The sequence below is a fragment of the Camelus ferus genome, chromosome 28 (genome assembly GCF_009834535.1).
Source record: "Camelus ferus isolate YT-003-E chromosome 28, BCGSAC_Cfer_1.0, whole genome shotgun sequence".
Taxonomy (NCBI): Eukaryota; Metazoa; Chordata; class Mammalia; order Artiodactyla; family Camelidae; genus Camelus; species Camelus ferus.
The window spans coordinates 2,791,225-3,357,581 of NC_045723.1; the positions used below are offsets into that span (position 1 = coordinate 2,791,225).

The 566,357-nt window shown below is 46.9% G+C and overlaps 14 protein-coding genes, 3 long non-coding RNA genes and 1 other non-coding gene across 64 annotated transcripts; 11 read left to right on the forward strand and 7 right to left on the reverse strand.

The window, feature by feature from the left end:
- Positions 1 to 37,124: 37,124 nt before the first annotated feature.
- Positions 37,125 to 176,290, forward strand: TMEM131 (transmembrane protein 131). 2 transcript variants are annotated; one of them, XM_032469726.1, is made up of 41 exons: positions 37,125 to 37,845; positions 75,311 to 75,372; positions 88,582 to 88,622; positions 91,811 to 91,879; positions 104,489 to 104,612; positions 110,888 to 111,004; positions 113,286 to 113,408; positions 118,538 to 118,618; positions 121,024 to 121,174; positions 121,273 to 121,329; positions 122,250 to 122,311; positions 129,747 to 129,855; positions 132,747 to 132,855; positions 133,710 to 133,863; positions 133,955 to 134,125; positions 135,174 to 135,284; positions 135,374 to 135,508; positions 137,979 to 138,083; positions 139,379 to 139,465; positions 142,793 to 142,945; positions 143,046 to 143,121; positions 143,322 to 143,439; positions 145,316 to 145,454; positions 145,568 to 145,677; positions 146,123 to 146,189; positions 150,869 to 151,020; positions 151,419 to 151,561; positions 152,000 to 152,186; positions 153,307 to 153,492; positions 154,284 to 154,442; positions 154,830 to 155,410; positions 164,284 to 164,459; positions 167,274 to 167,401; positions 169,915 to 170,039; positions 170,262 to 170,411; positions 170,929 to 171,094; positions 172,171 to 172,292; positions 172,394 to 172,490; positions 173,261 to 173,358; positions 174,088 to 174,245; positions 175,232 to 176,290. In XM_032469726.1, the coding sequence occupies exons 1-41, from the start codon at positions 37,665 to 37,667 to the stop codon at positions 175,514 to 175,516; spliced, it is 5,625 nt and encodes a 1,874-aa protein (XP_032325617.1). In that variant the 5' UTR covers positions 37,125 to 37,664; the 3' UTR covers positions 175,517 to 176,290. The 2 variants fall into 2 exon arrangements, with proteins under 2 accessions (XP_032325617.1, XP_032325616.1); XM_032469725.1 differs by having other exon boundaries at positions 37,127 to 37,845; positions 174,085 to 174,245.
- A 9,704-nt stretch (positions 176,291 to 185,994) lies between these two features.
- On the reverse strand, positions 185,995 to 206,293 carry LOC102509559 (tyrosine-protein kinase ZAP-70). Of its 3 annotated transcripts, none has more exons than XM_032469627.1 (13): positions 206,166 to 206,293; positions 197,094 to 197,543; positions 196,194 to 196,354; positions 192,014 to 192,152; positions 191,833 to 191,914; positions 191,703 to 191,749; positions 191,425 to 191,476; positions 190,591 to 190,783; positions 189,911 to 190,117; positions 188,085 to 188,277; positions 187,852 to 187,992; positions 187,643 to 187,755; positions 185,995 to 186,417 (listed from the first exon to the last, which is right to left on the reverse strand). In XM_032469627.1, the coding sequence occupies exons 2-13, from the start codon at positions 197,493 to 197,495 to the stop codon at positions 186,294 to 186,296; spliced, it is 1,854 nt and encodes a 617-aa protein (XP_032325518.1). In that variant the 5' UTR covers positions 197,496 to 197,543; positions 206,166 to 206,293; the 3' UTR covers positions 185,995 to 186,293. The 3 variants fall into 3 exon arrangements, with proteins under 3 accessions (XP_032325518.1, XP_032325517.1, XP_032325519.1); XM_032469626.1 differs by lacking the exon at positions 206,166 to 206,293 and adding an exon at positions 205,835 to 205,979; XM_032469628.1 differs by lacking the exons at positions 197,094 to 197,543; positions 206,166 to 206,293 and adding an exon at positions 196,470 to 196,922.
- A 7,428-nt stretch (positions 206,294 to 213,721) lies between these two features.
- Positions 213,722 to 236,593, reverse strand: C28H2orf92 (chromosome 28 C2orf92 homolog). Of its 7 annotated transcripts, none has more exons than XM_032469660.1 (9): positions 236,411 to 236,593; positions 235,206 to 235,268; positions 227,742 to 227,831; positions 225,059 to 225,142; positions 219,311 to 219,412; positions 218,357 to 218,428; positions 217,167 to 217,280; positions 215,623 to 215,723; positions 213,722 to 214,154 (listed from the first exon to the last, which is right to left on the reverse strand). In XM_032469660.1, exons 1-9 carry the CDS (start codon positions 236,502 to 236,504, stop codon positions 214,128 to 214,130), a joined length of 747 nt encoding a protein of 248 aa, XP_032325551.1. In that variant the 5' UTR covers positions 236,505 to 236,593; the 3' UTR covers positions 213,722 to 214,127. The 7 variants fall into 7 exon arrangements, with proteins under 7 accessions (XP_032325551.1, XP_032325548.1, XP_032325549.1 ...); XM_032469657.1 differs by having other exon boundaries at positions 215,623 to 215,773; XM_032469663.1 differs by having other exon boundaries at positions 214,017 to 214,154; positions 215,623 to 215,760.
- A 7,208-nt stretch (positions 236,594 to 243,801) lies between these two features.
- Positions 243,802 to 252,604, forward strand: ACTR1B (actin related protein 1B). Of its 2 annotated transcripts, none has more exons than XM_032469807.1 (11): positions 243,802 to 244,043; positions 245,992 to 246,056; positions 247,285 to 247,360; positions 248,358 to 248,483; positions 248,804 to 248,928; positions 249,166 to 249,361; positions 249,502 to 249,594; positions 249,679 to 249,853; positions 250,929 to 250,990; positions 251,286 to 251,326; positions 251,520 to 252,604. In XM_032469807.1, the coding sequence occupies exons 1-11, from the start codon at positions 243,996 to 243,998 to the stop codon at positions 251,620 to 251,622; spliced, it is 1,110 nt and encodes a 369-aa protein (XP_032325698.1). In that variant the 5' UTR covers positions 243,802 to 243,995; the 3' UTR covers positions 251,623 to 252,604. The 2 variants fall into 2 exon arrangements, with proteins under 2 accessions (XP_032325698.1, XP_032325697.1); XM_032469806.1 differs by having other exon boundaries at positions 243,804 to 244,043; positions 249,166 to 249,382.
- Positions 252,605 to 254,655: 2,051 nt separating this feature from the next.
- LOC102524231 (cytochrome c oxidase subunit 5B, mitochondrial) lies at positions 254,656 to 256,486 on the reverse strand. Its single transcript, XM_006177611.3, has 4 exons — positions 256,312 to 256,486; positions 255,672 to 255,745; positions 255,420 to 255,519; positions 254,656 to 254,857 (listed from the first exon to the last, which is right to left on the reverse strand). Exons 1-4 carry the CDS (start codon positions 256,412 to 256,414, stop codon positions 254,745 to 254,747), a joined length of 390 nt encoding a protein of 129 aa, XP_006177673.1. The 5' UTR covers positions 256,415 to 256,486; the 3' UTR covers positions 254,656 to 254,744.
- Positions 256,487 to 256,554: 68 nt separating this feature from the next.
- LOC106728775 lies at positions 256,555 to 258,685 on the forward strand. 2 transcript variants are annotated; one of them, XR_004315902.1, is made up of 3 exons: positions 256,555 to 256,639; positions 257,571 to 257,696; positions 258,380 to 258,685. It is a non-coding gene; the product is annotated as an uncharacterized LOC106728775 (long non-coding RNA). The 2 variants fall into 2 exon arrangements; XR_004315903.1 differs by having other exon boundaries at positions 256,577 to 256,993.
- A 5,040-nt stretch (positions 258,686 to 263,725) lies between these two features.
- On the forward strand, positions 263,726 to 348,841 carry FAM178B (family with sequence similarity 178 member B). 7 transcript variants are annotated; one of them, XM_032469608.1, is made up of 17 exons: positions 263,726 to 263,776; positions 275,374 to 275,464; positions 275,567 to 275,976; positions 276,969 to 277,030; positions 277,587 to 277,694; positions 282,378 to 282,530; positions 288,543 to 288,648; positions 292,223 to 292,307; positions 308,548 to 308,662; positions 314,361 to 314,454; positions 314,727 to 314,903; positions 315,127 to 315,224; positions 324,687 to 324,774; positions 332,119 to 332,244; positions 345,560 to 345,788; positions 346,105 to 346,257; positions 347,563 to 348,841. In XM_032469608.1, the coding sequence occupies exons 1-17, from the start codon at positions 263,750 to 263,752 to the stop codon at positions 347,643 to 347,645; spliced, it is 2,205 nt and encodes a 734-aa protein (XP_032325499.1). In that variant the 5' UTR covers positions 263,726 to 263,749; the 3' UTR covers positions 347,646 to 348,841. The 7 variants fall into 7 exon arrangements, with proteins under 7 accessions (XP_032325499.1, XP_032325497.1, XP_014408660.2 ...); XM_032469606.1 differs by lacking the exon at positions 263,726 to 263,776 and adding an exon at positions 264,127 to 264,203; XM_014553174.2 differs by lacking the exon at positions 263,726 to 263,776 and adding an exon at positions 264,127 to 264,203 and having other exon boundaries at positions 345,711 to 345,788.
- Positions 332,258 to 334,765, reverse strand: LOC116660358. Its single transcript, XR_004315797.1, has 4 exons — positions 334,559 to 334,765; positions 334,057 to 334,208; positions 333,175 to 333,881; positions 332,258 to 333,064 (listed from the first exon to the last, which is right to left on the reverse strand). It is a non-coding gene; the product is annotated as an uncharacterized LOC116660358 (long non-coding RNA).
- A 3,850-nt stretch (positions 348,842 to 352,691) lies between the features above and the next one.
- Positions 352,692 to 362,001, forward strand: SEMA4C (semaphorin 4C). The gene is given in 16 exon segments (XM_032469602.1): positions 352,692 to 353,346; positions 354,670 to 354,815; positions 356,267 to 356,415; positions 356,740 to 356,802; positions 356,954 to 357,052; positions 357,149 to 357,245; positions 357,340 to 357,456; positions 357,555 to 357,706; positions 357,787 to 357,962; positions 358,267 to 358,411; positions 358,499 to 358,721; positions 358,832 to 358,944; positions 359,850 to 360,007; positions 360,097 to 360,167; positions 360,299 to 360,681; positions 360,683 to 362,001. Coding segments are annotated over 16 exon segments (2,544 nt in total). The 5' UTR covers positions 352,692 to 353,341; the 3' UTR covers positions 361,130 to 362,001.
- Positions 362,002 to 363,452: 1,451 nt separating this feature from the next.
- On the forward strand, positions 363,453 to 372,792 carry ANKRD39 (ankyrin repeat domain 39). Of its 2 annotated transcripts, XM_032469616.1 has the most exons (6): positions 363,453 to 363,642; positions 366,897 to 367,000; positions 367,377 to 367,580; positions 370,234 to 370,314; positions 371,607 to 371,610; positions 372,281 to 372,792. In XM_032469616.1, exons 1-6 carry the CDS (start codon positions 363,543 to 363,545, stop codon positions 372,388 to 372,390), a joined length of 603 nt encoding a protein of 200 aa, XP_032325507.1. In that variant the 5' UTR covers positions 363,453 to 363,542; the 3' UTR covers positions 372,391 to 372,792. The 2 variants fall into 2 exon arrangements, with proteins under 2 accessions (XP_032325507.1, XP_032325508.1); XM_032469617.1 differs by lacking the exons at positions 371,607 to 371,610; positions 372,281 to 372,792 and having other exon boundaries at positions 363,458 to 363,642; positions 370,234 to 371,160.
- Positions 372,793 to 372,943: 151 nt separating this feature from the next.
- Positions 372,944 to 378,555, forward strand: ANKRD23 (ankyrin repeat domain 23). 4 transcript variants are annotated; one of them, XM_006177613.3, is made up of 9 exons: positions 372,944 to 373,064; positions 374,438 to 374,581; positions 374,784 to 374,912; positions 375,672 to 375,797; positions 376,042 to 376,140; positions 376,230 to 376,328; positions 376,479 to 376,577; positions 376,712 to 376,810; positions 376,894 to 378,555. In XM_006177613.3, exons 1-9 carry the CDS (start codon positions 373,038 to 373,040, stop codon positions 376,987 to 376,989), a joined length of 918 nt encoding a protein of 305 aa, XP_006177675.1. In that variant the 5' UTR covers positions 372,944 to 373,037; the 3' UTR covers positions 376,990 to 378,555. The 4 variants fall into 4 exon arrangements, with proteins under 4 accessions (XP_006177675.1, XP_032325504.1, XP_014408682.1 ...); XM_032469613.1 differs by having other exon boundaries at positions 375,690 to 375,797; XM_014553196.2 differs by lacking the exon at positions 376,042 to 376,140.
- A 603-nt stretch (positions 378,556 to 379,158) lies between these two features.
- CNNM3 (cyclin and CBS domain divalent metal cation transport mediator 3) lies at positions 379,159 to 390,949 on the reverse strand. 3 transcript variants are annotated; one of them, XM_014553195.2, is made up of 9 exons: positions 389,584 to 390,949; positions 388,337 to 388,480; positions 387,207 to 387,356; positions 386,679 to 386,848; positions 386,400 to 386,496; positions 385,948 to 386,081; positions 385,391 to 385,529; positions 383,099 to 383,197; positions 379,159 to 382,576 (listed from the first exon to the last, which is right to left on the reverse strand). In XM_014553195.2, the coding sequence occupies exons 1-8, from the start codon at positions 390,935 to 390,937 to the stop codon at positions 383,148 to 383,150; spliced, it is 2,238 nt and encodes a 745-aa protein (XP_014408681.2). In that variant the 5' UTR covers positions 390,938 to 390,949; the 3' UTR covers positions 379,159 to 382,576; positions 383,099 to 383,147. The 3 variants fall into 3 exon arrangements, with proteins under 3 accessions (XP_014408681.2, XP_006177676.2, XP_032325496.1); XM_006177614.3 differs by lacking the exon at positions 383,099 to 383,197; XM_032469605.1 differs by lacking the exons at positions 379,159 to 382,576; positions 383,099 to 383,197 and having other exon boundaries at positions 385,422 to 385,563.
- Positions 390,950 to 394,174: 3,225 nt separating this feature from the next.
- Positions 394,175 to 428,841, reverse strand: CNNM4 (cyclin and CBS domain divalent metal cation transport mediator 4). 4 transcript variants are annotated; one of them, XR_004315796.1, is made up of 9 exons: positions 427,041 to 428,841; positions 403,827 to 403,970; positions 403,433 to 403,567; positions 402,376 to 402,545; positions 402,064 to 402,160; positions 400,488 to 400,550; positions 397,002 to 397,183; positions 395,815 to 396,697; positions 395,180 to 395,331 (listed from the first exon to the last, which is right to left on the reverse strand). XR_004315796.1 is itself a non-coding variant. In XM_014553175.2 (8 exons), the coding sequence occupies exons 1-8, from the start codon at positions 428,437 to 428,439 to the stop codon at positions 396,500 to 396,502; spliced, it is 2,388 nt and encodes a 795-aa protein (XP_014408661.2). In that variant the 5' UTR covers positions 428,440 to 428,841; the 3' UTR covers positions 395,180 to 396,499. The 4 variants fall into 4 exon arrangements, 3 of the variants coding, with proteins under 3 accessions (XP_032325494.1, XP_014408661.2, XP_032325495.1); XM_014553175.2 differs by having other exon boundaries at positions 395,180 to 396,697; XM_032469603.1 differs by lacking the exon at positions 400,488 to 400,550 and having other exon boundaries at positions 394,175 to 396,697; positions 427,041 to 428,781.
- Positions 408,532 to 408,603, forward strand: TRNAD-AUC. The gene has a single exon. It is a non-coding gene; the product is annotated as a tRNA-Asp (tRNA).
- Positions 428,842 to 442,717: 13,876 nt separating the features above from the next.
- Positions 442,718 to 465,072, forward strand: LMAN2L (lectin, mannose binding 2 like). 5 transcript variants are annotated; one of them, XM_032469818.1, is made up of 10 exons: positions 442,904 to 442,926; positions 444,148 to 444,266; positions 444,733 to 444,813; positions 447,093 to 447,210; positions 448,011 to 448,093; positions 458,949 to 458,981; positions 460,049 to 460,210; positions 460,303 to 460,417; positions 463,117 to 463,236; positions 463,589 to 465,072. In XM_032469818.1, exons 4-10 carry the CDS (start codon positions 447,201 to 447,203, stop codon positions 463,729 to 463,731), a joined length of 666 nt encoding a protein of 221 aa, XP_032325709.1. In that variant the 5' UTR covers positions 442,904 to 442,926; positions 444,148 to 444,266; positions 444,733 to 444,813; positions 447,093 to 447,200; the 3' UTR covers positions 463,732 to 465,072. The 5 variants fall into 5 exon arrangements, with proteins under 5 accessions (XP_006177677.1, XP_006177678.1, XP_032325709.1 ...); XM_006177615.3 differs by lacking the exon at positions 444,733 to 444,813 and having other exon boundaries at positions 442,718 to 442,926; XM_006177616.3 differs by lacking the exons at positions 444,733 to 444,813; positions 458,949 to 458,981 and having other exon boundaries at positions 442,718 to 442,926.
- A 606-nt stretch (positions 465,073 to 465,678) lies between these two features.
- Positions 465,679 to 494,144, reverse strand: FER1L5 (fer-1 like family member 5). Of its 8 annotated transcripts, none has more exons than XM_032469811.1 (37): positions 494,017 to 494,144; positions 492,980 to 493,108; positions 491,729 to 491,906; positions 484,152 to 484,276; positions 483,189 to 483,289; positions 482,280 to 482,457; positions 482,049 to 482,204; positions 480,968 to 481,099; positions 479,654 to 479,817; positions 479,217 to 479,331; positions 478,405 to 478,507; positions 477,762 to 477,925; positions 477,494 to 477,667; positions 477,106 to 477,250; positions 476,911 to 476,988; positions 475,845 to 476,026; positions 475,495 to 475,656; positions 475,096 to 475,197; positions 473,911 to 474,057; positions 473,665 to 473,827; positions 473,489 to 473,514; positions 472,800 to 472,850; positions 472,573 to 472,677; positions 472,152 to 472,271; positions 471,444 to 471,605; positions 471,099 to 471,190; positions 470,408 to 470,578; positions 470,047 to 470,195; positions 469,680 to 469,819; positions 468,425 to 468,513; positions 468,113 to 468,208; positions 467,785 to 467,926; positions 467,481 to 467,580; positions 467,212 to 467,405; positions 466,914 to 467,023; positions 466,487 to 466,634; positions 465,679 to 466,376 (listed from the first exon to the last, which is right to left on the reverse strand). In XM_032469811.1, the coding sequence occupies exons 2-37, from the start codon at positions 493,013 to 493,015 to the stop codon at positions 466,149 to 466,151; spliced, it is 4,728 nt and encodes a 1,575-aa protein (XP_032325702.1). In that variant the 5' UTR covers positions 493,016 to 493,108; positions 494,017 to 494,144; the 3' UTR covers positions 465,679 to 466,148. The 8 variants fall into 8 exon arrangements, with proteins under 8 accessions (XP_032325702.1, XP_032325706.1, XP_032325704.1 ...); XM_032469813.1 differs by having other exon boundaries at positions 466,149 to 466,376; positions 482,136 to 482,204; XM_032469812.1 differs by having other exon boundaries at positions 466,149 to 466,376; positions 477,536 to 477,667.
- On the forward strand, positions 480,997 to 482,875 carry LOC116660398. The gene is made up of 3 exons (XR_004315905.1): positions 480,997 to 481,114; positions 482,260 to 482,414; positions 482,822 to 482,875. It is a non-coding gene; the product is annotated as an uncharacterized LOC116660398 (long non-coding RNA).
- A 19,176-nt stretch (positions 494,145 to 513,320) lies between the features above and the next one.
- On the forward strand, positions 513,321 to 554,108 carry KANSL3 (KAT8 regulatory NSL complex subunit 3). Of its 10 annotated transcripts, XR_004315860.1 has the most exons (24): positions 513,323 to 513,418; positions 514,411 to 514,675; positions 517,410 to 517,580; positions 526,174 to 526,264; positions 526,411 to 526,596; positions 532,726 to 532,857; positions 533,098 to 533,214; positions 533,450 to 533,551; positions 533,657 to 533,728; positions 534,855 to 534,929; positions 535,102 to 535,259; positions 537,342 to 537,405; positions 537,860 to 538,060; positions 538,248 to 538,404; positions 539,904 to 539,981; positions 541,425 to 541,616; positions 542,066 to 542,150; positions 542,555 to 542,685; positions 543,554 to 543,663; positions 544,071 to 544,293; positions 544,622 to 544,752; positions 549,735 to 549,786; positions 550,520 to 551,017; positions 552,432 to 554,108. XR_004315860.1 is itself a non-coding variant. In XM_032469715.1 (23 exons), the coding sequence occupies exons 2-22, from the start codon at positions 514,461 to 514,463 to the stop codon at positions 549,753 to 549,755; spliced, it is 2,712 nt and encodes a 903-aa protein (XP_032325606.1). In that variant the 5' UTR covers positions 513,323 to 513,418; positions 514,411 to 514,460; the 3' UTR covers positions 549,756 to 549,786; positions 552,432 to 554,108. The 10 variants fall into 10 exon arrangements, 7 of the variants coding, with proteins under 7 accessions (XP_032325610.1, XP_032325606.1, XP_032325604.1 ...); XM_032469715.1 differs by lacking the exon at positions 550,520 to 551,017; XM_032469713.1 differs by having other exon boundaries at positions 550,520 to 554,107.
- Positions 554,109 to 566,357: the final 12,249 nt, after the last annotated feature.

Sequence of the window (566,357 nt, forward strand, 5' to 3'; positions counted from 1 at the left end):
GAGACACTCCACGATCCTCCTGCCTGGTCGCATCCCCCAATGCCTGTCCTGAGCACTCACCCTGCACCCCCTGATGGCACTGGGGCTCTGCCCTCAGGCATCCCCTCATGTCCTTGTGGTTATGGGGAGCGAGGCTCTGCAGGCGGCATGTGGACCTGGGGCAGAAGTGGCCGGGATGGAAGGCCTGTGAAGTCCCCATGCTGACCACCCCCTGGCCTCACCCATCTAGAGATAGCTTTGCAGATGGTGTGGAGCACGATCCAACAGCTGTTTATTAAAGGTGCACGTGAAAAAAAAAAAAAGAGAGAGAGAACTGGCATTCTATTCAACGTCACATAAAAGAAATGCCACATACTCTAGAACTCTGTTTTCCTTCCCGCTTGGACTATTTACTATTTGATTCCTGAACACAAGCTAAAATTTCAGCCTTTGTGAAAGTTGATGCTTCTCCATGGAGGAAACTCACCTTTCTTACCAGCCAGTTGGATTCTAACCATTCTTCAGGCCCAGCTTAAATGTCATATACCATTTTTCTAGATTTTTTTAAAATGAGCTTACAGACAGAGGAGTATACTGTGATGAGGTTGTCACTGCCTGCACGTATGCCAGTTTAGCCATGTAGGACAGTTTCCGATGATTTGATTGTCTCTTCAGTTGAGTTATTTGCATTGGTAGCACTAGGCAAGATTGAATTTAAACTTGAACTCAGTTCCCTAAGCACCACTTAATATGACTCTTGAAAGATTATATGCGATGCAGAACTGAAACTAAAAATAGTGTCACATGCAAAAGACTCCCTGAGGGTGAGACTTCTGGTTTTAAAATGTGGCCTAAAGAGGGCAATTTCCCTCTTCTCTGAGAAATCACCCAAAAGCAAGAAGGAGTATAAGAAACAGGAACAAAAGTCTATCTTGAAAGAAATGAAGAGACATCTGTAACCCTGAACCAAAATAGATGCAGTGCAGTAAAGGTCAAGTAGGTATGTGGGAAGATAATAAGAGAGGATGTCCAAACTTGGAAACATCAATCAGATCCAGGAAAGCCTAGTTCCTCAAAGTAAATGACACACCCTAAGGACAAAACCAACAACCTCTTTTTGGAACAATGGAACCAGTGTACAGGTTGTGGCTGGAGATTCTGTAAAGTGGGTAAATCCAAAGTCTTGACAAATAAGAAAGGTGGAACTGAACAAGGAAGGACACAGACAGGCCACGTTTAGCATTCTGATAGCGAAGCAGGATGGTGTGAGCAGTGGGGAGGAAGAAAAAAAGGATAAAACAACACACACACCGACCATCTTTAGCCTGGGAAATGGCATGAGCCCTTCTGCAATCTAAACCTCCAGGCAGAATCCATCTCTTTATTAAAAAGTATTAATTTTCTTTTACAAAGTCACCGAGTCGCCACAAAGATAGCACAATGAAGGAAAAGATGAAAGGAACAGTGGGGATGTGGCTGGTAAAGAACAATTACCAAAAAGGCTGTTGCCAGAGAACAGATGAAAAGTTGATGAAACGTAGTTCCAGGAATTTTAGAAAGAAATGAGCGAAGTATTTGCTCATGAAAAAGAAGAGCACAAAACACAGATTGAAGAGCCCAGGAAAGATAAGGAAGACAGAATATGAGTTAGCAGAGCATAGGCAAGCAGTGAAATAAAAAGCAAAACAACTGCAGAGACAAAGACTAAAACACATGCAGCACACAGAGAGGAGACTTAGCTGGAAAACACAGTAAGGGAAAAGGAAGAGAGAACTGAGAAAAGTGAGCAAGTGAAATAAAAATAACCAAAGAATTTTAAATGATTTGGAGATATCACCAGCCATGAGGGAGTAGTTTATATCAGATAAACCTTTCCCCCAGGAGAACAGCAGTTTACACGCGGAAGGGGGAATTAGGAAATTGTAAAATAGGTCAGTTGGAAATACTCAAATTGAAATTCTGAAAGGAAAAATAAAAGAATAGGAGAAATGAGCATAAGAGACATATGGGACATGGAAAAAAAAAATTCTGACATACATGGAATTCAAGTCCCAGAAAGAGAAGAGATGGAATGTGGTTGCAGAATTCTGGTTATTAAATTTTCCAAAAGTGATAAAAGGTATCAAGTCATAAATTCAAGACTCCTAGTAGAATAAGTACAAAGAAAACCACACCTGGGCTCATCATTAAAAGGCTGAAGGCCAAAGTTAAGGGCAAATGTTAAAAGCATTTTTAAATAGAAAAAGATAATACAAGCACCTTACATTCAAAGCCTCTAGCTGACTTTCCACAAAAATTATGAAAACCCAAAGAAATGCACTGCCATCGTTCAAGTACCGAAAGATTATAATTGCCAACCTGGAATTCTCTACCCAGGGAAAATAGCATTCAAGAATGAAAGAGAAATACGTAGTCATTTTCAAAACAAAAACAAAAATATCCAACAAGACCTGAAAGACTATATTACCAGCAGACTACCTGAGAACTAAAAGGAGGGTTTTTGTTTTTTGTTTTTTGTTTTTTAAGTTAGATGGATATTGATCTCAGTTGGAGACGCAGGAAGGCATGCAGAAAACTGGAAAATAAAAGTGAGGGTAAACTTGAATAAATATTGAATTGAAAATAGTATTTTTTCTTGATGAGTTTTAAATATATGTTCAATTAAAATATATGACAACAATAGTACAAAGTCAGGAAGAAAGTAATGGAATTAAAGTATTCTCAGGTCCTAGCACTGTCTGAGAAATGGTGAAAATTTAAAGGTGACTCAAAAATGTCAAAGAAGCATGTTGCAATTCCTAATATGAATGAATAATAAAGGAATGTTTAGCCAACAATAAAGGAAGCAGCGTGGAATAAAATAACAAAACACAACCAAGAAATTTTTATTAATCTAAAGGAAGTTAAGAAAGGAGAAATATAAAGAAACAAAGAAAATATAAGACAGAAAAAGGAATAGTAAATTAGTTGATTTAAACCCAAATACACCAGTAATTACTCTAAATGTAAAGAAATTAAGTAATTAAAAAACAAAAATACTGTCAGGCATGGTTAAAACAAATCGAGTTCTATACTGCTTAAATGAGACATTTTAAGTATAGAGAATCAGAAAGGTTGAAAATAAAGGCATAGGAAAATATATGGTATCAAAAATAACCAAAAGTAAGCTGTAGTAGCTACACCAGTATCAGACAAAGTAGATTTTAAGACAAGAACTATTGTTAAGGATAAAGAAGAACATTACACAGTAATAAAAAGATCAGTTTACAGGAAAATGAAATTGTTCTAAATAACTCAGATATCAAAGCAGAAATCACAGTGGAAAATATGAAATACTTAAAAGTAAATGACAATGAAAATAAAGAATGTGACGTTCAACTAAAGCTACGCTTGGGGGACATTTATAGCTTTAAATGCATAGATGAGAGAAAAAAAACACTTGAAAGTTAATTATGTAAGCATTCATTTTGTTATGTTAATCAAACAAGGAGGCCATTAGACTGTGGTTCTAATACCTTATCAGCCTAATACCTTACCTATGATGTAAGCAACCAAACCTAAGCGTGAAATACTTACGAAATCAAAACCTAAGGACAGTGAATCACAAACAGCCAACTAGGCAAATGCTCAGGCACCGCCAATCAAAAAAATGTCCTGGCTTTACTTCTGCGTCTCTTCTGTAAGCCTTTCTCCTAGCTCCTGTTGTGGAATGCTCCTAACCCCCTCAGGTTTGGTGGGGCCCTCCTCGAATCAGTTTTTACTCAGATAAATGCTTAAAATTTTTAAATCATCTCAGTTTATCTATTAACAAATTCAAGAAAACTAGAAAAAGATCATAAATATAAAACCAGAAGGAACAGAATGAAGAACCTAATAAAGAGCAAAATCAATGTCATAATAAAAATGCAAGAAAAAAATTTAAAGCCTAAAATTAGTGCAAAGGGAAAGAAAAAGAAAGCAGGATCACAATCTTTTTTTTTTTTTTTATTGGGGGGGGTGGTGGTAATTTTAGGTTTATTTATTTGTTTACTTTTTTTAAACATAGGTACTGGGAATTGAACCCAGGACCTTGCGCATGCTAGACATGCACTCTACCACTGAGCTATACCCTCCCCCCAGGATCACGATCTTTATCATAGATATAATGAAAATTTAGGTCAGAAAGCATTTATAAGCTAAAGAAAAGCGCTTCATGATAGCAAAATTGTGCAATTAATGAAGTGTTGTGAATATCTGTGCCTCCAATAATAAAATGCAATCAATGCTTCATATTGACTCAGCACAACCTTGGTCAACTTCTAGTACAGAACAGCTAGAACGCATGGGACTAAAGTTCCTTTCATCAGACATCAATAGAAGAACTGGAACACGAGTCAGCAGCAGGGGATGATCAGCCAGGCACAGGGATTGGCATCAACTGGAAAGCAGCAGTAGAGGCATCTAGGTCCTCTGGGACAGCTGGTGGAGGCGTTCCTGTCTGGTCCTTGTCACCTTACACAGCGAGTGTCAGATGGCAGCAGCTGTGGCGTTTGGGCCAGTGCTCTAGTGGGCATGCTCCTTACCTTTCCTGTGCTGGTTCCATCAGTGTATTTAGGAAGAAGATAAGATAACTTGTTTTCTAGCTTTCACAGGTCTACAGATAGAGGAGTTTTGCCCCAGGCTGGACCGTACCCAGAGTCTTAACTCATATTTGATTTTGATGTTTTAGAAGATGAGATTTGGAACTTTTTGATGATATTTGAGACTTAAAAGTTGATACTGGAACAGGTCAAGACTTTGGGGATGTTAGGATGGGGTGAATGTATTTTGCATGTGGAACAGATTTGAACCTTTCAGATGCCAGGCGGCAGGCTGTACGAGGCGGAATAGTGTCTCTCCGAAATTCATATTCATCTGGAACTTCAGAATGTGACCTTATTCGGAAGTAGTCTTTGCAGATGTAATTACTTAAATTCAGATGAAGTCATACTGGATCAGAGTGGGCCCTAAGCCAATGACTTGTGTCCTTATAAGAGGAGAAGACTTAGACACAGAGACATACACACAGGGGAGAAGACAGCGTGAAGACAGAGACTGGTCTGATGCATCTACGAGCCAAGGAACACCAAGGATGGCTAGCAACCAACAGAAGCCAGGAGGGACAAGGAAGGAGCCTCCCTTAGAGCCTTCAGACGTGGCCCTGATGTCACCTTGATTTCAGACTTCTGGCCTCCAGAACTGTCAAAGAATAGGCTTCCAATGTTATAAACCATCAAGTTTGAGGTAATTTGTTCTAGCAAATCTAGGAAACTATTATAGTGACCCTCTGGTCTTTTTTCTATACATACACACTTTTCTTTAATACATGCATGTATGTGTATACACTGTTTTTAGATAAAGCATCTTCCTATGTGATCAAGTAAACCCCATAGCAGCACCCTTAATGGCCACGTAGTATGTCATTTTCTGAATCCCGCAGAGTTTACTTAAACTTCTCCCCATGACCGGACATTAGTATGCTCCTTATTGTCCATTGAACATCTCTTTAAAGTTCACCTGACCCTGTCTTTATGAGAGGTAGCAGAGACTGGTGTTTAGAGTCCAGAATCTGGAGCCAGACTGGGTTCAAATAGCGACTCTACCTCAAACCAGCTGATAACCAAGCCCAAGCTCTAGAACCTTCCCCTGTGCTTCCATTTCTTCCTGCGTGAGGTGGGAATGATATCTGTGCCCTGCTGATGGTTGTGAGGGCTGCTGGGTACATGGAAAGCCCTTGGAGCAAAGAGTGCTGGCAACAGTCAGCACTCCTGCCCCTCTTGCCGGCAGTAATGACCTCATCTTCCTCACACAGAGCCTTCCGTGGCGAGGATGAGTGGGAAAGCCTTGGAATGTGTGGTACAGCCAAAATGCCCTTCAATTCTGAGAAGACTTTAAAACCTAATTCTTTCCCCTCATTCCTCTGAGATGAGACTGATGTCCAAAGAGGCAGGCACGACACTGTTCACTGGAAACACCACCCGGGAAAGACACAGGCAGGCGGCCAAGCTCTCTTCCAGCTCCTGAGAGGGTTCTGGTCCAAGAGTGCAACGGTCAGAGTGTGCAGATTACAGTCCAGCACAAATGTGTTGAGGGCCCACTACGTGCCAGGTCCTGACTTGGCTGCTTTCACAGTTATTGTCTTGTTTCATCCTCACACAGCAAACCCATTCGCAGATCTGTAGTATATAAGCTACAGAAGGAGTAAACCAGTGGTTCTCAAATTAAACACACAACAGAGTCATGTGGGGAGTTTGTTAGAACTTGGATTGTCCTCAGAGTTTCCGATTACACTGGTCTGGGGTGGGGCCTGAGAATTTGCATTTCTAACAAGTTCCCAGGTGATGCTGATCCTGATCCTGCTGGCCCCAGGGAGCATCCTTTGAGAACCACTGGAGAAAATGCTGCCGGCCATCAGGGTCCATCTTGAATGCCCCTTCCCTGCCCGGGGTTTTGAGCTTGTCTCTACGGGCAGCTGCTTTAGATGCCTCCATATCTGCTCCTGGGCCTTCTTTCCACTTCTTACTTCTTAGTCTAACTCAGTAGTACTTACACTTCGGTGTCCCTGAAGATTTCTGTGTAGGGTTATGTAAACGAAACCCAGTATTTGTGCTGTACGGCAGATTTCAGAGAATTTTGTGGGCGGTTTTGGTTCTACTTGATTTTGCCTTCTGTACTAACTGCAGAACATAATCTGCTCATAGATTCTGATGCCACTGCATAATAATACATAGAATATAGTGTGAGAAGAAAGATTTTATACACGCATGCACGCACGCACGCACGCACGCACAACTGAGGGGGAGGGGTGGGAGAGAGGATTGATGTATGTGAAGGCACGTGCACTTACACCTGAAGAATGCACACGACGTCAGGAGTTCTTGTTACGGTGGACATCCCAGGCAGAGGAGCAGCAAGCGCAGAAGCACAGAGGCAGAAAGGTCCCGGCTTGTGTAGGAATTGACGAGGGCTGTGTCATGCCATGTGTTCCTCTCTTTATTGAAAGGGCATTAGCTCATGATCCTAACAAAGATATGCTGCTTACATTTTCTCCTTTGTTCCCAGGGCTCAGACTAGTTGGCATGGCTGTGCTGGGCGAGGAGTGCAGGGGACAAACACCAAAAGTACCCCCGGGGGCACTGGTTACAGGACCTTCTTAAGCCAGCCCTGTCCAGTAGAGCTTTCTGTGATGATGGATGGAAATGTTCTCAGGTCTCCTGTCCAGCTTAGTCATATGTGGCCCATTAAACACTTGAAATGTGGCTAGTGGGACTGAGGAACTGAATTTTTAATTTAAATTAAATTTTAAATTTAAATTTAAATAGGTACATCTGGTGACATATGATGGCAGCTCCAGAGACAGGCCGTCAGGGGTCTTCCAGCCACTGCTATGGCAAATGCCTGAAGGCAAGGGTCCGAATTAGACGCTGCTGGGAATAAATGATGAAGGGGGCATGATCCCTGTCCTCAAGAGAGAGAGAAACAGAACTGAACAGGCACCCGGAATGCCACGAGGTGAGTGCAGCAAGAGAAGGAACCCAGGATTCTGTGAGAGCACGTGGAGAGTCCTGTGGTCCTGTCTGTTGCTCAGAGATGGCTTCTCGGAAGGGTGGGGGCTGGGCTGAGGCGTGAGGATGAGCTGGAGTTAGTAAGGGAGGCTGGGGAAGGGCCAAGTGGAGGAGGCTACACCCCGTGGTTGCCATGGAGACACTGAGGCCCTGGAAATCACAGCCTACCCTTTGTGCTACTGTTTAATTAAGCCACCAAACCATGGTAGGGAATTGCTATTCATTTAATTTATTTTTATACTTTATTTCATCCCCAAAAGAGTTAAGGAGGATTGTAAGAACAAATATAGAGCACAATAGAATAAAAATAGAAAGCCCTCAGAGTGAAGGGAAATTAAGGACAACTAGTAAGATGAACCCAGAGGGCTTCTGGGTTGTCTCCATCCTTGGTGAGCTGTCAGCTGCGTTACTCACATGGAGGAATCCCTGCCCGTGCTGACGTCTGGGGTCCAAGGCACACGATGTCACAGCAGCAGGGTCCTGGGCAGGCTTCCCCAGGAAGCGCCTGACCAAGCAGTTGCCCAAAGATGGAGGTGATTCTGAGGAAGGCAGTACCACGGAGCCTTCCCCGTTCCATAAGTGCCGGAAGCGAGAATATATAACTGAAATCTGTGTCCTAGCACCCTGTCATGGATTGAACTGTGTCCCCTAAAAACTCAATTCAAGTCCTAACCCCCAGCCCCTTATTGGAAAATGGGATATTTGCAGATGCAATCAAGTTAAAAGGAGATCAGAAGGGTTCCAATATCACTGGTGTCCTTATGAAAAAGGGAAATTTGGACACAGAGACAAACACAGAGAGGAAAGAGGGTCATGTGAAGATGGGGGATTGGAGTGATGCACCTGCGAGTCCAGGAACGCCAAAGATCGCCAGCAGGCCACCAGAAGCTAGCAAGAGTTTAGGGAGGATCCTTCCCCTCGAGGTTACAGAGGGAGCACAGCCCTGCCAACACCTTGATTTTGGACTTCCAGTCTCAAGAACTATGAGAAAATACATTTTTGTTGTTCTAAGCCACCCAGTTTGTGATGCATTGTGATGGCAGCCCTGAGAAACTAATACAGACCCCAACTCAAAACATGCTGCGGGGAAGACTCTGAGTCCTAATTAGCTTGGGAATGTGTGCGATGCTGGGCCTACAAAGTGGGGCTAAGGTCCCAGGGAGACTGTATATCAGAGAGTGCCTGAGTGAGAGATGCGTGCTTTGGCAACAGTGACTAACTCTAGAAACGTTCACCGTTAAATTTTACTTCTGTCTGAAGGACTTCCTTTGGTATTTCCTGTAGACAGATTTGCTAGTGATGAATTGTCTCAGTTTTTGTGTATCTAGGAATGTTTTGATTTCACCTTCATTTTTCAAAACTATCTTTAGAAGGACAGTTTGCTGGATACAGAATTTCTGGTCGACAGTCTTTTTCTTTCAGGACTTTGAATATTTCATCCTGCTGCCTTCTGGCTCTGTGGATTCTGATGAGAAATCAACAGATCTTACTGACAATCTCATGATCGTGATGTGTTGCTTCTTGCTTGTGGCTTCCCAGATTCACTTATTGTCTAGCTGACAAGTTTGATTGCGATGTTTCTAGGTTTATCCTACTTGAAGTACGTTGAGTTTCTTGGATGTGTAGATTATTTTTGATCACCTTTGAGAAGGTTTGAGCCATGACTTCTTAACATATTATTTCTGCCCCTTTCTCTTTCTCCTATTCTCCTGGAACTCCAAAAGATTCTAGGAGTCTCTGTTCATTTTTCCTCATTCTTTTTTCCTTCTCCTCTTCAGAATAGATCATTTCATTTGACCCATTTTCAAGTTCACTGATTCTTTCTTCTACCTACTTAGATGTGTTGAGCCCTTCTGGTGAATTTTCATTTCCATTATTGCACTTTTCTATTTTTTTCCAATAATTTTTCTCTCTATCGATAGCCTTTATTTGGGGAGACCTGATTGTCATACTTTCCTTTTGTTCTTTAACGTGGTTTCCTTCAGTTCTTTGAACATACTTAAAATAGCTGATTTAAAATCATTATCACCATGATTCTGGGCACTTGGTTTTCAAGGCTGCCACAGAGCTGGGAGGTAGTGGGGGGAGGTGGATGAATGGAAATAGGGCAAGTTAAAATGCCAGAAAAATCATTGTTCTTACGCTAATTCAGCCTCTTAAAAAAAAAGAAATCAACACTTCAAGATTGCTAAAAGCCTTTGGTTAATTTCCAAAGTTCTGAAAAACATTGATTCTGAAAAGTCTGACATTTTTCTCTTTGCTTTTATGGAGTTTTTCCTATCCTTACTCTGCCATTTTTGCAGACATTTCTTAATTTCATTGATTTCTGGCTTATTTGTATTACTTTTTTTCTCAGCACTGCTTTAGATGCATCCTGCAAATATCGATATGTTATATTTTATTTTCATTCAGTTACATGGACTTTTTTCCTTTGAGACTTCCTCTTTAACCCATGGATAATTTAGAATTCTGTTGTTTTACATCTAAGTGTTTGGAGATTTTCCTGTTGACTTTCTGTTATCGATTCCTACCTTGTTTCCATTATCTTCAAAGAAATTACTTTGTATAATTTCAAATCTTTTAAATGTGCTGAGGTTTGTTTTATGGCCCAGGGTATGTATGGTCTGTCTTTCTTTGTGAATATTTCATGGGCACTTAAAAAAGAATGTATATTTTGCTATTGTTGGGTAAAGCGTCCTATAAATGTTAATTAGATCTTGTTGGTGGGTGGTGTTCAGATCATCTGTATCTTTGCTGATTTTCTAGTAGCTCTATCGTTTGCTGAGAGTGAAGTGTTGGCAGCCCAGGTATATTCGTGGATTTGTTTGTAATATTTGTCTACTATAGATATACATAACTTATCACAGTCTATTGTTAGTGATGTTTAATTGCTTTTTTGTTTTTATTTTTAATTAATTAACTTTTTGTTATAGTAAGAACACTTAACATGACAACTACTTTCTTAACAGATTTTTAAATGTGCAGAACTGTATTGCTATCTACAAGCATGTTGTAGAGCAGCTCTCTAGGACTTACCTTGCATGATGGAAATTTTATACCCATTGATTAGCAACTCAACATCCAACCCCCAAGTCTGTTCTTTGCCCCAAGCGTTAGACTATTTTAGATGCCCCACAGAAGTGGAATCATGCAGGATTTGTCCTTCTGTAACTGGCTTGTTTCACTTATCATAAAGTCCTCAAAGTCCATTCATGTTGTCACGTGTTGCAAGATTTCCCTTTGTGTGGTCAGGCCATTCAAGATGGCTGTTCTCTTGCTCTCTGTATGTCCCCTGCTTGACCAGTCCCTGCATCACTCACATGATTATCTGGTTCTCTTAATTATAGGGCTTAGTCAGTAACTGCCTACATACTTGCCCCCTGCCCCAGCCATTGGTTTCCCTGGTAACTGAGGAGCCACTCTGACATCAGTTCCTCCTATGAATGGTAGCCTCCTTCTCTCCTGAGTAGTGGGGACAGCTGCCGCGTCCTGCCTGCCATCTGTCATACTTGGTGGGGTGTCGGTCCAGGACTTCTTGCTTCAGACTGGTATGATTCCCTACTCAATAAACCGTTGATGTCTCTGTCCCCATATCCAGGCTTTTTCTTCCTTCTCAGGGCTGGGCAACGACAAGGCTTGCAGGCCTGCAGGGTGCAGCCCAACACCTTCTTTTTAAAAGCTGAATAATATTCCAGTGTATGTATATACCACATTTTCTTTTTCCATTCATACATTAATGAACATTTAGGCTGTTTCCACATCCTGATTATTTTGAATAGTGCTGCAGTGAACATGAGGGTGCTAATATCTCTTCAAGATCTTGATTTCAATTTTTTTGAATAAATACCTAGAAATGGAGTTTCTGCATCATATAATAGTTCTATTTTGAATTTTTTGAGGAATCTCCATACTATTTTCTATAGTGGCTGCATCGTTTTATGTTCCCACCAGCAGTATCCTGGGGTTCCAATTTCTTCACATCTTTGTCAGTACCTTTTTTTAATAGTGAAAACACTATTTTTGTTTTTTACCATGTTGTGTCAATTTCTGGTGTACAGCATAATGCTTCAGTCACACATGAACATACATATATTCATTTTCATATTGTTTTTCACCATAAGTTACTACAAGATATTGAATATAGTTCCCTGTGCTATACAGTATGAGCATGTTGTTTATCTATTTTATATATATTAGTCAGTATCTGCAAATCTGGAACTCCTAATTTAACCCTTCCCAACCCCTTCCCCTCGGTAAGCACAAGTGTGTTTTCTACGTCTGTGAGTCTGTTTCTGTTTTGTAAATAAGTTCAGAAACCAGTATTATTTTTTGATAATTGTCATCCTGACAGGTGTGAGGGGACATCTTATTGTGATTTTGATTTCCATTTCCGTAATGATTAGTGATGTTGGTCATCACTTTGTATACCTTTGGGACAATTTGCCTGTCTTCTTTGTTTTTTCACTTTAAGTGAAATATAGAAAACTTTCTCCTATTTGTCCACTTAAAAAATATAATTATTTGGTATTTCCTTTAAATGCATGGAGGGCCACATCGGATATGTTATGATTTTTGCTTCAACCATTAAATATTATTTTAAAAACTCATGAGGAGTAAGATAATCTATTTATCACCCTCTCACCTTTATCGGTTTTTTAAAAAAATCCATTTTGTCATTGTTGTTTCCTTTCTATAGTTCCAAGCCTTCTTCTGTTACCTATTCCTTGAAAAATTTCCTTTGATAGATCTGCTAACAAAAAGTTCTTACAGTTTTTTTGTCTGAGAATGTCTTGATTTCCTCTTCAACCTAGAAGTTTTGCCCTGTGTAGAATTCATGATTGACAGTTCTTTTTTTAGCTTAAAAAATGTTATGCCATTTCCTTCTGGCCTTCTTTGTTCCTCATGAGAAATCTGCTGTCATTCAAATTGTTTTTCCCATATAGATGAAGTGCCATTTCTTTCTGGATACTTCAAGATTTTTAAATTTGTCCTTTGGTTCAACTATGATGTGTCTGGGTGTGGATTTCTTTGGGTTTATCCTGTTTGGGGTTCACTCAGATTTTTGAATGTGTTATTTTAAGTTCTTTGCTTAAACTGGGAAATTTTCAGTCATTATTGCTTCAAATATTTTTTCATCTCCATTTTCTTTCTCTGCTCCTTCAAGGACTCTAATAATATGAATGTTGGTATTTTTCATTTTAGTCCCTTAGGTCCCTGAGACTCTTTTTCTTTGCAGTGTATTTTCTCCGTGCTGTTCAGATTGAGTAATTTCTGTTGTCCTATCCTCAATCTCATTGATTCATTCCTCTCTCATATATTTTTTTTCTGGCACTGAGTCCATTCAGTCAGGGTTTTTTTTAATTGGGCTATTGTATTTTTAGTTCTATAATTTGATTTCCCTTTGGTTCCTTTTTTAATAGCTTCTATTTCTTTACTGAGATTTTCAATTTTTTCATGTGTTTCAAACATGTTTGTAATTGCTTGTTGAAGCATTTTTTTTTTAGTGATGGCTGCTTTGAAGTCCTTGTCAGATAATTTCAACATCTGAGTCATCTCAGTGTTAGCATCTGTTGATGGTCTCTCTCAAAATTTGATTTTCTTGGTTGTTGGTATGATGAGAAATTTTCAGTTGTATTCTGGACATTCTGACTACTGTGAGACACTGAATCTCATTTAATCTTTTTAAGCAGACAGTCACCCATTTTAGCATATAGGTATAGCCCACAGGTCTAGGTGTGGGTGGGTTTTCAGCTCCCTGCTGGGCTCTGCTGACAGCATTCTGACAAAGGATGAGCAGTGACTCGTACTGCCTATGACTGCAAATGAGTGGGGTGAAAGTTCAGTAACCCTATTAACACTGACTCACTCTACCTCATTGTCTCCAAGCCGGGTACTAGCTCAGCTACCTGCTATGCCTAGCCGACACAGGGTGAGGGGCTGTGAAGGGCTGACTGGCTCCACCACAAACTGCCTCCTTCAGTTTCATTGATGCCAAGTGGAAGTAGATGTTCAATTACCCCTTGGGCCCCACTGACAGTTCCAGCGCAGGAAAATCACAGCTCTACCTGCTTCTGCTGGGTGCAGATGGAATATTAGCTTCCTGCCAACACCACCAGGTGGATAAATCAGAACTTCACTCCCATTTTCTTAAGGCTGTCATGGGGAAATGGAAGACTTGCTCCCTATTGGACCTGGCAGAAAGCTTGGGTGGAGATACTTGTCCACTAATGTTTGGCTGAAGTATGGGAGTTATCAGAAAGGTTTTCTGTTGTCTTATGCATCTCTTTTCTTGGTCCTTTGTTCAGGGGGAATAGGCTTTTCTTGGAGCTTTTTGGTTTTTTTCTTCAGTGTGCTTGTTGGTGGTTCCATATTGCAGGCTTCTCCAGCACTCTGTTCAGAACATGTGGGAGAAAGAAGAAAACCTGGAGAACTCACTTCCATATTGTTCCTCAAGTCCTGTCATCCTTAGGAAGTCTGCCTTCTTCCTTCCTTTCAGAGTCTTCTATGCTTGTTTGTTGTATTATATGCAGGGACTTTTTTAGTTGTAAGAGGGAAATCCTGGGAGGAATGCAACTGTTCCATCTTGGCTGGAACCAGAGCTCTGAAAATACTTTCTGTGAAGATCTGTAATGTTGTGGGAAATACTTGATGTCAAGTAAAAAAGAAAAATATAATTTGCTTATATTACATAATCTTGACCATGTAATGCATCTCAAAACAGGATGGAAAAAAAACCATACTGTCAACAATGCTTATGACTAAATTGTGAGATTAGGCTTAATTTTAGTTATCTTTATGTTAATACTTTACTTATGTACTCCAATTTTTCTACAAGATATATACATAATTTCTACAACACAAAGGCATGTTTACCTAAAGGCCCTTTTATATACTGAGCTATAGTCTCCATTCCTCTTACTTTTTCCTATTGGTCCTAGTTTTGCCCCCTGGAAATACACAGAATAAATACAACATCTTTCCCCCAAGACTCCATAAACCATTCAAAGAAATCTAAATTTGTTTAGTGTAGGTAAATATGAGCCTCTCCTTCATTTCCTCTTAAATCTTAGCCTTCAGTTTCTTCTTACCAATATTCTGTTGAAGAAGAATTCCAAGAACGTTCTTCTTGAAAGGCAAAAATGGAAGCAAAGCAGGAATTGAGTTATAGCTCTTGTTCATTCCCCAGGCTAAGCTAGCTGTCTGTCCCCTGTGCACCAGAGCAGCCTACTCACATGGGATAGGGCATTCACAACCTGGGCTGCCACTGTGGCTTGTGTTTCTACTTTCAACCTGACTAAGTTCTTTGAGCTCCTGTCCCCTTCTTCTCTGTATTCTCGACACTTAGCATAGTGCCTTGCACAGAACAGGCACCCTGTAAATAAATATTGAAGTGGATGAGTGATGAATGGAATTAACATTTGTTAGACAGATGGATGAACTAATTATTTAACCTCCTCAGTCAGTGCTGCACCACCTGATTCCCCCCCCTCCCTTATTTGATCACTCTCTTACTCCAAGCCTTAACATTTTCCACAAGCCTCTGTGTGTACACAGCTATGGTCTCACTGAGGTTTACCTTACACATCCTAAACACCCTGGGAAATATTATTTTTATAAGTCCTGCTTTTAATCTTTTGTCCACTTTTATGATATATATAGTAGGTAGTGAAATTTTAGGAATAGATTTGTTAATAAATCAGTTGGTCGTTTTCCTGAGACTGACTAATTTGGTTAAATAATTAATGTTTCTGGATAAGAAAAAAGGCAGTCCTCATTACATTGAGGCATCTATTTATCCATCAAGCGGATATGAAGTGAGTGAGAATTAAAGAGACAGCTTCTAAAACTCAGAACTATTAGCTGACCAGTGAAAGACCTTAGCAACACCCAGGAGGTGGTCAGGATCCATCACAGGAGAGTTAGACTGGATTTACATTCCTGAAGGAACTCAAGCTTAGATCTTTGATATTATCTCCAGTTAAGGTTCTCTATACAGTCACAGATATAACCCAAATGGCATAATAAACCACATTCTATGTTCTTATTTTAGAAGTATTACTTTGTTAAGTGGAAGCATTTAAACTATATCATAGCTTTTGTAACCCTGTTTTGGAACTTCATCCTTTTTTAATGTATCAGGAAACTCAAAAAATGGAAGTACCTAAGGGCCTTTCTTGATCTTTAAGAAGCTATGGGAATTGAAACCAATATTCTTGGAACTGTGGATCACATGTCCACCATTATGTGGAATAATATGTTCACCATTACCACAGTATGTCCTCCTGGAATACTGAGCAAATGGAACAGCCCTAAGTGAGAATCCACATCAAAGAAGGCAGTGATTAAAATGCATTTGCTTCTTTGGCCCTATCTCTGCCTCAAGAGATGCCTTTAGCCTTACAAGAGCTCCAGTACGTAGGAGGATTGAAATACCTTGGCGGATTTCCATCAGATAATCTCTTCCTGTAAGGATCCTATAGTTGTTTGGTTGTTTTATGTGGACACAAACACAAGAGGCTTTCCTCTCCAGACACATTTTTTCGTACTCCAGATCAAACCTGTGCATAACAAATTTTTCATGCAATAGATGCTATTTTTGGCTCTGAATGCCATTGTTTCTGTTTAAGGAGGAAAGATAGATTCTTCTGGAAGATATGGATGGTGTGATAGCATTGTCCCAAGGTGCTACATTTAAAAAAAATTTTTATATATTCCTCTGTTTGGACTTTTATTGAAATTGACCTGTTGGGAGAAGATGACTGAGCCTAGGAAACTTCACCTAGATAAAGATAAACAGGATAATTTCCCCACCGTGATGTACAACAGCCTACAAGTACTTTTGCATTGATGGCCTTTGTTCACAAGAATCAATAAAATATGCAGATTTTTCCAATATATTTGCAATTTGGGATACCTTTTTTCAGTTTTTCCTTATCACTCTGAACTGCCTCACAAAAATTAAACTTAAATACATTTATTATCATTCATATTATTATTTGACTTGGTTTATTGAGAGCTTACTAAATGCCAGGCACTGTAGGGGAAAATAAATAAATGAAGATATATGTCAGGCAGTGATAAATGCTATGAAGAAAATGAAGCAGAATGAGGCAGTAGAGAATGACAAGGGATAGGATCTTACAAAGGGTGGTCTCAGAAGGCTTCTCTGAAGATGTAAATGAGGAGTGAGGGAGTGAGCCATGTGGATATTAGGAGGAAGAGCATACCAGAAAGAGGAGCCAGCAGATACAACGGCCCTTTAATGGGAGTGTGCCTGGATATTCAGTAGACATCATCAAGAAGGCTAGTAAGGCCAAAGGACCATGACAGAGGGAGAGAGAAGGAGGAGGGGAAGTAGAGATATCCAGGGCTCAAAACAATTAAAGCTCTTTAGGCCATGAGAAGGACTTTGAATTTTATTCATAATGTGATGAGAAGCCTGTAGAGGAATTTGAGCAAGGTCATGACATGAGTGACTTACATTTTAAGAGGGTCATGGACTAAAGAGACCAAGAAAGAAATAAAGACCAGTTTGTGAGCTATTGCAATAGTGCGGGAGACATGATAGTCATTTGATCTCAGGTGGTATGTGGAGGTGGTGAGAAGTGGTCAGATTCTGCATGTATTCTGAAGATAGAGCAATAGGGTTTGCTAATGTATTGAATGTGGAGTATGAGAGAAAGACAGTCAAGGGAAACAAGCATTTGGGGCTGAGAAACTAAACAAGTGAAGTTGCCATTTGCTGAAGTGGGGAGAATATTAGGGAAAGAGCAGCTTTGGAAAAAAAGTCTTTGGAAACGAAGACTTGTTTTGGTTGTGGTAAGTTTAAGAGGTCTATTGGAGATCCAAATGCAGTTTAAAGGAAGCTGCTGGAATATAGAAGTCCTTATTACTAAGAATGGAGCTAAAATTAAACATAAACTTATCTCAGTATTTCTCAAAGTATATTTCACATACTGCTAGTTTCATGTGCTATTTAATATTATATTGGATTTGCATTTCTGACCGTGATAGGGTAAATGATACCAGGATAACCCTCCCTCCAGCAACAACTATAAAACTGGACAAACTAGATAGGCAACTGTTTGTAGGCAATGGACAACAAATAGCACAAGACTGTGATCCCAGAGAAAAAGGAAGCTTACAAAGTGAGCCTCTTGATTGCCCAAATCTGCCTTGAGAAAGTTTTCCAACTGACAGCAGAGAGCTGGAGTCTAAGCAGAACACTGTGGACTATCTGAACTGCGAAGGTAGAGATAATGGTCAGGGGAAGCTGAAGCAGGCTGAATCTGTGGGGTGGGACATAGCAAAGGAGGGACCTATGAAAGGAGGGGACCCTAGAAGTCCATATGGGGAGCCCTCATGCATCCATTGATGAGGGCTGGGCCGTCCATGTGCAGGGAAAGACTTCTGGAAACTTACCAGACAGTAACTGCTATGATTTTGAGAGTGCAACAGAGAGAGTGGCAACTGAACAGTACTTGAGGACACTGGAGTTCAGCCCTGATGAAGTGAAGAGATCTTGTTTACACCTCAGTAACATCCTTGGCAACCAGCTGAAACACTGGAAAGCCTGCACTTCAGGAGTAAGGACCAAGCTGTAGAGTAACATCTGCTTGAAATTCACCCCCAACAAAATATAAAGCCAAGTCCCAACAAAGTTCACATGGAATAAAGAGAGTTTAGAGGCTGAGTCCTGCCAAGTTAGAATGGCTTGGGAAACATCTTGCACGTTCCATCAGTGCTAACCAAATGTAAAACTAAACCCATATAAGTTCACAGTGATCATTCATTAATTAATGAACCTGTTAAAACAGGAATCAACAAACACTCTTCAGAAAAAAATAATAAAAGTAGAGTCTCTAAAATGTACTATCACAATGGCTAATAAACAATCAAAAATTGTTAGGCATATAAACAGGATGCTATGATCCATAGCAACATTTTTAGGAAAGCACTTAATTTAAACAAAATCTAAGATGTGCAAGAATTATCAAAAAATACTTTAAAGTAGCTGTTAAACTTCTGTTCAAAGAATTAGAGGAAATATGATCTTGGTGAGTGAACAGATAGGGAATCTCAACAGAAAAATGCAAACTATGAAAAATGGAAAATCTTGAAGTGAAAAGTAAAATTAACATTTTGAGGTTTTAAAAAAAAGATTATGTAAACAATTAAATTAGGAATCTTATTTTAGAAGAATTTAATAGATTGGCTTACTGCAATACTTCTTAAAGTCTTTAATATGCTTATACACATATGAATAAACAAAATATAATGGTTTCCATACATACTTGACTGTAGAACTCGCATCACCCAGGAATTGTGGTCTGCAGAACGTATTTCAAGATTACCCTTGGACTTTATACACCCATCTTTCCTACCTGTCCTCATTCCATGACTTCCATGCACTCTTATAGCTTTGTGCCCTGGAACACTATTCCTCTACTTTGAAACTTTTCACACATCCACATCCTTCTAATTATTTGCCCCTTAAAACTTAATTTAAATATCCTCTTCCTTCTGAAGCCTTCCCAAACTCCCTCTAATAGAATTAGCTACTCCATCTTCTGACATTCCTTAGAACTCAGCAGAAACATCCACTGAATCATCAGTTGCCATATTGCATTATAATTATGTGTTTGCATGACTCTCTTTCTTGTGACCTCCTTATGGCGACTGTCACCTCCTTGAAGTAAGTGATCAATCTGACTCATCTTCATGTCCTCAGCCTACAATGCAAGGCGAGGGAGTGGCAGCATTGTAAGTATTTGTTGGGTGAGCAATATCTTACTACAGAAGATGACAACCAATGGAAAGCAATGACCAAGATGATACATACTCCAGTTTTTAGTAGCATTCAGGGAAGTCACTCCAGTCCTCTGAGACATAGTATTTCCTGGTGATTTGGACCACAAACTCTGGAGCCAGACTGCCAGGGTTTAAATCTATAACACTTGCTACCTGTGTAACCTTGGGCAACTTAATTAAGTTCCTTAGCCTGAGACTTCTCATCTGGAAAATGGGAATACTAGCACACTCTACCTCACTGGCTGTGTAAGGATTAAATGAGAGGTTCATGTAACATAGGTAGCACAAAGCCCCACACATAGAGAGGACCCAGTGAGCAGTGGCTGTTTATATTATTGCCTTTTCTTGCTTGTCACCTTCTTGCCACCGCCTCCCCTCCTAAGCATCAGTCCATTATCAGCATTCTCTCCTCCAGCTTCTTTACCCACCCAACCCTCTACCTGTTACTACCACCCCTTGCCAAAGCCTGTGTGCCAGCTCATACCTAAAGGGCAGCATGAGCAGTCGTCATCTGCTGGCATGCATTTACCTAGGATGCTTTATGCATAGCCCAGTCCATCCCTCAAGGCCAGATTAGATCTGAGTCTGCCCATAGAGCTTTACCACCTCTTAATTTTTCTCTTCTCTTCTTGAATGGTTCACATGATTTGACACTTGACTGTGTACTTCCATTATTTCATATATGTAAGTACCCTTTCCTCAAGAAAGAGTACAGTCCTTCTGGGAAGGGGCCTAAGCTCATTCTGTTTCCTTCTGTGATGGCCTCCTAGACTCAAGACCCAGGGAAGGGCTGTTGCAGGTTATCTGGAGTACAGTAGGGCAACAGACCACCTCTGTAGATGCCTTTTGGGGTCACAGTGGTTGTACAGCAGAGGTTACATACTCTCAGCTGCCTAAAGAACAGAGACAGTAGGTTTGTGTGTGAGATACTCAAGGTTTTAGATAACTGAACATTGTAAGTCAGTGGTGTAATGTGTTATCTAAAAAGGTTTGATGGTCTTGAGTTACATGAACAGAGGACAGGGTCTAGGACAAGGGCAAGATTTCTGTGCCCTCCCAGCTAGTGTGACGGGTTGTATTTTATCCTTGCACACTGATGGATCGTGGCATTCCCAAACACATGCAAAGGAGGGAAGTGAGGGCACCAGAAGATGAACAGCTGGAAAAGTTGAAGATATTCAATTGAGAAAACATTTGACATTTGACTATGATGTCCTTTACTAGAGATGGTTAGAGTTTTTCCTGACCTTTAAAACCTAGCCTTGATGGTGACATAGCTACAACAGCTTAGTAAGAGGCTCTTTATCAAATTACCTTTTGTCAAATCACTGTTAACCAAGTGATTTGGAAAGGTTCTTTTGCCTCCTTTTCTCCATTCCAGGCTTCATTATAAACAAAGCAGCCCACAGTGCTCTCCTCAGATCAGAGCTTTCAAACAACATGAGCTATCACATACAAAATGGAGATCTAGACACCAGTGGGAACAATACTCTCAACTGAGTGTAGGAAGTGTAGTGAATGGTAAGTGTAGGAAGACAGGGAATATTATGCTGCAACATTGGGATGACATCACTGCAGGCGTGTTAGGTTACTACACACGTCTACATGAGATCGTAAGGAAGAGACTCAACACTCCAAGAACAAGTGATGATCAAATAGTCTGAGAGATTTTAAATGTTCGAAAGGCAGAACAGAACCCCAAGGCAGGAAGAGACCATTAGGGAGAATAAGGAAGCAAGTAGAAATTTTGGAAATGGAATATATAGTCATAAATTTTGCAAACTGAATAGATGAATTAACCAGTCTAGACTCTAGAGAGAACTAGTGGTTTGGAAGATGGGTCTGAGAAAATCACACTGAAGGACAGAGAAAGAGAACAGAAACTGTGAAAGTTAAATCAGTGTAATGTGAAGAATAGAAGGATGAACTCCAGTATGAATCTAGCAGTTCCAAAGGAGAGAAGAGAGAGAAGGAGAGTCAACACGTTGAAGAGATAATGGCAGAGAATTTCTCAGAATTGGAGAAGGATGAAGGCTCAGACTGAAAAAAGCACACTGGATTATGGGCAGGATAAGTGAAGACAAATCTACCTGTAGTCACGTCAGAGAAACCAAGGAGCATCATTAAGACATTAAGATTTTCTTAAGAAAGGGAACTAAAGTAGCTTACTGAGAAGCCACATCCTGTCTTGTCTGGTGATCTTCAGCTTCTAGCCAGAGAAAGGAGCAAGACCTGAGAAATAGACAGTTATTCTCCAAGTGAATGGGGGAGAGATTTGAGAGAAAGATCGGGTCCAAAAGAAGGTGTTAGTTTAATTAAAACCACTTTGCAAGGCTTCTTTGTTGAGATCTGATGATAATACAGGCGTGGACTTTCACGGCAGGGGCAAGGGTGGCGGTGGGGAGACGTCAGGAATCTTAAATCATCTGCAGTCCATCTCCTCCTTTTTAGTTCATGTGTATAAACCCTAGAGCAGGGTTTTGCAGCCCTGGCTGCACACAATAATCACCTGGGGAGAATATTAAATATACTAATGCCCAGCTGGGCCCAACATGTGCATGCTTGAAAAGCTTCCCAGCTGATTCTAATGTACCGTAGTTGAACTCCATGATCTTAGAACAGGGTTTCTCAGCTTCTGCACTATGGACATTTTGGGTCAGATAATTCTTTGCTGTGGGGGTTGTTCTTTGTATTTCAGGGTGTTTAGCAGCATCTGTGGCCTCTACCTAATAGACGTCAGAAGGAACCCCACCCACAGTTGTGACAATGAAAACTGTCTCCAAATCAATCTCCCATTGTTTCTCAGGTTCTTTGATCATGATCCACAGCGGGACAGTCTCACATCCTGGAAACAGAAGTTTCAGAAAACATTTCTCATGCTTAACATAAGGGATGTAGTCTGATTTTCTGATCTTTTTCATCCTTCTTTATTTCTCTTTTTTCTTAAATGCTCATTATGATTGACCAAACCTCCCATCACTCTTCAGGTCACTCCAGTCTGACTTCTGTTTTATGACTTCATCAAAACTGTTCTTGGTGAAGGTCACCAGCGACCTCCTCGTCCAGTAGTCCCTCTGCAGTCCTCAGCGTAGCTGAGCCCTCAGTGGTACTACACAGAGTTGACCATGGCCTCCTTCTGAAGTTGTCTCTTTCTTTAGCTACCATGACATCATACCCCCTTATTTTCCTCTACCTCCTCTAGTCTGTTTGTTTTCATTTCTGGATCTTCCTTCTTTGTCTGAGATCTATATTGTGAAGTTTCTTCGAGGTCTGTCTTGTCACTTTCTCTCTTGCTCCAGACGATCTTCCACATTCCTGAGGCTTTCAATACCAACCATACACCAAAGACTGCCGCATTTACGTTCAGCCCAGACCTCGCTTCTGAGCTTGACACCCACAGATCAAACTGCCTTCCTAACCTCTCCCCTTTGATGTTTCACAGACACCTTAAACGAGGAACTCTTGTCCTTTCTCCAAACCTTTTACTCTTCCAATTTTTTAAACCTCAGTAAATGGCACCACTAAACCATGCAATTGCAAGAGCCGGAAATCTACAGGTCATACTTCCCAGACATCCAGTGCATCAGCGTCTGTCAACCTGTAAAATACATCCTGAGTCTTTCTACTTCCCTCCATCCCCGAGTCCACCACCTACTCGAAGTCACCATCGTCTCTCACCTAGAGCACTGCAGTGGACTTCTAATGATCTTCCTGTTTCATTCTAATCCAGTCTCCAGCCAACAGACAGCAATACTCTTAAAATATAATTTGAGCATATCTCTTCCCTGCTCAAATCCTTTCAATGACTTTCCTGTGCATTTGGATCAAAGAGCTCAGCTGGCCCTTGAGGGTCTCCGTGACTTCACCCCGCCCTGTCTCCCTAGGCCCACTTGGCACCACTTATGCATTACCCAGCTCTGGCTACACTGGCCCACCTTCCTTCAGTTTTATGAATTGCCTGCCCATGCTCTTTCCTGGCTTGGGCCCTTGACTCTTGTTCCTCTACCTTGAACACCTTTTCCTCCCTTTTTGCAAGCCGGTTGCTACTACTTGTGAGGTGTTAGCTTACCATCCACTTGCTTAAAGAGACCTTCCTTTAGGTCCCCATGGTACTGTCTCCTGATGCTCTGTACTTTTCCATGATGGCACCATCAGAGAAGGTAGCTATGTGATGATCTGTGCTCCCCACCAGAAAGGAAGGTCTATGAGATAAGGACTGTCTTTTATACTCACTTGGAGCCTAGGTCAGTGCCAGGCACAAATTCAGCACTTTATAAATATTAATTTGATGAATGAAGGAACAATGTTATTTTGCAGAAGAGATAGTGGGGTGAGGCCCAACTAGATGACTTGTAGGGGTTGAGGAGATTAAGATGGCAAATTTGCACTATTCTTGTGATAAAATTGATAGTAAAAGGGATATAAGAAGTTAACTGCCTGGAAAGAGGCAGCAGGGTCAAAGTTTCTTGTTTTAAACTCTCAGGAGAGTAACATCAATGATGCAGATGAGTCCTGTGTTGGCAGATCTCCTGTCCTGAAGGAACTCAGCCATTGTGCCATTAGGATATGACAAGTGTCTTTCTGAGTTGAGTCCCTTTAGGTTCAACCGTCTGTGATAGTTGCTGGTTCCCTTCTCTCTCCATCCTCTTGGAACCATGATAGTGTCCACTGCCCGTCCTGCATCCCTGTTGTAAACTCAGCCTCTTCTCTGATGGGGCTGCCAGTCATTTTCTTTTCAGACAACTTACTCTTACATACACAAGTATGACCTTTGAGAACCACTAACTTGAATATTTGAGGGTTGACTCCAATAGGAACTAAGAATTTCTTCATTTTTACTTACAGAATTACAAGGTGATGACGAAAGTGGAGTTTTGTAATGAGTTTTCAATATCATTACCCGGGAAAGCTTTACCCCTGGTCATGGAGTCACGGCCTTGAAACCACTTCTTTCACACGTGTGAGGTTGGACAAATCACTTCGTTTTTCTGAGCTTCAATTCTTTTTCATCAGTAAAATAAATAAAGGGGCTGGATTCAACCCTTAGCTTGCAGTAAAGGATACTCACATGTTCAAGCCACATGGTCAACCCATCAAATCAGGGTGTTTGAGGGTAGGACCCAGGCCTACATACTTTAGGAAGGCTTTACATGATGATTCCAATGTGTGCTGCTGATTGTTGCCTTGCATTCTTTTAATTCCTAACATTTTTATATTAACATCCCCAGTGTGCTTAAAGTAAAACCTGTCTAATAAGTGTGCTAAAATTTCTCTCATGAAATTTTGGCTATGATTGCATTTAAACTGGGATCCTTTATTTTTCTCCAGGAGACATTTTATTCAGATGAGTAATTCGTTTATGATAAAAGAAACCCAAGTAGTAATGCCTTATTAATCTATGTGGCTCTAATACATACCCGTCATTTAAATGAACTAAGTGCTTGATTTGGGAAGAATCTACTGCAATAAATGAGATATCTTAATTAGGAGATGCTCTATAACGTTCATGATGAAAAAGGGCAGTGTAAGCGTCTCCAAGCAAAACTACCTCATTTTATTACCAAACCTTTAAGGCTGAGAATCAGAGGAAAGTTCTTATATTGGGGATGAGAATAAAGAACTGAAACTTACTGTGGAATTGAGAACAGAAATTACAGGCATGGTTAAAAAGCAGAACATAACTGTAGGGAAATCACCCTGTAGCAGAACCCAGTGGGTGAGTCAGAAAGAGCTGATGAATGAGAAATCCTGGTGGGACAGACTGAGAACACTGAAGGGCCCCTGTCTCTCCAGTCCTAGCAGAGAGGCAGCAGCACTCTCTCGGGCATCTGTGAGTGAAGTCAACCCTCCACATCACCGCAGGGAAGATACACAGGACCCCCAGCTCTCACCTCTGCGCAAGGCTGGACAGGACAGTACATCTACTGCTGCTAAGTGCCCCATCCTGCCAAAATTAAGTCTCGAAATGGGAATTGGGCTGATCATAGAAAATAAAGCTGTTTTGCTCGCACACTGGAGTTTGTGGCCTGCGGTCCATCCCTGCTGCAGAGCAGCTGCTGTCAATACCTGTGTTACTGCCATCCCTGCTGTCATTCCTGCTCACGTTACCATCCCTCCTTCCATTTCTCCAGGTATAAACTGCCCCCACATCCCTCCCTCCATTAACAGCAGGAGAATTCATTCATTCTCTCCATTTCATTCATTCAGTCTAAAGATACTGTGTGTTAGAGACCACTTGAGGCAACAGAAATATAGCAGGGAAGAGACAAGTTCCTTCTCGCCTGAAGACTGTATTCTGAAGGTAAGGACAGACAGTAAACAAATAAATATATACTGTGTCAGGTGGCGACAAGTGCTCCAAAGATAAATATAGCAGGGTAGAGGAATGAGAGGGACAGATGCTGTTTTAGAGGTGGTCAGGGAGGCCTGTCTGTTGAGCTGACATTTGAGCAGAGAGCTATGTGAACTTATAAAGATGCTTTATACACATGATAACCACAGATAATCAGCCAACTGGCACAGCAGGGGGACTGTTCCCTTGGCAGTGCACCCAGGGCCCTGCCACAATCTAAGGCTAAATCAAATGACTTCTAAAAGACAGGTAAACGCCACCTGGATGCATATCTTCACTGAAAAACAGAGAAACTGACCGAAAAATAAAAACTGCCACAGCAGACATGGGCTTCCATTCAAAACAATGTTCCTTAAAACATGTGTAAAATTACTCAACCAAAGAATAAGATTATGACAAAATCTAACTACCTAAAACTATCCAGCTGGCCTTTCCGAATAGTATTTTCCCAAATCAACGTATTGATTTGGAAATGTTAAGAGAAGGTTTAGAAGTTCATGGTCCCACCATTTCCCAGGCTTCCATAGGGAAACAGACAGTACAGCCGATGGAAAGTGGGATTCCTCTCAGCTGCAAACGAGGGAGGTGACTGTAGCATGAGGGATCCTTGTAGTGATGGAATGACCAGTTTTCATTGTCCTTCAGTTAGAAATATATTCTAATTTCTCTTGTGATGTAATGACAAGGAATGTGGAGATAGTCATCCAAGAGAATATACTCAGGGGGGAAGCCGTATATGTGGGCAGTTGGGAGTCCATCCAAAATCCTCTAAACATCCTCTCTGTATTTTGATGATTTCCCAGACTGTGAACTTACCTTCAACTGTAGAAGCCAGATCCTAACTTTCTCAGCCTCCATTTCCACTGGGGCATAGATATTTGACTTGGGTTCCACAATCATACAAAATCAGTCTGAGACACCATTTGGAAGCCAACTCCCAGAGGAAACGGGCAGGACCCAGAGCAATGGCCTTGCCTGTGTGCTAGGGGAGAGGCAGTGTGGTTCTGGGGAGGATCTCCCTTCCAGCTTGGTTCTGTGAACAGGTTGTGGACAATGTCCCTAAAAGCTCAGCCCAGTATGGCCCTTTAGTTCTTCTAAGGACACTGTGATTTTTCTAATACCTGTAGCTAGAGCGGATACAGGATATAGAGGCTGAAGTCTTAGTCACGTGGACAGAGCTGAATATCACGTCTTATAGTCAAGATGAGATCCAAGGTGAAAGCGAGTAATGCAGGAAGCCAGGAGAATGATCTTTCCAAACAACCGATTTTGAGATTAACTGATTTTTCTATGTCATTTGCCTGTTTTCTTTTTCATTAATTTCATAAATTATTTCGTTCTATTTTTATGAGTTTAATTTTCTGCTTTTATAGCTGCTTAAGGCAGAAGCTTACATCATTGATTTGAAAATTTCCTTCTTTTCCAGCGTAAGCATTTAAAGTTATCCTTCTCCCTATAAGCAATACTGAAATGTCATCCTACAGATTTTGATATGCCAGGTTTTCACTGTCCTTCGGTTAGAAATATACTCTAATTTCTCTTGTGATTTCTTCTTTGACACATGCATTAAAGGGTTTAATTTCCAAACATGTTAAGGTTTTCATTTTCCTGATATCTTTCTGTTGTTGATTTTTATTTTAATTCTTTTGTGGTCAAAGAACATACACTGTATGATTTCAGTCCTGATAGACGTAAAAAGGATTGTTTTATGGCCCAGCAGATGGTGTCTCTTGAACTCATAAGCACTTGAAAAGACTCTGTGTTCTGCTCTTCTTAGTTGGAATGTCCCATTAACATCAGTTAGGGCAAGTTCTTCTGTGTGTAAATCTCTGTTCTTATGATTTCTGTCTACTTTTTCTATTAAATACTGATAGCAGAGTACTAAAATTAGCATCATAACTTTGGGTTAGTCTAGTTCTCCCTTCATTTTCATCAGTTTTTAAGATTTCCTTTTTATTTTGAATATTCACAACCCCTTGTATGAGGTACCTATTGCTGTGTAACAAATTACCCCCAAACTTACCAGCTCAAAACAACACACAGTTATCAGGAATCTGGACATGGCTTAGATGGGTGCTTCTGGCTCAGGGTTTCTCACAAATCTGTAATCGAAACCTGGCCTGTAGTCAAGGTCATCTCAAGGCTCCTAGTTAGCTTCCCAGCTCACTCATGTGGCTACTGGCAGCCTCAGGTCTTTGCTAGCTATGGGCTAGAGCCCTGACCAGGGGGCCTATCTACAGGGGTACTTACAACATGGCAGCTTTCTTCCAACTGTGGGGACAGAGATTTTTGTAACCTAGTCTTGAAATAAAGTCATATCACTTTTGCCATATTCTATTCACTGTTTTGTTTTTTGTTTTTAATGGAGGTACTGGGGAATTGAACCCAGGACCTCATACACGCTAAGCATGTGCTCTACCACTGAGCTATACCCACCCCACCCCCATGTTCTATTCATTAGAAGTGTTATTAGAGTCAGCGCATACTCAAGGTCAGGGTGGGGAAGATACAGAAAGATGTGAATAAAAGACGTGGAGATAATTGGAGGTCATCTTAGAGGCATCCTACATACCCTTCAAGGCACTCAACTCAGAAAGAAGGCTCAATATCTATACATGTATGCAAATATATATTTGGTGATACAGGATTGTTTCATGGCATCCTTGGAAATGCTGAGCAACCAGTCTTCAGGAGAGTGGGGCTCAAGGCAGCTCTGGAGACTCTGCAGCAGAAGTTTGTAGATGGTCATGTGTAAGCTCTGCCATTTACATCACTCAGAAGTCATCCTCGATGTCCATATTTCTTAGTAAAAAATTTCGAGAGAATCTGATTGGACCAGCCTGGGATAGGAGTTCATAGCCAGTCAGCTATGGCAGGGAAAGCAAGGTCATGGAGAATAAGCCCATGACCAGAGGGCCACCCCTGTGGGCAAGGGAGCAGTGCTCACAGAGAGAGGACAGGTAATATGCCAGATGTCACCCTGGCGACGCTCACAACGAGCACTTCTGTCAGAATGGGTTGGCACTGGCTAAAGCTAAGAGTGGCCTGGCTCTGGGGAGAAGATCTGGGATGAAGACCAGGGGCCTCAGGGGGCAGGGAGGAGCGTTCACTGTAGCCTTTGTGTCTTCCTGGGGTCTGTTTGTGGCCCAGGCTCATGCCCCACACATTTCTGCATGCCTCAAAGAGATCGAAAGTCTCTGTGCACTGTGTTAATGACCAAAGGAACTTTCGTGTCCTGCCAGGGTCACAGAGTAACCTGAGAAGAGGAGTTTAGCTCAGAATTGGACTCAAGTCTGACGTGTTAGGCTGTACCAGCAACCGTGGTGCCAGAAGGCTCTGAGCATGCGGCCTCCTTAAAGGGCAAGAGTAGATGGCTCTGAGGTCCCACGAGACGCTGCAAAGCATGGGCATTATCTGCTCCCACCCTGGGCTAAGTTTGGTTGTTTCAAATGTTTGGCACATCCAAAAACTCTTTGGATGAAGTATTTCCCAGGGATGGATGGCTTGATCTCCCTGGCCAGGCCCTACTGGCACCAGCGATGGTCTAGGACCCCCTCTTAGCCATACCTAGAGAAGCTAGACCTGGGGCTGAAGCAGCTGAAAACCTATTATTGCTTTTTTTAATATGGAAAATTTCAAACATAACTAAAAGTAGAGAGACTGGCATAATGAAACCTATGCATCAATTTCCCAGCCTCAACTGATCAATTCACAACTAATCTTTTTTCTCTATAACCCTACCCACTGTCCCCACTTACCCTGTAGATTATTGTGAAGGAAATTCCACCATATAATTTCATTCATAAGTATTTCAGGATGTTTTTCTAAAAAATAAAGTCTCTTTCTAAAAAAATCAATAACCATTGTTACACCTAAGATAACTAAAAATTCCTCATCAAAAAATTCAGGCAGCATTCAAATAGTCCCTGTTCTTGCCTTTTTAATGTACAAACTCTAACAATTAGAATTAAAATTCCCCTAACTGCTTTTAAAAGCATTCATATTTCACTGGCAGCAATATTGACAATAAAAATATATTAGACCACCAAACCAAAAAAAGTATAAATGATAAAAAGTTGAAGTTGTTCTTTACAGCTGGATAATTCATGAGAAGCTGAAATCAGTTTCCATCATCTTTTCTCAGGTTGCTGTTTCTTATTTTCCAAGAAATAAAGAAAAAAGGTCAAAGCCTGAGGTAGTCATTAGGGCTATTAAATCACCCTGCCCACTCCCCTCTCAGTTGCAGGAAAGGTTACATTTCCTCAGTCCCTTGAAGTGAGATGTGGCCACGTGACTTGTTCTTAACCAATGAGTTGTGAGCAGAAGTGATGAAACGTCACTTCTCATCAGATAATTTAATGTCATTATGAGCCCCTCTGGAGCATGCTCTTCACTCTGCTATAGTGACCCAGGTTATTCCATCAGCCAGGGGCCTGGATAAATAGGTAGTGGAAAAGAGACATCTGTCGTGTGGAGGCATTAAGATTTTGAGGTTGTATGTTATCACAGCATAACCTGGCCCACCCTGACTTATGTAAAGTGCTTAGGCTGGAGCAGGTGATTTCAGGGTAGGTCAAGCTATGCCTCGTAACGTGATAGCCCCCTCCTTTTTTTTTTTCATTTTATTGCACTTTACTTTTTTTTTTTTAAGTTTTTAAACAACTTTATTGTGGTATAATTTCTGTACAGTAAACTACACATAATTCAGATGTACAATTTGATGAATTTTGATAGATAAATACACCTATGAAACCACCACCACAACCAAGATACCTAACATTTCCATCACTCCCCAACAGGTGCAAATTTCAACTCCCAATGTATCCCTTCCCATCCCCTCTACCTTCTGGTAACTGTAAGTTTGAACTCTATGTCTCCGAGTCTGTTTCTGCTTTGTAAAAAAGTTCATTTGTGCCTTTTTTTTTTTTAATTCCTCATATAGTGATTTCATATGGCATTTTTCTTTCTCTTTCTGGCTTAGTGAGAGCCCTCTTGAGGAATCATTGGACACACCTCTTATGATGTTACTGAATTGATCTGTGCCATGGTTTAGACAGAGCAGGGGAATTTTAATTCTTCAGACTTTGACATTATTATAAGGTGAATGCCATAATTCAAAGAGCACTCTTCCAGTTAAAACACTGGAGATACATAAAATATTAAATGGACCTGAAGATGAAACAAAAGATGAAATCCTGGCCTGAAATGGAGTCATGTCTCTGCCCGGCCATCACTTTGGACAGCTCCCTTCATTTCTGGGCCTCAGTTTCCTTTTCTGTAATGATAATCATTATTACAACAGTGCCACTATTGAGCATCTCCCGTGTGCCAGATAGTTCCATGGAGCTTAGTTTATTCAGTCCTTACAACTGGCTTTTGGTAGTTATTTTTACCATTAACATGAAATGAAACAGGAAACAGAGAGGCTGCGTAATTGTCAAACTATAGCTGGAAGAGGAGGGGATACTTCCAAAGCCAGCTTCAACTAAATGTTTAAGGTCCACTTCTTGTTCTAAAATCCTGTGGATTTTTTGGTGTGAGGTTATTCACAAAGAGTAAAACCATATTGTCCAAAGGAAAATATTTTCCCCAACAAAAAGAATTGTTTTTATTTGCAATCACATTTTCCATTGTGTGACAGAACACATATTTTATGAAGACCAAGGACTTTGCTATTAATATTCCCTGGCCTGTGTACTATCAAAGAGATTCAAAGCATCAGACCTTTATGATAGAAAACAGATGCCAACCATTCTGCATTCTAACTCTGAAACATAAATATTCCCCTTGAGAACTTGCACAGATGATTTCTTTGCTGACATTTTTAAGTATAATTCAAAGACTTGTTAACTCACGGTCATAGAGACATTTTGCCAGCCACGTTGTGTGGCTTTAAAATACCAGACTTAAAATACCAAATTTAACTTGCGTTTAAAATATCGAAAATTAGAGTAATGACGTTTAGAGAAGGTAGAATTCACCTTACGGAAACACTGCTTAGGCGCATGCATGGGTGTGCGTGCGTGCGTGCGTGTGTGTATGTGTCATAGCTGTGATACCTGCTCTCCAACCACCATTACTGGCTACACACACACACACACACACAATGGCAATTCCTCATTTAGGGAACTCACGCTAGACTCAGCACAGAGACTTCTGTCTCTCCTGCTGCATCTTCAGCTCAGCAAATGTCATTATTTTACTGTCGTACGTTAATCTTTTAATTTTAATCTTTTAATCATTTCTTGTCTTCATCTGAGCATCTTAAATATATTGGTCCTCACCTTTCCTGAGTATTTCCAAAATTTTGACAGTTACAGTTAAATAATAGGGAGAGGTAGGAACACCGAAGTCTGTCGATACTTCGTTCAATGTTATTTTCCCCCCAAGTGGCTTTCCAGGGCTGCTAATTCACACCCAACTATGACATCTGAAATACTGGTGAAGGATGGTTGAAGTAGGCTTCTTTAATAATGGTATTTAGGAAAGTTCAGAAACTCAGGGCAGCCTAAAATTCAGTATCAAAGTTCTCGTTGAGTACGAGGGAGGACAATGATAGAGGAGGTGGGAGGAACAGGGAAAATACTGGTGGTATCCTCTCCCCTCAAGAACATTATTTCCCTCCTTTTAATGAAAAGACCACCAAACCACACGAAACATCTCAAAAAGTCATAAGATTAATAATAAGTCTTCTGGGAGAGAAAAAGTTTGACAGGTACTGGAGTCTGTCCTGGAGAATTTGAAATGGCAGGCTGAAATTTTTATTTCATACCAGGATGTTTGCCATGGAACTATTTCTTAAGAAGGCTAGAAAGATACATAGCAGTACAAAATATGTCAGTCAGCTTAGAAGGAAAATATTGAAGAAAACCACAGTTCATTCTAGCATCCAAATGCAATATACTTACTAGTAGAGGTGTGAATGTGGTAGCAATTATATTCTTTAATGAGGACTTAGTTCAAACGAATTCGGAAAGTGCAAAGGCAGCTACTTTTCTTGAGGAACATCTGAGTAAAGAGCTTCAGATAGAATGAAATCCACATAAACAGTGGACTCAGCCCATCATCTCACAAGCTGCTATCCTCTGCCTGCAGCACGAACCTGTCTGAGGTTTTTTTGCCCTACCCTAGGCTACAGCAGTTTACCTAGTAATTGAACAGACTTAAACCTGGGGCTTTGTGAGTTGATTTTTTTCTCTTTTTAAGAATAACGCCAAGGGAACCCTATCAAGGAATGAGGCACACAGCCGACAAAACGAGCAGATTACTCTGTATGTTGAAGGAGATTGTTAGCATGCTACACTTCTTCTAGTTCACTTACTGCTGTGGGCTTTACTCGTACTCCGAACTAGGTAAGGGAAAAATGAAAATACAGAAGCATCAGTGAGACAGGTTGAAAAGGCTGGATAAACAGACACTGGGAGAACCTAGAGTTGCCTTCATTTAATACCCCTTCTCTTCTCTCCTCTGGTTCACTCCTTCCTGTTACATCTTGTACATGTCTGTCTGACCCACTAGACTTTAAGTTCCCTTGAGGGAAAGAATTATATCTTACTTATCTCTGTCTTTTGGTATCATTTATCCATCCATCCATCTATTCATCCATCCATTCATTAATTCCACAAGTGTTACTGAGAGCCTCATATATTCTAGAAGCTTGGGATATATCAGTGAACAAAAAAGATGGGGGTGAGAGACAGATAAAAACAATACATAATGAATAAGTAAATTATATAATGTTATAGAAAGTGATACATTTTATGGAGAAAAAAGACCAATAAGCACAGGGTAAGGAGGATTGGAACTTGAGGGTGGGTATGTTAAACTGCAGTGTTAACAATGGTGACCTGAGTATGCGTCACTGAGAAGGCGACAACTGCATGAAGACTGAAAGGAGGTGAGAAAGTGAGGCAAGCAGGGTACTGGGGTGGAGAAAGCACTTCAGACAGCGGGAAGGGCTGGGGCACAGGCCCTGGAGCAGGAGCATCCCTGATGTATTTGAGGAACAAAGTGGTGTTGAGTTCAGCTGAAATTAACTGAGCCCCGAGGAGTGCAGCAGAAATGGAAGTTAAAGATCGTGGAGCGCCAGACTGTGTAGAACCGTGTGGACCATCAGAAGAGCTTTGGCTTTCTCCCTGAGATGGGAGCCACTGCACGCGGGACACAAGACGTTTTATGTTTCAAATGGTCATTCTGCTGCTGTATTGACAATAGACTATAAACATGCAAATTTATGTCAAAAAAGAAAGCAAACACTACCAGAAATTAAAAAAAAAAAAAAGCTAAGCTGAGTTTATATACTTGTCAGGCAAGGAAACACACCAGTGAAAAAGTTTACTGAGGAATTCATGAATTGGGAAAAGTAAGGGTTTTTTAAGTGACAGAAAGAGGAAAGGGGGTTCATAGTTGTTATGCTAATTAAGGACTGAAAACCAGCACCCTGGACAGGAAAGAACAGTGCTGGATAAAACAAGGCACCTCATTCACTGGACAGGAACAAGTCTTTGGTTAGGTCTAATAAGGGTCTGGCCTAGGGGTCCTTCAAAGTCCTTTGTCAACTTAGGTGGGTTTGAACCAGTTGAGGTATAACATAGCATTCCATTTTGATATCTCCTAGGCAAGGGCTGTAAGTGGAATTTTTTCCTTTTACAGCTGGGATCGGGGGAACCTGTTAGAAAGTTCTTGCAGAAATCCAGGCAGAAGATAATGGGGCTCATCCCAGAGTGTACCATATAGGTGGTGAGAAATAGCAAGTGGATGGTTGGAGTTCCCTGAGAGACAGGAGAAGCTGTGGGTGGAGGTTTGGGGAGAAGATTAGGGGTTCATGGGAGTTGAAGACATCTTATAGATGCCTGAATGGGAGCAGCAATAGAGACAGTGAAGTCTAGCTGGTGACATAAAGTTGGGGCTTAAAAAAAGAGTATAGACAGTGTCAAATACCAGGGAGCCAGTGAGACGGAGCCCCGCGAACTCCAAAAGTATTTTCCCCTCCTGGTCCCAAATTTTAATTCATACATATTTTTATTACAATGAAAGTATTCTTGTAAGCCTCCTCATATATTTCATGGAATGAAGTGGCAATGAATGATCTTTGAAAATTCCACTGTGCCTAATATGTATTTTAATTTCCCCAAGTTTACTAGATATCATTTTAAGGATGAGGAAACTAAGGCCCAAATAGTTGAGTAATTAGTCTAGCATCATACAGCTAATAAAGACAGGGCTGGGATTTAAGCCCAGATTCATCTGAGTCCCTTTTAATTCTGCTTCCAATAGTAGTTTACTAATCTGGGTAGAGAACAAAGTAGAAGCAGGTGAGAGGTCCCAACAGTTTGTAGTTCCTGGCGTGTATCGACTCAGTGCAAGTCTTTAAACTTCAGCGCATATCAGAATCACCCAATGGTTTGTTAAAACATAGACTGCAGGACCTCAACCCAGAGTTCCTGATTCCACAGGTGTGGACCATGGCGTGCCAATTTACATGTCTAACAAGTTCCCAGGTGATGCTGATGCTGCTGGTCTGGGGATGACACTTTGAGTACCACTGGTTTAGCTGGTTTTCCCTGATTCTGCCAGCTAAATAGCCCGCCTCCACCTGCTAAATGCCCGGGTCTCTCCAATTCCCAGAAAGGGGATTAGGGAGGGCTGACGCTAATCGAGTTTCACAAGGGTCCTTGGTGATAGCCCCTCTTCTTCCCAAGGCACATGGCTGTCAGGGCAGAGGAGATGATGGAGTGATGGTGGTTCAACTCTAGCTGCTCTCCCCCAGTTTACCAAGCTGTCCAGTAAGTTCTTCATTTATTATTAGTCTCCAGCAGTCTCACTGTCCTTTCCAGGGGACAGACATCCATCTCCACCTCTCTGGCCCTCAGTGTCCATCAGGCACAGGGGAGGTTCAGGTATGCTAGGCCCTAAAACTTACACAGCTGTTGGGAGCGAGGGGACTTAAAGAACAAGAATACAAGCTTATAAATACACAATCAGACCCAAGGCCTTGGAAGAAACTTGTGCAAGAGAGGTGCCCTACATCTTCGTTGGCTTCATGGGAAATCAGCCTCTGATCAAACGTGTCTGTATGTGTCTGCACTCCAATCGTAGACATATGTTTAGTTCCCAGAGGGCTCTTGGGCCTCAGGCTAATCATAGGGCTGGGTTGATTCCTGCGTAAGAGAACTTGAGCCTCTCATGGTTGAAGTTAATTTGACCCAGCTAAGGCACTCAGTTACTTATCCTTGGGCTTGATTGCTTCAGTGAGTTAAAAGCCTTCCAGAAATCTCTTACCTTAGGCGTATACAAACATGGAAAAGAGGACTTAGCGATAACACTAACTATCCCTGTTTGATTACATCAAGAACAAAATTTGATTACTCAATTTTGACACTCATATACAGAAAAATAAAATTGCTTTTCGAACTCAGGGTAAGGCGATTAAACTCTATTAATTCATTAATAAAGTAAATTTAACTGCTTCCTTGACAAAGACTACTGCATACAGTAGCACTTTGAGTTCCTTTTGTAAGTCTTCTTAGATTTTATTTTCCCATGTAGTTTGTTCCGAGACGTATTAGAGGTAGACGTGGCCTTTAAAATACGATTCAGTCAACAAATCCTACTAAGCCTAAGTAAATGGCTCTGAAGTTAAGGTAAGTTACTAAATTAGGAGTTAGGAGAAGTTACTGATTGATTTAAGAGGGAGTTTGTGCATCAAAACGTCGACTTAAGATGGAAAAGGCATCCAAGAGACATGAGGTGGCTTCCTGAAGGAGACTAAATAAAAGAGGCGGCGTTTGAACTGGGCCTTGAAGGAATTATGTGAATAAAACGTCTTAAGAATCATTCCAAGACCGAGGAAGCCGGCATAGACACTGGACACTTTTCTGGAGCACAATCTGCCCTCCCACTCCAGAGTCACTGCTGCTTTACATATACACACATGCACACACACACGCACACAGCAAAGGGTCTTCCCGCAGCAAAGTGGGCACAGTCCAAGGGCAGGAGGATTCCATGACGCGTTCTTGGGTTCTGTGTCTTGAAGGATACAAGCATGAATAGAGCAGGTCCCCGTCCTCAAGGCAGCGCCACCAGGAACTGAATCAAGCCCGGGGTATTCCCGGACCTGCTGAGAGGCCGGGAGGAGTCACTAGAATGGATTTTCCGCGCTGGGCCTCAAGGTCCGGATGCGCACTCAGTCCCTCTGGAAGGCTCTCGCATTGCAGTACCGGAGATACGGTGGTTTGTCCTGACTCGGAGCGGCTGCCGAGCCTCCCCCAGCGCCCTGCAGCCCCGCCCCGGCCCCGCCCCGGCCCCGCCCCCGCACCAGGGCGGCTGCGCGGCCTAGCCTCCAGACCTCCACGTGATTGCCGTCACTGCCTCCGCGAAGCGTGAGCCGCCATCACAAGTCCTGGCGGCTGGGCCCCGGCCTTCCTCCCACCTCTTCCTCCCCGACAGGGTAGCAGTGACGGGTTGCGGTTGTGCTGCCCCCGTCCTGCCTGGCCCCTGAAGCCGTGGGCCTCCGAGAGCGGGACGAGGCGTTCGGACCCACGGACTCCGGGACGGACAGGCTGAGCGGCGGGCCGCCCAGGTGACTGCACGGCGGGGGCGGTGCCCAGGGCCGCGCCCCGCCCCTCGCAGACCAGCGCCCAGAAACCGCGGCCCCTGCCCGTTTCCAGTATGGCCGTCCGCCGTGCTTGACCCGCGGCCTCTCCGCTTCGACTCCTCGTAGGCGATGCCGAGGCCGAGGCCGTGACTGACACTCTCGCTCACACGCACGCACGGACCCAGACCCTCGCCCGGAGCCCGAGCCCGAGCCCTGGGCCCGGAACCCCTCTCGCCCCCGGCGCCGCGGCCAGAGCCCGAGCCACGGCTCCCGCGCCGCCGCCGCCTCGCCGAGAAGGACCGCGCCGGACCTCGAGCGCGGCGGCCCGCGGCCGGCAGGGATGGGGAAGCGGGCGGGAGGAGGAGCAGCAGGAGCCGCCGCCGCCTCCACGTCCGCCGGCGCCGGTCTGGAGCCCGCGGCCGGCCGCGGTGGGGGCCCGCGGAGCGCGGCCGCCGGCCTCCTGGGAGCGCTGCACCTGGTGATGACCCTCGTCGTGGCCGCGGCGCGGGCCGAGAAGGAAGGTGGGTGTCAGCCGGCCGGCATCTCCCAGGCCCGGCCCCGCGACTGTCACCGCGCCATAGCGGAGGCCGCTGCCGGGCTGCGACCGGGGAGGAAGGGCTGCGGCTCGGGACTGGGAGGGCGGCCGAGCGCGGGCCTCCGTCCGGCGTGAAGTTGCTCGGTCGAGTCCCGTCCCGAGCCGGGAACTTGCAGTTCGGATGCCAACTCGCGGCGTTGGCCGCACTGAGTTGCTCTTGTTCTCCGTGATTCCTTCCCCTTGTCTTCCCTCTCGTCTCCTGTCACTGCCATTTCAAAACTTCCTGAGTTCTCGTATATTCTTGCTACTTGGCCCACGCTGTAGGAGGGGCGTATTTTTAGACCTGATTGCTGCTAATAAGCAAATTTAGTACACTTTTTTTCTTGGTTGCGGTTTTAATAACGGCGTGCGAACAGAGCTCACTGTAAAATGTAGTAAAAATAGCCAGACTGATGGAAAGTCTTCAAAACAACTTACAAAATTTTACTTTGAATTTGTTCAAGCATTTCTTGGGGAAGGAATCTTATTTCTTCGGTTTCCCTCTCCGGTATCGCTTTGCAGTGTTGATTGTTTAGCTAACATCTCTCTCTCTCGTACAATTCTATTTAGCTCTATAAAGCTATGGAAAGCCTGTTTATATTTTTTACATATTTCAAAATACGTAGTTGGGAGTCATTGTCTTTCCTGTGAAAGACTTTAAAAACAAATGTCAAGTTTTTAGTTTCCAAACCTTTATCTATAATTTACAATTAAGGGCTGACCCCTATTTTTAAAACGCTTATTAGTGTTGTATGATTGTAAAACCGGGGCTTCTACAGGGTTAAAAACTATTTTGTAACCTAGAAGACCAGGTCTGTAATTTTGTTGGCACTACCTGTTTTTTGAGCCTAGGGAACTGAGTGGCCTCAGAGCCTTCATGGAGAAATCACTAAAAGTGAATGGTTTTTAAAAAGCTAAGCAAAACTTGTTAGTTTAGCTTCCGTTTCACACTAAACTGCCACTGCAAAGAAAGTAATTTCTTGCCACAGTAACTTTAGGGTTGTTGTTCTATTTTAAAGTCACTTGCTTTTTATTGTTACTGAAGGCAACAGCAAATGCAAACCAAATTAATGTTAAAGCGTAAATGTGCTTGTTTATTGGGATTTTTTTGGTGGTGGTTCAAAACGTTACATTCTCTCATTTAACTCATTTAAGTCTCTAATCATCCTTAGTCTGGGTTAACACAGGTGGAAGCTTTTCAGAGAATTGCCGTCCATAGACAGGGTTAATTGACAGAGGCAGGATTATTTCCTGAATGAAATATTGCTGCGTTAGGAGTGGTCAGGCTTGGGGTTGTCATACTTCATCGTTGATTACAGATCTGCAGTTAGATGATTGTTCTTATGTGTGTCCATGGTGCTCAGTACAGCCTGGCGGGTAGTTGGTGTCCAATAAATCTGAACTAGTACAGTACGTTAATGGGCATGTCTCCTCGAGTTTAAAGTAGTCCTTGGCAGGTATTGCATCCTTGTTTTCCTCTTCCTTTGCTTACCTTGAACCACGCCAGGCACATGGTAGGCATTTAACGTTTGTTTGAGTGAGTGATTATCTTCATGGGCCATTAGCACAGGGAAATAAAATAATGATTGAGTCTAGTAAAACATTAAGTTTGAATTATCATTCTGCTGCTTATTTTTCCAACAGCCATTTTATACGCTAATTCTCTGTATATAGTTAAGCAAACAAATCCTTTGAGAAATGTCAGCCTAAGTTATATTTACTAATTTCCTGTTTGGATAGTTTCTAAGTTTTAGTACACCTCTGTAATACCCATAAATATACGGGTCAGGGGAGAAGAATGCCTTCCAGGGTGTACAAGGATGAAAAGTGTGGTTGAATCAGCCCGTGGTCCTGGCAGAATCAGACATGTCTTGTGGCCCATGTGGTGTCTGTATGAACAATTTGAATGGAGAAATTAGCGATTCAAAATATTGATGGTAATTATACTAAGATAGGACATAGGACTCTGTCCATCGTGAATGGATCTGGCTCTAATCAAATATTCCGTGAGGGTAGCTCCAAAAATGGCCTATGCTTTCAACCTCCTTGCTGATCAAATTCTAGTAGTGTTTGTCTGAGTAAGTAGGAGAAATGAGATTGATTTTCTTACATGAATGTGATTCCACAAGTTTGGCACCATTTGCCCCGAAAGGATGATGTTGATAATACCCCCCGCCCCTCCCCTCAACAAAATCTGGTCAGATTTCTGAAGGTAGCTGAGTTCACTTTGTCCATTTACATCCTCAGGATTTTTTGTGTTTATTTTGGTAGTATGAACCAGCCTGATTTTTCAAAGTTAAGACTTTACCTGCAATTTAAATGATGGTTCTCTGGGTATTTTGTATGTTTGTACATTTCTGTTGCTGTAGAATTTCACTAGAAAAATCTTCAAAACAAAATAAAATTCATTGTCTTCTGAAGAAAAATAGCAGAAATAGCTAGATTACCTAATGCCGTTTTTCATGTTTGGACTAGATGTTAATTTTCTTATGTCAGAAGCATGAGCTGTTCTTTGTCTTAACTTCCTGTATGTGTTAACATTCCTAGATCTTAACATATATCTTCACTGATCTACGGGGATATATTTCACTAGTACAGAGAAAAGGGACCTTTGAGGATGTTTTTGACTGTACGCTTCAGTTTGTAAGGACTTTGAAAGAGTTGCCAGAGGTAGAAGTTACCGTAATTACTACGGATAACTTGCTTATTCTGGATTGGTGTCAAGCTTTTTCTTGAAGCTAAGATCTAGATATTGAGAAGAGTGAAAATGGGGGCGGGGGTGCGTAGTGAAAATATATTAAAAATAGTGAAAATTTATGTATGTATGTAAACATATAGCTTTCAGTACTATTTTTATTTATTAATCAGCCCATTTTTAACAATAAATAAGAGCTTTTTAAGAAGGCGTCATGTATCATACACAATATAGTTGCACTGTAAATGTGTTTTTGGAGGTCATGATTGTCTTTTAGTTTATTATTAAAAAAAAGCTGGTAAATATAAACTGGGTGAAATTTTCAAAAATGTGGTTGTTTTAGTTGTTGACAGTTTATAGTTCAGTGTCACATGTATAATCACTAATTGGTGATTTTTGGCAAGGCAGAGTTTGACACTTTCTTAGGATGTTTGAATTTGTTTGCCAGTGCAGAAGGCAGGTACAAAAGTGTCCTGTCTCCAGAGTGCTTAGGAATAAAGGTCAGAAGAAAAGAGATAAAAACCTAATTTGATTAGGTTATTTGTCTTAGGATGGTAGAATTGATCAGGAGTGGTATTTACATTTTTCTAGTCCAATTTTACTTTATAATGGAAAAATGATTTTAAAAGTGGTTTTCTTAAAACTGAAATGTTCTAACCCTTTGCATGGGGGTAGAGTGACTCCTTTTTTAATTCAGGGCCTAGTGAGTGGGATATTACTTCATTCATATTGCTTCACTAATGAACTTTAGTTGCTTGCTTTTACTAAAAGCCATCAGTTACTGCCAGGAGCATTGGAATCCTGCAGTTGGAAAAAGCATGTCTTCTCTTTCTCTTGCTAATGACTGTTTTCCTCGTCTTTATAATCCTTGCAGCCATCCTCATAGACACTTGCCAAAAAAATCAGCTTTGGGGAGGAGATGTAAAATCATCTAATTTGTTATCATCCAGAGTAGTAATGAGCCAAACCACTCTTGGGGAAAGGTTAAGTCATTGCTGGGTGCTTGATATTTTAGAAATTCTCCTTCGTCTACGTGTGGCTTGAGCTTTGTGATTGGCCGCCTTAGTCCAGGAAGCCTTTTTCCTCTGGCTGAATTTTTCCCTGTCTGTTCTATGCCGCATCAGGTGCTGTTGATAGCTGCTTCTTGAAACTTTTCTCCTTTCATTTCTATGACTTTGTTCTTCTTGGTTATCATCCTGCCCCAGGGTCAGTCACTGCTCTCCAGCTGCCCATTGGATGTCTTCCGCCACACGCGTGTCTGGCCATCGGCACATGCTGCACGTGCCCAGAGCAGAATTATCTTGTGCCACCTCCGGTTTCCAGTTTCTGTTAATGCCATGATTATTCTCTCTGCTACATGGGTGTCGTTTTTGACCGTTTACCAAGTGGCATCACTGTCTGCTAACTTTCTTGGGCAGCTGTCCCATGGCCTCCAGCCTGGGGCGCTGCCGTAGGCTCTCACTTCCCAATTTTCTCCACTTCTGTTCAGTCCTGCAATCCCCTCTCTGAATTTGTGTTGTTTTTGTTACTCATCCGTCATTCATTTTGACATTTAACCATGTACTCTCTCGTTTAGCTACTTAAATTATTTTATGGGTGTCATTCTTCACCCAGACTGGAATTTCTGTGGGACAGAAGCTCTGTCAATGTCTGCATATGCGCATAACAGACATTTCAGTTTTCAGTGAAGATTTACCTAAAATGACTGCATCCTCCCCTTCTCATATGCGGGACCTGGTTTGAGAGTCCAGAGTGCAGGTAAAACTCTGAACTTGGACTCGTATCATTAGCAAGTCTGCTCCAGTAGGACATGGGGTGACACCACATTTTTCTTCCCCACATGTTGCTTTCCCTTGTAACTAAAATGAGTAGTATACATTTATCTAAACCATCACTTTTGTAACTTTTGGGTTTTAAGATTTCAAATCCTTATAAAAACCCAATTTATAGATTATGAAACAGGCACAGAGAAATGAAGTAATATTCCCAGAGTAACAGAGCTGGTAGGTAGTTGAGCCAAGATTCCCTCACAAGCCATCTGTCCCTAGAGCTGAGCTGTGTAATCCTGAATGAGGATTTAAGGTAGTAGATTTTGTTGTATACCAAGTGGAGAAAGAACACACCTGCCAGTTGATGCAAAACCGATGTATTAAGTATTCAGGTGAAGTGCACTTTTTTTTTTCTAATAGCCATGAACATCCAAACCACTTTTTGTCAACTTTTTAATATTAAAATGATCAGAGGCTGTTCTAAATCATCCATGCTCTTAAAAGGAAATCAAGGAGACTCATGGGTGGATAATCAATGGAACAGGTATTTGGTATTAGAAGCCACTGATATGACTCTTTGCTCTCGATGTTTCAGGTACCTGATACACTGCTTAGGTTAAAATTAAGCTATATTGCCTTCTGTGAATACTCCTTAGTTCTGGTGTGACAAGGTAGTCTAGACATGTGGAACAGTCTCAGAAACTGGCCTTGGATTCAGAGGAAATGGAGATAATCCAAAGGCTTGTAGTGACATCCGCTTTTGACAGTGGTGAAATCTCTTTCAGACTTCCCTTAGAAGTCCTGGAGCTCCAGAAGAAATTCATTTCTGCTGCTTTGTTCATCCTTATGAAGGTGTTTTTGGGTTAGGCGGTCATTAGTTTCATCTGTAGTATATCCAGTTTTTCCTTCATGTGTCATTTGCTTTAGAAGGATTTTTAGATAACCATGAACACTTGGCTTGATTCCTTTTGTTGAATGTAGCGCTTAGGACAAAGGTCTGAAAATGCCAGAGGTCTAAGCAATCCTTGACATGGTCTGTTTTGATAGAGCATCAAACCCACTGTATTTATTTCTATATAATTGTGTTTTTAAAAAGCATGTAAAATTTACCATCTTAACCATTTTTAAGGGTTCAGTTCAGTAGTGTTAAGTACATTCACATTGTTGGGCAGTGGGTCGCCAAAACTTTTTCATCTTGCAGAATTGAAACTCTCCCATTAAAGCAGCAACTTCTCATTTCTCTCTCTCCCCCAGCCCCTGGAAGCCACCATTCTACTTTGGTTTTTTTTTTATGAATTTTACTGCTTTAGATGTCTCATATAAGTGGAATCATATGGTGTTTGTCTTTTTGTGACTGGCTTAGGTCACTTAACATAATGTCCTCAAGGTTCATCATGTTGTAGCATGTGACAGGATTTCTTTCCTTTTTAAGGCTGAATAATCTATTGTACATATATACCATTTTTTCATTTTGTTTATCCATTTATCCATCAAAAGACATTTGAGTTACTTCCACTTCTTGGCTATTATGAATCATACTGCTGTGAACATGGATGGGCAAATGTCTCTTTGAGATCCTGCTTTTGATTCTTTTGGGTATATGCCCCAAAGTGGGATTGCTGGATCATATGGTATTTCTGTTTTTAATTATTTGAACAACTGCCATACTGCTTTCCATAGCAGCTGCACCATTTTACAGTTCCACCAACAGTGCACAAAGATTTAGTTTCTTCACATCCTTGCCAACACTTGTTGTTATTTCCTTTTTTAAAAATCCTAATGTATTTGAGATGATACCTGATTATGGTTTTGATTCACATTTCTGTAATAATTAGTGATATTGAGCATTTCTTCATATGCTTGTTGGCCGTTTGTATATCTTTTTTATTGGAGAAATATTTATTCAAGTCCTTTGCCCATTTTTTAGTTGGATTATTTTTGTTGTTGTTAGAGTTCTTTATATATTCTGAATATTAACCCCTAATCAGAGAGATGATTTGCAAATATTTTCTCCCATTTTGTAGGCTGCCTTTTTAGGATTGTATCCTTTGATGCACAAAAGTTTTTAGGTCTGATGTAATCTCATTTGTCTATTTTTGCTTTTGTTGCCTGTGCTTTTAATGTCATATCCAAGAAAACATTGCCAAATCCAAAGTCATGAAGCTTTTCCCTGAAGTGTTTTCTTCTAGGAGTTTTATAGTTTGGGGTCTTACATTTTGTTCTTTAATTCATTATGAGTTAATTTTTGTATATGATTTAAGGTAAGGGTCCCAGTTCATTCTTTTGCATGTAGAGATCCAGTTTTCCCAACAGCATATGTTGAAGAGACTGTCCTATCCCTGTTGTATGAAGATTATGTGACATACACGTGAGAGTTTATTTCTGGGCTCTCTCTTCTATTCCATTGGTCTATTTGTGTCTCTTTATGCCAGTACCATGCTGTCTTGATTATTGTAGCTTTGTTATGTGTTTTGAAATTAGGACATTTGAGACCTCAATCTTTGTTCTTTTCTTTCTAGATTATTTTGGTTATTTGGAGTCTCTTGAGATTCCATATGGGTTTTAGGATGGATTTTTCTGTTTATGCAAGAAATACTGTTGTGACTTTGATAGGGATTGGGTTGAACCCATAGATTGCTTTGGGTAATATTGACATCTCAACAATATTACATCTTCCTTCCATGAACACAGGATGTCTTTCCTCTTATTTGTGTCCTATTCAGTTTCTTTCAGTGGTTTGTGGTTTTCAATGTACAAGTCTTTTGCCTCCTTGGTTATTAGATTTATTCTGAGATATTTTATTCTTTTTGATGCTGTTTTAAATCAAACCTGCATTTTTGAACGAATGATTTCAGTCATTGTATGACTAAGAGTTGTGAACACATAGTTTTTGATAAAAGAAACTTACTCTGCTTTTGAAACAAAAAATTTCTACATGCTTAAAGTATTTCCTTAGATTACTTGCCTAATGAAGTGAAATATATTTTAAGACCTCTTAAATTCTAACAATTTGTGACTATTTTCTACATCAGGTATGATTATAAAATGATATGACTGTCTAACTTTGGTTCTTAAGAACAAAGCTTTTCCTGTAGATTACAGTATACACTTGAATCAAAGCACGCACTAGTAAAAAGCCATCTCAGCAGTAAATTTAAGAAATAGTCTAAGCCAGCTCTACTAATACTAATTAATTAACAGTTTGCATTCATGGTATGTCGAGGGCCCCGCTTAGATTTTCTTTGAGGGGAGTGATTAAATTGGAAGCAGAGGATTTTCTAGGAAATTGTTTCTGGTACAAAGGTGCTTTCTAAAACTTTCTAAGACTGTAAAGAGCTTTGCAAATGGTTCAAGTTTGACATTCTAAAGTTTCCTTGGTATTTAAGCAGTGTCTAAGAGGGCATTGTGCTTTTCTAACTGGATAACTTTAAAAAAAATGCTTCTGTGAATTGGCGACATGGGCTCATGTGAAGTGTTGCTTCATGATTTGCAAACGGAAAGAATGAAGTGGTGGTTAGCACTGTGAAAGGTAATTTCTCTTTTTGGAGCTAGTGCAGCGTTAGTTATGTTTCACAGGTAAGGGAGTTATTTCATATTTAGACATTTGCCTCATTGTACTGGGGGCTTCTCTTGGGTTATGGCTGGACTTGAAAATAGGTTACTGAGAACAGCGCTGACAAGAGAAAGAAGTTAGAAGGGAACAGGCTGGACACTAGATCTAATTGTATTGGAATCCTGGAGATTCTTGTAAACAGAAAGCAATTTCTGAATATTGTCAGCTTCTTCCCGACTGTATCTGGGTGTGTGTATACTTGTGTAGGACCGTGAGGTTCTCGAGGTTAAGGACTAGGTCATGTTCTTCCTGGTCCTAGCATTTTAAGGAGTTCAACACATTGAGTGCTGTCTTGGTAGGAGAAGCAGTAAACCATAACCAATTACAGATGAACCAGAAGGAAGAAAAAGTATTTCTGAAATGATAATATTTACACGAGTTTGGTTTTTCACCATTTCAGGAACATATTATGGAAGCAGTCATTGCCTATAATTGGTTATGCCTATAATTACTTGATGATGATTGCTACTGTTTATCAAGCACTTTCTTTGTATCCAGGGCTGTGTTCCTGGGCTTGACTTCATTTAATACTCATGTTAACCCTGTGTGGGGCCACAGCCTTCCTCTTTCATCCCACAAGTCTCTTTGTTGTTGGCAAGAGTTCCTGTGTGGCTGGCAGAGCTGCTGGGGGGTGCTTGTTTGTGATAGTATAATACACGGTTTTAATCTCAGTAAAATGAGACAGTGTAATATATAATAATTCCTCTTGTGTGTACAACTTAGAGGTCAGTTTGGGAAAACTTTTTAATTTCACGAAAGATTCAGGTCGATTGTAAAGTGGAATATTATAAAATATGGATGAATAAATGGAGAAAAATGTAATCTGTTCACATTGGAGCCCTTGTTATCTTCCTGTTCCCTCCTTGTCTCTCTTCCTTCTCCCACCTTTTTCCTCCCCTGCTCTCCATTTAAAAAATTGATATTACCGAGCTGCCTTTGACTAAAACTATCAATTCATATTTCAACAATACTGTGTGAGGGTGCCCGCTTTCCCACATTGGCTTTTACCCTTCTTTTAAGTCCTTGCCCATCTGGCAAGAAAAGATTTCCCATTGTTCAGTTGATTTTTAAAAATAGCTAGTGTTTCTTAACCATGGCTTTATACCACGTTGAGTGGAGCAGTTGGGTGGTGACGTGTATCTCAAGTCCAGAGAGAGGGGAGGAATAGAGAGAGCTCGCGCCAGTGCTGAGCTCACATAATCTCGAGAGGATCCTCCTGACCCTCAGCAACCTTCTACCCACGGATCTAAGAAGTCAAAATATGCATCAGCGAGGAGAGAATTCTGGGCACCATCATTCCTCTGTGTCTGGCAAGGCGATGGGGTGGGAAGAACATACCAAACTCACTATATGATATCTCAGTTAACGAGAGAAGTCCATAAGAGGTGGTAAGGTGAGAGGTGGCAGTGGTGATTCAGGCTGTGGCTCTGGGCTCTGCTTTCCAGCTATTTGACTGTAGGTTAGTAGGGTTAACCACTGTCTGTCTCGGGTTCCCTATCCATACATAGAGTAGGGATGGTAATAGCACCTCTCTCGTGGAGTGTTTGCATAGATTTACCAAGGTAGTGGGTGTCCAGCCCTTAGCACAGTGCACAGCACATTAAAAAAAAATTACTGGTAAGATTGGACACTTTTACACATTTGTGGGCCATTTGTATTTCTTTTGTACTGTTTGATCATGTCTTTGTCAATATTTCCATTGGTGTTTGAATTTTTCTTTTTGACTTAAATGGACACATAATTAAGGATTTCATATTTTTCCAAGTTTTCGTTTGCATTTGAGTTTTTGTGTTTTAATCTTCTATTTATTATTATTATTTTAAAATTTATTGGCCAAATCTGTCACTCTTACCCTTTTTGATTTCTGCCTTTATTGTTATGCCTAAAAAAGCCCTGTGCATAAAGTTTATATATTCACCAATACTTTATGTTCATGCTTCTACTTTTAAATGCAAATCTAGTTCTTCAGAGTCTATTGATATCAGTTAGGGAATCTATTTTTCTCAAATGGTTAGTTGCCTTAACACCACCTCTTGAATTAACACGCATTATTTCCTTTTCATGCAAATTCTATTACATACTTGAATCTGTTTAATTTTCTGGGGGTTTTTTCCCCTCACAGATGAATTTGTGTATTTCTGTTTCAAATTTATTTCAAGTACTACGTATTTATTTGTCCATTTTATTAACTGGTTTGGTAAGTCATTCCCCTCCCCCTAAATTATTCTTCCAAAAATATTTTCTTGTCTATCTTGTTTTTATTCCTTATGGATCCTAAAATCATTTTTGAAAAAAATTCCCATTTGGCTTTTGATTAATATCAAAGTGTTAGGCAAATGTGGAACTTGTTGACGCCTTTATAATGTTTTCGGCTTATTTTCCTTTCGTGTATATACACATACAAACACACGCGTGAAGTTACACTATATGAAATTGCCATTTTGTAGATCCAAAATGACTGAATAACAATCTAATAATAAATATGTATGTTTGTATATATTATTGCATTGGCTAAAGCTGTAGAGTAACATTAAATAAGAGTGGTAAAAAAGCAGGCATCCTTATCTTTTCTCCATTGTGAAGTATGATTGGGGTATAGTTGGTTGAAATTAGATGTTCTTCATAATAATTAGGAAATTTCTTGTATTTTTTAAGAGTTTCAGTTTTAAGAGTTACCAGGCATAGATGTTATGCTTTATCGGATGAAATTATCTTCTGCGTTTTTGCTTTAAGCTGTTGATTTTTGGCTGTTTGAATCACAGCAACGGTCTTAACTCAGCTCCACTGAACTCTTGGTGAACTAACCCTTGTCTCTAGTCCCCCTGGAAGACCTTTCCATCGATGCCCCCTGGAAGTGGGCTGCTGGCAGCCCACAGCCTGCACTCTCACACTTCGCTCATTCGCTCCCTCTAGTTGATGTATTTTTATATATTGTGCATGTTTTGTTTTGTTTTCACCAAAACTTTTTTTAAAGTTTTTTGAAATATTTCAGACATTGCAAAAAGCTATCAAAAGTAATAACAACAACAAACAAATAGTTTTAAGAATAAACTTAACAAGAAATATGCAAAATCTGAGGAAAGCTTTAGAACATTCTTAAAAACAGAAAAGTAGATATGAATAGTAGAAAGACATTCCTTGTGCTTGGACAGGAGACTTCAACATCATAAAGATGTCAGTTCTCCCTAAGTTAACGTTAATTTAACACAAATGTGATTTAAAAAATACCAACAGAACTTTTTACAGTTAGAAAAGTTGTAAAACCTGTAGGAATGCTGGGAAAATGCTGAAAAAGAGATGTTATGAGGTGTCACTGGTACAAGCAGTTATTAAAACACACTCTTAAGCCGTTATATAATTGGAAGAAGTAAGCCATTGCTATATAGACACACAAGTGAAATAGAACAGAAATCCCATAAATAGACCTGAGGACATGTGATTTATGCTTAACACTTGCTTTCCTTCTGGGAGTCTGGAATGTGCTAGGCAGAGGGTATGTGACTAGCCCCCAGTTAAAACCTTGGACCCTGTGTTAGTTACCTGTTGCTACTGTAGCATATGACCACAACTCCAGTGGCTTAAAACAATGCAGACTTATTCTCTTAGAGTTCTTAAGGGTGGAATTCTACAATCAAGGTGTTATTCCTTCTCGATGCTTTGGGGAGAATCTGTTTCACGGCCTTCTAGAGGCCTCCTGTGTTCTGTGGCTTGGGACCCCCTTCCTCCCATCACTCTGCTGTCTTGAGTCTCCTGCATCCCTCTTACAAAGGCCACTGTGATTACACTGGACCCATCCAGATAGTCTAGGATAATCCCCACCCCCAGTCTCAGAATACTTAATTTAATCACATCTGTAAAATCCTTTTGACCATGTAAGGTCACATTCACAGATTCCAGGGATTGGGGTGTGGACATCCTGGGGAGCCATTATTTCAGCCTGCCTGCTGCTGACATTGAGTCTGCCTGAGCGTCCCTGGTAGACAAGACATCGAAAGCACAAACAACAAAAGAAAACATAGATAAATTGGACATTGTCAAAATGAAGAAGTTTAGTGCTTCAAAGGGCCCTATCAGAAAATTGAAAAGACCACCCACAGAATGGGAGAAAATTTTTGCAAATCAAGTATCTGGTAAGGGATATGTATCTAGAATATATAAAGAACTCAGTATAAAAAGACAATCCAATAAAAAAAATGGACGGGGGATCTGAATAAGCATTTCTCCAAAGATAAACAGTAAGGACATGAAAAGGTGCTCAGTATCATTAGCCATCAGAGGAGTACAAATTAAAACCAAAATGAGATTCCACTTCACACTCACTAGTATATTCATAATAAGAAAGACATAATAAGTGTTGGTGAGGATGTGGGGAAATTGAAATGTCATGTGTTGCTATTGGGAATATAAGATGGTACAACTGCTTCGGAAAACAGTCTGGCATTTCCTCAGAATGCTAACTGTAGGCTTAACCATGTGATCCAGCCGTTCTGCTGGGTATACACCAGAAAGAAATGAAAACATATGTGCACACAGAAATTTGCACAGGAATGTTCATAGAAGTATTTTCCTTACTAGCCAAAAAGTGGAAACAACTGTAATGTCCCATCAACTAATGAATGGATAAGTAAAATGGAATGTTATTCAGCCAGAAGAGGGGGTAAAGCACTGATGCATGCTACAGACAGATAAATCTTGAAAACATTATGCTAAGTGAACAAAGCCAATCCCTGCAGGCCATGTATGACTACAGAAAACATTTAAGTGCAATGTCCAGAGTAGGCAGATCCGCAGAGACAGAAAGTAGATCAGTGATTGCCTAGGGCCCAGAGATGGAGGAATGGGGAGTGACTGCTAATAGGTACGGTGTTTCTTTTGGGGGGTGATGAAAATGACCTGGAAGCAGATAGTGGTGGTGAGTGCACAGCTCTTTGAATATACTATACGCTCTGCATTGTGTATTTTAAATGGGCAAATTGTATGATATGTGAATTATATCAGTAAAGCTGTGTTTTTAAAGTTTACTTAAAAATTGAAAAACATCCTTCTTGTTTAAGAAAGAAAATAACTAAGGTACCATTTCTCATTTATCTGATTAGCAGAAGTTTAAAAGCTTGGTAGCATCTCTGGTGAGGCTGGGGGAAAGCACGCATTTTCACACCTTGCTGCTGGGAATGCAAAGAAGGTACTTCCTTTAATGGAAAGAAATTTGGCACAATATCTGAAACAACTCTGTACATGTTTATAATTTTGCCCTAGGAGTCCCAGTCCTAGGAATTGACCCTTAAGACACCTTTCTGACATACAAATATACATGCACAAGGTTACTCATAGGATGATTATTTGTGATCAAAAAAATACTGGAAACTGCCTAAATATCCATATGTAGTTGAATAAATCAGATTACATCCACGTAAAGGATTATTATTATGCATTTGTTAAAAAAAAGAATGAGGGAGATCTCTAGAATCTGATATTCAGTGATTACCTGAATGCACTGCAAAATGAAAGCAGCAAGTACAAAAGAGACAGGGAGGGAGTGTGTGTGTGTATGTGTAGAGCATGCTGTCTTAAAATTTTTAACTGACTTTTTTTTTTTTGAGGGGTATAGTTCTGTGAATTTTAATCCATGTACAGATTTGTGTAATCTGTTTTCCAAAGTGGTTGTACCTTTTTATATCTCCACCAGCAGTGTATGAGAGTTCCAGTCCCTCCACTTCCTTGTCAACACTCTGGTGTGGTCAGCCTTTTAAATTTCAACTATTTTTAACAAGTGTACTTATAATTTTAATTCATATTAAAACTTACAATTTTAATTCATATTCCCCCAGTGAATAATGATGTTGAACATCTTTTCATGTGCTTATTGACCATCCATATATCTTTGATGAAGAGGCTTTTCAAATCTTTTGCCCATGTTTTATTGCATTATTCACTTTCTTATTGAGATTTGAGAGTTCTTTATATATTCTGGCTTTAAGTCCTCTGGAGATAATATGTTTGCAAAGATTTCCTCCAAGTCTGTGGCTTGTATTTTTATTCTCTTAACAATGTCTTTTGAAGGGCAGAAGTTTTTAAATGAGTCCAATTTATCAAGTTGTTCTTTTATAGATCATGTTTTTGGTATTGTATCTAAATCTTTGCCTGACTCAAGGTATCAAAGATTTTCTATGTTCTCTTCTAGAAATTTTATAATTTTAGGTCTCCCATTTAGATCTATGGTCCATTTTGAGTTAATTTTTACATGTGGCACACAGTGTGGATCCAAGTTTAATTCTTTTGCATGTGAATATCCAGTTGTTCCAGTGCCATTTGTTGAAAAGCCTACTCTCTTCCTCCTGCATTGTCATTGCACTTGTTGAAAGTCAATTGCCTGTGCATGTGTGGGCTTATATTTGGTATCTCCTGTTCCATTGATCCATTGTCTTATCTGGATGCCATTACCACACTGTCTTGACTACTGTGGCTTTATAATACAGATACAACTGAAACAGTGTTAGTCCTCCAACTTTGTTCTTTTTCAGAGTTGTTTTGCCTATTCTAGGTCCTTCACATTCAGTTATGAATTTTAGAGTCAGATTATCAATTTCTTCCATACAGACTGCTGAAATACTGATTGGGGTTGTGTTAAATGTGTAGGTCAATTGGGAGAGAATTGACATCTCAGTATTTAGTCCTGTGAACATGGGGTATTTTCTCCTTTTTTTTTTTTTTTTTTTTTTTTTAGATCTTCTTTAAATTCTCTTAGCAAAAATTTATAGTTTGCAGTGTAAAAAGTCTTATCTTTTGTCAGATTTATCTCTAAGCATTTCATATTTTTTAATACCACTGTAAATGGTATTCTTTTTTAAAAATTTCAGTTTCTGGTTGTTCATTGCTAGCATATGAATAGATTTTCCTATATTGATCTTGTATTCTCTGATCTTCCCAAACTGACTTCCTAGTTCTAATAAGTTTTCTGTAGATTCTGTTGTACTTTGTACATAGATGATTATGTCTGCAAATATAGTATTACTTCCTCTTTTCCAATCTGGATACCTGTGATCTTTCTTGCCTGATTGTACAATGAGAACCTCCAGTACAGTGTTGAATAGAAGTAGTAAGAGTAGACATTTCTTATATCTGGTTTGATGAGGATTTTTTTAACAGGAATAGATCTTGAATTTGTCAATTGCTTTTTATGTGGCTATTGAGATGCTTTTTTTTTTTTTTTTAGGTTAATATGGTGAATCACCAACCTTGAGTCTCTTATTTGATCATGATGTATTATCTTTGTCATGTATTTCTGGAAGTTTTTGGCTGAAGTTTTGTTTAGAATTTTTATGTCTGTAGTCATGAGGGATGGTATTCTGTTTTCTTGTAATGTCTTTGCTTTTGGTGTTAGGGTAGTACTGGATTCATGGAAATAGTTGAGAGGTATTTTTTCCTTTTTAGTGTTTTGAGAGAGTCAGCATGGAATTGGTGTTATTTCCCCCATAATGTGTGGTAAAATTGACCATTGAAGCCGTCTGGGCCTGGAATTTCTGTGTAGTTTTTTGGGTTTTTTTTCAAACTATAATCTCAATTTTTAAGATACAGGGCTGTTCAGATTATCCATCTTTTTCTAAGTGAAGCTGTGTAATTAAAATTTTTCAAAAAATTAGCCCACTTCATTTAAGTCATCAGATTTATTGAAAAAGTTGTACATAGTGTTCTCCTATTAGCTCTTGAATATTTATAGAATCTGTAGTGGTGACATCTCTCTCATCTCTGCTCTTTATAATTTGTGTCTTTTCTGATTTTTCTTGCTCAGTCTGGCTGAAGGTTTATCAATTTTAATATTCTTCTCAAAAATAGCTTTCAGTTCTTTTTCCTCCCTATTAATCTCTCTCTGTCTCAGTCTCTCTATTGATTTCTACTAAGATTTTTATTATCTCCTTTCTTCTACTTACTTTGGGCTTAATTTGCTCTTCATTTTTCAGTTTTTTTAAGGTGGAAACTGAGATCTTTGATTTTGAGACGTTTGGGGATTTACCAGGGATCTTTTTGTTACTGAGTTATAACAGTACTTTGTTATGATTTTTCTTTAAATCGTCAGTGATTTAAAAAAAAGATTTCCAAGAGAGTTACATATTTGTGTGTATACATAATTTTACATTTATTTCTTTATAATGTATATAATTAACATGCAGTTACCATTTCCAGTAATTTTCATTCTTTTGTATATTTCCACCTATATCATTTCCTTCTGCTTGAAATATTTCCTCTATCATTTCTTGCAGTGTGTATCTGCCAATAATGAATTCTTCCATCTTTTATATATCTGAAAATGTCTTTGTTTTGCCTTTGTTTTCAAAAGATATTTTTACTGTGTATAGAATTACAGATTGACATGTTTATTTTTCAGTACTTCAGAGTTATCTTCACTTTACCCTTTCATTGTTTCACATGAGGAATTTGATGTCATTTTTATTTTTGTTTCTCTGTATATAATTTATCTCTTTTCTTTTGACGACTTTAAGATTTTCTTTTTGTCACTTGTTTTGAGCAGTTTGATGTCTCCTGGTACAGCTTTTTTCATGTCTTGTGTTTGTTGAATTTCTTGATCTATGGATTTGTGATTTTTCTTAAGTTTGGGAAATTTTCTGCTATTATTTCTTTAAATATTTTCCCTTTTCTCTCCTCAAACCCAATTTGTGGATTCCAGGTATTCATGTAATAGACAACTTGAAGTTGTTCCCACAGTTCTTTGTACTACTTAGTTTTTGCATTTTTTTCTGTTTCATCTTGGATAGGTCCTTTTACTGTGCCTTCAAGTTCTTCAGTCTTGTCTTTTGCAATGTCTAATCTGCTATTAATCCCATCCAGTATATTCTTCATCTCATACATTGTAATTTTCATCTCTAAAAGTATGATTTCAGTTTTTTTATGTCTTTGATTTCTCTACTAACTTTCTGAACTTATGGAACACATTTGTGGTACTGTTTTTATTGTCTTGTTAGCTGATTCTGACATCTGTGCCAGTTCTAGGTTGATTTCAGTTGGTTATTCTCATTTGGTTCATGTTTTCTTGCATCTTTGTGCGCTTCATAATCTTTAATTGGATGTCAGACATTTCAAGTTTTGCTTTGTTGGGTGCTGTTTTTTTGTATTCCTAGAAATACTCTTGAACTTTGTTCTCACAGGCAGTTAATTGGAAACCGTTTGATCGTTTTTGTGTCTTGATTTGTTGGGTGGGCCTGGAGCAGTGCTCAGTCTAGGACTGGTTGTCTTCCACAGCTGAGGCAAGCCCTTCCTGAGTACTCTATTCAAAACCCTGTGATTGATTGTTTTTTCCAGTTTGGTGGGACTGGGCACTGTAACGGGCTCTGTGTGAGTGCCGGGCACTGTTGCCTCTAAACCTTTTTTTGATCAGTACTTTGCTAAGTACTCGTTGGAGACCCTCTCTGTTTCTCTAGAGTTCTTTGTTCAGCTCTCTCCTTTCTGGTATTCTGTCCTTTGAACTCTCACTGCCTTGGTTTCCTTGGACTCTCAGCTCTGTCTCATCAGCTCAGAGAGTCCACCAGGCTCCATCAGTTTCCACTCCCTGTGTTCTAGTAACTCTCTCAAGGCAGTCGTAGGGCTCACTTGTTTATTTCCCATCTCTTAGAGATTGTTGTTCTTCCTTGACTGATATTTAGGGTCTGAAAACTATCATTTTTCATGTATTTTGTCTTAAGTGTTTGATTGTTTCAGGTGGGAAGTTATGTATGTTTCCTGTTACTCCTTCATGCCCAGAAGTAGAAGTCTAGACATCTGTGTCAGTTACATTTCTCCTGTGTAGCCAGCATTGTTATTTTCAGGTGCTGTTCCCAAACCTCTTGCTACAGAAGAAGTGGTAGTTAATGTCAGATCAGATGGTATATTAGTTTCCTATTGCTATTTCCTATTTCCTGTAACAGATAAGCGCAAGCTTAGTGACTTAAATAACAATAATTTATTATCTTACAGTTTTGAAGATCAGAAGTCTGAAATGGATCCCATGGGCTAAATCAGGGTGTTGGTACGGCTATGTCTTTTCTAGAGGCTCTAGGGAAGAATCTGTCTGCTTGACTTTTCAAGCTTTTTGAGGCCACCACATGCCTTGGCTTCAGCCAAGTCCTTCTTATGCTGCCATTGCTCTGGTTCTCTTTTCTGCTTCCCTCTTAGATTTGTAAGGATGTTAGGCCTACCCAGTTAATCCATAGTAACTTTATTATCTCAAAGTTAGCTGATTACAACCTGAATTGCATCTGCGGTCTTAATTCCCTTTTGCATTGTGACCTAACATATTCACAGATTCCTGAGGTTAGGAGATGGACATCTAGGGGAAACCTTATTATTCTGCCTGTCACAGATGCATGGCTTTCAGCATCCTACTCCTCTGCCTCAGACATTTTTCACAGTGAAGAACAATGGTCTGTTAAGGATTTTCTTCCTAACCTACACATGTTAAAAAATATTATTAGGAACAGTGAAACTCTGTAAACTTAGACTTTTTAAATTGTGTTTATGTGTTTGTCTACCGTGCATACAATTTAGAGGTAGTTTATTTTAATTTCAGATGCAATTCATATATTAATTTTTATGGATTACTTCTCAGGTTTGTGAAGCGAATTTATTGTCACAAATGTAATTTTAGGCAGGTGTCAACCTACCTTATATTTCAATATTTTTTGATCTTAAAATCGAATACTAGTACCTGCCCCCTCCCCCCTCCACACACACACACTTATCATAGTTAACTTCCTGTGTTGTCACTTTTTATCATGCAGACCAGCTGGTCACTCCTTGTGTGTGTTTTTTCCCCTAGTGCCTTTAGCAGTGTCATCTCCCACGTGTCAACAGTTTCAGTGCTTTTTGACAAATGTCAGTGTTGTAGACCCATGATTTTCTCCCTGACCTTTACCTGGGATTCTTTGGGAAGGGTTATATGTACTTAATCTTGACAGAGTAATTTATACACAGCAGCTCTGAGTGATTGTTTCATTTTTCCTTCCACAGCTCTCTCTCTGTTGTATTTGACTTTGATCTTCCTCATATGTCTAAATAATTATTCATGCAGTTCTAAAATAGTTGTTTAATACAGTATCTGTTCATACTATTTAAGCCAGAAATCTGTGTGCAAAATGAATAATAGTGCAGAATGGTATTGTAGATTTTAATGATTCTTTATTACACCCCCTGCCCACTCCCCCCACACCAGCATTAGAAACTGAACAAACCAGGCCCAGTTGAAGGTCAGCAGGGTTGGGTGGTAGACCGCACAGTCAAGCCAGCGACATCTGTTTCAGATGTTTGCTACTGCTGCTTTCTTCTGCTTTGTGCCCCTGACGCACCCTTGGGTGAAAGTGAGTTGGATGCACCCAGCGCTGCAGACCCGCGAGGAGTTGGCCGAAGCCCTCAGCACTTTGTCCTTACTGCAGGAAAAGGACCAGAGTTGTCTTCCTCTTCCGGCCACAGTTTTGGGGTCTGGACCTCAACTGCCCAAGCATTGTTCCTCCCCTTGGCTAGTGTCTGCCTGGGGTCTGGTGCCTGGGAAATAGACAAGATGAAGGCTTTGCAGATGGATCTGATCTTCCTTCACAGATCAGTTTATCATTTCCCAGCTGTGTGTGTCTTTGGGACAAATTAATTCATTTAATTGTGGATAATCTTCACCAGATGGGTATATAGATATGTTTCTGAATCATTGCACAATGAGTGCTCCAAGACTTTGGAATATCTACACAGAAGGTCACATTTAAAATATCAGAGAAGGCCGGAAAGTGTCATTGATTAGATTCTGGAAAGGAAGTGTTTTCAAAAATGTGAGATGGGCATTTGGGTGTCAGCAGACAGAGTTAGGGGATGAAAGAAGTAACAGGCTAGCAGAGGGAGGGCCTGGGAAGGAGTTGGGTGGGTGGCAGAAAGACCTAAACAAGGTGAGCTTGGCTTGGGATCTGGAAGAAACCCGAGATAAAGTAACAGTTGTCTGTCTAACCCCCTCCCCTTCCCCCCACCCACGCCCAGGGGCTGGTGGTAAGATAGGAAGTGTGTGCAGGGTGACTTAGCTCTTCAGAGCCTTTGTACCATTGAAAATAAAAGGCTTTACTTAGGCATACTCGGTAGTTGTAACACATCAACAAATCACACTTTATCAAGTTAAGGCATCTATTTCACCAATATAAGTGTTGTCATCTCCTTCTTGTTTGGTGGGAAGAAAAGACCGGCTGGAGTGATGAGTTGGTGAAGAGGCGCCGATGACGGAGAGTCATTGTGGTCAGTTCTCTGTCTTCACCGCACAAAGGCCAGTGCCGACTGTCAGAGTCGCTCTTGCTTTGAGCAGGCTTCCCTGTGAGCACACGCCAGCGCTGCTTGGCCAACTTTGTGAAGCTTTATGTTTTGGTCTGAACATCTCCCTTCTGGGGTAGCCCTCGTTACAGGGAGATAGGAGTTATCTGCGTTGTGCACGCACACAGCACGTGCATGGTACATCTTGACTCAGTTGGAGATTGAATCTCACACCCACAGGCTGGCTCGTGACCATTCAGAACTTAATGTTGATTTCTTAAAATGTTAATACCTAAAACATTAAAACACCACATGAAGTTTTGTTTTAAACACCACCCTTGACACAACATTGTAAACTGGCTAATTTAAAACAAACAGACAGACAAACACCGCCTTATCTGGTAGCAACATCTCAGTTCCTGTTTGGTCACCAAACTGAGCTGAACACTCACAAACTAATTCATTAATTTTTATGTGGGGGTGTCACATCCCAGGCTAGGTCTATAAGATAAAGATGCAGCTCTGGGCCTGCAGGAGCCAGCAGTGTGGTGAGCAGGCCTGTGATGGGCCCTGTTGTTACAGGTTACAAGTGCTTGCTGGGCCAGGCCCATTGCCTTGGGCGGGGCTCTCGGAGTGTCCTGGCCGAGGTGGGGGGCCGAAGATCTCTGCTGTGAACCGCAAGAAAAATATTCAGTGTGATCCAGTTGGCACATCTCTTACCAGGACCATTTCTTCCTTATAAGCAAAATGTTTGGCTTTGAACAAAGCTTTTGGGGTCCATAAATCAACCCATTTTGAACTGACCTTGCTTAGAATAAGTAACCCATTATGGAGTCTTAGACTTGACCCTGTAGCTCTTTAATGATGTGTCTCTGAGAGGGAGTTTTAGATTTCTTTTTCCTCCTCCCTTCCTTCCAACATTAAACCCACACACACACCCTAAAGAATGGTGTAAGACATCCCAACAGGCTGTTTTGTGTGGGAAGACAGCATGGTTTGATAAAAAAGAATAACAGTGAGGCTCTAGTACTTACTTACTGGCCATGTGACTTTGGTCAGATTATGTACCCTGTTTCCTCTTGGGTTTAATGAGAATAAAAGCACTTTATGGAATGGTTGAGGAATTTAAACTTTAGGTTTGAGGGTGCTTAATAAATCTATCTACCATCACCTTCCATCCTCCAGTATCAACCCTCTTGAAAAATTCCCCATTGTAAGCTTTGGATTATCAAGGATACAGTTTTTAATTATAGGTCATTTGTTAATTACCTATTAAGTTCCTATTTCCCGGTGATCTTTACACTTTGATTTTTTTTTCCCCTTTTCCTTCCTGCCAGTTGGTCCATACCCAGGAAATTTAAATACATGGAACCCTTTCAAGCCTTCCATTTTGTAGTCACACGTGCGAATTCGTTACACACCATCCTGTTTTCAGGTCCACTCCCCGTTCCCGGCCAGCGTGCCTCTTTCACACCGCCAGCACTTACGGAGCACGCTGCAGGGCTCCAGGAATATGCGCAGGAGTAAGACACAGTCATTAGCTTCCAAGAATTTCTTGTTAGAGAGACAGGTATAAAAAAATAATTACAGAGCAAGGTTAAAGATGTGTCTCAAGGTTGTGTGTGCCCCAGGAGGGACTTAGGTGGACTGTATAAAGAAGCCTGTGTTGTTCAGCTTATGTGATGGAGTGAACAGTACCAGTGAGGCTGTTAGGTCTGGTTGGACGTAACCCAGGTTTGCAGTGAGTGAGAACACAGCTCCATAGTTCCATTCAGCTCATCTCTGCCACCCATCTAACACACATGCCCCTTTCTTGTTGTTTCAAGTGGTGGGCAGGTGTAGCTGAATTCAGACCTGTGAACCCTCCTGCAGAAAGTGGTCCCAGCAAGCTCCTGTCTTCCTGATAAGTGATGGGTCTTGTCATCTTGCACAAGGAGCCTGGCCTCCTGTCTCGTGTGGAGACTAGACATACAGCTGACTTGGGAATGCTGCCTTGACTGTGACCTTGAGAGGGTTTTCTAGCCCTCATGCCTCAGCTTCCTGACGTTTTAATGGGGACAGTAGGAGGACCCACCTTCTCAGGTTGGTGTAAGGACTGATTAGATCACCGGGAGGGCTTGGCCATGGCTGGTGGCTCTTATTGATGTTACATATTCATATCACGGGTCAGTCTGGATGACTGGTCTAATACCAGGAGATCCAGGAGAGCCAGAGTGCAGTTATGTTCAGCTGAATCAGAATGACTCCTTGGTCTGAAGGTACTCCATGTATTCAGCTCAGCAGACATTTCTTGAGGGCCAAGCAGCATGTCAGACACAGGGTTGGTCATTGAGGCCTCTGAGATGAATACGAGGTGATTCCTGTCCTCACGGAATTTAGGCTTTTCACATGTGGTTGCTCTCTTCTTTACCAGGTCTTGAAGATCAGGACACTCAAAGAATTGTATTTGAAGAGTGGAAGAAATAAGAAAATCAGAAAAGTGTTCTCTCTCTTAAAGTATTTTAGGTAAAACTGTCCCTTCCGTAGCTTATTAACCACTCCAGAAGAACTTCATCTGAGTTGGATACCAGACACTGCGCAGGTTTAACATCTGCTGAATTATTGTTGCGCTGAGCAGAGAACCAGTCAGCTTCCTCCGAGGTATCATGTTCAGCGTATGCATTCTGTCAGCTCTAGTAATCAGACAGTTTGACATTAGATACCTGTGATAGAATTTTCTTTTATGACAAGAGAAGAAAAATATACCCCTGTCAATGATGACAGTTTAAGAATTAAATTTGATCATCTTGCTTGTAAAGTTTTTCTTTAGTTTCTAATTTTACTTTTGATTAAGTTTTTCTTTAGGGTCTGCTCACTCTCCCTTTACAGCATTATCCTTACTTACTGTTCTTTTTCTGCCCATTTAGATTTTTAAATCTAGTTGCAAGAGCCACACCAGGAAACTTGTCTAATACCATCTGTTTCTAACTTATGTGAATTTCAGAATTATATTTAGATCATTTCCCCATGGGCAGACTAGAGAAGGGTAGAGGCTAGCTTTCGAAGGTTGTCAGCTTACAATCTAAATTCATTGGACAGTTTCTTCAGACTTCCAGAAACAGTAATTTTCATTACACTAGGGGATTTTTAAACAGTATGTGCTGTTGGTGAGATCAGATGAATTGGTGCCCCAGTCATAGGGCTTGTCACACCATCCAGATTCATTATTCCTGGTTTCCACTAGGTGCTTAGCTGAGTGGCCCTATAAATGGCCCTGATAGTAGGTGCTTAGTAGGTGGTGGCTATTATGAGCCACGTACTATACCCAGTAGTGCCTATTTAACCAAGAAATGTAAATGCATATTTTATAGATGAGGAAACTGGAGTTTAAAGACCATGAGTCATTGTTTCCCCAAACTTTCCTAATGGTAGTTAATATATTTAATTTTACCATTTCATAATGTCTTCCTATTTTTAGAGATTAATATCTTCCTTCCCAGGATTTGTTGGGATTAAGTAAGAATAGTGCATGCAGATTGTCTAATTCGGTACTCAGTAAGTACAAGGCATTCAGTAGATGGTAGACATTTTACTCTGGTTATTTTTATCTTGTGATGTTTCTCTGTCTGGAAGTGAAAGTATATAAGTATAAAGAAAACAATCTGATGGCAAAAGGATTGACTTAGTCAAGGACACTGTATCTTAAGTATGTATTTAACAAGCTCCATTCTTAGTTATATGTGATTTTTGCTTTCCTCGCCAACATTTATTTGACTATTTTAAGGAAATTCTGGAAAATACGGACTTTTCCCTTAACTGTATTCTCCTGTGGTTTATTTGCAGTGGGACTGAATTTACCCTAAGGGGGAAAGGTAGGTGACTTGCATACCGATTTCAGTAACTGGAAGTGACATGAGCCAAATTGCAAGGAAATGGAGGTCAAAGATCAGCCTTGAATGAACCCAGCATGAAAGCAGAGTGCCCTAACAATTCTCTCAATTTCCTAAATGTAACAGCAGTATTTTTGAACTTGTAGATGGCGATCTCCTTTATTTTCTTTTGTCTGGGGACATAGGAGTTTTGATTGAGAAAGAAAAGGAGACCTTTGACTGCAGCTGTGCGGGGTAATGGGCATCTCAGGGTTGCGGCCATCCCGCTGGCAGAACAGTCAGGAACGTGAGCGCTCGCTTGCCCGCTGTCTTGGAGGTCGGATGGACTGTTGCAGAGCATACTACACGGATGTCACTTTTATGTAAGCCTGTGGGTCAGAAAACTGGATTGAGGGAAATATTTATATTTGAAAAGACAACAGCATTCTTTCAAATATCAATTCTGTATCCAAATATTTTGAACTTCTAATAGAAATTTACCACAATACACTTGCATAGAAGAAAAACTTTTTCACACATAATGTAGCACAGACATTTAGTTTTCAGAGTGAAAACCAAATTGTTGCAGCAGTCTCAGAACTTCTTCAAGCCGACTACTTCCTGGGATCATAAAATGGAAAGTCATTGAGAAGCAATACAATTCCTTTTCCTATTAAAAAAGACCAAGTCTTGGTGAAGCTGTGTGCCCCGGGGGCATCTACTTAGAGCATATATGGCTGTAGTCATATGTACCTAAAACAGCCCTGTGAGGTGAGTGCATTTTATTGAACTTGTGCCGGCTTTCCTTTTTTTTTAATGTTTTAACCAGCTTTATTGAAGTGTAATTTGCACACAGTAAAATTCACCAGTTTTAAGTGTACACTTGAATAGTTTCACAAACATACACAGTTATGAAACCACCACAGTCATAATATAGGACATTTTCATCACCTCAGAAAGTTCTCTTTTGGCTCTTTGCATTCAGTGCCCTCCCCTGGTGCTGCCTCCAGGCAACCACTGATCTGCTTTCTGTCATTATAGTCTTGCGTTTTCTAGAATTTAAAATCAATGGAATCATCCTGTGTGCAGTCTTTTGTGCATGACTTGTTTTCACTTTGCGTAACGATTTGAGATTCATTCATGTTGCATCTGTAGCAGTTTGTTTGTTGTGATTGCTGAGTGGTGATCCATGAGATGGATATACTACCATTTATTCACCTGTTTCAGGTTTTGGTGTATTATAATTTAAAGCTTTGGTAAACATTCAAGTAAAAGTATTTTTACAAATAAAATATTTTCATTTCTGGTAAGTAAATACCAAGGACTGGGATTGCTGAGTGTATGGTAAGATTACATGTGTAAGAAACTGCCAGACCATCACCAGCCAAAGGTGAGAGTTCCAGCTGTTCCTGTCTGCTTGGTGCTGTCAGTCATTTTAGTGGATGTGTGGTAGCATTTCATTCTGGGTTGAGTTTCGTTTTGCCTAATGGCTAATGACATGGGGCATCTTTTCGTGTGGTTCTAGGCTATGTATTGATCTCCTTTTGGAATGTTTCTAGTCAGACCTGTTGCCTCATTTTCAGTGCATTGTCTCACTCTGGCAAGTTCTGAGAATTGGTCTTAATTCTTTTAAGTTGTTTCAGGAAACCGTCCAGAATTCAGTCAGAAAAACTACAAGATGATCCTGCTAGAACGTTTTACTGTGACAGAAAGCAAAGAAGTGCTCAAGGACTAATAGGAACATGTCCAAAGGACACAAGAGCTGACTTGAAGGGACTCTAATTGGCCAAATTTGGGACATTTTGATCATCAAAAAAGAGTAATAACAGCATTCAATTATATTGGGAGAAAAATCCATGAACCCTTAGTGATAATCAAAAATGAAAAGGGTGGAAGGAATTGAAAATGGTGTTACCAAAGGATGTAGTAAATGAATGTGCAAGGAATGATTGGATTAGCATATCAGCATTTTACGGCCACCAGTGTAATAATTGATTCAAGCCAGAATCATCAGTGGATGCTGGAATCATGGGTGAAAGGTTATTGGGCAGACACACACTGTCTCAGTGTCTTCCCTGTGGATTACTTATGAATTACCAACGGGGAAAGACATCTTTATGATGGAAAGATCTGATGGATCCTACATTAACCAAGTGATCCAATTATGTCGGACAAACTGGCATACGTGCCTGATGATGGGATATATAGTGTCACCTCTGCATTATTCTTGCCAAAAGTGTTTTATATGAATCTGATTACAAGGAATCAGCAAAGCAAGATTGTGGGATGTTTCATAAAACACTAGGTCTTTATTCTTCAGAAATATGTCATGAAAGATAGAACAATTTGAGGAGACTATTCTGATTTAAAGGAGTCTAAAGAAACATTACAGCCAATTATAATGCATAATCCTTGATTGGATTCTGGACCGAAAAAATTCTGGACATTTTTGCATGGACAATTGAGGAAACAGATACAGAATACATATTTTTAATATTATTGTATCAATATGAAACTGCTTGTACATGATGATAAAATTGTAATTATGTTGAAGAATGTCCTTATTCTTAGAGGATACATGCTGAAGTATTTACCAAGAAATGTTGTGATATCTATAGCCTATTTTTAAATGGTTTGGGAAAAAAAAGTGAATATACACAGAGATAGAAGGAGAAAAGGAGAATGTGTTTAAACAAATCTGACAAAATATTGTTCTTTTAATTTTTCTGTAGTTAAGGTTATCTACAGTAAAAGATTTTTGGCAAAACATGTGTTTTCCTGTTTGAGAATCAAGACCTGAGCCTTTACTATGTGCCCAGAGCAGTTGATTCTGTAGACTTGCCCTTCCTTCCCCCCAGACAAGATGACCTTGACTCTTCAGTTTGTTGAAGACAGACCCTCCAGCATCAGCTCCTCCTGTGACCTCTCCCTTCTCTTAACCTCCGTATGCATCTCTTCACCGTCACGTTTCTCCAGTGTTAAGAGAGAGCATTTCCAAGGCTAACCCTTCCCCTCTCTTCTTGACCCTCTGAGGCAACCACTTTATGGCTTGTCTTCCACTCTGCCCCAGAGAAACCTGTCTCAAGGCTTAGCAGTGGCTTCCAGTTGGCCAAATCTGGTGGCTTATTTTAAAGTCTTTGTCTCTTCTTTCCCCATGCTTTCTGCGTGATAGCCTTTGACAGAGTTGAACCTTCCTCTCTCTGGGCTTCCATGACACACGCTCTGCTTTTCTGTTCCTCTTACTTGGACACCTCTACCGTCAGAAGCTCCTCTGCCGCCCAAGGGACGTTCTGCCCTGTATTAAACTAGACTTCAGCGCTACCAGTTCTTCCTTGGTGGCTTTTTACATCTTACAGTTTCACTTTTCATCTCACTGTGGGTGTTTCTGGTGGTGACCTCTTTGCCCCGGTTCAAATACTATTTTAGGACTGTGCATCAGCATTTTCACATGCATGCTCCACTGTTATCTCAAGTCCTGTGTGTCTGAAGTTGAACTAAGCCTTTTCCTTTCTTCATACTCCCGTCCAGACTGGTCATCCACCTGGCTTCAGTTGAACAGACATTTCAGTCACCATCCTCCAAAGCTTCTGTGTATTACTGTTAATTGCAGAACCCCAGGCTTAATCCCAGAGGATATGATTCTTTGGAGTTAGGCCCAGAATCTCGATTTTACTGAGTATTGAGATGATTTGACACAGTGATCCAAGGACACCACTTTGAGACTTGGTGTTTTAATAATTGGTTTAAGTGTTAGTTACAGCACTAGCTCACCATGGGAGTCCTCTACCTTTCAGGAAGGCAGTCTTACTGAGAAATCCCCTCTGAATATGGAAGACTGTTGCGAGGCAGCCTGAGCTTGAACTTTGCGGAGAGGAAGACCCAAGCTCTCATCTTGACCCTGTCTTTTACCTGCTGTGTGACCTTAGGCAGTTACTAAAAAAATGGAGAAAATCGCACATAACTTCTGGGACTTAGCATGGGGGTGTGACTCAGCCTCTGCTTCCCTTTCCAGCCTCTTCTCTGATTCCTCCCAATGCTCCCTAATTCCAGACCCATGAAAATGACTTATTTTCCAAGAGCACCGTAATTTCTTTGACCTCATTAGACCTTTGCCCTGTGCTGCTCTCTAGTAGGAATGCCCAACCTTGACCTCCTTGTTCACCTGCCTGACTCTCCCTTGTCCTTCACACGTAACCACTGTTCAGAGACATCTGCAGATATGCAAACCCTGGTGGCTGAATTTGGTGCCCCCACGTCTCAGTTTCCTGTGTCTCCTCTTAGTCTGTGAGCTCCTTGAGGACAGGCAGCGTCTAGCCCTGCCCCTGGTACAGTCCCTGTGTGCGGTAGTTTCCTGCTAAAGGTATTCTTGTTTGTTTTTTTTAAAAATAAATTGCCAGAGTACCTAATGTGGCATTAGCTAATTGTATTTGGGGGACCTCGTTCTGAAATTTTCTTCCTCATCTGTTTGTCAACATACTTGGCAGCCATGCCAACAGGCAGGAAACTTTCCAGCACATTTTCAAAACAGGAAATTTATGTCCTTTTGGAATAGAAGTCTTAGCAACTTCAACACATTTTCCCCTAATTTTGAAGAGTTATCTTGTTTCTTTATAAAGTTTAGGTCTATAATTGACTCACCCCACTATGCAAGCGTAAAGTAACCTTGCCCTTCCCTATCCTATGAGTTAGTTGTATCTTCTGTTTACAGCTAGCAGTTAAGGCCGAAAATGGTATCCCTAGAGCTTTGAAGCAAACCAGGGCAGAGTAGAGGTAAATTAAGATTTGTGCTTGTTATTAGAGAGGAAAAAAATGTGTAATGACATTTTTATATTCATGTAATCAAAAGTAAAAACATACATGAATAAATACAAAAAAAGTAATCAAAATACAAAAATTAGTAATCAAAATCCATAGTAATGCTAAAATTTATTTTTAAGTTAAATAATGCTTCAGTACAATAGGATTTTGGGGGGGAGGAACCTGCCAAATTTGGTGTCTTTTAATTTTACTTTTTGAAAAGGTCTTATATTTATTCAAACATTCAATGTCATTTTAAAATTAATGCTTTTGGATAGCTTTTTAAACTTAAAATTTAAATCAGAGGTGAGAAATAAGCTATTCAATAAACTATTACAGACTCATAATTGAATAATTGAACGATGCGTTACAGAAGTCATGTTTTAATAGTAAAAAAAAAAAAATTGAACCATGCATTTACAAGTCATGTTTAATAGTAAAAAAAAATCTAGTTTACACTACTGACTGAAGAAAGATTAATATTCTTTAACTCTTTACTTCTAACTGTAATTCTTAATTTGACATCATTTATCTGTTTTCACCCCAGTTACTTCTCTACTCAAGAAATGTTTCCAAATTGTGTCTTTTTTCCTTTTACCACTTACTGAGTACAAGTTAACTGTTACATGTAAGAGTCCCTTGCAAGAAACTTGCAATTTTAAATTGTACCCGTAAATTGGGTGATCAGGGTATAGGAGATCTGTGCCACATGAGTTAAAAGAAAGTGGAATAAAAAAAAGTGTCATCTATATACTCAACAAATTATCTGGTGGGACAGCGTAACTGTCTCACGTTCCTGCTTAGCACAAGCAAGAGTAAAGTGGTTCTAAGATACTAAAATTTTTGGCATTTTTTTGCTTATGGGTCTCCAGTTGCTCTTTGTTGACAAGGCTCTTCTTCCCTGTGAATTGCTTTCTGCAGCTTTGTCAGAATTAGTTATGTGTACTTGTGTGGCTGTTTCCTGGGTTCTTTCCCTCTGAGCTGTGTGTTGCACGTATCCCTCCGCCAGTAACGCGTTGTGTGGAGTGCTCTAGCTGGGTAAGATGTAGGAAGCCTTAATGTTGGATAATTTCTTCCACTTTATTCTTATTTCTCAAGATTCTTTAAATTATTTTAGGGAGTGTGTGTTCTATGTAAATTTTACAATAAACTTGTCTGTGTCTATAAAATCCCTTGCTGAGACATCAATAGGAATTGCATTAAATCTGTATATTAATTTGCGGCGAATTGATGTTTTTACTATGTCAAGTACTCTATCCATGAATGCAGTATATAAATTTATTTCGGTTTTTTTCAAATTAACATTTTATCACTTTTAGCGTACAGATCCTGTACATGTCTTAAGTGGACACCTATGTATTGAGTTCTTTTGGATTGATTGTAAATAGCATTGTGTTTTTAATTTTAGTTTCCACATGATCGTTGTTAGTATGTAAAATTTTTGTTTGAGGGGTTTCCAGTAAAATCTTATTTACAAAAACAGGCAGTCAGACCTTGGGTTATAGATAATCTTTAAAATGAATAAATTGATCGAGGGAAATTAATCTGTGTGCCAAAATAAAATTCAACATACTTTAAAGGAAGACAACAATATTCAGGCATTTGACAATGTAATATAATGTCTTGTATCCAATTTTAAAAAAATTAGATAGGAGCAGGAAATTTTGACACATAATCAGGAAAAAACCCCAAAATAATAGTTGATAATAAGGATTTCAAAAGAGCTGTTATAAATTTCCTTTCTTTTTCTACTGGCTTTGGGTTTGGTTTCGTCCTCTTTTCTCCTATTTTGTGAGAATTTTTATCATGGCTGAGTCTTGGCTTTTTTCATACACTTTTTCTGTTTCAGTTGATAAAATGACCAAGTAATTTTTCTTCTTTATCATGTTGATAGTTGTGAATTATATTGATTGACATTTGAATTTTGAACCAGTCTTGCCCAGCTTGAATAAATCTCACTTGATTATGGTGTGCAATTTTTTATACATTACTAGGTTCAATTTGTTAAATTTTTTTGCACAGTTTTTTTTTTGGGGGGGTCCAAGTTAATGAAAAATATTCTGTAGTTTTGTTTTTTTTTTTAATACTGTCTTGTGTGATTTTTTGGAAAAAATATTTTAGTAACATATGTAACATAAAATTCACCGTTTTAATTATTTTTAAGGGTATAGTTGAGTAGCATTAGTTATATTCACAGTGATGTGCCACCATCACCATGATCTGTTTCCAAAACTTCTTTATCACCCCAAAGAGTCTGAGTAATCTTACTCACTCTTACTCTAGTGCCTTGAACCTCAAATCTACTTTCTAACTCACCAGATTTGCCTCATCTATATATTTCATGTAAGTGGAATCAAAATATTAATCCTGTATCTGACTTATTTCAGGGTCCATCCATGTTGTGGCATGCATCAGAACTCCATTCCTTTTTATGGCTGAATAATATTCCATTGCATTTATATACCATATTCTGTTGATCCATTCATCTGTTGGTTAACAGTTTTTCATATAGATACTGTTGTCAGCTGTGGTTCCAATAACCAGCTTAATTTTCAGAGCCTTGGTGGTCTGACTTTGGTCTGCTTGTTCTGTCTGGTGCCTCTGGTGCTCCCATAGATCCCTGCGTGTGTGAGGTGGGCGAGCACAGTAGGGTGAGCTTCCGTGTATTAGAGATTTTCTGTTGCTTATTTAGAGTAGCTGGCGGTTCTCAGCCATTCATTTTGTAACTTAAGTTTACCTATCTTTTTATATAAATTAAGCACTTTAGGATTAAATGAAAATTAATTATGGCATTCTATCATAAGCTCTAAAACTAACTTTGTCAAATATGTATGACTCACCTTTTTAGACATACGGTGTATATCCAACACAGCTGAGTTGCATACAACTATGTTTTGAGTTTTAGTAAACAGTGTGGTCATAGCCTTTTGTTAGGAAGTTGGTAATATTGAGGGGGTCTTGATAAAATTAGAATTTGACTTATGAATTCCTTTGCACTTTTAATGTGGGAATAAGATAAAATTAGGTGTATATTACATATTTTAGGTAAAAAAAATTAATGAGGGAAGAAACAAGGTTTCGGTCATAAAGTATCTTTACAAATAGACAGGAACGCATGCCAACCTAATCCAGAATGTTTAAAATTATTTGTTAGTGAGCCTTTTGTTGAAATAAAATCCGGAGGAAATGTAACTATAAAAGAGATGTTAACGTCATTAACAGTGATTAATTCTCAAATAATAATGCCATTATTTTAACCAATATAACTTTTCTTCCATTTTCCAGACTTTGTGCAGGATGACCAGCCAACCAGAGATGGTTTACAGGTTGTGAGAAGAGTTCAAATAGGGCACATGACAGAGGGTCACAGGTTGCTGCTTGGAGCGGTCACTGAGGGCCTCCCTGAGGGTGTGTTTAGGCTGAGACTTGAAGGAGGGGAAGACACCACCTATAAGAAGAGTATTCCAGGCAGCACGGCTCTTTGATGCAGAATTTAGGGTCCTTTTAAGTCCTGCTGGCGTGCCCCTTTCCTCTCTTCCTGGTTTTTTATTTTTAAATCACTGATTTAACTAGTCCATCCTTCTCCCCTCATGGATAAGGAGACTGTGAAAGCTAGAAGGTAAAGACTTGATGATGACAGCCTAGGATCCTGATGCCTGGAACCACCACCCCCCCAAACACACAACCAGATCAAATGACATTTATTTCTACTGGTTATTTACATCATTCATTGTTTTCATGAATTATTTTAAAAGCTGTATGAAAACAGGCAATGTATCTGCTCATCAGTTGGAATGTTCAGGAAAAAGAATCTCCACCTGAAAGAAAAAAAAAACAACCCTAATTATAGTAGAGAAAGATTGTCTTTAAAGTGAAGGTATTTTTATTTTAGAAATGTCATTCTTTACTAAGTGAAATAGAGAAGTAAACTCAATTACTGAACTTCTGTTTTGAAAGTAAGTGATTAAATAACTGACACACTGAGATTTTTATACTGAAGACAAATGTCTTTGTTACTCTCAGATCTCACGGTAATGTGAGTGATTATGTGGAGCTTAAAGTAGATCTTACTGAGCCCAGCTTCACAGAGTAAATGCCAGTAGAATCATAGAAGCTAGAAAGAAAATCCCTTGCTTGTATGTCCTCTTTTCCCTTGTTATTGGAAGTGTATGCCTCATTTTTTTAATTAGGTTGCTTGAAGGTAACACTAGCCATGAGCATTTGTGTCACATTACTTTGAAAGTAAATAGCGGTGGGTTTAGCAGCACAGATTCTAGGGTCCCAAGGCTGAAATCGATAGCCCCTCTCTAGCCACTTTCTTGCCGAGTGATCTCAAGCCTAACGTCACTGTGCCTGCTTATCTTAAAATGGAATCCGTAATGTCTTTGTCAGGATTAGTTTGAAGTTTAATAGCACAGTGATCAATAATTATTAGATGTTATTCTTATCTTTGTTACATCTGGTTGCTGCTTTAGCTGGGGAACTTTGGGGCAGTTTGGGACTCCTTGAGAGTATAAATTAGGGACAAAAAATTCTTGGGAAAGGAAGTAGCTGTCAGTTGTGGTTTCAGATCTAGAGATTTGGGCATGTGGGAACCTGACTTGCTTTGGTTACTTTTTTGCAATTTATAGCTTAATAACTGTTAACACATTAAATGATTAAGTATGTATCTAGTGTCAGTTTTGTTTTTCTAAGCATGTAATTTGAAGCATATGATTGATCATTTAAAGCCAACTACCCTAACTTGTTTCATGTCAAACTTGAATCCTGTTCATTTGTATGTTTTTTAAGGAAAGCTATTGCTGTGTAACACAGTATTTTCCTTTCAGACTTTATAAAACATCTGCTGCTCTTTTTTTCAGCTAAGGTAATTCATGGTTTTTTTAAGCTATTAAAAAGCTAATTAAAAACACAGTACACCCAAATTATGTTACTGCTTTTCTTTGTTTAGTTCTCATCAGTTAGATAAATGTCTGATCTAGCTTGATGATGGGGACTTACGTGATGATCATTATAAATATGGCATATTTGTGTTACTTTTTTGTCCTATTTTCTCTGCTAACTGGATGGAAAGCTAACTAGGAGCTAGACTTTTTGTCTATTACATTGTGAGCATCTGGCTATTCAGTTAACTCTTGTTAGTTCCCTGTGTTTTTACATCAGTAAGTCTGTGTTGAATAGGAGTATAACAAAAAGATTTTCTGGATCATCTATGTTAAAAGATGGGGGAAGGGATGAGAAGTGGGATGGGTGAGCTGGGCAGAGCCTTTTACATCCACAGTCCTTTCTTCAGAATGGTTTGTCACTTTATTTGGAGACATTTTTGTGCTCTCCAGATATACTCTGTGTCAGTAATTCTGTTGGAGCCACTTGCTTTGATCTCAGTTTTAAAGTTCAGCTATAAGCTAAGACTAGAGGTAACAACCAGAAAGTTCATTTGTATCAAGGAGTACCAATACCAGTACTTGTACCTGAGTGGAAAGGTGAGGTTTCATTCTTGAATGTTCTCTGTATACTAGGAACTGGTGGGGAATGAGCACCTTGTCACTGTGGTTGAAGAGAAACACAAGAAATGGAGGATAGGAGTTTCCCAAAATAAAATCAGGGCGTGATTACTAGAATAAGGGGAAATCGATGCTCCACAGGCAGGAAAGACACCGTCCAAGTAGGTGAAGCCATCTCATTAGCTGGCATCTCGCCTGCTGCTTGACTTTCAGCTTTGGTCCGACTGGAAAAGCCAGGTACATGGGGTTCCATGGTTAAGCTTTTCTTCCCTGAATATCCAAAGACCAACAAAGAGGAGTCAGTGAGTGTCACATTAAGCCAAATGGAAAACCATTGTTTCATGGTTTTTTTTTTTAAATAAACTTTATTTTAGAACAGTTTCAGATTTATATAAAAATTCCAAAGATAGTACGGACTTCCCATATCCTCCCCTCACACCCAAGTTTGCCCTGTTATTAACATCTTGCATTGATATGATACATTACTGTTAACAAAACTCCGTATTTTATTCAGGTTTCCTTAGTTTTTACCTAATTTCATTTTTCTTTTCTAGGAGTCCATCCAAGATACCACATTACATTTAGTAGTCTCCCTAGGCTCCTCTGGTCTTGTGATGGTTTCTCAGACTTTCTTGTTTTTGATGACCTTGACAGTTTTCAGGAGTGAATTATAGAATATCCCTCAGTTGGAATTTGTCTGATGTTTTTCTCATGATGAGACTGGTGTTAATGTGATTTTGGAGGAAGACCACAGAGAAAAAGTGCCACTTATATCATATCATATCACAGGTACTATCAACATGATTATTCACTGTGGATGTCGACCTTGATCACCTGACTGATACTGTTTGTCAGGTTTCTCTATTGTAAAGCGATTCTCTTTTTCCTCTTTTCCACACTAGAAGTCACTATGTGCATCCCATGCTTCAGGAGTGGGGAGGTATGTTCCACCTTCTAAACAGAAGAGTCTCTACAGAAATTATTTAGAATTCTTCTCCCTGAAGGTTTTGTCCCTTCTCCCCCATTGTTTATTTATTCAATCATTTATTTATACCAATATGGACTCACAGATGTTTATTTTATACTCAGGTTTTAATCCAGTCGGCTTGACTTATTTTGTTGCTCAAGTGGTTCCAGCTTTGGCTATTTGGGGAACTCTTTCCGTTAACTCTTGCATCTCTTTGACGTACTCCTGTCGATGTAGGATTTTGTTTTTGTTTAACGCTTTCCTTCTGGCATCACAACTTGCTCGCCTTTCATCTTGTGTATTTCCTGCCCCAGTGCTAGATTCGGCCATTTCTTCAAGAGGCTCCTCCTGTTCCTTTTGTTGGAGAATGGTATTAGGACCTAAGATTTTGGTGCTAGAAATGCTTTTGCTACTGGGTTTTAGTTACTTCTAGCCCCTCTCAACTGACAGAGCAAGGAAATATATGTGTGCATACTAACCTGTATATATACACATCTATAAATATTTCTATAGGTAACAATCTGTCTCTGTATTAAGCTCAACATGAGTTTGTACTTAGTTGCCAACTCTATAGTCCATTATCACATGGATCATTCTAGGCGCCTTCCTGTGCTTTTGTGTAGACTCTTATTCCAACACAAATCTGACTCTCTACCCATCATCCATATGTTTAATTGTTCAGTTCCAGTGTACATGCATAGCAGCATCAGAATGCTTATCCCAAAGCCCCGTGGGAAGTAACTTTATCAACTAGAATTTAGTGCTTATGTACAATTTCTTTTGCCTTTAATCTTACTGATTCCACTTAGTTCCAAATTACTTAGGTCAGCGCCCCACCTTTCAGTGAGATGTTTCCTACCTTTGTAATACAGTTAAATTGTTTTGTCATATTCTACAGTCTGTCCTGGGTACCTGACCTCCTAAATGATCTTTTTAATTGCATATAATGGTTTCACTCTTGATGCTGTAAAGTTGTTTTAACAGATGCACAGTGTGGTTTGTATCTACCGTCACAGTATCATATGGAAATTTCACTGCTTTGAGAAATTCCCTGTGCTTTACTTACCCCCTCTTCCTTTCTCTCTCTCAGCCCCTAGCAACCACTGATCTTTTTACCATCTCTATAGCATTGCCTTTTCCAGAATGTCATATCCTGGAAACCATATAGTGTGTAGCCTTTTCTTTTATTTTTTATTACTGAGTAATATTGCATTGTGTTGATAACCTGTATTTGCCTGTTTATTTACCTATTGAATCTTGATTATGTCCAGTTTTTGTTGATTATGAAAAACAGCTGCTCTAAGGAATGGCTTGCAGATTTTTGTGTGGGCATGTTTTCAGATCAGTTGGATAAATATTTAAGAGCACAGTTGCTGGATTATATGGTAAAAGTACATTAGCTTTTTAAATATCTTGTCTTTGCATTGTACTTAGTTTCTTGGAACAGGATAATCTCCTTTTGTCATTTTCCTTGCCCACTCCCCGACCAAGTCAGTCTTGACCATTGATCCTAGGTCCTGTCATGACTGAAAAAGAGCGAATGATACAGAACTTCATCTTATTATTTTGGGGGGGAAGGAATATAATCCTCTAGTGATCTTTCCTGTGTGTTTAAGATATCTCCAATTAATCTATCAGTGAAAATAATCTGCTGCATCTAGTTGAACTGCACTGTTTTGTGCTTTCCGGTATTATAGCAGGAATAAATATTTTGCACGTGGCTTACACAGCCTGTAGGTTCTTAAAACTGTAATTGGGTTGTGTTGTTTTATTTTCAAGCATTTCATAGTTGGTAAAATACTGAAGTATTGGTCATATTTTCTTCCTCCTTAACCATCACCATCAAGCAGTATATTTGAAAAACATAAAATTGTACTGATTAACTTTAAAGTAAAACATTAAATGGAATTTATATTCCTGTTGAATGACAGTGTGTTTTGTTTCCTTCACAGCGTTTATTCAGTCGGAGAGCATAATAGAAGTACTGCGTTTTGATGATGGAGGGCTTCTACAGGTAATTTTATTTTGAGTTTGTAGAATTACCTCAGTGTCAAGCCTTGAATAATATCTGATTGTTTTTTCATTTAAAATGTATTTTTTGAGCTATAAAATGTATTTTTTGAAATATATTTTATGAGCTGTATATGCAGACAGGTCAGTAGAGTCATTTGCAAAAATAAAAACCTCCTTAGCTGTATGAATTACCTTTCAAATGAAATACTTCTGGGTGGTGGTGGGAGGTTAGGTGGGGAGAGTCAGAGAGGAGCAGGAAAATTGGCGGTAAGCTCGGCGAGCCTGTGGCCAGTAACTGGGAGCCTGAATTTGGATGTTGGACCTCAAAACCTGTATCTGGAAGATAGAGGGGATAAGTTCTGTAGACTTACATCTATATCATCCTTCCACTTGCCATCCTAAGCCATGACTTTAAATATATTATACATAAAATTAGAAAGTGTAATCTGCTAAAAATCCTGTCCTTCCTTTCAGACCTAGCTCGTATAACACCATGAAGGCTGTTTCAGTCTTCCCAGCTCGAACTCACTTCTACCATTTCAGAGCTGAAAGAAACAGCTCAACCATCCCTGACTTTTATGACTAACTTTCTTCTTTCTTCCAAACTTGTATCATATTCTGTGCTTGCCTTACCACCTTTGTAATAGTAACATTTTTTCTCAAGTACCATGTTATTTGGTATCATGACTGATAATTTTTTATTCATTTTATACTCCAGGGAAACCAAGGTTTAGATTAAGAAAATTGCCCAAGATCCCATGACTTGGCACTAATGGAGCTGGTGTTAGAACCCTGGTCTTTTCACTCTGAGTGTGATGGTTAGTTTGTCTATTACATGATGCTGCCCGTGATGTTACTTGTTTACTTATTTATAACTAAATACATGACTTAAATAGTTCTGAAAAAATATTTCCTGTAGCTTATAAAAAAGGTAGGAAAGTAAAAATTAAAGTTAGATCAAGGCAATAGAGAAGTAATTCTGCTAGAAACCTGGAATAAAATTTCTATTTGTGTTTTAGCATAAATTTAGATTTCAGACATTAAGTGAGACAAAGCAAACAAGAAAAAAACTGATAGGTTTTAAGATTCTTTTTCTCTGACAATGAAGCAAGTAAATGTTTTGGATGACAGCTTTTTCCCCATTTCTAAATTTTTAAGTAAACTTATCATTCTACTTTCACATAAGAGATGTTGAGAAACACAGCAGGCAGTGGCTGCGTGGTACATGCAGAAAGTCTTTGTATGGCTTTTTATATTTTAAAATTGAATAAAGACCGAAGGTATATAACGATGTCAAATTTTATAAAGCCACCTTGGTAGAAAATGATCTTAGTCCTTTTTTTCTAGTTCTTTAGTCTGTTGCAAGGTGAGAACTTGGAGAACTTATAGGAATGACTGTATTAAATATCTCCCTTTGGTGATTTGCAGGATCTGGAAAGCAGGCAAATTAGGACTGAATTTCTAGAAAATTCTCCCAGTGTGGTTGTTCTTTATTGATTAAAGAAGGATTTATGTCCTTTAGGAACTAGACATGTAGGTTGCAAATTGATAATCCACTTTTGAAAATTCTGGAGCTTGATAAGTGTTTTTGCCAGGGGAGGCTGTCAGTCCATATCTAGAAGGACCTGGGTGTAGAAGAGCTGGTCAACTGGGATGTGATTTGCTCAAACTCTTTGGCTCTGCCAAAATGCTTAGGCAGGAGTTTGGTTGAGACCTCAAAGAGTTCTATGGCAAAGGTAATTTTGGACTGGAATTTGAAGGCAGATAGTACCAACTGGTTACTTCAGCCATAGTGAAGCCTTACTAAGACTCCTGCAGAATGCCTGATGTTGAGATGCTATACATAGCAGATTATATATCTTTGAGTAACAGAATGTAAGACCCTTTTGAATAGAAATTTATAAAAATCATTCATTTTAATGTTGAAAGTTGTTTCCTAGGAACAACAATTTTGATTTTGATGTAATTTCTGGCACTAATTTGCCAATAGGTTCAGCTATTTCTTAAACAGCTTCTGGTTTCTCATGATGTGATTAGAACAGAAGTATGCACATGTCATAGCATTTCTGTGGCGGAATATGTATTAAGTTTCTCCAAATTAAGTTGAAGCTAAAGCAGGGAGAGACTCAATGCAGCAGCCTTGTTTTACGTTATTTAAAATTAAACTTTTGCCTGAGAGCATTCCTTCCCAGCTTCTGAAATTTATGTTATATTCATGTGGCTTAGCTCATGTTAATTTTTTTTTTCTATTTTGCGGGGGGAGGTAATTAGGTTATTTGTTTTCTTAATGGAGGTAGTGGGTATTGAACCCAGGACCTCGTGCATTTGAGGCATGCATTCTACCACTGAGGTTCACAGAAGTTAAATAATTTGCTCAATATTCATTCAGTTGCTAGAGCAGGAATCCAGCATCCAGTAAGTACTCAGCTTCCTGGTTCCAGAGCTCTTTCCACAGTAGGATGCATGTGCAGCTCTTTCCAGTGCATTCCATGTGTTACCACTAGTAACGCTAGGATACGACTAGAAATAGAAGCAATCCTCTTAGCCCACATTTTCTGTAGTTGGTGCTTTGGCCACTGTCATTCCTGTTTGGCAAGGCCACTAAGATTTGATATATAGAATATAGGAGGTTGAATCCATTCTTAAGATGAGCACAGGCACTGAAGATTCTACAGATCATCAGAAGAAATATGCATTAAGACTCATTCGCATAGGAGGTCCTGGTCAAGTAGCTCAAACCATCATTCTAATCCTAACTGATGAGAATAGTTGGCTCCTCCTACCCTATTCCCTTGATAGATTATCAGATTAAATAACAAAAGATAGTCTTTCATTTGTAAGCATTAATCACATTTCCTAATCTAACTTTTTTATAAGCAAATAAAGAAAAAGCCCAAGGAAAAGGCTAGCTCTGTATTTTTTTTCACTCTTCTGCCAGAATAATAAACAGAATTTTAAGATATTAGAAGGCAAATTCCGCAGTGTTCATGAGAGCATGTGCAGAGTTTTGCCTTTTAAAGCTCATAAGTAATAAGAAGCCATACTTCTGTCTTCTTACTTTGTTCAAGGAACATTGGTAATAAGTATTCTTTTCCTGTGTGCTCATTGGTTGTTCTAACAACATTATAGGCACCTCTTGCCTCTACTCACTAGCTGGCTTTCAGGTGCCCAGGATAGGAAACCCTGACTGGAAGGCAGGGATAGCTAGAGCTAGCATTTTGGAGCACTTGCTGGAGTCTCCACTAGTTCATCAAATGGCCCCAAATTTTAGTACTAATAAGGGCAGCAGGAGAAATAAGAAGCAACTTTGATTCCAGAACTGTTATGCTTTACTTTCCATTGCTCTGCTGCCTGAGGGTTAAGTAATAGGGGTTGCCTTAGAGGAAAGAGGTCAATTCCTAATTGGTGTGCTTAGAAGGTAGCGCAGGTCTAAGAGGTCTTTTTATTGACACACAGTCGATAACAGGTCTCACTCCTCGTGCACTCCCCATGTGTCAGCTGCAGCACTGTGATTAGTCAGCTAAAGGATTGTTTGTTCATATTTTAGAAATAATGCTTTTCCCATTCTTATCAGAGGAAAGTTAGGGAGAAGATTTTGGAAAGTTTACCTCCTATTCGGTGTTAGGTTGGCCTAGAGAGGACTTTGGAGGCCTTCCTTAATGGTGGACATTTCTTTGCAACAGACCAAAACACTCGATTGAATGAGTGAGTATGGTTTGGTCACCTAGTAGTCCTCTTGTTCTAGAATGAGCTTACATTTGAAAGATGCTGTAGTAGAGACATTTAAAGATAGCTGTAGTAAAACTTAACAGAAGTTAAAGAAAGTATTGGGGATAACTTTAACCCTTAAACAACTTTTCTTAGTTGATATAACCAAAAGGAGTTGAGTAGGAGCCGTTGGAAGCTCTGACTTTTAGATGATGAATCAGTCATTCTAGAGGTAGGCTGGCTAATAGTGTAAGTGGATTCTAACCAGTTAATCAGGGACCCTATATTGAGTCTTCTTCCAAAGAATGTTGAAGAGGTTTAAGAATTTGATTCTTTTTTTTTCTTTAAAGTGTTTATTGTCAGATATAATGTATACATAAATAAATAAAATGTGGGATTTTTTTTTTGCAAAGCAAATGCCTGTTTAGAACCACCTCCCAAGTTAAAAACTAAAAATAACATGCCAGCACTCCTGTAAGTTCCCCTTGAAGCTTTCTCCCAGTCACTGTTCCCAAGAGTTAGCCATTGTCGTGTTATGGTAATTTCCTTTCCCTCTAGTTTGACCATCTGAGCGTGTCTTTAGTTTAGCTTCACGTGTTTTTCTGACGTGCATATAGTTTGCATTATTTTTTTTTCCAGTTTCTTTTTCTCAATATATGTTTCTAAGATTTTCTGTGTTGTTGAGTGTAACTGTAGTTATTCATTTTTGTTGCTGAATTGAATTGAATATGCCTTAATTTATATATCATTTCTGCAATTGATGCACATTTCACTTGTTTCAAATTTTTGACTATTATGAATAATGCTGCCTCTTGGTGAACTTGTATGCATTTCTGGTGGAGTAGAATGCAATTGCTGGGTCTTAGGGTATGTGAATCTTCAGTTTTAATAGATAATGCCATGTAGTTTTCCAGAGTGGTGGTTCCAGTTTACAGTCTCATCATCAGGGATTCCTCTGAGATACTTAACCTGTTTTGTTTTCGTTTTTGTTTTAAGCATACTGAAGAGTGATAATGGTATCTTATTGTAGTTTTAATTTGCATTTCCCTGAATCCTAATTAAGTGGAGTAACTTTTTGTATTACTTGACCATATTTGGATATCCTCTTTTGTAAAGTCTGTTAAATCTTTTGCCCTGTTTGACTGTTGAGTTGCAAGTCCCTTTTCCTCTTGTTTTATAAGAGTTCTTTATAAATTCTGGATACAGTTCTGGTTGTGCTTACTAGAAATAAATATCTTCTACTTGGTGGATTACCCTTTCCACACATAATTGTTACCTCTGATAAACGAAGTTCTTAATTTTAATGTAATTTGAGTTTTAATATAGTTCAGTCTATCAGTCTTTTCCATTATAGTTTATACTTTTTGTATCCTGTTAAAGAAATCTCTATCCAAGGTTATGAAGATAACCTTCTTCTGTATTATCTTCCAAAATCTAATAGACGTTTATTGCTTTGCCTTGCACAATTATAGCTACAATGTACAATTATAGCTGCTCAATGTAGAATGCTTCTAATAGGCAACCTTTGCTCCCGAGCTCCCCACTGGGTTGGCCAAGATCTGCATCACTGTCTAAGGGCATACCTGCCCAGTCCTGTTTCCTTCCTCTTATTTTTCACAGGCAGTAGCCTTCCAGTAAATCTCCTGCACTCCTAATCTGCCTCAGGATCTTGTTGAGAACCCCTGATGACATATATGATAAAAGATGCCTATTAAGGAGGAGGGAGTGTGGGAAAAAAACTACAGTAAACAACATACTTAGCAGTGCAATGCTGAAGGTCTTATCTCTGAGACAGGAATGAGTCAGAGATGCCTACAAAGTACCATTTATTTTCAGTATCATGCTAGTTGTAGCCAATAAAGTTAGGCAAGAAAAATTTAAAAACTAAAAGGATTATAAAGGAATAAATAAAATGTTCTTCACCTCAGATTATGATAGTTTACAGATGTTATCCAAATCACCCAGGGGTAAGTTATTAGATTCAGTAAACAATTTAGCAAGTTTGCAGGATAGCAGTCGATACATGAAAAACAACTGCATTTCTACATTCTATGTTGAGCTATATGAATTATGCCACTTTTATGGATCAGAAAAGGCAACAGAGTCTAGGCAGACTCACATATATATGGCTACTTGATTTATGAATAAAATGTCACTGAAGAACATTGGGGAAAGAAAATATTGTGGAACAGTCAGTAAAGGGTGCTGGGACAAGTGAATATCCATATGGGAGAAATCAAGCCTTGACCTCACACCAGTAACAAAAACAGTGTAACTATTTTGGAACTTTGGAGTCTGTTGAAGGCTTATAGCTTCCAGGGTAAAACTTGGAGGTAAAGCGAAGTAAAATATGGTCCATTTCAGCTGTGAGCACAGAAGCAGTTACCCACCCTCACCCCTCGCCCTGCGGCAGGCACCTGAGCATGTGTTCATTGAACTGGCTGCACACAGCAGGTAGGAGCCTGGGTGGGCCAAAAAGGATTCTGTCCTCCAGATGTTGGGGATCCCTGCCCTGATTGCTACTTCTGACCTCAGGGGTTTAGTCAGAGAGGCAGGTGGCCGTTGTTGTTTCAGCTCCCCCATTGTTAAAAGTTCCTCAGTCTGAAGTGACCCAGGAGATGTAAAGGGCCAACGATCTTCAAAAACCATTTCATATATGGGAAAAATTAGAAGATCACTTTGGATGTTCAGGGAATGACCCAGGCTCATAAAAGACTTGAGGAGACCTAAAGTTTATACCTCAGATGTATCTTTGGCACAGAGACAGTCTGCAGCAATCATAAAACCAAAAACAGTAAACAAAAACAGACCAATAGCCAGCCCCGGAAAAGGAGGAGAATCTGATATCCAGAGTTACTACATTATTAGATTCAAGTGTCCAGTTTTAAACCAAAAAGTGACAGTGTACAAAAAGAAACATGATATAGCCCATTCAAACGGAAAAATTAATCAACAGAAACTGTCTTAAAAAGGACCTGCTGGCAGATCTACCAGACAAATGTAAAGTAGACCTACTTTAAAACAGTCATCTGAAGGATGCGCAAAGAGCTAAAGGAAGATGTGGAGAAAGTCAGGAAAATTATGTATGAACAAAATGGAAATATCAATTAAAAGATAGAAAATCTGAAAAGAAATCGAAAGAGGGTGACATCATCAGGAAGGTAGAGTGGGAAGCCATAGCTCTCGTCCTTGTACACAGGCACTGAATATTGGTGCCAAAATACTTTGAAGAGAAGTTCAGAATCCGTCTAAGAAGCAGACGTACCCCAGAGGAGCACAAAGTGAGAGCAGTCAGATTTTGCTGGTAAGAAAAGTAATTTCACTTTACCCGTATTAGTTCGTCCACCAGACTGGCTTAGCTTAATGCTAAGAATATCACCTCGGCCCATTACTTTCTCCCACAGAGAAAGGAATCAAATCATACCACTACAAAAGAAAAATGATCAAATCACGAAGAATCCAAGGGGAAAAAAAGGAATAAAGGAACTATAAAATACAAAACAGTTAGAAAATAATGAACAAAATGCCATTAATAGATTCTCACTTATTAATAATTACTTTAAATAATTACTGTAAGTGGATTTAAGTTCCCCAGTCAAAAAAGACAAGATGGCTGAATGTATTTTTAAAAAATTGAAATTCAACCTTATGCTGCCTTTGAGAGAATCACTATAGATTTAAGGACACATAGACTAAAAGACTAGGGAGAAATCATTTCATGCAAATGGTAACTAAGAGAGTGCACGTGCGCACACATACACACACCCTTAAGAAAGAAAGAAATTGCCCATTTTCAAGAACATGAGGGGGAGGATATAGCTCAGTGAACTCCAAGTAAGATGAACTCAACGACACTCACACTGGAACACATTAAATCAAATCTTTAAAAGACAAAATCTTGAAAGCAGCAAGAGTGAAGCTACTCATCACATACAAAGTACCCTCAGTAAACTATGGACAGATTTCTCACCACAAACTTTGGAGTCCAGAAGGCAGTGGGCCTGTACTGGAACCAAAAAAACTATCCACCAAGAATCCTGTACCTCGAAAACTTGTTCCTCAAAAGTTAAAGGAGAAAGTAAGACATTCCCAGATAAATAAAAGCTGGGGAAGTTCATTACCATTAGACCTGCCTTGCAAGGAATGCTGAAGGGAGTCCTGCAGGTCACAACAAAGTAAAGCCGCATGGAGCAATAGAGATTACGACAGAGCTAAATACGTGGGCAATTACAAAAGCTGGTATTATTGTAACAGTGGTTTGAAACTCTAGTTTTTGTTTTCTACGTGATTTAAGAGACTAATACAGTTTTTTTTTAAGTAATAGTCTAAAAGCAAGGATTATTGTCACTTTGCTTTGTAACTTCACATTTTGTTTTCTACATAATGTAAAGACTAATGTACTTATTAAAAGAATTATTAGTTTGTTTTTGGATACACAGTATTAAAGAAGAAATTTTGTGACAATGGCAACCAAAAGAGGTGGGGATGGAGCTGTAAACAAGTACACATTGAATGTGATTAAAGTTATATCTGATATAAATTCAAATTAGAGTGTTACAACTTTAGGATGTTAGATTAATCCCCATGGCAACCACAACGAAAATAATATAGAAAATACACAAAAGGAATTTAGACATTTTACTAGCAAAATATCAACTGAACCAATATATGACAGGACTACAGGAAATCAGGGACAAAAAAGATACAAGGTATATAGAAAACAGACAGCAAAATGACAGAAGTAAGTATACGATTGGAGCTGAGTTGATATTAATTCAAACAAGTTTGTTGTAAATTTATGATGTAAATTATAATCTCCAGGGTAACCACTAAGAAGATAGCTTAAAACATACATGAAAGGAAATGAGTGGCCAACTTCAGCTTATGTAAGCTAAAAGAAGTCAGTTTTAGGCATATACAGTCTTAATCAAGGATGTATCATAGAAAGTGTGTAACAGTAGATAAGAACACAGTTTGAATTCTGACACATACTATTTGCTCCTGGACCAGTAAATATAATCCTGTACTTGAGTGTTTCCAGTGTGTTAAGAGCTGCAAGGACCACTAGCAGATAGAGACATAGTTGTGGCAACAGTACACTTCGAATTATAATGCAAGGAAATGTTATTACAGATGAAAACTAAATTATTGATATGTCTTTATAAAATTCAGGTTGCAATAGGGTTTTCAGTCTTGGCAATATTTACATTTGGACCAGATAATTTTTGCTGGGAGATGGGGAGAGAAGACTGTTCTGTGCGTTGTAGGGCATTTAGCAGCGTCTCTGGCCTCTACCGTCTAGATGCCAGTAGCCCCCTCAGTTGTGACCGTCAAAAGTGCCTGTAGACATTGCCACTTGTCCCTGGAGGACAAAATTGCCCCCAGTTGAGAACCACTAGGTTACAGGGCTAAACTTATCATATATATTATTTTTGTGATAAAGAGAATTTAACAATATTTGAGAACATACCACGTATATGTTTTTGCAGAGTCTTTTCCATCTGATTGGAAAAATAGTTCATTTTCCTCCTATATATATAACCCTGTGCGGTGCTCTCTAGGAGAGACTGTGCTCAGACTGGTCTGCATTGTGGAGCCCAGCAGTGGGCTAGGCTGGAACTGGAGCTCTTAAATGCAGCAGAAGAATGGAGTCTCAGCTGTGGGTGGAAAGGAGTCTGCGCTTAGCTTTGTGGATAGTCCCAGGGGAAAGATCCTGTGCACCATGTCAAGCGTTCTGTGATTCAGTGAAGTTTACTTTGAAAATATTCTAAGTATGTCTTCTATTTGATAGAAGATCCAAAAATACATGGCACAGGCATTTTCTAGGGTCCTGAGTACTCCTGGCAGACTCTTATCTTTGAGCAAGAAGTTCAAAGGTTTCTGCTAATCAGATGGTGAAATGGGGAATCTCAGTATCTTCTAGGGAATGTTTCACTAGCTAGTGAGCCGACCATCTTCTTCGTATGATCATTGACTACTTATTTTTCTTTAAGTGAATTGCCTCTTGCTCTTTGCTTGTATTTCATTCGGAGTATTCTTTCCCCCATTTTCTTTATTTTTCTTCCTTTTTGCTGTTCAATTATAAAAATGTTTACATAAGATATCAAGTCTTTTCATTGTTACTAATGTCACCCTTATTTGTTTTGATTTCTCTCTTTTTTGGGGGGAGTGACACTTAAACCCTGTTTATTTTTGCTCATTCTTCTTGGCTTTCAACATTTTTGCATCATTTTTATTAGGTATTTACAGTTTATAATTGGGCTCTGTTTTTTTTTTTTTGACACAATCCTTTTGTCTTTCTTAATAGACAAGTTTATCTCATTTAATCATACCATATATGTGTTTAAATTTATTGCCATCTTTTATGCTTTCCTTTTTGTTGTTTTCTGTGTCTTGATTTAGAGCCTTAGTTTTCAGTTATGCATTTAAGATATATTTAAACCTTTATTTCTCAAATTAAAAGAAACAGAAATAAACTAGTGTCTTTTGTAATCTTTCCCTTTCTCTCAATACTTAGGGTGTATTGTTGACATGTGCTGAGATTTTTATTCTTGTTTATTATAGTTGAATGGCTTTTCTGTTTTCTGGCTTATACTTCAAAAACAACATTTACTTTCTGCTTTCCTAACCTTATTTCCACAGTTCCTTTACTGTGAGTATCCGCTCATCTTTCACAAGACAGCTTCCTCATGTGCAATTCTTCGTGAGTAATCTTCTTGGCCAGATTGTCTTCATGACGATGCTTTTTTCCCTTCAAGAAAGTATACATGGGTGATACACTTCCTGAGTCTCCTTTCTGCCAGCTTCAGATGGGGACCACAGCTGGGCAATTCTAGAATTCTTAGGTCACACTTTTTATTGAAGTAAAAGTGACATACAATAAACTGTACATGTTTTTAAAAAGTGTAGTTTGAAAAACTTGACATTATACACCTATGAAAGCATCACTACAGTTAAGATAATAAACATGTATTCATGACCCCCCAAAAGTTTACGTACGACCCTCAGTAATCCCTCCACCCTCTCTAGGCACCCACTGATTTGCTTCCTGACCCTATCAGTTAGTTTATATTTTAAATCATTTTATATAAATGGAATCATATAGAATGTAGTTTTGGGGGATTTGACTCAGCAGAATTATTTTAAGAGTCATCCGTGCTGTTGCATGTATCAATAGTTTATACTTTTTTCCCATTCAAGTGTTATTCTATTCTTTTAAAAATATTTTTTCTAAAATAATAAGGAAGTACTTGATGGAAAGAAAGGTTCCCAGTCTTTGAGTTTACTCCTTTAATTGCTGAGTAGTATGCCATTGTTCCACTCCATACCCCAGTTCATGTGTCAGTTCGTCTGTTGATGGAAATTTGGGTGGTTACAGTATTGACCTATTACCAATAAAGCTGCTGTAAACACTCATGTACAAGTCTTTGTATGGATATATGCTTTTGTTTTTCTTGGACAGATATCTAGAAAGGGAGTGGCAAGGTCGTATGGTGGGTGTAAGTTTAACTTATAAGAAATTGCCAAACTTCTAAAAATTGTGATGCTGTTTTATGTTCCCACCAGCAGTGTATGAAAGTTCCAGTTGCTCCACATCCTCGCCAACCCTTGGTAGGATCAGTCTTTTCCATTTTGGATGTTATAATAGGTTGCAGTATATAATCACTGTGGTTTAGATTTGCTTTTCCTTGATAACTGGTACTGTGCATCCTCTGGTGTGCTGAACTGACATTTGTAGAATTGCCCATTTTTTAAATTAGATGGTTTTCTTGTTGAAGCTTTATAATTTTAGTTTTTATGCTTAGAACATGACTTATCTGTAATTAATTTGAGTTCATGGTGTAATGAAAGGATAGTTTCATTCTCCCCCATCTAGCTTTGTCCACTTGTTCTAGCATCATTTGTTGAAAAGATAAGTCGTTTTCTATTGAATTACAGTGATGTCTTTGTTGAAAATAAAGTTGACTATAAATGTGTGAGTTCGTTTCTGAACTTTCTCCAGTTCCGTTGACCTATTTGTCTGCCTTTATCTCAGTGTCACACTGTCTTGATTATTACAGCTTTTTTTATTGTAGTAAATATACATAACATAAAGTTACAATTTTAACCATTTTTAAGTGTACATTTTAGTGGCACTAAGTACAGTCACATTTGTTTTTGCATCACCACCATCCAGCTCCAGAACTTTTTTTTTCCAGCCCCGAGTGAAACTCTGTACCCATTAAACAGTAATTCCCTTCCCTCCTCCTTCAGGCCCTGGAAAGCAGTATTCTACTCTGTCTCTGCGAATCTGACTGCTCTCAGTACCTCGTATAGGTGGGATCATCTGGTTATCTGTCCTTTTATGACTGGCTTATTTCATTAGCTTGAGTGTAGACTTAGTCTTCAAGGTTCATCCATGTTGTAGCATATGTTAGTTTCCTTCCTTTTTAAGGCTAAATAAATATTCTCTTGTACACATAAGCCACATGCTGTTTGTTCATTTGTCTGTCACTTGGGTTGCTTCCCCACGTTGGTGGTTGTGAACAGTGCTGCTTCCAACATGGATGTGCAAGTAACTATTGAGTCCCTGCTCTCTGCTTCCAGTTCTTTGGGGAAACACCCAGGAGTGTGGTTGCGGGATCTTCTAATCTATACCCTACACTACAGCCAGAATAATGTCTTTAGAACATAAATCAGACCGTATCTGTCTCTGCTTCTCTCCTACAACCTCAGACCCCTTATTGGCACAACATAAACAGGGCGCCACCTCACCTCCAGCCTCATTTCTGCTTCTCTGCCCCTTCTCTCTAAGCTCCAGCCAAATAGACCTGCCATGTGTTTCTTGACCATCCAGGCTCTTTCCTGTGCGAGGGCCTTTGCACATGCTGTTTTCTCCAGGGCCACACAGTCCTACTTCCAAACATAGCTCTTTTTTTCATCCCAAAGTTTTTTAAACCAAAAGTTTCAGTATAAATGTTGTCTTTTCAGACAGGCCTCCTCTCATAACCTATTACTTATTACTTAAGCATGTCACCTATTTGTTCTCTTTCACAGCACCTTTGCAGTATTTTCAAAAGCCTTTATTCAGTGTATAAACACATATTTATTTAGTTTTAGAATGACTGCTCCCCCATACCTCAAGCTCCATGATGGCAAAAACCATAGTCCATCAGCCCCTTGTGCATAGTTGGTGAGCAGCGAACAGTGAGAAACACATTATAGCCTCCCGAAGTGATTGGAAAGAGTACTCTTACAGGATGTACTGGTTTGGCAAACTTTTAAAAATCAGTTATATTACCTTGCATTATTTCCAGGTGTATTTAAAATGTAACCCAAATTATTCTCTCGTTTGAATTACATGGTGTGACAAATCATTTAATATGATTTAAGGATCAAGTTTAACCTGAAGGTGACTATAAGGTCAAAGTTCAAACTATAATAAAATATGTTGGATATTCCATATGTCTGTAGTGTAAAGATTTGGTTTCCTTGTTTTTACCATCATTTTCTTCCTTCACAGACTGAGACAACACTTGGACTCAGTTCATATCAACAGAAAAGGTAAGGAAGTTATATATATATATATATTTTTAATATAGAAAATTTTATATATTCAGTAAGTTACTTGACATACTTTTAGCTCTTTCTGAGGGGTTCCTGTGCTCCTTCTTTTTTCCCATACTTTTTTGGTGAAGAGGGAAAAGAAATTATCAATCACATTATATCCTGTATTTCAAGTATTGTGTATGGAATACCAGGTTTAAATCTGAATTTGCATGTCATGCATTGTGTAGCATTCCTCCTCCATCATATACAAAGGGGATTTACTCACAGCTGAAACAATTCTTGCTTTGTAAGAGAGTCAGCTGTATAGCTCCCTAGTGACTCCTTGGTTACCACCAGGGGTCTACCTACAGGCCCCAGAGTGGCGGTTGTCGCGTAAGGAGATATGATTTTAACGACAGGAGATGCTGATTGATTGTCTGATTGAGCCACCTCGTTTGACACATGAGGAGACTCTCAGAACCAAGGGATGTGCCCAAGGTTAGAGTGGCAGAGTTTCAGTTAGAATTTATTATCTTCTGATTCCCAGCCCCGTGCTGCATTCTCTTTAATATTCTTGTATCAAATATGGAATCTTTCAATTTTTACTGTATTTTCTCGTAGCCAGTGTTCCCAGAAGAGGAATATAGAGAGTTAGTTAAGAGTTAGAGGAGGGGATGCTGTGAGGGAGGAGTGGGGAAGCCAGTGGAGGCACAAGAAGGAAAGTTGTCGTGATCGAGCTCACATGGGAGGGAAAGGCATAAAAAAGGAAAACAGGTCTAAGGCCTTAAAAAGAAGAAATATAGTCGTTGGTACTTGCAGGTGATTTGTCTACAGAGATAATCCACCATAGTGGTCATCTTGGCAGCACATCTAAGGGCAGGGGAGAATCTCAGACAAACTATTAGAATTAACTCACCAATATCAGTCCCCACAAATCAGTAACTTTTTAATGTAAAGCAGTAACCTGCATATCTGTCTGCCTACTTGACATCTCCATCTAGATATGACATCTCAAATTTAAAGTCTAAAACATACCCCTGAATCTCCACCCAACTTCCCTGTCACACTTGCAGCCCACTTTCCCATGTGTGGCTGTGTATCCAGTTTCTCTGTCCAAATCTTAGAGTTAAGTCATCTTGAGGCCTCTCTACTTTCTCTCATACTCCAAAGTCAATCCATCAGCATGACCTGTTGTCTCTAGCTTCCAAAAATATTTGGAAAAGAGCCACTTCTCACCACCCTCCCTTGTAGTCCCCCTGGACCACAGTTACCATCCCCCCTTCCTGGACTGCAGGACTTCCTTACTCCCCTTCTTGGGCTTCTGCAGTCTCTTCTTCACACAAGAACCAGAATCAACCTTTTGAAATGTGTTAGATCATGTTACTTCCTTGCTCAAAACACTGTGCAGGCCTTTTGTTACCCTTAGAATAAAATCCAGACTCCTGCAAGGAGACCTGGCCTTTGTACCTCTCTGATCTCAGCTCCGCCTCCTCCCCTCCTCCCTGCACTGCAGCCGCTTCAGCCTCCTGTCCCTCAGCATGCCAGGTACATCCCTACTTTTCTTCCTCCAGATCTCTACCGTTCAGGTCTCGGCTCCAGTGTCCCTCCTCAGAGAGACCTCCTGTGCCCCTGCTGTGTTTGATGCATCATCACGTGACATGTTCTACTTTTGTGTCCCTGCTGGGATGTCAGTGCCATGAGAACAGGCTCTTTGCTTTGTTCCCACAGCCCCAGCCTCGACAGCCCCGGACGTGCAGTGTGTTTGCGTTGAGTGGATGGGGTGTGTGCATTTTTCCTTGCCTGGCCACTTTAGACATTTCCACTTGCAACTTGGGGATTAGACTTTCAGTTCTGTGAGAGAGAAAAATTTTATCTTAATCTCCCTTGTATCTCTAGCATCTGACACAGTCTCTTTTTATATACATACATATATATGGATTAATGACTTTATGCATAATACTTATTTTCTTGATTGGATGGAGACCTCATGTAAGTTTGAGTTGCACACCGTTGAAATTGATGAACTGATCAGTATCTATTGTTTTAAAGGAGCCAGAGAGTATCCTTATGACAGTATGTCCAAGAAGGGCAGAAATCGGGAGGCAGTAGACTGTACGTCTTCTCTGTGTGGCAGCTGGCTTGTGAGGAATTGTGCTTTCTCTGTTTCGGTGTCTTTAGTTTTGTGCATTAGTGAATTATAATCTTACATTTGGTCTTTTCCTCCTTGTGTTTGTCATCTTTTCAGTTCAGCGTAGGTGGAAGGATTATCAAGCAGCTCAGGGTGATCCTCTGAAATTGGTAGGGCTGGAAACAGCTGCAGACTGTTAATTTAAGCTCAGCTATTCCACCACTCAGACTAGTCTATTGAAGTGAGTTAAAGCTAGATTTTCTGCGTATTCTGTATGTCCTTGTCTATTTCTAATTTATTTCCTAAATGAAATTACTGTATCATCTGAAGCTTGTGCTCTTGTGAATTATGGTGGTGATGGAAATAAAGCAGTCTCATCAAGTGGGCTTTTCTCTTACATCATTCTAGCTTATTACATATCATCATATCTTACGTCAAAATAATACCATTTTATTATTATTAAAATACAACAGGAAGATAAACTCTACTATTTAGAAACTTTAGTAGCTGACTGACTTTCTCACTTTCTCAGTATATAAATTATCATTTATAGTTTGCATCAATCTTAGGTCGTGGTGATGTCTAGGAGGTTCGCTACTCAGAAATCTGTTTTAGTGAGAAGTTCTGGTATCAAGTGGAATAGTTAGAAACGGTACTCAAATATTTAGGCCAAGACATCATAAATCAGCAAGTTCCAAACTCTCAGATTAAAAAGATATATCAGTTCCTACAAATTTCTATCCCCAAGTTAATTTTCGTTTAGTTCTTTGCCACTCTAGTTACATGGGGATCATGGGTTTTTTTGGGGTTTTTTTGGTTTTTTTGTCTCTATATATTGCCTTCCAAGTATGGGTGGTTGTATTAACTATTTATTGTTCATTGTACATGTGTCTAAAAATCCAAATAACATATTAAGGTATTCTGTTACCAACTGTATCATCCTGTTACCCCGGCTCTAGGTTCCACGTTTCTTAGAGGTAATTTATCATGACAAGGCTCAAGTATATGACTTCAGTTTGGGGAAATACATATTTTGAAGGATTGCTTCTTACTGCTGTTTTCTTTTTACGCACAGTATATCTCTGTACCGGGGTAATTGCAGACCTATACGATTTGAGCCACCAATGCTGGATTTCCATGAACAGTAAGTGTAAAATTTTCAGACCATAGTTTTCCATTAAACTATTGTATGTATCTTATGCTTGCATTTGTCTTGCCTTTTGCTTGTGTTATCTTGTATGGGAAAGTTACATGTTTAAGTCATCAGGAAAGTAAATGATACTGAGTGCAGTTTGAAAATACGAAGTACGTATCTATTACGAGTCTAACATCTAGTATTAACTTTTGAAGTGTGAAAGATACCCAATACTGGAGTCTCTCGTTCAGAGGACTTCTCTTGAGAAGCAGCGTTAAACTTACGGGTCACCTTTCTGATTAGCACTTCATTTCCATTTGTATTAACATTTTTCCTTGTGGATATAGAATAATACATTATTTAATGCATATGCTTTTAAAGTACAAACTTTTATACATCACCAAATAAATAACATTATCACCAACCCAGAAGGGCAAACAAGCAAATCTTACAGAAAGACATGTTTCAGCCACAGCAAAACATCCTCAAACCACAGTTCTGGCTCATCTTCCACATCTGGGTCTCAGATTTTGCTCATCTCAGATACACTAAGAAGAAGACAGGTCTTCACTCGTATTTGGTTCTAACCCAGTTTATCAGGAGAGCATCTTAAGATTATTAAGAGAGCATCTTCAATGATACAACTGCTAGAGCAACGCCACTCTGGTAGGTTAGCAGAAGAAAGGAATTTGGAAAGGACATTGGGGATGAGCTGTGTGTAGACCTATTCTGGTTCAATAAATGAAAATTAAAAAATTTTTTAATGTTGTCAAGATTGTAGTTAACCATTTTTTTTTGCTAGTAAAGACATTAAATATAAATATTTACAATCTCAAGCCTAGAATAATCAAATACATCATTTATGCTTGTACAAAACCACAGAAGAGAAGTTAGCATGAGAGGAGATGCCTGAGAGCAGCTCCATTGTTTCAAGTGTTTATATTCTCACAGGGATCATGGGTTTTGGGGGTGGGCATGCAGAGAATTTTGTGTGCTGCTTTCTGTACCTATAGATGGAATCAGTATTTGGGAGTAGTCATTATATAAATAGTAAAATTGACTTGTGGTTGTTAGGTTTAAAGACTATAATGTTCTGATAGAAATACACCTCTATTATTTCTGTCCAATTAAAGGTTTAGGTACAGTGTTGAAACTGCAAAAACGTAGAGTTCTTAATCCAATTATAATAATATATCATCCGTAGTCTCCTTCTATCAAATGGAAGATTTTTAATGAAACATGGCATACATTGTGATCTTAGCAGAAGAGTTGGGTTTTTTGTTTGTTTTTTTTTTTATTGTTGTTGTTGTTTTGTTTTTGTTTTTGTTTTTAATTATGAGTTTTATCTCTCCGGTAAAATTCTTGGATGGGTTGTCTCATTGTTGAGTGAATCAGAATAGGGCTGATGAACTCCAGTGGTCACGGGCTGAGGCTGGATGGGCTTGCACAGCTGGAACTTCTCACTTCTCTTCTCCAAGAGAGTGTGCAGGGTTTCCTGTGGGCTTGCCCAGATGTGGGACTTAAGGTGAAGGGACGTTGTGGGGCTTGAAAATTGTCTTAATCAGGCATCAGAACTGAAGTTGGATTCTTCATCACACATAATGTCTTCTCCTAACTTCTGTCCGTGCGCTGGTTATTGCTCTAGTTGTTTGGATGTCTGCACCCCTACTAGACCAGGCTGTGAAGATAGATACACACTATCTTTGTGTGTCTGGCACGTATATCATACTTAACATTTGCCACACATTATCTTTGAGTCCAACAAGACTGCCTGCTGATTTCTTCTGCTACAATTAAATTAGTTTTACATTTTCAGGTGTTTTTGCTGGACTTCATTAAACTTCTCTTACACCTTTTCTTCTTGATCCAGCAATGTACCAATTTAATTAATGCCCATGCTGTAACTGTTTCATTAGCTTCATATGTTTAGCAGTAATTTTAGGACTTGAGAATTATCCTTAACAGAACACTCGCACCGCCCTCGTGGTCACTACTGCCCTCCAACTTCTTTGACAGGAAATTGATCAAATTAACTTTCTGAAAAAAAGTAGGTTTTGTTTTCATCCATTTTGTTTAAATTTATTGTTTAACTCTACCTTTTTTCCCCTACCTTCCTCTCCCTTCCCTTACCCTCTCTTTCCTCTTCCCTGCTCCCCTCTCCCCCAGCTCCATAACAATTGTTGCCTGGGTCAGGAGCATGACACAGACAGCCTCCAACCCCCGCCCCCCAGCGCTCACTCCAGTGCTGTTAAATATTTTTCTGTTTTCATAACAACTCATTTTTTTAAACATTTATTGCAGACTGTAAAAGATGCTTTGGGTGGGAACTGGTTTTATCAAGTTCTTTGATTTATATAATTATTAAGGACAGAAAACATTGATTTCAAATCTAAAGTTTGAAATGGAGACTTAAAGCCTTTTTTAAAAAAATGGAAATAGAATAGACTTGCTGAAAATGGAGGTCTTTGTTGTCAAGTTAAATTCAATTCATAAGAAGCGTTTCTCCCTAATTACTTTCTGGTACTCCAAGAAACTCAGGTAGGCCCTGTTTTCTAAAGGGATGTTTGGCGCTTTTTAGCTTTTCAATTTCTAACTGTTCAACTATCACCCCAGCTCAGCCCTCAATCTCAAATGTGTTTGAGGAGATGGTCAGATTTTGTGGTAATTGAGTGCTGCAAAGCACTGCCTATTGATTTGGCCCCACTTCCTGGCAAAAGTTGTGTTTGATTGGGCGCTATGTCACCGTCATTCATAAAGCTTGTCTGAGGGCCGCTGCTCAGCCATTTCCGCAGCCGTTTCATGGCACTGCATTGTCATCCTTCTGTGGCTAGAAAAATTGCCATTGACCGCAGAACTGCAGCTGACTTGCCAAGCTAGTCTCTAAGTCATGAGTGCTTCCTCATTTTCTTTTGAGCCTCAGACTCTGTAACACATGGACAGCTTGTTGGTAACTCTGCTCTAACAGCTCAGAGAACAGCTGTATAGTTCAGCTTGGTTTATCTATAAATAATTTACACTCACCCCCTTGGCCCTCCTTCTGTCTTTGGGGCAGCTGGTCATGGAAACAAACAGGATCAACACTAGTAGGCATTTGAAAATCTTTATTTTTAAATCTTACCTGTTTAGCCAGGCAGTCACACGTGGTGCTTGTGACAGTCAGAATTGTAAGATGGCCCCCAAATTCCTGGCCTCTAAGGCACACATACACCTTCCCCCCGGTAGAGTCACTCACACTCTAATCTAGATGTTGGCTGTAAAGAATTTTGAAAATGTAATTAAAGTCCCAAACCAGCTGACCTTTAAGATAGGGAGATAACCTGACCTACTCTCATGAGCCCTCTAAATCTGGCCGTAGCAGTCAGAGACAGAAACGTCAGAGGTTTGAAGCATGAGAGGTGTTTGACGCAAGGGTTTATTTGTGCTGGTTTTGGAAGTGGAGGGGGCAATATGACAAGAGACTGAGAGCAGCCTAAATTTTGCCAACAACCTGCATGAGCTCAGAAGAGGACTTCGAGCTTTGACGGGTGAGACCCTTGGCAGGTACACCACTTATCCTGTGCCTCGACTTCTGCCTTACATAACTTAAGAAAATAAATTGTTGCCGGAGAATAAATTTGTCTCATGTAGGAAAGAATTCAAGAGGAGTGAGGCATAGTAAAGTAAAAGTAGATTTACTCAGGGAGATACACACTCCTAGACAGGGTGCGGGCAGGAGCGGCAGCCCCAGAGCATGGGGTCCTCCAGGAGAGTGAGCGCGGCCTCGGAGGCGCACGTTCCATAGGCCCAGCGTGGGCCAGCTCAGAAGGCGAGCGCCTCGGGGTGGCTGGTTTTTAATGGACTCAGTAATTTCATATGCCAGCAAGTGGGAGGATTATTCCAGCTATTATGAGGAAGGGATGGAGGTGTCCAGGAAGTGAGCCCCTGCCCACTTTGGGGCCTTTTCTGGCCAGCCTCGGCCCTGTCTTGGAGCCTGCGGGAGTGCCATTTAGTAGCTGCTGTGGTGCCATGAGCACCTGAGGCTCAGGGTCTACTGGGAGTCAAGTCTTCCGCCATCTTGGGCTTAGCTGGTTCTGACCAGGTTCTGCCCTGTCCTCAATTGGTGTGTCATGCTTTTAATAGTTGTGCCCTGCTCCCTTCCCCCCTGTCTCAAAATGGGCATCACTTTAACCCTCTAGGTTTGTGGTGCTGTGTTATGCAGCATAGAAGACTGATGCACTAGTCATTTATTTACAGGAAAACTTGTATTTCTACTTGACCGTAGTTTTCCATGGTTTAGTTGTGTCTTCTCTCTTTAGTCTCCCACTTTATCGAGGGAGAGGCAGGAGAGCTGTTTATCTGAGGTCTGGAAGCAGGCCCGTCCAAGGAGTGCTCCCTCCACTTCCTGTGGTGTGGACGCCCCAGAACTGCAGGGAGCAGCTCTGGGTGAGCACGCATGTCCAGAATAGCCTGCTGACGTCCTTTCGGATGCCTTCCCCCTGTGCTTGCTACTCCAGACTGCTTTGAACTGCGTGAGTGGGTGACGCTTCTCTGAGCAAGGGTTCATTTCTGGAGGGTGTGGCTCAGGGCCTTTCCTCTCTGATCCCTAGAAGAAAGGGCAAGGCCAGCCCTCAGCAACAGGGCTGCAAACCCATTCAGACCCAGCCCTGCCTCCAGGCTCCTAGACCCTCCAGGCTTGTTTCTTCATGGAGTCCTGTAGCAGGCCATCTTCAGACCCATCTTCTTCAAGGTCCCCCACATTTTCCATCTTATGCTCAGTCTTCTTTATCCTGAGATTGATTGCACTGAGGTCACAGGAGGAAAAACAGTAAGAACAAATTCATGGGGAGGAGAAAGACTGGTTGCCTGGTAGCCTACAGGACATTTGAATTGTGAAAAAAAGCACATAATCAGTGAACTTGGAGGATGTAAGGAGGACATTTTTATTTCTGCGTATTGTTGTTCTACTTATACGCGTATATAAAGCTTAAGAAGAGTTTTGTCTTCCTTATTGTCTTTGTAAAGCTTCTCCCTGTAGCATCATGGCCGTAGTTTGAAGTCCCAGCTGGATCTGTACCTACTTCCCTAATGATTTCGTGGTCCTGTGATCCCACCTGGGGTTGATGAGCCATTGTTAAGAGGTCTACCCCTGAGAAAGTCTCTACGTGAGGCAAGAGGAATTCCTTGCATTGGGGGTTCCTGGGTTGAGAAACTTCTGAGGGCACTCAGCTTCCTGCTTCCTAACCCTGGGTGCTTCGTTACCGACCTACTCCAAATGCCCCTCGGTCCCTTCCAGGACCCACGCCTTCGTTCACCTTTGGGTTTTTCGTCATTGCTGAACTTTAAGCCACAGATCTTGGACCTCGTGATGGCTGGGGTGTAAGCCATGGAACAATTTTGGAACCAGGTTTTTGCTTCCCTGCAAAGCAGGGAGATTCTTCTGTGGGATCCCGCTCTCAAGGGCAGTCAAGGGACACAGCCTCCTACTGCCACTAATGCGGCAGCATCAGCTGCTCTCAGCTGAGCAACTTTACAGGAGTTCGTCTTCCTTGCATCCTTCCCACTTTTGGCAAGAGCTGGTAGCCTCTGCAGTGATGAGCTCTCAGAAGGGGAGTACACCTTGATTTAAGCCTTTGGGGCACCAGAAGGCATTTAACCTCTACAACAGTAAAGCTTCATGTCAGCATTATAAAGAAATTCTCAAATGGTGTGTAAAATAAAAAACAGCACCAACCATTATCAAAACCTTAAAAATGTGTGAAGTGTTTATAAAAGACGATGAAGAGTTCATATTTCTATCATTTGTGGACCTTCTGCATATGAACCTGAGCTTTTTTTTTTTTTTTTTGGTAATATGGAAAGAATATATTGTTGTCCCATTCTAGAAAAGACAAAATAACCCAAGACTCCATAAATGAAGCTCCAAAAGAAATGAGTAAAGTAGTGGTGAGTTACATTTTGATGTTGATTTAGATGTTACAGAATTTGAAAATCAGGTGAAATCATGTGACTGTGTTAAAATTTAGGTTGAGCACATGTAATTCTGACCAACTTTAGACTTTGAGGGGTTTAGCCCAAAACAGAGAAGTCCTAATAAGGAAGTCAGACAAACCCTTAAGGAAACAGACTAAAACTTCTACTTGGACAATAAAATGAGTTTTGAGTTTATCGGTCTTATTGTTTAATTATAATACTTCCACCCTGAGTTCTCTCATACTCTGTTTAGATAAAATTTGTCAAAATACTTTTCACATTGAATTATTGAGAGATCATATACAATACATGGGGCTTACTAGCTGACTAAACAGGATTCTGCATCGATGGTTATATGAGAATCAACTCTGAAAATAAGGTGGTGTTGTTACAATTCTGGCTCAGACGTAGGTCCTTGATAAATACCTTTTGATTCGTTGACCTCAAGTAAACAACTCACATAGCAAAGCCATCTTGATTTATGTGGTCACTGTAAAGCAAAAGAAAAAATAAAAGACTCTGAATGCTTTATTCTACTTTTATATGATGGTGCTTAACAATTGCAGAGTAGTATTACTCTCCAGAGTATTTTCATTGCTTTACCACAACATTATTTTTACCTTTTTTCTTTTTTAATGAAATATAATACACATACAAAATGAATAGGACATGTAGTTTTATATCTGCCACCCAGTTAGAAACGATTCTTGTGTATCTTTAATTTATGTAATTATATTTTAATATGTAAATAATATTATGATATAGCTCATTCTGTTTTTTTTCTCAGCTTTGAGATATAATTGACATAACACTGTATAAATTTAAATTATAAAACATGTTGATTTAATACACATATATTGCAGAATGATTACAACCTAGTATTAGCTAACACCTTCATCACCTCATGTAATTATTTCTTTTTTGTGGTGAGAACATTTAAGATCTTAGCAACTTTCAAGTATATAGTACAGTGTTATTAACTGTAATCATTATGTTGTACATTCGATCCCAGGACTTACTCATCTCCTAACTGGAAGTTTGTTCTCTTTGACCAGCAGCTCTCCTTTACCCCCATCCTCCAGACCCTGGTAAACACCATTCTGGTCTCTGTTTCTATGAGTTTGGCTTTTTTAGAGTCCACATGTAAATTATATCATACAGATTTGTCTTCCTCTGTCTCATTTACTTCACTTAGCATAATGCCCTCAAGTCCATCTGTGTTGTCACAGTGACAGAATTTCCTTTTTTCTTGTGGCTGAATAATATTCCATTGTGTATGTGTATGTATGTTTGTGTATACACACATATATATACATACATACACACACATACCACATCTTTATGCACTCATTTGTTGATATATGTCCATATCTTGACCATTGTGAATAATGCTATAAATGTGGGAGTATATGTCTCTCTTTGATAACCTGTTTTCCTTTGGATAAGGGAAAAAGAGAGGTTGCTGGATCATACAGTAGTTCAGTTTTTCATTTTTTGAGGAACGTCCTTACTGTTTTCCATAGTGACTGCATAGTGCATTCTATTTGATTTTTTAAAGGTCCATTTTTGTTAGATGTTCATCTGTCCTCTTATTTCTAACCACCACAGAGTATCCACTATTTTACCCATTAACTCTTCCTTTGGTGGCCACACATACTGCCTCTACTACCTTGCCACCAGACACAGCCCTGTAGTGAAATCCTCTTATGGGGTCACTTAGGGACTGTCATGAGAATTTCTTTGGAATGGAAGTGCAGGAGCAGAATGCTTAGGTCACAGAATGTGACTGTGCCTCACGTGTCTAGGTGCTGCTGATGGCTCCTGTGAATGGCGGGGCCACCCTGTGCTCCTACGGGCAGCACAGGAGCTCTCCTGTATTTCTGCATCCTCTGTGTTCCCACTGACAGTTGACATTAGTTACCTTTCTAATTTTGCTAGTTAAATAGGGATAACATGATAGATACCTCGTTAATTTTGCACTTCTCTGATCTTGAGTAAGTTCAGATATCCATCTGCATATGCTTATTGGCTTTTTGAGTTTCCTCTTCTATAAATTGCCTGTTCATATCCTTTGACCTGTTTTCTTTTGGGGTTCTTACTAGTTAGAAATTCCTTTTATAGTCTAGAAATAACCTTAACGTCTAAAAAAGATATTTCAGACAATGCAGATGTCTTTTCCCAGCTTGTCATTTGTCTGTTAACTTTTCCCATCCTATACTTTGTTGAACAGAAAGTCTTAAAATTTTCCCCAACTTTTGAAAAACTTAAAAGTACAGAAATGTTGGAAGAATAATATGGTGAACACCTACGTAAACTTTATCTAGATTCACCAAGAGTTAACCTTTTAACACATTTGCTTTCTCTCTCTCTCTTTCTTCCTACACACGCACACAAGCACCACTTTTTTTTCCCTGAAAGTAAGTGTTTATATCAGTGTATCCCTAAATTCTTCAGTGTGAAGATCCTAAGGGCCTGCTTCTACATAATCACAATTCCATTATCACACCCAAAATCTAGTATTGATACAATAACGTTATCTAATACATAGTTTATATTCAAATTTCCCTAAGACAGTATAGTCTACCATCCCCCACCGAGGATCAAATCAAGGATGACATATTGCATTTGGTTGGTAGGTGTCTTTAATCTAGAACAGTTTCCTGCCTTTTGTTTTTTTAATTCATAAGATTGAAATTTTTGTAATCCAGGTCAGTTGTCTTATACAGTAGCCCACAAACTGGAATTGCCTGATTATATCCTAATGATTGGATTCAGGCTAAACATTTTTGTCAAGAACATTATTTGAATAATGTTGTATATTTCCCATTACATCAGGATGATGTCCATATTTCCAACAATTGTCAGTGCTAAGTTCGAGCATTCATTTGTGTTCTATCTGCCCGATTCTGTAAGTTGAAAAGGTACCTTTTCCTCTTTGTAATTAATAAATAACCTGTAGGGTTGTTATCCTGTTCTCCAACAATCTTTCATCTAATAGTTTATCTACCTACTCAGTACCCATAGACTCTTACCTGAATCAGTTATTACACTGATAGTTGGAAAATGGTGATTCCCTTTCCCCCTCCTTCAAACTCTGTCATTGTTTTGTTTTGTGTTTTTTCATCTAGGAGCCGAGGAAAGAAGTATTCCCCTCTTTTTTCTTTGATCATCACTGTAGACCAAGGATTGGCAAATTGTGGCCCTTGTCACCTATTTTTGTATATAAAGTTTTATTGGAACATAACCATTTACTTTTTGTCTGTGGTTGCTTTTGAACAACAGTGGCAGGCTGGGTAGTTGTGACAGGCATTGCATGACTGCAAAGCCTAAAATACTTACTGTCTGGCTCATTACAGAAAAAGGTGGTTGGTCGCTGCTATAGCCTCGTGGGTTCTCCTTTTTAACCAGTGTGTTATAACCCTTTCACTATTCTGTCTGTCCCAAATTTTACAAATTTTGCCAGTGAGAACCTCTTTAAGCTGATTCCAGTATCCTTTTTTGGTGTGTCTCATTAATCTTTGAGTACCTCTTTGCTTTCTGATAGTGTTTTAGACCTTCTGTTTTCCTTGTCCAAGACCTGGAATTAGCCAAAACTAAAGAAGTCCTGGTTTCTTTAACGGGGAAGGACATTAAGAAACCAAGACCTGGGCACTAAATGTGCCCATTGCCCTGTATGTCTTTGCTTCTAGGCTCACTTGGACAGATCTATGGAGGAATATATACATGTATCATACGTATGTGCATTGTGTATGTATATAGGTATACATGCATAAATCATAGCCCATGCTGGTCATTCCAATTCATATTTTCCCAGTTCAGATCCAGCCTCACAGAGTTCTTTCTCACCTTTTCCCATTTTGTATCAGCATCTCTTTTTCCCTGAAAATGTTTGGTAGAATATTCCCTTTAAATATTTGATAGACTTTGTCAGTAAAGTCCTCCTGGACTAGAGTTTTCTTTGTGGGAAGGTTTTAAATTGTGAATTTAATTTCTTTAGTAGTTATATTTTCTGTAGTGCTTGCTTTTTTTTTTTTTTTTTTCCTTCAATTTGTCAGTTTTGGTAAGCTATAGCTTTCTAGGAGTTTGGCAATTTGAGGATTTTCAAATTTACTCTCATAAAGTTGTTAATATCATTTTATGATTGTTTTACTGTTTGTAGCATCTCTAGTGATGTGTTCTGTGTCACTGCTGATACTGCTTTTTTGTACCTCCTTTTTTTTTCTTTATTAGTCTTACCAGGTAGTTCCCCCGACCTACTCCCAAACTGGGAGCTTTTGACTTCATAAATCATCTCTATTTCATGTGTTTTTCTTCATTGATTTCCACTCTTCTATTATTTCTTTCCTTGTACTTTCTTATGTTTAATTTGCTGTTCTTTTTCTAATGACATGGAGGCTTAGCTCATTCATTTTCAGTCTTTCTTCTCTTCAAATTTATGAATTTTCCTTTAAGCACAACTTGAACTATATTCCACAAGTTTTTAATGATTTCTTCATTTTCATTCAGAAATGTCAGCCTCTCACAGGTTCAGTCAGCAAACTGGGGACAGCACTGCAGTCTATCACAGCATTGCGTATGTTTTCCACTTTGATTGTACCACTCACCGAGCGTGTTATTTGATGTGTGAACTTCTGAGTTGCTGTCTTGTAATGCATATTGAGGAAGAGCGGAAGTCCAAGCCTTGGTCTCGATCCCTGGGGTAGAGAGGCCCAGTTACACACACACACATCAAAACTACTGATTGTCCTGGGTTCCCACCACACTATCTGACAATACTTAGGCAGAAGCATCTGGAAGAGGTGTCTTTCTAAATTGTGATCTAACAGCCCCAGGACTTTGCAGGACCAGAGAGAGGAGTTAAAGGTGGATGTGCTCGAGGACAGCTGATGAGCAGCTTCCTACCCTAGTGAGCCTTTCTGCTGCTCTGGGCAAGAGGGGCAGGCTGTGATTGTACCCAGGCAAACAGGGAGGACAGTGGAGAAGAAGAGGTTTTTCCTGGCCTCTAGTTGTCAGCTTAGGCTGCTCTCTGTCCCTCACTTTACCCTACCTGCCAGTTCAGGCAGCCTTCTGTTCTCCCAAGGGTGGAATCAGTACCTCCCTCTAAGCTCTAAATTTTTCTAGCATTGTTGTTGTGTACCCGGAGTTTGCAGGGGGGCGGGGGATGTCAGAGAGAACCAGTAACATGGACTAATTCACCATCTTTAAAGGAACCCAAAGCCCCTGATTTGTTTTGTTTTGTTTTTTAACAAATGAAAGTTATCAACTGTTCACTGTTTTACCAATTTTCCCAAGTCATAAGTCAGAGGTATAAAGAGAACTGAGGAAAAGGCAGGAGCAAAACTTGCTGAAGCATGAAAGCATGGGGAACAGTTGAACCACATGTAAAACACACTTCTGGCTCTGCGTCTTCAGCTGCTCAGAATTTGAGGTTTATACAGATGAAATAAAATTTCAGAAAACGTAGGCCAAAATATTTGCAGGGAGAGAGGACCTTGTGAAAGAACTGGTACTTGAATTAGAACATGAAAGTTTGGATTCACATAGAGGCTGGGGAGGAAAACATTGGTAAAGGCCTGGGAGTCATGTGCACAGAACCAGCCTGGCTCAGGTGGAAACACGGAGTCACTTGCGTAGACTAGATGCCACATTAGGGAGGACCTTAAGTAACCACTGCGGTCACAGGTGGGGGCGGGGAGGGGAAGCTCACTCGCACACGCTCTGACCACGTGCCTGGTGCTGTACCGGTTGACAGGAGTACGTGGTGCAGACAGTAACGCAACCTTTGTCCTCAACATGCTGATAATCTTGTTGAGGAAATAAGACAGGTGCCAATTAAATAACTGCAGAGCACTATGAAAAACTGTAATTTATGTGCAGAATTCTCTTAAGCTGTAGGAGTTAAGAAGCCTGGACAAATAAGATGAGCTACAGAGGAACTTAACGGACTGCACACTGAGGAGGTGCACTTTTAAGGCTATAAATTCTAATGTGGATGCCAAGGGGAACATTAAAATGAATCTGTGAATATCAGACCTTGAGCGTGTGCCTTGTATGTTTCCTTTGAGAGGAGTCAGTGTAGTACAGTGGGCGAGAGCAGGGACGAGATCCAGATGGCCTGGATTCAGTTAGGTTCCAAGGATGACTTTAGGCAAGTTAATTAACCTTTCTGCACCTCAGTGTCTTCATCTGTGAAGTGAGGATAATGGCCCCTGATTCATATGGCAGATCTGCTCACATAACTTTGCCACTAAAATTCTCTTCCTGAATTGAAGAGCATGTATCAGTGGAATCTGGGGAGAGGTGGACATGATTCAGAATTAGCAGAGAGGCAGGTGGTGGTTCAAAAAGACGTAGAGTGCTCTGACCATTTTCCCTCCTGCTTCCTCACCAGATTATAAACGTCATCTGGGCGGAGACTTGTCTCCTGACATCCCAGCACCTGGTTCAGTGTGTGACATAAAATTGGCACTCAGTGACTACTTGTTGAATGGCTAAATGCATTTTTATATGTAATTTTAAATATAAACCAACTTGATAAAAAGTGTCATACGTTTGGATATGTATTCGTCTAATAATTTTGGTGTTTAGTTTTTTTAACAACTAGCAATTAACTCAACAACTAGAAATTATCTTTGAAGTATTTGTGATAATTTTTTTTTGTTTTTACAGACCAGTTGGAATGCCAAAAATGGAAAAAGTTTACTTACATAATCCTAGTTCTGAAGAAACTATTACTTTAGTATCAATATCTGCTACAACATCACATTTTCATGCATCATTTTTTCAAAATAGGGTAAGTTTCTGTGCTATATTTGATTTCTTTTGAATTGCAGTGTCTAGATTTTTTAATGTATAATTTTATTTTGCCGATATTAAAATCAGGTTTGAATGTTTCATATTCGTCCTGGACTTCAGTTTGCCCCATTTCCTAGAATTATCACCTCTAGTCTTAGACACACATTGGTTTTTTTTCCAACATGAAACAACTTAACAAATCACTTCTGAAACATAAGTCCTCTGAAAAATGTAGCGTTCATATAGTCAGTTGGTTTTCCTTTTCCTCTCTAGTAGTGGGTTACTCCTCAGCACTGCGTTAGTTTTCTGTTGTTGCAGAGTAAATCACCACAAACACAATGGCTTAAAACAACACCCACTTACTAGCACCTGGTTCTGTAAGTACTAAGTCCATCAGGTTCTTTGCTCAGGGTCTCCTAAGGCTGCAATTAAGATGTCAGCTGGGCTGAGTCCTTGACTTAGAGACTCAAAGGAAGTGCACTCCCAGACTCGTTACAGTTGTTGGCAGGATTCAGTTCCTTGTGGTTGTAGAACTGAGGTTCCCGTTTCACGGTTGGCTGTTGGCCAGAGCCTTCTCTCAATTCCTTGAGGCACCAACACTCCTTGTCACCCTCTTCAAGCCCACAATGGTGTGTCATATCCTTCATGCTTCAGAAATCTGTGGCTTCCTCTTCCACCGCCAGTGAAGAAAATTCTGCCTTAATTATGTCATGGGTCAGGCTGATCTGAAAGTCTCCTTTTTGATTAACTCAGGGTCAGCAGACTAATAATCTCAAGCACATCTGCAAAAAAATTATGTAATGTAAATAATCACAGGTGTGATATGTCCTCATACTCACAGTCTCAGAAATTAGGGCAGGAAATTTGGGGGCCTATTTAGGGTTCTGCCTACCACAAGTATCCTCTAAAGTTTTACTTATGATCATTTTGTAGCTAGTGTGCAAACTTGTTATTATAAAAAAATTTTATCTGACCAAAAATTGATCTAAATAAATTTTGAATTTGAGAGAATGCATTAAGCTTTAATATATAGGCTTCCAAAATAATTAGCTGAATAGCAAATATCAGAGGGAAGTAAATTAATGGAACCTAATTTCATCTTTCCAGGATTTTCACTGACCCCTTTGAAGAGATATGACTAAATAATTAAAAAGGAACTTTTTTAAGCATATAAATTAATATCAACTACTTAGATTTTTACATTTCTCCTTTCTAAAATCCTGTTTCATCATATATCTTTAACAACTTCTAGTATTAAAAAAAAGGCATATAATTTTGGCCATTTTAAAATATAGAAGTATTTTTATATACCATTATAAGGAATGGATGAGTCAGTATATTTTGATAATAAAATTTTAATTCCTTTGATGTACTCTTGGAAGACATCCCTTTTCTAAAATATTTCTGAAAACAAGTTTCCCTTGAGTTACTCTTTGTTTTACCTAAAAGATACTTTCACAAATTGTATAAATGTACTGATTGTCTCAAAAAATAGAATCTCAATGCTAGGAGAGACCTGTGTGTATTCATCTAGTCCAGTACCCTCATTATATGAATACAAAGCTGAACCCCAGAGAGATTTGTTCGTGGTCATGCAATTAGTGACAAGAGCCAAGGTGAGGATCTAGGTGTCCTATTGGCTTGGCCAGGGATTTGTATCATATTAAGCTATGGTGTGGGGCATATACATTACAGTCCGTGTACAGAGGCAGACTTCTGTATAAGTGGAATCACCCGGCTTTCAGGTACTGCCAATGTGTAGAAACATATTGGGTTAAAAGGCAAAATAGTGAAGTGAAAATGGAAACAGTTTAAAAGTAGTTCACGACTACACTACAGATTTTATTTTTAACTTGTTAACTTTGCTAATTCAAGCAATGTAGTGTTTCTAAACATCAAGGTTCACCCTTGTTGAAGGGCCAGGGTTTTTACTTTTTTCATGTGCCTATCACAATATAACGTAGACCGAGAATTACAAGTAGATGCTTAAGGGGGCCAGGTAGATGGTGCAAACGAGAGAAGCAAGCCAAGTGGAACGAGGGGTGACCCAGAGCACATGGCCCATCTGAAGGGACCGGTCCCCATTCAGCCCCAGCCAGTGGTGGCCACATGGGAATGTAAGCTCACGCACAGTTCTTTGGATTTTCCAAGAAGAGTCAGAAATGGGAATTTTTATATGATAATCTCCCAATTTTTACAAATTAAAAATGAATTTGTCTTTAGAAAGACAGACAGTGTGGACTAAACAAAACAAGCTGAAGGCCACCAGTTTGACATTTCTGAGTCAGACTCTCCAGGGGACTTATTTCTATACATGAATCTTACGCAAAGAGAGTCGTCTTTATGAAAATTCTTCAGAAGCTAAACTCAGTGTGTATGTAGTCAAAGAACAAGTTAAAAGCCAATCTGTGTTTTCCATTATCAGGAGATAGAATTAAGCGATAGAAATAATCTCTACGTATCAAAATCTACATTTCGATAATCTAGATTGCGCTTTAAAAGGAGATAGCCACAATGTACGCTATCTTCTCTTAGGATTTTGTTCTTCTTCTTGCTTTTCATCTTTATTCTCTACAGTGAGATACTGACTCCAGAAGCTCAAGAAGTGGAGAGGAGAGATAGAATTAACTCTTGGGAGGAGAAATAACCGTATTTCCCCGCCACTTGATTTTATGCCTATGATAAGAGCCTTTGGGGAAAAATGAAAAGAGTTTCTCATGTTTTAAAGGAGAGCAAAACCTTTCTGTATGTTTATCCTAACTCTCATTTCCTTGTCATCTTTACAATTTCTGGTCACATCATAGTTCTTTGAGAATAAAACATTTTCTGTAACTCACTTACGTTTTTGATTTAACCAATATCACCTCTACATTAACTAACCAGTAGAAAATACAAAAAAGAATAATTATTGTTTAAAAAGCCAGGATTTACATAACTGTGCTTTAACACACACACACACACACACACACACACACACACACACGTAATCATCCTTACTAAGGTTGTGATTTTAAGACTACCTGAAAATCTAGAAGAGTAAGGGTAGTAAGGAATGTGGTTGTGTGACAATTTATTTTTCTATATATAACTTATAATAATTATTTCTTTTTAATTGTCTGATTAATTATAATTTTCTAATTAATTATAATTTAAAATTACATAATATTAAGACTGCAGTTTAGGCCTATTCATCTTCATGGCAATATTGCGTATTGGCCGTAAAATAAGTAATATACAGTTTGTGTCAAGGAATACAGATTTTTTAATATTCTATAATAGTCATATTTTGATTACCATAAGAGTTGTGGAAATGAGTGCCTTATAGACATTAGTAAGCAAACAAAAATTTTTTCCTTGATTGTGTAGAACCTTTTATTTGATTAACTTTTCATAGAAGCTAAAGATTAACTAGCATAAACTCTGTTTCAATCTTTGTCTAAAATTAAAATGTTTTAGCCCACTTATTTTAGTATGCTTAATACAATCTCTTCTCATGGATTGAAGGTCATTAATGAATATTAATGATTATTTTTAATTATAGGTAGAGACCTGGACATTATTTATTCTATTTCAGGTTAAATTCTGATGTCCATGCACATTATTGGGAATTGAACAAAATGTGATGTAGCAGTAATATGGAATATTATTATATATGGGTTAGATCTATATCTGTTGATATGGAATTATATATATATGTTAATATCTAAGGAAAGCACATTTTAGAATAGAATATGATGCCAGTTTTTATAAAAAGTAGAAAATCTTTATGTATTTGGAAATATTAATAAGAGCCAGAGTAAGGTACAGATAGAAACACCGGGTTAACAGGAGAACCTGAGAAGGATGAGGATGGTGGAGGGTTGAACCCAGGACCTCGTGCATGCTAGGCACATGCTCTACCACTGTGTTATACCCTCCCCCTTGGACAGTTTAAAAATATTAATTCTTCTGATCCATGAATGCTGGAGAGGGTGTGTAGCAAAGGGAACCATCCTACACTGTTGGTGGGAATGAAAATTGGTGCAGCCATTATGAACAGGTTCTAAAGACTAGAGTTACCATATGATCCAGCAATCCTACTCCTGGGCATATATCCATAAACAGCTCTAATTCGAAAAGAGACATATACCCAGTGTTTATAGCAGTACTATTTACAATAGCCAAGATGTCGAAGCAACCTAAATGTCTTTTGGCAGATGTATGGATAAAGAAGATGTGGGGGGGAGGGGTGTATACATGACAATATTTACATTTTAGAAATACCATCCCTGAAACTAAAAAATCAGAGGAAACTACTTAAAGGAATATTACAATACTGAAGAAACTATAAGAATATTAAACAATGTGATAAAAGGAGGATATAGAAATTAAAAAGAAAGCATTAAAGAATTATATCAAAAAAGCCAAGAAGAAATTTAAAGTTTACATGAGATTTACACATCGTCCTAGAAAGAATCGATATTTTACGTTAGTTTTTCTATCCAAGAATAATGTGCATTTTTCCTCTGATTCAAATCTTGGTGATATTTTGGAAGTTACTTTATAAATCTGTGATTTATTTCACATTAAGATAATACCAAGAGATTATACCCGGGTCACCTGTCTTCTTTCTTTCCCGGGAATAACCTGCTCGTAAATGAATTGCAAGCCAGCTGCTCAATCCGTTTCTTCTCAAAGGTGACACCATGATGTCATTATTTGGCATGTTTAAAGATTTCTTTAGATTATTCCTCAGGTTACATTTCTAAAAATGAAACTCTTCTCTCTTCACGTAGTTTTTGAAAGGCTTTGCAAAATGGCTTTCCATGAAATTTGTCTGAATTTTTATTGCAACCAACTACCTATGTTAGTAATATTACCACTGTAACTTTGGTAAAATTGATTATTATTGATTTAAATGGATTTTTTGATTAATTGATTTAAAACTTAATCTAGCTTATTGTATGATTCGAACTCAGTAAGTCAAAACTGTAATTCAGCATTGTTCTTTTTCCTACAGAGTCCATGACATGTTGTGTTTTCATTCCCAGTTGATTCAGAATATTTTGTAGTTTCCTTTGTGACTGCTTCTTTGACCAGGGGGTTATTTAGAAGTGTGTTGTTTAATATCAGACTACTTAGGGGTTTACCAGGTATCTTTCCATTACGGATTTTTGGCTTACGTGTGACTTCCATCAGCCTCTGCAGCTTCCAGCGATTCACGCACTTGTGTTCTGTAGCCCACAGTCGGCGTTCAGCATTGTGTAAAAATTTTAGCTGAATTCATTTTACTGTCTTGTATGGTAGCCTCGTCTCTTTCCTGTTGTCTGCTCTGGGCGAGCCAGGACTCACATTCTGTCTCTTCTTGAAGGTGCTTGGCTTTCCTTATATTTTTTGCTAGTTGATACACAGACTCCGTGATGGGTTCAAGAAAAGTTAGGATTTTGCAGATTATTCTTTTTCTTGTCAATATCGCAGGAGAAATGCTCTTTCCAGCATTCCACGTCCTAAAATAAAGGCAGAAGTCTCAGTGCCATGTACTTCAAGCTGTAATTGGGAGCATTTCAGAGTTCTAGTTGCAGAGGCAGAATGAGAGAGGTTAAGGACTTTACATATTAAATGCATTTTAAGGCTTCATTGCAGACAGAACTGCATTCAGTCTCTCGAACTTCATGAAGCAGCCCTGTTTGTTGTAATAGAACTGTAATTTGCTAACCACAGTGACATTCTCAGTCTGCACAAGGTAACAGGAGGGAGTTCCTGTACATGCTGTCACCTCTCCCTTCTTTTTTTAAGTTGCCGGCACATTTTGTGCCTTGTGTGAATGGGTGACGGGAGTCAAAGGGTAGAGGCTGGGCCGATTGATTGATTTATTGGGATAGTTCAAGCGGCTGCTGAGTCGTAGAGTGAGCATCTGTGTAAGAGCCCCGCTTCAGCTCAGCTCCTCCTTGATTGTCTGGTGATGAAGAAGAGCCTGTCAGTAGGCACTTCATTCCAGCCTAGTGACTGTCAAACGAACAGAATTCAAGGAAACCATCTGTTGTACAGGGTTTTAGACTTGTGATTGACAAAGATAATGTGACAGCCAATGTAAAGACATCTTTTTAAATTTTATTTTCCATTGCAAAATAGTTTGGCTAATTTAAAGCTTAAACATTTGTGGTGGAAAGCTAATTTATGGAAATGATTCTGAGATGTTTCAGAGAACTTCAGCTGTCGAATTATGGTCACCATGATCCGATTTTTTTTTTTTTGGTTACTAATTTAACTTTATTTATTGCTCTTCTTTTTCAGAAAATTCTTCCAGGAGGAAATACATCATTTGATGTAGTTTTTCTTGCAAGAGTAGTGGGAAATGTAGAAAATACTTTATTTATTAACACATCTAATCATGGGGTATTCACCTACCAGGTAAGAACCAGAATTAAAACTTTGATTTATTTTGTAAACGAAACCTATCCTATGTCCTATCATGTGACCACCTTTTAAGAACTCTTTTCAAAAACTCAGAGGATAAGGGAAAACATAAGAGTTTAGATCTAGAGCATTTTTATACTTTAAGAGCTGTGTTTGTGAATATCCCTATTCAGATCGGACTGAACAAATGATCTTAAAGCTCCAGTTAAAGTGTAAATGGAAGATTGCTTGGCAGAAGAACAATTAAAAATATTTTCACATTGACTCTAAATTTTTATTTTTACTTTTTGCGTAGTGATGAAACAATAATAGTTTCAGGATTAAAACATAGGGGCCTGCTTTTCTTTGGTAATTACATTATTTACATTTTTTGCTAGACTTACTTTTTGTGTAGAATCTTTGGGTTATTAAAGAAAGTTAATGTTTTGTGACTCAAGAGTTTTGTCTTTCGAGGTTATCAAGATTACTAAGAACAATTACTTGTTTGGCCCTCTGCCACACGGTTCCCCTGTACTTCTGTCTGCGTTACGTATGGGTCCTGTTCTCAATTTTTAGATAAAGAAGATGAAGTTTAGAAAGGTTAAATAAATTGCCCAAATTATGCTCCTAGTGAGTTGTTGGAACAGGGATTCAAACCCATGCCTTTGAAACTACAAAAACCATCCTTTTAACCACTGTACTGTACACTGCCCCTGGAACTCGGTTGTTTAAATGCTTAGCTCATGTCTTACCTTAGAGTTTTTATGCTTTTGTTTTTGAATGTTCCTTCACCACTGCCCAGAACACTTCATGTGTTTTAGAAATTAGTGTCAGTAAACATCCCAGTTTAGTGAGGAATCACATCCTGTGTTTGAACAAGTCTTTCATGGTTGTTCAGTAGGCAGTCAGTAAACCTTCGAATGCCAGTATATTGCGTGACTTTGCAGTGCTGTACCTGTGACCCTCACTTAGGGTCTACTTGTTGAGTAAATGAAAAGGCCACCACAAGAATGTGAAGACCTTTGCCCTACTATGGCACCCCCAGCTGACCTATGTGGTTGTGGCCAGTGGGCGACCTGAGGGTCGTGATCAGGTTGTTCTCAAGGTGAGCCTCAGTGGCCAGCTCCTTACCTCTCCACATCTGGTCTCTCCCCAAGTTTTCCTCTTAAATGTATCTCAAGTCTGTCTGCCTCGCTCTTCTTCAGGGCCACTGTTCCCTCCCAGGCCATCCCTACCTCTCTCTCTGGATTCTGTAGGAGCCTCCTAACTGGCCTTCCCTCCTCCGCAGTCCCTCCCAAGGCCCATTATTCATACTGTAGCCAGAGTGACCTTCTTTAAACATACAGCAGAATCACTCAGCTCCTCATGTAAATCCTTACGTTTTCCCATTCCTTTTGGAGCAAAATGGAAGCTTCTGATCAAGGCCAGCAAATCTCTGAGGATCTGACTCACCTGGAGCTCTCGCTCTCCCACCTCACCCCATTTGACCACACTTCTCATGTTAGTCCTTGTCTTCAAACAAGCCAGCCCTTCTGGGCTCGTGCCCTTTGCCTGTACCCCTCCCCCGTCCCGAATACACTCTCACTGTTGGCTTGTTCTCATCTTTCAAGTGACACCAGCTCACACATCACCTCCCCGACCACCCTCTCTTAGAAGAATATCCCCATCCTCACTCCACCAGTTACCCCGTATCACATTACCCATTTTTTAAGAATCTTTTTATTGTTACTTAGTGAGTGTCCCTCATACTCAAATGTAACTTTCATAAGAGCAGGCACATTATCTGTCTTGTTCACTGTTGAATTATTCACAACTGTGTATGTCTGTGCCTAACACATCACAAGCACTTAATAAATATTTGTCATTTGAATGACAGGCTCGCCCTGTTTTAGTCAACCCACATTCCCATGTAAGAATGACTGGGCACTCGGCTTGGTATTTAAGAGGTTGTCCAAGCCCTAAATCCATCTACTGAAAGTTGGAATGGGGAAATCTTTTGGTCCCCTCTTTTCTTCTCTTGTCTATCCCATGACCTTGTGAAGGACTGCTATTATTTTAATTTCTAATATATTATAGAAATCATTCCAAATGCACATAAATATGTAAATATATCAAATCAAATGGGTAGCCAAACAAGTACAGGAAGTACATGCGTGTTCCTTTTAAAAGGATTTGTGAAGATTTTTCCATAAATTAAATTCACCAGTTTTCCCTAGAGTAATCAATTAAAACCATTAAAATTTTATAAAACTATAAGAGCAACTCAAATTGCACTTTTTTCCCTTCTTTGAAACAGGTATTTGGTGTTGGAGTTCCAAATCCATACCGACTGAGGCCATTCCTTGGGGCCAGAGTCCCTGTGAATAGCAGTTTTTCACCTATAATAAATATACACAACCCTCACAGTGAGCCTTTACAGGTGAGTTTATCGCGGTGATTTTGAATGTTTTCCACTTTGGTGGAAGTTAATACTTAGCATGAAATCTGTCTGTTACAGTTTTCAGGATGGGGTTGTATATAGTACTGAAGAGGGGTATTCTTTTAATGCAGCCCGTAGTCTGAATTTGGGGTTATAGCAGTCCAGATATTGCATTTTTGGAACCATTTTTAAAATGACTGTGGTTTCTCTGGTGTTAGTTTTAGGCAGCTGTATATTTAATTTAAGAAGAGTTTTCAACTCTGCAAGGCCACTACTTTTCTTGCCTTAAGCTCCTTCTGACCCAATGTAAGCTTTTAAAATCACGATTCATATTTATTTCTGGTAATAGTACATTTTTGGTGATGGCAGCCTGGAAATTGAAATCCAAGGAAGGGGTAATACAGAGTCATGACTAAAAGCAATTGAAAAAAAAAAAATCCAGCTCCTCGTCTTACCCAATCTTTTGGTAGTAATTCTTTTCAAATATGAAATCCCTCCTTGCTCATTCCTTGTCTCTATGACAGTAGGAGTGGCTGGTGTCACTCCTTCAAATATTTCCTAAAATCCCCACCCCACATCCCGATCAGTGACTTCCAGCTGTGTCATTGGCTGCCACGCAGCTTCTAGTTGTGTTGTCTGTGTTGGAAGAAGAATGCAGATGCTTTCCAGAATAGTCCATAATATCTACACCCAGGGCCTCTTGAGTTCTTTAGGACCAATACTGCAGAACTTACCAGTAGCTTGAAAATGACAGGTGGAGGGAAATATACCATGTATTGTGGGAAGCCACTGAGCTCTGGCAACCAAAATGGTTTTGGTCATCCTTGGACCCTCTGGTAGAAATGCTTGTAAACAGTGAAGGGGAAAATGGGAGAACAGGACAAGATCTTCAGAGCTGGAATTGTGGAATGCTTAGGAATTATATGCTAAAGCAGCAAGAAAGGTTCACCCCAAAACTTTGCTGACATGGGGTGAGGATAGCTGCTAATAAAAATACTCTGCCCAAATTTTGATTATTTGTAGCTGGATATCTTCATCAGAAAAGAGGAAAATGCTGTTGTGTCCTGCTCTTACAAGTGGAAAGTATTTCCTCTCCATCGTCAGTCTATTGTTTGTATCTTTTTGCTATTTTTCTTTTCTTGACTGCTTTCAGTCAAAGAAATAAAAACTGCCCTCTTACCCTCTCAGACCCTGCGGCCTGGCTTGCCGCACACTGCTGTGGCGTCAGCATAGTTACAGAGCACCCAGGGATGCCAGATCATAGGCTGAAGGTTTTGCTTCCAGCTTGGAAGGGTGGAGACTCAGCAAATGTTGGCCAATCTACAGTTACTTAAGTAGCCTTACAGTCCATGCCTTTGTCCCACGACTCCTCTGGAGTCATCAGACTACCATCTAGAACAATTATCTCTGAATTCAGTATTGATTTTTTTCTTTTGTTCCTCTAGTCTTTTTCCAGTTAGAACATTTCAATTCAAGATTTACCACAATGGACTTTTCATCAGTACACAGGAGAGCGAATGGAAAACCAAAGTTGCCCTGTTAACAACCAGTAGATTATTTATCTGGAAGGCACTTCTTTTGGTTTTGTTTTGTTTTAAAGGAAAACCCAAGTCCCTACGTGATGGGCTTTTTTTTAATTGAGGTACAATTGGCATAAAACGTTGGGTTATTTTCAGGTGTACAACATAGTGATTCAATATTTCCATATTACAAAGTGATCACCACAGTAAGTCTAGTTAGCAACCATTAATTACCACATATAGTAAAACAGTTTTTTTCTTACAATGAGAACTTTTAAAATCTACTCTTTTAGCAACTTTCAAATATGTAATACAATGTTATTAACTATAGTCACTATCCTGTTCATCACATTCCCATGACTTAATTGATTTTATTACTGGAAGATCGTATGGAAAGTACTCTTAACCTAATAGTCCTGTAATATGTTATACTGTCATGAGTCTTGTCATTAAGAAAGTATTGTAAAGCAAGAGATTGCATCTGAATTGTTCATTTTACAACACAAACATACAAGTATGTTCTCACTGAAAAAAAAAAATGTTAACAATTCAAACTAGTGTGAAGCGAAAGTGCCCTTGAGCTTTCTGCTTTCCGTCCAGCGCTGTCCAGCAGAACTTTCTGCAGTGATGGAGAAATTCTGTGTCTGCTCTGTCCAGCACAGTAGCCACCAGCTACATGTGGCTGTTACAACTTGAATTTATGGCTAGGGTGGCTGAGGAACTGAACATTTAATTTTATTTCACTTCATTTAAATTTAAACAACCGCACGTAGCTGGTAACTACTGGATTAGCGCAGCTCCAGCCCCAAGCCCTTCCTCACAGGTCCTCCTTGTCTGACCTTGGTGTCTCATGTCAGGCCCTTTTTTGTACGCTTACCTGCGTATATGTGGGCACACAAAAATTAACATTCTTTGCTGGAATGTTTTTACATAAATTATATTTTGTATATATTACTGGCTTCCTTTTTTCCCTAAACTTTATTAAGTTAGGATGACTAGCAGTGGACTAAAAATCCAGAGTGTGTTGTTCCTAGTTTTCACGTAGTCCTTCCTTTGACTTTATTATAATTTAGTCTTTATCTAGCCCCACTTCCTTATTGCTTTCCCTGCTGTCAGCAGTCTACCTTTTAATCTTCGGTTTCCAAACGTTGTTAGGCTTGTTTCCTTAATGCCTTGGAAGATTAAATGAAATGATACATGGTGTTTTCTGGTTTTTCAGGAAAAGTTTTCAGTCACTGCATCAGTTAAGGTGCTGTTACTATTACACAGTCACGCTGTGGGGGAGCGCTGCTAACCTGGAAGGCAGCTAATGCTCAGAGAAACTCCTGACTCATCAGGCTTTGCTCAGGGCTTCCCTGTAACAGCACGCCAAAAACAAAGAACAAAAACCTCTAAGCCTGTACTTAAGTATTGCTGTTTTCCCTGCTTTGTCCTTTTTTCTGCACTCCTGGAGGACTTAGTGATAAAACAAGTAACGGTTTTCTACCCATTCTCTTCACCCCAAATTTGCATTTAACTAAATATATTCTTTCTTTTTAAGAGATAGTTACCTACCTCTAAAGGAAAGTCTCCTGCCATCTAACCCTCCCATCCCTAAGCATTCCCCTGAGAGAAAGGAAAGCCGATGTCCACACAGACTTTCACAACACAGTGTTCACAGCAGCTTTATCTGTAATGACCAAAAACTATAGACAACCCAGATGTCCATCAGTAAGTGAATGGATCAAAAACCGACATATCTATAAAATCAAAAAGAAATGAAGTGTTAGTACGTAAAACAACATGATGGATCTCAGGTAATGACACTGAATAAAAGCAGCCAGACACAAGAGTACATACTGTGTGATTCTGTTTATATAAAGCTCTAGAAAATACAGACTAATCCAGAATGGCTGAGAGCAGCTCAGTGGTTGCCTGGGGACGGAGGGGGCAGAGAGGGACAGTGGATTGCAAAGGGCGTGAGGAAACTTTGGGAGGTAAAAGGTGTATTTAATATCTTAATTGCATTGCAGTGGTAGCTTCACGCCTGTATACGTATGTCAGAATTCATCACGTTGTACACTTTAAATATGTATAGTTTATTGTACATGAATTATACCTCAGTAAAACTTTTTAAAAACCGTGGGTGTCACCAGAGATGACATACAGACAGCCAATAAGCACATGAAAAGATGCTCAGCATCACTGATTATTCAAGAAATGCAAATCAAAACATCAGTGAGGTATCACCTCACACCAGTCAGAATGGCCATCATCAAAAAGTCTACAAATAATAAATGCTGGAGAGCGTGTGGAGAAAAGGGACCCTCTTTCACTGTTGGTGGAAATGCAAATTGGTGCAGCCACTATGGAGGACAGTATGGAGGTTCCTTATAAACCTAAGAATAGAGTTATCATATGATCCAGCAATCCCACGCCCAGGCGTATATCTGGAGAAAACTCTAATTTGAAAAGACACATGCACTTCAGTGTTCATAGCAGCACTTTTTACAATAGCCAAGACACGGAAGCAACCTAAATGTCCATCAACAGATGACTAGGTAAAGAAAATGTGGTATATGTATACAATGGAATACTACTCAGTCATAAAAAGGAATGAAATAATGTCATTTGCAGCAACATGGATGGACCTAGAGATTACCGTACCAAGTGAAGTCAGTCAGTCAGAGGAAGTCAAACATCATATGATATCACTTATATGTGAAATCTAAGAAAATGACACAAACAAATTTATTTACAAAACAGAGAGACTCACAAACATAGAAAACAAACTTATGCTTACCGGGGAAAAGGGGAGAGGGAAGGATAAATTGGGAGTTTGGGATTAGCAAATACTAACTACTATGTACAGAATAGATAAACAAGTCCTACTATATAGCACAAGGAACTATATTCAGTGGTTTGTAGTAACCTGTAGTAAAAAAGAATATGAAAATCATATGTATGTATGTATAACTGAATCCCTATGCTGTACACCAGAAACTAATACAACATTGTAAATCAAAAGATAAATAAAAATAAATAAAATTTAAAAGAAAATCATGGGTGTAGGTAAAAGTCAGAGATATTAACAGTACTTACGATTTTACTACAAGAAGACATCAAGTGTTTTTCATACCTCATTGATATTATTGCATATACCTAAGAATGACATGCTCTCCAGTATTTCACAATTATAGTAGTTATTAGATCTGCAGCTAGATCTTGCTATAAATGTGTGATAAAGAAGCACTTGTGTTACCAAAAGAAATATAAAATTTTTATTTCTAAAATTTTATCATTTCCATAAATTATTTCCTTTGGAAAAGAATAAAAATAAATGCCCTGTGTATGGATTTTCTAAAACCCAGTGTCTGAAACAACTACATTATTTCTGAGTTCAGTATTTCAAACTGACTTTGATTTATTTAAATATACCACGTTGCTTGCACTTACGGTACTTATGCCCCTGGTGATACAGCGCAACACTTACCCTACGTTTGTATCTGTAAACGTTTTTTGATTTTCTTCTGATAAACAATTAGGGTGTCAAATATTTCTATATAACAAGAAATCACTTGCATTGAGAATGTGATTTTGACTTAAGCATCACATGCTCTTCTGCCGCAGGTTGTGGAGATGTACTCCAGTGGAGGAGATCTGCACCTGGAACTTCCCACGGGTCAGCAGGGAGGCACCAGGAAGCTGTGGGTGAGTGCTGACGTGGTTTTCTCTCGTGTGAGTTCACACCAAACCACGTATTTTCTTAAATACACCAGAAAATAGTTAACTCCCCATCACCTGAAGAAATATGGGTGTCTTTTCGTTAATTACTGTCTTAAAATTAAATGTATATCACATATATATTTGAAAATGAGATGAGACAATGAGAAAAGTAGAGTAGTAATTTGGGGAAAGAGCAGTGAATAAAGTTGGTGGAGGCTATAACCCACTGTGTGGAAAGGAAGAGCTTTTTAACTTTTCTTTCTCAGAATAATACGGGTAAAGTTGTCTCTGAATCTAGTCATTTATGACATGCTTTACACTAAGATTGGAAAAAAAAAAAAAAGAACCCATGGGAAGGAGCCATTATATTTTTGAAGGTAGAGAAGTGAATGTTCAGACCCACCATCGACAGAAGAGACGCCATTTGCAGAGCGAATGTAGTCAAGCCCTCGTGATGACTTACAAAACTGTGAATTCTTAGGTGCTCTGCATCACGCTGAATACTGTTGAATATTTTACAGTGTAGTTTGTGTCAGTGGTTAAAGAACCACTTTTTCTTGGAGAATACTAGCCAGCACTAACCAGAGTGATAACTATATAGCAAATGCCTTATTTGCAAAGGGTCTTGCCACAGAAGAGTTGTTTTTATTTTTTTAATGCTGTCTGCCCGGCTTTAATCATAGGGGAGAGGCATAGAAAGGGCGTATCAGGGTCACTAAAATCACTGCTCACTTGCAATTGAAGATGCACAAACTTGACCACTGTGACTAAGTTCTGAAGATCAAAGTTTCTTTGCTGATGGCTCTGTTAAACACACAGAGCCTCCTGGTTCTGCCGTCTGACCAGTCTCAACCAGGAAGGGTGGAAAGGACATTTTTAGCCTGAATTCTTTTTTTTTTCCCCACTTTATTTTACTTTTCTTTTTTATTTTTGCAGGGGTTGGGGCTGTCATTAGATTTACTTACTTGTTTATTTTAATGGAGGTACTGGGAACTGAACCCAGGACCTTGTGCATGCTAGGCACACGCTCTACCACTGAGCTACACCCTCCCCCGGGACGTTTTTAGGGTGTTGAATGCTTAGGAAACAATCTGTCAGTGACTGGGTTAACTGCTAAGATGTAGAAACACTCTCGCAAGTAGAAGTATGTAATGGACGGTCTTTTTACATCCTTTCACAAAAATGGTTTACTTTGAAATTATGTTATTGTTTGGAGAGCCTTTGGGAGAAATACTGTATAAAACACTGCTTCATAGAATCAACTGTAAGCTATTTGTATTGTAATTATAGGTAGAAGAACTAAGAATTGATGAAGAAATATAGTATTATGAAATATTAGTATCTAATAAATATAACTCAGATTTCTAATTAGTGAAGAGTTGTAATGAATGGTAGCAGACAGGGCAAATTGTTGTACAACTTCTAGTGGCTACAAGGAAAGATACAGTGATTCTTACATTCCTACAAATCTAGAGTGAGAAAGAAGTCAGTTGGCCTTGACCTTGCCCCCAGCCCACTTCAGTGTACGTGAGAAACCCCAGTGACCTAGAGATGGGGGAGTAGATGGTCCCTCTCTGGTGGCCCTAAGAGGGTTCCAGTCAACTCTTTCCTACTTTGTGACTAAAACTTTAAGAGAGTAGAGGTAAGTGAAGACCAGTAGATTCTAAAACACAGGAATTTCCTAAAATAGGCCAAAAGGTGTGCAGAGAAATTCTGATGGTCCCAAGGAAGCGACATCGTTCAAAAACGAGGAAAAGAATTAAACCTCAAAAAAAATTTTTTTTTCCAGTGAGCCTTCCTTTCAGTGTATGTGTAAGTGTTCTCTCATTACAGGCCTTAAAATTTATGCCATCGTACATGCTAAGAGCCCTACTGAAGGCAGTTGGTGAACTGTGGATTTGCTTGGGAAGCTTTGTTAGGTTTTCAATGAAAGCAAAGCAGTCTCATCTCTCTCGGTTATTATTTAAAGAGAATGCTGTAAACTTCTGGAAAAGCAGTTTCCCTCTGATGGAGACGTTTCTGTTTAGAGAATTTTAGGACAAAATGATATACCTGAGCACCACCAATACGTTAAAAAATAATTGATTTTTATAGATTAACTGTACCTTTCACTGATGATTTTGCAACTGACAGTTTTCATATAGTTTTATTTCTTTCATTTTGCTCAATTGTACATACTGTACTTCATCATTTTAAAGATACACGTGTTTTTAACGTTTAATGTCCTCCAAAATTGGAGTGTGCATTATAATCAGTGGGATGAAGATGTTTAATTGGCAGTGTATTTTTTCCTATTAGGTATATAAAATAACAGTGCATCTTTCTGGGGATGTCATCTTATTCAGTAAACTGTGGTGGTTTTGCTACATTATGGTCTGTTAACTTGTCAGGAAATTCCTCCTTATGAAACCAAGGGAGTGATGAGAGCCAGTTTTTCATCCAGAGAAGCAGATAATCACACTGCCTTCATAAGAATAAAGACTAATGCTTCAGACAGCACGGAGTTCATCATTCTTCCCGTTGAGGTGGAAGTTACAACAGGTCAGTGAAAAACTAACCACGCTGCAAGTTCGTTTTGTTTTCAACACATCTTACTCCGGCAACGCGAAATATAATTGTTTACTTTTCTTTTTTCCAAGCTCCCGGAATTTATTCCTCAACTGAAATGTTAGATTTTGGTACGCTGCGAACACAAGGTAAAAAAAGAGACAGTGTCTTTATAGGTCTTTTTTTTCTTTTTTTAAATCCCCGTGTTCGGTGCTGAATGGCTGTACGTTAACTCCTTTGTAATTAATTCAGCTTTGAAAGTTGTCTCTCAGTGGGTTACTTGATCTGGTAGAAATCTGCCTTTGGGAACTCAGAGCCTTTAGGGATTTTATACCCCATTTCTCTGAGGGATACTTGCTTTCCAGATGGGAAAACCTTGTCATGGATAACTTAAGTCTTCTAAGTGGAAGACTGAGGGAGAAAGTAATTTCTTAGTTTCTTCATCCAGCTTCTCACCTATTTAGTCATGCCAAATCTTTTCTTTTAATGCTGAAATAAAGGAAATAAAAAGATTTACTCTGGATTTTTGTTTAGATACGAATTATTCAATTGCATTATTATGACATAATGTTAGAAATTGGTCCCAGATAGTCAGAGAAAGAATTCAAATTCTAAAATTGAAAATAACCAAAAAGCATTTATTAAGAAAAAAGTAAGAGTATGTAATTTGGGATTTCTGTGGACCATATGTAATTAAGATGTGCTGGTGTAGGATTGAAGACCCATTTTTGAAAATTAATTTGGTTTTAATATGATAACTTCATATTGTACTTTATTAACTTGCTTCATTATGCTTTGCTGGAAAACTGGAAGATCAATGATAATGTCAGTTGCACTGAAAATTTTTGTTCTGTTTGGTTTTTGGTCTGGGTCTTTGGAAGGGGGCAGTTACAATACTCACTGTCCTTGAGAATAAGGCAATTCCTATCTAGCGTTTCTTTTTATTAATGTGATTGTTACTCTATTTCACATTCTAAAATATATTTAACCTGATCTCTAATAAGAGAAAGATTCTAATATGCTATAAAGCATACATTTTAAAAATATTTCTTTTCCTCAATTTTAACAGATCTACCAAAAGTTTTAAATCTTCATTTATTAAATTCAGGAACAAAAGATGTACCAATAACAGTAAGTTTTTACTTACTTTTTTCCTACTTTACATATTCTTTGTTTTAAACTTATGACAGACTTTAAAATAATTCAAGTCTTGCTCTAAAGGAATTTTGTTTGATGGTGACCTGGTGACACTTTGGTTCAAAGTGTGATACAAGAAACCTGTTACGCCTCTGCCCAACAGATTTTAAAATGAAAAGGGCACGTAGACAGTCTTCTCCAAGCTGAATTTGAACCAAAGTTCATGAGGTTCCTATTTAGGCAGAATTCTGTCAGAGGCCTGTGGATTCTGATAAACCCTAGGATCTGTGTGCCATGTGCAAAGAAAAACAGGTTGTAAGGATTCTGTCAAGTCCAGTTGTTGGACTTAAGGTGTGGTTAAGTAAGAAGAGAGAAGGAAAGAGTCATGTGACTGGGCTGAGAAGTAATGAGGCACAGAAATGCAGCGGGTGGTGGTAGGCTGCTGGTACCCACCCCCCAGCCGACTGGCGGCCACCACGGTTACCCCGGACAGCACGCTGTGCACCACTCTCCCCCTCACGCACGCACACAGGACAAGAGACTTTGATGCCTTAGTGGGATTGGAGTGTCGTTAGATGGTTTTGGTGGGTAGGGAGAGACAGGTTATCCAGGTTTTGCTTTAGCCCACAGTCTCACCTGGTAAGGTCCCCAGGTTACAAAGGGAGTAATGAGAAAGGAAAGCAGAGTATTTCTATTATAACCTGAGCAGATGTCAGAAACCTAAATTCAGAGATCTCTGGTAAAATGAGGTAGATCAGGTGGGCTTTGAGACTTAAGAGACCGTTGTCAGTCCCCGCCCAGACCCAGAGTTTACCACCAGCTGGTGGAGCAGACACCAAAGAAAAGAGAGCACACAACCCCAGGGGGTGGGAGGGGCGAGCACCCAGGAGCCGCATTTTAATGACCAGTGACCTTGCTCCCTAGTGCGTCACAGTCTCAGCAATGTCCTGACGTGGGACCTTGTATTTCCTCCTTCTAGGTGGGCGGTGGGTTAGGGGAATGGAGTCTGGCAAAGAGCTTCCCCTAATATACAGCAGAATTGAAACTGCCTGCCTGGAATTCCTGCTACTCCAGGATGAGGTGGGCTGAGAGAGAGGCCTGTTCTGCACTTGCCTCAGTCTGCTGGGAATCACACCCCTGCTCCTTGGGGGGTCTTCATGGGCCCAGGACCCTCCCACAGATGACAGAGAACAGTTCCTTGGACTAGGCCACCCTGATATTATATTTTTCTTTAAAAAAACATAACACTGACTGTTACTACTATGTTAAGGGGTTGGTGATAGTTTGGAGCTCTTTAATCTATATTGAAATTTTTCATGAGTCTATAGAAAAATGAGAAGAACAAGAGCAATATAAATATTTATAAAAATATGTGTGTGTAAACAATTAACAAAGTTATAAACACCTTTTCTGTTTTGTTTTTAATAGAATGAATGCTGGAAGTGTCCTTTTCTCCTCTGTTTTCAGGGAGAGCTTTTGAAGGATTGATGTTAATTCTTTAAATCTTTGGTGGAATTCACCAGTGAAGTCATCTGGGCCTGGGCTTTCCTTTGTGGGGAATTTTAAAATTATTAATTCAGTCTCTTTACTTGCTGTAGGACTATTTAGATTTTCTGCTTCTTCTTGAACCAGTTTCAGTTGCTTATGTCTTTCTAGGAATTTTTCCATTTCGTCTAAGTTACCTAACTTGTTAACATACTGTTGTTCATAATATTCCCTTATAATACTTTTTTCCCTGTAGGGTAGAGAGTAATGTCCCATCTTCATTCATTGTTTTTAACACTTTTTTTTTTTTTGATGTAGGGGGAGGTAATTATATTTATTTATGTATTTAATGGAGATGCTGGGGATTGAACCCAGGACCTGGTGGATGCTAGGCACCCTCTACCCCTGAGCTCTACCCTCTCCCCCCTGATCTTTAATTCTTGATTTTAGCAATTGGAGTCTTCTCTATATTTAAAAAAATTTTTTTGGTCAGTCTGCTAAAGGTTTGTTAATTTTGTTGGACCCTCTCAAAGGACCAAATTTTGGTTTTGTTGATTTCCTCTTATTTTTTATTTGGTTTGATGTTAAAATATCCGTTGTTTTATGAATAAAGGTAGTAAATAGTAGGAATTTCTCCTCCTTCCCCTGCCACCAACATCCTCACATTTGCAAAATAAAAGGTTAGAAAACCTGTTAGACTTCCCTCTATAAGCATAAGCGTACAGGTATGTTCACACACACACACACACACACGCACACACACACACACACACACACACACACATTCAGATTTCACCAGTGAAGTGCAGAGGCCTAAGAATCACTGTTCTATTACAACATTTTAAAATCTCACTTTATACCCCAAATTGTGATTCTTCGTGTTCAAAATTTTCTAGTTGAGTCTATTAAGAGTTTGCTCTGTATTGGAGTGTGATTCCTTCTGTTAGATGTGTCCAGGTTGCTTTGGCCACACCCTGCTTATGCTCTTGGAACTTCTTGGTACTGGATTTCTTCTTTAGCCCAGTTGGCAACGTGGAGCAGAGTCACCACATACGCAGCGATGTGCGCACGCCTCCCCTCCCAGCCCTTTCCTGCTCGCAAGCTTGGGTCCCTGCCCTCCTGAGGGAAGCCTCCCACAGCACGTTCTGGGACTGCCCTGTAGGCTGAGCAGTGCGTTTGCCTGCAGGGCAGACACTGGCTGTTGGTGGATCACCTGCCATTGCCTCAGTGTGAGATGTCAGAAAATTTTTTTATTTTTGTGTGTTCTGCATGCTATTTGTCTGTTTCAGGTTCCTTCAGTCTGCAAAATGTCAATGCACAGAGCAGGAACTTCCATGCGTTGTGGGTAGACCTCAGGCCTGAAGTCACTTCTTCAAAGTAGGGGCTGAGAGTTGACGGGACAGTGCCTTTACTTAGCCCAAGCAGATTGGTCTAACTTCTTACATTCAATAAATGGACAGAAACAAGTGTCTTCTTCAATGACCATTTTCTAGAAAAACAGAATTAGCAATCCTTAAGAATGTGAACAAATAAAACATAGTGTTTAATTTATATATGACAGAGGGTTAAATATAAATAGGCCCACGTTCCTCCTTGTCTCTTTCATTAGGGAGTTTTAGGGTACAGGGTAAGTGAACGTTTTCGCTCTTACCGCATGTTAGGCATTCTGCTAGGCTCTTCACACGATAACCGCATCTGATACAGGACACCTGTAAGACACACAGGCCCTAGTTTTCCAAGGAGGAAAAATAAGCCAGACCTTATGATTTTTAAGTGACTTACTTCAACTATAAAACTCAAAAATTACATGAGAATATATTAGGTATATGATGACACTTACTACCAAGTCTTGTGAATATAATTATTTTAATTTTATCTTCACTGTTTCTATTAAGAATCTATTGATTTATGTATATGTTTACATGTCTGTATCTGTATCTACCTATGTATGTATGTTTTTGTAACGTCCAAAGCCTATACTCTGCCAAGTATTTTGGTAGTTTTCTCTTATTTCCTCATTCATTCATTCCTTCATTCACTCGTTCAGTAAATATTTAAGAAGCATCACCTGTATGCCAGCTTCTGTGCTAAGTACTGAGAATACAGCAGTGGATCAGACACCAAGGTCCTTGCCCCTATAAAACTCATTTTGAATCTGATAGACAAACAAGTCTGCAACATAATTGTAAACCGAATCAAGTTCTATGAAAGAAATAAACAGAGTGGCATCTAAGTCAGGGAGGGAGTTGGCTTAAATAGAACTGTCTCTGAGGAGCTGACATTGAGGTATTAACTGAAGAGTGAGAAGATAAGCTGCTGGACAAACATTCCCATCAGAGGGATCAGCAGGTAAAGACTGAGGAACAGCTTTGGATGTCGAAGGTGACACGAGGGGGATGAATGTAAAAGTTGAGGTCTGGGGAGTCAAGTAGGGCTTCCTGGGGCCCTGGGAGGGGCTTGGATTTTATTATAACAGCAATTTAAGCAAGGGAGTGATGTCCTTTGATTTATGTGTTGTAAAAAGTCACTGTAGCTGCTTTTTGGAGAATGAACTGCAGAATGGTAAAATCTACTGCAGTGGTCCACTGAGAGATGATGATAGCTTAGACTTCTTGCCTTAGCAGCCAGGGGATGAGCCCACCTACCATGAAAGCTCAATTTTAGGAGAGCTTGCTAAGGTTTTTAACTATATTTTTCTGCCTAGAATGCCAAACTTAGAGACTGGTGCATTTTTAGAAGGGTCTTTACCTTCCTCCATTTCACCAACGTAGAATTTTAAATGGACTCAACAGCACTAGAAGCTGGAGGGTGTTTTTAAATTCCCCTTAGGGAATTCAGAGTCTCTTCACCTTTCAAGACGTCAGACTACTAAAGCAAGCAGTTCCAAATATAAGTTCCCCACCTGTCCGTGGACAAGGTGCCCAGGCTCAGGCCTTCCTGACATTGATTATAATGCAACTTTGACAGTAGGGTTTTCCTCAACATTTACAAAGAATTAATGCCATATAAATGATGGAATAAGTTTGCTTAAAATGTCTTAAGAGACGCGTTTGTGTGAAGTTCCTGTGCTAATTGATGAGTAAGAATCACAAATGTACTGTACTTAATTTTACCAGCATCAGCTTGATCTGAGCCTTATCAAATCTGTGCACCTGGTGTTAAAAATACAATTGTTATATGCCGAAAGGTTATTTTTCTTGCTTTACTCAAACGTTAGTATAAATAGTTTCAGAATGCCTTGGGCCTTGAGTCTCACTTGAGAGTCACTGAGCATTAGTTGCATATGAATGTCGTGAGAAAGGCTGGGACTATATTTAGAGCGTGTGCAAGCTGCCTTTCCTGGGAATCTTGCCATATTTTCTCCACTCTTGATCATCTTTAAGTAAGCAGTAGTGACTGATACTAAAACAGATTGTTAGTATAAATATGCTTACTACAAGTTAATGATTATTTATTATTTTTCATTTAAAGCCACCAGAATGAGCCAACTATTTAAGTGTTTTGTTTGTTTCACTTTGTTTTTGTTTCCTTGGAAAACAGGTTTTAACTGACTGAGGTTTTCTTTTTAATTGATAATAAGTGAACAGTATAGACCATTTATATAAAACATGAGTCAATTGAAATTTTTTTTTTACTGTTAGTGTGACGTGTTTTAAGGTAATAATACTGAATATTAAATTGTCCTCTGGTAAGGAAAATCTTCCAAAGTGGTATGTTTCATGTGAGACAAACGTTTTTTTCATTAACTATTTATTCTTACTACTTTCAGTGACTGTCTTTCAGTAAATACCATTGCTTAGCTGTATGTGACGTGGTGTTGGCGCAGTGTGCTAACACACCCAGGAGTGTTGTGCTAATTGCTGAGGAACCGCCACTTAGTCTTGAAGCGTGTTTGAAAATGGTCAAGGTTCCATTGCTGCTGTGGGATAACCAGTAGAGCAAGTCAAAGATTTCAGAGCCGTGTGTGTCCTCTGAAAACTGCAAAGCTTTTACCATCATCTCTCTAACAAGTCTTGACCTCAGTGTAAAAGTGGCTAACTTGAAAAAATAGCAAAATTAGTAGAATCACAATTTTTTAAGATAGAATCTAATCCCCTAGGGTTTTACAGGTGGGAAAAATAAGGCCCAGAGTAAATGAGCAGCTTACTCAAAATCACACTTCGGGTTAAATAGTTTCCTTCAGAAAAATACCTAGTATACTGGTATCGAATAATGAAACCAAATGAAACTTTCTCTAGTTTATAGTTTATCTTACAGTCAAACAGTTTTGTTTTATTGTTAGACACACATATACATACATGCATGCATGCGTGCATACATATGTACATATATACCCTTCAAGGAGTGAAGACATTCTTACTTTAAATGATTGCTATTAGTTAACAGGCTTATTGATGATAAATACATTGAATCTCAGCCCTGGTTAGAGATTCCAAAGCAACTGAGGAGTCTCAAAGAAAAAGGGAGAAAGATAAAAGAGTTAAAACGCTGAGAGGGTCTGAGGCCAAGAGCTAAGGTAGGGAAGGTTCCCAGCAGAGAAGCAGGGCCGTCCTGAGGGCCGTCATCCCCTGATCCAGTAAAGGCAGGCCAGCAGCCGCGGCCACCAGCAGTGGGAAGGGCGGTGCTTGCTGATGGGCTCAGAAGCAGTGTCTGCCATCACTGTGTACACAACCAGCTCTGTCCTCTGTGATTGCAAACTCGGTGCCAGAGACAGTTTTCCAGCATACTCTTCTAGGATGCTTCTTGTGCCTTCAGAGGACTGTCCTTTGTTCTGTTTAGTCAGATTCCACCTTTACAAATGAGCAGAAAAGGTGTGTGTGGAGCTGAGAGGAGAATCTGGTGACTTGTGGGGCTCTGCGCCCCTGTTAGCGGGCTTGCCTGATGAGTGTTCCCTTCTATGGGAAACCCCAGGCTTTGACAACAAGTTTATAAAACCTCTGAAAATCAGCAAAAACCCCAGAAGCATTTTGAAACCAAAGTAAGATCCAGATTGAATTCTAAAGGGATACTCCTGATCAGGATTTGTGTACGAAACCATCATTTTCATTAATAAATATTTGGGCAAATAGGATGCCAGGTGACGAGCCCTGGACCAAGTCAGGACACCTGGCTTCCATGTCTACCTCTTGATGCCTAGCTATTGAAACATCACTCCGTATTGCAAGGTGCCCTTCACATGGAAAACAGGGAGGGAAGTTGGTGTTCTTAACATCCCTTCCAATGAATAATGCTTTGTGTCAGTGAGGATAATCATTAAAAACTAACTGCACTTAAGTATTATTTGTCTTTTAAGTTTGCTCAAAAAGTACAAGGTTTTAATTATTTTTTCATTATTTGAATACAGAGAGATTTTTTGAGTGGAAAGCGATCTGACCTCTTCCAGATTGCATGACCCTGCGGTCCACCTCACTGTTCACCCCGTTCCCAGCAGCGGGCATCGCTCGCACAGCCTCACCCAGCAGAGCAAACACCATTAGAAATGGGGTCTGCAAAACTGCTTTGGCAAAGGGGCACCAGCTCCCATATATGTGCACCCTTTGTCTTCATGGAGTCAACATTATATTTAGTGTTGTTGGTTTCTTTAAAAGGGACCCTACTGTACATCTTCATGTCTCTTCTTATATACGGATCAGGCATTCATTTAAAAAATAAATAACCTTTTTTTCCTGTTTTATGTAATCATATCCACGGTACTAGTTTGTCTTGAGATTTTTTTGCGTTCACTTGTCTATCATACATTTTTCTGCTGGTCATCATTTTATTTCATAAAGATAGTCTAATGAAATTAATTTGAGGTTTTACCAGTTTGGCCTGCTTCAATTAAAGAGACTACATAAAGTTAAACTTTTCAAATTTTGATTCTGCTTGACTTTCCCAGTACACTTTTCAGTGTAAACTGAACAATTAGACTAAAATAATGCTGCATAAATTTTTCTCTTTGCAGAGTGTTCGACCTACACCACAAAATGATGCTATAACAGTACACTTTAAACCAATTACTTTAAAAGCTTCAGAAAGTAAATACACCAAGGTTGCAAGTATTAGTTTTGATGGTAAGTATTCAACTTTTTTCTCTCTAATAGAATGGTCTTATTTTGATAAATTAGAAGGCATCTACATTGACATCTTTATATAGAAACACAGATCATTTTACAGTCAGATTCTATGTTACTGGTTAGGTTGGGCTTTCTTGTAAGCCATCATGAACTCTTATTTGATTGTTTCATAAAGAAAATATAACTTCATAAACCTGAATTACAGTTAACAAATACATCAGGATTGGAATTAAATTGTTGTAATCTGGGCTCTTTCACACGTATACATTATGCTTTGCCTTAATTATGAAGTCATTAGTTATTAATTTTTATAATTGAGTGATAATTGAATTTCAGAAGTGTTTGAATTTAAGAGCAGAAATAAAGTACTTTGTGTAACATTGGTATGTATTGGGTTTTATAAACAAGACAGGCCGTCCTACCTAAACTAAAATAACAGCCTTTGTGATAGAATTCTCAAATTAGATGACTGTTATTTCAAACATGTATATTGTGTATTTTGACTCTTGAAATATTGACCCAGACTTTAACATATGTTAATTCCATGTATTTATTCAGTTTTGTCTACTTTGCTAGAACATTTACTGAATTTCTGGGCATAAAACTTTTTAAATAGTGTCTTTAGGACCGTCTAACTGCATTGTACATGTAATTAAGTTTGATGAAAACTGAACCTCCAAATGGGGCTTTTCTCATAAGGACACATTCAAGTGAGGAACCCTTAAGCTTAGACTTTGACTTCATGGTAAAGCCATCTTTGCTCATGTGGACTATCTTACAGCTAAGCTTCTCATCAGAAGAGAATATCTGGTCACTGAGTGACCCACTGGGTGTCACACGGGGTTTGTGAGAGCATCTGTGTTTACTTACTGCACACACATGCGAGTTCTGGGGAAAATCTGGAGCCACTGCACAGGCTGGCTGCCAGCACACTGTTCCTCCCATGAGCTCAGAGAAGACTCGCAATCAAGTCAAGACTAAATAGATGGCATGTTTTCATGATCCAGCTGTCAAGAAATAATCAGTATTGTAGACAGTTTGATGCCACAGTTATTTCCACATTCCGATTTATTGTCTTCCATGTTGCTAAGGTAACAGTCGTGACCACCAGCGTCAGTATCAGTGTGAGCAGGTCCATTCTGTTCCCTCACCAAGAAAGAGAGTGACCAGTCATCATTTCTAACCCCAAGAACATATAGGACCCATCCTGCTGATAAACCAGGGAGTGGGGGGTACACCCTGGGCAGCTGTGCTGGGTGGTTCTCCCACACTCTTCTCCTCCAGCTCCTGTGCTGACAGCCTGGTGACTTTCTCCTGTGGTAAATTCATGTCAGTAATGGTGGTTCTTCCGAGATCATAGACTCTAGAAGTATTTCTTAAAGAAATTATGTAAAATTTAAGACAAAGGGAAAGTGTCTTTTAAAGCAAGTGCTACATTTCTTACAAGTGGTTTTTAGTGTCATGGGAAAATCCCACCAGCTCCCACCTCCCCACCCTCACCCCAGATTCCAATTCAAAATGCCACTGAGATTGCTGTGAAAATCAGTCAGGAAATGTATGTTTTACTTAACTTTTACGTTTTTCAGAGTGCACCATATATATTAATTAACTCCATGATATTCACTTACCAAGCAAGCATCTGTCTCATCAGTCAGGGCACTAATCTTTGTTTTTTAACTGAATTTTCTTGAGGTCTTTGACCACTTTATTTGTTAAAATATAACATGACAAGATACTGTGCAGCTTCCAAATTATGGTCCTTATGATCAGCCTTATGTCAGAATAAATAGCGAAAAAATAAAAGCATCCAGAAATGGCTATACATACAGTAAGTAGGAAGGAATGAGGCTTAATGGGAGTTTTAAAAATCTGAATTCACACCGTCTGTACATAGCCACAAACTAGATGTCATACCATTTTTTTGTTGTTCTTTTTTGTGCTACAGTTGTATAACACACATTTGCAGAACTTACATATAAATTCTTCTCATAAGTGGAAGTGTTCCTGAAGTACTTTAAAGAGGGTAAAGATAAACAGCTTCTTTATTTGCTGTGAAAGGAGCATCTAATGGGTACCCAGATTGGATCCTACTGAATCTATTTCTGTAAATCCAGATGGAATTGTTCACAAGTGCTACAAAATGTAAAGGTTTTACTTCGTCTGTGAGGACAGTATGATGGCAAGGGAGGGTGAGGGTGTGTGGCTCCTCTGACACTATGAGTTAGGGTTGGCTAATAATAATAAGTCAGAGCTCGTAACTCTTAACATTTCTTGCACCATGCTGCTTTACTGCTATTTATAGCAAGACTCTGGCCACACAAGGAATGTTATTTCTTAATACAGCTGTAAACCAGCAGTTCTTAATGTGGGGGATGGGGATGTGGGGGGAGGGGCGCAGTTTTGCCTCTCAGGGGACATTTGGAAATGTCTCCAGACACTTTTGGTTGTCATGGCTGATACCTAGCAAGCAGAAGCCCCGGATGCTGCTAAACATCCTGGCTGCACAGGACAGCCCTCCCACCCCCAGCAGAGAATTTACCTGGCCTGAGACTTTCATGGTGCCAAGCTTGAGAAACCCTGCTGCAAGTGAAGCCAAAGCCCATGGCTCCAGAGGTGTAGCTCAGACACAGTGTTTTTCCCTCCTAAGTTGTGTCCATTTGCTAATTCCTTACCTGTTTATCTCATCGCAGGAAAATTAAAATATCTTTCATTTTTTCTCTGAAAACTGTGGTATTTGACTTAAAATGTTGTAGAAGTATTCTGTTTGCCAGTTTGAAAGCCCAGCTTTCTGTTTAAGATTTTGTCAATCCTCACATAGTCACTCTAATACTCTGTGTAAACATTTTGATAGCAAAAGGTGACAGATTATTTTTTATGCTTCCTTTCAGCATCAAAAGCGAAAAAACCATCTCAGTTTTCTGGGAAGATAACTGTTAAAGCAAAAGAAAAGAGTTATTCTAAACTTGAAATACCATATCAAGCAGAGGTTTTAGATGGGTGAGTTTCTCTTTAAAATAAACTTTGTATAACTTTTTACTAATCAGTAAATTCTGTTTTCCTACTAATTGACCTTAGCAAAAGTAGTAGCCAAATTCACATAAACTCCATGGAATTAGTGTTGAGAAAATCAACTTCAACTATAAAAGAGAAAAATCTCCTGTATTAGGGGTTTGTGGGGTTTTTTTAACTTTTTTTTTAGAAGAAAAAGATAAATGGGATGATATGATTAGGGCTTACATATTATTTAAGTCTTAATGATTCCATAATACAGTAGAAAAATGAATCTCTGATTTTTAAATCTTTTGAGTCATTTCCTTTCTATAATTCCTTTTGTAACATGTGAGTGGCTATGGCTCAGTATTGACATATACATCACTTGAAACAAAATCATTTATATTCCTTTATGTTGTTAAACGCTGTTCTAGAGTTATAGCTTTTTATAGATGGGCAGTAATATATAGTTTGTTTTCTGATTATACTTTAACCAGCAATAGTTTAATATCCAACTTGGTAGAGACTGATTTTAACAAAGCTGGTTGCAGTTGAATGATAAACATGATTTTTTTTAAGTAGCTTAAAACTTTTTTTTTTGTTAATACATCCCTGATTCTAATTCTTTGATTATATGTGATGCAGTGGTGAATAGTTCTTTATATTACACTTTAGTATTTTGCAAGCTAAATTTTGCTTTAAATCATGTGGTCAATTACTAAAATATTTATACTTTCAATTCTCTAATGACAATCCTTAATGCTAAACGTAAATTATTACTCACAGCAAAAGAACTTGGATTTTAAATTAACACATGGAAATAAAAAATGATTTATTTTGTTTTTGTTTTTTTCAAATAGTTATTTGGGATTTGATCATGCTGCAACATTATTTCACATCCGAGACAGTCCTGCTGATCCTGTGGAAAGGCCAATCTCCCTTACTAACACTTTCAGTTTTGCGATCCTCATTCATGATGTGTTACTACCAGAAGAAGCCAAAACAATGTTTAAAGTATGTCCGGGAACCCCCATACTTTTCATTTTACTGATCTACCAACCAGACGATGCTGACGTCCTGTGTTTTTCTCTCCCGTCATTTCCAGGTTCACAACTTCAGCAAACCAGTCTTAATTCTTCCAAATGAATCAGGATATATTTTTACTCTGTTTTTTATGCCATCCACGTCATCCATGCACATAGATAATAATATCTTACTTATTACCAATGCTTCTAAGTTTCATTTACCTGTGCGGGTATATACAGGCTTTTTAGATGTAAGTATGTTATCTACCTTTCCACATTTAAACTCCCTGCCCATCTCTTGTGTTTTCAGCTATTATTAGGCAGTCTTGTCGCACGCTCTTAAATTTTGCTGTTTTCTGTGCTTTACAGGTGATTCTAATTCCTCCCTAGTCAGTAGTGACAAGATAACTGATTTTCACCCCTCCTCATGATACAGTTGAATCCCCCTAGTTACAGTGTCCGTTTAGCTCTTTCCCGTGTGGTACTTTCTCTTGGTTTTGCTTTTAAACTGTTATAGTCATGGGGAAGCTAAAAATGAACGAAATGGAAGAAAAATAATAAGCAGGAAAAAAAGACAAGGGGGTAAAAAGGAAACTATGCAGGGAGATGACCATCCCAGGAAATTTCAGGATGAAGAAAGAACCAGATAATAAAGAGGAAGGTAGGTGGGAAAGACACAGTTGGAACGGTAATCTAAATACGGCACAAAAGGAAATAAAGATCTTTCTACTGCAGAAAATAAGCCCCCCCCAAATAAAATCCAAGCTAAGCTGTCCTTAGAGTAATCAATGAAAGAAGTTTAGGTAAGAAATAAAACTGATAGGAAAGACAAAAAGAAAGTGAAAACATGTAGAAATGTAGTTTTTCAGAAAACGAGCATCAATGAGAGTTTTAGAGCCAGAGGGACCTTCAATATTATACCATTCCTTCTTCATTTCTTTTGCTTAAATGATCGCTGATTTGTAGCTGCTTTCATGAATGCATGTTATTTGCTGAGACCAGGGACTTTCTGCCTAATTCCCTAGGTCCCCCCTGAACCTCTCCTAGTACTCTAGCTTCCTGCTGCTTTCATGTGCCGTCAGCAGAGAGCTAGCTGCTCAGTAGAGGCCAGGCGTGTCCTCATTCCTGACTACTCGAAACATTTCCACTGTGCGAAGTTCTTAGTCATCTATTATATATGTGTGTATATACATAAAATATGCAAACCTTAGTACATCTTAACATAGTTGCTTTTTCTTGATAATTCTTTCATATAAGTGTGACTTTACATTTAATCTAGTCCCTTTTTTATCTTTCCAGTACTTTGTATTACCCCCCAAAATAGAAGAACGTTTCATAGATTTCGGCATTCTGAGTGCTACAGAAGCAAGTAATATTTTATTTGCAATTATAAACAGCAATCCAATAGAGGTAAAAAAAAATCTGTTTTTATTTTGTCACATTGAAGGAATTTATGCTAGCACTGCAATAATCACTTTCGTCTCTTTCTGTTTTTGAAGTTGGCTATAAAAAGTTGGCACATCATAGGAGATGGTTTATCAATAGAACTCGTAGCTACTGAAAGAGGCAACAGAACTACAATAATCTCCAGCCTTCCAGAGTTAGAAAAGTCCTCTTTATCAGACCAGTCCTCAGTAAGTAAACTCTTTGATTGTTTGCTTAAACTTAGATGTATGTGTAAACCTCAAGGAAAAGACTATTCCTCGTAATATTTTTATGAGATTCGTAATAGCACTGGCTGTTTTATGTTGAAAGGACCTTCTAGGTGATCTTCTTCAACCCCTCCTTTTACGATGAGGGCCCTTGAAGCCCAAAGGAGTTGAGTTGTAACACAGGTGTCATCACAGGAGACGTTCCCATAGGTACTAAACCAGCCCTGTGTTCACTGAATTCACTTGGCAAAAGAGAGAGCCCCGCACGTTGGTAGAAAGCGTTCTCACTTACACAGTGGTATTTCCGGCCAGGTCTCCGTACTGACTAGGAGAGAATCTCAGTGAGCCCCACACCTTCTCTTTGACCCTCTGTGGGTCTCCCCGGGTGCTTTTACTCTGTCTTATATAACTATGTACAGTCGGTCACGTAAGAGCATGAAACAGGAGAAGGTGAATCCATCGGTCTAAGCCTTCCCCACTAGCGAGTTAGGTACCTCCTCGGAACAGAGCTAACAAGAGTCACTTTGTGTGACTTCACAGGAGCATGATGTGTCTCACCTATAGGTTAGGACAGACCTTCTTGAGGCAGTTTTACAAAAGGAAAAACAAATGTCCTTATTCACAGAGATCTTTGACACAGATGCTTTCAAGGAGCCCCATAGGTTATAAAAATCGGTTTAACAGTTTGTACTGGAAGGGCCCCCTAAAACGGTTTTTCTGAGGCTCAGTTTGGCGGTGTCTGCCACTCCTGGAAATTCTTCCCATGGAAGCAATTTAAAGAGCCGACAGCTGTGAGAATGCAGATGATAGTCGTAGCGTTATTAACAATTCCACGTAACTGGAAACAGCCGCAAACACATAAATCATGATTTTATGATTGACTATTGAAGCAAATAAAAAATTGTAAGTATGATTGTGTGTGGAAATTTGGAAAAGGATGTATGAAAAAGTGGGAAACGGCACTAAGGAATGTATAGTCTGTTGCAGTTGTGTGGTGTTCAAGCTACGTCGTCAGGTGTTGGGTATATGGTGTTTACATTTTAATAATTTATAATGTTATAAATTTGATTCATAAATAAAGCCTCCTTTTACAACAAAAAGAGGTATGCCCGTGAAAAGTAGTATTGGTCACTCCATCTGAGATTTTATTTTTAATACAAATCGAATGCTGAAAGAGGTTAATAGACCAGCCATTAATGTGTTCCTTTCAGCAGTGAAGTTAGAGTAAAATCATATGCATGTATAATCCCAGATGGTTGAAGTGTACTGTTTTTTAATAAGATGTTATAAATTGATAATTTGAGGCATCTGGATCATTTCCTCGTATTAAATACTTATTATTTAAATTTGATAGATCCACTCAATAACATAAAGCCTGCTTGACAATTTAGGTTTTTAGAATTAGCTTTTATATAAAACTATATGAATATAAAAATAAGGGACCGAAAGATGAGATCATTGTTAGAACTCTTACTAAAAATAGGAAGTTTTAGTGAGTTGCCAACTTCAAAATAGCAACTCCAAAAATGTGTTTTTCTTTAAGTTTGTAATGCCTAAACTTTCAACTGTTTTCCGAAAAGACAAATCTATGAGCTAAATTAGCATCCTGTTCCTTATGAAACATACAATACCAACAACTCTCTGTGCTCTACATCCCCATGTTCTGACTTGGGTGCTTAGAGTCTTGATGGAGACAATTAGAATTGCACAAAACCAACATAGAAATGCTTCTGGAAAGGGGAAAGTGAGTATGTTGGTATATCGGCATTTGTTATTTTGAGGTAGATGTGAATTCTGGGTAAATTATAACTACTAATAACTGAAGCACAACCTTACAAAATGAATTTCATGGTTTTTTTGGAAATTTCACGACTGAAAAGAGTCAATGCCAGAAACATCAGCAAATGCTGGAGAAAACAAGTAAGGTCCATGTTCGTCTTAATTTCAAATTTTTACTGCTTAACTCTTCCTTCTTTCCATGATTTCTGATGTTTTCATATGACCCAGTCTCAGCGGGTCTGAAGACGTGACTACTAACTTAACAGAGTTAAATTTGGAACTTGAAGCAGAACCGAATTTGTACATACGTCTGCCCTAATGTGACTGAGGGGTCAATAGGAGGCTGTGTCCCTCTGCTCCAGCCCGTACCCTCTTTGACCACACGGTACCTGGTTGGGGTGTGAGGACCACACCCTTCTCCAGCTTAGCAGCTGGGAATCCGACTGTTCCCCAGGGAACCAGTTTTCTCAGTGGCCCGTGGAATGAGTATGTGGATACACATCCAGGATGGGCATTATGTTGAGGTATTTGTGCATGATGACATGATACTTCAGCGTCACACTGGTATAGGTCAGGATTTTGAAGTCAGTTTATCACTGTAGCTGCCTTTTCTTTTTAATAGAAAACTTCAACTAGCCAGGCTAATGAACGATGTCATTTCTGCTACATACAGGTAATATTAGCTTCAGGCTATTTTGCAGTGTTCAGAGTCAAACTTACTGCAAAAAAACTAGAAGGGATTCATGACGGAGCCATACAGATCACAACAGACTACGAGGTAAGGACTTCATGGGGATTTGTGTCCGTGGAGTTTTTCTATGTAATTCAGTCCTTTTCTGTTTTTATAAAAACAGAGAACTACGTTTACTCACTAAGTTACAGTTTACCGCTTTGATGCCTTAAAAACTGAGCTTTTGAGAATAGTTTTCAGAATATTGATGTTCATTAGCTCATTAGTTTTCTGATAAAAACCTAAATCTTTTGACTAAAAACAACTTCAGAAAACTGTGTTTGGCACATTTAGAATTGCTTTTAGAAACCTGCTTTACAGATGGTTAGAGCATTGCACAGACCCTGTCTGAAATTCCTGGGATAGCTGTCTTTCTTTCTGCAGTCATAAATATCCTGTGTAACATTTCCAAAAAGGAAGATACAGTCAGGAAGTCACATCTTAATTTGAGTTCTCATGATTGTATTTACATGTGTCGTTCTGAGTCAAGGAGAAAAGAGAAAATGTTGGAGCTTCTTAAAGACTCTTTGTGGGATTTGACATGTTGTGTTCAATGAGATTTTAAAGGGATTCATTTCTGCCAAACCTAAATATTTTGATCTAATATTTCCAAGCTCTTTAGGAAGTTGAGCACTGCTGAAGTCAGCAAGTTGCTACCCTTATTTTCCTGCCTGTTTTCAGCATATACAACCCCGACATGAAAGAAACTAATTCAGAATAAACAGAATTGGTCATTTAATAATAAATGATTTGCTGGGAGTATGTCAAATGAATTACCTCCAAAAGTGAGGAACCCATGTTTATCACTCTTGATAGAAATAAGTTCGTTTCCTATCTTAGAGAAGTGTCTTTGAGTTGCAAACAATGTGAGGTAAGATTGAAAAGCTAGACTGTTCAACTCATTTTTTTAAATTAGGTTGATGTTAATTTATTGCTATGTACCAAAAAAGAGAGCTTTGTAACTTTAGAACTTGCTGGACTTTCCATACGTTGTTTTAGGAGTACAATTTGAATTTCCTTTTTAAATGAATAATCTTCAAAGTAACTGTATATAATGAAGAATCTGTTCTTCGTTCCTTCCCCATTGTTAGGTCTTGTTTACTATGTTTTCAGTGAATCATGAGACGTGCTTGGAAATTTACTGTATTTTTGCATTTTGAGTGGTACATGGATAGATTTTAGACAGTATCCACAGATGATTTTAATTTTTCTTATGAGTTGATTAATGGTAATGTAAGTTCCAAGATTGCTTGTTTTAATCCCCCCAAATAATGCAATAACTATCAAGGTCGATCTCAGACTTAAACACTCATTTCTTCATGGTTTGCTTCTTCACTCCACAGATCCTAACGATTCCCGTGAAGGCTGTGATCGCAGTGGGCTCTCTGACTTGCTTCCCAAAGCATATGGTTCTTCCACCTTCCTTTCCAGTAAGACGATTAATTTGTAGTCTTCTTGCTAGTTTTTTTTTTCCCTTGCCTTTACCTCTGTGTCCCTAGACTTCAACAATCAAGTCAGTTATTCTTTATTAATTGCTTCTTTTAAGGAAAGACACTGTGCCAGATCCTTTGGAAATACAAAAAGGATTGAAGAATAGTCCCTTCTCTCAAAAAGTTTTCAATCTAGAATGAGAAATCACCTGTGATTCGTAGGTGTAAAGCAGGGTGTGGACATTGCCCTAAGAGGTGTAAAAATAAAGTGAAGAAAATACATTTCTAATTGGCAGAGGTGCCAGGTGACTTGGCTTGGAACCTCTGGTGGGGATAGATATGGGGTGGCGAGAACTCACATTCAGGGCCCAGGGACCGATCAACATGAATAAAGACACAGGCTGTAAGTCTGAGATGGCTTTAGGGGGTAGTGAATTGTCTGGTTTTGCCAGAATGCAGGGGCGTTTCAAGAAAGAAAATGGAAAGGTACCTTGGAGTGATAGCGTGATAAACATTAAATGCATTTAAGTCCATGAAAATCTAAAGTTTTTGAGAAGAGGCTTGACATCATCAGAGCTGAGCTTTAAAGACTGACACTCTGGCAGAAGGAAATACAGGACGCTTATGCGAGTGCCCGGAGGCCACCCGGAGACTGGCCAGAGGCCACCTGGAGACTGGCCAGAGGCCACCTGAGGAGTGTGGAGGCAGGTTTGAGCTTAGGGCATTGGCAGAGGCATGAGTCCCTTTCACACCTCCACACCTTTGCTGTTAGTCTGCCCTTCCTCCGCTCCTGCCTCCAAGAACTCCTACACCTCTTTCAAGATCCGATTCCACTGTCATCTCCTCCGGAGATTCCTTGACTCCCCTAGGCAGTACTAGTTATTTCCTGTGTGATCCTGGAATGATTTGAAATGACCTCTCTTGCAGCAAGCCTCACATTGTGCTGTAAGTATTGCCCTAAGTATTGGTCTCCCCAGCGAGACCCTGAGATCCAGTGGGAAAGGGATGAGGGATCTTTTACCCCTACTAGCAGATATTTCATAGATAATGAGTGGATAAAGGGGCAGATTGATGAAAAAGCGAACACAGATGAGACATTTCAGACGAGTCATTTGCAGCGGCCCCGAGTATCCTGAGGAGCTCGTACTAACCGAAGCAGGCGTGGGTAGCAGGTAGAGGACTCAAAAATATGACTTAGAGTTTGAGCCTGGAGAACAGGGAGAGAAACGGGGAAACCGGGAAGTGGCGTTTTGCAGAAAGATGATGCAGTTCAGTTCAGGGCACGTCAGGGCAGATGTAAAAGTGTCTCTGAGCCTGTGTCGGGAGGCCTGGTGGGTTAAGAGAAACAGTGCATTGCAAGATCTTAATGCTACATAGAGTAAAACATAAATTCAAAATTTAACTCCTTACAAATACAAATTTGAATGAACAGGTTCAGCACACTTAAGTTTGGATCTTAATTAAATCTTTGTCTTCATGTCATTCTGCTTCACAATGACTATACAGAACTCTTGACTCCATTTGTCCAAAAGAACCTTCTTACTTCAGTTGCCTTTTCAATCCATGATTTCCTTCATCACTGCATAAGTCCTGGAAGGGAATAATTCAGTAGTTGACGTAGTGAAAAGCTGGTGGATAGAGTAAATGATAAAGCAGCTATAAAAACAAGGTGTTGGTTTTGAAGTACTTCAGATTAAGCTTTCAGGTATCTTCAGGTGGCTTACAGGACCAGATGTTTGCTTGGAAACTACAGATTGACTTGATGTTACTGTCTTAGTTGGGCTGCTGTAACAAATTGCCATAGATTGGGTGGCTTACACAGCAGACATTTATTTCCCTGTGAGCTGGGAACTCCACAGCCAAGGCACTGGTAGGTGTGGTGCATGGTGGAGGCCCACGTCCTCAGTTTGCAGAGGGGCATCTTCTCACATCCTCACACAGCCAAGGAGCAGAGAGGGCCAGCAAGCTCGTAGTTCTCTTCTTTTAAGGGCACTAATCCCATTCATGAGGGCTCCTCTCTCATGACCTGCTCATCTCCCATAGGCCCTGCCTCCTAATACCATCACTTTGAGGGTTAGGATTTCAACATAGGTGTTTTGGGGAGCACTCAAGCATTCAGCCCATAACATTTACCAAATTCTGTAAAATCTGTTATCAGGTAGAGAATACTAGAGCTAAGGAGTGAAAACAATACTTCAGAATAAACGTTTCATATAAGTCACAGTTTAATACTTCATATTTGAATACCACTATAAAATGAACTTTTGTATCTGTTACCTCTGTTGATCCCCCCCACACCCCTGAGAGACAAGACATGGACACCAGAGAAGTAGTTATGACAGGAGCATGAGGGCCAGGTCACTGCCAGGAGGACGCAGCTGGTTAGAGGCCAGGTGGGCCTCTGCTTTCTGCTCCCATGTTCGTCCCATCACCCCGCGACGACTTTCTGCTGTGTTTTACTCTGGTTAGACTGACAGTGATGAGTGATAGTCTGCACCACTCAACTCTTATTACTGTGCGTTCTCTTAATGTCTGTGTCTTTTAATACCAAATATTAGACCAGTCGGTCTAATCATTTTAGAGACTTCTTCAGATGGCTAGGAGTCAGGTTATAAGGAGATGAAATTCTGTATTCAAACGAAAGAAAGTAAAAGATTATAATATAATTCTTGTTAATGCATACAATTTTAAATAAATATGATTGACTTAAAATTTGGTACCGTCATAGGGAGAGGCATGTAGCTGATAAAAGCAATCATTGGTGATATAATGACTTCATCTGTATGCTGTTTTAATATGGTACTTGATAACCTATATTTTTAAAAGATGTCTAATTTCTCTTTGGAACAAATGGTATTTTTCTTTTATAAAGAAAATACTTTTCTCTAAGGAGAATAAATCTGATTTTTTTGGTCTTGTTTAGCTTTGGATTTTAGAGTTCAATTATTTCATCCTGAATTTGAACACTTTTAAGGCAACCTGGCTTTGGTATAAACAAACCTGCTTAACTGACAGTGACCATTTCCTTTGTCCAAAACTCTCTGTACCTTTGTTAGCATGTGAAGACTTTTAATTTAATTCATTTTTATAAAATTACAGAGATTTGTCCTGCTAATTTCTCTGTAACAGGCCATAAAACCAACAACAACAACAACAACAACAAAATATATACATATGGGAAGGCTGAGTACAAATGTAGTATCAACTTTTGAAGATTCTAAATATGTTTGAACTTTGATTTCGTAGAAGTATGTCTGTCAGCTGTAAAATGTGTGTTCTTAAGAAAATTCAACCATTACAAATATTTTGTTTTGTTTCTTCCTTCAGGGGAAGATAGTTCATCAAAGTTTAAATATTATGAATTCCTTCTCACAGAAGGTAAAGATACAACAAATACGATCTTTGTCAGAAGATGTACGATTTTACTACAAACGATTACGGGGCAATAAGGAAGACTTGGAACCAGGAAAAAAATCAAAGGTTTGAAAATGTTATAGTTGAGAATTCCCATCCGTTACTATTTTGTGCTCGTGACCGTCTGTGGATTTGGGATTCACGGTTCTCCTGTCACTCTTTATAGATTGCAAACATTTATTTTGATCCTGGACTGCAGTGTGGGGATCACTGCTATGTTGGCTTGCCTTTTCTGTCCAAATGTAAGTTATCTTGCCCTTCTCTCTCTCAAGCCCTCCACTTCCTCCCCAAAATACCCTTTTTTTTTTTTTTTTTTTTGCCAAACCTCTCAAAATACTCTTTAATGAAAGGCTGCCACTTTTAAAGTCCATCCCTGTCTCCTGATGCTGTAGAAATCATTGGAGGGGCTGAGTATGTTGTACCACATGTCTCCTTGTTTTAGCTGAACCCAAAGTGCAGCCTGGGGTAGCCATGCAGGAAGACATGTGGGATGCTGACTGGGATCTGCATCAAAGCCTGTTCAAAGGATGGGCGGGAATAAAGGAAAATTCAGGTCACAGGTAAGTGGTTCTGCTCTGTGTAAGTGTTTTGGCCATCTTTACCAGTTTGAAACATGACTTTTCTAAAGTTATCCTTATGTTAGGTGATTTTACTTTTGTAGAGCTAAGAAAATATGCCTAGTCTTCAGCAAATTATAATGAGGCATCTTGAATTGCCATTGTAATTGTGTATTTCTCAGAAGGATGCACACTACCATTTTTGTCTTTTTTCCCGGTGTTTAGATGCTTCTGTAAGGTCAAAGAAACTATATGAAGTTGTCCTTAAGTAGGATGACTTCAGTGTTCACCTTAGATACAGCCATTTGCATAAGAAAGAAAGTTTCTGCCTACCACTGAGCTCTGTTAAAGGCAAGGAAACCGCCTTCTAGGTTTAACCTCACAGTAGGAGAAGCGTCTCTGCTCCTTGTGAGAACTGCCTCCTCCCTTTCCCAGCGCTGAGCAGCTAGGGTGCGTGGGGCCCAGGTCACACGGGCCCAGCCATGTGTCTCTGGCAGGTAGAAAATGTCCTGATGACAAATCAGTACTGCACCTGGGTCACAAGCAAAGACACACTTACGCGGCAGCACTTTCTCTGTATTCGGAAAGAGCATTTGACTGATGAAGCTGTGACAGCTGCTGAAAACTGCTCTCCATCGGCTGATTTGAAATGTATTTGTCACTGTGATCGAGATACTCCAGTTTATAGTACTGGGACTTTTTCAAGCCGTTAACAATTAAATCTGCAGGCTTCTGTTTATCTGAAGTGTTGTCTGCGAGAAGTTTTCTTAAGGCAAAAGAGAATTAAAATTTAACTTTAAAATGGTTAAAATTAGTGCAGAGACTTCATTAGAACTCACTAAGAGAACACTAATTAAAACACAACTTGGGCCCCTACGTTTCCATAACGGACATTACAATTTACAGGTAGTCTCCAAACTCTGACATCCAATTATGGATAAATAACTTGTAGTGCTGCCCTAGGCTCACCTGCCAGGGAACTTCTCCACCTCCCACCCTCCGAAACCACCCCCCCCTCAAGCCTTCCTCTCCCTGAGGCCAGCATTCCACCACTAAAGACCCAGCCTCCCTACCTGCCCTCTGCCACCATGTCCCAGTTGCGCAGTGAATGTGGCATTCTCCCTGCCTTTGTGTTACCTTGTTGATGTGCATGTCACAGAGAATTTGTTACTAGTCTTATAAAACCGGTACACTAGGCAGTATTAGGGTGTCATATTCAGGAGTGTTGTGGGATAAAATAGGCCTCAGTGTTTGGGTCCAGGGACCTTAGCCCCATTTATAATATTGTTTCCTTAGGGAATGTGTTCTGAGTTCCAAACAGCTGGCTTACAAACTCATAAGTAGGGAAATATTCAAACGAGGACCTGAATATTGCTCTTTCCTTTACATATAATCTGCACAAAACCCTCACCTGTATTACCTCTTCAACTGATGTCTTCATTGTGAATCAGGATTTTGTGTTGTCTCTTACCTCAAGTGGGAAAAAAGCCATATGCCAAGCAGTGCACTGACTTCTCAGGAGTTCTCCTGAAACTGTCTGCCTGCTCCTGGTGCCTGGGTCTTCCCACTAACCATGCAAGACCCTGCAGGACCCTGTAACGTCATGTCTGTATCCATCTGCCTTTGCCCAGGTGTATTCAGTACGAGGGCAGCCCAAGGTGATGAGTCTTAGATGTGGCAGCAGTTTGTGCCAAAATAGAGACATTTTCCTCCATGTCTCTGTGGAAAGCGTAGTAAAATATTGGAGCAAATAATAAACCTGTGTTTATCCAAGGCCAGAATAAAATTTCTCAAGCACACAAGCCTAATAGAATTTCCTACCTTCAGAAAAGTCAAGTATTTCATCTTGATACAGTGACTTACAAATTGTTTTCTCTAGACTGAGCGCTCTATTTGAAGTAAACACAGACCTTCAAAAAAACATACTCTCCAAAATCACCGCCGAGCTCTCCTGGCCGTCCGTCCTCAGCTCCCCACGGCACGTGAGGTTCCCGCTCACCAACACCAACTGCTCCTCAGTAAGTATCCCAAGTGATGTCGGTTTGGGGAAACCCATCAAGGGCTATGAAGTAGCTGCTCTTATGTTTAACTGTGGAGATCTTTCACTTGCTGTGTCTTTACTTTGCTTAAGGAAGAAGAGATTACTTTAGAAAATCCTGCCGACGTCCCCGTCTACGTTCAGTTTATTCCTCTGGCTTTGTATTCCAACCCTTCTGTCTTTGTTGATAAGTTAATATCAAGGTAAGCATTGCTTCAGATTATCACACTGTTTCCATATGAACAGGGAATTATTATGTTACACATTGAAAACTGTATTGCAGCCCTTACAGTAATAGATTTGGCTTAGAGAAATTACGGATGTGTAACTAAAGTTTAGAGAAGGTTCTGGGAAGAGAGATTGATACTGTATTAAGCGTCTAGAAAAGCTTTCCGTTTAAGACAAGAAAAAGTAATGGAGAACTCCTTCCTAAAATATTTTAAAGAGAAGCAGAACCTTTCAAATATTTTAGTTTTAAAAAGTGACCAGAATATTAACTATAAGTTGTAGCTATTTTTTGAAAGCTGTCAATCTGATAATATTTATCTCAGAATCTGCAAAAGATAAGCACAGCCTTGATAATCACTCTATGACCCCTTGCTGTGATGCTGTCTCCAAAGAAACATACGTACATTTTTTTAATTTCAGGTTTAACTTGAGTAAAGTGGCAAAGATAGATTTAAGAACACTAGAATTCCAAGTCTTCAGAAACGGTGTAAGTATTCAAACCTCATTCTGTTCCAAAGAAATAGTTCTGTGTGATACGACCAGTGCAGATGTGACAGAAGCGTGTGGACTGCCCTCAAATTGGCTGAAGGGCAAGTTCCTGAAGAAGTCAGAGCAGTCCAGTAATTATTTTAGAGGCACAAAACCTGGGAGGAAGGGGTGGGACTTAGATCGCCATGCGGCACGCTGTGTAGAAGGTCCTGTTTGTGGACGTCAAGCTGTAAGCCCATGAGGGTTTACACTAATGGCTGCCAGAACCTCTGAGGATATGCAGATGAGGCATATACTGGTCATAATTAATTTTTATTAAGCCTCAAAATATTGAGCTTGGTCACTTAAATTTTTACTTTGGATACTTTCTAATAAAATTATAAGCTCCATGAATGCCAGACCCACATCTGGCTGTATCCATACTTGGCATTTGAACTAATAAATGTATACATAAACTGGTTTGTTCTAAGACCAGATATTCTGTATCCTGTGGACCAGGCTAAGCGGCCACTAACCACTCATGATTATGTAAGAACTGAGTATGTAGAATATGTATCAGACAGGAAATCAGCACTTGGAACTAAAACCGCCTGCAAACTGGCCCGAGTCTTTTGGCCCTGATGGCCTTCCTCCTGCCCGGCCACATCTCATCCGTCCTTAAGCATCCTCTTCACCCCACCCTGCTGGCTGTGAAGCCTGCGCTGATTTGCTGTCTCATCCTCCCTGACTCTTCGTTTACACCCACGTTAACTTAGTGTTTTGTTTTCTTTTTAATGTGTGATACCTGGTTTCCCAAATCTGGGTATAAGCAACTTGAGGGCTTGTCTTCTGTTTATAGTGTTTTCCTCTCACATTAACAATATGAAAAGTGTTGAATGACCGAGGGTAGGAATCTGGTTAATCCTCCGTCATCTGAATCACTTCGGGTGGAGACAGTACACGACCGCCTCCTTCCTCTCCTTGCTGTGGGCTCCTTTGCGGAGCATGGGTCCCAGTGTCAGGTGGCCCCAGGATGCCTTCCTGCCTCATTGGCTTTGCTGCTCCCCACTTGGATCAAGAGAGGTTGGCTCCTACCAGCTTTGTCACCTCAACCAAGTAAACAAACCTTTCCTAACTTCAGCTTCCTCTCTTGTAACGTGAAGTTAATAATTTGTGTTTAACAAAGTTTTTGAACAGATTAAACAAACAACATGGAAGCCTCTAGATGGGTTCCTTGGTACATAGGAAGCCCTCAGTGAGTGTTGACCGGATGAGTCTGTCTGTGGTTAACCAGGCCAGGAAAGAAAGGCAACTGGAGAGCTTTCAGCATTTCAGGGTATTGTGAAGACCCCTTCTCAGTATTTCACGAGCACCTGGTGTGTGTCAACATCATGCCAGGAGCATTCAAATTTACAATTTCATGCAATCATTGCAGCAGGCAGGCTGAGCTATTACTAACCACCCTAAGAGATGCGCATTTCTCTTGTTCTGTTGGTGGTGGGAAAACGAAGCTCAGGGAGAGGAGGTAACTTGCCTGAGTTCGTACCTGTGATAAATGGCAGGGCCATATTCAAGTCCAGTTCTCCCAGAGTCCAGAGCCCTTGCCCATACCATCGTGACACGTGGGCACCGCTGGTTAGGAATCACTGGTTAGCCTGTCCAAACCAGATGTTTCATAGTTCTTGAAATATCTCTGTTCTTTCCCATAGCTTTGTGTTTTAATCTATAAGACATATGTTAACCAGACCTATATAGAATAGTTTATAAGTATTTTTAAGTCAATCTTGTGTAAGAAAGTAGTTTTCAATGTTGTATTTGTTTTCTGTTGAGTAACAGGTAGGATGCTAGACTGATATTTAGAGAGTCTCATATTCTAGTCCATGCCCTTCTCTTGGAATCTTTTTGTACTTTGCTTTTTCCATCTATAAAATGCCAACATAATAAGTTCAAGGTTATCTGGACTCCAGATATCTAGAAAGCTCAGAGACTAGAAATTCCTTTCACTGTGCTTTTCTGAGGGAGGAAATATTCGTAAGAAGTAAATGACCTAGTATTTGCCTTTTCTGTCTTGCCAAATACGGTGTCCTTAGTGGTACTTACAAGATGTCAAACAGTGAAGGAGGCACTGTAAGAGTTAGAAAGATAAATAAGAGTCGTCTAGACCTTAGAAATTTATTTTAAATAAGAAATTCTGGAGGAGGTCTTAGGGTGAGCTTAGGATAAATTCTACCAGTTCTCTACAGTTCTATAAAACTGGATCTCAGAATACTTGGTCTCAGATTTCCTATACAGTCTGAAAAATGATTAAGGATTTCTACTTTATCTCAGTATAAAAAAACTGTTAAGGACTCCAAAGAGGTTTCTTGTTTGTGTGGATTACTTCTATTAGTATTTACCATGTTAGAAATTAAAACTGAGAGATCTTTAAAATGCAGATTTAATTTATTTAAAATAATAATAAACCCTTTCCACTTGAGATAGATAACATAATGAAAAATAGGTGTATGTTAAAAAAAAAAACATTTCAAGATAGATTGTTTTACATTTTTACAGAGCTCTTCATAATGGCCCTCTGACTTCATATACAAATGGAGTCTCATGCCTGCTTCCGCATTCAGTCCCCTGTGACGTATGGTCTTAGTTGAAGTGTATGATAAATACGTGACCTGACACATTTATGCAGTTGCAGAAACAAGTATCTTAATTGCCTTTTTAGTTAATTATAACACCGTGCATCACTCGTTTGGAAGGTAATCGGTTCACTGAGACATGCAGAGCTTCCAAGTGTGGACACAGCTCAGTCTGCATCATACAGACAATCTTATTCATCCCTGTAACCGCCAGTCTCATCAGGGTGTTCTCTGAATATTGTGACGCTTTCCAGCTCACAGGGCCAAAATTCTAAATTTTGCTCAAACACTCAGATTTTACTAGTGAAAACAAATACTGCAATTGTTTTCTTTAAAGGGACAGATGCAATAAATCTTCGTGAAAATGTCTACTCAGTACCCAATGTGAATAACCATATATTGACTGTCAGTCATCATTTCAAATACAAGTGGTGTCCATGAGAAAGGAGCTGGTTTGGTTGGCATCTCAGATGCTAGCTCTTCAAGATGTACCTCCATTCTGCCACGCAGTATTAAAAAGGCGTGTGCTCAGGGGTTGAGATTTAGTAAAATTAATATTTATTACTGCTTAATCAGTAACAATTTTTTTTTAACTGCAGGTGCATGGCAGTGGCAAAGACAGTGGCTAGGAGTGGCAAAGACAGTGGCAAAGACAGTTTGACACCCACTGCCTTACTTCTAGTGAAAGGGTTAGCACTTTAACCTGCCATTGCTTTTGCTGACCATCAGTGCTGATGTCAGCACAGCGAAAAAGGTGCAAAGAGCATCTGCCAGTGTTAGAAACATAGTTTTGACACCTGAAAAGACCTCTGAGATTCCCAGGGGTCCATGAATCACCCTTTAAGAACCACCATTACAAAAACGACATAGAATTATTGAGGGCCTTAGTGATACCCCTGGGGCATTAGAACATCCTAAAGTGTTTTCCGAGTCATCAGAGCTTAAATTAGTTATTTGGAGGGAATATATGTATAGCATATAAAGTGTCTATCAATTACTCAGAACTGTTTATTTAAAAAGAAACTTGTTTACCAACCGTTTGGGAGCAATCGAACATGTAGACATTGACAGAGAAGAATTTTCGATGTAAGAAAAAAAAATTTGCCTTTAGAAGGGAGAGTTAAAAAGTAGTGTGCTTCACTAAGTCTGTTGACTATGAAGTTATGTTTGTAGAGTCATGCTAATGCAAGTAAATAGATCTGAATATATTAACCCTAACTCTGCCACGTGGAGTAGAAAATCATGCAAAACTCACTCTCCTTCCACTTGTTAGCAGAGCCCTGCAGAGCCATGGACATTTAGACCCAAATGTTACTGACTCTTCCTTTAAAAAGTTTAACCTTAATGTTGCTTGAAATCAAACGATATAATCTTATATATGAACTATGATTTTTTTAAAATAAGAAAACAAATTTTTAATCTTATCTATGACTGTCAGAAAGTCATATTTTGGTCATTCAACTAAGCTATTTTTGAACTTAAATGATGAAGTATTTATGAAACAATAATTATGGGCTTAGCTTTCAAAATGAAATTCAAAGATAGATTGATATGAATTGGAGATATTTTTGCGAGTAAAAAAGTACGCTGCAACCTTAAGACCCGCCAGCTGCTGCCCTTCCGAGGGGTAGAGCAGGAGGGCGGTGACTGGGTGGGCTGGCATCGCGAGGACCGTGGGGAGCTGGGTGTCACTTCCACAGCTGTTTGCTTTGTGCTGAGCCACTCGTCTGTTAGGTCTGTGTCCCTTTCTGTGTGTGTGTTTTGCAAAATTTTGAAAGTTAAAAATAAGAAGATCTATATGGGAAAACAAGTGCTTAGTACAAGCACGAAGACTTTGGTGACCTGGAGAACAAAGCCCCTCTGGGGACTTAATGCAGAACATGAAATGTCGTCCCCGGTGGTCCAGCTCTGCTTGCCAGCTCTCCAGTGTCTCGGCCATGAGGGGGAGAATTCCGCATCTGGTTAATCAATTTGAGGAACTAATCCTGGGCTATGAATGGAGTGAAAGGGAAAACATTCTTCCAGAGAGTATACTAATGACCCCTGTTTGTTTCCCCAATGATTCAAGGCTCATCCACTGCAGAGTTCCACGGGATTTACAGAGGGCCTCTCCCGAAATTTAATTTTAAACCTAATTTTAAAACCCGGAGAAAAGAAGTCCGTCAAAGTAAAGTTTACTCCAGTTCACAACAGAACTGTTTCTTCCCTAATCATAATCAGGTATGTTCTGTGATTTAAGTGTGGGTTGATTTTTAATACTTATATAGAGTCCTTACTTGATTTGTTTCAATGTTAGTTTGCATGTCTAATTTATGAAATAGGGTATTCATTTTGTCCAAAATACATGTGCATACACCACACCTGATGAAGCATACCATTGTGATTATGTTCTTAGCTGAGACCTGAATAGTGTCTTATTGTACCATGTGTGACTCTTAAAAGTGAAAAATTCTTACTCTTCTCTATAAGTATTTTTAAATGTTTGACATGTAAATGTTTTACTTTTAAATTTAGTGTATTAATTTCTATGTGGTTTATGAAGTAACAGTAAAAACTACAGGCTAAAATATTGTGCATATTTAATGGAAGGAAAATCTGCGATTCTTGTTCTTACGTAGAAATAACCTGACTGTGATGGATGCTGTGATGGTCCAGGGACAAGGAACAACCGAGAACTTGAGGGTGGCAGGCAAGCTTCCGGGTCCAGGGAGTTCCTTACGCTTTAAAATCACAGAAGCATTATTAAAAGACTGTACAGATAGTGAGTATTCCTAATGGATCCAAGGGCACAAATTTCAGCATTTGTTTCCAACAGTAAATAATTCCAAAAAAAAAGAGCAGTATCTCTGTGTGTACACATGGGTATGTTAGTGATGGTTCCTTAATCTTTTAAGGGAACACCCTGACTTGCTTTCAGAGTTGTTTGGTTTGGATCTTAAAAGATTTGAAGTGTTAATATTCATTGCACACTGTAGATAATTTACTCTGTGAAAAATAAGGCATAATTAAACATGTGCCATCAAAGATGACTTACCAACGTGGAGTGCTTCCTGATGAAATCTGGGTCATGGCTGATCTCTGTGGCCTAAGGAGCCAGTTCATAATCTCTGGCACGCATTCCTGAAGAGTGTATTATAATCGCTTGGACCTGACGCACAGGACGGCAAGAGTTTACACTTAACTCACTTTTTTCCTTCAGGTTTGAAACTAAGAGAACCAAATTTCACATTGAAAAGAACATTTAAAGTAGAGAACACAGGACAACTTCAAATTCACATAGAAACCATTGAAGTCAGTGGGTACTCGTGCGAGGGCTATGGCTTCAAAGTTGTTAATTGTCAAGAGTTTACACTAAGCGCCAATGCTTCTAAAGACATCATCATACTGTAAGTATTTTCTCTTAAGATAATGAGCTATCTCAGAAGATAACGAGATCATTTTCTCGTAAGATAACTTCTCATTAACTTTTTATACTACAGCTGTCAAACTCTGTGCTAAGATAGGTTTCATACTGTTAAAACAGGCTGCACCTATTGCCGACGTAGGCAATAAAACTGTCTTCTGACCAAAGTTTAGAGAAACTGCACACCATGGAGAAACAGCACGTGTGTGACTCAGGGTCTGCCCTGCCACTGTGACTGAGCCCACGGTCAGTCACAACCCTGAAAATAACTGAAACTGGTTTTGAAGACTATCTGATTCACTCTGGAGATAGAGTTTCACAATTTTGAAAACAAAGATATGAAGAAATAACCAAAGATAAAGTGAAAAAAAATCAAATGAAAACATCTGTGGATAAAGACCTTTCTCCAAACTTTGGTCAGAAGACAGCTTTATTACCTGCATCGGCAATAGTTGCAGCCTGTTGTAACAGCTGACAACTTGTTATAAAGTTTATGTAATAAAATGTAACCTCTGTCCCCTTAACTGAACGGTAATTTTGTGATCTTCAGTGGACATTTACTTAATCAGTGACCACGTTACTCCATGTAGGAAGTAATGCTTGGCACCTGGAGGCACAGTGAGGCGTAAGGCACCTTTCCTCAAGGCGCAGATCCCGCGGTGTAGAGCTTACAGTTCACAAAGCAGAAGTCAACATAAAACAACGGGCAGGAAGCAGTACTGCAGGAGATGAATGTCAGCAGGGCTGGGATGGTTTTCTTAAAAAAAGGGAAAAAAGGCATTGTTAGGGATGTATCATGGGGGGAGAGTGTGGATTATATAAAGGGGGTAGAGGGAAAGAAGCTCGGAGACTACTTTCTGAAATAATAATTGTGGGAAGTTGATTATTATTCTTTTTTATGTAATTTTTCCAACTAGCCAATTAGGATATAGTTGCTTTTATTATTAACCACATAGCACAAGATCTTGTCCATCTTAAAATGAGAAAGTCGAATAAAAAGTATGCAACTCTGAAATTCTATGTTATGTTTCAAAGGCATTATGTTTAAACTGCCTGCGGTCTATTTTTAAAACGTAGTCTTACTGCCAGTCGTTCTGTTTCAGGTTTACTCCTGACTTCACAGCTTCTAGAGTTATCCGTGAACTGAAGTTTATCACAACCAGTGGCTCTGAGTTTGTGTTTGTGCTGAACGCGTCCCTTCCGTACCACATGCTGGCCGCCTGTGCGGAGGCCCTACCCAGGCCCAACTGGGAGCTGGCTCTCTACATCATCATCTCAGGGATAATGAGGTACTTGTGTCTTCTTCCCAGGCCGGCACTTAGGCATCACTTGACACTGTTCATCGCTCGCCAGGCAGTGTTCTGAGAGCTGGGTTCCACCAACGCGCAGCACAGACAGACCTCTCTGCCTTAGTCAAGCTTACACACAGCCGTGGGAGCAGTCAGAACTGAACTTCATGGGTGGCAAATACAATAAACCAAAGTCTTTTCTGCCTTTGAAATTTGTTATACAAATTAAGTACAGGTCAATTTCTTTAAAAAAGCACTCATAGTTTACCAGGCCATAATTTGATCTGGGCATATATAATTTACTCAACATAATGCTTTGTTCTTCTTGAATTATACCTAAGCAACATGAAACTGAAAATGTGAAAATATCTTAAAAACCTTCAGCATCCTCATCTTTTTTCAGTATATTTATGTATGTGCTTTGAGAATGAGATAAACTCACCTCTGAATTACTTGACATAGGTTACCCTGTACATCCTTTAAGGGAAAAGAGTTGACCTAGAGAGTTAGAACTAAAAAAGATAAGAGCTGCTGCTTGGTAAAAGGAAAAGTATCCTCCGGTGTCTGTTGTGATACACGTAATTACTTCCTCCATTAGCCTCCGTGTGAGTTGGCATTTGACAAAAGTCAGTGTGCAAACTTCCATTTGTAATGCTTCCTTGTCCTGTCACAGGCATCTTGTTTTTTGTATCATATTGTACTTTGCCAAGAAACTCTGCCTTTAACATCATATTTTGTTACTCTTGCACTAACAAGTGAACCCCGATTCTCCACCTTGTGTACCCCTGCAGTGCACTGTTTCTTTTGGTAATTGGAACAGCCTATTTAGAAGCTCAAGGAATTTGGGAGCCATTTCGAAGGCGATTATCCTTCGAGGCCTCGAACCCGCCCTTTGATGTGGGAAGACCGTTTGATCTCAGGAGAATCGTTGGTATTTCATCTGAAGGAAAGTATGTTCACCTGCTGGAAATAAATTCCCTAATATGCATAGATTTGGCCAGTGTAATTAAAAGAAATAAGTTTTTTCTTTTCATCTGTGCTGGAATGGGGGATCTTAATAAGACCCTGTGTGTAGTTCTCAGTTACTAAGGACTCACAGCAAATACCATGTTTTTATTATAGTGATGATGGTTAAAATATTCTTAGTTAGATCAATGACTCAATTCCTCAGTTTTCAGATAGAGCAGACCCAAAAGAATTGTGAAACGTATTCTGTTACTCGCTGTTGTTTCCTCAGGGAAGTTCACATTGGTGGTGGCTATACTAGTGAAATAATTTTTTTTAACCTTAGATGTTGTAAGTTGCTATTACTGATGTGCAGTTGGTCCTTTTTTCAGCTTGAACACACTCAGCTGTGACCCTGGTCACGGCAGGGGTTTCTGTGGGGCAGGAGGCACGGCGTCCCGACCTGGTGCAGGGAGTCACAAGCAGTGTGGCCCGTCCGTCCACCCACACAGCGGCCACAGCAATAGAAACTCAGCTGACGTGGAAAACGTCAGAGCCAAAAACAGCACAAGTACCTCTAGCAGGACTAACGCCCAGTCAGCCAGCAAAGCCAGCCCCCTAGTCTTAGATTCAAATGCAGTGGCCCAGGGGCACGCGGCCGGCAGGAAGTCCAGAGGGGCCAGGCAGAGCCAGCACAGCAGCCAGCACCATGGCCACAGTGCGCTGGAGCAGCAGTCCCCACCACCGCCACCACCAGGGCCTCCGCACCAGGACCCCCAGCCCGAGAGACTGTCGCCCGCACCCCTCGCGCACCCTCCCCATCCAGAACACGCCAGCAGCACGAGGCACAGCTCCGAGGACTCGGACATCACCAGTCTCATAGAAGCCATGGACAAAGACTTCGACCACCACGACTCCCCGCCCCTCGAAGTGTTTACAGAGCAGCCGCCATCGCCACTGTCAAAAAGCAAAGGTAATCACCCATTCCCGAAAGCCAGTACGTAATTAAGGGGCTTTCGTGATTGTCATTGTGATAAACAATTAATGTACGTTCTTCTGGCTCAAATATGTCTCTGCTGTTAGACTTCAGCTTGTCTGTCTGAAGACGCAAATAGAGGTACCCGTCTGTCATAAAAGGTATTTTTGTTCCTTAGGTTGCTTACCAGATTCAGAAATTGATTGGACTTGTCCCGTTGTCCTTGTCAGCTGCCTGTGATTATTGTGTGGTAGCAGGTTGAGCTTTTTTTTTAATTGTTAAGATTTTTGACGTAGTGGTAAAAATGGAGATCATCTGCCTTTTAACTCAAAACTAGGATTCCTGCACACCTGTGCTTTACAGCAGGCGTTGGCAAGCTGCAGCGGGTGGGCCAGGTCACGTCTGGTGCCCCAGCCGTGCTCGTTCACTTCCACGTTGCCTCTGGCTGCTTTTGAGCAGCGGCAACAGGGACCCTAAGGTCCACAAACCTGAAAATATTTACCGCCTAGCCCTTTACAGAGAGTTTGCTGACCCCCACTTCAGAGCTCTTCATACTATGTTAGTTATCTGTTTCTCCAAAAAAAGATTACCCTGAAACCTAGTGGCTTCAGACCCCACCACTTACCCCAGAGTTTCAGGGGTCAGCGTCTGGGTGCAGCTTAGCCAGGCTCTCAGGCTCCCACAAGCCTGCAGTCAGGGCGCTGGCCGGGCTGAAGTCTCCTTCAGGTTCAGCTGAAGGTGGATCTGCTCCAGGCTCACTCAGGCAGTTGATGTGAGGATTCAGTTCCGCACAGCCTGTCCCACTGAGGCTCTCAGTTCCTTGCCGACTGTGGCCAGCAGTCTGCTGGGTCCTCTCCACGGGGCAGCTCAAAGCGGTTGGCTTTACCAGAGCCAGCAAGCAAGAAGACAGGAAAGAGAACAGGCTGACAGGACGGAAGTCACAGTCTTCTGTGACCTACTCTTGGAAGTGACGTCCCATCACTTTTGCAGTGTTCTCATTAGAAGTGTGGTCCAGCCACACTCCAGGAGAGAGAATCCCATGCGAGCGTACGGTGGGGACCTGTGCGAGGCGTCTTAGAAGTCTGCGCACCGTATGTGCGTAGGCAGGCTCCTTTAACTTCCAAAGTCAAGATATGAAAGACAGTAAATGGCCTCTGGCTGTATTGCATTTTCATTCCTGTACAGCCTGAGCTTCTTTGCATCTTCCTTCCTCTCCGGTGGCAGCTGCGCTAATGCACATCACCTGAGCCTATTCAGGTGCCTCCCTCACTGACGGACAAAGGAGCTTTTGCCTTTGGTTTACACAGGGAACAGGGAACGCGGCAGCCCCGAGAGGCCAGAAGAAGCCTGACGTTCCAGAGTCCGAGAGTTCTCAGAGAATTTCTTAGTCCCAGTGATGTGAAGACTCGTCTTGTAGAGCCCTCTTAGAATTACGTGCTTCTGGATTTGTAGAACAGTAAAATGTCTTGAATGTTATTTAACTTCTTCCACAGAAATCTTTTTTGTTGTTGTTATCTCATTATTAATAGAGGTTACATGTTTTAGAGTAATTTTTATAATAATTTAAATGAATGCTTAAAGTTCCTTTTTTAATTAGATCAGGTTATATAGTGTGTTTTTCCCTTACTGAGAGCATGAGTAAAATAAGCATTATTATCCTTTCTTACCGCAAGGAGACGCCTTGGCAGTCAAGGTGAAAACCTCGTTGTTTGCATCTAAGATAGTCTTCCAACATCAGTGCAATGGGGCCGTTTTTATTTTCAAGGTCATTCATCTGCAACATAAATTTAAAACTTTTTAAATGTATTTTAATTTTCACAGTAGTCCTAGAGTCGACCTACCAAAAGATGTTTAATGATGGAGCTTGGGTACCACGTTATCAGTGATTCTTGAGCCCACGAGGAGACAGTGATCACAAGTGTCACATGAGCAGCCACCCCACTTGTTACCCTTCCCACCGCTGCTGTTTGGAAACAAGGAAGAAGCCAGATCTTTTTATTTTTTCTTCAAAAAGTGTTTTTATTGAAGTATAACATATATAAAGAAAACCAGTCTTTTAAATGAACTTTAAAAGATGGGCATTAATCTTGGGGTTGCAAAATACTGGTATATCATAAAAGCTTAGGCTTTTAGCTGGGGAGAGCTTTTATGATCTCTCTAAAGCTTCCCCCCACACCCCTGCTGAAATAGTCATGGTTACACTGAATATAAACCTTTGCAGAAGCACCCTGTTCTCTCCCCCACCCCCAGTATTTCACATGTAAAGAAGTCTTCCTTTGTGATGAGCTTCAGTAATGTCTAACTTTTGGAGACTATTCAGAAGGACCTCTCTTCAAATGAATGTGCTCTCCGTAGGCCTTGCGCTCTGCAGGCGGTCCGCTCACATGGCTAGTCATCCCTCCGGTCACTGTTCCTCACGGAAGATGGCACCCAGAAGTGCCCTCTGGTCGTGGCTGGCCTGAGCAGGGCCTTTGCAGCTGGACAGTCATTAGATTCTCTAGTTTTGTGGTTTCTCCTCCCATCACACGTGAGCCCTGGGGACTGGACAGAGGTGATGGCTGGGCTGAGGGTTAAAACCCGGAAAGCTTTGAGCATGGTGCCGCCGTTCTCAGTGTCTGCATTAACTGCAGAAACGTGGACTCTGCCGCCCGCCCTGTCTCTGCCCTTGGCAGTCGGAGGCGCAGCTGTCTCTAGGGGAGGGGGTCACAAGGCCGGGCTCTATCTTCGGGCAGACCCAGGTCAGATCCTGGCTCTACCACTTTCTAACTGTGTGATCTGGAGACACTTACTTCTCTGAGCCTTTGTTTGTTATCTTTAAAGGGGAGAGAATAGCTGTTTCTCACTTGGTAGGGTGTGGGCACTACTGTGATTTTTTGGGCAGGAAATGGTGCTTGCTGTCGTTAGCCAACTGAGTTGAAGGTGGCTGTGGAACGTCCCGGCAGAGAGGCCTGCTTGGAGCTTGGTCTGGGAGTGAGAAATGGGATAAGCAGAGAGACCTGGGAGCTCACGGCCTCTCATAGAACCCTCGGGAACTGCGGGTGTTAGACTGCAGGTGTTCAGGGAGGTAGAGAGGCGTATGCCCTGTGATTTGTCAGCATCTCGCATGTGGTCAGTTTCAGGTGTGCCACCTGAAGTTTCCTCGTCAAGTTTTGTTTCCAGACGAGTCAGGGAGAAAAAAGCTTGAAAGCTTTTTGGATTTCAGAGTGATTGGTAAGAGATTGTCCACCTGACCTGTACCAGGCCTGGGCCCGGGTGATGGGAGGTTGAGAGTTCAAGGGCGTCCGTGAGTTGGTGCTGGGCCCCCCCCAGGAAGACTGGGACTCTGCAGGCTGCGCTGCTGAGGTCGGGCAGAGCACATGGGCCTGCGGTGTGTGTGTCGAGGGTCCCAGGGGCCTAGATCTGATCAGTCACCCCTCCTGCCTTCTGGGCCGCCTGCCAGGGGAACAGACAGACTAGATGCAGAGCTGGAATTAAAAGTCCACCCTAAACGCTCTTCCCTCCAGGGCGTCTGCTGAGTTGCAGTAGGATTGCTTTTGAATACCCATGATATTTTATTTCTAGAATAAACAAATCCAAAATCTGATTGAATGTGATACTTTTATGAAAACCCTAAATGATTGCACTCTGTACGCTATGTAGAGTTTCAGCCGTGCAGCCTTTTTTCTTAGTCCTGTGTACCTTACTGGTTCTGCTTGGTGCTGCAAATGGTACATACAGCCATCCAGGGATACCAGGAAAAACTAGGACAAAGGAGAGCGCGGGTCTGCTCAGAGATTCATTATTAACACCTTCCTGGGATAAATGTGAAGCTTTTTTCATTTAAGTTTAAATAAATTCTTTTCTACCTTCTAGCGGACTGTATCTTCACAATCTAATAAGCACAGTATTAATAACACAACATAATGCTTGCTATGCATTTTTGAAAGCAATATTTACTTCAGCTTGAACTCCTGAAGAGTTTTCTTCATGTACATTTTCTGTTATGTTTTAGGTTTTACAAAATTATGACAGAAAAATATGATCCCACTGTGATTACGTCTTCATTCTCAGGAAAACCAGATTATACGACCAAGGTGTCATGATAGATATTTTAACATAATAGATTCCAAAGTTTGTTTTTGCTTGTTTTCATTCTGGCTTCAGTCTGACAAACATCCTAACCATTCTTTTTAAAACACGGGTCAGTGACTGCCTTAGGCTTTGCAGGCCGTTTATTTCCGGGGCAGCCTGTTCAGCTGCGCCGTGTGGTGTGCGGGGAGCAGAGTAACAGACCAGGGGGCTGCGTCCCGGCAAACCTGGACTCAAAGAAACAGGACTGGATTTAGAATGTCAGACCCATCTGCTCAGACCGAGGGGGCTATGTGAATGAAATATTTTTTAAATTAAATAAAGTGAAAGAAGTCTATGGTCCAGCCCGTTTCTGGACTTGGGGCAGCAAATCTCAGAGCAGGTCACATTGTTGGTGTATTTCACTCTTCACAAAGGCACAAAACTCACTTCTGGAGCTCAGCAGACACTGGCTGAGCTCTGGCCTGTGCTGGGCACAGCAGGCACTGAGGCTGGAGAGCTCAGCGAGGCCTGATCTCCACCCTTTGGCTGCTAAGACTGTATGAGGGGTGGAGCCAAGGGGGCACGTGGTGACCACAGTCAGCTCACATCCTCAGCCGGGAGTCTGCTGGATGGTAGTGGGCGTGGGCAGACAGAGGCGAGTGGCCTTGAGGACAGTCCATCAGGCAGTGGTGTGATGCCTGAGGAACCTGTCACCCATGCTGGGTGTACTCCGCCTTTGATCACGGCTGGACACATAACTCTGAGTTTTACTAAGCTTCTCCCTGCAGTTGTACTGTCCTTATTTGGATAGGTTTGTTTTTATTACTGATTATGCACTAGTTAAGTCATGGTTCCCATCCAGCTAGGAGAACTTCGGTCTCCTCCAATGAGTTAGTTTATCTCTGAGAGGGCTGTCTCCCTCTGAATTCTGATTCCTACTCCTCGGGGTCCCACTCTTTCTTCTGTGTCCTGGCAACAGCGTGGAGGTGGGAACTGGTGCTGTGCAAACTGAGTGTTCCCCAAGGGGTCAGGGTCGGGCATAAGGACGTGGTCAGACAAGCAGACCTGGAAAGACAGATGGACGGTAAAGGAGTTTGAACCTTATCCTGTAGGAAACAGATAGGATCAAATTCTTATTTTTAAAAAGTGTTTCAAAAAGAAAGCAGTGCCGTTGGCAGTGTGGAGGGTTTAGGAAGAGGGGCCGGTACAGTGGGCCTGGCAGCAGGTGCAGTCTGGGTGGAGACGTGGCAGTGGGGCTGAGGTCAAAAAGGTATTAGAGATTTCAGAGATAGAATCCATTTGATTGATTGATGGTGAAACAGATCATTTCATCCAGGTGACTCAGAACTGCCCCAGTTCGATTCTGTATTTCAGGTACCTTTTCCTCCTGAGACTCCCACGGGATGTGCATGCACAGAGGCCGTGAGAGATGGGAAACGAGGCGGCGTCACTGTCAGCAGATCTTGTACCTGTGGTGCCCAACATAAGGCTCTCATAAATCTATGTGGGATTTCCAGCCTAAGGCAAGGGTTTGCATACATTACAGCCACCCAGAGGGCTTGTTGAGACCAATTGCTGCCCCCCCCCCCCCCGAGTTCTGGTTTAGTACGTCTAGAGTGGGGCCTTAGAATTTGCATTTCTAATGAGGTCCCTGCTGGTGTGGGAGAACACTTTGAGAACTGCTGATCTAACAAAAAAATTTAAAGGGTCTCTTGTTTCCCAAAAGCCCAGTCTTCCTACTGGAAACCAGCTTATGAGGAAGAGAAGAGACCCCTTGGGAACAAGCTTGCCTGAGAAGTCACTTTCTTACATCAGCCCCCCTCCCAGTGCCAAGAGGGAGGCAGGGGCCACCGCGGAGTGTGCAGCCTCCCAGGGGGCACAGGCCCTGTCTTCCGCAGTCTGTTCTCGCCAGATGAGTAGCCCTTTCTCAGGGGAAAGTGCACTCTCCTCTCCCGCCGACTTTTGAACTTAGGAACAGAAGCAGCAGAAGAAACAGCATGTGACAGTGAGGTTGCTCAGAGCCTGGGTGAGTGGGTTGATGTCGATACTGTAGAGCAGTGATTCTCAGCCTGGCCGCACAGTCAAACCGCCAGAGGAGCTTGTTAAAAAGATACCCACACCTGGGTCCCACCGAGAGCCACTTCACTGGAATCTCTCAGGGTGGAGCCCACAGCAGCTTTTGTTAAAAGCTTCCTAGGTTATTCTAAAGTGCAAGAACCGTTATTACAGACGGAGAACCCAAAAGATGTTGCTAGGATATTTAACTCAGATTGGGACATTTTAGGTTTGAATTGCTTATGTCAAATTAATTAAAGTTGAGCCCCCAGGGAGACTATAAAGGGAAAGAGATGTTCCAAGGGCAGACCTCTAGGGAAAAACAGCAAAGGTGAAGCCAGTTTTCAGAAGAATCACAGTCCCAGAAGAGGGTGATGATGCCGGGGTCCAGCGGGGCGGGGAGAGGAGTGTTGCACGGTGTCCAGTGGAACTGAGAGGGCTTGTAGAATGAGGAGTGCTTGGGTCACCAGCATTGACAGTTAAAGGGGTTGTTGTCAAAATCACATTCTTTAAGGTGCTGGAGACAGATGTGTCCAGTACAGCATATTAAGAAGTTAATAAAAGATGAGGATTTGGAGGTAAAAGTATAAACCATTCTTTTATGAAATAAGCTTTTTTTTAGCCAAGCTTTCAGCTTAACTCCTGGTTTGTTACGTGTTTTTTCTCTTTTATTTGTACATCTGTGGCTTCAAATTTTGAGTCTAGTTTTTTTGTTTTTGTTTTTTTTAATCACTTCCAGCCATTTCCTATTTATTAAGGAGGCTTCGGGTTATTGTAAATACAGATCATTTATACAGGTAATGCCTCTCACCCATTGAACCTGAGCATGATGAAAATGTGTAATTTCAGGTGAGAAATGTCCTGCACAGGGGATTCGTGTTGGCCATGCAGGAATATCTGAAGTGCACTCAGCACGAACTGTTGAACCCCTGGAACCCGAGGGCTTGTGGGCCCCGAGCAGGACGGGTTCCTGTCCTGTCTGCCCCGGTGGAGTGGAGCTCTGGGCGTTCGGGGTGGGTCAGGGCTGCTGTAAAACCAACGGCCAATCTCCGGCTAAAACAAAGGCGTCTCAATTTTCAAGGCTTACTCTTTGAGCTATGGTTTCAAATCTCACACCTCCTGGAATTGGTGTGAAAGTAAATGATGAGATGGCATCCCTAAAAACCAGTCAGAGCTGTGCTTACTCTTTTTCTGGACCAGGCTCGGCAAACTTTCTGTGAAGGGCCAGAGAGTGAATATTTGAGGGTCAGTGTGCCACAGACTGTTTCCATCACCTGTTCGTCTTTGTTTCTTTTTTCAGTCACTTAAAAATGAGAAAAATCATTCTCAGCCCACAAGCCGTAAAAACAGGCCACAGGTCAGGTCTGGCCCGTGGGCCACAGTTTGCCACCTCCCGTTGTAGATGCCAAAGGATGAGTCTCTGGTGCCCAGTAACAGTGAGCATAAAACATTAGGGTTTTAAATGAGTTGTGTCAAGTCACTGTTATCAAAAAGGTATATTTAAAAAGACATGGAGGGGAGGGTATAGCTCAATGGTAGAGCACGTGCTTAGCATGCATGAGGCCCTGGGTTCAATCCCCAGCACCTCCATTAAAAATTAAATAAAAATAAATAAGTAAATCTAATTCCACTCCCCCACATAAATAAATAAATACATAAATAAATAAATTAATACATTTTGTTAATGGCGTAGACAGAATGGGTTCAATGGTGGCATACGTGGCTCCTGCAGCTTTACCAGTCTGCCTACCTGGGCGATCTCACTGGTGCATCGGGGCAGGGGGCTGGCATCCGGGGACATCGCCGCTGCTCTCCTGTCTGGCTGGGACGTAAGCTTCTCGGGGGCAGGAATTGTGTTATTGGTGGTCACTGCTGTGTCCCCGGGACATGGAGCTCTGCCTGGGAAATAGCCGGCACTCAGATGCTTGTCTTTGGAGCACCCACATCTTTTACAATAATAGGCTTTTTGTAGCTCTGTTTCAGTCTCTGTCCATATATGACTTATGTGGTATTTATGTGCCGGGCCCTGTTCTGAGGACGCCGTTTAGTTCCACATCACAGCACTGTGAGGTCGTCTCCCGCAGCCTGCAGACGAGAGGCCAAGGTCACGTGGCTGGTTAAGGGAGAGCGGGATTTGGACCCCGCCCCCCGGAGTTCTTAGAACCCCCTAAGTGACACACGTGGCCTCTCATCCTGGTCACATCAGGCTCTAAACAGATTTGAAAGGATCTCTGGTTGTCACTTCTGTGACTTTTCAAAGCTCTGTCACCTTCTGAGATATAAAAAAGTACAGGTGACCCTTGAACAGCGAGGGTTTGAACGGCATGGTCCACTTAGCGTGGGTTTTTCTCCAGTGGTAAAGACCACAGTGCTGCACAGCCCGTGGGTGGCAGGAACCGCAGGTGTGGGGGGCTGAGTGTGAGTCACACACAGATTAGCCTCCGTTGTTCACAGGGCTGCTGTATCCTGAGAGACACACAGAGTTGTCAGAATTGGTGAGTTCGCTAGAACGCATTGAACTGCACACTTAAGTGGGCATGTCTTAATTGTACCTAAATTATGCCTCAAAAAAGTTGATTTTTTTTAAATATTGTAATAAAAAGGTCAAACATGATTTGAAAAGCTTTAATTAGAGAAGAAAGAGGAAGAGACCTTTACTAACCAGAAAGAGTCCAGCATCTTAAAAAAAAAAAAAAAAAGAATTAATGGCTGTTTTCTAAGCTATTTAGAAATCAAGTGTATTTCACTTGGATTTTTATCCCCAGGGAAAGGAAAGCCTCTTCAGCGCAAGGTTAAAGCTCCTAAGAAGCAGGAGGAGAAGGAGAAGAAGGGAAAAGGCAAAGCCCAGGAAGACGAGCTGAAGGACTCCTTGGCTGACGACGACAGCTCCTCCACCACCACGGAGACCTCCAACCCCGACACGGAGCCGCTCCTCAAGGAGGTACGGCCGCTCGGCCCGCGCGCCTGTGACCCGCATCTCCTAGGTCGGGCTCCAGCCCAGAGTGAACGTGTTCCGTGTGCCATGAGCACGTGTTCTGAGGGTCAGTGCTCAGAGCACAGAGATGCCCAGACGGTCTCCCTCCTGCGGTGGCCGCTGCGGCTCTGCAGGCGATGGTCTCCTCTTCCCAGGGAGCAAACTTGGAAGCCTGTTAATCCGGTAAAATAGATAGAAATGCAAAACACGGCTTGAAAGTTAGACTCCCTGGAATAGTAACTACTCTGACTCCTGAAAATTGTTTCAAATTCTGAATGTCACAAGACGATGAGGAGGAATTACAGCACTCTTGACTGATTCTGTTGGACCGGTCCTGTCGCATCACCGCTGGTGCAGGGGCTCCAGGAGCAGCCACTCCCCACACAGTGACCGTGACCCAGGCGTCCGTGGTCACCCGGCACGGGGCAGCCACCCAGCGCACCTCAGCACATCAAGAAGGTGCCTCGCTCCTGGTCCTCAGCTCCCGAGTGGTCACAGGCGTCAGGGGTAGCAGTGCAGGTGCCTGGCCCCGTGGCCGTCGGCTCAGCTGAGGGCTCTGTCCCTGCGGTGAACGTGTCTGAGAGTATGAGCTATAAATGGTCTGCAGAGAAGTGGGGGCGTAATTCTTCTTGGCATTTTTATTTTTAACTAACTATATTTAAAATGAGCCAAATATAGCCTTTAATATTGGAAAGCAGAATTTCTTCCTCAGTCTTAATCTAGTGGCTGAAGGAATCATTTCTTAAAGATCCCCAGCAGTGTCATCCGCGTTTATTAATTTTTAAAGTAAAATCTGGACGTGACACTTCCTTGTCAGCCGCCCTCCCCTTTGCATCCCTCACTTTGGACGGGTGTGCTGTGGCCCCTCAGTCCAGTCCGCAGCTCGGACCCGGCTTCCGTGCTGTGTCACCTCAGTGGCGCATTTCTCCCACCGAGGAGCAGAATGCGTGCAGCTGATCCCGGCGCGGGGTCCCGGTGCTCTCTGATGGGAACAGGCACTTGGAAAGCATTTTCAGCACAGACTTTCTCCACAGCTCTGCCGCCCGCTTCCCTTCTGCCTTTCCAGCTTTTTCCTCCCCTCTCCTCAGCGGCCCCTCTCCACTGACCCCATCGGCTGTACCCACTGGCGTAATCTCACCTCTCTGCCATTGGTCTCCTCATGTTTTCCCATCTCCTTCCCCGTCACTCACTTCCTTAGACTCAGCTCGGAACCCCAGCCTCTGAGCCAGTCCTTCTCCCCTGCTGACCAGCTCTTCTGTGGAGTTCATGTGCTTTTCTTTCTCTGACTGATCTATTCGTCAGTTGCATGCATTCTCTTCCCAACCAGATTGCAAATGCGGCAGCTCATCTTCTCTTGTACGTGTCTTTTCCAACCCTGTTCCCCATTCATTCAGATGTGTGTCAGGTACCTGAGTGCTGGGCGCTTGAGAAACAGCAGTGGATGAAAAGACCAGGCTCCTGTCCTCAAGGGGCCCGCAGTCTGCAAAGTTCTTGACGAGTCAGGTGCTCCAGAAATACTTACTGAGTAACTCAGAGTAGTCTCAGAAAGTGTCTGGGCAGGAGGGTGTTACCCTTCCTCTGCGGTTAAATAGATGGGCCTGTGTGACTATTAAAAGCCAGGATGCCTTTCCAACTGCAAGCTGTGAGGCCGGATGGACCCTGTAGCTCTCCGCACACCTCCGCGCTTCCCTTCTGCAAGTGTGTCTTCCCCTGGTTAGCCTCGGTGCACCCAGTGCGGCTCAGACTCTCTGATGAAGAACCAGGTTTTGAGTTCTTATTTCCAGTCTGTCCTATATGTGGTCCTTGTGCACACCCACTCCACATGCAGCTGCCCTGTGAGGTCACCGGCACCCGAATGGTACCTGCCTGTCCCGGAGACTAGCCCGCCGAGCTCATGCGTGGATGCATCACCATGAGCTGACTCTAGAGCGCGTGGTGTGGGCTCTGTGCCCTGCTGGTCACGGACACAGAAGCAGCGTGGCTGGGCCAGCTGGGTCACGCAGCTCTAAGATGCAGCTTGGGTGTGGCCTTCTCAGTCCGAGCCCGCAGGACAGCTCTTCAGGGCTCCAGTCATGGCCAGTGGACATTTCCACATGAAGACATAAGTTGGTCTCTAACCATCATGTGTGTTGCCCTCCTGCTAGACTTTACCATCCCTGGGAAGGGACTGGACCCTCTTGTAACCCCATTGTCTGGCACCAAGTGGGTGACCAGTGAAAGTTTGCCGAATGAGTGAATGCATAGCTCAGCCCCTCCTGGGGAGGGTGAGTAGGTAGGGTCCCACCTGCCCCAGCACCGTTGACGCACCCACGTCACTCGTGAGCACTTAGTGAACCAGCGCAGACACTCAGTGCTGCCCGCGCTTTCTCCTTACCCGCATCTTCCTTGTGCACAGGATTAGGAACATTGCCACGAGTGCAGAACTTCCTTATACTGTAGTCCTCACTTTTCTTGTGAAAAAAGTGAGGTTTTTGCTCACCCATGCTTAAAAACAAGCTACCGATTTGTTGGTACCATTGTCACCTGCAGTTAGGGTGTGAGTGTGAATTAAAGTGACGTTCCTTATAGCTCACACTCACCAAAACATAATAAATCAAAGGCTCAAAAATTGACAGAGCCACAGTGGTTAGAGAGAGAGTTGAAAAAAGGAGTTTATCGTTTTTATACATGTGATGTGTGTGTGCACTACATCTTTGGTTCTGTGTCTGCCTTCAAACACGACTGTGTCAGTCATTTTTATTAATCCTTCTCAGCAATTAAGTGTACTTTTTTTTTTTACAGGATACAGAAAAGCAAAAGGGAAAACAAGCCATGCCTGAAAAACATGAAAATGAAATGTCTCAAGTGAAACAAAAAAGCAAAAAAGTCCTAAATGTTAAGAAAGAAATCCCAACAGATGTGAAACCCAGGTAAGAAAAATGAGTTCAGAGACATGAGGTATGCAAAAGAAGTTACTGGTGAAAACTAGCTAATGTTTTTGTTTGCTTGGTAGGTTTTTTAGGGGGGGTTTGCAACAAAAGCCACGTATCTCATTACATCCCTCTTGGGTTTTTTCTAATGCCTCAGTGGTCACTGTCTTGATGAGGGACGGTCACGTGCTTCTGACATCAGACATACAAAAGGCAGAGCTAAGAATCCGTAAAAATGGAGGAGGAAAACGTAGGTTGGTGATTTGTTCCCAGGCAGAGAGCCTTTCCCCCTCTGCACAGAGATGGGCTTGATGGTCCAGCCACGAGTGTGAGCGTAACGCGCCTTGCCCTCAGCTCTCTGCCTCTTCCTCCCCCGGACAGGGGCACATGCAGAGTATTACACGGGCAGAAACAAAGCCTGGCACCTGAACCACCTTTCTGTTTTTCCCTTTAAGCAAGACTCACTTAAATTAAATTGGCACTTACACATTTTACTCAGAGCTTCTTGATACAGATCATCTGGTTTAATTTAGGAAGGGATGAGTCAGCAGAATTAAAATAGTTGTCTGGCACCCTTTTTCCTAAAAACCAACTAACTCTACAGAGGCACAGAGCTGAGCTTTGTGTAGACCGTCCCCACCCCCACATTTACTAACGACTTACTTAAAAACAGTTCACACCGACCTCCACCTCCACCTCCACCTCCACCACCAGAGGTCTGCGTGGCCCTGTCGGGAGAGCCTTTGTTTTCTAAAAGGTGGAGTTTTCAATAACCCTGTCAGTCGGAAGTAGAAGGACAGGAGATTTACGGAAGTAGCCCAGAAACAGTGGGGTTTTGCATGTCAGCCTGTCATCCCACCTGAAGTTCTCCTTACTTGGGTTAACTATGCCCTTTGGATTTTTGGTTACTGATACTAATTCCAAATGTCACAACAATTCATTAGAGAAAATTTGTGAAATATAAACAAAAAAAATGAAAATAAAATGACCTTTTTGACCTTACAGACCTTACAAAATGTTTGTAAATAGCCTCTGTTAAAATATATTATTTATGAAATCACACTTTATATAGTGTTCTGTCATCTGCTTACCTTTGGGTGGGGGGTGCTGTGGTGCCACTGGACCTGGAAAGTGGGAACCATTCTGCCTTTTGTAGTCTGGTGTGAATAGCATGGTGGACTGTCCCTGTCCCAGAGCTTGGGTGGCAGGGGGAGGAGGGTGTGGTGCCCGGAGGGCATGGGGGGCGGGGATGTGTGGGAATCACAGCCCATGGGCTGGGGACAGAAAGTACACTGAAGTGAGAAATGCCAGAGACGTATCCATTTTAAGAACATCTGTGTCAACTGGTAAACTTTGTAAGATTTTTTTTTTTTAATGAAAAGCAAGCTGTCAGCTCGGCCCTGAACTGAGCCATGACCAGGAGCACGGTGGAGACCACTGGTGAATTCTGGATCAGTTCTCGGAAGGGGCCACCGGGTTCTCTCAGCCAAGTCAGCCCTCACTGGAAAACATCATTTTTGGACCACGACAGCTTAGCTCCTGTCAGAGCCCCACCCCCACCCCAGCCTGTGACTTGATCTTTGGGGCAGTACAGAGGCGGCTCTGTAGAGAATGATTTTCTGGTCCATAGATTCACATTGTTCACTGGGCTACTTTGTATGAGCCATCCGCCCAGTTCACTTCTCCTGCAGATTGCTTCTCTCTCGGCAAGTGTGAGTGTTCTCTTCCATGGGCTGTGGAATCTTAAAATAGCCCAGCTCGCCTCCCATTTGCCTTGGCTCACAGGACGTTCAGAGCCAATTAACTGTCCTGTTTATATGTGTTTATTGTGTTAAGCTTCCCTCTGAATAGTTTAGAGGGAATATACTCTAAATAAATGATAAAAATAATATTTAAGTTTTTGCCTAGGATTAGCCCTGAGTTCAAGATTAAAGAAGAAAGTTCATCTCACCCGCGTGGCCTAGTCCCACTGCTCTGCCCTGGGCTCTGGGGAGCTCGTAGGTAGCCCAGGAACGTAGCCCCAGCTCATTTCACAGTGTCTCTGAGAACACTTTTAAAGCTTTGAATAGCAGAACCTTTGATATTTCTAAGTCCCAGAGCTCTCAGAACCTCTACATTCAGGAACCCCACAGGCAGTCTGGATGCTGGGTGAGACTCACTCGAGCGGAATGACTGCACTTGGCAGCTCCTGCGTGGCGAGGTTGTGCCAGCGGCTTCTTCACGGTATCTGGGGCAGGTGCCCCCCGCCCCCCGTTACATGGTATTAAGTAATGGCCCTCGGTTCCTCGTCCGCACTCAGGAGAGCAGAGGATAAATCTGCAGGTGCAGGTGTCTCCTGCACAATATTCAGGGTGCTTGGAGAGCAGCCGGTGAGGACCGTGGGTAGATAATAATACCTCAGGAAGGCGCATGAGGACGCGAACAGTTAAAACTGTAGACGGATCAGCGACTTCTCTCCGCTCTGAAGCAAAGGGATGTATTTGACCGTCTTTCCATTCGTGACTGTCTTTCAGTTCCTTAGAGCTACCATGTACCGCCCCCTTGGAAAGTAAACAACGTAGAACTCTCCCAACCAAGATTCCTCTTCCAACGACATTGACAAGTGGATCCAAACCACGAAACTCCCAGAAAACAAAAGGTACTTTCATTTTGGTCACACAGATGAACGATTTGGTCACACAGGCTTGAATGCTTCGTTATATGAGTAGTGTTAGTTGTGATTCCCAGGAATCACTTTGCAGTTGTCAGTCGTAGAAAGGCTACAGCTGTGTTCTCATCCTCGTGAGAAGGTTCTTTGAAACAGACCTGGAAGAAAGGAATTATCCTCCATAATAACTTTCTTTTTCTGAATTTTATGCAGGTACAAATAAATTAGTGGATAACAGGCCACCTGCCCTAACAAAATTCCTCCCAAATAGTCAAGAACTAGGCAACACCAGTAGCTCAGAAGGTGAAAAAGACTCTCCACCACCAGAGTGGGACTCCGTGCCCGTTCACAAGCCCGGCAGCTGTAAGTACAGTGACAGTGGCGGAGGAACCTCGTGCCCCGTCGCCCCCAGCCCACCCCGCTCTGGGCCTGTAAACTCCGCGGGGGTGGGGGCTTTTGCTGCAGGAGCCCCAGCGTCTGGTGTGCTGGAGCTGGCTTGGAGCAGCCAGCGAAAGCCACTGTTAAATAGTCTATCTGTTGCTAAACTGCTATAGCTTAGTCGGCCAAGGTGGGAGTGTTTATACTAAGTCTCCCAAACAGTGACTTCACCTGCCCGCCCCTGAAGGGCGTAGAAAGGCCTCGTCCCAGCCTGAGGTTGGAGAAGGGGGGTGCCCACACCATCCAGGAGGGCCTGCAGAACACGGCCGGGGGCTGGTGATTCCGGGAAGGGCCCAGAATGCAGACATTAAACAGAACACATACCAAAGCTGTAGGTTTTTCTTTCAGGGTTCTGCGTAGAATCAGGCAGAACAGTGAAAGTAACTGATTTTGGAGAGTATAACTCAAAATGTCACATTGAGACTTTGTTTTTAATTTCCAGCTACCGATAGTCTTTATAAACTTTCTCTGCAAACGCTCAACGCAGACATCTTCCTGAAACAGCGCCAGACCTCGCCGCCACCCGCCTCCCCGTCTCCCCCTGCCGCGCCCTGCCCGTTCGCATCCCGGGGCAGCTACAGCAGCGTCGTCAATAGCAGCCCCGGCAGGTGGGCCTCAGCCTGGGCCTCGTGCTCAGCTCTCCCCAACCCCGCGGCCCGCCCCACAAGTGGAAAAACTCAGTGGCCACAGACGGCGGTCCTGGCTCGCCTCCCACATCTGCTGTTTGCGGCTGACTCACCCCTTGCCTGGGCTTAGCCCCTCTTCCCACTGCCCCAGTGGTGCCTCGTCCCACCCATCCCTGAGGACCGAGAAGTGCACCAGGTGGCTTACCAGAATCATGTTCTAGTTCAAGAGCCACTAAGCGGAGACCTACCGGAGATCCTGAGTTGAGGAAATGGGTTTGTGGGTCACTTACTTGACCTCATAGAGGGTTAGCTTAGCAGCTAAAGGGAAGGGCAGGACCCGGAGCAGGCATGGGAGGCCACCCCCCACCAGGCACACGGGACACCCTACGGGAGGCGTGGAGCACGTGTTGTCCTCTACTCATTAGTGTAACAGTGCCCTCAGTGGTGATAGTCAGGGACCGAGCTCGCCTTGAGCACCTGCACCGTTCCCACACTGGGCAGCTGTCACCATGTTGCGTCCCCTAGCCAGCCGGGTCAGGTCCCCTCACCACCCCTGCCTTCCACACGAGGAGGTGCCCAGCTGAACCTCCAGTGAGCCTGCCCTGAGGTTCACTGCTGCCCAAAGAGGCCGGAAGCACTGAGGCCTGGTGTGGGCGGCCCTGCTTGGGGGCCTCGTGCAGGGAGCTCCTGACCTGCTAATGGCGAAGGTGACTTTGCAGGCACAGTCGTGGTCATCCCCTGTCTCACATTATGCTCCTTGTTTGTCAGCCTAGGGGCTCCCTTTTAAGTGTTCTCTCTAAAATAGGATTATCTCCTTCCCCGGCAACCTAGAATTTTTTTCCCTTACCCTAGATCCCTTATTTTCCACCTGACTACACAGTCTCAGGCCCCAGAGTGTTGACAGTGGGCAAGGTCGTGCCCTGTGGGCTGCCCTGAGTTGTTCCTGGACCCGTCTTGAACCCTAGGTTGGGCCATAGCCCAGGCCCTGCAGGGCTCAGTCCTGGGGACACGTGCCTCCGAGGGGACTGAGCTGTTCTCTCCTTGCTTCTTCCTTTAAGTGACCCTAAAATGAAGCAGCCGAGTGGAAGCAAACACAAACTGACAAAGGCAGCCTCGCTCCCCGGCAAGAACGGCAACCCCACCTTTGCTGCGGTCACGGCTGGCTACGACAAGAGCCCGGGTGAGTGGCTTGGCGTCGGGAGCCGCGTCCCAGCTGGGCCTCGGCACGGTGGGTGCCTGCGGCCCGCGCGCCCACGACTGACTCAGGGCCCATCATTACAGGTGGGAATGGCTTTGCTAAAGTTTCTTCAAGCAAAACAGATTTTTCCAGCAGCCTTGGCATTTCACACACTCCTGTTGACAGCGATGGCTCAGACAGGTATGGCTGGCTGGTCTTTTCTGTGGACGGCGGGCTTCTCAGGCCAGGTTAGCCCCCTTCTGTCCAGGCTGCGCTTGGAGGCGCTTGTCTGGTGGGAGCAGACGCCCACGTGTGGGGCCAGCGGCAACGCTGCCAGAGGGAAGGCAGAGGGAGACGTGTGCTCGCGTTCCGAGTCTCTTCTAATCCTTCTCCGTTATGGTCGTTGTGAAAGGGCTGTGATCTGATCACTAGAAAGAGAGGAACAGAGGTGTATTTGAGAGGAAGGAAACTGGAACAAATACTAGGCAATTCATGGTCAGTTATTGGACATGCCACTTTTTTGACCCAAAGCAAGCACGGTGGCCTGGCCGTGACTGCCTCGGGCCATTGTCCCGATAAATAACCACGACAGTAAAGTCATAAAGACTGTCAGTACGGAGAGTCCCAGCTTTCCCTGCTTGACACTGAAGGCATATGAATCCTAGATTCATCACAGATTTGAAACAGGTTTTTAATAAGTCTTCCCTTTCCAAAAGGTGAACCTAAGGGAAAAACACCTCTTTTCTCTGTAAAACACTGGCTGGGAAGCAGGCCCTCAGCTCAGGACAGGGTGGTGTGAGCTCCAAGGCTCTCTGGGCAGCATCCCTTGTGGTGAAGGAGCTGTTTCCAGGCCCCTTTGTGCGCAGTCACCGAGCGCCCCGCGAGGCAGGGCCCCTACCGTGGCCCTGCGGGTGGCGCGCCCGGTTCCACTAACCGTCCTGCATTTGTGTGTTTCCTCTTGTCACGTCCAGCCCAGGCTTCTGGAGTCCCGTCAGCAACCCCAGCAGCCCTGACTTCACGCCCCTCAATTCATTCTCGGCCTTTGGAAATTCTTTTAACCTAACTGGTGGTGAGTGTCTAGCAGTCGCCTGTGAGAGGAGCCTGTGGGACGGGACTAGGGGGGCGGAGGAGGTCTCGTTTCACATGTGGAGAAGCACACGGAAACAGGGAAGGACGAGGGTCATTTCATGGACATTTTTAGAAGATGCGTTTCTCTGCATCAGTGCAGTCAGGCGCTGACAGACGTCAGACAAACGGGCTGACTGTAGGGAAGTGGGTCTGATGGTGCCCTCCCGGGGAGCTCCGGCCCACTCAGCCCTCAACGGTGTCTGTGCACGGGGCCTGGCACAGCCTCCCGGACAAGGGTTCCTTACCCTCGCGCCCCAGCCCGAAGGCGCACCAGGCCCCACTCAGTGCTGCGTGCATCCCAGCTGGTTTGTGTTCCGCTGCGGTAATGAAAGAGCTTTGAGCAAGGATTCTGTGTCTGAGGTGTGACTCCTGGCTCTACTGGGGCTCCCTATTTTTTCTTGCTATCCAGAGTTAGGGACAACGATGTGAGTTTTACGTCAGTAATGATCATGGCGTTAGAATTGGGGGATCTTGCACTCAATCAGTCCAGTGATAGGTGTGGGTGAGGTGTTCAGATCCTGTGCTGGCGGTCTGGGGGACGTGCCCCTGCATCCCCATTGTCCCCAAGTGTGGTGGGAGCTGACGGAGGGGGCGTGAGGGTGGGATGCCTGCCCTGGGGCACACGCCCACCCCCAGCACAGACTTGCCTTCGCTTCTTCACTTCCAGAAGTTTTCAGCAAGCTCGGGTTGTCTCGATCCTGCAATCAGGCCTCCCAGAGGAGCTGGAACGAGCTTAGCAGTGGGCCCTCGTACCTTTGGGACTCTCCAGCCACAGACCCCAGCCCTTCCTGGCCAACCAGTTCCGGTTCCCCGACCCACACGGCCACAGTGAGTGCTCTGGCTTGGGCCCCGCCTGCTCACTGTCACTGCTGTCGCTGTCCCTGGGGTGGTGCTGACGGTTGTAAAGGACAGACCTCTGCGTGGAGGGGGTGGGGTAGTGCAGCCCGCGTCTCCATTGCCGCATCTTCATACTCTGCCAAAATGACCATCAGTCCTCTCCAGAGCTGCGATGGGACGGGACGGTCAAGAAATTGTAGGAGGAATAACAGCAGCAGGAGGTTGGCCTCTGAATTCTCGCTTACTTGGCCTCCCGACCTATAAATTAGACCACGAAGTGGCTGGGGGCCAATGTCCGGTCCCTCCACCTCCCAGGTCAGACAGTGACTGAGGGCAACGTTTTCCTGGTTTCTGAGAAGCCCCCGGGTCTCAGCTGGAGCTTTCCTGGTGTGCACTTGTTTCCTTCTCAGCTGAATTTTTCTGCAAAGATCTGCTCCAAAAAAAGTATTCTTATTGCAGAAAATGATTACTGTTTTCAGCTTTTACAGAATTATGACAGAAAAATATGATCCCACTGTGATTACGTCTTCATTCTCAGGAAAACCAGATTAGACATCCAAGGTGTCATAACAGATATTTTAACATAATAGATTCCAAAGTTTGCTTTCACTTGTCTTCATTCCGGCTTCAGTCTGACAAGCGTCCTAACCATTCTTTAAAACAGCGGTCAGTGACTGCCTTAGGCTTTGCGGGCCGTTTATTTCCGGGGCAGCCTGTTCAGCTGCGCTGTGTGGTGTGCGGGGAGCAGAGTAACAGCTCTGGTAACAGCAAACCTGGACTTACAGAAGCAGGGCTGGATTTAGAATGTCAGACCCATCTGCTCAGACCGAGGGGGCTATGTGAATGAAATATTTTTTAAATTAAATAAAGTGAAAGAAGTCTATGGTCCAGCCCGTTTCTAATGTAACCTTCCCCACTTACCATCTGCCTGCCTCTCACCCGTGACGCCCCACGTTGTGTGTTTTCTGTTCCGTCAGTCCATCCTTGGCAACACCAGCGGCCTGTGGTCCACCACACCCTTCAGCAGCTCCATCTGGTCCAGCAACCTGAACAGCACCCTTCCCTTCCCCAGCCCGACCACCTCGCTGACCAGCATCGGCCTCCCGGGCCCCGAGAGCCCCTCTGCCCCGCACACAGCCGCCGTCCCCAGTGCCACTGCCGACCTGGGGCAGACCTACAACCCGTGGCGGATCTGGGGCCCCACCATCGGAAGGAGAAGCTCCGACCCTTGGTCAAATTCGCACTTCCCTCATGAGAATTGAAATTAGGCCAAAAAAAAAAAAGTGGGGGCCCCTTGTCCAGATCATGATACGCCAGTTTCTGAGACATCATCTTTTTAAGGCTCTTGCCGCCGTAGACGCCCACTCCCCCCCCCATCTTTGCAGAACAGGCTCAAGCAGGGCAGGCTTGTACCACTCGCTTCTTTCAGATCTTTCTTGCAATTATGATAATATGAGATTTGCTGTTGTGCTTTTAGAGAAAAGTCTGGACTCAGCCACAAACTCCAGTAAGACCTGTACATCTGAAAACCTTAACTGTTACCAAGTTTCCACCACCTGTCTTCTTCCATTCTTTATTTATCTGTATGAACACAAATTTGACATTACAGCTAAGGAAGTAACTTGAGTTGATTCAGAAGTCCTGGCATGTGACAATTTTATTAAATTACCAAGTTTGGGTTTTAATAATTTCGCAATATTAAGCACCAAGATCTAATTTTAAAGACGTATGAGGACTTTGTGCTGAAAAATACAGAGTATTTTTTTAAAATAAGGCTGTCTTGGTTTAAAAGCAGATTACAGAAATGTAAGTCAACTTTAAGACCAGTGAATGAATGTGCAAACATTCGGTTGAGACCACATGCATTTTCTGTGCTGTTTGTATTTGAGGTATGTATCATTTGTATACCTGAATTTATTTTAAAGATAAACTGAAATGCACATAACCAAGTCTTGAGATACAAGATTGAATGTGTATTTCTTAAAAATACAACTTTGTGTTGTACTTTGAAATAAATGATGCTTTTTTCAAAAGCCTTGAATTGTTACGTGTCTTTTTTTTCTCTTTTACATACAAAATGCACGTGAGGAGTCTCCCACACCAAAGTGAGCCACTCTATCGTTGCCTGACTCTGTGGAGTTTGACTTGTGGCTGGAACCCCTGCAGTCTCATTAAATTCTGGGTGTTTCCATAGTAGTCACTAAGGGCCCTTAAAAAAAGTTCACACATCTGAAATTTATTTTTCCTTTTAAAAAGATGTGTGTTGACCCTTTTCCAGTTTTAAAACCCCCACAACTCCGGCAAATGGTGCCTGTAGAGCCGCAGAGATACCAGGCGAGTTCCATGGGCCCAGATGCTTCACTGCGGAATCTTTCAGAAAGTACTGCCTGCTCCAGCTTGCTTTTCTCATCCACCTTTTTCCAGCCTATTTTAAAGCCAGCCTTTGCTGGGTAACCAGAGACACTAAACATAAATGTTCTGTTTGGGGCCAGTTACATCACGAAGCCATATCCACAAAGGTCAGAGTGGTTTAGTTAAGCATCACACGGAGTGATTTTGAGTCTGACCTGTTTGCTTTGTACCAGGCTCAGCAGAACTGGCCCCATCGCTGTCCCAGTGATGCTCTGACACGTGGGACCCCAGCTTCCTGTCCAGTCAGAGCTCTGGTGCTCTGGCCTCATGGCAGACCCGGACCGCGTGTGGTCTCATTAGCTGGGTCTCCTGGGTGCAGCTGCAAAACTGAGACGTATTTAAGGCTTGGGATTCGCTTTCTACACCAAAGTAATTACTAAGGTGTTACAAAGCTATTGAACAGCTGAGGTTCATACCTACCCTCGTTAACAAAAGAAGAGGTTTTCTTGGCAAACTCTACCCCAGTAAGGGTGTCTCAGGGATCCTACACTTGCTCCTTCATAAGAATCACCTGAAATTCCCAAACGCCTTCCTACTTTCACTCCATGGGACCCTCATACAAGGGCTTGAGAAACACCGTACACTTGAAAAGAGGGAAAAATACAAATGGGCTTCTGCTGTCACCTGGGTTTTCCAGATGATTCTTAGGGTGGGTATTTCGGAAGCAACATCCTCACCAACCAAACCCAAGCCTTGATGGGCTTCAACCGAACACTTCACAGTGAAACACTGGTTAGCAGAATAGTTTGCTTTATACTAGGCCAAGGTTGAATTCAAAAGTTATATAAAAAATACTTAGCCATATGATTCAGGAATCTCACTCCTGGGCCTATATCTGGCGGGAGCTCCAATTCGAAAAGATACATGCACCCCAGTGTTCACAGCAGCACTATGTACAACAGCCAAGACAATGGAAACAACCCAAATGTCCATCGACAGATGACTGGATAAAGAAGTGGTGGTATATTTATACAATGGAATACTACTGAGCCATAAAAAAGAATAAAATAATGCCATTTGCAGCAACATGGATGGACCTAGAGATCATTATTCTAAGTGAAGCAAGCCAGAAAGAGAAAAATACCATATGATACCACTCATATGTGGAATCTAAAAGAAAAAAGGACACTATGAACTCATCTACAAAACAAACACTCAAAGACATAGTAAACAATCATGGTTGCCAGGGAAAGGGGGTGGGAAGGGGTAAATTTGGAAGTTTGAGATTTACAAATGTTAGCCACTATACTGTATTCAGTATCTTGTAATAACCTTTAATGAAAAAATATGAAAATGAATGTTATGCACATGCATGACTGGGACATTGTGCTGAACGCCAGAAACTGACACATTATAACTGATGGTACTTCAATTTATATATATATAAAATAAAAAAGAATGAAGATTTTAAAAAAGGAAAAATAAAACAGCTTAGAACCTTCTTAGGACTGGCTGGGTTTTGTAGGATTTGGGTCCCTGGATTTGGTCTTGGCAAAACCACTGTATGAAGCCTTGAAGGGACCAGACACGGAACCTCTAGATTTGACAGGAAATTTACACTCTTTTGTGGCTAGGATTATTCAACACATTTCTACTGCCCTAGGTATCTGTTCCCATCTCCACGCTGCCTGGAGGCCTCAATCATCAGGGGAAGTAGAAAGGGCAAATCAAACCTTAAAAAGAATCCTGGCTAAGCTTTGTCAAGAAACATCAGAACCCTGGACAAAGCTTGTACCCACAGCCCTCCTGAGAATCAGGGTGGCACCTAAAACGGGGCTAAGGCTCAGCCCCCTTGAAACGACTTATGGGTAGACCCTTTTTATTCTCTGATATATTGGTGGACTCTGAAACCACTGAACTTGTTAAATATCTAATCTGGGACAAATTCAAAAGGCGATTACAGAATAGGGAAGTCAGGTTTTACCAAGCCATGGTCAGGAAACAGGTTCCATTCAAGTTCAACTGGGAGACTTCACCGTCCTAAAAACATGGAGAGAAGGGTCTCCCTCTGACCGACAATTGCCCAAGTGAAAGGGGTCTTACCAGGTCCTTCTCAGCCCTCCTACTGCAGCAAAGTTACAGGGGATCACTAAATGGGTGGCTCTTTCTAGAATTAAACCTCCCCCTCCCCCTGAGTCTTCACGGGAGACAGAGGACCTTGGACAGCCAGAGGAGCCCTGGTGGTCAAGCAAGCCTCTTCAAGATCTGAATCTCTTATTCAAGAAGGACAAAGGCACCTCGCAGATCCCAGGCTGAGTGCCAACAGCCACTATCTCCCCTTGCGCCTGCCGTTACCCTCGTCCACCCACACCCCTTAACACGCTCTGGTGGATCTGGGTACTCGCTGTCCTCCTTGCCATCCTGCTCGCTCTCACGATCTTTTCTGAGTGCTGCTTTAACCCTGCACCCACACTGGAAAGGGAACCCCTCTGTCCGTGCTGGGTTTAACAGGACCCGCTCAAAATCTAAAAGATACACCCAGCCTCTATTCTCTCTTTTTTTTTTCCCTCTCCTCCCAAAGGATGCTACGGACCCTACCTCCACCCTTACTTATTCTTGTCTTATTTATCCAATCTCTTTGGTCTCAAGACTTAACATGGAAAGAGAACATAACAGTCACTAATTCTTGAAATATTGCTAAAGGAGAAAACCTCTCTGCTGGACTGGCCATCCCCAACCCACCACCCCAGGAGACGTAAGCCCCGCCCTCCAGGCCACCCAGGCACCAACCGGGACACTCGACTTGGATTTTAACCAATCTGTTAATTACTCTAGACAAGATTTTTCTTTAATTGTAACATGGGAGAGGCCCCCTCTGCTCTGTTACCACATCACACCTCCCTACTTAAAGGCTATAAATGTCACCAAAACCTCCCCTATCTGCAATCAGACTCTAGGCTGCACCCCCGTTACAGTGATGCCCACAAGGGGAATACAGACCGCTTTCCAGTCCTCGAGGTTCTAACAGAAACCTAAGGCTGCCCCTGGGTATCTGCACCTATAAATTGGAGGGATAAAGTGGGCCAGCTTCTTTACACATCAGCCTGCACCCCTAAGAACACACACGTGTGCTATGACAATTCACTAACTAATGCCAGCAGAACTTCCTGCGCCAGATATCATATCAGATACCCGCTTGCTGTGACCCTGCCTGACGACAGACCCCTCCTGGATACTCCAAACCAGAAACCAAACCCAAAATTCAGATGGGACCTCTCCGCAACCATCTCCCACCTCCCAAAACTTTCTTCCAGCTGTATAACCAAGCCAACCACACAGTTTAACCAGCACCACCTGGATTATCATGGCTCTGTGGGGCCCCAGATAACTACCTCGCAATGACCAAAGCCATTGCCCTCTCACATCTAGACAGCACATGTCACTCCGGGGGCCGCACCCGGGGAACTGTGGCTCCAGCCCAAATAACCATCCTCAGTGTGACCCACGTGAGGCAAAAAGGGCCTTTGGTCAGGTACTAGCGGGAATTACAGGGACCGTAGCTGCAGCTGCCCCTTGGGGAGTATTTTACAAATACAAAATATTAACTTTAAAAATTGTGAACCACTATATTGTACACCTATAACTTATATAATGTATGTCAACTACACTTTAATTAAAAAAAATTAAAAATTATAAAACCCATGCTAGGAAGGATGCAGCCATGGGAGGGGTGGGGGGCCAGTGAGTTGCTTCCTAGCAGAGCAACCAGGAAATACAGAAGAAAAGGCCACTTGTCCCACACAAGGGCCACCACTCCAGGATTCCCATTATCCCTTCGCTGGCTTCAGGAGCCCCCCACAAACACAATGTTCCAGCCCCTCAAAACTTCTTTTGATTTCCAAAAGGATGTTCTCTCACGTCCACATGCTGTTCCTTCTGCATGGAATGTTCCTTCCTCACCTCTTCCATGGCCAAATCTTACTCATCCTGTGGAGGACTCAGCTTAGATGTTACTTCCTACAGGAAGCCCACCAGATTGACCCCCTCTAAGCTAGGTCAGGAGCCCCTTCTGGACTGCCAGGGCCCCGTGGGCTTCCACCATCACAGGAGAGATTACTCTGAGTCTGTGTTCCCCATGACACGCATCTCCAGAATAAGCACATGAGAAACAGAGGAGGAGGGAGATGCTTGGAGGAAGAGGTGAGTTCTGTGTGGTCTTGGGACCATGGAGAGAAGCTGGAGGTCCAGGTTGAGGTCAGCATTTGAAAAAACGTTCTAAGAATTTTAGCTCACAAACCAGCCTGGGTTGCCTTGGTAGGTAATGAGCTGCTCATCACAGGAAGTTATGCAAGGAGATGTAAGAAACTGCTTCCGTCAGCTGCTCTCCTCACACTCAGGGAGCCCAGGCCAAGGCCAGCCCTCCCACTAGGCCTCAGTCTGGCGCTATCTACCCCAAGCTGCTCCATGTGCCTCATGTTCCCTCCTCTTGCTCAGAAGACTACCCAGGGGGACAGGGAGAGGGGGACCACAGGGGCTGTTCCCACAGCAGTGGGCAGCCCAGCTCATTCCTCAGGAGGCCTCGGGGCCCTGACTGTCACTCTGAGAAGGCTCCTGGCACATGAATGCCTTAGAAAGGGTCTCACCTGGGCTCAGCCAGGGCCACATCCACCATGACAGCAGGCGTCACACTGGGCCATGTGCGCGGCAGGGCTGGTCTGTGCACAGAGCCTTGTGTGTTCCCCCCCTGGCGGTTCACTTGGAGTGAAGCCAAATCCCGCTCTGCCCTGCCTCTCCCCTCCTCTCCCACCCTCGCTCACTCTCTCTGCTTAGCCACACTGGCCTCCTTGTTGCACCTTGGACACCGGGCACGACCCCACCTCAGGGCCTTTGCACGGGCTTTTCCCTCTGCCTGAAACCCCCTCCCCTGAGATATCAGCATGGCTGATTCCTTTCCTGATGCCCACAACCCTCTCTGTCCCCAGGGGAGAGTCCCTGTACCTGCCCAGTCTGTGGCTGAGACCTCCCTGACCCCCATACCCAGGCCTGTCCGAGCCCCCTCGACTTGGCATTAAAGTTTAAGGGAAGGAGCCTGATCAAGGGGCCTCTGACATACAGCATCCAGCCCTTCTGCCCACATGAACCGATGATTCCAGCCCCAGGGCCAATCTTCAGGGGAAGGAATCCCATCTCTTCCTCTATGAGCCAGGCCCAGAGCCCCAGGCACCTGCTACAGCTGATAAACACATACAGTAAGTGCTCAACATATGTTTGAATGAAAGTGAGAAGTGCAGATGAACAGAGAAATGTGGACAGAGAGAGCAAGAAACACAGGAAGAAGGAAAGATGGGCAGAACTTCTCCACTAATTACACCCCACACACAACACCCAGACTCCAGCAGATAACAGCCGAGGTCTGTAAGCACTAACCACCTGCAACACACACACACTCCACTAACTCGCAGCTGGAACTCCCCAGTTGCCATCCCCAGGCCCCAGTCGTCCACTGTGGGGAACAAAGACCCACAGCAACCAGACTCCCAAGCCAAGGACAAACAGTGACCTCCCAAAGCCAAGGACACCACTGACCTCAACAGCCAAGGACAACCAGTGACCTCCCAAAGCCAAGGACACCATGACCTCAACAGCCAAGGACAACCACTGACCTCCCCAGAGCTAAGGACAAACTGAAACACCAGGACTCCCCAGCCCAGAACACATGGCACCAGCGCCGGGAACCACCCCACAGGGGCCCAGCGGCCAGAGCCTCGTACCAGCACAGCTACCCCGGATCTTTACGACAGCCGCTTCCCCACAGCAAAGCTGGACCCCTCCGTAACCAGCCCCCACCCTCCCCGACAGCCCAGCCCAAGAACAACTACCCCCAGCACCACACAACGCCCGCACCCTCCCTGGCCTCCAAAGCACTGTCTTCCGAGTCCCGGAGCGCAGCCCCGGCCCAGCCACACCACACCTCCCACCCCCAGCAATGGTTGTATAAGGACCAGTGATAACAGAGCCTTTCCAGGGGAGCAGGAGCCTGGGTTGGCGTTCAGTTAGTGTCAAGGCCACGGTGGGCAGGCGACACGCAGCATCAGCAGCTGCACCACGTAGGTGACGGAGCCGTGGGCGGTGGGGGGGTGTGGAGCGACACCCAGAGAAGCAGCAAGGAAACAGGAAAGAGGTCAGAGGCTGGTGACGAGAAAGGGAAAGAAGAGGGAAGAGGGGACCCACGGGGAGCAGGTGGGCCTGGGAAGGCCCTTCCACAATGGAGCACTGGGGTCTGATGCTTCATGGGGGCCCTGTCCCCTCCCCTTCCCTGGGCAGACCCTCCTTCTCCCTCTCAGGGCACTGGTATCAGAGGACATAGAAGCCCAGAGAGGAGGAGGGGGGAGGGACCTCAGGGTTGGGAAGCCCGAGGGTGGGGGCCAAAAGGGGCAACAGAGACAACAGCGGATAGAGATGTGGGCAGAGACAGGAGAGAGAGAGAGAAAGGAAGAGATGAGGGAGAAGCTGTAAGTAAGGGACCTAAGATCACAGAGAAACAGAGTTGGAGCAGAGAGGGGAAGGCACAGTGGGGAGGACAGAGACACGGGGAGACAGATTTGGGATGCGAGGCTGAAATGGGTAGGGGTGACAATACTGGACACCACCCCAAGGACCCCCACAGCCCCCTGAATGCCAGCGGGCTCAGCCAGGTCCCACTGCACACAGGGCGTCCCTCCCGCTGTGTCCCAGTGAGTCCTGCGCATGAGCCTCGTCAGCCTCAGTGTCGGAGGGAGTCGCCAGCACTTCCATAAAGGTGACGCCCTGGCCCCACCTGCAGCTCATAGCTTCCCCACGAGGTCTGACCCCACCCCCAACACACACACAGACACACACACACACGGGTGTCTTCCCAGGGACCAGGTCCCAGGGACTGGCTCAGGCTCAGGGGAGGTCCCCAGAGTGCAACCAGACCCCCTGGGAGGGTACAGAGAGCGGGAAGACCCTCTGGTCCAGCCACTGGGGACCCATCAAGGAGGCTTGGGTTGACCAAAACCAGAGCTGACCCACGGCGGCGGGGGGGGGGGGGGGGGCAGGAGGAAGGGGAGGCCTTCCTCTCTCCGCCGACGACACTCCCCTGCTCAAACGTCCTCTATGGCTCCTCATTGCCTTCCAGGTTTTCTAATTCCCTATCCTGGATTTACCCTCTCTTTCTGGCCAACCCATCCAAAGAAACTGAAGCACAGAGAGATTAAGTCACTTTCCCCGAGTAACTTACTCATACTTTAAGTAAAGTCTAAGTTTTCCTCGTGGACATTAGTAAAATGGGGATGGAAATAATTCCAGGCAGAGGGAACAGTAAATGCAAAAGCCCAGAGGTTTGCAACATAAGATATGCTTGGGGAACCCTGAAGATAATGCAGGAAATCAGTCAGAGCTGCTGGTAGGAAAGATCTTTCAAGTGGTTCTGGAGTGAACGGATTCAAGGGACAGGACTAGGGGCCTGGGAGACCCGGAAGGAGGCTGCGGTCTGCTCCATGCAGAGAACGTCCATGAAACAGGGCAGGAGGCAAAAGCCAGAGTTGGGGAACTGAGCGATCTTGGCTTGGGGAACAACGCCATCTGGTGGTACATATACAGAACTGCACCCTCTTTCAGTGATCAGTTAATAGTCACCTATTCGCGCGCAAGGGTTCCCAGTATGACACCCAGAAGAGATCACTTTTAATAAATTATTTCCAGCAATAATCATAACATGAAATAATAATGATGACCATAAAATAAATGCTGTGAAAATGTATTTCCCTTCTGATAGAATACTCCATATTAACAATGTAAATAATTTTCCAGTAACTAACAAGTGAATTTTAATGAAACTGAAATGTTGGCAAGCAGTACAATTCTGGAAGCCAAAAAATTGTACCATTGATGTAATATCTTTTTCTTGATCCATTCATTAGTTTTAAAGCCATAAATTAAAAAACAATGCTTGCGTTTAATGGTGTTATTCAAATTCAGTAATACAGTTAGCTTATGAACTAAAATGTGCTCTTACCAACTAAAAATATTGTATCACATGGCTTTCAAGGCTTCACTATTTTAAAATTCAAACACAAATAAAATCTCCATATGGTGACACAGAATGACAAAATGGAAGTAATTTGAGTTTGCGGCTTTATCTTTTCAATTGCTTTTCAAAGGCTCCCCTTGCCTGTTTTGAATCTAAAAGCAGGAAGATACGGTCTGGCAGGGCTTGGAGAGCCTGGAACAACCCCAAACCATTACAGATTTACTCTCCAAACAAACACATAGCCTAGGTCTTCGTGTGTCTGGAGTTGACTTTATAACGGGGGTCTCCGAATTAACTTTCAGGCAGAACACAAAGTTCATTGACACTACGAACATGAAACTTACATGGAAACTATTCAAATTCAGTAAATGGTAAAATCAGAGTTAAGGTCTGTACGGAAGTTGATAATCCCAATGTCAAGGGCCTGGTTTTGACGATGTACTTACGTTTCACCGAGGTTCCTGGGTCTCCTCTTGAGCATCACCCACCTCGGGTGGGTAGGCCTCGGACTCCCGGCTCCACGCAGCAGAGAAAGCCCCAATCCCCTACAGTCCCACAAAACAGCCCCAGGCATCCTAGACCTCCACGAATTTTAAAGAAGAAAAGAAAATTTGCCCTCCCAGAAGCTGCAGAAAATCTCCTGCGCCTCTCCCAGGCTCCGGGTGGGATGCATGGCCGCCCTAGAGCCAGTGACTCCCCAGGGCCTGGCCAGGAGGAGGAGGCCCTGCTAGGTACCAGGGAAGAGGGGCCAACTGCGGGTGAGGAGGGGGGAGCAAGTCGAGAAAAGAAATTCAGGGACCTGGCTCCGTTTCCCCCGACCTGTTGGGTTCTGTGCTCCCACACCCCACTTCCATGTGGAGACACTGAGGCAGCAAGAGCATGCAGGCAGGTCTTCTCCCGAGCAGGACTGACCTCTTCCCTAAGAGCACCCGGTGATGAAAATCTTGCTGAGGAGGGTGGGGCCTGAATGATAGCATCACCTGAGGAGACTTGGAAAGGCACCAGGGCTGGGGCATGGGTGGGGGCGGGGCGGCGCGTGTTCGAATCTCCTCAGGTGATGCTAACATGCCGTGGGCCCGGACCGCACGTGTCTCACGCGGTCCACAAGGGTCGGGAAGCTGAGGCCAGCAGTGCACGCAGCCCCTCAGCTCGGCCCGCAGGCTCACCGGCCACAGCCCCTCCCTCACATGAAGAAGTTCCAGGGAGAGAAATGGAAAAACCAGGCCCCAGACCCACACTAGAAAAGCTGCTTCCAGGCACTTCTCAAGGATCCTTTGTGAGAACCCAGCCCCTTCCCTAATCACACCCTCAGCCCAGAAAGATGAGGGACTCTTGTTTAAGAGAGAAGCTGAGTTTATTACAATGGCTGAGGTCTTCTTGACACCGGAGGACTCCCAGAGTCTGCCCTTCAGGGCCCAGAGGAAGGAGGGTCCTTGTTGTAAGTAACACGTCTCAGCTCAGGCCCACCCTGCCCGGGTCTTCCCTCCTGCCCCAGCCAGAGGGGACGGGTGACAGTGTGGGCCTGGGACCTCAGCCGCCCCCTTGGCGGAGCCCAGTTGGTGGGGGAGAGGAGGAGAGGAGGAGAGGAAGTGAGCTGGGCCCAGCCAGACTGCAGGTCCTAGGCAGGCTGGGACTCAGGCACTGGCAGCCTCCGCCCCCTTCCCAGATCCCCCGGGCTCCTCCACCTTGCTTGCCAAGCTGTAGTAGTAGGTGCGCATGCGCTGCTCCACGGTCTGGAAGTCTGGACGGTCCTCCCACCTGCGGGGGCGTAGGGGAGATCAAGGCCGCTGACCACACCCCCAGAACCCAACATCAGCTGGTGGGTGGACAGGCATGGGGCTCGGGAAGTCGAAGTCTGTGGGGCTGTCGGGGTGGTGGGGTATTGGGTACTGGAGCCGCCTCTGTGGGGTGAGAGTACTTTCTAATAGAAGGGCTGATATCAGGATGTGGGGGACCACATACTGAGTGTTAACTGGTGAAGACTTAGGGAAGGGAACTCACTCAATGTTGGGGTAACAACTGTTGACCACGGGGAGCTGGAACAGTGAATTTCAAAGTGCCGAGCATGTTTCTTTGGCCAGGGTATTTGGGTGCTAGGTGCGGGCTCACACAGGTGTAAGTATGCTGCCCGTACCTGGGTACTGAGGATGGCTGCAGCTAGTGGAGAGTTGGGGCATTAATAGTACTGTGTGTGGGATGGCCGCGTGTTGCATTGGGGTGTTAGATGCTAGCCCCCTGGGGTAGTGGTGTATTGCATGTTTCCTGATGGAGGCTGGCTTAATACACACTGGAGCCGTGAGGGGCTGATCATTTATAATCCATTTATCATAAATAGGATGTCTATTTATTGGACTGCTTGGGTATTTGGGTATCAGTGTGAAAGATGTTGGCCAGTGGAATAATGGATATTAGGGCAGGAAAGGTATCAAATATTGGAATGCCCAGGCAAGGCATGATCAGTGTAGAGAAACAGCTTGTTTGGGTGTATGTTGCCTGTTGTCTGATGGGAAGTGGAGATATTGATGGTGTAGGATTTGGGGTGTTCAAGCAGACAGAGGTCAGGGGTACTGAGTATTCTGGTGCTTCGGTGTTGGCCTGTCTGGGTAATTAAGTGTCGAATGTTGGCTGGTGGGAAACAGGAATTATACAGTGGAGTATTATGCCATCCCCTGAGTATTGGTATCATATTTTGGGTAAGAGGAATAACTTCTTTGAGAATTGCAGGATCATCGGGTTCAGTGTTGGCTGGTGGAGGGTTGAGGTTTAGGATGCTGGAGCACTGGGCCTCCACAAGTAGGGTGCTGGGGTGCTGGGCCACTGGGGCACTGTACGGTCAGTGTGTCAGAGAGCTGAGCATAGATACAGGGGGACTAAAGGTATCGGGTGATGGAAAGGCCATGAAATGAGAGTCTTTTATGTACGACTATTGGGTACCATGACCTCCTGCCCCAGACCAGGGACCCTCCCACCCACCGGCACTCACTTGTAGGTCCAGCAGTCGCTCATGAGTGTGTACATTTCAGGTGGACACTCTGGCGGGCACTCCATCCGCTTCCCCTGCTCGATGTAGGCCATGACCTCAGGGCCCTTCATCTTCTGCTCAAGCCAGAGCCAAGTGAACGTGTGAGTCACCAGGGCCCCCTCCCCCACACCTCTGCCCCCAGCCATCTGCCCGCCTCTGCCCACGCCTGCCTTGTAGGGCTTCTGGCCATAGGAGAAGGCCTCCCACATGGTGACCCCGTAGCTCCAGACGTCACTGCGGCTGGAGAACTTGCGGAAGTTGATGCACTCAGGCGCATACCACTTGAGCGGCCACTTCCCCGCCGAGCGGGCCTGGGGGGTGGGAGATGCTGCTGGGACAGGGCTTGCGGACCCTCCACCCACTGACCTCATCCACCAGGGCACCCCAGGGCCAGGGGGCTCACGGTGTAGTAGCTGTCGTCAGCACCGAGCGCCTTGGAGAGACCAAAGTCGCTGATCTTGGCGTAGTGCCGGTTGACCAGCAGGACGTTGCGGGCCGCCAGGTCGCGGTGCACGAAGTTCTTCTCCTCCAGGTACTTCATCCCCATGGACACCTGGTGCAGCAGCTCCGCCACGTTGCTGACAGGGATCTCCTCCCTGGGGGTGCAGGGGAAGGCGGGGACAGCTGGGAGGGGACAGCCCAAGTCCCCAGGGAGGCAGAGCCCACTTCTCTGACCAGCTGAGCCTGTGTTCAACAGATGCTTATTGAGCAGCTGCTGTGTACCAGGCCTGGGGCTGGGGACACAGTGTGAACAAAAGGCACACACCTCTGCCCTCATCCAGTCAGAACGCTTTACATTTCCCCCATACGTTATGATTCCCAGACTTACTCATGCCTCTCCACGTCTGCTTTCGCCATCCTGGACCAGCCCCCATCATCACTAGCCTGGACCAGAACAGCCATCTCTGCCTTCACCCGCACCCCCACCATGGTCTGTCCTTCCCACACTGGAGTCAGGTCCTGCCCCTTCTCTGCTTACGACCCCCAAGGGCTCTCATCTCACTCAGAGTAAATGTCCAAGTCCTCCCCATGGCCCAAAAGGCCTGGCACCATCTGCCCCATCGCCTCCCTGCCCACCTCAGCACCCCCTCCCCACTGCGTTCCCTCTGCTTTAGCCAAGGGGCCCTACTCACGATTCTTCTACCACACCAGGCACCTCAGGGCCTTTGCACTGGCTGTGCCCTCTGCCTGGACTGCTCTTCCCTAGAGCTGCACCTGGCTGCCTTCCCCAGTCTGCAGAAACCTTACCTTCTCATTTCTCACCTCCCACCTTGATACTCCCAACCCCCTTTTCCATAGTACTTATCTTCCAACACATTCTATACTTCATTGTCTTCTAATTATTATTATGTAAAGCCTCTTCCCCAAGCAGAATTCAGGGCAGAGAGCTTTGTCTCTCTTTGCTGATGAATCCCAAGTGCCCATGATGGTTCTTGGCCCAGAGAAATTGCCCAAAAAACACTGAGAAATGACTGAGTATACGAGCAGGGGCTGGGAAGGCATGTGTTCCAGCGAGAGCACAGGTTCACGGTCACGAGCCCCCATGAGTGTCATGAGGGTAGGGTTTGAGGCGAGAGGGAAGACAAATGAAACTGTAATTTCTTTGGATTAGAGGTCAGCCAATTTTTTTCTATAAAGGGCCAGAGAATAAGTAATTTAGCCTTTACAGGCCACATATGGTCTCTGCCGCATAGTCGTCTTTGTTTCAGGTTTTTACCTTTAAAAATGCAAAACCAGGCAATACAAAACCAGCCTGGCTGACGTTCCTGGCTTTGCTTTAAGTCAAAGTCAATCAACCATTGGCAATTTCATGTAGGCTGTGAATTGGCCCAGGGAGCTGGGGTAGCAACAGCGACAGAGCTGATACTTACAAAGCTCTTACAAGCAGTGCCAGGCACTGTTGTGAGCACTTAATAAACATCAATTCATTTGATCCTCACAAGAGCCCCCGGAGGTAAATACTGGGACACCAGGGTGGTACAAATGAGGAAACTGGGGCACAGGAGAATTAAGAGACTCACCTGGGGTCACACTAGTCCGTGGCAGAGCTGAGAGTCAAACCTAGGGTCAGACTCTCATAGGTGTAAGTGTGGATGGCAGGGGGTGCAGGGGGCGGGTGTGAGTGTGTCTCTGAACACAGGGAAATAATGTGGACCATACCTGTGGGTGGACAGGATCAGCCTCCCGGCCCCCAGCCCCAAACACCCGGCCGCTGCCCCAGGGGCTCACTTCTTCCCCAGCAGGAACTTGTGCAGGGGTCCCCCGCCCGCCATCTCCATGACCAGCATGAGGGCCTCGGCCTGGCAGACGCCGATGAGCCGCACGATGTAGGGGTTGTCCAGCTGGTGCATGATCTGCGCCTCCCGCATCATCTCATCCTTGTCTGTCTTCTCCGTGCTGTGTTTGAGCACTTTGATGGCCACGTCGATCTGCTTCCTGCCACAATGCACAGAGGGTCACACATGAGCCATCATGGGGCCCGCCCGACCCCCTCATTCCCCCTAACCTGCCTCTCTTCTCCCTGGACTTGTGAGGTGGATGCTGTGGTTTGCCTCCCAGACCTCGCTGTAGGCCCTGAGCCGCCAGGAGTGCGGGCTAGGAACAGCTCACAGCCAAGTCCCTCATCTGGAACTGCCCCTCACTGGAAAGAACACGCTCAAAGTGCCACCCTCTGCGGGGGCAGCCTGTATCCAATGACCAGTCAACACAGGGGACAACGGGGGACTCTCTGCAGCTCAGCCCAACCTCTCCCCACCCCCGACCTGCTCCCCTGAGCTCCCCAAGGGAATCTCCCAGCATGCAATCTCCTGTCCCAGCGTCTGTTTCCCAGGCAAACTGAAGTCACGGTGAGTGGCCTGGAGAGGCCACTCCCTGCTCTGCCCCCACACGGCGGCTGCCCGAGCACGCACTTGCGCATGCGGTAGACGCCCTGGCGCACTGAGCCAAAGTTGCCGCAGCCGAGCTCGATGTCGGCCATGAGGAGGTTCTCACGCTTCAGGAACAGCTTCTTATTCTTGAGCTCCTCGGGGTCGCTGTAGGGGCTCTCATACACACTTGTGTCCATGGGCATCGTTCGCGGCTTCTCCGAGGACGCTAGGCGTGCTGGGCACACACACATACGGGCGTGAGCTCCCAAGTCAGGAGCAGGGAGGGGGACAGGGGGCCAAGGAGGGCGGGGCATCCTCGGCAGCCACAAGGCATGAGCACCACAAGGTGCAGGGGTGCACCATCCAGAGCGTGCTCGGCACATGGATGGTACACGTGTGTGTTCCTGTGGGTGTGCACATTCGTGTGTGCCCCTGGTCCATTTGCGAGTGAACTGGGAAGCCACGTCCAAAAGGACTCTAAAGGCATGTGCCTCTGTGTGCACATGTAAGCATGTGTGCCCCTGTGTGGTCACGCCATATGCACCTCGGCAAGTTCAGACACGTGATGAGCTTGGAGCATAACCGGCACATAGTAGGTGCTTAACAGATGCGTGTCTGTACCCAGGGTGGCCAGGCATGGCCAGGTATACTACCGTGCTTGTCAGCACACCCCTATGCACATACACAGAGGTGGGCGTGATGCGTGTGCCCATGTGGACGTCTGCAGGCTCACTGTTTGCACAGAGCAACCAGGCCCACCGCTGCAGGTCAGGCCTGGCCCACATCCTTCCCCTCCCCCAGCACACCCAGGGCCTGGCCAGGACACTGCTCTGGGCCTGACATGGACCCCTCACACCTCCACCTCTGCTGCCTCACCTGGTTCGGGGGTGTATCCATCTGAGTTGAGAGTGTCGATCCGTCTCTGAGGCTAAAGGTCATGGGTCAGCAAAGGACAGCAAGCCCTGAGCTCGGGGCACACAGCCCCCCTCAGAAGACCCACTTCCTCTGGGGACTCCCAGGGACAGTGCTGGGGGACCCTGTTCTCTTCCACGGCAGCCCTGCCCTCCCCGCTCCCAGCCCCACCCTGGGAACAGGACCCACTGCCCACCAAGCTCCACCCCTGAGGCCCCAACTCTGCGATGCTGCTGACTCACGTGGGTGAAAGTGGACGGGTGGGCTGGCAGTGTGGGAGCAGCGGCCTCTGGGGGAGCAGAAGGGGCAGTGAGGGTGTGGGGCTGGGGCCTCCCGCTCCCCCGCCCCTCCGCCCCCTGCTGTGCCACTCACCTGAGCTGGCACTGTCGTTGGGACAGGCCTCCTTCAGGCAGTAGATGAGCCCATCCGCCTTCAGCTTCAGGTACTCCACTAGCTGTGCAGAGGGCAGGTCAGGGCCGGGGGTCCCCTCCTCCCCAGGGGCCGAGCTCCCGGCCACAACGTCTCCCCCACAACAGGGTGGGCGGGGGCTTACCTGCCAGAGCGTGTCAAACTTGGTCCCCTCGGGAATGCAGTACTTGCCCGCCTTGTCCTGGCTGATGAGGTAGTGGTACACGGTCTTCCCGTAGATCAGCGACAGCGCGTACGTGCCCTTCTCCTTCCGGGGTCTCAGCCTGGCGGGGCAAGGAGGGGATGTCACCCCGACAACCACCTGGGTCCCAGGTCCCACACACACACATACCCTATGAGCTCTCCACCCCTCAGCCTCACAGAAAAGCGGCAGGGACTGCGGCAGCCAAGGTCAGGCCCCACTCAACCTCCAGACCTACTGGTAGCAGGCCGTGCGTGGGGCTGGGGTGGGAGGGGGTGAGGAGCAGAGAGGAGAATGGCAGTGTTGCCAGTGGTCCAAGGACAGGCATGTGGCCATCCACAGGGGAATACTGGGCCACCCACGGTAGACGCTCAGCCACCCACAGCTGGACACTTGGCCATCCCTTGGGGGACATCTAGTCCCCCTTGGCTGGATACTTGGCCATAAGTGTGTTATAGGGCAGGGAGACACCTGGCCATTCATGGAAGGATATTTTTCTATCTATGATGGACACAGAGCCACTCATGGGAGACACACAGCCTTCAGACTTAAGACCATTCTCTTGGGTAGACAAAGCTGATTCTACACATAGAGCAGTGTAGGGGAGCACAAGTCCGCGGCTCGCTCACAGGACACCTCGTCCTCACAACAGACCCACCAGTTATGGGACCAGATGACCTTTAACAGAACGAGCCCCTTGATTGTCCTCTTCTGTAACTTTGCCAAAATAAACAAACAAATCTCCCATGTCCATGACTGGGAATGGAGCTCCTCAAAGATGGTGCCTTCATAGCGGGGGGGAGGGTAGAGCTCACAGGTAGAGCACATGCTCAGCATGCAGGAGGTCCTGAGTTCAATTCCCCAGTCCCTCCATTAAACATAAATAACTAAATAAAAATACTTCCCCCAATAACAACTACAATAATAAAGGTGGTGCCTTCGTGCAGTAAGAACCTGTCCAGCCACACAGCTGTCTGCACACAGACCAACCCGACCACATACCCCCACCAGCCCCAAGTACACACATGCACATGCGGGCCAGTTAGAGCCAGACGCCTGCATCCTCCCATCCCATGGTGAGAGCAGTCAGCATCTCCCGCAAAACATTTTGTCTTGAGTTCCTGGCACAAGGTTCTATTCCAGGGTTAAGGATAAATTTCCAACAGAAGATGGGGGCAGCTGGTCCTGGGGGTCTCAGGCCCCATGGAAGTTGCAGGCAGCTGACCAATAATCTAAGAGATTGAGCTGAGTTATGGAAGAGCTGGCTGGCAGTGCACAGCAGGAAGTAGCCATGGATGACTCACAGCTGGGCCCCCTCAGAGCATCAACTCTCAGGGCCTGGGCCCTGCCCATGAGGAATCATTCACTGGACAAACACCAAATGCTGACCATGTGCCAGGCACTGTTCTAAGCACAGGGACATAGTGGCGAACAAGACAGATGTGTGCCCACCTTGCAGCCCTTCCTTAGGCCAAAGGGACAGAAATATCCCTTCAATCTCCATGGCAACACCTGAGTGAAGGATGGAGGGGCGGCTGTGAATGTCCCATCCCATCCCAGACAGCAAGTTCCCTGAAGAACAATGCAGCGAGGGCTGACACAGTTCCCAGCCTAGCCCCAGCAGTCAGGGACACCTAGAGAGACAGGAAACATCTCTCCAGATAGGGTGGGGGGCGGGGGGCGGCGGGGGAGAGCCAAAGGCAAAGAAGAGAATGCCACAACAAACTAAGAAACGCCAATGTCCCATGAAAGGAAGTACTTGCCATAACCAGACCAGCAGGCTGGCCTGGAGGTTATCATCTCCAATTACTAGTTCTCGTCTTCTGGGAAGTAAAAAATACCTCTTAAAGTCAAAACCTTAAGTTTTCAACTAACAACAAAAATTAAATGCTCAGCTGCTCACCAGCAAACTTGTATGGAATACTGGAAAATAACAGCCACAACATGAGGCATTTCTCCCCCTCAGTGGATGGAGTCTAGTTCTGTATCTCTTGAATCAGGGCTGGACAGTAGGACTTGCTTTGGCCAATGACATTAGCAAATAGGACACAGGGAGAGCTTGGAAAGCGGTTGAGCAGTGGGGCTTGCCTGCCCTTGCTTGCTTTTCCTGGCAACCCAGCAACCACCTTGGGAATGAGCCCACACTAGCCTGTTGGAGAAGCCACACAAAGGAGAACCACGGAACCCTTGCCTGCCAACTGCCAGACATGTGAAGGAGGCCATCCTAGAGCATCCAGCCCCAGTCAACCCTCCAGCTGACTGCAGCCACACGAGTGAGCTGCAAAGAAACCAGCTGAAGAACCATCCCACCGATCTAAGCCCAAATTGCCAACCCACTGAATCAAGCGTGGATAGATGACTGTTGTTTTAAGCCACAACAGTTTAGGGTGGTTCGTTACACAAAAGAGGCTGATACACTGTCTTTGGAAAAAGACATGTGAGTTCATAAAAGAGCAACCGCCAATTCCCAGGTAAGAACCACACAGGCAAAGACATTGGTGTAGTCACCATATATATTTCAATGCCACAAATTCCACTTTATTTACCAGAAAACCACCAGATCGTGGCAGCCCTTTGTCCCTACAATTCAAACTTGGACTTAAGCTATAGCCTCACCAGCTAAGAAATCAAGTTGTGTCTCTACTTTTGAAATAACATATAGAACCTGATGATGGTGATAAAAATAAGAGCTACTATTAATTATGAAACGAGTGCTAAATTCTTCAGATTTGTCAATTACTCTTCACAGCCCTCCCCAGGAGGTAGGTACCATCATTATCCACACTTTGCAGATGAGGAAGCAGAATCTCAGGCCTCACGTGGGTCAGGGAATCAAGGGAAAGGGTCAGTTCCTCCAAGTGGGCTGGCCCCAGGAAAGGAAACAGCGCTGGGGAAGGTGAGTGAGAGCAAAGATTCGGCCAGGCAAGATCTCAGGCCATGAGAAGGGAGGCCCTCCATCATTCACAGCCTCTTGGGGAAGATGCTGGACTTCCTGAGGTCACAGGAAAGAGGCAGGCACCACACTTCTCTATATGTCAAGGCCTGAGTGGCCACAGCTGACATCTGTTATGCAAAGGAACCCATGTCCAGACCAGAAAGCAGCAGCCCCAGCCAGAACCAAGCAGGGTTTTTAAACAGCTTTACAGAGATTATTCCATAATAACAAACTCACAGACGGCCATATGCTTCAGCTGCGGCTCAGGCAGAAATACATACATTCACCCACATATAATCGGAGCTAACATTTAGTGCATTTTCAGTACACTATACTATTGCTTTACACATTTTAATTCGTGTAATCCTGTGACAGACCCCAAGGCAGGTGCTACCATTATCCACAGGGTGGGTAGAGGGAGATGCTTCTCACTCTCCCCAGGCTCCTACCTCACTCAGGGTCAAAGCCAAAGTCACCTCCCTGCCCTCACCTCCTCCCACCCCAGCCTTCACTTACTCGACTCCAAGCACACTGGCCTCCTTGTTGCTTCTCGAACACGCCAAGAACCTGCCTCCTGGTCTATGTACTTGTCAGGAACAGCTTCTCCCAGAGCGCTCACAGCTCACTCCTCCCCCTGTCCCATTCTTTAATGAAAAGCCACCTGATCAGAGAGGCCTTTTCTGGTCACCTAAGCGCACCTTACAACCAACCCCCTCCCTACTCGGCATTCACCGCCATCTGACATACTCTATATTTTATCGATTCACCATCGTTTTTTGGTCTACCAGCTCCAAAAAGACGGGAATTTGTGTCTGTTTTGTTCACTGCCACGTCCTCAGAGCCTGAAACACTGCCTGGCACACAGCAGCTATTCAGTAAATATCTGCTGACTGCGCGAGAGGAAAACCAAGCAGGGATATTGGAAACTTGCCCAGCGTCCCCAGCTGGTAAGCAGTAGAGGCTGGATTCCGATCCCGGCCATCCAGCCCTGGAGTACTCACCACTGCTCCTCTTTCCCCAGTCATGTCCCTTTGCACACTCAGAAAAGCACTACCCACACGCACTTGTGAGCACAGACACACCCCTCACCGCCCACCGGCACACTGAGATCTGCCCCAGCCTCCAGGGTTACGGGCAACAAGCCCCAGTCCCAATTCCCCAAAGCTCCAGGCCCCAAGCCTCACATACAGGAACTTGCCGTCGGTCTGCGAGCCTGAATAGAGTTTGCGCTCAGCCTCCTCGCGCGTCAGGCTGCTATGGTACCAGGGCATCCGCTCGTGAGCCGTGGTGGCAATGAGCTTCTCCACCTGGGGGGCCTGGTTGATGATGGCCTGCTCCAGGGCATCGCCCTAGGGAAGGAAGGGTGAAGACTTGTAAGTGTCGCCAAGGTGCGCAGCCACAGGAACCCTCTTCCATCTCCTGTACCCTCCCAATTGCCTCGTCCCCATGAGACACTCCACTCACCCTGGAGCACCTAGGTGAGTCGTTTAGGTGGTTGAGGATAGACAGCCCCTGCCCATCTCCACGGTCCTGCACCAATCCGTCCAGGCCCGGCCCATCCAGGGCAGCGGCCCAGGCCCTGCCTTCTAGCCGGCCCTAAATTCATCTCCTGCTTGAAAATCTAACACTGGTAATCCCCCACAGTGGTGTAGTACAGAGTGCCAAAGACCACAACCCACCGCCCTTCCACCGACCTACCCCAGGGCACCACCCCCACCATCCTCTCAGGCCCCGCTTCCAGCCCAAGCCTCGCCCCCTCCGGACTCAGCGCGACCTCCACCTTCCTCGACCTAGATCTTCACATCTGGCTTGGACAAGCACCAGAGCATCGCTCAAGCCCCTGCTTCGAGGCCTCCTCCCAAGTCCCGCCCGCAACCAGGCCCCATCCCTCCAGCATCCAAATCGGACGCAGCACCACAAAAGGCAAACTGGCGAGGACGACCGCTTTCCCATTGCTCTGCCGGCCACCAGGGCCCGCCCTCCTCGACCCTGCCGTCCCAAGACCCTCCCTCCAGCCCCGCCCTCCAAAGAGCCGCCCCCTCCGGCCACGCCCTCCCAAGGCTTGCCCCTGGGTCAGCGCGCTCTCACCTCCAGCTTCCAAGTCTGACGCACGTAGTCGCGCACCATGGCATCCCGCAGGCTATCGAAGACCCCGGGCTGCGGCTCGAGCCCCGACGGCCGGTTGCACGGCTTGCGCAGGTTGCAGGGCAGCCCGTCGGGGTCGCGCGAGTAGAATTCGCAGAGCTCGGCGGGGCCGCAGTGCGCCTTTCCGCCCGCAATCGCGTAGGTGCCATTGAGCTGGCGCTCGATGGGGAAGTGGTGGAAGCGCACGTCGTGCACGAGCGAGAGCACATAGCCGCCCAGCGAGCGCAGACACTGGCGCAGCAGGAAGAGCCCGTCGGCCATGCCCGCCAGCTTCAGGTGATCCTCGGCCTCGGCGCGCGAGATACTGCCGTAGAAGAAGGGCAGGTGCGCTGCGGGGTCCGGCATCGCCGCCGCCGCCCTGCGCGGTGGCGCGCTCCTGCGCCTCTCCAGACCCTGTGGGTTAAGAGCGGGGTTGGGGATACATCAGGGCCTCGGTTTCCCTTCCTGAACCCGACCATTAGGCCCACGCGTTGAAGGGCACCCGTGCGGCAGAGCTTGGCCTGCTTAGCGTTCAGAGCGGAATTTGTGCCAAAGTCAATTTAGAGAGGAGCCCCGCCCTGCTGGACTCAGAATGGGGGGTCGCAAACCACCCTTTGACTTTTCAGACCTAGTGCGGAGCGCCCGGACACCCGCACTGGCCCCAGCACACCAGCACCTGGAACCATTCATTCATCTACCAAACGCATGTTGAATTCTGTGTTTCAGGCTAGTACTGGAGATATGCGTGAATAAGACAGACACGGTCCCTACCCTCCTTCAGGTAGCAGTCTGAGAGCGGGGTGGGGGGCGGGAGGATGCAGTAAACATAAAAGGAAAGAGCCAAAATAATCATTACAGACTGAGGTATTTTAAAGGAAATAAGTCGTGTGAGACTGATTGGGAAGAGACTACTGTAGCTGGGATGGTCACATTCTTTGCGGAGGTAGCATTTGACCTGAGATCCGACCCACTTCTCAAAGAGCATGGAAGAGCACGTCAGGCGGAGGGAACAGCAAGTTCGAAGATCCCTGAAGCTGGAACAACCTTTGCTAATCAAAGGAATTGACTCTGTTAGCCTTCCCCTCTCTTTTCCCACTGACCCTTTCCCCACAGCCTTAGAAATTTCCCCTTTCCCTGCTCCCTCTGCCTTCATGACCCAGTTTCTAGAAAGCATAAACTAATCTGAATATCCATTAGTGGAGGACTGGTTGAATATATTAGGATTTTACTCCAATGTGAACTTTGATACAGCCACTAAACAAAATGAAGTGTGTGATGGGAAAGTATGACCCTATGTGGGGCAAAGGAATTAAGGACCTTTAGATAAATAGGTATCTGGTGAGGCAACTTTCTGGGGTGATGGTGATGTCCCATGTCTCGATAAGCATTGGGCTACACAGGTGTCTGAATTGCTCAAAATTCAGAGAATGTACCAACTTAAGGTTTGTTCATTTCATTGTATTTGGGCCCCTCAATTTAAAAAGAAGCATAAAATATTGAACCCTAGTCAGAGATCTGCATGCAGAAATATTTAGGTGTGATGGGTACTGATGACTGTAATTTACTTTGAAAGGCATCCAAAAAATGACATGGATGGATGGATGGGTAAGTAGATTGGTACAACTGAGTCTTGTTACTCACAATATTTCTATAAAATTCCTGTAAACACTGAATTAGTAAGTACTGTGTGATTGCTTCTAGAAGAAATCTGGAGTTAGGTTCCTTCAAGCCTCTGGTCACAACATTTTCATCAACAGATTGGCACATGACCTTATTTTATGTGTACTTCTGTTTAGAGACACCTTGTTCAATTATATTGTTGATTCATTAACACTGAACTCTTGGTTAACACCCTAACTTTAAGCTTATCCAACACGTACTTTTTCTGTGAGGCACAGCACAGCCTTCTTGCACTTAGGACACTAGACAACACCTCAGCACTGCCCCTGGGGGGTCATTTAAACAGTAAAATCACCAACTAAAAGCACAAAAATGTGACACTGAATAGACTGTGAGCAGGATACTTGTTTACAGTGTGAGCTGAAACCAGAAGGCAGAGCATCGCCTTGTTCAACCTCAGCAGGAACCAGCAGGTCTGTTGACTCAAATTTCTCACCACTCTGCACACACCCTCAAATGACTGTGAATGTGCAGTGAGCATTAGTTTTAGAGTTACAAATAAATTTTAGCAAGTAGGCAATTGGCAGATACGGAATCCTGATAATAATGCATATCAGCTGTACGTGATAATGCAAATATAGCAAAATGTCAATTGTAGAATCTAAGAGGGTGGATAATTTGTACAACTAATTTTTCCCATTTTCTATATATGTGTAAGTTTGTATATAATGTTGAAAAAAATGATCTCCCCATAACAGTTTCTGGTCCTTTCTCTACTAAAATGGGCTCAGCAAGGCCACCCAGGCATAGACGTGTGTTCAAGAAAGGGTCCTGGAGTACCCTTCTTAGTTAAACAATTGTAAGCAGGGGATTGCAAAGAAAGCTTTTGTGGATAGAGAAAGGCTGCCTCTCCCTGGGTGTTCAGGGACATGCAAGGATGGGCACTGCTGCTGAGCAGAAGATACTAGAGTGGGAATCAGGTGAGGTCTGAACCAGGGCAGCCGAAGGAGGGGATAGAATCTGCATTCTAACCAGACACCAGGGTTGGGAGGGCCAGCGTTGGGGCAGGGGGTCCTGGATGTCCCAGTAGTTACAGGCAGGTGGTTAAGCAGGGACTGCCTCTGTGCCCCACCTGGAGATGCAGGTCACTATTTCATAAGAGTGTTTAAACAGTCATGAGGGCTCCTAGGTATTCATCCTAGAGAAACATGTTCATACAAAAACCTGCACAGGAATGTTTATGGCAGCTCTATTCACAATTGCCAAAATTTGGGAACAGATCAAATGTTTCTCAACAGATGAATGGTCCCTCCAGTGGGACACGATTCAGCCGTCAAATGGAAGGAAGTGCTGATAAACACAACATGAGTGAATCTCAGAGGTTTCATGCTTAGTGAAAGGAGCCAGGCTCAAAAGGCTACAAACCATCTGATCCCATTCAAAACTGTCGAACACAGAGTGGCTGCCGGAGGCCCGCAGGCCTGGTGGGGAGGGAGGGGCAGGGGTGTGGACTGACTACAAAGGGGCATGAAGGAATACAGGGGACTCGTCTATATCTTGATTGAGATGGTAGTTCCCTGGCTGTAGACATTTATCAAACCTCACAATATTTTTCACTAAAAAGGGTGAATTTTACTGTATGTAAATGACACCTTAATTTTTTTTAATTAAAGGGGGAAAAGGGAGCTGGAAGGTATAGACACACCAAGCACTAAAAATAATAACTGAAAAAGGAGAGAGGGCTTGTCTACACGCCTGCCTCTCTTCCTCCATTCCCTCTGTCTCATCCAGCCTCACAATCTGTTCCCCTCACCCCCACCAGGCTGCTCTCCAGCTGTGGGCAGCACTGATGTCACCACCAGATGGGCACCAGGGAAGCACTTAGCGAGGCTGGGTCACCTGAGTAATGGACACCGTGACCCCCTCCCCCCGCTTGAACATCATGGCTCTCAGGTCCTTCATGAACGCCCTGACTTGCCGCCTCCCTCTCCTGTGGTTCCTGCTCTCTCTCCTTTCCTCAGCCCCTGTCCCCAGCTTGGGCCATCCTGTCTGTGGCTACTCATGCTGCCACTCCCACTCATGTAGTCCAGATCTCTCTCCTGAGGGCAGTTTGTGCTGCCATCACCTCCTTTGATCTCCATCAGCTGTTTCTATTAATAAAACCGGAGATCCATATCTAACTCACATGATGCCTGTGGTCGGCTGAACCCCACAGTCTATTTCCCGCTTGAGCTGAGCTCTGGGGTCTGCAAGTTGCTTTTAGGCAATTCTTCCCCAAGGCCTCCCTTACTCAAGAAACTACTGTGGCTCCCTCCTGCCTACATCATTGAATCTAACTAAATTCCTCAGCCCTCCCTCTGCTCCAGCCACGCTGCCTTCCTTCAAGTCTGCTTCCATACTTGTATCCATGCTATGCCCTCCTCACTCCTCTCCGCCCCTCCAATCCAGCCAGCCCTGCCTCACAGACTCACAGCTCCGCTCCCCGCAGATCATCAGGACACAGATAAGGCAGCAAAGTGCATGTCTGTCCAGGGGCCACGGGGAGGGTGGGGGTAGTGAAACCGGTCTCTGGGGCAGGAAACTGTGGCAGGAAACTACCGACAACACAGTTTGAGAAGCTCCGCCCCGGTGGCCGCAGGTGCAGCCTGGGTGGCCAGAGGCAGGTTAGTGCAGAAGCAGGAATGGGGAGAGGCTGGCCTTTGGGATCCAGTCCAGAGCCAGAAGCCAAGACTGGCGACCTTGGACCTGAGACCAAGGTGTCCCAGAGGCAGGAGCTTTCGTAGCTTTAGCCCCACCTCCCTGTCTCACTGCTGACAACAGTAACAACGGCTTTCAGAGGACCCTGGCCGCCCACAGCGTCCGGGAGGGTCAGATGTCTATCCTGAGCCGTGTACCCGCAGACTGTATGGCTTTCCCAGAAGTGTTCACCACGAGACATCCGACCCCTGGACTGACCCCCTCCGCTCACCCCGAGCTTGCAAGCTCCTCATGAGTTCAGAGATCCTCACCCGGCCTCCCCAGAGCTCACAGCTCCCCGGGAGACCACGGGCCTGGCCTCATTCTCACAGCCCAGGCCTTGGGAGGAGGGAAGAAAACTTTGATCCTTGGCCAGACAGCTCGGCCTGAAATTCCACGTTTCAAGCGTCCTTTTGGGGGAAAGGCAGGGTTGAGTTATATCTGGTCTAGACACACATAGTGCCCCAAACATACTTCAAAGAAAAACAGAGCCAAGTGATCAAGTATGTTTTCTAAAGCTGTGGAAAGCATATTAGCATATTTAAGGCTCTGAGAAGGTGTGCACGGAAGGACCCTTTCTGGCTTTGTTTAATCCCACACTTGTTTAATCCCCATACCTGTGTAGCAGGGCCTTGAAGCTCTCCTGTTCCACAGAATATACTCTGAGCATCAAAAGCCCCAGTTAAATATCTACCGTGAGAGACCAGAGGGGAGACTGAGGCAGTCCAGCTACCAAGAGAATGAGCTGATCCAACTAGATGCGGTGGTGGTGAGGTGGGAGGCGGGAGTGGCAGCAGCCAGGCCTGGAGGTCCCGTGTGCCACCCTCAGCCAGACCCCCAAAGCGCCCCCACCCAAGGCACTGCTGGGATAGGGCCACAGCCCCTTACCGCCCCTCCTCTCACTGACCCCCAGTCCTCTGCCTGAGACCCCCCAGTTCGCTGCAAAAGCCACATTTCCTGCTCTTCAGCCCACCAGCCAACAACAGAGGCAGCACAGACATTTGTCAGCCAAAAAAATGCCACCTTGGTTACAGTCCGAGTCACGGTGACAGCAGTTAGCACTGTGCCATGGATGGCGACAGGCGCCTTCTTATCTTTCTCCGGACACCAGGGCACCAGATTTGATCATGGATCTACTGGGCGGCAGCAGCGTGGTCCTGAGCAGGGAACTGAGCTCACCAGACCACACCTGGAAAGTGTGGCCACCGAAGGTGCCCAACACTGGGGGGTTGCAGGGGTTCCGTGAGATAAGTCTCACCAAGCGCTTAGCATGGGGTCTGGCCTGCCCTTGTCCTGTCATGTCCTCCTCTGCTCACAGTCCTCTGGGACTCCCACCTCACTCAGGGTTAAAGCCCAGGTCCCACAGCGGCCCCCAAGGCCTTGCACAACCTGCTCCCTCACCTCCTTGCCCTCACTCACTCCCCACCAGCCCCTCGGGCCTCCTTATGTTTCTTGTTCAGGGCACTGGAACAAATCAGGCCCGGTCCAACCTCAGGGCCTTTGCACTGGCTGTTCCCTCTGCCTAAACACTCTTCCCCCAACATCCCTCACTTCATTCGAGTCTCTGTGTAAATGTCACCTCCTCCACGAGGCCTTCCCTGACCTCCCTCTCTAAAATTGCCTCCCCTCCTCTCTAGATCCGACCCAGTGTTATTCTTCACCACCGAAAATGTGATGATACTTGTTGACATAGGACCTGTGTCCTCTGCTAAAATGTAAGCTCGGTGAGAGTGGAGATTGTCTTGTTCACCTGCCTATACCAGCCAGGCACATAGTAGGTGCCCAGTAAACATACAAGGTATGCCAGAGGCTAGCAGTACTGGGTACCTGAGAAGGTATGCAGCTGCTGTGATGGGTGGAGGCACCTCTGCGGGGCCTTGGAATTTGGCCGCCTGATGAGGGTTGAGGGACTGTGGGGGCTTCCTTGGGAAAGAAGAGTGAATGGTGACCTAGAGGCTTCCTCCACTAACCAGTGGTGGCAGAGGGGAGGAGACTTTGCACAGTCTGTTCCCTCTGCCTGGAACAGCACCTACACCCTTCTGGCCACATGCTTTAGGTCCCCTTAGCTGTCCCCTCCACCCAGAAGTGTTCTGTAATTTCCACCCCTCCCTGCACAGCTGGGTCAGGCACCTCCTCAGTTCTCCCAGAGACCATCCTCCCACATCACAGCCCCGATGGCCAAGTATGGGCACTGTTTGCTCTTCTGTCTCTGACCAGGCTGAGCTCCCCAGGGCAGAGCCTTGCCTGTCTTGTTTTCACTGCAGCCCCTGCTTCCCCCAAACAAGTATTTGCCAAACAGGCAACAGCAACAATAGCCTCTGTGCCAGAGGCTTTTCTACACCTCTGCCGAGCATTAACCCTCACATCAACTCCACTGAATGGGAACTGCTATCCCCATTCCTCAGCTAAAGAAACTGAGGCTCAGAAAGGTTGACATTAAGTTCAGAATCATGTGGCCTGCAAGTGGCAGTCAGGATGTGAACCCAGGTCTCTCTGGCCCAGAAGCCAGCACTAATCACTCTAGTAAATGTCCATTAGGAGAGCAGAATCCACGGCTCTGTGCTGGGTCCCCAGGGCTCCCACCCTAGCCTGGCCCAGGTGTCACCGCACTTTGAGCTGCCCTCAACTGTCAGGGCACAGAGTGCTGGGCTGTTGGCAGGTAAGAGGCTGGTCCTCAGATCCAGCAGACTCTGTTGGCCAAACAATGCCACAAGACCAGTCCCCACCCCCAACCCCAACCTCTGCTGCTGGGGTTCTAGGGCTGTGTGACCTCAGCAAGGAGCTATCCCTCTCTGGGTGTCAGGCTCTGTGACTGTAAAAGGGAGATGGGAAATGGCTTAGGGGACGGAAAAGGTGGGATGAGTGGGGAAGACAGAGCCCGACAGTGGGGACAGCATGGTGCTATCCGCACATTGCAGGGTGTTCAGCGGCATCCCTGGTCTCCATTTCACTAGATGTCAGTAACGCTCCCTGAATCGTGACCAGAAATGTCTCCAGACATTATCAAATGTCCTCAGTGGAGCAGGGAAGGCAAAACTGACTCCGGCTGAGAAGTACTTCCTTAACCCTAGGCTTTGGGGTGAGGCAGGGAGTGGCCAGCGTGGAGAGGTCTGGTTGCTACAGCCCTCCCCCCAGAGAGTCTTGGGGAGCTAGGAGACCACCCAGAGCTAGTGATGCTCATTAGGACTGCAGCGCTATGCTTGTACTGCACCCACCGTGTGGTGCCAGGCACTCTAGATCAATTCACCCACCTAATCCCCACCAGACAACCCTGTGAGTGGCAGATTTGTGGATTTGGGACATGAGGACAAAGAGCAGGAGGGACTTGCCCAAAGTCACAAAGCACAACCAGGAGGTAGCCGAGCCAGGACTCGATTCGGCTTCCTAGCTCCAGAGTGTACACTGAAGCACCACCCAGGCTGCCTGCCTGACCCACAGTCCCCGCCAGGGCTGAGCGGTGAGGCTGAAGGACTGGCGAAAACAGGGAAAAGTAGCTCTGTATTGGCAGGAGAAGGGCCCTCACAGGTGTAGCCCATGGACTTTCCGCTCAAGGAGTCCCTGACTCTAATCTTTATTCAAAGAGTCAGAGCTTTATAAGCACCTACTGTGTGCTTGCTGCCCTGGCTGGGTCAAGTGGAGAGAAGTTGGTCTTGAGCCGTTCACCACATGAACGCCTGTTCCTTCCTGCTGAGACCATTTACTGCCTAGGATATCTCCCAACATTTCACCCAACAGTTAGGAGACAAGGACCTACTAGGTGCCAGTATTTGCATCTGCTTTTAACAGATCCGCAAATTGAGGTTCAGAGAGGCCAAGCAACTTGCCAAGGATACACAGCAATTGAGCAGGATTCGAGCTGTTTGCTCCTCCACCTCTCCGGCTTCCTCTTTAACCTGAGCTCCTCTACAAGTGGCTAGAGCCTGCCCTGGGTCCCCTGATGGCAATCAACCGCATTTTGATGTTCAAGTTCACGGCCCTGTTGAACCACCCTCATACTCACAGGCCTGGGGGCCAGAGCACACATTGCTTTCTCTGAAGGTTTCTCTGCTTCCTGGAGCCAAGGTTGCTGCCCTGATGGGGCCCAGCGGGAGGCCAGGGACTGAGCAGTCATCTCTTTGGCCCCTGGATATTTGTGTCCACTACCACTCGGCTGACCCTCTAAAGGGAGACCTGCTTCCTTCAGGGTGGCCACAAGCCATGTCTGTTTCCTCCTCCAGCTGGACACCACCCACCACAGCCCTACAGCCCTTCTGGTCCCCTCAGTGTCCTCCTGACTCTGTCCTCCTCCACCAGACCCAGGCCACCCCTGCAGACAGCAGCCCAGAACTGCTCCCTCAGGCAGGACTTACCTGGGACATGCTGATGGGTTTTGAGGCACGAGCCACCTGCAAGGTCTCTAGTCCCAAAGCCAAAAGACAGCTGGTTCTAGATGAAGAATTGGAGCCCAAGAAACCAACGTGGGTTTCTCTGCAGCCTGAGCCCCCAGCCTGAGGCCCCCACTGGCTAACCACCCCCTCATACACCCCAGCAAGGTGTAAGGAGGTCACACTCCACCAGGTTTCTCACTCAGAGTTGGGGTGGGGAGGGGAATTTGATTCACCCTCTGCCAGCTGCCCCGGAAGCCCCTGCGGTGGCCGTGCTGGCCAGACAGAGGCAGAAGGCTGGAGGACGGCCACTCACCTGGACACACCAGCAGAGCACGGGGGTCCTAGCTGGGCAGGGACCTGGCCCTGAAGGCCTGATGTGTTCTTCACGGCGGGTTTCTCTGAAACTCAGTCTATTTCCTTGATGCGAAGACAGGAAAGGGGGCTGTGTTTGAAGTTGACGTCAAAGTCACAAAGTGCTGTGTTCAAGGAAAATCGCAGGCCACGTGCTCTGGGGAGGGCAGAGGGCATTTCCGGGGCCAAGCAGAGCCTGCCCCAGCAGTGGGGGGAACTGAGGCTAGCTGCCCGCAGGGGTGGTACAAGAATGATGATTCCAACAGCTTCCCCCAAACCTGGGGAGAAGGGAGAGCTGTGTGCCGGAATCGGGGTGGGGAAGTGGCGGTGGGAGGGGGATCCCCCGGACTCACTGGAAACTGGAATGCCCCTCTTTCCCCCTCCAAGGAGGGATGGACCCCGGGCCTGTCCCTGGCTAAACTGCTCATATGAGTGACTTATTTATTCCACAGGCAGGTGAAAGCTGGCAAGAGAAGAAACCTACATGCAGGTCCACACCGCAAGGGTTCAGAGCACCTACTGTGTGCCAGACATCAGGACAACAGCGACAGCCCTGTCCCTGCCCTCGAATGGTTCACAGGCTAGATGAGGGAGCAGCTGAGCCACCAGGGAGACCAGGGCTGGGAGGGCCGCAGCCTGGACACCGTCTACACAGAGGAGCCTGGGGGTGTTGGGAGGACTCTAAAGGGGGTCGGTCATATCATCAAGACATGGAGACAGTGTGTCCCCCAGCACCCAGCCCAGTCCGGCCTCCCACCCTGCATCTGGCTGCTCACCACCTCCTGTGCTGCTCACGGCCTCTTCCTCATCCTTTTTTCCTCCTCACACTCGCCCACCCTCTGACCATCGACCACACCTCACATCTGCTCCCTCAGCGCCCCACAGAGCTGTTGCAGGCCGGCCCCTGTCCTGGCGTCCACCCCGCCCCATCTCCCCCCAGGCCTCAGGGGCTCTCTCACCCCCATTTCCTTGCTCTCTTGGGCACGTGGGCACCTCTTCAGTGGCTTGCCACCTAAGGAGCCCCAGGGACCTGCGTGGGGCTGTCCTTGGCCTACTCTTGAGACCACAAGAACCTCTCCTCTGGGGTCTCTGCCCTGGGGGAAGTGGGCTCAGCTCCCCAGCCGGCCCGCTGTTTCCTCCATGCTTTACCCCAGATCCCCTTTCCTGGAACCCTCTCCCCTGCTCTCTACTGCCTCCCAGTTCCCTGAACCCGCTTCCCTACTCAGGAAATCTTTTTTCTAAGCTCCAGGCTGGGATTCTTTTCTCCTACATCAATTTCCCCAAAAACTGTTTTTTGTTAGACATCTTTCCTTTCCCCAGACATGGTGAAATTCAGGATGCAAAAAAAAATCATTTCCATACTGGATACTCCTTCCCTGGGGGAATGAGAGAGGATGGCCCAGCAGACTGAAGAGAGGGGAAATCACAATCACATACTTACGAGGTGCCACACAACGTAAGTGGTTTACAATTTAACCCACTGAATCCATTTTCCAGATAAGGTAAGTAAAGGCCAGACAGGTTAAATAACAGATTTAACCAAGTGGCCAGGTGCGGTAGGAACAAGAGCAGTGCGGTAGGAGCATAGTCCAGGTGATGGTGGACAGAGGAGGAGGAAAGCTTGGTTCCAAAGTAGCTCCCTGTGGGGCCAGCCTCCTGGAGACTAGGAGGTGCACAGGCTGCCTGTGGGGCGCCCGAGGGGCAGCAGCACTGGGGGCTTCTTGTCTCTGAGGTCTTCAGACCTGAGAAAGGCTCCTAGCCTCTGCAAGGCACTGGCTCAGCAACCCCCTAACCCCTTTCCGTCCCAGAGACCGCGTCCTGAGAGGTGCAGGCCAGCCGGGCGCTCAGACTCAGTTCTGAGATGGGCCTGCAGATAAGGCCGTGTGTTCTGCCGAAGTAGAGGGAGGTAGATGCAGCTTATCTTCTGACCAAGCAGAGGAAAGAGGAAACAGATGGAAACATGGGCTGGGAAAGTTGCGGTGAAATTGCCAAGTGTGGGTTTGGGTAAATATTCAGTCTAGACACGCAAAGAACCTCAGAAGAAATCGATCACTCACTTTCACACACCCCCAGCCTTTGCCCAGCTGTGCCCCAGCCTGAATGCTCTTCCCCTTCTCTTCAACCAGCTGACTCCTCCTCCTCTTCCAGGTCTCTGATTAAATGCAGCTTCCTCCAGGAAGCCTTCCGGTCCTCAGACTGCGCAGAGTGGTGCTGATTTCACCTGCCCTGGTGCCAGCCAGATTCGATTCCACAGTTAAAAGCACTTCAGGCCACTGCTGGGGAAACATCCTGTGGGTGGGCTGCAGGTTGGGGGCTCCAGCCTGCTGAGAGGGCTCACACCTCCAGCGCAATGACCCCCCCCCCCAGGGCCCCTCCTAAATTCCCTCCCACCTGGGTGTCTTCAGCCCTACAGCATCTGCCTCTCCTCTGGGTGGTCAGACAACGTGACTTTCATCTCCTTTCTTCCACTTATAGCTGAGGAACCTTGAGCAAGCTACTTGACCTCTCTGTGCTTTAATTTCCTTATTTAGGAAATGGGGATGATACTGATACCTACCTCATTAAAGCAGATACTCCATTACTGCCATCATCATCATCACCATCATCTCTCAATTTCCCCAGTTTCTCCAGTGTGCTAGTGATTGCATGTCCAAGGGCAGGAATGGAATTTCCTCGCGCCCCCCAGGGGCAGCTCTTGAGTACAGCATCCTTCCAAGAGCAACTCAGGATTCTAAGGGTTGAAAGTGACATCCCCCAATCCCCACAAAAAAAAAAAATTAATCCAATCTGACTTAAGTGAGAGGAGAACTGACTTCCTACCAGCAGCCGTACACTGTGCCCTCCTCTGAGGGTCATCCAGTGGATGGCTGCTTCTTAAATGTCCAAACCGCAATGACAACGTCATCTCTTCAGAGTCCTTTGGGGGCTCCCTTTTTATTCAACACTGAGTACCTGCTCTACATTCTCTGCTCTCTGCACTATGGAGCAGCTGTGAAAAACACAGATGAAAAATCCCTTCCCTTGTGGAGTTAACATTCTAGTGGAGGAGCTAGAGAAGTTAAAAAATCATCAAATATTCTATAGAATCTCTCAGGTGGTTCCAAGTGCTGAGGAGTAAAATACATCGGGAAAGGGTAGAAGAGGTGTGTGTGATTTTGAACAGAGGGGTCAGGGCAGGTCTCACTGAGGGGATAACCTGTGAGTCCAGACTTGAAGGAGGTACAGCAGGGAGCCATGGTGATATTGAGGGAAGAGCATTCCAGGTACAGGGAGCAAGTACAAAGGCCCTGGGGCAGGACTGGAGCTTGTTCCTGGATGCATCTCTAGCAACTAGAGTGGCAGCTGGCACATAATAGAGTTTAACAAACATAGCATGGATAGATGAAAAGCCCAGGTAAGAGCTTCAAGAACAAGTTGCTCAAATGATGGCGTCAGGGTTGTTACCTTCTCCACCTGTTAGCTTTATTCTCAGACAACTTTTCACCCTGTGGCCCAAGACAGCAATTCACCTTCAAATCCCACTCAAGAGAAAAATCTATTTCCCAGTATTCCCAGCAAAGGCCCCAACTCCTTGGCTGAGTGGATCACCTGTCCATCTCCCGACCAGTCCCTGAAACCAGGCTATGGTAGAAGGATGCTGGACAGGCAATGAGTCAAGGTTTTACAGAATAATCATAACAGTTAAGATTTATTTATTCATTTATATTAAGCAATACTGAGTGCTGGCCCCAGCTAAGGTGAATTTAATGCTCACAATAGCTCCATGAAATAGCTTAGCCCCATTTTATAGATATAGAAACTGAGGCCAAAAGGAAACTGAGGCTTGAGCTTTTACAGCTGGAAAGTGGCAGAGCCTGAGATCTCCTGGCTCAAATGGAGCCCAGAGTCTCCACAAGACTCAACCCTGAAGTCCCCTGTGCTGTCTGCTGGCCACCCCTCACCAAGCTAGGCACAGGCTGGCTGCACCAACCACTGAGCTGGAGGCGGAAGTCCTTAGCACAAGAGCACACCGAGAACACCAAGGGAGCCACCTCTGACAGAGAAAGAAGGAAATGAGGGACCACTCAGGGCAGGCTCCCAGTGGGCCCACAGGGATGGGGAGGCCGCTGCCGGCAGAGCCTAGAGGCGGCTGACCCCAGCTTGTCCCTCAGACAGAAGCCTGAGGTAGGGGTAGGAGGCCAGTGGGAGGGTGGGCTGCCTCCCATGTCAGAGGTCCCGAGAAGTCAGGATGAGGATGGGATGCGGGTCAGGGTGCAACCTGCCAGGAGCTCAAGAAAGGAGCTAGTATTTATGGTGTGCCTGCTGTATACCTGAGCCCTGACAGCCACATCTCCTTCCAAGCTCAGGAGGACACCAGCAGCCTACTTCAGGAAGGCAGACCCACCTGCTCTCCATAGTGTCCCCCGCACCCAGCCCAGCTCAGTGCCTACACACAGCAGGAGCTCAATAAATGTTTGCTGCAGAATGAACCTCCCAATGGCCCTGTAAAGAAGATAAATTCCTACCCCTGTTTAAACTGAGGCTCAGAGAAGATCAAAGCATGACCAGTATTGCGGTTCAGTTGCACCCAGCTCCCAGAGGAGCATGCCTGGGAAATGCCGGAGCTGTGAGGTCTGGGGCAGCTAGATCTCGGGTGGAACTGGCTGGCCAGGCATCCAGAGACCTGGAGGGCAGCCACCTACCTGGAGTAACTGGAGTCCCACTCTCATGAAATGTTCACTCTTCACCTCTCTGGCCTCAGCATCCTTGTCTGTGAAATGGGAACGATCACGCCCACCCTCTGATGAAGGGGTTCGATCACAGAGGCCAAGGCCAGGCCCACGGCATCTCCCAGTGAGAGCTCTGGGAGGGCAGGTGAGCCAGGATGGCCGCCTGGGCACCATGTCTGGCACAGGGCAGTGCTGGCTAAACACGTGCCTGAGTGAGGACTAGAGCTCAGTAAATAATGCTGCTGCTGACGCTGCTGAGGGAGAGCCCCTCCCCTTGCCCCCTGCTGCACTCACCCAGCCCCCCCAGTTCTTCTTCCCTGTCCCCTCCTACCTTACTCGCTCCCACCCCTCCTCCATTCAGATCCTCCCCCTCCATCGTGCCATTTCTCTCCTCTCCCATCTGTGCCCCATTCCTCCTCCCTCCTCCCCCACCCCATCCTCCCTCTGGTTTTTCCTCCTCTTCCCTACCCTCCCGCATTATTCTTCCCTCACCCTCCCCAGCACTTAGCCCAGCCCTTCCTCACTCCTCCATCCTCCCCTTCCCTCACCTTATTCTCTCACCCCACCCCACCCCCTGGGCACTAGCCCCAGCTGGCAGGGGTTTTTCATAACCCTGGCAGGCTCGTGCTCACAGGAAGTGACTTCCCCTCCTCTGGGGTCCCTCCCTCCCCAGTGGTGACACTGTTGGGGGACGGGTGAGTGATGCTGCCCAGGCCAGCAAGGACAGGGCTGCAGGGGTTCCAGAGCCCCCCACCCCCACCCCCACCAGCTGTCCCCAGGACACTGCAGACCTGCTAGCCACAGCCACAGGGTCTGCCCCACCCCTACCCACGCCTGCACACTTCCTTTTTGTTTTCGTTTTTTTATCTTTTTCTGAGAAGACAGAGGACCCCACTTTCCAAAGGGAAGTCCCTTGGAACTGGAGTGGGATGTAGGCCAGAGAGTCCAAGGAGTCCTCCCAGAGCTAAAGCCAGTGGAGCTCATTCGGGGGTATTAACCTGGACCTAAAGGGCCATCATGATTCTCTCGGGCTGGTCCACCCTCCAGGCCAGGGCCCAGACAGCTGCAGTAAGATTCAGACAAGAAGTAAGTGGGCTGATTTTTAATTGTGGGGAGAGAGGAGCCGAGAAATGTCCTACTCAGACCCACCCTGGCCCTGACCCCTCCTCCAGTTCCTCACGGCTAAAGCTCTGGGGGCTTCCCCAGTTTGGGAGGGTACACAAGGAAGACCCCAGAGCTGGGGAAGCTAGCGATGGAACTCCTGATCTGAGCCATCCATCAGGCCCGATCGGTCAGAAGCACCTCTATTCCCCTGGGGCTGCTTCACTCACTCTACCTCCCAAAAAGGGAGACCAGAATCTTCCTACTCATTACTCAGCAGGCCCGAGAGTCCTGGAGACTCAGGTGGCAGGGGCTGGGCTACGCAACAGGTACAGCACAGACCCTGGATCTGGATTAGAGGCCAGGCTGCCCACTTAGCTATGTGACCTCTAGCTAATGACCTTACATGTCTGAGCCTTCCTTTTCTCCAAATAAGTTGAGTATTGTCAAGTTAAAAGAGTTTACACACACAATGGATTCTCAGTAAGTGTAGCTTATTACGGTGGTGGATGGGTCCCAAGCTAAAACCTACAGGTGACACGAGAGAGAGAGACTTCTCGAGACTCAGGAAAGGAGTGTGGAGGCTGGCAGGAGGCCTGGGTCCTCTCCAGCCAGAGGGAGGATGAGCCTGGGCAGGGGGCCTCAGCCTGTAGGAGATCTGCACCTGGGGAAACTGCAGATGTTTCCTATAACAAGACCAGGAGCAAGGGCATCCCTGCACGGAGGGCGTTCTACACCCAGGAGGGGTGAACACTGGCCACGCCCTTATCTCAGCCACGCCTCTGGTCCTTGGACCACGCCCACCCTGACGTGCCCCTCCCCTGGTTTTCCCTCTGCCCCAGTCTGCCTTTTGTCCGCAGGTTTGCCCTGGTGTGGCCCTGCCCCTCCTGAGGCCACCGCTCCCTAGAGTCTCTAATAGCCAGTTCCTAATGCTAAGTCTCCTGCACTAGTCATTAATGCCTGTTCCTTCCCTAGCTAACATACCCCAGCCCCTGCACTTGGGCCCTCAGGGCATGCCCCTCACAGGTGTCCTGAGCCAAGTCCCCCAGCCCCCACCCCTTGATTAGAACCCTTTGCTTAAGCCACACACTTTCCTTGAACCTCTGACCTCTGCCTCAGATCTTGCTCCTATCCTCATCCTTCGAAGAGCTGCTGAGACCCCCGCGAGGATGCACGTGGCTGGACTCCACCGCTGCTCCTTCTGCTTCCCCTGGCTGGGGCCACAGAAGGGTGTGTCTCCCCTTCGGGTCATGGGCCAGAAGGCGTGGATTGGACCCGAGCTCATGGACCAGAGGGGCCACTGTGGACACGCGGTGGTGGCATGTCTTCCTCCAGCCACTACTGAGACAGCCCCAAAACAGACCTCAGGATCTCCCCATCCCTGGAGACAGGACCAGGACCCCCCTCTCTGGACCCCACCTTTAAAAGCAGGGACAAGAATTCCCTGAACTATAACAGCTGCTGCTCGCTGGCTGGCTCCGCAGCACTGACATGAGTTCCCGCCTCCCCTCTTTTCCCCTGTAGGCCCCAAGCCTCGGCCCCTTGGCCCCTTTAGTAATGGGGACATAGAGTCATAAGCCCTCTACCAAAGAGCTTCAGCCAGCTGTCTCCCATGTCCTCAGAAATGTGCCAGGATCATGCCTGATTCCAGTATCTTTGGTTGCCTCCTGTATTTTGATATAGTAAGTGTTCAATTAATACCTTTTCATTGAATGGCTGTAAAAAAACGAATCAATGCTTTAATAAATAAATAAATCCACGGTTAGTCAGGTCAGTCTCTGAGGAAATGTGCTAAGTCTCCTGCACTAGTCCTTAATGCCATGACCACCATGAGCATGCTGTGGTCAAACACTGTTTCCTTGGTCCATTCAAAATTGAGAGGAAAAGGTACGCGTTTTGTAGGGTGCACCTCACAGCTAGAAATCCAGTTGCCTCTGCACAGCATTTGGATGGAGAATCGCCTCACATCACAGCTTGTGGTGCTGGCTGGCTGGCCCCACCACCTGGCCTAGACACTGGAATTACCCTTCAGCGGTTTCTGTTTTCTGGAATGTTTTCTGGCGTTCTTTTCTTGAGACGTCTGCCACCAAGTCTTTCCATTCATTATAAAAATATTATAGGTCGTGTTTGCCGGAGGGTATCTGAAAGGAAACACACAGGAACTGTACCGCGCAGCTACACGCGGAGGGGTTCCTCCTGTCTGCTCCCCGGGAGGCAGCAGAGGCTGCAGCTTCTGGGGGGGCAGGAGTCTACGGACTTCCCACCAGGAGGGTTTGTCGTCTGCGAAATTCCTTTTGCCTCTGGGCACCGCAGAGCCTCTGGGAAAGTCCTTTCCCCCTACTTTCTCATCACGAAGGCAGGCTCCCCACGGTTTTGCTTAGTCTCTGTGGGGTGGAGCCAGTCTTTCCCTCTAAGAGACACGGAGGGGAGATGGTGAGTCTGAGGGACAAGCCCCACCAGAGCTGTGAGGTGGGTCTGGTTATTTCCAGGAACTCTAGTCTTCTCTCACGTCTGCCACCTTTAAGGCTCTCCTTTCACTTCAGGGGACCCACTGCGGTTTCAAGGGAGAAAGCTGATGTGAGGTGGTGGTGACTGGCCTGAATGGGTTACCAGTCCTGGGAGCCTTGGCATTTTCAAGGACACCTTTAGGGAAAGCAATGCACTCTCGTGGGGAGATTTCAATACTGCAGTCTCAGAGTGGGGTGGGTGGGGTGGGGGGTGGACACCTCCCCCTCTCAACACCACCACAGCCCGTTTCTCTGTGGACAAGCTGCGTACTCAGCACAGGGTTGCGCAGGACCTGAGGGGCTTTGGGGAGCTGCTCTTCCGCTCAGGAGGGTTTGTCTCAAGGGATGCAGATCAAAGCACATCATTTCAAGGTGCAATTACTACAAATGCATAATCTTCTAAACTCTGCTTTCTTGTGCCTGCTCCTGGTTACAGCCTTTGTGCTTCAGTCTCTCATCCAGGGGATAACTGAAATATTTAACAACTGGTGCAGACAGGCAGTGACTAATCAAAATGGCCACCGCTGCTCCAGGCATTAACCCTTCATTTGCTGGATCATGGGGAAGACAGGGAAGTCTGGGGAGGCTCTGGGAAGGAGCCATTTACCAACAAATACAGGCATCTCTCAATATTCCAACAACCAGTGCTGCAGTACCGGCGTGAATGAGCTGAACACCAGCCCCTTCTCACCTCCTCCAGAGCCTCACCCCTCCCCACACTCCTGGAGCTGTACTTTTTCTTTCTGTTCTATGTCCATGTTCCTATTTTCCAATCTTTCAGCCAGAAGGTGTACCATCTCCTCTCTCAGTAGCCCTCAGTGTGGGAAGAGGTGTGACCTGATCTGCAGGGTTTTCCAGAGGCAAGCACGGCCCAAGCCAGGAAACCCAAAACCCAGCTGTGCATTAAGACCACAAGGCAGTGCTCAAAACCAGCCAGCTGGGTTATCTGCATCACAAAGCACGCAGGTGATGCTGCTGCACCAGCAGGCTTGGCGGTCCCTGCCCTCCTCCCAAATCCCCAGTCAGTAGGAAGCTCTGGGACAATGCTAGTACAAACCCCTGTGAGCTCTGGGAAGGGAGGTGGGTGCTGAGAGCCACTCACAATGGCTGCTTCCTCCTGATGTATGTGATCAACACCAACAGCAGCAACACTGTGGCCACGAGGATTCCCGCCACCGAGACCGCGGCGATGATGATGTTCCGCTGGAGGAAATGCAGAAGCTGCACACAGGGCACACTCCTATTTGGAACAGCTAAGTGAGAAGACACGTGGCCAAGTAAACAGAGAGGGACGACCCCGTACAGATCTGCAGGGACAGCCTGTTAGTTCTGCTTACAGCTGAATTGAAAACCTTAGCATCTTAGCAGCTGGCTCTGGAAGTCCTCTTGGGGAAGAAACTGGCTATGTTTAGGAAAATACATTCATAACCTGTTTGGTAGTGGAGGTGAGGTGCTGAGGGTATCAGCTGGCGAGCAGCAAAGCAACCGGAGTTTGCAGGAGGTGAGGAGAGGAAGAGAGGATGGACGGAAGAGGCAGGGCCACCACAGGAGGTGGGAAAGCCCTGCTGTGGTGGCTTTTAGGAAAAATGGACTCAGGTATTTGGTCTGAAGCTTTTCACAGGGCAGTGACATGATCTCCCCTCTGCTGCCCCCATCCCTCCATCCCTCACCCCACCCCTAGCTTCAGGAAATTCTGCCCTACACGAAACCTGCCTCGTGTGTGCAGGCTTGGGGGAATTTCAGGAAATGAGGCAACATGATGCCAAGATGATTCTGAGCTCATGTGGAAATTTTGAGGGTAGATCTGGAATGCCACTGCATGTGGGCTTGGGAGTACAAGGCAATCTTCACTAAATTTCAAAGGAAGGAGACCCCAGGTGACAATGGGGACTCAGAGCTTCTGTCACCCCATTTGTAATGTGACCAAAAAAGAAAAGGGAAATGGGGCACAGAGGTCCAATGACAGGAAGCAGATGTGGAGAAGCTGCTGAGGGAGACCAGAGATGCAGGCAGGAGAATGCTGGCCAGGTGCCTTCTGGGGTAATGCGGAGAAAACAGGGCATGTCTGACAACCCACCTTCATCAATCCTGTGTCAAGGGGCAACCACATCAAGCAACTCTAAGGGCTCTACTGGAATAATTCAGCATTTAATTTCTTAAAGAGAGGAGGTGACAACCAGTATAATTGTGATAGCGAGTGGCTACATGGAAGGATTGTACTGGGCTTGGTACCAGCACGTGGCCATGATGGACAAGTTTCCACCCACCATGGATGGGCCCAGGCTCAGGTAGTCCGAGGGTGAAGATCAGGGACTAGGTTAACCTTTGGGATATAACCCTCCGGATTGTGGGAATGCATCCGTGTGCAGTGCTGTAGGGACTGTGAGGACACCCATGAGATGAAGGACCCATGCTGTGTAGATGCAACAGCAAAGAAGCATCTTTTTGAAAGGTGGAGGAGGTGGGGGTGGGCAAATTCCTGGAGTTAGTTTAATTCGTAATTTTAACTGCAGGTCATTGCTTTTGTGGGTAAATTAAAGGTGTGCTGACATCTAGTCCATTAAAATACCATGAAAGGCAAACAGATGCATTCTGAAGTCATCCATACTTAGGTTCTTATTTAGCGTATGCTGTGTGGATTATTACCTGGACTGATTGCTTCTTGAAGTGTTCCTTTACCTACGGTGGTTAACTGCTTGTCACTTGCATCCCTGTTGAACAGAGAAGATTCTTTATCCCTCTTCTCCTCTGCACTGTGACCTACAAAAGACAAAAAACAAAATGTGTTCATCAAAAAACAACCATCAGCTTGTGATTAGTTCTGTTTTCATGATGCAAGTAATTACTTCTAGAGTCAAAGGGAGGAGCTAGGATCTTGGAGAAGAGTCCAAACTACATCAGTGTTAAGTTTGTTGATTTTTTAAATCTAACAGGTTACTGGGTAGACCAAGGCCGTGGTTCTCATGCTTGAGTGTGCATCAGAATCACCAGGAGGCCTTGTTAAAATGCAGATCTCTGGGCCCCACCCCAGGGTTTCTGAATCAGTAGGGTGGGGGACGTGAGAATGTGCATTTCTCAGAGACCCCGAATGAGGCTGGCTGCCGGTCAGGGACCACACTTACAGGACTTAGCAAGAAACTTTCAACCAGCCGCTGAGCCTCTATGACCCCAGGCTCCACTAGTATAAAACAGAGTAATAAGACCTATCTCACAGCATAATGTCCATGAAAACAACTTATAAACCACAAAGTATTACCAAAAAAATGTTTCTTGAAGTGTGTGGCCAAGATGGCAGAGCAGGAAGACCCTGAGCTCACTTCTTCCCATGGGCACACCAAAGCCACAACTCTACGGAACGGCTATCTGTGACAATGACCTGAAGACTTGTAGAAAAGACGTCCCACAACTAAAGATATAAAGAAGGAACCACAGCAAGATGGTGTATAGTCAAGGCCCACACCCCAGTCAATGGAACCCACAAACAGCAGGATAATCACAACTGTAGAGGTCTCTCCATCCCTCCATCTCTCTGTCTCTCTGCAGAGAACAAGCATCCTGATCTGCTTCTTTATGCTGTGAAATTTTACAAAAGCAAGCTCTCTCACGGTGGGGGTTTGGAGAAGTCATGGGTATCCTAAACCTTTCCAGCGTCTAGAGCACTCTTCCTCATTCGTTGAGCACCCACATTAGCCAGCCCAGTATTCCTGGAGAAGACTGTCTGAGCCCCACCTGCTGGACCCTTAGCTTAGACTCCCATTTGGTCCAGAACTCAGGCAAGAGGAAGAAGAGGTATTACATGTTGACCCTCAACTCCAATTTTATCCATTTGCATTTACCATTGTTGGAAATTCTGTCCACGCTGCCAAGGGAAAATTCTGATTCAGGAGAATTTCCATCAAAATCAGCTTCTTTGATGATGAAACACATAAAAATAACGAAAAAGTTTTTATCAGTACACACAAGCACCTTGGGTCTATTTTTTAAAGTGGTTAAATGCTAATATAGAATTCAGCTTGTACTTGGAAATGTGTATTTGAAAGTTTGTATGTCATTGTAGAGAGTGGCACCAGCTGATGGCTGATTACAGAGGCTGGAGCCCAGGCAGAGGCTGTGGGAAAGGAATGGAAATTCACATTTGTATGCAAATTTCCAACACAGGGCACTTCCGTGCACTGCTGGAAATTTCTGATACACAATTCTATCCTTATGACCTTGGATCAAATACCTGTCTTTATCCTCAAAGTGTTACTTAAAAAAAAAATAATATGAAGCTGCTTTAAAAGGAAAAGTATATTCAGCACTTTTGTTATTTCAACAGGTGTGCCCAGGACAAGTGGGTTTTTTTTTTGGGGGGGGTCTTGTTCTCATCCATGGAATGAGGTACTAATGACTGCACCGGCTCTCACCCAGAGCTGAGATTAGCCTCAAACCAGGTCATACACGTGGAAGTGTAAGAGTGTCCAGCGGGAGTTATTACACCAGTCAGGGCTCCTGGTGTCAAGAACGGTGAACACCGCTTGGAATTCTAGTTCCCATCCTCTGAATAGCCTTCAGAAGGTAAGGACCTGCCTGACACATGAACTTGAGGGATATCCCCAAAGTAGAGGGATAGTCACACTTTTATCTTGGAAGTGATAGGATTTCAGACAATTCTTTCCTTCACATCTCAATCTGTCTTTGCTGCACAAGTAGCTGTTTTAAAGAATGGTAAAGTGATAGCATGTCACATATAATACAGCCCCTCAGCCTATAGGAAAACGTGCCCTTAGAGATTGAAAGACAATACTTGCTTTCTTTCACGTCTCTCTCTGTAATTGATTCGTCTGCTGTCTTTGTTTCATCAAACGGTGCATCATACGGAACTTTGGAAAACCCTTGCAGTAGAATTTCATCTCAAGTGAAGTAAATAAAGGCATGTTAATACCAGCAGTGGAAGGCTGACATATATTCTCTGTAAGTACCCAAAGCAGTCTACAAATACAGTAAGTTCTGGGAGATGAGAAGGTCATCTGAAGGCAGAGGCAGAGACTGGAATGAGGCAGCCCTAAGCCAAGGAGCTTCTAGGAGCCTCCAGGAGCTGGGAGAGGCATGAAGAACTCTCCCCTAGAGCCTGCAGAGGGAGCGTGGTCCTGCCAACACCTTGATCTTGAACTTGTGGCCTCCAAAACTGAGAGAGAATAAATTTCTGTTGTTTTTAAGTCAAAAAAATAAATAAAAATAAAAATAAATAAATACAGTGAATAAATGCTACAAACTCAATGGATAGGTGAAATTATACTCGAAAATACCTTCTCTTAGGAAGGGAGATTCTAATCACATAGATCATTTCTGAAAAATTGTGATTCCACTACATGTCCTGGGCAGTAAACACTGACCTCTAAAGATACGTGGCTAGAAACTTTGTCCCAGATCTCATGGTATGTAGTGTCATAATTTTCCTTCTTATTCCTGCTGTCATTCTGACTCACCTCTGAGACTTTCCCCAAGAGGGCCCATAAAAATGGGGTAAAAATAAAGCAGAAAAGATTTTTAAAAGTCAGAAAGCTCTTAATTTACAAGCTGTTCCTAATTTTTCATGGTTATGATTTTTCTGAAATATATTTATTTCTCCTTCCCTTTTAAAGTTTTTAGTATTCTACTTTTTTTCCTCGGGCCAGCAGTTTTATTTTTTCCTTCTAGGTTTACTTTGCAAAGCCACAGAAAATAATCACCACAAATTCCATTCATTTTGTATATATCCTGAGTCCTTTTTCAAGGGCTATTAGTACATTGGTGGGTGGTCTACTCACCCGATGGAATAAACGCTTACAATAAGGACACGAAAAGGTTAACCATCACAGGGACTCATTTAAAATGATGAGTTCTCACCATCCTCTTTCTTGATGAATGCATTGACCTACAAGTTCCTGAACTATTGTTCAGAAGGAACCTGGCAAGTTTACCAGTGGACCACCAATGCCAAGGCCAACACTGGCATGGCACTGATCCTTCCAAACCCTGAATTTGACACTCATCTTCAGATGCACTTACTCCCCCTCCACACATGTGGAGCTGGATTCAGAGACACAGGGCACCTGCCAAGAAGAGAAAAGCCTTCCCATTCCTATGTAGGAACTCCTGGAAGCGTGGAGAGTGGGACTGCAAAAACTACGTGCAGCCATGCATTCATTCAGTCATGGCAACCTACCAAAATCACTCGGCCAGGTAGTACAGATTTATTGAAGCTTCTTTAACAGCACACATGGAAGAAGGGCAAACCCAGAATTCCTGAAATGCCTTTTCTGCTTCAACTGAGATAATCATGTGGTTTTGTACTTCACTGTTAATGTGGTCTATTACAATAACTGATTTTCCTGTGTTGAATCATGCTTGCATTCCAGGAATAAATCCCACTTGGTCTGGTATATAATCCTTTTAATATGATGCTTAATTCAGTTTTCTAGTATTTTGTTGAGGGACTTTGCATTTATATTTATAAGTGATATTTCTCCATAGTTTTCTTATACTGTCTTTGTCTGGCTTTGGTATCAGGGTAATACTGGCCTCTTAGAATGAGTTAAGAAGTGTTTCTTCCCCTTCAATTTTTCGGAAGACTTAGAGAAGCATTAGTGTCAGCTCTTATTTACATGCTTGGTAGTATTCACCTGGATGTGAATGTGAAGCAACCTGAGCCTGGGCTTTTCCTTGTTGGGAGGGTTTGATTACTGATTCAGTCTTCTTATTCATTACAAGTCTATTCCAATTTTGTTTCTTCTGAGTCAGTTTTGGTAGTTTGTTTCTAGGACTGTGTTCATTTTTTCTAAGTTATCTAATTTGTCAGCATACAATTGTTCATAGTATTCTCTTTTAATCATTTTTATTTCTGCAATTAGTAGTAACCTCACATTTCTTAACTACTAATTGAGTCTTCCCTCTTTTTCCTCATTCAATCTAACTAAAAATTTGTCAGTTTTACCTTTTCAAGGAACCAAGTTTTGGTTTCATATATTTTTTTCTATTGTTTTTCTATTCTCTATTTCATTTATTTCCACTCGATTCTTTATTACTTCCTTCCTTCTACTAGTTTTGAATATAGTTGGCTATTCTTTTTATAGTTTATCAAAGTATACAGATAGGTTATTTATTTGAGACATTTCTTCTGTTTTAATGTATGCATTTATAGTTATAAATTTCCTTCTTAGCATTGTTTTTGCTGCAGGGATTTTGGTATGTTGTGTTTGACTTTCATTCATCTCAAGGCAATTTCTAATTTCTTATTGGTTATTTAAGAGTGTGTTGCTTTATTTCCACATATTTGTGAATTTTCCAGTGTTTCCACTGCTGTAGATTTCCCATCTCATTTCATTGTGAAGGAAAAAATACTTTACATGACTTTAATCTTTTTCAGTTTACTCAGAGTTGTTTTGTGGCCCACAGACGGTCTATCCTGGAGAATGTTCTATATGCATCTGGAAAGAATGTGTTTTCTGCGGTTGTTGGGTGGCATGTTCTGTGTAAGTTTATTAGGTCTAATTGGTTTATAGTGTTGGTCACGTCTTCTATTTCCCTGTTGATTGTTCATCTAGTCCTGTCTACTACTGAAAGTGGGGTACTGGAGTCTCCGGTTATTATTGTAGAACTATTTCTCCATTCAGTTCTGTCCATTATTGGTTCATATAGGGGTTCTGCTGCTATGTGCATATGTTTATAATTATGTATATTGAAATTCTTATCAATATATAATGTCCTTCTTTGTCTCTTGTAAATTTTTTTTTTATTTGAAATCTATTTTGTTGGAAAATAATACAGCCACTCCAGCTCTCTTCTCGTTGCTATTTGCATGCCTTTTCCCATCATTTTACTACCTTTTTATGTCGTTTTACCAAGTCTATCATAGACAACAAGTAGATAGATCTGGTTTTTTCTACCCATTTGCTAATCTGTGTCCTTTAATAAGCATTTAACTCATTTACATTTAATGTGATTACTGATCAGGAAGAATTTACTAATGCCATTTAGCTATTTGGTTTCATGTCTTAACAAATTTTGTTATTTTTTCATTAACATTTTAAACTTATAACAACCTAGTTTGAATAGTATCAATTTAGTTTTAATAGCATGCAAATACTCTGCTCATATATATCTCCATCCCTCCCCTTTTATGTTGTTATTGTCTTAGATTACATCTTTGTACACTGTATGCCCATTAACATAGATTTACAATGATTGTTTTATGTACATGCCTTCTAAATCACATTAGAAAAAGAGATAAGTTACAAACCAAACCAAAATGACAATAACATTGGCTTTTATATTCACCCATGTAGTCACCTTTACCACCATTATTTAATTTTTTTTCTTTTGGCTTTGAATTTCTATCTAGTATTCTTTCATTTCAGTCTGAAGTACTCTCTTTAGTATTTCTACAGGGCAGATCTCTTAGGTTACATTTATCTGGAAATGTCTTCATTTCTCCTCCCTGATCAAAGAATAGTTTTGTCAGGTATAGAATTCTTGGTTGACAGTACTTTTCATTCAAGACTTCAAATACGTCATTTCACTGCTTGTGGCCTCAATGATTTTTGTGTTGCGATCAGCCATTAATCTTATTGAGGATCCCTTGTACATAGTGAGTCTCTTCTCTTTGGATGTTTACAAGATTCTCTGTCTTCTGGTTTCAACAATTTGACTACAATGTCTTTAGTGTGGATCTCTTCTATTTATCCTGCCTGGAGTTTGTAGAGCTTCTTGGATGTGTATAATCATCAGATTTGGGATGTTTTGGAGCATGATTCCCTCAAATATTTTCTCCATCCCTTTCCTTCTTCTCATTCTGGGACTTTTAAACTGTGTATGTTGCTACTCTTGATGGTGTCTCACAGTCCCTCGTGCTGTTTATTTTTTTCAGTTTTTCTTTTCTCTTCCTCAGATTGGATACTTTCAATTGTCCAAAGTCAAAGTTAAGGATCCTTAATTCTGCCTGTTCAAATCTGCTGCCAAATCCCTCTAGTGAATTTTTCATTTCAGTTACTGTACTTTTCAACTTTAGAATTTCTCTTTGGCTCCTTTTTATAATTTCTATTTATCTATTGAGATTCTCATTTTGTTCAAACACTGTTTTCCTGATTTCCTTAAGTTCTTTGTCTGTCATTTCCTCTACTCATTGAACATACTGAAGACAGTTGATTTAATACCTTTGATGAATAATTCCAATTTCTAGGTTTCCTCAGGAATGGGTTCTGTCCAATTCTTTTTTATTTTCCTATTAATAGGCCATACTATCTTGTTTCTTTGTATGTTTTGTAATTTTTTTTGTTGAGAGCTAAACATTCCAAGTTTTATATTTTGATAACTTTGGAAATCTAATTCTCCCATTCCTCATAGATGACCAATTTCTGCTTGTTGAGGCCTAGAACCATGCATTTGTGACTTTTTCAAACTATTTTGGCAAAATGTGTATGCCTTGTTGTGTATGGGTGCTGAATTTCCAGTTTGTTATCTCTGTGGTCACTCAGTGGCCTGACAAAGGTTTCTTTAAGTGTCTATATTTCAAAAAGAGAAAAACAAAAAATACTGTTTCTTTAATGTCCTTAACAAGGTTTCTTGGAAGCCTCTTCAGACCATGAGAGTAAAATAATGGCCACCCTCAGTGCCAGCCCTTGGTGATTAAAGGCAGTGATCAATACACACCCAAATTTTTGAAGGACATGGTCCCTATTGCCCATTCTGACACCAGCAAGTCACACTGAGAATGTGGGCTGCCAACCACTTGGTTTCCTGCCATGGGCCTGGGGGATGGAGAATGGCAGGATCTACATGAAATACTGAAATTCACTAACATTTACCAGACTCTTCATCAAGCTCTTTCCAGGATGATGCAAGTATTCAAATGAAATCCAATGTTCCAAAATAGTTGCTTAAGATAGTACTCGCCAGCTGAGTTATAGCTTTGGTGAAGAGATGTACTCCTGAAGTTTCCTCCATCACCATCTTCCATCTAGGCCTTGGTTTTTCTCAAATGTTACATGGGAAGCTTGGAAGAGATCAGTGAGTCCCAGCCTAGAATCAACTGGAGAGCTTTAAAAACTACTGATTCAAAGTTCTCATGCCATGCCAGGAAATCTGATCATGTGTCTCTTTTTAACAATCTCTTAGGGGATTCTCATCCTCAGGGCTAAGGATGTGGGAGAAGGTCTATCTCAGTCTTGGGGCCTCATCCATCTCCAACAGGTGCAGAAATCACCTGGGCATCTCATCCAGAAGTGATGCAGCTGGTCCAGGGTGGGGTCTGACACTGTGGTTCCAATGACTCCTAGATGGTGGCCCTGCCGCTGCTACCTGGATCCCTCTTTGAAGAACAGAACTCTTTCCAACTCTTTATCTTCTAATTTTGCTTAATTTCTTGAGACTCTAACATTTAGAAAACTGCTTCTAGCCTCAAGGCAATGCACCTTTCTTCTCATCAGAGCAGCAGGAGCAGGTTACCTGAGACACCACCACGGACAAGCACAAGACTCTTCAAATACAGCCTGACAGTTTCACGTGAGCAGATTACTTACCAAATAGTCGAGCCAAATGTTCTTCTTGCTTATTTGAACCTGATGCAAACTCGGCATCTCTCAAGCTCTTTTGTTGAGGATAATCTACGGGAAAATAAACCTCAGCTGTGAGACAGTCTTTCATTGGCTCTGCATGTAATTCTCTTTAAATCCACACACTCAGGTGTAGTATTTTGAGAGAACCACCATGCAGTTAGCCTGCTCCAGGGGAGAGCCCTGGGCTTGGGCTCCGGTACAACATTTGAACACTGCATGATCTTAGGCAGTAAAGCTCATGGAGTTTGGTTTTCTCATCTGAGGCTGGAGGGAAAGATGTCCAACCACTGGAGATCTGTGAGGAGAGGGGATAAAATTCACTGACGCGACCTGCAGACTGAAAGCGCTCTCCCCTCTTCCGGGCTCTGCGCTACTGTCTGTGATGAACGGCAGTAACGGTGCCAGTTCCAAGCAAGGTCATGCTCAGAGCTCAGCTGTGGGAGGCACAGGGACAGATGAACACACATCTCAGGGTCCTTTCAACAAACACTCTCCTCCACAGGCAATGAGGCCAACGAGCAGTGACCAACCATTCTGGAAACGTGATGCTCTCTTGTGTTGGAGGACAGGGAACAGTGCTACTGTATACTCTGCACTAATCCACACTATGGGTCTGTATTTGGGAGGGGCTCAGGGGCCTGAGGTCACCCTGACTTGACCTCTTGGATAAGCACAAGGAATTCCTGATGTTGTCACTGAGGAATGAGAAAATGAAGATGCAAACAGAGATGGACCAGATCAGCAATCTCCCCTAGGATGTTGTGGTTGGACATTAAGACTTCTGCTGACCCTCACTTGGCCACATCAAGGATGTGAATTAATTGTGCTAAAAGACTAGCAACCTGTGAAGATTTTGAGCTGTATTTTCAGGCTTTTCTTTTTTGAGGTTATGATGTCTGTGTCCACACACACTTTCCTGATTCAAGGTCAAGGTCCGCCCTTTTCTCTGGCCCCTGAGGGGTGGGCAACCCCATCCCGGGAGGAGAAACTTGTCCCCTAATGAAGGAGTTTCAGGCCACAGCACCTGCCTATTCTGAGAGGCACAGCACATTCATGAAGTGTCTGCAAGAATCTGAACTTTTAACTAAGAACCAGTGACAATACCAATTATCACACGGTTTTCTCGTAGACAGTCTGCATAGCCATTGAGTAATCTGTGCACATGGCAGCTTTCAATTCTATAACAACAAAAAAATTGGTAGGAAGGCCTACCTGGTGCATGCCGAATGATTTCAAGTATGACTACTCTGATCCAATAAATAACAAATGTATGTTTCTCTGTTAGTGAGACATTGGTGAATTGTTAGGAATAGACAATCATGCAAGCACTTTGCTAAAAATGTGTTCATCATATTGCATCAGCCAGTGGAGCATAAAGAAACACTGTGCAGGACACACCATCATGATTACGCAGTAAAATATTCAGTTTTAATCACATGGTTCATAAACTCCATTAGGAGTCTGTTAGTTATAAAATTGGTTTGCTAGTAGTTTTATAATTTCAACATGGCACACGTGCCTGGTTTATTCTGGCAAATAATTACCCAGTTGTAAGATTTTCCTAATGCACACTGTGTCCACCTGAAAGGATTTCTCTGTCACTTGTGTGATTTGGGCTGATGTACATGTTTTTGGCATAGGGGGTCAGCTCCTTCCCCTTAGCTTTCTCATTTGAGCATCAGTACAAAGGGAGAAATCAGCTCTGCTACTCACTGCAAATACTTTCCAGAGGCTGGGGGAGGGGGAGGTGATGGGGAGGAGTGTAGGAGGCTCCACTCTCCCAAGTCAGTGACTAGGACACATGTACATTGAACTACGAAGTGTGTTGAATACAGTTACTACACTACTCACATCAAGTGTTACCAGGAACAGTGAACACCACTTACAAACCTGGTTCCTGTCCTCTGAACACCCTTCAAGGTGAGAGAACCTGCCTGACCCTTGAATTTCAGAGATCACCCCCAAAATACTGGGATATTCAACCTCCGGACTATAGACTTCCATAATCTCTAGAAGGTTATAGAGAATATTTTGGGCAATTCTTTCTTCCACATCTCAGTTTGGTTTTGCCCCACACCTATCTGGTTTAAAGAATGCTAAAATGACAGGGCAGTACAAACAATACAATACAGGCACACCTCGATATTGCAGGGCGAGTTGTAGCTTACCACAATAAAGTGAATAGCACAAAAGTGAGTCACATGAAATTTTGGTTTCCCAGTGCATACAAAAGTTATGTCTCCACTATACTGTAGTCTGTTAAGTGTGTAACAGCATTAGGTCTTAAAAAAAATACCTTTATTAAAATACTTTATTGTTAAAAAATGCTAACCACCATCTGAGCCTTTGGTGAGTCATAGTAATAATATCAAAGGTCACTGCTCACAGGTCACCATAACAAATATAATTGTAATGGAAATGTTTGAAATAGTGTGAGAATTACCAGAATGTGACACAGAGACAAGAAGTGAGCAATGCCATTGGGAAAATGGTGCCAAAAGACGTGCTCAGTGCAGGGTTCTCACAAACCTTCAGTAAAAAGCACAATGTCCACAACGAGCAATAAAGCGGAGAGCAGTAAACGAGGTCTGACTGAGCAAAGACCTTCCAAAATGTGCACTTAAGAGTTTTAAAGACATATACTTGCTTTCTTTCACGTCTCTCTTTGTAACTGATTTATCTGCTGTTCTTGTTTCATCAGATGGAACTTTGGAAAACACTTGCAGCAGAATTTCATCTCAAGTGAAGCAAAGAAAGGCATGTTAATATCAGCAATCCAGGATTAACATATTCTGCTCTTAGTACCGAAAGTAGCCTACAAATACAGTGAATAAATGATACAAAGGCAATGGCTAGATAATGTTATGCTGTAAAATGCCTTGTCTTAAAAAGGGGAAGTTGGTCTCTCTAAATCATTTCTGAATAATTTTGATTTCACTCGCTGTCCCAGACAGGAAACACTGCCCTCTATAGATCTGCAGCTAGATAATCTGCCCCAAATCTCAGGATATCTAATGTCATAATTTTTCTTCTTGCTCCTGCTGTCTTTCTCCCCAGTTCTGAGACTGTCCCCAACCTGTCCCTCTGTATGAGCAAACCTCCTTCCTGTTTCTACACGATGCACATCATTTTCTGCCATGAAGACTTACTGCCTCTCCTAGGAAGCTTCTCACAGTGAGATTCTGCTTTTGTGGTAGACACACCTAGACGCAAATCCTGATTTTATTGTTTAGCTAATGTGATCTTGGGCAAATAACTCCACCTCTGTGAGCTTCAGTTCCTTCACTGGTAGGCTGGGGATACGAGCATTTAACTCATAGAAATTCTGTGAAAATTGAATAAAACAATGTATGTAAAAGCACTTAACACAGTGCCACCCTGAGGATCATGCAAAGGCTAAGTGTTTGGAAACTGCTAGTCACCATCTTATTTATAATAACCCCTAGATAAGCTAGTAATTACTGCTTGTTTTCTGCTCGTTGGAACCCTGCACAGGTGGAAAGATATGTGGGTAAGTAAGGAAAAAAGACATAAAACACAAAGGAAACAAAGATGTCATTAGTATGTAACAGAAAAAAGAGATTTCTGCCACAGAAGCTATGGCATTCCATCACCAGCCATCTTTGCCCCCTTCTGTACCTAACTGTGATTAGAGCCTCAGGGACCAGCCCTCAGAAAAACACTTCCTTTCCACCCTCCCTGGTAGGTGGGAGGGCTGAGGGACTTGCAAATCTCCTCCAAAGACTCCTGGGACCCTGGAAGACTCTTGCCCCTCCAGATGGAAGAGAAAGTAGTGCTGGGGCTGCACTTCCACACCCCTTTACCTCCTGCCTTGAGAGCAGATGTGATGTCTGGAGCTGCAGAAACCATCTTATGACCATGAGACATAAGTACATAAGATAAAAGCACATAAGACATAAGGAAAGGCTCTGATGATCTCAGAGAAATAGGCCCTGACCTAAGTCACTGAGCACTGCACCAGAGCTACAGCTGTCTCCCTCAGACTGCTTGAAACAGAAGGAAAATAAACTAATCAGTGTTTATGCCACTAACTAAAGTCTTCTGGTAACTGCAGCCACGTGCTTTATTAACTGGCATAATGACTAAGGCAACACCTGGACATCCCTCACTGAGATGATCTTGCCCACTTGAATAGAGAGTGCAGAAATGAACTCATACTTATACTAGCAATTAATCTATGACAAAGGAGGTAAGAATATACAATAAATGGTGTTGAGAAAACTGGTCAGCTACATGCAAAAGAATCCAACTGGACTACTTTCTCAAACCATATACAAAAATACTCTCAAAATGAATTAAAGACTTAAATATAAGATCTGAAATCATAAAAATCCTAGAAGAAAACATAGGCAGTATGTTCTGTGACATCACTCTTAGCAATATGTCTCCTCAGACAAGGGAAACAAAAGGAAAAATAAATAAATGATCAAACTAAAAAGCTTTTGCACAGTGAAGGAAACTATCAACAAAATGAAAAGGCCACCTACTGAATGGGAGAAGATATTTGCAAATGATATCCAATAAGGTGTTAATAACCAAATTATACAAATAACTCATACAACTCAACATCAAAAAAAAAAAAAAGGTTTAAAAATAGGCAGAGGATCTGAATAGACATTTTTCCAAGGACACACATAGACAGCCAACAGATGCATGAAAAGATCTCAACATCACTAATCACCAGGCAAAAATAAATCAAAACTATAATGAGATATCACTTCACAGAATAGCTATTATCAAAAGACAACAAATAACAAGTATTGACAATGATGGGAGAAAAGGCCCCTCGTGCACTGTTGGTGGAAATGTGAATTGGTACAGCCACTATGGAAAACAGTATGGAGATTCCTCAAAAAATTAAAAATAGAACTACCATATGATCCAGCAACTCCACTCTTGGGTATTTATCTGAAGAAACTAATGACACTAATTAGAAAAGATATATTCCCCCTCCCCATGTTCATTGCAGCATTATCTACAATAGTCAAGATGTGGAAGCAACCTAAGTGCTCATCAATAGATGAATGGATAAAAAAGATGTGGTATATATCACAATGGAATATTACTCATCCATGACAAAGAGTGAAATATTGCCATTTACAACAACATGGATTATGGACCTAGAGTGTATTATGCTAACTGAAATAAGTCAGAGAAAGAGAAAGACAAACACTGTATAATTTCACTTGTATGTGGAAACGAATAATAAAAAACAAATGAATAATCATAATAAAATAGAAACAGAGTTAAAGATACAGAAAACAAACAATGGGGTGCAAGAGGGGAAGAAGTGTGGGAAAAAAATAAATGAGAGAAATTAAGAGGTACAAACTTCCTGTTGCAAAATAAATGAGTCCCAGTATGAAATGTACAGTGTGGGGAATATAGTCAATAACCATGTAATATCTTTGTATGGCGACATATCATAACTAGACTTACCATGGTCATCAGTCTCAAATGTATAGAAATATTGAGTCACTATGTTGTGTAACAGGAACTAACACGGTGTTGTAGGACAATTATACATCAAAACAAACAAACTTATAGAAAAAGACATCAGATTTGTGGTTACCAGAGGTTGAGAGTGGAGGAAGGTGGAATTGGATCAAGGCAGTCAAAAGATATAAACTAGTTATAAGATAAATAAGTAGTTATAAGATAAATAAGAGCTAGTTATAAGATAAATAAGATAGAAAATAAATTACTAGGAACATAATGTACAACATGATAAATATAATTAACACTTCTATATGTTATATATGAGAGTTATGAGAGCAAATCCTGAGTTCTCATCACAAGAGAAAAAATTGCTGCTATTTCTTTACTTTTGTATTCATATGAGATAAAGGAGTAACACTAAACTTACTGTGATAATCACTTCATGATGTATGTAAGTCAAATAATTATACTGCATACTTTAAATTTCTGCAGTGCTGTATGTCACTTATATCCATAAAAGTGGAAATAAAACAAAATAAACAATCTAACTTTATACCTCAAGGAACTAGAAAAAGAAATACACACTAAGCCCAAAGTTAGTAGCAGGAAGGAAATAAAGTTTAGAGCAGAAACAAGTGAAATAGACACCAGAAAAAATAATAGAAAAGACTAACAAAACTAAAAGTTGGTTTATTGAAAAGATAAACAAAACTGACAAAACTTTAGCTAAGCCAACTAAGAAAAACAGAGAGAAGACTCAAAATCATGAATGAGAGAGGAGACATTACAATTAATACCACAGAAAATACAAAAGATCGTAAGAAACAGCTATGAAGAATTGTACACCAATTATATGCCATATAGTAAATATGGATAAATTCCTAGAAACATATAACTTACCAAATTGAATTATGAAAAAACGAAAAATCTGAACAGTGTAAATGATGAATAAGGAGATTGAATCAGTAATCAAAAACTTTCCAACAAAGAAAAGCCCCGGACCAGGTGACTTCACTGTTGAATTCTACCGAACACTTAAGTAAGAATTAATGTCAATATTTCTCAAACTATTCCAGAAAATTTAAGAGGCAGGAACCTTCCCAAAATCATTTTAGGAGACCAACATTACCCTGATACCAAAGCCAGATAATACTACAAGAAAAGAAAACTATAGACCAGTATCCCTGATGAATACAAATGTAAAATTCTCAACAAACTGAATTCAACAGCACACTAAAAGAATTGTTCACCTTGATTAAGTGGGATTTACCCCTGAAATGCAAAGATGGTTCAACATATGCAAATCAATAAATGTGATACACTTCATTAACAGAATGAAAGATAAAAATCATATGATCATCTCAATAGATGCAGGAATAGCATTTGACAAAATACAACAAACATCCTTTCACAATAAAAATAATCAACAAATTGGGTATGAAAGGAACATACCTCAGTAAAAGCCGTGTATGACAAACCCATAGCTAACACCATACTCAACTGTGAAAAGTTGAAAGTTTTTCCTCTAAGATCAAGAACAAGACAAGGGTGCTCACTCTCATCACTCCTATTCAATACAGTACTGGAAATCTAACCAGAACAATCAGGCAAGAAAAAGAAAGAAAAGGCATCCAAATCAAAAAAGAAAAAGTAAAATTGTCTTTGCAGTTGACATGATCTTACATAGAGAAAATTCTAAAGACTCCATTGAAAAACAAACAAACCAACAAAAACGTTAGAACTAATCAATGAATTCAGTAAAACTGCAGGATACAAAATCAACATTTTGTTGCAATTCTATACACTAATAATGAAACATCTGAGAAAGAAAGAAAACAATCTCATTCACAATAGCACCAAAAACAATAAAATGTTTAGGAATAAATTAGCCAAAGAGGTGAAAGATCTATACAGTGAAAACTATAAGACTTTGACGAAATAAACTGACAAAGACAGAAACAAATTGAAATATATCCCATGTTCATGGGTAAGAATTAACATTGTTAAAATGTCCATACATCCCTAAACCATTTATAGAGTCAATGCAATCCCTATCAAAATTCCAAATGGCATTTTTCACAGAAATAGAAAAAAAAATCTTAAAATTCATTTGGAACCACAAATCTCAAATACCCAAAACAATCCTGAGAAACAAGAACAAAGCTAGAGGCATCACACTTCCTGATTTCAAACTATACTATAAAGCTACAGCATCAAAACAACATGTTACTAGCATAAAAACTGACCTATAGACCAATGGAACAGAATCAAGAGCCAAAAATAAACCCTAGCATATTATATAATCAACTCATATTTGACAAGGGAGCCAAGAATATTCAATGAGGAAAAGACGGTCATTTCAACAAATGGTGTTCAGAATTCACTTATGAATGTTATATGTGAAAACTGGTGGAGGCTGGGGTGGGGGGTGGAGAAGAATAACAAATTTTATAAGCTCAGAAAACTTTATAAAATTGGTAGTAATTTTTCATAGTTACATTTCTTGAAATATGTTAATTTTGCCTTCCCTTTTTAATTAATTTTTTAATTGAAGAATAGTTGATTTACAATATTGTATTAGTTTTAGGTGTATAGCAAAGTGATTCAGTTATATATACATTTTTCAGATTCTTTTCCATTATAGATTATCACAAGATATTGAATATAGTTTCCTCTGCTATACAGTAAATCCTTGTTGTTTATCTATTTTATTTATAATAGTGTGTATCTAAATTCCATACTCCTAATTTATGGTGTGTGTGTGTGTGTGTATATATGTATATACTATATATGATGTATATACATATGTGTATATACATATATATGTATACCATAATATATATATATATATATATATAATGGAATATTACTTAGCCATAAAAAAGAATGAAATATGGCCATTTGTGGCAACATGGATGGACCTATAGAGAATATTATACTAAGTGAAGTAAGTCAGAGAAAGACAAATATATGATATCACTTATATATGGAATCTAAAAATTAATACAAGTGAATTTATTTACAAAACATAAACAGACTCACAGACATAGAAAACAAACTTACGGTTACCAAAGGGGAAGGTTAGAGGGAGGAATAAATTAGGAGTAGGGGATCTCCTTCCCTTTCAAAACATTCTGGTTTCTATCTGTCCCTGGGGGAGAACAGTTTTGTTTTCCCTTTGCAGGTTTACTTGCTAAGCCACAGGAAATGACCATCACAAGTTCAAATGATTTGGTATTTGCTCTGAGTTCTTTTTCAAAGGCTGTTGTACTTTGCAGGGTGGTCTACTCACTTGATGGAATAGGTGTTTATGACAGTGACACCAAAAAGTAACTGTAATTGCTAGTAAAGTGATGAGTTCTCACAACTCCTTCCTTGTTAAATGCATTGACCTACAAGTTCCTGAACTGTTGCTCAAAGAAAACCTGGCTAGTTTATCAGTGGTCCACCAATGGCAAGGCCAACACTGGCCTGGCACTGGGCTGGTCAATAGGGCTTTGGGGGGATGGGATCCTTCCAAACCCTGCACCAGACACCCATCTTCACATGCACTCACTCCCCTTTCACACATGTGGGGCTGGATTCAGAGACACTCAGCACCTGCCAAGAGAAAAGTCTTCTCCTTCCTTGATAGGACTTCCTGCAAGCATGGATAGAACTACAATTGCTGTCTGCAATCCATCGTTCATTTCGTCACGGTAACCTCCCATCACTCAGTCAGCAAGACACGTAGTGTAGGTTTACTGAAGCCTCTTTAACAGCACACATAGAAGAAGGGCAAACCCAGAATTCCTGACCTGAGACAGCCAAACAATCCACTTCCCGTGTAGACAGACGTCCCCCTTCCAAGCAGGAATGGCACGCATCACTCTGTGATCAGAACATCTATCAGCTCCCAATCTACAGGGAACCATTAGCACTTACAGCTGGGAGCTCTTTCCCAGACCAGAGATGGCCCTCAGTGTCCACTCCTGACCACACAGACACCAGAGAGAAAAAGATCTCTCTAGAATCTGAATGGCTTCCTTCAGCAGACAGCTGAAATGTTTTCAAATGTTTTCCATCAGTCTTAGCTCTCTGCTAAAGAGGAATTCCCTGGGCCTTAGTTTTTCTCAGTATTTCTCAAATCTTGGAGTAGATGCATGAGTCCCAGCATAGACTCCCCTAGAGGGCTTTGGAAACTACTTGTGTACCCCACACCAAAGAATCTGATCACTGAGGATGGGTCTGGACTTTACACAATCTCCCCATAGGATTCTCATGTTCAGTTAGGGCTGAGGACCTGGGAGAGGGTCTGTCTCAGCCTCGGGCCCTCACTCATCTCTACCCTGTGCAGAAATCACCTGGGCACCTCATCAAGGCAGATGTGATGCAGCTGGTCCAGGGTGGGGTCTGACACTGCAGTTCCAGTGGCTCCCAGGTGGAAGCACTACTGGTCTACCTGGACCCCACTTGAAGGAGCAGAAACAGTTTAGCTTCTAATTTTGCTTAATTCCCTGAAACAGACACTTAGAGAACTCATTCTAGCATCAAGGTAAAGCACTTTCCTTCCCATCAGAGCAGCAGGAACAGGTTACATGGGAGACCTCCACGGACAAGCACAAGACTCTTCAAATACTGCCTGACTGTTTCACATGAGAAGGGTACTTACCAAATAATTTAGCCAAACCTTTGTCCAAATTGTTTGAACTTGATGAAAATTCAGTATTTGAACCTGTAGGGAAAAGAAACCTTAGCTGTGAGTCAGTCATTCACTGGATCTGCAAGTAATCCTCTTTAAATCCACACACTCAGGTGTAGTATTTTGAGAGGACCATCACACAGTTGGTTTGCTCCAGGGGAGAGCGCTGGGCTTGGGTTCTGGTACATTTGAACACTGCGTGATCCTGGGCAGTAACGCTCTGTGGGGCTTGGTTTCTCATCTAAGGCTGGAGGGAAAGATGTCCAACCACTGGAGATCTGTGAGGAGAACGGTTAAGTTCAATGATGCAACCTGCAGACTGAAAGCACTCTCCCCTCTTCCGGGCTCAGTGCTGCTGTCTGTGATGAACGGCAGTAACGGTGCCGGTTCCAAGCAAGGTCATGCTCAGAGCTCAGCTGTGGGAGGAACAGAGACAGATGAACACACAACTCATGGTCCTTTCAACAAACACTCTCTCCTCCACAGGCAATGAGGCCAACGAGCAGTGACCAACCATTCTGGAAACGTGATGCTCTCTTGTGTTGGAGGACAGGGAACAATACTACTGCATCTCTGCCCTAATCCATACTATGGATCTATATTTGGGAGGGGCTCAGGGGCCTGAGGTCACCCTGACTTGACCTCTTGGATAAGCACATGGAGTTCCTGATGTTGTCACTGAGGAATGAGAAAATGAAGATGCAAACAGAGATGGACCACATCAGCAATCTCCCCTAGGATGTTGTGGATGGACATTAAGACTTCTGCTGCTGACCCTCACCTGGCCACATCAAGGATGTGAATTAATTGTGCTAAAAGACTAGCAACCTGTGAGGATTTTGAGCTATATTATTGTGCTTTTCTTTTTTGAGGCTCATGATACTATGATCAGACACATTTTCCTGATTCAAGGTCAGGGCCAGCCCTTTTCTCTGGCCAGTGAGGAGTGGACAAACCCACTAATGAAGGAGTTTTAGGCCACAGCTCCCATCTATTCTGAGTGCCACAGAGCATTCATGAAGTGTCTTCAAGAATCTGAACATTTAACTCAAAGCCAGTGGCAACGCTGGTTTCCTCCCAGTCTGTATGAGGAGGAGAACACCGGCTCCGGCCTGATTCAGGTTCATGGCAAGCCTCCCACGTCGCTAGCGGCCACAATACACCTGTGACGGTACCTTGGATCAGGTGGAAAGGGTGGAGCCCTGCACTTTGCCAATAATCCAGGAAGAGAACAAAGAAGAGGGTCTCCGCTCCTCTCTTCTTTGCCATATAGTCTGTGTACCACGAGAGAGAAGCAAAGCTCCTAAATTCCTTCAGACGTGACAGCCTTGAACTCCTGGACACTTCGGAATCGCCGGTCTGTGACGTCACACCGGAAGCGGAAGCGAGGCGTCCCGGGGGGCGGGGCCTGTGGACAGGGAGGGGCGGGGCGGCTGGCGACCCTGAGGTAACAGCCTGTCTGCGCACTTCTTCCGGCTCTGCAGGCGCCTTCCTCCACCCCGCATGCCCTGCGCACGGAAGGCGGTAGGATATCAGTCAGAACTCTCAAGTTTTGAGTCCCAGAAACTCAACTAAATCAGCTTAAATGAATTGCAAGTAGCTAGAGTAGCCAGAAAAATTTTATGGCAAATCAAGATATCCCCTTACGAAGATATTGTTATTTATTGTGTAACATAAAATTATAACACCAAAAGTAGTTGTAAAGAAAAATATAAGTTGATGTTGTCATTCATGTATCAGAATTTCCCTATTGTTAAGGAATGCAAGTCCGTGTGCCCGCTGCATGGTGAGGCCAAACTGAAATGTCGGAGTTTGCAGCAGAGGAAGGTTTATTGCAGGGCGGAGCAAGGAAGATGGGGTGGCTTGTGCCCAAGAAAACCCTGAACTCCTCAAAGATTTCGGCAAAGCTTACTTAAGGGCCAGGTAAGGGGGTGGGGGGTCACAGGGTACGTGATCTGTTCATGCACAATTCTCTAATTGTTTGAGGGAACAGGGCGGTCAACACCATCAACCCCTAGGTGCCAGAAGGTCTGGGGGCTATGGGCTCTCAATCATCAAGCAGTTAATTTCTTCCCTTTGGTGGTGGTTTTTGGCATCTGAAAAACTCAGGAAATAAACATGAGATACTATTATGTGTGTACTTCAGAGAGGAACTACAGCAGAGGATATAGGGGAGAGGTCTGACCCTGGGAGGTCCCACAGGGTCCTCCGTGGTTACACTGTTACATTTAATAAGTATTAAACTATTTTCAAAGGAAAAAGTTCTTTATATTTTAGCACCTTTAACTATACTTTTTTACTGCTGCATTTTCATTATGCATTGAGTCCCACAAGTTATGTAGCCAGCCCTGCTTCATATGCGGTGGTGGGATGGAAGAGATCTGCGGGGGGAAAAAATTTATGTAGTGGAATTCTAAGTAGCTCAGAGGTACTGGATTGCTGGGGTTGCCATAACAAAGCACCACAAAATGGTTGGCTTAAACAACAGAAATCTATTATCTTACAGTTCTGAAAACTAGAATTCCGAGATGGGAGTTGGTTCTTTCTGAGGTCTCTCTCCCCAGCTTGTAGGTGGCTGTCTTCTCCCTGTACCTTCACACATCTTCACTCCATAGGCATCTGTGTCGAAACTTCCTCTTCTTATAAGGACATCAGTCATACTGGATTACAGCCTACCCTAATGGACCTCATTTTAACTTGATTACCTCTATAAAGACACTCAAAAAAAAAAAAAACCCCACAATCTGAGGTACTGGGGGTTAGGATATCAACATATAAATTTGGAAGGGTACACAGTTCAACCCATAACATTAGGTAATCGCAGCAGTGAAAATTTTATTTCTCTAAAATATCTTCAAACAAACAAAAGCAGAACAAAGAAAACATATAAAATAACATGGAACTCACTGCTTCAGCATGGCCAGTAGACAGAAAATGTCTTCAAATTACTAGTAAGTATAAAAATCAGCCCTCACCCCAGTCACTGACTCACCTGCTTCTGCCACTTGCCCTGGCAGAGAGGAAACACAATGGCCCAAAGTGGCCTAAAATCTCCTGTAAAAAGAGAAAACTCACCCTAAGGTACAAATGTTACAAATGTGTCCTGGGAGAGCAGAACAAATACCCAGAGGTGGAAAAGATCTGGACAAGAGATTGGGGAGGCTTCAATCAAGACCCTGGAAGGGGCAGAACATGGGCTGGGCATGGGGTGGAAATAGAGTCCTTGGGGTGCCCGTTACCAAGGAGATTTCACACAAAGCTGAGGGTTAATAAAACCAAAAGCAATGACAGATAAGTTAGCTTCAAACTCAAGATGTACAACCATCCATCTTTGAATCCCCACTGCCCGCTCCTGCCACTTTCCCCAGTCTCGACAACAAATGTTGAGGATGTGAAGCAACTGGAACTCTCATTTATTGCTGGTGGGAATGCAACATGGCACGGCCACTTTGAAGCAAAGTTTAGCAGTTTTTTTACAAAGCTAAATATAGGTTTACCATCCAGCAATCATACTCCAAGTTACCCAAATGAGTTGAAATTGGATGCCCACACAAAAAACTGCACATAGTTGTTTACAGAAGCTTTATTCATAATTGCCAAAAATTAAAAACAACTGAGATGTCCTTCATTAGGTGAATGGATAAACAAAAGTGTGGTACATCCAGACAATAAAATATGATTAATCAACAAGAAGAAATGAGCTATCAAGTCACAAAAAGACATGGAGGAAACTTAAATGCATAATACTAAGTGAGAGAAGCCAATCTGAAAAGTCTACATACTGTGTGATTCCAACTGTATGGCATTCTGTAGAAGGCGAAACCATAGAGACAGTAAAAAGATCAGTAGTTGACAGAGGTTCAGGAATGAATAGAGGAAACACAGGGGACTTTTTAAAATTGAAGTATACTCAGTGTACAATGTGTCAATTTCTGGTGTACAACATAATGTTTCAATCATACATATACAGACATATATTCCTTTTCAAATTCTTTTTCATCATAGGTTACTACAAAATATTGGCTATAGTTCCCTGTGCTGTACAGTATAAACTTGTTGTTTATCTATTTTATATGTAGTAGTTAGTATCTGCAAATCTCGAACTCCCAATTTATCCTTTCCCACCCCCTTTCCCCCTGGTAACCATAAGTTCGATGTCTGTGAGTCTGTTTCTGTTTTGTAAATAAGTTCTTTTTTGTCTTTTTTTTTTTTTTTTTTGGATTCTGCATAGAAGTGATATATGGTATTTTTCTTTCTCCTTCTGGCTTACTTCACTGAGAATGACGATCTCCAGGTCCATCCATGTTGCTACAAATGGCATTATTTTATTCTTTTTTTTATAGCTGAGTAGTATTCCATTGTGTGTATGTGTGTATATACATATATACCACAACTTCTTATCCATTCATCTGTCGATGGACACTTAGGTTGTTTCCATGGCTTTGCTATTGTAAATAGTGCTGCTGTGAACATTGGGATGCACATCTCGTTTTAAATTAGAGTTCCCTCTGGATATATGGCAGGAGAAGGGGAATTATTTTTAAGGCCATGAAACTATTCAGCATGATACTATAATGGTGGATACAAGACATTATTTCTTTGTCAAAACCCATATGTAACCTATAGCCCTTAGTTAATAATAATGTATCGATATTGGTTGATCAGTTGTAACAAATGTAAACACTAATGCAAGATGTTAATAATAGAGGAAATCCTGGCAAGGGAGGGTGGGCAATGTGGAGGTATATGGGAACTTTGCACTTTCTGCACAATTTTTCTGTAAACCTGAAACTGCTCTAAAAAGAAAATCTATTAATTTTTAAAAAATTAATTGTATTTCTATCTACTGATATTGAACAATTAGAAACTGAAATTATAAAAACAATACTATTGGGGGGGGGTTATAACTCAGTGGTAGAGTGCATGCTTAGCATGCATGAGATCCTGGGTTCAATTCCCAGTACCTTCACTTAAATAAATAAATAAGCCTAATTACTTACCCCACCAAAGACATAACAATCAAAGCAAAAAGTTACTTAAAGAGCAATACTACTGATAATAGCATCAAAAATATGAAATATTTAGGGATAAACCTTATGGGAGACTCTAAGACCTATACACCAAAAACTTTTAAAAATAGTAAGTTTTTAAAGACCTAACACAGGGAAAGGCATGCTTGTGAATCAGAAGACACTATGTTGTTAACATGTTAATTCTTCTCAAATTGATCTATAGATTCAATACAAAACCAATCAAAATCCCAGAAGGCTTCCTTGCAGAAATGGAAGAGCCTATCTCAAAACTGTATGGAAGTCAAAGGACCTAAGGTATCCAAAACTACTTAAAAAAAAAGAAGAAGAGAGGACTTACATGACCTGATTTTTAAGACATCTGAAACTACAATGAACAAGACCATGTGGTATTGGCATATAAATCAATGGAACAGAAGTACAGTCACATACATGAGGTCGACTGACAACTAACAAAGGTGTCAAATGGCCTTCAACAAAATGGACTTTGGGTGCCCTTTCTAAGCCACGACCTGCCTCCCCCGACACTGTTGCCTGCCGCCCAGTGTTCATGGAGTTTCTTCACAAACAGGACCCTGGCACTTCTTTTTAAAATGCTCCAGGTGTTTGTCAGGCAGGTATCTTTTCATTTCAGTTTTATATTTTATTTAAAAAGTAATATATCATAAAGACAGACATATAGACCAATGGAAAGAATAGAGAGCCCAGAAATAAGCCCTCACATCTTTCAACAGGTAGTGCTGGGAATACTGGATATCCCCATGCAAAAGAATGAAATCAGACTCTTACCTAACACCATATACAAAATTTAACTCAAAACAGGTCAAAAACCTAAATATAAAAGCAAAAACTAAAAACCCTGAGAGTAAAACACAGGGCAAAGCTTCAGGACTGTCGACTGAAATAAATGCACAACATAAAAGTTGAGACTTATGTTTTATTCAGTGGACAATTCTGAGGAAGCGAGCCTGGGATGACAGCTTCTCAGATCGCTCTGAGGGACTGCTCCGAAGAGGTAAGGGAGGAACCAGGATATATAGGAGTTTTACAACAAAGACCAGGTAGTTGGAACATTAAAAGATTACTTGCTAACTAAAGAAAACCAGATATCTCGAGTTACAGAATTCAGCACTTTTCTATTTATGGGAGGGAGTAAACATTTGGACTCATTGAAATCATTCCTTTGACAAGCATCTAGCTATCAGGGGCCAGTATCCTGTCCTTTCTTACTCTGCGTCCCCTTGGAGTGCACCATTGTGAGTGGCTGCAGAGGCCAGGTTGCAGGCTTGTCTTTACTTGGGGGTGGCAACAGCAGCTGATGACTTGATGGCTTCAGCATTCTTTGTTTACTGATTTAGTTTGCAGTATTTTTTTGTTCACAGGACATTGAATTTGGTGATGATAACTCAGACATGATACCAATGGCACCTGCAACAAAAGAAAAAATAGACAAATCAGACTTCATGAAAATTTAAGTTTTATGCATCAAAAGACACTATTAACAGAGTAAAAAGGCAACCCATAGAAATATTTGCAAATCACGTATCTAATAAGGGATTAATATTGAGAATATAGAAAATTCTTAAAACTCAACTACAAAAAACTCAGTTCGAAAATGTGTGAAGAACTTGAGTGAGTAGACATTCACTGAAGGAAGATATACAAATGGCCGATAAGGAAATGAAAAGATAACATCACGAATCGTTAAGAGAAATGCAAATCAAAACTCTAATGAGATATCACCTCATACACGTTAGGATGGGTACTATCCAAAACAAAAACAGAAAATAGTAAGTGTGATGAGGCTGTGGAGAAATTGTGCACTGTTGCTGGGAATGAAAAATGATGCATTCACCATGGAAAACAGTATGGCTGTTCTTCAAATAATTAAAAATAGAATTAGAATATGGTCCAGCAGCCCCTTATCTGGTTACACAGCCCAGAGAATTGAAAGCAGAATCTCAAAGAGGTATTTATACAACAATGTTCATAGCAGTATTATTCACGATAGATTAAAATGTGGAAGCAACACAAGAACCCATCAATAGATGAATGGGTAAGCAAAGTGTGGTCTATACATACAATGGGATATAATTCAGCCTTAAAAAGGAAGGAAATCTTGTCATATGGGGAATGGGGAGTTACTGTTTAATGTGTACAGAGTTTCAGTTTTTTAATATGAAAAAAGTTCTGGTAATAGTTGGTAATAGCTGTACAACATTATGAATGTATTTAATACCATTGATCTGTACACTTAAAATGGGTTAAAATGGTAAATTGTATATTATATGGATTTAACCACAATAAAAAAAAAAAAGGAGTATATACATGAACAAGTTAAAAACTATTAAATCAAAAAGTTTATATTGTAAAAAGAATTCTCCCTTCCTTCCTCTACATTTACCAGTGGTCCCTTTCCCATGTTAAAGAGTCTTAAAGGTGCCTCATACACTCTTCAGAAACATTCATACATATAACATTATGGATACTGTGTCTGACTTTCTTTGCCATATTTCCTGATGTGTTTCTTATCAGATTATATAGAACGCCTCTCATTATTTTAAACAATTGAACGCTGACTCATTTTAAGAATGCATAGACACTAGATATAAGTGAACACATACCTATGATTTTATTTGCATAAAATTCCGAAATAGGCAAAACTAATGTGTGGTGTTAGGATAGTGGTCACCGGCAAGGAGGAAAAGGGCAGTGAGCAAGACGGGTAGGGGGCTTCTGGGGCAGGTCATGCTCTGTGATCGTTATACAGGTGTCTACATTTTCAGAATTCATTGGAATGTATTCTTATGATTTCTGCAGTTTTCTGTATGATGTTGTGCTTCAATTTTACCAAATTTAATGTCACAATCTAGCGGGAAATTTATATACGGAGGCAAATAACTGAGGCTCAGTTTAGAAGTGAATTCAGGACTCCATATCTTGCACTGTTGCAGCAACTGATCACAGAACGGCTGGCCGGAGGCTGCCCGCGTGCTAATTCCAGCTGCTACTAGCTGGATAACCTGGGGCAAGTTACTCAAACGTGAGGCTCCTCAGTTCCCATATCCGTAAAATGGGAATAATCATACAACTACCCGATACAGTTACTGCAAGAGTGTAATATACAGATTATTGTAATACAGTAATCTCTGTAGAGTGGGTACAAGTGCTTCGCAAGCACATAGCAGGTGCTTGATTAATTTACAAGGAAAAGGATCTTCCTCAGTGCTGAGTAAAGAAATGCCTTGGGTAAAATATCCAGCGCCAGCCTCCTCGGGGACTGCTCGATCAAGAAGAAGCGTGGCCGGAGGTGCTGGGGCTCCAGAATGCAGTCTCCCTGGACCGGTGAATTCCCAGCCCACCCGACTCGGACCGCGTCCTCTTTAAGAGCGGGCCATGACGTCATTCCCACGCGGTGCAGCCTATCTTGGAAGCGCCCCGGCAGTTCTTCCCGGAGGCTTCAATTGGCTGGCTAGCACCCGGAGGCCCCGCCCCTACCCCCGCATCTGGCCCCTGGCGCCCGCTGTCAATCCGCCCAGGTGGGAGCGGTGACTGGCCACAGGGCCCGCCCTCCAGAAAGTCCCGCCGGGCTAGCGTAGGCTGCGCACTCTGAGTGGGACGGGTGCGGCGCCGCGTCGGGAGTCGCAGCGGTCTGGGTCAGGCTGCCCGCTCGCCCGCTGGTGGTCCCTCCTGCAGCCCGCCTGCGGGGCAGGGCCGGCTCGGCCCGGCCATGGAGTCCTACGACATCATCGCCAACCAGCCCGTGGTCATCGACAACGTGAGGCTCGGCAGCCGAGGGTTGGGCGGGCGCCCCGTCCCCAGGGGTACACGCGGCAGCGCCCGCAGGGACCCCCGCCCGTCTTGCTGGTCCTTCCGCTCACTGCCTGCCCACCACCCCCGCCGGCCGCCAGCGCGCCCACCTGATCCTGTAGCCAGGGCCACAGGGCCAGCCCCCAGCCGGCGCGGCAGAGCCGCAGCCCGAGCCCTCCCTGAGTTGGGCGGGGAGGTCAGGAGAGGCAGGGGTCCCATTCGAGTGGCGGTCCTTGTTCAGCACCGGGAAAGCTAGAGTGACAGCCAGGCAGCCCCAGCAGATGTTTCTGTGTGTCAGGCCAGGGGACGCACCCCGGACCCTTCTCGGTTGAGTGTCGAGGTCACTGGGCATGTTTCAACCCCAGCCCCTTGACTTCTCCTTTGGCTCTGGCTGCCCCACCGAGCGGAGGAGGGTCGGCATTTGTCCTCTTGCACACTGCTAGCCCCATCTTTTGGAGAGAGTTGGCCTGATGACCTCTACAACAGCTCTTCCCAAGGGGCTGCATCCCAGGCAGGATCTCAAGTGGGCAGCCCCTACTGCGCCCTTTTTCTGGGACTGGGGAAAATGCACGCTAAGTTCTGCCAGCCACACAGCCGCCACTTGGCTGCTTTGACCCTCTCCTGAAGTGCTCCCTAAGCCAAGCAGAAGTTCCACAGCTGGCATGGCAGTGGAGAGAATTCAAGACTACTCTTCCCAGGACCCATAAGCAGTTTGGGACAATTGTTTGGAAATCTCGGAGGAAAGTTGCCTGGCCCCATTGTGCTCTTGTCCTTCAGCACTGGGGCGCAGCATACCTTCTGGTTCACTGGAGAAAAATGAAAGGCAGGGATCTATGGATCTGCCCCTAGCTGGGTGCCTGCCTCTGGTGTATGAGCCTTGGAGTTTTTGATAATGACTCACTTCTTATCTGGGATCTGTCTCCTTTTCACGTGACCCCCATGCAATTCCTCAACGGCTGTCTTTTCTGGAGTACCCATGTTAGTGCCCCGAGTCCCGGCAGAGGACATTTAATAAGAAGGCTAGAACTGGGCTTAGGGATGCACCCTCCATCAGGCCACTTCCTTTCTTGGCGGGCAAATGATTCACTGAGGCTAATTGGCAGGTTTCTGAGTTTAGAGGGCTACCTGCTGGGTCCCTCTGTGCTTCCAGGCACTCCTCTGTAACTTGGGGATGTTTATTTCTGCTCTGCAGACCCAGAGGGTTGTGATGGCCATCTGTGGGAAGCAGGATTGAGATGCTGATTCCTGCAGTGGGTGGGAGGTTGCTAGATGCCTGATTCCCTTTTACGATTTTGAGTCCAGCTTCCATGCTGGAGCAGTGGCAGGACCAAGTTCTCCTGTAGTCTCCTGAGAGGCCACTTGAGGAGAGGTGCCAGTTGTCCCCATGCCTCCAGTGATCTCTGGTTGGTTCTGTATGTAGTCAGTGGCTGCTGAGGGGAGGGGCTCAGGGGCTGTTGGAGAAAAACTATGCTTAGGGGGTTGCTTTTGGCTGAATTTGGGGCATAGCTTGTACTGCTGTGAATTCTTCCTGCCTGGAGCTAACCCTAGAGTGCGCAGAGGAGGATGTACCTCATGGTTCTATCATCTCCACACTAGTGACATTCTGGCTTCGATAATTCTTGCTTATGAGAGGTTGTCCTGTGCATTGTAGGCTGTTTAGCAGCATCCCTGGCCCCTACCCACTACATGCCAGTAACAGCTCCCCCACCCCAGTTGTTGTCAAATTTGGAGGAGGGGATGCAAAATCACCCCCAGTTTTGAACCCTTGTGTCCTTGTAAATGGCTTTGCCCTCTTGGCCAGGATCTCAGGCTTCCTCCCTGGGCTGCCCTAGTCATACAGCCAGTTCTCTCCACGGCAAGGCACTGCCTTCATCTAGATGTAACTGCCCAGAGCTAAGCATTGTTTTTCTTTACAGGGCTCGGGGGTGATCAAGGCTGGCTTTGCAGGAGACCAGATTCCCAAATACTGTTTCCCAAACTAGTAAGTGTTGCTCGGGCAGCATCCCTAACCCTTTGGTTTGCCTTGGGGGAGAACACTGGTCCTGTGTCACAGCTCTTTGAGGCCAACTCTTGCCCCCACCTGTAGGGGAAAACACCCGATTTGTGAAGCTGGTGCTGTTAAGGGCTCTGGAAAGAGAAGACAAGTGCTCTTCCCCTCCTCTCTGGAGTCTGATTTTGGTCCCTCCTCGAGCCAGGAGGAAGGAGAAACCACCAGGATTCCCCAGGGACAGGGCGTGTTAGCAGCAGCAAGGATAAAAGAGGCTGCTTCAGAAGAGAGACCTCAACTCAGAGGAGGAAGAGTGGGGAGTTAATGCGCAGACACCCTTTCCCTCCTGGGAAGTGGTTTCTCCAGGGCTTCTTTATTTTCAGACTCTGGGAAATCCTTTGTTCAGGCGCGGGGAGGCTTTGCCTGATGGTGACAGTGGTGGCAGAGGAAAGAGGGAGGTGAGAGCCTGGAAGAAGCCTGGAGGGCTCCCTCGGCCACTGCAGCCTGGCAGGGAGTTTTCCCTCAGCAGACGCTTTACAGTCTACTGGCCGTAGCCGGGGCAGGGAAGTCCCAAGGCCCCGAAGCGGCTGGCTGTATCAAGAAGACCGAGCCAGCCTGGAGCACGCAGCAGGGCTTCAGCTTTCCTTTCTAACTCACACTGAGTGTAATTAGAGCTTCCTCTTATGTGCCGGGAACTTGGGTCAGGTTTTGGAATGGTAGCTCGTCCGGTCTGCCAAGAACCGCATTTCTGTTCCGGAAGCCCTGGCAGGGGGAAGGGGCAGGATTGACTGAGTGAGAGAAGGGTGTGGGCAGGACCCACGACCCGGTATCCTGGGGCCATCCCTCCTTGATTTGCACACGCTGGCGGCAGCCCTGCCCTCCTGGAATCAAGAGTGTGGGCTGAGTCATCGTGGCTGCAGAAGCTGACCCTCTGCCAGGGCTGGGCTGTGAACGACTGACATGCCAGAGCTCTCCGCCCTCTCTGGGAGGGCTGGTGGGATGTGGAGGGGACAGCTTTTCTTCTGACCCTGTCTTCTGTCCTGTCAAGGTCTGCTCTATATTCAGTGTCCCATAGGCCTAGGTTTTGACCTTTTCCCTGTGACCACATCCCGATGCTCTGGTGTATGTTACCCTCTTGACCATTGGAGTTAGACTCAGAATTTCCTGGACTTGGCTCCGCTGGGCCCCCTGTCCACCTGCCTGACTTTACCTCTCCTCGCAGTGTCGGGCGCCCCAAGCACATGCGGGTGATGGCTGGAGCCCTGGAAGGGGATCTCTTCATCGGACCAAAAGCAGAGGTGATACCTGTGGAGCCTGTCTCTGCCTGGGTTTGGGGTCCTCATTGTCCCAGGGGACTTGACTGGTGGTCAGAGTTGTACCTACAGGGAGGGCCTGGGAATCTGTTCTCTGGGGCCATCTGCTGGCTGCCCTCCAGCTCTGAAGTACTACACTCTGGTCCCTTTGCTCTGTGAGATGAGACCGTGGTTCCTGCATAGGGCAACACAGACCACTTCATGCCCCATCTTTTAGAAGCTGCTTGGAAACTAGAGAGGAAAGAACTGATTAGAAAGTAACTTAAAAGTCTGAATCACTTGGACTTGACAACCAATCCAAATAAGAGGGCCACCTCTTGTGCTCCAGCTGGGGGGACACCTAGGAGCTGCCCGGCCGGATGAAGCCCTGGGGAGGAGGAGCAAATGGGGGCAGGGGTGGCAGGGAATAACAAGCAAGTGTAGTTTAAGCACCGGGGAACACAGAGCGGGGTACTGGGGACTCGGGGTATAGAGAATAGGGCTCTCAGGAGATGGGGTCAGCTGTGGGTGAGGGAGGCCAAGTGGTTCCGGGCAGGAAGGGGCTCATTGTCGAGAGAAGAAGAGGGGCAGGTCCATGTGGGAGACATGAGCACGGGCTAAAAGCTGGGAGGAGAGGTGGCTCACAGCATCTGGCTGTGCCCAGGAGGAGCGGTGGCACCAAGTGACCGCAGGAGGGGACCGTGTAAGATTGCCTACACAGAGGCTCCTGGCAGTGACAGGAGCAGTAACTGAAGCGGTGGGGAGGTACGGAGGAGCCCAGGAAGCAGGCCGAGGGATGGGGAGGGAGCACATTGCCGCCCTCTCTGGTTCCGGCCAGTTGAAGGAGGCTGGGCTCAGAGCCTGGGAAGCTGGTGGACAGATGAACCTGTGCTGGTCTCAGGACCTGCCACAAGGCTAGCAGAGGACGGGGCAGCTCCCAGGAGGGCAGAAAGCAGTTGCCAGATGAGTGTCTGGTGCCACAGCTGGCCTCCTCCCTCCCCAGGAGCACCGGGGGCTGCTGGCCATCCGCTATCCCATGGAGCACGGTGTGGTGCGGGACTGGAACGACATGGAGCGCATCTGGCAGTACGTCTACTCCAAGGACCAGCTGCAGACCTTCTCCGAGGAGGTGTGGCCGCCGGGCCCTCCCGCCAGGCGCCCGGGTCTCCGGCGGTGCCCGCTCCCTGCTCCGCTGCCTCTTTGGTCCAGCCTCCACGTTTCCTCTGGCTTTCGTTAGGGCCTGCTGTACAGTCGGTGGCTGCCAAGCAGAATTTCCCGGGGAGAGCTGGATCTTTGGAAGAGTAACCGCTGGCCATGATGAGCTAGTGCCCTCGGGAGGGATGGCAGGCTGCGGCTTCACGTGCTCATAGGGTGCGGGGTGGCTCTGGAAAGATCCTTGTAGGGCCAGTGCGTCTTTGCATCCGCCCATGACTCTCCCGTCTCTTGCAGCATCCTGTTCTTCTAACGGAAGCTCCACTCAACCCGAGTAAAAACCGGGAGAAGGCGGCAGAGGTGTTCTTTGAGACCTTCAACGTGCCAGCCCTGTTTATCTCCATGCAGGCAGTGCTCAGCCTGTGAGTGCTCCCTGACCCTGGGCCCTGTGCCTCCACCCTCCCCGTCGCTGTCCTTCCGCTTGGGATGCCCAAGCGTCTAACTTCCCTGAAGAAACTGCCCCAATGACTGTCCCTTTAGGGAGTTCCTCGTGTCCCTTTTTCAGACCAGATAATGCATGTGTCCCAGGGTCCCTTCCAGGGGTGAGGATGTCCCACTGCCTCAGTGGCTGAGGTGAAGGGATGCTGACCTGGTGACAGGTACGCAACAGGACGCACGACAGGAGTGGTTTTAGACTCGGGGGACGGGGTCACCCACGCTGTCCCCATCTACGAGGGCTTTGCCATGCCACACTCCATCATGCGGGTGGACATTGCCGGCCGCGACATCTCCCGCTATCTCCGTCTGCTGCTGCGCAAGGAAGGGGTGGACTTCCACACCTCGGCCGAGTTTGAGGTTGTTCGGACCATCAAAGAGGTGACGAAGGGTGGGAGGTGGGGAACGAGGCTGGGTGGTCGGCCCAGGCGTGAGGTTGAGGCCCAGGTGCGGGTGTCCCGGTTGCAGCCTTCTGAGGGTTGTGTCCCTGCCCACCGCAGCGGGCCTGCTACCTGTCCATCAACCCGCAGAAGGACGAGGCTCTGGAGACAGAGAAGGTGCAGTACACCTTGCCCGACGGCAGCACACTTGACGTAAGTTGCTGGGCCGGCCATGGGTGGTGATGCTGGGACCCAGAGGGAGAAGAGGCCTGTCTGCCTCAATCTTGTGATCCCAAGGTGGGGCCGGCGCGATTCCGGGCCCCCGAGCTGCTGTTCCAGCCAGACCTGATAGGAGACGAGAGCGAGGGGCTCCATGAGGTGCTGGCCTTCGCCATCCACAAGTCCGACATGGACCTCCGCCGGACGCTGTTCGCCAACATCGTGCTTTCGGGTGGCTCCACGCTTTTCAAAGGTACCATAGTTGGGAGGTGGTGGTAAGATGTGGAGGCCAAGGGCAGCTGGACCCTCAGACTGTAGCCCGCTTCCTGGACCCTGGGACCTGGCTCATTTTCTGTTGGTTTTTTTGTGATGAGTGAGCTTATTTTTTTTTTTTTAAGAGAAAGATTTAGAATTAAATTTTATTTCCTTTGTAAGTAGGTGATAAGTTTAATGAGGTCCAAATGTATTAGATGAAGTCTGCCTTCTCCCACTGTTCAGGTCACCCAGTTCCCTCCCTACAGATGTTAGTTTTGCAAGTAACACCTGTGCACAGATAAGTACCTCCTGTTTACACAGATCACAGCACACTCTCAAGATCCACACCATGTGTTTTTGACTTTGCACCACATCCAGATCTTCCCTGTAGTGTGAGTTCTCTCACCCGGCCGTGTGGTCTGGAACATGGCCTGGGCGTACTGTTTAACCGTTAGCCTGCGGGTGGCCTGGGAGGTGGTCACGATTGTTTCTAATCACAGAGATGCTCCGGTGGGTAACCTCATGCCCTGTCATTTCACATAATGAGAATATACCTAAAAGATAAATCCTAGGAGTAGAATTGCTGAGTTGGAGGGTGGGTATGTGCCTTTGTTCCCTGGTAGGTATCACCAGAGTTTCCCTTCTGAGAGGTTGTGCCCCCTCCGCCCCCACCAGTTATGGACGAGAGCCCCCCAACACCGTCCCAACACTGTGTGTGCTGTTTGCCCTTCTGCTGGGTAGAAACAGCGGACATGTTCTCCTGACTTGTCACTTGCCTTTGACTTTGTTTCTGGTGGTTTTGGCTCCGGAGTGTCAGGCAAGGAAGAGCGTAGGGTCAGCCAGAGCTGACTTGGGGGCACATCTCTGGCTGCCTCCCTAAGGAAGGGAGCTGGGCCCACCAGGCACGGTGCTTTTCTGCCTCTGGGGAGCTCGCCCCCACCCTCAATTCCAGCAAGAACGCCTAAAACAGGGGTGGCAGCAGCTGGAGGTGGGGCACCAGAAGTTGGATGCAGGGGAGCTAGTGGTGAGGGATCGGATGTGGATCCTGGGTTCAGCCAGCCTTGTGTTCATAGGTTTTGGTGACCGATTACTAAGTGAAGTAAAGAAGCTTGCCCCAAAGGACGTCAAAATCAAGGTGAGGTTAGGGGAAATCCCCGTGGGGCACGGGGTGCTGGGCAACCTTGACCCAGGGAGGAAAGGGTCAGAGCCACCTTCACACCCTCTCGTGTCCATGCCCAGCCCAGCCTTGCTGCTCCCACTGCTCCCAGCCGATGCACTTGCTGCCTGGCCTCGGGCTCTGGGGAAAGGCCCCTAAAGGCGGGGATTGGGCTGCTGGGTGGGCCTCGGGCTCTGGGGAAAGGCCCCCCAAGGCGGGGACGGGGGCTGCTGGGTGGGGACAGGGCAGTTACGTTGCCATGTGCTCTCTCTAGATCTCGGCCCCTCAGGAACGGCTGTACTCCACGTGGATCGGGTGAGGCGGGGCTCACGGGGAGGGCTCTGGGAGGAGACCGTTGTGCCCTGGACACTTCTCCCAGGGTTGGCCCATGCCAGGTGGAGGTGGGTGGATTTCCCTCCCAGGTAAGGGAAGTGGAGCTCTGAGCACCAGGGAAGGCAGCTGGCTCAGCCCTCAGGTCCGCAAGAGTCCCCTCCCTCGGTCCTCACAGTGGCTCCATCCTGGCCTCGCTGGACACGTTTAAGAAGATGTGGGTGTCCAAAAAGGAATATGAAGAGGACGGCTCCCGTGCTATTCATCGGAAAACCTTTTAGCGCCCAAGGAAGAGGGTGTAGCACATTGGGAGAATGGGAGGAAAGGGGAGCCAGAGGCCTTAACCCTTTTTGGTCCAGGTCCACATACTAGGCCTAGGGCCCCCTGCATGCCCTGAACCCCGGGCAGGTGGTGCAACAGTGCTTCCTCACAGTCCTCCCCCAACACACACACACGCACGTGCACACACACGGTAACGTAGCTGCATGGGTGAGAGGCTTGAGTTGGAAGATGTGACTTGAGGACCCCAGCTTTGACTGTTCTCGGTATCCCCCTTGGCAGAGCCAGTTAGGCCGATGGCTCCTTGCTCTGAGCCTTGGGGCTGCTTCCCCAAGCTAAGGCCAGACACCCCCGTTTCCTCTGACAGGCTTCCTCCCGGGGCCAGAGCGCCTAGTTGCCTGTGTAACTCGCCCTGGCGTGGAGTGGAGGAGGGGGTGGCCAGCAGCTCCCCGCTGGTGTGTCACTGCTTCTCACGCCACCTCCTCTCCCTGACCCGACAGGGTAGCCCGGAGGGCCACCCCTCCGCATCCCTGACCCTTTCACACTGTCCTCCCACCTTCCTGGGTAGATACCTTGGTGTTGGCTGGGTACTAGGCAGTCTTCCGTCCCTAGTGAGGGGGTCCGGCCGGGGGTCCGATCCTTTGGAGCCAAGGCAGAGGATGCAGGGGTTCAGGTAGCCATAGTGTGTTCATTCTCCCCTTCAAAGCACTTCACTGACTTGCTGCTCCCTCTCCTTCACCCCAGTACCCGGGACAGGAAGGGTTAATGGTTTTCATTTGTTGAGGGGAAGCCACTAAATCAGGAGTCAGACCTAGTGGGGCAGAGGGGGACACATATCCTTCTCCCACGAAAGAGGTCTTCATTTACCCTGTGGCCAGGACCCCCACCTCCCTGTCCCAGATATGTACAATAATTTAACACAGTTGCCTGAAAAAAACTTTTTTTGTAAATCATTATAGTAATAATTACGGACAAGGCCCAGTGTGTGGCTCTGTTTTCTTGTGCTTCTTCATGCTGTTGTTTGCCCAGCCGGCCCTGGGGACCAACGCAACCTGGCACTGGCTCTAGCTCAGAAGCCTGAGATTTCAGCGGTTGGCGGGGCAACATGGCGAAGGAGGCCCCAGGAGGCTGGGCTCTCAACCTGGTGACAGAATTCCCCAGGCCCTTTCTGCGCTTGCTGCGGTCCACCAGGAGAAGCAGAGAACTTGGAAGCAGAGATCAGGCTGCCTTCCTCCCCCCTGGTTGGAGCCTTGTGGCAGGTGGGGCTGGGGCTTGGTGCATCTGTGCCCTCACCTGTTCTGTTTGAGCAGCTCTATTGCCCCGCTTAGGTGTGGCTAAGGCCGACAGGCCAACAGTGATGCAGTTTCAGAGTTCAGACAACTCAGGGAGTCAGGAAGGGGAGTAATAGGAGAGCTGGAGTAGGCTATGTTAATGAGCTGGGTTCTGAAGGAAGACGCTACATGGCAAGGAGAGGAAGGGTGGCGGAGGCAGAGGGAGCAGTGAGAAATGAGTTTGGAGTGTCTGCCCTCTCCTTCCTTCATCAAGTACTTGAACACCTACATTATATCCAGGAGATGCCATGTGTTTGGGTAAACAAGACGTATCTTTGCCCCAAAAAACATACTTGGGTTTGGAGATGAGGGAGGAAGACCAGATAATGTGGGGAGTCAAAAGCCCACTTTAAGCAGAGTTTTGGTTGGAAAGGGAAACAGTGAAAAAAGGGGATGCAGGAGACAGACCAGGCAGGAGGGCTTAGGGGCGGTACCAAAGCAGTCTGTGACAAAGTGACTGGGTAACTCTTGTTTATAGCAGCATTTAAGTGGGGAGTGGTAGCAGTAGATTTAATACACGGTTATCTGTGTGTCCCCTTCCCAAAGAGAAGGGGCTTGAATGGCAGATAAATGCTTGAGACGGGGTGAGGAGGCAATAGCTTTGTACCTTTAAGAGGAGGAATAAGGCAAGATGAAGGAAGGGGCTTTCCCCCATCATCAGTTCAACTTAAAGAGCGGGTTTGGATCAACTCTGTGGCAGTAGTAACCAAAGCCACCTGTGTGGCTAATCCCAAAACAAAATGGAAATGTACTATTTCAGATAAAAATAGCTTTTGAGAACTTGATTGTCCAACGTGTCACAAGTATGCAGTGACTGAATTGGGCTTTTGTTTGTTTCTGCCTCGTAAAGTTCAAATGTACACAGAAGTAGAAGAGTGACCTCTCTTGTACCTGGCTACAGTGGATCAGCCCTACCCCAAATTACTCTCTTCCTTCTTGCCACTGTTTTAAAGTTAATTCCAGACACCTAAGTACTCCACTCCTAAATACCTCAGTATGTATCGCTAAAGTGTATTTTTTAAAACCAACTAGTTCCATTAACACATCTAAAATTTAATTAAATCCCTAAATATTGAATATTTATGTTTGATACTTTTTTTCCTTTACAATTGGTCTTTTCAGATGAAAATCCAAACAAGGTCCACACACTGCTCTTGGCTGGTATGTGCCTCATGTCCACTTGATTTGATAGGTACTCCCTACCTTTTTTTCTCTTTCCAGTTTACTTGAAGAAACTAGTTGCTGGATTTTGGAACTGTCCCGTATTCTAGATATTGCTAGTGGTATCCCCATGAACTAAGCTTTGAACTTGTGTCCCTCGAGACTACAAAGCCAAAACTCTCCTCAAAAGGCTGCTCTGTCTTTACAACAATAATATGAGGACCTTCATCTGCCAGGCTCTTTATATGTTACTCCAAACACCTCACAAGGTATTTACCTTTTTTAAGATGCAGCCCACCCTCAGAGAACATGCCCCAGTGACAAAACTAGATGATGGAGCCAATACTGCAAGTCCAGTCAGCCTGACTCCTGCAGCCCATGCTCTCCCCTGTGTAAAGAGGTTGCAATTGTTACATCAGGGGGTTGTCAATCTCAGTGTACAAAAGCACGTGGATGGCAAGCTGTATTAATAGACAGCTATTCCCGATTTAAGAATTACCAATACCGTCCCAAAAATACAGGAAAGAAGTGAGACCAGCCATCTATGGGAGGAGAAGCCAATGTAACGGCTAGTCTTTATTGGAAAGAAGAAACTTGACAGCACATCTTGAGTGAGTGATGAGTGAAGGGGCTCAGTGAGCCAGCTGGTGGGGCACCAGCTTGTAATGAGCTCCACAGCTGGGGCATCGCTGGGTCTCGCCTTTGTGCAGCCAGAACCAGATGACAGCACTATTGTCTTCTTCACCTAAAAGAAAAAAGGTGGTGGAAGGCCATCCAGCCTAGGAGAAGAGACTTGGGACATAACCTCTTTTCCTCAGACATCTCTGATACACAAAGTTATGGCCAACAACGGAAGAGATCAGTTCAAGCTCTCCTCCCCATTTTTTTCAGATGAAGAAACTGAAGCTGAGTTTACCTGTGAGTAAACTGACCTCACAGCAGAGTCACCATAGGTTCTAACAGTTCCTGTCTATGCAGAATCCCAAAACAGGGTCCATTCTGATAGGTATCGCTAGTGCCTAACATGCTGTCTGGCAAAAACGAAGTACAATAAACATCTTCTAGATGAATACTCCTTCTGTATGCTGCCTCTCCAGTGAGCCAGTATTATTGAAGTTCCAGGCCTCTTTGCAGTAAGGATGACCTATTCAGGCAGAGAGGCTTGAAAGGGCCAAGATCCTTCGAACAACTTGTTTACACACATACCTTCTTTACACACACACACACCAAAAGATGTGAAGCAGCTTAAAGATACCCTGTACAGTGAGCTGTATTAAACGGATAAGAAAATAGTGGTGAGTACTTACAGATACAGCCCACTATTCGCTTGTCGGTGATGGAGGGGACTAAATTAGGGTCTTCCTTGGTACCTGAGGTTGCCTTTGGGGCAAGCATATTGTATGGGTCCTGAAAAGACAAGAATTGAGCTACTATGTCAAGTGACCCCTACTCTCCAGGTTCCCACAAGCCAGGTTTCCAGGATCGAAGGATCCCAGAGAGGAGACTGCTCTGATCTCATCCGAGGCCATGTGAGCAACCGAGAAGACAGGGTTTCTCACCAGTCCCTTGCGGGCAGCCATCAAGACCTCCCTCTCCAGCCCAGTAGACTGCTCCTCATCAGTAGGAACACCACCTGAAAAAAAACACTTGAATTACGATGTCGTCTGAAATGATCAAGATGGAAAATACACAAATGTAAATTTCTGCAGTTTTAGTGGGCCCACAGGCTCCTAGAGGCCACCCATACCCACTGTCCCCTAAAGAGCAGAGTCACGGTACCCAAAAGTGGCAACACGGGGGAATCTCTTCTTCCTTCAACCACGCAGGCCAACTTTTCAACACATTTTTTATAAAAGCTGGTCAATCAGAGTTCTAGTGGAATGCATCCAACTTGAGGTGGGCGCGGGTCTGAATGACGGCTTAGTTCCCCCGCCCCTACGTCCCGATTGTAATCCCTGCCCACCAAGGTCACCCAGCACCTCCGTTTAGGATTCTTCCGCAGCAGGGTTAGTTCAGTGGTCGGCAGAAGCAGCGGCCGAGAATAACGGAGATATTAACAGCGGAGCCTGAGGTCCTCAGGTACGTGAGGCGATCACTGGGCCTCGGAGGAGCTGAACGGCCTTGCCCCGCTTTGCTGCCCTAACACCACCCCGGGAGGGCAACGGCGCAGGTCCCTGGTGCGCCCGGCGGGGCGACTACCTCCAGATGCCATAGAGCGCACCGCGACGACTGCATTGGGACCGCGGGTCCTCAGGGCCTGCGCGGCCAGCGCTCCAGCTCCGCGAAGTAACCTTGAAGCCATCACGCCCGCTACAAACACCAGCACTTCCGGGAACAGGCTTCTGAAGCAGGAGGGACTTCCGGGGGCGGCCTTCTTTCCAGTGTGCGGCTTCCGCTTCCTCTGGACCCGAGCCAGCCCCACTCCTGTGACTCTGCTGGGGCGGGGCGGAAAAGGTTGCGCATGCGCAAGTCTGAGCTGCTTCCGCTGCGAGGTAGAATAGGCGTGGAGACGGTCCGGCTCTCAATTGTAGGCTTTTGGGGACGTTGCCATTTACTAACGGTGGGATAGGGTGCAACTCGTTTTGCGTCCGTGGGATGGGGCAACCACACTTGAGTTCCTGTGCTTCTTGCCTGCTAGTTGTGCTCACTAAACGTGGAGGCTGTAAGATATTAAGCCCGCGCCTGTCAAGATACTTGCTGGACCCCAAACGGTCCAAATTTAGGAGTGGGCTGGTTGTGATAATGGTTCTGCTGGCAGTGTGGGAGACACTGCGAACGTGTGAGAACTTGTCCAGCCTGTGAGAACTTGGGCTGGACCTACCCTCAGTCTAGCATCAGTTCCTGTTACAGTGGTTTTGAGGTGATTAGGTCCCGGCCTGAGGTGAGGCTGGGGACCGGGAGGAAGGGAGGGCCAGATTTAGGGCCCCTCCCAGGACCAAGGCCCTTGGTGAAGGGGTGGCTGCACCAGGAGGCTGTTAACTAAAGAAAAGGTTAAGGGTGGGGAAGCAGGAAGGGAGGTGATAATGAGAAACAAGAGTCCCAGAACGTACTAGGACCAAAGGTCTCCGTTTAAAACTGAAAACATATTCCATAGCTCCCCCACTGCCCACAAGCTAAGGTAAGCAAGCTTCTTCGGGTGAGCTTTGTAAACATTGCCTTCCATGGGCTCCTAGGACTTAGTTCACATCAATACAGCTGTCACAGTGTGGCTGCTTGCAGCTGTTTCCCTGTCTGATAGAAACTTCCTTCAGAGCCGGAATTATACTCTATTCACCTTTGGACTTTCAGTGCCTTGCAGACGCCTGGCATATAGTAGAATCAAGTAAATTTTGGTAAATTTATTTCTTGGATAGAATATACAGAATCAGGTTTGTAGGGTTTCTTCTGGCCCAATGAGGTCAATTTGAGGTAATTTGGGGAGGATTGAAGCCCCAGGTGTTCCCACCTGTCCTGTGCAGGTTATGTTTTCAAAATGACCTGGTGGAGCATTCCTTCACATGCGCGCATCTGGCCTTCATGAGTCTCCCCCTTCACCAAGGAAAAAATGGTCTCTAAAGCCAGAAGTGTCTGGATCCTCTTTAAAGGTGGGTTTTGCTTTGAATGGTTTCCACTGTTACTCCCTTCTCCCTTACCACCACTGCAACTACTCCAAATTAAACCGGGGAAACAGTTTCCCTAAATTCTAGGAATGTTCCCCAAGAATCTGTAGTTGATTTGTACCTGTGGTTAGATGTTTAATACTGGGGCGGGGGGTGGGAAGCTCGGATCTGGAAAACAGGTGTTCTCGGAGGGAATCCCACCCACCAGCTAACTCAACCAGTCACTTTTTCTTTTGGCCATCATTTCCTCATCAGTAAAACTTGATTAGACTAGATTAGTATTTCCCAGAGTATATTCCATGGACTCCTAGTCTCAGGAGATGCTCTCAGTAAAAAGAACTTGGTCAAGATAGGGAAGTTCTGCATTTGATAACCACCCTCTTGGAGGTGCACGTACTAGCATATTAAAGGCTCTGATTAAGCACATACCAGAGAATCCTTGTTTAATTTTCCTATAGTTTAAGCCAGAGTTTCCCTATCTTAATTGACTACTCTTTACCAAGAAATACCTACTAACCCAACTCTCAGCAGACGAGTGAAAAATTCACTTCTGTTGTGTTATGGTTCTCTCCTGCCTGATTTATTCCAGGCTATAAAATGGAAATAGAATTCAGGCTTGTTTCTCTCTCTCACAGTAGGCTTGTCTGATCATAGGATGGTTTTTGCAGGTTCATGTTCAGTTTACGAAAGCCCTGGGATTATTCAGTCTATGCAGATGAGCTCCAATGTCAGGACCAGGCTCCAGGGCGTCTCCATCCATCCCCTGCTGCCTCTCGTTTCCACCGGCCTCCACTTACACCCCTGCCCCTGAATGTCTCCTTGAGGAACAGTTTGGCCTCGAGAACAGCCTCCCCATCCTTCCTGCTCCATTGTCTTTGCCAAAACAATAAACTTTTATTGAGTATTATTTTTCACTTATATAAGATAATTCTTAGTGGTCAAAATAAACGCATATTGTAGTAAGTCAAACAACATATATGTTTAAGGAAAAAATTAATTGTTAACAGTTTTGTGTTTACTCTTTTTTTTTTCTTTATGCCAGGGTGTCTCAACTTTAGTGCTACAGACATTTTGGACTGGAAAGTTCTTTGCAGGGTTATTGGAGAAGTGCTTTCCTGTACGCGCTGCAGGATGTTCAACATCTATGCCATTAGCGCCCCCTAGTGGTGACAACCGAAAATGTCTTCAGCCGTTACCATGTGTTCCCCTGGAGGGCAAATCACTCCTGATTGAGAATCACTACTCCATGCTCCTATAGCCTTATTCAAACAAGTGCATATGTTGGGATGTTTCTTAAAAATATAGAGAAATGTAGGAGGGGGGTATAGCTCAAGTGGTAGAGCGCATGCTTAGCATGCACGAGGTCCTGGGTTCAATCCCCAGTACTTCCTCTATAAATAAATAAATGAATAGCCACCTCCCTTAAAAAATAGGGAAATGTAAATTAATAGAAAAACAGGGGGAAGGATATAGCTCAGTGGTAGAACGCTTGCTTAGCATGCAGGAGGTCATGGGTTCAATCCCCAGTACCTCCATTAAATAAATAATAAATAAACCTAATTACTCCCCCCACCCAAAAAACAAAAAAAGTTAAAAAAAACTTTTTTAATAGAAAAATATATCACTACTGTACAAATTATTAGCAAGTTGCTTTTTTCACTTAAAAAATATTTTGTGGATGTCACAGATCAATACATAGAGATCCAACTCATTTTATGTAATTGCTGCATAATATCTCCCACTATGAATGTACTATCTATGAATTCACCCAGCCATTTTCCCCTTGATGAATATTCAGATGGTTCTCATTTTTTGCCTCTCAAACAATGCTGTGATGCACATCCTTAGTCACATATAGCTTTATATTCTGGAACCTTCATTTCTGAGCAATAGGGTGAGAGGCTGTGTACATAAAACATGACAATAAATTCTACCAGATTGTTTTCCCCAAAGTAAAGTTTGGAGCAGTTCATGCTGTGGGTGCCAGGTTGCACCTCCACATGTGAGGGTCACTGGCCTTAACCAAGTCTGCCCACTGATGGATGAGAAATGAGGTTCTGTTAGAGTTTGTATTTCAGTTCCCTGACCTCTAAGGGAGCTGCGCTTCTTTTTGTAAGTTTATTGATTATTTGCATTTCCTCTTCTGTGAACTGCTGGGCTCAGTTTCATTTTTTGTTTGTTTGCTTTTTGGGTGGGAGGAGGTAATTAGGTTGTATTTATTTATTTGTTGGAGGTACTGAGGATTGAACCCAGCACCTCGTGCTTGCTAGGCATGCAGTCTACCACTGAGCTATAGCCTCCCCTCATTTTTTTTAATGGGCATAGCACCTACTTCTGGAACTGTTTTGAGGACTAAATGAGTTAACACAAAGTGCTCAGAATCATGCCTAACACATTCTAAGTGCCCTGTTAATACTGACTTAAAAACTGTCTATTTAGAACTATCATATGATGCAGCAAGTCTGGGTGTAAATCCAAAAGAAACAAAAACAGTAATTTGAAAAGATACATGCACCCTAATGTTCATGGCAGCATTATTTAAATAGCCAAGATATGGAAGCAAATTAAGCGTCCATCAAGAGATGACTGGATAAAGATGTGGTACATAGATGAACAATGGAAAAATCCATAAAAAAGAATGAAATTTTGCCACTTGCAGCAACATAAATAGACTTGGAGGATATTATGCTTAGTGAAATAATTCAGACACAGAAAGACAAATACTATATGATACCACTTGTATGTGGAATCTAGAAAATACAACAAACTAGTGAATATAACAGAAAAGAAACAGACTCACAGATACAGAGGACAAACTTGCGCTTACCAGTGGGGGGCGGGCGGGGGCGGGGAACATGGGGTAGGGGATTAAAATGAGCTACAAGGATATTATACAATGTGGGAAATAGAGCCAATACTTTATAATAACTATAAATTGGGTGCAACCTTTGAAAATTGTGAATTACTGTATTGTACACCTGTGACTTATTGTATATCAACTATACTTCAATTAATTTTTAAAAATCATCAATCAATTTTTTTAAAAAACTGTCTATTCAGTATATTCATAATTGCTGGTATTTACCTAAATGAACTCTGAAAGGATATGCAGAAAACCAATACAAGTAATTATCTCTGCGTCCGTGTTGGCGTGAAGGAGTGGTGTGGTGGCAATGCAGTCACTGGGGCGCACTCTGTGGCATCTGGAGGTACTTGGCCCGCTGGGCGAGCCAGGGACCCAAGCTGTTGCCCCCCGGGGTAGTGTTAGGGCAGCAAAGGTGGGGCAGGCTGTTCAGCTCCTCCCGGCCCCAGTGACCACTCCACTGCAGACCTCTTCTGCCATTTGGGGGTCTTGTTTTACTGTGTGAATGTATTATGTATTCAGAAATGAAATAAATATTTTTTAATCAGCTAGTCAAATTTATTTTGGGGTTTTGTGTATCTGATTTGCAGAGACTCAATGTGAGGGACGTTATATCAAGTCCTTTCCATGGGCCAAGGCTGGTCACTATTTAAGAGTGAGTACAATATGGTTTGCGCCTTGAATCTATCACAAGGACAAGAAGGGGGGAGGTTCCTCACTTGAGCCAAGTTCACATGAGCTTGAAGGAATGGAGTCAAAAAAGGGACTTAATCTGCATTTCTGTCGCCAGAAGGAGCAGCTCTGACTGGACCACAGAGGCTCTGACCTCTTACAAAAGCTGATGTAGGGCCAGTTTTTAATTATAACAGGGGTAGGGGAGACAGTGGCTGTGGCAGGAGGGCTCGCCCCATCCTGCATCAGCCAGAGACAACCCAGACCCCAAGGGCCCCCTAGGCAGGCCTGAGGACCATGTGACAGAGTGGCTGAACCTCTGGCAGCCTGCAGGGCCAGGACCCTTCTGGCAGAAAAGCCAGGTCAGAACCAACCAAATGTTTTTGTGCAGATGCTACAAATCCAAAATGGGTCACATGGAACTGCTGTCAGCATGGGGCCTGGCTGGGGCTAGGGCTCAGAGGGGTCTGTGGAGGCCTCCTATTTAAAGTGTGTGTGTGTGTCTGTGTGTGTAAAAAACAAAAGCAGTCTGGTGAACCAGGAGGGCACCTCACACAGAAAAATTGAATTACTACCCTTCCCCAACCAGGACCCTTCTCTCATCCACTGATCCCCAGTGCCCAGCCCCACGGAGCCCCATTCATTTTTCCAGAGAGGAACCTGAGCCCACCTGGGAAGTCCTAGTATCCCAGTCCTCCTCTACAGCCACCTGTCCCTTCCCCTTCCCTCCCCCTCCACCCCCCTCCTACTGGGCCAGCCCACTGGCTGAATCTGTTCTCCTCGTCATTCCAGGCCCACCGAACCACATGGAAGAGGTTAAAAGAGGACTTTGCAGAGGGGTGCACAGGGTTGAGGGAGCCCCCAGGGATGGTGAGGACCAGGGGCAGCCACGGCAGGATGCTTTGACCACCTGGGCCAGGCGGTGTTGGCACCTGGTGAGAGCTGTGGCAGCAAGAGGAGCAGTACCACTGCCAGAGCCTGGCAGAGAGGGCAGGGTGGAGATGCCTACTTGCCCAGCATCTCTCTCCTCCCACCTTCCTTGCTGCCTAACTGGCCACTAGAAGACAAAGGTGTTCCTTTATGCTGGCCATGGAGGTCAGCCCCACAAGCGGAGAGAGTCGGGAGAAGGGCAGAGGGTGGACCCAGAGGGTCAAACAGGAAGCAACCAGTGTGGTTCTTGGCTAAGGCAATCCTTGCTCAGATGGTTTGGCCACACTGTCACTGACATCTCAGTTCCTTGCTCGCTTGCCTGTTAATCCCAACACTAATTCTGCCCACCCATTTGTTTTCTGTGTTCCCAATTCCAAGGTGGCCAGCACAGCTGGAGACCAGCACACACCATGACAGGCTTGTGATGGTCGCCCCTGGCTGAGCCACTGATGCTAGGAGCTTGGCAGTTCTTTCACTCACTGTCCTTAAGCCCCAGCCCTGCCCATCTTGTATTTCACTCAGCTTCCCTTCCCCGCTCTTCCTCTTTCTCTCTCCTCTTCCCCTTCCTTCATCCCTTCCCTCTGGTCTCCCCTCCCCAAGGCTGCTCCTTCACCTGCTGGCCTCCTCCTCCGCTCCCTGCATCAGGCACCTTCCCTTGGCCTCCAGGGATGCTGAGACACAAAGAGTCTTCCTTCAGAACAACGCCTCTCTGTCATCAATCCCTCTTCTTGGCCAGACTTCTATTAGAAGAGCTGCTCCCCTCCTGTGCCACATCTTCAGCAACCACTTACACACGGTCTCACCCAACCTGCCTTCTGACCACACTATGCCCTGAAGTTCTGTCACTAAGGTCACATTTGCCAGGCCCCAGACTCTTTCTACAAAGTTATCTTCTTAGATCCCTTCCCATTGCTAACTGCCTCCTCCTGGCCTTCCCCAAACTGTTTCCTTGACCTTGCCTGTCAGCCTCCCTTCTTGGCTCTAATGTGTGTAAATGGCCCAGCTCAGTGCCGGGCACAGGACTGGGGTTCAACCAGTACCTGTCGAGTGTGAATTTGAGGGCCGACATCCTCCAAAGCGTGTGTGCACACACGCTCCGACACTCACACAAACTCAGATACGCATGCCCAGGACAGGTCTGTTCTCAGAGCAAGAAGCGGCGAATCATAATTGGGGATGGTGGTTACGAGCGGCGTGCTCTCTCCACACAGCGCCTATAGCGTCTCAGTGTGAAAAAGAACCCAAGGCGTCAGAAGGCCTGGTCTGTTCTGGAATAAAATCTTGACGCCAGCCCCTCCTGCCCGTGTGCCCTTGGCAAGTGGCCCTTTCCCCTGGGCCGCGGAGTCTTCATCTGTTAAGTGGGAGCCACTGTGCCCAGGAGAGGATTCAGTGATTTACTCCGGGGGAGGAGGGGCGGGGGGGCGCACAGGCTGCCGGGAGGGCCACGGCGGGGGTGGCCTGCGCAGAGGGGTGTGCGTGGGTGCACACGTGGCCGGGCTGCGCATGCGGCCTGGAAGGACCGGGAGCCGCTGTCGCGAGCCCAGTGCTGGACCGCTGTTGCCCGCAGAGGTGGATGCTGGGGCGCGGGGAGGCCCTGGAGGTAGGGACCCGCGCGTGTCCCCGGCCTGCCCACCAGTCACCCGTCCTCCATATGTAGGGTCCTGGAGGCCTGCACCCGCTTTCTTTCCCCACTAGCTGACCTGGTCCCCTGCCACGCCCCCAGCCCTGCTGAGCCCTGCCCTCCTGCCCTTCGTGGTGAGGGCTCCCTGTGCAGGCCTGGTCCCGCCACTCAGGCGGTAGGCTGGCCAGCTCCATTTCTCAGAAGAGAAAATTGAGGCAGGGGACCCTCAGGGGGCCCATGGTGGCCACACAGTAATGGCCCCACTGGGACTCTGGTTGGTCGCAGTCCCAGTGTCAGCTCTCGCACCACTGCCTCCTGCCTGGCACTTACTTTCCTGGATTCCTTTGCCCCGCGTATGTGTTTGCACTCCGATCCTGCACGAGACTGCCCTAGACCCAGACCCGAGGTCAGCCCCTCCTTTCCCAGGGGGACACAGTCACCAAGGCACAGTTTGCTTTGTTGGGGTGGAAATTTCTTAGAACTAATTTGGAATCGGTTTATGTTTTGGTTGATTTGGTGGTTTGTTACTATTGTTTGTTTGTTTTTCCTGTTCCCCGGGGCACAAAGGGGTCGCTGCTGTTTTTCTTGCTGGAAAGGCGGTCTGTTCCCAGCCCCTGCCCAGTTTGATGGATGTGTGGTTTATGATACTGGAGACTGTTGGTCTTTTCTTTGTGGATGAAACTTATCTCTTTCCATCTTTCAAATTGTGAGCTGAGTCCTTGCTGACCAGAGCCTCTGCCCTCACTAACATTCCTGAACTATTAAATATTCGTTTAAAAGGACAGACATAGAGCATGGTGTTAGGAACAAGGCATCTTGAAGAAGCAGTCTTCATAAAAGCATGAGGGTGGTGGTATCCTGAGTTAATCACGAATCTTTTTACGTTGAGGCCCAAAGCACTTTGGATTCCATAGTTTATTTGGCCTGGTGGTCACACTTTAAGACAGATTATTTTATCTTTCCTGTAACCTGGAAGGTGAAAGAACAGAAAAGTGAGGCATTGTGTTGAAATCACACTGTGAGATGGTGTTGGTGAGTGGGAGAGCCTGGGGAGGGAGGCTGAATGTTAGGGCTTTGGCTTGGAAGGGGATAGCTCAAGTGGTAGAGAGCATGCTTAGCATGCACGAGGTCCTGGGTTCAATCCCCAGTACCTCCTCCGAAAATAAAATAAATAAATAAACCTAATTACCTCCCTCCCCCTAAAAAAAAAAACAAAAACAAAACAAACAAACAAACAAAAAAGGTCTTGGGCATGAGTTTGCTGCATTTGGGGAGGCACTAGTCCTGCAATGAGGTGTGTTATAGTCACAGTCCCGGGCCTGGATTGAAGAGGAGGGAGCTTTGCGGGACCAGAGAGCCGTCCACGCACTGAGGTGGTTTCAGCCCTTAGCCTGGAAAGAATATGAGTGAGATTGAGTAGGATCCTGGCTGGTTGGATGTTGGGGGCTTGGGAGGGAGGAAGACAACAGAAGAAGTCAAGTTTAGATGTTGAGTGTGTCTCCCCATTTGGCTGGAGGGGGGCAATGACATTGTCACCTTTGTCCCCTCCTGTGTTCCTGTCTCAACACCTAGTGCACAGTGCTTGAAGCATGTCAGACTAACCAGAATTATTGTTTTTTAATTGATTCTAGAATGCATCTTTGTTCCCATTTTAACAGCTCGATGTTGAGCCAGGTCCACAGTGGATGGTGTCTTCCTTTGTGCCATCGTCCCCCTGGCGGCTTTTTGTCTTTCGTAGTGGCACAGAAAATTGCGGTGCTCTGAGAATCAGTGGCATCTTAGCTCTGATGAAGTACCGTAGTCAACTGTGACCTTGGTCCAGTGGCCGCAGGTTTCAGAGTTAGAGACTCAGGCAGAAATGATGACCTGTTACACATTTCTACTGTGGCTCATTTTTCTCTTCTTTGAAAATGCTAATGTTTTCAAGGAACTTTAGGGAGGGGGTTGGTAAGCCAGGAACAACAGTATGAAAAATGTATCACTTTGTGAATTGGAGAGGGAAGAAAGAGCTGGGGGATGTCTCCTTTCCAGGTAAAATTGGACTGTTGCATGACCACTGGTAAATCGATGCCTTTGAGTGACACATGCTTTGCGGCAGCCAGGCTTAGCTGCCCGGTGACCCTGGGTCTGTCCCTTGGTAGACACCTCCCACTGCCACAAGCTCCTCAAGGGCAGAGGCCATGTATTCTCTGTCTTTGGTGTCCTAGTGCTCAGCACAAGGCCTGACGCATCAGAGATGCTGAGTTAGGTTTTGCTGAGCGGAACTGTTGCTGGACCAGTTGGGGCAAGTTGTCTTCATGGTGCCTAGGTCAGTCTGTGTCTCGTAGGTATCATGTTCTGGGTCAAGGTTCCATTCATGGCCTGCAATCCTTGGTGCAGCTGCTTTGTGAGTTACTGGTTTTGCGAGCTAACCTGGAGAACTTACTTCTCTCCAGCCCCCATCTTTCTTATTTCTAACCCTTGGCTTTCCCAATGAGCTTTTGGGACTTAGTCCACTTATAAATTTGAACCTGTTTCTGTGTCAGCTCATTTAGTGACTTTGCTCCCAGGGAACCTCGCTAGTGAAGCCACAGAATAGCAGGATCCCAGCTGGCTCAGCAGGTTGTCTGCTGGGTTTGGTATTTAAACAGGTGAGCGGGTCCCAGGCTGGGGAGAGCTACAGAGCTAAGTGAGACTTTCCTGGAAACACAGGTCAAAGTTTACCTTCTACTTTGTCTCCAGAGGAGACATGGGCTGGAGCCCGGGGGCCCTCGGATCTGCCAGCCTTGACCCCTGCTCCCCATCCCTGCCTTGGCTGACCTTATGTGCTCCTTCTAGAATCAGATGCTTTAAGATACAAAATGTCTTTTCTCAACCTGCACCAAAATTGTCAGGGGTGGTTTGCATAGAAGTGGAGACTTTAAGGAAGGTTTTCCTCTCTCTTCTTTGGCTGCCTCTCTGGCCTTCAGAGGAGGGTTACACTTTGCATGGGAATGCAGCCACTGCCAGTGCCACCATCAGTTTGCCAGTTTTATTGTTTTAATCTTTGAAGGTGACTTTGGGGATTTTTAAATTGAAGTATAGTTGATTTTTGGCAACGTTTTATGGCAAATGTCTGATGATCTTCCAGGTTTCAGTTTGATTTGTGAGAAATACTGATTATTATTGTAAGATATTTGCAAAATTTGAAGCTGTTAAAAAAAAAAACTAGTTTTCAACCATTCCCATAAAAGTTATTTCAGGCAAGAATCATCAATGGATGCTAAAGCTAGGAAATGAAAGTATGGTGAGAAACAGAAATGTTTACATAATCTCAAAGCATCTTCCCATAAGACACTGATTAATTACAAAGGGAAAACAGTAATATTATGGTAGGGGGACCTGGCAGATAGCTACCTTTGCCAAGTGATTAGAGCTAGCAGTGCCAGTAATGGGAGGAATTGACATCCGTGCCTTCGGATGTGAGGCTCCGGGAAGGACACAGCGTCACATCTGCATATTCCTGCCCCGAACATACAGCCTGAACCCAATCACGAGGAAACATCACACAAACCCAGGTTTATAGAACCTACAAAGTAACTGGCCAATACTCTTCAACAGTGTCAAGATCACACATTTACTCGCACACACACAGGCATGCACACACATGCTAGAAAGAGGTAATGATAAAGGCAAGTACAGTGAAATGTTAACATCTGAGGCATTTAGATGAATGGCATATGGAATTCTTTGTGTTATTTTTGTAACTTTTGAAGTATGAAATTACTTCAAAATAAAAAAAGACTAGTTTTCACAGTTTTTCTCCAAAAAGAATTACAGATGTGGGAACTATAGATATATTATAGATAAAATATGCTGTGTGTATTTGACAGGGAGAGCTTGCCAAATCTAAACGTTTTTCATAGTATAGTAGCATCAGAATTTTGTGTATCCTGCTGGATACCCAAACAGAAAAGAGTGTTTATGTCCTTCAGAAGACACATGCAAGGATATTCTTAGCGATTTTATTGGTAATACCTTGAAATAAGAAACAACCTAAATGTCTATCAAAAGGACCTTTTATTGTTCCTTTAATGTTGATTAATTTGATTTGTACCTAGCAGAGTGATGTTTGGTATATTTCGTGTCATAATGGACTGACTGTGTCTCCCCCCAAATTATGTTGAAGCTCTCATCCCAGCGTGATGGTATTTGGAGGTGGGGCCTTTGGGAGGTAATTAGAGTTAGGTTAGGTCCTGAGAATGGGGCCCATGCCGGGACTAGTGTTTTCAGAAGAGGAAGGGATGAGGGCGCACACATGCTCGCTTTCTCCCCTTCTCCCTCTCCTTGTCCTGTGAGCGCACAAAAGAGAGGTCATGTGAATACACTGCGAGGTGGCGGTTTCCCATGAGGCACAAGAAAAGGTCTCAGTGTAACCTACCTTGCCGGCACCTTGATCTTGGACTTCCAGGCTCCAGAGCTGAGAAAAATAAATCTGTGGTTTAAGGACCCCCCACCCCTTCATGTACGGTATTTATTAAGGCAGCCCCAGATGACTTAGGCACATAGAGATGTGCAGTAGCACTGGCCACCTCATTTCCTGAGCTTCCTTCTGGGCTGGGCCTGAGACAAGACTTCATCCGCGCACTCAGGTGTTAGGGCAGGGGTGGTGGGGGCGAGGGGGGCTGCCACGACCTCGCCGTGCTCCCACCTTGTGCTCCATCCAGAGCCCTGAACTGCTGAACCAGAGCATCCTGCTTGTCACGATCTTGAGAACAGCCAAAGCTGTCAGCTCTGGGCTGGAACAAAGGCTGTGCTGTGTTTCCTGAACGTGGTGGGCTCTGCATTGTTAGGAAGACAAGAAAGCACTTGTGCTCAGAAAAGAAACCGATTTAAAAAGGAGAGCATAGCCTCCCCTCCCACTCCTCCACCCCCACCCCCACTCCCCACTGCACGCAGCTTTGTCTGCATGGAATTGGTCTCATCGCATCAGCAGTTTCTGATTCGTTTTATATTTTACTACACGGTACTACATGGACAAGCGTTTGCTTGGTTTAGGGCGGTTATCTTGCCTTTGCCAAATGTTCTAGACGCAACTTTGTGCTAAGAACCCCGAATAAGAGTGTTTTTTAAACAGAGTAGCTCTAATCCCCCCATAAACTCTCAGAAGGCGTTATCATTCACATAGAACATTCCTGGAAGATTTTAGTGGTACTTTTGGTCTTTGTTTCTCTTTTCCTCCTTGATCAGCGTCTGCTGTGTGAGCAGCTTTTACCGTGTTCTCCTTTGTCCTCTTGGAAGCTCCAGCTTCACCATCGTCACTGATGACCTTTAGCTTTACTCTCCTTGTACTCACTTTTCTTTTAAAAAAAAAAAATTATTGAGGTGTAATTTACATGCCATACAATTCACCGATGTAAAGTGTACAGTTCATAGAGCTGAGCAACCGTCACCAGCCAGTTTTAGAAAACATCATCACCCCCACAAGAAACCCAGCATCCTTTAGCCCTCACCCCGACGTCCCTCCTCTCTCTCAGCCCTGAGCAACTCCCGAGCTGCTGTCTCTCCAGACTCGCCTGTTCTGGACATGTCCTCTAGGTGGAACCACACGATATGTGGTCTTGTGAGTCTGGCTTCTTTCTCTTGGTGTAATGCTTCTGAGGTTCATCCACGACACGGCGTTTATCAGTACTTCACTCTTCCTATGGCTGAATAATGTCCGTTATATAGATATACAACATTTTGTTGATCCACTCAGCAGCTGACGGGCACTTTGGTCGTTTCCACTTTTTAGCTATTGTGAATAACGCTGCTGTGGATGTTCATCTGCAAGATGTTGTGTGGACTTAATGTTTTCATTCCTCTTGTAGCAAAACCTAGGAATGGTTTTGCTGGGTCGTGTGGTACCTCTGTGTTTAATCATTTGAGGAACTTCCAGGCTGTTTTCTAAAGCCCTTTTCCTTGTATTACCAGTAAGCAAAGGAAATATATATTATCACTTTTTAACTTTTGCAGAATTTTGAAATTTTACTCCCGAACAACTTTGCAGTTTGTCCGCTAGAATGCTTCAACAAACAAAACTGGAGGCGTCAGCGCTGTCATACACCTTCTCCTCTCCGTGTATTCCTCAGCCTCTGCGTGCACTGCTGTATCCAGGTCTCAGTCCTCGGTGCTCCTAGGAATGGAGACATTTCACACTACATATATTGTTATTTATGGACCCAACAGCTTTTCAGATAATTGTAGTTATAAGAGCAGCTTCCTTCTGCTGGTCTTCACCTGTGATCTCACTTACATATCAAACCTCTGAGAGTTCAGGTAGAAGGTTGCTCAGTTTGTGTTTGCTTGAGCTAATATCTGGGTTGTCTTCTGTGATCATGCTGATGTCAGGCCGTATTGGCAGCAAAATGATGTCCAAATCAGGAACACTGGAAAGAGCTTGGACTTTCAGTGTCAATGTCTTTTTTTGGTGGGGGGGGGCAGGCGGTAATTAGATTTATTTATTTTATTTTATTTTATTTTTTGATGGAGGTACTGGGGATTGAACCCAGGACCTGGTGCATGCTAAGCACACGCTCTACCCCTGAGCTATACCCTCCCTCCTAGTGTCACCCTTTGTGATACACACAAAGGAAGGTCAGCATTTTCAGGGGCCTCCACTACCAGCCTCCACCTTCCACAGAGCTCAGGGCGCTTCCTGCCAAATGCACTGTTATGGGCTAAATTGTGACCCTCCAGAATTCAAATGTTGAAGCCCTAGTAACCCCTAGCACCTCACAGTGTGACTGTGTTTGGAGATAGGATCTTTAAAGAGTTGATTAAGGTTAAATGAGGTCATTGAGGGTGGGCCCTAATCCAGTATGACTGGAAGAAGAGGAGCTTAGGACACAGACACACACAGAGGAGAAACCATGTGGATGACACAGGGAGAAGACAGCCATGTGCAAACCAAAGAGCCAGGGTCAGAAGACACCGACCCTGCTGACACCTTGATCTTGGATGTCTAGCCTCCAGAACTGTGAGAAAATAAATGTCTCGTGTTTGACACCCCCCGCCCCCAGTCTGCAGTATTTGTCACAGCGGCCGAGGCTGACTAGTACGTGTGCCTTGATGCTCTACACCCGGACACTCCGCCCGCGCTCCTGCTTGGTGGACCTCAGGCCTGGTGGAAAGCCGCTCCCCTGCCTGCCAGGCCACATCCTCTGCTTGGCTTATCCATTCTGGCTCCTTTTTCCACGGCCCCACCCTGGTCCTTCTTGTTTCCTCAGGGCCAAAGGGACCTCCCACGTTGAAGGCACACCCCAGCCCCAGTATCACCCCACTGTGGGAGAGAAAATGCCACTGGGGATCCCTGTCAAGACCTGAACCCCTCACTGCTCCCGCTTCTCCTTTACAAGGGTCGGGGTTCCATGATTCCTTAGTGCTTGCCAGGGTCCCCGCGGAGGGCGGAACTGGGAAGGCCAAGAGTGGACACTTTAGACACGGAGACGGCTTTGGTTATTCCAGAAGCACTTTCAATTAACGAGAATTTGCATCTTAGGTTTTTCTCCAGGTGATTTCTAATGTGGAAATAATTTTATCTGTTGAAAAGTTGGTCTTTTTGCTAAGTGGAAGCTGGTGATATTTGCTAAGTTAGGTTTATGGAAGTATAATTTATATCCAGTAAAATTCTCCCTTTCCAGATGTGCAGGTCAGTGAGCTTTGACAATTACATACAGTTTTTTGAGTAACCACCACCACCACAGTCAGGGTAGAGAATATTTTTATTACCTTCTAAAGATGCCTCGTATGCATACCTTTGCCCGGCAGTGGCTTCTGAACAGAGGAAGTTACACGATTGAGTTGATGCTCTACGAAGGTTGAATCTTTTTTGTTCCTCGGTTCCTCTATTACCTCCTCCTTTTGCGTTTAATTGATTTTTGTTTTTAGTGTACCATTTTGATTCCCTCCTCATTTCCTTTTCTGTATATTTTAAAGTTATTTTGTTAGTGGTGGCACTGGAGATTATGATTTATATCTTAGATTAACTAGTTTGAATTCATACCAACCTAGCTTCAATAGTATATAAAAAGTCCGCTCGTGTACAGCCCCATCCCTCCCCTTTATATTTTTATTGTCACAGAGTACATCTTTAAATATTGCATGTACATTAATGTAGGTGTATGATTTTTTAAATGTTTTTCTTTTTCCCAGTTTTGTAGAGATATAATTGACACACAGCAGTGTGTAAGTTTAAGGTGTACAGCATAATGATTTGACTTACATCAGGAAATGATTATCACAATCGGTTTGTACAATATTGTTCTATGCATTTGTCTTTTAAATCATGTAGGGTAAAATAAGATTTGCAAATGAAAAATACAGTAATACTTACATTTTTGTTTACCTGTATATATATCACATAGTTCACAGTCTAGTTCAGATTAATACCAACCTAATTTCAGTAGGATGCGAAAACTTTGCACCTGGATAGCTCTGTTTCCTCCCCATCCTTGATTCTGTTATTGTATAAATTATATACTTCCACATCGTGTGCCCGTAAAGACAGATTTGTAATTATTATTTTATGTAGTTGTCTTTTAAATCAGATAGGAGAAAAAGAGTTACAAAGGAAAAATACATTTATATTGTCTGTTGTGTATTCTCCATGTGCTTGCCTTTATCACTGTTCTTTTTTCTTCACATGGATTCAGGTTACTCTCTAATATCCTTTCACTTCAGCCGGAAGGACTTACTTTAGTATTTCTGGTAGGACAGGTTTGTTAGCAATGAATTTTCTCAGTTTTTCTTTATCTGGTAACATCTTAATTTCCCTTTTTTTTGCAGGATAGATATGTTGTGTATGGACCATTCTTGGTCCATAACCTTTTCTTTCAGCACTTTGAATATTTCATCTCACTACCCGCTGGTCTCCATGGTTTCCAGTGAGAAATCAGCTGTTGGTCTTACTGAGAATCCCTTGTAGGTGGTGCATCTCTTCCCTCTTTCTGCTTTTAAAAGTCTCTTGTTGGTTTTTAGTAGTTTGGTTATGATGTATCTAGGCTTGGATCTCTTTGAGTTTATCCTGTTGGACCTTGGTTAGCTTCCTGGAAGTGTAGTTTTCTCTCTCTCTCTCTCTCTCCCCCCCTTCTGGGACTCCTGTATGCACATGTTGATATTTTGATGTGTTCAACTGGTCTCTGAAGCTCTGTTCATTTTCTTCCTTCTCTTTTTATTTTGTTCCTCAAACTCAATAATCTCAACTGACCTATCTAAAAGTTCACTGATTCGACAGAGAAAGACAAACACTGTATATCACTTATATGTGGAATCTAAAAAATACAACAGACTAATGAATATGGCAAAAATAAAGCAGACTCACAGACAGATATAGAGCATTAATGGCTACCAGTGCAGGGGAGGGGCAATATTAGGGGTGGGGGAGCAGGGGATACAAACAGTTGGGTGTAAGACAGGCTCAAGGATGTCTTGTCCAGCATGGGGAATAGAGCCAGTACTTTATAATAACTGTAAATGGAAAGTAACCTTTAAAAATTGTATGAAACAAAAATAGTGATCTGGATTTGGCTCAAAATAAAATAAAATAAAAGTAACAAGACTTGGCTGATTTGAAAAACATAAAATGAAAAAAATAAAAGTTCACTGATTCTCCTGCCCACTCACATCTGGTGTTGAAACCTAGTGAGTTTTTCATTTCAGTTTTTGTACTTTTCAACTCCAGAGTTGCTGTTTGGTTCCTTTTTATAATTTCTAAATCTTTATCAATATTCTCTGCTTGGTAAAATATCATTCTCCTGGTTTCTTTCAGTTCTTTGTCCATCATTTCCTTTAGCTCCTTGGGGTTTGTTTTTGCCACTTGTTGTGAGTTGTAGTTGTCTGTTTAGTGATTTTCTGAACTACTTCTGTAAAGACTGTATTATTTGGTTGTGTGTGGTCACTGAACCCCTGTTCCTTTAGCTTAGTGGTCGGCTGGTGATTTGATAGAGATTTCCTCAATGCCTAGAGCCAAAGCAACAACAACAAAACCCTTCTGGACTTAGCAGATCCGCTCTGTGCTGGAGCCCTCCTTCAGCCTGTAGCCAGTTTTGCAGCTCTGCCGTAGCCTTCACTTCCTGGGCACGTGCAGCCTAATGAGCAGTCAGAGGAGAAAGCTTATGGTCTTCTCAAGTCTCCCCTCAGCACACCTCAGCCCTGGGCATGCAGGTGGCCCTCTAGACCCTGGTTTCTGTGGGAGCTTTTTAGAAACTTTATCTCTCCTTCCTCAGCTTCTTCCTTTTCAGGCTGCACAGCCTTTCTGCTGCTTGCCCCACCTGTTATCTCTTGCTCCAGGTGGCTTTGGCTCATAGATGTGTCTTTAAATGATTTCAACAAATGCTCCCCACGAGGCCCCTCAATCCCTGAAAAAGTTCTGAAGGGAGTAAAACAAAGACAAGACCCTGAGTTGGTCCTTTTGGGAGCTGCAAGACAGGTCAAAACACACAACCACAGTTCTTTGAGAACAGAGTTTGTGTTGTTCCTCCGGCACCAGCAAGCCACACCATGAACATGTCCCCGCGGCTGCCTCTGAGCTGGGAGTGGGGAATAATAGGTAGGTAAATTCAAAAGGCAGAATATAATCTTACTGAAATTTAGCAGCATCTTTCTTCATTAAGCACAACCCTCATTGTTAGTTTTTTAATTTAGATTCCAGAGTTCCAACAGATTTTGCAAGCTTAATCATTGCTTTTGTGGAGGGGCAGATTTCTGAGGTTCTCTACTCCTGGTTATGAACGTTTTTGCAGTTGTTTTTGTATTGATAGATTGCTCTCTTAAAAAAGTAAACCATTTTCCAGTGCTAACAGCAGTGCATTTCTTCACAGCCATGTCAGCAATCATTGTTATAAATAGATCTTTTGAGTGTTTCATTATTATTGAATAATGCTTCATAGTAATATTCATTTAAATTTCTTTTATTACTGTTGAGTGTGAGCCCTTGTTGAGTCAGTGCTTGATTTTTTTATAGACTGTCATTTCCTTTGATCATTAGCTCGTTCAGACATTGGCCTTTCGTCTGTGTTTCAGGTTATCTGAGCCTGGGCCGGCTGTGGTGAGAGGTGTCTGTGTATGTGGCAGGGCCCACCCCAGCTGAGAGAGGGCAGCTCCTAACACGGGCGGAGGCCTGTTGGAGCCTCAGGGTCTCTTTGAATCATTCATTGAGCAGAAGTGTACCTGAGCCTGCCGTGTGCCTGGTCAGTGCTGGTACAGGGGAGATGGCAGGGGCCAGACAGCCACGCCCCGCCCCTTGTGAGCAAAGAGCCCTACACAGGTGACACCGAGTGGGCAACACGTGCAGGACGTCATCTGAGACTCGGCCTTTCCGCTGAGCTGCATTGGTTTGAATTTCTTACTGGCTTAAAAAACGTTGCTGTCCGTACGCTTGCCCATCACGTCCTTGAAATGAGAGGTCAGATGGAGGCCCCTGCATATCAGCAACTTGGTCTTTGTGGTGCATGTGCTGAGTGCTTGGGGTGGAGCTGGAGGGGGACTTCCTTCCTGGGCACGCGTGGGCCCGGGCCCTCCTCTCTAGGGCACTTCGCTCTCTCCTGGAGGCCCACTTACCTGACAGGAGTTCCTTCCAGGACCAAACGCCCAGTGGTGTGCCGATGGCCAGGGTCCAGAAGGCTGTGCTAGACCTTCCTTGGAGAGAAGATAGGCGTCTCACCTTAACAGGTAGAGTCCTTCCGAGGTTTGGGGACGGGAGGGAGTGGACAGCCCATGGTGGGGATGGTGGCAGGCAGCTGGGGACACTGCAGCACTCTGTCCCGCCCACAGGGGTCCAGGCCACCGATGGGCCCATCCTCTTGCCCAGCCTGCACCAGGGGCTCCTGTGCCCCACGCGGCGCCTGTGCAGCCCCACCCCTGCTCCAGCTCCCAAGTCATCAAAGAAGCCCAAGATGCAGGCAACCGAGGACATGTTCCCCAGCGACTGGAGCCCGCCGCCCGTGGAATTCCTGAACCTGAGGGCCGCGAAGGCCAACCGGGGGGCCCTGGCCCGGAGGCAGGCAGGTGCGCTGGGGCCTCCGGGGCTGAGGACACTGGCCCGCCAGCTGCCCAGGGAGGCAGAGCAGGATCCTCGGGACTCGGACCCAGAGGGGGACCCGTCCTCACTGGGGGAGCTGTTCTGGAACGTGGCATGCACCAGCCCAAAGGCTGCAGCCCCGGGGATGAACACCCGCACCTCGGTAAGCTGGGGCCACCTCCTGGCCTCCTCTCCTTGCCACCTTTCTTCAGCCACCCCTCCTGGTCACCCCCAGACCACCCTTTTGTAGCCACTCCCCTTTGGCCACACACCAACCTGTCCCCAGCCCTTGGGCCCTGGGGGCTGGGAGCGTGGGCCCCTGAAGCTGTCTGCCCCTGTGTCTCTGCTTCTCGCTCCTGCTCACAGATGGCTCGGCTGATGCCACCTTTGATGCTGCTCCTGTCTGGGGCCCTTCAAGTCTTTCTTTCGAGCTGAGGTTGAGGTCATGGGCCTGGAGAAAGGACCTCGGCGCGGGGTCTGGGCCAGGTCTGGCACAGAGCCTCTGCTGACTCTGGTCCAGAGACTTGGGATTCCTCAATGGAGACTTCAGCAACGAACCTCAGGCAGGGAATGCACTGTTGCTGGGCCGGCTCTGGGGACGTCTGAGTGCCTGTAGGTCCAGGAAGTCTGTTCTGAGACTAGGACTTGTTTGCTTGTAATAGCCCAAGATTGTCAGTAACCTGAAAGCCCACCACCAGGGAACTAGTGTGTTATGTTCTAGCCATCCATCAGAGTCCCCTGAAGGTGGATTTTTTTTTTTAAATCTCTTTAGTATTGATGTGGAATGATCCTGAAGACATACCATTAATTGAACATCAGAGTGCAGGACAGTGGGTGTAATATGCTACTATTTGTGTTTAAGGAGAGAATCTATGATACATTACTGTTTTTTATCTGTGCACAGAGCATCTCTGCACACACACCCAGCAGTGGCCGCCCGTGGGCACCTGTGCGGGGGGACTGGGTTGCTGGGGATGGCGGCTGGGGGAGACATTGTACTGTATGCCTTTATGCTTTTCAATTTTTAATCAGGTGAATGTATTGCTTGTTCAGAAAAGTAAACAAAATACATAAAGGGCTTAACTTAGGTTCTGTTTTATTCTCTTTCCCTCTGCTTTTGTCTTTCTTCCCCACGGCCGCATCCTGTTTCTCCAGTTCCCCTCTGGGGGCGCAGAGTGCTATGTCAACAGCTTAGATTACTTACTGTGGGAGAAGAGGTGAGTGCGGAGGGGCTGTCATGGGGTCTTCGTTGCTGTGGGGTTGGCAGAAATTTCACAGGGTTCGTTCTCAAAGACTCCTAGCAAATTCCTCTCGGGATAAAGCAGCCCACCCTACCCCCGTCAGCGTGCCCTGGTTAATAACCAGTGTGAGGAACGGTCGCCAGGTCAAAGGGCGGCATCTCCAAGGCAGAGAGACAGGCGACGTGTCCGGGGCTCCAGGGGGCCATGGGCAGCACAGATCAGCAGGGCTGGACCCTGGGAGGAGCAGAAGGGCTAAGCCCTGGACCTGGTGTGTTAACAGAACGAGCAGACACCAGAGCAAGCTGCACAAATAAAGGGGCTTCTGAGGTTGTGTAGTGAAAACAGTCCTGCTTTCAGGCAACACAGCTGATAGAGCGCAGCCTCTCCCGCTGTGCGCCTTTGTGCGGGGAGACAGGGCTCCCTGGTCCCTGTGCCTCGGCCTGGCCGCGTCCATGGAGGCCCCACGGCCCAGTGATGGGGCTGGGCGAGCAGGAGCTGCCCTGACCCCAGCTGTTGGGTCTCCTCCCTGCAGGGAACAGGCCCTGGAGCAGGAGCGAGAGGAGCTGCTTCTGCGGGACTGTCCTGACCTCAATTCCCTGGATCTCAGTGATGATGAGGCGCCTCTCACGCCCGAGTACAGGTGGGGAGTGGGCACCGGTGGGGGGCAAGGGTCCACCTACGCAGGGCCGAGTCCCCGTCCCCGCCCCCGCCTCCCCAGGCAGAGGGTTTAGGTGCTGACCTGCCCTCAGTTTTGGACAGTAGCAGCCAGTGATTTGTGTGTGGTTTTTGAGTTCTCAAGCTGCTTCCTTCTCTTAAACCCATATCCGTTCATTGATTTGAGAAGTAGTTATTCACCTACTGTGTGTCAGGGTCTAGCGTGGACCTTCGAGGACACAGAGATGACAAAACATGGCCTCCTCTTCCCACCCGCCTGCCCAACCTTGTAGAAGCAGGTCTCTTGAGAAAGTAACTACACAAAGCCACAGTCTAAAGGAAAACTGCCTTTAAATGGGAGAATACAGCCACATGACATTTTTTGTCTTCCCTTTTCTGGGGAAAGAAGGTGGCTTCTGTCAGAGCTGTCGTCTGGGCTGGAGTCTGCTGGCCTGCTGGCTGGAGGGAGGGCTGGATTCAACTGTACTGTGGAGTTTCGGAGATGCCCGAGAACCACAACTGAATCCTTCTTCAGGGTACCCGGTTATCCATCCATCCATTTGTCTGTCCATCTGTCTGTCCATACAGCAAACATCTGTTGTGTGCCAACTTCGGGCATTGTGCGGACTCTGGGGATACAGCAGGAGCAGAACCAGGGGAAGACCCCTGCCCTTGTGTTGCTTGCTGTCGGGGTGTGGGGGTGTTGAAGCAGCCTGGTACACCATCTGTCTTAAGCTGGGGGTGGGGTGTTGGGAGGGTTTTGTGAGGTGTGGACAGGGGCTCAGGGAAGGCCTCCGTGAGCAGATGACTTATGCAGAACCCTAGGATGGTGAGAGGCAGTTCCAGGAGGGCCCTGCAGTGGGAGCACTCCCTGTGTGGTGGGGGAGCAGCGAGGAGCAGGCGGGAGGGGGAGGAGGTCAGGGAGGCTAAGGTGGGCTCCATGTCGGAGCTCTGCCTCTCGTCTGAGCAGTGTCCTCTGCTGCCATGTCCAGGGTAGACGGGGGTAGGGGCCGTGGGGCTGAGGTGGAAGAAGGGGGCGGGGCCAGAGGGTCCATGGTAGTAATCTGGGAGAAGTGAGGGCAGGGTGGGGCAGAGGAGGCAAATTCTGGGTATATTTTCAGGGTAAAACTAATGGAATTTGCTGATGAGCTGGATGGAGGCAATGGGAGAAAGAGAGGAATCAAAGGGGTCCGCAAGGATTGTGGCCTGAGCAGCCAGAAGGTCCGAGTGGTCTTTAATTAAGTTGGGGAAGGCTGAGTGACACAGGCTGGGGGGTGGCAGGCACGGGAACAAGGGTTCACTTGGGAGACCCCAGGGATGAGTCAAGACAAGGACCCCCTTGTCTAGAGAGGTCGGCTTGGGAATCATCACATATAGGTGACATTTAGAGCCTCAAAACCAGATGAGATCACCCTGGGAGCTGGTATAGAGAGAAGAGCAGGGGCCCAGGGATACAATGTAGAGGTGATGGTGACCTTGACCAGAGCGGCTCTGCTGGGCAGCTTGAGGCGAACCTGCCTGGCTGGAATAGATTCCCAGACCAAGAGGAGAAGTCAAAAGAGAAAAATAGGCGGCAGCTGAGGAGGGAGGTGGGGCCAGGATAGATCTTCCTATCTGTCTGTCTGTCTTTGTTTCCTTCCTTCCTTCCCTCCCTCTGGAACCATGTGCCCCCATGTGACTGGGGGCAGGTTGGTCCACACACCCTGGACCGTCTGCCTGTCTGGGCTTTGCTTTTTCTGTGCGTCTGAGTGATGTCATTCAGGTCCCGCAGGGATGGGTCTGGTTTCGATAGGCGCTCCGAGTCCTTGTTCTGCGTCCTCTCACAGGGAGGATGTGGGGGGCTCCACCCGCAGGCCCCCCAGGTGATTCCCACTGTCCCTGTTGCCCAGAGAGGACCACAAGCAGCACCTTGGCTGACCATTTGCTTTTTTTGCAAGTTTTCCTGATACTCATCTCCGGACTTGACCAGGGATCAACAGACTTTCTGTAAGGCTTGTGAACAGTAAATATTTTAGGCCTCAAGGGCCACACACTCTCTGTCGCAGCTGCCTGGCTGTGCTGCTGAGGTGGGCAGGGGACATGTGCTTGTGTTGTCCTGAAACCTTGCGTGCAGGAACAGGCAGGAGGTAGCCGCAGCCTGGGCGTAGGTGCCGCCCCTGGCCTAGATTAGGGGACGTCTGCTTCCCAACTGGTACCAGTTCTCACACGCTGCCCCAAGGCGGGGGGGTGCCACAAGGTCACCATGACTCCTGGCAGAGCACGAAGACGGAATGGAATCAGAGGGTTTGGGCCAAAGGCCTTGGTGGCATCATGAGTGATGAAAGCAATTTTCTCTCTGTGTTGGGGGCTGTGGATTCGGTTTCCAGGTTCCCCACTCTCTGGTTAGATTGCCTTGGAATTAAATGTCTGAAAACCTCTCTGTAGCGAGAATAGCCCTTCTAGCTCTCTGCCTTTCTTCTGAGTGCATCCGGGATTCTGGAAGTCATGGCCTGGATGGTTTGAAATTCCCCATAGAAAGGGAGTTATCTGGGCAACCAGCTTAAGACAGACGATGTTCCAGGCTTTGAAATTGCTGATAATTTTCTGGGCACGTGACATTTTCAAGTCATACTCTGAGAAAGCCTTTTTGACAACAGCCACTTTGAGGTGGTGGTTTTGATGTGGGATCATTTTGATGGGACAGTTCAGCTCTCTGCTTCAAAGAACATTACTCAGTTGATGTACAAAGCCGACAGCCTCTTCCATCCCTGAATGGAGCCGGGGGTGGAGTGGGATGGCAGGGAGGGGTGAGGATCTGGAAGGGGTGAGGCCGAGGCTGGGGGCTAGCCACCATCCAGGCAGACAGGTCGTCTGTGACCAGGATTCATGTGGCTGCCACAGTTGTCCAGCAGAGAAAGGCCCCCAGTCATCTTGGGCAGATTATCTGCCCATGCTCTTGGAATTGCTTGCATCTTGAATAGACAACGTCCTGCATTCTCTATTCCTTAAGGTCAAAAGACCCTATGTGTGTCCTGGAGCAGGGGAGGGGAGGATATTTAAACCACAGCATCATCCTTTATCCTCAGTTCTGAGCCGCACAGGAAATCCTCAATTAGACGTGCAGGCGTCATTTCAGAGCTGTTACTAATGCACATACATTATATTTAATTTCACAAAAGTCCCTTTGAACGACGGTTTGGAGGGACAGGCCAAAGACCTTTTTACAAATGAGCCTCTAGTTCTTACAGACTTCGTACATTTTTTTAAATTATAAAAATAATATAGGAAGCCGTAGATGCTCAGAAACTCAAAACAGCAAAGAAATGATCAGAACTGAAAATGGTTTTACCATCTGTGTGGTGGTTTGCAGAGGCAGCTTCCAAAATGCTGCAGGGTCAGAGTCTCCCCGTTTTCCCGACGTCACTCCCGTCCGTTGCGCCCTTTCTTCCTCAGGGCGACCCTGTGACTGGGTCGGTGCCTTACCTTGGGTCACTTAGCCAGAGAGTGACAGGTTTCCTCTGGCCAGCGGTGGGACCGCTGGCTTCACCCCTCCGCCCCCGGTGCCAGCTGCTCAGGTCCTCATGGGAGCCCGGGCTGCGTCCCCCTCCGAGCTCACTGTCTCAGGACCCTGGCTGGGAACCCAGATCTGGGCCATCCTCTGGGAGAGGAGGTCGTGTGGTGCCCGTGGATTGTCTTAGTTTGTATTTATTATTGTTAAGTACGTGCTGTGTGAGACCACAGATCAAGCCGAACACTGTTGTGTGAAGCAAACCAGGGTGTCTCCTTTTCCCTCCCCTCCCCCATCCCGTTCCCCAGGGATGACCAGGATCATGGTTGGGTGTGTCAGATGTGTGGGGGTGTTGCATGTGGCTAGTGCGCGCGCACACGCACATGCACACCCCACACACACACACACACACATCCTATTCTGCAACTTGCTGTTTTCACCTAGCAGGTACTATGCTGGGGGATCCTTCCACCCTGAGTGGTGCAGAGGAGGATCTCGTCCTTGGGACTCATCCTCGCCCCTCCCTTGATGCATCCCAATCGAGTTGGACTGTGCTGCCTCCTCTTCTTCTTGTTCCTTCCCGGTCCGTGGGCCCAGCTCTGACTCCCTAAGTGAGACTCTCAGGACAGGGCGGGCCTGGGCACCTGCATTTAGCAGGCTCCCCAGGGAGTCCTCCTGCTCACAAGAGCTTGAGGACGCTGCTCAGAGGAAAGACCTTCCCCGACCTGCTGCGCCAGGTGCTTCTCTCACTGGTGCCCCTCAGCACCGTGGGGCAGCTCCGAGACGAGCCCACTTGCTGGAGGCCATTGCCATGATCTGTTTACACTTTTCCTGGGCGTGCAAGGGCCCGATTCATCCTTCAGCACCTGGCATCCACAGTCGTGGGCACTCAGTGGAAGTCTGAACTGAACAGAGCCCATGGGTGGGGCGGGACTGGGGACCAGGACTTTTGGCTCTTGGACTCAGGACGGAGGGGCTGGGGTGTCTGACAGGGAGTGGGAGGGGGAGGCGCTCTCCCTGCCAGCAGGTGGCGCTGTGCCCCTGGTCTGGTCCCCACCCCCACCCCACCCCCAGCCGTGGCTGCGGGGCGGGGGCAGCCGTCTGGCCTTCCCCGGCCTCGCTCCAGGCTGCAGACCAGGTGCAGCTGCTGACACCTGGCTCTTCTGCCTCTTGCTTTGCCAGGAAGCTGGTGGAGAGGTTCTCCACGTCACTGCAGGTCATCCCGCCGGTACATCCCGGCGAGGCTGTGTTTCTGCCCAGGAATCAGCCCCTGCCTTGCATCCTGGACTGTTCGCACCTGAAGCCACGCAGCCATCTGGAAGAGCTGTTCCTCAGGTGAGCGTCAGCGCGGCCCCTCTCTCATGGGACCCAGCGATAAGGACCAGCCCAAATGAGGCAGTGCAAAATGGTGTTTAGTCAACTTTCAGGGAAATAGATGAAACAGCACACGTCTGCTTATGATATTTCTTTTGCTAATTTAGATGCACATCCTTTAAAAAAATCTTACAGCAGACATCAAACACCTGTTTGTGTATTCATGTTGCCTTTCCACCCCCACACCCCAGTTTCATGGAACAACTTTGGTCAGACTCATCATGCGTGCCTTTGGGGTTATGTCTCCATCAAAACTGGAGCCACTTTCTGGGCCACCCAGCAGTTTTCCAGAGCCTCCTTCTCCATCTTCACTTCCTCCTACTCCATCAAGACACTGCTTCTTGGGTCTGTGTGTGATGCTGACACCGAAAAGTTTGTCCCCAGCCACAAGCACGTGCAGTACAACATGCGGACAGCTGCCCTGTTCCTCTTCTCCTTGGAAGTTGTTCACAATCATTATCACACAGCCGCTGACTGTGTGCATTCTTGAGGGGATTTTTAAGAACTTTACCACAATAACACCCAACGCTTGCAATTCTGAGTTCAGATGTCTAAGAATAAGAGAGAGGGGAACCCTGCAGAATTCAGCACAGCGGCTGTCCACGGATGGGGGGCTCAGTGGCCGAGGGGATAGAGGAGAGGCTGCCTGACCCCCCACCCCCGACCCAGCCTGTAAGGCGCACGGAGGTTGGAGCCATGCTAGGACTTGAATGCAGGAATCTTTTCTCTTTTCCAGCTAGTCCATCTTATTTTAATAGAAAGATGTAACATTATTTTGATATGTTTCCTTTAAAACTCCCTATCGAGGAAAGTTTCGGACACACATAAAGTAGAGTGTACCTCCCTCCGTGTGCCCATCACCTGCCGTCAACAGTTACCAACTCAAAGCCAGTGTTGTTCCATCTCTACCCCTGCCACTAACACTGTCCCTCAGGATTATTTTTAAGCAATCCGAGACACATATAATTTTATCTGTAAGTACAGTCTGTGTCTCTAAAAGACTCTACCTTTAGATAAACAGTCAATACCATTATTACACCTAAAAAAAATAGGAATTTTTTTAACATCACTAATGCCAGTCAGTGTTCAGATTTCCTTGATTGTCTTATAAATGTTTTTTATATGGTGTTGAAATCAGAATCTAAAGAAGGCCCAAATGTTGCAGTTGGACAGTGTCATGTTAATGGTGAAGTAGTATTGCATAGCATGGATGCCTCGACACTTTTAACCATTTTCCTCATTTTTCTTGACATACAAGCTATTTCCAACTTTTTCCCATTATAAACAACGTGGCAGAGAGTATTCTTAAACAGAAATGTGTTTCTGCAGTTCTGGAATAAATAGATCCCTGGAGGTGATGAGAGATGCTTGGGTCTGAGTGTGTGATTATTGGTAAAAGTTTATCTTACCACACTGAAAAAAATCACTAATCAGGAGATGATGCAGAGGGGGAAATAGAAATGAAGGGAAAGAAGAAAGACGGTGGAACCAGAGGAAGGAGAGGGACAGAGAGCCAGCTTGGCAGGAGAGGAGAGAAGAGGGGAAAGGCAGGCGGCTTCCTGAGCAGCTTCTCTGCAGGGTTTGTGCCGACAGCAGGTTTTCTGTCCCCAGCTGGATGCCGGCAGGAAGTGTTTGACAGATGAGCCAGCCTGTGGCCTGGGATCAGAACGGCCGTGCCAAATGGGGCCAGGTGGCCGGCCAGCCTCCCTGGGGTGGAGAATCCAGACCCTCCTCCCGCTAACGAGGGGCTTTCTGGAGGAACGCCTGCGCCCTACTCAGCTCAGGTCAGGGGACGCCTGCCGGGCCCTGGGTGAGGGCCACTTCCTGAAGGTCGCCTAAGGGTCATCTTTTATTTCCTGTTTGTGCCAAGGACTTCAAGTCCAGACACAAGAGTGGGAGATACTAGTCCAGTAATTACCCCGTTGTGTGCGGCCGGAAACATGAAAATCGAGGAAGAAGAAAAGACTTCTTTTCTTGATCTCCCCAAGAGCAGTATGGTTCGGTCTCTTGCCGTAGAAAAAGTTAACACTGTGAGATTACAGGTGACTTTTACTTTTCTCCTTACTCTCCTCTGTATTTTCCGCACTTTCATGATGAACATTTTTATCCTTAGAGGTATTGGGGGAAAAGTGAATGTGATTTTTTTTCAAAAAAAAAAAAAAATCACTCCTTGAAGTAGATTCACTTTTCTTACTGTTCTGTGAAAAGGGATATTATCTTTCTTCCCACTGTACAAAGGGGGAAATCTTGGCACAGATTAAGCAAGCAGTTTGACTCGGATCTCAAAGGAGGGCGGCCTCGGTGTCTGAGCACCAGGCCTGGTCCTCCCGGATTGGACCTCCACAGGTTTATGTATCAGAAATCTTCTCCCCAAACCCACAGCTGTGGGGCCAGAGATGGCCCAGACCATCCTCTCTCATTCATCACCCGGCTGGGCGGGTCATTTCCTGGGACCAGAGTCATCTGATGTGACAGAGGTTGGTACCAGGGGGTGAACTTTTGCCTCCTGCCTGTCTGACAGCAAGTCAGAAGGAAATACAATCCCCATGAGTGGAAAAGCTTCAAGACCTGCGCCCACGGCAGCTCGGGCAGGAGTAGGCTCCGAGGCGGGTGGAGATGGCCTGCCCAGTTATTCTTGGTCCTCCCTGGGCCCCCACAGCTTACACAGGAGTGCCAGGATCCCTGCTTGTCTTCTGGTGCACCTGCCACTCTCCCATGAGGTGTTTGCGGTGTATTCTCAGGGCACCTGCCCTGCTGGGATGGGGGTGGGGGGGGGCTTTCCTCCACAATGGCTTCAGCTGGCGCAGAAAGCAGTCGGGTCTGAGCTCTCTGGCTGTAATCGGTGCTTGTGCACTGGACCTCCCTGAGGCCCAAGGCCCCAGCTCTGATTTTGCCCCAGCCCCCTCCTCTTCTCGGCCTGTAGGAGGAAGCCTGCATGAAATAAATCCAGCGGTGACAGAGTGTGGACAGGGCTGAGCTGCCCAGCTGGCTGCAACTGCCCAAAAATACAGAGCCCGCGGAAGCAGCCAGCTGGGTCATTGCTGGGGTCCCCAGGCTGCTGACCAGAGTGGTGCTCGCTGATCTTCAAACAAAGGAAGGAAAAAGAAGGGGAGGAGGGATGAATGCTTGGCCATTTATTCGTCTCTGTTCTCTCTCGGCGTTTTCACTTCAACTTTCATTTGAGTATCTTGGCAAAGGGGCAGAAACTGACACTGCAAAGGAGCTACACTTGGTGTTTATCCCTGTGCCGTCACTTGGGTTCCCAAGGCACTTGGAGACTTTGCCCTCTGGGACCGCTGCCCATAGAGAGATGGGAGGTGGGGGCTGGAGGGATCCTGACTTGGACCTTTACAGCCACGCCCAGTCCAAGTGGAAGGTCAGCGCTCCGCCGGGACCAGCGTGCTGGCCAAGCTGGTGCCCTGGTTTTCTGTGATTCCCTTTTTTTGGCTGATGTGACCCCCTTCCTTCCTTCTGTTCCCATGGCCCTCTGTCCTTGCCCGGCTGGCCGGGGACTAGGGTGTTCTGACTGTGGCCGCTCCTTGTCTGGGTGGGAACCTCCCGTCCCTGGGATTCTCGGGTCTGACAGCTGGGACTTCACACTCAGCTGGGTCCGCGTGGCATCTGCTGCTGCCGGGAAGCTCTGCTCCTCCCCTTCTCACTCCACGACATTCTGACATTCTCAAGATAACTTCCAACCTTGGCATTCGTTGGCTTTGCCATGGGCAAAAGCACCCACTTGGACCCAGTGTCAGCACTCTTGCTTTGAGGACGTGCCATGGGTTTTTGTAAATCTAACAACAATTGATTCTGTAACCTGAGGTGTTTCAAGTTTTCAGTGCACACACCTCTCACCCTCTTCCCTTCTCCGGGCTTCCCCACATGCTGCTGCTCAGACTTCTCCTGCCTCAGATCAGGGCCCTTCCACAAAGCTGGAGGTTACTTATGCCATCGGCCTGTTCTGCCCCCGAATGGTGGAGGCTGGTGGTTCAGCCGAGGTGAGGCGGCACTGCTCTCCTGCCGAGCACACACAGGAGATTCCTCACATCTCATGTAGCTGTCGGCACAGGATGCCTTGAAAGCCATTCGCCTCGAGGCACAGCTGGACCATGCCCTTCCTGCCTGTCTTTGGCTCCTGGCCTTACAGACTAAACCTAACTCAGCAGCAGGGAACCTCGCCACAGACTGTTTCCCCCGCAGAAACTGCGCTGCAAGGCGGTGTAGCAGAAAGGAGACATTGTGACCCAAGGGCTCCCTCTCCCTCTGAGCAGCAGTTGGAAGTGTGTTGATCTGAGCCAGCAGGGGCTTGTAGAATCAATTCCCTTACTGAGAAACTGGCGGGTGCCCCTTGAGCAGAATGCCAGAGCCAGAGTCTCCTTGGAGTCCCTGGAGTGATGGCCTCCTTGCCACATGGCCCCTGGCCAGGTCCTTCCAACTTGTGAGGTCCTCCGATGTGATTTGCTTGGGTATTGTCTGCATTTGGGGTGCTGAGCTTGAACCATGCCTGCGTCGTGGGGTCAGTCTGTGAAAGTGTCCGTGTGACCGAGCACGTGGAGCAGAGAGGCGTGTGCCAGCAGCCCTGGGGTGCACACGTGTTTGTATATACAAATAAAGGTCTGTTTTACAGTGGTCAACTTCACAAACACAGGAACAAAGCCGCTTTCTCCTCTGAACTTAAATGGTTTGGGGGAAGAAAACATACACAATTTGTAAATTGCCTGGATATTCTCAAGGAGACAGCAGCTTGGCTGGGAGGAGGATCTTTGTTTTGGAGCATTCTGTTCCTGGTAGATTAAAATATGATGTCCTTTTTAAAAAGGAGAAGGAGGAGGTTGGGCTGACCGAGGAAATTTCTCTCTAGAGTCATGACTTCAGATGCTATCTGAAGTGTTCTTTGCCTGGATTTGGCCGTTAAAAAGAAGTACAAACATGAAATTACTTTTTAATTTCCTGGAATCCTTATTAATTGCCTTTAGGACATTATCTAGAAAGAACAAAGAGGCCTTCACCAAATGTGGACAGTGGGAGAATCCTGCCCCAAACCCAGCCTCCCCGGGATGAGCAGGAGGACAGGAAGGGTGATGGAGGCCAGACAACCCCTCTGAAACGAAGCACCTTCCACCAGAGGCCCTAAAACCACACAAAATGTATCAACTCCTCACTTTACAGGGACCTAGGATCCTGTGGGTCCAGATGATCTACCAGGACGATAGCAGACTCAGAGCAGGGCTCCTCTCCCCACCAGCAGCTCCTGGCAGAAGGGAGAAGCCTGGCAGGATCCCGTCGGGAATGGAAACGCGGGTTATGGCCCCAGGAGTGTGGCAAGTCTGAGCGCCACTCCCCTTTGGCCCTGGGGCTGTTGCCGTTCACGTGGTTTCCAAAGACTCTTCTGTGGCGCCCTCATCTGTTATGCCTTCCCAGAACTTCCCCATCTTGGGCCTCTTTCTATTATTTTCCCATCTTCTCAGGTGTCCCCTTTGTTTCGGAAAAACAAGACAGGGCAGACACGCTCTGTGTAACCAGACCCCGGCCGCTGGCCCCACGGGGGCCCTCGTGGGTAATTCTGTCCGCCCGGTGCCACCCGGAGCCCTCGGCCAAGGGGTATGACTCCCGGGCACTCTCCTCTTGGAAGCGCAGATCCCTTTGGCAACCCTGATAAATACCTCAGTTTCCCACCCGTCAAACAGAAAAGACAAATTGTACTACCCAGTCGTGTGCTTAGAACAGCGTGAGATGTGTTCATGGACAGCAAATGATTCTGATGGCGCATGGGTTGTTTTCACTTCCAGCAGCTGCTAGCACCAAGGGCTCCACCAGCATTTTTGTCCAGGGCAATTACTGATGTGCTTCCAGCGACCCAGTGAAGTTGGACGTCTCCCTGAGTTTTGCTGAGACAGGCGCGCTGAGGAAGGCTGGCCGGCCGCGGGCGCGGAGGCCTCCCCTGACCTCTGCCCCTCTGTCCCTCTGCCCCCGCAGCTCCCCGCTGGCCCAGCAGCTCTCCTTCCTGCGCAGCGGCATCCTGAGCAGCCTCTACCTGCACGCCGGCGAGTGCCCGGTGCCCCTGCTCCGGTGGCTGTTCCAGGTGAGGACTACCGCCTGCCGCTAGGTGGCAGGAGCCTGCCGGCCCAACAGCCAGGGCAGGGCCTCCAGCCGGAGGGGCGGGGCGCTGCCCTCGTCTTGGCCTTGGGTGCTGCTGGGCTTGTCCCAGCTGGGGCTGGAGGAAGGAGGGAGGCTTGTGATCACAGGGTCCAGGAGGTGCAGGCACCAGCCAGTGATCTCACTCGGCTCCCCCCGGAGTGTGTGCCTTGCAGGTGTTGCCGGTGCCAATGGAGGCCCTGTGTGTGATTCAGGCCTGGCCACCTGACAGGAGCTTGCACTGTGCCCAGCTCCTCTCTGCTCCCAGTCACAGATTCTGACCCTCGTCCTATAAGCAGTAGGAGGGCAGCCCTGCAGTGCCCTTGCAGGCGTGACGGCCCTTGTGAATTTAGAGCTGGGGTGCTCAGGTGTTTCCCTGCATGGAGTGATAGGTCAGCTGGAAAAGCCTAGAAGAGCTGCTCTGTCTTCCCCTTCCTTCCCTCCTGGTTGTTGCTGAACATTTTGCCTTGGGGGGACTGTGCATTCTGCCCCAGGCACAGAGCCTTTGCCCCCAGGACAGTGAGAAACCAGCAGGGAAAGCCCAGGAACCAGCTGCTGTGGTATGAATGCTGGGGCGGAGATGCGGCCTTGGCACCCACCCAGGACCGTTCCTGCCTGGGGATGGGCAGGTCACAAGTTCCAGCTGGTCTCATTCCTGCCAGTTGGAGCCTGGACCCCAGCTGTAAATTAGAGCCACCGTGCGGGGTGGATTGTTCTCTGAGCTCCTTGGCCTCAGCAGACTGGCTGCCTTCCAGAAGGAGCACTCCAGCCCTCTCTTCTTCCCTGGGGTCCTTCCTGTCGCCCCTCTCTGCCCCAGAGGAGAAAGGCACCCCCTTGCCCCTCCCCCAGGCCCAGTGGGGAAAGGCGAGTGGGTGTCACTGGGAACAGAGCGGCCCTTATTCTCTGTCCCCAGTCAGTGCAGCTTCTCCCTGCTCCTTTGCACAGCATATGACGGACACACAGTCGGGCATCAGAGGCACAAAGAGCCAGTCTGAGATGTCGCCCACAGAGGGTCCTTGTGTGACCCTGACACGGCATGGAGAAGCGACTGAGCCCTGCCCTGTCTCTTCCCCCAGCTCTGTCACGTCAGCGGGGGGACTCTGGAGCAGAGGACCCATCCCTGCTCTGCCACTTACTACTGTGTGACCCTGGGGGGTTATTTAACGTCAGCTCTGTGCCTCAGCTGAGCTGGGGCCGACAGCCCCACGAGAAGGTTGAACGAGGAAATCCTGTGACCTGCCTTGCCCTTCTGGTCCCCCCACAGCACTGCCCAGGGCCTGGGCAGCATTTGGAAGGAATAGTGTTTCACACAGGGGTTCTGCTCCTCCATCTTCAGAAGGAGAAACAAAAGCCCCCCCACGTGCCCCCTGCCCACCCCCAGCTGAAGTCAGATCAGTGACAGGGGTGCACTTAGCCTTGGGGGCCTTCTGGGCGAGACTCTGTGTCTGTGTCTCTGGAGAAGGAGGAGCAAGGTGGCTGCAGGCTGCCAGGCCCAATGACCACGTGGCCACTCGTGGTCACACTGCAAACCTTTGCCGGTGGGCTTAGGTGTCTCACTTCCGAGGTTTTGGCTTTCTTGTCACTGGGAACTTATTTCCATGTGGCAGCGGTAGCGTTCGTTCTTCTGCAGACATGGGCTGACGTTTGCTAAATGCTAAGCTCTAGGGATAGAAGGACTTTGGAAGTGGTGTCCCAGGTGAATGCGCAGAACGTGGCCATGGTGCTCGGCGTACTTCAGACCGCCAGTGTCGGTGAGGCCTCTGGTTCCAAGAGGCGGAAATCCACGGGGGCTCCCTGAAGCTGCTGGGTGGATGCTTATGAAGGTCCAGGGGTGGCTCATGGATCCAAGGGCAGGAGTGCAGCCAGGGCTCAGGAACCAGGATGGAAAGGGGTCGAGATCTAGGACAGGCTGCCTCTCCTCCCTGTACCCCAGGCCCTGCACTGCAGTCAGGGAAACTCCCGGCAAGGAGAGGAGGGGTTAGGTGACCACCCCTAACTACCCCTGATCCGGCCCAGTCAAAGGCAGCTGGGGGAGCAGGGCCACGGGGCTGCGGGGGCCACGTGTGTACCTGGGGCTGGTTCTGAGAGCTGGGGGCTGGGGAGTTGGGCAGACCTCTCCGGCCGGGCTGGCTCGTTCCGCTGTTTCTCTGGAAGACGACCATCCTGAATTCCCAGTGGCACTCCTGGTTCCTGCTGCCCGCCACCCTCTCTGCTCCCAGGCGCTTGGCGGGGGCGGTAGTCCTTGGGCCCTGGTGAGGAGGCGTCAGCCCGCCCTAGTGCTCATGAGTTAGGTCAGCTCATCACCGCAGCCCTAGTGTACACTCTGCAGGTGAGCCCTGCTGGGGAGGGTGGACAAAAGCAGGCACCTTACACTGCCAACAAATTTGTGTTCTTCTTGGAAAATGACCACGTGACAACCTGGAAGTTACAGAAGGAAGAGGGAGACAGAGTTCTGGCATCTTAGGTCAGACCCCTGGGAGGCAGACCCTGCAGGTTTCCTGGGGAAACGCACCTGTTAGGGAGGGCAGGCAGCAGGGTGGGGCTGAGGGAGAAGTTGAATAGCCACGCAAATGCAGGAGAGGCTATGGCCAGCCCTGGGGGCTCTGGAACTGGGGTCACACTTCAGAGTCGTCCCAGTGAGGCAAGGGGTCCAGGCCTTTGGACCCCAGCATTAGCCTGTGGTCAGACAAAGGCTACATTTGCAGAGGGGGTGTGACCTTGGGTAAGGGACTCCCTCACTCCAAGGTCAATGCCTACAGCAGGCCTCAGCTCAGGGCCCTCAGCCAGCAGCAGCACCCAGCCCATGAGTGGCCGTGCCCAGAGTACCCACCGCAGCGGGCTTTACTCAGCACCTTCAGGGGGTCAGTGTACTTTGTGGTGTGGCCTCGCCAGCCTGTCCCCAGATTATATGGTGCTGGTGGGGGATGCTGTCCCATTGCTCATCTCCATGTCACACCCTCTTCACATTCCAAATCCCCAGCTGTGACCACAGGCTCTAGGAGCACTCAAGGAAGGGTCCCAGTGAGTTTGAGTCGGGGGGTGCCCCGCCCTCCCTCCCCCAACCCGCCGGATTGCTTGCGGATCTGCACTCAGTACTGAGGACCTCCCCGAGCTGGTGGTCTCCTGTGCCTGTGAGTCAAGGCACTGAGCTGGAGATAAGGTGAGGGTCACGAAGAGGGACCGGCTTGTCCCTGTCTAGCAGACTGTAGTCAGAGGGGCACAGTGTGACCACAGGGTGTGAGGGGCAGAAGGACCAAGACTGTCACACAGGGCAGCAGACAGAGTAGGAGACTTTAAGTCACATGGACCAGGGATTGGGTCCTGGCTCTGTTCCTCACTTGCTGCGTGACCCTGAGGGGAAGTTGCTTGACCTCCCTGAGCTTGGCTTCCTCATCTGCAATGATGCAGATACACCTCTGCTGGGAGGGGTGAATGGGGCTTATTTAACCTGGAGTAATAAAGGTTTACTACTATCATTCCAGAGGAATGACCCAGCTAACTTGTTTTTTTCCTCCTCCCAGCTGCTGACATGGCCTCCAGAAACGTCTTCAGGAGCCTTTGGTCTCCTGTGGGACCTCAGCATAGACGGGCTCCTCCGTCAGTCCGGTCAGTACTCTGGGTGCAGGGTGGCAGCTTGCACGCTGCATGCCTAAGCTCGGGAGCCTACATGGCACCCAGTTGCTGGAGAGCTGCTGGTGGGGGCATCACATCACAGGACATGGAGACATCAGGCCATCTTCAGCTCTGGCTCCAGCGTTAGCAAAAAGCTGAGCCATCGGGCTCCTTGGTATCTTATCTGGGCTGAGATTTATGTCACCGGGGCCAAGTCCAGGCTGACTTTACAGTCTTGGGATCCAAGAACAGTCTGGAAGGTGGATTCTCTGGATTTATGGGCACAGCTTGCTTCCAACTTCTTCCTGAGAGCCCCGTTTGCTTGAGAGGGTTCCAGGATCATCTACATCAAATCAGGGAAGCTCTTTGGGTTGAAGTCACCAAGGTGGGGGGCCCTGAAGCTGTGCCCCCACCAGCAGCCCTCCTCGGCTCCTGGGCACCAGTGGAGTGCCTAAGTGTGGTCCGCGCTGGAGTGAGAGCCTTGAGTCTGTACCTCGGTCCTGACATTTAACGGGTACATTTGAGTCATTTTTATGGAATTTGTGGTGACCTTCCTAGGCTGTTACCATTTGGTGCCTGAACCTAGACACTTTGGCACCAAAAAATATCATGTAACCAGTTGAAAGCTGCTTACAGCAGAGGGATTCACAGGTGCTGGGACCCCGCCCTTGCCCACCAGGTGTAGTCTGCCCACCCTCCCACTAAAACACTGAAGCACATGCTCTGGAGGCCAAGGTTAGACCCACGATGCACCATTAACCACCCCTCAACCCCGCACCCAGCCCTTTGAATTTCTGCTGTTGTGTCTGCCCTCCTTCAGGAGTTGGCTGAGCTGGAGGCCATCTGTCAAATCAGAGCATTCCAGGCTCCTCCTGCTCACCAGCCCCCCAAGCCTGAGACCCTGCTCTCCAAGGTCCTCTGAATAGCACCAGTCTCGGCCTCCTCTCCCTTTACATAACCTCTGCCCCTGCAGCCTGGGCTGCCCTTTCGAGCCTCTGGGGTCGCCTCTGCGGCGTGCCTGCCCTTTTGGGGATCAGAGGCCTCCCTTGTCCCACTCTTCTCCTCCGTGCAGTGGTATGTGTCTCCCCCCGCAGAGGCAGGGGGGACCTCCTTCTCTTCTCTGCTTCTTGCCACATTGTCCCTGATTCGTTCTCCATCGGGAGGGGCCAGGAACCGGCTCCTGAGTTCCCAGTCAGCTCAGCTCTGACCGGCTCCCCCCACCCCAGAGTGTTTTTCCCGGCATCACAGGAGAGCCCAGCCTGGGCTTCTCTTTCCCTCCTGTTGGAACAGAGACTGGCCAACAGAACGCCATGCCCAAGGTCAGGATCTTGATGGATCCGGGGAAGGGCAAAGGCCTGGTTCACAAAGGAGCTGAAAGCAGGGATTCTTAACAGGCAGGTGTGTGTACCCCACGTTCACAGCAGCATTACTCACAATGGCCAGATGGCGGAAGTAACCCAAATCCCAAGTGTCCGATGATAGATAAGCAAGATGTGGTCTATACACAGCAGTGGAAAATTATTCATCCTTAAACAGGAAGGAAATTTTGTCGTGTGCTACAACAGGGGTGAACCTTGAGGACATTACACTAAGTGAAAAGAGCCAGTCACAGGGGAACACGTACTGTAGGATTCCACTTACATTAAGTACCTAGAATAGTCAAATTCATAGAGACTGAAAGTGGAATGGTGGTTGCCAGGGACCAGGGGAAGGGAGAATGGGAGGTTAGTGTTTAATGGGTACAGGGTTTCAGTTTGGGATGATGAAAAAATTTATGGAAATGGGCAGTAGTGACGGTTGCAGAACAATGTGAATGTACTTAACAGTACTGAACTATATACATTTAAAAATGGTCAAAATGGCAGGTTTTATGTTATGTGTTTTTTACGATAATTTAAAAAAAAAAAAAAAGCCAAGTCCAGAACCAAGGAGAGAATCTACCAAAAGCTGGAACTGAAAATCAACCGCCAGTTCAGGAAGCATTTGCACGGTTAAATTAGATGCAGGATTGATGCAAAAGGAAGTCATGCTTCTCAGATTTGTCAGCAACTTGAGGTGCTCTGTGTCCTTGTCTTCTGTGGGGTCACTGCCCTCTGGGGCAGAGCTGCCTTCTCTCTCACTTGGATCTGTCTTTGGAATGTGAGTTTTCAAGTTCTCTGGCCTTTCTCTTTTGTAAAGTAGAGGAGATGTGTGTGTGTAAATTTCCACCCCTTTGCTGGAATTTGTGGTGACCAGCGTTTCATCCCAGGCTGTCCTGGGAAAAGTCTTACACAGTCATCCTTCATCCCAGCACTCCTTGCAGGTCTCCGGCGGGGCCTGGGACCCAGGCTTCAGAGGTGACTATCATGGGTGTGCTCCAGGGGACGGGGGCTGAGGACTGAGAGCCCAGGGGTCACTGGAGGGTGGGAGTGAGGTGGAATTGTTGTCCTGTATTGAGAAGCGGCACATGTCACCTGTTAAAAGCTCCTTGATGAGCTTGGAGAGTGAGAGATTCTGGAACACTGGCATTCTTTACTGTGGGGAGCATTTATTCACTTATTCAGCAAACAGACATTAAGTGCCCCCTAGGTAGCAGAGGGAGATACAGGGTGAAAAGTCGTGGTCCTTGCCCTCAGAGGGCTGATAGTCAAGCGGGAGGGGATTAAATGTCCAGTTACGACAGGAGAAAGGAGGCATGGTCAGAACTGTGGGAGCTCCCAGGAGAGGGAGATTACTTCTAGCTAGATGGGGTTGGGGCAGGGGAGGCAGGAATCCGAAAGTGCTTTGTAGAAGAGGAAGTGGTTGATCCATCCACCTCTCGAAAGATGTGTAGGGCAGGGACTGCAAACTTAGTTGCCCATGGGGACCAAGTGAGACCAGTGACTAGAGAGCTCCTGCCCTGAGTAAAGAGCCTAGCAGGTTCCATGTTGCCAGATCTCTCCATTTTCAAGAGAAGCTGTGTCTTAGTTTAGGATGTACTTGGACTCTAAGTAACAAATACCCAAGTAAGAGCAGTTTATTATCTCATAGGATGAGAAATCCAGAGGCAAGTGGTTCCACGGTATGTTCAACAGATCTGCATTATCAGGGCTCTGGCTTAGCTTCTGTGTCTCCCTTCTCACTACTTCCCCTCAGGGTTGCAAAGTGGCTGCCATAGCTCCAAGCATCATCATGTTCTCACAAGACAACAGTGTTCCAGGCAGAAAGGATAAGGGTAGAAGATAAGAGGTCAATGCTTCTTATACTTTTCTCTCTTTTTATCAGGACATTCTTTCCATTTCCAGACAGAACTGAATCATAGACTTTAGAGGACCTTTGCCATGTTTTCTCACTGTCTGGTGCCCTTTGAACACCACAGCTATGTCTGAGGAACTTTCAGCCTCGTGAATCCTACACCTCCAGGGTAGAACCAGGAGACTCACACTTTTTTTCCAGCCTCCTTTCAAATATTTGAATTTTTAGTTTTGGAATTTTCATTTAGTTCTTTATTGTTTTTTGTAGTTTCTGTTTCTCTATGGGGATTTTTTACTTGTTCATACAATGTGAGCATATTTTCATTTACCACCTTGAGTACAGTTATAATAGCTGCTTTAAAATCCTTGTCTGTAATTCTAACATATGGAGCATCTAATTCATTATATGGAAAATTTAAGTATGAAAGTAAACATTTACTGAGTAAAGGAATCGTACCAAATACTAGACCTTGTGAGTTGCAGGTCCCATTCTTCCAGCTCTCTTTAGGATATTTCCCAGAAATGCTCATGTAGAAATGTCAGCTGATTGCAGCCTGGCTTCCCTACAACACTCACAGGGGCCATGCAGGTGAGGTGTCTTGGAGCTTAATTAAGCATCATTAGCTTTAAGATCAATTGGTTTCTGACATATGATGAAACTGTTTTCTGCTCTAAAAGCCAGAGCCTCTTTCTGTCACTGTGACTCAGAGCTCTGACTGCTTCCACAGCCACCCTAGTCCAGACCCCGCAGAGAGACATGGGTGACATGCTCCCTCCACTGGGTGGACCCACTTTCCCTGAGCAGACACCATAGCAAAACCAGGGCTCCCTTACTAGGGAGGAAGGGGAGCACGGCTCTTGGATGGGGAGCAGCAGAATCTGTCGTAGCCAGAGTATGTACGTTTATGTGAAATCTCTTGGTAACTAATTCAGTTAAAAGATAAACCCCTTTGTGAACCCATCTGCAAACTCTCTTCGACTGTAGCTCTACTGGTTTGCAGCCCTGGACGTAGCCCTGGGTGTGGAGCGATACAGGGGAAGCCGGGAGCAGCAGGAACATAGACAGGGAGATGGGGAGAGTGGGGCAGAGCGGGAGGTAAGACTGGACGTTAGGGGCCAGATCTTGGAGGACAGTGGGGCCATTGCAGGCATAGTGAAGCTTTGTTAATATTTGCAAGACCAGGACAGAATTATTGTTGTTATTTAGATATAACTCACATACCATATAATTCACCTTATAAAGTGTGTGATTCAGTATGATGCAGAATTGTTCAACCATCACAACTATCTATTCCAGAACATTTTCTTTGCCCCCAAAGGAACCTCATCCATCAGCACCACTTCCCACTACCCGCTCCTCCCTGCCTGTGGCGACCCTTAAGCTACATTCCGTCTCAGTGGACTTGCTTATTCTGGACATTTCATGATTTCCAGATGATACGGTATGTGACCTTTTGTGTCTGCTTTTTACTTAGCAGAATGCTTTCAAGGTTCACGTATGTTGTCACCTGTATTAGTAGTTCATTCCTTTTATGGCTGAGTAATATTCCATTGTATGGATATACCACATTTTATCCATTCATCAGTTGATGGACACTTCACTTGGGTTGTTTCCACTTTTTTGGCTATTGTGAATAATGCTACTGTGAACACTTGCATACAAGTGTCTATGGGGACATATGTTTTTAGTTCTCTCAGCTATATGCTTAAGAGTAGAATTGCTGGGCCATATGGTGACTCTATGTTTAACTTTTTGAAGGACTGCCAGACTATTTTCTGGAGTGGCTGCATCATTTTACGTTCCCACTAGCAATGCATGAGGGTTCCAGTATCTTCACATACTTGCCAACATTTGTTACTGTCCATCTCTTAGTAGTAGTCATACTAGTGGTTGTGCAGTGGTATCTCATTGTGGTTTGGATTTGTGTTTCTCTAATGACTAAGGATGTTGAGCATCTGTTCATGTGTTTGTTGGCCATTTGTATGTCTTGGGGGAAATGTCTACTTAAATGCTTTGCTCATTTTTTTTTATTGAATTGTTTGTGGGGTTTTTGTTGAGTTGCGGGAATTATATACTCTGGATACTAGACCCTTATCAAGTATTTTCTCCCATTTGGTGAGTTACCTTTTCACTCTCTTAATGGTGGCCTTTAATACATGAAAGTTTTAAATTTTGGTAGTCTAATTTAGTGATTCTTTTCTACTGTTGCCTGTGCTTTTGTTGTCAAGCAAGACACCATTGCCTACCCCAAGGTCATGAAGATGTTCCCCTTATATTTTCTTCTGAGAATTTTATAGTTTTAGCTTTGCCATTTAGGTCTTTGATCCGTTTGGAGTTGATCTTTGGATATGGTGTGTGATAAGGGGTTGGCTTCAGTCTTTTGCATGTGGATAACCAGTTGTCCCAGGACCATTTGTTGAAAGATTGTTCTTTCCCACAGTAAGTTATCTTGGCACCCTTGTTGAAAATCATTGACCACGGATGTATGAGTTTATTTCTTCACTCTCAATTCTATTCCATTTATAGTGATATTTGTCCTTATGCCAGTATCCTGAATTCTTGATTACTGTAGCTCGTAGTTAGTTTTGAAATTGGGAAATGTGAGTTCTCCATCTTTGCACTTTTCGCAGTTGTTTTGGATATTCTGGGTCATTTGTATTTCCATACTAATTTTAGGACTGGCTTATCAGTCTGCAAAAATAACAGCTGGGATTTTGATGGGTATTGTGTTGAATCTGTAAATACTTTGAGTGTGATTACCATCTTAATGATATTGAGTTTTCTAATCCATGAACATGGGATATCTTTCCATATTTAGATCTTCTTTGATTTCTTCCAAGAATGTCTTGTAGTTTTCAGTATACAAGTCTTACAGTTTTTTGTTAAATTTATTCCTAATTATTTTATTCTTTTTGAGACTATTGTAAGTGGAATTTTTCCCTTCATTTTCTTGTCAGGTCATTCCTTGCTAGTGTTTAGAAATACAACAGATTTTTTGTGCCTTGACCTTGTATCCCACAACCTTGCTGAACTTGTTTATTACCTCTAATAGTTTTCTTTTTTTTTTTTTTTTTTTTTTTTTTTGATGGCAGAGTTTGGTTTTGAAAGCAAACATATTCTTGTGCAACTAATTGCTTGAAAGAAATGACCTCATGTTCCTTTCACAAACATGCTCTGGCTGTGCCAACACAGGACTGGCCAGTAACCTGGTGCCAATCATACTGAGTAGGCAGTGGTGCCTGGAGAAAAGACGCTCCTTCAGTGAGAGCAGAGAAGTAAAACGTGTGTCGGTCCTTCCCCGTTAGCTTCCGAGATGGTGTCCTTCACTCTTACCTACCCTTTCGGTTCCCTGCCAGCTTCTCTAATAGTTGCGTGGGGGTGGGAGGATATAACAAAATGAAACAGCCCTGGCCAGTACATTCTTGGGATATTTTGTAAGTGGGCGAGAAATTTTGCTCTCAGAGCAAATTCGTTTCATTTTCATGAGCAGTGTCTTTGGACACTTTGTTCCTTCTCACTTGGTCACTGTGCTTTTCCCTTTGTCCCCAAGCTCCTGTATCATAGTCACTGGGGCTTTGGGCCCCTCTTGGTGGGTGGCTTTCTTATCTGTCATTTGCCTTTTCTGCTTGCATCCTCTCTCCTTCCTCCTTCTCTGCCTTCTTTCCTTATTCCTTCCCAAAGAATATCTGTAAGACTGCTGCTCATAAAAAGAATAAAACAAACCAAAAAACTGACCAGTAATCTCATTAGCCATGTAACCCCTGTTGTTATTCTTTAAAAAACACTCTAGAAAACTAACTTAGGGTTCCCAAAGGGGAAAGGGATGGGGGAAGGATAAATTAGGAGTTTAGGATCAGATAGTTTAAATCCTTCAACTTTGTTCTTTTTCAGAGTTCTTTTGGTTCTTCTAGGTCCTTTGCATTTTCATATAAATTTTAGAATGAGCTTGTCATTTTCTACCAAGAAAAAAAAAATCCTGCTGCAGTCTCTACTGGGATTGCACTGAATCTATTGATCAGTTGGGGCAAATTGACACTCTAACAATAGTCTTCAAATCCATGAACATGGCACATCTTTCCATTTATTAAGATCTTTAGTTTCTTTCAGCATTTCAGCTGTCTTGGCAATTCTTCTGCTAAATTTATTCCTAAGTATTTTTTGATGCTATTGTAAATGGAGTTGGTTTCTTAATTTCATTTCAAATAGCTCATTGCTAGTGTGCTGATGTACAATTGATTTTTGCATATTGACCTTATATCCTACAACCTTGATAAACTTCTACTTTACTGAGAATTTTTGTCAGGAATGGATACTGAATTTTTGAGATAATTATATGGTTTTTCTTCTTTAGTTTCTTAATATGGGAAATTACATTGATTTTTGAATGTTTATTCCTTCATCCTGGAATTCTGAAATAAATCGTACTTGGTCATGACATATTAATTTTTAATGTATTGTTGGATTCAACTTGCTAAATTTTTGTTGAAGATTCTTACATTTAAGTGCGTGAAGGATATTTGTCTGTACTTTTCTCTTTCTGGTTCTGATACCAGAGTGATGCTGGTTTCATAGAATGTGTTAAGAAGTATTTCCTCCTCCTCAATTTTCTGGAAGAGTTTGTGTAAAACTGGTTTTATTTCTCCCTTACATGTTTGGTAAAATTAGCCAGTGAAGCCATCTGAGCTTTGAGTTTTCTCTGTGGGAAGATCTTTAACTACAAATCTGATTTTTTGAAATAGATATATGGTTAGTTATATTATCTGTTTCTTCTTGAGTAAGCTTTGTGTCCATTCACCTAAATTGTCAAATTTATTGGCATAGACTTGTCTATAATATTCCCTTATTATCCTTTTAATGTCTTTTGGATCAGTGGTGAGGGTCTCTTTGTCATTCTGACGTTTCTAACTTGTGTTTCTCTCTTCTTCCTGATCATTTGGGTCACAGGTTTACCAGCTTTATTGATCTTCCTGAAAAACCAGCTTTTAGTTTCATTTCTTTTCCTTAGAGTTCTTTTGTTTTCTATTTCATTGATTTCTGCTCTTACCTTTATTTTCCTTTCTTCTGGTTGCTTTGGGTTTGATTTGCTCCTTTCCTCCCCCAGTTTCTTAGGGTGGAAACTTAGGTTATAGTAGCTTATCTTTTTAAAGTTCCCATTTTAATGTAAGTTATATCATATACATAACATATTGGTATCATGGTGCAATTACATAGCTTATAAAGTTGTTGGAGGTATAATTTAAAGATACTTAACAACAGATATGTACCATGAAAAAAGTGTAGAGACCAGCAAAAGCGTTCTTTGACTGGAGCTCTAGGCAGACTCATTATTGGTAATTTTGCGCAGTGACGGATCATGGGGATCACGGGAAGGCATGACTGGTGACAGAGTGCAGGCTGGGGTGGGTGGAGTGGAGATGGGGTCCGACGGGCACTCCCTTGGGGAAAACCCTGCGGCAGCGTGGAGTCGCGTCAGGACAGAGATGGAGCTTGGCCACCGAGTTCTCACCTGAGTGGCCAGCACTGAGCACGGAGGATTGTTTCCAGAGTTTGCGGTAATTACATGTGAAGCACTTGGTGTACGGTGGCCATTCAGAATATGATGGCGAGTATCAATCAAAACAGGAGTGTTTTTCTTTATCAATCAGAGATCATTATTCATGAATGTTCTGAGTACTATCTGTACATCTTTTTTTAAAGTTTTATTTTATTTTGGGGGGTAATTAGGTTTATTTATTTACTTACTTAATGGAGGTACTGGGGATTGAACCCAGGACCTTGTGCATGCTAAGCACACACTCTGCCTATTGAGCTATACCTTACCCACCATCTGTACCTCTTCTTAATTTCTGTAGTTCTTTTTTGGCCGTTTCTCCCCCTGCCTGTTCTCAGATGGTTGGTTTTTGTTTTCCTTCTTGTTTTCTCCCATGGTTTTTAAGCAGTCAGAAATCCCTTTGTCTGTAGGCCCGGTTGACACTTTCTGCCCTTCCCTATCTTATTAGGAGTTGTCCTCGCTTCACCTGATCTGCCTCTCACCGTGGTCAGGACAGTCTCCAGCTGGGGTAGCAGGAAGCAGTCCATTCAGAGCCTCCTGGGGCCTCCCAGAGAGGAGGCCCTGCCTGTGGACAGCTGCCCCTCGGGGTTCCACACGGCCCTGTTACTCGTGGATCACACACATGCAAGGGGCACTTATGTGCCCGGCCCAGGGCCCACTCTCTCTTCACATGTGGGTGCCCTTCACCCCTTAACTTCACAGGGCAGGTGCCTCTCTCCCAGGCCCAGAGAGGCAGGCCGGGATGCGGCTCTGCTGCCCCAGCTGCATGCTCATCCCCACCCTGGTGCTGTGACAGCATTGTTTAGACCCAGATGGGCAGGAGGACACTTGGAGGACCACCCAGGAGATCCCCCTGAACCTTCTCGGAGCTGTCACTGGCTCAGCCTGGCCCCTCCAGAGTCTCCAATTAGAATGCAACAATAACAGTAATTCAGCTTCATAATTGATCCTCATTTTTGAAACAGATTATTGTTTGTTGTGATGACAAAAGTACTTTCATTAAAAATAATGGCAAACATTTCTATAGTGCCTGTGCCAGGGCTGAGCCCAGGGCTTTGCCTGTCTCATTCAGTCACCGCAGCCATCCAGCAAGTAGATTCTGTTATTGTCCCGTTTCACGGATGATCCAAGGGCTGGAAAACCTGAGCTTCACATTCTTTGTATGAAGTGCACAGTCTCCAGTGTGGTCAGCCTGACCCCCGTCCAGCTCATTTGATCTTTTTCTCTGTCTCGCTCTCTGTGCTGCAGCCTCCCTGGCCTTCTTTCCCCATCATCTGCCCTCCTGCTGCAGGGCCTTTGCAGGTGCATCTCTGCCTGGGATCTCTTCCCTCCTCCCAGCAGCTCCCTGTCTTTTGCCTTCTGAACTCGGTCTCTTCCCTGGTTCACCCGGCATCACCGATCTGGCAGTGCCTCCTCAGGGAGGTCTACGCTGCCCCGGATCCAGCCCCCCTTCCTCCTACTCTCACGCTCCCTTTTCCACTCTTGGTGGCTCTGGGGATAGCTGACGTCTGGATTCTTTGATTCACAGTGTCTCTCCTGATAGGCTGTGAGCTCCAGAGCTCAGGGACCATGTCTTTACTTGTTTTCGTCTTCGCCTTGAGTGGCAGCTCCACAAGCCAAGTACACAGTAGGACGTGGGCTATATTCGTGGAATGAGCAGATGCATCTCAGGGACCGTGTGTGTTGCCCACAGCAGACATCAGCATCTTTTCCCACTAGCTCGTCTGACCCAATGCGGTCAGTGGAGCTGTATCGGCCAGGCTCTGAATGTGCCATCTGGTCCCGCAAGGGCAGGACGTGGGGTCCACTGGCCCCATGGGGACAGGCATGTGTGCTTTACCCCAGCGCAGCGGGCATCTCCCTCATCTCCCTGACTCGAGTACTTCTGAGCATTCTGTCAGTGGCTCCCCCGGGACTCAGCTGCTGGCCACCGCAGTTTTCAGCTATGGCTGAGCTTTACGAAGGATGGAGGCTTGGGTCCTGCCCCCTGAGATCGGTCTGGAGTGCAGCCTGGGCGTGGGCATTTTAAAACCTCCTCAGATGATTCCACAGGCGGTTGGCGTCCGGAGCAAGGCTGAGAGCCCTGGGTGTGATGGGGAGCTGGGGCTGCCTTCTGGGGATTCCTCCCCTCTCCCCACCCCGCCCTGCCAGAGCCTGTGGGGGTGGGCCCCAGCATGCCGCTCTGGAACCAGGGCCACAGCTTTCATTAGCTCAGTGGTTCCCAAACTTGGCTGGTATTAGAATCACTTGGGAATTCTTAAAAATTCCAGCACCCAAGCCACACCCGCACTAATTAAACCACAGTCACTGGGGGTAGGACACAGGTGGCAGTAATTTTTGAGGCTGTTCCCTAAGTGATTCCAAACTGTGCAGACAAGTCTGAGAATCACTGCACTAGGTTGTCAGCTGGGCCCCTGATCCCAAATACACAGCAGCCACCACCCTCCCCTGGACTGCCGGGGCCCCTGGCCAAGGTGCACATGCGGAGACCTTTTCCCCTGTTGTGTTTTTTAAAGAGTTCTTTGTTCTTGTTGTTTTGTTTATTTTTTTAGAGCAGTCTTAGGCTTACAGAAAAATTGGTTGGAAAGTATGAAGTTCCCCTGTATTCCCCTCCCACAGTTTCTGCTGTCAGTAACATCTTGCATTAGTGTGGCACATTTGTTAGGATTGCTGAGCCATTGCTGATACACTACTATTAACCAAAGTCCATTGTTTAAATTAGGGTTCACTCTTTGTGTTGTACACTTTATGACGTGTGTCCATCATTACTGCATCATACAGAATCGTTTCACTGCTCTAAAAATTCTCTGTGCGAATCCTCCCTCCATAGCCCTGGTAACCCCTGCTCTTATGACCATCTCTTTAGTTTTCCTCTTCCAGGACATCATATAGTTGGGATCCTACAGCATGTAGCCTTTTAGACTGGCTTCTTTCTGTTAGCAGCATACGTGGACGGTTTCTCCATGTCTTATCGTAGCTTGATAGTTTTATTTTTATTGCTCAATGGTATTCCATTGTCTGGATGTACTACAGTTTGTTTATCTGTTTACCTATTGGAAGACATTTTGGTGGCCTCCAACTTTTGACAGTTATGAATAAAGTTGCTATAAACATTCATGTGCAGCATCTAAGTTCATTTGGCTAACAAGGAGCACAGTTGTTGGATCGCATATTTTGTTTTGTGAGAAACTGCCAGGCTGTCTTCCAAAGTGGTTGTACCATTTTGCATCTCAGCAGTGACTGAGTTCCTTTTGCTCCACATCCTCACCAGCACTTGGCATCTTCTGTTTCATTTTATTCTAGAGATCAGGAATGTTCCCAAAATTGCAGGTTCAGAAATCCAAAGTGTGGCCCGCCCACCTCCAGACCTCTTTTCATCAGAGAGAAAGAACATTCTAGCTTATTTAAGCCCAGGTGGGTTTTTTGTCTTCTTTCTGGTCTTTTTGTTGTTTGCAGCTGAACCTAATTCTAGCAGACACCAGCAGTTCCGTGGTTTGGCACAGTGCAGGTCTGTCCTACACACGGGGCCCGGAATGCTCAGCAGTGTTAGGTGACACCAGGCACCGGTGTTCGTTACAGAGGGCAGGGGAGACGAGAGGTGGCCTGGGGACGGCATCACCTGCCCTGTACACACCATCACCCTCATGGACCAGGGGCTGACAGAGCCTCTGTGTGTGTGTGTGTGTGTGTGTGTGTGTGTGTGTGTGTTGTGGGATGTGTGTGTGGATGCATGGTGTGTGTACAAGTGTGTGTGGGGAGATCAACCTCTCTGACAACTTTCTGTTTGCCCTTCATCCTGGCACCAGTCTGGTCCCCTCCTCCTTCCAGGTCTCCCTGCCCGTGTCCTCGTCCCCCCACCCCTGGGGCTGACACCTGCTCCAGGACCCCAGGCTCCTGGCTGGACCCCAGTCTTTGCAAGGCTCTTCCTTCCGCCTGTAACATCACGCTGCATCACACTGACCCTCTTCCTTCCACACCGTCTACACCTGCTGGCGTGGTTTTGTGTGTTTAGTTTTCATGTGCCTCGTCTGTTTCCCGCCAAACCATCAGCTCCCTGAGACTAGGCCTCTCATCTCCAGGTGCTCACTTACCATTTCGTGAGTTTGGTGACCGAACAACAGCTTTAAATGACTAAGGCTCCCGCTGATTGACTAAAGCCCAAGATATTGAAACAAGTTTAAATTTAAATACGAAAGTGCTGAGGGAAGTTAAATCCGAGCTGAGAGGGTAAGAAACAGTAAAGTTTTTTTTTTAATTTAGTTTGGGTTTTATTATTTTTTATATATATACATATTTATCGAGTTATAGTCATTTTACAATGTCGTGTCAAATTCCAGTGTAGAGCAGTTTTTCACTTATACATGAACATACATATATATTGTCACTTTTTTTTTTCCGCTGTGAGCTAAGAAACAGTAAAGTTTTAAGCCTCCCCTCAAGTCATTGAGAGCCCCACACTCCTGTGAGGGGCTGGGCTGCACGTGACTGGTCTGTTTGCATTCCTTTGGGAGCCAGCGCTGTGGCACTGTCGGGTATCAGAGGGTGTCAGAGAATCAGGACCCAGTCTGCTTGGCCCTCCCAGAATGCTCATTACCAACTTGATTTGGGGGCAAGGGGACCTGCAGACCCTGCTCCCCATCACCTTACCCCTAAGGCCCAGGGTAGCACCTGGTGGGTGTGAAGGAGGGGTGAGGAGGCCTGGGGAGGGGAGCAGAGCTGTGGGGCTGACATGCCGAGTGAGCGCCAAGGGGGTCCCGGGGGCGGTGTGTGCTTTTCCCATTACCTGCAAACAGCAGATTTCGTGAAGCGGAGCTTCCTCTGAGCCACAGATGGAAAAGTCACTTTTATTTCAGGCCTGGCGCTCTTCTTCCCCCAAAGCCTCAGTTCCATCCCAGTAGAGCTTTCGGACTCACAGCCTCTAAGCAGAGCCCAGATGCACAGAGCTGATGGTGCTGGCATTTGAAACAGCCAGGCCCTGGTGCTCCCCCAGGGAGTCACCTCAGATGACTGGGCTGTGGGGCGGGGAGGGACTGAGCTGGGGAGATGAAGCTGGCTGCCTCGCATCTGACATTTTTTCTGTGTCAGCTCTCCAGAAAACCCTCTTTTGGGACAAACAGTGCTCAGGAAAAGCTGAGCGCATGGCCCACTCACAGGCAGCGTTAATTGCGGGCTCTCAGGTGCCTGTCGTCACTTAACCAACTTCCTGGGCTGTCGATGGGGACGGATTTAGCCCAAGGCATCCCAGGCCCCTTTCTCTGAAACTGCTCCTGACACATCAGCCCGGGTCATGCGGGCGTGCAGAGTAATCACTGGGTAGGAGCCGGGCGAGGGGCTGATGCCAGCCCCAGGCCTGTAGCTGTCGGGGTCTGCACTGCTGCTCTCAACGGGCTTAGAAGCAGCCTGTGCACCTGCGTGGCTGATGTGGGGAGGGCGAGGGGTGGCTGCGCAGCACCCTTTGGGTCTGAGACTGCCTGCAGGATGTCCGCCCAGCTGGGCCTCTGGGCCTCGCCCTAGGTCGATTCTCTCGCTGCACCGTCTTCCCCTCCCTGGTAAGTTCATCTGCTGTCCACACAGTCCCCCACGGGCTCTGGTAAACAGTCCTCTCTCATTGTGTTTTGCAGACTTCATTCTTCCCAGCTCGTTAGTGAAATGGACAAGGGGTATCATTACCATTCTCTTACTTGTTAAGTTGCCCAAGAGGGAAAAAAACAAACAAGAAAGTTTTTCCTCTTCCCAGAGTCTAATTACTTGTTGGATGAGCGTCGACCCATATATGTTTCCAGAGAGAGAGAGAGAGATACTCGATACCAGTGCCAACCGACGGAACGTCCCTGGCCAGGACTCAGAGACCCTCTGCCGGCCGTTCTGCCGTCTGCTGGCCCTGCAGCCACACCGAGCTGCTGCCGAAGCATCTCAATGCGTTCAGGACGCCCTGTTTCTTGCCTTGGGTCCCTGGGCAAGCTGTGCTCTTTCATGCCTCTGCCTTTGTCATTTCCATCCCTCTGCCCGGCGTGTGCTTCCTTTCCTGTTACCTGTGCTGGCAGCCTTGCCCTGTCCCCTCCCTGTCCAGTTAATGCCCTCTCCTCTGAGCAGGCTCTGCACGTCTCCCCTGCTTTGGATTTTGCAGAAACATTCTTGTATTTGTCTCTCTGCCTGGCTCCCCTCCCTCCTAGACTGTGAGCTCCCTGAGGTCAGGGCCTCTACTGGGTCACCTTTTGGTCTGTGGCACCTGGCGTGGTCACCGTACACGGTGGGATCCATGGAGGTGGGCCCTGAGGAGGGAATGCTCACCTTCCAGAACAGCGAAGGTTCAGGCCTGCACTGCTTACGTGCTCCTGGCCCAGCTTCCGGATTCTGGATTCCTGTACCTCACTCACTGTCAGAATAGTTGTTTGTGTTCTTGATGCGTCCAGCTTATCCTGTGACTTGTTCCCACTTCCCCTCTCAGTCATGTACTCCTTCATCAGGTTTGTGTAGGATGCTCTCCACTCCCGCATCCACTCATTCATCCGTCCGTCCATCCATCCATCCATCCATCTGTTCAGCTCCCTCCGTAGACCAGCTGCTCCTCTAGGCGCTGGGTGTGTAGGATGAACAGCATAGACCTGGCCCCTGTCCTCATGGAACTTACTTTCTAATGGGAAAGAGACAGACAAGAAGCAAGGAAATCAATAAATAAGATCCCGTGGAGGAATGAGTGGGTGGAGACGTGGACTCTGCCACAGTGCAGAGGGCCGTTGGGATGGGACACGGAGTTGTGGCCATCTCTGGGAAATACGCTTTACTGTATGGTTTTTAATTTATCTATTCTCCTTAATAGTCTGACAGAAGAAAAGGCCCCCAGTACGTAAGGTTTTCCCTCTTTGTTGATGTGGTCAGATTATTATTGTTCATGCTTTGTTAATTGAACTTGTCAAGAGAGAATGGGACAGGCAGCTCTGGCTCGCTGAGTAGACACCTCCCGGGCTGCGAGGACGGCCCCGGGCGGGGATGGCGGGCCCGGGAACGCCCAGATGTTGGAGTCAGCATAGGTGCAGCGCTGGCCTCAGCCCTTAGTGGCGGAGAGCCTGGGGCGGCAGAGACTGGTGTCTCCCGGCTCTTGCAGTTCTGAGGCCTCTGGTTCAGGACTTGGCATCTGGCTCAGCTCGGGGCAGCTGGGGACCCTGGTGGCTGCCTGATGGGGATGGTCAGGGCGCCATGCTCCCTGGGCCCTGGTAGCTTCAAGGTAGCCATAGCTTGAAGACGAGAGAATGAACGTCCAGGTTCCCAAAGTGCCTGCGAGTGCCTGAAAACCAGCGGCTGCTTCACTTCTCTAGATAACACCTGTGGTGCTGGAGGACGGAGGCCGGTCCCAGAGGGTTGAGGGTCGGGATTGGGAGCTGCGGTGCCCAGCCCCACCCGCAGGAGCGATGCGTCTTGTCCTGCCCCGGCCGCCCTAACCACCGCCCCCACCCTTCTTTGACCTGACAGATGAGGACGTGCGCTTGTGGTGCCCCTCGATGCAAGAGGTCACAGAGGTGGTCCACAGCCTGGGAACCCACGACCCCGCTCTGCCGCCCCCGGGGCCCTTTCCGCACAGTGGGAGGTGAGTGCTTCCCCTTCCTCACTGCCCTTTCTCATGGACTCCACAGCTGCTGATCTCAGTTCAAACCCATCTAAGTGTATACGTTAAATATGCTCGGTACCAATTACACGTCAGGAAAAACCTTAAAAGACAAAACAAAATATTACCCCCAAAAGAGAGATTTTTCTAAATACATATTTGTGCTAGGAAACACTAATTGAAGGTATTTCCTAATCTATGAATGTAGTACAACTGGCCGTTCGTTGTACAAAGCTCCATTTTCATTTTTGTTGGTGGTTTCCATCCTCTAGCTCAATGAGCATTTTACAAGTTAGAGAAAGGAAAGATTTCCTCTGATGATTATTGAAAATTATGTGCATTTCTTGGAAGTTAAAAAAAAAAAGTTACCAAGCTTGGGTTCTAGCCCAAACAGTGAAGCGCAGAAAATCTGAGGGAATTACAGAACAGCCGCACACAGGTAGGCACCTGTGAGTACAGGCACCACACCATGAGTGAGCGGCGTGTGAGCCGCCACACTCCCGGCCTCAAGGAGTCGGGAAGAACCAGCAAGGATGAGTCTTGCTGCTTTGGCTGACATTTGTTCCTGCCCCTTCCTGACTCACAGCCCTCGCTGCCCCTCCTCTTCCAAGACATGTCCCAGTCTCTTTGGTCTAACTCCAAGCCTCTCCAGCACATTCCCTAACATCAGCTCATGGCGGTCCTCGATTCTGTTTTGTGGGTGCCCCCTTTGTGCACTGGGCTGGGGGGTGCCGTGGAGGGGTGGGCAGTGATGCTAATCTGTCCCTGCCATCCAGGAACAAAGCCATACAACACATAAATGACTGTTGCTGGGTGGATGGTGACTAGGTCTGGGTTGTAAAGCTGTCACATGTCATACGCTTGTTCTGCAACTAATAGCTCATCCAAACTCTTTTCTTGAGAGTTCTCTGAGAAGTTGGCATGAGAGAGAACTGCGTATTTAGAACCCCGGACAGGCTGTTCCTGGGGAGCCCCCTGCATCCTGCTGACAATCCCTGTGGTGGGCGGATGTTCCTCCAGGGAAGGCCAAGGCTTTCTTAAGAACCTGTTCCACGGCTGTTTAGTAATTGTCTGCCAAACCAGACCAGACCAAACCACACTCGCTCTGCTATAAATACCCCGTGCGAGTGCCAGCCTGCCGTGCTCCCACCCCCTCTTCCCGTGGAGCTCGTATCTGGTGTAATCAGCCACCCGCCTCTCCTCCAGCACGGAGCTTCAGTCATCCCACCTTCCTGGAGGAGCTGGGGAGACCATTACACTCAGAAAACAAATGCATATAAGGGGGAGGGCCTGGGGGGCCTGTGGGATTCAGAAGAGCCACCTCTAACTATTGGGATGAGCACCCAGGCCCACTTGGAAAGTGGGAGGTGGCACTGGAGGCTTAGAACCTCCTAGTTCACTCTGCACTTTGCAAAGAGCCCCTCCCGCCACCCCTGCCCACTTCTGCCTTCCCCCAGGGTTTGAAGGCTTCCTGCCCCTTAGGCTTCAGGACAAATCTACCAGCTCTGGAGTCCACAGGGGCAAGTTTAAATTTAAATTTAAACCAAAGTTTAAATGCGTCATCTCCAGTACTTGAGAAGACAAACCCCAGCGTGCAGACTACCGGCTTTACCTGGTACGGTGCGGGTTAGCCCCCTGTAAGAGCAAGGCAGGGCTGCATCGTCCTCGGGGCAGGCCCAGAGCACTGCCAGAGCTGCAAGGTGGCATTTTGACACCCCTGCCTCTTTTTTTTGGGCCCCCTGACCTGGGGCTGGCTGCTGGCACCGTTTCCCCGAGGAGGATTAAAAACTGGCCCAGAGGACTGGGCCGACGGCCGCAGGGGTGACTTCCTCATTGCAGCTCTGTAAGAGAGGGCCAGGACCACCGGCCAGGCCACTCAGTCTAGGGAGGTTCTCCTGCCTGAACCCAGCCTCCTTTTGAGAAGCAAACAGATGGGTCCTGGAGACCCTCCCATGAGCTCCCTGGGGTAGAGGGTGGTGAGGATGCCCAGACGGGTTTCCTGCGTTGCTGGCTGGTCCTGTGCCTGGGGAAGCTCTGGGTGTCGTGGGGTTGAAAGATGACTCCTCTAGAGTATTCAGGGCATACCAAGAAGGTTCCGGCATTTCTTCCACCAAAAGTGTGGCGTCCTTCATGGATACATGAGCCGCAGGAGAATCTTCAGGGCAGGCTGCCTTCTCCCCACCATCATCCTCATCCTCAGATGCCAGTTGGTTCTACATCATGTGCTTCTCTGTTGACCTCCAGGGATGTCCCCACCTAGGGCTCCCCTGGCCGAGCAGATGCCTTGGGGCTCCTCTGGGGCACCCACAAGCCTCGTAGTGGCCAAGATTGGAGATGAGGGGCTGAGATGTCCCTGCATGTGTGCACATGCCTGGACTGTCTTTCTAGTTGCTAGGAGAAAGATAGGTCTTTCACTGCTTGTTCCTAATCTCAGATTTCCTTGAAACTCATCACCATCTCATTGAATGCTTCAAGATTTTCTTTCAGAATGAAACAACTCTAGAGGGGAGGGTATTGCTCAGTGGGAGCACATGCTTAGCATGCGTGAGATCCTAGGTTCAATCCCCAGTACCCTCATTAAGAAATAAAATAGATAAACTTAATTACCTCTCTCTGCCGCAACAAGATTTAAAACAAACCGAAAACGAATGAAACAGCCCTGCTACTGCTGGACCATGCGGATTGTCTCATGTCCACCTTATTGCAGATAGAGTAGCTCTCTGTGCAGGGGTCAGGCTCGGGACGGAGAAGTCAGGAGGACATTTTTGGGGCAGGAAGGGCAGGGGGCGGGACTGGATGGGAAGCAGGAGAGAGCTCCAGCATCCTCAGAGGGGCTCGTGCCACATGGCTGCACACTCTTCATCAGGTACCCCCAGTCTCACCTGGAGAGGAGGGCGGGCCTTGGGTAGCAACGGCTGGTCTTCCAAGGCTGCTCCCTGATCATAAAACCCAGACAAGGAGCCCTGGTCAGATCACAGGGCTGGCCGCTAAAAACTAGCCACCCGCTGCTGTTGCCTGGTGCCAGAAGCCTTGGTCTACTTGGCTTTCTGAAACAGTAGCCTGGAGCAGAGGCCGGAGGGGTAAATAAGTGACAATTAATCCACCCAGAGGGCATGGATGTCAAGTGTGGGGGCGGGTGGTAACTGGCTGCCTTGGGACAGTGTAATTCGATCCAGGTAAAATTTGCTCCTCCCTCCCTTTCCATTAGCTCAGTACAGACCCCTTCGTTGCATTGACCTCGGTCATGATCACATGGTCGCATTGAGCAGGTCTGGTTTGGTGCAGCAGTACAGGCCTGAGGAGGGCACCTGCTCACAGCCAATGTGGTGGGGCCGGGCCGCCAGGCTCCTGGTCACCGTGGCGGCGGTGCGCGGCGGTTTTCTTACCTCCCTCCCACTGTTTTCAAACAGTAATAGGGGAAAACACATATAGAAACTGAGGTAGAGGTCAGTAACATGCTCCTCTGAAGAGTGCAGAATGGTGTCATTTCAACCCAAAGTCCAGCTCTGGGATGCTGGCCACAGGCTGTGAGCTCTAACCTGGCCAGCAGGGATGGGGCAGAGTGAAGCTGTTTTGCTAGTAGAGTCCAGTGGTGGGACTGTCAGCTTGCTCTTAGCCTGCTGAGTCAGGAGAGGACTGGGGTGATTAGGCTGTGAATTCCTCTTCCTCATGTCAGAGGCCTGGGGATCAGCTGAGGCTGCATCCCAGAATAGCAGTCACAGACACTGACATTTCATTAAATGGTTCCTCAGAAAGGCAGGGAATGAGCACCCATTCCATTGCCTGCGGATACCAGCAGAGGGGGCGCAGGGAAGTGCACGGCACGGATGGGAGGGGAGGCTGTGCGTGCTCTCCACTTGGGAAGGTTGGCATTCCTTCCACGGAGGAGAGGCCTCTTGTCACAGCCATGCTTCCCCTCCCCAGCTCACATCTTCTACACACCTCCTCCAGCCGGCAGCACCAGTCTGTCTGAAAGCCCATTCTTCTTGGGCAGGGTCACGAAGTCAGCTCTGTGGCTGCTCCCACCCTTTGGGAAACCTGAAGGCATTCCCACCCATGCTGCATGCCCGGCGCGCGCTCACAGACTGGTACACACCGGGACTCCCTCTGCTTACTGACACGGGGCGGCATGTGCCCTGATGCTCAAATCTGAAAGAATGGCTGAGCCCAGTCTCGCCCTGCCCCCATCAACTTCGGTTTGTTGACACCAACTTTCAGGGCACCTAGAGATGGGTTTCTTTTTTTCCTCTCTGAGAAGCAGCACCAGCGCCAAGAAGAGCAGACTTCCCCAGCTGGTGGTGTAGCCGGGATGGCTGCATCCGAGTGTCTTATTGTTGACAGTGTGGTTGTCATTATCAGTGTCTTCGTTTATAGAGTCCACTGTTATTGGGAACTCCGAGATAGTAAGAGTGGAGGAGCGGAAGCGACAGCAAAGGGAGCCTGGTCATATATTCACCTCACTTACTTGAAATCAGCAGTATACACGGGGCCAGAGAAAGAGCCTCACTGAGTAAGGGCACCGCCGCTCCAGGGAGCATGTGCCTGGGGAGCTTGTGCAGAGGGTGGTGTGACTCTGCTGTCCACTAACGCCCCTCTCACTGTGAGGCCCTCGCCACCTTGAGTGTGATGCTGGTCTTTAAAGAGGGTATTTTAAACGTGACCCTGGCCTCTAACTTCATCCAGGTTGTTTTCCCCGGGGGAAACTGGCCGTGCTCGGCTTGTCTGTGGGCAGCATGGTAATGGAACACGTTTGGAGGTGTTTCTGAGGATCACGTTTACTGTGATTTTCACCTGACTTGCACACGTGGGAAGCTATGCTGATGTAAGCTACAACACAGCGTGCTTCCTGCTGCATGCCCAGGCTCACCATACCCGGGTGGACCAAGAATTCTTTTGAGGAAGACGTTTTTGGGGGCAACGGAATATGATTTTCTGGTTTCCAAGTATAGGAATAGCGATGTTGGGGAGCCAGCCCCCAAGAGGCCCCTGTGACCCCCATCTACTGGCATTTGTCCCCTCATGCAGCCCTCTCCCACCAAGTCAGGCTGGCCCATGTGGCCAGTGGAAATCAGCAGAAGTGATGTCACTTCCAAGGTTAGGTTATAAAAGGCTGCAGCTTCTGTCTGGGGCATTTCCCCTCTCTCAAGTCACTCTCTTTAGGGGACACCAGGGCAAGTGGAGGTGCCCTGTGGAGAAGCCTGCGTGGCAGGAACCAAGGCCTATGACCACGTGAGTGAGCTTGGAAGCAGCTCCTCTGGCCCTGTCAAGCCTGAGATGACAGCAGCCCCCATCCCCAACATCTCGGGGGGAGCCTGAGCCAGAGCCCCCCAGCTCAGCTGTCCCTGGATCCTGACCCTCAGAAACCACACCAGATAATGCATATTTTTGTTTTTAAGCTGCATTTGGGGCTCATTTGTCACGCAGCAGGAGAGGACAAGCACACACAGGGCATCAGGCTCTGAACGGATCTCTTTAGGCCTCCTTCTCTCCCTCAGTTCTCCCCTTGTGCCCGCCTCCTCCTGTCTCCCTTCCTTTGTTTGTTTTTTTTTTAATTTATTTATTTTACTTTTTGAGGGGGAGGTACTGGGCATTGAACCGAGGACTTCTTGCATGCTAAGCATGTGCTCTATCACCTGAGCTGTACCCTCCCCCTCCTTCCTTTGTTTTTGTCTCACCTTAGCATGCTTAAAAGTGCGGCCAGCCCACGCTGGAGTGAGCAGCAGGACACCCCCCGGGAGGCTGCTTTGGACATTAGCCTGAGCTGCATCTGTAAGGTGAGCCACCCCCGTCCGTCTGCTGTCAGACCTGTTCAGCCTTTTAATTCAGCGAGTACCATCGAGCACCCCCAGTGCCCAGCACCGCCGCAGGCCCCGTGCTGGCTGCCAGGACCCAGGCTGTAGAAGCTCACGCCCTCCACCCCCAGGCCGGCCCATGATGACCCAAGGGGGCGAGTCCAGGCCTCACTTTTCTCAGCTCCTTCCCAGCATGGCCGAGGGCCACAGTGCCAAGGCGGCTGCCTCTGCCCAGCCTTCTCTCTGCTCTCCAGTTCCTCACGCTGTGCGCCCTGGCCCAGCCAGGGACCTACACTGACCGCCACCTCTTGGGCCTAATGGAGCTGCTGTGCCGGGCCAGCCTGGACGTGGGGCTCCGCCTGCTGCCCAAGACTGACCTCCAGCAGCTTCTGCTCCTGCTCCTGGAGAACATCCGAGAGTGGCCGGGGAAGGTACGGCAGACCCAGAGCCAGAGCCCAAGCCCCCGCCTCACCTGTGAGGTCCCGCGCGCTCTCATGTGGCCCCCAGGGCACCTCGGAGGTGCCTCCCTTACCTGGCCTCCACACCGACCCTCTCACTCTCTGGGCCTCCCTCGAGGGGGCTGGTGGGGAGGGCAGGGTGGAAGGCACCCCCCGCCCTCCCTGTATCCCACCTTAATGCTCGCCGGCCCCACAGCTCCGGCACCTGTGCTGCACCCTGAGCCAGGCATCTGATCACCACCACAACCTGCTGGCCCTCGTGCAGCTCTTCCTGGACGTGACCTCCCGGAGCAGGTGGGTGCACCTCCCTGCTGCCCCTGGCCCCTGCGACAGGGTGGGGTGTGGGGATCCACAATCCGCCCCATTAGTCCCAGCAAACCTCCCCCTCCCGCCCAATCTCCAAAACCCAGGAGAGAGAACTAAAAATACCACTCACTAATGAGTTCATTACAAACAGAAAAGAGCCTAATTTTCTTCACATGGTCTTATTAGCAAAACAATTGCCTTGTACAATGAGCTGCAGACTTGCAGCATCCTGGCCCTCCTTTACTGCTCCCTCCCGTCTTTGGTGGAGGGAGGGTTCCCTCTTGACGTTCAGACCTCAGCTGCACTGTGTCCCCAGTCACCACCCCCTCCCACCCCTCTCCCAAACTCTCCATTCATCATTCTCTTTTATTTTCTGTGCAACATTGATCTCTGCCAGAAATTATCTTACTGTTTGTTCCTTGTTCAGGGCTCCCTCTCCTCGTCACCTCCAGGAGAGCAGGTCTCTTACTGGGGTCATTGCCATCCAGAGCAGGGCCTGGCACGCTGTTGGCGCTTTGTAAATTCTTTTCGAATGAACGAAAGAGGTGAATAAACAAAACTCAGCTCATGGGGAGAGTCGGACAAAAGTCGCTGGACCCGCCTCAGTCTCTTGCCCTCTCTCCTTCCTTCTCCCACCTGAGGCCTCAGCTGCGGGGGTTCCTTGCCCTTCCCAGCGAGAACCATTCCCCGCGTCCTCTCCAGCCAACGCTTTGCAGCTCTTCCCGCCTAGAATGACACCCCTTCCCACCCTTCTGACCGGGCCTGTCCTGGTCCTTCTCCAGGAACTGCTCAGCCTTCACAAGCACCCAACGGCCACACTGCGGCCATCCCAGAGACCCTGCCCAGGGACGGCTTCTGGGAGCAGCTTGGAGTTCCCTTCAGACTCACATCCTTAGCCATCATCTGGGCTCCAATTCATTCCTAAAATGGGAAGCTCCATCTCTTTTCTGTGAATCTGGTTGAAAGCAAGGAGGCCTTCCCACAGTCCTGAAAGGGAAGTTTTTGCTCTATATTGGGAAGAACTGGGCTTCTAGAAGCTCTGTCTGAGACCTGTAGGTGATGCACAAGTCACAAGTTGCAGTGCTGGGGCTCGCCCACCCCCAGCTCATCCCTGCTCACCCCTAAATCGTGTCCATTCTGCCTTCTAAATCTGAAATCCTTGCTTCTAGTTGCCTTTCTGTGTCAGCTTCTTGAAATGAAAGCAGGGGCCTTGTCTGGGTCGCTTTAAATTGGCCAGCTTCTTCCCACCCCTCCTTTCATTTTAGCATCTGGACGGTGGCAGTGGCATTCTGTCCCTGCCTCCTCCTCCAGTGGCTGACTGCTCTGCCCTGCCCGCTCCCGTCACCTGCACAGCCAAGTGCAGTTGCTTTAGCCTGGCCTCCAAAGCCCCAGTTTCCCACTCGCTGCAACCAGGCCACGTGATTCGTATTTGTTTTTCCCTTATGTATGTATTGTATATGTATCTCATATACTTACGTATACATACGTGACATCCATATGTACACTATGTAAATGTATCTGTGTAAGGCAGACCTCATATTATTGTGCTTCTTTGCTTTATTGCACTTGACAAATACTACGTTTTGAACAAATCAAAGCTTCGTGGCAACCCTGCATCAAGCAAGTCTGTCGGCACCATTTTTCCAACAGCATTTGCTCACTTTTGTGTCTCCGTGTCACATTTTGGTAATTCTTGCAATATTTCAAACTTTCTCATCATCATTATATTTGTGATGGTGATCTGTGATCAGTGATCTCTGATGTTACTGTTGCAAAAAGATTAGGACTTGCTGAAGGCTCTGATCACGATTAGCACTTTTTAGGAATAAAGTATTTTTTAATTAAGGTATGTACATGGTTTTTTCAGACATAATACTGCTGCACACTTAATAGACTACAGTAGAGCATAAACGCTACTTTTATATTCACTGGGAAATCAACAAATTCACGTGACTTGCTTTATTGTAATATGTATTTTATTGTGGTGGTCTGGAACCAAGCCTGCAGTCTGTCTGAGAAGTGCCTGCACGTGTGTGTGTGTGTGTGTGTGTGTGTGTGTGTGTGTGTTGGACCTCTTTCTTTCTGTAGCTGCAGCTAGTTTGCGTGCAAGTCCCCTGTTAGGGATATTTGTCCAATATACATTTGGACATCTTTGTGCATCTGTGCAAATATTTCTATAGGGTAAATTCTTTGAAATTGCCACCCTAAAGTACATATATTTAAAATTTGGCCTCCAAAAAAGAAGCAGTACCAATTAATAATACCACCAAATAGACGTGAAAATGCCTGTTTGTCCACACTGTCATTAACACTGTGTGTTCTGTTCTGCTTTTAAGTTTCAGTTAATCTGGTAACTGAAGAGCCTCATCCAGTGAGTGTAATTTTCATTTCCCTAATTGCCAGTGAGGTTGAGAATCTTTTCATACGTTTATTGGACTTTTGTGTTTCTCTTAGTATAAATTATCTCTTGATGGTCCTCGCCCAGTTTTCTATCAGGTAATTTATTTTCTTCTTAATTACATTGATTTTCAAGTTGCTTAGCATATATGTTTCAGACACCGTATTTTCCCCTAAGGCGGTAAGTTGTCCTTTGTAAGCCTTTGTTTATGTTTTTCCATGAACCTTTTTTTTTTCACTTTTTCAATAAACTTTCAAAATAAACTTAATTTCAGAATAAATTTAGATTTAGTGAAAAGTTTATGTGGATAGTACAGAGAGTTTATTGTAACTGAATCTTCGTGTCTTGAAAAAGAAGGCTTTCCCCACCCTAAAAACATAAAAATATTGTGTTCTATTTTCTTTCAGTACTTATATAACTTTGTTTCTATTGGCTCTTCATCCCATCTGGAATCTATTTTTTGTAGGTCCGAGACAGGGATCTAACTTGATTTTTCCACCCCCAAAGAGCCAGTGACCCAACACCAATTTTTTTTTGTCTTACTAATCCATTCTTTCCCAGCTGATTTGTTACTACCTTCATCATATCCTAACTTCGTGACATTGTTCATCTGTTAGCCAAACTGTGATCCTGAGAATCAGTGTCTTTCAGAGAGTGTCATTTTGCAGCTCCGGGGCCCTTGGTAAGCGTACCTTAAATGCTCCTGGTGAAAACGGTGGTGGCGCAGCCTCACTTGCTTTCAGACAGACACATCCACCAGGGTCAGACCCCCTGCCGAGAGGTCATCGGGTGGGTGTTACGTAAGCGTTTATTTAGACATTTTACTTCTTTTTCTAAACAGATAAAGCAGTCAAATACAACAAAATCCAAAAGGCACCTAGGAGTGCGGCTCCTCCTCCCCCTGCGCCTGTGCCACGGAGCCTGTCCCCACTCCCCCTCTGCGTGGACTTCACTGTCTCCTCCCCGACCCTCTTTCCCCTTCAGTGTAGGTTCTGGCAGCCGGTCCACGAGGATCAGAAAGGGCTCCTCGGCCTTTCTCCCAGCTGCACTGTAGGCGCTGTGGTCTCTCGTTAGCCCCCTCCTCCCTCCTTGTGGTGCTGATGCTGGAGGAGCCTGCCGGTGGCCTTGTTCTCCCATTGCTGGGGGCTGCCCTACTGGGCTCAGTGCCCAGACAGACCCCAGGAAGGAGGGCGTATTGTTGTACCATGGGCTGTCACTTTCTTCGTCTACTGACTGGCAAAGCACAAAGCGAGAACCCCCACTAACATGTGCGTGACACACGCCGCTCCCCCCTGCCCCCTCTCCTTGTTGACCAAGACTTCAAGGGATGCGCTGTAAATTTAAGGCAACGTTGAGCTTAACCGTGAAAAATGAAAATACAGACTAGAGCAAACCACCGGAAGCAGGGCTGATGGAAAGAAGAGGTTCTCGAAGGAAAGTCTGTCTTGGGACCCCCGCCCCTCTGGGGTGGCTCCAGGGAGCTGCGTAAAGACCCAGCTCTGTCCAGGGTCTCCAGCTGGGTCCCAGCAAGCCTCCGCAGCCAGCGTGCCCAGGATCCCTGTTGGGAGGGAGCCAGTCCACTAAAAGCTGATGTTCCCAGGCTCTGGGATCCTCCTTCACCACCTTTTCAACATCTGTCCCCTCTTCTTAGAGAAGCCTCTTCCCCTCCCCTCCTCACCCCCCAAAATTAGGATCAGATGAGGCATCTCTTCTTCCAAGAAACCTCCTGACGCAGAGCCCTGGGTTTTGGTGCCCTTTGCCGACCCCTTGGGCTGTGAGCCTCGTGAGGACAAGCGGCGCTGTGGCTTTGCTCTCTGGGTCCTTGGACCCTGGCACGGAGGAGGAGGGCCTCAAGGAGCCTGCTTGTGGAGTGGTTGCTTCTGGAGGGCAGATTTCAGAAAGCAGAGAGAGAGAGAAGTTTTTAGTAGTAGATTCCAAGAAGGAAGATGGTTCAGGTGGGCTGGGAGAGCCTGCGGTACAACTTGGAACATGGACTGCAAGTAGACCCGGTGCGGGGAAAAGCAGGAAGTGTCTAGAGGCGGCAGGGGCTGCACCCGGAGCTCCTGCCTGGTCTCCAGTTTTTAAAGATGTGGAAGATGGAAAGAAGGGGACACGAGCAAGGCAAATAGACAAATCGCACGGACCAGGGACTGTACTGTTGGGAAAAGCAAAGGCCCATAGAAGGGGCTCCTGTGTGGGTGTTTTTGCCGCAAGGAGTGAGTGCTGTTCTGCGCTGACAGGGAAACACTGATGAAGAGGGAACAACATCACGTAATTCCTATTTTGCTTTTGTCTTCTTTGTCGAGGAGCATAATTTTTCATCTGGACTCAAATATTGATCAGAGGGGATTGCAGCCTAAGATAGTGGAGGAGACAGTATGACGGCGCCTAGCTATGTGGAATGCGTTTCCAACCTTGCCAGTGCATGGATGGCCCAGTCAGTCCTGGGCGATGTGCTGGTGGGGCGCCCTGACCCCGCAGAGACCTCTGGAGGTGGGAGAGCCCCTGGGAGATGGAGAGGGAGGGTGTAGAAGGTGCTTTCTTCACTCAGCACTGTGGACTTGATGTATCCCTCAGCAGAACTCCCCAGGGGATAGTTTGCAAGCACATACATAGAAAAGGAAGCACTGCTTTCTAGGATTCCTAAGAATAAATCATACCAGACTAGCCTCATTTAGTTTTTGACAGGCTAACCAGAATAGTACTCTGGAGAGGACTGTCTAGGTTTTTGTAAGGCATTTTATGGAGATGATCATTGTGTCTTGTGGACAACTTAAGAAATGTGGGCTGAGTGATGTAGAATTAGATGGGCTTGTCATCAGAAGGTGCTGCTGGCCGGCCATCAGAGTCCACCTGGAGGGCAGGCCCTGGCGGCCACCCAGACTTCCTTCTCCATTGATGTGTTGGCCAGGGCAAACCCCATGTCTTGACAAGACCATTAATAGAACAACGGTCAGGTTCGCATATGACATGAACGCAACTGACAGCAAATTGAAGATCCCAGAAGATCTCAATAGACCATAATGATGGGCTGAGTGGGAGAGACCCAGTCACACCATTCAGAGAAGGATCTGGGTAACGGGATTTGATAGTAAGATGTGTGAACTAGACTTTGGGCTCAATCTGTCAACTGCAGAGCCTTGTGGGGCTGCCCTGAAGATGAGCTTTGGCTTCAGCTCTGAGTGCCTCACTTCACAGCAGAGTTGACAACCCTGAGGGCCTTTGGAGGACCCAACCTGGAATGTCAGAAAGATCTGAAAATAGAAGAGTGTGGCTGTTGCCCTGGGGAAGGGGCCACCATGGGAAGTATGATGAATTCCTTCAAGTATGCAGAGGCCCTAATTGAACAGATGGATACACAGGTTCTAGAACATGAGACCAGGTGACTTAAGGTGTTTTAAGCCTGAGGGTCTATGGGTTTTACCATAATACCAAGAGAGGGAGGGAGAAGGATGGGAGTGGGGCTATGATTGTCCATATGAACTTTACTTACTAAGTGGTAGTAACCTATATATTTAGTCATAATACGCCCGCAGGAAAGGACACACCAGAGGCGGGCACGTTGTGCACTTTGTGCACTTTGCCAGCCGTCTGTGTGACCACCACTCTATCACTGGAGAGAACGTCACTTGCTCCCCAGAAGCCCCCTGGGGCCACTCCCAGGCACTCCTTCTGCCAAGAAAACCACTTCCCCAACTTCCATCCTATAGATGTGTTTTGCTGGCTTTTGAACCTACACCCCAGTGGGACCAGGCAGAGCGTTCTCTCTTGTATCTGGCTTCCTTGGCATGGCCAGCACCACTTGTGGGACTCATCCACATTGGAGAGAGCGGGCTGCAGATGGTTCCTTCTCGTTGCCCCGTAGTACTCCACTGCGTGGTTCTGAGGCTGTCTGTATCCCTCCGTCTCTTCCTGTCCGCACTGCCTGTGCCCACACACATGAGGTCCTAGCGTGGGTGTGGATGACCGGGCAGACCACTGAGGAGGTCATCCTCACCTCTGAGCCCAGACCCTGGTTCTTCCTGCTTGGGTAGCACGTGCTCACGTATGAGACAGAAGACTCCAAGGGAAGGATGGAGGGGCGGGTGGAGTGAAAGCTGGTCGTGATGCCTGAGAGGTGGTGTGGACAGCCCCGGAGAGGCAAGCCAGGCAGAGGCCCTGCGGCAGGGTGTTGGGCAGGGTTTCCACGCGGAACAGGCCAGTGTTGTTGCTTCCTGAGCTGCCCTAGAGACATGGAAAAGGCAGCTCACGCCTTTGGCCAGATGCCTGATGGCCTTTTAGGGTAGTTCAGCCTTGGCAGGGTTTGGTTCCCCTCTGAAGGGGCTGCATTGACCCGTGTGGTTGTCCTGTCATCCCAGTGGCCCGCGCTGCCAGGGGCCTTTGCTGTCCTCAGAGCGCCCGCAGGCTGCCAGCTGGGCCGCCCCCTTGCAGGAGCTGCAGGGAGGGCTGGAGGCTGGGAAGCAGGGCGCCCGCATTCCACTTGACGGCTCTGGGCTCTGCCGTTGGTTTGGAAAAGTCATTTCCAAACTTTCCAGCGCCTTAGGCTCCTCTGAGTGCTAATCCAGTGTCCTGGTCTTAACAGCGGCCTGTGGGGGTGGAGGGGGCAGGGCTGAGGCAGAGGCCAGCCTGGTGTGAGCAGCGGGCTGGAGCCTGTTGCCTTATTTGACAGCGGCTGGGATGGCTCCAGCGGCTTCTGCATCCTCCTTTGTCCCCCTGGCTTGAGTTCCGGGGCGGCCTTGCTGGGCGGGGTTGGGCAGCTTCTAGGGGAGGAAGAGCCCAGACCAACCCCAGCCGGGCCGTGGGCCCCTGGGCTTGCCCCCTGCACAGTTTGGTGGTGTTTAGGGTGCATCTTTGCTTTTTCTCCTCTGTTGAGTAAGTTCTCAGTGTAAAACTAAAAAGCAGTCCTGGGCCCTCTCCTTGTGTCCCAGAGGGAGCTGAGAGGGCAGGGGACTGTGTTTAAAAGGCTGGGATGAAAGGCAGTGGGCAGGCGGGATGGCGTGAGGGGCAAGGGGCACCACCCTCAGATGTGGCTTTCTTTTCATCCATTCTCCCCCTCGGTGCTCCTTCTGGTGCTTTTCTTCTGTTGTTGTTTTTCTTTTTTTTTTTTTAATTCTTTCTGGACACAGCCCTGTCCTGACCCACCCGGCCCGCCTCTTCCCTTCTTGGACCACCCCCAGCTCTGCTTTGCCAGCACCCCCACCCCCAGGTTGGCCCCTCCCCACCCACTGCAAATAAGAGAGCTCCCAAAGGCCCGGGTTTGGATTAATGAAGCCCAGATGCGGGACTTGTGACTCCGGCTGCAAATTCACTTTGGAGCAGCGGCTCGGAGGGGCCATCTACCTCCCACTGTGCTCCGGGCCCAGCTGCTGCTGGGGCTCCTGGGGAACAGCTGGAGAGCAGGTTCTGGCCCATAGCTCGGTGGCAGACTTGCCGGGTGTGTGCTGCGGCCAGGAGGGTGGGGCTCCGGGTGAGGGGCGGGGCTCTGCCTGCACCCACAGGGGTCTGGTGTGGCAGACGCTGGGTGGGGAGCTCCTGTTTTCTGTCCCATGGGGCAGTCTAGATGGGGCTGTTTCTCCCCAGGATTTAGAAGATCAGTGGGAACGCTGTGAGCTCTGCAGAAAGGGCGACAGAGTCAGAGAGGACACCAAGCTCTGTAATGGAAGCAGATGGCTGGTCCCTCCCAGGGTGACCAAAGTACAGATACCACACGGGAGAAACCTACGCTAAAAAGAATTATTCGTTCATCTATAAGAAATCCAGATTTAACCGGACATCCTATATTTTCATTGCCTAAGTCTGGCAATCCTACCTCCCCCTCCAGCTGAATTTCTCCTTTAAGTAGCAGTTTTATTGAACTGCAACATACAAACAGAAAACAGAACACAGACCTTAAGTCTGTGGCTGGGTGGATTCCTACAAGTCAAATATACGTGAAACCAGCACCCAGATCAAGAAATGAAATGTGAGCAGAAGCCGCCCCAACAAGCCTCACAGTGACCCGACTTCCAGCAGCTGGTTTTTGCTCCTTTTTGTACTTTATATGCATGAAATCATACACATATATTCCTTTGTATCTGGCATCTTTCAGTCAACAGCGTGAGGCTCACAGGCTGCTGGATGTGTCGTAGCTCATTCATAATCATTACGCCTGGGACTGAGCTGCAGAGATAGAACCCAGTCTGTTTATCCATTCCAGTGCTGCAGCAATACTGGGCTTCTGCCTGCCTCTCTCTCTCTTTGTGTGTGTGTGTGTGTGTGTGTGCGCGCGCTTTGTACATATGTGCCCAGGAGTAGGGCTGCTGGGCCACGGGGTGGGCATCTGTACATCTTTACTAGGTCTTGCCCAACAGTGGACAGGAGTGGATGTACCCATTACCCATTTATTTTCCCACGAGCTGCGTGTGAGCGTTTCCCTTCTTTCCATGTTTGACTGTCTGGTATGCGGTGCTGCTGCCTGACGTTGCTTTTTTTTCTTCTTCTTTTTTAGTCAAGAGCCTCTTGCCTCGTTGACGCCTCTGACTTTCTTGAGTAGGAAGATAAACAACGGCTTTAGATATCACCTGCCCAGCCCCACAGGAGCTCGGAGGAGGCCATTCCCACCTCAGCTCCCCACCACCTGGGAGGCCTGGGGAAGCGGCAGGGGCGCCTTGCAGCGCCACCCGGTCCTGCCTCCCCTGAGTACTTCCTGAGGGAAGCATCGTTTCCGAAGGCTGCCTGCGGCTTGCTGTTCGATGTCCGGTCCTTCACTTCCTCACAGGGTCATTCCAGGGATTCTGTGGGGCTGGTTCCGGCCTAAGTGGGTTTTCCTTTATGCTCCTTGGGTTCCCTCCAGCTTCAGGACCTCTCCTTTGCTTCCTTCAGTGGTGGTTTTCTGCAGGAATTAGGGACTGTGTCCACATCAAAGTCCATGCCAGGGGCTGACATCTGCTGCCTGCTGCGGGCAACAAGTGTGTGGAGGCGCACGGAAGATGTAACCCTCTTGGTGGAGACAGGCCCTCCACCCCGCTTCCCATCCTCCACGCCCTTAGTCTCTCTCGCTCCTTCTTTCACAGGCAGCTTCGAAGCCAGCTCAGCCTCCTGATCATTGCCCGTTTGCTGGGCCGGCAAGAGATGCTCCCTCTCTGGCAGGAGAAGGCCCAGGTGAGTCGTGCCTCAGCACCTGCTGGGGCCTGGGGAAACCCTCGGCCAGCTGGCTCCTGCTGCTTTTCCGGAAGATTGGGGGCCTCAGGCCAGGGGAGTCAAGGTGAGTTTGAATTTTTAACTCACATCCTTGCATTCAACAATGACTTTTCGCATGTCAACAATGTGCTAGGCAGTAAGGATAGAGCAGTGAGCCGGGAACGTATGTTACTTTTTCAAAAAATTGTGGTAAAATATACAGAGCATTAAATTTACCCTTTTGAGTTTTTTTTTAACCATCTTAACAGTTTTGAGTGTAGAATCCTCACCATCTTGAAGTGTGCAGTTCCAAGGTCTTACACACATTCACTGTCTCGTGCAGGCATCACCGCCAGCCACCTCCAGAGCTCACTTATCTTCCCAGACGGAAGCTCTGTACCCACTGAACACCAAATCCCCATTCCCTCCTCCCCCAGCCCCTGCTTCTATTACTTTTTATAGGTGGAAAAACAATAAAGATGGAAACAAACACTGCTAAATTAACACTGCTCATGCCCAGCGTCCCTTCTGCCCCAGCGTCAGGCACTCTTGGGGCAGCAGGACATAGCCAAGTGCCTTCTTTCCTCACCCTCTTCTCTCTGGCCACAACCCTCTTGCAGCTCAGAGAACAGTAGTTCAGGGACCCTGGCGGCAGCGTGGGTCACAGCCAGCCCAGTGGTGGGTGGCAGGGAGGTTGAGAACACTGTCACCTCCCACCTGCCCTCCAGGAATCTCTTGGGAGTCCCAGAAGAGCCCTCTAGCTCAGCAGCAGAGAGGCAAGGCAGTCCCCGAGCTGTACGGGGCAAGCCGAGTGACCCCTTGCCCAGAGTGCCCAGAGAATGTTCCAGGCCCTCCTGGGGCAGGATGGACAATATGGCTGAATCTGAGATGCCATGAGGAGGGCAGGAACTCAGAAAGGTGACCCGGCAGGTTGGCTTGTCCAGGTGGGCCCGGCCTGGCTTTTGCCCAGGCTGCCCTTGGCCTTACCTGCTTTCCCCCAAGACGTAGCATGGCGGCAGCTTCTTATCGCTCCAGTTCCAGCTGAGGTGTCACCTCCTCCAGGAGACCCTAACTGCCCCACCCAAAGTGACCTGGCACCATCACCCTGCTTGAAAATATTCATGGTGCTCACCTCCTGACTTTTTAAAAAATTTATTTGTTCAGGATCTGTGTTTACACACACACACACCCCCCAACAGCAGCTCCTTGAGTGCAGGGATCAGATGGTTTCTGCTCACTGCTGTCCCTCGGCACCTAGCACAGTGACTGGTGCACACAGGACTTCACCGCAGACTTGTGGGTTGAAGGAACCTGAGGTTGAGTTCCAGGGTGTGCAAGGGACCATTCCCCGGGGCAGAGACCTTGGGAGGGGTCCTGCACAAGGGTCACTTCACAGAGGAGAGAGCTTGATGACAGAGCCTCTATGAGAAGAATGGAGGGTCCGACCCATTAGGGGAAGGGGCAGGGGCAGGCGGAGACTCAGCAGCCGGGACAAGACTGAGTGGTCCCTGAGGGCTCCAGTGGGGAGCGGGGGCAGCCTGGTTGACAGACATTGGCAGTGGCCGGAACACGGCCACCAAGTCCACAGAGAACAGAGCACAGTGTGAGCACAGCAGGTGAGAGGCCGGAGTGTGAAGATCAGAAAAGGCAAGACCAATAAATATGAAAAGGAATATATATATATGTATAACTGAGTCGCCATGCTGTACACCAGAAATTAAGACAGCATTACTGTAACCGGGCATAAATTGACGATACTTAATTTAAAAAAAAAAAAAAAGAATGCAAAATAAAAAGAAAGGACATCCAAGGGAGGGACAGCAAATGTTTTGAATTAAAAAAATTGAATTTAAAAAAATTTTTTTAAAAAGAAATTCAGAAAAAAAAAGAAAAGGCAGGAGCGAGTGCAGGTGGGGGTGGGGTGGCCACCCTCCAGCAGCACTTGGCATTGACCAGGAAGACTGAGGGTGGCTGGAGCATCAGAGTCAGTTCAAGGCCTGGGGTTTTGTTTCCATCTGTTTTTAATTGGTCAAACCTGTGTACGGGAGAGTTGGGGGAGCACAATGAAGGCCAGAGGTGGTGAGGGGAGTGGTCTGGGCCTAGAGGGGCCCTGTTGGGTAGGCAAGGAACAGGGCTGGTCAGGGTGGGGATGCCTCCTCCAGGGAGAGCTGCCCCGGAGCTCCCGCCGGCCAGGGGCCAAGCCGGGTCCTGCCCTGCCCCTGTGGTTCCCAGCCCCAGCGCTTCCCCACCACGCCAGCCACCCACCTGCCCGTGTGCCCACTGTGCACCCGTCTGTTCATGAGACCCTGGCTGAGCGCCTGTGTGTGCCGGGCTCTGCCCCAGGAGACAACCTCAAAGAAGAGGGTGTGAGCGAGGCAGGCTGAGGGCACCATGACTAATTCTGCCTGAGGGCAGTGAAGTGGCTTCCAGAGATGTCCTGAGCCAGGTCTTGCAGGATGAGTCAGTGCTGGTGCTGCATGAGGAGAGACCGTCTGCAGGCGTCTCGAAGGGCAGACGGACCAGCTCGGGCCTGCCCTCGGCGCTCTGCTCCCGATGTGCCTCCCTGTCCCCACTGCAACCTCGGGGCTGCTGCAAGTCCTCCTCCCAGGGCTCCAGGCTGCAGACACTCCCCGTTCCAGTCTGGCCTGTCAGACGGATCCTCATGAAACACGCCTTCAAAGGGCCACCTCGGCCCCACAGCCACCCACGTCAAGCCCACACGCCCCCTTTCCCCACTTCTCCAGGAGAGGATCTGGGGTGGGTGCCCAGGCAGAGGATTCTTGGGTACTGCTGGGCAGGAGTCCCTGATGCTTGGATTGCTTGGTTCTATGTCTCAGGCTGCAGTCTGAGGCCCCAGGAGCAGAACAGGTGCTGGAGAACTGAATTTGAAGAACAAGACTTCTATAGGTGGCCAGGATGCAACAACCCCAAGGCTGTATCGTCCAGGAGAGTCTCAGGGTCAAACTGCTTCCTGTTGTTCCCGTGAATCCTGGGAATATCCTAGAAACAGTGGGGTTTTGACCTCAGACATCAGTGTGCCCCAAACACAGCTCAGGGCACAGAAGATACAGCCCTGAACAGAACTCAGTCCCCTCCTCGTGAGACTCAGGGGGAGACAGGCATCAAGAAAGAAAGAAATCATTCTGGGTGATGATACACCATATGGGGAAAAGTAAAGCAGTATAAAGAAGAGAGGGAGTGTTGGGAGAATGAGGGTGAACAGAGAAGGGACATTTGAGCACAGACCTGAAGGAGTCACATAGGTTTCTTAGGAGAAAACATTCCAGGCAGAGGGAACAGCCACTGCAAAGGCACTGGAGCAGGCAAAGTCCTCTTAGGTTGAAGAAAAAACAGAGGCCAGTGTGGCTGGAGCAGAAGGCTGAAGGTAGAGTAGCAGGAGTTGAGGTCAGAGAAGTAAGTAGGGAATCACTTGGGGGATTGACTTCCATGCCAAAGTGGAGGGCCACTGGAAGATTTTCATAAGAGGAGGAACATAATCTGATTTATGAAATCTTTTAAAATTACACTGGCTGCTGTATTGCGAGTAGACTATGGGGGATGGGGTGGAAGGAGGCAATTGCAGTCATGCTGATAAGAGATGACTCTGGTTTGGCCCCGGAGAGATGGTGACGTAGGTGGTGAGAAGTGGTCAGATTCTAGGTGTGTTTCCCAGGTACGGCCAGTGGGATGTGGAATGTGAGAGGAAGGAGGCGAGGAGGGCTCCACGATGTATGCCCCCGGCAGGCTGGGGAGCCTTTACCGAGATGGGCAAGACACAGGCAGTGCAGCTTTGGAGAGAAACTGGGAGTCTGTTTCTTACCCCAGGCCACCTCTCCCAACACAGCAAAGCTCTTTTGTCCAACCATGCCTTCCAGTTTGGAGTTTGGAAAACGGGCTTGAAGTGGCCGAAATCAAGGGGGACAAGGGTTTGCATCCATTGTGGAAAGGCCAGCTGCAGACCTGACCTGCTATTCACTCATTTGTTCATTTAACAAATTCTTATTAAATGTATGCAGTAGCCCCTACTTTCCACGGGAGGTACATTCCAGAGGGTAGTGGATGCCTGAAACCTTGGATAGTACCAAAACCTATATATATATATATATATATATATATGTTTTTTCCTATACATTCCTATCTCTGATAAAGTTTCACTTATAAATTAGGCACAGAAAAATTAATAACAATGATATAGAACAATGCACTGTAACATATGTACTATAATAAAAGCCATGTGTGTGGTCTTTCTCAGAATATTTTACTGTACAAAATCAGTGCCTTTTCCATCTTAACTAAGCACTTCATGCACTGGGCTGTAACTTCTGCAGTTTGAGATGCAGTAGCAGAACTAGAATTTCTCTTCCCTTCTTCACAATTCCATGGGTAGATTTGTTCTTACCATAGATCTTAGCAACCTTGACATGCGATTTTTTTTCTCTCCTTAAAAAGTCAAGAACTTTCACCTTCTTGCTTAAAGGAAGCACTTTACAGCCTTTTTTTTTTTTTCTTTTTTGGCATATCCAAGCTGCCAGCATCGCTCCTCTTGTGCATGGGACCATTACTAAGTAAAATAAGGGTTACTTGAATGCAAGCCCTGTGATACTGTGACAGTGACTGATAACTAAGACAGCCCCTAAGTGAGTCCCTGATGGGAGGAACGGAGCAGGACTGCACAAGATTTCATCATGCTACTCAGAAGGGTGTGCAATTAAAAAACTTACAAAGTGTTCATTTCTGGAATTTTCCGTTTAGTGTTTTTGGATCTCGGTTGACCACGGGTATCTGAAACTGTGGAAAGTGAAACCTCAGATAAGGGAGGACGACTGTGCCATGTGCCAGGTGCTGTGTTAGACTCTGGGGACACTGCAGTGACCAAAGCTGCCCTCATGGCACTTACATTCTAGTTGGGGAGGGGGACAGATCATAAACATAACAGACAAGTAAATTACATAGCAGGTCAGAAGGTGATAAATGCTTTGGAAACAAAACTGGGTAAGGGGATTAGCAGGTACAGGTGCTGTGGGCTTCTGGGTGGTGGTCGGGAGCTGGGGCGGGCCTCGCTGGGAAGGTGGGCCTGGTGGAAGTCTGGAAGCGGGGCGGGCAGCTGTGCAGTGTCTGGTCAGAAGGTCCAGTCTGGGCACAGGCTCCAAGGAGCAGCGGGGCCACCCGGGTCCTCCCAGACACTTAAGATCCTGGCCTCCTCCACTGGGGAAACAGAGGCAGCTGCTGGGGTCTGAGCACAGGAGAGACCGCTGTGTGGCCAGTTGCCTCACTGGAGCTCATCTGCCGCCTCTTGATGAGGCCAGGGGAAGCCTTGCCTTTTTGGGTGATCATTTGCTTCTTGCCTGGTGGTGTCTGTCCTAATGGGCTGAGTGTTTGCCGAGATGGCTCCAAGCGGTGCAGGTAACGTGGGGACATGTGCTGGTCAGGCCGTGGTACTGCTGGGACCCACGTGGCCCAAATAAGCCCTTATCCCAGAGAAGGGTGTGTCTGCTGGAGAAAGGATGGCTGAGGCTGCCAGCACTGGAAACAAAAGGCAATAAGCGAGCAGAAGGCAGCAGCTCAACTCGCTGCCCTGAGCAGAGTGAAGCTGTTTTCACGGAGTGAGAGGAAAAGCCTCTGTTGTGTGCTCCCCTGCCCAGCTCCGCCCAGGACTCCAGGCAGGGAGGGTCCCAGCTGGGGCGGGGCTGCCTGCCGGAGGGCTGCTTCTGGGGGGCGTGGGCAGCGGAGCCGGCCCCTGTGCTTGCACAGCTGTGAGCCGGAGCGAGCGGGCAGGGCTGTTTTGGAAACTCTCCCCAGATTTTCAAGGCCTAAACAAGGCAGCACAGCTCTGGTTTTGACGAAGCTGCAGATGGTGCTTCTCTTTGCCTAGAACCTTCCCTCTTTCTCTCTCCCTGCCTCCTGCTCTCCCTTTCTAAAGGGATCACACACTTGGCCAAGAAGCCCTGGCCGCCTTCCAGGAGCCAAGGCCCCGGGCCTGACTCTTAGCCCTCACCCAGCCCAGCTGCTCTTGTGGGCTGTCTAAGCCCGCGGCAGGCCGACATGCTGAGCAGGTGTCTGCGGGTGATTCAGAAAGAGGAAGCCAGGTGTGCCAGGTTGGGCTGGGCTGGGGCAAGAAGCTGGGCCAGGGGCTCAGCCCTTGCCCTCTTGACCAGCCTACACCTGCTGCATCTAAAGAGCTGGTGCCTCTGTGAACTCCCTGGGCCCTGCTCCTTTGTTCTGTATCCCTACACCCCAGGGTTACATGGGACCTTAGAGGGGCCCTGGGCTCAGAGACTGCCTGCTCTCTGAAGCCCCAGCCAAGTTAGCTCTGGGGCAGCTGATGGTCCTTGCTGGGGTTCAGCCAAGGCCGCCCAAGCCAGATGCAGGGGCTGGGTGGGAAGGAGTGGCTTGCTGCAGACACCTGGATTTATGCACACCTGTGCCTCCATTTGTTCAGAGAGAGTGGGCAGTTCAAATGGGGGTGGGGCGGCTGGTGGACTGAGTGATATATTAACCAGATGGCAGCATGGGGTTGTTGTGGGAATCTGATTCCAACAAAGCAACTGCATAAGGACATTTTGAGACAATCAGAGAAAACCGGGCACAGGTGTTTGATCACATAAGGAATCCTTGGTAATTTTCTTAGGCAAGAAGATGAGATTGTGATTATGTTTGGGAAGAAGTCCTTATCCTTTCCTGTTAGAAGCTCTCTATGAGTGAAATGATATGATGTTCAGTGTTCAGATTTGCTTTAAAATCCTCTGGAAGGAAAAAGGTGGGGGGGGGGTTGCGGGGTGATGAGTACAGTCATTATTCACATTCACAGTGATGGGCCTGGGGGTAGTCCTCAGACTCTCCTCTTTCAAGGCTGCTGAAAACCCCCGGAGTAACAAGTTACATGAAAAGAGGGGGCCCTGGCAGAGAGGTCCAGCGGGTATGCGCAGCAGCTCAGCCAGGGAGGGTCTTGCCCAGTGGCAGAGGAGACCCTCTCTTCTGGTCCTGGTTCTCCTAAACCTGGCGTGCCTGCTAACCCTGGGATGTGGGTGAAACCTATGGAGGTCTTCCTGGTACACTGGTTTAAGGGAGGCTCGCCCTGTGCCAGGCACTGTGAGCGTGTGAGCCTCCTCTCCTGGGAAGAAGGGATGTGCTTGTCTCCATTTCACGGCAGGAACAGGCTCCAGGGGGCCATGCGGCTCCCAAGTGAGAGGTGCACCCAGGTTGTGGAAGCCAGTGGTCTGGCTCCAGAGCCTAGGCTCTGACCCACCACTGCCAGCTAGGGGGTGTGGGGCAGGCCAAGCAACCCCAAGCTGTCCGTGGCACTGATGGCCTCCTTTTCCTCCGCAGCTGTCCTCACTCAGCCAGCTCTTGAGCCTCATGCGGCCGTCATCCCTGGAGCAGTACCTGGGCTCAGAGACCTTACCGCTCGGCTGGGAGAAACAACCAAAGGCCAGTGCCCAGCTAGACCACAAGGTGAGCACCCAGACCCTGCCCACCTCCGCCAGGACTCAGCCGCAGGGCAATGGGGAAGGCAGGGCTGCCCATCCTAAAACCCCAGGGCTCCGAGAGACAGAGCCCAGCCAGCTGCCTCCCCTACTCCTCTGCAAAATCTGTAACCAGGAATCCTTGCCCAGAACCCTCCAGGAGGCGCAGTGTGGTGCTGTGGACCTAGGCATGCTGGCCGCGTGCCTGCCTGTCCGCCTGGCCCTGCTGGTCCTGTGCGGCCTGGCTAGGCTTGTCAGCCGTGGGTGCTCCGTTAGTCTCACAGCACAGCTTAGAGAGGACACGGGAGCTGAAGTGCTGGCAGAGGGAGTGGGGCGGGAAGGGAGCGCTCTGAAGGAGAAGCGCAGGGAGAGTTCGGATGTGAGAGGCACTGTGTTTCCCGATGCAGAGCTGGGTCCAGCCTCCCTGTTCCTGTTCACTGTGGTCCTCACTGAGGCTGAGTCCTTGGCCTTTCCCCAGTTCCTCCTGATTGACTTTCCAGACATTGCCCGGCTTTCCTGAAAGCCATGCTTTGTTGGGAGTCAGGGCCAGTGAGGTACCGCAGAGACTGCGGCTGTGGGGCTTGGGGTGAGTGTCAAGCAGGGGTGGTAGTGTAGGGGCCTCAGACTGGGATCCCCAAGCGCGGTTCCCTGGGGAGCTGGGGGTGGAGCTCAGTGAGCCCCCCATCCCTGGGGACTCAGGCGTGAAGGGTGCAGATAGGCATCTTCCTAATTGAGGAAGGTGCTAATTCCAAAATCTCACCCAGAGGTTGGATGTTGACGATCCAGAAGACCAACCTTTGGGCATCATTCTGCAAATCAGATAAGTGAATTAATTACTTAATGCACACAAATGAACTGTTAAGAAGATAGGGTAACCCCCAGGTGTGTGTCCTCTTCTGGAACATGTAGGCAAGGTTACCTCTCAGCCGTGCCTAAAGTCCGTGCATTTACGAGGCTGCTGCCTCCCAGGAGAGTGTGAGCTGCCTACGTGCCCTGTTCTCCTCTGGCAGCTGTTTCCCAGGCAACTGGAGCTGGTTATGGAGGCTGAATCCGGGTGTTTGGGGGCTCTAGAAAGGAGGCGGGGTCAGGCCCTGGGGTGGTCTGTCTGAGCAGGACACAGGTAGGCAGGCCCCAGGCCTGGGCTGGGGGAAAGGAAAAGAGGAAGAAGGGGTGTGGTGAGAGAGGAAAAAGGAGACTTGTGTCTGGTTGGGCCAAGCGAAGGGTGTGCCCTCCAGGTGCCCTGGGGCCACTCCTGGCCTCGCCTGGCAGAGGTGGTGTTCGTGCAAGCCCGGGGGTGCCATCTGGCTCATGGCGTCCCAGAGCCCGTGTGGCAGCAGGTGTCCCTTCAACAGCCTGGGAAGCGAGGGGAGTGAGCGGGCTGCGAGTCCCCTTCTATTGTGCAGACTGTCCTCACGCATGTCAGGGAGGCCGTGAAGTGTCCCTTGATCAGCTGGCACATTGGAAACTACTCTTTTGGCCTGGAAACATGAGGGGCTGGGTGCCCCAGAAGTGTAGGTTGTGCTGGTCCAGGGCAGCTATCAGATGCCTTTGCCACCTGGGATGGATCCTGGCCTGATAGCAGAGGAGGGTGAGGAGGAGCTGGGGCTGGTGGCCGGCACCGGCAGTCTGCAGAGAAAAGTGAAGCCTTCTGTCCCCCTGGGCCAGGCACTGTTCTGACGGGAACGGACCAGGTGGGGCAGGTGCCTGGCCTCCCGCCGCCCGGCCCCACTCCCACCTCAGCCAACTGACTCCTCATTAGGCCTGAGCATGTTTCATCTTCAAAGACGATCAGGCTACTCACCAGCCAAACAGGGCAGCGGCGTCATCCGCCCTGTTTTACAGGGAGTGGTGGTCTGAGCCTTTCATCCCCAGAGCTCAAAGTCTTTGCCTTCTTTCTCCTTGAGGCGCTTCGGGAAACTAAGGCCAAATGAAATTGGCCTGAGGCGACCCAGCCTGGAGGAAGTGAGGACAAACCCTTTCCCAGCGCTTGGGGCAGCCCTGCTGGGCCCTGTCCCCTGGGGCCATGGTGCTGGGCCCCATCCCCCAGGCCCTGCTCACTCCCGTCTGGGAGATTTCCTGCCCCGGACTGCTGGGTCTCAGCCCTCCTCCCGCCCTGCAGATAAACACTTCTGCCAGCCTCCGCTCCCCTGGTCTCCCCACCTCTTGTCTCTGCCTGGGGCCTTGGCCCAGGCTCCTCCTTCCCCAGGGAAGCTCCCAGCCTTCTTCCCCATCCCTGTCCCTGTCCCGCCTTCCCTGGAGGCTGGGCGAGCTGCCATCTGGTGCCCAGGGTATGACTTTCTCACCTCGCTGATCCCCTGGCTTTGCAGTTGTCCCCTGACTTGTCCGTCTCCCCAGCTAGACTGGGCACAGCTGGTGTCAGCACTGCATGGTATGTTCGGCGCTAGGTGACTGCGTGAATGAACAAATGAATGAATGCAATTTTAATTCTCCCTCTCTGAACTCTCCTGTTCCACCCCATTCTGCCCTCCCACCCCCATGCTGGAAAGAGCCCTCCCTCTGCACACCCTCTGCCCTCAGACCAGCCTCTGTCTCTTAAGGTCCTTGTTTCATTAAGGCTCCAAGGGTTTATAGCCTCAGCTGCTCCTGTTGGGGACCCTGCACTTCAGAAGTGTTACCTGCTTATGAGGGAACCAATCACAGTGCATCGTTTGTAATTATAAGCTGGTAAGATTCTTGCCTGGCAAAGCTACCACCAGGTTCAACACAAGAAACAACGTGCTCCTGTGCAACACTGCAGGGGTGGGTGCGGGATGGGCCGTGGGAGGGGACTGGAGGGGGGTGCTTGTCCTCGCTGAGTCAGAGTCACCATGTGTCCGAGCAAATCACAGCCGTGCTTGTGTGGAAGATAAGAATCCTGCTTGTGAACTGAATGATTAGAATACTTTGAGCATTTTAAAGTGCTTTTGGATAAAGAAGTTGCTCAGCCCCTCAGTGATTTTTGGTGGCCCCGGGCTTGCTTGGTTTGAGAGGGGTCCTCCTGGAGGAGAATGCACATCTGGTCAGAGTGATGCTTGGGGGTCTGGGATAGCCCCGCGAGAGCCAGGTGCCCTGTGTGAGAGAGGTGGGAGAGGATGTTTTAACGCAGGAGTGTGCTCCAAGAGTTGGCTGACAGGTGCCTCCCTCGGGCCCATGGGTACCAATTCTGCAAGAGGCCAGCTCCCTCCCAGGCCTCTGTGTGTGCGACTGTCCTTCTGGCCCCTGCGCAAACACATGTCAGGGAACGGGACTCAGTTTGCCACTGTCTCCTCAAACCGACCAGCTCAGCCGTCCAGCACAAAACCAGGGGTTTCCTGAGGCTTCTTTAGTTTTCATTTAGCTGACTTACTTAAACCGTATTTGGCCAGATTTATTCACATTTATCCAGATGACTGATGCTTTGGTCTTGTTAAACCTCCACAGTTTACCACACTTCCCTGCTGTTCTGCCTTCTCCCCAGGCCCTTTGCAGCGTCGAAGCTATAGTGAAGGAATTTTGGGTTCTGTTTTGCCCAGAGGGATCTGAAGGTTCTACAGAATGAGGATCTTTTTCGTAGAGTGGAAATTTTTCCCCAGTTTGGTTACATTTAGGAACTTTGAGGAAGTTAACTATCTCTCATTGTGTGGAAGGAAAACTAAGGTCCACAGAGGGAGGTGGACATCCCAGAGTTGGGGCTGCATTGAGGCACCAGGAGCCGGTTCCCTGTCCTCGTCCACCTCCTGGGAACGTCCTCCTCAGAGTCTGACGAGTGTCCTCATGGGACAGGCAATCTGGGGCCCACTGAGGGTTCTGCATCTGTGATGGTCCCTGTCCCCCGGGGCCGGCTGCAAGGGGCCAGCGCACCCAGACAGCCTGGAGGCTGCAGGTGACTCCAGTCAGCTTCCTCACCCCACACACGGCTGCAGGCTCTGTGCTTGTGGGGCTCAGGGAGGGCTTGTTTATAGGAGAAATGCACGGGTGAAGGGGTGGGGTGTGCTCAGAGCTTGGGTGATGCTCTGGGGTAACCCCACCCTGCTGCACAGATTTCTTTGAACTCCCTCCTGGGGTCTCTCTACATCTTCTGCAGAGGGCATGGGCCTGCCGTGTGCCTGCATATGTGTGCGTGTGCGCGTGCGTGTGCATCTCCTGTATCTTTATGGTGTGCTTATGTGTTAACAGAGTTGACAAACAAGTTTTACCGCTTTTGTTCCTGCGCTGGCCTGTCCCTGTGTTGGGTGACCCTTCCAAGAGCTGCCTGAGGTGCCTGGGGTGTGGCTGGGGAGGTTTGGGGAGAGGACGGGAGGACACCCTGCCCTCCAGCAGCTCTGCGCTCTGCCCTCTCCCACCAGCACTCAGCACCAGCAAGGGGAGCCGTGGACTCCCTCAGGCTTGGCTGGGGCACAGCCTCCTTGCCCTGTGTCCCCTGGAAGGACAGGTGGAGCCAGAACCTCCCTCTCCTTCCACGCTCCGCCTTCTCCCCTGCACTTCCCGCCCCTTGCCCTGCACCTTGGGGAGAACCACGCCCACCAGGCCGGGGACCTTGGTCAGGCCAAGATTAGGAGGGCTGGGAGAAAACTTACAGGTTTTGAAGAATGGACAACGGATATTCAGGACTCCTGAGTTCGTCCCCTAGCCAGTCTGCGGTGGGCTCCTCCTTACCTCCTCCAAAACGAGGAACCGCTGACATCTTTTGAAATAAACTTCAAAGAGGTGACTCAGGGAAGCCGACCCCAAGGGGGAATCCCTGCACCAGCCTCACGGCACACCCACCTGGGTGGCCGCGGAGCCTCCCCAGAATGGGTACCTCTGAGCATCTGAAGGCTCCTGGGGCCCAGGCCAGCTTTGACTGAGTCCCAGGAATTCTGGCTTCTTTGCAAGCCTATGAACAGGGCTTAAAGCCACGTTTTGCTGGGAAGGGCAGGCTTGGGTTCTGCAGGCAGCCTTTGTTCAAGCCCTGCCAGCTTGAGTCCTCAACAGCTCCTGGGCCTGCTCCCTGCCCTGGGCTGCCCCAGGCTCAGTCCTCCTAAGGACCCTTCAGGGGTCCCTCCCATCCGCACAATCCTTACCCCACGCGGGTGACTCCTCTGCTTCTGACCTAACGCCCTACTCAGTCCCTGCATCCTTCCAGTCCTCCTGGACAGCTCTGTGATCTTCCTCCCAGTCTGACTCAGGAAAAAGCAGTCCTGTCACAGCATATTCCAGCTCTGCCATCCAAGGTCTTGGTCAGCTGGCCCTACTTCATCCATGTGGTTTTTCTCCTGCGAATCAAGCCACTCCATTTGATTCCAAGCACTGGGTGTCTTCCCCAGAAGCCCTCCATTCTCAGGCCTGTGTCTTTGCTCCTGCTGGTCCTCCTTCTGGGGCCTGTCTCTCCTGAACTTGGATTCCTGTCTCTCCTGTCCTTGGTGGTCATTACAGCCTGTTTGCTTAACCCATGGCTTGCCCACACATTGCTTCACACACCTGAGCAGAGTCTCCTTTGAGGGCCGGGTCCAGGGCCTATCTCAGCTGCCCCGCATTTCCCATCTGCCTGCCCTGAGTAGGTACAGCCTGGTGAGGGACCCTTCCCCACCTCCCCTGCACCCTTCTGCACCCACCTGCCTCCGGCATGCAGAGTGCAGAGTACAGATGGAGAAACAGTGCCTTCTAAGAGCCACATCTAAGCACCTTGGGTGTAGCTCCCACCGCGCAGCTGACGGGGGGCAGGAAGGATGTGTGAGGTCCCTCTCTGGCTGTCCTCAGTGTGGACGAACAGTTCCAGGCAGACCACTGCCCGCTCAACTGCCCTTCTACTCACCGCCTTTTCTATCCCTTCTCACCCTGTTTTCGCCAGGACTCTGTAGTGATGGACACACATACATACGTCCTGAAAGGTCCTGGGACAGGCTCAACTGGACCAGGGCCAAGCAGTGTCGTGAAACCTCAATGTTGCTCTCTGCATCTTTCGGCTCTGTTCTTTTGTGCATTCACAGGCAGCTTTCCCGCTGCTTCTGAGACACTCCAGGCCTATTTCCTCCCCTCTGCAGGCCCAGCCAGGGGGAAAGAAAGAGCTTCTGTCCTGGAGTCCCAACGGAGTCCCAGAGTTGAGTCTCATTGGCTTGGCTTGGGTCATGTGCTCACCTCTAAGCCAATCACGTGGCCAGCCTTGCAGCGACTGGCCGGCCTGCGTCACATGTCTTCCTCTGGAGTAAGAGCTGAAGTCCTCACTATGTGGCACCTTGGCCTCTGGTGTAGGGGACAGGAGGCTGGGACACTGACACAGGAGGGGAAACCTTAGTGTCCATGGCATCCCCCTGGTCTTCAGCCCTGGGCAGTGCCCTGTGCTCTAACACCTGTGGAAAATATAGGGAGGGCAGTGCTTCCCAGGCGCTGGCCATGCCAGCATTCCAGGAGACAATTTGGTGAGAGAGAAAGATAAGAAAGAGAAGGGAGGAAGCCATCGCTTTTGAGGAAATGGCTTTTGAGGAAGCTCCAGCTCGGTAGGGCCTCTCTGGTCCCTGGAGGATGCCCCTGCCAACACCCTGGCTGGTTTGGGGGGCTCCCTCTAGTACTGGCACCCACGTACGGTTGCCCACGTGCACGCCCTGGCATAGATTCTCAAACATAGGCACCAAGAATCTTGTCCTTCTCTGGGCAGCCGGCAGAGCTGGGTTTCCGTTCCAGATCCCCCTGGGGTCAGGGTCTCTGGTCCCAGCTGGAGGAGCAGGAAGAGCCAGCCAATCCCAGCTGTCACCTCCCCCACCCGCCCCGGCCAGCAGGAAACCAGAAAGGAAGGGTGGGCTGGGTGGGAGCAAGGGTTTGCCTGCAGCCCCTCTGTCCCTCCCACCCGCAAACACAGGACTGGGGCAGATGCTCCGAGATAACCCCCTGCAGCAGATCCACAGGAACGAAAAGCCCGCAGCCTTCCTGCTTTTGTCTCAGCTCCATCTCTTCCCCACCTGGCCCCACTGTGCCATGGCCTCCTACTTCCCTCCCTGTGCTCACTGCCAAGAGCAGGGGCCAGGGGTGCTCAGAGTCCAATCCCAAGTTCAGGGTGGAGATTTAAAAAGAATCCCTCTGTCCCTGTCAAGTGAGTTCAGGGTCTCTGAACCCACTTCCTCTGGGCAGCTAGAAGAGCAGGTGAGGGGCTCACCTTCCGAGGAATCTGAGGAGGTGGACACATCATGGGCCCTGAGGTCCTCTGGCAGCCTCAGCAGAGAGATCCCATCTCTGCCCAGCTGAGGCCTTGAGAGCAACTTTCTAGGCAATGGCCATTCCCAGCAGCGGGACCGGAAGTCCTGGTCCTATCCAGATGCTGCCAGCCTGTCTCCCATCACCCTCAGCTGGCCTCATCCTGCTCCATGTTAAGGGCTCCACCCACCCTCACGCCTGAACAGGCACTTTCATTTACAGAATGGAGTGTCTGGCCTTGGACGCCCCGGGGTGAGTCTGGCAGACCCTGCTTGTGACATCTGTCCTTAGCCTCTGTGCCCTGTGCTTTCAAGGACCCTGGGCTAAGAAATGCTGTGTCACCATGTCATTTCCTAGTAATGGGCTGTGTGTCCTTGTCATTTCCTTCTTGCTAGGACTTATGACCGATGACCTGTCCCGGTCGGAATCACTTCCAAACTCAGCTTTCCTTTGGGTGCCGCTCTCTGCGTGCTGCTTTAGTGCTTGTCCAGGCCAAGGTCAGGGAGTGTAACTGTGGCACAGGGGCAGCCTGGGCAAGGGGACTAAATCATGCAGTTAACTTGTAGGGGCACGGAGAAAGGCCCAGAGATGGTGGCAGGTGCCACACCCCAGGACAGGTCCAGATGGGGTTCACCTAGAAAATGCATCCCCTCTCATCTTGAATGCTATGGACACACTAGCCAGGCAAGCTGAGGCTCTTGGCCTGGGGCCCACAAGTAGCCCTACCTCAGGGTTACTCATGACTAATTATTTTTGCTGTTATTTTGCCCAGCCTGTGTGTGGTGGAGGACCTAGACTGGTGCCCTGGGGCTCAGGCTTGTCGCCCCCTCCCCTCCCCTCCTGGGGTGGGGATGGGGGAGTGTCAGTCTCTCTCTGTCCTGCCTCTAGCAGCCCTCGGGCCCTGGCTATGTAGTGCAGAAGGACCTTGATCTCTTTCCAGTGTTAAATCCCCTTTAGGGAACACACACCCGCAGGCATGCACACATGCAGGCACACAGCTTGTCACGTCTGCTGCAGACCTAACCCTCACTGGAGGTGGTCATGCCATCGGGCGCCCTCTCCAAGCCCAACTTCCATGCCTACCAGAAGGGAAGCTCAGTAGCCCAACCCGTGAGCCCGCTGTGAGGGTCAGGGCACTGTGAAGTGGTGCTAGAGGGTTAAATTTAATAAAAGGTGAAAGAGAGGAAGGAAAGGAATTCATCGGGGCCCAGCTCTAGCCTTGGGTTTGAAATTCTCCAAGGTAGAGTGAAGCGGCTTCATTCTTTCCCAGACTTCCCAGAGTTGACCTTCAGCACGTGTGTGTCACCAGAGTGTCTCCTAGGGAACAAAACCCCTGAGAGGACCCACCCGTGGCAATGAGGGGACCAATGGCAGAATTCTCCTGGGTCTCCTGGGGCCTCCTCCTGGGGTCAGGCTGGGTTGGCCCTCCAGGCATTCTAGACGGAGGGGAGAGCAGCCCAGCCAGACTGGGTGAATGCAGGTCCCCCAGGGCAGCCACCCCCCAGCTCCTGTGCGCCTGGAGGAGCGAAGCCAAAGGAGACTGTTCTGGGGTCCTGGCTTCCCAGGCAGGGAGCCAGGCAGCAGTTGGCCTTCGGGGCCAGCGACCCCTGCAGTGCAAGCCCCTGGTCCCCGGCAGCCTGGCTGGAAGGCCATGTCCTTTGAGTCAGTCTCTGTCCTTCCCAGCAGGTGTTCCCAGGTCAGCCTTAGTTCTTCCCCCAACAGCGGTTGCCCCCGAGCCTGGCTGGACCTGCTTCCGCAGGGTCCTCCGGCCAACGTAGATCTGCTATCCCCACCCTGTCTGCAGCCTCCAGGGAAGGGGCTGGGTCTGAAGGGTTTCCTCAGTGACCCTGGGCTCTTGGTCAGACCTGAGATGGGAGAAACTCTAATGTTCTGGCTGGAGCGAGTGGCTTCCTGGGAGATCCTCTCCCTCCCCCTTTCTGCCCTCTCTTAGCGTGAATAACCCACAGCAGCTCCCTTGGCATTAGCTGGAGGGGAATTTTCTAAAGGATGAAGTTCCTGGGAAACGTCCGCCCCTTTTCCCTTTGTCTTGATGATGAAGGCCCTGCATGCGGAGACTGGGCTGGTGGCTGCTGGGGGCAGAACTAGCTGGCCTACAAAAGGAGACACTGACCTTGCCCTGGCCCAGCCCCCTCGGTGGGTGACAAGCCCAGAGGACTGTCTCCCATCTCTCAGCCGTGTCATCCCTCCCGGGGGAGGGCAGGGCCACCTCAAGGCTCCAGAGCCGGGAAGGAGGCGGCCCCCACAGAACTAACTTCTTAGAAAAGTTGGCCTGCCAGCCTCTGGGGAGAGACCCAGAAGACGGAAGCTGCGAGCCTTGCTGGCAGCGGCGGCAGGGGACTGTCCTTTCTTGTCAGCACGGTTCAGGCACGTCCCATTTCTTGCCTCAGACTCTGACTCTCCCCAAGTTGTTGACTGAGGTTTCCGGGCCCAGTTTCCCATGGGGGCTTCCTTCCCAGCCTCCACTCACACCCCATGGGGAGGCAGGAGGCACTGGGCAGCTGGAGCTGGTGAGGGCCCATCCTACAGACAGGGCCCCCGAAGCCAGGACGAACACCGGCTCTCTCTAGGTGTGCCTCTGCTTGTTAACCCTGAAGCCACACCGACCCCACCACCACCCTACACACACACACACACACTTCTGCCCTTAGGGACTTGGGAGGGGCCTCGGGCTGGAGGAAGGGCCACCTTGCACTTGCTGCCCTGGAGGACACGGGAGCCGGCAGGGGGCTTGGCCTCCACCCTCCAGCGGCCTCTGCCCAGCCTCCCAGTCCTGCACCTTGAAAGAGAGGACAGAGCCCCACTTCTCGGCGGTGCCAGCAGGACAGGACCGGGCTTGCTAAGTTCAGGAATTGGTCACAGCGCAACTGGAGCAGGAAGCGCAGCTCTCACACCTGACTGTTTACTTAGTGTCCTACCCCGGCCCGCCCGTCCCTGCCGGGCTCCCGGGCCAGTCCCAGCCTCAGCATGGCCGCTGGGGTGTCCAGAGGGAGAAGGCCCAGGTTCAGCCTCCCCTGGGCCTCAGAGCCCCCTGTTTCTGCTAGTGTTTTGTTTCTGTGAACTTCATAGAAACAGGACAGAGGAGAGGAGCCTGGGGGAGGGTCGGGGCTCAGAAGAAGCCTTGCCTGCCCACCCCCAACCCGCACCACTGTCTGTCTCTCTGTCTGGACCCCCTCTCACCTCTCCTCGATGCAGAGACTGAGGTCTCGGGAAGTGAGGGGAGAAATGGTCTGGGCGACTATTGCTGATAATGAAGCCCCTTCTCCCCAAAGTACTGCATGATCTCTGACCACTGGCAGAACCCCACCCTCTCAAGCTGGATCAAAGTCTTTCTTAAAGGGCCTCCCCTCACTTAGGCCCAACTCCAGGGGCCACCTTCGAATGCAAGGAAAGAACTCTCCCAGCCCTCCTTCCAGGTAGTGGGCAGATTCCCCAGGTTTGGAAAAAGGGCTTATAAAATGTGGTTAACAGGGCTTTTCTTCAGAACTACCTTTTCCTTCTTGCGATTCCCATCCCAACAAAAAAAAAAGCACCCTCATTCAGAATAATTTTCCTGGGATTTTCCCTCCAGATTCAATTATGGGAATCGGCCTAAGAATGAAGTTGTGAAACCTGCACACACGTAGCAACTTTTTTCTCTCAGTAAATCCTCACTGCACAGACCTCTCCAGAGCAAGCCTCAGATCCCAGGCCCATCCTCCCCACACCTCCCTCCCAGGAAGAGAAATTCTGCCGAGGAGGTGGGGTAAGGGGCTGGGCCTGGGCCTCCGCACTACCCCTGCCCCGCCCCCGGGGTGTGGGGAATGTTTACAAGTGAAAGGTCTTCCTCCCGCCTCGGCCACACCCCCCACAGGCTCTCACACCTGCCCCAGCAGACAGGCCTCTTCCCAGCCACCCTCCCACCAGCCACCAACCGACGGCTCCGTCGCCCTTGGATATTTTCCTTGGCTTCTCCCGCCACCTCTCACCATCAGCTTGCTCAGTGCCCCTCTCTCGAAGAGGGGCCCCGGTGCTTTCCAAGGTCGCCCCCCCCCTCTTCCCTGCCCGGCACCCACCCCAGACCCAGCTACGCTCATTCAGTTCCAATGGCATTGTCTTGTTTAAAATTAATTTTTAAGTTTTTCACTACCTTCTGAGTCTGTGAGTAAAGCATGCAAATTGTAGAGAAATAATCTTAAAAAAAAAAAAAAGATGAAGGAGGAAGTGTAATCCTTCACAGAGAGCCGCATTTTCACTTTGGTAGATTCCATCCCAAAGGATCCTATGGCCTGTTTCCCCCAAGTGCCCCCAGTCTGTCCCCCACAACCCAGTCTCTCTGCTCCAGAGCACTGAGTGGCCTCCACTACCCACTGCTGGACCCTCTGCCGTCAGCCCTGTCCCCAGGGTGTCCCCTCCCCTCCCCCTGCGCCAGCCAGGGAGCCCTGCCTCTGTTTCTTTCATCAGCTTCGGGTTGTGTCTTGGTGGTGTAATCTCGGCGGGCTGTGCCCTCGCCCCCACAGGGCCATCTTCACCTCAAATCCTACTGTTCCTTTGAGGCTTGGTTTAATCACTTCCTTCCTGGAAGCTCCTGAGCTGTGCACCATCAGCACCCCACCCCAACCCCCGGGGAAAAAAAAGAAAAACTTGAAGGACCCTTTCTCCTTTTGGTCTATGGGAAAGCTGACATTCAATATTTATTGACCAAATGATTGCCTCCCTGAAGTCTCTTTCTCCTCCTAGCATCTTTTTGTTTGTGATGTGTCTTAATCAAGGTACAATGCCTGGCACACAGGCCTGAGCCTGCTTTGGGCCAGGGGAGCCATTTGCCAGGACTGCAGAGTTTAGGGGGAGTTCTGAATGCAGCCGGCCTCCCTGGAGCAAGGCCAGGCTGGGGAAGGAGAGCCCATGGGCAGCAGTGGCCTGGCTGAGGACCCAGCAGGTGGAGCTGGCTCAGGGAGGCTGGACCTTCCCCAGCTTGGGGGCAGCACTGCCTGGAGGCACACCCAGTGGGCCGACCCCCTGGTTCTCCCCACTGCGTCTTCTGTTTCTGCTGGATGCAGTGCCGCCCGACCCAGCCGGCCTGTGGGATCAGCCACCTGTGGGCCTCAGCTGTTGTCCTGAAGAGCAAGCAGGCTGGGTCCTGGGGCGGGCAGGTGCTGCTAGGGGAGGGGGGCAGGTGGCCTCTGTCCTCAGGATTTTGCACTGTGGTATTTGAGTTCAAGAAGGTGGTACTCCCGAGTGCCAAGTCTGGTGCCCTTAAAAATGGTTCTAGCTTCTGCCCTAAGGAGACTGCTGGGTCTGGCAGGAGGCTGTCACTGTTTCTGGGGCCAGCACCAGGTGCTCTAAATGGGGAGGATGATAAGGGCAGGGGAAAGAGGGGAGGGGGGCCTTGGCTGGTTCTGAGCTCCAGCCCACTTATCACCAAGTTTGAGCCCTGCTGGCCATCTCTGGATGCCTCTCCCCTCCCAGCTCAGCCTCAGGGCTGGTTATCTCCCACTGGCACGATGCTGGGTTTGCTTCCTGCCACCCTTCCTATCATGGTCGGAAGGATTCCGAAGGGGAAGAGGCAACAGGCTCCTCTGAGTTGGGGATGGGTGTGCCCACTGAGTGCCAGGAGCCTCGCCTGTCCCTGAGTGCTCCTTGTATCTCCTTTACTCTGCACAGCAGGTGAATGTCCCATAAATGAATGGGCATCGACAAGTCCAAGGGCGCCCTGGGGTCACACCATTCTCTGATCAGATAGAACTGGCCTTTGTCCTGTTCTTACCCCTCAGTGTCCTGCAGGGAAGAGCGAGGGTGTGGGTAGGTGGATGAGGTCTGCAAATGCTCAACAAACCCCCTCCCATCTGCCTGCCCTCCCCTCGCTGGCCTCCTTGGGTCAGTGCAGTGGGACTGCCTGGACTGCGCTGCACATCTGTCTGTGCAGGGGGCATCCCACTCAGGGCTGAGCTGGGCACCCACGAGGGACCTGCGAACCCACACAGAGGACAGTGGCACCCAGTCACAGCGCCCACGGGTGTGGGTGCCGTAGGGAGCAGAGCAGAGACCACAGACACTAGGCAGAGCTCGGGCTGGGCAGGTCCCTCTCCACCGGAGCCCCAGGACAGGGCTGGGTGATGGTGTGGATTCCTGGATGGCAGAGCTTTCTTCTTTTTCTGAAGGGAGGGAGGAAAGTCATCATCAGGGGGAGAGCTCTGAGTGAGTGGGGCCTGAGTCCTCCCTGGAGACGGCTCCCGGCTCCCCGGAGACAGCGGCAGGAAGCCCAGTGCTGGGCCGGAGGGGAAGATGGAACCGGCTGCGCTCTTCCTCCAGGTCTGCTACCTGTGTCACAGCCTCCTGACACTGGCCGGGGTGGTGGTCAGCTGCCGGGACATTGCTCCAGACCAACGCGTGAGTCTCCCAGGAGGCTGGGCTGGGGCTGCGGGAATGGGGCCCAGCCCACTGCCAGGAACTGGGAAGAGTGGGAGGTGGAGAAAGCAGCAGGCCGAGGGGAGCCGGGCCTCTTCCTTCTGCCCATCAGATGTTCCCAAGGGATACTGACCCGTGCCCCCACTTGCCCTGTGCCTCGCCTCCCTTTCCTGCCCAACTCCTGAGCAGTCACTCAAATCTGTCCTTCTCTTTCTCTGGCTTCGTGTTCCCCTCCCCCACTGTGGCTGCCGGGCCTGTGCCCCACCCACCGCCCACCCCAACCCCTTCGCCTCTGCAGGGAGAGCTGCAGCTGCTGTGCATGCAGCTGGACTGTCACATCAGCACCCATATCCGGGAGAGCCCCCAGGCCATGCACTGGACCAAACTCAAGGACCTGGCTGCCCAGACCTACATCCGCTGGCAGGAGCTGCTGGCCCACTGCCAGCCCCAGGTCTTGCCCCCTCCAGCCCCTAGGCTCAGGACGGGAGGGAAGTGGTCAAGCGGCTGACCAGAGCCCGCGGCATCTCCACCCCCACTGCAGCTGCTGGGCTCCTGGCTGGGAGATGGGCAGAGAGGGCAGTGGGGGTTGGGGGAGATGCGTTCTAGGCGGAAGGACCTTCCTCATTCTTATCAAGAGTCAAATGCTTAGTGTGGGGGTGCGGTGAGGGGGATACAGAGAGGCCAACTCCCAGGTAAACGCAAAGGAAAACTTCACCCCAGCGAGGGAAGAGCCTGGGCCAGGGTACCAGTTTATTGTGAGCAGTGCCAGGAAGGGGCACCAGAGGCACCAGCTGTCCACTCTCTGCCCACTCGTCCCTCAGGCCTGAGGCTGGCCTCCCACTCTGCTGGGAGGAGCATTCCCAGGCTGCCCTGGTCCCTCCAGTTTTCCCAGCAACAACCTCCACACCCCTAATTTTCTCGGACTCTCTGGGCAATAATATTCGTAGCTAATATTTATTGATTAAAGACCCTTTTCTCCATGAATCCACATAATCTCCATGAGGCAGGTATTGTTATGATCCCATTTTACAGATGAACAAGCCAGCCAGAGTCACTGAGAGGTTAAACAGCCTGCCCCATCACACAGGCCGCAGCACATACATGTCAGACCCAGGGCACAGCGCCAGCCTGATTTGCAGGCCTGCGGACTTAAGCACAGTCCAACCCCTGCGCTGGCGGCCTCCCTCCCTTCCGGCCTCCGTCCCTCCAACAAGCAGCCCTCCCATCCCCCAGCCCCCAGCCCTGGACAGAGATGAGCTGGGTCTCCTAAGAACCCTCCCAGTGCTCCCAGGCTCCCCACTTGCCTTTCCTCTGCCTCTCCTCTGCTTGTCGCCCCCCACCCCACCCTGTAACCTCTGACTTGGGGCTGACACATTGGCCACAGGCTGTGGCTTGGGTCTCAGATTTCACAGTCTCTGAGAAAGCTGGAGCACAAACCTCACCCTCAACCCCCAAGGAACTAGCTCACACTAGTAACTGGTGGGAAACTGTGTGCGTCATGAAAAGAAGGAAAGTGATTCGTGGCCTGGCCGAACCAGGGGCAGGCTCCCCCTTCTTCTCACAGGGAATAGAGGGAACCTAGGCAGAGCGGTGGTCAAGTGGCCGGTTGACCTGCTGTGCTCTCTCCTGGACTGGGAGCCTGGCACGGAGGAGGCCTTAATGGATATTCAGGGAATGCTGGAGGGTCAGGGAGCATCATGTCAGTGAGCCCCACCAGGGCTCAGGCCATCACACCCTGTTTTTCTCCTTGCCACAGGCCCAGCACTTCAGTGCCTGGAAAGCCGTCTAATGGAGCAGGGCAGGGGTGGCCCAGCACTCCTGGCTCTTGGCAGGAAGTGAACGTGGCCCAGGGACCTGGAGGAGTCAAGAATGGAGGCCAGAGGACCAATCGGCTAAGCAAGATCCTGCTTCCCCTGCTGCCCCGAGCCCCACTGGGCAAGGGTCCCACCTCTCGCTGCTGCCCGAACACCTCCCAGTTCTCCTTCCCTTCCCAGCCATCTCCTCTCCCCAAGGCCTTTGTCTCCAAAGCTCTGGTTTTCCTGGGCCTCCAGGGCCCTCTGGCCTCCGGCCTCCCCACCTCCCGCCTTCCCCTCTCTGTGTGTCACTAATGTGAGGGTTCTTTGTGTACGCTAAAGTCTCATCGCAGCATCAGTGGTTTAGAAGAGTTTCTTCAACCCCTCACTGAGGGATCCTGCCCAGTGTCCAGTTTCCTGACTTCTCTGCTTTCGCTTTGCAGAATTCTCACCTTGGACAGTCACGTGACTGGGTCGTAGGCCCCGCCCCCTGCAGCAGAGGGCTGTTTGTAAACCTAAACCTTCAGGAGAAGCAGTTATTGCTGTGGCCTGAGGGCTGCCAGGAACCCAGGGAGCAGGGATGGGGAACATTTGTTTGGCCCAGTCTGGGACCACTCCCCGCTCTCCGCCCCCACTGGGGAAAGTCCACGGAGTGAGATGGTGGGATCAGGTCTGTAATTACACTTAATTCAGTTTATTGTTGAGCTCTGAGATCAACTCCCGGACTTAGGAGTTGGGGGGACAATGCCAAAAGGGAGTCCCCGTTACTGTCGTTGCTTTCCCTCCGCCTTACCCTGGATGAGTTTTCTGGGCCCTGATGCCTAAAGGAGTGCTGGATGTCTTTGACCTCTCCCCACCCCCGAGGAGTGAGTGGGCTTTCAGTACCCCCAGGAGATCCTCCGGTATCACTTTCTCTCTCTGCCCACTCCTCCAACCCTGAGAATCCATTGCTAGTCTCTGGCCCCTCCTGACTCCTGGGTTGGGCGGGGGTTTGCAGGGGCCACAAGAGGTGGACAGGAAGGAGGAGAGGATGAGCCCTGCCTAGCTGATCTGTGCCCACCCCTCGGCTCAGCCCTAGTGTCTGCCAGTGGGGCTTCATCCAGCTGGTGCTTATTACTCTCTCTGTTTCTTTGTCCCTCTGTTTTGTTCTTCTGTGCCGTGGGGGTCAGGGTAAGGCAGACTAACTACAGAGCGACTCCCTGAAAATAAAGGACCTTCAGGCCAAGTGCCTCAATTTGCAGACGCAAGGTGTAGCCCATCGCTTTCTGGGCCTGTTTTAGAGGCCCTCACTGTGTCCGCAGATCCTGGGAGCTGGGGGGCATCTATAATTCAGAGGGCATGAGCCACAGCAGAGTGCTGGATACCACACGGGGCATCGTGTCCCTGCCTCTCTGCCTTCGCCAAGTGAGAAGTAGAAGAAACTCTCCGCCAGGGAGGCTTGGAGGCCCACATGGCTTGACTGAGAGTTCTGGTTTCTGTTCCTGGCCACACCACAGGCCCCCTTGGCCAGGGCACCAGTGAGGCCCCAGCGGCACAGGGAGGCCCAAGATCCTCTGATAAAAGAGTAGAGGCTGTGGTGAGCCAGCCTCCTTCACCTCCCTCAGGGCTGCCCCAGCTTCTGACACTGCACATCCTGACAGTTAATCCTCAGCTATTCAGTTTGCTCTGGAAACCTGGAAATCACCTTTGAAATTTCCCTTCTTTGTTCTCATTGCCAAGGGCACAGAGGGAGTAGGGAGGCCCAGGGGGCTGAAGTGGGGAGTTTCCAGTTCTCGAAGCTGCCCCTGCTCGGCGCTGAGAAAGGGGTTGAGCTGTCCATCAGTGTAGGCTTCTGGCGCCCCCGGCCTGGCCCTTGTGCACTGCCTCCTCCTCCCCTGCTCCCCAGACACATTCATCCCCAAGACAGAAACAGATACCAAGGAGAGAGGAGGTGTTGGTGACAACTCAGTCCCTCCAGAGACCGAGCTGTAACCTGAGCAGAGGTGTGCACTTCGAGGTCACCCAAGGGCATATGATATCCGCTGGGACGTGTAATGGGCCCTCTCTGGAGCTGGCTGGGAGCTGACCAGATCTAAAACTAGTCCAGGACCAGTTAGAGAGTCTGCCTCCTCTGGGCCAAAAATTCCACAGTGATGCTGCCAACTTCACCACTTGCCCTTTCCAGCTCCCTAAGCTCCTGGGAAAAGGCTCAGGGATATCCTGATTGAAGCCACTGGAAAAGCAGCATCCGGGGCTGTGGTGACGGATGCTTTCCTGCTTCCTTTAGTGATGGGGGCCGGGAGGGGCGGGAAGGGAGTCTTCCCAGGTGGACGGCTTTGATAACTCTCCTTCAGGAGGAAGTGGAGAGAGGAAGTCCTTTTCCTGTGTTCCCACTTACCTTGGTCCCCAGGCCCTCAGAAAGGTCCCTGAAGGGTGGCTGAGCCAGGCTTTCTCATTTCCCCTTCTGTGGGTTGACAGCAGCTCCTGACTCCCCTGGAAGTCGGCCAGGCTGTGTTGACTAGAGAACCCCAGTGTGAACCCTGGGCCCCCTCCTGTCGGAGAGCAGCCTGAGGAGACCTGGGGGCTAAGGAGCTCAAAGGAAGGGTACCACAGCACATGACCCAGGCGTGGGAGTGAGGGGAGCCTTGCTTTCCAGATAAGACTCCTGGGTCCATCTCCAGGGGCTGGCCTGAGCTGTCAGTGGGTCCTTAGAGAAACTCAGAGGGCATTTAGCACATCTGCCTTTTCTTGACTTGGCCACAAGTGGTTGAACAAATGGGGAAAATAGGAGGGTCTGTCAAGGCCTAAGGCCTGAAAGGTTGGTACCTTCATAGTACATGCCAGACAGGCCCTAAGGAGACTTGACAGGTACACAAACTTTTTTTTTTTTTTTTTGGTATTAGTAATTTTGTTTTCTTAATTTAAGACCCAGGAATCCTCATTTTTGACCAGTTGTGCTTTTATTTAAAAGTATGAATCATGAGCAAGTAGTCATGCAGGAAACTTATCCCCTGTCCACCCACCCACCCACGGGAAAGGCCAGCGCTGGAAAGGAACAGAATACAGCAGGAAATGAGCGAAGGTAGAAAGGGGAGCAGGCAAGCTGCAGCCTTATCTTTGAGGAGTGTTTGGGAGGAAGGGCTCAGAGTCTGTTAGCAAGAACAGAGAGGCCTGCCCTAAGGTACAGGAGATGGTCCCTGCCAGTGAAACCAAACCACCTTCTGAGACTTTCCACTGGGGTCATCTTGCAGGTGGAGCCAGAAGCTCAGGTCTCAGCTAGTAACCCTCACACCTGGAGGTGGGTGGGGGTGGAGGTGAGGCAAAACAGCAGGAAATGGAATGTGTTGGGCCCAAAATTGTCAGGATACCTGTGACTTAGTGGGAAGAGGGAACCAGGAGTCCCAAGACTTGATTTAACACTCTGATCTTGCTAATTATCTATGTGACTTTAGGCAGGTTGCACAGAACAAATGTGAAGGGTACCTGTCTATCAGTTTAGACTCCACTTAGAGTCTAACAGGGACCTGGGGGGGGGGGGGGTCACATACCTTCTCCCTCCCAATAAAATGAAACAGAGCCTGCCGTGACCACCCCACACTAAGTAACTGGCTTGTCCCCTACCTCCAGCATCTCCAAGGCCACAGCTTTTTTTCCTAGTGGAAAGGAGCTGGGAAATGTAGCTTTGGCCAGCTCGGGAGAAGGGGCCTTTATGTATACCAGCAAAGACCCAATTGTTACTGAATCCAAACTGGGCAGTTTTTCCCAATTATCTCCACTACTCTTCTGGTCTCCACTTTTCAGATGCCAAGTTTTAACCCAGAACAAAAGCTCCTGTCAGGACCGATTTATAAGCCAGATCTGCTGACAGGGCCCTAAAGTGTCCCACCCCTCCAGGACTGCACCGAGCTTAAAGTTACCACGGAAGCCTCTGGGCCTCCAGCCTCTTCACCTCTGCCCTTTGTCCCCAGCCAGGAGGCGGCATCTGTCTCCGGGTGCCGGTGGGATGGCCTCCGTGCGGTTCCTCTGTCCACCTGCCCAGCTTGGAGGACCAGCTGGCAAGAACACCCCAGCACCGCCCAGGAGGCTGGAGCTACAAGTTACTTCTAGGAGCGGCTGTGGGCGGAGGCTGGCGGTTCTGAAGGTGGTAGCTCTCCTCCAGAGTGGCTCCCCTCAGCCCCTTTCATCTGAACGTCAGGGCTCATGTCACTTGTTATTCAGCCTTCCAGAGGCACCAGAAGGAGTCATTTCCTGAGGGTAGGTTCTGTGCAACCGAAGTGGAGGATTATCTTCCCCGGGAGCCGGGCAAGGGGCATTCAGCGGGTTGCTCTGCCTGGAGCGTGAGAAACAAGGGGCAGCCGGTCTCGGGAGACTAGAGGGTCTTCCTGGCTCGTGAGGCCCGTTCCAGTCTGATCGGAGGAGTCAGTGGGAGCTGGGGCCAAGAAACGAAGCAGAATTGGGGGCCAAAAGACAGAGCACTCTGGTCGGCCCGAAGGTGGCCGGTCCACCTTCGTTCTTGTAACCTCAGCGTTGGGAGCCCCTAAGCCTCATTCTCGAACTCAGCCGCTGGGCCCGTGCGGTTGGCCTTGGGGGACACTTCGGAAAGACCGGGTGAGTCTGACTCCCCCGTGCCAGGGCGCGGAGTCCCTCCTCCGCCCCACCTCCCGGCGCCGTGGCGCAGATCGCGACTCGGAGGCGCGGGGCGGCAGGACACGAGGAGGGGCGGGGGTCCGAGCCCCAAGGCTGAGAGCTGGGAGGCGTGCAGGTCGCCGCGGGTCGCAGCCCCCTCCTGGGCTGGCCTTCTCGTCCCGCCCCCGGCCTCCGTCGACCCCCCCACCCCGGCCTGACGTCAGGGGGGAGGGGGCGGAGAGCGGCGGCCGCAGCGGAGAAAGAGCCGGCGCCCGCCGTGGTGGCGCGGGGAGCCCGAGCCCAGAGGCGCTGAGCCGAGCCGGGCCGAGCCGAGGGGCGGTGGCAGAGGGGCAGCGGAGCAGGGCGGGCGGCGCGCGCGGGCGGCGGCGGCGCGCGGGCAGGGGCGGATCGTGGTCGGAGCCGAACGCGAGGGCGGCGCCCAGGGATTCAAGCCGCGAAGAAGGTGAGTGAGGCCGGGGTTGCGCGGGGCCGAAGCCGGGGGGGCTCTGGGGCCGCCGCTTTGTCTCTCGACTCGGGCGGGGACCGCGGCACGCGCCAGGGACAGGGTCTGGGGGCGCAGGGAGGGGCGGTGGCGGGGACAGCTGTCCGCCTGAGCGCCTTCCTGAGCCCCCCGCAGGCTGCCTCGCGGGGACTCGGGAGCGGGGCGAGCGATGCCTGCAGCCTCAGGGTCCGGAGGCGCGGACTGGTCAGAGGGAGCGGGGGTCCCTCGTGCTGTCCTGTCCTCGGCTGGGATCTTCTCCAGGTTCCCGAACTGCCTCTGGCTCCCCCACCCCCGACGGAAAGTTTGGGGCGGGCTTGGACGGAGGCCGATGTTGTGGGATCGGATTTCCCTACCGCGGCCCCCCGGCCGCCCGCCCGCTTCGCTGGGGAGGAGTGCTGTCCTGGAAAGCCAGGCTCCTGAGCCGCGCCGCCCAGACCCGGCTGGAGTGCTCGCCCTGCAGTCGCGGGGGCGCCGTCCGCGGCCCGCCGCTCCGGGTGGGGGGCGCGCTGCCAGGGCCCAGCACCCCTCCACCCCTACCCTGGGGCTGCCCATCTCCCCAACCCTGGGGGAGCTGGGAGTAGGGGCACCGTTGTGCTAGCAGAGCCTCGGAGCGCGCCGCGGGGTCCGGCCCGGGCATGGGGTAAGGGGCCGAGGGAGGGCTGGGGGTGTGTTGGGCGATGGATGGGGGGTGAACGCATCCCCGCCCCCCCGCCTTTCCCGCGCTGAGGTACTGGGCCGACAGGGGGCGTCCGCAGGCCGGGCTCCGCCACGCTCCCATCGCCGCCGCTTTGTTTGCATTCAAATCCCCGGAGCTGGGGGAGGGGAGAACCCGGGGCGGGTTGGGGGGGGGGGACCAGGGACCGGGTCTTGGCGGTGGCTCTTTGTTTTGGGGTGCCCAGATCCCCAGCTTCTGCGTCTCTGTGCCCGGCATCGGAAGGCTGGAGCCCTGGAAATTAATCCAGATGGCCTGCCCTGGCTGGGGTCCCGGGGGCGCAGTCCTTGAGTTGGGAAGGTTCGTCAGGCCCTGGGGGAGCGTAAGCAAGCGCCGACCCTGCTCGGGGCACCCCCCGCGGGCCAGGAGGAACGCCCCTGGCGGTCCCCACCAGGTTCTCACTTCCCCCGCCCCCGCCTGAAAGCGCCGCGGGGATATCCCTGTTGAGACCAGAGCTGGCTCTGTTGTCCCGCCGCCCCTCAGCCTAAGGGCTAGTGTCTCCTAGGAGGCTGTGCGGGGAACAGGATGAGGCCCCGGTCATTTCCACGCCCATCCCACCCACTTCCTGCCTCCCTTCTTGGGCAACAAAGGGGCCTCGGGAAGCGGCGCCCCTCCAGCTCCCGGCCCCGCTTCAGCCCTGTGATGTGGAACGGGGTTTTGGGCTCTGACCGGCTATTGTCTGCGCTGGGGGAGGGGAGAGGCTGGGGCCAGGACCCCCGCTTGCCTGACGCACGAGTCCTCCCTGGGGGGCTTTTCCAACTGCCTGCCCCACCACATGCTCATCACCCTGATGAGGGGTTTGTGTCTCAGTTAGATCTTCGGGTTGGCTGGAGCCCCAGTAGGGCCAGGTCCTGCTTCCAGAGGTTATTTTAAGAAATCCTTCGAATCTGTCAGGCCTGAGTGGGGGAGAGGGTTCCCTTTTTATTTTCTTAAACAACTTTCTGTTGAGGAGAAGGAGTGGGGGAGGGTCCCAGGTAGGAGAGGGGTTCTCCAGTGTCCACTGTTCAGCTGACTCAGCTCTCCCTCTCCCCTCGGGGAGACCCCATGGTCCTCTGGAGGCAGTGGGGACTGAGGCCAGGTGTGAGAGGGGACTTGGTCTCTGGTCCAAGGACTGGGGCAAGGGGAGAGTCCTGGGGAGGCCTGATCAGATCTTCTTCTGTCCTGTCAGTGCCTCCTGGCATAGCATGTGTGGGCCCCCTTCCGGTCTGTTTTCTCTGGCTGTGATTCTGACCCTTTCTTTTCCCCCAGCAGGGCAGCTGGCCTGGAGCTTAGAGTCGGGGCGTGTGCCATGGCCCCGCACTGGGCTGTCTGGCTGCTGGCAGTGGGGCTGTGGGGCCTGAGCATTGGGGCTGAGGTGTGGTGGAACCTGGTGCCCCGGAAGACGGTATCTTCTGGGGGTGAGTGCCTGAAGTCAGGAGAAAGACCAGGGTGGGGAGTGGGAGGGAATTGCTGTGGGAAGAGAGGTGCTACAGAATTGCCCCCTAGAATGTGCCAGCTCTACTCTGCAGTCCGGCTGAAGGCCCACCAATGTGTGTGACACAGATTTCTAAGAAATGTGACTGAATGGCTCCAGGGACCCAGAATTGGTAGTCCAGGCCAGGACCTGGGATATTCCTCCTGATGTGTAGGACCTGGCTGCCCCTGTTACCCATGGGAGAGTGACTCTTCTGTGTCACTCTCCCCATGCCTCGCTTCTGGAGTCATCACTAGCTCTGAGAGCCAAACCTGAGCCAGGATGGATGTAAAGCAAAGGGTGTCACCCCACCCCCAAAGTCTTTCTAGCTCTCTGCCTCCCGGACCCCCTATCAACCCTGATAGACTCCTTCCGCTACCCTGACACTCGTGCCATCTGGTGGCCCTGGAGGGGTGTGTGTGTGCACACATGCTCATGTGGGGGGGACAGTGGACCTGAGAGCCCTTCTGTGCACACACACCTGTGTGAGGAGGTGATGTCAGGTGTTTGTATCATCCGTGAGCTCTGGGGACCTGGATGAGCTCACCTCCCACAGGCTCCTCTCCATGCTAATGAAGCCCTCCCTTGCTGGCCCCTGTCGGGGCCACTGTTGGCTCCAAAGACTAAGGCTGGTTTAGGGGGACCCTGAGAACAGGTCGGCAGCTATTTGGGGGGCTGATGTAGGAATCCTGTGACTATGAATGTCGCAGTGCCTCGCATGATGGATGGCAACAGGGCTTCCTGGCCCCGAGGCTTCAGCGCCATCTCTGGTCCCCAGCCTCTGGTTTCCCCTGACCTCCCTGGCCTGACTTCCCAGCCCGATTCCGCCTCCTGCCATCCCTCCTTGTCCCATGGCCAGCTGTGCTTGTATCTCTGGCAGCCCGGATTTGGATCCTGCTGGAGGGAAGGCTTTCCTCAGACAGGGGATTCATGACTTCTGTATGTACTGCCTGGCTGGATCCTGATGAGGGCGGTGGGCAGCAGAGCAGAAAAGGAAGCAGCAGTGAGGAAGCTGGGAGGGGGAAGTGTCCAGCTCTGCAGCCAGAGGCGCTGCTGACCCTGAGAGTGAGAGCCTTCGGTCTGATGGCTTCCTCTGGCCGGAAGCTGTGGCTGAGATATCCTTCCTTCCTCCTCACCAGCCCAGATTTGCCTCCTCCCCAGCTGGGAAAGGCCAAGGCGGCCTGGGTGGAGCGGTCAGAACCAAAAGCCTATTCAGAAAATGCCCTGTATTGCCAGTCAGGGGGCTTGGCTGGCATCTGCTTGTGGGGTGCTGGCTCTAACGTAGGGAACAGGGGTGACCATCGCATAGAGGAAGGCTAGTTCCGGGGGTGATGCCCAGAGCCCAGGAAAGTCTGCTCATCCACAGCCCTGCTCACTCCGGCCTTGTCTCTGCAGAGCTGGCCACGGTGGTGCGGCGCTTCTCCCAGACAGGCATCCAGGACTTCCTGACACTGACCCTGACCGAGCAGACCGGGCTCCTGTATGTGGGGGCCCGGGAGGCCCTGTTTGCCTTCAGCGTGGAGGCTCTGGAGCTGCAAGGAGTGGTGAGAGGTGGGGGAGCGGGAGGCACCCGGGGGTGAGAGAGGTAGAACCTGGAGGGGCTTTACTTGGTCAGGCTGTCCCTTCAGCTCTGCTGCCCCCCACCCCATTCTTCCCCGTCTGCAAGGCCCACCCCCCTCAGCAGTGCTTACTGGTTCTGCTGCATTGGGGCAGTTGGGGGCTTCTGTGCTCTGCTGGAATAAGCTCCCAGAGAGTGGGGACCATGTGTTCTCACTCAGTGTCCCCATGTGGCTGCCACGGGCCATGCTTGGGGCATATGCTCAGTCTATGCCTGTGATGTTGCTGACATGCCCCCTCCCTGTCTGCAGATCTCCTGGGAGGCGCCAGCTGAGAAGAAGGCCGAGTGCATCCAGAAAGGGAAGAGTAACCAGGTGGGTGCTCAGGACACTGCTGGGGGGTGCGGGGTGGGCAGCATGGTGCACAATGTCTCCCCAGAGTCCCCTTTGTCCCAGTGCTGGTCTGGGTCTTTGTGTGCCCATGTCCCAGGTCCTCATACTTGAACTGATGCCTTTGTCTCCCCAGACGGAGTGTTTCAACTTCATCCGCTTCCTGCAGCCGTATAACACGTCCCACCTGTACGTCTGCGGTACCTACGCCTTCCAGCCCAAGTGCACCTACATCGTGAGTGGTGCTCGCTCTCCCCCAGCCCGCTCGCTCTCCCCCAGCCCCTCCAGGCCCTTCCCCATCTCCTTCTCATCATCTCCTCCCCGCCCCTAGGACATGCTCACCTTTACTTTGGAGCGAGGAGAGTTTGAGGATGGCAAGGGGAAGTGTCCCTATGACCCAGCTAAAGGCCACACCGGCCTCCTTGTGGGTGAGTGGCTGTCCCGCTGCAGGTTGGGGGAGGCTGTGTGCCCTGAGTGCAACTTCACCTCACTTCTGGCCTGGCTGATCTCTGTTCCCCGTAGACGGCGAGCTGTACTCGGCCACGCTCAACAACTTCCTGGGCACTGAGCCTGTCATCCTGCGGAACATGGGGCCCCACCATGCCATGAAGACGGAGTACCTGGCCTTCTGGCTCAACGGTGAGCCTGGAGGAGCTGGCATGCCGACTGGGAAGCCGTGGGTGGGAGGCACTTCGAGGGCCCCAGGGCCCTGGCTGACCCTCCTCCCCTTCCCATAGAACCTCATTTCGTAGGCTCTGCCTACATCCCGGAGAGCGTGGGCAGCTTCACAGGGGACGATGACAAGGTCTACTTCTTCTTCAGCGAGCGAGCCGTGGAGTACGACTGCTACATGGAGCAGGTGGTGGCTCGCGTGGCCCGTGTCTGCAAGGTACGGACCCCGCGGTGGGGAGCCCCGGAGCCTGTTGGCCTGGCCAGGCTGACTGGTGGCGTCCCCTTGCTATTGGCCAGGGTGACATGGGGGGCGCGCGGACGCTGCAGAGGAAGTGGACCACGTTCCTGAAGGCGAGGCTGGTGTGCTCTGCCCCCAACTGGCAGCTCTACTTCAACCAGCTGCAGGCACTGCACACCCTGCAGGACACCTCTTGGCACAACACCACCTTCTTTGGGGTTTTTCGGGCAAGATGGTGAGTTGGCCCGGAGTCCTTGGCAGGGGTTGGGGGAGCAGGTTTGCTGTGTGGGATGATTGACAGGTGCAGGCCTCTGGGGGAAGTCCAGGTAGTCAAGGAGGATGTTGGCCACCTGCCCCTTTCCAAAGCCCCACGTGGGAGGTGGGCTGTGCCCTGCCCTGGGTGGGACTTTGAACTGCCACCGCATCATGCTTGCCCATGACCTTTTTCTGCTTGGGCCTTGCTTTCCGGCTACATGCGCTGAGCTGTGGAAAAGTGGGCACCAGGCCTGATTTGGGGGCTGCTTCCCATGCCTTGACAGGGGCGATGTGGACCTGTCAGCAATCTGCGAGTACCAGTTGGAAGAGATCCAGAGGGTGTTCGAGGGGCCCTACAAGGAGTACCACGAGCAAGCCCAGAAGTGGGGCCGCTACACCGACCCAGTGCCCAGCCCGCGGCCTGGCTCGGTAAGTTGTCCGGGGCAGGGATGCACTCAGACCCTGCGCTCCAGCGCCATTCCCACCAGGCTGACAGCTCTCCCCCCAACCCCCTAGTGCATTAACAACTGGCACCGACGCCACGGCTACACCAGTTCTCTGGAGCTGCCTGACAACACCCTCAACTTCATCAAGAAGCACCCGCTGATGGAGGAGCAGGTAGAACCCCGGTGGGGCCGGCCCCTGCTTGTGAAGAAGGACACCAACTTCACCCACCTAGTGGCCGATCGGGTCACGGGGCTTGATGGAGCCACCTACACAGTGCTGTTCATTGGCACAGGTAGGCGCACGCCCATGGCATGGCTCCTGGAGGCTGGGTGGGGTCCTGGGGGCCTGGGGCAAGGAGATCCAGAAACATCTCCTTTACACCTGTCCCCCACAATCCCACAGGAGATGGCTGGCTGCTCAAGGCGGTAAGCCTGGGACCCTGGGTCCACCTGATCGAGGAGCTGCAGGTGTTTGACCAGGAGCCCGTGGAAAGCCTGGTCCTGTCCCGGAACAAGGTAGTAATCAGGCCCTACTCACCACTGTCCCCACACCTTCCCTGGTTGTGTGCTTGGCTAGTGCAGGGGTCGGGAGACGCTCCAGCTACCTCGGGTAGCTTGAGGCGAGACCAGGGAATGAGCGCGCTAACGGAATCTGCACGCCATGGGCGTCATGTATGTTATATATAGTCTGGCCCCTGTGGGGCTGTGTTCCCAGAACCGGTCCCCTGGAGGCTGTGCTATGCCTGGCTACACCCGGCCTCTTCTCTGACGGTGCCACCGCGGGTGCCACTGTTGGCCGGACCTCCAGCTGCGTTTGTTCACAATGCCTTCCTGATGTCACCTTGCCTGCCAGCCCTGGTAGCCCTCCAGCCCCCGCCTCCGATGGCCTTTGGGGCTCCCTGAAGTGCCGCCTGCATCTTCCCTCCCATGGTACCCTCTTCTGGCCTGTCTTTGCTCTTTCACGTGCTCGCCTTTTACCAACTCTGGCAGTTCAGATTGTTCCCCAGAATGTGGGGTAATGGCAGAAAGAAAGTCCATGGGTGAAGAAACACACAGATTGGCAGTTGCCATTCCAACAGAGGAAAACGCCTTTGCTCTGCTGGTGCTATTGTGAGGCTGACGGGCCTGCGGAAACTGTTCTTCCTGCGCTATTTATACTGTCCTGGAGTTTTGTGTGTGTGTGTGTGAATGTGATTATACTTCTTGGCCTCGCAGGTCTGCCTTTCCTTTCTAATAAGGTCACGTCTCTAAGATGCTTATGATTGCATCTGGCTTCAGTAAGCCCGCCGTGTGTTCTGGGTCCTCAGGACTTGAGCATGGCCCTCTTCCTCCTCCAGGCACCTTTTGCCCTTGCGCCCCCGGCCAGCAGACCTGGTGGTATCCGGGCCTGGCTCACCCTCCCTCCTGTGCTTCTCTGGCAGAAGCTGCTCTTCGCGGGCTCCCGCTCCCAGCTGGTGCAGCTGCCCCTGGCCGACTGCATGAAGTACCGCTCCTGTGCCGACTGTGTGCTCGCCCGGGACCCCTACTGTGCCTGGAGTGTCAACACCAGCCGCTGCGTGGCCGTGGTCGGCCACTCCGGGTGAGCAGGGCTCTGCACGGGTCGGGACCAGGCGGGGAGGGGAGGGTGCTTGGAGCTCTGACATTGATGGACTCTGCTTCCCCAACCAGGTCCCTGCTGATCCAGCACGTGACAGTCTCAGACACCTCGAACATCTGTAATTTCCGGGGCAATAAGAAAGGTGAGCTAACTTTGAGTTCCCCTGGTCGGGGGATGGTGAGGAGACCTTGGGCCAGACCCGAGCGTCTGCATCTCCCCTTGGCCCTGGGCTTTCTGCACTAATCCTCTGCTCTCCTTTCTTTGCCGCTGCAGTCAGGCTCACACCCAAAAACATCACAGTGGTGGCGGGAACAGATCTGGTGCTGCCCTGCCGCCTCTCCTCCAACCTGGCGCACGCCCGCTGGACTTTTGGGGGCCGGGACCTACCTGCAGAACAGCCAGGTTCCTTCCTCTACGATGCCCGGCTGCAGGCCCTGGTGGTGATGGCCGCCCAGCCCCGCCACGCCGGGGCCTACCACTGCTTCTCGGAGGAGCAGGGGGCGCGGCTGGCTGCCGAAGGCTACCTGGTGGCAGTGGTGGCTGGCCCATCAGTGACCCTGGAGGCCCGGGCCCCCCTGGAGAACCTGGGGCTGGTGTGGCTAGCCGTGGTGGCCCTGGGGGCCGTGTGCCTGGTGCTGCTGCTGCTGGTCCTGTCAGTTGCGCCGGCGGCTGCGGGAGGAGCTGGAGAAAGGTGCCAAAGCAGCGGAGAGGACCCTGGTGTACCCTCTGGAGCTGCCCAAGGAGCCCAGCAGTCCCCCCTTCCGGCCCGGCCCCGAGACAGATGAGAAGCTCTGGGATCCTGTTGGCTACTACTACTCGGACGGTTCCCTCAAGATCGTGCCTGGACACGCCCGGTGCCAGCCTGGCGGGGGCCCCCCTTCTCCGCCCCCTGGCATCCCTGGCCAGCCCCTGCCTTCTCCAACGAGGCTGCACCTGGGGGGTGGGCGGAACTCCAACGCCAACGGTTACGTGCGCTTACAGCTTGGAGGGGAGGACCGGGGCGGGCTCGGCCACCCCCTGCCCGAGCTCGCGGACGAACTGAGGCGCAAACTGCAGCAGCGCCAGCCGCTGCCGGACTCCAACCCGGAGGAGTCCTCGGTATGAGCGGCGGCGGGGGCAGCGGCTCCCACTTTTGCACAGGCACCAGCTACCTCAGGGACATGGCGCGGGCACCGACTCTGCCCGGGACGGACCCTGCCCGGCCTCGCCCGGCCATGAGGACCTGCTCTATCAGCACGGGCACTGCCACTCGATGTGGTCACCAGGGCACCAGCCTCCCAGAAGGCCCCTTCCTCTGCTGTGAGGGGCTGTGGATCACGGACACGTGGGACCCCAGGCAGCCAAAATGTTTCCAGGCAGAAGCTGGAGATGTGGGTGTGTTTGTGTACATACGTGTGTGTGTGTGTGTGTGCGTGTGCGCCTGCGCCTGTGTGCGTGTGTGCCTGTGTGTGACAAAGTCTTCCTGTTTCTGTCGAGTCTTCCCTTGGCCTGGGGTCCTCCTGGTGGGTCATTGGAGCTATGAAGGGGAAGGGGTTGTATCACTTTGCCTCTCCTACCCCCACCTGTTCGCAGTGTGGGGTGGCCATGTACATATGGGGGTGGGCTGGGCAGGGTGCTGTGCCCCTTTGGGGGAGTACAGGGCTCTGGGGCGGGCCTAGTCCCGCTCTCAGGGCTGTGAATGTTTTCAGGGTTGGGGGGAGGGAGATGGAGCCTCCTGTGTGTTTGGAGGAAGGGTGGGAGGGGCCTCCCACTTGGCCCTGGGGTTCAGTGGTATTTTATACTTGTCCTCCCTGGCAGGGCTGGGAAAGGTTGTGTGGGGGGAGGTGGAGGGAAAGGAGAGCGGTGGGGGTGCTGTGGATGTTGCATATCCTCTCCCAGCCCTAGGAGGAGGGCTCCAAACTGTGTAATTTATTGTGTCCCCGCGTATTTATTTGTTGTAAATATTTGAGTATTTTTATATTGACAAATAAAATGGAGAAAATGAAACTGTTTCTGTCATGGAGATAAGACATTTGGGCTAAAACCTGGGTGCCAAGAGGGAGGCTCCCTGTGGGTTGAGAGAGGCTGGACTGCCCCCACTCCCAGTTTGGGGGCAGCTGCCCCTTCAGTGGTCCCCACCTGCCAGTGCCCCTCTCTGGAGGGGTGATGGCCCAAACTCCAGTGTTTTCCCACAGTGGTGGCTTGGGCTGGGAACCAGACCAGGGCCACAGCCTCTTGGGAGCCAGCCTTGGCTTCTGGCCAAAGGGAGAAGTCAGGGCATTGGGAGTAGAAGCAGGAGAGGAGGAGGGAGGGGCCTGGCTTCCCAGAACCCTGGGAAGGGGAAGTGGGAGTGGGGAGGGGGAGGAGGGGAACTTCCTAGAAGCAGCTTAAGATGTGTGGATCTAGTTGTGTGAGGATGAGGCTCCCAATCAGCTCCCTGGTTGCAAGATTACTTTCAGCCTTCTACCCTCCAGGAATGATACTTGAATGTTTCAGCTGCATGGGATGTGGAACTTCACTGCCACCCAGTGCACACCAAGCCCCTATCCTATGGAAGAAGCTGCACAGGGCCCAGATATTTGTAAGAAAAACAGGATCCAGCCTGGGTTCTATAATTCATGCCCACCCATAGAGGCAGTCGAAGTGATGTCCTCCGTACCCTTGACGGTTCTGGGGGTCCTGCTGTGGCTGGAACAGGCTGCTGCCCGCGTCCTGCTTTAGAAGAGGGCTGGCATCTGCTGACTTGAGCATGCTACTCTTCCTGCACGGTCAGTATCCATCAGCCCCACAGCCGGTAGAATGTTTTAATGGAAGAAGGCTGATTCAGTAAACCAGGTGCTCATCATGGGGTTGGCGGGGAGGAGGGGAGGCGGGAGGGGAGGTGGAGCTCGGCGGGGTGGGGGGAGGTGGAGGAGTGGCTAGGGGGTGTTCCAGGCTCTATCCCTGCCCTCTAGGCCTACGTGCAGGTACGCCCAGCAGCAAAATAAGTTGTGACCACCTGCCTCCCACGGGGTTTCAAGAAATAGGCTGGAGGGGCGCGAGGAGGGAGGATGTCCCGCGGCCTTTCAAGTGGTCACCGCGACAGCGGTGACCGTCTTCCTGAGGCCGGGGTGGTGCGGATAACAGTCGGGGAAGGACCTTGGGGCGCCCCTGGCAACCCCCTGCCCTGCGGAGCTCGGTGGGACCAGGAGAACCTGGAGGGCGCCGCATTACTGCTCTTGGCCGGCCTGGCCACCCTCCCCAGAAGTCGGGTCCGGGTCCCAGCTGGCCGCGCCTCGGCCTTCCCTTAGCCTGGGACGCCCTCGCGTGGCCACTTCGGTCGAGCGCGGCCCAGCGCCCCAGGTCCCGCCCCACCGCCGCGATTGGCTCTTGGGCTCAGGCCCCGACGATTGATTGGCCGGCTCGGCGGGTCAAACGGACGCCGAGTGGTCAGACCGGACGGGTGGGCAGCGCTGCGTCCGCCCCGCCCTCCGAGGCCGAGTCCGCACCGGTGCCCGTGCCCGCGCCCGCCGGCCTGTGGGCGGGCGCCGAGACCGGCATGGCGGTGCCGCAGTCCTGCGCCGATGGCCCCTGCTGCGCCCGCCCCAGCGCGGTGGCTGGCGTGCAGCAGACGCTGGACGAGATGGACTTCGAGAGGGGTGAGATGGGCGCGCGGCGCTGCCGGCCTGGGGACTTCCGGCGTCCTCAGGCCCGCGGGGCAAAGGACATGGCCACGTACCGGGGCCCCGAGGTGGAGACGGCCGGGGGGCCTGGTGGGAGCGCGGGCGGGCGATGGACTCACCGCTCCCGCGTAGTGAGAGCTCGCCAGGCACCTGGCACGAGTATAAGAAACACCCGCTCGCCTGCTGGTCGGGAAACAAGCGTTGGTTTCGATAACTCCTCAGTGGTGCGGTTGGGCCCCGCTCCTCACCGGGTGCGACCCAGGGAGACCGAGGCCTGCTCCAGATCTGAGAGGAGCCGGGCAGCAGACTCTGCAGCTGGGGTATTGCGCTCCTTGCCTTACACCTTGGGGAGAGCCACGCCCACAGGGCCAGGGACCTTGGTCAGGCCAAGATTAGGAGGGTTGGGAGAAAACTGGTTTTGAAGAATGGACAACGGATATTCAGGACTCCTGAGTTCGTCCCCTAGCCAGTCTGCGGTGGGCTCCTCCTTACCTCCTCCAAAACGAGGAACCGCTGACATCTTTTGAAATAAACTTCAAAGAGGTGACTCAGGGAAGCCGACCCCAAGGGGGAATCCCTGCACCAGCCTCACGGCACACCCACCTGGGTGGCCGCGGAGCCTCCCCAGAATGGGTACCTCTGAGCATCTGAAGGCTCCTGGGGCCCAGGCCAGCTTTGACTGAGTCCCAGGAATTCTGGCTTCTTTGCAAGCCTATGAACAGGGCTTAAAGCCACGTTTTGCTGGGAAGGGCAGGCTTGGGTTCTGCAGGCAGCCTTTGTTCAAGCCCTGCCAGCTTGAGTCCTCAACAGCTCCTGGGCCTGCTCCCTGCCCTGGGCTGCCCCAGGCTCAGTCCTCCTAAGGACCCTTCAGGGGTCCCTCCCATCCGCACAATCCTTACCCCACGCGGGTGACTCCTCTGCTTCTGACCTAACGCCCTACTCAGTCCCTGCATCCTTCCAGTCCTCCTGGACAGCTCTGTGATCTTCCTCCCAGTCTGACTCAGGAAAAAGCAGTCCTGTCACAGCATATTCCAGCTCTGCCATCCAAGGTCTTGGTCAGCTGGCCCTACTTCATCCATGTGGTTTTTCTCCTGCGAATCAAGCCACTCCATTTGATTCCAAGCACTGGGTGTCTTCCCCAGAAGCCCTCCATTCTCAGGCCTGTGTCTTTGCTCCTGCTGGTCCTCCTTCTGGGGCCTGTCTCTCCTGAACTTGGATTCCTGTCTCTCCTGTCCTTGGTGGTCATTACAGCCTGTTTGCTTAACCCACGGCTTGCCCACACATTGCTTCACACACCTGAGCAGTCTCCTTTGAAGTTCAGGGCCTATTTCAGTTGCCTGCTCCACAGCTTCCACCATTCACTCCTCCTTGGAAATTAATGTGGTTTCTCATCTAAGAACTCATGGTTGTCTTCATTTCAGGATAAGTCTCAAATGTTAGCTCTTCAAACACTGCTTCTCTCCCATTCTATCTAGTCTCTATTATATTTTTAAGCCCATATTAGACATATCTTGGTACATTCTGTTGTCCGTATTTCTTTACCGTTCTTTAATAATTTTTTTTTTTTGCTATTCTGCTTCTGGGTGATTTCCAAATCACTAATTCTCTATTCAGCTGGGTCTGCAGTACTGTTGAGTCATTTGTTGTTGTTTTATTTTGATGGTTCGTCTTTTTAATTTGACTTTTATTTCAGATCTACCTGCTGTTTTTCCCCTAATGTAGTTTTGATTTGTGGATTCTATTCCTTTATCTCTGTGAACATCTCTGTAAATATCAGTTAAAAATCATTTTAAAGTCTTAGATTTTGCTATAATGGCTAAGTTTTCAAGGCTGCAGTTTTCCCATTTGTTGTATTTGCTGATTGTCTTGTCTGACAACAGATTGCTTCTTGTTTTGCAACTTTTAATCTTGGAGCTCGCTGAGGTGGGGGTGTAGGGAGTCCCTCTTTTGTAAGAGATCCTCACACATACCTTTGCTGGCTGGTGGAGACATCTTTATAAACCATTTTTAAAAAGTCGCCTCTGCCTGGTCGTTATAGGATTCACTTATCTGGATTAGTTTTAGTGACAGATCCAGATTATGACAGATTCTTAGGTCGGGGGGTTTGTTCTTTCAGGGTAATGTAGGCAGATATAGGTCCCAAGTTGCAATGGACAGGGGAGCTGATTTTTTAGGTTTCTTCTGCCTTTGCTGTCTTGTCACACCTATTCAAATGGTGTCCTTTCGGGGCTAGGGTAAAGCTCAGCAGTAGAGCGCATGTTTAGCCTGCACAAGGTCCTGGTTCAATCCCCAGCACCTCCATTAAAAAATAAACCTAATTACCCCCCCAGAATGATGTCTTTTCTCATTTCCTTTTGGTTTCTGTTCACATGTCATTTTCAGAGGCTCTGCTCATCCCCGTTCTCTTTATTTCTCTCCATAACACTGAGCATCACCTGACTTATATATGTGTATGTGTGTATATATATATATATATATATATATATATATTTTCTTGTCTGTCTCCTTTAATTAGAATGTAAGTTCTGTAAGACTAAAATTTGGCTGGGGAGGGGCAGTGTGGATCTTTTATTCTGAGTTGACCCCTAGCGCCCAGAACGGTGCCAGATGCATAGTAAGTATCGGTAAACATTTGCTAAATGTGTGAAGTGCCCGGAACCTTGCTTCCTGCTGGTATTCGAGGAAGGAGAGTGGAGGCTTTCCAGCCCCAGCTCACCCATGGTGTGGCACTCCCTGCCCCAGCCTCACTCTGGTTCCCCAGCACGCATGTGGCTGGCCGCCTTCGCTGCAGACCCTGCTCAGGCACTCCAGCCACCCCCCCCTGAGATATGTGTTTTGAGGACTCTTGGGATCACAGCTGCCCACCACTTTGCCCATGGTTATCACTTTGCTCTGGCACCTGGCAGTGTCCTTTTCTTGCTTTTGAATGTGATGGTATATTCAAACGTCTTAAACATTACTTTCTCCAACACTGGTGAGTTTGAAGTGGAAAGGGTTGCTGTGTCTGCCCTGTCTCCTGTCCCGGTGAGACAAGCCCCTTGTCTGTCTTGTTCACAGCGATGCCACCAGCACCCAGGACGATCCTTGGCACAGAGGAGGCAGTCGGTTAATACTTGTTGAACAGCGAATTCCCACGTTATAGATGAGAAAGCAGAGGTCAAGGGAGAAAGGGATCACTGAAAGCCCCCAGTCCCTGGGCATCATTCAGCATGTGGGTCATCTTTCCGCAGGAATCTGGTCAGCAGCCCTGAACGGAGACCTGGGCCGAGTGAAGTACTTAATCCAGAAAGCGGCGGACCCCAGTCAGCCTGACTCGGCTGGCTACACGGCTCTGGTGAGCTGGGGGGAGGCCGGTGGGGAGGAGAGAAGCCTCAGCCAGGAGCGGGGTATCCTCCTCTCTGAAGGGGCTGAGGTTTGCCTTTTCTCCTTCCCTTTCTTCTCTCCCAGCAGGGGTTCTGTGAAAGAATCACGTGAACCTGCGTTTTTTAAATTAGTTTAAGTGCTTTGCATCAATTATTTAACATCATAACCAAGCTGTGAGGTAGGAATGGTTATTATCCCCATTTTCCAGTTGAGGAAACAGGCTGGAAGTGAAGATGCTTGCCCACTCACCCAGCTTCCGGAGGGGGCACCTGAGATGAGCCCAGCCCCTCCTCCAGTGCCCTGACCGCCCGGGTTCTGCTCCCTGACCCCATCTCTGTCCCCTGCAGCACTACGCCAGCCGCAACGGGCACTATGCTGTGTGCCAGTTCCTGCTGGAAAGCGGAGCCAAGTGCAATGCCCAGACCCACGGGGGTGCCACTGCCCTGCACCGGGCCAGCTACTGTGGGCACACTGACATCGCCCGGCTGCTGCTGTCGCACGGGTCCAACCCCAGGCTGGTGGACGATGACGGCATGACCAGCCTGCATAAGGTAAGCCCCCTCAAAAGTTTCGCAGGTTGCAAACACTTGTTCTCTGTCATTAGCAAAGTTATAACGTGTTCACTGCAGAAAACACGGGCAAAACGGGAAGAAAAGCACAAGGTAGAAAATTGAAATCATTTGTAATCTCAGTGCTCGCCTGTCATCACTTTAGGGTTAACGTGTAATTTTCCAGCATGTTTCCCTTGCACGTAAATTAGAACTAAACGTATGGTGTGATTTTCTTTTTCTTCCCCTCAGTGACGTGTCCTGAATTTTTTCCATGTAGTTGGTTTTCTGGAACTTGCACCTGCTCTTGCTTTTCCCTCTAGTCCACTTTCCACGCTGTGGCCAGAGCAATCATTTAATTAAACATGTTCTGACTAGAAACACCTGCATGCGGTGAACAGTTTGAGGAGCACACCGTGTCCACCCTGGACGCGAGGTTCCCTCCCACCCCGTCCCTGCTTGGTCTTCCCGGTCCCCTCCCTTCGGATGTCCGCTTTCACCGGTGCCGTCCCATCTTTGAAAAGTAGTTTATGCATGTTTGTGGTGTATGTGTGTACATCTGTTCCTCTCCCGCCCCTCCCTGATTTTCTCCCAGAGTGATGGTTTAAGCAGCAGTTTTGACCGTGCCATGCCTTAGAATCCCTCAGAGGCTGGCTTTTACCAAGTCTGTAAGCCGGTTTATAGGCCTTCTCGGGTTAGCCCCTGCCTGCCTGCCTGTCCTGGGCTCCCTTCCCCTCGCCCTTTACTCAGGCCCTGTTAGTCATCTTCAGTGTCTCGAACCTACTTCTGTGTCCCGCCCGGGCTATAGACAACCATCTCCTCCCGTCTGGACGTCTCTCCTGCCCCCTTTCCCCTGTGGCTTTTGCCTGTCCTTCCTTCTGGATCTCAGCTTCTACATCTCACCCACCTGGATCCCCAGAAGCACCTTGTACTTGACTTTTCCCAACTCTTCCCGCCTTGAAATTCCCTGTGCATGTGGCTGAGAGGGGGCTCCTGTTTACTGGTGGAGCCCCAGTGCTGAGCTCAGGTGCTCAGTGCATATGTGCTGAGTGAGCAGCTGGGTGTTGTTTTGTTTTAAGACCCTCGCCGGTTGGAGAGGCAGATTGCTTGTTTCTTGGTGGTCTAAGCTTGTGTTGCTTGAGTGTCTTACTGCGATAGCTCACCTGGTGGGGGCTCGCAGGCAGGACTTTGCCGTGGACGGACCCTGCTGGTGTTACCCATGGCTGGCAGCCTTCTCAGGAAATTCAGGGGCCCCTGTGTATGAAGGCTGTGGGTCGCCCCTCCCTTTCAGCCTGCCTGCCTGCCTTCCTCCATTCCGCCCTTCCTTCCTACTGCAAACACTGGCACTTTTTTTTTTTTCAAATAGACTTTATTTTTTTAGAGCAGTTTCAGGTTCATAGCACAAATGAGCAGAAAACAGTTCGCACATAGCTCTTCCCACCCACACACATATGCTCCCCTACCCTCAACATTCCTCATCGGTGTGGCGTGTTTGGTACAGTCGGTGAATCAACATGGACACGTTATTATCAACCAAAGTCCATCGTTTACATTAGGGTTCACTCTTGATGTTGTACATTCTATGGGTTTTGACAAATACATAATGACATGTAGCCACCACTATATAATTTCATTGCCCTAAAAATCCCTTGTGCTCCATCTATTCATTCCTCCTTCCCCCTCCCCAAACCCCTGGAAACCACGATCTTTTTATTGTTTCTGTAGCTGTGACTGGCACTTTTTTTGCCAAAAGTTATTTGGAATTCACCTCATAGCTGCTCGCAATATACCATCGCCTGAATTGAGGCAGTAAAATTAAGAGCCCTACATCTGTTCTCATCATGATGATCTGCTGAATATTTAGATTCAAATTTGAGACAGTATTTGCTACTAAGGTTAATTTTGAGACCTTTCAGAAGCTCCTGTAGCCCACCAATTTGTTTGTTGGGAGGAGTAGGGAATATAGTGACACAGTTATCAAGAGTTGGGATTTTAAGGTCAGACAGACCTGGCTTGGAATCCCCCAGGCTGCCACACCAGCCCTGTGACCTTGGGCAAGTTACTCAACTTTTATAAGCCTCAGTTTCTTCATCTGTAAAATGGGAGTGATGATAGTCCCTACCTCCAGTCGTTCTTCTGAAAGTTAAATAAGATAATCTACGTAAATCACTAAGCCTGTTCTTTTTTGGAGGTCGTAGGTTAGCAATTGACATCCTGATTGGGATCCTTTATCTCAGAGGGGAAGAGGTGAAAGCTGGGAACCTGGGCCTCTTTTTCTCTGCTCATCGGGAAGTTCCTGGAGGGCAGGGCCATTCTGATGTGTCTTGTGCCCGCGGGGCCCAGCACCTGTAGACAATCTGAATGTAAAGATGCTTAAGATCCAAGGTTCTGTACTTGTGTTTAATGCGCAGGTCTGGGCAGAGAAGCCTGGCCCCTTGAGCAAAGGACAAGCCAACTGCCAGAGCAGCACTGGGGTGCCCCCTACTCCACACGCATGGCATTGGGATTTGGCAGGAATTGGGGGAAATCTGCTTAGCCAGCCAGCGCCTCCATTTCCATGAGACCTTTTTTAGGACCAAAAGAGCTCCAGGAATGGAGCAAGAAAGAACAGGACCCAGCAGGGTGTGGCTTTTGATCCGGGCCCCTCTCTCCACAGGCTGCTGAGAAGGGTCACACGGACATTTGCTCCCTCCTGTTGCAACACAGCCCAGCCCTGAAGGCCGTCCGGGATCGGAAGGCACGACTAGCCTGTGACCTGCTGCCCTGCAACAGTGACCTGAGGGACCTGCTGGCCAGCTGAACTGCCACCTGCAGTCTCAGGCTGCAGGCGAGGGGACACAGACCAGCTCTCCCAGCCCTCGCCCTGGTCAGCATCTGTGTGCAGGGCGGGGAGCCGAGGCCGGAAGACCCAGGAGGAGCCCCCGTTCTGGCCCCTGAGGGAGTGAGGGAGGAGGTTTGGTGGGGCAGCAAGTGCTTCAGCCTGGCCAGATGCTCGTAGTCTAAATGAGCTCATGTGGAGGCATCTGTCCGTTTGGAAAAAATAAAATTATATCCTTACCTTATCCCACACACAAGGATAAATTTCATGTAGTTTAAAGACCTGAATATAAAAACAGAAAACCATGTAAACATTAGAAGAAACTGGAATATGTGACAAATGAAAAGCTCTGTCTAGCCGAGTGACCTTAGTCCAAGTCACTTTCCCTCTCTGTCCCGTGTCCTCATCTGAGAGGAGGGGCTGCCACGAGACCGTGCAGGGGTGAGATGAGTGAGGCTGTGGAGAGCGCTGGAGACAGTGCCGGGCACTTTGCAGACAGTGTATAAGAGCACCCACTTCCCCCAAACCTCATCAGTGCTCGCGTTTCTCCATAATTTCATTAATTTTAACAATCTGATAGCTATTGCTTTGTTCTGTTTTGCATTGCTACTTGCTAGTGAGGCTGAACACCTGTCTTCTGTGAACTTCTTGGCCCATTTAAAACTTTTTTCTTTTTTGATTTGTAGGAGTTGTTTATATATTCTGGATGTTGATCCTTTGTTTATATATATATAAAAATACATAATTTTTTCCTTTCTTCTTTCATATTGTCCCTTGTGTTAACTTTGTTGTTATCTGTTCATGGAAGTTGGTACAGCCACTGTGGATGGCAGTTTGGCAATATCTATTAAATTTTAAGTGAGCAGGGCCAATAATTTGATTTCTCCGTAGCTACTTAAAGAAGCATTCATCCGTGTTTACAAAGATGCTTATTTACAGAGACATTTACAGAGACGTGCATTGGAGCAGGAGATGTAATGTAAAAAAAAAAAATGCAGATAACCAAAGTGCTCCCAGGACGGGGATGGTGAGGTTCTGGAACGTGAGTGCAAGGCCCTGGAGTTCAGCATGTACAGATGTGGAAAGTGCTGAATCACCATCCCAGTGACGTGTGTCTGGAAACACGGAGGTCCATGCGCACAGCACATGCGGGGAACATCGGGGGGACACCTGTAAACCGGTGCCCGTGGCTCCCCTGGAGTTCTGGTGAGAGCAGTTAGCCAAGGGCTCTCGGGCTTGATTCGCTGTGTTTGGATTTTTAACAAGAAATGATTTTTATCCTTTGACAAGTAACACCAGTAATAAGTGAATGCCAGTCAGTTTCACATGGATACCAATAGTTTTCTGCTGAGGGTGTCAGATGCAGCCTGTTGGTGCACAGCGCCCCGTGCCGAGGGTTGAAGGCGGAGTCTCGGTGGTGGTGACGGTGGCATCTGAGCTGAAGCCCTGCTTTGTCTTGTCTGTTGCCAGTCACTGTCCTCTAGGTAACGCTTTACCTCCTCAGGACCAAAGGCAAGAAGTCACCTTTGACAATAACGCCCTGGAGCATAAGGACAGTTTCTTGAAAAGGCTCTGGGCCCCCCAAGTCTCAAGACTTGGAAGCATGGGCGAAGAAGCTGGCACTTGGTGAGGCTGTCACCGCCCTCGGGCCGCCCTTGACCGCGGTTCTCCTCCCGCCTGTTCCGGGCATCTCTGTGCCTCCTGTTCTGATTCTGGAGTCTTGTTCACTAGCTATCAGATTTCCTCTCAAAGGTCAAGGCCGAGTTCAAGGTACAGCTGGGTGGGAGGCAGGCTTGATGTTTCAGGGAGAACTCGGGGGTTGGTAGCTGGAGACAGATTGCTTCGCTAATGGGTTGATGGTTAACGTTCGTACTTGGACCTGGAGCAGGTCTGAACCTCACCTTCCTGGGGAAGGTCGTCTCTGCCCAGCAGAGGGTCTGGTGGGGGACCTGCGTGTGGGCTGTGGGAGACTCTCCAAGAGGCCTGAGGTGCTGATGACAGGCTGGGCCTGGCTCCCGCTGGTGGCCCCACTTGGTATGTTGACTTGAGTGGTGAGGGAGTGCGGGGGTGCCTGGGGGAGGACACCGCCAGGAGCAGTGAGGGTGGCCTGGAAACTGGCCGGGAGGTGGAGAATCACTTGATTTCCCCACATAGGTGCCCGGAAGCTTCCTGAGGCCAAGGTCAGCCTCTTGGGCCTGCCCTTCAGCGGTCCTCTTTAGGAGTCTGGCCTCCTGCAAGGGCAGTCAGGCTGGGTCTTCCAGGGTCTCAAGCAGCCACATGGAGGCTCCCCTGGACTCTTTATCTCAAGGGCTTCTAGACTTTGGAGAGTGGGAGCTGTTTTCCCCTAAGCCTGGGCTGATGGCCCAGTACCCAGGGTATATGTTTATTGGTTGAATCACTTCTGAGTAGGTGCAGGATGGTGGGTGTCTGGGGCTGCAACTGACTCAGCTTAAAACAGCTCCTCCTCCAGCCTGCAGTGGGCTGCATGCCCACTCGGTTATTTTGGTTGGTGTTACAGAGCCACAGAGTTATCTGGCGGGGGCACAGTCCTCTGCCCTGCCCAGCCCCCAGTGATAGCTCTCCTATAAAAGGGCTGAGCTGCTCCACTCCCCTCACTGGGGGTGTGAGGAGCAGGGGGGACCATGGACTTCGTCAGCATCCAGCAGTTGGTAAGGATGTGGGGCAGAGGGGCGGAGGTCGGGCAATGGTGTGTGCGCCCCAGACCATCTCAGCAGAATGAGGAGGTCGGGCAGCTTTCTGTGACCTGAGGAGCAGGTTTTAGGAACAGAAACTTGCAGCTCTTTTCTGGTCTGTTGGCCCAGCTCTCACATGAGGTGGTGAGGGTAGGAAACAAGAGGGAAGCAGTGAGAAAGATGTTGGATGATGGGAGATGAGAAAATCCCTGAGCTCAGTGGGTTTTGCCCTGGACTATGATGCCAAAAGAGGAACAGGAAGTGGCAAGTTGCCCTGGAAGACATGAGCGCCTGGGGTGCTAGTTTGGCTCTGCTGTGATGACGTTTGTTGCTCTGGAAGTGGTCTGGAGGGGCTGGCTGCCCTGGCTGGAACGGAGAGATGGGCGCTTGAGTTCCCTGGGCAGTGAAAGAAACAGGGACAGCAGCAGCACTTCGGGATGTCTGTTGTGGGGAGGCAGGGCTCAGGGTCGTGAGGCCCAGGATGTCGCATCACCCAGCAAGCCCCATTGAGGGCCAGGGGCCCCCAGGCCCCAGCCCAGGACAGCCCCTGCTGGGAGGTGGGTTGCAGGGCCCAAGAAGTGTTAGGTTGCCTGAGTTTGCCTTAGAAGGGAATGCCTGGTAGCCCTAGGCTGTGCCATTCTGTCACTCCAACATTTCCTCTCCCCACAACGTGCTCATTCCTCAGCGCTCCCCTGAACTGCTGGGGGTGGGGGCCAGGGGAGGAGGAAAAGGATGGATCGCTGTGTGGTGGGGTCTGCCCTAAACACAAGTCCCAGTAACTCATCTCCAGTGCACAGCTTCGAGAGGTAAGCACCAGCATCACCCCATTTTATTATGAAGAATCATAGCTTCATGAAGAGCCAAGATTTGAACCCAGGAATGCAGAATTTTACCCAGAGGCCTCTCCTCTGTCGCTCTGAGCTTGGGGTCAGGTGGCAGGGTGGCGTGATCTGGTAGGAATGTAAGGATCAGCACCCACGAGGGAAGCCGACGCGTCCTCTGCCCTGAGCTCACCTGGACGCGACCCAGCAGTACAAATAGATGTGGCGTCAGGCCCTCCGGAGGGCTCCTGCTGACAGGACTGAGTGGGCCCCAACAGCCGCCCTCCTGGGCCTCGGGGGACACTGCAGGTGGTGAGAGCCAGCCCAAGCATGGGAGCGGCTAGTGCTCGGGCTGCCTGAGAGCTTTGAGAGGGGTCAGGCCAGCTCTCAGATCCAGCCCCAGCCCCAGCCCCAGCACACTAATCTGTGTATGTCAGCTCCTGGCAGGATCCCCGGTTCTGCACAGCTATGTGTTCTAAGGGAAACTCCTCATTTTTCCAATCCTTTATCCTCGTCCTGTTCCTATAGGTAACTGGTGAGAGAGTTGAAAGGAAAGGATTGGGATGTGGACACGGAGTTCTGGATCCTGGAGGCGGGCCTCGAAACTGGAGGCTGGGGCCCCAGGAGGCCGAGGCCCAGGAGAGGCAGAAACTGGAGGAGAAGAGGAAGAGAGTGAGTGATGGTGTGGAGGGGAGCTGGGTGGCTGAGCAGGGTGTTGGGTGTGTGGGGGCTGCCAGGAGCCAGGGTTTAGGGTCCAAGAGCCTGAGCACTGCGCTTCTGATGAGAGTGAGAGCTGCCCCCTCCCTGGGCTCCTGTCGCCGCCGCTGTGGCTGATGGCTGGCGGCATCCTGTTTCTGCCCACTTTCTGCCCCAGCTTGAAAGATTTAACAGTTCCAGAACTAACTTGGAGAACCTGGCTGACTTGGAGAACTTGGTTCAAAGACGGAGAGAGAAGCGACTGAAACGCAGAGTCCCCCCTAGGGCACCCGAGCCTGAGGTCAAGGTGAGCGGGAAGGCGGGGTGGGCGGGGGTGGACACACCAGGGCTAGGGTTCATCCCGGTGGGAGGCCTGGGGAGGAGCGACACCTGGGCAACGGGACACAGCTGCTGCCCAGAGCCGCCCCCCCCCCCCCGTGCTCGTTTGCTGTGGCTGCTGCTGGAACAAGTACCAGGCTGGGGGCTTAAAAAACAGCTGTTTTCCAGTCTTCCAGAAATTTCTCATCTCCGAGGCTGGAAGTCCGAGATTGAGGAGCGGGCAGGGCTGGTTTCTTCTGAGGCTCTTGGGGGGATCTGCCCACTGTCTCTCAGCTCCCAAGGTCGTGACACCTTTGGTGTTGCTTGGCTTGTGGATGTGTCTGTCTCTGCCTCTGCGTTCACGTGGCCGCCGCCTCGTGTGCGTGCCTGCATCCAAATGTCCCCTTTCCATCAGGACACCAGTTTTGTTGGACTGGGGCCCACCTCACTCCAGGATGACCTCATCTTAACCAATTACAGCTGCCATGACCCTATTTCTAAATAAGGTCACGTTCAGAGGTCCTGCGGTTAGGACTTAAACATATGAACTAGGGGAGGACGCCGTCACCCTGTAACACCCGTCCCATGCCTATTCAGGCACGATCTTCTGGGGGTGGGACTTGTTCCAGCCAACAGCGCGCAGGTCCTCAGCCAGCTTCTTGGAGCCACCCAGCTGGACTGGTGGGGCTGTGCTGCCCGAGGCCTACGGTGGGGGGACTGAGTCAGTCTTGTCCTTCAACTTAACCAGCCGCAGCCCCAGGCCCAGCTGGAGCCCGTGGACCTGGAGGTGTTCCTAAAGGCAGCTGCTGAGAACCAGGAGGCCCTGATTGACAAGTACCTGACAGACGGAGGGGACCCCAACGCTCATGACAAGGTAGCACAAGCGGGGTGCAGGCGTGCAGTCTCCGGCAGGTTCTAGTCCCGACCTAGGAAACCGCAGGGCTTTTCTGTTTTATGGGGCACGAGTCCTGTGTTGCCTCAGGAGGCGGGGCCCCTCACACAATGGGGAGGCGGGCAACTCTGTTCAGGGAGCCCAGTGCCAGGCACAGGGCTGGGAATGGGACCCCCAGGGGTGGCCGAGCTCCCCGCACCTGACCTTCCGTCTCCACCCACCCCAGCTCCACCGCACGGCCTTGCACTGGGCCTGTCTGAAGGGTCACAGCCAGCTAGTGAACAAGCTATTGGAGGCAGGTGCCACCGTGGATGCTCAGGACTTGGTGAGACCCAGGGAAGACCCATCCCCACAGCAGACACCCTGCCTGGCATCCCCACACGTCAGAATTGCTGTGGTGGTTTTGTCTTGCAGCTGGACAGGACCCCCGTGTTCTGGGCCTGCCGCAGAGGGCACCTGGACATCCTAAAACACCTGCTTAACCGGGGCGCCCGGGTCAACACCCGGGACAAGGTGAGGGGCACACACCCAGGGGCGGTCTGGGAGGGACAGCGGGTGAGCACTGCCTGGGAGCCGACTGATGCTCTTCCCAGGGAGACACGTAGCCCTGGGGGGTTGGGGTGCAGCTTCGCCAGCCTGGAGCAACACTCTCTCCCCTCTTAGATCTGGAGCACCCCCCTGCATGTGGCCGTGCGCATGGGGCACTGTGACTGCCTGGAGCATCTCATCGCCTGTGGAGCCCAGGTGGATGCGCAAGACAAGGTAGGCATCTGGTCTTCCCAGTTTGGCAGCCCCACTGGGGACAGGGACGGAGGGTGCCTGAGCTCAGCAATGGCACCCACTGACCTGACCCTACCCGGGTCAGGGTGTGAGGATAACACCCCCTTTCTCAACAGGAAGGGGACACAGCTCTGCACGAGGCCGTGCGGCACGGCCACTACAAGGCCATGAAGGTGCTGCTGCTCTACGGAGCCAAGCTGGGTGTGCAGAACGGGGTGAGTGCGGGCAGGCAGAGGCCCAGCGGGCGGTGGAGCTCCCGGGAGGAGAGCCAGGACTGACTCTGGGTCCTTGTCCCCAGGCTTCACTGACCCCAGTGCAGCTGGCACGGGACTGGCAGCGGGGCATCCAGGAAGCACTCCAGGCCCATGTCGGGCACCCCCGTACCCGCTGCTGATGACAGCAGCCCTGTGGGGTCACTCGCAGCCACCATTCCACCCCCATCACCTCCCACCCCAAGTTGCTCACACATCTCACCCACGTGGTCCTCCCTCAGCCCCAGGGCTGTCTCCTTGCCTCCAGGCAGCCCTGTCAGAGCCGGGGGCAGCGCTGAGCCCAGCAGGTAGAAATGCAGGCCTCCCTGGCTTTGAGTCCAGGGCTGAGCCGTTCCCCGCCAGGGCACAGCGGGCAGGGCTGAGCAGAGGACCCGGGTGAGCAGGAAACAAAGTGGGTCCAGATGAGGGGCAGCAGAGGAGGTGGGGGCCCAGGATGGAGCAGGAAGGGAGCAAGCTTCGCGTTCCCCAGGTTGGTCCTCGACCTCCTCAGTGGCCACTGATCCTCAGTCCAGTAGGCGACTAGGCCTCTGCCCTCAAGGGCCCGCCACTCACCAGTGGTGACTCAGCGCATGGCCAGCAGCTGCCGTCCAGGCCAGAGGCCCCTGGGCGCGGTTTTTCCCGGGGACTCCGTTCCTATCAGCAGCAACCCTGGTAGCATCTGGAGTGGCTCCAGCTACGTCAGCCTGGGGGCTCTGGAGTTGGGTCTGGCCGTCCGGACAGGGCTGCTCAACAGGTTTGAGCCCCTCTGCAGCAGAAGGCCAGCCCCACCTGGTTGCCTCAGAAGCCCCAAGGCCGATGAGCTGGCGCTAACATTTATTTCAGGGAAACCTCGTGCCCATGTCTGAGGCTTCGGCCCGGCCGGCCTGCCGCTCTCTAGTTGGCCAGCTGGCGGCTCTCCTTGTAGGGCTGAAGTGCCCGGGTGCTGGGGGTTGCTTGTGGCCCACTCAGCTTCTGGGGCGGTGGCCCGTAACCCTTCTCTGCCCCGGGTGCTGACCAGGCCCTGGTCCCAGAGCTGGCGCTGGCCCCAGGCCGGCAGCTGCACCTGCGCTGCTCCATCCCCCTCAGGGGAAGACAGAGGAGCCGTGAGCTCACCTGCTCCTTCCCCTCTGCCCACTGGTGGGGGGCGGAGGACCCGGGAGGACCTGCCTCCACACGTGCTCCTAAAGCTTCCTGCGCTCCTAAAGCTTCCTGCCTCTAACCGTCCTTTCCATGTCCCGCTGCACTGGTGCAGACCTTACGACTGGCTGGGCTGGGTCCCTAAATGCTAGCAAGTGACTCAGAGAACTCTGCCCTAATCCGAGAACCACAGGTGGAGGGATGGGCTCCAAGACAAAGGTGAGCCTCCCTCCGTGAGGTACCTGGGTTGATGTCCACATTGCAGCAGCATTTTCAGTCTAACTGGTGGCTGTCTCAAGCCAAGGACAAGGCAATTTTTACTCTGTGAAAAAGCTGACAAGAGCTCCAAACGGGGGCCGCACGCCTTCCCCTCACACGGGCAGCTCTGCCCTGTAGGGACAAAGCCCCGTTCACCCAGATGCAGGGTCGCAGGGTCACAGGAGAAATAGGTGTTCGAGTCCCTGGAGAAGACAACTCCCCATCTAGCAAATGGGGACACAAGTGACAGACAAAACTACTTTTTTATATGCATCAGTATTTTTTGTTCATTAAAACGTGTTGATTATCCATCACAGCCTTGGTGGTCTGTTCTGGGCTGGGAGGGGCCAGTTCCTTAGGCCTCATCCTCCTCAGCAGCGAAGCTCAAGCCTGATAGCCGAAGCTCAAGCCTGATAGCCGGGCCAGCCTGACAGCAAGAGAGGCCCCAAGGGCAGAGCAGGAGGTGGGGCACTTGGCTCTTGTGCTCCCGGCCCCTCTGCTCACACTGATGGACAAGTGCAAAGATCAGTGCTTCTCAGCCTTGGCTGCCGACTGTCCTGATGTCCAGACGGATTAAATCAGAATCCCTAGGATGCAGGTAGCAGCAGCATCATGCAGATGACATGCCTGACTGTGTAGAAAACCCTAAGTAATCTACAAAAAACAAAAATACCTAGAATAAGGGAGTTCAGCAAGATCTCAGGATTCAAGACAAATATCCAAAAACCTATTTCTAAATATTAGCAATGACTTAACACTAAAACACACAGTACCATTTATAATTGTTACAAAAAACAACCCACTTAGGTGTAACTAACAAAACATGTAAGAATTTGTATGCTGGATACTTCAAAATGCTGATGAATGAAAGGAATAAATGGAAACATACACAAAGACTGACAGAAGCAACAAAAATGTCAGTTCCACCCAAACTGATACACAGGTTTAATCCAATTCCTTCCAAAATCCCAGCAAGATTTTTTTTGTAGATGTAAACAAGATTATTGTAAAACTTAAAAGCCAAAACAACTTTAGGAAAGAACAAAGTCCACCCGATTTCAGAACTTATTAAACAGCTACAGCAATCAAAACAGTGTGGTGCCGGTGGGGGGACAGACCCATCAGTCAACAGAACAGAACAGACAACCCAGAAACAGACACAGCAAATATGCCCAAAGACGTGAAAGTCATTCAACGGAGGAAAGATATACTTTACAACAAATGGTGCTGGAGGAACTGGACACCAATAGGCAAAAACACCCCCAAAACACAACACCTTAACTCAATAATGGATCAGAGTTAAATGCAAATTAAAAACTATAAAAATTTTAGAAAAACAAAAAACCTTCACAATTAAGGACTAGATAAAGAATTCTTAGACGTGACACCAAAAGCATAATCCATTAAAAAAAAAAACCGGTAAGTTGGGCTCCATCAAAATTTAAAACTTTTGCTCTGTAAGAAATCCTGTTAAGATGAATAAGCTAGATTGGGAGATAATACGTGCAAACCAAAAACCCAATAAAGTTAGTATTTAGAATGCATATACTATATATAGACAATATAGTCATTATATATAGAACATATGAAGAACTCTCAAATCTCAGCAATAAAAAAACGAAACAATCTAATTAGAAAACGGGCTAAGGCCATTCCACAAAGTGAAAGAAGCACGTGAAAAAATACACATTAGCCACCATGGACATGCAAATAAAACCCACAGTGAGATAGCACTATCTCCCTACCAGGCTAAAATAAAAACCAGTGACAATACCAAATCCGAGAGGATTTGGAAAAGCACTCACTCATCGCTGGTGGGAATGTAAAATCGTACAGCCACTCTGAAAGTTTGGCGGTTTCCTTCCTTTTTAATGGAGGTACTGGCGATTGAACCCAGAACCTCGTGCGTGCTAGGCACGTGCTCTCCCTCTGCGCTATACCCTGCGCACCAGAAGCTTCTTTTAAAACCTAAATATGCAATGACCATACAACTGGTAGTTGCACTCCTGGACATTTAGCTCAGAGAAAAAGAAAGCCAATGTTTGCACAAGAACCTGTAATGAATGTTCATAGCAGCTTTATTTGGGAATAGCCAAAAACTGGAAACCACCCAGATGTCCTTAAACGAGACAGTGAGTATACAATGGAATACCACACAGCAGTTAAAAAGGGAATGAGCGACTGACACATGCAACAGCCTAGATGAGTCTCCAGAACATTATGCTGAGTGAAAAAAGCCAGTCCCATTGGTTACATACTGTAGGATTCCATTTACATAACATTCTGGAAATGACAAAATTATAGAGATGATGAACAGATTAGTGGTTGCCAGGGATTAAGGATAGTGGCCGGAGGGGGTGGGTGTGGTTCTAACAGGGTGGTGGGAGGGAGATAACGTGTGGTGAGGGAACAGTTCTGCATCTAGACTGCAGTGGTGGTTACACAAATCTACAGGTGGTAAGATGCTACAGAACTACACACCACATGGTGGCAGTGTCTGAGTTCTGGTTTTGGTACTGTATGGTAAGTAAGATGTAACCGTTGAGGAAAACTGGTGAAGAGTACATGGGTCCTCTATCTTTGCAACTTCCTACAACTCTAATTATTTCAAAATAAAGTTAGTTGGGACGGGGGGTAGGGAGGGTGGCAGGAATAGCTCTAAATGCAACTTGCTATCCTGGACTGGATCCTGCAACAGAAAAGGGGTATTACTGGAAAAAAAAAAAAACGGTAAAAATTCAAGACAGCCTGTAATTTAGTTAATGGTTTGTACCAACATTAATTTTTTAGTTTTACTAAGTGTAACGAAGTTATGGAAGATATGAACATTTCAGGGAAGCTGGTGTGAATAACATATGGAAATCGTCTGTGTATCTAAAATTATTTCAAAGCATAAAACCCTGACGCCCAGACTGATTAAATCAGGACCCCTTTGGGTTGGGGGGGCAGGTATCAGTATTTTTAATTTGCCATGTGATTTCAACGTGCAGCCAAGGTTAAGAACCACTGTTCTGGAGAGAGATCATTTTAAAGTATCTGTTTCCCACCTGGGTTTGCTCTTGGAGAGAATTCCTTGAGAACAATTTCTAAACGAGCACGCCATTGCTTTTTGGCCCACCTTCCCACTGATCCTGGATAAGGACCCAAATTCCTCTGAGAAAAGTCCCTCTCTATCCTAGATCCCTGTGATGCCCCGGTTCCTAGGCAGCTGCAGCACCGTGGAAGGTGAATTTAGGTGAACCAGAAGACAAGACAAATGCCTTCCTGTTCCCACTTCTCTTAAACCCCAGAGCTAGAAAAGCAAGAAAGCAAAGAGCCTGAAATGTTTCAGAGAACTCTGGTTTCATGTTCTTTTCTCTAAACAAGGTGATGGGGATCTACCTGGTCCACAACCAGCCCCCGCCTCCCTCGCTGCTGTCCAGGCACCTTACACCACACAGCACCCCCCTGGGCCTCACAGGAAGGTACAAAACAGGTCAAAAGGTGGTTACCCTTCCTGGAATCTGACAACAAAAAAGGATTAGGTGCAACTTTCTCCCACGTGTGACCTCTTCTTGAAACACAGAAAATGACAATACTGTCAGTGGTGACAAAGCAAGGCAGGCGCGGGAGTGGCAGCGCGCTCCCCAGTCCTGCCGGGGCCAGCACGCTCACTCAGGGCCAGGGAAGGGGTCGGGAAAGCCACCTCCACAGGAGGGAGCGGGACTGCTAGGACAGACCAGCTTGTCAGTTTGGCACAAGGGACAGGCTGGGTGTGAGCTCTGAAGCACGGCATTGTGTGGGAAGCCAAAAAGGTCACCAGTGAGTGGCCAAGGCCATGGATGTGAACCCCCAGCCCAAACTGGTGCTCTTGGTTTGATCAAAAAGTGCTGCCTGCAGCAGGTTGGCAACTTAGAAGCAGAGAGAGTACAGGTCACCGCCACACAGAGGTGGTAATCGTGGACTCACGTTGTGGCTTGGCCGGAAGAGGTATAAACACACTGCACTGTCACAGGGAGGCTGGGCCCTGGGGACTGGAGATGACGCTGTTCCTTTCATTCCCGTCGGAAGCAGACTCGGGGCTGGGCCCTGGCTGACCCCCATCTCCCGAAGGGGGGCAGGACCTGCTGAAGGCTCCTGGCACTGACGTCTGGTTCTGAGGACAGCCAGGACCGCACCTACGAGGGCCACCTAAAACGTGGCCTGCAGTGGTGGGGACAGGCTGGCAGGAAGCCGCTCCAGTTCCCCACGTGCTTGTCCGTTCCCCAGGCCTGGGGCGGCCTGGCAAGCGTTAAACTCCTGGGTTCCGCCCTGGGCTCTCCTCCGCTGGGAGGCCGGGTCTGCTGTGGTTGGACCCTAGAGGAGAGAGAAGAGGAGGGTCAGCAGCCAGGCCAGTAAAGGGACAGGTCCTAGGAGACCAGTGTGCAAAGCTTCTTTAGGACAGAAAGGAGCAGGTGAGGCAGAGGAGCCCCTGGCCTGCGCGAGAGGCATCAGGCAGAGCAGGGATGTGCACTTAGGAAAACGGCCGGCCTCACGGGAGAAAACCACCGTGAGGACAGAGGCCGTCACTGAGGGGAGGGGAGGCAGGGCTTCTGCCCATGGGAGGCCGAGGCCACAGTGCTGGGCTGGAGGCACCTGCCCTGGACAACATGGCCTGCGCTGGAAGGAAGCTTTCGTTTCCAAGGCTGAGCAGGCATCTCATGGTCTCTCCTGCCTTTCAGAAAAAATGAGATGAACGTAGCAACAAGGGACAGGAAGCACCCACTCACCCCCCATAGAGCAGTGCCTCCCATCTGGGGAGACAGGTCTGCAGTGGCCCCCCAGCAGCTAACGGGCTGGGGAAGGACAGCAAGGAGACAGTGAAGGGGAGATATTTACCTTGGGTGTGTTCTTAAAACAAAAATGCTCATTACTCCACAGTCAATTATCAACTGCAGTTTCCAAATGTGCCAAAGAGGGAAAGGTCTACTGGGAAGGCTAGAGAGAGAGCAGAGGGGGAGAGAGAGGGAGTTGGGGAGAGAGAGAAAGGAGACGAGCTGTGGAGCTGAACCGGCAGAGCCGCTCGCTCGCTCCGTCAGGCAGGGGAGCTTCGCTAGGGCCTGGCCGCCGCCTTCTGCCACTTGGAGCGGAGGGGACCGGGACGCTTGGCATCCAGAATGGACTCGCTCTGGGAATGACCGACATGGAGGTTTTCTGAGTTCGAAATGGCGGGCTGGGGCTCAGAAAGCTGCGTCTGTAAATGGCCGGTAGTTCTCAGCGCTGGCAGGTCTTGGTGACAATGACTCAACTCCATTGTCACATCCCAAAGGCAGCCATGTGCAACCCAGAGGCAAACAGGCACTTCCAATAAAACCTCATGAGAACAGGCAGTGGCCAGATTTGGCCCTGCTGCCCAGTGCTGACCCGGCTGTATGCAGGCAGCTAAAACTCAACGTTTCAGTAAAGGCACTTCTCTGCCGGGAACCTGGAGCCAAAGTCACCCAGAGAGTAGTCTGATCTGCACTGTCTTCAGCAACGCCCCAGTGACACATTCACGTGTGGTGGCACTAAGCTGCCTGGGGCAGCGAAGCGCCAGGTGAACAGGGATCAACTGCAAAACCCCGCGGTCCACGCCAGGAGCAGGAAGACGCCCGCCCGAAGCCGAGGGCAGGTGACACTTAGGGGAAAATGACCGGCGTGATGACAGAACAGGGGCTGTAGTCCATTACCAAGAGGAAATGAGCCACGAGCCGCTGAGGCCAAGAGAGGATGAAAAACCCCCTGGGTGTGAGATAAGAGATGAAACGAAGGGAAAATTGTAATTCTTGGATTTAAGTTTGCACCTTGAATACAACACGTGCAGTCTGAGTAGCAGATGGAGCCAGAAAAGGCTCACGTGAAAATGCAAACCAAAAGGCTCACAGTTTTTTGTTGTTGTTTGTTTTGGGGCGGGAGGTACAGTATTTTTGAAAAATAAAAATATCCTGGCTTCTGAGGGCCGAGTCTGCCGTGATGGTGTGACCCTCTGCACCAGGGGCGCCTCACAACATAAAAGCACGTCTTGCTGGATGAACACCCGAGTGGGTTCAGCCCTGAAGGACGAATGACGGGCCCCTTCAATCAGAAGTGACTGCAAGTGCGCCCAGACCCAGGCCTCCAGCACGACCCCCACGGCCTCTCCCCAGCATAGCGATGGAGCCACCCACACGGCCCCTGAAGTAGCACCTTTCCATTCTTACTGAAACATAGGTCCAGTAAGCAGAGCTGTACCTGTGAGGCACCAAGGCCCAGAGGCCAAGGGCACGCACAGCCCCTCCAGGAACACCACATCCTGAAGGACCTCAGACCCCAACCTAGGAGCTCAGATGAATAGAAAGTGCCTTCCTGAATCACAAGGACAGGGAAGTTCGCTGACGTCTCACCTCTCCTACCCAGAACCCACTCTTCACAGGCCTCTTTTCATTTTCCCTCTTTACACTGTGAGGGTGGGGTTTTCTGTCCCACTTTGCAAAGTTCATTTCTTCCTGCTCCCGGTGGAACCCAGGATGGGAGGGCCAGGCTTCACACACCAGCGTGAGATGACAAAATGCCTCAGCAGGTGCCCCTCTGGGTTTTCGGGATGGTGTCCGCTGGCCACCCACCTTCCGAGCCCGGCCAACTGGTGACCTAGACAAATCTTCATTTTCCAGGTGACCTAACCTTAACCTTAAACGACCAACAGAGTGTCTGAACTTGACCTTACACCCATTTAGCAACTACAGCTTGGGTTTGCATTGGGCAGGTCTACTTACAAGTAGTTTTTAAAAAACAGTAAACGCTACAGCGTTACATAGGATGTGGAACCGCAGATACAGAAGACTGACTACGTTACATGCACATTTTCGACTGCGTAGAGGGCTAGTGCCCCTCGCTGTGCTGTCCAGGCTCAACCGTGTTCTTTAATTAAGTCAACCTACCCAACAGGCCCTTGAGAGAAAATGCGAACTTATATGCTCTACTCAAAATGCCAGCTGGTCCGAGCTATTAAAAACAACGAGAAGGGAGAGAGAAAAGGATGGGGAGATGAAGGGAGAAAGAACGAATGGAGGGCGAGGTGAGGAAGCAGGAGCAGGTCTGTGTGTGCAGCCAGGAGGGTGAAGGGCCCACTTGCCCTGGGGTCGATGCCACGAGATGTGGCTGCGTGGGGCTCACCTGCGGTGGTGGCTGTCTTGTCACCGAGGAGCCTGGTCTGGCTGCCTGGGATGGCCTGAAGGTCCGCATTCTCAGGGGACGGCGGCAGGGTCTGGGCTCGGGTAGCCAGGAGTGCGTTGAGGTACTGCAGCCGCGTGACCTGAGGACAGGGATTGTCACCGAGCAGGCACAACCTGTGCAGCCAGATGGGGAAGGTGAGGGAGAGGTCACACCACTCCCTCCTGCCCTGGAGCACCTGAACTATGTGGAGAGTCAAGGGAAAAGGAAGAACCTGAAACTAGCCGAGAAGAGCATCCAGCAGAGCGTTGTTAAGATCGCCAAAGAAACCAGGTGCCTAGGCCCGGAGACATGCCCAGACCACCAGCAGACAGAGGGGCCTCGGGGAGCCAAGGCCATCCGCCCTTCAGAGCTAGTACAAGTTCTTGCTCTGGGAAATCTCAGATGGACTCAATCAGAATTTACTCTTCATCCATACAAATCTCTGACCAGCTGGTTCAGCCCTTGGGGACACAAAAGCTAGGTAGAAGCCAGCACCAACAAGCAGCCCAGATGGTCACCTTGATGAACTGCAGGTCAGAGAGGGCCCTCACGGTGTAGTCAGGACAATACGCAGACAAGCGGGTGCCATCGGCGGGCTCAGGTGGCGGGTCGTAGCGGATGGACTGGAGCGAGGACACCGGGGACTGGTGGACTACAGGAAGTACAGTCAGTGATGCAGCAGGGCAGCCCCCTGCCCTGGGGGATGACTGCACAGCCTCTAAGACCCTACCCCACAAATCACTTTGGAGAGGGAATACGGCCAAGAACTTTGAAAAGGATGGCAAACACACCTCCTGGAAAGATTTTGCAGGGATGGAAAGAGCCACAAAGATGAGCCTGGGAGACACTGCCCTACCCTCCACACAGCCCAGGGACGAGCGGGGCCAGAACACAGGGCACCGGAGAGCCCCGGTGACAACCAGAGGGGCCATCAGGCTCTGTCCCGCCCGCCAGGAGGGCTGCAGCTTACCGGAGGACGGCGCCGTCAGGGCAGACACTCCATAGTAGGTAAAGGCCCCGTTCTCAAACTTCAGGCCCTCTTTCCCAATCTCTACCTCCACCCTGCCCTGGGAGGAAAGAGAGACAGGGAGAGAAACATGCGGACACTACCTTTCCTGCCAGGAAAGAGCACAGGGGAGAGCACCGACCCCAGTGTCCAGGGAGCATGCATCTGGATGGTCTTCCCTCTTCTCAGACCCTCCCTCCTTCCTAAGCAAGCAAGGAGGCTCCAGGCTGGGCTCCCAGTTACCTGCAGGATGAGGATGAAGTAATCCACTGGCTGGCTGCGCTGGTACAGGTAATGGTGCACAGCCAGGCGGTTGTTCTCATCAAACCTCACTTCCTGGTTGACGCTGGGATGCTTCAGCAGGTGCAGCAGGACCTTCTCGGAGATCCGCAGTGGGCTGAATACATCCACCTCTGCCCCATGGTGGAAGGAAGCGACAGGGGACAGTGTCCACCAGGCCCAGTGCGGCCTGCGTAAGTAACCACACCACCTCCTGCTGTCCACCTGGGCTCCCCCAGCTGGCCTGGGACCCAAGCCACCTCCCCAACAAGAGAGAGGTGGGCAGGCTCCCCTACCCACCCAGCCCAGCCCCGGCTCTCAGCCATCGGGTAGAGGGGAGCTGCCCTCTGGGGACCCGAGATGCAGACAGGGCCGCAGAGAGAAGCACAGAAATTCTCCCGGACACTCTCCTGCTTACTGGGAAGGAGGGGGTCTCCTGACCCACTGGACGCTGAGCAAGAGAGCAGGGACAAGGCCCACCCTCCCCCTCACCTCGGGAAAGGAAGCGCTGGGTGGCCAAGAGCAGCTGAGGCGAGATTTTCACTTTATATTCATTGTCAGACACCTTGAACAAGGAGAATTCCTCCTTTGCCCTGAGAGGAGCACTCAGAGAAGCAGGCTTCTTCTTCACCATGGTGTCTCCTGGGACAGAGAAGAAAGCCTGCGTAGGGACCAGCAGCCCTCCAACCAATACAACCGAACCAAGCGCCTACTCCCTCCCCGCCAGGCCACGGGCTCCTGGAGGAGAGCCTCAGAGCCGCAGGGCCAGGCCTTGGCACTGCTGCTGGGATGGCACTGGCTGCCACACCGACCACGCAGCGATCCAGTCCCTGGCTCAGAGGGGCAGCGGCCTGCGTTCCAGCGACGTCCTGAGAAGCACTGGAAAGCCTGCTCCTCTCCTTGGAGTTGGGAGAAGATAATGCCCATAACAGCAAAGCAGCTTATGTAAAACATCAGGCCCCTCATCGGAAAGCCCGTGTCTGAGAATTACCAGTGCCAAACAGCCCCCAACCTGTGGACCCTGCGCCTACGGCAGCCTGAGGAGCCAAACCAAAGATGCCGCATTTCGGGAACAGACACATGGGCAAAGAGATTCACTTGGAAGCTCGCAGGAGTGGGCAGCCCAGTGTCCCGGGGCCCATGTGAGGCTCGGTCGTCAAGCATGGGACCTCAGCCGTCATCCTGAAGGGTAGGCATGTCTAAGACAGAATCATGGGCCCTCAGTCATCTGCTTGGGGAAGAACCTCTCAGCAGTAAAGAATGGGGTTCTTTGAGAAAACACGTGTATAATGCACAAATGAACATGAGAACGCAAAAGGACCAAGGACAAGAAAGGCTGGGTGAGGCCCGTTAAGGGCAGAGTCCCAGGCAAGCAACGGAACTGCCAAGCCACTGATGGACGGGCCACTGTGGTTCAGCGTCCAGGTGAGAGCCCTCCCTCCTGCACAGGGCAACAGTGGTGCACACAGGGGTAAGGAGAACAGGGCCTGGGTATGTAACAGCTCCAATCGGAGATCCAGCCCCGCTTCTGACAACACGGAGACCCTCCGTCCTCTGATACACACGTCTCAGTAAGCGTGAAAGACCAGCCGAGCTGGAAAACTGCTGGGGCCAGGACTCACGGTAGTCTTCAGACTCGTCCAGGATCTCAGACTTGATGATCTCCTCGATGACGTCCTCCAGGGTGACCAGGCCCAGCACCTCGTAGAAGGGGTCACCTTCGCCCTCGTTGTTCACCTTCTGCACGATGGCCAGGTGGGACTTCCCTGCGGGGAGGGCATGCTCATGTTACAGCTTGCTGGGGGGCCTCCTGTTTTTCCTAGTCCCATCTGACGAGCCCACCAGGACAGGAGCTCATGTCTGTGTTCCTACAACACATCAGGCACCAGGCGAGACTCTTCCCAGGTTCTTACTTGAGACTCTCAGCGTGCCCTTGAGGATTAAATCTCAGACACCATGTTCACCTGCCCAAGGCCCCCGAGGCAGCGGCAGAGTTGGACTCAGCCCCAGGTCTATGACTACACGCTGCACACGTGGTTTAAACAGGGACATGTGCAGACTGGAACAGACGCTGTGTGCAGCCTCCGGACTGCAGGCACAGGGGCCTCAACGCCAGAATCTCCGGCTCCCCTGGGACTGTCCGAATGGAGGGCCGAGAGGGGCCGCCCCTCCTGACTTTCCAATGGAAGCTTTCCCAGTTCTGAAAGCTGCCCTGTATTTCCAGAAGCCAAGGTCCATGGAAGTCATCAGGGGATGAAGACAACGGGGACAGGCCAGTGAGAGCTCAGATTGTGTGGGAGGAAGAGGAGCCGCCTGCAAGCTCCTCTCCCCCTTCTGTGTCCTCAGGTTGGCTGACTGCTTAATGGGGAAATGTAAGCTTGAAAAAAGTCCTGTCTCAAAGCTGGGAAATGTTAGGGAAACTTCAAGAATTGACTCTGCTTCAGGAGAGGTAAAGAACTGGGAAGTTAGAGCCAAGTGGACATACCTCCCTAAATTGGGGGCCTGCCAGGAAAAGGGGGTTTCGCTGTCTATAGCACTGTCAGTTCCAGAACGACAGCCTTTAAGTGATATTTCAAAGGGTCATTAGAAGCTGCAGGGCCATCACCTTCTCTAAAAGAGCCCTTAAGAGGGGGAGGGTAGAGTGTATGCCTAGCATGCATAAGGTCCTGGGTTCAATCCCCAGCGCTTACATTAAAAATAAATAAGTAAAAACCTAATTGCCTCCCCCTGTCCCCGCGAAAAAAAAAGAGGGGACCCTCAGAGGCCTCACTGCCCTCCACAGGGATGGGATCCTTCCCTAAACCCCGCTTCCTTTTCTAGAGGGAGGGCGCTGCCATTCGAGTCCCCTCAGCGATTCCCCGGCCGTTACCTCGCTTGAATTCCTCCAGGACGGCGTCCAGTTTGGTGTCATTGAAGACGAAGTGGAGTGGGTGGTTGTAGAAGCGAGTGATGGTGCTGAGCGGTGTGCAGTCTTCGGGATCCACGAAGGCCAAGTCCTTGAGGTAGAGCATGTCCACGATGTTGGAGCGCTCCTCTTCGTACACGGGGATGCGCGTGTGCCCGCTCTGCATGATGCTGGCCAGGACGCCAAAGTCCAGCACGGTGCTGGCGTCCAGCATGAAGCAGTCCTCGAGGGGCGTGAGCACATCCTCCACGGTCCGGCTCGGCAGCACGCCCTTGCTGAGATCGCTGTAGGGGTCGCCGCCACCGCGCGCCAGCTCCAGCACGCGCTCACGCAGCCGCCCGGGCCGCGCCGCCAGCTCCAGTAATTGACCCACCGGCAGCGCCACGGGCAGGGTGAGCAGCACCGCCAGGCGGCTGAGGAGCAGCGCGCGCGGCGCCAGTGCCAACGTCCAACGCCCGCTCACGGCGGCCGGCACCACCTCGCCCACCAGGAACACGAGCCCCGCGCTGCCCAGCACGGCGGGCACCGCGCGCTGTCCCGCCGCGCGGTACAGAAGCACCGCCAGAGCCGCCTGCGCCAGGCTAGCCAGCAGCAGCAGAGCGCCCAGGGCGCAGCCGGCCCAGCGTCGCGCGGGCTCCAGGCGCCGCGCCGCCGCACGCTCCGCCTCCGAGCCGCTCTCGCGCAGCACCTGCACCTCGGCCGGCGCCAGCGCCAGCGCGCTCAGCTGCAGGCCCCGTGCCAGCGCCGCCAGCGCCAGCAGCCCTGCAGCCCCCAGGCCCAGCGCCCAGGGCGGCGCCGCCTCCTCGGCCGCCGCGCCGCCCGGCTCCAAGCGCACAGCCAGCAGCGCCGAGTGCGGGAGCACGGCCTCGGCGCGCAGGCGCAGCAGCGTGCGCCACTCGCCCGTCGGGGCCGAAGCCTCCCCGGCAGCTCCGCCGCCCGGCTCCCCGCGCACCGCAAGCGGAGCCGACTGCGGGCGCCCGGCCTCGGCGCGCAGGCGCAGCAGCGCGCGCCACTCGCCCGTGGGGGCCGCTGCCTCGTCGGGCGCTGCGGCCGGCCCGTCCTCGGGGCAGCCCGCCCCCTCAGGGGCCACCCAGGACCAGGAGCTGTTGGCGAAGCCCAAGCCAAAGAGGCGCAAGCGGAAGGTGGCCTCTGGCGCGGCCCGCACCTCCCCTTCGCGCACCCACCCAGCGTCCGCGACTCCGTCCTCCTCCAGACAGACGCCCAGCACTCGCGGGTCCGGCGCTACCTCCCCGGCGGCAGTGCCCAGGCAGAGCGCGGAGAGCAACCAGCCTAGCCGACCCACCGCCGCCGCCGCCATCGCCTGCTGCCCCCTCTCGGCTCCCGCGCAGCCTACCCCTCCGCCTCCCCCAGGCCAATCGTCGCTAGCCCTGGCGCCTCTTCCGCCAATAGGCGGCGGGCGAGGGCGGGCTCCAGGGTCGGACTAGGCTGCGCCGGGGCGTAAACAAGCACGGCGAGATCCCGGGGCGGGCCGGGGGCTCGGCCGCGGCTCCCCGGGCCTGGGCTGGCCGGCGCCCAGAGGACTCGGAGAGGCGAGATGGCCCCGGCCTGCGGGCGTCTGGTTCCTACAGGCCGTCCCGACGCACCCGGAGGCCGGGCCCGTGGTCTGGGAAGTCCCTTGCTCGAGACTTGGGCCGCAGAGCGAAGCGGCGCTCCTGAAATTGCAGGCAGACTTCAGCGAATGGGAGATGGGCCGTTTTCTGAGGAAGGGCCCGGTGAACCACCGACCTGAAGGGCGAAGGGAGCTGAAAGAACCGGCGACTGGGAGTCGGAGGCTCAGGTTTATTGATATTTCTTGATCGCGCCCGACTCTGCTGTAGGTCTCGGACGGGACACAGCCCTGCCTTAAAGGAACTTGCATGGAGAACGACGGTAAATTCGTAAACACACGAGATCATTACCTCATTGGATCCTCGCAGCTACTTCTTGTTATTAATATATTTTACCGGAGAAAGTGAAATAGGACTTGGCACGGATGTTGGGGTCCATCGCGACCAGCCTGATACCCTGTTCGCCATCCCAACCACAGGAGACGGCAGCTCTGTCAGGAATTACTGTTATCTGGTCACTCCACTTCTAGCAGATCATCCTCGGGAAAATAATACCTAAAGACCAACAAGAACTATTCAAGAGGATGCTCCCTGGACTATTTTTAATGGAAGACTGGTCCATGACAGTATGGAATGTTCTTCAACTCATTACAATATGATCTTTACCTGGTTGGAAGGAAATAGGCAAACTGCTAACAAGACTTCTCTATAGGTGTCCAGATGAAGGGTTTGTTTTTTGTTTTTTGGTTCTTTTGAATTTTCTTTACATTTTTATGTACATTCTTTACATTTTGGTTCTTTTGAATTTTCTTTACATTCTTCCAAGTTTCCTAAGTAGGCTTTGATAAGATTGTCCATATATATGTCATTTAAAATGGTCTTTACAAGGATTCTGTAGAAACACATTTGCTGTCATGAAAGCAACATAAAGAAGTTTAGGCACTGTGGTCACAATTAAAGAAAATTCATTTGTGTGGAAGATGATGTGCAAAAATTAATAAACCCGTGGTCAGTGACCTACAGAAATACTGTGCAAAAAACTCCAGAATAAGCCTCCAACAGAAGCAGTAATGACCACTGAGCCTTTTCACCGGACTGGCCTGCCTCTTTTGGAAAAAAAACAAACACTTGGTTCACACTTCTGTCTCCAAGTCCAGATAAAATGCTGACACGGAGGTAGAATGGAGGAGAGGCTTGAAATGAGTCATGCACCTGAAGGGTTAATAGCAAAGAACAGTTCCAGAGACATGGTGGGGAAAATGCACCCCCACCTGTGCATCTAGACAGGGCTCTGACCTTTGACAAGTTACTTTTTCCCTGGTCTCAGGCTCCCTTGGAAAACAACCTATAACTTATTTGGGGGGAAAACCTTTGAGTAGAACAGTTGGATCACACTTGGAAAACACAAATGGTGATTTAAACTGTAAGACCCAAAGACAAAGGATCCAGACCGGGCAAACAAAGCTGCTCACAGAGTGATCTTCTGTGAACAGGAGCAACCCCAGCACTACTACGCCAGCTTCTTTCTTCCTTGATTCTTTCTTTTTTGGCCCATCATCTCGGCATCAATGGAGACACTTGCCACTGGATGTTCAGGTCCTTCATTGACCCTCCCAGGGCCATTTTCATTTTTGGTCATTTGGTTCAAGGCATTTCCATGTTATATCTAAATGTTTATTCTTGAGTTTTAAACTCATAACTATGGTGTATGACCACTGGCTAATTCCTGCTTCTCTCTCAAGTCTGCAAACATCACTTCTTCCAGCTGGTCTTCCTTGACCATCTTGACTAGGTTGGGTCAGGGTTATGGGAGCAGTGTGATCCCCTCCACGAGCATCCAGTACTTACCTTCTTGTAAGACCACTCATTCATTCAACAAGTATTTCCTGCATTGAGTGCCTGCGATGTACCAGGTACTGTCCTAGGGCTGGGACTGCAGGGGAAATAAGAAAGACCCAGACCTCTTGGGGCTTAAGTTCAGTACAAGGACAATAGAAAATACACAAATCCATATTTTAACACCTGACAATAAGTGCTATGGAGAGAAACAAGGTGAGATAAGGAGATGACAGGGACTGGGGCCAAGCTGTCAAGGAGGCTTCTTCAAGGAGGTAGCATTTGAATAGAGGCTTAGATGAAGCAAAGGGGTGAGCTTCACAAAGGCCAGGGAGAACGTTCCAGGTAGAGAAGACAGCCTGAGGGATTGGTGGCACCTGGCATGTGGCAGGGGCTTAAATGTGTGAAACAGATGGAGGGATAAAATTTATTCTTGTCCACCTACACACCAGACTTTGTATATATTCCTTTTATCTGAAATGTCCTCTTCCCTTTCTGCCTACCCAATGCCTCCCTTTCTTTAAACATTCCCCCTGATCTGCCCTGTTAAGCCAGGCTTGCTTGAGCCCACGGCCTCAGCACACTTGATCGCACACACCAGGCACAACAGCTGTGGGCACCTTTGGGCACCGCAAGAGTCTGCACAGCTGCAACCCTGGGAGTGGATGCAGTGAGGTCACTCTCAGGTAGGCCCTCTGGGGAATGAGCACCCCAACTTTGAGACCACAAACCAGCCCCTCTGTATGGACAGAGAGGCAACTGCGTGTTATATGGCAACACAATCAGACTTTGGGATTGAGCTCCTTTCTCCTTCAGCCCCCAGGGGAGAGGGGAGGGGCAGTCTGCCCATCCCCACTGCCCCCTCCATACCTGCAGACAGAAGACCCTCTGGTGTCCACTTTACTGGGTCCCTGGTTGTGGCGCATTTGCCCTGTCGGTCCAGCAGCAGCTGGTACTCTCTCGCTCCTATGACAACAGCCTTGATTGTGTATTTCTTGTAAGTTACTTTTCTGCTTCCTTTTTACTGCTCAACAGTCCCAGAATGCCTGCCCCTTGCCCTGTCACAGGTGACCGCCAACCACAGCCACCTCTAGCTCCATAACAGGTACTACTGACATAATTCTAATAGGCAAACTGTAGACTCACCAAGATTTATACATATTTCACTTTTATTACCAATCAAAAATAAATTCCATATATTGTTTAGCAAATATTATCATTGTTTTGTGACAAAAGACACAAGAGTCATAACAACAAAACTCCCCGAGAGTCAAACTCATAACAATGCCAAAATAAATCACAAAAATATACAAATTAAAATCTTATGCAAAATAAATATGAATTATTTGCTATGGTGGCTGTGACTTGCCTACCCATTCTCAGGCCATTTGCGAAGTTCTCCCTTCCACGGGAAGACGCGCAGGGCTGGGCCAGTTCCAGGGTACGGCTCAGCCCAGGAACCAGAGGTTGGAATAGGAAATGAAAAATTGCACTGGGAGGAGGAAGTCATCGGACCAGTAATATTTGGAAATAATCATGACCCTCTGCGAGAAGTGATTATAAAAAGGGAAGGGGAGGGGACGGGAGGAGGGACCACCTGCTGATAGTAACTGTGTGTGCAAAGAGGTAGCTGTGGAAGTGTGTGCACCTGCTGCTTTGACTTCACACACACGTGGTTCAGGCCGTGGCTTCACCCCACCTGGCACTCAGGTCAGGTGCAGGAACACAGTTGTGCGAGCCCCCATGTAGATTTGGAAAGCAAGCAGATCCTGTAGAAAGCTAAGGGGTTTCCCCCAACAGGGGACAAAGGTCTGGTGTCTTTTTTACCTTATGGCTGAGAACCCATGGATGTCACCATCTTCTATCCAGACTTGAAGGAATTAGTTCTGTGACTGGGGAGGACTTTAAACTGACCAGGGGCCACCATACCTGGTGCAAGACATTTCCTGATCCCAAACAGAGCACTTGGTTGAGGAAAGGAGTGAATAAATAATACTCAGGAAGGCCTGCAGAGTCTCCCTTGCCTGATCTTGGGCCCCAGCAACTGTTTCTCCTGACAAAAGGGCCATCGTGGACCGTGGTCCCATAGCCTCCCTGATGGTGGGAAGCCCGCAGCTCTGCAGCAGGGCCCGGTCGGCCCCAGGGTAAAGGTGCTGGGGTGCGACTGCTTGTGGGGTGGGGCTCTCAGGGTCCAGTACCACGAGCTTCAGCCAAGGCCAAGATGACACCTCACACTAGGATTACACACGTGGGGGAGACAGGGCTGCCAGCTGTGTGCCTTTCAGATGGGAAACTCCTTTCCTGGGTTCTGTAAGTGTGTGAACAAGGCCAGGTAAGCCTCAGCCACAGAGGAAAGGGCATGAAGAACCTGCTTAGGTTGGCTTCCTATATGTCCCCTGGCCCTCCATCCCCAAGAGGCATTGGGGTTTTGGGATTAGAAGCAGAGCGTCTGGAAGGAAGAGCTTCCTGGGTCAGTGACTGAGACTTGACTTTCATTGTTGGGTGAGAAGGGGGACTAGTACTAACTGCTAACAGCGTCAGTGCCCAGGACCACGTTCCCCCGGAAGAGTACCCCAGACAAGTGCCCTCTAACGCAGATGCCCTCCCCACCTGGGGAAAACCTTTGGTGAAGGTGAGGGCAGGGCCTGGGGAGCAGGGGTTAGCAGTCTTAAAGGTGCAAGGCCCTGCCTAACACTTGGAGTCAGCCCTGTTACAAGGGGAGAGTCCAAAGGGGCGAATATGAGGCAAACCAACGGGACAGCGTGAGAGTCCTCAGCCCAGCCCAACTCACCAGGAGAGCCCATCTGCAGAGTTCTAGGAAATTCCTGGGTCCAGCGATCGACTGGAGGAGGGTGCTCCTCTCCACAGTTGGGCGTATCACATCCCTGATCACAGCTCCCCAGGATCCCTTGGCCTCAGCGACGACAGACGAGCCTCAGTGCACGTGTCTGGGCAACTGTTCTCCGCACTATTTGGTTCTTTGCTTCCTGGGAAGAACTGTCTTCCCTCCCAAGAGAAAACCTTTCTCCCGCAGGCCTCTGGGACTCCATCTCCGGGGGAGGCGGAGAAAGAGTAGGCTCCCTGAGTCAGGGACATAGCCAGAAGGTCACGGCTGGGAGCAGATTATGGCTATCGCTTCCCGGGGTGAGAAATCCTACCCCTTTTAAAGTTTTTCTGGGAAAAAACATTGTTTTTAAATAAAGTTCCTTAACCCTGTCTTCCCTTCCCCGTATATTTAAAAAGAGGAGCTCCTGGTCACCAGCCCACTGTCCCACTTGTCCAGGGCTGGGCGGCCGCTGCCCCGGAGCTGTTCAGAGGTGCCTGTCGCAGTCCAGATGCCCCTCGGGCTGGGGGCCATCTGGCTGCTCAGTCAGACAGGCTATCTGTACCCCTTCCAGCCTAACAGGCTCCTTGTCTTCGTGTGGGCCCACCGGGGAGGCCCCCGCGGGGCTGGCGGGGGACCCCAGGCCCTCCTGTCAGATGGCGCTCTCGTGCGAAGCTCTGTGCAGCAAGGAGTTGCGCTCATTCAGGAGCGTCGTGGTCTCATCCACCACGGGCAGCTCAGACTTGTCAGTCAAGTTCTCGGTGCAGATGGTGCACCCATCTGGGGGGAACTGAGGGCAGTTCTCCATGCGGGAGGCCAGCAGCCCGTTCTGGTACTGTTGCCGGGTGATCTGCAGGGGGAAGGGATGGGGTTCACTGAGAGCAGGGCAGGGGGGACAAACCCTACATGAGACCAGGGGGAAAAGGGCAGCCGGGATGGAGGGTGCAAGTCCAGAAGAGAGGGCAGGACCCACTGGGGTCTCAAGAGCCCATGCAAAGAGTGAGGAGCAAGAGTAGGAAGGACGCACATCCTGGGTCTGGGCCCTCCGTGCTGGGTGTGGCAGAGCAAAGAAAGACCCCTGAGGCAGAGTGGTCCAGACGCCCAGGGTGAGGAAGAGGGGGCCGCCCAGGCAGGGGCCCGCGGGGAGCACTCACTTTAATGTACTGGAGGTCCATGAGCGCCCGGACGCTGAAGTCGGAGATGTACTGGCCCAGGATGGAGCTGCCGAACTGGTTGCTGCTGCCCGCCAGGGGGGCTGTGCTGGCCGAGTCCGAGCGGTCCGGGTAGCTGAGGGAGGCCGAGCGGCTGAGGGTCGTCGGGTGGGACGGGGAGCGGTCTGTAGGGGGAGAGAGGCTGTCAGGCTGGGAGCCAGCCCAGGGCCCCTCACAGCCTCCTGTCTAGCCTCATCCCGCGGATGCCCAGGCCATGGTGTCCCCACCGGGAACAGGAAGTCGTTCTCGAGCACAGACGGAAGCGCTCACTGCAGAAGGTCTGACCTCATCAAAGCAAATGAGTTAGTTTGTTTAGGACTTACTGTTGTGCAATAAGTATTAAAAAGTCTCCCAAAACAAACACACAGAACAGAAAACAAAACCAGAGACACAAAGTTTACGGCTTCAAAAGCCCTCATTTCCCCAACAACTAATCAGGCAGGGACGACATGATGATTACCCAAGCATGTCCCTGTCTCGACGACAGATTCTGTCAAGGGACATAAACTACATACTTTTAAATTATACAAAAAGGAGGAATCTACAGTTTGTACTCTCTCACCACACCGATTACCCCCCCAACAACATGACACTCTGTTCACATCTCAAAATGCCCTTAAGAGCTCAAATGTATGTTCCGCGCACGACCTGTTCCATGAACAGTCCTGCCACGGGGTCTGCTGAGCCCAGCCAGCCTGGCAGGGCCATGGGGGAAGCAGGTTCCTCTCCCAGGAGCCGAAAGGACTCAGAGCTCCAGGCTTCCCAGGTTCCCAAGGCTGATCCAGTCCCCCACCAGGGGGCAAAGCCTGGGGTAGTGGTGGCGGTGCCTCTTCCCGCCCTAGAGGCAGCCCTGGGCTCCCTGCAGCTGATGGTAACCAGGAAAGGGGAATGACTCAACCTCTAGTGAGGAAGGAACCGATTCCTTATTTTGAAAAAGGAAGGGCACACACTATTGTACATCATTAGCTTGTAGTTTTACGAACACTCAGAAGAGAATAAAATGCACCAAGAAGTTATCTGTGAAGGCATGCTGACTTGTTTTAAACAAACAGGAAGTGATTTGCTTAGTTAACTACTAAGTTACTATCTAACTATTGAGTTAGCTGTTCTAACAAATAGCCCAGTGAAAAGAGCAACCATTGAATCTGGGTGACCGATTTAACCAAGGGAGACAGGATTGAATAATACTCTACCTCTGAGTTTCATTCATAAAACTGGGAAAATGCAGTCTGGACAGTCTATGATTGGGTGGTGCCCAACCATTAAAGGATCATGTGCACATATCACTTACTCTAACTTAAGTAACATTTCTGGTTAAGTTCTAGAAAAGAATAGAAATACTAGGGATATTACTTAATATTTCACATTAATTATTTGGATGATGAATGCTCTCAATTATTCCTTATTAACACTCCAGAAACAGAAACTGAATTTAAAACCAACATAAATTAGTGACATGACCTATTAAAAACAGAAGTCCTAGAAAGAAATACACCAAAATGTGAAGTGTTTGTTTCTGAACAATGAATTTATAGGTGCTTCTTAATTTTCTTAAGACTCTTTTCTACTTTCTCTATTTTCTAAATAAGCTATGTTACCTTTATGATAAAATTTTTTAAATGTAACAAAATAATGAGGTTTTAGACTTGGTAATTCCATCTCTGAAAGAACAGTCTAAGGATATAATCTTTTTTTTTTTTAAAGGATGGCGTCTTTTTTATTTTATTTTTTTTTAGGTAGAGGGGCAGTGATTCGGTTTATTTATTTATTTCAAATGGAGGTACTGGGGATTGAACCCAGGGCCTCATGCGTGCTAAGCATACACTACCACTGAGCTATACCCTCCCCATCTAAGGACATAATCTTAAACATGGAAAAAGGTTTTTTCATTAAGAGGTTTACATCATGGTGTTATTTAAAATATAGACCCCCATGAATATGCATATGAGGATAATAAATGAAGGCACATCTGCATAGTGAAATCCTGGTGCCTCTAAATAGAAAGCTTACGGAAAAGTGTCTCGGTTCCCATATTAGGTAATCAGGATTCATACCATGTACACACAAACTCCTGGCCATCTGTGAAACAAGAGCCAGTACAGAAGAAGAGAGGGAGGCTGAGGCGTTGGCCAGCGAGGCCAACACGGTCCACTCTCTTCTCACCAGACACCCCCTGCTCAAAGGCCATTAATGGCTTTGTACTTCCCGTTAGTCAAAAGCTGGTTGTGCTTGAACAGGACAAGTGACTTCTAAGTCACCTTTTCTTTTTTTTCAAGAGGATCAATAGAAAAATGTGCTTTGGTACATTTAAGAAGGGGAAAAAAAACCCAGCTGTACAAACAACAACAAAAAAAGGGGAAACAGTTGACTGAAGTGATAGGTTTTTAGCAGCTTCTTTAAGTCATGCACTGAGACTGGAGCTCAAAGATACTCGTGATGCCCTGAACCGCCTCTGGGCTCACCAGCCCAGGCGAGAACTCTGCGGACAGGACCCCCACCTTCCACCACCCTCTGCTGCCTCAGGATACATGGCATGGGGATCCCTCGAAGTGAATGATTCTGGAGCCAACACAGTTCCCACCAACCCTGGGACAGGGCTCAGGAGGGTGACATATCAAAGGCCAGAAACAGCGCCAGCATTTATCTGACCTTTTCCTAAATACTTTCTGATTGGGATGTCACACTTCAGTTGTAATAGACAAAAACCAAATAGTAACTGAGTGCTAACTAAATGTCTTGTATCAGTGCTCTCCCTCACTGCTCCTGACAATTCCAAGAAGTGGGCACATGTATCATTCCCATCTCACATGAGGAAACGACACTTAGAGAAGGTAAATCAGTGCCCAGAATCATTCAGCTGGTATCTGCGGAGACTGCAGTCAACCAGGGCAGTCTGCAGCCGCACTCTTAACCGCCCACTGGCTGCCTCCCACTGGCAGGTGGACACCAGCAGCAAAAGAATGAAAAGCAAAGCCTGTGAGGAAAGGTGGAAAGTTTTTCAGAGAAAGCTGGTGGGATAACAAGTCATCCTGCTGAGGTCTGTGAGTGACCCTGAGCAGGTAGTGTGGAACAGCTGGGCTCACTTGGCCTGGCCAGGAACAAGACACTCTCTAGTCCCAGCCTGTGTGCCTGTGCCTGTGCGTGTGCATGTGTGTGTGCGTGTATGTCTTCTCAAGGACTGAAGGACCTTGGAGGAAGCCCCTCCAGGACCTGGGCAAAGGCACCCAGTAACTGGGTCCTGGGCCAAGCAGAGCCAGCACAAATCAGGCTGGCCCACAAGTGTGAACAGGCGGGATGCCTGCAGGTCCACGGGCAGGGCAGAGTGTGTGTGGGGGGGGGCTAGTGCCTGCTGGGAGAGGTTAATGCAGCTGCGGGATGCGGACTCAGGCGACAGGTGGCAGTCAAACTTCCCCAGCCATGCCAGGTTACCTGAGAGCCAGGAGAGCAGGGAGTTCCGCTTGCCAGGCGGACACCCGACCTGGGTTGAAGGCACTGGAGCAAAAGAGGAAGAGGTCAGTGATGGGTGGGGTGGACATGGAGCCACAGGAACAGGACGGAGAAGGCTTGCTGCAGCAGAGAGGTGGCAAAGTGGAAAAGGGGAGGAGCTCAGAGAAGAGCGGAAGCCGGTGGAGTGGGCCCAAGAGCTCCCACAGTGAATACAGAGTCCCCCAGAAGTCATCTTCCCTCCCTTCCAGCCACTCCAAATGGGAACTGCGGGTCTCCAGGTCAAGGGACAGAGCCTAGGACCCTGACCCAGGCTCGGAGGCATCGCTGCAGAGAAAGAGTGCTTAGAGGACTGTTCCGTGACTGTGTGCCCTGCTGAACAAGATTTCCCAAACTGGATGGCAAGAGATGCTCTTGGGAGGGGCAGAGAAGTCCTCCCAGTCCTAAGGCATCTGGGCAGAGGCCACCTGCTCCAAAACCCAGCTCTGGAGCCTTGTTTCTCACCCACTCTCTCCCCGGGAGCCTGCTCAGGCTGGTGGATGAGCTGAGCTGTATCAGTACGCATGGGTGCCTGGCCCCCCTCCACAGGGTCCTCTCTGTAAGGACAGCAATAGGCTGTCCTGTTGAGAGCACAGAGACTGCCCAGAGGCTGCAGTGCCTCCTCGCTGTGGGCCTATCCCCAGCACCAAAGCAGACTTTCATTCTCCAGCCCGCAGCAACCAGGGCCCCTCTTAAGGCTCGGAGGGGACACACAACCAGTGAGGAGCTGGGCTCGGTGAGATGTGGGCATCATCCGCAAGTCTCCTCTGGCAAGGGCAGCCTGAGCTGCTTGAGACTGGAGAAGCAGAGGGTACCAGCGTTGCCCTTCCCAGCACTTTCTATAACCTCGCTCAGAGGGTGTCCAGTCCCCTTTTTGTCCCCAAGTCCCTTTACTGCATCAGAACTGATCCTTAACCAAAAGGCAGTGAGTGGCTCAGCCCCTCAAAGAGCCAAACCCACGTGCAATCTGTGCGGCCAGTGGGCCCTGGCCTGGCCCCCGACCAGGGGCTCTTTGGCCTCCTCCCCCGTCGCAGTCTTCATGAGCAGGGCCCTGCCTCCATGTCAGTTCTCCTCCTAGCATCATGGCCAAGGAAGGCCACTGTGGCCCGCCTGCCCGCTGGCCCATTCAGCTGTCACATGTTCCCCTGCTCGAGGGCCACTAACAGCCTCCTGCTTCCTATCACAAGCAAACGCCTCAACTTTCCAGGGCTCCCTGACACATACCCATGTTTTCTTCATCTTCTGGGAAGCTGGTCTTAGGTGCCCAGGACACACTCTCAGCTCCCTCTAGGCCTCTGCTTGGACCTCCTCCCCATCTCTTCCCTCCACCCTCTGAACTCAGTTCCCAGGGACACGTCACTGCTCTTCCCAGCCCTGGAGCTCTGGCCCGCGCTGGCCTCCTCTCCCCTGAGCCACCTGGCTTACGAGCCTTCCAGATTGCCCTAGGTTCTGGAGGGCCAGTCCATGTCCCTCCCGGTCCAGGCATGCTGGATGGCAGCCCAGACAAGGCCCAGCGACTCACCAGAGGGGGACGCGGACAGGGCCATGGTCCCGTAGTAGGAGAAGGCGCCCGTCTCAAACTTCATGTTCTCCTTCCCGGCCTCCACCTCCACCTTCCCCTGAGCGCACACAGGTCAGGGTTCCAAAGACAGTGGGAAGGAAAACACAGATGGAGTGAGTGGGGGTGTGGGCCGCAAGGAAGAAGAGCTGGTGCCCGCCCTGAAGACCCGGGGCAGGAGGAAGGGCATGGGGGAGGTGGGTGGGAGCAGAGGCTTGAGGGCTGGAAAGCACCGGGCCCCTGGGTCCCGGCAGGCGAGGGGCGGGGCAGGCTCACCTGCAGGATGAGGATGAAGTAGTCGGCCGGCTTGTTCCTGGTGTACAGGTAGTGGCGCACGTAGTACTTGTTGTGCTCATCAAACTTGAGCTCCTGAATGACGTCTGGGTACTTGAGTAGCCGCAGCAGGATCTTCTCTGATATCAGAGAGGGGCTAAACTGGGGGACTTCTGCAGGAGGAGAGATGAGGACTTCACGCAGGGCCGGGAATACAGCCACTGCCACACCCCTGGAGGGAGCGCCCCCCAGCTCCTGCCTGCCTGCTGGGCCTGAATGAGGTCTCCTATACTAACAGAACACGACTTCAGGCAAATCGCTTCACCGGTGCCTCAGTTTCCTCATCTGTAAAATGGGGATTTAAAACTTCACAGGGCCGCTATGAGGTGAGATGGGGTAACAGATAAAGACATTTAAACACATGCTCGCCACATGGGAAAGGCTTGATACATGTGACTATCATTATGGTCATTATCCGTGTGATCAATATCCTAGCAGGAAAAACGCAGGGGAAGAGATTATCACAGCTTTAGCAAGTTAGGGCTGGGAAGGAAGTTGGACTGGGGCAGGGAGGACAGAGCAGGCAGGCATTTTCCTAATCAATCACCCACGTCTCCAAGGGAGCTTTGAACCAGGAGCAAGAAGAGAGAAAAGTCACTGACTAGAGGTCAGGTCTCCTGGGACCCAGCAGACGCAGGTGGAGGTGAGGCAGAGACAGATCCAGGTGCTGGGAGAGGGTAAGTGGGCAGAGCTGTGGGCTGCACCCGGGAGGAGGCAGGGTGGGTGCAGGAGGCACATGGAAGGGAGCCTGGTACCCACCTCAGGTCCTCCCAGCACTTATTTCCAAAATAAACCCGAATCCTTCCTGGAGGTTTGCCAACCGCAGGAATCTCATGGGGTGGTGCCTCACCCTTCCCATAGGCAGCCAAACTTTCCTGGAATCTTTCATCTGCCGCAGCCCTTGTCCCCAGAGGGGGCTGGTGGGGAGCAGCCAGAGACGGGTGTGTCTCCCTCTGGGACTGTATCCACTGACACCTGAAGGCCTTCCTCCTGCTCTTACCTGTGGCCAGGAAGCGATGAGCAGCCAGAAGTAGCTGAGGTGAAATTTTCACCTTGAGTTCATTGTCAGCATCCTTGAAGGCTGAGAAGTCACGTTTGTTTTTCTCAGATACCCGTTTCCGACTTCGGTTGTCAGCTATAAGAGAAAGAATCTGGAACTGAGAACAGCATCCCCCAGGGACTCAGGAACAGCCTAGAACCCGGCAGCAGCATCTGGGCCGAGGCACAAAGGCAGGAGGAAGGAAGGTGGCTCCTCTCACTGCTCTGAGCAGTGTGCTCCCAGCTCCCAGCTCCCCTGCCCAGGGCCAGCACCCAGCCTCCCTGTCCCCACAGTGGCCGTGCCACCTCGGGACAGACATCAGTCTGAGCAGCACAGGGTGTGGGGTGACACTCACTGTACATGTCAGACTCGTCCAGGATCTCGGACTTGATGATCTCCTCGATGACGTCCTCCAGGGTGACCAGGCCCAGCACCTCGTAGAAGGGGTCACCTTCACCCTCGTTGTTCACCTTCTGCACGATGGCCAGGTGGGACTTCCCTGCAGGGACAAAGTCCTGAGTCAGACAAAAGCAGAGCGACTGGTCATGAGACTCCTCGACCAAAATGTTAACACATCTGGGGCCATGAGTCACTGGGGTGGCATCATGAATGGCCTTTTCCCTTTTCTGTAATTCTTGAAGTTTCTATTGCAAACAGATATTGCTCTTATGAAAAAGAAAACCAAAAGTATGTTTTAATTTAAAGGCATTTACCTACTCCTGGGCACATATTCGGAAGGAACTCTAATGTGAAAGGATACCTGCACCCCAATGTTCATAGTAGCACTGTATAAAATAGCCAAGACATGGAAACAACCTAAATATCCATCAACAGATGACTGGATAAAGGAGCTGTGGTATATTTATACAATGGAATACTACTCAGCCACAAAAAAAGAATAAAATAATGCCATTTGCAGCAACATGGATGATCTGGAGATGATCGCACTAAGTGAAATAAGCCAGAAAGATAAAGAAAAATACCATATGATATCATTCATATGGGGAATCTAATGAAAAAAGAAGACAGTAATGAACTTATATACAAAACAAAAACAGGCTCACAGACATCATAAATAAAATTATGGTCACCCAGGGAGAAAACGGGTGGGAAGCGATAAATTGGGAGTTCGAGATTTGCAAATATTAACTACTATAATACAAAATAGATAAAAAATAAATTTAATCTGTATAGCACAGGGAACTATACTCAATATCTTATAGCTACAATGAAAAGCAAGAATACGAAAACGAATATATGTATGTGTATGTATGACTAAAACATTACACTGTATACCAGAAATTGATACATTGTAACTGCCTGTACTTCAATTTAAAAAAATATTTAAAAGCATTTAAGAACCATTTATTTAAATAGAATGCAAATGGCAAAGTCCTGGATGATACTGTGTATCAGGGGCTCCCGGGACCCCTGGGAAGGGAAGAGATCCAGCCTGACAACCCATGGACAGAGGAGCCTTCGGACAGAGGGCTCCCCAAGGGGCTCACATCACCCACCCCCTACAGGCCAAGGGACATTCACATCCCTTCACCCAGCTCTCCTTGGCAAAACTCCCCTGCATGCCCCCAGGGGCTGTGATCCTGCCCAAGGCAGGGGCTCTCAGTTCCCAAAGCCATTAACAAATTAGCCCAGGCTATAATTAGGCCAGGCAGCTTCTATAATGAGAGGAGGGCCACCCTTCCAGCTCCAGCAAGAGAAAGTTAGGAGGCAGAGGGTGGGAAGGAAGGATCCTTCACAGAAGCTGCGTGGGGTGCAAGGCTCCCAGGCCCTCCTCTGGGTCCCACCCTGCTCTTGTGCCCCTCGCCCCAGCGTGGGATGACAAAAGGGTGACAGCCAAAAAGGGCCTGGCCCACACTCTGGATGGAAAGGGACTGGGTGTCCCACAGGCAGGGACACAGGTTTGGAGGAGCCTAAGGGGAGAAGCCCTGGAGAGCTGTGAAGGACAAGTCAGTGTCTCCTGTCAGCTTCGTCTTCACAACTCAATCTCAGGCCTCACTCTAACGCCCTGTCTGCAGGGGATGTTCTCCAGGTCTCTGCGGCCACGGGGAACCTCAACCCCAGGATGCACTCTTCAGAACTCCTAGGGGCCTCTTAGGGAGACAGAGAGATGCCAATTCTCTTGACTAGCATTTTTTAAAAATAAAGGGAAAAATCTTTATTTCCAAGTACACCACATGTGATGAGGGGGGAGTACCATTTTGTGAAACTTTTCCACAAAATTCTGGTCACAATGAGACACTTATTTTCAGTTGTGGTTAAAAAACTTTCAGTGCCCTGCGGGACAGAACCATGGCTAGACTCGATTAAAACTCTCCCAGGGTCTCCTCGAGATGAGGCAGCAAGAGCCCCACCGAAGCCCCCCCGGCAGGCGGCGGCCAGTCGGGGCCAGGCCCCCAGGCCTCCTGGCCCGCTGGAGGCTGCCCATCCGGAGTAGCCAGCTAAACCACATCACAGGCAGGATCCAGGACTGAAGTGAGGCCACCACCTCCAGGCTGGCACACTCTAAGAAACCGGTGTTCGGGGAGACACACAGGCCCCAGCAGGCACTCTGGCTGGTGGGCGGGTAAACGGGCACTCACTTCAGAAGGCCAAACTGGCAGCGTGTCTCAAAATTAAGGGTCCCAATGCTTGGACTCAGAAATTCCATGTATAAGAATTTATTCTCTGGATATAATTTTCAAAACGCAGAAAGAAAAGCAAAGGGGTTCACCAGAACACCCTCTTTAACAACCTCAAACCTCAATGGTAACGGAGCAGGGGTACTTAAGTGGAGCCATGGCTGCTGTGGGGAGAATGCGGCAGAGCTGGATGGACTGAATGCAGAGTGAAGCCCTCGAGAGGCTACAGTGTAAGAGCAAATAATGGGACAGGATACATGGAGCCATCGCCTGCAGACGGGGAGGTAGGGGGCTTGAACTGCCCAGGAAATGTCTGGAAGAGGTCACAGCAGTCACTTTGGGGGTATTTGGAGACTGAGGGAGGGGCCCTACTATCCCTTACTTTATGTCTTTCTCCATTGTTCTATTTGCTGGGCATGTTTTACTTCTAGAGTGTTTTTTTTTTGTTGTTTTTTCAATTCAGAAAAATTAAAGGGAAAAACAAAATGAAAGGGAACAAAGGGAAACCGGTAAGAGTCTAGGGTGAGCAGGGACCCTCTGTGCCTAACCTGCCACAGATTGAGCACCAGGGAACAAGGCGTGTGTCTGAATGTGGCTCAGCTGGTGGCACGCTGCTCACTACCCAGGAGTCAGCAACCTGAGAAAACGTCCTCCTCTCCGCTGCACCCTCTAACTAACCCAGAGGCTCAGAACAAGTCCTGACCCACAAACAGTCGCAGGTCACACTGAGCCTCACAGGGAAGGGCTGGCAGCTTCTCAGAAGGATGCAGATAGCCCTCCTGTAGATGAAATGAGCAGATTCCTTGAGCCACTCAGCCCTCCTGCCTTCTCTCCGAGGCTTCTTTGTTCCTGGAATCCAGCGGGGCACATGGCCGCCCTCTAGTGGCAGCACTTGGAGGCGCGCAAGCACCCTGGAGGTGCGCCCACCTGGGGCACTGCGCCTGGCCAGCCTTCCTCTGTCGACTGAGAGCTTGGTGCCCTGGTGTTGACTGTGGCTGGCCTGTTGAAGCCCCACACAAAGGTGCTGGGGTGGGGGCCAGTCAGTCACCCTCTGCTGGCCCAGGCACAGGACCCTGGGCTGTGTTGGCCTTTTTCTAATTTATCTACCCAGAGGGGCCATTTTTTGGTCTTAGCAGAAACTTCTCCTCCACTGGCCAAAGAACCTCTCTTGCCAAAGTCACCAGTGACCTCCAATGGTAGGGTCTCATTCTCAGATGACCTGTCCAAGCTGCAGTCTCTGACAAGGGATCAACTCTCTCCCTCCTCCTGGAAATCCGATGTCCCCCGGCTTCTAGTACACAGCTCTCCTTATGTTCCTCTGACCTCAGGGCTGCTTCTCCCTGGCCTCTTAATGCATGAGGGTCCCAGGGCTCAGTCCTTGCACCTGGTCACTTGTCTCGTAACTTTAAATACAAGCTGTAAGTCAAGGTGTCTCAAGTAACTATTTGCAGACTAGCCCTCTCCTGTGCCCTCCAGACTCGTATATCCAGCTGCTGGCTGACAGCAAGCTCCATGCAGATGTCTAACACCTTGAACTTAACTCGACCAATACTGAGCTCCTGCCCTTCCCCCCAGGCTTCCCCAATCCCCACCCATCCTGTTAATGGGGCCCTGGTGGAATAAACTTTGCCTCCTTTAGTTCTCTACCCTTCTTATCCAACCCAGTCAACAGATCCCATCAGCTCTGTCTGCAGATGATATGCAGAATCCAGCATCTTCTGGGAGCCTCCGCTGCCACTGTCCCACCCCAAGCCACAGGCACCTCCTCTTGCCCAGAGGGCGAGACCCCAAGTCCTCGCCCTGGCCCCCAAGTCTACTCTCAGCACAGTAGCAAGGGGGACCCTCTTACAGTGGAAGTTACAATGTCATCTCATACCGTACCCAAAACCCTCCAGCGGCTCTGACTCACTTCAAGTAAATGCCACATTCCTCCCAGCGCCCGGTCCCAAAGCCCTTCCTGCTGACCTCCTCCTCCTCTCTCTCAGGCGCCTACAGGCTCTTCCTCAAACCCCCAGGCTGCTCCCTTCGCCTGGCCTGCTCCTCCCCCACACCTCTGCACAGCTCAGCCCCGCGTCAGGTCATTGTTCAATGTTCAAATGTCACCTCATATTGAATACAGCAACCATTGCTCCCACACCTCACCCCTGGTCGTTAGTTTTTCACCTGAGATAAACAATCCAATATGCTGGTTCATTGTGTTTATCGTTTTCTGGCCCATCTTCTCGCACTAGATTGAGAGCTCCGTTACAGCAGAGGCATCAGTCTGTCTTCCCAAATCTCAGACAGCGAGTAGGCGTTCAATGAATATTTGTGGAATGGACATTTCTTGGAAAAGGAAACATAACTAATGGGGGAGGGGAAAAGGGACAGAGACTAGAGAAAGAATTATTTTGAATTTTAGTAATTAAGAAGTTTCTGGGGGAGGGTATAGCTCACTGATAGAGCACATGCTTATCATGCATGAGGTCCTGGGTTCAATCCCCAGTACCTCCATTAAAAAAAAAGTTTCTATAATTCTATAAGATGTTAATTAACTGATTTACCATTTAGAATAAGACAATCAACTTAGGACTTATATTTATTATTCTCATTGTATGGAATTTAAATCTAATATAGAACTTCATTTTAATGAGTTACCTCATTTTATATTTAGTGTCCATTCAACTGGATAATTGGGATTTGGGGAGGTGGCTAGGGTGAGAAATGACACATGAACACTTAAGTAATACATCTATTCCAAAAGCTGAGAATCCCATATTTTTCAAAGCAGTTCTTACTCAGAGGAAAAAGGTGGAGGAAATATAGCAAAATGATTATATTTGGCTGAGCCACATGAAATTGCTGATATTTGACTATTTTCAACCAAAAAAAAAGACAATTTCATATTATTTAACCAAATGATATGCGGGATCCAGAATGGTTTTTGTTTCCTTTTTTATACTTTCCTGAATAGAAATTCTAAAATTTCCATAATCAATAGTAATAATCAGAAAGAAAGTAGCTCTTGAATACTCTCACACTGCTTCTCCTGGGGCTTGGGGTTCCCTGAGCCTTCTAAATTCCAGCACTGCTGGGGAGAGACAACCTGGCTGTGGGGAAGGAGGCACCTAGAAGCTGCCATCCCAGGGTCACCTCTGGGCCACCTGCGGCTCCAAGCTTGCAGACTCTGCCCTTCGTCAGCCTTGGTCCAGGCTGAAAACCTGCGCGTGAGGGATCAGCAGACGCAGGCAGCAAGCCCGGGCCTCTTTCGCTGCCCTCTCCCACCTGGAAGAGGGGGCAAGCAATGAGAGGACCCAGAACCTGCTGGAGTCCCTCGATGACCCTCCCCCGACCTCTTCACCCTCTGCCTGCCCCAACCCCACCCTAGGTGCCTCGTTAGCATTCACTGCCCCTGCCTCACCCCAGGTCTTCCTTTCCCGCACTCAGGATGCAGCTCAGCCAGGCTGAGCACCGTGACTTCCATCCTCTTCACACGCCCCCACCCCTGGGCCAGTGCACAGAAGATGTACCAAACTCTGTGCTAGAAACATATAAGGAGGTCGCCATGGGCGCCAGAAAGTCCAGCCCACCGCCTTCCACTGTGTCCTCCCCCTCCAAAAAAAACTTCATAGTTTCTCAAAGACCATAAGAAAAACACGTCACTAGGTGCTGGGTTTCAAAGTCCACAGGACTCCAGGGGGCCCTCCTCACTGGCTCCAGCTGCCTCTTCTCCTGGGGAAGATCCAGGGGCCCCAGAGCAGATGTGGGATCCCTACCACCCAAGATGGTGTCAGCACCTCTCGCTGGCCTCTGGGCAAGTCTCTCCTCCTGCTATCCCAGGTCCAGGACTGCCCCTGAGCTCTCAGGTGTCCCCTCCCCTGAAGGGGAGAGGCACTGGCCAGGCCACGGGAAGACAGCCTTGGGCCATGGGCCTGCACCTGCAAAGAACAGGCACCCTGATTTCCTGGGCATCCCCTCCTCTGCCTCCCTCCAAACAGCCAGGGCAGGATTAAGCTATTAATCGTGCTGACCTCAGCCAGCAGGAGGAGCCGTGGCCCATCCCAGCAAGAAGGCTGGGAGAGGAGAGGAACCATAGAGGTCAGCACAGCTCTCCCATCCCAGTGCTCCTCAGCTCCAAGGGGCTGGGAGAGTTTCACACAAAAAGAATATTGTAGAGGATCCAGAGCAGACAGGGCCAGACTGGGGAGGGCCTGGAGGAAGATGCTTAATAAATAAGCAATTTAAAAGAACACTGAGGAGGTCCTTAATTTTAATATAAATTTAAACATAAGACCAGGGTGACTCAAAGAGTGCAGTATTGGAGAGAACAATGAAAATTTTTCTTCGTGATTTGGCAGCACATGTCAAGATGTAAAATGTGTAAAACCTCGGAACCCACCATTTCCTTCACTTCTAGGAAAGACCTTAACACAAAGGAAGCGCCCAGGACATGTTCAAGGTATGCCCGGGAGGGTCCACCCAATGTGGTTTATGACACGGTACTGCAGCCACTAAAAAGGCTGATGTAGACACAGATTTATTTTAAAAGATGGTGGTTCACCATTTGCGTAAAGCAAAAAGTCACAAAACAGGACAGTAATGAGCGAAATTGGTTTCTTTTGCCTTTGCTTAATGCATTTTAAAGTCAACATGGGGAGGGTATAGCTAGGCATGCACATGGTCCTGGGTTCAATCCCCAGTACCTCCATTAAAAATAAACAAATAAGTAAAACCTAATTACCTCCCTCCACAAAAAGAAATAAAAATTTAAAAATTTGTTAAATTAAATCAACATGTATTACTTTTTAATTTTTACACTTATAAACAGAAAAGATAGGAATGAGATCTCATTTTGAGGGAGAGAAGCAATACAGTTCATTGCTAACTGACAAGAAGAAAATGCAACAAAAATATTTTTGTTGATAAGTAGGATGAAGGTACTTGGACTTTTATTTCTTAAACACTTTCCACTTTCTAAAAGTTTCTACAATAAATATATTACTTTGTAATTTTTATTTTAATTAAAAATACAACATACACTTTCTGCACCTTGCACATTGTCCTTACCGATGTCACTGGGGCACAGAGCTGGTCGCCTCCCTGTGGAGAGCTCCACTGGGGGATGTCAGGATGGATCTGATCCTCTGCCTTCAGATGACGGACACACGATTGTTTCCAATCTTTTTTCTCCTGCAAACAATGCTGCAACGACCACCCCTGAACGTCCATCATTTGATGCATGTGAGACTACTCCACGTTTATAGACGTGGAGTCACTAGGTCAAAGGGTTTACGCACTGGCAAATGTGACAGAAACCTCCAAACTGCCTTCCCCAGTAGGGGTCCCAGTTTCCACTCTCACCTGCAGAAATTATATTCGGTGGCTTGTGACTTATACCTCGAGGTCTAGATGAGGCTAAATGCACAGCAGGTGCTCAAAAAGTAAGCTATTCAATAAATACCACCAATGAAAATACTGCATTAGAGCAGGTTATGTTTTTGAAAGGAAAGAAGTGAAAATGGAAGGCAAGACAAAGAGAAAAACAGAGTAAAGCAGAAAAAAGAGAGTGACAGGAGGATGGCTGCATGGAAAAGAGAAATGGAAGTGGAGACATGGGGGCCACTTGCCAAAACATACAGGGATCCGCAGGTAAAAGGGGTTCGAGAAAGACCAGGAGGTCGACCAGCCCAGCTACCCCGAGCAAGACAACACAGCCACGGCTCGTCCAAGATCTTTCAGAACAGGGTCTCCAAAAGGGGCACTCATCCCAGTCTCCACTTCCATTTACTTTCAATCCAAGATAAATGAGCAACTTTAGCTTTTGTTTATACGCAGACTGACCAGGTGGGCCCTGACCAGGTCTACGAGCCAACGGGTCACCAGGCACCACGGGTGACCAAGGGGCTCTCGGGCTCCTGCAAGCACTCACCCACGCACTCACACTCCAGCAAATGGGGAAAACATGCAGACAGGCTTACATGTGATGCTGAGTACTCGTGACTCAATCAAAGCTCACAAAATGGACAGCTGCCTAACAAGATCCAGGCAAGGAAATCCCAGAGCAAAGAGCAGAGGCGCCTGCAAGGCCAGAGCTGCCCCTCTCCCCAAGCCCCGCCCAATCAGCACTGGGGGGAAATCAGTAAGGATGGGGTCAGGGCTGAGCAGGTGGCCCAAATAATTCAAAACTAAGAACACTGTTTGAAACACAGACATGTAACCACTGTCAGTAACGATGAATCCCAGCATAAGGGTATTCTGTGCCTTGAGAAAGTAGATGAGGTATGTGCTACAGATAACATAAAGTGATAACCATTAGCAAGACATTTAAAAATAACGGTTATTTCGTTTTTAGTTCTTTAAAAATTGTTTTGTTTTATAATATATATATTAGTAAAACAGTACGTGTATAATTTTTGAATGAATGGAGATACAAGTTTTAAACAATTTTTTTCTAATAGGGTCCATGATCAAAAAGGTGTAAAAAGCTTCATTTATTTATTTCATTCATTTAGCCTGTAAATGTGGCTACACCTTTATCCCTTGTACAGTAGACACTCAGGTGTCCCTCTCAGGCATGGAGCAGTTGGGGTGAGCACGTTCAGGGGAGGGGGGCAGGGGGCTGTCCTACCCAACCCTTCACCTACCCTGAAGCATCTCCTACTAGGGACCCTATCCTTTTTTCTTTTTTTTTTTTTTAGGGAATCTACTCTTCATATGAGGAAACCCAGGCTCAGAAGTCCTGCCCAGGATCATACTGGGAAGGGATGAGCAAGCTGGGATTCAGAAGTGGGACTTCTCCGAACAGCCTTCTTTAAACCCAAGTGCCCCAGGGATGAAGCTGTTGACAAACGGGCGTCAGGGGACCCTAAGACTGGTCTCTCACCCTGGGGACAGGCCTCCATGCCTTTGATTTTTCAGTTAACCAGTAGTCTCTAATTTTTAACCTCTTATGATGGGAAATAAAAGCATATACAAAAGTGGAGGAAATAATATAATTACACCCTTCACCTGCCTTAAACAATTAACCACTACTTTGGCCAGTCTTGTTTCCTCTCTCCTCCCACTCACTCCACTGGTTTATTATGAAGGAAATCCCTGATATTATCTGTAAACATCTATAACTTTTACCGAGGCAAAAGTATCTCTAAAAGTTAAGGACCATTTAAAAAATAAAAATAAACGAAAAATAAAAATTAAAAAAATAAACAAATAAAAAGGACGCTTTAAAAAAGCAAAAGCACAATAGTACTATCACACTTGAATACAGAATTCCTTAAGGTCAACAGGCAACGCTAATTTCCCCAATTTTCTTGTAATTTTTTTTTCTTTACATCTAATTTTTACATGCTTTTTTTTTTTCTTTCTGATAGTAGTAACAAAAGTAGAAAGGTGGAAATTAAGATCACTTTTAATCCTACCTTCCAAAGGTAACTGTTAACTGTGTGTTTCCTTTGGTCTTTTTAAAATTTACATAATAGATAAAATATTACAATATATATTTTTACCACAAATTGGATCATTGTGTAGTTTTGTACTCTGCTTTTTAAAAAAAATACTTCACATTCTCTGTATTTGCCCATGTCATAAAAACATTTGTAAAAACTGAATGGTTTTGGGGAAGGGTACGGCTTAGCACGCACAAAGTCCTGGATTCAATCCCCAGTACCTCCATTAAAATAAATAAGTAAACCTAATTACCCACCCCCAGATAGACAGATAGATAGATAAATGAATAAATGAATAAAGAAAGAAAGCAAGCAAGCAAGCAAGCACTTTATTTTAAAAAACTGAATGGTTTCATAATATTTCATAATCACATTTACATGTGTACATAATCCCAGTCCCTACTGGGCTCTTAAACTGAGCCCCTCCCCTTTTTTGCCATTACGAAAATCCTTGTAATAAATATATTTGGGTCTATCTCTATATCCTTAAGATAGATTTCTAGAAGAGGAATACTTGGGTCAAAGGACAGGGTTTTTTTTTCTTTAACTGAAGTAGTCCATTACAATGTATCAGTTTCTGGTGTACAGCACAATGTCCCAGTCATGTATATACACACACATATTCGAGGACAGGGTTTTTTGTTTTTTTTTTTTTAAGTTTCTTAAGTTATCCAAGGAGTGAGTTCAGACCTCATGCTGGTGTCTTGGGCCTCAGTGATGTGGAAACCTCTCCTGGAGCACACGGCGAGGGACAGCTCGGAAGGCAGGGAGGAACACACAGAGCTAGAACTACCTTCCTCAGAGGAAAGAAAGAAAGTGGAGAGAAGATGCTGGCCTGGTGGCCCTGCCTGTGAGTGGAGGAAGAAACCACCAGCCTCCTTTTGACTTTAGACTCTTCCAGTAAACTGCTTCTCCCTCTTTCTGCCCAGTCCTCTCTTCTCAGGAGCCCCTCTGGCCTTTCCTCCGGAATCCCAGCCCCTGGCCGTTGGGTCCCCTGCCCAGGAAGAGCCCCTCCTCATCAATCCCCTGCAGGACTGCTCAGCCTCCCAGCTCACCTGCCTTGTGAGGCACCCGTTCTTTGGACCTGTCTGTGCAACCAGCTAATAATCTATGGACAAATCAATCTACAAACTGGACCACTATTAGCGAGCCCATGGGTCCCATGTTAGTCATGAAGGTATAATAAATTCTCTTAAATGCTTTGCTGACATCAAGATACAGTTAAGTCCGGGACTAGCTTTCTCCTGAACTAACCTATTAATCCTATCCCCTTCACACAAAAAGGAAAAAGCTTTTTTTTTTCTTCTTGGTGAACCCCTGTTGGTTCCTGGTAATCATACACATTTCCAAATGTTTAGAAACTATTAAAATCATTCTAGACCTTGATATCAAAACCTGAACAGAATAACTGTGGCAACATCTTATGTGATGTAAGAGGCTTATAACTGGTTGTCAGCAGAAGCAGGAGATAGGGAGGGAGAGCGCATGAATATTATTTGCTATGTTCAAACTTGCTCACCTAAACTGGGATATTAGTTAAAAGAGGGGAAAAGACTTAATTATTAAGCAATTATTCTTCCTGCCACAACAAACAAAAAACCGAACAGGGACATCTTGTAATATCTTCCACAATTTCTTTTTTAATGGCAGGAAAAAAAAAAAAAACTATAGACCTGTCTCTCTCATGAACATAGATGCAAAAATTCTAAATAAAGATATTGGCAAATCAAATCTAGTGATGTGTAAAAAATGTACATCATGACTAAGTTGGTTTATTCCTGTTACACAACAAATGTTTACAGATTAACATTAAAAAAATCAGTCGGTGTAATTCAAATAAGGGAGATTAATCATTTAATCATCTCAATAGATATTTTAAAAGCATTTGGTAAAATTCAGCATCCATTCATTATAAAAACTCTCAGCAAATGGGAGGAGGAGGAAATTTTCTAGATCTGATAAAGGAAATCTACCCCCAAACTATATCAAAATCATAAATAATGATAAATTTTGAAAGCTTTCCCCTGAAACGTAGGAGACAAGGATGGCCACTGTATACCGGTTCAACACGATCCTATGTCCTAGCCAGTGAAATAAGGCAAATATAAAATGTACAAAGATTAGCAGTAAGTAAATAAAATTGCCACATTCAAAGGCAACATAATTGTGTGCAGAAAAGCCAAAAGAATCTAAAATAAACTATTAGAATTTAAAACAGTCAATTTGGCAAGGTCAATGGATTCAATCACTATACAAAAATTAACTCTATTTCTCTATACTTGTGTAGTATACTATAACAGGTCTCTGAACCTAGTTCCAGGCACAGAGCTTCAAAAGCCCTAGGATTTCCTGATTTGAGAGGGTTGTCTTTGTGATGTTAATGAGATGACTCAAGGTGGCATCCTGGATAGTTTCAGATGGGGCTGGTCACCAGTTAAACAAAGGCTCTACCTCCAGGGAAGAGAAGGAGAGACAGAGTTCAATCACTTAATCAATCATACTAAGGAAGGCCTGATAAAAACTCTGGATCTCAAAGCTCAGTGGAGCTCCCAGTGTGTGAACCCACTGAGGTACCAGGAGGGTAACATACCCTGATTCCAGGGGGAGAGGACATGGAAGCCACCTGTCCGAGATCCTCATAGACAGAGCCCATCCTGTGTGCATCCTTTAAAGTAAATCTGTAGGCTAACATTGTAAATCAACTACACTTCAATAAAAAATAAAATTAGAAGAAAAAAAAAACTGTAGGGGGAGGGTACAGCGCAGAGCACATGCTCAGCATGTAAGAGGTCCTGGGTTTAATCCCTAGTACCTCCTTTAACAAAACAAACAAACAAACAAACAAACAAATAAAATAATCCGAAGTGTAGCACTTTCCTGTGTTCTATGAGCCATCCCAGCAAACTATCAAACCTGAGGGGGTTGGTGCGCACCCCGAATTTATAGCCAGTTGGTCAGAAGTACACAAGTGGAGTGGAGAGGACCCCACTTGTGGCTGGTATTGAGGTGAGGGCCCTCCGGGGAAGACTGAGCCCTTAGACCCGTGAGGACTGATGCTAACTCCAGATGAATGGCATCAGAACTGGACTACAGTACACGCTGGTTGGAACAATCTGCAGCAAACATTTGGAAAATAAAAATTTGAAGACACCGCTTAAAATCACCAAATACCTAGGAATAAATCTAAGAAAAGCTGTGTAAGGCATCTACGCAGAAAACGACTCTATTATTGAAAGGAATTAAGAGAGCACAAACAAATGGAGGGGAACCATGTTTCTAGAGTGTAAGATTCATTATCATAAAGAGATCAAGTCTTCAAGTAGATCCACAGATTCAATGCAATTCTATACAATCCCCAGGCAAAAGGTTAAGAACAGTCAAGACAAGCTTGAAGAACAACAAAGAACAAACATTAACATTAACATTACCAGATATCAAAGCTTACTATAAAACTACTGCAATTATGTCAACACAGTACTGTAACATGGAAAAATAAACAGACCAAAGGAAGAGTCTAGAGACAGACCCACACACATAGCACGGTTCAGTGGGGGAAAGGATAGTCTCTTCAATAAGTTCTACTGGAGTAGTTGGATATCCATAGGGACAAAAAAAAAAAAAAAAGAAAGAAAAAAGAAAAAATCTTGAGCTGTAACACATCAAAAACAAAAATAAATTCCAGAAGGATTATAGACCTCTAAGGTAAACAATACAGCTTCCAGAAGATAACATAGGATTCTAGTTTCCTGACTTTCCTATAGGCAAAGAATCTTAAACAAGATATCAAAAGCATTAACCACATGGCTGATAAGCATGAAAATATGCTCAACATCATTAATCACTAGGGAAATCCATACTAAAATTACAGTGATTACCCCCCCACACCTACATGACTTGTTAAATAAAGTAAAAATAAATAAACAGTCAACAATACCAGAGTTGTGGGGACAGAAGTGTAAACGGATATCCAAGCACTTTGGAAAACTGTCTCCTTTGTGCCTATACTGTACCCTAGTAATTCTACTCCCAGGTATACTCCCAGCAGAACTGGCTACATATAGTCACCAGAAGACACACACAAGCGTGTTCTTAGCGGCATTGTTTGTAATAGTCTCAAAGTGGAAACAATCCAGATGCCCACCAACAGTACCACCACAGTGTGTTTCTATCATGGAATACTACACAGCAGTGGAAAAGGAATGACCTCCAGCTACTCCCAACACAGATGAAGTTCATAACCTTAATGCTGAGCAGGAGTCAGACACAAGAGTATAGACTACATGATTCACTTATAAAAGTTCAGAAACAGACAAAACTAACCCATGATGATTTGGCGGCAGGGGCATGGGAGGCTTGTAAGGTATTGATAATGTTCTATTTTCTGGGCTCAGAGGTGACCTTTGCGAAAAACTACCAAGCTGAATCCTTATAATTTGTGCACTTTGCTTCAAGAAAAAGTTTACTTTAAAACAAATCTAGGTGGTTGCCAGAGGCTGAGGGTGGGCAAAACTGGTGAGGGTGATCAAATGGTACAAAGTTCCAGTTATAAAGATAAATAAGTCATTAAAACTGGGGGGAGGGGGAGGAAGAAGAAGAAAAATAAGTCCTGGGGTTGTAATGTGTACAGCATAAGGACTATAGTTAATAATCTGTATTGTATATTTGAAGGTTGCTAAGAGACTAGTTCTTAAATGTTCTCAACACAAGAAAAAAATTTCTGTAACTGTGTGGTGATGGTTGTTAACTAGACTTACTGTGATGACCACATCAAAATGTACACATAACTCCAATCACTTTGTTGTACTCCTGAAACTAACATAATGTTATCCATCAATTACATCTCAATTTTTTTTTTAATGTAAAACTGACAGTAAATTTTCTAGCCTGGGGTAACTGGAAAAGCCCGATCTTCTGGTCTCTTTCTTAAGTATCTAGAATCTCAAGTGACACGGAACAGCAGTCGAGTTTGGCCTGTGGACGGGAGCAGTCCAGGGTTGCCCCTGGGGAGTCTCTGTTCCCTTGGATCCCCCTCTTGTGTCTTCTGCTTTTCTGTCACAGCGTCTTGCCTCCCTAACTGGGGCACCAGGGAGCGGGCAGGTGACTGGTGGATCCTGAGATGAAAGGACCCACATAAAGGCGCAAATGGGAAACGGGACCATGCTCCTTCCCAGCCCAGACATTGCTCCCCAGAGCAGATGTTGCTCCCACAGTGAGAATACGAAGGTGCTGGCAGTCAGGGTGGCAGACTGAACTCTGCCTGATTTGCAGGAAACAAGAAAATGAGGGGAATTTGCTCAGTTTTAAGTTTCTCTTTCAGACATTTTTTTCTTTTTTATCTTTTTTCTTTTGGGACTTTTTTTTTCTTAAGCTCTGGCTTCTGTTACCCCTAACATACACACTAGGGTCCAGATAAGATGGCATCTGAATTAGTGTGTAATTATACAGCAGCTCTTTTGACCTCAATGTATTCATAATTCCAAGAAAGACACCACGCCCAGACAGTGGGGCAGCTGCCACCCAAGCCAGGATGTGAGAACCACCACGGCCCAAGCTGGTGTCAGCGCCAATGGGAGCGCCTTTTGGATAGTAATAACGGTCATTTTTCAAATAGCTGGCATTAATTGCATGATGACTTGGTGCTGGGCGCTGAGCTAAGCCAGGTACGTGCTTTACCTCATCCCATCCTCCCCACAGCCCTCTGGGTTGGATGCTGTCATTAACGTGGATGACCAAATCACCAGCCACCAGAGAAATTTTTCTGAGCTCAAAAGTCAGTCACTATTTTGGGCCTTTTACAAAATAAACTCCACTGCATAACCATTTACCCCCTTTTTAAACTTACTCTTGGGTAAGTTTGAAGAGAGATGGATGTACTTTTAAAGCAGGACTCCAGGTGACCATGCCTATGCGCATACATGCGTGGGGAGGGGGAAGCGTCTCCCTGGAGGGGATAAATGTGTGTGTGTGTCTGCCTGTGTGTGGGTGTGTGTGAAAGCATGCTTCTGTGTGTGTGTGGGAGTGAGCCTGGGTGTGGGTGTGGATGGGGGGTTGTGTGTGTGTGTGAGAATATGTGTGTGGGTGTGGATGTTTGTGGATGTGGGAGTGAGCCTGCCTGGGGGGGAAAGGGGGAGGGAGCCTCCTGCCAACCCAGGCTCCTGGCTGCCTGCTGGCCAGAGACCAGGTGTTCCAGAGAGCCCGGGGAAACCAGTCTTTCGAGAACCCAGCCCAGGTCACAGTAAATGGGCCCTGCAGCAGGGAAGCGACTCCGACTATAACCTCTGGGGAAAGCTCCAGAAATCCTAACTTTAACCCCCAACCAAACAGGCTGGGGGCTGCACACCCCAGCCCGCCAGGCTCACCTTGTCAGCCACACAGCGCTGCCCAGCCCTCAGTGAAATCCTCCCAGACGCTCCTCCTGAGTCCCAGGGATAAAAAAGGATTTCATTTCTTATCAAAGGAGAAATCTGAAGAACCAATCTAAACTGTGTTTCAAAAAGCAGGACACAAAACTGTACATAGACAATGATCTCAAAGTGCAAATTCCTAAGGGCAGCTCATGGGAGAGAGATGGGTGTAAAAATGAAAATTTTGATCCTGTTGTGTTACAAGATTTTTTAAACTTAAAAAAAAAATCTCTAAAAAGTTATCACAATAAATCAAAATATTAAAAGAGGTTCTTTCTAGATCACAGGCTTGTGGACTGTTTTGATTTGTGTGTTTTCTAATGCTCTGATAATGAGATGGATGTCTTTTTAATTAAATTAATGAAAAGAAAATTACATAATAAATGGAACAGGAATAGACTTAGTCCAGAATTCAGTCTATGAGATGAGCCACAAAGCCTTTTACATCTGGATGTCCTGGGACACTCAGGTGCAATGTGAGGGGTAAGCTGAGGTTCAGGGCAGGCAAGCACCCTGTCACAGGGCAGCTGTGCCTGATGGCAGACAGAGGGGCTCAGAGGACAGGAGGCAGACTGGATCAAATGGCAGCAACAGCCCCAGAAAGCTTCTCCCCATCCTCTTCTCTGAGGGCCATCTTGGGCACCTCTGGAAAATTCCATAACCTTCACATCCTCCTGGCAAGTTCTGCTGAGATGCTCAAAAACTCCCAAAAGCAAGAGGAAGGCAGAGAGCAAGCCAGCCTAGAAGAGTCAAGGCAACCTGTCCCTCTCCACCGGCTGGGCTGAAGGAACCAGGGGGTTCTGGTAAAATCAGTCACCAAGTCAAGGATAGAAGGGCCTGGTCCATCCTCCCACTCTGGGCATACTCTCCCTGGCCATGTGACCTCTTAGAATGGGTCTGATAAACAGGTTCTCGGCCCCAGCCCTCAAGGAGACAAGACTGGCACCCGAAGCGCCATGCCTGCCCCTCCAGGATGTCCTAGCTGTTCAGTTACCCAGCTCATCTGCATCACAGCACTGACCTGGGGGACGGCACACGGTGGTCAGTACCTCCCAGCCCCTCTGGAAAGGACTGAGAGGCAGTCACAATATGCAGAAGCAGTTTCCCCTGAAGTTGGCGCCAAGAACCAATAAGCTCATTTCTCACCCTGTGGTCTTGTCCAAATGCTCCCAGAACAAGAAGCACAGATGTGAAAAATGCCCTGTCTATTTCCCCTTGGAGACCCAGCTGAAATGTCACTCCTTGGAGTGTCCTCCCAGACATCTACCGACAAGACAAGTGTCCACTTCCCCACAGTCCCTGCCCCTTATCCACCTCTCCTGCAGAACACAGTTCTGGGATTTTGTGTTTCTGTGCACTATTTTCAAGATTAAACATCTGTCCAATCCTTCATGTCCTGACCAGGTGTCCCAAGCACGCTGGAGCCGGTCTTTTGAATTAGTAAACACTGCTATGATCTAAGAAGCTCTTATTAGGTAACACTGGCCCTAAGGCTGTGCCTTCCAGTACCCGAGTAAGAGCTTTTGGAAGAGATCTGTAAACAGCAGACAGGTGAAACCACTCTCCGGCTCCACTGTGGAAGCCACCCACGGGCCACACAATGCCCACGAGGGGAAGGGGTGCAGCGGCCGCCACAAGCAGCGCACTAGACAGAAAGCCAGGAGGAGCCTGGCCAGCATTTTGTCAGCTGCCCCAAGGGCTGGCATCTGCGCCCCAGCAGGCAGCTCCTGTCACTCTCTCGGATACACTTGCCCCCAGGGAAGCTTCTGGAGATCAAATCACAAGCTCAGTTCAAGGCTGTTTCCAGGCAGAGCTGTCGCAGACCAGGTGCACAGCTGCCTTCGCTCTCTGCTCCGGAGGCTGCCCTCTCCCAGCACCTGATGACAACTGTCCCATCCCACAGTAATGCTCGGTCCTTGCCCTATATGACCTCCCCAGGAGGCTCCCCAAACCATACCCGCTTGGCTCTTCCCCATCTCGCCAAGGGGCCGCTTGGGCCAGGCTTCTCTGTGCCTTGCACACTCGGCCTGCTCTCAGCTGACTCCCAAACCTCGTAGCCTGCCCCTGGCCTCACTCTCTAGCCCTACATGGCACTTTACCAGCGCACTTGCCAGGATGGACTGCACCCTTGTGCTGCTCGGTGTGGTCCAGGACCAGTAGCGTGGGCCTCATATGAGAGCTTGTCAGAAAGGCAGACTCTTAGGCCACACCCCAGACCCACTGAGCCCACATCTGCACTCTAACAAAATGCCCGGGCGGTTCGGGCACACATTCAAGTGTGAGAAACTGCTGCATGCGATGCTGGGCACAGGATCCCGATATGATACACAGTCACACCCCTCCCTCCACCCCCACCACACGGGCTCTGCTCCCTCCTCTCCCCACTTCGGTTAAATGACAACATCAACCTGAATCCCAAGCAAAAACCTCAGATGTCCACGACTATTTCCTGGCCCCAACTCAAACATCTCCATCATAATCACTGGGTCCTGTTATTCTGACTTCGGAAGCAGCCCGAGGTGGAGGCCTTCCTGGGCCCACTGGGCCTCCCCAGGCCGCGCAGGCTAAGCTTTGTTTACACACCTGTCTCCCTGGTAGATGGGGACTTCTGTGAGCAGGGCTGCTAGTCCTCGGACCTCCAACAGTTAGCACGCTGTCTGACACACAGGCTTCCAAAAATTAGATGTTTGTTGAACAAATGAAAGAACAAGCTGGAGGAGGTTGGAGGGGTGGGGTGGGGTGGGGGTTGGGTGGGAAATGAGATACTTAAGGTGCGTCAGAAGGTAGGAACCAAAAGCAAATGCAAAAATTATGCAGCATTCTTTCTTGCCTTTATAAAACTGTTTCAGGAATAAAATTAAGCAGGTGGGGGAAATGTGCTGCGGCACAGATAGAAATACGGAAGGAGTTTTTGATGAAATCATTTCTAGCTTTTTCCCTCCAATATAAAACCTGCTGTCTACGAGGAGTAGTAATAGGGCCAAGGTTACCTCAGGGGTCAGTGACCCAGCCGGGTGGAGTTTAAACACAGCTCTTTACGGGGTGGGGGGGTGGGGGAGGTGAGTTGGTTATAAAGTGGGTGGGGAAGATAAGATGACTAGAGAAGGGGCGGGGATGCCCCAGAGGGAGGGGCCCGGTGGAAGCTGGAGGGTGGGTTTCTGGAATGGCTGGAGCTCCTCAACTCTCTTGGTGGAGACTTCAGTCATTACTTTTGCTTCCAGAGTCTGGGGAAGCATCTGCAGTGAAGGAAATAACAACCGGGCCAGGAGTGGCCCAAGGAGACTTTGTTTCAAGATTTCAAGCTGTAGGCAAACTCAACCACAACATCCAGGACTGCAAACACTTCTAGGTTAGGTTGAAATAGAAGGACCAAGGTTCAAATGGCAGGAGCCTCCCAGGGGCCTTAAAGCTCTCACCAACTAGCGGGTCTTACTCCTAAGGGTCTGCAGCATCAGGCACCGTGTCTTGCACACGGTGTTGGGTTCAGTAAATACCTAACGATTGCTGCCTCGTGTTGGGAGGCAGAAGCAGCTGGGAAACTGTAACCTCCTTGCTTTAGTCTCTGGACGAGGCTCAGCCCCCCAGGCCTGCTCCCCCAGGCGACGCTCTCCGAGAACCTCTGTCTCTGAAGTATATAGAAATATATTCATGACTCACACTAATGAATGAAGCCCTGTTAACTCCTGATGGTCAAAGACTGCTTATTCAGAGAAACTAAGACTCAGGGAAAGGGAATCAAGATCCTAAACTCTGCTTTTTAGTCCTTGACCTGAACCTCTAATAAGTGTGTCACCACAGGATCTCCTCCTGGCTTTCTTGGTGTAGCTGGAAATATCAAGTCCCTGGATAACAGCACAACACACTCATTTTTCTTTATCCTTTATCAGCTCTTCAAAATGCTAACACTTCTGGAGATAATTCTCTCTCAGACCTGACAAGTCATTCATTCAGTGACTTTTTTATTTTTTTATTTTTTTGGAGGAGGTAATTAGGCTTTTATTTATTTATATTTAACGGAGGGACTGGGGATTGAACCCAGGACCTCCTGCATGCTAGGCATGCACTCTACCACTGAGCTATATACCCTCCCCACTCAGTGACCTTACTGTGTGCCAAGAACCATCGTAGGGGCCAGCGAGCCCCTGAGATGCCTGTCTTGCCCTTTGGAATTTATATTCTAGTGGGAGGAGACAGACAATAAAAAACAAAGTAAACTCATAAATTACATGGTTGTTAGAAAGTGATATGTGCTAGGAGAAAAAGAATACTTAGCACAGGGTAGGGGAGATCAGGCCAGGGTGGGACAGGGGTTATAGTTTTAAACAGGGTGACAGGAAGGGCTCACTGAGGTGAAGTTGAAACAGACAAGAGGGAGGGGAGAGTGAGCCACACAACATCTGGGGAAGAACATTCCAGCCTGAGGGAACAGCCAGGGCAAAGGCCCTAGGGTGGGAGTGTCCTCAAGGACAGCAAGAAGGCCTGTAGGGCTTGCCAGAGTCGCCACTCATTTGTGGCTCATTCATTGTTTGACAAACATTTTACTGTTAATCTCTCTGCCAGGCAACTGAGTAAACACAAGTAAGGCAGGATCCCTACCCTCAAGGAGCTTATAATGCTGGTGGGTAAGGAGGAGATAAAGTGACCTTAAAAGAGGATTACACCCAGAGCAGAAAAGACTGGCAGAGTTCAGGGCCCTCACCAGGCCTAGAGGTGCTGAAGGAGCCACTGAAACACAGAAAAGACCCTCAACTAGACTAGGCAGGTACCCCAGCTCTGATTTTGGTGATGACAATGCTGGCTATGTTAACCTGGCTCAGTTTTTTCTCAGCTAAAAAAGAAGCCTTCATAACACCAGATTTGTAAAGAATAACCCTTTAAGTTGCAGATGTACACAAAAGGTTTGCCATGTTCTAGAGGGCCTCAGACTGAAAAGGTCTGATGGAAAGACTGAAAAAGCTAGATGGACCGATCTGGGAGAGGCCACACCGCAGGGAACCCAGCGTGGCAATGAGTTAAGACTGGGAATCAGGAAGTGATGGTATAAAAGCCCAGGGTGTGCTGTTTCAGGGTGACCATCACATCACACTCGCATCTCCAGGGCCTCATGCTGCACTGGGCAGACTGTGTTTCCATGGAATTATCAGCACCCACTCCAGGCCTCTGCCTCAGGCTACTAGCCTCTATTGGGAGAGACCAGTGGACTAAAATGTGCATCTGCAGAGCCCCACTCTGGCCTGAGAGATGTTGGCTCTGTTTTCCCAGCCTCAGGAAGTGGTACTTTTTTTTTTTTTAAAGACAAGCCCAAGGCTGGCCTCGCCAAGACCCAGGAAGCTCCCATTCTGCCGACCAGGGACTGGGAAGCCTGGACAAGCCAATTCACACAGGCTGGATCCAGATCCAGGCTGAACATGCAAACGTGCTTGTTGGGTGTGTCACCAGCAACAGTCCCTAAGACCACAGAGGTAGTAAGGAGGAAGCCGCCCTGGTGAGTCCTAACCTGGTTTCTGACCAAGCAACCTGGGAGAGGTCCTCCAGGCCTAAAGACTGCAGGGTGGGGTGGGGCACAAATCCTCACTGCTCTTCCATTCGGACTCGTACCTGGGAGAAACAGGTTCCTGGGTCAGCCTGCCCACCGAAGCCCCATCCAGGCTGTGCCATCACCACCAGACAGACGTTTATGTCCCTTCAGTTCCTCTGCAGTGAGACCACCTTATTGGGCTGTCTCCCACGCAGGCTTGTATAACTCAAGTCCTCCTCAGCTCTGATTCTGAGATTCAGTCTTTCAAACTGAAGGGAGGGTACCAACCCCCACCCCCGGCTCTGACCCCAGCATCCTCCTCCCCAGGCCACCTCCTCCCTAACCCACTCCATCACCCGCTGATTCAGCTGTTCTAGGCTCTCTCCATTTGCTGTTCCAGAAATGAGTGACAAGGGACTGTGGGTCTTGCTCCCAGCTAGAAGCCAGAAGGCCTCAGCCAGGAGTCCCAAGTCCCCGGCTTTGGGGTGAGCCTCCTCCCTCTCCCCCATTCCTTTATAAAGAGCTTCGCTTTCTGCCTCCTCACTCCCTTTGGCCTAGGAGGGTTTTACTCCATAATTGCCTTGTTTACTGCCACTCTGAGGACTTTGGAGTGGCAGAGGTGGGAGGAAAGTTTTGTTGAAAGTAAGGAAAGGGGTGTGTGCCCTGAGCTCTGAGGCTGGCAAGTAAACCCTCCCAGTGTCTAACTACCTGAGAACCGGCCAAGAACCCAGGTGAGAAAAAAAAACACCAGGCAATGCAAACTCAGCTGAAGATTCCCAACGGATCACAGTGGGGAAGCTTATGTTTGGCGCCTGGGAAAGACAGAACAACCAAAACTTAATCTGCTCACTTCTGCTGAATAGTTGAAAGCATTACTTGGCATTGTTCTGAGCGGGGAGCCAACGAGAGCCCTCCCAGTTCAGCTTCTGTGGGCCAGGAGCTACAGGGCCACCGTTCCCCTGCTCCAAAACCTTCTAGAGCACCAAGCTCTGGACAGATCCTGCCCTGACTTTTGGGCTCTTCACAAGGCCCCAGGTGACTCAGTCTCTCCCTCACTGACAATTGATCAGCAGAGCCTAGACCCAGCTGAATGGGACCACCTGCTGGGCCACAAGCACATCCTTTGCTTTCCCAATTCAGCTTCTCTGTTTGCAGGGTTCCCTCTGCCTCAAGCACCAAGTCTCCGCAGCTTTCAGGGCTCTCCTCAAATGCTCCCTCCCTCGTGAAGGTTTTCCCCAGCCCTAATCAGATGTGCTGGCTCTGGTTCCATGCCCTAATCTCCATGCCCTGCTGTTGGCCTCTCTCAAGGCATTAGCCTCATGCAGTCCAGCTTCAGTAGCTCCTGTGTGGACAAGTGTGTCTTGCTTGATTCACCTGAAGCACAAAACACAGTCCCTGGCAGACAGCAGATGCTCAAAAACTGTTTCTGCTGCCCTGTACACCGTTCACCTCCGAGGCAGAGGACGTGCTGGGCAAAGGGACACAGAGTCACACGAATGGAACACTAAGCTCAGCGGACACAAAACAGCCACGGGTACAAGCGGTGCCACAAAGAGTGAAGCGGGGAGCTGCGCCGGGCCTTACCCTTCTTGAACTCCTCCAGCATGGCATCCAGCTTGGTGTCATGGAAGACGAAGTGCACTGGGTGGTTGTAGAAGCGGGTGATGGTCTTGAGGGGGGTGCAGTCATCCGGGTCCACGAAGGCCAAGTCTTTGACGTACAGAATATCTACAATATTGGACTGCTCGTCCTCATACACGGGGATGCGGGTATAGCCGCTCTCCATAATCTCCGACATGGTGTTGAAATCCAGGATGGCATCGCTGCGGATCATGAAGCAGTCCTGCAGCTGGGTCATGATATCCTCCACGGTTTTGGTCCGGAGTTCCAGGGCACCCTGGATCATGTTCAGCTCCTCTTTCACGAGGTCATTATAGGGCTCCGTCACCTTCAACATCTCCATCAGCTTCTCCCGATTGTAAACGGTGCGAATCTCCTGGCCCAGGAAAAAGTCCAGGAGCTTGCTGATGGGAAAACTGAGGGGGAAGGTGAGCAGCATAAATAATTTGGTGAGAATGATGGTGTTGGCACCCACAGCCAGCCCATGTCGGGAGCACAGGGCCTGAGGCACGATCTCCCCAAAGATGACAATGTTAATGGTGGAGGAGGCCACGGCCATGATTCCAGACCCGATAAGGTTGTCTAGAAGGATGGTGAGGGAGGTGTTGACCAGCACGTTTCCCAGGAGCAGGGAGCAGAGCAAGTAGTTGCCCTTGCGTCGGATGGGCTCGATCTTGCGGGCGTAGCGCCTCTCTTTCTGAGTGCCACAGTTCTGCACGATGCGCAGTTCCACGGGGTCCAGGGCCATGAGCCCCAGGTTGAGGCCAGAAAATATGCCTGACAGCACTAGCAGCACCATAACGAGGACGATATGCAGCCAGAGGGGCAGAAACTTCTTATCCTCCACCATGAAGAGAAGCGAGTCCTTCTCCGCCCACCTCTGCCAGGGCCCGTCCACCCCGGCCCGGGTGCACAGTGCATATAGCTTCTTGTTCTCGCTCCTCCGGAGAAACTTAGTGAGCACCACCAGTATCCCGGACGTGTCCCCGCGGCTCACATTGACCAGCTGCTGGACGACCAGGTCCTTGGTGAGCTCAGGGCAGTTGGTGGAGTTGTGGATGGTCTCGGCGTTATCTACCTCGGTGAAGGAGATCAGGTTGCTGGAGATGGAGCCCAGCCTCTGTCCGTACAGCCTCAGGTTCACCATACTGCCCTCGGACACGAAGATGCTGCCATCCGGCTTTGTTCCACACGATTTGTTGCAGCTCGCCAGCCTCATGCCCAGGACCGCGCCCCGCTGGGGGTCGCCCTGGCCGCGGGCCCCCAGCGCCCACAGCGGCACCAGCAGCACCAGCGCCGCCAGGAGGAGGCGCCCTCGGGCCGGCCCGGCGCCCGAGCGCCCGCCCTCGCCCACCGGCGCCATGTTGCTCCGGCTGGGCCGCCGCCGCTCCCCGCGCCACGCCGCGCAGCCCCTCTCGCACCGCCGATCCTGCCGCTCCGCCGCCGCCGAGCCAACTGCCCGGGCCGGCGGCCTGACGTCAGGTCATCGCCCCGCCTGCTCCGCCCCGCCGGCACACGCACCTCATTTGCATGCGAGGCCCCGCCCCCGGAGCTCGGCTTCAGTGCCCGCCCTTAAGGAAGTCCGGAATTTAAGGTGGAGCGGCGCGGGAGCCGCGGGCGAGCGCGCGTCCCGTTCTCTTGCTCGCTCGCCTGTCGGTGGTCGGCGCGTCCGTGCGGCTCCCGCTGTCCTTTGCCCGGACCCAGTCTCCCGGGTGCGCAGTTCCTCTTCTGCAGCTCAGCCTGGCCGCGCTTGCTGGGCTGGCTCCTTCCTCTTCCCCAAAAATCTGCATTTCGGGGTGGTGGCCCTTCTCTGTAGGAACCTCGGAAGTAGCACCATGTTGTGCTCAAGCGAGAAAATTATTTTCCCTGCTATTAAAAAAAAAAAAAAAGGATACCCTGAGGACATAAATAAGCCTGAGGGAGGCCTTCAAGTCCACTGGCATCGTTCTGGCCACTGCACTCCTGGGGTTCCTGCCGGCCTTGTCCCAAGGCCAGAAGTAGTTCCCGCAGCCTCAGCCCTTAGGTCTCCTTGAGGGTGGCGGGCAGCGGAGGGGAAGTCTGGGGAACTAAGGATACAGAATGTTCCTGCAGATAGAAGGGCCAGGGTCTGCCCTGGGCTTATCTCCCGTCATTTTCATTTAGGATGCAAATGTTGAGCACCTACTACGCGCCAGGTACCTGTTCTAAGCTCTGACAACGTAGCAGTGAGTACAGCGGAGGCCAAAATTCCTGTTCACTGGAGTTTGCAGTCTAGGCTAGAAAACAGGCAATAAACAAATAAATATATATATTTTTTTAATCCTCCAACAACCCTAAGAGGTAGTGTGATTATTTCCATATTACAAATGAATAAATTGAGTCTAGGCACAAAGCAAGGTCCATCCAGACATGTTTAAAAGCAGGCTTGTGTGACTTCAGTAAGGCAAGTTGGAGTGTCTCTCAACCCCAATTTCTTCATCTGTAAGAAAAGGGTGAGAATAATGATATAGCACTTCTTCACTAAGCTGGTGGGAACAGCGGGCCTTGGCATTGAACAGGACAGGGTAACTCTGTGAATGACCTTTGGCTGTGTAGTTGTTGTTGTTGTTATTGTCTGCCCTTCCGGGGCCAAACCCCTAACCCCAAATTGTGGTGGTGACTGAGCAGCTGGGGCGGCTGCATGTGGAAACTGGAGCTGAAGGGCGCGGTGCCAGGCCTAGCCCTGAGATGACTGCTTCCTGGACAGCCCTACCTCGGTGTCAGTTGGCAACTATGAACTGAGTGCCAGGCACTCAGGGTGTGGGGGTAAGACCACAGCCACCCATCCTGTTAGGGGAAAGGAAGGATACAGACAAACACCCTTATAATAATTGAGAGGTGCACTGACAGAAGGATCAGGTACCAGGTTGAACACTGGATCTCCAAGCAAGCTTTATCCCAGCCCCAGAGACACAGAGTCCATTTCACTCTCCCCCTGCACGAACACTTGTGTTTATTTTTGTTTTGGTATACTGTTTGCCAGTAAAAGCAACAATCAATACCAGCCCGGAAGAAACTAAACAGAGAGGAGCAATCCTGTAGTGTTATGGCAGGAGGCGGGGTAGCAGAGGCCTGACTCAATTAAGCCCTGTTAGCAGGAATGGAGGAGGCTGCATACTAGGCCAGCCTGAAGCAGTCCCTTGCAGGTAGGTGCCTCACTTCTTATTCCACAGTGAGTGTCCAGCCTTATAGTTTTCCAGAAAACAAGCGCCTCCGGATGGGCCAACACAGAACAAACGCAGAAAGCAGAACCTTTGACTGGCTTTTCCCTTCCATCCTCACCGACCAGGATGAGCACCACCTGCACCACCCTGGAGCAAGTCCACCTCTCAGGGATGCTCCTGCCATCCTCATCTCATCTCTTTCCAGCCAGCGTTAGGACTAGTGCCCTCCACTACAGTGCTGAGAGTATTTCCCATTCTATTATTTGACCAATTGGCTATTTTTATTTTCCCCTTTTTGGACTGTCTATACTCAGAAGCACTCTCCATATGCAATGACCAAAGCCAGCAAAAGGAAGGAAAAAATAAGCTTTTGAGATACTTGGGTTGAAAATGCCGGGAGTGGTGAGAGTTTGGTAGGCAAAATCAGTCTCTGCTAATGTTCACTTAATTACACCCAACCATGATTATATTCACATCTGTGATGGAGTGAACTGAGCTGATTCAGTGAGGTAAAGAAGTGAAATTCACCTTTCAGCATTATCCCAGGCAGGGGTCCATATGGTCTGTTCTGGGTTCCCATCCTAACTTAAAGGGAAACTTTCAAAACTTCCAGAGCACTTGATGTCCTGCAAATGAAAGAGGAAGTATCATCTGTTAATAAACAGTTTATATGGTTTAAAAAAAGAAGAAGAAAGAAATAAAGAAATTCCTCTTTGCTCTCCCAAGGACTTCGATCTAGCGGAGGAGACAAGACTCCCTTAGAAAAGTTAAATGCGGCATAACCTAGAAAGTGTCAAAGGAGGTATTTGAGGCTCAGACTGGAGTCCAGGTTCATTCTCTGCTTCTGGCTTTTGTCCCCAGTTAAGGCATTTAACCTTTCCTCATTCGCAGAGTTCAGAAACTTCCCACAGAGTGCTGGGGACAGCATAGAGGGGGAGTTGTTTTAAACACGCAGAATAGGAAGCCTGGACCACAGGTGGCTCCTGTGAACCAGGCTGTGAGAATGACAGAAAGAGAGAGGCCTCTCTCCTTTAGGGGGCAGACCTGTTTCTCTGTGTAGGGAGGAATACTTGACTCACCTTAGCTGCTTCCTTTTGCAAGTACGGAGTTTGGTGAAGGTCTTTCTGTGAGGGGTCCTGGTTCCTGACCCCCAAGCATCCCAAAGCACTTCACGTATGACATTTGGTCCTGATGGGTTCTTTCTGGGCCCGATGCAGCATGTCTACACCTCCCACTCCTTTCTGGTCCTGTGAAGGGAAACAGCCTTAAAAGTTTATTGCTCCTTCTGTGCCCAGCTGACAGCGAGGATCCCACGATGAACAAGGTCCTGAATTAGTAACCTGGGCTTTCCCGCCCCACTGCCTGGGCTGGGATCCTCCCAGGCTGGATTCTTAGCCCTCTTCAACCTCTGGGTCTGCACGACGACGGGGAGCCACTGGCAGAGCAGCTGCGCATCTCTGGTGGAGCTCAGAGCCCCACACTGGACAGAGCCCCCGGGGGTGTCGTGGGCCCTGGGGTATGACAGCCTGGTTGGCAGCAGTGGGACATCTTTTTGGAGTGAAACATGGGCTGTCTTCATTACATACTGTGGCTGTTCACCGCTGTCTGTAAGACTACAGTAACCTTGAGCATTTGCAGGATACATCTGTCCCATTTAATTATCTCAAGAGGGAAGGGGCAGTCATCCCTCCACAGAGGAATGGAGCCAGCGTGGCGTTAACTGGATGGTACATTGATTCAAATCCCAACTCAGGTCATCCCAGCAAGTGGGGACATGAGGACCTGGTGTGACGATTTCTACCTGAGACAGACATTCACTGAGCCAGAGAAGGGGAAGAAAACATCAGGTCAGCAGATCCAGGCCAATACAGGGACATGCCTCTGACAGGAAGTCCAATGCCAGAGAAGCAAAGGGGAGGAAGCCTTTGTGTTAACTGGGTCAGCTTCAAGGCTCCTGTGGCCATGGGACAAATTGTTCTCCTTTGGGACAGGCACGGGAAGCAGGATGGTTCAGGCACAGCTCTGGAGGCACAACGAGGGGTGTGAGGGAGGGCTGGCTTGGCCACAGATTGCCTGTGTGACCTGGGACATGGGGATACTTGGATACTGAGTGAGATGGTGTCTGTGGCCCATAGTAAGAGCTCAGTACAAGATCAGTAACCATGATGATGATGGAAATGATGGGGCCGGGATATTTAGAGGACATTCAAATGTCCTGAGCTTCATCCTGTCTCTCCATCCAATTTCAGCCACAGTCTTCTTGTCTTTTCCCTTCCTTTTCCCACGGAGGGAGAAGAGGAAGATGAGGAAGAAAGAAAGCTGGGGCACAGACAAAGCTGGTGGGGGGTGGGGGTGGGCAGAAGGGTTTTCATACAAAGGGAGGGAGGGAAGCCTCTCACTCAGGACTGACCAGGACCAAGATGGGAGAGACCAGAAACCCCTAGAGGCCAGGCCTGCTGGGAAGCCCCTGCTGTTCAAGGACCCTTGTGAAGAGTCCCAGGCAGCATCAGGTCTGAGAGGGAACTCAAGGACCCAGGACTCTGCTCACTGTCACTCTCCCCTGCTCCCCTCCTCCCTGGGTGCACTACAGCACCCTCTGTCCCTAGGACTGGCTACCCCAGCAAGCTTTTCCTTCTGCCTCCCAGAACACAAAGACCCTTTTCTTTCTTTTTTCTTTTTCTTTTTGATTTTTTTTAATGGATGTACTAGGGATTGAATTAAGCATGCACTCTACCACTGAGCTATACCCTCCCACAAAGACTCTTTTCTATTTTAAGAGATTAACTGCTAATCACCAGAGAAAAACCAGGAAGAGCAAGATAACAAATGCTGAGTATTTACAAAGGCTTAAGAACTGTTTTTGGAACCATTGTCCCTAGTTTCTGACCCTTTTTCTTAGTTGGCAGAAATGTCATGGGCTCTGACCCTTACCAGCTGGTGAAATGGGGCAAAGTGCTTGACCTCTTAAGACCTGGATTTCCCCATTTTAAAGATGAAGATCAAGAGACATTTTTCGCTGTATTGAAAGGACCAAATGAGCCTGAAGTTTGAAAACTCTGCTTTGTAAACCTTCCCCTAGGCCAGGACTTTCCCATTACTATACTTTTCATTCATTTATCCATTTGTGTATTTTTATATTTTTACTGAGCTTTTAAAATTACGAAGTTACACAAATTCAAATAATGCAAGGTGTATAAAGTAGATCATGGAAGTTGCCTTTGCCCCCATTCCACTGCCCAGGGATCATCTTTCTGTAAAATATTGCTGTCTACCCTCTTTATTTTCTTCTCGTTCCTCCTCTGGACTAGAAGCCATTCCCCAGAAGGCTGAGAACCCCTCAAGGACAAAAACTGTGTCATAGTCATCTCTGTATCTGGAATGCTCAGCATTCCATATGCGTTTGTGGAATGAATTGGATTTCCCCTTTTGGGGTTGGGGAGGAGGGAAGACAGAAAAGAACAGCTTTATTGCTTTACCAGGCAAAGGGAGTCACAGCAGGCTTATGCCTAAGAGACTGTGAGCCCATGGATTTCCCTTTTAAAGAGGGTAGGAATAATACTGTTGGGGGCCAGGGATGGGAAATGAGGAGGTATTTAGCCAGTAGCTTTATATATAAAACTGTAACTGAGAAAACTGTTTCAGAAGACTATATTTACTCCTTGATATAATTTTTGCTCAATTTTTTTTTTTTAAACTCGAGGCTGAGCGGCCCCGCCAACGGGGAGCAACAGTACCTGGGGGCAAGCGTCCCCGCTGGACGTCCGGGAGCGGAGCTCCGCCCCTCGCCTAGTGTCTCTTCTATTTCTTAAAAAAAAAAAAAAAAATCTGATGCTGACTCAACTAAATTGATTTCTCGACAGGTCCACAATTTGAAAAATACTGGTCTCATGTATTGCCCACAGGCATCTACTGGAATTCCCTTCCGGGGAAGCCTATGAAGATGGAGTTAGAATGCTCCTTTAAGTAAATGGCACCCATGCTCACACTGCTTGGCATAAGCCACAGGTGGCAATAAATCATCCCAGGCAGATCAGTGAGCCAAGTTCCTGATTCCCGAATTTTTTTTTTTCTGATTCCCGAATCTTTCTGGCTCCCAGCCCTACCCAGAAAGGGAGACAGCCTTTCAGATCTTTATTCTCAAGTGTCCAGATTTCTATAGGTTTGTCCCAAACAACTGCCAGGTCACCAAATACCTGTAGTCTTCAGCAACCAACTCATCTTGCTGGCCTCAGGGCCTTTAACCTGAGACAACTGGATCAGATACTTTGGTTCAATCCAAATTTAAGTTCTTTGATCTGCAATTCTTCCTGGACATCCAAAGGAGGATGGTAAAGGCAAGACCAGCGAGATCAGATGTAGTGGGCATCTGTTGTTCAGGTCTGTCCATCTTCCTTCCCCTCCTTCTGGGAGTGGTACCTCCTTCTCCTCTGGGACGTGTCCCACTTCCATTTTCATGCATTCTAGTGGGGATGGGCCTGGACAGAAGTACTCCAGGCCACAACAGTTGACCCAGGGTGGGCAGGACACCAAGAAGGGCCAATCAGGAGTCTGACCTGGGTTTTTATACGGGAGGAGGGTCCCTAAATGGAGATAATAGAAGCCCCAAGCTGTCTGCTCCCACATGCCCTCTCCTTCCTGAGGGCAGTATTTCCATTCAGCTTCATCTCAGCCCTAAAAGAGGGGTACCATTTATTGGTCTCCTTTTACAGAAGAGAAAAGAGAGATTTGGAAAGTTTAAGAAACCTGCTCAGGATCATCCCAAAATGGATTTCAATACTGTTCCAACCTATCTGGATTCTAAACCTTTTTAGCCAACCCCTGCGTGTGCTGCCCATCTTAGGACTGGGGTTCCAGGAACAGAATTGCAATGGGTTGACTGAGGAATTTTGCCTCAGTGGAGCCTTAACATGACATGGTTTTATTTCTTTTCCAATCAAGGCTTTTCACCAATCGCTATCAGATTTCCCTTTTCCCGTCCTTCTTGAGGTCTTTGGTGGATCCAACTAAACTTTAGTGTGATTTTTTGATATCAAAAATCCAGTCAGGTCCATTAACAACTGCCATCTCATTTTTTATTTACATCACCTGTGCCCATCCCCTCCATCAGCCTTCTCCAGGTTGGGGTCCAGTGTCTGTTCTAGGGACTTGGAGTGGGGAAGGGCCTTGGTTAGCCTTTCAATCCCCCTACTGCAGCCAGTTTGAGGTGAGTACATTTGTGTGTGTGTGTGTGTGTGTGTGTGTGTGTGTGTATGTGTGTGTGTGTGTGTTTATGCGTGTGTGTGAGTCTGGTGTTGAGTCGAGAGGGTCATTTCACTCTTTTTAGGGTTGAACTTCTCCAGCATTAGGGTCTGGTAGGGCAAGAGGGAAGAAAAGACAATTTCTCTTTATTTAACCTCCCACAGTTTAAAACTTCCTGTTTGTGGTTGTTGCTGCTTGACTGAGTGTTGTTTGTCTCCAGTTATTGGTTTCTTGTAGTGGGAGGTTTAGCTCAACCCCTGTTGGGACTCCTTGCCTTCAGTTTCTTACTGCTGGGGTACCCTTTGCCTGGCAGGCAGCCCCTCTTGTGTGAGTCAACCCAATGAAGGCTGTAGAGATCACTCCATTCACGACCTGTCTTTCTGCCCCAGGTCTTCATTCTCTCCTTCCTTTGCTCTAGGAGTCGTGAGGCAGGACAGAAAGCCTGCTGCTGATGGTGGTATAAGGTACCAGTCATCCTTCTTGCAGGAGCCCACAAATTTTCTTAGAGCATCCCCCTCACTTGACTTTGAGAAGCATGTTAGTTATCTATTGCTGCATAACAAATTATCCCAAGAATTCAGTGGCTTAAAATAATAAACATTTATTATGTCATAGTTTCTGTGGTTCAGGAATTAGGAAGCAGTTTAGCTGGGTGGTTCTGGCTCAGAATGTCATAAGTTGAAATCAAGATGTTGGCTGGGGCTGCAGTCATCTGAATGCTTGACTGGGGCTAGAAGATCCACTTTCAAGCTCATTCACATGGCTATTGCAGGAGGCCTCAGTTCTTTTTCATGTGGATTTGTCCATAGGGCTGCTCACAGCATGGGAGCTGGCCTTCTCCGGAGTAAGTGATCCAAGAGAGAGAAAGACCAACCACAATGAAAGCCACAATGTCTTTTATGACCTACCCTAGAAGTGACTTACCACTACTTGTTTCAAAGTCTATTAGTTATATGGACCAAAATGGACATGCGGAGGCATGAATTGCAGATGGCAGGGACCACTGAGGGCCATTTGGAGGTTGGCTGTCACAGGAGGTGAGGGAAAAATCTTCTACTGTACACCCATCAATTGACAAACTTTCCCTGACCCTGAGCCCCAACAGCTTTTCTTAAAAATTGGGAATCTGATCTTACAGGGATGACAGTTATAGTCGGAGGGCCTGCTCTTTGCATAGATGTCCAATAGACCGATAAACCTAGTATTGCCAAAATTAAAATGTTGATTTCTCCTCCAAAACATACATCTCCCAGAATTCCCCTTCCAACAGTGTGTGGCAATTCCATCTTTGCAGTTGCTGTGGCCAAAAATCCAGAGTCATCCTGTACTCGTCCCTTTCTCTTATACTTCTGTCTGATCCATCAGTAAATCCTGTTGGCTGTACCTTGAAAATTCATCTAAAAACCCACATACTTACCCCCACTTCTGCTGCCACCACCCAGGCCCCAGTTACCTTCCTTTCTCACCATACAGTCTCCTACTTGCCCTCCTTGCTTCTACCCTTTCCCTCCAACATTCTGTTCTCAAGGCAACAGCCAGAGCAATTCTCTAAAAACATAAATTATATTATAAACCTCCTCGGATCAAAACCTCCAGAGGCTCCCAGTTTCTTTTAAAGTAATAGCCAAAGTCCTAACATTGGCCTATTAACTGAGGAGTTTCATCCTAATCCAATTAGGGAGGGACAGAAGGTTCTTATTGGGGAGGTGATGTACTGGAAGCTAAAATTTGGAAAGTTGAAAAAAAAGCAAAAACGAGAGGGGTGGGTATAGTTCAATGGTAGAGTGCATATTTAACATGCATGAGGTCCTGGGTTCAATACCCAGTGCCGCCATTAAAAAAATAAATAAAATTAAATAAAATAAAAAATTGGGAAGGTTAATTGTTGCCAGTGTGCTGGGTAAGTGGGGTAGAGGGGAGTCCAGTGAAGAAGCTGCCGTTGTAATTCAGATGTGAAGGGACAAATGACAATTAATTAAAAATCGCTCCCATTTATTCAGTACTATGTATCAGGCACTGCACTTTCCACTCCTTTCTTTATTTAAATATTGATAGCAATTTCATGAGGTAAATGTTATTATTATTCTCTTTTTACAGGTAGAAAAACTGGGTCCCAAAGAGGTTTGATAACTTGTCATACAAGGTCATACAGCTAGGCAAGTTCAGCAGAGTCAAGTATTGAAACCCAAAAATGTCTACTGCCAGTGCTTTCCAAGTTATCATTTTCATTTTGAAATGTTGAAACCAAGGGACATCCTAAGAGTCTTCAAGATAGAAAACAGAAATCTTTACTGTGAAACAGACATACATGAGTCTAAGCTGTTTAAAGAAATTCTGAGTGGAATATGATTTAAAAAAATTACAGCCATGTTTTTATAGTTGGGCTTCTTAGATATTAATCTTCAGTTTTTATCCATCAGTGTTTAGTCTTGACTTCTTGGCTTCCTCCCACAGCCAACCACCCTCCATCTGACTTCGGAAATAGGCATCATCAGGCTGGCTTAGGATTCAGGCCAAGTTAATTTCCAAAGCCACAGGAAGGCTTTCCTAGACCCCACGGCTTCCACTCATCCTGAAGAGCCTGCCATTTCTTGCAGTGATGGGCTCTGCCTACTGCACAGAGTGAGAAATTTCAACCTCAGCTCTCCTCCCCCCCATGGCTTCTGTCATAGCTGTAGCTGAGCTGTACCCATGCAGTTCCCCACTCACCCTGCTCCTGGAGAGCTCAGGGGTCCTCCATCTGTTCATCTTCCACAGGAAGAAGAATGAGGAAAGTTATACCCACCAAAGCCTTTACTTAGCTGTTTGACCTTCAAAGCTATAGCTTATCATGTATTTCTAATTAGAAACCCCAGTGATAAGATTTGCAAATTACACACTTCCACTCTGAGCCCCAGATTCCTCAGCAATATCCTCAGATGAGCCAGTGGTTTCTCTTTCATTTATAAACCTACTTCTGACAGAGGTACTTTCTTATAAAGGGACCAAATCCACTGTCTCAGAACACAATTCAGAAGACAAGTGGGCAAGTCATAACCAAGCTTTACAAACAATAGTAATCTGTATACTTATAAAACTCTTTACAATATGCATGTACATCCTGTATACATTCTTTTTTTTGTATATATATTTTTTATTGAAGTATAGTCAGTTTACAATGTTGTGTCAATTTCTGGTGTACACATTATGCTTTAGTCACACATGAATATACATATATTCGTTTTCATATTTTCCCCCCATAAGTTACTGTAAGATATTAAATACAGTTCCCTGTGCTGTACAGTATGAACCTGTGTTTTTTTGGGGGGGGGTCAGGGAGGAGGGCATCCTGTGTACATTCTTGAATGCTGTCAACAGTCCAGTGTTCTGGGTTTCATCACGCCCAATTTACAGACAGAGAATTTGAGGCTCAGAGAGATTAGGTAATCTGCCCAAGGTCATACAATAGAGCTGTTTTTCAAAAGGGCAGATGCTTTCATTCCAACTCAAGTGTGCCAGAGTTCTCCTCCCTCTCATCCACCCCTATTCTGCAATTCTTGGTGATGCTTATGTCCCAACTCTGTGACAAGCAGGCATCTAGATGCCTGGAGGCAGTCCCTAATTCATAGGAGTTCTGCCACTTCATTACAGATCTGAGATCTGGTCCTTAGGATATTGATTTTTATCAATACAGACTGGAGACGGGTAAGTTACACTGGCTGAACAAGTAACTTAAGTGATAAACCCAAATATGAATTTCTTAACTAATATACTAATATTAGCAATATAATATACTAATAATTTCTTAATATACTGAGAACTTAAATTGCTAAAAGGGCTAGAATGTTCAGTGGGAAGTCCTTATGAATATGTTAGGAAAGTTGGCTTGTTTTGAATAACCAACACAGGATACTTAGAAATACTCTCTCCCCTGGACAGAATTAATGCACTGTGACATATTTTCATCACTTGACTGTTCTTTTGCTAGATTGCAGACTCCTTTCATTTTAGTTATGATAACATTGTATTGGATGGATCACAATGAACCTTACAGATGATAGTTAATTACAGTTTTCATTCCCTGGAGGAAATTTAGAAAACACCACAAATGCATACTCAGCGTATTTCCTAATCATCTCCAAGGGAGAATTTTAAAAGCTTTATGGTAACTGTGAAACATCCATAAAGCTCAAGGGAATCCTCATGTATCCATAACTCAGTTTCAATATTTTTGGAGGGCGTGGTTTGCTTATTTATTTTCTAATGGAGGTACCGGGGATTGAACCCAGGACCTCATGCATGCTAAGCAGCAGGCACTCTATACTGAGCTATACCCTCCCCTAGTTTCAGTATTTTTCAACATCCTGCTGCTCTTTTTTTTTCCCCCCTATCTATCCTACTTTCTCCACAACACAAACACAATTTTCTCTCAGGGCATTTTAAAGCAAATCTCTGAATCTTACCTCTAAATTCAGATGCAGTACCCTGTCTGAAATTCATTTTGTGAGCTGAGTACAAATGTCCTAATGTTAAAGTGGAGTAATGCCTGCCTTGTCCAACACACCAAATCAAGTGATGTCAAAATGAGGCACTGGAGAGTGTTGTGGTTCTGAAAATTGGCTTCATGTCAAATTCTCTGGGTGGGGGGAAGATTTTCAAAGCCAAATCCCTGGACCCTACCCCAGGTTTATGGCTCAGGTGTCTGGGAAGGGGACCCAGGCATGTGTACATGCCCCAAACACTCTAGGCTATTTAAATTTGTGGCTTGTTGGGAGGTCAGAATTTGTTAAGTCCCCACTGGAAAGTAGTTATCTAGTTAGTGTTGAAGCTACTGTCACTTTTTATGCTCCAGGGTCTGCCGGGGAAACTAGGTGTACAAGGGGGTGTGGCCAAGTCAGCTGCAACTTTAGGGCTGTAGACGGCCCCAGCCCCAAGGCCCAACCTGCATCCCTGAGGAGGGAGGGATGGTCTGCCTGGCTTTCAGGAGGGGTGATGTTAGGCTCTGCTTTGGGTCTGAGATTTGCGGTAGAGATGGATTTAAATGAAACGGCAAGGTTTAGAATTGAATGGCGGGAAGTAGAGGAAAAGATAGGACCAAGAGCCTAACTTGGAACCTCTGTCATGGGGTGGGGAGCATCAGGCTTTAAGGTGCTCCTGAGTGGAGGTACCTATTTGACTTTGAAGACAGGAAAGTAGAGGAATCAACCAGAACTCTAGAAAGGAGCACTCACTTTGTACAGGAATGCCCCCGGGCCTGGAGCCCTAGATGGTGACTCGAGGGAGAAAAAGAGGACTACTAGGTGGCTGGAAGGATAGTAGGTCAAGACCTGACCCAGCTTTCAGAAGATGCCTCTATGTGTTTGTCGGCAGTGCTGGAGGAGGCGTGAATCCCTTTTCTCTTTCCTTCTACCTCCCCTCAACACCTGGACAGGTTAACTTCATCTGAACCCTGTACTTCCGGAAATCGGCTAAAGTCAAGAAATGCCTCCCCTGCTTTTGTGTCCCTCGTCACATTTTGAGTTCTGAAAATGGCTAACCTCAAAGACTATCCTGTTCTAAATTAACACATGATCAGGACTCAATGATTCAGACAGGACTCTTTCCATCCCTCCTCAGGATGACTCCTTGTTTACCTGCCTCTATAAACCCCCAGGCCTGAATGTACATTCTCTCTTTTGCCACAGTCTGAACAAAATCATCTGATTTATCACCCTGTGCATTTTGTCTTCCACACCCTTCTCCTTTATTCCTTTTTTATTCATTGTCATGAATTTTATAATGAGAGATCTGCTGAGGTGATCTATCAAAAATCCAGCTGACAGGTTGCACAACAATGTGAATGTACTTAATGCCTCTGAACTGTATACTTAAAAATGGTTAAAATGGTAAATTTTACTTTATGTATATTTTACCACAATAAAAAATTCCAGCTGATAGAGAAATATAATGGAAATAATTTTATTCAAAACAATTAGAATCCCATGCATCTGTAGATTGTCATTCTAGGTGAAGTAAGCCAGAAAGAGAAAGAAAAATACTGTATGATATCAAAACAATTAGAATCCCTACTACGTGATGGGTGATGGATTAGGGAGTGGGGAAGTAGGTGGGGCCTGGGATTGGAAATGAGTAAGATCTGCTCCCTGTGGTTCAGGAACTCCTAGACTTGCTGGGGAAACAAACACATAATCAGCTAATTGGGCTACATAATTCAGGGTGACACAGTGTAGTAGACATGTGTACAGCCTGATTTGCCTCAGTCTGTGAAGGGCTCGAATGTTACACTAAGGAGCTTGGATCTTATCCTATGGTAATTGGGAGGCATGAATAGTTTTAAAGTTAGGGTATGACACAAGTAGGTTCATTTAATTCCTACAATCTTATCACCAAGCATCTGCTTTATGTGGAGTGTGTAAGAGATTAATGCCTGTGACAGCTTTAATTTTAAAAAGTTTATCTGCCAGAAAATAGGCTTGTATTCATGCCTCTCCTACTAAATATACTTATGCTCAGGAAAGAAAGTTAACTCTGGTTAAGTCTGTGGGGAAGACAGAGACACAGACCTGGCAACACTTCTCAGAAATCTTTCTGTTACCAATTTTTGTCTAATACCATCATGATAGGAGAACATCCTTTGTGTGCTTTCAATTCTTTTAAATTTGCGGCGATTTTTTTGTTTGTTTTTGTTGTTGTTTTTTGTCCAGATTACCTTGGTAAATATTTCTTTTGCACCTGAAGAGAACGTGTCTTCTGCTGTTGCTGCGTGGAATTTGTATAAACGTCATCAAATCAAATTGATAGCGATCTTCAAGTTTTTTTTGTAAATCTGATAATTTTCTTGATAACTGTAAGCACTTTATGAATTTGCCTATTTGTCCTTTCACTTCGGTATCCTCCTAACTGATAGTTCTACACAGTCAGGAGACTACTACGGTAGAGAGGACAAAACGTTTCCGTGGGACTGGAAGAAACATTTTATCTCTTTAAATTTACTCTAGAACGCAGAGACAAAACGGAAATCACTACGTATCCCAGCAGGCTTAGCGGCGCTCAGGACAAATGCAAATAAGGGAGGCCAAACATTCGGTCACGCCCCTTTCCTGGGTTGGCAAGGCAACTGGTACTCAAGCCAGCCAATCGGGGAGAAGCTCACCTGCGGGGGCGGGGACTCGACGATAGCCAATGGGACGTGGGCAGATGGTTCCGTGGGCCAATGGCTTGGGCGACGGGGTGGGCTTTTGATGAAGGGACGGCGGTGGGAAAGATGGCGGTGACTCTGGGACCTTCTGGGTGGTGGCAGCGGTGGCGGCGGCATTTGTCGGCTCGGGATGGGTCCAGGATGTTGCTCTTTCTCCTTTTGTTGGGGTCTGGGCAGGGGCCGTGGCCAGTCTGGGCGGGTCAAACGTTCGAGTACTTGAAACGGGAGCACTCGCTGTCGAAGCCCTATCAGGGTGAGGCGCCGGGGGGCGAGGTGTTCGTGCTCGGGGAGGGCTTAGGGACCTGAGCTCCTCGGTAGAGACGGGGGCGGCGAAGGGGTTCCTGTCCCTGAGGAAACTGCCGCCTGTGGATGGGGGCCCTTGGGGACTCTCGCCATGTTTGGGAGAAACGGGTCCTAGGGGCAGGGGTCAGCCTCTCCGCTTCCCTCCCAATCCTACTCCCCTCACTTGGCGCTGGAAGTTTCCAGCAGATCGAAGTAGGGCTCTCAGATGCCACTAGCGCTAGGCCTGAAAGAAGGGAAGCTTAGAGTTGGACAGGAGGAATGTGGGAATGAGAGAGAACTGCGAACGGTGGGAGTGAGGGCCACTCGCAATGAGCCGGGCTCTGGATGGAGCGTGGATGTGCTAGAAATAAAGCAGGAGATAGAACTGGGGTAGAACTTGCCCAGACTGAGAAAGAAGATAAAATTCTGTTGTCAGTTAAGACAATTGTTCTTCTCCAGTCCAGAACCCCTGTTGGTGAAAGAGGCTGGTTAGTTTTGCTCTGTTAAGTGTTCATAGGCTGGTAGGCACAGCTTATTAACCAGAAAATGTATATAGTTATCTGCAAAGAGGACCAAATCAGTGCAGATGGCTTAACTAACACAAGTCTGTTACCGGACTAGAGGACAAGGCGACAGCAAACAAACAACAACTCAATGTGCAAGAGGTGTAGACACTGCTGCTAAGGGTGATCATTTATTTACTTAGCAGATGCATCGAGTGCCTTCTCTGTGCTGCTCTCGTTGCTAATACTGTGGGTTATACAGACACCAGTTCTCATTCTCAAGGGGTTAATAGTATGAGGTAAGGGGAAAAGTAGCTTTACACTTAGACTGTTTAAAGAAAGAATGTGATTAAGCCCCAGAAGCCTAAGAGTCAAGCTCTTTTTGGTGTAACAGGAATTTTTTTTACTTCATGATGCTAAAATTTACTCACATAGAAAATGGGGATCTGAGCTATGATTACTATGGCATGGATAAAGTGATAGCTCTGATGTCGTCACCTGAGAAAGGCTTTGTGAAAGGATAGCTGTAAAGAGGTTAAGGATTTAAGATTTTATGAGTGAGAGAAGGTGGGAGATGGAATGATATCAAAGGGGATAAAGGATGATGACTCCAGCTTTCAGAGGGTCTGTGGTGGCTTTCTGAACAGTTAGTGTTGAAGAGAATGAACTGATCTACTTCCTCCCCATAGGTGTGGGCACAGGCAGTTCCTCACTGTGGAATCTGATGGGCAATGCCATGGTGATGACCCAGTATATCCGCCTTACCCCAGATATGCAAAGTAAACAGGGTGCCCTGTGGAACCGGGTGGTAAGAATCTTTCTTCCTCCTGTGTTAGTGACCCAGAAAGTACTAGTTTACCAATGGCATATTGACTTAATTTTATTGTCTATCCCCAGTATTCTGCCTTCTGTGGATATCAAGGATTTTCATTTCAGAGATTAGGATGCCCTTCATAATGATATCAGATATTTAGAGAGATAACTCTGTTGCCCTAATTATAACAAATAATTAATTTTGATTCTGTTCTCTTAAATGTCTTTAATTCCTGATCGACCTGATAGTATTAATTCTTGGAGGTTAATAAGTTTACTCACATTTAATTAATTTGCTTTGTAAAATAGAAAACTGTTCTTTTAAACTTATCCCAAACTTCATCCCAGTGTCCCCCCTTGTTATTTCACTTTGAAGAGTCTTAATTTTAAATATTATTTTCATGTAAAAGCCACGTTGAGCCCTTGGTCATTTTATTTGTCCTTCTCTGGGCCTTTTCTAGCTACATTGTCTTCCTTGAGGTATGGCGACAAGAAGTGAATGCAGTATTCCTGGTGTGGCTGCACTGTGATTTTGTACAAGTGTAAGATGATGCTTTCTTTTCGGTTTCTAGGGCTCTTTCTTAATCTTTTATGACCACTTTACCTTTGGGAGTGACCTTGGCATCCTTTAATCCTTTCTCTTGGGTTCTCAGAAGCTAAGAACTTACTTTCACATGGTTTTTATCATTAGTTGTAGATAACTGAATCTCAGAGAAGGGAACGATTTCTTTTCTCTGTTCATTTTCTGTGGCAGAGAATTCTGAAGGAGTAGAGGGATGAGCAAAGTTTCTACATGAGCTGTTTGTACAGGCTGGCCTCTTAACCCAGATTGTAGTGCTGAGCTCATTCTTGGAAAGAGTGCAGGGGGGTGTGTTCCGGTAGAAGACGTGCAGGACTGGCAGTTGAAAGACTTGGGTTCTCGATCCAGCTGGGTCATAGACCCTCTGTGAATCCTCTCTCAGTTTTCAGTTTCTCCAGCTGTCAAATGAGCTTCATAATGCCTGTTCTACTTGCCCACCAGGGTTATTGTGAGAATAAAATAAGACAATAGATGTGAAGAAGCATTGGAAAGTTAAAATGGTAACAGAAATGTGCTGTTGTTATGTCATACATCTGTTTCAAGATGGAGGTCTATGGGTCATAAGTGGTTTTGTCCAAGGCTTGATACTGCTGTCTTGCTAGCTGTCTCTATTTAATTCTTTTATGTAGCAGCAATTCTAGTCTAGGGTCTAGTTATCCTGCTCTTTTTCAGGTTCTCTGATACCTGTATTTTTTTGTTATTTGACTATCAGAATGAGCTTTGGCATTGTTTCTGAGTTTTTGAAAAGGATGAATTTGTTTGAGCAGTGGTTCTCAAATTTGGTGGTCCACTGGAGCTGATGGCTGGGTCCCACCCCAAGAGATTCTGATTTAGTTGGAATGGGGTGCAGCTTGAACATTGGGATTTTTAAAATCTCCCTAGGGGGATCTAATGTGCAGCAAAGTTTTAGAACCACTGTTAGACATAGCCCTGAGCAAAACTGTATAGCATTGTGCTCCAGGAGGCCAAGGATAAGGGATAGGAGCCTCTTGGCTCAGTGTGAACTTCTCTGGCTCTGCCCTTTTCTGGGGTGTAACACCTACCCTCTGACTATGGGGCAGCTTCCTGCCGCTGAATTTCACTCTTCCCCTGAAATCTAAATGAAATAGCAGGAAGATAAGAACCCAGAATGATAACTCAGTGCCTGGGCTTGTCAGCGTAGGGTAAGCTATTGAAGATTTCAGGGTTCTTTGGTGAATTCAGAGGTATCCACACCCTTTTCATTTTGACTATATACTCCTAATACTGACAGTTTTAGAAGATTTCCCAGAAATGAAAAGTGAAAACTGAAAATAATCTGGCAATAGCTATGTTGCTCAAGAGCCAGAACTATGTATTTGGAGAGCCTTTGGCTGAACCTGCTGGTCTGTCTGCTCTTCCTTCCTTTCTTTATTCATGGTGAACTTTAACCAGGAGCCTCTGTAAATCAAATACCCACTCTGGTTCCTTGAAAGTGTTCAACTATTGAGAACACTTAACCAGCCACTCACCTTCTTCTCCATTTTTCCAAGGTTTTGATACACAAAAGAAGAAAAATGGTCCATTTAGTACCTCTCTTTAATGTTTTTCCACCAGAGGCTGTCCCTGTGGTGGAGATGATGGTGTTCTCCTTTGGTGCATTTATGTTTCTTGGCCATGGGGTGGGGTTTTGGGGAGGCACAGCTCTTATCCCTTCTTGTGGGAACTCTGGGTTGCTCCTCAGCTTGGCATAGGGCCAACTCTAGCTAATTAGAGTTGTTTATAGCATCTGCTAATTATTCCTGGAGACCTTTACATAATGACTTAGCTTATCTTATTCTTTTATAATGAAGCTTTGACTTTTCTTTAAATCCACGCTTTTTAGAGTCTTTCTGTCAGAGGGGTGATCTTCAGTTGCAAATGAATATTAATTCAGCCACCTCTACTCTAGGCTGAGATTCTTTGCTGGGTGTAGGATCACAGTAGCCTAAGTTGAAGTTCTCTTGTCTTTTCCAACTTTGGAATGCTATCCTTTTTCTGTTGGGAGATGGTGAAGATAATTGGGAGGTTTATTCGCTTTTCATATTAAATATCCTATACTGTTGAATGGCTCAGTTTGTTTAATTGTATGACACAAAGACTTAGCAAGTTTTAGATTTCGGTTTTAACCCTTAGCCTCGTGTCTGCTGTGTTTGTGTTTTCCGAGCCTGTATGCTGCCCATGAGGGCCTGAGGGCTTCATGTTTCCTGCTTCTTATTGATTCCTGTGTCTTTTTCACTTTAGCCATGTTTCCTGAGAGACTGGGAGTTGCAGGTGCACTTCAGAATCCATGGACAAGGGAAGAAGAATCTGCATGGGGATGGCTTGGCAATCTGGTACACAAAGGATCGGATGCAGCCAGGTATGGGGGTTGCTCCTGTGTGGGGTGTGACAGGCCTGCTTTTTCATGTGCCCTCTCTTTGAGAAGGGCACGTCCCACAGTGCCAGCAGTTTTCCCTCTCCCTTGATGTCTGTGGATGAAGACTGGCCTGTCTAGTCTCTGGACTGGGGTCTGAGTCCTAAAAGCAGCTGAACTTGACTCATCCTGGGATGAGTTGCTAATCGGTAACTTCCGCTTTCCCTTTGAAACCACCCAGCCCGTTGGCTGGCTGAAAGCATTGGTTGTCCCCGACACTGACATTGGGTGAGCTGGTTTCTTCTGCGCATGCACAGTGAACGATCTCAGAACTCCTGAGTCAGGAAAAAGAAGAGTTACTTATTTTTCCTTGTTGTGCGGGAGCCATTGCTCCCAGTACATGGCAAACTCAGCCTGGTTTGACCTGATCGCTTTTGCAACAAGAGGTGGAGACTTGGGAATTCAGTTCTCTCTCAGGGGCATAGTCATCACCAAGTGTTTGTAAAGCAGAATTCTATAGGGGCACCTTAGCAACCAGTTTGGATCAGGGAGCAGCTGGGATGCTAAGCAAGTTGGCGCTGGCCTTGTCTCTTTCCCTGCCTTTAGCAACAAACAACTACAGATGTTTACTGAGTGCTTGTTCCAGGCCGTGCCCTTCACTGGGTGTTTTTACAGGTGTTTCCTCATCTTAAAGAGGCCTGTAAGTCATTTGGATTTCACTTATCCCTTCATCATAGTGATGTATTATTCCTTTATCAACTCTTGGCTTTATTTCACTGTTCATCACCTGTTCTCTCTCTCTCTAGGGCCTGTGTTTGGAAACATGGACAAATTTGTGGGGCTGGGAGTATTTGTAGACACCTATCCCAATGAGGAGAAGCAGCAAGAGGTAATGGCAAGTGTCAGAGCGTAGGTCAGCTGCACTGACATCACAGTCCTTTGCCTCAGGAATGTTGCTCAGGAGGGAACAGAGGGGAAAGAAAGTGAGGGGCTTGGTTCTATTTTCTTCATCTGTTGAACCTCAAGAATTGACATCTGTGTAAGGGTTTTTTCCTAGAGAGAACTGTTTGTGGTGTCCAGTCTTGGGAATGGCTGTCGTGAACAGCAGCTTTTCCTCTAGTGTTAACAGCATTCTCTCTTGTGCACGTTGTTAGGCAGCTGCTGGAACTGGGCATGTGCAGCTGGTTGGTGATTTGGTTCCTGGGCCAGCACCATAGCAAGCTGCATTTATGTCCCTCTGCTCCCCTGATGCACTGTGTCACTGCTGTGCTGTCTTCTGCAGCTTGCTCACCCTTGCCAGCATCCTTTCCTTCTTCTTCTCACTTCTGAACAGCAGGTCTCCTCTCCTATAGGAAAGGCTGTCAAAGGAAATTGATGAAATCTCAACATTTTGTTGAAACTCAGTATCTGGCTGTTGGCAGAAGCTTCTTGCTTTTTGTTAGCTGACCCTCAGGGTCCTTTGGTACTTTCTTACACCAGCAACAGGTCTGTGCTCCCTCTCTCTGCCTGATGGCCCTGCCATCAGATGGTCGGAAAGTGATTATGGCACGTTGTTGCTGGGTATCTTGTAGTTAAATGATATTTAGCAAGAAAGGCTGGATTAGGAATGGAGACAGAACTCGCTTTATTTTTTTCCCCCAAAAGATTTTTATGAAAAACTTCAAACTTATTTTAGAAATCGGGTGAACAGATCAATGTATATGCAACACCCAGATTCAGTAATTTTCACATGTCCCACAGCATTATAGAGGAGGTGGAAAGTGAGACCTGAGTTAGAGGAGCGGAACCTTTTGTTGTGGGTCAGTTGCAGAGTTGTTCTCCATGTTGCTTCTGGACTCCTCTTTACTCCATCAGTGGCTCTCTGTTTTTCCCAGAAGTAAATTGTTCAAACTCTCTTAGCTTCTGTTTCACCATCAGATAGGAGTGATTTTGGTTGAGAGGGCATATCTGATGGGCTTTATTTTGTAAGAAGAGTAGATGTTAATGGAAAAAAATCTGTTTCAGACATTAAAAATTGATATTTCTTTCCTGGCTCACTCCCAACTGCACTTGAAATTACCTGAAGAGCATTTAAAATACTGATGCCTGGGTCCCAAGCTTAGAGAGTCTGATTCTGTTTGTCTTAGGTGCAGTCTGGGCAACCTTATTTTCTCAAATATCTCTGGGTAAGTCACATATATCGCCAAGATTGAGAACCCCTGGACCAACATCAGCTTCTTGTTTCCTTATTATTTGTTTATTTATTAAATAAATTTGTTTATTAAAACTAAAATAAAAAAGAAACTAATAAAAGCAGTTTCTTTTTATTAGGTGGCTATTAGGTACCAGGTGCTTTACAATTATTATTTTGATGTTTGTCATTCTCCTTATAGTCAATATTACTTTTCCCACTTCACCAATGAATAAACAGAATCTTGGAGAAATTAAGTGTCTTGCTCAAGGTGACAGCCAGTATGAGGTAGAGCCAGAGTTTGGACACAGGTCCACCTGATTCCAGAGGCTGTGCTTTTAATTATGGTGCTCTGCCACCTCCCATCCATTATTTTCTTCTGCCAGGTTGATTTCCTTGAAAATGAAGACATTCATTATTCTCATATGATCTCCTCTGCAATTTCAGTTCTTAGCGCATATGGTCAGTGCAGAGCATAACCAGTAACTTCTTACATTGAAAAACCTGGAACTATCTTACAGGGTAAAGTCAGATATGTTTTGTTAGTACCATGGTTTACTTTGACATTGTATTTAAAGGTGCCAGACCTTGTTCCAAGTGTTTGCATATGTCTTATTTACTTATCATAACAACTCTTTGAGATAGATACCATTATTAGCCCTACATTATGGGTAAGAAACTGAAGTAAAGAAAGGTTAAAAAATTTGTCAGTGACAGCTAGGTAGTGGGTTTGACTCCAGAGACTGCAGTCTCATTATTTTGCTTTGTTTTGAGCACCTAAGGGGAGGGTGACAAATGCGATACCTTTTGAAAACTTGGAAATGCCATGTGTTGAAGGCGTGCTGAATGAGGAGGACAAAAGAGAAGGCCAGGGGTGGGGTATGTGGAGTAATTCAGCAGATCCCACAAGGTAGTGGTAAAAGCATCTCTCTGGTTTCTTGTTTCCTTGTCACCAGAGTGCATTTGACCTTGGTGCTCAGTTTACTTCCTGCCACATTTATTTATGAGGAAATATGGGGGAAATAGTAGCAATTATTAATGCATCTGAGAAGTGGGTGAGGGAGTCTAGGATATAGAGTTTGGGCTTGGCTCCTGAAATCAGGACACTTTGTTCAAAATCACGTAACCTCAGTTTCCCCATGAGCAATATAGGAATTGTAGTTTAGGTGAGTAAGTCAAGAGCTTTAGTATTTGGACTAGAAGGTACTACCTGTGTCACAGTGAGACTGCCAGATCATAGATGGCTGTTAAAATGATAGTTGAAGAAATAGAAAATCTGGATATATCTATAACAAGTAAAGAGATTGAATTAGTAATAAAAAAAATGACTCACAAAGAAAAGCTCAGGCCCAGATGGCTTCACTGGTAAATTCTACCAAACATGTAAAGTAGAAGAAATATCAGTTCTCAAACCCATACAAGCAAATCAAAGGAGGGGATGCTAACCAATTCTTTGAGGCCAGTATTATCCTGATACCAAAGCTGGACAAAGACATCACAAGAAAAGGAAACTACAGACCAATATCTCTTGTGAATATAGATGTAAAGGTCATCAACAAAACATTAGTAAACCAAATCTAGCAAGGTATAAAAAGGATTTGTACACAATGACCAATTGTATTTATGCTAGGAATTCACATTTGGTTTAATATTTGAACAGTAATATGATAGACCATATTAGTAAAATAAAGGACAAAAACCATGTGGTCATATCAATAGATGCAGAAAAAGTATTTGACAAAATTTAATAATTCCTTATGATAATAAAAATACTCAACAAATTAGTAATAGAAGAGAACTTCCTTAACATGATAAAGGGCATCTATGAAAATCTCCTAGCTAAAAACTCACTGTGAAAGACTGAATGCTTTCTCCCAAGATCAGGAATTAGGCAGGGATATCTGCTCTTGTCACTACTATTCAGCGTTGTACTGGAGGTTCTGTTCAGCACAGCTAGGCAAGAAAATAAACTAAAAGACATTCAGAGTAGGAAGGAGAAAGTGAAACTTCCTGTTTGCAGATGATATGTAGAAAATCCTAAAGGATTCACACACACAAAAAAACTGTTAGAGCTAATGGATTCAGCAAGGTTACAGGATGCAAGATCAGCATACAAAAATCAGTTGTATTTCCATATGCTTGTGCATTGAACAATCAAAAAATAAAAATGAGAAAATTCCATTTATACTAACATCGAAAAGAATAAAATAGTTATAAATAAATTTTAAAAATCCCTTATACTCTGAAAACTGTAAAAAATTGTTGAAAGAAATTGAAGAAGAGCTAAGTATATGGAATGACATTTCGTGTCATGGATTGGAAAATTTAGTATCATTAAGATGGTGATACTCCCTGCATTGATCTGCAAATTTGAGGCAATCCCTTTCAAAAGCCTCGCTGGCTTCTTTGTAGAAATTGACAAGCCAATTCAAAAATCAGTATGGAAATTCAGGAGAACTAGAATAATCAAAATAATCTTGATAAAGAAGGGTAAAGTTGATGTGATACTGGCATAATGATAGACGTATAGATCAATGGAATGGACTTGAAAGTCCAGAAATAAATCCTCACATTTATGATCAATTAATTTTTGATAAGAGTGCCAAGTCAGTACAATAGGGAAAGAATCATCTTTTCAATAATTGGTGCTTGGACAACTGGATATCCATAGGCAGAATAATGAAATGGTTCCCTACCTCACACCATACACAAATATTAACTCAGAGTGGGTCAAGGAACTAAGTATGAATCATCAAAATTAAAAAGTTTTGTGCTTCAAAGGGTGCCATCAAGAAAGTGAAAAAAGACACCCCACAGAATGGGAGAAAATGAATGTAAATCACATATCTGATAAGGGACTGGTAATAGTTCTTTATAGATTCTAGAAACAACTTAAGAATTAAAAAGACTGCCCAATGGAAAAATGGCCAAAGGATCTGAATAGATATTTCCCAAAGAAGATACACAAATGGCCAATAAACTCATGAAAAGATGGTCAACATCATTAGCTATTAGGGGCATACAAATCAAAACCACACAGTGAGATGCCACTTACACCCTTGTCTTACACACTTGTCTGGCAAAAATAAAAAAGACAGGTGATAAACTAGGTGAAGATGTGGAGTAATTGAAACCCTCATACACTGCTAATGGGAATATAAAATGATGCAATTGTTTTGGAAAACCATGTAGCAGTTCTTCAAATGCTTAAACATAGAGTTTATACGATCCAACAGTTCACTCCTAGGTATAATACACCCAAGAGAAATGAAAACATGTCTACACAAAAACTTAGATGAATGTTCATAGAAGCATTATTCTTAATAGACAAGAATGGATACAACTCAAATGTCCATCAACTGATGAATGGATAAACAAAATATATCTATACAATGGGATATCATTCTGCATTAAAAAGAAATAAAGCGTTGATACATGCTCCAGTGTGGATGACCTTTGAAAACATGGAAAGCCAAGAAGCCAGTCACAAAAGACCACATATTGTATAATCCCATGTATATAAAATGTCCAGCACAGGAAATCTATACAGACAGAAAGATGAGTGGTTGCCTGGTGCTGGTGGGGTGGGGGTTGGGGTGGGGAGAGTAACTGCTAGCAGGCACAGCATTTCTTTGAGGGGATGAAAATGTTCTGCAATTCATTGTGGTAATCATGCTGTGAATATACTAAAACCCATTGAAATATAGACTTAAATAGGTAAACTGTGTGGTATGCGACTTACATCTTGGTATTGCTAATTTTTAAAAATGTTGATTAAAACATGACCTGATCAAAGAAAAAAAAAACATGACCTGATCATCTTTTCTTGGCTCTGTGACGTCATCAGTAGATGGTCATCCGTTTCTCAGGAGAACCCAGATGTTGGTGAAGTTGCAGGGAACTCAGTAGCAGTCTTGGAGCAGGAATGTCCTTTTTAGTTGAAATCAGAGTCTGATGACAAGAGGCCTTCCTGGAATGAGAGCACAGAAGTGCAGCCGTGGCCCTCATCCTTCCCGGTGAGACCTTTGGGCCTCACCCCTGCAGGCAGAAGCAGCTGGAGGGAGAGTGGAGTGAACAGCTCACTGCTCTTCTCACATCAGGCCAGCCTGGAAGTTGAGTTTGAGGCACTCTCCATTTTTTTTTTTTTTCAAATGTGACAGTTGTTTTCCCTCCTTTGAAATTGGAAGAAAATTGACAATACTATACATACCGTCCAGTTTAAAAACAGATTCCCGCAAGTCTTTATCTTGATGAAGACACTGATTCCTCTTGGTCTCTCTGTTGTTGGTGGAGAGAATTTTTACGTTATTAAAGGAACTCCACAAGTTCTAAATTCTCTTGTTATTATGCTATTTGGATGTGACTTAGTTTTTTTTTTTTTCCCCTCTTTTTTTTTCTCAGTCCTAGGTGAGGCAGTGTTTTCCAAGACAGACTCCTTTGGAAACTAGGTCCAGTGAATATTGGCAACTCTCAGATGTGATTAGGCATGGAAGCTTAGCTTCACTGGTGAGAACTTGTTTTCAAGAGAAGTGGAAATGTATGGTTTTCTGCTAGAATTGAATACAGGTGAGGAGGTGACAGTGCAGGGAGGAAGGAGAAAGAAAGCAAGAGCTGGTGCTCCAGGGGACACAGCTTTGGGTTAGTTCTTTATCTTTCATTGGGTTTTGATCCTTTTGAGAATATGAAGAAAGTGATGGGCCCACAGAAAGATGCAAGTACACATAGGGTTTTACATAGAATTTCAGGAGATTCACGGGTCCCCTAAAGTAGAGCTGTAGACAAGATCTCCTATTCCATAGAGTTGATAGCTCTTCTCATTAACAAGAAGTGTCCACATACTCCCATAATGGTGGGTAGCAGTGAAGTTAAGGCCTACCTCCCAGGCTGTATTCTGAATCTTGATCCTTGTACTCTGGGTAGATGGGAGATGAACTTCAGTGTTTGGGACATACCTTGATTTTAAAGTTTCCCGATTTTAAAGTACTCTGTATTGAAGTCCCCATATTACATGATTTGGGTTTGTTCTAACGGGGTGACAAGTAAGATAAATGGGATTAAAATCATTCCATGAGTTTAAGAGATCATGGTAATATTCAAGTATGTGATGCTCTTCCAGGCAGTCAGCTGGCCTGGGGGTGCCACTGTCCTGTATCGTCCAGTTGAGGAGCTATGAGACTTGGGGACGGAGTTGCTAGTCTAGGTTAGTAGTAGTTTGAGGGCTTGTGGAGCAGGGGCCTTCTCGTGCTGCCCAACAATGTGGTGAGACTCTCACTGATCTTGTCACCCATTCTAAATGGGATGGGTGTTGCTGAGTTAACCAGTCACTTCCTTATCCAGATTCCTGCACAAAGGGTTAGTTGGATGAAGATTATGGTAGTACCAGCAACTTGCAAAGTTTTGAAAGTCTAAAAAGTGTCTCCCTGGAGGAATGGCAGTGAGTGTGTTCCACTTGTGATCCAAGGGGAGTGTCACGTGGAGGTGTGAAGGGAGAAGCTGTACAAGAGGCATTTGCTTTGTTAATTCTTATTTTTTATGGAAAGGCTCATTATAGAAAAATCAGAAAAGACTAAAAAATAAAACTGTACAAACATCTTTTTAAAAATGAAAACACTGCATTATATTGAATACTCTTTTTTTAAACCTTTTAATTTTGAAAAACTTTAGACATATGGAAAAATTTTCCCATTTTGATATAATTTCAGACTTACAGATAAGTTACACTAATGCAACAAAGAATTCCAGAATGTTCTTCACCCAGATTCCCCAAAATGTTACTGTTATACTATCTTGGCTTTGTCCTTTTCTTTCACGTGTGTGTGTGTGTGTGTGTGTGTGTGTGTGTGTGTGTGTGTGTGTGTGTGTGTCTGTGCTCATGCATGTGAGTGTATTTTTTACTTGAGATTAAATTGCCTTCATCATGTTCCCTTAATCCCAAAGTCAGGAACTTCATATCGGTAAGGATACTATCATCTAATCCGTTGACCTTGTTTAGATTTCACCAGTTGTCCCAATATGTCCTTCACAGCAAAAGAAAATCCCAGATCCTGTGTTGCATTCAGCTGTCCTGTTTCTCCTTTCCTTTAATTTGGGACCATTCTCCAATATTTCTTTGTGTTTTCAGGGTATATTAGAGACCTAGGTTTGGGGGGAGGTTTTTTTGTTTGTCTGTTTTAGTTTTGTTCTTTTGTATCTAAGTATATACCAGACATTGTTCCGTAGTGACTGATCTTGAGAGCAGTGTAGCATAATGATTAAGCCAAGGTTCTGTGTCCAGACCACCTGCTTAATACCTGTGTTGTCTTAGACAAGTTTTCTTACCTGTGAAATAGGGATACTAACACTGTCTCTTCGGGTTGTGAGAATTAAATGAACGCATATGTGACCATTACTGAGTACAGTCCCGGCACAGAGCAAGCTCTCGGGAAATGCTGGCTGTTCTTATTCACCACTAAGTGACATCCCCAGGGACATTTTACAGACAGTTTGGTGGTGGCTGTTGTGGCTCTGTCCTCTCCCTCTCCTCTCTTGCCCTCCTTTTCTTCATACTAGGTTTCAGAGAGCAGACTTGGCCAGCTTACTCAACCGCGGTGTGGTCTGGGTTGGTAAAAACTACTCTAAGAGATGGCTCCTAGGTGCTGGTCCATGAATTCATATTGGATGGTAATAGTTTCTCTGGTTGAAGAATAGGAACAGTGAAGTGAATTTTCATAAATGCTAAATGTTTTATTGTTTACTTATTTATTAAAAATTATATAGTTCTTTTATTGGTTTAAAATGTTCTTTTTAAAAGTGATGTTTGTTATAGATAATTGTTCTGTCATTATTGTATTTTAATATATTTAGTAGACAAAAAAAGAAAAAGAAAAACAGAAAATACATACCCACAAGAAAAGGCAAACCGATTAATCCCCAGAATATTTTTGGAGATTTTAGAGGTCCATGGCAGCCAGTGGTCTGGGAATTACATGTTTGGCTTTGTGTTTATATATGAGCACCTGTGAACAATTTTTATGTATAGAAATTAATTAATTTGATTGGATGAACATTTATTGACTCCCCTGCTGAATATCAGACACTGTACTAAATGCTTTACAGATTTCATTTCATCTTCATATTAACCCTGTGAGCTATGTATTATTCTGCTGCTTATGGTGAGGAAATAGATTGTCAGAGATGATTTAATCCACCCAGGGTTACACAGCCATGCGTGATGTACCTGCAGTTAGAACCCAGGTCTCCCTGAGTACAGAGGGACGGGTGTGCTGTTTTCTTTAACCTAGTGGTTCACAACTTGTGCGTTTTGGACCTGTGGAATTTTAGCATGGGATCCGTACATCCATAAATTTATGTGTCTCTATTCAATCAAGATGTGCTGAAGGTACAATACCATGTGGAGGGTCTTTTTTGTTCTTTTCTTTCTTTTTTTTTTTAAAGTGGCTTTTGTAGTACAAAAAGTTGAAAACATTTCTCCACTCTACACCCTATTGTTTGGACAGTAGGTAGAAGTTCCTCATTTTTGGTGACTCTTAAATTAGGAATGAAACCAGCACCTTTGCCTGAGTCAGTGTGATTCTTCAGCCTTTGGTTCTGGCTATATATAGGCTGCTGTGTGGAATTAGTGGGTACCCAAGAAACCCTTCCAGAACTCCCAACTGGGCGTAGAAGTTAAGATGGCATTTAACGACTTACTGCTAACATGAGGTGTAAAGTTGAAGGCCAAGTCATGAGTTTCTGAAGTAGACAGAGTCCAGCTCGAAGCTGTGTCTAGTGGCCTATTTATTACATTGGGCTGCATATCACAATTGTCTGTGGTGCTTTTTAAAAAATACACAGTCCCGTGCCCTGTTCTCAACTTACTGAATGAGTCTCTGACTGCAGGACCCACATGTGTGTGCAGTTGAAAAGCTCCCCCAGGTCATCCTGAAGCCCAGCTTACCTCTGGCTGATACTGGATAACCGGACGCCTCGCCAGCCTTGGGAAGAGTAAGGCCCCCTGAGGTTGGGGATCCTTGTCTGAGGCACTCCCTTGAAAGTTACGCCTGAAATTTCTGATTCCAGTTACTGGGGTTGATAAGTGAAGCAAGCCGTGGGATCATCAGAGCTCCCAGGGGCATTTTTAATCCCTTCTTTTCCCTAATTGTTCACCGAAGTTAGGAATTTTCTCGAGAGAAGCCATTTCTGTAAACTGCTTGATAACATACTCATAACTCCCTCGTTCTAAATGGTAGTTGTACAACAAATGGAGTTTTACGGCAATCTAATCGTCCCCGTTACATTTCATACCTTTCTGTAGTCCTGTTCCTATTCCACCAGCGGCATAAGAACAACAGCCGGGGAGCTGCTCTGAGTCCTGCCCTGAACCCTTCACGGTGGCTGCAAGGCCGGTGTGGTACGGCCTCTGCTGCAGCTCACACCAGCCTCTCCTTCACCAGCCGGGTTTCGGACACCCCTGTCTTCCTCTAGTCCTTGAATGTGCCAGTCTCATGCTTCTTGTGCCCTTGGATCTTTCGGTGGACTCCCTCTAACTGCTTGGGTCTCAGCCCAGATGTTGTCTCCTCAGAGAGATGTTTCCTTGTCAGTCTCCATTGTATTACTTACTTATTTTCCTCATACTGTTTACCGCTGTCTCAAATAATTTTATTATTTATTGTTTCTCTCTTCTACTCTTATGTCAGCTCCACGGGAGCAGATACCTGTCTTTGTGCCTTTGAGCTCCCAGCCTGGCTCATAATAAGTGCTCACTAAGTATTAAAGGACGGAATGCTCTGGGCTCTGCACCTCTGCCCACTTCCTGTGGGGCGGGGCTGGGCTGAGCTGGTGTAGGTATCTCTTGTCTTTGTCATTTAAAACTGGAGCAAAGCTAAACACCCTTGAACCGTGTGATTTTTCTAAATCTGTCATGCTGCGGCACTCCCACAGGGCATTTTCCTGCCCAGTGTTGTAGGTCAGACTAACAATAACTATTAGGAAATGTATGTCCACAGGGCTCAATTAGAGGGTAAGTGAGCCTTTTGATTAGAGTTAATTTGACAGTCTCTCAGATGGTGGGATTTTTGTCTTCTGGGCAAGAGCTAAATCCTGAGATCCTGGGCAGTAAAGGACATCTTGAATTTGGAAGAATTTAGCCCTATTTGTCACTCCCCTTGCTACAGAAATACTGTAGTCTGGTTACAGACAAAGTCATGGCCTGGCCTTTGGATTATCGGAGACATAGGTGAGGCCTGCCTGGAGAATGTGATGCTGTGTGTTTATAAAGCTTCCGAGAGCTTCAGGACCCTCTGTGGGTTAGCGAGTTCTTCCTAGTGGACCCCTTTGAGAATCTGATGATAGCACCAGACCCTCACCTGAGAAAATGTACAAGCGCCTGTGCGTAGAGTTTTGCCTGTAATTCTGAGGGGTATAAGGACTTGCAGAATGCCCTCCGTGGGCCCTAAAGTTCTGTTTGGGGATTTAGATTGGCTTGCTCATTGACCGCAGCTGGGTCATAGCACTTCCATGGCTGTTTCTTTCTGACTCGGTCTCCTGTCTTCTGTGCCCTCTCTTGTTTTTATAATAACCTGCTGGACCCTCTCAGGCCCAGAAGAGGCGATATTCTCCAGGAGTCCAGGTACTCAGTTCTTGACCCACCGTGGCCTTCCCTTACTCCCTCTGTGTCCGTCCGACATTTGCTGCTGTTTAGAATCCATGTGGTTCTTGTCTCAATTCACTAGTCTCTGATTTCAACTGCATCTCCACCTTGCATGTTGATTGTTTAGGACAGTGAGGAACTCACCAAAGAAGTGGCATGTCTCATGTTTCCTGTCCTCCCATCACCCTACCTCTCTGCACTGCCTTGGCACTGGGCTTGTTCTGGAATGGTTAGCTCATCATTTCTAAGGAAGAACTTGCTCCACAACTCTACTGGAGAGAGAGGGCCTCAGAAGTAGGTGGGACAAGGCTGTGGGTACGGGGACACTTCCAGTGGGAGAACCTCGTCATGAGTGTTGTTGGAAGAAGTTACGTGTGGATGAAGCTTAAGTGGGCTGGAAGATCTTTGGGCTAAGAACAGTCATCTGTGGCTGGAGACCACCACCTAGCAGCCTGGTTCTGGCACTGCCTTTTGTGAATCCTAATCCATTTAGCATCATATGCGTACAGGATTTTAGAATTTGAAAGATGCTGTCCTGAATGGAAGGATTTCCCTGATTGATTGGTATTTTCAGAACACCTGCGGTGTGCAGAATACTTACCTTGCAGGGCGGGGAGGAGGGATGGAGTTAAGGTGGACACATGCAGAGAAGCACAATAAATGATTTTTTTCCTTCAAGAAGTTTACATGGCAGTCAGGGAGATAGTTATGTACACATAAGAAGAAGAGAAACACCAGTCTTGGGTAAAATGTAAGTGCCAAATAGTGATCTCTGGGAGGATCTCAGTCGGACTGTACACTGTTAGAGGGGCCATTTCAGACCCACCCCAATGGGCAGCAAGGAAGATTCCTGAAGGCAAGTACAGAGGTCAGTCGCTTCTTGGCCATGTCCCTTGAGTGACCATCTGAGTGTGGGTTCTCGGGGGCTGCTAACGATGAGGCAGAGTCAGGAGCTCAGCTTGTGTGCAGAATTCCTGCTGCCGTCCACACAGGCGTTCCTCCGAACACCTCCTTACCATCCTGCGTTTCCTTCCCTGCTTTCCCAGCGGGTGTTCCCCTACATCTCAGCCATGGTGAACAATGGCTCCCTCAGCTACGACCATGAGCGGGACGGGCGGCCTACGGAGCTGGGGGGCTGTACAGCCATCGTCCGCAACCTCCATTATGACACCTTCCTCGTGATTCGCTATGTCAAGAGGCATTTGACGGTGAGTCCCGGTTCTGGACCCGTCAGCGGTACGGGCTGGCTCGCTCCTGTTTCTGTGGCCTGGCCCTGACTTCTCTCTTCTTTTTGTTCTAGATAATGATGGACATCGATGGCAAGCATGAGTGGAGGGACTGCATCGAGGTGCCCGGGGTCCGTCTGCCCCGGGGCTACTACTTTGGCACCTCCTCCATCACTGGGGACCTCTCGGGTACTGCCTCGTGCACTCCTTACTTGTCACGGCTTGATAGGCAGACCTTGGGGAGGCTCCTCAGAGCAGGAGCCAGATGAGCAGAGCTCTGGGAAGCAAGTGCCCTGGGAGTGCTTGTCTTCCTGCGTTCTCGTATCCACGTCCCTGAAAAGCCCAGGCCGGGCTTCTCCCAGGACAGTTGTCTCCAGGAGGTGTTGGCGCTGACGGAAAGCAGTGTTTGCCTCTCCATCTGGCCAGCTCTTCCAGCCTGGTTTGAGTCCTGTCCTTTCCTATTTCTGGTGCCACTTTTTACAGTCAGGTCCCTGTCCTTCCTCCACCTACAGTTCCTTTCTCTTGACAGAGCTTTTCCTTGACTCCGCCCTCCCTCTTCTAACTGACCCCAGACTCTCCTTTGTGCTCAGACCTTTGAATGTGATGTGTGTGCAGATGCTTGTTTCTCAGCCGCCCACCTCTGTGACTCCTCCCCCGTGGTGAATGCTGCACTCGGCCTGTTTCTCTGCCATGCTGTTAGCACTCTTCTCATAAAAGTTCTTTGTTTCATTGCTGTTCTCAGTGTTTGCTCTTTGTCCTGCCTTCAGCTCGTTTGACTGATTATTCTTGCCTTCCTTGACTTATGTGGCATTAGCAGTACCTGGCTCTTTCACTCTTCTCTCTCCTGGGTTTTCTTCCTACCTGTTCTGAACTGGAAGCTTCTCTATATGTGCTTTTTCTTTCCCTTGGTTTTAATGTCAGTCATATCATCTTTTGAAAAGAGGTAAAGAACTGAACTTTTGGTTCTTTTGATTAATATAATTTATTATGAATGACGCTGGTATGAAAGGACTTTCTTGTGGCCAAAAGGAAGGCAAATACCCATCTGAAATGGGCAGCAGCTGCTCAGTTCCAGCCATTGTTGCCAAGAGAAAGTGTGGGCTCAATGAGGCCATGTCTTCTAGTTTTTCAAGAGAAGCTAGAAATCTGAATTTTTTTAAATGAAATTTGATTTTTAAATCCTGGCAACTATTTTTTCTTTCTTTTTTTTTTTTTAAATCAACTTGCTTGGGATATGCTTTCCACATAACAAGTATATAGCAGGAAGAGTTTGACAAATAGTTTCACGTACGTATTCAGCATCACAGTCAAGATACAGAGTGTTTCCATCGCTGCAGAAAGTTCTCTTATGCCCCTTTGCAGCATTCCTCCCTTACCAATGGCAACCATTGATCTGCTTTCTGTCACTTAGGTTAGTTTTGGCAGCTAGTTCTAAATACTGTGCAGGTGGGCCAGTGTGGGACATCTCACCTTGGCACAGGTAAGGGGGGCACAGGCTGGAGATCTTTGCTATGTCATCTCTTTATGTGACTCAAGTTGAAAAAGTTGTCCTTGTCTACAAGTTTCCTTTGAGCTTGCAGGTTCTGGGACCTGCTCAGTTAACCTCCTGTTGTACTTTTCAGTGGGAACATTGGAAAGTTGTTCCCAACTGTAAGAAATGGCCAAAGAGAATTTTTTGTTTATCCAAAGGAGTCCTTTGCTCTCAGTGTTTAGGGTAATGCCTAGGTTAGTATATCCATGTTCTCTGCCCACAGGATAACCCTAAATACAAACTGTGTCTTTCTCTTAAGGTCTTTCTTGTTGACATCTTGCTTATTTTGCTGTGGATTATTGGAAACTGCAAGCAAGTTAGGACACATCCCAGCTGCCCCAGTGTTTGACACCCTTACGTTGTGAGGAGCATTGCCCTGGCTTTTTATCCTGTCCCATGGTTTAATCTCAGCCCGACTGAGAAAACATTTTTCTAATTGAAGGTGATTCCAGTTTTTTCCTACCTGGGGGACTCCTAAAGAGTCAAAGAGTCCAAGCAGCCGTAGATGCCATCCTAATAATAGAAGTGGCAAGAAATCCAGTCCCCAGTGACCAACCCAGTAGGACTGAGCATCTCTAGTACTCACATTTGTGGTCTCTTAATACCAGTTCCCACTAAGAGGGACAAGAACTTGGAGATGTGCTGATGCCAGGTCTGAGGGAGGAAATATAAGCTGGAAATGTCCTAGAGAAGCAAGAAAGATCTCAAAAACTTCTGGTGTTCCTGTAAAAGGACTCAGGAACCAACTTGAATAGGCTCCCACTGGACAAAGATGGGTTGATTTGAGCATCCATAGGAGATACAACTTCAGTGTATTGAAACACATCAAATGTGTTTGAATCTATGAGCTTATAGTGATACTTTTTAAAAGGAGAGAAAAAAATTGAATCCCTAATTCCTTGATCCTTCTCGGGTAATTAATAGTGGGATTCAGGGTCATGGTTACAAGGAGCTGCAAAGAATTAGGCACAGTCCCAAAGGGAAGTGTGTTCTAGGCCACTAGCTGTGCCCAATCATGGCCTATTAAGCAGCTGTTCTGAGGCCCTTTCCTGTCACTTCTGTGTGTCGTCCACATTGAAGGGAAGCTGCAGGGCCACTGTGTCTCCTCTCACTGGAAGGTTTTACATATGATAAGGGGTTCTTGTATTATCCCTAAATTTTAAAATTATATAGGTAATGCATGCTTGTTGATAAAAACTTTAAATTCGGGATAAGACAGTTTTCCTGTTCTCTATCCTTACTGTTAAATGAGAATCAGAGGTTTCAGTTACTGTTTTTCAGGTCATTCTTTGTCAGCTGTGGATCAGCTGTCTCCTCCTGAGGAGGCTTGAATAATCCTTGCTCTTTTTCTCTGTAGATAATCATGACGTCATTTCCCTGAAGCTGTTTGAGCTGACAGTGGAGAGGACCCCGGAAGAGGAGAAGCTGCATCGAGACGTGTTCCTGCCCTCGGTGGACAACATGAAGCTGCCTGAGAGTGAGCCCAGGGGAACCCGGGAAGCTGTCTGTCAGTGAGGAGGAGGATGGAGGGCTGTGGGCGGGGGTGTGGGGGTCCCAGGTGCCTTGCAGCACAGCTGGCCGGGCTGGCTCCGTTCTGTGTTCTCTAAAGAATGTGGAGCACTTGCCCCTGCTTTTTCCCTTGTCTCCATGTTACAGATGAGCAGACAGGGGGCCACTTAGGTTTCAAATGGAAGCATCTGGAAAGGGAGAGTCTGAGCTCCAGGTCCAGAAATGGGCGTCTGAACCTGGGGACTTGATAGCTTGTTGGGTGGTCCTTCCCACCTGGGTGGGCTCCCTGATCCTGACTTGCTTCTCTTTTGCTTCCTCAGTGACAGTCCCACTGCCGCCCCTGAGTGGCCTGGCCCTCTTTCTCATCGTCTTCTTCTCCTTGGTGTTCTCTGTGTTTGCCATTGTCATTGGGATCATACTCTACAACAAATGGCAGGAACAGAGCCGAAAGCGCTTCTACTGAGCCCTCCTGTGGCCACAGCCTCTGTGGCTGTCACCCAGAGGGTGTGGGTGTGGGCGGAGCAGGCGCTGGCCTGAGCACATAGCCCGGCGGGTCTTCTCCCGTCTCCAGCAGCTGGCCAGGGACTCTGTTCTGTCACTGGAGCTTCAGATGCAGGGATGCTGCGTTTCCATGGTCATCTGTGATGACGTCTCACTCTGGTTCGGGAGGCCCACCCCTCCCCCAGGGTGACGCTGCTGTGACGTGCCTTTCCCTACAGTCCCACCACTTGGAAGTGAAGAGGGATGGAGAGCATATAGGCTGTGATGCCAGACCACATGAAAGGATTTCACAGCCCAGGCCGTCTTGTTGAAGACCCTTGTACTTCATTTTTAAATCTGCAAAGAATAGAAAACTGGTAACTCTTCATACCTTCCAGCCATCCATCCACTGGTTTTTGCTTTTTGTCTAAGCCTCTGTCCATCTGAGGAGCTTTCCTTGGAAATCTGAATGGAAACTTCTTCCCTGCCTCACTTTGCTCTCCCTCCACTCATTGTCCTCTGCAGATGCAGCCTGAGCTGGAGAAGACATTGGGATGCCTCTCTGTTGGGGCCCCGGGGCTGCAGAACAGACTTAGGTTTCACTGACCCTCAGCAGGTGGCCACAGGGAGGGGGCCTTCTGCTTTGGCTCACTGCTCAAGCCTTTGTTCTCTAGCGTGGATCTTGGTTCTGTTGGCGTGTTCATGACCTTCCCAGTTAGGTCCCTTCAGGCCCTTGATCAAATTTGGCTGAAAGCTGGTGTGCAAGTCCAGAGAAGCTTGCTTGAGAGGCTTCACGGATGCAGTGGGACTGACTGAAACTGACTGCTCCACGGTTCGATCCCTAAAGCAGCATTTGCCATGTGACCCAGCCACGTGGAGATGTTTCTGGACTCCGGAGCCTACTTAGCTTCGTGTTTTGTGTTCATCGTGAGTTTTGGAATCCCATTTGGAGTGTTCAAAATATAAGGAAGTTTTATTCTTATAGCCTGAGCTTGGATACTCCCCAAAGAGGAACACTGGCTTCTTTCTCTTAATGGATAAAAAGCAGATGTGGTTTTAAGTCTGGGAGCAATAGACCCTCATTGTCTGTGCCTGGAGGAGTTCGTCGTCACTGAACAGCAGAGCTTGAGTGTCCTCCTCTCTGGGTCACCCCGATTCCACTGCCTTACCTGACGAGGGGTCACGTGCTGCTCACCTGTCTGCCCCGGGACGCCACTGCTCACAGGCAGAGTCTCCCGGGAGGGCCTGAACTCTGAGCCCTCTTAGCCTGTGCTTCTGTAGCCTGACGGAAATTCTTAAAATGGCTAATGGAAACCAAACCTGAGCTTCTGATTGAGTGTCCTTCCTTCTAGGGGTGGGTTTGGGGGAACATCCAGGCCTCAAGTCCGTCAGCCCTTGCCGTGCCTTGTGGGTTGGAAAAGCCCTCTGCTCAGCCCGGAAGGGAAGGGGTCACCCTGGCTGGTAGAGGGTTTCCCTTGTCTTTGGTTTTCTTAGATCCTTCCCAGGAGCTTAATTAGGCCTCACGGGTGGCAGTGTTCTCCTGCAAGTGGGGTTACAGTGGGACCTTCCTGACCTCCTCTGCACACAGGGCTTGGCCTTAGGACTGGGTAGGACTGAAAAAGCAAATGGCTGTTTTGTCTTTCTGAGTTCAAGGGCAGCTTAGCTAGACCCCTGTGGTGGGAGAACTTGTGAGCTGGCCCAGGCAGGGGTGCAGGAAGAGGGTCTCGATGGGGAGGGCTTGGAGGTGGGGGAGATCACACTTGTGGATTTTGTCTGATTCTGGTTCCAGGGCTCCTCGAGCGTGCGGTGTGAGGAAACCATCTGGCCAGCGTGGTAGGGTCTGCCCTAGCTCTAGCTTTTTGTTCTGAAAACAAATGCTTCCTGTCCTGAGTGGAGCTGAATATTGTTCTGGGCACTGGAGCCCCAGGTGTGTCCCTGAGGAGGGAGCCGCCTGGTCCCAGTGCCGCTGTGATGTACATGCACGTTGTGGGTGAGAGCAGTGGCCTCGGCTAGCTGCTTACCCGCTGTGAGCCACCTCCCTCCTCACAGACACCCCTTCCCTCTGTTTTCCTCTGACCTCAGAGCCCCTTAGAGCCGAAGAGCCCCCGAAGACTAGAGGTGGCTACATAAAGATGACATCACTCCCCGTCCTTGTGAGTCTTGTCTGAAAGGCTGGCACTTTCAGCCTTTCAGTGTTGTCAACCCCTCAAATTACAAGGTGGCTCTCTGTTACAAAACTTGTTTATTTCAGCGGAAGATTACAACTCAGCCCATCTTATTGGAAGTGGTTTCTGAACAGAACGGCCAGGATATCCCCAGCCCCTAGAAACAAGGAGCCGGCAGGAAGCCCGGGGTAGGGCTGTTGGTAGGCAGGACAAAAGCCAGGCAGACATGGGAGAATTAGTCTTGTGGGGCTGGCAGTTCTGGAAAAATATCTCGCAGGTGATTCCTGGGTTCCTGGAGGAGTTTCAGCTTATGGTCTGTTGTTGGCTTTAGGTTCTGATGGTGAGTGGTGAGGGTGGAAGAGTTGGCGCTGCTGGTGTTTGGTGAATTGTTGATATTGGCATATATTTGAATGGGAGCACTCAGCCGAAGTTCAGGTTTGATCCAGCTCATGGCCAAATAGTTCTGGAGAAAACAGGCAACAGTTAGCCTGCAGTAGCAACCCGAGGGCTCTCTCTTGAGTCCTCCCAAGAGCGACCAGTGCCTTTGTCCCTGTCCCCAGGGTTGTCACTCACCGGAGCTGAATAGATAAAGTTGAACAGCAGAAGCCCTATAATTGCAATGATCAAGATGATGATGATTTTGAAGCGGTAGCGTTTCCAGAAAACATGGAAGAAGCTTGTAATGGGTGACTGAAACCACATGACCAAGGGGTTGGTGCGTCTGTCCGTGAGCGGAGGAGATGGCAGAGAATGGAGGGCAGAGGGAACTTTCAGTCAAGTAATCCAGAGCAAAGGGCTTTCATTTTAAAAAAAAAAAAAGCAACTTCTGCTCCCTCCCCCACCCCAGCTGTTCTCCCTTGATTGTAACTGAGCGTTGGAGCTGGAGCAGCAGGAAGTAGTCATACCCTGGTCACCACCCCACACAAACTGCTGGGCCCAGCAGCTCAGCCTTGTGAGCCCAGAAGAAAGGCTTGATTCCTTGGCCCTGTAGGACCCTTACAGGGGCGGATGGAGAGTCGGGTATTGGTTGGGTTCCGACTGGCCTTGTCCTGCTGGCTTGATTAAGGCTTCCTTCTCTGTCAGAATCTCCAGAGTCATCTTCACTTTACCCTAGAAACACCATGAGCAGTGGGAGGTTGAGTTCAGCGGCAGGAGCGAGAATGGTTTTAGTACCTCTTCCCAGGGTCCAGAAAGGAAAAGGGATTTTGCCAAAGGCCCCAGAAGTCTGTTAGAGCCAAGTTCTGTGGCCTAGCAGTCAGCCCTATTCCTATGTGACAGGCACCTTCCCCAGTTCCTACCGACAAGCGCCATTTGCCATCATCGAGGACCTGGCAAGGCCACCAGCCGGTTACAGTCTTCATCTTAAAGAGGGAGAAGTGCTCGTACTGGAGGAAGTGGGGCCACTTGGGGTCAGCATCCATCATCCTGATGGAGCACATCTTGGCGTGCCGGGCTGGGAAGGGCATGTCAGACAAATCCAGCTCCAGGACCCCTGCACCCAGAGAGACGCTGTCAGCAAGGAGGAGCTCCCTGTCCGGTGGTCCTGGGCCCTGTGCTGGGATCTCACCTAGGAAGTCATCACTGGAGAAGATGTTGTTGTCCCAGATCTGGATGATGAGCCGGGCCGGGAACGTCATCATTGTGGGGTCCAGGCTCCATATGTAGTCCTGGAGGACGGCAGGAGAGCGTGTTAGCGGCCTGTCTCCTCTGAGAGTTCCCTCGGCCACTTAGTAGCCCACTATCTAGCTGTGATGGGCTGACTGTCAAGGAAGAGGCTTTCCACCTGAGGCCACATTCGAAATGTTCTAGTGCAGCTCACAGGCCTCTGAAGGGAGGACGGGGAGGAGCTCGCGCTGCCCAGGGCCTGTTACCTTCTGGCTCAGGACGCACACTTGCTCTGCCGCCAGGTAGTCCAAGGTGAAGATGAACCTCCAGTTGAAGATGCCCTCCCCCGTCAGGGAGTGGTAGTGGATATCTGTCTTCTGCGTGTCCTTCTCTAGCCCGAATAACCACCTGGGGCCAGAGTCCTTTCACCTGGGGCTCAGGTGTGTTGTCCCCACCCCCGCGCAGGAGCCTTGTGTTAAGGGCTGCCCAGTAGACACCAGGCACTGGTGGAGGTGGAGGGACGTCACCCCGGATCACAAGGACTGGGAGGGAGAGGACTGGGGGGATCTGAGCAAACTCTGCCAGCCTCCTCACCCTTTGACATAGATGTCGCTTATCTTCTCGTTACTTAGACTGTTCCGCTTCAGGTCCACGTGGGCAGTTCTCCAGATGACACAGCGCAGCTCGTACCTGCAGCCACTGTTCTCTGAGGCTTTGCTGAGGACTAGCTCCCCGGCTGCAGCCTCGGTGATGTAGGAGAGGCCTGGGAGGCTGCCCTCCACGCAGGAAGCTCCCCAGATTCCCAGCAGAGAACTCCTGTGACTGAGTGTTGGAATCCACTGGTGCTCCGCACCCTGGGAGGGCCGCACTGCCCGATGCAGTGCCTGGGAAGTGGATGTCACTCACCTTTTAGGTTTTCTGGGCCTGATGTTGACCGGGGGGCCAGGAGGCCCCAGCTTGTTGGGGAAGATGTCCACCCACATTTGCACCTTTCCCTAGAGTGGAGATGGATTAGCTGGCTGGGGCTTGCTAGCCCGTTCCTGGCATATTGGCCTGGGGAGCCCTGTCCCAGGTCCCGAGGTCTGCTGAGGCTGTTTCCACCCACTGAGCGGTGGGGTATCGAGGTGTCTGTTAAGGTAGGGGTGGACCTCAGACAAGAAGTCAGCACACCACCCAGCAGCTTCCCCTTTTTTCTTTTTTTGGCTGGGGCAATAGTGCAGTAAGGCTGGTAGCATCTGGTGGCTTCATGGCTGATGGCTGTGGTGCAGGGATGTCACTTGTAACTGAGGTTTGGAGAGTCGATGCCAAGTAACAGGTCACACCAGGCAGCCTCTCTGGACGGGGCTCCAGAATGGGACCGGGGCTTTGTTTATCAACCACCTTAGGGGCCCTGAGTAAGAGTAAGCTAGGTGATCTCTAGGTCACTTCACCTTGTGTAACCGCATCCCAAGGATATCAAGCTATCCACCAAGCACAGAAAGCTAAGAAAGAAGGGATGGAAATAGTGAGAAAAAGAGAGAGAAAAAAGCAAAAGGGAGTGGAAGACAGTGGATCAGTGGAAGATAGATTCCTTCAAACCATGTTACCTAGTTTTAGCTTTTTGAAATTAACCCCATTTAATGAGAAAACAGGTCTAATGAGAATGGGTTTAAAAAGGACTCAGCAGAGAACTTAGTATCTGGAACGTGATATCAGCTTGAGAGATTTGGACAGTGAGGTGAGCCGTGCTGCTGGCTGGAGGGTAGAGGATAATTAGGGTGCCTGTGGGATTTTTTCCTTCCTTCTGTTTGGGGTTCCTTGTCCTGGCGAAAACAGCCTGCAATTAACAGCCAGACCAGGGTTGTAACGTCTGCACGTCTGACCCCAGGTGCTCCCTCCCTGCCCTCCCTCAGAGAGACTAAGGCGGTGCTAGTGTTGGCTGGTGGGGCACCTGAGCGCTTCCCTGCAGCTGTCACATGGCCTTGGTTTCCTGTCAATGCCTTTTCCAGTTCTGAATTTTTCTATTCTCAGCAACGTCACTGGAACTTCTTGCTTAGTAACATGCGCAGAACACAACTGTCTTCTCTGCCTGTACATCTATGGAGACCTGGCCTCTCCTTTCTCTCTCGTCCTGGATGGATGAGCTCCCTCGGCTCCTGACTGGGCCCCTCCAGTCTCATACCTGGTCGATGCCTGGCTGGCTGTCACTGTACAGTGTGCGGGTCTCCACGTGCTCAGGTACCAGCCCCTGGGTGTGCAGGAGGTACAGGGCAAGGCGTTCTTTCTTAGGTCCCAAAAAACGAGCAGAAGGGGGCTTGAGCTCTAGATTGGACAGGGATGGAAGGAGGTGGTCACAAGGTCACTAGCTGTCCTGTCTCCTGGGCCCCCCACCTTCTCCCTCAGGCTGGGCAGTGGACACGGCTATTCAGTTATCCGTTACAGGAGGGAGGGAAGGGTGGGGTGGACCTTTGGCAGGTCCTCCATCCTGGAGCCCCACTGTCTGCAGAGGCCAGGGTCTGTGCCTCCTGGCAGTGTGCTGCACTTCTCACCAAAGCTTTGCAGTCTGAATTTTTTCCCGTTGTAAAAAACAGAGTCATCCTCAGGGCTGAACAGAGGCGGAGGCAGGCCTTTCCTCTTGGCATGGTGTTCCAAGAGCACACTGGGGGGCATCTGATCCCGCCACCTGAAGGGCCCTGAGCTGTGGGGATATGTGAGGGGGAAGGGTGGGGAGGTCTTGGTCCTGGAGGACCCTCTGCTCTGAGCTGCAGGCTGACCAGTGCTGGGAGCAGGGGTGGAGACAGGTTCGAGCCCTGGTTCCCTAGCCCGGGATGTCAGCCTCTTCAAAGGGTGCTGTGGGCTCACTCCTCCACCCTCCCCTGCTCCCTTGCCCTGGTCCAGGTCCACTCTTACTGGCAGTAGGATTTGGAGAGCCCACAGCGAGCTCCAAAGCCAGACAGGAGTCGGTTTTCAAGGTCAATGACTGTGGTCCCAATCTTATCATCAGGTGAAAATAGGTCAAAGTCATACAGCTCGATCTTCAGGTCCTTCTCCAGGGGAATGGTGCAGCTCAGTTCAAACATCCTGGGCGGGGAGTTGGGGGTGGGCTGTTGTTGGAGATGCAGAGACCGCAGACCACTATATCTGCACGCCGCCCTCTCTGGCATCTCAGTCCCACGGGCCCAAGCTCCACCCCCTGTTTGGTCGTGGTGAATATGGACAGCAGAGCTTACCATCCCCCAGTTACTGCTGGGAATATCTTTATTTTTTTTTTTAATGGAGGTACTGCGGGTTGAACCCAAGACCTCGTGCATGCTAAGCATACATTCTACCATTGAGCCATACCCCTCCTCCCTTGGGAATAACTTGATAGGCCTGGGGTGTGGGATCCTGAGCTCCCTTCCCAGGCAAAGTGTTCGAGAGTCAGGGAGCACTGGACCGCTCATCGATGCCTCTTCCATCTGTGAGACACGGAGAGTGTGTAGGACACTGAGGAATGTGGAGGCTAGAAAGGAGAGTGGGAGTTCTCTGCTTTCTGGAAGTCCTCCCGGCACAGTGTGGATGCAGGCAGGGGTGTGGGTTTGGGTGCATCTGGGCAGCTCACATGCCAAAGACGGGGTCCAGGGTGTTGGGATGGTACTTCTCCCGGTTGCCAAGCTTCGTCTCTCCCAGCTTCAGGATCACATAAGGGTCACACTGGGGTTCAGATGTAAGTGAGGGAAGGACAGGAAATGGAGAGTCGGTCCAGGTTGATCAGGGAAGGTGGGAGTGGGGCAGAAATGAGCCCCTTGTACCAGGTGGGGCCTGTGGGAAGTTGGCAGTCTGGGTGTCAGCCTGAGGGAGCTCTGGGACGCAGGGGTGTAGAGCGAGGTGTGGTGGTGAAGGACCAGGGTAGGGTGGGGCAGGACTCCGGGGAAGATGAGCACTGCAGGTTTGGGGCCCTGGTTACCAGGCCATTGGTGTCCTGGGGCTGCAGGTTGATTGCTCGCACCACATACACCCGCACCAAGCACTGCTGAGGGAAGTCCTCTTTCTTAGGCGAAAGCAAGAACTGGCGAGGGGGCTTGGGGGCTTCTGGATTCTCAGGAAAGGGGTAGACACGGAATAGGCCCTGCATGTGTGTTGGGGAGGGAAGGTATTGGCAGCCAGCCTGGCAGTGCCAGCCTGGTTCTATAAAGCCCTCCAGGAGGTGCCCTGGGTCCAGGATCAGGAGAGTGGCTTGCGTTGAGGATGACAGGGACAGAAGGCCGCGAGGACAGGTGGAGGCGGGTGCAGCAGGGATGCTCCACAGGGACCAGGGCATTTCGGAGGGGCTCTGGGCAAAGGAACTGGTTGGTAGGTGAGTTCCCAGTTCCCGCTGAAGGGAGCTGTCATCCCACCCTATCCATCCCCCTTCATATCCGCACTTGTTTTCAGAGGCTCTCGGGCCTGGGGAGACCAGCATAGGCCTGAGCCGGGAGAGAGAAGCCCTCGCCCTGCCTGTGTAAGAGGAGGCCACCCTGAGTCCCTGCAGAGCTCAGTCTCCGCGCCCCACTCCCAGGACCATCAGGCCCTCCCTGCCCCATCCTCACAGCGAGCATGTAGAACCAGGGCTTTTATCAGAGTTTTCTGGGAGCACAAGGTGATGGGTGCAGCTAGACTGGGCTAGGACACGCACCTTGAACTCCCCTACCACGGGGCTGTCCAGCTTGGGCTGTTCCTGGTAGAGCTTGAAGGTCTGGCAGAAGTCCTCCAGGCCTTGGAAGGCCGGCACAGCCTCCAGTTCACAGTTGTACACCTGCCGGAGGGCAGGGGGGACCTGGTGGGTGTGGACGGCAGGCCAGGGCTTGGCCAGAGGGGGGTGGCTCCTCAGATCATGGGATTGAGGGACCACCCAGGTCTCACCCCAAGGCATCTAGTTCCCACAAGGGCGTGGTTGGTAGTGGTGTGGCCTGGTCTTGTGGAGACATGAGGAAACCACCTCCCAGTCCCCCTCCCAACTTGGTGGTTCCCAGAGGATTCCAGGCTAGGTTTGCTGGCCTCTCCCAGCAGATTTGCTCCTGTCCCACAGTAATCTCCCCTCCTAGGGGCCCACAAACCTTCAGGGTGTGATAGTCTTTGTACTTGTACTTCAGGGACTTGGGAGCATCTCCTGTGGCCCAGAACAGCTTGCTCCACCAGTCCACTTCGTGCTCATATTCATCCTGGCCGGTAAGAGGGGCACTTTGGCCCCAGTGGCATTCCTCTGCCCAGGGTCCTGCTGCCCCCCCACCTCCCAGAGCTGCCTGGAGTTGTTCCTTGTTCCCCAGGGCTGAGCCTACATCACCTCAGCTTTGCTGGACTTGAACCAGAACTTTTCATAGAGGTAACCTAGGAGCTGAAAAGAGACTGCAGATGAGCAGAGTGAGGCCCAGCTGCCCAGTTCACCCTCCATCATCTCTGAATTCCAAGAGGGAGCGGGGCTCGAGACCACAGCTTCCTTCCCTGGCTCCCTTGCCCTTCACGGAGGCCTTTTAATTCCGGGCTCTTAGACATAGGATTGGAGCTGGGAAGGAGGGGAAGGTTAGTTCTTAATTCTCACTGCCCGAGCTTCAGACTGAACTCTGGAAGGGCTCAGAAATGCAGAGCCTCAAGCCCCACCTACCCCAGGCTCCCTGAATCCCAGTCGGGTTTTGCTCACGATGCCCCAGGGATCCCTGTGCACTCAGGTTGGGAAGGGAATGCTCTCGAGCAGTAGTTCTGAATTTTGAAAACATTAGGATCACCTGGGGACAGGAGGAACTTGAAAAAAATGGCTGACATCTGGGTCCTATCCCCCAGCACCTGGTCAGAGCCTGGCTGGCAGGATTTTGTAAGCTCTTGGGCAACTCTAATGTGTGGTCCAGGTTGACAATCACTGTACAAGTAGGCCTCACGCTGGGGGCACAGATACCAGAGCCCTGTTTAACCTATACCCTCCTCAGGGACAAGGGCTATTTCTTCTAAATGGCATGGGGCCTCCAGCCCTTTACTCACCTTATGGTACTTTTTCACAGACAGCACTGTGTAAAGAAAGGGCAGTCGTGATCTCAGGAGAGGGGAGAAGGGGGAGGAGGAGGGACACCCACCTCGCAGGGCAGCCAGGGCCTTGCCCACCCCCGGTGCCAGCTTGTTGGTGAGGCCAGGGGAAGGGCAAGGAGAAAGGGCCATACCTGGAGGCTGTGGGGGCACGTAGTCCTCAGCCCAGGGGTCACAGAAGTAGGGCTGCAGGGAGTCAACGTTGGCCTGGCCCAGCACGGTCTGCTGGCCGAAGTCCTGGTTGTTCACCACCTTCAGCATGAGGGGCAGCGCGAAGGCCTCCTCCACAGGCATGTACTGCAGCCCCAGGGAGAGGCCGGAGCGTGAGGCTTCCCAAGAGCCAGGGCCTGCTCCCCCGACCCCGCCTGCGGCCTCCTCACCAGCATGAGGAAGAGGACTGACTCGGTGAAGTTGGGATCGGTCTGGAAGTCCCTGATGGGTTCCGTCCGCAGGGATTCCTCCCAGCATTCTACCAAGAGCTGGGGCGAACGCACCTGCTTCATGTTCCGAAGGCCCCAGACCAGGACCTGCCAGAACAGAGGAGGAGGGCGGGCAGAGGAGTGGGCAGCGCCTCTGTGATGGAGTCCTGGCCCAAGAGAGGGGGCTGTCCTGGGGGTGATGGGGCATCAAGGGGCCTATGGGGCCAGGGCACGAGGCTGCATGAAGTCAGAGTCTGAAGGCTCCCCCAGGTCTTCTGCCCTGGGAGGGATCATGAAGGTGGACCGTGACTGCCCTTCACTGACTCCCAGGGCCCCTTATGTATTGCCCTTCTTCCCCACTGCCCATCTGGCCTCTAATCATTTTTCTCAGGGGTGACTTCCTGCTGCTGGCTGCCTCCCCAGCCCTCAGAGGCAGGGGTGCCCCAAGTTCCTTAGGCGTCCTGAATGCCATCTAGCTCGTGGCTGACTTGGTCCCACAGAACTCCATGGCCAGTCAGTGAGCCAGCACCCTGTAATCTTGCTCTCAGCTGGCAGGAACTGGGCACCCCGGGAAATGTCTACACCCTACTCGGGAGGGCTGCCTCGGGACTAGAGTGGGAACCAGTTGGGTTGCCTGATCTCGGCTCCAGTGCCGGGAGGACCTGACCATCTTTTATCTTTGCCAGGTTTGTGGCCAGGCACGTGGGTCCTGACATGGGGACCTCCAGGCTACTCTCAGAAGAGAGGTGAGAAACATCCTGGCACTTGGAGTCAGGGCCTGGCCCAAATTCTGGGGCTGCCACTGAGCCCCTGTGTCACTTGGGGTGTTGTTTCTCAGAGCCTGTTTTCTTCTCTGAAAAGTACTGCCTGCTGCTTGGGGGCCATGAGAGGCTCACACATGATGAATGGACTGTCTGTCTACAACCCACTGCAGAGATGTGCATTAAAACACTTTATTCTATCAGAGCTTCTGCTTTTCATTTCTCTCCTGTCTCCCTCTCTCTCACATGGGATCTCCTTGGGGTCCGAGCTTTGGATCCAGTGGGCGGAAGGCCCAAGAGGGTCAGCAGAGCACACCCCGAGGTGCCCGGCTGCTCCAGGTGATGCTCGGATCCCGCCCGTCTGCCCCGCCCACCCCGTCATCACCTCGACAGCCATTTTCCTTAGTGTGGGCTGGATGCTCTTGGGGAGTGTGTAGATCCCATTCTTCCAGGGAACACTTAAGACTGGCAGCTTCTGTCTGAGACTCTGAAGGGATGAGGGCGAGAGCAGGAAGCATGAGGCCCCGCTGGACTGGTTCTCCTGTCCCCCATTCCCCACTCCAGGAGGGCTCAGCTGAGGCAGTCCTGGAGCCCTGTGAGCAGAAGCTGACAGGGGAGTTAGGGAGAGGTTGGGCAGGCTGGCCCCACCAAGCTCAGTGTACTGGTTCCCAGGCCCCAGAGCTTTCCTGAGGGGCTGGAGGTGGGGACCGCTGGCTGTGGGAATGCGGGGCAGGGTGGGGGCACTGAGCACCACACTTCCCAGCCAGGACCTCTCTCCCAGCACCTCAGTCTCAAGGACGAGCTCACAGGACGCCAAGATCTCGCCTTCCTCGTCCTCTAACCCTTTTACAAGGGGGTGCCACCTCATGGGGGGCAGGATCCGGTTTTGCACATCCAGCCAGACCACCGGGGACCACATGCTCCGTCCCCACAGGCTCTCCTTGCCCTGGAAAGAAGGGGTAGTTTACAAAACACGGAGGCCATACTGGCAGAGTTCTGGCTCCTCCTGGAAGCCTGACAGCCCTAGGGTAAGGGCTTACTTAAGCACGTGACACCACTGCGAATTGGGCACTTTGTGAAAATCCTCCCGAGGTGACACTCCTCGGAGCTCTGCCCCACCCAGCCCACTGGTACCTGGGAGTCTCGCTGCCACAGTTCCAACACTACAAGTGGGGGTCTCTCTTTGGTGTCCTGGGGGTCCTCGTACAGGAGGAGGTGCTGGAAGATGAGCGTCTGGGCCCACGTGGGGGCTGCAGAGCTCCTCAGGGTTTGGGTACGCTGGCTGTGGTTCAAGAAGACCAGCCGAATGAAGGGCCCTGGGGGTGGAAGGGGAGGAGAGTGGTGCCTTCGCACTGTCAAGTGAGGCTCTGCTCTCCTCTGCTGCTGCCACCGCTGGACCAGGTACCCTGGGCGGCTCAGGCTGGACAGCCTTAGCCACTCCAGCTGCCCAGGAGGCCACCTCAGTATAAGCCACAGAGCAGATGGGCACGGAGCCAGAGGCCATCCGTGTCTGTCTTACACTCTCACAGTTGGGGCCCAGGTGGCACAGACACGGAGGGGGTCTGGGGACCAGGCTCCCTGTGGCTGCCCTTCCACAGCATCAGTCAGTGGCCTTGGCATCAAGGAACATGGTGTGGCCCCCTCGATGTGGGTGCTGACGCCCAGCGGAGACAGCTCCCAGCAGATGCCTCATCCAGCAGGCTCGGACCCTCATCCAGCAACCTGGATCCTGACCACCAGGGCCACTACCAGCCCAGGAGGGGAGCATCTGACTCACTGGAACCCTCCCACGGGTCCTCCACACAGGGCCAGAAATTGCCACACCTCCTCCCCTCCCCTCATCTTCTCTCTAACTCGAGAGACAAGTGGTTGCCAAGCGTGTCATCCTCTCTCTTGCCCTCGTCTCACCCTCCTCTGCCTGCAAACTCCTCCTCCCTCTTCAAGGCTCAGCTAAGTGGTCTCCACTGGGCTGAAGCCCCCCCCCCCCATTGTTGATTTCATGGGGTTGGGGACACACCTCAAGAGCAGCCCTGCCTTATATTCCTTGCTTTTGTATCTTTTTCCCAAACGAGGGCCATGAGCTGCTGGGGACGAGGGGCTGCTTGTTTGTCACTCCCCTCCTTACCACATCCTTTGTACTGCTGGAGGGGTACATCAAGGGGCCCTTGGGAAGCTGGGGAGAAAAGGGGCCCACACTTACCCTGGAATGTCTGGATCTGGTTGGACATAAGGTTGCGGGCCTGGTAGATGTAGCAGAAGAGCTGGTAGTAATGGGGCCCTGGGACAGAGAGGAGCCGTGTCTGCCAGCTGCCCCCAGGATCCCCACCCACTGCCCCCTGCCCTCAGGTCCTGGGCCCCTGGGGCCACCTCTGCAGACTCTCAGTTGGATGCTCACTGTTGAAGACGCAGTAGATGAAGGGCAGGTTGGGGGGCTGGGTGATCTCCACGGGAGCCCTCTGGGAGCTCCGGATTCTGCCCAGTGTCCGTGACGATGACACCTTGTTCACTTCCCTCTCTGTTTGCTGTTCTAGATCTTTACCCTGTGCCCAGGACAGACTCCCTGAGGCTCTTGGGTGCTTTTCCTGTGTCATCTAGCCCAGGCCCAGGTCACCCTTCTCCCCATCCAAAGCCCAGGGGTGTGGATCTGGGGCCTAGGTTCCCCCACCCACAGCGGTCAGCGCATCTGACCACCTGAGGCATCTCTGGCTGACTGCCACACCAGGTGGGGCCCTGGCTCTGGGAGGTAGGGTGACAGGGCAAGCCCCTAGCCCCTGGGGCTTTACCAAGGATCCCTCCAGGAGGAATATGGGTGCAATGCCCTTGACCTTGTTGGGGGCCAGCCTGCGGTGCCAGCAGCGGCGGCGGAAACGGCTCTGGGGCTGAGGGTTCAGGTGGAACTTGGAGCCAAAGACACCGTACTCCCAGCCCATCTCATCCTCAGCCAGGCCAGGGTGGTGCTGCAGCGGAGAGAGCAGAGTCAGCCCTCTCACTACGGCGCATGATGGGGCCCGCCCAGGATCCTGCCCGGTCTCTGCCCAGGCGGCCCCTCACCAGCTGCAGGAAGGACAGGGTCTCCTGCTCGTGGCTCAGTCCCCCGTGGTTCCGGTAGCGCATCCGCACCCAGCGCCGCCGCCGGCGTGAGTAATAGGTCTTCTCTACCGAGTTCCAGATTTTGGGCAGGCCCGAGGGCTGGATCCCCACTCCGTACTCCCAGCCTGTGGGGCCAGGAATGGCCCGTGGGTGCCCAGGGGCCTACAGCCTTGGAGGCTTGGACAGGCCTGCGAAATGGACCCAGAAGTGCAGGCCAAGGTGCCAGAGAAGAACCTTCCTTCTACAAAGGGAGGTGCAGTCACACTGTGTCACCTGGATGGCCTGGTCCCAACTGCCCATCTTACAGATGAGGAAAGTGAGGCTCAGAGATGTCCCAGGACTTGCACAAGGTCACAGGGCCCGTAAGTAGCAGAGGCTGTGTCTCAAGCCCAGGTCTTCTGACTTCCAGCCCATTGCTCCTTCCCTGGAGCCCCCTGGGGTGAACCCAGGCTCCTGTTTCCCATGCTTACCACCTGCCCTGTCTCAGAACCAGGGCCCACTCTCTGGAGGCTGGGGACGGCCCAGAAACTCAGGCCCACCGCACTCAAGAGCTTGTTTGTTTTCAGCTCCAGACCCTTCCTCGGCCCCTGACCAGAGGACTGACCCTCATTGTCCACCGCGTGGTTCAGCTCCACAGCCCAGTTCTTGTTCACATGCCAGCCTTGGGGGCACTTCATATTCTCCCGGGCCTCCATGGGCTCTCCATCCTGTGGGTGGGCACAGAAGGGGGCCGAGGGCCGTTCTGCTCACCTACCATGGCCATGGTGGCCGCTCATCTGCTGGAGCTGACAGCGCTGTGATGTCGGATGCCACCCACATGTTCATTTACTATAGATGAAAAATAACCATACTAATGACTGTGAAAGCAACATAGTATGACCGACTCTCAGCTGGATGCTGCTGGCTGCCCAGGCCCAAGTCGGCTCTGTCCTCGAGGAGGGGACACCAGCGTGTGTGAGAGATGGGTTAACCCGTCACTGTCCAATCAGGGGCCACCAGCCTCTTGGGGCTACTTAAATTTAAATTAACTAAAATGAAACAAAATTCAAAGTTCAGTTCCTCACTCTCACACATGTGGACAGTGAAGATAAAGAACATTTGCACCATCACAGAAGGTTCTGTTGGACAGCGCTAGCTTAGACGACCCCAAATGGATTCTCTCCTTCAGAGTAAAAGCGCCACATTGAAAGGCAATAGGAGACAGCACCGACACTTGATCTTCTGGGCTTAAGTAGGGTATCTCTTCCTGGCATCTTGGGATCCAAACCCCATCAAGGCTCGGCCAGGGTCCCCTCAGTGTGTGGGGAGTAGGGCTCAGATGATAACCCCTGATCTGCTGCTCCTTCCACTGAGACAACCCAGCTTCCCGGGTGCTCACCAGGTTGCATGGCTGGCCCCCCCCACAAGGCTGCTCACCGCGTCCGTGTTGGGGACAGCAGCAGGCACCCAGGCCCCCGTCGCATCTCGGTGTTGGTTCTCGTACACCTCCTCCAGCACCTGGCTCTTGTTGATGTCTGTGTCCAGGAGGAGTCTGGGGACAGTGCGACCCCACGTTCCCAGCACGTCTCCCTGAACTTGCAGGTCCCTGGGGGCCTCTTCTACTGACCACGCACTCTTGTGCTTGGTCGCCCCCCTGCTCTGGGAAAGGCTCGGTGGTGGGGCCCGGCATGCAGGGTAGGGTGGTGGGCAGGCTCCCTGTCTTGTGCGCCCCAGCCCCCGGGACCAAGTGGCAGTGGCTCTGTGCCCAACTCTCTGAGCTGCTGCTCACTGGCCCTCCCGGGTGAAAACAGGTCCCAACTCCAGAGCTGCATGCCTGGGGACACACAGGCCCCAGCCCCACACCCCGGCCTTACCTCCTCTGAGGCTCCACTGTCCACTGCCCCTGCCAGTGCCACTCGGGGGGCTCCTTGAAATCCTCCTTAGGGAGGGTCTTGTGCCCCATGACATCCGAGAAGTTGGGGCAGCGGCGCAGCCCTTGCTGCCCCCACTGGTCTTTGAACTTGGCCTGGTTCTCGTACTGGGGGAGGGGAGGCCATCAGTGCCTGCTGCCCCCACCCCAGCACACCCACAGCCCACCCTAGGCTCCCCATGCTAGGCTGCAGGTGCCTCCTAGAAACCGGTATTCAGACAAGAAAGGGCAATGTGGCCCCTATGCCGGGGCCAGGAACCTGTGTTGTTGCTCATGCAGGCTGCACTGTCCCCACCATCAATCAGCTTGGGTGGCCTCCGCTCCTCAAACGCTCACTATGGCCAGGCCCTTGCCAAGGGCATTGCATGAACTCTCTGCTATCATCTGCACACTCCCATTTCACAGGTGAGGAGACTGAGGCTCAGAGGTCACCTCGACCCCAGGTTGCTCAGATATCAAGTAGTAGAATAGGGTGGGTGTGAGAGCCTGGTGGCAACTGCGATGTGACCTGCTGTCCCGGGGAACCCAGTCTTGCTCCACCACTGCCCTGTCTTCACTGCCTCTGGGTCCTTCTCCCTGCTGGGCACGCGGCCCTTGTTCCCCGCACTCATCCTAAATCCCGCTCCATCTCAGTGCCCACAGGCCCTGCAATCTATCCATTCACAACATGCAACTTAGGAATCATAAAATATGTTTTAGCTCAGTAAATTAAAAGCCTGAAACTTTCTAAAGTTATTTCCTTTCTGCTGAGGACCTTCTGAGCCGCGTCCTCTCCTCCTCTGATCGTAGCGCAGCCCTTGGTCAGCTGCTCACCCACCCCTGGGTTTATGGTTCTGTGGGAAGCGGCCTCACTCCCTGCTCCTTTGACTGTTGCAGGCCTCTCCCTCCCCAGGGCCACCAGGCTGGCCTGCAGGACCCAGCTGGCACGGGCAGGGGTCTGGAGCTGCCACGTTGCTGACAGATGAGGCCCCCTGCAAGCCGGACCCTTGCTCACCTCATGTCCTGAGCTAACCGGGAGGCACTCCTAACAAGCCTCCGTCCGGGTGGGAGTGACCGGCCCCAGGGGACCACTCAGCCGCCCTCCTGTCACCTCATGACTGCGGCTTGTCGACAAAAGACTGCTTTCGTCTCTGCCACGTCTCTCTATAAGAGCCCCTTTCACAGCTCTCAGATTCTGCCGGGGACGTTTTCCTCCGCCTTCGGAGCTGGGCTACTGGGGTGTCACCCCACCGACTGCCCCAGCCCCAGCCTGGCTCACCGTCTCCGCGTACACGACCACGTCGCCCTGGCGGAGCAGCTGCAGATCCTTGCTGTCCTTCACGTTGCCGAGCCACATGCAGACCCGGAGCTGGCCTGGGAGCGTGTCCTTCTGTCCTTCACCCTCTGGGTACTGAGTCGGAGGCAGGTCAGCAACCCCCCTCAGGGGCAGGGGTAGGGGTGAGAGAGGGGCACACACACCTGCCCCTTCACCCTGAGCCCTGGGAGCAGCGGCCTCACGGTGAGCTGGGGCACAACACAGAGGCTGGTGTGGGGTGGCAGGGAGAGGGGCAGCGCTGCCTAGGGAATCTGGGATGGCTCCATGGAGGAGCGGTGCTGATGGCGGCATTGACAGTGATGCTTGCTACGCCCCAGGCTCTGTGCTGCGTGCTGCATGTGCAGTGTATGCTCTGATCCCACTCACCACCATGAGGTGGGCATCATTATCACCAGGCCCATTTCACAGAGGGGCAGACTGAGGCCTGGACATGGCCAGGAGTTGGCCCTGGCTCACACAAGCCAGTGAGTGGTAGAGCCAAGATTCGGTCTCAGCGGTTCTTGCAGGATGAGAAGCACTCAGATGGGCATGGGAGGGGGCTTCCACGATGATTGAAAGGGCAATAGGGAGCCAGGGGCGTCTCTGAGAGGGAAGGAGTGAGTGCCTCCCACCTGCCTCCTTTCAGGGAGTGGGGCTGTGGTCAGTTAACCTTATTTATGGCTTGTATCCAATATGATGGGCTGGTGCCCAACCCTTATATGTGTTAAATATTTAGATTGCACCCAGTCATGGTCCAGGGGAGAGATGACAGGGACTAGACCAAGTGAGGGTGAGGTTGATGAGGCAGACGGATTTGAGGAACGTTTATGAGGGACATAGATTTGGCATCGCCCCATGCTGATGTTCCCAGGCCCCCACCTTCCTTTGGATACTGTTTAAACCCCATTTCAGCTGGTAAAGGGCCTGGCAGAGAGGAAGTGGGCCTGCCCTCGGGAGGGTTCATGGGGGCTGCCCAGGAGTTCAGGGCTTCTCCCTTGGGATGTCCTGGGCCCTCTCCTCCCCTGCGGACCCCCGGCCTCCCCACCTGCAGGAAGAGGGTCTGTGTCTTCCCACAGAACCTGCCACAGTGCAGGGCCCCGGTCGGAGAGAACAGGATGCTGTGGGCGGGCACCTGTGCGTAAGCCACGCGCTGCTCCTGGGATATCAGCCAGATCATCACATCAGGGAGGCTCACCTGGGGCTGCCAGACGGGAGAGCGTCAGGCCCGCGTACCAGCCCCAGGACCTGCTCCCCAGCCAGCATGTCCAGCTCTCACCTCAGGGAGCACGGCGTTGAGGCGGTACAGCCAGCCCTCCACGGTGGCCACCATGTCCCTGGGCTGGGCTTCCTTGGCCTTTTGGGTCAGTTCCCGCAGAAGCAGGCTGCGGAGCTGCCACCTCTTCTTGTCCAGGTTAGTGGCTTTGGGCTGATCGGTCATGCAGGGCAGAGGGCGCCTGTGGCCAAACCAGGAGGGAGGGGGCTGGGCCTCTGTCCCATCTCACCATCTCGCGACCTCCCACTCCATATCAGTGCCCTTCTTAGACCTGAGGTCCTGCTCCACTCCTGCTGGCCTGAGCCAGGGAGCCCTGCCCACCTCCCTTAGGAAGCCTGCTCACTGGGGGCCTGGCCCCTGGGTCCTCATCCTTCCCCCTCCAGCCCTCCGAGCCCCCGCAGCACTCCAGGCCTGTGCTCAGGACCTCCTCATAGACAGGGGTGTGAGCCAGGAGTCGGGGGCCAACCCAACCCTGGGGAGTAGAGATGGGGGTCCAAGGGGGCTGCGGGGCCAAGAGAGGCCTTATAATGGCTCTTCCAAAACAGGCAGAGCCTTGAAGAGGGCCTGTGGCCAGAAGGAATGGCAGGGGAGAAGGTGCAAGCCGGGACTGAGCAGGGCTTGTCTGGAGAACAGGGAGAGGACTGGTCTGGTAAGAGCACTGGGCATGGATGTGGGGACAGCAGGGATGGTGCTGGCTGGGGAGGTCAGGGCCTGAATAGGGGAAAAGCAGCTCTGCTGTCTCAGGAGAGATCTGAGCAGAGCTCCTATTTCTTGATGTGTGTGGTGGGGAGCGGTATGGAAGGATGGCAGCAGGGGTTGCTCTGTAAGGTCCTGTCTGCACCCCCAGTCCCGCCCTGCGTCAGCCTGGTCTAGCCCAGCCCTAGCCCCGGGCGAGGCGCTCCCCACTCCTACTTGCAGTCCTCCACCAGTTCCCTCAGCAGTTTCTCCCACTGGGGGAGCAGAGCTGGGTCCCTTGGGTTCCTCATGGATTTCAGGGCATCCAGATTGGCTTTCTGTCCAGTGGTAGAGAAACGGCAAGTGAGCATGGGGCTCATCCGGGACAGGCTGCAGGGCTTGTTGGCCCAAGATGTTTTCAGTCAGGATTTGGGGACCTTTGAAGGGTCACATGGGGCTCGGCCCAAAGCTGTCACATGCCCTTGCAAGGCTAGGATCGTCACACCCCCTCCCCTCTGCCCAACAGAAGAAATGAGTGGCAGGAAGGAGCCAGGATGGGTCGGGATCATGAAGGCGTTACAGAGTCCTGACCTTAGGCTTCCCTGCTGTGGGCACGGGAGTCACTTCTGAGGCAGAGGCACCAGGTGGCTCTCCTGCCTAAAACTGTTCAGTGGCTTTCCTCCTTAACAGATACTTAAGACCTTTTGTGATCTGACCCTTCCCAGCTTCTCTGGCCTTATTTCCACATCACCTCCATGCCCCCACCACCCCCGAACTTCATAGCACCATGGCTTTGCCCATTGTTCCCTTCTCTTCACCCCTACCATGCCCCCAGCAAACTCCTCACTCTTCAAGACTGCTCAAAATGTCACCTCCTTTTTGAACGCCTCCTCTGACTATCCTCTCTTCATCTTGCCTCCCCCACCCCCAACCTCTCTGCCCCTGTAGCTCTTGGTACTTGTGTCTGCATTGCAGCCCTACTTGCCCCACATGCTGACTATATGCACATCTGACTTCCCTGTGGGTGAAGACTGTCTACTCATCTTCATGTCTTCGGTGCCTATGCCCATGTTTCCATCTCAATTGTCATGCATGAGGATGCTGAGTAACTGGTCTCCTGTGACTGTGATCCATTTTCCCAAGTCTCCCATCAATGACCCGGGTCCTTCCCTGCACTCCATCTGCCCCCGTGCCACTCACCAGGCGGTCCCGAGTGAACTGGAGGAGGTTGAGGCAGTTCATGCGGAAGCTGACATCCTCCCAGAAGGAGGTCACAGCCACCATGGGCTTGGTGTTGTACCAGGGCACGTAATGGTAGATGTTCCCTGAGATACAGAGACACATGCGGTGGGACTTTAGGGTTAGGTCCCCCCACCGTGTCCCTTCAGTGGACCTTCCCTGGGCTACTTCATTCCTGTAGGATGTGATCTGCTAAGCGTCCTAACTGGACCCCTGCCACCGGAGGGTGGGCTGCGGGCCTCTCCTAAAAGAGCTAGAAGAACTTGTACAGGATGCATCCCAGAGAGATGAAAAACAGGGAGGGGGGATTTTAAAATCGGAAGAACAGAATGAAAGGTTCCATAGAGGACAGAGTGAATTCGAGGAGGGATAGAAGAGGCAAGGGGAAGAGGTGATTTTCAAAGAGAAAGTATCTTACAATTTTTCAGAATTATTGGAAGGACACCAGTTTCAGAGCCTGGCACTGAGTGAATCACTGGAATGATAAATAAGCAGAGGTCCATGACTGGGGCTCTCAGATATGAGTGTGGTGATACCAGAGGGCAATTTCTTCTGCTGCTCTTGGACGGTGTACAAAAGCAACAAGGAGAAGGAAAATAACTCCATTTTCAGCAAAACAAGGAGACAGAGAAAAACTGCAGGCTCAAAATATACATAAGGACTGCCAAAAGCAACTGTGAGTGCCTGAGTAGCTGCAAGGGTGGGAGGGTGACAGAAGTCCCCTGGGGAAGTGGGAAGCTCAGCTTGATGGAAGCAGAGTACAGAAAGTGCCAGCAAAAACAGCCCCAGGACGTGCTCGGGACTCAGACAATGAAATGTGAGCCGGCAAGACTCAGACAATGATTAGAGGAAAAAACAAAAACACCCCAGCAAGAAGGGCCACCTAAAAGGAAGCCCAAGGGAGATTGGACTCTGTAGACAATTCAATGAGAGGCACAGCAATAAGAAAAGTGACCCAAATAAGATGGAAACAAAGAGCCACAAAGGATTAGGGAGAAAATGACAGATATAGAAGAAAACCAAGGAGAATTGTTAAACCCATAAACGAAGCCCCTAAAAAACCTAAACGATGGAACAGAATATTTAAAAATATAATTTAAGAAAACTCACGTGGGAAAGGGATAGTCTTTTTAACAAATAGTGTTTGAAAAATCAGATCCTTGTACACAAATTAATTCAAAATGAACATAGAGCTAAGTGTCAGAATTAAAACTGTAAAACTGTTAGAAGGAAAAATAGGAGAAAAGCTTCATGACTTTAGGGTTAGGCAAAGAGTTCTTAGATATGACACCATAAAAGAAAAAAAACTGAACTTCAGCCAAATTAAAAGCATTTGTACTTCAAAAGGCACTGTTAAGAAAATGAAAAGACAAGCCACAGACCATTCGAAAATCATATATTTGATAAAGGACTTGTATCCAGAATATATAAAGAACACTTACAACTCAATAAGACAAATAACCCAATTTAAAAATGGGCAAAAGATTTGAACAGACATATACCAACCAAGAAGATATATGAGTGACTAATAAGCACATAAAAAGATGTTCAATATCATTAGATATTAGGGAAGAGCAAATTAAAACCACAATTAGATACCTGTCCACAATAATAAATACATTAAACAAAACGTAATAACAAACACTGGTAAGGATGTGGAGAAACTGCAACCATCACACATCGTTGGGGGAATGTAAGATGGTGCAGGCACCTGAGAAAAGTTTGGCAGTTTCTACAAAAGCTATTCTACTCCTGCAGGGAGGAGGGTATAGCTCAGTGGTAGAGCACATGCTTAGCATGCACGAGGTCCTGGGTTCAATTCCCAATACCTCCTCTAAAAATAAATTAATTAATTAAAATAAAATAAAATGACCTCCCCTGCCAAAAAAGTTTTTTTTAATTTTTAAAAAAGCTTTCCACTCTTAAGTATATGTCTACATAGAGACTTGTATACAAATGTTCACAGCAGCTTTATTCATAATAAGACAAGAAGTAGAAGCAGAAACAATGACCCTTAACTAATGAGTGGATAAACAAATGATGAATGGTATGTCCATACAATGGAAAACTATTTGGCAATAAAAAGAATGAAGCACTGATATATGCTACACCATGGATAAACCTCAACACTATGCCAAGTGAAGGTCAGTTGTAAAAGACTGCATATTGTCCAATGCTGTTTACACGAAATGTCCAGGAAAAGTAAATATACAGAAACAGATGTAGTCTAGTAGTTGCATGGGCCCAGGGAGGGGAATGGGAGAATGACTACCAACAAGCATGAAGGATTTCTTTGGATGATAAAAAGGTTCTAAAATGGGGCCCAGTGATGGCTGTCCAACTATGTAAACTTACTAAAAATTATTAAATTGTACAAAACAAGTGGATTTTTATGGCAAGTATACCACACCACTAATAAATTACTAACAAAATAAAAGAAGACTTGAATCTACATACTGAAAGGCACACCATATGCCAGGGAAAACTGACCTCAGAGGATGAACACTTGGCCACATCCTATTGAAGTTATTGGACTTTCAAGATAAAGAAGGAAGCTTTGGGCAGCCAGACAAAAAGATGAAGAAATTTATAGGAAAAAATATCAGAAAGATAAAAGGCATTCAAATTTAAGAAACCACAAACTTTTAGAAGGAAATATGAGAGAATTCTTTAATAAATTCGGAATGGAAAAGATCTTTCTCATTATGACTCAGAAGCCAGAGGCCATAAAAGAAATAGTTTGAGTGCATACCAAAAAAAAAGTCTTCATGGAGAAGAAAAAAAACCAAAAAACAAAAATCCTAGAACACCATAAGCAAAGATATGAGACAAATAAGGGAAAAATATTTACAGCTCATATCACAAAGTCCTAATCCCCCTAACATATGAAGGAATCCTAGCAATTAATAAGAAAATGACCAACATCCCGATAGAATAAAAGAAAAAAACATATAAACAGTCAATTAACAGAAAGGGAGATTCAAATGACTTTTAAACGTATGAAAATATGTCTAACCTCATTTATAATGAGAGAAATACAAATGACAACTACACCAAGATACCATTTTTCACTTATCAGACTAATAAAAATCCAAAAGTTTATACCAGATTTTGATAGGCCTTTCACACATTGCAGGAGGGTAGACTGGTGCAACATTTATGGAGGATTACGTATATTTTGGCACAATAAAAATTTTAAAGATATTATGAACAATTTTGTGCTGAGAAATTTGAAAATTTAAATGAAATTAATAACTTCCTAGACAAATTAAACTTGCCAAAATTGACCTAAAAAGAAACAGAAAAGCTGAATAATCATAAAGTAAAATAAATCCGTATTTAAATCATTGCAGAAAAAAACCCATCAGCCTCATATTTAGAGGTGAGTTCTGCTCAACCTTCAAGGAACACATGGTTCCAGTCTTGCCCAAATGTTCCTAAGGAGTGAAAAGAGGAAATGCTACTCAATCGGTTTCATAAAGTTAGCATAACTCTTATATTAAAGCCAAACAAGGACATTACCAGAAAAAAAAATTACAGATCAATCTCACTCATAAATATAGATGCAAAAATCCTAAACAAAATATTAGCAAGCCAATTCCAGAATGTATAACAAAGATAAGGTGAAAATGCAATTATACTATTATAATTGTATTACATATTATATATAATAATTATATTATTGTATGTGAAGTTGTATAATATTAACTCAAGGTAGACTCTGAAAAGTTAAGGATCACTTAAGTAATCCCCCTAAGCAACAACTAAAAATAATCAAAGATATATAGCTAGTAAGTCAATAGAGGAGACAGAATGCAATACTGAAACCAAACCAAAACACATCTGATTAAAACAGAAGACAGGAAAATTCCAGCAGTCTTTTTTTTTTTGTAGAAATCATCAAGCTAATGCTAAAATTTGTACGAAAATGAAAAGGAACCAAAATAGCCAGAAATTGTATTATTTTGTAAAAGAGCAACCAGGTTGGAAGGCTTATACTACCTGCCTTCAAGACTTGCTCTAGAGTTACAGTAATCAAGACAGTGTGATATTGGCATAAAGAGAGACAAGCAGACCAAGGGGACTGAAAAGAGATTCTAGAAAAGGTCCAAAATAGATGGTTAATCAATTTTCACTAAAGGTGTCAGAGTAATTCAATGTGGGAATGAACAGTCTTTTCAACAAACGGTGCTGAACTGGGTATCTGTATAGAAAAAAAAAAAAAAAGAATCCTGAGCTTTTTCTCACATTATATACACAAATTAAGTCAAGTTAGATCATAAACCTAAACAAAGGAGCTAAACCAATAAAGCTTATAGAATGAAACACAGCAGAATATCTTCATGATCTTGGGGTGGACAAATATTTCTTAGATTACACAATTTACTACTCTAAAAGATAAGATAATCAACAAATTGAACTTCATCACAATTAGAAACTTTTGATCTTCCAAAGACACTGCTCGGAAGTGGAAAAGTCAAGCCACAGAGTGGAGGAAAATAATCAGCAGACCGTATCTGACAAAGGACTTGCATTCAAAACATACAAGAACGCCTACAATGCAGTATAAAAAGACAAACAACCCAGGGAAAAAGAGGCAAAATCTTGAACAATCCCTTCAGAAAAGAAAGAAATGTGAGCATGAAAAGACGCTCATAGCATCAGTGATTACAGAAATGGAAATGAAACATCACAACGAGGTTCAGCTTCACAGCCATCTGAATGACTCAAATGAACAAGAACAACAATACTAACAGTTGGCAAAGATGTGGAGCAAATAGAACCCTCAAGCATTGCTGGGGGCTTGTAAAATGGTGCAACCACTTTGGGAAAATGTTAGGTAATTTTCTTTCAAACCCAATTCCATTCCTAGGTATTTACCCAAGAGAAACGCAAGCACATTTCCACAAAAAGATTTGTATAAGAAAGTTCATGGCAGCTTTACTCATAATACTCCAAAACCTGAATCAATCTAAATGTCCATAAACAGGGGAATGGCTAAGTAAACTGTCATATTCATATAACGGAATTCTATCAGAAATAAAAAGGAGCAAAATACCAAAATATGTGACAACACAGGTGAAAACACTTGGCTGAGCTAAAGAAGCCATAGGAAAAGGGTGCTATATGTATGATTTCATTTATATGAGGTTGTAGAACAAGCAAAACAAATCTATCGTGAGAGACAGCACAACAATGATTGTTCCTGGGGGGCTGGGGAGATTAACTAAAAGGGGCATGTAGGAACTTTATGGGGTAATAGAACTTTCTACGTGAGGTGGTTACATGGATGTATGTGTTTGCCAAAATTCATCCAACTGTACACGTCAGGTCTGTGCATTTTACTGTTTGTAAGTAATACTGCAAGAAAAAAAGCCACCATTCAGAGAACGAGAAGCCCCAAACTTGGAGAAGATATTTACAACACACACATCTGACGAAAGATTTTTCCCAGAAAAAATAGTGTCCAAATTAATAGGAAAAATACAGACAAATAGAATAATGGATAAAAGATATCGATTGGCTTTTTACAGATGAGGAAAGACAAATGGTTATAAACATATGAAAAGATGCTCATCCTCCATTTATAATCAGCAATATGCAAATCAAGATCTTGTAAAATACCCACCGATTGGCAGGAATGAAAAGGCTGAGCAATGTCAAGTACTGATGAGAACACAGAGAAATAGGAACTCTCATATTATGCTGATGAGAGTGCAATTTGGTATAATTATTTTTGCTTTGAATTTATCTTCCACTCCTGGGTATATAATTTAGAGGAAGTCTTGCACTTGTGACCAAGAGACATATACAAGAATGTTTACAACAAAATTATTATTGTGGAAAAAAGGAGATACATCCTAAATGCCTAGATATACCACATAATTTGTGGTATAATCATGCAGTGGAATATATACAGAAATGAAAATGAACTTCAGTCATGCATACCAATATAAACATTTTAATATTGAGAAAAGCATGCAAAATAGATGAATAGAGACTGAAAGGTTACATTTACATAAAATGCAAAAACAGTATGCTGTTTAGGGTAGCACAGGTAGGTGGTAAAAATTAAAAAGAAAAGCAAGGATATGATTATCACAAGACTCAGGATTGTGGCTATTTCTTGGGTAAATGGATCTGAGAAGAGCATACAGGGAACTTCTAAGATGCTTAGATAATTTTCCAGGTGGGGAGGGCATAGCTCAAGTGGTAGAATGCATTAGCATGCACAAGGTCCTGGGTTCAACCCTCAGTACCTCCTCTAAAAATAAATAAACCTAATTACTTACCCCTGCCAAAATAAAAATAATACAATAATAAATAAAATATTTTTAAAAACCCCAATTTTCTATGTTTTAAGCTAGGCGGTCAGTTCATGGGTGTACATTTTATTATTCTTTAAACTATACATATATATTTAATATACTTTTTGTATAATTTCATAGTTTAGAAACAAGTAGTCCATTCTAAATGAAAGAAGCAGTCACCAGGGACCAGATACTGTGTGACTCCATGTGTATGAGGATGTCCAGAATAGGAAACTCTAGAGAGACAGAAAGTAGCTTAATTGTTCCCTAAGGCTGGGGAGGTAAGGGAGAAATAGAGAGTGACTTCTAGTGGGTACAGGGTTTCTTTTTGTGGTGATGAAAATGTGGTAAAATTGACCATGGTGTAATTGCACAATTCTTTGAATTTACTAAAAACTATTGAGTTGTATACTTTATATGCATGAATTGTATGGTATGTGAATTAAATTTCAATCAGGCTATTCTTAAAAAAAAAAAAAGGCAGACAAGTGAGATGCATGGGAAAGCTCTCAGTGGGTGATGAGATGCTGGAGATGACAAAGATGGAAATGACACAGCGTTCCTCTAGAGCAGTGGTTCTCAAACTTTAGCATGCATCCAAGTCCCCTGGAGGGCCTGTTAAAATACAGGTGGCTGTTCTGTTTTCTGATTCTGCAGCTCTGGGGTGGGACCAAGAGTCTGCATTGCAATCAGTTCCCAAGTGCTGCTGCTGCTGCTGCTAGCCCAGGGGTTGCACTTTGACGAGTGGTACTTTACAGTGCCCAATATAAGTGTCCAGTAAGTACACATTCAATGAAAGGATGGATGGGTGGTTAATTGGATGCTTGGAACAGTGGATGGGTGGTAGCTGGATGGATGAATGAGTGGATAAATGGATTAATGGATGGACAGAAGGCGGGAAGATGAGTAGTGGCTGGTAGCTGCATGGATGGATGGGGGTGGTTCAAAGTCGTAGGAGAGAAGATGGGGTTGGGAAGTCCTAGTGTGGAATACATAAAGAAGGACTTGAAGTCAAAACCTAGTTTCATTTCTTGTCGTGGGTTCACTACCTACTAGCTATGCAGGGTTTGGCAGGTTATTCACCTCCGTGAAGCTGATTTTCCTCACATGTGAAATGTGGGTTAACAATGCCCATGAACATTCCATGAGCTAATACCCTTAAAAGGGCCAAGCACGGAGCCCAGGATGCAGTGGCTGCTCTCTGCAGTGGTTGGATCTGACTCTTACCATCATATATCACTGGGCTGTACTGTGTGGTTGAGACAAGAGGCTTGTAACTCAGGTCCATCTTGTTTCCATAGTGGCCAATGCTGACCTCGAATTGGATCAGGTCCTTAAAGTTGGGCATCATGGTACAGGAGAGGAAGATGACGCACAGCCCATACTTTTGGCGGTTCTGGTGCTTCTAAAACAATAACCCCCCACACCCCCAGTACATAAGCCAAGGGATGGACAAGACTGTAGAGACAGGCATGGAGGCAAGCCCAAAGTTCCCTGTTTCTTTCAAAGCCATCTTTGCTTCTCTTTGGGGTGAGCTAGACCAATGCTGAACCCCTGACCCCTACAAAATCTGCCTTGACCCCCATTCACTGATCAAAGGAAGTTCATCCCAGGACCTCCATCACCTGGCTCCCTCTACTTAGCCAGCCCTGGTTCCTTCTCTTCCTGAAGTCAGGCAGGAGGGTCTTCTCCCTCTTCAGCCTGGATCTGAGTTGGGCTACCCCACCTCTACCCATGCTGGGTCACCACATCCCTCTCCTTTTTGCCTAAACACTGCCCTCTGATGAGACTGACTGTGGGCATGGGTATGCAGTGGAGGATGCACACACACACACAAATCTGTTCTTGGCCCTTCTCGAGCCACCTCCTCCCACCACACTCCCGTCTGCTCTGGTTCTCTCTCCATCACATTAGCCCCTCTCTCATTTCTGTTGCCAACCTCTGCCATACGTTTGCATTCTCCCAGTCTGTTCACTAGCTCAAATCTCCTGTCTTTAAAAAAAAAAAACACCCTCCTTTTCCCCTCTAAGCCCCTTATTTAGCTATGACTTGAACTTGTCTCCTTCCATTCTGCAGCAAGTTTCTATGCCCTTGCCTCTATGCATCTAATTTACTCTCCTCCGATCTATTCTTAACACTGCTCCTCCAGCCCTTCCTGCCTCAATGGCCCTCCTTAGCCTTCAGGAAGAAATCTAGACTCCTATAGAACGTCTCTTCTCCTTAACTAGACTACACATCTCTTAAACCGAAACCTTAACTTGTCTTTACTAGGTTCCCTGACCTCCTGGGACTTGGCACAGCAGGAAGCCCCCCATATGGGCTTAGTAAAGAGTCAGTAGATTGACCAAACTTTCTCACACCCCCAGAAGTGCATTCCACTCGTGGCCAGGGCCTTTTGCAGTGTCAGGAACGGGACTCACAGCAGACTAGGGGCCGACAGAGGGGCTCTTTCTTCCTGGGTTACCTATTTCCTATTACCTCTATACTGATCACATCATGGGAGAGATCCTTCATCCTAGTGTCTTGATGGGACTTGATGTGGGTGATTAACTCCAGGAAGACTCGGCCTCGATAAGCTAAACCATCCTTAACAGTGTTGGGAATATTCTAGGGTAAAAGAGAGGAAAACGGCAAGAAAAAGGATGAGAAAAAGATCAGGAAAGTCTGCCCTGAATCTTCGGTAGCAAAGACAGGGCTGTCCAAGAACTTCCTCCGTAGGGCTGACCACACTCCCAGGGAGGAATTCCAAAAACCCCGGTCACAGCTGTGCCTGGAAACCTCTGGGCCCTGAGCCCTCTTCTACACCCTTCTTCTTCCTCTAAATGCATTCTACCTGCGGGCCCACCTGAAGTACCCTGTTCCTCCTAAAAGCTTCCTGCTTGGAGGAGACTGATAACTACTGAGTTATCCCAGCCCGGCCAATTAGGGCACGCCTTGCCTCCTTGCCAACAGTGATTGGTCCAAGGGGAGCACATGTGACCTAAGAAGGCCAATTAGAATGCTTCCCTGGCCTTCCCTGTTAGAGGCTTCCACCGCCCTGTTGGCTGCAGGGAGGCGGGACAGCCGAAAGCGTGAGTCCCAGGCAGAGGTAAGAGGTGGAGTGAGAAAGGGAGAGCCTCCTAATGGCACTGAGGTCCCGGTTTCCGAGGCTCTTTCTCACTCGGGGTCCTTCCCAGCCCTGTTCCCTTCTTTTACCAGTTGGTTTTCTGGCATTTACCACTGGTCTTGAATGACCCAGCGCTTTTACACATTTACCTGTGCTGTTCCTTTTGTGTCCTATGTCCTTTCCACCTGCTGACACACTTACGTGGGGTCTCATCTCAATGCCCCTTCCTCAGTGAACGCCAGGGCGCTCCATCTATTCCTTTCTCGTGCCACAGCACATGTCCCGTGTCTATATGGCCTTTTATGTACAGGCTTCAAGTCCTCTACTAGAGTGTGGTGGACAGAAACCACGGCCCGGCCCTCCCTAGGCATCTCCCAGGCCCGGGCGGCTTAAACATGGTTGGTTTTACCTCTACTGTTCCCTAGAGCTGACATGAGAAGCTTACGGCGTCTTCTTCCTGGATCCTGAAAGGGGCCTTTTTACCCCCACGGAGAGTCAGGAAGCTGGGGCCAAAGCAGGGTAGGAAGCCAGAGAACATTCCTGCAAGGGGAGAGGGTGAGAGGGGGCGGGGCCCGGGTGGGAGAGGCGCGGGGGGCGGGGCCGGGGCTTGCTTGCCTTCTATTTCCGCTCCCGTGGACGAGATCTGGTTGAGGGACAGGCTGACTGTCCCGATCTCATTCCGGCACTTGTTTCGGGGGCTGGACAAGAACACACCCCTCAGGCTGAGCCCCTGACCCGGCTCAGATTAACTCCTCCCCGATGTGTCTTTCAGCCTCCACCCAGTTGCTCACCAGTCCAGGACTCTGAACTTGATGTAGCTGGAGAGGCAGGGCAGCTGCAAGGGGCAAGCGAGAGCAGCGGTGGGTTCCCGCCCAGATGGCCTGGTCCCCGCCGAGACTGAGAGCCCTTGGGAAGTCCTGGGTCTGGGTCAAGGCCTGGCTCAGTTACCAGTGAGCCTCTAAACACAGTCCAGAGGGACTGACCATGGGAGCTTACAGACCTTAGGCTCTGGGCCCCTCACTGCAGGGCCCTTTGCAACGCCCCAGGAGAGGCTGGGATTGTATCCCATGATCGTTTTGTATTTTCATTCTTAAAATAGCCCCATCATTGCATAAGATTCGGGACCAGGGAGACCTGGGTCCACCTGACTGTGGACCCCACCATCTCAGTCCTCATACAGCCCTGCAGTCTGGAGGCACGTTTACCAGACCATCTCATGGGGAGGTCGTGGGCCTGGAATGTCTTTCTTACATTTAGCATTAAACAGTGGGACGTCTATCTCCTCAAAGAGTAAATCATAGTAGCTGCCACTCCAGGAAGGGTTTCTGTTGTCCACTGGCCTGTCCTGAATGATCTACGTGGATCACTAAGTGACCCCTCCCAAGGACCTCACAAGCAAGGTGCTATGATTATTCCCATCTTCAGACAGGAAAACTGAGGCACAAAGAGGCTGAGTTCCTGAAGTTCTCAGGGCACATGCAGAGCTCCGACCCACTCGGCCCAGGGAGGCCTGTGGTCATCTGGATGTACAGCCAGGGAGTGAGGCCCAGAGAGGGACTTGCTTGAGGTCACACAGTTAGGGATAGAGTCAGGATTGGAACCCAAGCTTCTGAGTCTTATCTCTGCTCTGTCTTCAATTATAAGGACAAAAAAATCCATGTAGAAAACAGAGCTGCTGGGGTTGAGGCCCCACATCCGCTCCACTGGGGCCTCTTCTTAACTCACAGCTGTCCCTGGGATGCAGCTGGGGTGCGACTGGCCCCCTCCCTCCACCCCGTTCTCCACTCTCCTGGTCCTCCCCTCGCCGTGGAAGCTGAGGGTCGTGGAAGTGGGGAACGAAAAGGCTTTCCAGCTGTGCAGCTGGTTAGTGAGCTATGAGGAGATGGCCCAGGTTAAGGAAGGATGCCAGAAGTGGCGTGATGGGAGCCACTGGGCATCTAGGTCTTCCAACGTTACACATCCTCCAAATTCGAATTTATGGCAGAACCATCTTTTCATCCATCCTTGAGAAGTCTCCTCCCTTTCCCAGTTCTGTGCTTCAGCTGCCCTCCTTTACCGGGGGACCTTGGACTGTTAACTGGCACAGGCCATTTTCAGCCGTGCGCCCCCTGCAGGCTGCCTTGCTGGGGTCTTGACCAGCTGGTCTCAGATGCTACTTCAGCATGAGGTTCACATCTCCCTGCTGCATTTCCAGGGGGCTGGCGGCCATCAGGCCTGCACCAAATGGCCCCAGTCCTGGAGACTGTGTCTGCGGGAAGTGGATGAGGGTCCAGGGGGTGTTTGGACATCTTCAAACATCAGAAGGCCTCTTTCAGGAATGAAAGGGGGCCTGGCCTGTGCCACTGGTTTCTGGGCCTGAAGGAAGCTGGACATGAGGGAGGACTTCCAAGGCCCTGAGCATCCACAGAGCATCTGAGGATTCCGGCCATGAGCATCATCATGGCCAGGACAGGGGGAAGGGGGCAAAGGTGGAGGATGGACTAGGCCCTCCCTAAAATCTCTTCCTACTTTAAGAGACTATAAAATCACCCAAGAGGGTGGGGATTATGAAAAATGGTTAAAAATGATGACTCACCAGGAAGCAGACTAATTTCACGTCACACAGGTGGGAGGTATAGGGAAAGCAAAATGCTCTCTGCCACACAAAGCTGTCCCCTCGCACTCAGGAGAGCGCTCCAGTTCCCTCACTACACTGCTTGCTCTTATTTTACCCATAGCCCTTAGGAGCCTGGTGTGGAGTTAAAAGGCAATCAAGGCTCTCCCAGGGCTTCAAGGAAACTGGCACCCACACCGCTGACAGGTGACTGAGAAGGACTGAAAGGTTAGAAAAAGCAGACTGCAGAACCCCACAGAGAGGAGCATGCTGGAGCATTTCATGTAGGAGCAGATGGCCCCACACTTCATGTAGCCCAGTGTAGAACTAGGCTCCCACAGGGCCTCTAAGCCACTAAGAAGAAGCTATAATTATATTCAGGGCAGTTTGCCTAGAAGATAGGAAAATGCATAATACAATTTAGAATAAATCTTTAAAGTGATTTTTTTTTAATAGTATGTGGAAATGGCGCGTTTAAGTTCTCTGCTATGTCCTGGGCTTTCTCGTGCTCCCTATCAGGCAGACCCCCACCACCACCACTACTGTGCTCCGTGGCCCCTACATTCCATCCATCCTGACCCCAACAAGCACCCAAACTCCCCTTCCATTTATAGGGCAGGGGAAAGAGAGCAGGTGCGAGGGAACAGTGATACCTGAATCCGGAAGGTCAGGATCTGGTTCCATATCGGGCTCTCGGTTTCGGTCTGCACGTGTGTCTTGAGCTGAGAACACCCCAAAGCAGTGTCAGTGCCAGCCTTTCCTCGCCTCCCTCCTCCCTCCACTGGCCTCACCTCCAGGCCCTTCTGGTCCAGCCCACAGATGGACGCCGTCTGCAGCGCAGGGCTGGTCATGGGAATCCCTGGTCTAAAGACACTCTGACAATTTCTCACCAGCTACAACTCCAGCCCTTTGAGCACCTGCCATAACATTTCTCCTAAAGTCAGCTTTCAATGGACTTAATTTTTAAATAGATCCAGGGTTACTAACCTTATTACAGAGAGTGCAAACACAGAGATTTTGTTCAATAAACTCTAAGACCCCAACAGAAAAGTCAGCAGCAATGATGCTGTGGCATCAGCCCATGCTGGTATACCCCTTTCCAAAACATCACTTGATTTCATTTTTAAATCTAGCCTTATTCTAAGCAATCATGTCAGTGAAGTCAAGGGTTAATTGGACTGGTTAAACTTTTTAATATACTCTAGGAAAAACACAGAAATATTAAAATTTTTGAAAAATGTGTGCCACTACTACCAACAGCATCTCACTTACCTTCCCACCACTCGATGGGAAATAAAAACTTAGTGTGGTGGTTTTAAAATATGTCGAAAAATCCTTTCGTGCTCTCCCCCTCAAAAGATTTACACTAATATCCCTCCCCTTATGTATGGGCTGGATTTACTGACTTCTTCTAATAGGTAGAAGATGGTGGAAATGATGGTTTCTGAACTCTAAGACAAATTTATTTATCTTTAACCCAACATTCCTCAAATTTGAACATAGGATCCTTTCTTTGCACATAACATCCATCAGTGTACTTTGGGAAATGCTACTGTGTGTTTATAGAGGTTCATGGAATGTCAGCAACTCTCTTGCCCAGAACCTTCAATTTATAGATGAAGAAACTGAGACCCAAAGGGGACGGTGACACTTTCAGTGTTGTACCATTTGCAGGCATGTTGTTTCTTTCATTCACTCATCCATGCATTTGTATGTTTGGCTTTTGGTGGGCATCTTGTCCGTACAAGGCACTGGGCCCAGCTCTGGGATCCAGGCTGACTAAGCCAAGGCCTCCCACCTTCACAGAGTCCCTGGTCCAATGGGATCACATCACTCATAAGCGGAGGAGCTGGAATACGATTCCTGGGGTCCTGGCCACCAACCCAGTCTTTTCCTCCACATTATTCTTGTCTAGGTAGGTGCCAGTTTCTCTAAGCCTCAGACCATGTTTATGCTTACGTGTTCTCCGATTAGTTCCACCTCCAACATAGGACTCACTGAGCGATTTGTCGCTATGAACAAGAAGTTGAAAGATTTCTGAGAGAGCAGCATCCCCCCCACCCCCAGGAGGAGGAAATGGAGAGATGACAGAACAAGTTAAAACCCTCCCCCATACTTTGGTTTGGTGCCCCCTGGGAAGACCCCTCCCACTTCCATTCTGTCTCTCTGCTGCCCTGTCTCATGTCACACAGTGGCAGCAGGGATGGGGGTTGGCATAGGGAGCCTTGAGTCTGCACCCAGGCATCAAAGACAGGTCAGGGGCACATGGCCCATCTTAAAAGGGCCTTCATGAAATATTCTTGGTAGATTTCAGTCTCACCCTCTTCCCCCACCCCAAATCTTGGTGTCAAAATGGAACTGGGATGCCCCATGAGAACCCAGGGAACCTCAGGGTTGCTCCCTCCCCCACCATGACTGACCAAGGTGGAGATCCTCCGCGCAGTAGATGAAGAACTGAAGGTAGGCCGTGTTGATCGGCACCACCGTTGACTTGAAGATCTGAGTATCAGTGTCGTCACCCCCATAGGTCAGCCTTTGATCTACCTGGAGAGAGAGACCAGAGAGCTGATGGGGTCAGAGGCATAAGGAGTTCATGGCCAAGGCCACCAGCTTTGGCTTCCCCAACCCTCCACTTGGTTGGGGTGGGGGTGGCCCACCCTGAAGTGACACAGTGGACAAATGAAAGCAAGTGAAGAGCAGTGGCCACTTGGAGGGTCCAGGGGTGTCCCACGAAAGCAGCCAGGGTTGGAAATGTTCCTGGGGTGTTGAGGGGGCAGCCTCACCGGGGCCTGGTCTCCCACTCCAAGGGCACAGATGGTGACTTTCAGGTAGCCTCTCACACCACTGTTGGGTTCATTTGGCTGGCAGAGGCCTAACCATTTCTTCAGGAGTGTGTGACCTGGAGAGGCAGAGAGCCCATAGGAGACCAGCCTCCAGTCTCCACCCTTCTTCCCTGAAACCAGTCTTTCTGTGGGAGAGGGGTTTGGAAACGTGTCTCATATATGCTAGTTCCCATCCAGCAGCAGAGGAAACTGGGAGTCCCTCCTACCGTTAAGCAAAGGTTGCCAGCTATTGCCTTTAGGAAGTAGGGACCCCTCTTTCCCACCCAGGGAACCTACAGTTGTTATTGTCCTGGTCCTAGAGAGGCAAGCACTTCCCCTAACCCTAAGCCCCAACCTCAACCTGGTACATGTGTCATGGCCAGGTCTATTTAAACTTCAGTCCTCCAACATTGGCATCGAAAAATAGAAATTCGATCTCAGACTGTAATAAAAAATTAGCACTTGACCTAAAAGGATGCTTTGATTTTTGCATAGAAAGATGCTGTTATTGTAAAACAAGATAGAATACCATAAAGTACGGTAAAAGGTTATCAAGTGCAGAAAATAATTCACACTCTCGAACATTCTCCCCCCTGTGTTTGGACATACAGGGATTTTGAGATGTTTCAACACCTAACCTGGTTTTTATCAGAAGACAAACATGTTTGCAACAACTGTTACCTACCTGGAGAATGGTAGATAAACCCAATATCTGTCTGAAAACACAAGAGTGGAGTAAGGATTAGTTAGGGCCTCCAGCCAAGATTTGTGACACCGATCAGCTTGATGACAATACCAGCCACTCGTACTCAAGCCCCTGTCCCGCCTTTCCTCTTTGCAACAACGGGGAAGTTGACCAATTATCACCTCTACTCTACAGAGGAGGATGCTGAGTTTGAGAGAAGAGCCCAGAGTCTTAACAACCAGTGAGTGAGGAGGCCTGGACTGAAAGGATCCTTGACCACTAAGCGGCACTGCCAGGCCAACACAGCACATGGGAGACCAGCCTCCAGTCTCCACCCTTCTTCCCTACCCCTCATCCTGGGGAAGAGGATGGTCAAGGGAGGAGTTGGCAAAGAGACTAAGGGTTTTCACCCCATCCCACCCTCTCCAAACCCCAGACAACCATTGGTCTACTTTCTGTAACTATAGATTGGTTTGCATTTTCTAGAATTTTACATAAATGGAATCATACAACATGTACTCTTTTGTGATCCCCTGGAAGTACAACCAGCAAAATCTAGACTGAGGGAAAACTCTATCGACAAACTACCTGGTAAACTGCAAGGAAACAACTAGGGTTCAGGACCAACAGATTAAATACACCTAAAAATACATTTTAACCATTTGCAATGTATGCCCTTGGTTTGGGTCCTACTTTGAACAAACTGTAAAAGGAATTCACAAGACAATTAAGGAAATTAGAATACGGATATTTAGTGCTATCCAGAAATTACAAAAGTTTTTAGATATAGTAATTGTATTTGGTTATGCTTTGTGTAGAAATAGGTACTGAAATTTTTAAAAATCAAATGATATTTAAAAATCAAATGATATAATGTCTGAGATTTGATTCAAAATAATCCAGTGCGGGGAGGGGAGATGGGCCAAGTGTAGGTAAAACATGGTTGGCATCGAATTGGTGAAGATGAGTGATGAGGATGGGGGAATTCATGATGCTATCCTACTTTTGTGTATGTTTGAAATTTTCCCAAAAAGTAATATTTTTTTAAAAAAAGCTCAGATTTTTTCTGAACTCCATAACATATTCAACAGTTTATATCGTTGATCATTGTCAGGAAATTGCACAGTGACCTTTGCCAAGAGCATATTTTGGACCTTCTGCCATCTAACTTCTCTCAAATCTTAATGTCTAAGCCTGTGCTGCTATTTTGAGAGTTAGGACGGGGAGGGGCAGGTCATGACTGTTCATGGGCTTATTACAAGCAGTGAGAAAGAAATTTTGATTTGTCCTAAATTTGTCTTTCCCAAGGGTAGGGCCCTTTTCCAAGGGTTGCCAGATTTAGCAAATAAAAATACGGATGCCAGCTAAAATTAGAACTGCAGATAAACAATGACCACACTTTTTTACTATACAGATGTCCCCTGCAATATTTCATGAGGAACCATGCAATATTTAGGACATACTTATATTTTTAAAGTATCTGTTGTCTAAGATTCAAATTTTACAGAGCATCCTATATTTAATCTGGCAACCCTACCTCTCCCTGATCTTCCTGGATTTGGAGACTCTTCCTTTAGCCCTTCATGACTGTGTAAACTTTCCTCATCTCTCAGCCTGTGTCTTTCCACAGCAAATCTTTTTACCCTGGCCTCACAGGCAGCAATCTTTCTCTGGTTTCTCCAACAATTAGCTTGGCCTTTTGGGATCCTCTGCTTCTGTTTCCCGGAGGCAGAGATATGAACTGTGTCCATGGTGGTATAAACGTGGGGATTTCAACATGGCACCCAGCACTTTTGGAAATGTAACACACTCTAATCCTCACAATGACCCTGTGGGTTGAGTATATTAATCATCCCCATTTTACAGATGAGGAAGTAGAGGCTCCAAATAACTTGTCTAAATCACCCAGTTAGTAGGTGGATCCAAATGTAGATCATTCTGCACAAAAATCCAAGTCCTTTCCCCTAGACTCAGGCATGGAGCCCAGGTGAGTCTCTGTAACTGTTTCACCAAACCTCCTCCTGCATCCAGTGCTCACTTGGAATCTCCCGATCTCTGCGTTGAATCTCATCACTGAGGAATTCAACACCTGCAGGGAAGTTCCCAGAAAGACCTCAGTTATTCACAACCCCAATTTCCCCCAACCCCACTGGAGGAATTGTAAGGGCACTTCTGGATTATCTAGGATTTACTCAACGATTCCTAATGGCTGACACTCCCACGTAGATTTTCTCATTTAGTCCTCGGAGAAGCCCTGTGAGGTTCGGAGTTGCAGCTCCATTTCACAGATGAGGACATTGATCAGAGAGAACCATCCCCTTGGTCACCACAGAGCGAACTGTTACCCTCAACTTCCTGCACTGCATGCTGTCCTGGCTGCTTCCCAAGACCATGTAAAGTCTTCAAGGGAGAGGCCCTGCTCTCCCTAGCCCTGTGCTGGGCACAGAGGAGGCGCTTGAGAAGTACCTGTTCACCATTGTTACCGGGCTCCCTCTGGTCAGAGAATGGAATGCCCCACGTTGAAGGGACATTTGAGGGGTCCTTTGGTGGCACATGGAAAGGGGCTGCTTTGTTCACCTCAGAGCCAAGCTCAGGGCCTAGCATAACATTTGTTAAGTGAATGGATGGGGCCTCTGGGCCGCCAGGGGTGAAGAAGTTGGAGGAGATGCTGCCTTGGGGTCAGAGAGACCATCTGAAGTGAGTCCGGCTCTCAGGGTGGGGCTGGGGGGCTGAAGTGCTTTCCAGAACTGAGAAGGGACACAACCGTGGACCCATCTTGTCTGGCTCCTCACCTGGATTAAGATGGTCTCATCGAAGAACTTTGCAGGAACCTCATGAAAATTCTGGAAGAAGATCTGGAGCAGAGAGGATGGGGGGGGCAGTAGGAGACATTTCTTCCACCGCTTCCCCCAGGGACTCAGCCAGCCTGAAGCCTCAGAAGAGCAGGCTTCTTCCCCATCTTTGCCCATTTGAATAACCTTAAGCTTGCTACCTCCTGCAGGCCCCTCCTACAGAAGCAGAGGCTCGCCAGGTCCTGGGGGGTTTTCGTCCAGGTAAAGGAGGTAGTAGGGGTTCCCAGGAGGACCTGTCATGAGCTGCTCAAGGCCCAGCTAGCTGCCCTGGAAGGGAGGGTCGAGCCCAACTCCTAGGTCGCCCGTCAGTCCACCCCACCCCCACTCCCTGCTGCAGCCAGAGCCTCCTTTCCCAAATGCAAGCCTGGCCCTGTTACTCTCCTGCTGAAGTCCCTCCACGGCTCCCAAGTACCATCCATGCTGGGGCCCAGCGCCTTATGAAGGCTCCCCCCGGCCCCTCCCTCCAGCTACACCCTCATCTACCCTGCCATCCAATCCTGCTGCGTCTCTCTTCCAGGCCTCTGAAAACACTGTCCCTTTCTCCTGAATTATCTTCCCCATCCTGTCTGTCTCTCTCTCTCTGGTAGACTCTTCCTTCAAGGTTTCGGGGGCCTTTTCTGGTCTCCCCCCACCGCTCTCTGCTCCCACTGAGCTTCTTTCTATCTTTGATTTGTTCGTTTCATCACCGATTAATTCAATGACTATTTATGGAGTTCCTACCGTGTCAGCTACAATGTGGGGGCTCTGGCAGTGACAAGGTATATGAGGTGGGGCCTGCCTCTCTCGGCTGCATTAATGGCCCTCCCAGATCCCTGTCAACTGTGGCCTTGTCCTATTGTCATTGTTTACATGTTCATATGCCAGCCCCCCCCAGAGACCACTGGCTCCTCAAATAGCGCCAGGTGTTCCCTCTGTATTGCCAGGGCCAAGCTGAGCATTTGGCCCTCCGTGCTCAGTGTTTGTGGAGTCAGGAGGCAGGCCTGCCGGCTGCCCAAGTGCCCCATCCGGCACTGAAGGGCACACGCTGCCCACCTCATTGAAGAAAGGGTTGTTTCCCATCTTGATCCGTGTGTGGTGCTGATGGCCTCCGATGACCACCTTCACCACTGGCTTGATGTCATTGCCCATGAGCTGTCGGGCTTCAAACACCTTCACCCGAACCTGCAGGGGAGAAAGCAGGGGATCACCACGCTGGGGGCCCGGGTTCTCCTTCTCCAACAGGGGCCCTTCTCTAAAAGAACAAAATGCTCAGATAAGAAGTCTCTACTGCGGATAGAGGCAGACCCCATGGGGAGAAGGCCGGAGGAGCTGGACCCTGCGTGAGCCCTGGGAAGGCGCCTCTGTTTCCTCTTCTGGGAACTGTAGCCTCCACCTTGCCCTTTTCATCTTATGTGGACTTAGTGTTTCTTGAGCAGTAGGGACTTGTTACAGGATAAAGAAAGTCTAGTGTTGCTCAGTTTGTTGTTTTTTATATTTATCTGTGATCTTTTTAAGGAATTGAACATTTTAAAGTTCCACACAGTTGAATCTATGATCTCTGATTTGATTTCTGATTTATGATTTCTTCTTCTGCTTTTGCATACTTTATTGAGACTCAGTAAAGTGACTATGATATTTGAGCCTAGAACTAGAAGGCAGGAGAAGAGCCCTGGATCCTATAAGATCCAGGCTGGCTAAGGCCCCAGGGAGAAGAAACTAGAGATGGCGGCGGCTAGCCGGGGACAGTTGTGGGAGCTTGTCATCTGAGTTGAGGTAGTAAACAGCATGCAGCTCTCCCAGTGTGGGTCTGGGCATTCTCTATGAGACCTCCTGTGTTTCCATCAAGTCCAGGGACCCTTCAGGGATTGATACACATGCAGCTACCTGACCACCAGAGACAAGAGTGGCCAAACCAGGCCGACAGCCCTCATGTCAGAGCTTTGCCCTACGTAGGAATGGTAGTGATTTAGACACACTGACCTCCTATCCTGCGGCAAACTAGCCTGGTAAAGAGGGACGGGGCCAATAGGGAGGAGGAAGGTACTCCAAAGGAGGCGACAGCACGTGCAAAGGCCTGGTGGCTAGGAGACAGTCATGAGAGTAGGGACTTTAAATTGTCCAGGATGTTAGAGTAGGGATAGAGGACAGAGCAGCTTGGAGGCCAGGCTTGGATTATCAGGGGCCTGGGAAGGTATTGTAAACAGTTTGGGTTTTGTACTAAGAATATGGGGTATCCTCATTTTAACGAAATTTTTAGGTACATGCACAGCATGAGAAGAAGGACATCTTTGAAAGACCACTTTGGCTGAAAAATGGACGGGAGAGAGCTGGAGGCTGGGAGCCTGGGAGGAGCCTCACGAGCTGGTCCAGGGAAGTGATGGCAGCGGCTCGGACTAGGGGATGGAAGAAGCAGTGGAGAAGCAGGTGCGGTCAGGCTATATTAAGAGCTCGACTTGGCCACTGACTGAAGGCAGGGGGTGGGTGAGGAAGCGAGGCAGCCAAGGAGGACTCCCAGTCTCCCGAGCAATGGCAGTCTGGGAGCAGGTAAAACCGCGGCAGAGATGTTGGGTCACAGGTTAGAGATCAGAGGGAAGGAGGTAAGTCATGGTGGGGGGAGGGACTCCAGAATTCACAGTGGAACCCATGGACCTTCCCATGGATCCACTTGAACTCCTCAGCCTCTCCCGTGCAACTCATTCACCCTGCACGTGGCTAGCCTTGTGATGCCGACTCCTGAAGGGCAGGGTCCAGGCCTCCACTCTGCCTTCCCAGCATCGCCAAGGCCTGTCGCACAGCCCTTGGTGCCTCCTGCTGCCTCACCGGAGCTGTCTCCAGTTTCGGCCACATGCAGACGTTCCCCAGAATGGCCCCTGGCGGAGCCGGGGACAGGTGAGGAGCCCAACCATGTCCTTGTGGAGAGGCAGGGATGGCCTGGGAACACGGTGAGGGTGTCAGGGAAGTCAAGTGGGCTCTCACCCTAAAGGTCTCACCTGAAAGTGCTGGGGTTTCGGGGACAGAGCCTTGTGCGTGGGGGAGCTGGGAGACAGCAGCTTCTGCCTGGCCACCTCTTGTGCAGTTACGGCCAAGAGGTCTTCATCGCCTGGGGAAGCACAGTCCAGGGTGGGCTCCCAGAGACCGGGGCTGCGGAGGCTTGGAGGCATTGCCCCCATTGCATCCGTCTATCCCCAGTGACCAGCTCCTGACTAAATCCTGGGCAGGAGGCCCTGACAGAGGCACACGTTCTCCTCGGAACATTCCCATGGGTCCCCCTCCACCCTCAGTAACCCTGGGCCTCACACTCTACACATGGGAACTCTTGGGAATGGCCATTCTTGTCTCCCTCAGCAGCCCGCTGGAGCTGGGTCTTATGTCTACACATAAAAAGTGGACCTATTGGAAGGACAGATGACCTCAGGCAGGTGTCTGAAGATCTGGCCTATAGACCCTAACCTGGTCACAATCCTATGGTAGACTTCAAGGGATGGGTCTCAAAGGTCCCCAACAGCCCCTCCAGCTATGCTTGGAGAAGGGCAGGGTTATGCCCCATGGAAGTACATACCCATCTTCTCAATATCCTTGTAGGTCATATGGGCCACCTGTACGGTGACGGTGCACTGCAAGACAAATTCAGGGGGCTATAGGATCCTGTAATCCTTGGCCAAGTCATAGCACCAGAATCTGGCCCAGACTGGCCGGGGTCACACTCAGTCCTCCTGGGTGGAGCGATGCTGGCCACGGCACAGGGCCACACCATGGGGGCCTTTGCAGTCTGGGGTGGAGGGAGTTTATAAACTGATGAGGACAGAGCCATGGGTTACAGTGTATGGGGTTTGAAGAGCAGGCACATGACAGTGGTGGGGACAGAAAAGGATGCAGTGGGGTGGGGAGGAGAGAGAGAGAGGGGTGACTGAGGACCAGTCTAGAGCCCCTGATGCTAAGCTCCTAGCCCAGCATCTCACGACCTCACGTGGGAACTCCACAGATACCTCTTAGCTGACTTCCTGCCTCCAAGTGCTCTCACCACCTGTCTATCCGCCAGACCACCATCAGAACTGCCCACTAAAAGGGGGAAGGGTGTAGCTCAGTGGTAGAGCGCGTGCTTAGCATGCACGAGGTCCTGGGTTCAATTCCCATTACCTCCATTAAAAATAAATAAATAAGCCTAATTACCCCCTCATAAAAGATAAAATTAAAAAAAAATTTTTTTAATCAGAGTTGACTTCACAGTCCCTAAGGGCCGAAAACTATCAGAGTAAAGTCACAACTCATCAGCATAGACCATAAGGCCCTTCACCTCTGGCCCCTGCTGCCCACCCAGTCTCAGCTCTCCCCTGCTTCACGCTCCTTCCTCCCCCTTCCTGGGTGCCAACAGTGCGGGCAGCGCACCCTCCTGAACGGCGGTGCTGCCCCCTTCTCCCTCCAGCCTTCACACACGCATCTTATATCCCTGCCTGGGATTGTCTTCCTTTCCTGTCCATTGGGCAAACCCACACCCCTCCTTAAAAACCATTTATAAAAATGGAACTCTGACCCGCAATCTGCAGCAATCAGCCCTGGAAGCCAACCCAGTATCTACAGTATTCTGGAAGTCAGCCTGCGGTGAGTCAGACTTACAGGAAGTCAGACCACTAGCTTGAGCAGCAATCAGCCCCACACAGCCAGGACTTGATTAATAAACAATAGGTCCCCTAATTTTTGTCCTCACTTCTAGCTTGGGAACCAACAGGAGAAAGCCAAATATACACCCCTGAGCAATCATATGGGATGCCCGGCTTCTGGCTGGTCTACCTTCAGTTTCCCCACACAAACAGCCTCCGATCAGGGCACACCTGAAGCCTTCCCTTTTTTCTACCATAAAACGTTCCCACTCCTCTGCCTGCCTTTGAGTGTCTGTCAAAACCAAGTAATGGTGCCTGACTTCCTTGTTACATAGCAAGCTCTGAATAAATCACCTTTGCTTGTTCTCATTTGGTTGGTCTTCTTGTGTTTCCACACGTCTTAATCACCTCCTCTGAGGGGCCTTCCACTGCTTCCCAAGCAGAATCATTCATTCCCACCTGACCTCAGTGAAACAGCTTCCCCGACCCCAGTATGTGTGTGCTGGAGCACTTGTCACAGTGAGTGGTGCCTACTCCAACAAATGTGGGCTTCATTCAATTCTGTATCCCAGCCTTAGCACAGCTGCTGACACCAGTGGACGATCAACTGAATACTCAGGCTAAATGAGTGGATGGAAGGATGGAGGAGTGGGTGGGTAGATGGATAAGGGGATGGGGAAGTTGGGGAGACAATGGCAGTATGATGGGCGCCCCCCAGAGCAGAAAGTGCTCTCTGAATTTGGAGGACACTGGGCCTCTGCTGGAGCAGAGTGGCTTAACTTCACCAGCTGCCCCACCCCTCCAGCCATGCTTTCTGGGGCCCAACTCACATCTGTGGGTATCATGGAATGGTTGAGCAGAGTAAGGTCCCTCACGAAAAGGACCTTTCTTGGTTTTTTCACCAATGGCTTGAGCAGAATTGTGGCCAAGCCAATGAACCTGGGGAGACAAGGAGCAAGTGTGAAATTCTGAACCAGGGGAAAGGATGTCCTCTCTGTCCCAGGCATGACTTCATCCAGAGATGCCTTTCTCTGCTAAAGGCAGTGCTGTCCAAAGAGCAAGGCTGAAGGAAGAACGCAGTGGTGGGGGGCACCCACCAGAGGTCACAGGACTCTCAACTCTCTGGGAATTGGCTTTGGGGTTTCCTGGGCAGTGGGCATCCCTGTTACCATCTCTGCCCTGCCCAGCCCTTTCCCAGAAGCTCTGCTCCCACACTCCTCTGGAATGGGAACTGTGCCAAGTGACAGCTGATTGGACCAGGGGGTGGGCACCTGACCAGAGCTGGGCCGATCAGATTCCCTGTCCTAGGAATTTAGACCTGGGATGTCAGAGCCTCAGTCTAGTGGGATATTAGTCTCAGTGCGGCACTAGAATGGGGCTGTGATGGGAAGCCGGAAGCCAGGGTTGGGCAGAGATTTGGATCCCATGACTTCAGAAGAGACAGAATTGTTTCTGGGGCCCCAGTTTCCTAGTTCTAGTTGATCTGTTGATCTGTACTCCTAGCCCTGATACCCTTCCACAAATCCCCTGCTTTTTTTTTTTTTTTTTTTTTTTTTTGCATTAGCTGGCTGGAATGCATTCTGGTCCTTGCATCTAAGTGAGTTATGGATTAGAGACAGGAGATGCAACATCTGCTGTAGCTTTGGTCAGAGACTCAGGCTGCTCCTGCCTCTCTTTCTGCCTCACCTTTCCTTCTTTATTGAGCCTATGTCCTGAAGGGTGATTTGCAGGAAAGAGTCATTTTGCAGGGGACGGTTCCAGAGGTGCCAGATGAGGGTCTGTGGGAGGCACAGAGAGGTCAGCATCCTTCCTCTACCTTCCCTTTCCACCCTTCTAGGAAATGAAAAAAGATGCAGGGAACGGGCTGGCACTGTGTTTCAAACTGAAGAACTTCCCTTGTCTAATTTCCTAAAAGGATGGCATTTGCTACCTTCACCCAGGTGCCGGGCATCCTACCTGAGCTCCCATAGCTTAACTGCAGTATTGTGTGCTGGTTAGTAGTTAAGGGGCTTGGGGACCAGGTGGGGGACATGGATGGATGGGAGATGAGAGGTGATCTGGTACAGGGAACTCTGCTTCAGGTTTCTGGAAACATTAGGATGGCCGGATTGGACAAGATGGGTCCATCCCCAGAGTCAGGGAGAAGGGCCAAAAGCTATGGGCAGATGTGGCTGCTGTGGCCCTGTACCCAGCACCGCCTGGCCATCTCAGAGTACTCATAGGCCAAGGTGCCCTGGCCTGGGGAAAGGCTGATAGGGCTCTCTGTCTCCTCCCTAGGTGTCTGAGTACAACCTGGACCAACCTTCGCTATTGGGGTTGTCATTGTCTCCTCTGGGCTTGCCCTGTGTTTTACCTCATTCCATATGGGATTATTGCCTTCCACCTCATGAGTTGTCCTCTTGACATCTGCAAAGACATGGAGGGGCTGGCATTGGTGGCAGGAAATATTTCAAAGTCTAGGTTTGTGTGAGTAAAGAGAAGCAGGACTCTCTAAGAAAACTTCAGGTCTACGTTGGCAGATGTGATACAGCACTGATTCTTTCTTACTCTAGGGGTTTCAAAATTTCTCACTTTTTGTAAGAGTGACATCACCCCACGTGACAGATAATGTTATGTATTCATTTGATTTTCTTTCTGGTACATGGTTCCTAGCCATCTTGCAGCCAGGTGGGGCCGTGTGACTCATTCTGGCCAATGGAATTTGGGAGCCATATTCACCGCTGCCTGGGCTGGCTGCCAGAATTTCCCATGAGAGTCTCCATTCTCTTCTCCACTCCCCATATCCACCCTCATGATCCATTGGGAGGGCAGTGCCTGGTGACTTGGCAGCCACAAACAGCAAGCAGCTGGTCCCTAAAGTACTATTTGGAGGAGTCATTCAGGATTGCTGCCTGATCAGTACCATTGACGCAGAACTTGATGTGAGCAAGAGGTGAATTTTTATCGTCTTAAGGCACTGGGATTTAAGGGTTCAGTCATTACCAGAGCAAAGCTAGTGTACCCTAAGACATCCCAAAACATCTCTAGTGGGTTGAAAACTCTTCATCCACTAAAATCCGCCTTCTCCAGAAATATCTTTAACAAAGAACAGCCTATAATCCTGCAAAGAACCTCTAAATTGCCAAATTTGAGATTGTTTCCAAGGAAAGAATGTGAGAGAGGAGACAGAGCGACAGAGACAGGAGAGAAAGAGAGAGAAACTCAATTGTGCCTGTTGGAAGGTGGAAGGGGTGGTGGATGGTATTCGGGAGAAGAGGGGCTAGGAAGAACAGGTGAAAAGGGAATATAAGATATTAAACATTCAATTATAAGAGTTGGTAGGTAAATCTGTAGGCACACCCAAGAGAAATAGTAGCAATAAGGATGATAAATTTTGAAAGAACCAGACGGTGTCTACCTTACCCTTCTGCCACGCAGGGCATCTTTTACATAGTAGGACACTGATAAACCTAGTTTTTCGTCGAACAGCGTGTTGCCTCTTGGGGCTCCCAGCTCTCACCTCTAAAGTACACGGACACGCAGGGTCTGGGTGGGGGGGTCAGTGGCGGGCTAATCCTGGCCGACTCCACGACAAGCCGCAGCATCTCCCCCACTGTCTTCCCTCCACCCTGCTCTAGCGAAGCTTCCTTCCTGGAGTGCCTGGTCCAAGGCTTCTCCCAGGGCTCACGGGGTGAGTAAGGCTCTGAGTCTGTTGCTTACCAATAGGGGCGATGTCACAAAGGTGAGTGGTTCTTGATTCTGAAGGGGAATGAACAGAGTGAGAGGAGGAAGAAGTCACAGGGTCCAAAGCCAGGGGCTTGAGGTGACCAGGGGTGTCAAAATCAAACAGTTGGGCTGCTCTTCTTTCCTCTTTCTGTTCCCCTTTCTCTCTTGTCCTTAACTGTCCTTCTGCTTTCAAGACCAGGTAGAAGGGGAATGTTTTCTCCTTATACAAGCAAGTTATCTAGAGTGAATCACTGCCAAAGTTACACAGTTTAGATGAGAAAATAGAGAAGGGAGGCAGGCTGAGAAAGGGAAGAGCGACATCAAAGGCAATTTCAGGGGTGTTTCAGGAGAAGTCCTTCCTAATGTGTAAGCAAACACGTACGCCTCCCTTCTTCTAAAGGAAACGTTAGTCTAGATATGAGTCTCTCTTTAACCAAGGGAAACTAGGGGTTTAATTAATGAGCTTCGATGCCAGCTGGGCTTGTAAGGTTAAAAATCTCACTGATAATACGATCTTGCTGTAACATCTTGATTGCTCTGAAGGCTTCTCAGCAGGAGGCTGGAGTAGGGGACGTTGTTCTTTTGTCCATTCAAAAGCTTTTTCTGCTTTAGACTTGAACATTATACAAGTCACATCTTACCCGATAGGTGGAAATTAATGGATGTTTTAAAAAATATATATCAGTGGATGAAACAATTTAGCAGTAAGCTTACTACATGTTCTAAAACATGCATAGCATTTAAAGACCAAAAACCTGTCTGTAGGATCCTAATGCCAGGACTGCATTCTGGTGCAGCAGATTTAAAAGAAAAAAGTACTTCCTGACAGTTTTCTTTTGTTGTTATTGTTGTTGTTGTTTTGAGGGGGGATATGTTAGAATTATAGAAATGTTTATTACAAATGTTCAATCTGGGGATGAATCATTAAACAGGAAGAAAAAGCCATAAGGCAGTGAGGGCATATGTCTGAACAACAACAGAAAATTTGCACATTATTATCCTGCTTGCAGAAATAAACATGAACTGAAATCTTCAGTCAACTTATTTTGGTGCACATATAAAAGAAAAGAGAGAAACACATTAAGGACTTCGTTTTTTTAAAAAGCAAATTGTTTCCCAAGTGTTTTGGGCTCCTGGACTTCATTGGTCCAATGCCTTGTTCACTTCAACTCATTTGAAGACTGAAGTTGAACATGTCTAAAAAGCAAAATTCTGAATCATTTAGAAATAATAAATTATGTTCAACGTACTGTTCCTACTAACCTGACAGTTTTTCTTGAAATCTAAACACAACAAAATGCTTTTTGCTTTCTTAATGATGTTCCAAACTAAGCAGACACAGAAGGCAAACCCTGTAAATGACCAGGCTGATAGATTTGACTGCGTAAAATTTAAGATTCTTCCACTGAAAAATATACCTTAAAAGGCAAGTATTAAAGTAGGGAACATTTGCAACAGGTCTTATAATTCGGTAAGAAAAAATGACTACTCCAAAGGAAAATGGGGGAAAGTTTGTATTAGAGGATTGCCCAAATGGATAGAAAAAAGATGTAAAAAAATTTCAGTCTCTTTAATAATCAAAGAAATGCAATGAGATGCCATTTATTACTTTGCCAAACTGGATTCAAAAGCTCCCCCCACCCAAAAAAAACCAAAAAAGATGTAAAAATAAACCAAGCTTATTAATAAGCAAAGAAATACAACAAGATACCATTTATCAACGTTGGGAAATCTTCCTTTTCCTAGAAATCTGTGTTCTTGCCAGGTACTGTACATTATCCATTTCATTATCTCAGCTAGCCAGTGAATTAAGTGTGTGCACAGAGATGAGGAGGGGACGCTGAGATCTTGCTGGGGTCATAAAGCCAGGGAGTTAAGTGTTGGAGCTGAGATTAAACTCCAAAATCCAATCTCTACCTTGAGCGTCACTGTCTCCCTTTATTCCTTAAACTCCTTAAGGGTAGGGCCATCGCGACGCATCTCTGCAGGGACCAGCTGCGCTCCGCAAAGCTCTGAATGAATTTTTATTTATTTTTAATAGATTTTATTTTTTAGAGCAGGTTTAGGCTCACAGCAACTTTATTTACATTTATTTTTATTGTGGTTGTTTCCTGAGAATACATTTTTTTAAATTGAGGTATAGTTGCTTTACAATATTGCGTTAGTTTCAGGCGTACAGCATGCGTGATACATTCTTAACGAACACTTTCGGGGGGGAGAGGGGAGCTCCTTTGGCGGATTGGAAAGTAGGCTGCGCGTCCTCCCAGCCCTGGCCAGGCACCCGACAAAGCAACAGTGCGGGGCAGAGAGAACAGCGGCTGCAGGAGCCAGCCTCCTCCCTTGCCCTAGCTTTTCTGCTGAGGATGCCGGAGGCCACGCGCGTTCCGGGCTCTTCTCTTCTCCTCTTGCGGCTGCAGCTGCATCTTTCCGGGTTTTGCGGCTCCCCGCCCCTCCCTTCCCAGGCCGGAATCCACTTCCGCGTTTTGCTCGGCGCCCGGAGAGCCGGGGCGTGGAGGCGGTAACGCGCACGCGCGTTGGGATCCGGCCCGGGCCGAGCGCGCGGCCCGACGATTGCGGGTGAGGGAAGGATCGGCCCTGGCGGGGATGGCGGGTCCCAGGGGTCGCGGCCCGAGTCGGAGTGGGCCGGGGTCTCGGCGAGGACCTCCGGACTCCCGGGGCATGGGGGAGCCGGGTGCTGAAGCCCGCGGCCCGGGTGGCCTGGGTCGGACGGCCGTGTGGGGCCGTGGGCGGACTCGGGCCGCCGTGACGCGGGCGCTGAGCGGGGCCCGGGGGGGGGGGGGGGAGGCGGGAGGCGGGTGCGAGGCGGCCCCTCCTCGTCGCGAACTCTCGGTGACCTTGGCCAAGTCACTCCGTCTCCCTGAGCCGGCGTCTGTAAAGTGCGAATTATAAGCCCTGCCTGCTAGCTGGGGCGGTTTTGAGGCTCAATGGCGGGACCCTCGAGGGGTACCTGGGGTACCGGGCAATTCCCCAGGGACCACCCCTTCGGTGAGGGAGAGAGGGCTTCCTGGGATAGCATTTTGTTGCAAGCTTTGGGGACGAGCTCTCTGTATATTTTTAAAACTCCAGAGCATCATGGAGTAGTTGCAAAACTTTCGTTTAACATAAACAAGGGCTTCTTTGAGGCTCGCTTTGCACAGCTGTTACTGGGATGCTCATGCTCTGGTCGGAGACGGCTCTGTGAAGCTTCTGAGGATGGTGTGAAGTCGTAGAGATCCTTAGCTTTGGAAGAATTAATATTTGTGATTTCTCATTGTTCACCAAAACCCGTCCTGTCCACGTGGGAAGTTGTGGCGCTGGCCAGGCAAGTTTAGTGTCTGTCCACGTGAGGCCTTGATGAATAGTGGAGTTCCTCAGCTTTCTAGTGAACCAAATTTTATAGCTTGAGGATGGAGGTGGTGCCATAGCCTTCTGGGGGATCTCAGGCACCCTGTCTACGTGGGCAGGGGTCTGCAGTGCAATAGATACTCAGATAGAAGCATATTAGTTGTTCTAGGTTGAAAAAAATTTAGAGCATTTGAATTGACTTAAACTGAAACTTTTTACTGCAGGTGACTAGCATGCAGATAACCATTCTTTGACCTGCAGCCCCTCTTCTGACATGGCCCACCGCGGTGGGGAGAGGGACTTCCAGACTTCAGCGCGGCGCATGGGCACCTCGCTGCTCTTCCAGCTTTCAGTGCATGAGCGGGAGCTGGACCTGGTGTTTCTGGATCACAGCTATGCCAAGCCGTGGAGTGCCCACCCAGATGCCAGTAGTGCCCGCCCCACCCGCATGCTCTTTGTTACTCCCCGGAGGCAACACGAAAGTCCCATGTGAGTTTGGGCTTCTCTCTTTAAGGGCTGACGTTGCCCTAACTGGGCAGTGATCAGATGGTGAGGATTAGAGGGGATTTTATTGTGGGAGATTGTACCAGGGGCTCAGATGTTTAATTCAGGCATCTCTGTTAAGCAGCTTGAGGATATCAGGCCTATATGTGGACATCTGCATTCAAGACATCTAATGAGTTAGGAAAGCAAGATGTTCAAAGGAAAGCAAACAGCCTATTGCACTTAGATAATAGCACTTGTGTGGAAAGAGGAATTGGAGAGGGTTATTTAAACTGTGAAGAAAAAGCTGGGAGAGTTGATTTTTAAAAACTACCACACAGGACTGGACTCATTCCTTTTAGTCCAATGTTCTGGCTCCAACACTGGCAACAATAACCTTTTAATGGTAATTCAGTTTGCTTTTCCTGGCTTCACCTGCAAAGTTTAGGAGCATGTATCTGACACTTTGCTTTCTCTTTTAACTTAAACAAACCTGTCACCAAGGGTTGATCCAATTCCTTCTTAGGTCTGGTTATGTTTTCAGCCTGCCTACTTTTCAGGGTAAGGAATTTTTTCATGAATTTACCACATAATATGCATGCAATTACATTTGCTAAAACTTGTTTAGCAATTTTTTTGAGCTTTAAGATGTTCTGATTACTTTTATTAAAATCGATATATTCTGTTTTGAAAATCAAATCACACCTTTAATAATTTTATGAACTTTTTTGGGAAGAGGTTTTTTTTGTTTTGCTTTGTTTTAATCTAACCTGATGTTTAATATTTCTTTTAGTTCAGGTTTGGGGTTTATTGGAGAATAGAGATTTTGTGTTTTGCTTCTTTAGATCCCCACTGAGCCTTAATGAGATAGAAGTGCTGTGATGTGTGTGTTTTAAACACGGGTAGAATAGTGGTTTTTATTTCATTTCTCAATGAGGGCAGCATTTTGTTGGCTTTTTTTGGTTGTACAGTGCACAGGATCTATGACTTTAGGAAATAATCCAGCATAATCTTGATGCCTTTGGTTTAGAGCATAAATGAAGAGCTCCTTTAAACAGAATTTGGAGGGTTTTTTTCTGTTAGTTATGTAATAGCTTCTTGCAAATATAGAAGCTCCTGCATTCATATCTCATGCTATTTTCCTAAAATGAAATTCTGTGGACTTGGACATTTCAGTACTCAGAAAATTATTTTCTCTTATAGACTGACTCCATGTATAGGCCCTGAAGTGGGAGTTTGTTATGTTCTAGGAACTCTTTTTAGGCCATTGGGTTTGGAATATGGTGGCGTTGGGAGCTGGGGGAGAAGTCAACAGAGGCTCCCTCGTGTAGGAATTTGATTTTAAGAAGTCAAATTGGTAAGAATTTGTTAAGTCATTGAAAGATTTTAAGCTACAGATTGGATTTATATTTGAAAAAGATCGCTTTGAATTTCTGTTGAATGGATTATAGTGCAGGAGTGGAATAGAGAAGGTCTGCTAGAAGGCCACTGCAGTAGTGGGGCCAGAGGTCATGGTATCCTGATGGGGCAGGAATAGTACAGGCGGAGACAGATGGATGGCCTTGAGGTGTATTTCATGTAGGTAGAGCCAACATGACCCGCTGTGGTGAGTTGGAAAGAGCGACCAGGGTTAAGGGAAAAGGTGAAATTAGGATGACTTGTATTTCTGGCTTGAGCAGCTGGGTGGTGCCATGAGTTGGGGACAGCTGGGGGAGGACAGGTCTGGGATGGTGAAATTGAGAATTCTCTTTTAGGCATACAGGTCCAAGTACCTAGCCCACTGTCTGGTCCACAGAAGATAATCAGCTCTTTCTCCCACCACCACATCTAGCTGCATGTTATTTCACTTTGTTTCATAATGATGTAATTATTCCAGCCATTGGGAATGGAACCAATAACGTCACTGAGGTCAAAAAGTTAAGGTGTGTTTGTTAGACAGCCAGTAGACCAGTTTGATTGGCATCATTTTTGGGGTTACCAATTTGGTGCAGTGAAGGACCCTTGTGACACTAGCTTTTCATCAGCATTTTAAAATATGAAAGGTTCTTCGGGTATTCTTTTCTGTTTGTTTATGTTCTAGGCTCCTTACACAGTGAGTAAGCAAAGGCGTCTGCACCCCAGGTGATCTGTCTTAGACAGTCATAGGCTTTTACAGCATGTAATTAACTGCCAGTTGACTTGCTAAGGAAAGGAAAAGTTTGTATGAATAATTTAAAACTCTAGACCAACACTGTCCCACAGAACTCTCTGCGGTGATAGAAATGTTTTGTCGGTCTGTCCAGTGTGGTAGCATTAGGCAGATATGTCTGTTGAGTGCTTGAAATGTGGCTAGTGCAACTGAGGAACTGAGTTTTAAATTTTTTTAAATTTTTTTAATTTAAATATTTGCATGTTGGCTTATAGCTATTGTATTGGAAAGCACATCTAAGCAATCAGCTATTTGCCTATGGAATATATTTGTCTTTTTAAAAAAATAGCTGTTTTTCATTTTTCGCAAAGGCTCGTTTTAAAACAATGTTGTGTTCCCCCAGCGTGTATCAGCCGCACGTCCGAGGGCAGAGATCTAGACGAGTGTGGGAAAGATGACTCTGGATCATAATTTTCTTGTGGATATAATGTGCTTTAAGTGTACTTTAAAGCTGATTGTATCCAAAAGTTTTTTTTGGCAACGAGATGACCATGAAATACCTGTATGGTGTGAAGTATATGTGTCTGGTCCTATTTCCTCACCTGTTCACAGTGAGTCGGACGTCCCAATAGACGTGGAGACAATCACATCGACCCCTGTGCCACTGTACGACAATCAGAAGGCACGCAGCGTGATGAACGAGTGTGAGCGGCACGTCATCTTCGCCAGGACCGATGCGGATGCCCCTCCCCCGCCGGAGGACTGGGAGGAGCATGTCAACAGGTGGGCCGCTTCTCCCGAGGACTGGTCACTACGGGGTTACTGGTCACCGCGCTGTAAATATTTTGTATCATCATCTTCACTGAAACATTTTTATTAGGAGCTTATTTCATCTGCAGCCACATGAGCCAGAATGTTCTCCTAACTCTCAGCTCACTGTGCAGTGAGCTCCTCAGGAGGAGGGCTTGTGTCACAGCCATCTTTGCATCCCTGACACCTAGGACACTGCCTGGCACATAGTAGGCATGTAATAAATGTTGATCAAATAAATGAATTAAATCTGATAGGTATGACTAGTTCTGTAGCTTATGTAGTACATGTTATGATATGGGAGTTACCTAGACTACCAAAATAACCCCATTAAAATAAATGTCCATTTGTATGATAGTATTTACATGGTCTATAACTAGGGTAGGGAAAATGTTTTGGAGTCGTGTGAAAAGCTAACAGGTGTTTGATTTGAGTGGCTTTTAAAAATAGATTTGTAGTCTGTGGTTTTGGGGGAACACTTCAGTCCATTTTCATTGAGTTTGCTGGCTAGTTTTGTTCCTATGCATCCTGCTGGCCCTGGGGACTCAACACTCCTTTTTAGGTCATTTGTCATTGTTCATTTGGCATACATTTATTTATCTTTTACTTACTGCATAAAACCTGATGAAGACAAAATTTACATACCATATAGTTCACTTATTTAATGTGAACAGTCAGTGGTTTTTAGTATATTCAGTCAATTTGATGAACATTTTCCTTACCCCCAAAAGAGACTCTGCACCCATTAACAGTCACTTCTCATTTCCTCCCAACACCTCCAACTCCTAGCAACCACCAGTCTACTTTCTGTCTCTCTAAACTTGCCTCTTCTGAACATTTCGTATAGATGAAGTCACATAGGATGTGGTCTTTTTGTGTCTGGCTTCTTTCATTTAGCATAACGTTTTCACAATTCATTCATGTTGAAGCATGTTAGTAAATGATATTGCATTGTATGGATTTATCACATTTTGTTTATCCTTTCATCTGTTGGTAGATACTCGAGTTGCTGGCATTTTTGGCTATTATGAATAATGTTGCTACAAATATTCATGTACTTGCTTTTGTGTGGACATATATCTTTGTTTCTCTTGCATATATACCTAGGAGTGGAATTGCCAGGTCATATGATAACTGTTTAACTTGTGAGAAGTTTTCAGATTGTTTTCCAAAAGGACTACATCAGTTTACATTCCCAGCAGCAACATGTGAGAGTTCCAGTCTCTCCACATCTTTGCCAACACTTGTTTCTAATCTTTTTTTTTATGACCCTTCTAGTGGGTGTGAAGTGACATCTAATGGTTTTAATTTGCATTTCCCTGATGGCTCTCTCTGTATGTATTTATCTACCATCTGTAAGGGAGTATTAAAATCCTTACATCAGGAGTTGATAAGTGGTAAACTTGTCATAATGTTGGAGCACTCTTATTTTATCATAATGGAAGAAAAAGTGGTAATTTGGTAGGAAGAAGGGTAGGAAAGTTCGAGGCTATTGGCCTGAGTTGTGAGTCTGGCTGGAGCAGGGAATGAGATTGAGCTGGTGTGCTTGGGTGATCAGGTTGGTGGCTGTTGAAGGAGGAGCAGTTTTGCCTTTGGTTGAAGAGCTTATAAAGAAGTCATTTGGGGTCTTGAACTGGAATTCATGTCGTGCCCCAAGAAGGGGAAATGCTCTCTAGAGCTTCACATAGAGAGGAAAACTGCTGTGGAAGAAGATAACTACTGGAATGGTAGTGGAGTCAATTCAGCAGAACAGTTTATCACTATTGTTACAGTTCATAATAATAAAAATAGTGAAAATGGTAGTAACAAAAAGAACTACCATTTGCTGAGTGCTTTCTAGGTGCCAGGCATTGTGCCAAGCGCTTCATATGCATTGTCTCTTTTAAACCTTGCAGCTTTCCTGGGCATATCCCTTCTTCCTCTGTATTTTACGAATGAAAAAACTGAGTTCAGGGAGTTAAAGAAACCTTAGTTAGGAAATAGTGGAGCAGAGATTTGTTCAAAGCAAGCAGTCTGACTCTGGAGCTCAGTGATCTCAACTACGATACCTTCTCTTTAAGGGCAGTGAGGAGAGAGGCCAGCTAGTAGTGGCTGAACAAGGTGGCCTCACATGTGTCCTTTATGGTGGTGTTGGTTGCCTTGTCCTCAGTTTGCAGTTTCAGAAACTACGTGGGAGAACTGCATGAATTTTTCTGTCAGTTCACCCATGGTCATAATCAAGAGGATTTGGGGGACTCTTCATGCTTCCCAAAGTCATCAGAGACTTAATAATACATATGAATACCAGTTTCTTAGTTTACAAGGAGGGATATGGGCAGATGAGACACTGGGGTGGCCTGGCCCAGAGCGCTGACTCAGTAGGAGAGTCTGGGAAGCCACTGTGTTCCAGAAGTGGATGGCGAGGGGAGACCCTGCACAGGAGGCGCCCTCCTTCAGCAAGGTAGCTGGACACACCCATCCTTCCTCAACAAGAAGAGCCCACAGACTAGGCCAGGGCACACCTCCACCTGCCTAGTCCTGCAGAGAAGCACTGACAGATTCTTACCTTTGGCTTGTCTTTCCCCATGTGGACCTCCATCCTTCTGTTATGACATTGCCACAGATTGATATGATTAATTAGCGCTCAGTTTATCTCAGATTATTTGTTTTTTAGTGTCTGATGAGATTTTGGAGGCGTCCTTCTCTCATTAGCAACAGGCTTACAAACCATCTCTTCAGGTAGGTCACTTTTGCACACAGCTAATTTCATTATTTAACGATATTTATTGGCTTCAATTTCAGAGGTCACCGTTTTATGACCTTGCTGCAAATTCTGGATCTGTAGCCTGTTTGGAGATTGAAGTTAGTTCCCTCTGCTCAGATTATAATCATCTTGTTGCCATTCTTTCCCTTGACTTGATTGTTAAATTGCTGCTTCTTTTCTTCCTCTATAAAATCATGTAAAATTACAGTTTCCCACATCAAGAACTCATGGACTATAGGACAGCTCCCTAGAAATCTGTTTTTCCTCAGAGAGATTACTGATCTCTGTATCAATGGAGTCAAAGTTAATTTTGTTTTTTAGTACCCTGTTTCCCCCTCTTGAATTATTTTATTAGCAACTGCCTTCAGATAACTCTCTGTATTTAGAAAATGAAGCCCCCTAACCCCTGCAGCTGACTCTAGGTGTGCCTGATATTTCATGAAACAGTTTAAATATTCTTCTGTGCTTGATTTAATTTTCTAGATCAAGGGTTGGCAAACTATGGCCTGTGTGCCAAATCTGGCCCATTACTTGTTTTTATATGGCCTGTGAGCTAAGAATGGTTTTTACATTTTCAAGTGGCTGAAAAAAAAAAATCAAAAGAAGACACGTGAAATTCAGATTTCAGTGTCCATAAATACAGTTTTAGTGGAACACAGACATGCCCACTCATTTAGATATTGTCTATAGCTGCTTTTGCACTATAGCTGTGGAGTTGGCTAGTTGTGACAGAAACCATGTGGCCCTCAAACTCTAAAATATTTACAATCCAATCCTTTACAGAAGTTTACCGACCTCTGGTCTTGATTATGTCCTTGTGTCTGCATGTCAAAGTCATGTGACTTGGAGAACCTTTGAAAATGACTTACATTTGCTGGTGGAGTAACGTTGTCCCAGAGTTTGGAGCAGCTTCCCCACCCCCCCCCCCAGATGTTTGTCAAGTGTCCAGTTTAATTAGATGCACGGCTTTTGAAAGACATTTTGAAAAGTACTCCTGACATAGGATACTTTGGGGCATTGCTCAAATGGATTTTAGGATGTTGCCAACATTTCAGTAAAAGAATTTAGTGTCCTGAAGCAGGGTGTCTTATCTTAGAAATCAGAATTCTGAATTCAATTAAAAAAAATTCTCCTTTTCCAAATTTGTTCTAATTATAGCTCTCAGTATTGTATGTATCTTTGTGTTAATCTTAGATGGGTGTTTGAAATTTTGAGTTCAAGATCTTTGAGTTGTTTATTTTCCCTCCCTCTCCCTCTCTCCTTCCCTCTCTTTCCTCTCTCTTTCTCCTTCATTCCTCTCTTCCTTTCTCCTGGTGTTTAAGCAAAGAATTTTGTAATCTGAAAAAGTAAGTGTGACCTATTTCATCTCTCTGATGTCTCTCTCTGCTTGACTTCCTATTAGGCATTTTAATACGGAGTTAGTATCAGAGAAAGAATTACCTTTGAAAATATCAGGCTTTTCTAGGACCAGTGTGACTTTTTGGCTGTTTTGGATAAGATGAGCCAGAAGTCAGAACATCATTCAGGTTCAGTGGGAGCATGGAGAACATAAGATGAATCTGATCTCATCCAAGCAGTGGAGAGAAGGCATTTTTGCACTCATGAAAATTGAATAGCTTGCGGTGGGGGGAGCGTGTTGACTCACCACAGTTCCCATCAGCTATCTGACTGTTTAGACTTGTATTTAAAATTGTCTCCTGTTTTTAAATTTTTCCTTAATTATATCTTTTGCATGCTCTTTATCTTAATCTTGGGTTAGATCATTTTTTCTGCCCACTTAATTCTCCAGCCTCCCACGAAGCTGACAAAATACAGAGAACATATTTTAATTCTTGAAATCACTTCGTTATATATCCAGCAACAATCCTAAGAACTTCTTCTGGGGATTTTAGACTCTCAGCATTGTGGTTTTTGAGTTTAATTTCAGCTGTCATTGGTGTATGGTAGTAATTTCTAAATAGCTTTCTAGTCCCCCCCCCCCCCCCATTTTGTTCACATCATTTTCCTTGCTCCCATCATTTTGGGTTTCAGAATAAATACAGAGTAAGAAAAACAGAGGAAACATCCTGTTTTATAATAAAGAACAGGATAATTTTTGAAATGCTGTTGATACCTCGTAAATAGGAATTATACCTCATCCTCAGTCCTTGGAATTAGTGTTTGCCACATGGTCTGTAGGCTTTGAGAAAGCTCAGGAGATTGTTGAACATGAAGAAATTGTATTTGTTGCTTAACCTGTTTGATTATCACTGAGCATCGTTGCTGGGGATAAGGCCGCAGTGTAATACCACTTTCAGGATGTCTTTATACATATTTTCACAGAACTGGAAATTCTAAAATTTTAACACAGATCTTTCACTTCCACTTCAAGAGATTTACCCTGCAGAGATAGTTGCATGACCATGTAAAGATACAGAGAGCTGTATGCACGTGTGTTTTGGGAAAAGGAGGGGTAGTCACTGTGACTGTTTATAATAGTAATGAAGGGACACAGCCTAAATGTCCACCAGTAGGGTAGAACCAGCCATTAAAAGCAAAGAGGTTTATTAATACAGAAATATCTATGTACCTCCAGAGAGCTTTCCAAGAATCATTGTACATTAAGAGAGATGCTACTCATGTTAATGTGATATATATTTAAATAATATGAAGGAAAATGAGATTATGAACCGATGGGCTGGAGATACTGGTTCCCACAAGCCTTCCTGGTCCCAGGGTATCCAGAGTCCCAACTTTGAGTAAAAGTGTCCACTCCCCTGTCTCCCAAGTTTAAAATCTCTCTAAATATCCAACCACAACAAAAACTGACTAGATCCTGATGAAGTTAGCAAAAGTTAAGCCAAGAGAGCGATGGGAAAATAAGTCAAAGGACAATTCCAAAAAACCTAAGACTGCTTCTAGTACCCCACAAGGGGATTATAAAAGGATGAGAGGCTTTGGAGGTTGAGAAGGGATTTAGCTGTGGCAATGAAAGCTGCCAGAGGCAGAGGGCACTTCTGAAGAACTGGTCTGCTCTCATAGAGCTTAGGCTGCCATCAGTAATCATAGCTCACCTGAAATTGTTTTATTGCTAGAAGGAACCTTAGCGCTCATCTAGGCCCTGTCTTTCACAGTCAAGGAGACTGAGGGCACACAGCCAGCTCCTGGCTCATAGCATTCTGGCCTGTGACTGTGGTAAGTTGTAACACTGGAGATGTGGTAGGTAGAGACTTTATTTTACAGAAGGAAAGGAAGTTGGACCGTTATTTTCCTCCTTTCTGGAGGGTTTTTCCTCTTTCCAAGACAGTGGGATAACTGTACAATGTGAATAAGAAAGGGTAATTTGTCCTCCATCTGCATACGTACTGGGCCATGTTATTGGTGTTCTTAGAGAGATGAACTATAGAAAAGAGGGAATCTGGTTGGTGGGCCATGATGGGAAGGATGCTAGTCTGTTATAAAGAGAAATAGAGATTATTGAAGTTGTCTGAAGCAGCTTTCCTGCAGTTCGAGCACCCTGGTATGGTGACAGCTCAATTTACAGCTGAGCCTAAGTCCCATTTCGAGTTTGTTCTCCTGCTGCCCAGCACCTGTGCACTTAATGTAGTAGGGAGTGTGACGGTTCAAATTTGTGCTCAGCTGTTTACAGGTCTTAGAAAGTAGTATGCACATAATTCATCCGTTTATTTATTCAGCAGACGTTCAAGTCCCTACTCTTGTGTTAGACGTTGCTTTATGTGTTAGGAATAGCACTGACACAGACAGACAAAAATCTCTGCCATCTTGGCCTTTACATTCCGGCAGAGGGAGACAGACCAAACAAATAAATAAAATGGATAGAATGTGAGGTGATGTGGCTAGAAAGGGGGATAGGAAATGCCGGGGTGGGAGTGAGGTGTTGGCAGTTTTAAATAGGGTGAGTCAGGGGAAGCCTCAGTGGAAGGTGACATTTGACAGACAACTTGGAGATTGGAGAGGGAGCCAGCTGGTGTTTCGCAGGGAGTGGATGGCTAGGGCCCAGTCTGTGATGTGGGAGCACGCTGGGTGTGCATGGGGGGTAGGGGCGGGGCAGTGTGGTGAAACACAGTGAGCTGGGGGCAGTTATGGACAGTGAGGTTGCGCAGGTGGGGATCCAGACAGCCTATTGCAAGGACTTTGGCATTCAGCCGATTGAAATGGGGCCATTAAAGGGCTATGAGCGGAGTGACATGATCTCACTTAGGTTTTTTGATTGATTTTTTTCCCAAAATTGATTTTCCAAATTGGATTTCCAAAAGGTTGTACAAATTTATATTTTCATCAACAAAGTTTGGAGGGACCTATCTTCTTACATCCTCACAATACAAAATATTATTGAACTTCTTAATTTTTACCCATTTGATAGGTAAAAAGTAATATTATTTTAACTTACATGTTTGGTTTTGAAGGGGATTGACTATACATTTTTCCTAAACTGTCTTTTCATATTCTTTGCCCAGTGTTTTTGTTTTGAGTATTTTGTCTTTTTCTTAATAATTTCTAGAGGCTTTTTCTATTTTAATGGAATGGTAGTTATTTTTTCATTGTGTTATGACTTTGTTTATGATATTTTATTTTTTTCCTTTACAGAAATTTGAAATTTTTATGTAGTTACGTTTCTCGTCCTTCTTTTTATGGCTTCTGAGTTTTAGGTTGTACTTATAATGGCCTTATTCTAAGATATAGATTACATAGATAGATTTTTTTAATCACTATTTTTTCCTCGCACTTTGGTAGTTTTATTTTTTAATATTTCACTTTTTATTCCACTTGAAATTAATTTTTGTATAAAGTGATACGTGGGAATCCAGATTTTCTTTTTCCATTTGGCTAGCAGTTGTCTCAGCCCTATTTACTTTATCCCTTCTGATACGAAGCGCTACCTTGATGTCATTCCAGGTTTTCATTTGGGTCTGGCATCCACTTACATTTTTTAAAAGGTAATTTAATCACCTGTTTATTTTAGGGAGAGTTGGTAAGCAGATCTTAATCAGACATCTTCTATTACCTTTCTCTTATTATCTTTAGGAAGATTACTGGCCAGAGTTGGAGTACAAGAGAATTAAGGTTGCCAAGAGTGGGGCTTTAGTCAGTTCAGCACTCCTGTGCCGGCTGTGATGAGGTGGGAACAAGAGCAGTGGGACAGGTGTCTTAATTGCAGGGAGTTTACACCTGAGTTGGAGGAGCCTTCCGTAAGCAAGATAAAAGTGTGTCTGCAGGTGTCTTATGCTGGGATGATACAGTGTCAACTTACATGGAACAGACCATTCAACAGTAAGTTTGTTGTGTGATAGACAGAAAAAATATATGTGGAAAAGGAAGAAAGGTTAGTAAGGGGTAATACTAAGGGGTGAGAGAACTGCCACTTCATTTGTTATATTTTTGTTGCTAAAGCTGATTGAAATTGGCCTCTTAGTTGGGTTTTAGTACTACAATACTTCCTCATCCTGTCTACCTTTTTGTGTCAAATACTAAACTTGTGAAGTTCAAATATGTCTGTGCAACGATGCCATGCTTTTATTTACTAATGGATTGTTTTAGTTACTAGGTAAGTAATTAGCTTTGCTAGCACCAAAAAACTTCATTTGTGACTGGTTTTGACTTGTACTGTGTGTATTAATACAAATGTGTGCTGAGGTGATTCATTGGCAGGATTAGGACCAGAATCTAGGTGTGCTTCAACTCAGTGGTCTGAGACTGAGCTACCCTGAGTTATACCTTTTCATAGTGGGGACAAAAAACAGGACATAATCTTCTTTGTACAATGTACATGCATGGGTCGCATCCTCTGGGTTTGGCTTTAATTCCTCAGAATTTCTCTTGTAGGACTGGCTGGACAATGGCCCAGAACAAGCTATTCAACAAGATCCTCAAAGCCCTACAGTCTGACCGGCTGGCCCGCTTGGCCAACGAAGGGGTAAGACTCCAGAAATGTGGCCACGGTGGGCTCTCCCTAGTTCGGGCCTCAACGGCTGGCTAACTTGTTGGGCCCTCACCCCCACCCCAACCCCAGTTGCTAACCAGGTGGTCCTCATGCTGTGTCATTCCACTTACACCTTTCAGGCTTGTAACGAGCCCGTGCTGCGCCGTGTTGCTGTGGACAAGTGTGCGAGGAGAGTGCGGCAGGCTCTGGCAAGCGTGAGCTGGGACACCAAGCTGATCCAGTGGCTGCACACCACCCTAGTGGAGACCTTGAGCCTACCCATGCTGGCGGCCTACCTGGATGCTTTGCAGACACTGAAAGGGAAGGTGAGGCTCTGACTGGCATCTGCCCCGTCCTGGGTAGCCCGCCTTTGCTGTGGGTTCAGGACGTGGGATTGGGCAAGGTTGTTGCCTCGTCAGCCTGGAGGGCATTACTGAAACTAACAGATTTGCTATTAAAAACAGGAGACATGGTATCATTTCACATTTTTGTCCAGTGTAAACGTCTTCAGTCTCCTGTCTCCAGGTGAGGTGTAGGGCCCCCAAACCAGAGAACATGTGGGCCTGTACAGCCATGCAGCTTGTGGTTTGAGTCACTTCTGAGGTGAGGTGAGAAAGGAGAAGATGAAGGGTTTACAGGGAGGAGTGTTGAGAGGGGGCAAGAAGCAGACCTGTGGTGCTCAGGGTGTGGGGGTGGGACTGGGAGGGGTTCCAGAGCAGGAGGGGCACAGTGACGCGATGCCTCAATCTCTCCTCATCGTGGTGAGCCTTCGGTAGCAACACTTTGACTTCAGTCATTCTTTGTAAAGCATATTATTACATTTCCCTGCTTTCTTACTTTGACAGTATTGCAGAAAGTTAAACCGTTTTTCTTCATGATTCCAGTTTATTGTGATTTCAGTTATTGCCCTGGACTGTGTTCGGTGCGGTGGAGTATGGGTTCTGGGGGCAGAGTGCCTGGGTGATCTCATCTTGATCACTAATAAACTTTGATCTTGAATTAATGACTCAATTTCCTCATCTCTGAAAAGTGGTTAATAATAATACCTATCCAGGATTTTTGTGAAAATTAGTTAATCCAAAAAGAATGCTCGGCACAAAGTTCGACACATAGGAAACCCACAGTAACTTAATGATTTATAAGTGGTACCATAATTTTTAGTGTTTTGCTCCGATACAGAATGGTGGTCTCAGACAACTTGGATTAATTCAGTCTTTGACTTCTTTTTTTGTTTTTTTCAATGGTTTCTCTTTCTTCTCCTTTGCAGGAAGCTGGCCCATATTGTTGCTATAATTTGCCTGGCCACCAGCTTCCCCCAGCCATATCCCTGTTTGTAAGTTGAAGAATGCTAAATTTATTTGAAAGCAAGAGGAGTTTGGTTTAGTGCAGCAGTAAAACAAAACTCAGGACTAGGTGTATTAATGAAATGCATAGTAGGAAATTTGACACTAATTTATACATTCAACAAATATTATTTTGTGCCTACAGTGTGCCAGGCACTGGGGTGAGCAAAACAGAAATTCTCTCTCCTCATAGAACTTGTTCTCTAGTGGAGAAAAAGACAGATGAAAAATAGTCCCAGACTTCCACCTTCCATTGCTCCTCTGCAATGGAAACCCCGGCCCGGGAGCTAAAGGGTGGACAGGCATGGGCACAAGGTGGGTGTGGGGTCAGGATAGGACCCTGGCAGAGAATGGTGGCCTCTGAGTATTCCAGGCATTTTGAATGTTCTCCACAGCACTCTACTTATGGGAAGATATAACACTGGTGAGTATGCTATAGGGGGTGAGTGTTGGTAGTGCCCAGAGCCCACTTCTCTGCCTTACTTTGCCTGGCCAGTATGCCTGGGAGGTACTTTCCCTCATGAAGAAGTTTGCACTGCTTCCCCATTGAAGTTACTGTCTGGATGTTCCCTGGTGAATGAAGTGGGGCTCAGGTTTTTTGAGTATGACGCACCGCTGGCGGGACTCCACGGCATAGCGCGTGCTACTCAGCCCTGCTGCTTGGTCCTGGTGCGGGTTAGCTGAAATGATGGAGGACACGCTAGTGCACCAGTCAGCAAGGGTGCAGACTGCAAGGTGCTGTCTGCTCGAGGTTCTTCTCTCAGCAGTGGTTCCCCTGCCATCAGACTCATTTTCGGATGACTGTCAGATTCACAACAAATACTTAGGTTGTTTCCTAAAACTTGTAACATACCTGGTGGATGAAAATGCAGGTGGATTGGGATGATGCTCTTGGCCCAGCCGCTTTCACCATTAGACCTATTACAAAGGGAGCAGAGAGAGTATAGCCCCTAGCCCCTTCATTGTCTGCTGAGAGCGATGCAGTGCTGGAGAGACCAGGGACGCTTGGTCTGCCTAGCTCCACGCAGAGAAGTTGGTTACTGATCAATTAGTTCTAAGTATCTGTATTGACAGAAAGTGAGTTTCATGGCTTTGTCATTTCAGAGGTGTACTCTACTCCTGCCAGATAAAAACTTCTAGAGACTAATTGGTCAGATCCTCTACCTCAGGGTGCTCAGTGGCTTACAGTTACACAGTAAGTTGCAAAGAGATGGCCAGTTGAGGGTGAAGATCTTTGCAATTTGGATGTAGCCTTTGTTACTGGCCTCATGTCCTCCCTACTTCCTTACTTAAATCCTTGACTTCAGAGCATCTGTGCCTAGAATAAGCCCTGTACATTCTTGCTTACATCTGGTTGGAAAGCTTTTTTCCTATCTTCTTCTGTTGGAATTTCTTCAGAGCTCATCTCACTTCACATGCTGTGTGTAGAGATTAAAATTGCCTGTTTCCTTCCTTCTCTGTTGGACAGTTTGAATCATAGCAGTGTGAGGCTTCTGCTTCTCTATGGCACTTAGCGCCCTCCCCCCCAACTTTGTTATTTGCGTGCTTCATTAACCCTTGTAGATTAAATTCCTTTGCAGTAAGTACTAGCCTAGTGCCTTGTAACAGCAATGTTGCATAAACATTTATTTCCTGAATTAAACTGAGAAAGTCTCATGGTTATATTTACCTCATTTCTTATGTAGAAATCTTTTCAGTCTTGCTCTTTTAAAATTAGGAACACTGTCCTTTCTTGTCTTGTCTTGGAGCAGCTTATCTTCTTGTGCTGCCTTTGAACTTTTTATATTTATTTAATTGAGGTGTAATTGACATATAGTATATTGGTTTCAAGTATACAATATGATGACTTGATATTTATATGTATTGCAAAATGATCACCACAATAAGTTAAATCATGTTAACATCATGGTTACAAAAATTTTCTTTCTTGTGTTAAGAATTTTTAAGATTTACTCTCAGCAACTTTCAAATATGGAACACAGTATTATTAACTATAGTCACCATGCTGTACGTTGCATCCTATGACTTACTTATTTTGTATTTTTTGGTCCCTTTTATGCATTTCACCTATCCCTCACCCACTCCCTCTGTCAACTGCTAGTCTGTCCTTTGTATCTATGAATTTGTTTTGTTTTGTTTTTGTTTGTTTCAGATTCCACATATGAGTGAAATCATATGATATTTTTCTCTTCTGACTTACTTCACTTAGCATAATACTCTCAGAGTCCTTCCATGTTGTTGCACATGGCAGGATTTCCTTCTTTTTTTAGTGGCTGAACAGTAAGCCGTATTTTCTTGATCTATTTATCCATCAGTAGACACTTTTAGGTTGTTTCCATATCTTGGCTGTTGTAAATAATGCTGCATTGAACATGGGGGTGCAGGTATCTTTTTGAGTTTGTCTTTTCTTTTTCTTCTGATAAATACCCAAAAGTGGAATTGCTGGATCATATGGTAGTTCTACTTTTAATTTTGTGAGGAACCTCCATACTATTTTTAATAGTGACTGCACCAATTTATGTTCTCACCAACAGTGCACAAGTGTTCCGTTTTCTCCACATCTTTCCAACATTTGTTAATGCTTGTTTTTTTTGGTAATAGCCATTCTAACAGGTGTGAAGTGATGTCTCTTGTGGTTTTGATTTTTATATCCCCAGTGATTAGTGATGTTGAGCATCTTTTCATGTACCTGTTGGCCATCTGTAAATCTTCTTTGGAAAAATGCCTATTCAGTTCTGCTTATTTTTTAATCAGTTTGTTAATTTTGTTGATGTTGAGTTGTATGAGTTCTTTATATATTTTGAGTTCTTTATATCTTTATATATCCCTTAAGAGATAACATGATTTTCAAATATTTTCTCCCATTCAGTAGGTTGCCTTTTCATTTTGTTGATGGTTTCCTTTGCTGTGCAGAAGCTTTTTAGTTTGATGTAGTCCCACTTGTTTATTTTTGTTTTTGCTGCTTTTGAGGTCAGATCCAAAAAATCATCGCCAAGACTGATGTCAGAGAGCTTACCACCTGTGTTTTCTTCTAGGAGTTTTATGGTTTCAGGTCTTACATTCATGTCTTTGATCCATTCTGAGTTAATTTTGTGCATGACATCATATATTGGTCTAGTTTCAGTCCTTTGCATATAGCTGTCCAGTTTTCCCAACATCATTTATTGAGGAGACTGTCCTTTCCCCACAGTATGTTCTTGGCTCCTTTGTCATAAATTAATTGAACATATATGGATTTACTTCTGGGCTCTATTCTGTTCCATCCATCTTTGTGTCTGTTTTTATGCTGGTACCATACTGTTTTGGTTACTGTAACTTTGTAAAATAGTTTGAAACCAGGAAGCATGATGCCTCTAGCCTTGTTCTTCTTTCTCCAGATTGCTTTGGCTATTCAGAATCTTTTGTGGTTCCATACAAATTTTAGCATTGTCGGTTCTATTTCTGTGAAAAATGCCATTGGAATTTTGGTAGAGATTGCATTGAATTTGTATAGTAGATTTTTGAGGGAGTAGTATGGACATTTGAACAAAATTAATTTTTCCAGTCTGTGAGCATGACATATCTTTCTATTCATTTGTGTCTTACTCAGTTTCTTTATTGATGTATTATAGTTTTCAGTGTACAGATCCTTTACCTTCTTGGTTAAATTTATTGCTAGGTATTTTTTTCTTTTTGATGCAGTTGTGAATAAGAATTTCTTAGTTTCTCTTTCTGTTGGTATAGAAATGCAACAGATTTTTATATATTGATTTTGTATCCTGCAACTCCATTGAATTTGTTTATTGTAACAGTTTTTTGGTGGAATCTAGGGTTTTCTATATATAATTTCATGTCATTTGCAGATAGTGACAGTTTTAATTCTTCCTTTTTAATTTGGATGCTTTTTATATCTTTTTCTTGCCTAATTGCTCTAAGAAGTGGTGAGAGTGGGCATCCTTGTCTTGTTCCTGATCTTAGAGAAAAAGCTTTCAGTTTTTTACTCTGAATGTGATGTTCGCTATGGACTGAACTTTTACAGCCTGCATCACCACAGTGCTTTTTATTCTTCAGTTTCTCAAAAAAATTTTGTTTTTCTGAAAACTACCTCAAACATTTAAAAATCTTTCCTTTCTCCTAGGTCGTTTTGACCTTTTGTGGTTGGTGTGGGATTCACACAGGTATTTCTTCTCAGTGTAAGCATCAGCATATCTGAAACCTGTATTTACGCATCTATGAGGTCACGTTTTTGAAGAATTATAATGGTGTGATGTGGACCCACAAATGTGGAGGGCCAACCGTAAAGTTATATACAGATTTTCAACTGTGTGGAGAGTCAGCCCACACATCTTTTCCCCAACCCCACATTGTTCAAGGGTCAACTGTATACATAGTATAGTAGGATCTATTATTTGGGACACAGTAACAGATTTCTTTAATACTTCACAGCTTGAAGGCAGTACTCTAGAAGAAAATGCAGGGGTTTTTTTAATTTATAGAATCAGTTGATACTTATTAAGAAAATTTAGAAAATACAGAAGTTTAAAAAGAAAGAAGTTACTCATAACTCCATAAAGATCACTATTAACATTTTGCATATTTTCCTGTAGTATTTTTTCTGAGTAGAAATAATTTCTATATTTTCTATTTTATCTTTAACATTTTAACAAATTATTTCCTTTTGTTATTATAAAATTTTAAAAATATTTTAAATTATATCTAATTATGTAGATAACTTGCTTAACTACTTCCTTATATATGCATTTATGTTGTTTCCAGCTTTTGATTATTACTGAGAGTGAATTTGTCTTTTGTATGCCCCCCAACCCCTCTATGTGTGATGTTTGTGTGTCTGTGTGTGTATGTACTTCTGATACAATTTGTTAGGAAAGGGATGGAAATAAATTTAAGTCTCTTGATGTGTGTCACCATATTGGTTTCCAGATGACTGTAGCCACATACCCTTAATGATGGGAGGCATATTTTCAGCCATTCACTCATTTGTGCTTTTGCTCTTGAGGAAAGTTGGAGAAATCTGTCCGTGGCTCACCGTGGGGCTGTGTCCTCCCACCTGATTACTGGTGGTGGGATCTCCTGCTTCACACTGGAAGCATCTTTGCTCTTCCTTGCTTCTAGATCCCCACCTTGATTGACCGGATGCTTGTGTCATCCAACACGAAGACCGGAGCTGCAGGAGCCGAGGCCTTGTCCCTCCTGTTGAAGAGGCCCTGGGACCCTGCCGTGGGGGTGCTTTCTCATAACAAACCAGTAAGTTGGACTTACCTGTGGACCATGAAGTTTTTGTAGAATCCATTCTTAGAACCTCGGCAAGAGGAGAAGAAATGGCTTGTTCAACTTCTTTCATTAATAACTGGCTATATATAGTGCTTAATATAGTTCCATAAGCAAATCAGCATTTGTTGGGATAAGAAAGGTATTGGGGTACTTGGGATTTCATGGAGGAACACCTCTCCCTCACTGGCTGTCTGGTGGGGTGTTTCTCCTTAGAGCAAACTCCCCGGCTCTCCTCTCATTCTCATTGCCTCCTCCGGACCCTCCAGCTCCGTGTTCCCCACCTCACGCCGCCACCGCTTCTGGCAGTCGCAGCTGTCCTGCTTAGGCAAGGTATGGACGGGGCCAGAGGAACTCCCTCCTGGATGGGAGGATAGTCTTGGAGGATTGAGCAGACAAAAAGGAAGAGGGGTTAGATGAATGACCTTAAATGTGGAGCATCTGCAACTCTATGTTTGGATTTCAAATGGTGTTTACCCAATGTTGAAGGGATCTAGGGTAGGTTAAGCAGACTTGAGAGATTTGAAACTTACCTCTGCTGTCATGGCTGCCACTGTCTTTCCTTTAGGTCATCCCTGTAGCCACCCATCTGCTGAACAATGGGAGTGGGGTAGGAGTTCTGCAGTGTCTTGAGCACATGATTGGGGCAGTGAGAAGCAAAGTGCTGGAGGTGAGACTCCATCTCAGTCCACTGTGGCACACCCCGCATTCTGGGTTTGTTCTGCACCAGTAATGTGGCCTCGTGTCTTACTGTCTTCTTTCTCTTCTCACAAAGATTCACAGCCATTTTCCCCACAAACCCATCATCTTGATTGGCTGGAATACAGGAGCTTTGGTGGCCTGTCATGTAAGTAATCCTCATCTTACTTGGAGGTTACCCTGGGATAGACTGCTGCTGCTAGCTCCCGTTGAGTCCTTTTTTATGCTCCAGGCACTGTGCTACATGCTTTACCTGCATGCTTGCATTTTAAACTGTAGAAGACAAATTTTATTTTTTAGCTTTATTGAGTAAAATTTTAAAAAGAAACTTAAAGGGACAATAGATTAGTATAATAAGCCCCTTGGGCCCCTTGCCCAGCATAATCCCAGTGATCAGCTCATGGCCAGGCTTTTTTTTTAATCTTACCTCTGCCCACTTTCTTCTCCAATTATTTTGAGGAAAATCCCAAATATCGTTTCATTTTCTTTATATATATTTCAGCATGTATCCCTGCAAATTTTTTTCCCCTTAAAAGTAAGTACTGTTCTGCCACCTAAACAAACAATAATTTAGCCAGCAAAAATCTTAATAGCCCTGGAATTTGATGTTGTGTTCATGTTCTGTCCCTTTCCAAGACATCAAGGAACCTTTTTGTTATTTTACATTCATTTGTATGTGTATCAGTTTGCCTAAGTGTCCCTGACCTGTCCAAAGCCCTAGTTCTCAAGTGGACCAAGTCAGCAAAGTCTGTGCTGCTGTGAGTGGTGTAGTCAGGTGTGACATCCAGGGGTGTGAGAGGAAAAAGGCTGCCTCCGTGCATTCCCTGGGCCCAGGAATGGCAGTATGTAGTCAGCAACTACTCTGAGAAATTTGGGGTGTCTGGGAGCTATCTATTAAGCTCAAAAGGGAGAGATCTTCACTTAAGGGAAAAGAGCAATATTTGTATTCCTTTGATTGCACTTGGTATTAGTGGAGGAAAAAGGGAGGCCTCTAGTCTAGCAACTGACAGGATGGAAGTATTAAACCTCCCATCCTATGGCTCCATCCTCTACTGGGGTATGCTCAGGGCCCCAGTTCTCTCTGCTGATGGAATGGCACATCTTGTGTTCTGTGCTCTTACTGCTGCCACTATGGCTGGTACACCTAGGGGTTATGACAGGGAGGGAGGGGGTGGGACTGGCTGGTAGGTCTAGACTACACCCCTGGATTCTGGGTAGGATGTAGCTGCAGTGAAGTCAGTTGACCTTGAGACAAACTGTGCCATTATTTCCAGGTGTCGGTGATGGAATACGTCACTGCAGTTGTCTGCCTCGGGTTTCCTCTGCTTACCGTGGATGGCCCCAGAGGGGTAAGCACGGGGTGCAGCTGATTGCTGGGTCACCGGCAGGTGAGAGTAAGGGAGTGCGTGCCTCGTCCAAGCCGGTGCTCAGTGACTGCAGTTGCCCAGCTGACTCTCGACTTGCCAGGGCAGTGCTCAGTGGATATGAACTGGCTGATGGTAAAACCTGGGTCTGTTTTAGGATGTGGATGATCCTCTCTTGGATATGAAGACTCCAGTCCTCTTTGTCATTGGTCAGAATTCCCTGCAGTGTCACCCTGAAGCCATGGAGGACTTCCGGGAGAAGATTCGGGCTGAGAACAGCTTGGTGGTGGTTGGGGGAGCTGATGATAATCTCAGGTGGGTAGGTTCCCCCATTGCTGCAAGAGAGCCATGTTGGAGGGGTGCCTGTAAGGTGGTGATGTAACTGTAGGCTAACCTGGTTCAGTGAAAAGGGGATGTTAAAATTTTTTTTTTACATTTTTAACTAATACAGATTTATTAAAAAGTTGCAAAAATAGTATAGAAGATTTTCTGTACTGTTCACTCAGATTTCCCGAATATTAACATCTTACATAACCAAAGTATAATTATCAAAAAATCAAGACATTAACGTGGATATGATACTGTTATCCAATGTACAGACTCGCGTTTCATCGGTCGTCTTACTAATGCCCTTTTCTGGTCCAGCATCAAATCCAGGATCACACATTGCTGCTGGTTACTGTGTCTCCTCAGTCTCCTTTAATTTGATACTTTTCCTCAGTCTGTCTTTGTCTTTCATGATCTTAACCCTTTTGAAGACTTCTGGCCAGTTATTTTGTAGACTGTCCTTCAATTTAGGTTTCCGACATCTTACGATTAGGGTGAGGGTACACATTTTGGCAGAAATGCAGAGCCGATGTGCCCTCAGTGCACCCCTCCGGGAATACGTGACGTTGCTACGTCTTGTCACTGGTGATGTGAACCTTGACCACGTGATTAGGGTAGCACCTGCCAGATTTCTCTACTATACGGTTACTGTTTTCCTCTTTGTAGTTAGTAGTCATCTTGTGAGGAGAAGATGCTTTGAGATGCTGTAAGTATAGTCATTGTGCTTTTACTCTGGTAGGTGTTTCTTTACATTTGATTCCTTACTGAGGATAAATGTAAACATAGATTTATTTGTTTTAAGCATCCTTTTGTATATTTTGAAGTTTGAACAGTGAAAGTCCAGAAGGGATTTAGGAAAATAAATCCCCCTTAGTCACTGAGATGGCCATTCTCCGACTGCAAGGCTGGCTGCCTGTGTGGCCTTTAGTTACGTTTTCATGAAATGTACTGAAGGCAAGATTGTGTCCTTCACTGGGCCTCCTTTTTCATACGCTCAATCTTAGGTGCTCACTGGTGTGCTCTAAGTGGAGGGCTTAAAGTGAGTTCCCACTTGCCTTGTCGGTTTCATACCCAGAGATGCTTTGGAGAAGTCCTTCTGGCCTTTGTCATTTGACAGCTTCTTGTGGACCTAGAATCTAATTCTTTGATGCTCAAGACAATGTTTGCTTGTAAATACATTGTCTTTCTTTCTAATTCAGGCATTCTTGTCTATAGGAGAATAGATTGTGTGTGTTGAGTTGCCGTGAGGGAGCGGGAGAGATGAAAATACCCTTAGTGAGAGTTATATTGTGAGGCTACGTATGAGACATACTTGCCTGGTGCCAAGAAGAGCAATGGGCTGAGAATTGGGAGGCCTCAGTTTAGTCTTGGCACCTTTGCTGAGAACGTTGGGTAAGTTGCTTAACTTCTGGCAATCCATGTCCTCATCCATAAAATGAGTGTGTTACACAAGGGCAGAGGCCAACAACCAGTAAATTGGGGTCTCAGGATTTGGAGGCTCAGAACGTTGTTCTCCACCCTGTCAACTGACACCTTGTTTCTCTTTCTGCTGAGACCCTTAGTCGGAAGGCAAGGGGTTTAAGGCTAGCTTTCAAAGAGGAGAATGCAGCCAGCTGTGGTCTCTTTCTCTTACCGCTGTAGAGCTAACCTGTGGTCACCTTTCCTTCCCTCCTGCTGATCTCATTTCAGCAGCAGCCAGTAATCTCAGGGCTTGGGTCTGTGTTGAGTTTCCTCGAGGTGAGGTCTTAGTAATCGAATAGCATTTACCTGTGAGACCATAGGCATAGGGCTTCTGGAGGTACAGTCCCAGGTACTTTCCATGTGTTCTTTGATTCTTTACGTACCTTGTGTTGTGTCATCCCCACAACTCCATGTGTGAGGTGTTGCGAGTCCCCATTTTGCAGATGTGGAAACTGAAGTTCAGAGAGATTGTGAGACCTGCCTGAGGGCTAACATAGTCTTCCTTCTGGGGCCTAGAAATAACCAATGTAGAAGAGAAATCGATTCTTATTTTCATATGTTGCCATGGAATGTTTAGAAAGTAAACATTTCCTCTTTTCTGTCTCTTAGAATAAGCAAAGCAAAGAAGAAATCAGAAGGGTTGACTCAGAGCATGGTGGACAGATGTATTCAGGTACACAGTTGCTTTACATGGTTTTCTCAACCAGGCTTGCCTTTCTGTAACCTTTTAGGCTGGGTCTTGTTGGCAGCAGCCTCTTGGCTCTAAGGGGAACGGATATCCCCTGGGGCCTCTGGTAGGCCCAAATCATGAGCAGAGACAAAGGGCATGGAGAGAGGGAGGAAGAGGGAGAAGGAGAGTACCGACCTAAGATGGAAGCAAAGCATGAGGGGAGAAAGGGTTTATTGGAGGCATGATGAAGGGCAGTCACCCCAGAGTGCCACCTCACAGGGCTGCTGGCTCCAGCTGGCCTTTGGCTGAGGCTGGGGTTTGTACCAGGCTTTGGGTGCGTGGGAGGGACCAACACACTGATGGCAACGCCGAGGTGAAATCCATTTTAGTAGGAACTGTCGGGGAGGTTCCTATTCTCCAGATAAGGACTCAGCGGCCTTGACCCTTCTTACACTAGGATGAGATTGTGGACTTCCTGACTGGAGTGCTCACTCGCGCTGAGGGGCACGTGGGCTCTGAGCCTCGGGACCAGGATGCTGAGAAGAAAAAGAAGCCCCGGGATGTGGCCCGCAGAGACCTGGCCTTTGAGGTCCCTGAGCGGGGCAGTCGACCTGCCTCACCAGCTGCCAAGCTGCCTGCCTCACCCTCGGGCTCAGAGGTAATGCACGCAGGGAGGGAGCACTTTTGCTGGGGGTTCTTCGCTTCGTGGGGATGCCTGGTGGCCTCGCCAGGCCTGTGAATGCCTACGAGGAGAATTCCTGGCCAGGGAGTTCCAAGAGGACTTGCTGATTGACAGTCAGTCCAAACAACATTGGCTTGGCTCTTGTCCTTCTTAACCTACTCAGGATCTCTCCAGTGTGTCCAGCAGCCCCACCTCCAGTCCCAAGACCAAAGTGACCACGGTGGCTTCTGCCCAGAAGTCCAGTCAGGTTGGAAGCACTCAGTTGCTGAAGAGACACGTCCAGCGGACGGAGGCTGTGCTGACCCACAAACAAGCCCAAGGTACAGCCGCCTGGCCCCGTGGCCTCTCGGGCTCTGTCCTCTGCAGTTGACGTCATTAGGCAGTTGGAAAGTATTGGTGTCTCCAGCTTTTCCAGGGGTGTGTGAAAGGCACCCTTTCCCACATTTCTGTCCAGGCAAAATTAGGTTGAAATGAATACTGAGGGCTGTTTCCAAGGGTGAAATATCACAGAAGGTCTCTGCATTAGTGCTCTGTATAGTTCCACTAATTATAGCTGTCTTGGTTTTCCGAGGAAGTTAGGCTTTATGAACTGACTGTGTGTATATTGCCCTCAAACTTTTTTCTAACTGCCAACTGGGGAAGCTCCATCTTCTGTTCCAGGCCTGCCCAGCCACTCCTGCAGCCAGGGAGCTTTTCAGGTCCCGCAGACAGGGTAATTGGCCGTGATCGTCAGATTCTAGGGCAACTCCACTGGCATCGTGCCCTCCCTTTGTTTTGCCCTTGAAGAGTTAAGATTCCCACATTGGGACTTCCAGTGAAGTTTTTCAGGGGTCTCTGCAGATAGATTTTTAGATTAGGTTGGGAAGTATTTGTGTGGTTGAATGGAGTTTGGAGAACAGTGAGTGCTATATAAGAAGCTCTGGAGAAGGGAGCCTTCAGGGGTGGGGAGGGAGGCAGCAGTGGCTCTCCCCCTGCCGTCACTTTGATCCAGTTGGGGGACCCTGAGGTGAGGCCTCTTGGGCGTTTGGTGATGTATCCAGGAGCAGGTGTCATCTGAGGTTCTCAGGCGCCTGGGAAGGGGCAGCAGCTGGAGCTGGTTGTCAAGTAGAGAGACATGGAGGTGACAGGAGGCTCGTCTGCTCTCTTCCCCGTGTTTCTTTTAGTGGAGCCAAATGGTCAGGACTTAGACTCAGGCCTCTTACAAGGTTGCCCGTAGCGTGGTGCTAACAAGAAGCAGAAGTATGAGTGGATGGGTGAAGACAGAAAAGAGGCCTGGCCCTTAGGGTCCACGTGGATGCTCTGTGACCAGTAGCTTAAGTGGTGGCCAGAGCCAAGTTCCGAGTGGGTAGTGGGCTTTTGATGAAGAGAGAGCCATCAGTTTGCCATGCTTCTGGAGGAGATAATTAGTCAAGAATGTAAGGAGTTCTGGAAGGCTGATTGGTGAGCTGAGTTTGAAATGGGACCCAGAGTTTGATGGGGGAGAGCCGCAGCCCTAGCACCCTGGCTTTGGCAGAGCTCACAGACTGCAGGGGATGATCCTAGCTAACATTCACGGGCCCTCGCTGCGGGCCCGCCCCTTCCTGTCACTGGACTTGCTCTTGCTTTTGGAATCTGGGCAGTGGCCCTGTGAGGCAGGTACAGTTAGGATTTTCAGTTTATGGATGGTAAATGGCAGAGTCAGGTTTCAAACCCGTGCAGTAATTCCAGAAGAAGTATCTGTTGACCATTTCCTAGAACATTTTCATATCTTTTTCTTACTCCTCTTTTTCTCCTTTCTCTGGCTGGCTGTGATTCTGTAATTCTTTCTGATTCATTCCAGCACAGTTTGCTGCTTTTCTGAAACAAAATATGCTGGTGAGGAAAGCTCTTCCTCCCGGCACCTCCTCCTGTCTCTTTGGTGAGTATTGTTCTTTCTCTCACCTTTTCACCCTCTGCTGTCTGCTTCTCTCCCCTTCTCCCTCTTATTTCTTCCCCATCCCTGCCTCTCATTTGTCTGGTTTCCTCCTATTCTTTCCTCTCTGCATTCTTCTACCTTCTGATTCTTGTCTTTGCTGGTCCTCCTCACTCCATAGTCTTTGCTTTCCCCCCCATTCTTTCTGTTTGCTTCTCACGGTGTTTTTCTCCTTTTGTCTCTTCTTGCGTTTCTTGACTCTGCTTGTCCTGTGTGTGTCTGTGGTCCATTGCCTGTGAGTCTGAATTTCCCTGTGTTTTTCTCCCTGCCTCTGGTTTCCTGCTTCCATCCGAGCTGCTGCAACCACTTATCAGCATAAAACCCATACTCCTTTCCCGTTTGCCCTCCTCCTGTTCTGATCTTAGTCAGTGCCTTTATCTGCTAGGCAGTCCTTTCAGGTGGTTGTGGCCTGATTGTGATCTGGAGTAGCTCCCTGTAGCCCCGTGCCAGCTTCCTTCCCCCCACCTCCCTTTCCTTGTGTGACTCCTGCCTCTCCCCACCCCGTCCCCATCGCCTGTGCTAAGAACAACTGGGAAGGGCTTCTAGGTTTAAAGAGGAGGGGTTCTCTGAGGAAACCTGAAGGATCACTTAAGAGTCTAGGAGGCATGGCCATGTGCAGGATGAATCTGTTTGATTCAGTGGATGGGGAAGCCCATGTGTGAAGAGACGGCCTTTCTCTGTGCTAGTACAAATGACCTAGGGACTAGGCTGTGACGTGGGCCACTGTTGCCGTATTACTTCTGGGCAGGAGCTGTAAGGTTGTCTTGGCTGAGATGCTCCCTTGCCCAGTATTCACTCCAAGCCAGCCTGAAGTCCCAGGGACAATCCTCCTCACTGTCTCCGTTTGGCCAGCAAGCCCTCAGCCTTGGGCCCTGAGGGCAGGGTGGGACTCCAAGCTTGGTAGAAGTTTCCCTTTTGGGGAGAACTGAATAGCCTGCTCCTCTATTGCTTCTTCATAAAATGGTTACCATCCTCCAGCTGTGTGATGTTGGGGAGGACTTGAGAATTGTCACATTCTTTTGAGTTCAAGAAACCCTGTTCATACCTACCGTGGTGAGTCCTCTGGTTTTTGATTGGCCTTTGCTAGGCAGGGTCAGGGTGTCTTCTTGCTTTTTGTTCCCTCCAACTCAGAACCCCCTTCCTTCCGACTCCAGGACAGGGTAAGGGATGGGGCTGGAGCCATCCTCTGAGAGGGCCAAGGTGGAGCTGCACCACAGGGGGGCCTGAGTGAGGTGGGACTGAAGCATCGGCGTTCTCCTTGGACGTGTGGTGACTCTGCGTGGGGTGGTTCTTCTGCGTGTTCCCTCACAGCCTTGCCCGTACTGGTACTGTCACTGTCTGTTGGGCTTTTTTGGATTGTGGAGAACTTCACCACAACTTTATTTTTAGTTCCTATTTCATCAGAACAAACGGAAGAAGCTGAGAAAGAGGATCTCAGGGTCCAGCTGAAGCGGCACCATCCCTCCAGCCCTCTTTCTGGCAGTAAGACTCCCAAGCGACCCAAGATCAAGGTGTCCCTTATCTCCCAGGGGGACACAGCTGGGGGGCCTTGTACTCCCCCCCAAGGAGGAGCTCCAGAAGGTAAGTTCCTCCAGGTCTATTTAAATAAAAACTGACTGCACCCTCCCAGGCACACAGCATTGCCCTTTTGGTGGCCCCTTATTGGGCATCTGAGCCTCTCCCTTGGTGTGAGAGGTGCCTGGGGCAGAGATGGCACATGATTGCTCCTGGGGGGATGGTGGGCAGTAACCTGGGCTAAACTAGGATCAGGGAGGCAGAACGAGGATCAGAGGAAGCTGTGGGATTATTCAAAGCTTCATGCATTTTGTTCTTTTTTGGTTTTAATTAATGATAATGAAATATCCCAGAAAGTTTAGAAAATAGAAGGAAAAAAGTAACCCTAGATCTTCCTGCTCTAATGTAGTTATTCATCATTTTTCATCTTCCAGTCTTTTCCATAGTATGTTGCATTTAGCTTGGGCTCTGAAAGGTCAGGGCCAAATAGGACTGACCGGTTTTCTGTCCTGCAGCCACAGGAGGGAAGCCCATCACCGTGGCGCTGGGGCAAGCTTCAGCCGGGGCCAAGGAGCTCGCAGGGCTTCTCGCTACCAGCAAGTGAGTCTGCTTCCTGGCCTCTCTCGGTCTGTTGCTTTCTTTGTCTTCACATTTTCTCCACTCCATTTAGTGCTTTGGGGAGATGGTTGATTCTGGATTCCGTCCATTTTGAGAATGTGACTTTTCTGAGTGGCATCTTTGTCTGGGTCAACTAGGAGTTCATTTTTACTTAAAGTTTGCAAAACGTCCTGTAGCTCTTGCTTCAAGGCCTAATGTCTTTACTTTAGGCCTGACTTTGGAAAGATTAGAGGCTGGATTTAGAAGGTGGGAAAAGGAAACGGAAGGTTCTAGCCTTATGCTCATTGCTAAGAGCCTTGCTGGGCCCCACTGTGGACCTTCCCTGTGTTGCCAGGGTCTGCTGCCCTCTGACCTTTGGATAATGGAGCTCCTGCCTTTATCTGCAGGTCAAGTGCTTCTGAAGGGGGAGTCTCAGCCAGCCCAGTGTCCTCAGTGGTCTCCAGCAGCACTGCACCCAGTGCCTTGCACACACTCCAGAGCCGCCTCGTGGCCACCTCTCCTGGCAGCTCCCTCCCAGGTATCTGATTGCCCAGCATTCCCTGCCTCCCAGCAAAACCTCTTAGGGCGGCTTGTAGAGGGTGGTCCTGGGAAAGCGTCCTCTGGGCCTCAGGCTTTTCATAGAGACTTGGTGTGAAGCTGGAATTAGCTTTGAGGTGGGGGAGTTTGGGGCCTTAATATCTGCTGTGAGTAAATGTCCTAGTCTGCAAGTAGTGTGTCTTGTATTATAGGAGAAGAAAGCACTGGTGGGAAAGGTATGTCCTGGTTTCATTTTGGTGTTTTTAAACACATCTGGTTGAATGAAACTGGAAATGGTGCTGTGCTGGGCATTAGCACAGTGACACGTTTTTCCGCCTGTGCTTGTCTCCTCACTTTCTCCCCGCCTCCCCGACACTACACGAAACGCTAGTTGCCTGAGCCCAGCAGGGCCAGGGCACTGTAGATGCCCTGCTCCTTTGAGAGGACCTTCCTCTTTGCTTTGAGGTGACTGGACTGTGTGTAAAGTGAAGTGTAAGCCAGATATTTGGGATTCTTTGGCTTAAAAAGTCCTTCCTCTTCTGAAAGAAAGGCAAGAATTTAGATTTCTGAAAAGTGGGATTCATGCTCTCCTTGGTTTTCCTAAAACTGTCCAAAATGTAGGACAGGTGATCTGGAGCAAGTTGGGATGTGCAGAGTGAATCTGAGGCAGTGTGTCAGGCGTAGTACCTTTCCTCATGTGAGCATCTGGCGTGCATGCTTGGGGAGCCCCTTTGGCATCTCTGTGAGAGTACTGGGAGCGTCTGAGGGAGAGAGCGTTGGTGTTTTAGTCAGCTGCTGAGGGTGGACGGGCACGGCTCCTCTGGGCTAAGGGACTGAGCCTGTGCTGATGTCGCTGTATCCTCTCCTAGGGGCCACATCAGCCAGCAGCCTCCTCCAAGGCCTCAGCTTCAGCTTGCAGGATATCAGCAGCAAGACCTCTGGCCTCCCAGCAAGCCCCTCCCCGGGGCCACCCCCACAGGTGCACATCTGCCTTCCACTGGGCTGGGCAGGTGTGGGAGGAGGCCTCCTCAGCTTAGCTGGTTCTGGCAGGGACGCTGGGTCTGGAGTCTGGACAAATAGCCTTCTGACTTCACTATTAGAACGATCATAGGTTAAGGCTCCACCACTTACTAAGTGATCTTGGGCCAGTTTCTTGATCTCTCTGTACCTTTGTTTTCTTGTTTATAAAATGAGGATAATGGTAGTATCTCCCTTGCAGAGTTGTTTTGAGAGTTAAGTAAGAACATATATGGAAAGTGCCTGGCGGAGAACCTTGCATGTGGTAGGCACTCAGTACCTGGTAGCCTTTCACAGTATGGGCCCTCCGCACTCGACCGTTGCTGTTGGGCAACAGCTTCTGATCACCTGGGCTTGTGTGTCCCACAGGCCACCAGTGTGAAGTTGCCCACCCCCATGCAGAGCCTGGGTGCCATCACCACGGGCACCAGCACCATTGTCCGTACCATTCCTGTGGCCACCACTCTCTCCTCCTTGGGTGCCACTCCTGGTGGGAAGCCCACAGCCATCCACCAGCTGCTGACCAATGGGGGCCTCGCTAAGTTGGCAAGCAGCCTCCCTGGCCTGGCTCAGATCTCTAACCAAGCATCAGGTGAGTCTCATGAGTACTGTGGGGACTCCCAGATATGGGATCTTCCCCCAAGACCTTCCCATCTCACATGGGCAAGGTATGATGTTGAGCCCAACCCCCACAGGGTCCTGGCCTTGACCCTCAGGGATTCAGCCATATGGGTCCATCCCTCAGAGAGGCTGAGAGAACACAGGCTGTTCCTGTTGCCTTTCAGACAGACAGACAGGGCACAGATGACCCAGCTGGGGAGGAGGCTGAGGCGGGAGGCTGAGAGGGGTGTGTTATATGGGAAAGAAATGCTCCAGGAAAGTGGAGGCTGTGACAAAAAAGCCTGCTCCCTCTCTCTCAGGCTTGAAGGTCCCCACCACCATTACTCTGACACTGCGTGGCCAGCCCAGCCGAATCACCACGCTGAGCCCCATGGGTTCAGGAGCAGCCCCAGAGGAGCCCACCTCCCAGGCGCTTCCCTCCAGCTCACAGGTGAGTCTGCCTGGGAAGACCGAGGACACAGTCTCCAGTGTTGGGAAGCTTGGGGCCGGCTGACTGGCTGATTGGAGGAGCTGGACCTGTAGGCAGACCTGATGCAAATCACTCAGGGTCTGTAGCTTCGTGACTGAGCAAGTCATGGACCTCTCTGAGTCTCCTTCTCTGTAACGCTCCCTGGATTGTTGTGAGGACTAACTATGTCGATATTTCCAAGTTGTAGCAATGCCTATTTAATGTTTCTGTTTTCTTCTCTTCTCTGTCCTTTTCTCCTCCCATTCTCAGTTCCATCATCCAGAGGTTGGGTAGAAGCCAACTGGCTAATAGTCGTTTTATGACCACCTTTCCAGTGTAGTACCATTCCAGAGCTTGGCATTCATTGCTGTCTTTTCAGGGCACAGTTAGCTTTCTATAGCTCTTACCCAGGCAGTCACCATCAATTTCCCTTAGCTGATTTGATTTACATTATGATCGTTTCAAGTAAAATGTTTCTAACCTTAAATGGTAATCTGAGAGTCACCCAAAGATCAGAGGTTAAAGAGAAAAATAGTTTGAGTCCAGTAATGAATGTGCTTTCCTTCAGTGTCCACTTTTCAGCCGAGGCCTGCCGTCTGCGGGAACAGGGTGCTAAGCAGGCTGCTATGACCGAGGGCTTGGCCCTGAGCCCTCATTCCCACCACACCAGCCCTGCCCGGGGTCTGGGCACCTGTCTGTTCGCAGCTGTTTCAGAAGCTCTTCTGCCTCTTCCTCTGTAGGGGAAAGTACTGCACAGAGATTATTCCCCAGCATTCATCGGGATCATAGCTACCCCTACCTGCCTTTCTGCAGAGAGGTTGAGGTGTTTTTCTTTCTTTATTTTATTCCCTATTTTTTAAATTAAAAATGTAATTATTATATTTGTTTTAAGTAGTACAAACATTACAGAAATAATACAATTTAGAAAGTGAAAGTTTCCCGTGGTGGCACTCTTAGGTGGTACCCACTGTTGGTGACTTGATGTGCAGTCTTCTAGATTTTCCTTTCCATACAAAGCACATTATTTTATTTTTTTGACAAAAATTGGATCACAGAATATGGACTATTTCTTAACTAGCCTTTGTTTACAAAACGTGTTGTGACATGTTTCCATGTTCATTTCATAGAGACCTGTCTGGTTTTTGCCAGTGCCTACTAGTATTTCACTGGGTGGGTGTACTCTCTCTCCCATTAGAGAGTTGGGTTATGTTTTGTGTTTTTCATATGGTAAATAATGGTACAGTGAACACCCCTGTTCATGATTTTTGTGTGCTCCTGGGAGATTTCCTCAGGCTAGAGACCAGTAAGCGGAGGGTCTGTGCATCTAACATCTGGCCAGCCGCTGACTAATGGCCCTTCAGAAAGTTTGCTCACGTACAGTTAAGCCACAGTGATGAGAATACCTGCTTTCCTATACCTTTGTCAATTGTGGAACTCAGTATTTTTTTAAATTTTACTTTCATTTTTTAATTTTTTTTTGAAATATAGTTAGTTTACAATGTTGTGTCAATTTCTGGCGTACAGCGCAATGCTTCAGTCATATAGGAACGTACATATATTCGTTTCATACTCTTTTTCACCAAGATATTGAGTATAGTTTCTTGTGCTATATGGTATAAACTTACTGTTTATCAAAATAACATTTTTAATTTTATTAATTTGTTAGGTGAAAAATGAAGGTGTTTTAATATGCATTTTCTTCATTACTTACGAGATTGTCTTCTTTTGTGAATTGCTTGTCATGTTCTGTATCTATTTAATTCATGAGAGCTTTATATATGCAGGTGTTAATCCTTTATCTGTTACATAAATCGTATATACTTTATTGTAGTCAATTGCTTATATTTCTTTTTCTTTCTGTTGAAGTATTAAGTGCTTGTCTTTAATTTTTGTTTCTGGATCTTTTGTCAAACAGACATTAAAACATTTTTATGTGGTAAAATCTTCAAATTCTTCCCTTTATGGCTCCAAAGTTTTGTGTCTTAAGAAACCTCTTCTTATTGCAAGAATGTAATCTTTTTGTTGTTTTTTTTCCAACTGTGGTAAAAGATACATATAACTTACCGTCTTATCTTTTTTTAGACTTATAGTTCAGAGGCATTAAGTACATTCACACCGTCGTGCAACCATCACCACCATCCACCTCTGGAATTTCCCATCATCCGTACTGAAACTCTGTTTTGTTTTGTCTTCTTGTATTGATTTTGTTTGCTTACCTTTAGTTGTTCAGTCCACTTGGAATGTATTTTTAATGCTAAGTGAGGTTAGGATCTAACTTAATTCAAGAGTCCATCCTTCCTCCATTCATTTGAAATCAGGTGCTCTCACATTGTGGATTACAGTTCCCTTGACCTGTCTGTTTCTACACTAGCTTACTACTATAATTTGACAATGCAGGTTCTCAAGGAAGTATCAATTATGTTTCTAGTTTGCTAAGATTATCTTTATTGTTTTCCTTTCTCTTGATAAATAATGGGTTTTAAATTTTGTTCATTGTCCTTTTGAAATCAAATGAGCTGAATGAGCATAAACATTTCCTTTTAGTCAATTAAAATGATGGATTACCTTAAAAGCTGTCCTGATATTGAACTGTCTGAATTTCAGATTCAGTAGATTGTTCAGTATGTCCTATTCTCTTTTTTGCACATGCCTGAATTTTATTGCGTACACTTAGGAAACAAGACCCTATCAAAGGAGAACAAAACAAAAAAAGGAAGGAAGAAGCCAGGTGCTTCAGAGGAACTGCATGTCTACTTTTGATTTGCGTTTATTTTACTTAGGGTTTTGACCTCTATGTTTACTAGGAAGGTGGGCTTATGGTTTTCCTCCCATCTGCCCCTGCTTTTTTGTGTGTGTCCTTTCCTTGTCCAGTTGTGTAAAAGGGATAATTCTATTCTTTTTTTTTCCCCTGGGATAATTCTATTCTTGTAGAATGAAATGGAAAACTTTTTTTTTTTCTCATATTGTAAAACATTTGTATAGCAGAGAAACGGTCAGTTTCTTGATGATTTGATGGAAATGACCTATAAAGCCACTTGGGCCTATTTTTAGGCAGACTTAACTGTTGCGGATGTCACATTAGTGCACAACGGAGAGCACAGATCCCCACCATGAGATGTCTTCCTCGCTTGGAAGACATCTCTTCAGCTTGGTCTGGCCGGTGGGGGTGGGAGCTAGAGTTGAGAGAGGATAGAGGTGACTGAGGATCCTTTTCCATGGCTGAATTGAAGTACAGAGTAAACAGCAAAATCTGATTTCTACCTGATGGTATTAACTTGAGAGCTTAGTTTTTATCTCAGTAAAATGGGTGTGTAATTACTGTGAGGGTTCTAGTGTTGATTGTTTTCTTTCAGACAAAGGAGGTGTTATTAGGTTAAGACTTTCTGACTCAAAAGCATCTAACAGTTACCTCTGTGTTCAGACTGCCAGATAATATGATATCAGGGAAAGCACTGGGCTCCTGGTCAGGCCCTCTGCCTTCAGCTAGCTGTGTGATCCTGGGAGAATCACCTGACCTCTCTGGGCATTGGTTTTCTCATCTAGTCTAGTGAGGAGGTTGGCCTAAGTCAGTGACTGTTGTAGTGGTGGGACGAGTAGGGGCTGTCTCAAAATCTCCGTAGGCTCTGGGAAGATGCATTTTTAAAGGTTGAGAAACAAAGCATCCGTTTATGATGTTTATAAGACAATTGGAAGTTTGAACACTGACTGGATAATTATTGATGTTAAGGCATTGTTAACCTTTTTAATGTGTGATGATGGTTTTAAGTTTGAAAAAGAATCCTTTTTAATTTCTGGATTGCATACTGCAATCTGTATGGATAGAATGAATTTAGAAAGAAAAAAGGTTGTCAGCACTGGTTCTAGACTTCTCTAAGGGCTGTGCAAGCTCTTAGTTATCTGCTCTTTTTTTGGCAGTGATGAATGTTCACTGTGTGTTTCCTTTATGGAACTGGACCATTATGTATGCCCTCCAGCTGAGAAGCTGCAAGAGGAAGGGGAGAGACAGAGATTGTTGTGCCCTCAATCAGGGTCCTGAGAATAGACTGCTTGCCTGTGGCCACAAGGTCTCTCTCCTCTCTGGCCATATAGTGACCTTGTCAGTCCAGCCAGCCAGGGGGTAGCCCTTGCTGTAGCCCTTGAAGCAGCCGTGGGAGGGCTCTCTCGCTGCAGTGTGCTTCTAGTCAGGACAGGGTACTCATCTGTGCACCGCCCTGCCTTTGGGCAAGGTGAGCAGATGCAAGATGGGTCCTTTTAAGTTTTGATTGCCAAACCCTTCTTCCTTCCTCCTCTCCTGTGTCCTCCATCTGCCCCTCTTTGCTGCATTCTCAGAGACCGCTTCAGAGTTTTCTAAAGGGTAAATCTAAAAAAGTGGGGAATACCTTTCTGAAAAAAGGCGAACTCTCTCTACCTTGTTTCCTTCTTCCTGAGCTGCTGGGCTCAACAATTCATGGCATCTTCCACAGCACTTAAAAAATGGGTGAGACCTAAAACAATGATATTGTCAGTACAGTCATGGAAAACTTCCCTTTGACTCTTATCACCCTTAACAATTCACTTGTTTCCTTTTCCCTGCATTCTCTTCTTGTTTTTATGCATGATAATAAGAGCTCATATTTGTGGTCAAACACAAACTGTAAATGCTTTATGCAGATTGTCCCATTTAATCTCACAACAACCCTGGGAAGTAGGTGCTGTCACCTCTGTCTTACAGAGGAGGGAAAGGAGGCTCAGAGAGCATAAGTCACTTGCATTAAAAAGCGGTAGAGGTGGGTCTCTGAGGCCAGAGTCCACGTTTTGTTAATCATTTGGCTGCTGGGACACATGTCCTTGTGCATCCAGCTTTTTCCCTATTGAGAATTACTTCTTTGGAATAAATTCTCAGGAGTGGGATAATTGGGTCAGAGGGTCTGGATGTGTTAACCTGGCTAAGTTTTGACTCTTGTTCACTACCTCTCCTGCCACAGCGCCTGCCTCCAGCACCCTGAAGATGCCGAGTGATATGTCCTCCTTTACCAGGTTGGTGATGGCTGCTGCACGGTGAGGCTAGGGCACATGTGCTGTCCTGCTGAGCTGGCCGCTTGTCTGAGGACCTCTTTAAGACAGTCATTTTTGCCTCTCTGCCAACTGTCTTGAGGGTTGGGCCTCTGCGTCTTGTGAAACCATTGGGCAAGGTGATATAGTGCCAGCAAAGGGGGCTTTGTCCTCTAGCATCTGTGAGTCTGGTTCCCAGAATCCCCAGGCTCCTCAGCAGATCTGGCCGTGTGTGGATCGGAGGCACCTCTTCCCCAGCATTAGCTGTGACTTGACCCAAGTAGCGATGCGGGACTGCTCTCTGCATTTCATAAAGGAGTTCCTTTTCATAGTCTGTGCTGCCCATGCCAAATTGGGAAGAGATGTCCGTGTGGTCTGGGGCTGCAGGCGTTGGGACTGAGAGCCCTTTGCTGAGGAGTGGGACCATCCTGGCCCGCTGGCCGGTGGTTCAGCGCCAGAAGGGCTTGTTTTGTGCATTGCTGTTGCCTTCACCAAGCAGCCATGGGAGAGTGCTCCCCAGGCAGCTCCCTCTTAGGAACCACGCTGGATACTGGGTAGCCTGCTGCGACCTGGGAACTCCTTGCTTCAGACCCATGACAGGGCAGAGAGAACTGGGCCGTTATCTTTCAGTCCCTCTGGCCACTTGGAGATGTGGGGAGCAGCAGTCTCCAGGAGGTGAAAGCTGGCTTCTTTCCTTTTTCCATCATGCTTTGCGTAGTTCCTGCATCCAGAAACCCTGCAGGTCCAGAAAAGCTGAAGAAGAGGAAAGGAACAGCAAGTGACGTGGCTTGAAGGGCTTGCCAGTAACTCCTGTGGTGAAAACAGTTTGAGCTTGAGGCTTCGCTTCTGGTACCTGAGGAGCTGTTGATTCAACTGGAGATGAGAAGGATTTGCCCAACCAGAGGGAAGAAACCTCAGCCCCTGACATTTCTGTCTCCAGTGCTTGGAAGTGAAACAGGGATAACCGCTAAGTTAACACCACGGCCATCCCAGGAAGCGGAGGCATCAGGACAACGAAAGCCGTGCTTCAGTATTTCTGTTCCATGTGACTTTTGTGTCTTCCTGCTTAGAAGCAGAACGATTATTGACATTGACTCTGCCGTGCAAGGCTCTTGGTACCAGTCTGAGCCCTGGAGGTAGAGGTCCCTGGAAAAGTGATCACTGAAGACGGAGCTCTGAGCCCTTCCTTATGGCTTCACAATACTTGTGTGCAAAGGTATTTTTAGATTTGGCTTAGAACCTATCCTCCAGAGCAGGCTCCCTTCCCTTCCATACTTTAGAATATTTCCAACCAAGGTGATAAATAAGGCAACTCAAATGTGACTCTTCAGTATCTGTAGGCAGGCAGGGCCCACAGCATGCCATGGCTGGACTTGTGATCCAGGGTCCTGACCCATGGCGCAGCGTGTATCCAATCCAGGCCACCTGCTTTCAGTCCAGGAGCCTCACCTCCAGTATGAGTGGCAGCCAGGAGGGAGCACACAGTGTGCAGCAGTATCAGACAAGGCAGATTAGGGTGGTACAGGCAGGGGCAGGGAGATGTATACGGTAGGAGTGGAGAGGGCGTCTTATACACCATACCCTACCTCCCTGACCTCCTGCAGAGCTGGTCTCAACAGTGATTCACACAAAATTAGGCCACATTCTTGCATTAGCTGTTAAGTGACTGCTTTCTGAAATTGAGGAGGCATTTAGTAGTTTGAGGAAGATATGAAATCTGAAAGACATCCATGGGTCAGGGGTTTGATAACTTCACAGGTAGGATAATAACACACCAGTAGGAACTAAGGACAGTAAGACTGTGAGACTATATAAAGCTTTTAGGAATTCTTTAAGACAAGTTCCTGAACAACCGACTTACGATTTAGGAGTGCAGCCGAGTTAGTGCTGGATGGGCTGCTTTTGAAAGATGTTGGCCCAGCATGTGCTGGGGCCAGAGGAAAAACTAATGCGTTGTCTTGCATTTGTGTAAATCCTAGTGTGCTTCCCATGGGTGGTTTTCTGAGGCTTGGGTTGTACACCTTGAAGAATGCGAAAACTGGAGGAGAGGAGTTGAGAGAACACTGATTCTTCTGTACCGTGGAGGGACAGGCTAAACGGGGAAGTGTTTATTAAAGTCTATAGAATCATGTTCCCCAGTTCCATGCTTCTCCAGCCACACTTCTTGAAGTGTGAAAAGGAAGCTTTCCTCTATCACATAGCAGACCCAGGGTCCGTAGCTTCAGAATGTGATGCTACTGGCTGAAAATGTGGAAGGATCAAGAGGGCTTTAGTTAAATTCTTGGGTGACAGATGTGTGTTGATGCCCTATGGAAGATGTCCTTGTGCTTTGAGAAGAGGTCACTGATAGAGGAAGACCCTGTTTGTTCTTGGGCTCCACCACCAGAACCGTCTTGGGCTAGGTGGGTTATAGAGCTGAGCTGCTGTGATGGTTCTGTTCTTACATTAGCCAAAACAATTAAAAATAAAAACAATTCTTCAGCTTGTTTTCAGTTGACTTCTTATGTTTATTGTGGTAGCCACACATTGAAGTGGCCCAGAAATAAAAGCTAAAATATTGTTGTAGTGCCAATGATCATCTTACTGATGCCTGGTGCCATGAGGTGGGTACTGTAATTCCCTTTTTACAGGTGAGGAAACTGAGGCACAGAGAAGTCCCACAGCAGGAAGTGGCAGAAGCAGGACTGAACCCAGGCAATCTGATGCCAGTGTCTCTCTTCTACTCTGCGCTGTGCTGGGGTTCTGAGATGGGAGACCGGAAGTGGAGATTAGCACAGGAGGTGAGGAGATGGTGACTTGGCCTTCATGTGACCCCTTTCAGTTTACTACCCACCAGACCTAGAGTGATTGCTGCTGTCCTGCTGGGCTCTTGGATGGGCCTGAGTCAGTAGGTGGGGGTCCCCTGCCCTTGGTCCTGAGAGATTGAAATCCTTTTGCATATCCTATACCTCTACCACCCTCCAAAAAATAAAGACTTAGAGATGGATGAAATTCCAACCTCCACATTATTTGTGGACTTGTATCCAAGGGAACCTTCCTTCCCATCCTTAAATTCCAGGTCCGTACATGTAGCATTGGAGCCCCCATGGGTGGAAGCTGTAGTTCTGGTAGACTGCTTGGAGGGTCTGGTACGCAGGACCTCATCCTGTTACCATCCTTGGTAGAGACCTGATGTGTCCATTCCCTCACTTTCAGCTCTGGCCTCACTGACTTGGTTGAGACAGGTGAAGTGAGAGATCAGGATTAGATTGCAGAACAGGGGCAAGGCCATAGCAAAGTATGATGCAGAAAAAACTTTACCTTTTTATCTCCCTTTCTAAAACATAAGTTTTAGTCAGGGTTGATGGTTACAAGGAGCAGAAACTATTCATCACCCAAATTAGCTCTAAAAGGCAGTATTCTCTCAATAGGTATTTTCAGTGACAGGGAGCCTGACAGTTTCTGCTGCTTGCCTCATGACATCAACTGACTTGGAATTGCCAGGAACTGGTTTTGATCCTGTTGTCACAGGGTTTTTTCCCAACCATTTGTGTATGGTCGATTTCTGCCTTTCAGTTCAAATTCTGAACACAGTGGGTTGGTTACCGCTTATGAGTTGGTTCTTCTTATCCTCTCACCCCAATCTAATAATAATGTCCCAAGGATGAAGTCATAGGATTCATATTATTACCTTTCTGAGAGAGAAGGGATTTAAAAAACAAAACAAAACTGTTGGGCTACTTAGATGTGTGTATGTATGTGTTTGTTTTTTTAACTTGCAGTGATGGTTTAGTTTTTTAACTTGTGTGTTCCCTTCATCCAGTTTCCTCTAGTACTTAAAACTCACATAACTATAGTACAATATCAAAACCAAAAATTACACTGGTACAATGTGTGTGTATAGTTCTATGTCATTTTAGTCCAGTAACCATAATCAAGATACAGACTATTCCATCACCATGAAGATCTCCCTTAAGTTACTCCGTTATAGTCACATCCATCCCCTGCTCTTCACCATTTCCAGCCTGTAACAATCACTAATCTTTTCTACATCTCTGTGTGTAGAATTATGTATAAATAGAATCCTACAGTACTGACTTTTTGAGATTTGCTTTTTTCCTGGCTTTTTTCCACTCAGCACAATTCCCTCAGTGTCCATCCAAGTTGTTGTGTGTTTCAGTAGTCTATTTTCTTTTTACTGCTGAATATTAATGTTCCATGGAATGGATGTACCAGTTTTTGTAACCATTCACCTATTGAGGGACATCTTGATTGTTTCCAGTTTGGCACTAGTATAAATAAAGCTTCTGTGAGCATTTGTAAGCAGGTTTTTGTGTGTATATCAGTTTTCATTTCTCTGGAATAAATGCCCAGGAGTGTGGTTATTGGGTCACAGAGTAAGTTTTTATTTTTTTTAAAGAAAATGTCAAACTGTTTTCCTGAGGAGCCATACCATTTTACATTCCCACCAGTAATGTAGGAGAGATCCAGTTTCTCTGCATCCTTACCAGCATTGGATACTGTCTCTGTTTTTTGTTTAGCCATTCTAAGTGTGTAGTGACACTACATTATGATCTTTAAAATTTGTTGAGGTTTGTATATGGTCCAGGATCTGGTGGTCTATCTTGGTATATTTTCTGTAGGCACTTGAAAAGAATGGGTATTTTGCTATTGGGTGGAGTGTTTTGTAAACGTTGATAAAATTCAGTTGGTTAATGCTATTATTGAGTTCTTATATCCTTGCTGATTTTCTGTGAAGTTGTCTTACCGGCTTTTGAAAGAATGATGTTGAAATTTCCAACTGTAATTGTGGAATTGTCTGTGTCTCCTTTCAGTTCTGTCAGTTTTTGCTTCACATATTTTGTAGTTCTGTTATCTGGTGCATACCATTTAGGCTTTCTATGTCTTTTTGGTGGATTGACTCTTTTATCATTATGAAATGTCTCTCTGTACCTGGTAATTTTCTTTGCCCTGAAGTTTATTTTATCTGACATTCAGATGTCACATCTGATGTCAATCTCTGGTTTTTAATTGGTGTTTTCAGGACATTTTCTATTTAATGTAATTATAGATATGTTAGGGCTTAAGTCGGCCATGTAAGTTTTTGTTTTCTATTCTCTGGTTTTTGTTTCTGTATTTGTTCTTCCTGCCTTCAAGTGACTTACTTGTTTAAGTTATATTGTTCTGTTTTTAAGTTCACTTGATTTTTTTCCTCTGTCCCCTCTCTTCTGCTATTGAGGCCATCCACTGAGTTTTTCACTTAGGTGATTATATTTTTTAGTTCTAAAGTTTGTTTTGTTCTTTATATCTTCTGTTTCCTTGCTTAGAATGTTTTTCATTTGTCTTAAGTGTGTTTGTAATTGCTCACTGAAGCATTTTTATGATCACTGCTTTAAAATTCTTGTTAAGACAGTTCTAATATCTGTGACATCATGGTGTCTACCATCTGTTTGTTACCTTTTCTCATTCAAGCTGAGTTTTTGCTGGTTCTTGGTATGTTTACTGAGTGATTTTTATTGAAATCTAGACATCTTGGGTATTATTTCTGAAACTCTTAAGTCTTAATTAAATCATCTGTTTTAGCAGGCCTTGTTTGAGACTGCTCTGGCAGGAGAAAGAAGGAGCTGCTTTGTTACTGCTAGGTGAGATGGAAGTCTGGGATTCCCACTCAGCCTTATTGACGCTGGAGCTGGGGAGAGAGGGGGACTCCTCCTTACTGCTGGGTGGAGGTGGGAGTTTCAGCTCCCCACTAAGCCTCTGCTGGTGCCAGCCCAGCTGGGAAGCGGTGCCCCACTACTCTCTCCCGTGTGGCCACAGTTTATACTGCAGGAGTTATCTGTCCATATTACTCCTTGGTAGTGGTGAATATTCTGACTCTCCAGTAGGCCCTTGCTGACACTGCTTCAGTTGGGAGGAGGAGTGCCTTGTTACCTCGAGGTGAGGTTGTTGACCAGGCAGGGATGGAGGTTGGAGGCCTCATGGCATTCATTGGAATGAGTCTTGATTCCCACTTGGCCTTCTTTGACACCAACCCCCAAATAACTAGACAGCTGAAGAAACAGCCACCTCATAAAAAGGCAATCACACAGGACAACATATGCCTTCTGAAGCAGAATTGTTGAAAGAGATGGACCAACAAGTTAATATATAATGAATATATGTAAGAAGTTAAGATTAGAAATTATGAAGATGAGACAACACTATGAAAACATCAAAAATGAACCAGGTAGAAATACTAGTTTTGGAAAGTATAGTATATGGGATATGGAAAAAAAGATAAAATTAAAACAAGATAATGGATACAAAGTAGGAGGAATATGGCTAAAGAATGAATTAGTGGTTTGGAAGATTACAGTTAGGAACTCTTCCGGGAGGTATCAAGTAAAGCCAAAAAATACGGAGAATAGAAGTAGAAATAGTACAACGCAAATGTCTTGGAGAGAAAAAAGTGAAAATAAAACAGGAAATAATTTTTATAAGAATGGAGAATTTTCAGGAATTAAGAGAAAACAGGCCTCAATTTGAAAGGGTTCACATGGAGTCCCAAAAGGGAGCAATAAAGAAAACTCACATCTAGACATATTGTAGTCAAGCAGAAAATTGTAAAGGTTTCTGTGGAGAAAATGCAGATTCACCACAAGATTTGAATCAGAATCAGACTGATGTGACACATCTCAACATGAATCTTAGATTCAAGAGTCATTCAGTAGTCTTTTTAGGTGTTGAAGGAAAAGAGCACAGAATTTAAATGTAAGTGGATAATAAAAATATTCTCAGGCATACAAGGCTTCAGAAGTCTGCCACATACAGACTCATATTGAAAGAAACATTTTAAAGTACCTAGAAATAGAGATACCAAGATGGCGGAATAGGAGGACACAGAACTCACCTCCCCACCTCCCCAAACACATTAAAAATACATCTACATGTGGAGCAGTTCTCACTGGAAACTGGAGACTGGCAGAAAGACTTACACAACTGACACTGTTAAGAAGGATCTACATGGAACTGAGTAGGGGGGGAAGAGTAGTGGTCATGTTGGGACCTGTGCCCCTGGAAGGGGACACAGACGAGAAGGGGGATTACACGGCCTTAGAGATCCTCCCTGAGGAGGGAGCATTTTGAACTACATATTAGTTGCCACTGGGGTCTTGACACCAGGAGGATAAATACCCTTAGCTGGTTTGAAAGCCGGTGGGACTGACAGCAAGGCTGTAAGAAACAGTCTCCACTTGTGAAGAGTGTGCACGTGCTTGCTTACTCTCAAAACAAGGCATAGGAAGCAAATTGAAACTGCCCGGGATTCTGGCCAGTTTCCCATGACTGCCCCAGTGCACACCCAGCCCCAGCTGGGTTCCCACTCTGGCCTGGCTTGCTGCACAGCACAGTTCTACACTAGGGTGAAAGCTGCTGGGGCAGAGGAAGGTGCACGGCTGTAGGAGATGGAGTTGGTTCAGAACTGACATGGCATCTGAGCAGGAAGAGGACAGCCATTACTGGTGCTTGCTGAGGCAGCAGATCGAGAGTGGTCTGGAATTCTGACTGGCACCAGGACCACCCCAGCCTATGCCCTGACACTTGCCAAGGGCCTTCTCCAGCCCCTCTTGCTCCAGCACTGATCCTTTTTGGGGTGAAGATATCAATGCTGGGATGGGGGAGAGCACACACTTAGAGGGAAGAGAGCCAGCTTGTACTTGACTCTCAGGACTTCTGCTCCAACAACTTTGGACCCACTGCCACCCCAATAGTGTGATATTGGCCACTGGGCAGAGGAGAAGCCCTGGCTCACACTTGACTCTGGCTCTATCCCCTCCAGCTCTAGCTCCACCTCCTACCAAGGTGATTGCTGCCAGCACACCCTGGGGGAATATGTGACTCTTGCTCACATTAGATACAGCTCTCCCACCAAAGCCATTGGGCACATGCATACTATACAGGGATGCTCCCACCTAAGGACACTTTCAAGACTGGAATAGATAACTTTCACTTAATTTCATACAGAAAGAGAAAGTTAAACAAAATGAGAAAACTGAGGTATTTGTTTTGAATAAAAGAACAAGGAAAAAAACTCAAAAAAAAAAAAAAACAAAAACCCCACAAATGGAAGAACTTACCAGATAAGGATTCAAAACAATAATAAGAATGCTAAATGAATTAGGGAAAAAAATAGATGAATTGTGAGAATTTTAACAAAGAATAAGGAAATATAAAATAGAACCAGTCAGAACTGAAGAATATAATAACTGAAATGAAAAAATGCATTAGAATAAAAACACCATACTAGGTGATGCAGAAGAATACCTAAGTGATCTGGAAGACAGGATAATGGAAATGAGCCAATCAGGAGAGCAAAAAGAAAAACATTTTAAAAAACAGTACCATTTTAAAGAACCTCTGGGACAATTTTGGGGTACCAACATTCACATTATAGGGGTTTCAAGAAAGAGAAGAGAGTGACACAAAGGGGTCAAAAATGTATTTGATGAAATTATGCCTGAAAGCTTCCCCAGCCTGAAGAAGGAGACATATCCAGGTACAGGAAGCACAAGGATGAACAAACAAGGATGAACCCAGACAGACCCACACCAAGACATATAATTAAAATGACAAACGTGAAAGATAGAATTCTAAAGGTGGCAAGAGACAAAGAGTCATTTACAAGAGAATCTCCATAAGACAATCAGCTGATTTTTCTGAAGAAACCAGGCAAGAAGGGAGTGACATGGTGCATTTAAAGTATTGAAAGGAGAAAACCTACAACCTAGAATATTCTATCCAGCAAGATTAGCATTTAGAATTGAAAGAGAAAGAACTCAGGTAAGTTCATCAGTATTAAACTAACCCTAAAAGAAGTGTTAGAAGGTCTTCTTTAAGTGGAAAAGAAAAGGCTACAATAGAAATAAGAATCTATAGGAAAATGAATATCTCATTAGTAAACGCAAATAAAGGCTGTGGATCAACCACTTAAAATAGCTAATATGAAGATTAAAAGATAATTATAAAATTAACTATAACTACAATAAACAGTTAAGGGATAAACATGAAGATGTAAGATATAGCACCAAAAACAAAACATGAGGGGGAAAAATGTAGATCTTTTAGAATGTGTTTGAATTTAAAGAACTACCAGTTTAAAACAGGTAGATACAGTTATAGGTCAACATATGTGAACCTCATGGTAACCACAAATCAAAAAAGCTCAATAGATACACAAAAACTTGAAAGAAAGGAACACAAACATATCACTAAAGAAAACCATTAAACCACAAGGATTGAAAATAAAGAAGGAAGAGAACAGAGAACTACAAAAACAACCAGAAAGCAAGTAACAAAACTGCAATAAGTACATACCTATCAACAATCACTTTAAGTGTCAATGGGCCAAATGCTTCAATCAAAATACATAGGGTGGCTAATTGGATTAAAAACCCAACAAGATCCTGCTTACAAGAGACTCACTTAGAGCTAAAGACACACAGAGACTGAAAGTGAGGGGTATGGGAAAAGATGTTTCACACAAATGGAAATGACAAGAAAGCTGGGGTGGCAATACTCATATCAGACAAGGTTTATAGCAAAAGACAAAAGCATTATGTAATGATAAAAGGATCAATACAAGGAGAGGATGTAACACTTGTTAACATGTATGCACCTAACATAGGAGCACCTAAATATATAAAGCAAACATTAACAGACATAAAGTGAGAAATTGACAGTAATACAATAGCAGTAAGGATCTTTAACACCCTACTTACAGCAACGGACAGATCATCCAGACAAAAAATCAATAGGGAAACAGTAGTGTTAAATGGTACATTGGACCAGTTGGACTTAATAGCTATCTACAGGACAGATTACATCCCAAAACAACAGAATACACATTCTTTTCAAGTGCACATGGAACTTTCTCCAGGATAGATCACATACCAGGCCACAAAACAAGTCTCACCAAATTAAAGAGGATGGGAATGATACCAAGCTTTTTTCCCAACCACAATGGTATGAAATTAGAAGTCAATTACAGGAAGAAAATGGGAAAAACACAAACAAACATGTGGAGACTAAACAACATGCTACTAAAAACCAGTGGGTCAATGAAGGAATCGAAGAAGAAATCATATAATGCCTTGGGACAAATGAAAATAAAAGCACAACTTTCTAAAATCTATGGGATGCAGCAAAAGCTGTTCAAAGAGAGACGTTTAGAGCAATACAGCCTTACCTCAAGAAACAAGAAAAATCCCAAACAACCCAGCCTACCATCTAAAGGAATTAGAAAAAGAAGAACAAACAAAGCCCAAGGTCAGCAGAAGGAAGGAAATAATAAGACAAGAGAGGAAATTAAAATAGAGACAAAAAAAATCAATGAAACCAAGAGCTGGTTTTTTGAAAAGTAAACCAAAATTGATAAGCCTTTAGCCAGGCTCATCAAGAACAAAAAGAGGGTCCAAATAATAAAAGAAAGAGGAGAAATTACAGAGACAAAAAAATCATAAAAATACTATGAACAGGTATATGCCGGCAAATTGGACAGCCTATAAGAAATGGATAAATTTCTACGAACATGCAATCTTCCTAGACTGAATCACGAAGTAGACAGCCTGAACAGACCAATCACTAGTAGTGAAATTGAATTTGTTAGTTAAAAAAAAAAAAAAACTCCTGCAAATGAAACTCCAGGAATGGACAGCTTTGCAGGGGAAGTCTACCAAACATATAAAGACAAATGGTAGCAATATTTTTTGGATCTGTCTCCTAAGGCAAAGGAAACAAAAGCAAAAATAAACAGTAGGGACCTAATTAAACTTAAACACTTTTGCACAGCAAAGGGAACCTCAACAAAATGAAAAGACAACCTACTGAATGGAAGAAAGTATTTGCAAATGATATGACTGACAAGGGGCTAGTATCCAAAATATATAAACAGCTCATGCAACCTAAGTATCAAAAAAACAACCTGATTGAAAAATGGACAGAGGCCTGAATAAACTTTTTTCCAAGGAAGATATAGAGATGGGCAACAAGCACACGAAAAGATACTCAACGTCTGTAATCATCAGAGAAATGCAAATCAAAACCACAATGAGATATCGCCTCACACCTGACAGAGTGTCTATCATCAAAAAGTCTGCGAATAACAAATATTAGCCAGGATATTGAGAAAATGGAACTATAGTATGCTGTCAGTGGGAATGTAAATTGGTGCAGCAGAATATGGATGTTCCTCAAAAAACTAAGAATAGAGCTACCATATCATCCAGCAATGTCACTCCTGGGTATATACCTAAAGAAAATGAAAATACTAATTTGAAAAGATACATATACCCTAATGTTAATAGCATTATTTACAGTAGCCAAGAAATGGAAGCGACCTAGGTGTCCATCAGCAGATGAATGGATAAAGAAGATATACCACACACACACACACACACACACACACTCACAGTGGACTATTAGTCATAAAAAATAATGAAATTCTGCCATTTGCAACAACATGGATGAACCTAGAGGGTCTTATGTTAAGTGAAATAAGTCAGAGAAAGACAAATAGTGCATGTTATCACTTATATATGAATCTGAAAGATAAAGGAAATGAACAAATATGATAAAACTGAAACAGATTCACAGGTATAGAGAACAAACTAGCGGTTACCAGAAGGGAGAGGGAAGGGAAGGAGGGGCAAGATCGGGGTTGGGGATTAAGAGCTACAAAATACTATGTATAAAATAAGTCAGCTACAAGGATATATTGTACAGTACAGCGAATATAGCCAGTATTTTATAACAACTTTAAATGGAGTATATACTCTATACAAATATTGAATCACTGTGTTGTATGCCTGAAACTGATATAACATTGTAAATCAACTACACTTCACTTAAAAAAAAAGTACTTGGAAACAAATCCAGACAAAGTAGCAAGAAATATAGGAAGTGAGGGTGATTAAATATCTCTATAAAATTTATTGTCAAAAGGACAAAAAAGGTTGGGTATGAAATATAATCTAGAACCATCTAGAACTAAAGTTCTAGATAACGTTAATATGATGGGCAGGGGCAGAGATCAAGAGATACGAAATAGGAAATGTAAAGCATGCTGAAGTACTTACTCTGTTCCAGAGGGATATTAAGATGAGAATAAAGGTATAGGAGCATCAGAATGGATATTAAGGTAATGGTAACCACCATAGCAACAAACATAGAATATAATCCTTTTAAACCAACAAAAGAAAACTTGCTAAATCTGTTGTAAAGTAAGAAAGAAGGGGGAAAAAAGGAAATACTCTAAACAGAATATACAAAATGAGTCCTATCACAGTAATTATGGTAAATATAAATGGATTAAATTTACCAATGAAAGAAGACTAGAGTCCAAGGTAACTGGCATCTGATAAGGGCTGTTTGGTCTCAGTCTTTGTAATCCAGAACCCTGGGTCCCAAGAACCACGGGGGTAAAATGTCAGGTAAATAACAGCTGGAAGGGTCCTTGAAGATGATGCCATGCCATATTTTTCACAAACCTGACTTCACTGAATTATTTTGGGACTTAAAATATGACCAAATCCCATTCTCACAGCTTCTGATTCAGCTCTGGGTTAGTGCCGCAAAATCTGCATTTTAATAAGTGCTTTAGGTGAGCTTTGGGGATCTCTGGCCCCTGGTTCCCTCTCTCACTTTCCAGAGGAGAGATCAGAGTCCTGGAGAGAGGAGGAGAATTTGCCAGGGCCACACAGCTTATGGTGGATGCCTGGGAAAGACCAAAATGTCCCCCAGAAGGGCTCATTTTGTTCCACTGGCCCTGGCTTGACAGCCGGCGGCAGAACTGGTTCTGAGCAGGACTTGCTACTGCTTCTCTAGACCGCGGCCTCACTCTGGGAGTGCTAGTTGTCTCATGGACTGGGATGCTGGATACCAGGGGGACAGGGAGAAAAATCTTCTACCTCCTGTGGAGCCCACTCCAGGCGCAGGGAGCCCTAAAACGTAATTTTCTGGGCCAAGAGTGTCCCTGACACACAGATTCTACATGGCACTTTCTAAAATGTGAACTTTTTATTCAAATACAATGTACATGCAGAAGAGTATACAATATGATGAGTTTTCGCAAACAACACATGAACACTCCCAAACTATCCCCCTTCAGTCTCTTGTCCTGCCTCTTGTCTCCTGCTGGGGCTTCCCAGGTTAAGCCAGAAGACAAAGCACAAGTTCATGTAGGTCAGCCTCCTGGGGTAGTGTCCTAGGACACAGAAGGGCAGAGAGGGAGAAGGATGAATCTGGAGGAGCAAAACAGAATAACCAACACTGTAGATATATTTTTTCAACTATCAAATGCTTACATACTCAGAGTAGAGATTTTGGCAAGTACAGAAAAGTATATAAAAAAAAAAAGAATGCTTATAATCTCACAGCCAGTTACATCCATCATTCACATGCTGGTGTGTTTGTTTCTGAAGAGTTGAAATCACACCATACAGGTAGTTTCTCGTTTGTAATGAGCTGGCATCAGAATTTCTCCTGGGGAGAGATTTTTGTTCAGGGAAAGTTCAAGAAACTGAAATAGATGGTGTGGCTCTGACTACATAAGTATTAGCAAAATCTCAAGCAAACGAAGAGTGAGGAATTAATTTATATTCATTTGTGCAGGATAAAGTGAATTAATTTATATTCACTTGTGCTTCTGAGGTGGTCGGGACTAAGAGTCTTAATGGTAGGGTGGCCAAGAGATGCTTTGGGAACAGTATAGCAAAACTGATGGCTATGCCCCCATTTTCCATACTAGTAAAATTGTAGTTTTGTTGAAGAATTGGGGGAAATTACTTTCTCAGGAAAAGAGGACTCAGCCCTTACTGAAGGGTAGGCATGTAGTCCAGTCCTGGCTTGTAAATTATGCAAGGAATATGCCAGGGGCTATAGAAAGGGTTTTCCCTCTGATAAAAGGGGAGAGGCATTTGAGGAGAAATTCTCTGCCCTACATTGACCTCTGTTCCCTGCCATCAAAGGGCATAACTGTTGGAGCTGCTGCAGCCATCTTGCAACCAGGAGGAAAAGGCCAAAACAGCACCGAGTTATTGTTAGGGGCCGCGCGAGATTAAGAATCAGGATTCTGGCCCCCATCGGAGCTCTGCCTCTGCATCACTTGTTGATGCTGAGTTCTGCTTGCATCTTGGCTTTGATTCGTTCCCCTAAGTAGGGGGAATAATAGCAAACACTTAGTGCTTGCATTCAAGCATTTCCCCAGGCTGTTCGTTTTCCTTATTGTAAAATGCACATAAAATTGACCATCTTAACAATTTTTAACTGTACAGTTCAGTGGTATTAATTATTCATTGTTGTGCAGCCATCACCACCATTCATCCCTCTAACTGTTTTCATCTTGTAAAACTGAAACTCCATACCTATTAAACAGTAACTCCCCATTCTTCCCTCCCTCCAGCGCCTGACAACCACCACTATGCTTTCTCTATTGATTTATGGTTTTGACTACTCTAATAAGTGTCTCATATAAGTGGAATCTTACAGTATTTATTTTTTTGTGGCTGGCTTATTTCACTTAGCATGATGTCCTTGAGTTCTTCTATGTTGTACATATTGCAGAATTTCCTTCTTTTTTTAAGGTTGAATAATATCCTGTTGTATATATGTGTGTGTGTGTGTGTGTATATATATATATTTTTTTTTTTTTGCTTATCCACTCATCCATTAATGGACACCTGGGTTGCTTCCACTTTTTAGCTGTTTAGTATTGACAGTAATGCTGCTATGAACATGAATTTGTAAATATTTCTTCAAGATCTTGCTTTCAGTTCCTTAGGGCATAAACCCAAAAGTGGTAATTGCTGAATCATATGGCCGTTCCATTTTTAACTTTTTGAGGAACCACCACACTGCTTTCGCCAGTGTCCATGCCATTTTACATGCCTACAAACAGTGAACAAGTTTTCCAATTTCTCCACATCCTCTTTAACCAACACTTGCTAGTTTCTGTTGTTGTTTTAAATAGTAGCCATCCTAATGGGTGTAAGGCGGTATTTCATTGTAGTTTTGATTTGCATTTCCCAGTGATAATGATGTTGAGCATCTCCTGTGCTTATTGGCCATTTGTACATCTTCTTTGGAGAAATGTCTATTCAAGTTCTTTGCCCTTTTTCTTTTCTTTTTTTTTTTTTGCTGTTGAGTTCTGGAAATTCTCTATATATTCTGAGTATTAATCCCTTATCAGATACATGATTTGCAAATATTTTCTCCCATTCTGTGGGCTGCCTTTTTACTCTGTGGTTAATGTCTTTTCATGCACAAAATTTAAAATTTTTCACGAAGTCCAATTTGTCTGTTTTTTCTTTGCTACCTGTGCTTTGGTGTCATAGCCAATAAATTACTGCCGAGTCCAGTGTTGTGGAGCTTTTGTCCTATGTTATCTCTAAGAGTTTTATTGTTTTGAGTCTTACATTTAGGTCCGTGATCCATTTTGAATTAATTTTTGTATATGGTTTTAGGTAAGGACTAACTTCATTCTTTTGCATATGGATATCCAGTTTTAACAGCACCATTTGTGGAAGACTGGCCTTTCCCCACTGAATGGTCTTGGCACCTTTGTCAGAAATTGTGTGACCATATATATGAGGGTTTCTTTATCTCTGGGCTCTTTATTGTATTCCATTGGAATATATGTCTTGTCTTTACCAGTACCATACTGTGTTGATTATTATAGCTGTGTAGTAAGTTTTGAAATGAGGCAGTGTGAATCCTCGTTTTGTTCTTTTTCAAGATTGTTTGGCTATTTGGGGTCCCTTGAGTTTCCATGTGAATGTTAGGATGGGTTTTGCTATTTATGCAAAAACCATCGTAGGGATTTTGATAAGGATTGCACTGAATCTGTAGATTGCTTCGGGTAGTGTTGACTTTTTAACAATCCATCTTCCAATCTATGAACACGGGGTGTGTTTCCATTTACTTAGGTCCTCTGTAATCTCTTCCAGTAATGTTCTGTAATTTTCACTGTGTAAATGTTTACCTCTTTGGTTAATTCCTAAGTATTCTTTCTGATGCTGTTTTTAAATGGAATTGTTTCTGTAATTTCCTTTTCAGTCTGTTCATTGTTCGTGTATAGAAATGCAACTGATTTTTATATCCTGCCACTTTGCTGATTTCATTTATTAGTTGTAACAGCTTTGGGGGAAGTCTTTCGGGTTTTCTATGTATAAGATCATATTATTTGCAAAACTTTACTTTTACCTTTCTAACCTGGATGCCTTTTATTGAACCCAGGACCTTATGTATGCTACGCGTGCACTCTGCACCTGAGCTATACCCTCCCCGTATTCCTTTGTCCTTGACCCAGAGTCCCTGCTGCTCCTGGCTCCCAAAGTTTTAACCACTAGTCCAGGAGCAGAAGTTGATTCTAGGACTAGAAATGAGGATTTGGAGAGACAGGCCTCAGGAGAGGGTGAAGGCAAACCTTCCTTTCTCTGAGGCAGTGAGTGAATTTGGCTAAATCCCAAGGTGTAGAGCTGCCTGGAGCTGCAGATGGTCTGAACCCTGACACAGACCTACATCAGGAACTGGGAGCGGCACCTGCC

Coding starts and splice junctions, on each gene's coding strand:
- ANKRD23 (XM_006177613.3), top strand. CDS start 373,038: ATGGACTTCGTCAGCATCCAGCAGTTG. Junction 375,798..376,041: donor ACCCCAACGCTCATGACAAG/GTAGCACAAGCG, acceptor CACCCACCCCAG/CTCCACCGCACGGCCTTGCA. Junction 376,578..376,711: donor AGGTGGATGCGCAAGACAAG/GTAGGCATCTGG, acceptor CTTTCTCAACAG/GAAGGGGACACAGCTCTGCA.
- C28H2orf92 (XM_032469657.1), bottom strand. CDS start 236,504: ATGGCAAAGAAGAGAGGAGCGGAGACCCTCTTCTTTGTTCTCTTCCTG. Junction 227,832..235,205: donor AGGTTTGGCTAAATTATTTG/GTAAGTACCCTT, acceptor GCTTCACTTGAG/ATGAAATTCTGCTGCAAGTG. Junction 225,143..227,741: donor AAAGAGAGACGTGAAAGAAA/GCAAGTATATGT, acceptor ATTTTCCCGTAG/ATTATCCTCAACAAAAGAGC.
- TMEM131 (XM_032469725.1), top strand. CDS start 37,665: ATGGGGAAGCGGGCGGGAGGAGGAGCAGCAGGAGCCGCCGCCGCCTCC. Junction 132,856..133,709: donor CAAGCAGAGGTTTTAGATGG/GTGAGTTTCTCT, acceptor TTTTTCAAATAG/TTATTTGGGATTTGATCATG. Junction 143,440..145,315: donor AAGGAAAATTCAGGTCACAG/GTAAGTGGTTCT, acceptor TGTTTTCTCTAG/ACTGAGCGCTCTATTTGAAG.
- LOC102524231 (XM_006177611.3), bottom strand. CDS start 256,414: ATGGCTTCAAGGTTACTTCGCGGAGCTGGAGCGCTGGCCGCGCAGGCC. Junction 255,746..256,311: donor GCGCTCTATGGCATCTGGAG/GTAGTCGCCCCG, acceptor GTTTTTTTTCAG/GTGGTGTTCCTACTGATGAG. Junction 254,858..255,419: donor GCGAATAGTGGGCTGTATCT/GTAAGTACTCAC, acceptor TTTTTCTTTTAG/GTGAAGAAGACAATAGTGCT.
- ANKRD39 (XM_032469616.1), top strand. CDS start 363,543: ATGGCGGTGCCGCAGTCCTGCGCCGATGGCCCCTGCTGCGCCCGCCCC. Junction 367,001..367,376: donor CGGCTGGCTACACGGCTCTG/GTGAGCTGGGGG, acceptor TGTCCCCTGCAG/CACTACGCCAGCCGCAACGG. Junction 367,581..370,233: donor GCATGACCAGCCTGCATAAG/GTAAGCCCCCTC, acceptor CTCTCTCCACAG/GCTGCTGAGAAGGGTCACAC.
- FER1L5 (XM_032469811.1), bottom strand. CDS start 493,015: ATGAAGGATCTCTCCCATGATGTGATCAGTATAGAG. Junction 479,818..480,967: donor TGGTCGTGTACGCGGAGACG/GTGAGCCAGGCT, acceptor CCCCTCCCCCAG/TACGAGAACCAGGCCAAGTT. Junction 475,657..475,844: donor TGTGGCAGCGAGACTCCCAG/GTACCAGTGGGC, acceptor CCTTCTTTCCAG/GGCAAGGAGAGCCTGTGGGG.
- LOC102509559 (XM_032469626.1), bottom strand. Junction 190,784..191,424: donor TGGATACACCCCCGAACCAG/GTGAGGCAGCAG, acceptor GTGTGTGCCCAG/CACGCCTAGCGTCCTCGGAG. Junction 187,756..187,851: donor ATGGCCAGAAGCCCTACAAG/GCAGGCGTGGGC, acceptor TGGCTTGAGCAG/AAGATGAAGGGCCCTGAGGT.
- LMAN2L (XM_006177615.3), top strand. CDS start 442,740: ATGGCGGTGACTCTGGGACCTTCTGGGTGGTGGCAGCGGTGGCGGCGG. Junction 442,927..444,147: donor GCTGTCGAAGCCCTATCAGG/GTGAGGCGCCGG, acceptor TCCTCCCCATAG/GTGTGGGCACAGGCAGTTCC. Junction 463,237..463,588: donor CAACATGAAGCTGCCTGAGA/GTGAGCCCAGGG, acceptor TTGCTTCCTCAG/TGACAGTCCCACTGCCGCCC.
- FAM178B (XM_032469606.1), top strand. CDS start 264,153: ATGTGTTTGCACTCCGATCCTGCACGAGACTGCCCTAGACCCAGACCC. Junction 288,649..292,222: donor TGCTCCGGTGGCTGTTCCAG/GTGAGGACTACC, acceptor TCCTCCTCCCAG/CTGCTGACATGGCCTCCAGA. Junction 346,258..347,562: donor TGGCCCACTGCCAGCCCCAG/GTCTTGCCCCCT, acceptor TCCTTGCCACAG/GCCCAGCACTTCAGTGCCTG.
- CNNM4 (XM_014553175.2), bottom strand. CDS start 428,439: ATGGCGCCGGTGGGCGAGGGCGGGCGCTCGGGCGCCGGGCCGGCCCGA. Junction 403,568..403,826: donor GGACGAGTCTGACATGTACA/GTGAGTGTCACC, acceptor TTTCTCTTATAG/CTGACAACCGAAGTCGGAAA. Junction 402,546..403,432: donor TCATCGCTTCCTGGCCACAG/GTAAGAGCAGGA, acceptor CTCCTCCTGCAG/AAGTCCCCCAGTTTAGCCCC.
- CNNM3 (XM_006177614.3), bottom strand. CDS start 390,937: ATGGCGGCGGCGGCGGTGGGTCGGCTAGGCTGGTTGCTCTCCGCGCTC. Junction 387,357..388,336: donor GGACGAGTCTGAAGACTACC/GTGAGTCCTGGC, acceptor TCTCTGTCCCAG/GAGACACCATGGTGAAGAAG. Junction 386,082..386,399: donor CCTGACGGCGCCGTCCTCCG/GTAAGCTGCAGC, acceptor TACTTCCTGTAG/TCCACCAGTCCCCGGTGTCC.
- KANSL3 (XM_032469715.1), top strand. CDS start 514,461: ATGGCCCACCGCGGTGGGGAGAGGGACTTCCAGACTTCAGCGCGGCGC. Junction 514,676..517,409: donor AGGCAACACGAAAGTCCCAT/GTGAGTTTGGGC, acceptor ACCTGTTCACAG/TGAGTCGGACGTCCCAATAG. Junction 535,260..537,341: donor GGAGCTGATGATAATCTCAG/GTGGGTAGGTTC, acceptor TCTGTCTCTTAG/AATAAGCAAAGCAAAGAAGA.
- ACTR1B (XM_032469806.1), top strand. CDS start 243,996: ATGGAGTCCTACGACATCATCGCCAACCAGCCCGTGGTCATCGACAAC. Junction 246,057..247,284: donor AAATACTGTTTCCCAAACTA/GTAAGTGTTGCT, acceptor CTCTCCTCGCAG/TGTCGGGCGCCCCAAGCACA. Junction 249,595..249,678: donor CCGACGGCAGCACACTTGAC/GTAAGTTGCTGG, acceptor TGTGATCCCAAG/GTGGGGCCGGCGCGATTCCG.